The 407771-nt window shown below is 41.1% G+C and overlaps 2 protein-coding genes and 1 pseudogene across 17 annotated transcripts; 2 read left to right on the top strand and 1 right to left on the bottom strand.

Moving 5' to 3' along the window:
* The first annotated feature begins 79897 nt into the window (after nucleotides 1-79897).
* Nucleotides 79898-221590, top strand: LOC308252626 (ankyrin repeat domain-containing protein 26-like). Of its 9 annotated transcripts, none has more exons than XM_080677398.1 (33): nucleotides 79898-80375; nucleotides 87972-88086; nucleotides 88247-88420; nucleotides 93419-93525; nucleotides 97960-98033; nucleotides 102013-102046; nucleotides 104919-104982; nucleotides 112624-112684; nucleotides 112777-112979; nucleotides 119896-120025; nucleotides 120338-120399; nucleotides 129619-129712; nucleotides 131528-131626; nucleotides 132259-132287; nucleotides 132381-132453; nucleotides 138565-138635; nucleotides 140400-140560; nucleotides 155406-155457; nucleotides 155736-155877; nucleotides 175737-175950; nucleotides 177474-177657; nucleotides 178198-178335; nucleotides 179354-180310; nucleotides 181817-181969; nucleotides 184886-184956; nucleotides 185288-185381; nucleotides 189932-190044; nucleotides 191900-192029; nucleotides 198479-198769; nucleotides 199887-200101; nucleotides 201756-201984; nucleotides 219121-219166; nucleotides 220253-221590. In XM_080677398.1, exons 1-33 carry the CDS (start codon nucleotides 80128-80130, stop codon nucleotides 220387-220389), a joined length of 4965 nt encoding a protein of 1654 aa, XP_080533524.1. In that variant the 5' UTR covers nucleotides 79898-80127; the 3' UTR covers nucleotides 220390-221590. The 9 variants fall into 9 exon arrangements, with proteins under 9 accessions (XP_080533524.1, XP_080533525.1, XP_080533523.1 ...); XM_080677399.1 differs by having other exon boundaries at nucleotides 138562-138635; nucleotides 179411-180310; XM_080677397.1 differs by having other exon boundaries at nucleotides 138562-138635.
* Nucleotides 197321-340587, bottom strand: LOC308253051 (cyclin-Y-like protein 1). 7 transcript variants are annotated; one of them, XM_080678082.1, is made up of 6 exons: nucleotides 340300-340562; nucleotides 316996-317070; nucleotides 315530-315558; nucleotides 298171-298271; nucleotides 208406-208483; nucleotides 197321-197484 (listed from the first exon to the last, which is right to left on the bottom strand). In XM_080678082.1, exons 2-6 carry the CDS (start codon nucleotides 317000-317002, stop codon nucleotides 197448-197450), a joined length of 252 nt encoding a protein of 83 aa, XP_080534208.1. In that variant the 5' UTR covers nucleotides 317003-317070; nucleotides 340300-340562; the 3' UTR covers nucleotides 197321-197447. The 7 variants fall into 7 exon arrangements, 5 of the variants coding, with proteins under 5 accessions (XP_080534208.1, XP_080534207.1, XP_080534205.1 ...); XR_013961091.1 differs by lacking the exons at nucleotides 197321-197484; nucleotides 208406-208483 and adding an exon at nucleotides 256289-256492 and having other exon boundaries at nucleotides 340300-340571; XM_080678080.1 differs by lacking the exons at nucleotides 197321-197484; nucleotides 208406-208483; nucleotides 298171-298271 and adding exons at nucleotides 269569-269691; nucleotides 270835-270997 and having other exon boundaries at nucleotides 340300-340440.
* LOC308254338 (transmembrane protein 126A-like) lies at nucleotides 314131-315294 on the top strand (annotated as a pseudogene). The gene is made up of 2 exons: nucleotides 314131-314598; nucleotides 315023-315294. The product of its transcript is annotated as a transmembrane protein 126A-like (transcript).
* Nucleotides 340588-407771: the final 67184 nt, after the last annotated feature.

The following is a 407771-nucleotide window of genomic DNA, read 5'->3' as shown; positions in this document are numbered from 1 at the left end:
AGAGGCAGAAATGAGTGAGTTGGGCTGCATGGACTCAGGAATCAAATTACAGAGGCAAAAGGGGGGCCCTTGGAGAAAGGTTCAAGGGGTCAGCCTGGGATGAGCTGCCACAGCCCTTGTGAGGGACCCTTATAACTTAGGAGAAAGAAAGGAAAGATAAGCACCCCAAGGAGGAAGAGAAGGGGTGAAGGGAGGAGGTGCATGCATGGCCAAGAGAGAACATGCATTGGGTCCTTTGTCTTAGGGTTTTTACCTATTTTTTAGAAATGGGAATTTTAGGGGAGGTCTCAGGAGGATCTCAATAGAATATCTGTCAGCTTTCCATATGTGTTCTTTAGTATACTGATTCATCAAAATGAGTGTATGGAGGAGTCAGGGTCATTCTCTGGTCATTTTCACCTGAAGAGGGACTGGGACTGAGGGGGTCTGGAATGCATAAACCATTTGCTTCTAAGTGTCATTGGTTAGAAAAGATAAGACCTGCAATTGCATAATCCCTTCACTTTCTTTCATCCAGCTCCCCAACCCCCCTCCTTTATGACAACTATAAAAACAAACAAATATCCTATATAATAAAGAGCTAATATGCAAATGGTCGTCACACCCTCACGCTGTCACGCCTTAACAGCTCAGACACTCAACACTGGGGAGAGAGGAATGGGGACCAGCCAGGCACAAATGAGCTCACAAGAAAGGAATGGGGACCAGCCAGCCTGTGGCCCAGGAGAGGGACAAGCTGCATGCACTGCAGTCCCAGGTACCAGGGGCTGGGGCTGCGGCCCGGGAGAGGGATAAGCCACCCCCCTCCCACGGTCCTGGGTGAAGTAGCTACACCTGTGCCTGCAGCCTGGGAGAGGGACAAGCCACCCGCCCCGCGGTTTCGCACACCAGCGCCTGCGGCTGCACCTGCGCCTGCGGCCCAGGAGAGGGACAAGCTGCCCACACCACAGTCCCGGGCGCCTGTGGCTGGCCCAGGCGAAGCTGGCCTGGGTCCTGGGTGCCTGTGGCCTGGGAGAGGGACAAGCCACATGCCCCGGGTCCCGGGTGCCTGCGACCACCCGGAGGATGGAATCCTGGGTCCCAGGTGCAGTGTGAGGCAGAGGCAGTTAGGGGCGATCAGGCTGGTAGGGGAGCAGTTAGGGTCGATCAGGCAGGCAGAGGTGGTTAGGGGCGATCAGGCAGGCAGGCAGAGGTGTTAGGGGTGATCAGGCAGGCAGGCAGGCGAGCGGTTAGGAGCCAGCAGTCCTGGATTGCTAGAGGCAGTCAGAATGCCCTGAGAGGTCCCAGATTGGAAAGGGTGCAGGCTGAGCTGAGGGACCCCATGGATGAATTTTGTTACCCCTCACTTAATAGGTGAGAAGACTAAGGCTTGGGTCGAAAAACCTGACAAAGGTCATACAGTGAGGAGTAACAAAGCTGGGATGCAAACCCAGAATTTCTTAGGTCCAGGGTCTCTGCTTTTTATCACTATAAACTATTCTGTCTGTAAAACATCAATGGGATACTGCAAACCAGCCCAGGGTCCAGTATTAGGCACAGCATTTGGGTGAAGTTACAGAAATTAGGTTGAGAAAATAAAGCCAGGGTGTCTTTAAAATGACAAAGGCAGTAATTTCAGGGTAATTGAGGTTTACAGAGAAAATAATTGTAGTTCCGGGGTTGGCTTTCTGAGCCATTTTAAAATCAGGCATCTGGGATGCAAATCAGCAAAGGCTTGCCCTTCCCTCTATGCTCCTCCCTGCCCCAGCCTCCACACTCTGGGGAGACCACAAGCAATGGCCAGTTTTAAGAAACCACACAGTTAAATTATTAAACACTCAACTCAGGACTTTAGAGAAGAAAAAAATTAAATCTTAGAGATATCAGAAGAAAGAAAGTAATATGATTTACAAACAAACAAATTAGAAACAGCACATAATTTAAATTAACAAATACATTCAAATGGGACTTCTTTAATAAGAAAACTTCCCACCAAAATAGACTAATTTTGAAATTTCCATCAAGCAAAGCACAAAAGAAGAAAAATAATAAGAAAAACCATGGACTAGATTACATGAGACTATTAAAAACAATTTAGTATGTTTTAATGTAGACAAATGCAATTTCAAAAAGTTGTCAACAGAAGAGATGCGAAACTGGAATAGGAATGTATTTTCCTGGCCTGGGTCCCATTAAATCCTCCCATGAACATTCAAGAATGCTCCTCACATCTCTGCAGCCTGAACTCCTACCCCGTGCTTCCTCCTTTCTTTCATCCACCCAGCTTTTCCTGTCCAGATTCCCCTGACACAGCCCTTCCTGTCACCACTCCTGCTCTATCTGCCCCTCCCTAGCCATCTTGTGTCTTGTGGAACTCAGGCTTAGTTCTGAACAAACTTCCCTACAAGTTAATGTACTTTTAATTAGCGATTTACTTATTAAATTATTGTGTTAATCATGAACAAAAACAGACCAAAGTCCTTGTTCTCTGGTAACTTATATTTTTAGTGGTGGAAGATTGATTAGTGTAACATCTCCACAGGCGATGAAGGGAATGAAGAAAAATAAAACAAGCACTGAGACGCCCCGGTGGTGAATGTCTGGTTGCCTGAATTTCCCTCAACAACTGGTAGATGGATTTTTTTCTGCCTCCTTCTGTCACTGGATTCTCTCAAAAGTGTCTGACATACCACATACCTTGGTCTGATTACATAGAATAAAAATAGTCAAAACACTGACATAGTAGTGCTTTTAATCCACATTACAAGCTGACCAGGTAAATATTGTCATCATCACATTTCTTACAGATGCAGAAACTGAGATACAGAGGGATTAAGGAACTTTCTTGTCTCACAGATAAGTGGTTGAACTGGTATTTGAACCAGAGTGCCTATCCCAAGAGTCCATGCACTTTACCCCTACAAGTATGTCTATACTTCCGACCAAAGTCATCTTACATGAACTCTTTCCACTGTCCTCTCCACTTCAAAATTTCTATGTACTTTTTTCTCTGTATTTATCAGTCCTCTTTTCCAAGCTTTACCCCTGCACCTGTCCCTTTCCCTCCAATTATACACCCTTCTTATTCCGCCCCCCTTTTTTTGAAAGGAACAGGGTACTAGTGTGAAATTAACATGCCTTCCTTTTCTCCTGCTCAGTACACAGACCTTTGCCCTAGTTGTTCCGAGGTGTCTGTAAACTTGAAAGGAGATTAGGATTCTTATCACAAGAATGTTAGCAATTCTTAAAAGAGAGGCATAATCATATTTTGAGCTGCAATAGGATTATGCAGTAAGAAGGTAGCCTTTACATGTCCCCACCTCCAGCAATACATTTAACCAACTAGCTTCTAGGGATCAGTTCTTTTTTAAATATGTTTTTCATTGATTTCAGGGAAGAAGGGAGAGGAAGAGAGAGATAGAAACATCAATGATGAGAGAGAGTCATTTATCAGCTACCTCTTGCACATCCCCAACTAGGGATCGAGCCCGCAACCCTGGGCATGCGCCCTGACTGGGAATCAACCATGACCCCCTGGTTCATAGATCCAAGCTCAACCACTGATCCACACCAGCCGGGTGGGATCAGCTCTTAAAGTTCTCCTATTGTCTGGGGAAAACCCTAGTCAACAGAAGACTCCAGGGAAGCAGAGTTAGAGAAGGAGAATAGGACTTAGGGGACTGTGAGAAGAAGAAGGAAGGTTAGAAGAAATAGAGTCAGACACACCTGTGTCCTAATTGCTCTCTTTCTAGCATTCCAGCCTGGAGAAGGCAATCATGCTAGAGGAATGGCTCCTGCCAACTGCCCAACACGGAGCTCAGCCACTTCAAGGAAGATTTGATTTCCATGACAAACATCATCTTACACTACTTCAGTTCTCCTATGTTTCTTATTTCCTCTTCTACTTTTTTACCTTTTCTTACACTTTTCCCAGTTTCACTTCTTTCATTCTTGAAATGTGAGTATTTTCCAAAGTTTTGTCCTCAACACTTTTTCTTTCCTTTACTTATCTCATTTTTTTTCTTATGGTAACTGTCACCTCTAGGAAGATGTTTCTCAAATTCACCTACCTGTTCATAACTTCTCTTTGGAACTTCTATGTTTTATCTCCAAGCCCTCCTAGATATTTCCGCCATTCTTGGTGCCTGTAATTCCAACTCAAAACAATTAAAATCGCATATATTCCTTGCCATTTCCCAAACTGTACTTCTTACTTCCCTATAAATGTTAATGACATCACCATTCTTTGTGAATTTCCCTACTTTCCATTTTGAGCAAAAATCCTCCAAATATCTCACACATGTTTATAATAACTTAGTAAAGTACCTAGCACATTATAATTATATGCCGATGCTAAGGGATTTCCACATGTTAACTCATTTAATCCTCACAACTCTATGAGATTGTTACTACTGTTACTACCATTTTATAGCTATGGAAACCTGAGGTACAGAGATTAAAGTCACACAGCTAGTAAATGGCAGATATTGGAAATTGAACCCAGGAAACCTGTTCTAGACTCTGTATTCTTAACCACTACACTATGCCACTTCTCACTAGACAGTGAGTGAAAAACTGATACAAAACTGTATGCACAAAATAATCACAACTATGTGAAATAATCAATCAATGAAACAATCTAAATAATTAGGTATAGAAAAAAATCAAAAGAAAATATAATAGTGATTATCCTCGGTATAGGAAAGACTGAAAGCAAGTTTATTTTCTATCCTCTACTCTTTATTTTCCAAATTTTCTATTATAAGCATAATATTTATAATGAAAAACATAATATACAACATGGAATTAATATATAATACATTTTATATTTCAATTTTAAATACATTGAATATGGAAAATACAATGGCAGCATACTTTCTTCTTCTCAACAAAAAAATAACTTAAACATCTCTTTTACATCTAAATCTACCATTCCATTTCACACCTGGCTCTGGCTATTATTATTTCCCCTGACATTGACTCATATGATTCCTACATGACAGATTAACCTTTTTAAGACAATGTTTTTTCTATACCACTTCCCTATTCAATTCAAACTGTTTAGTCTGGCATTAGATTTGTCCTAACCTTCGTTGCAGCCTTTTCTTCCATCCCCTCTCCCCCCCATATGTTTCCTGTGACCCAATCTGCCTCATTTCATTCCTCTGCCTTACTCTTTCCCAGCTCCATGCAGCTCCCAGGTCCCAAGAGAATCCTGAGAGAAGTGAATTAGTCTTGGCCAGCTTGTGAAGTGGTTTGGGATTGGCTCCTGCTTTCCAGTGTCCAATGTGTGCTGGTCCAGGCAGATCGGGCTCCTGAGCACTGCCCCGCCTGAGACCCTTCAGTGTTGGGGGCCAGGGACTCGGCAGTGATTTAGCTTTGCCAACTCTCCCTCTAGATCAGCTCTTAGCTGAGCATGTGGGCTTGTCCTGCTCTATATTTCCCTCTGTTCGCGTTTTTCCCTGACAGAAATGATGACCTGGTGTTCTGCATAACTTTGGCCATATTTAAGTTGGATCCTGCCCAGCCCTCCTGACTTCTGCGGAACTAACAGCTAGATTTCTCAGCACAACACTCTGCTCATTGAATTAGACCTTCTTGAATCCCTGGCCCTGGCTAGGGCCCCTGGGTCCTGGAGAGAGTATGACTTGAACTACTTAACTGTTCACACTGACCCCCAACATTACTGCCTTCCACCTGCTCTTCCAGACCTGCACCACAGTTACTGCCAGTGCTGCCAAAATGTCACATAAGGGATTTGGGAGTCTCTCTGAGATTGGACAGTTTCTGCCAAAAAATATCCTCCTCAATCTTTTCTGCCCTGTGAGTCTTTGATTACAGTGTTTCTTTAGCTCAGAAACCCTCATGAATGCTTATAAAGTTTTTACCCATCTTTTTGTGTGTGTATGGTAAAATATATATAATATAAAATTTACCATTTTTAAGTGTACAATTCAGTGACATTAGGTACATTGTTGGACAACCATCACTAACCTCATTTCCAGAATTTTTCATCATTCCAAACAGAAATGCTATACCCATTAAATAATAACTCTCCATTCTTTCCTCCCAGCCTATAGTGACCATCATTCTACTTTCTGTCCCTATGAATCTGCCTAGTCTAGATATCTCATATAGTGGAATCATACATGATTTGATGCAGTGAATACAATATCCATTTCAAATGCCACATCCACTATGCATAAGCTTCAGAGAAAGGACCATCTTCCTATCCCCATGATGCCAAGCACAGTGCCTTTCACCTACTAGGTACCCAGCAAATGTTTAATGTATGAATGCAAGAATAAGAAGTTAATGAGTGAACATAATAATAAACAAAAATAAGAATCCTTCACTTCTACCTTTTTATTGAAAGTAACTAGATTTTCCTTAATAACTTCTACAATTTTATTATTTAAGGAAGCATATGTTTGCTCTCTGCTTATCAGCTTGCCAAAAATAATTATCCATTGTAATCATCTGATTATTTAAATATTATGTAATTGTTCTGTTAAATTGAAATAAGCCAGTACTTTTTTTTAAATAAAAAGTTGTTCAGATTATTACAGTTGTTCCTCTTTTTCCCCCCATAGCTCCCCTCCACCTGGTTCCCACCCCACCCCACACCCTTACCCTCCCCCACACTGTTCTCATCCATAGGTGTAAGATTTTTGTCCAATCTCTTCCCACACCCCCCACACCCCCTTCCCCCCAACAATTGTCAGTCCACTCCCTTTCTATGCCCCTGATTCTATTATATTCACCAGTTTATTCTGTTCATCAGATTTTTTATTCACTTGATTTTTAGATTCACTTGTTGATAGATATGTATTTGTTGTCACTTTGTTGTTCATAATTTTTATCTTTACCTTTTTCTTCCTCTTCTTAGGGAATACCCTTCAGCATTTCATATAATACTGGTTTGGTGGTGATGAACTCCTTTAGCTTTTTCTTATCTGTGAAGCTCTTTATCTGACCTTCAATTCTGAATGATAGCTTTGCTGGGTAGAGTAACCTTGGTTGTAAGTTCTTGCTATTCATCACTTTGAATATTTCTTGCCACTCCCTCTGGCCTGCATAGTTTCTGTTGAGAAATCAGCTGACAGTCGTATGGGTACTCCCTTGTAGGTAACTAACTGTTTTTCTCTTGCTGCTTTTAATATTCTCTCTTTGTCTTTTGCCCTTGGCATTTTAATTATAATGTGTCTTGGTGTGGTCCTCTTTGGATTCCTTTTGTGTGGGGTTCTCTGCACTTCCTGGACTTGTAAGTCTATTTCTTTCACCAGGTAGGGGAAGTTTTCAGTCATTATTTCTTCAAATAGGTTTTCAATATCTTGCTCTCTCTCTCTCTTCTTCTGGCACCCCCATAATTCAGATGTTGGTACGCTTGAAGTTGTCCCAGAGGCTCCTTACACTATCTTCAACTTTTTGGATTCTTTTTTCTTTTTGCTTTTCTGGTTGGGTGTTTTTCCTTCTTCATATTTCAGATCTTTGACTTGATTCTTGGGATCCTCTAGTCTGCTGTTAGATCTCTGTATATTATTCTTTATTTCAGTCAGTGTATGCTTAATTTCTGATTGGTCCTTTTTCATATCTTTGAGGCTCTCACTAAATTTCTCAGAGGTTTTTAGAAGATTCTTGAGTAACCTTGTAACTGTGACTTTGAACTCTATATCCAATATTTTGATTTCATCCATTTCTTTCATTTGTGACTTATTTCTTTGTCTCCACATTTTGGCTGCATCCCTGTGTTTGTTTCTATGTACTGGGTAGCTGCTAAGTCTCCTTGAGTTGATAGAGTGGCCTTGTGTGGTTGGTGTCCTATAGGGCCCAGTGGCTCAGCCTCCCCAGTCACCTGAGGTGGATGCTCTTGGTGCACCCCTTTGTGGGCTGTGTGTACAGCCTTGTTGTAGTTAACCCTTGATTGCTGTTGGTATCACTGGGAGGAACTGACCTCCAGGCCAATTGGCTGTGATGACCAGCTGTGTCTACACTGGTAAATTTTATATTATATATATTTTACCACACTGGAAGATCTGTTGCACAGGAGACACCCTTATGGGGAAGGACTTGCTTCAGTGGGGCTTTGGTGCTCACTGAGTCTGCCCCTTGAGTGTGTCTCTTATAAATGTGAAGATTTGTAATCTGTTATGGTCTCACTCTGACCACTGGGTACACTGGCTCTTGGATCTCCAAGGAGGTGCAAAGTCAGCTACTGCCTGAGGCCGCCCAGCAGGAGCTACAGCAAGATCTGCAAATTCCTCCTCTTTGTGTGGGGTTTGGAAGTGCCCAGACGAGGCCCAGCTATGAAGCAAGGCCGCTGCTGCTGCCAGGTAGTGGGCCTTCTTTTGGAACCTCTAGGTCTCACTGACCCAGCTGCAGTTTGTTTTAGGCAAAAGGACAGGCCATTTATATGCAGAAGCCGATGTGCACAGCTTGGGTGGGGATTTAAATTGGATGGGGCGGGGTCTCTGGGAGTCACCAGGGAGAAGCAAACAGCAATGGCTGCCATGAACCAGAGAAGTCCCTGGTTCTCCGTGTCCTGCACCACCGTGCAGGAACAATGATTGCTGCGAGCACCTCTAAGAATAAGCTGCCCTCGCGTTCCTGTCCCGATGCCAGACAGTCCATTTTCATCCCGTATGTGCCTGGGTCCCCCAGAGTCTCACCCAGAAGTGGAGTTCAGAGCAAGCGGGAGCTTGTATCTCCCTCCCGGTTTAAAGAGCAGCACATCCAGGTGCCAGCACTTTCCGCGCCTCCAGACCTCCGCACCTCTTACCAATCTCAATGCGCTTTCTTCACCTCTCTAGTTGTGGAACTTCCACTCAGCCAGCTTTCCCGTGGTTCTGGATTGTAGTTGTTCTGCTGTTTAGTTGTGGTTTTGATGTGGTTGTGAGAGGCAGCAAGTATAGGTGATTACCTATGTCTCCATCTTGGTTTCTCCTAAGCCAGTACTTTTTGCTGGGAGGAAAAACTGACCCATAGAAGTGGCTATTTCAAAGTTTTTACTCAAATATGAAATCAGACATCTGATCTTTAATATTTATTGGTTTTAAGTCTCATGAATACTTCAGAGAAGCCACACTCTCAGCAAAGTTATTTAATTATGGGAAATTAAGAAGCCATATGTTTGCTCATGGAATTCAAAACCTTGCCTAATGTGAATGTTACCCAACAAAGCTTCAGATTTAGCAAAACAAGTTGTTCCTCAGTTACACTCAATATACAAGTTAAAATTTTTTATAGAGCTAATGGTATGGAAGTGGAGAAGAGCAATGCATATTTATTAATAACTAGAAAAGTACGTTATTCCAGATATGTTTGAATTCTACAACTCAAATTATGTGAACAGTCTTTTGAGCTGAAAAAGTAAATGTGAAAAACAAGCCAAAAAGCAGTTCAAAAGCTTTGTACATTGTTGGTGAGAATGTAAATTGGTTCAACCACAAGAGAAAACAATTTGGAGGGGCCTCAAAAAATTAAAACTAGCCGGGGCCGGTTTGGCTCAGTGGATAGAGCGTCGGCCTGCGGACTGAGGGGTCCCAGGTTCAATTCCAGCGAAGGGCACATGCCCAGGTTGTGAGCTCGACCCCCAGTAGGGGGCGTGCAGGAGGCAGCCGATCAATGATTCTCTCTCATCATTGATGTTTCTATCTCTCTATCCCTCTCCCTTCCTCTCTGAAATCAATAAAGAAATATATTTTTTAAAAAATTAAAACTAGAATTACCATGTGATCCCACAATTCCACTTCTATCTCCTAAAAATAAATAAATAAATAAATAAATAAATAAATAAATAAATAAATAAATAAATAATAAACCGAAGGACTTGTATGCATGCATATAAGCATAACCAAAGGACACAAGACACTGGGGGAGGTGGGGTGAGGGCATGTGCCGGGGGGTAGGGGAGGCCGGGGGAAGGTCAATGGGGAAAAAAGGGAGACATATGTACTACTATTTGTAATACTTTAAACAATAAAAGAAAGAAAGAAAGAAAGAAAGAAAGAAAGAAAGAAAGAAAGAAAGAAAGAAAGAAAGAAAGGAAGGAAGGAAGGAAGGAAGGAAGGAAGGAAGGAAGGAAGGAAGGAAGGAAGAAAGGAAGGAAGGAAGAAAACAGCATTTCACAGAGTTACCTGCTCTCCCATGTTCATTGCAGCATTACTCACAATCGCCAAAATATGAAACAACCTAAGTGCCCATAAATGGATGAATGGATAAAGAATATATGATATGTATATATATCATACACACACACACACACACATATATATATATATATATATATATATATATATATATATATATATATATACAATGAAATATCATTTAGCCATGGGAAAGGGAGACATCCTGCCATTTTTGACAACATGATTGGACTTAAGTGAGAGAAGTCAGACAAAGGAAGACAAGTACTATATGAAATCACATGTCGAATCTAAAAAACAAACAAAGGAACTCAAAAACAGAGAGTAAAATGGTGGTTACCACAGGACAGAGATGAGGAGACAGGTCAGATGTTGTTTAAAGGCACAAACTTACAATGAGTAGTAAATACCCCAGAGATCTAATGCACAGTATAGTGAATAAAGACAACACTGGATAATGATCATCAAATTTACTGAGAGACTAGAACTTAATTATTCCAACTACTAAAAAGAAAGTATAATTATGTAACATAATAAGCTTGCTAATTATTGCTACCATGGCTTCATATTATAATACATAAATGTATCTAATTAACATGTACAACCCTGGCCAAGTTTGTTGGAGTATAGTCCCATACACCAAAAGGTTATGGGTTCAATTCCCGGTCAGGGCCCGTGTGGGGGGCAACAGATCTCTCTCTCTCTTTCTCTCTCTCTCTCTCTCTCTCTCTCTCTCTCTCTCTCTGTCTCTCTCTCTCTCTCTCTCTCTCTCTCTCTCTCTCTCTCTCTCTCAAAACTCCATAAACATATCCCTGGGTGAGGATTAAAAATATTTTTTATTAACATGTACACCTTAAATTTACACAATGTTATATGTTAACTATATTTGAATAAACGTAAGGTTTTTTAAAAAGAGATCTTAAGCAAGTGAAGACAGAGATTGACAGTGCAATATCTACCTCTGCCTTAACTGTAATGTCATTACCACACTCCTGGAATTGTCTCATAAACTCCTGCAAAGAGCAAACTTGCCAAACTGGTATCTTTAACTCCTCTTCCCTGGATCCAGTGGCTGAAACATATTGCACAGAGTATTAGGCTGCCATCTGCTGGGAAAGAAACGGTGAAATCCATTGAGCTCTCCCCTACACCCTTCTCTTTTTTTGATAGCTCCCAGATGAGACCATAGTAAACTTGAAGAAGGAAATGTGGAGGCCTTTTATCTTGGTACCTGGCAATATAATTTAGCCTTTGAATTCCAGAAATATTTTTAATACATTTTTACTGGTTTCAGAGAGGAAGGGAGAGGGAGAGAGAGATAGAAACATCAATGATGAAAGAATCATTGATCAGTTGCACACCCAACACTGGGAATCAAGCCCACGACCCAGGCATGTGGCTTGATAGGGAATCAAACCATGACCTCTTGGTTCATAGGTCGACGCTCAACCACTGAATCATGCTGGCCGGGCTCAGAAAAATTCTTGAGTAAACTAACAGTACACTCTACTACTATTGAGTGGTAACAAAATCCTCCAAGACCAAGAGATTTCAGAAATCAAACAAATTGGGTCTAGTTTCACAGCACTGACATGAAAGTTTCCAGGGAGGGGGGTGTGGGGCTTGGGAAGGATGAGTCAAACCAAGGAAAATTCCTTCACCCTTATTTATATTCAACAGTTGTTTTGTCTGCTGCTTTCCTGTAAAACGGGATTCGTGGCAGGGTATAAAGAGATTTTCCAGCTGGAATCTGGAATTTGTCACCGTCAAAGAGGAGTTTTATGCAGTGAGGGGTCATTGTATGGGATTCACAGACAGAAGTCAGACCTGCACTGCCCAGTATAGTGGCCACTAACCACAGGGGGCTAGTACACATTTGAAATGTGGCCAATATGAATTGAGCTGGGCTGTAAGTAGAAAATACTCACTGGATTTCAAAGACTGAAAAATGGAATGTAAAATATCTTGCAAATTATCTATATTGATTATATATTAAAATATTTTAATATATTGAATTAAAATATTAAAATTGATCTTATATGTTTAATTTTTAAAAGTAATTACTAGAAAATGTTTAAATTACATGTGTGGTGCACATTATTTTGCTTCTCCACAGAGTTCGACAAACAATTGTGGCTAATGTTTATTGAGCACTCACTGAGCACTAACGGTTACCTAATAGGTATACTATGATAAGGGTTTTACGCACACTGGTTTTTCACTTAATCCTTATAATAGCATATTAAAATTATGTGTTATCATCCTTCCAATTTTACAGGCCACAAAGCTGAGATTCTGACTGACTGAGGAACAAGCCTTTTTAGTTGGTAATCGGCTGTGCCTGGACTTGAACTCAGATACTTAAGAATTCAAATCCAGGATGATCTCATCCACAATGCACATTCAACTTCCCCTCTGTTGAGGTGCATTCCTTGTGCCCATTCGCCAACCAGTTCTGTGGCTTTGCCTTCAGCCTTTTTCCCCTCTGTAAGAACACCTTGCTATAAATGCTATCATCAGGTAAAACAGGGTTTCTCCCTTACGTATTTTCCCTTACAGATTAAAAAACAAATGTGAAAAAAAATGTGGAGGTGAATGGTATATGGAGGTAGAATTCTTTCTAACTACTCCTTCTAATTTTTGTGCATCTTGGCTCTTGGTGTGTTAAGGTATAAAATTTCTCAAACATCATAAATCCTTGAGAAATTACTCTAAAGAGATTTTAGACAAAAACAGATTTTCCAGATTTGCCTGCAGTTTTTTTCACTTTTTTTCAAAGAAGGAAAATTCTGTTTATACAAAAGAGCCCTAGGCAGAATTTATATAAGCCTCAAATTCTTTTGTTATTTGTATACATGGAGAACACACACACACACACACACACACACACACACACACACACGCACTTATAATCTTTCTTACAAGGAAATTAGGCTTTTGATCTTTTTAGTTTTTATGAGGCAAATCTTAAATTTCTAAAATGAATAAGAACTGCTATTTCTGGAATCATTTTTCAGGAATGAATAAATGTAACTTTTCCTCCATGTCCAATCACTGCCTGCTTGGTGTCTAATTGTTTTTGCTTCTCTCAAATTGTGCAGTGCCAGAAAGTTGTTTGCAGAGTAGAGCAGAGCAAAACCCAAACAAATCCTACATATAACACAGTTTTCTAGTGAAAGCAGAGAAAACAAAGATAGGTTTTGGGAGACTTGGCCATCCATCCACCTGTCCACCCACCCATCCATGCCAGGCACAGGGACTACAGAATTAATGAAAAACAAAGCGAACTCAACCCTGACTTCTCAGAGTTTATATTCTTTGAGAAAGGCAGGCAATAAACAAGCAAAGAACCAACAACACCTTACAAATTGATTTAGTCTTATCCTATCTAATAAAAGAGTAATATGCAGATTGACCATCATTCCAACACACAAGATGTCTGCCCCCATGTGGTCAAAGATGGCTGCCCCCATGTGGACACAAGATGGCCACCACAAGATGGCCAGCAAGGGAGGGCAGTTGGGAGGGACCAGGCCTGCAAGGGAGGGCAGTTGTGGGTGATCAGGCCAGCAGGGGAGGGCAATTGGGAGGGACCAGGCCTGCAAGGGAGGGCAGTTGTGGGGGACCAGGCCTGCAGGACAGGGCAGTTAGGGGTGACCAGGCCTGCAGGGGAGGGCAGTTGTGGGGGGGGGGACCAGGCCTGCAGGGGAGGGCAGTTTGTGGGGACCCAGGCCTGCAGGTATGGGCAGTTGGGGGTGACTGGGTTGGCAGGGCAGGGCAGTTGGGGGGGACCAGGCCGGCAGGGGAGGGCAGTTAGGGTCAATCGGGCTGGCAGGGGAGCAGTTAGGCATCAATCAGGCTGGCAGGGGAGTGGTTAGGGGGTGATCAGACTGGCAGGCAGAAGTGGTCAGAGGCAATCAGGAAGGCAGGCAGGCGAGTAGTTGGGAGCTAGCAGTCCTGGATTGTGAGAGGGATGTCCCAGATTGGAGAGGGTGCAGGCTGGGCTGAGGGACACACCCCCCCCATGCACAAATTTCATGCACCGGGCCTCTAGTGAAGAGATAGAGGGCAACCTACTTTAGAATAAGTGGCCAGGACAGGATCTAGTTCTCTGAGGCTAGTGAAGGGAATGGAGCAGCAGTCCAGGCAGGAGAACCACAAGAGCTTGCAAGAGCATGCAGTCTTGCCCTGGCTGGGTGGCTCAGTTGGTTGGAGCATCATCCTATACACCAAAAGGTTGTGGGTTCGATCCCTCATCAGAGCATGTATGGGAGGCAACCAATTGATGTTTCTTTCTCTTTCTCTCTCTCTCTCTCTCTCTCTCTCTCTCTCTCTCTCTCTCTCTCTCTCTCCTCTCTCTCTCTCTCCTCTTCCTCTCTCTACAAAATCAATAATCATTTCTTCAGGCATGGGTTTAAAAAAATAAAAGACCATGCAATTTAGAAAGGGATGGTCAATATTGGTGGAATACAGTGAGCAAAGATGAGTGTGTAGGAGATATACAGGGAGAAGCAAGTATGGGAGAGATCATGTGGGAACTTCAGGTTGAGTTTATTCAAAACTCCAGGGAAAGCTACTGAGAGGTTCAAAGCAGTTGGATGACACATTCGGATTTATGTTTTCTAAATGCTACACTGGTTGCTGGGTGGGAAGTATATAGAAGAGGCAGGATGTAAAGTTAGAAGTGTTTCCTGACATTGAATAGTATTCTTTCACTTCTTGACATTACTGTTCTCCAGGTTTGCACTGCTAACAATTGTGTGTTCTGCCTAAATTCTCAAATTGCTCCATTCTTCTTTTTTAAATTGATTTTAGAGAGATTTGTTGTTCCACTTATGTATGCATTCATTGGTTATTGTTTGATTCTAGTATGTGCCCTGACCTGAGATCAAACCTGCAACCTTGACGTATGGGACAATGCTTTAACCAACTGAGCTTCCTGGCCAGAGCCCTTTCTTCATTCTTTTTCCAAGTTAAAACCTTTTCATTTTCTTTCTTGCTATTTTTTTTTTAATTTAGATGCAATTGACATGTTACATTATATTCATTTCAGGTGTACAACATAATGTTTAAATATTTTATATATATTGCAAAATGATCACCACAATAAGTGTACTTAACATTGGTCACCATACACATTTTTGCCTTGTGATGAGAAATTTTAAGAACAACATTATTCAAGAGTAATAACAATAGCTAACAGTTATTGAGTCGGTACTATGTAGTAGATGCCAGTCTAAGCACTTTCCATATAACAACCATTTAATCTTCACAGCACTCTTAAGAGATAGGGACTATTATCATCTTCATTTTGTAGGTGAGAAAATCTAGACACAGCAAAGTTACATAACTTATCCAGGGTTAGAGAGATAGTAAGTGGCAAAAATAAGTAAATAAGATGATAATTCCTTCCCATCTGTGCTATCTACAACTTTGTGCTCACTCCTTCCTCTTTTTTAAATTGAGATACACTAGTAATTGACAAAGAACATGATATTAGTTTTAGGTGTACCACATAATGACCATATATATATATATATATATATATATATATATATATATATAAAGTGATCACCACAATAAGTCTAGTTAACATCTATTGCCGCACATAGTTACAATTTTTTTTCTTGTGATGATAATTTTTTAAAATTGGTTTTAGAGTGAAAGAGAGAGGGAGAGAAATAGAGAGAAACATTGATTTTTGTTGTTCCACTCATTTATTCATTCATTGGTTAATTCTTGTAAGTGCCCTGACTGGGGATTGAACCCACAACCTTGGTACATCGGGACGGTGCTCTAACCAACTGAGCTTCCTAGCCAGGGCCATTGTGATGAGAACTTTTTTATTTTTTTAATCCTTGGAATGATGAGAACTTTTAAGATCTCTCTTGGCAACTGTCAAATATATAATACAGTATTAACTATAGTCATCATGCCATACATTACATTTCCAGGACTTATTTTATAACTGGAAGTTTGTACCTTTTGACTCCCTTCACCCATTTTGCCCATACCCTATCCCCACCTCTGGCGACCATCAATATGTTCTTAATATTTATAAGTTACTCATTTTTTGTTGTTTTTTAGATTCCACAGTTAAGTGAAATCATATAATATTTGTTTTTCTCTAACTTATTTCATTTAACATAATGCCCTCAAGTTCCATCCATGTTGTTGCAAATGGAAAGATTTCATTCTTTTTAGTGACTGGATAATATTCCATTATATATATATTTTTTTTCCAATATAAATATATATATAAATTTTCTTCATCCATGATGGACACTTAGGTTGTTTCCATGTCTTGGCTATTGTAAATAATGCTGCAATGAACATGGGGTGCATGTATCTTTTTGAGTTAGTGCTTTTATTTTTTTTGGATACTCAGAAGTGGAATTGCTGGATCATATGGTAGTTCTAGTTTTAATTTTTTAGGAATTTCCATTCCATTCTCCATAGTAACTGCACCAGACTCCTTCCTTTTCTTAATTTCACAAATAGACTCTAACAAATGGGAATATGATTTTTCCAGGATTTGAGGATAAGCTGACTGGTTTTAAATTTCTGAAATCTTTCTCTTCCTAAAAAAAAAAAAAAAAAAAATACTGTATCCAAAGGCCAGTAAATTATTTTAGTGCCCTGGGGTGTTATTTATCAAGGACTGATCATTTGAACTTTCTTTTTTATTTTTTTAAACAATGCTTATTGTTTTATTTTATTTATTTTTATTTTTAAAATCCTCACTTGAGGATATGTTTAGAGAGAGGAAGGGAGAGAGAGAGAGAAGCACCAATCAGTTGCCTCCCAAACACTCCCTGACCAAGTATATGTCCAGCCCGGACCAGGTTCCAACCAACTGAGCCACACTGACCAGGGCTCATTTGAACTTTCTTAAAGTGTGGTTTTCTGACTTCCATCTTCATCTGCCAGGGCTTTCATTTCTATTAGTGAATTTACCTGCATTCTTCAGGGGAAAGGCCTGAGACAAAATATATCTGATATGGTTCATTCATAGTTTCCTTATTTAACCATATTTATATTTCGGTGTGAGTATGCCACTTCATATGTCATATTATTAGCATACTAGAGGCCCGGTGCATGAAATTCATGCACTGTGGGGAGGGGGAGAAGTGTCCCCTCAGCCCAGCCTGAACCCTCTCTCAGTCCAGGAGCCCTCGGGGGTTATCTGACTGCCACAGAGGTGGGAGAGGGTCTCACCACCACTGCTGTGCTGGCCAGCCATAAGTCCACCAGCTGTGAGCTCGGCTCAGGGCTTTTGGCTGAGCAGCACTCCCCCTTTGGGAGTGCACTGACCACCAGGGGGCAGCTTCTGCGTTGAGCATCTGCCCCCTGGTGGTCAGTGTGCATCATAGCGACTGCTTGTTCCACAGTTCAATCGATTTGCATATTAGACTTTTATTATATAGGATCATATTGTTAAAAGTATATGTTGACTGGCTCAAGAGATAGCTTAACAAATGTAATATGATCATTGGGATGATGACAATAATGATGATGAATTAGTGAGACATATTAAATTGTATTAGTTCAACTTGCCAGGTTTCTTTTCTCTAGCACTCCATCCTCTTGTTCCCTATGATAGTTCTAGCAATAGATATTTTCAAAATATAACTTTTTGTCTTGTGAATAAATTAGTGTTATTCTTTCAATTGCACAGATTATAATTTTTGCAATATATTTTGTACCCTTAATTAAAATAAACTAACATTTAAATATATTCTCAACATTTTCTTATACATATTCTATTCTATACATTGAAAATAATTAATGTGGACCATCTTTACTAAACCCACTCCCATAAGAGAAAAGTAGTATCTCTCTGTTGATTTCATCAATTAGAGAATTAAAAAGCATACTGAATTTCTCAGACCTGAAAAATAGAGTATAACATATTACAGAGAAAAATGATGCATTGAATATATACATTGATTTTCTAGTTCATTCTGTCTTTGCGTGCTGGCTTCTTGACTTACTCTGTGCCAGAGACCCTATGGCATAAAATGCCCACTCTCAGTTCTTGAGTTTCTATGGTACAGATACAAGTCACACAAACAGTCTAAACCAGGGGTGGGCAAACTTTTTGACTCGAGGGCCACAATGGGTTCTTAAACTGGACCGGAGGGCCGGAACAAAAGCATGGATGGAGTATTTGTGTGAACTAATATAAATTCAAAGTAAAGGAGTGGAGGGGAGAGCAAGAGAACCGGATAGAACAGCCGGATCCGGCCCGCGGGCCATAGTTTGCCCAAGGCTGGTCTAAACCAATTTCTATTCTCCTTCCTTTTATCCTCTTCTTGCTTCTCCTCCTCCTTTCTCTTTCTCTCTCTCTCTTTCTCTTCATCTCTATCTACCTCTACCTTTACCTCTATTTCTCTGTCTCATTCTCCCAATTCAAATTGTCAATAGGAGAGACTCTGGCAGGTCCCATTAGAGCCAAGTGCCCACTGCATCCAATAATCCACCATGATGCCAGAAGCTCTCCTTGTGAATTGTGAGGGAGTAGGCATGTGGGGGGGCATTTAATAAGGGGATGGAGCACATTCCAGAAATTGTCTGCTATGAGAGCAACATGACCTAACTGAATTGGATCAAGAAGAGAGCTTTCAAGAGTTTAACTAATAATTCTTGCAATGGTCTAATTTCAGGGTCGATGTCTTTTTGGACAGTTATGTAAAAGGAATACGAAATAACCAACATTTAGTGCAGTTTTACTTATGTCATCATTTTGCCACTCATCATACAAGTTGCAACTAAATACTAATACAACAATGAGTTAAAGTCCATGTGTTTCCTTAAAAAATACTCAGAATTTTGTATGAACAGAAGTAAATTTCTTAGTTCTTAGAAAAAAACAATAGCTTCAGAGTTTGTTAGGAAACTTGCAAGATTCTTGGCATTCACATTGCTTTTACAAAGCAATACTGGGATGAATCAAGTATAATTGAATGAGGAACATATGGATTAAATTTTCTTAAGTACACATGGGTATAAAAATGAAGGAGAAGAGAAGTTGCCAATGTGTTACTAAAACAAAACACTTTCAAAATCAGTTGAGACAGTCAACAGACCCCAAACACAGCTGTGTTCTTTTAGGTCTAAAAATGCCTTTTCTCTCCAAAGTCTTGATATGTTAATTTAAGGCCTGTTGAGTGCCACAGCATATTAGCCACCTCAGAGAGCTCACCAAGTCTGATGTAAAGGCTTTCTATTTGGAAACATGTACTCTTATTGAAATGATTAGCATAATTCTCTTCCTGGTTTTCCACATCTATTTGAATAACGTGTGTTTTTTTTTTTAATCTGTGTAGCAATGGACATCATTGTCAGTACGGTTTCTACAATAGATTTTTACATCCCAAACCCAATTAGTGGGAGTAAACTTCTTGGAGAGGGCAACTTAGAGAAGTGGTGGATGGTTAGAGAGGCTTGCCATGTTAAGAGACAGGCCCCCCGGGGAAGAGGATGAGTCAACACCCGTTCTTCTGGATACCAAATTTGCTGTGCTGTTTGTTGCTGTGGCATGGTGATCAGAGCTTAGCTTCTTAGTGTTGCTCTTTAATTTTTGTGAGACTAGAGTTTTCTCAGTCCGGGTGATTTTGTGAGGGTCAGAATTTCCCCACCATTTCCACATGTCCTTTAACAGAGTGAATTACAATTTGGGTCATATCACACGTAAGAACTACCTAGCTCCTCTGTGCCCTACACTGCCATGATGTGGCCCACCAGGCAGAGATGTACCTGGTTCAAGCAGCCTTCTGGAAAGGGAGTTTTGTTTACTTGATTTTACTCACTGTGATCACCAGATTTCTAATCTAAACCAGTGGATAGGGTCGTCAAGGCCAAGTGGGTTTCAATAGTATCTCAGATGTTCATTAACTCTAGAGTTTATAAAGGCAACAGAAGATAGTTGGCCATAACTGATTCTTAGATTAAATTATTTAACAATTGATGTAATTTTTACTATACAAGAAACAAACTATATCTAGTAGGCAGTGGGACGATGACATACATTTCCAGTCCCCCCTCCTAGGGACCACCAGAAACACTTAGTATGGCTAAGAGAATAGTTTTTCCTCCAGACAAAAGTCCTTTGCCTGCTTTTTCCAATTCCTGCTGATGCTTGCCTGCATATTCCTTAGTGAATCTGTGTGGGGTGTTATTTCCTGGTATCAGAGTCCTTACTACTATTTGCATAAAAATTTCAGCCTGTGCCTATGTAATTTTTGAAAAATCACAGTTGACATGGACTTTATCAGTGATATTCCAATACTGTCCCAAGAATATCACATTCTTGTTCTACAGGAATGCATTTATTTTTGTTTTAGAACACATTTAAATAATTATCTTACTCTGGGAGTTTCTCTTTTGTTGGAAAGATTGGACACCCTGGTCAATTATAATCCGAGTGTTTTCTGCACAACCTGTTTTGCTTTGTTGAGTTCTCCCATCATAGAACAATGAAAGTTGTGATCATAGGGAGAGTTATCTCATGAACTGAGAGTAGGTTCCCCCTGACCCCCAACATTTCCATTGCTCTGCTTTTCACCCTGTGGGGAAATTCAACTCAATAAAATTTATGAGGTACCTCTATGTCCCAGGCACTGGGTTAGGTCCCTGCCTCCCAGGGTATATGACCTACTGGGGAAATTAGAACTGTACTATTAGTACCATGCAGTGGAAGCACAGTAGATGCAATGGGTGCACAGAGAAAGGGTGTGCAATCCCTGGGTGTGGCGAGGGAGTGAGTTGTGTCAGTTGTTTGAGGCTTCTGTAACAATTAACCACAAACTTGGTAGTTTAAAGAGATACACATTTATTCTCTTACAGTTCTGGAGGTCAGAAGTCTGAAATGGCTTTTACTGGGCCAAAGTTAAGGTGTTGGGAATCCATTCTTGCCTTTGTCAGCTTCTAGAGCTGCACTCCTTGCATTCCTTGGCTCATGGCCCCCTTTTCCATCTCTAAGGACAACGTCTCAGCATCTTCAAATCTCTCTCTGCTCCATCTTCACATCACCTTCTCCTTTTCTGTGTAGTGAAATCTACTACTTCTCTCTTATAAGGACACTTGTGATTGCATTTAGTGTCCACCTAGATAATCCAGAGTAATCTTCCCATCTCAAAACCCTGCAGAGTCTCTTTTGCCACATATGATAACATTCACAGATTCCAGAGATTAGGATCCAGTACCTTTAAGGGCCACCATTTGGCCTACACAGGAGGTAACATAAGGAAGCTGGGAAAGGGTATTTCTGATGGAAGTTACACCAGAACTGGGCACAGTGACATGACTCACCACAGAGTGTGTGGGGAGCACTCATAGTTCAATCATTGGAGCATCAAATGTGAGGCAGAGAGTGCTTAGGCAGGAGGGAGCAGCTAGTTTGCAGAGGATGACATGTGCCATGCTGAGTCATTTGGATTTTATCTTGTAGGTTCCAAGCAGTCTTCAAAGGCTTTTAAGGAGGGCAATGGTGTGGTCAGATTAGCAATGTAAAGAGATCATGCTGGAGGACAGATTCAAGCAGGTAGATAGAAGTGAGAGACAATGAGAGTCTGAACCAGGATAGGCATTAGGATGAAAAGATCTACTGAAAAAGAAAGTTTTCCAGGTAAAATAAATAGGAATACTATTGGATGGTGAGGTAAGGGAGAGTGGAATCAGGGATGATCCCAAGCTTTTTGCCTTGATAGACAGTAGCTCCATTAAATGTGATAAGTACAAGAGAAGAGACTATGTCCAAAGAAGGACATATAGTGTGAATATGTCATATAGTGTGAATATGTCATATCTGAAGGTAACCTGTGGGCAGGTCGGTTTCATTGGCTGTGACCTATGCAGTCGCTCAGGGTCCTACACATCGAGGAGCCTCAAATTTGTTCAATGCTCTGCTGTCTCCATTTTGAAACAAGAGGCACCATATTTTTATATTACACTGGGTCCTGCCAATGATTTAGTTAATTCTTCCTGTGGGCTAGAACCCAGTATTAGAGCCATTGTCTTTAAAATTCTGAACATGGGTTTCCTTAAGGCAGAAATGTGGCTGTACAGCATCAGCCATTCTCATTCCCAATTAACCACTCCAAGCCCAACTTTCCCCTAAGACAGTGGTCGGCAAACTGCAGCTCGCGAGCCACATGCGGCTCTTTGGCCCCTTGAGTGTGGCTCTTTCACAAAATACCATGGCCTGGGCGAGTCTATTTTGAAGAAGTGGCGTTAGAAGAAGTTTAAGTTTAAAAAAATTTGGCTCTCAAAAGAAATTTCAATCATTGTACTGTTGATATTTGGCTCTGTTGACTAATGAGTTTGCCCACCACTGCCCTAAGAGAAAGTCAAGTATCCCAAATTAAAGGCTCTTGAATCAAAACTAAGTGAATAAAAAAAGCTCTGATGTAGGATCTATCTTCTCCACCAGCCTCAACTCTGAGGCTAACAGGCCTTAAATGTCACAGCCAAGGCTTTCGCATGAGTAAATCTGCTGAACAGAAGAGCTAATTTTCATGAAGCTTGTTAGTTCCTCTAGACTAAAGGACTACTTAGGACACCTAAGAAAAGAGGCCTAGATGCACCTTGTTGTTAAGTGGAAAGTTTCTAGAATTAGAGGAAGTAGCATTTCCCCATTGCCTCCACCCACCCCCAGCTTCTGGCTCCGCAGCCTCCTTACCACTCCCACTAGTGGGGGGATCCAGTTTGTCTTCCTTTGCAAAGTGAAGTCTCCAACATTTTCAGAGTAAGTCCTAGTATGGAGAAGCCCCTGCTTCACAAGGTAGCTGCCTAAATACCCTGACCCATATTTTACTATACCTACCGTGTTTCCCCGAAAATAAGACAGTGTCTTATATTAATTTTTGCCCCCAAAGACACGCTAGGTCTTATTTTCAGGGGATGTCTTATTTTTCCATGAAGAAGAATACGGTACACATTTATTGTTAAATGAAAATAAAGGAAATTTATTACCTGTATACGGTATGGTAGTACGGTAGTTGTCAACACAAACCAGACAAACTGTGAATCCTACAGTATCAAGAATTTACTCATTTATTCAATGACAATCATGTCATCATCTTCTGGAACATTATCATAACAATCCAATTCCTGAATTTCCTGGTGAATTTCTTGTGACTCCATTTCTTTCAGAATCAGTGGACCAAATCTCTCATGTTTAGCAATAGCACTGTCTTTAAATGAGTACTTCTTGTCAAGGTAGCCTGCTCGCAGTGCATTTCAGTGATTTTCTCCCATGAATTCTTCACCCAAGTCACAACTTCTTGCAGTTTAGGTTTCACAAATTTTCCACGCTGATTTCTCTCCATTCTATTTTCAATGTAGTCATTAATTTCCATGCGCAAATTGTCTTTGAATGGCTTGTTTATTGCAATATCAAGAGTCTGGAGATAGGCCGTCATTCCTGCGGGAATCATTATCTGATCTATTTTTCTTTCGTGAAGAAATGTCTTCATGTCTTTAGCACGGTGAGTGCTGGCTGCATCCCAGACTAGCAGACCTCTTTGGCTCCCTCGCATAACAAGCGGCAGCATTAAATCGACCCACTTCCTTATAACTGCTTGTGTGGCCCAGGCTTTTTCAGTTTCAAGAATAAAAACGCCCAAAACACGTTCAATCTTTTCCTTCTTGCCCTTAGAAATGATTAAAGGTGGGATTTTAGTGCCATCCAGACGAATTGCCAAAATACAGGAAACACGTGCACTTTCGTAAGCAGTGGAGGGAATGTACGCCAAGGAGGCACCCCGCTGTTCAATTGTTGTTTGAGATGATTGGCCCATAAACACTGCAGTTTCATCCATAGCAATCATGTTGGAAAGATTGTATTTAGAGAAGTCAGCATCATCAATAAAGGACTTGAATGCAAGTGCTCGCTTAATAACTTGAGTATCTTCCAACCTAAACAATGTTGTAGATCTTCTTAAAGACAGTTCACTTCGCTGAAGGAAATTATCCAGCCAGTGTTGTGATGCTTTGAAGTCTTCGGGGGCTATGTCAAACTGTGGTGCCATTGCAAGGGCAAATTCTTGAATCTGAGCCCTATTCACAACCAAAGCCTTTGCTCTCCTGTCAACAACCCATTCACGGATCAGGTCTTCCAGCTTGGAAAATAATGGTTGCCGACCTGATCCACACTTGCGCTTTTTAGCATTTCCCTTGTCCACTTGTTCAATGAGGTTACCATACTCTGCTAGCCATTTTCGGACCAATCGGATACTCAACATCTTCTCTTTGCAGAAAGCAGTAAGATTTGGGCCCCAAGAGTCTTCCACGATTCCTTTCTTGTACTCCACGGAGTAGCTTTTTCTTTTTGTGCTCATTTCTAGGGGTAAAAAAAAAGGAATTGGGGTATCAAGGTGGGGGGAGGGGGATCACTCAAAATGACACAGGGGGGAATTAGAGGGGGGAATCAAAATGGCACAGGAGAATCAGAGGGGGGATTACCATTTTAGTAACCCCTTTTGATCCTCCTGTGTCATTTTGATTGCCCCCTCTGATCCTCCTGTGTCATTTTAAGTGATCCCCCTCCCCCCACCCCTGTGCCACTGAACACCTTCACCAGACATCCCCACTACCCCTTTATCAGACATTTACCCCCTGGGGCCTGCCTGGGGACTGTCACTGGGCTTGCTGGGGCCTGGATCTGGGCTGGAGCAGGGTCTGCCACTGAATGAGAACCTTCAGTCATCATGAAGGCGGCCGTGAGCATCTGCTCTAATCCTCCTGTTCTTCTACATGCATCTGCAAAAGTCTCCTCCTCTCTCCCGCCCCACGCTCACCGCTCACTCTGACCTCCGCTCCGCCTCCACACAGCAGTGACGTCAGGACTCCGCATAACGTCACTGGTTGCTAGACGCCAGTCGGGGCGGCCCTAGCGACCAGTTTACGGTAAATTAATTTTCATTCTGAGACAGAGCCTGGGGCCTTATTTTCGGGGGATGCCTTATATTTCACTCAGAAGGAAACCTGTAAGTAGGTCTTATTTTCTGAGGATGTCTTATTTTCGGGGAAACACGGTAGATGCTGAAATAATTTCAGACTCCTTTTTTCTAGCTCCCAGCTGTCAGGTTCCTGGTTTTAGTTCTGATCCCACCTTAACTGATCCTTCTGGACTTAATGCTTTCCTGTCTGGAGTGCTTGGCCCACCCCACTCTGCTGCTCCACTTTGAGGTTTGAGTTAGATGACACTAACTGGACAGGCAGAGACCCACGACAGAGACAGGAATGTTCATGTAGTCACCATGTTTCAGGCCCCATCTACAGCCTTCCAGATCCAGCAACTCTATTTTGAGAGTGAAGTCAAACTCAAAACTTGCATAAACCAGAAAGAGAGCTCATTTAAACAGTAGGAGCAAGAGAGGTAAGTAACCAATTCCTTTCTAGAGATAGGAATTCCAGCATCATCTGACTCTTTTTGGATAACTAGATCTGTAAGACACTAAATTATCTATAATAATAAAAGCGTAATATGCAAATTGACTGAACGACCAAACAGCAGAATGATGGTCCGGACGACCATGCTATGACACGCACTGGTGCCAAGCCAGCCAAGGCAGGTGCAATGTGATTGGTTGGGGGGCCCCGCCATTGCCAAACAATCACCCCATAGAGGGAGGCCCAGACCACCAGCTGGCGGAGCAATCAGTGTGGCAGGGGGGCGGGGGGGGAGGGGGGGCTCTTTGATCGCCCCAAAGAGGCCACCCTCTGCACGGTCATCAATTACGGAGCCCCAGCTGGGTGGGCATGGCCTCCCTCTGCGGGGCGATTGATCGTGGAGCTCTGCAATCGATTGTCCCGCAGAGGGAGGCCCAGGTCAGCCAAGCGATCGCACACCATGCCTGTTACCTGTAGAGGGAGGTGAGTGGTGGGGGGGAGTGGGGGGGAAGCGCCACACAGATGGCAAGCAGTGGCAGTGGCGGGAGTGGGGCCAGCTGCCAGCAGCCAGGAAAAGAAAAGCCCCAATAGGCCCTGATCGCCAGCCAGGCCTAGGGACCCTACCCAAGGGGTCCCAGATCTTGAGAGGGCACAGGCTGGGCTGAGGGCCACCCCCTCATGCACGAATTTCATGCACCAGGCCTCTAGTTTATTATAAAGTTGATTAGAGCAACAGGAGTAGATTTTCTTGTGGAATATTTTATCCAGGACAAGGTAAAGTTAAAGATCTACCTTCAAAACATGAGAGTAACTAAAAGGTGGGGCCATGTGACTGGTTCTAGCCAATGGGGTGGGAACAAAAGTGATGGGTATCACTTCCAGGCCTGATCCCTAAACCTCCCACTCCCACAGTGGCTCTTTTTCCTTGTCATCCTGACAGGATGCAGTAATCCCGAGGTGGAACTGTGCTAGGCAGTTAGACACAATCACAGCAAGGATGATGGGACAGGTACAGAAGGTCACCAGGTAGAAAGCCCTGGGTGCCTAACAAAGAACAGTTACAGGGGGGGCCTTGACCCCAGGGTGACCTTTCCTCCCCTCACATATTGCTGGTCATGCGGTTTGGACCCCAGACCTTTCCTCCCAGAGATAACATCTAGGCCTCAGTTATATTTCAGCTCCAGCCCGGAAAAGCAGCAAAATCAGACAAGCAAACAGGCTGACCTCAGGACCAGCTGCATTGAATAATGATCCCCTACCCTGGTGCCAATCAATTAATCAGTGGAGACCTAGGACCTGAAAGGGCACACCAGGAAAGCTGCTGAATATTCTATTGAGATCTTCCCCTGAGACGTTCCCTAAACTCTCCACCCATAAAACTCTTAAGATGGAGGACCTGGGCTCTTTTCCTTCCGGGAGTCCCCCTGCACCTTTTCCTTCCCCTGCCCCCTCCCCCCAGGTGCCTTGCCATTAGGTTCCTCATTTCCAAGCTCCTAGGACCCTTCCTTTGCCTCTATAACTTGTTTCCTAAGACCACTTCTTCTATGAATGACTTCTACCCCTGTGATTTTATAAATAAACTAGAGGCCCAGTGCACAAAATTCATGTATGGGGGGGGGGGCCCTCAGTCCGGCCTGCATCCTCTTGCAATCCAGGACCCCTCAGGGGATGTCTGACTGCCAGTTTAGGCCCAATCCTGCAGTCGGACATCCCCCTCACAATCCGGGACTGCTGGCTCCTAACCGCTCGCCTGCCTGCCTGCTTGATCACCCCAACCACTCTGCATGCCTCCCTCATTGCCCCTAACCACTCACCTGCCTGTCTCATCACCCCTAATCACTCTGCCTGCCTGATCGCCCCTAACCACTTGCCTGCCAGATCACCCCTAATTACTCACCTGCCTGCCTAATCACCCCTAACTGTTCAACTGCCTGCCTGATTGCCCCTAACCACCTCTGCCTCGGCCCCCGCCTCTGCGGCTTCGTCTGGAAGGACGTCCAGAAGGTTGCTTGGCTGTCTGGCCTAATTAGCATATTATGCTTTTATTATTATAGATTATTATAGGCTAGAGGCCTGATGCACAAAATTCATGCAAGAGTAGGCCTTCCGTACCCTGGCTGCCGGCACCGGCTTCCTTTTCTCCAGCTTCCCACAGGCACCCAGGACCCAGGCTGGCTTCCCTTTGGCCCCGGCTTTGTCCAGAATGACATCCGGAAGGATGTCTGGTCTAATTAGCATATTACCCTTTTATTATTATAGACTAGAGGCCCAGCACACGAAATTCGTACGTGGGTATGGTCCCTAGGCCTGGCCTGTGATCAGGGCCTTCTTCCCTGGCTGCCTGCAGCTGTCCCCGTCCCCCGCCACCACCCACCCCCGGTTCCCCATTCGCCATCGGGTGATTGGAGCCTGATGTCCAGGGGAGGTACCAAGAGGTCGGCTGTTCCCAACCCCTCGCCGGCCCCGCCCCCACCGTAGGTCACCCTCTGTATGTGAGGTGATCAGCAGGGTGGGGGCCTTGGCCTGGCACCGCCTGCATCCCCTGCCACCCACCCCCGGTTCCCGTTCGCCATTGGGCAATCGGAGCCTGCCAGCCAGGAAAGGGACCAAGAGGTGGTCAGTGCTCCTCATAGTGACTGGTCCAGCGGTTGTTCTGGTTGTTCCACTGTTAGGGTTAATTTTCATATTACCCTTTTATTATATAGGATGTTCTCTTATAGTTAGGGTCTTGGTTCTGAATTCTTTCCTAGCCAGAACTCAAGTACCGAGGTTGCTGAACCCAGGTCCCGTCTGACCCCACCAGTCCAACACTTGGTGCCATTCCCACTGCCCACAACAGAGCCAATACTGGAAAGCCTGGCTCCCTGAATTACAGTGTGGGGACCCGTCCCTTACTTCCAATGCACTCCCGATATGAGAGGGAAATAAATCTTGTTGTGTTTATTCACTGAGACTTCAAGGTTGTTATCTAGTAAATGTTTCAACTATTTTTTTTCAAAATTTAAAACAAAGTATTAAATAACTTCGTTTTGAAATTAAATACATATATGTTAAGAAGAAGAAAATGCAAAAACTTATAAAGAAAACCAGGGCCAGAAGAAGATAAGTCATCAAAAGCTGTAAAGCACCATGGTTTCCCTCCTGCCTCCGACAGGGCCCTGCCCTCTCCAACATTCCAACCTCCTGATACCTGGAATACCAGTTGGGTGTGCCTGCTCCCACATCAGTGTTCTGCCAGGAAAGAAAAACCTGTGAGGAACCTGTATGATGTGGGAAACGTTGGCCTTCACACAGCTTCTCCCTCTCTCTCCCTCTCTCTCTCTCTCTCTCTCTCTCTCTCTCTCTCTGCATTCTAGCATCTTCAAAACTGTCTACTTCCTACAGTTTCTTGCTCTCAGCGGCTGTTATAAAAAATCCTCTAAGGCCCTGGCCAGTGTGGCTCACTGGTTCGAGTGTTGTGCTGTGCACCAAAGAGTTGCAGTTTCAATTCCGGGTCAGGGCACACATCCAGGTTGCGGATTCAATCTCTGGTCGGAGCATGTGAGGCAACCGATTAATGTTTCTCTCTCACATCCATTTCTCTCTCACACATTTATGTTTCTCTTTCTCTCCCTCTCCCTTTCTCTCTCTCTGGAATCAATTAAAAAAAAAAAAAGGACCTTGGGTGAGGATTAAAAAAAGCAACCCCTAAGAATTTCTCTGGAAATGACTTAAGCATATATTCTCTATTTGGAACTAACTTCAAGGTTATATATGTGTGTGTGTGTGTGTGTGTGTGTGTGTATCCTATCTAATAAAGAGGGAATATGCTAATTAACCATCACTCCATCACAAAGATGGCTGCACCCACAGCTGAGGCCAAGTTCCCATAAGGAGCCTTAACAAGCAATCAGCAGGGACCTGAGGCTACGTCCCCCCCCCCACCCCTGTGGGGCTTGACAGGGGACCTCAGGCCAGCAGGGCTTGACAGGGGATCTCAGGCCGCACCCCCCACCCGGTGGGGCTTGACAGGGGACCTCAAGGTGCACTTCCCATCCTGGTGCTGGGCTAAGGGACCTTAGGCTACTCCCCCAACCCCAGCATTGAGCCAGGGGGCCTGAGGCTACGCCCCGCTGCCTGGCGGGGCTTGACAGGGGACCTCAAGGTGCACCCCCAGTGCTGGGTCACGGGAACTCAGGCCATGCCCCTTGCCCAGGGGGGACCTGAGGCTGCACCCCCCTGCCAATGGGGCTTGACAGGGGACCTCAAGGTGCACCCCCAGTGCTGGGTCGCGGGAACTCAGGCCATGCCCCTTGCCCAGGGGGGACCTGAGGCTGCACCCCCCTGCCAATGGGGCTTGACAGGGGACGTGAGGCTGTTCCCCCCTCCCAGTGCCAGGCTGGACTTGATGGGGGACCTCAGGTCATGCCCCCCACCCAGCAGGGCTTGACAGGGGATCTCAGGCCATGTCCCACACCTGGCAGGGCTTGACCGGGGACCTCAAGGCACGCCCCCCACCCCAGTCTGAGCTGGGGGACCTCAGGCCACGCCCCCCATTCTGGCGCCGGGCCAGGGGACCTGAGGCTACGTTCCCTGCCCAGTGGGGCTTGACAAGGGTGGGACTAGCCAGGTTAGGATCTATCCCAATGAGGGGTGGGGGCCGGCTGGGTCTGGGTCTCATGCGATTTTGAGGCGCATGTGGGTGGGCAGGGACTTGACTCTGGGTCCCGTGGTGTGCCCCCGACTCTGACAGGAGGAAGGTTTTCATATACATTTTACTAATTTTCTTTCATCTCTGACACTTCTATTATAGAGAAAGGGCAAATAGCAATATTAAATTATTTCCTCAAATTAATCCCCATTTAATGTGCATGAATTTCATGCACTGGGCCACTAGTATATATATATCCATTTATTGGTGACAGACATTGAGCAGTGGAGCCTGTTCCATGCCCATAACATCACTCAACATGCCCGGGTTACAGGCTCAATCCCCAGTAGGGGGTGTGCAGGAGGCAGCCAGTCAATGCTTCTCTCTCATCAATGTTTCTATCTCTCTCACCCTCTCCTTTCCTAGCTCTCTAAAAATCAATGAAAACATATTTTGAGGGGAAAAAAAGCAGAAAATAAAAGATAACAGTTTGTGAAAACCCTAGGAGGTGGATTGATGGAAATTACACAAAGTCTGCTTTGCAGCAGTAAAAACAGAAAGAAAAACAAGATTATAAAGGAATTTCTCTGAGGAAGTTATGTGGATGGCTGGGTAATACTTACTTGAAGCCAATGGGTTAGATCTTAGACTGAAAGGAAGGAGGAAAGGGTAAACCACCCAGAGAGGTCAAGATCAGAGCAGGACCCAGTAATTGGAGAGCTCCCACACCTAAAACAGGTTTTACTTACAAGAGAAGCTCAAATTTCTTAATACAGCTGGCCAGGGCCTTCATAATTTGGTCTCTGCTTGATTTTTGTCTCTCTATTCATTGCACTTTAGTTGCATCTACCTTTTCAAAAGCTTGCAAACACATGTGGTCATGACTCACTGGTTTGCATAATCCATTCTCCTGCCCTAAATGCTCTTCCAGTGCTGGCTGTCTGAACACCTAAGCACCCTTCAGGAGTTAACCAAAATATCACCGTCTCTGAGATGCCTTCCTGAAGGCAGCTCCCTCCAGACACCCACTCTGCGGTGTTTTTGAGATACTGGCTATGCGACTCCATTAATATTTATCACATTCTTTTTTTGATACACATGCCTTATTTCATATTTGAGTATCCAGTTCCCGATATAATGCCTGGAAAGCAGTGGGTGTCAATACATTCTCAAATGAGGAGACAGGGAACAGGGAGATTCCGGAAGAGAAGAAGGAATACTTCGTGATGTGATGTGATGAAAATTATGATACTGTGCATACCATCAACTTAATTTTCTTTTCCTCTTCTCAAGGTGGTGACAGTGAGAAGTCACTTAAGAGAAGAACTGGCTAACTGGGCAACTCTTGTCTTTAAGGGAATACCAATAGCACAAACGTGTTGGTACCTGCAATACAAATAGCACTGCGCGTCTGGGCGGGGCTTCCCTGTGTGTATAGTTGCCCAAATTCCAAAGGCGCCCCCACCCTTTACAAAGGCAGACAGGGCTGACCATTCCCAGCTTGCACATTCCTGAGCAGTAGCTCTGGCACGTGGGCACTAACTCTAGCTTTAAATGGGTGGTCCTTAACCAGAGGAGATTTTGCTCCTTCCCTCAGGAGAAATTTGGGAATGTCTGGAGATAGTTTTGGTTGTCATAACTAGTTTGTGTGGTTTGCTTACAGGCATCCAGTGGGTAGCGGCCAGGGATGCTACAAAACATCCTACAATACACATGGCAGCGCCACACATCAAAGAATTATCTGACCCCAAATGTGAATAATACTGAGGTTGAGAAATCTGCTCTCCATAGTGTTCCATGGGAGAGGTTACTCATTTTCAGAAGATTCATGCCTGAAACTCTCAGCTCTCCACCCAGTTACTTCGCTGGGCACACCCCGCAGCACACTTCAGCATCCTCAGCAGGTTCTGGTCAGGTCACACTACCACTCCGAATAGTCACAATGGCCACAACCACTCACTGCCCCGTTCACTCTCATTTGGAGGCCTTGCCTTACTATTGGCCACTGAGCCCAATTTCTCTCAGCTTTCTTCCCCTTTTGCTCCCACTTTACCTGCAACAGCACCAGTTCTTGCAGGTCTATCCTCAGTCCCCATGGGTATGTTCACCTGGAACTAGAGCCCATTCTCTGCAGACTCCACCACGATCTTGCTCCACCAGTCGTTCCCTCTCTGTATGTCCACCTCTGCAGAGCCTTTGGCTCTTAGGATTCTGCATCCTTCAAACAAATTTAAAGCTTCCTTAATCCAACCCCTCTCAAGTTTTTACTTTATACTCCTCCATCCTTTTACCACCTAATTGATTTCATTTATCTGAACACGTATTCTCACTGCAAAAAAATTTCCAAAAATTGAATAAAACTCAAGTCTGCCTATTATTACACTCATACCAATCAGCAACGAAGTATCCACTAGTAATCAGTTTGGGGCTTCCCTCTAGACCTCTCCTTTGTGTATTTATTCAGCTATGTAATAAGGATTTATTTTGTGAAGGTTTTCTTCTCCCATAACTGGCATTATTCCATGTATACTATTCCACAACCATTCCCCTCCCCCGCCCCCCCACCATAGGTTGGCTGTTGTTTTGTCTGCTCTTCCCTGCATTGTGGGGGCAGGGAATCTGGAAAGTGCTCCCAGGCTCCCTGGCCAGCTTCTTTCCAGTTCAGCTTCCTCTAGTGCTCAGCCCTTGCTTGAGATTTGGAAGGAGGGAGAGAAGCAGAGGCCATTATTGCTTTAGAAACAGGCAGATTAGAGGCTTCCGCGGATGGAAACTGTGGCTGTTAGACCATCGGGATTTCTGGGCAGCCCCAGGTTGGGGGCTGCAGGTAGCTGAGGTCATCACTGGCATTTCCCTGTGGTTCCCAAACTTCCTGATTTCCCGAGTGCTATTATTGTCTTCCCTTACTGGCTTTGTGAGTCCTTTCAACAGTTGTGTGAGCCCCAGATCTGTGAATGAAATGTTTTCAGGTTAAGTAACCTAAATGATTTCTGTTTCCTAACTGAACCCTGACTGCTAGGGTCTTGTATCCAGAAAGGGTTTTAGGATAAAGTATTGGATCTGGTTAGATTTGAAGCTGAGAAAAACAGAGGAATCCTGATGTCTTGGAATGACAGGAACTTTAGGATGATAGACATACATACTGAGAGCATTGCGAGTGGGCTGGTTGCTTTCACTGCCCTGCAGAGGAAATGGGCAGCTCGGCACATGGGATTGTCCACTAGCACCCTGGTCAGAGGTCCAAAGAGCTTCCATGACTGCCCTAAAGGGGCCTCCTTTGTCCTGTAGCTGCCAGGCCAGTGAATGTGGAAACCAGGCCCAGTGTTTGGGACTGCAAAATTACAATCCATGTTTAATCATAGCTTCTCTGGGTTTTCTAGGCTAAAGTTGGGGAACTGATGTGGAAAGAGTGTGGCCCCAGTGATTGCACAGAATCTGCTTTCCTTGAGGAAAGCAGCCCCTTTCCTGAGTCTGAAGAGAACTTTTCCTTTTGCTTGAAGACCCAGCAGTTTCCTCATCTGAGATGGTTTTGACCTCTAGACCCATAACGAGAATCAGATCCCAGCAAACTTTGGAGGGCAAGTACATCACTCACAGAGAAGATGGAAAACACTCTGAAAGAATCACAGATTTTGACTATAATCCATGGAAAACTGAGATAAACGTGTGGAAATGAATTTTAACAGTGTTTGTGGCACAGACTGTGCCAAATTTACTTTTCTCCTTCTTCATAACTAGACTACATTTCCCAGCAACCTTGCTAGTTAGATGTAGCCATGTGATGGAATTTTGGCCAATGAAATATGGGCAGAAATAATGAGTGTCACTTCTAGGATTGGCCCAAATAAGTCTTTCAGAGAATTCCTCAGTTTTCTTCCATCTGTTGGCTGGAAACAAATGCCTGGGGCAACCTCAAACACTGGGGGTGAAAGATGAGTCTCTGTCCTGAGGTCCTGCATGACTGTGTGGAGCAGATCCACCCTCTGCTTGTCTGCTCCCTGTATTTTATATGAGGAAAAAAAAATTAACATTCCATTGATAAGCCACTGAGATTTTGGTGTTTACCTGTAGTAGAAGTTTGCATTTTTTTCCTTTCTTTTTATTGTTTAAAGTCTTACATATGTCTCCTTTTCCCCCTATCGACCCCTCCCCAGCCACTCCCACCTCCCCATTATTCTTAACTGATATATTCACCTAAGAATATACCTTGAACACCTTTTCTAATCAAACAGATTCACCTCATTCTTTTTAACTATTACACAATGTTCCACAATATAGACATACCATTTACATTACTATTACTCTGTCTGGGTTTTTTTTGGCTATTAAAATGTTGCAGTTAGCAGCTTGTGCATGCTTCTTTGTATGTACGTTTCTCCATATTTAGAAGTGATACAAAGTAATGGAATTGCTCAGATTAAAAGTAGATTCATGTTCATTTTTTTGTTGATATTGCCAATTTGCCTTCCAAAATGTCTGTATAATCTATTCTACCACCAGCAATGATAACTGTTCCCCTAGTTTCTTGCCAACTCCAGTAATAGAAATAATATTTAGAAAATATTAAGTTTATGTGTTTTCTATAAATTTATTTCTTAAATAATATTCTCTTGGTGACTTCCCCCCTCTCAGGCTGATGCATGGGACTTAATACCTTTGGAAAGGAGGCAGGTATGCTGGAAGAAGGACATTAATCAATTAAGAATCTCATATCTGACTCTTGTGAATCAGAAGCAAGTCTCCAAAGGCAGTCTTCCTCAAGAGTTTCTTTAAATCCTATTAACAGGTTAAGAGTGAAGCCTAACTTCCGGTGAAGATGGCATCATAGCTAAATGTGGTGCGCACCTCCTCCCACAACCACATCAGAATTACAACTAAACTACAAAACAACCATCATTAAGAATCACTGAAAATCGAGCTGAATGGAAGTCTTACAACTAGGGATTTAAAGAATAAGCCACATTGAACCCTGACCAATGTGGCTCAGTTGGTTGGACCTTTGTTCCATGCACTGGAAGGTATGGATTCAATTCCTGGTAAGGGCATATACCTAGGTTGTGGGTTCAGTCTTCAGTTAGGATGCATATGGGAGTCAACCAATGATGTAGCTCTCATAAATAAATAAATAAATAAATAAATAAATAAATAAATAAACAAATAAACAAACAAATAAATAAAATAAAGAAGAGACTGGTAGGAGGGGCAGAGATACAGAATGAGCTGGTCTCACACCCACATGTGGCAGATCAAAATTGAGAGGGCTATCTGGGCTACAGAGGTCCTCCCTGAAGAGCTGGGGTCCAAGCCCCACACCAGCCCCCCCAGACCAGGGTTCCAGTGCCAGACAGAGAAATCCCTATAACTTCTGGCTGTAAAAACCAGTGGAGATTGTAGCTGAGTGACACAGAGGGCTTCTGGAGTCCCAGGCAGTTCCTCTTAAAAGGCCCATGCATGCACTAACTTGAACTTACTCCCTCTAAGCTCCAGTACTGGGGCAGCAGCCTGAAAAGAACCAGCAACATACAGAGAGGAACTGACTTGTCTGACATCATGGTGAGAGCTGGGGGTGTGGGGCAGCTCTCTGACAGACAAAAATGTTGGCAGAGACCACTGTTTCTTTTCTGAGACACCTCCTCCCACAGAGCCAGAATTTGGATGCCATATCTGAGTCTCCATAAACCAGGCTCATACTGCTTACCCCACCCTTGTGATCCCCTGAGACCCTGCTCCACCCAACTTGTGGGCCCACTCAAGCTACTTCCATAAGAATGGCCTGTCTTGGCTCATGCTTCCTAAAATCTCTCAACCAAGCAGCATCTGGCCTCAGTGTGCCTGGTACCTTTTGGTAAATGCCCCAGGACTGGCAATAGTGGAAGCTGGCCCTGGGTCATAGCTTGGCCTCTCTAGAGCACTGGCAAGCCCAGCACAAGTAGCAGCCATCTTCAGATCAATTTGTAGCTCATGCTAGGTGGCCCAGGGCAGAACACAGGCAGTGACTCACCTTGACTTGCACCTCTTGGGAGACCTGAGAGCCAGTGCACCCAGTGGGCAGCTTCAGACCACATTGAAGCACCACCCAACCACCTCCAAAAGTGACACGACAGGACCAGAGCCCTGCCAAAGTAAGTCTTGCTCTGTGGGGTGAGCCCCTGCACGCTGATCATCCTCAATAGTCAGTATTCACAGCCAGCCCTTGCAGCCAATCAGCCTGGGAGTAAATCCCTCCCACTGACATGCCAACAGAAATCAAGGTTCAACTACAACAGGAAGGTATATACAACCTCATGGAGGGTGGGTGGAAGGGTGTACTTGGAGTGCCCAGCTTGTGTGAACAGGGAGGCTGTGCCACTGGACCCTATAGAACACCTACTATGTAAGGCCACTTTACCAAACCTGGAAAATATAGCAGCTCTACCTAATATATAGAAATAAACACAGTGAGGCAGCCAAAAATGAGGAGACAAAGAAACGTGTCCCCAGGAAAGAACAGAACAGAATTCCAGTTAAAGAACAAAACAAAATGGAGTCAAGCAATCTACTAGATGGTCAATGAACTTAGTGGGAACTTCAACAAAGAAATAAAAAACATAAAAATGGAGATAGAAAACATAAAATAGAACCAGTCTGAAATGAAGGATACACTAACTGAAATGAAGAATAATTTACAGGGAATCAACAGTAGGGTAGATGAAGCCAAGAATCAAAGAGATTTGGAATGTAAGTAAGCAAAACACAACCAATCAGAAGGATTAAAAAAAATGAAGATAGTGTAGGAAGCTTTACAACAACTTCAAACATACCAACTTTTGCATCATGGGGGTGCTGAAAGGAGAAGAGAGGGAGCAAGAAATTGAAAAGCTATTTGAAAAAATAGTGACAAAAAACTTTCCTAACCTTGTGAAGGAAATAGACATAAAAATCCAGGAAACACAGAGGCCCAAACAAGATGAATTCAAAGAGGCCTACACCAAGACAAAGAGAGAATCTTAAAAGCAGCAAAAGAAAAACAGTTAGTTACCAACAAGAAAGCTCCCATAAAACTGTCAGTTGATTTCTCAAAAGAAACTTTGCATCCAGAAAGGAGTGACAAGAAATATTCAAATTGATGAAAAGCAAGGATCTATAACAGGGGTGGGCAAACTTTTTGACTCGAGGGCCACAATGGGTTCTTAAACTGGACCGGAGGGCCAGAACAAAAGCATGGATGGAGTGTTGGTGTGAACTAATATAAATTCAAAGTAAAGGAGCGGAGGGGAGAGCAAGAGAACCGGATAGAACAGCCCGATCCGGCCCGCGGGCCGTAGTTTGCCCAAGGCTGATCTATAATCAAGATTACTCTACCTCCCAAAGTTATCCTTTAGAATCAAAGAACATATAAAGAGCTTCTCAGACAAGAAAAAGCTAAAGGAGTTCATCACCATCAAACTGGTATTACATGGAATGTTAAAGGGTCTCCTGTAAGAAGGAAAAAAAGGGTAAAATATGAACAATAAAGTGGTAATAAATACATATCTACCAACAATTGAATCTTGTCTTCATTTTATTATTTATTTATTTAATTTATTTTTTATTGTTGACACTATTACAGATATCCCCCATTCTCCCCTCCCCACTTTGCCCACCTTCACCCAGACTCCACATCCTCTTCCACACATGTATTCATGGACTATGCATTTTTGTTCTTTAGCTAATCTCTTCACCTTCTTTTATCTAGCCCCTCCCCCAACCTCTCCCTTCTAAAATTTGTCAGTCTATTCCCTGTATCTCAGCCTCTGGTTCTGTTTTTCCTGTCAGTTTATTTTGTTCATTAGATTCCACATATTGGTGAGATCATATGATATTTGTCTTTCTCTGACTGGCTTATTTCAATCAGCATAATAATCTCCAGGTCCACCCATGCTGTCCCAAAGGGTAAAGTGTTTCTTCTTTTTTATAGCATCATATTCCATTTTTATCCACTCATCTACTGATGAGCACTTGGCCTGTTTCCAGGTCTTAGCTATCATAAAGAAGGTTACTAGGAACATAGGGGTGCAAATATTCTTTCTGATTGGTGGTTCAGGATTCTTAGAATATATTCCCAGAAGTGAGATTGCTGGGTCAAATGGCAGTATCATATTTAATTTTTTGAGGAAACTCCATACTGTTGTCCATAGTGGCTGCACCAGTCCATGGTGCATGAGGGTTCCCTTTTCTCCACATCCTCACCAGCACTCATTTGTTGATTTATTGGTGGGAGTACTTCTGGCAAATTTGAGGTGATACCTCATTGGAGTTTTAATTTGCATCTCTCTGATGATCAGTGGCATTTTTCATGTCTATTGGCCATCTCTATGTGCTATTTAGAGAAGTGTCTATTCAGGTCCTTTGCCCATATTTTAATTGGATTGTTTGTCTTTCTGGTGTTGAGTTGTATAAATTCTTTATATATTTTGGAAATTAGCCCCTTATCAGATGTATCATTGGTGAATATGTTTTCCAATACAGTAGGTTCCCTTTTCATTTGTTGATGGTTTCTTTCACTATGCAGAAGCTTTTTAGTTTGATGTAGTCTCATTTGTTTATTTTTCCTTTGTTTCTCTTGCCCTAGAAGATGTATTGGCAAAAATATCACTATGAGAGATAGCTGAGATTTTATTGCCTATGTTTCCTTATAGGGTTTTCATGGTTTTTCAACTTATATTTAAGTCTTTTATCTATTTTGAATTTTAAAAATTTATTGATTTCAGAGAGGAAGGGAATGGGAGAGATAGAAACATCTATGATGAGAGAGAATCATTGATCAGCTGCCTCCTGCATGCCCCCTACTGGGAATCCAGCACACAATCTGGACATGTGCCCTGACTGGGAATCAAACCATGACCTCATGGGTCATAGGTCAAAGCTCAATCACTGAGCCACAGAGGCTGGGCTATTTTGAGTTTTGTTTTTTTTAAAATCAGTTGGTATCTATCTATCTATCATCTATCTATCTATCTATCTATCTATCTATCTATCTATCTATATTTTTAAACCTGACCTTATAGCATGCTGAGAGAGAGAGAGAGAGAAACATCTATGTGAGACACATTGATTGGTTGCATTGCATATGCTCCCTGAACAGGGATCAAACCCACAACCTTTCAGTGCACGGGACAAAGCTCCCCCAACTGAGCCACTCCACTGTGGTTTGAGCTTATTCATGTGTATGGTGCAAGTTGGCAGTCAATTTCCTTCTTTTTTTTTTTTTTTTTTTTTTTTTGGCATATACCTGTCCAATTTTCACAATACCATTTATTGAAAAGACTGTTTTTACTCCATTGTATATTTTTGCCACCTTTGTCCAATATTAATTGACCATAAAGGTGTGGGTTGAATTCTAGGCTCTCTGTTCTGTTCCATTAATCTATATGCCCATTCTTGTGCCAGTACCAGACTGTTTTGATTACAATCGCTTTGTAATATAGTTTGATATCTGGTACTGTAATCCCTCCAACTTTGTTCTTCATTCTCAAGATTGTTGAGGCTATTCAGGGTTTTTTTTGGTTCTATACAAATTTTTGGATTATTTGTTCTAGAACTGTGAAATATACCATTGGCATTTTAATAGGAATTGCATCGAATCTATAGATTTCTTTGGGTAGTATGGACATTTTAATGATGTTAGCTCCTCCAACCCATGAACATGGTATATGCTTTCACTTGTTTCTCTACTTCTCTACTTCTTTCTTCAATGTCCTATAGTTTTCTGAGTACAGGTCTTTTACCTCCTTGGCTAAGTTTATTCCTGGATACCTTATTTTTTTCATTGTAATAGTAAATGGGTTTGTTTTCTTAGTTTCTCTTTCTGATAGTTTATTATCTTACCTAATAAAAGAGAAACATGCAAATTAACCATCATGCCACTATGCCCACAGCCAATCAGAGTGAGTATGCAAATTAGCCCAACAAAGATGGAGGTTAATTTGCATATGCAGGCACAGAGTGGTGTAAAGCCTGCTATGAGGGGAGGGGGAGTGGTGGAGGGAGCTACTGGAGTGGTACTCCAGACAGAAGCAAGGACTTGTCGGCTCTGGGCGGCCAGGCAGCGGGGATGTGCCGGCTCCCAGGTGCCCGGGGAGCAGGGAGTTGCCTGCTTCTGGGCAGCCAGGGAGCAGGGACTTGCTGGCTCCTGGGCGGCTGGGAGTGAAGCCAGGGGCTCCTGGGCGGCTGGGAGTGAAGCCAGGGGCTATTCTTGCACGAATATGGTGCAACGGGCCTCTAGTTGGTGTATAAAAATGCCACCGATTTCTTGATATTAATTTTGTATCCTGCTACTTTGCCAAATTCATTTATTAGGTCTAGTAGTTTTTTGGTGGAGTCTAACAATTGCATCTTTATAAACAAAATAAACAAGCAGAACAGAAGTAGACTCATAAAAAAACTTTATTGCTAACCTTTTACTGCTGGAGGGTCTTATCTTTAATTTGTAAGAAATGCAACACATGTGAAGCTCAATAAAGTGAAGTTCAATAAAATAAAATAAATTTGACCAAAAAATAAGATAAAAATAATAAAAACATGATGTCTAATCCTCCATGGAATGTATAATGTAAATATTTTGTGAGAGGAGGGGAGTTAAAGTACATTCTATCCTGAGAATATTACTAAATGATCTTTAACTATCAATAAGAACAAGGGATAGAAAATGCAAACCCAGAGGTAGAGCAATGAAAAGACATTATGGAACCCAGTTTTCATTTAATTTATGTATGTTATCTAAAGGAGACATATGGTGCATTGCAAATAACTTCTTTTATTCTGATGGACCATTTGGAGTTTTTTATTTTTATTTTTTGTTTTTAATAAAGAATACTGGATTAAAAAAAAAAAAAGAGGGAAGCCTAATTACTCGGCCATAAAAAATAATTAAAATCTTACCATTTGCAACAGCATTGATAGACCTACAGTGTATTAGTAATTTTGAACAAGCATTTATCTGCCCTTGATCCTATGGGTTGGTGATTTGACTGGGCCTCACTGAGGATGGCTTGCCTCTGCTTCCTGCCATATTAGCAGGGCTCACTCATGGGTTTGGACTGTCACTGGGAAGGCTGGGATGATAGAAGCTTTCATGTGCTCCCATCCTCCAAAAAGCTAGGTAGTCAGGCTTTTTCCATAGTGGCAGAAGAGTTTCTAGAAGTTAGAGAGGGCAAGCCCCATTGCCCAGGCACTTTTAAAGCCTATTCTTGAATCCTTGAGCTGTTGTCCTATGGGTCAAAGTCACATAACCTAATTCAGATGTAAGAAATTGGGAGACAGACCCACCTCCTGATGGGAGAAGCTACAAGGACACATACAAAAATCACCAAGCCCACCTCGAATGTTCTTTGACATGCCTCTACTCCAGACCACCCTGCCTCCAATCTTTCAGTGCTTTTCTTTCAGGCTCTTTACCAGTCAATCAGGCCATTCACTACAGCCATGAGCTCATATAAATCCTCACCTTGGGCTACTTTTCTTTCTGCATGCAGTGGTAAGTGCTTTCTTCTTTGTGATAAGAGATGCAAGATGCAGCAACTTGTCTCTTAATCTGAAAGGGATGTCCTAGTTCACCCCAATCCCTGGACACCCCAAAGTGACAGGTCCATGGAGACTTTATGAAGATTATCTCCTACCCTATGGGATACATGTGTCTTACCAAGGCCTCCTGCTGTTAACACCTCTTGTTCATCCTGTCCAGTCAGAAGATATCATCAATGTAATAGGTCAGTTTCATGTTCTACAACATGTCTGGGTGATCCAAATCGCTTCTGGTTATATTATGACAATAAGTGGGTGATTTAAATTGTCCTAGGGAAAAACTGTAAATGTATATTGTCTGGTCCATGTAATTGCAAACTGTTTCAGATCCTCTGTAATGAATGGGATAGAAAAGAAGGCATTTGCTAAATCAGTGGCTGCGTAACATGAGCTGAGGCCATATTAATCTTCTCTAGCAAAGATACCATGCCCAGCCTGGCAGCTGCAATGGGGGCTATTTGGTTGAGCTTATCACAGTCTTCAGGCATTCTCCAAGATCCAACAGGTGCTGCAGAGGCCAGCCTCGTAAATTAACTACAGATGTGATAGGAGCCAGCACATCTATATGCTTAAAATCCTTAACAAGGTACTAATCTCTGCCGTCTTCTGCAGAATGCTATATTGTTTTTTGTTTGTTTGCTTGTTTGTTTGTTTGTTAGTCCTCACCTGAGGATATTTTTTCCATTGATTTTTAGAGAGAGTGGAAAGATGAGTTTAGCCCTGGGTTCCAAGATTGGCAGGGTTCCAGGACATATGTATTCATGTACGGTCTACTCCTTAAATTTATGATGTAACCTGAGTTCATAAATTTATTACAAACCTGAGAAAATTCAGACTTCAAGAACTAAACAGTAAAACATATATAAAAAAAGGTCAAGATGGTTTCCTCCACCCCCACGCCTTATCTCCAATCACAGTAATTCAAATTAATCCAATTAAAGCATACATGGCTTCTTTTAACATTTTTATAATTAGGGAGTTCAACTGGAATTTTGGCTTTCAAAACAAAAACAAACAAGAAAAAGCTCACAGGGTCAAACAAAGTAGTTCTAATAATTCATGTTCTTCTTCTGAACAGCCAGCAGAGGGCGAACATGAGAGCAAATAAAACAAGTGGAGCATGAAAGGCTGGTAAGAGGTGCTGTCCCTACCCTAGTCCAAGTTCACACAGAACCTTAGAAAAAATTATTCCTAACTCAAGAACTTAGAAAGTGGTAAATATGGTCTTGAAAACTCATTTGATTTATCCCTGACATTTCCAAGTTATTTCTATAAAATGTTAGTTTGTGATAGTGATTAATTTTTTGCAACCAGGAACCACTCATATCACAACCTCCTAAAGACCAGTTTTAGAAAGGTAGGTACTCATAAAATGTACTGAGGATAGTAGAGAATGTCAATGTAGTTCTTATTCTAATAATAGGACTTTTCATGCTAACTAGAATATAACTTCCCCTGAACACGTTATCTATCTATCTATCTATCTATCTATCTATTTACTTTTTATTGTTTTTATAAAGGATTTAAATTTAATTACATACTTTTAAAAAATGAATAAATCCTTTTTCAATTACTTTTTTTTAATTTAAATTCTTTATTGTTTAAAGTATTTACTTTTTAATCCTCACCCAACAACATGCTTAGAGAGAGAAAGGGAGGTGGGAAGGAGAGAAAGAGAGAGAGAGAGAAAGAGAGAGAGAGGGAGAGAGAGAAACATTGATCAATTGGTTGCCTTCCATACATACCCCAACTGGGGATTGAACCCTCTGGCTCTGCTGAACACTAATTTAAATGAAAGGAAATCAGGAGAAGAAATAATTTTTTCTCATATACACTAGGTTCAAAATGAAGGCACATAGAATCATTTTGATAAAAAAAGATAAGAATTTCATAAATCTTGATGTTAGATAAAGATAAGAACATGTTTTGAAATTTAAAAATATATAATGCACTAGAGGCCTGGCGCATGAAATTCGTGTACTTGCGGGGGGGGGGGGGGGTGGAGGGGGCTCAGCCAGGCCTGTGCCCTCTCGCAGTCCGGAAGCCCTTGGGGGATGTCTGACTGATGGCTTAGGCGTGCAGGGAGCTGGACATACTTAGCGCTGCCATGGAGGCAGGAGAGGCTCCCACACTGCTGCTGTGCTCGCCAGCCATGAGCCCAGCTTCTAGCTGAGCGGTGCTCCCCCTATGAAAGTGCACTGACCACCAGGGGGCGGCTCCTGCATTGAGCGTCTGCCCCTGGTGGTCAGTGTGCATCATAGCGACCGGTCGTTCCACTGTTCGATGGATTTGCATATTAGCCTTTTATTATATAGGATTAGAGGCCCAGTGCACAAAATTCATGCATGGGGGGGGGTGTCCCTCAGCCCAGCCTGCACCCTCTCCAATCTGGGACCCCTCGAGGGATGTCTGATTGCCCGTTTAGGCCCGATTCCAGTAGGATGGGCCAAAATGGGCAGTGGGACATCACTCTCACAATCCAGGACTGCTGGCTCCCAACTGCTCGCCTGCCTGCCTTCCTGATTGCCCCTAACCACTTCTGCCTGCCAGCCTGATCACCCCCTAACCACTCCCCTGCCAGACTGATTGATGCCTAACTGCTCCCCTGCCAACCTGATTGCGCCTAACTCCCCTCCCCTGCAGGCCTGGTCACCCCTAACTGCCCTCCCCTGCAGACCTGGGTCCCCCCCAACTGCCCTTCCCTGCAGGCCTGGTAGCCCCAACTTCCCTCCTCTGCCAGCCTGGTCACCCCTAACTGCCCTCCTCTGCAGGCTTGATTGCCCACAACTGCCCTCCCTTGCAGGCCTGGTCCCTACCAACTGCCCTCACCTGCTGGCCATCTTGTGGCGGCCATATTGTGTCCACATTGGGGCAGCCATCTTTGACCACATTGGGGCAGCCATCTTGTGTGTTGGAGTGACAGTCAATTTGCATATTACTCTTTTATTAGATAGGATAGAGGCCTGGTGCACGGGTGGGGGCCGGCTGGTTTGCCGTGAAGGGTTTCCCGGATCAGGGTGGGGGTTCCCTTGGGGCGTGGGGCAGCTTGGGCGAGGGGCCTGTGGTGGTTTGCAGGCCAGCCACACCCCCCAGTGACTCAAGCGGAGGCCCTGGTATCTGGGATTTATTTATCTTCTATAATTGAAACTTCGTATCCTTGAGCGGAGGCCAAGGCAGGCCAGGGCTGTGGGAAGCTTGGCTTCCTCCATCACCGGGGCAACTCACGCCTCCTGCTCTCTCCAGCTCTGTGGCTGCCGCCATTTTTGTTGGGATTTATTTATCTTCTATATTTGAAACTTTGTAGCCTTGAGTGAAGGCCAGGGCCGGCCAGAGCAGATGGGAAGCTTGGCTTCCTCCATTGCTGGGGAAACCCAAGCCTCCTGCTCACTCTGTGGCCACAGCCATTTTGGTTGGGTTAATTTGCATACTTGCTCCTGATTGGCTGGTGGGCGTGGCTGGTGGGCGTAGCGGAGGTACAGTCAATTTGCATGTTTCTCTTTTATTAGTGTAGATGGCCTCTGCCCAGTTTGTTTGCCTTGTCAGTCTTATAAACTGGAATCTTCTGCCCATGCACAGCTTGTCTGCAGTGGCTTCAGGAATTCACGGCAGGTCGAGGGATGCCAGTCTGCCTGCAGCCTGGGATCCTCTACCTGGTGGTCAGAGCTGGGGTCCAGGATGTGGAGCTCTGAGCTACAAGCTACAAAGCCTGTCTGTCTCCAGGACAATGTTCAGGTCACTTAGGAATAGAAGAGCTTTTAAATTCTTCTTTTCTTACTCTGAAATTCCTTTCTTTTGCTAGCTGTCCTGCATAGATTCAGAAAGTATTGCATTTTTTCTAATGAAGTCTCATTTTGGCCCACTACTCCTTCTAAATAAACGTTTTCTGAGTTCACCTCATTTCTGCACACCGGTTTTCTCATGTCCTGGAGTGACCTACTCTAAATCCATCCTAGGATTTATCATCAGTCTATAGAGCAGATGTGTACTTTGACCTAGGTCAGTTATTTAATCTGTGATTCCATTTGCTTCTGTAAAATGAGTCAATTTATAGTATCTACAGCATAACAACATGTAAGGCCCTTAGAAGAGAGCCTGGTGCATAGAAAGCAGTCAATAAATATTACAGATGTCCCTCGGTATTCACGGGGGATTGGTTCCAGGACCCACCTCAGATACCAAAATCCGTGGATGCTCAAGTACCTTATATAAAATGGTGTACTAATTTGCATATGATGTACATACATCCTCCCATATACTTAAAATCATCTCTAGATTACTTATAATGTCTAATACACTGTAAATAGTTGTTATACTGTATTGTATGGGGAATTATGACAGGGAAAAAGTCTGTACATATTTAGTACAGTCATAATCATCCTAGGCCTGTCTACATAGTAGACGTCAGCAAAAATGTAACTTTTTTGCTGTATATTTGCAATCTATGGTTGGCTGAATCTGCTGATATGGAACTCGCAGATATGTAAGGCAGACTGGATTATTATTATTATTATTATTAATATTATTATTATAAATCCCACGTGAACCCCTACATGCAGCAGGGTCAGTGAGACTTGGGCCATACCCCAAACGTGCAAAAAATGTAACTTTATTTTTTTTCTTAAGTCTACTTAGTTTCTATTCTGTGGGCCCATTCCACTGGATTGGAAAAACTTCATTCCAGTTATTTCAGGGTAATCCCACTCCATTCAGCGTCTCCCTCTCCCCAGGCTTGAGTCTAACTCCTGGGCCTTTGCGGGGTGCTAACGATCAGAATGGGCCTCTGTCCCCTGTGGTTAAAGTCACCCTAGATGGCCCTAGCCCAGCAGCCCAGCCAGTTCCCTACAGTGGAACTGACTCCCCAGAGAACCCAGTTTAGGTCCAGTTCGTATGCAGTGGGGAGTGTGGTAGCAGAGAACACCTCTAACAAGAAGTAAACTTTCTTTGTAGGGTCGGGGGGATCACAAGAGGGAGGGGGGGATGTGGTAAGGTAAGTGTTTAGAATCCTATACAATGTGTCTTTCATTACTGGTCATTTACTTTCACCCTATGGCCCTTTCCCAAAGTAGACTGTGAGGCTTCCATTGCACATTCCAGGGAAGGGTTATTACATCCGAGAAGCAGAGAAAATGCTTTTAGGAGGTTCAAACATCTGAACTTTTCGATATCAAAAGCCAGCCTTGAAAGAGTCAGGACATTAATTTTATGCCATAGCCAGTAGATTTGAAAGAATATGATGTGGCAGTGAAAGTCAGGTTTCCCAAGCCGAAATGAGATACAGATTCTCTAGGTTGGAGGGGAGGAGAGATGGAAAGGGAGCAGGTATCTTAGATTCTGTGTGGGAGGAGGACCATATAGTTTAATGTGCTGGACACTGTTGAGAGTGAAAGGGCGTTCTACCACTAATTATGCTGGGAACACAGGCCACACCAGGACTGTCCCAGGCAAACCAGAGGATGTATGTTCCCCCTACATATGGGTCTCAGTCCCCACTTGCCACCCTCGGCCAGGACCAGGTGAAGGTGAGGGTTTCTAGAAACCGCAGAAATGCCTGGGAACTGAGAGGAGAGCTCCTGCTCCTCCTTGCTTAGGAGAAAGCTCCCAGGGCGCCCCAGGAGGTGTCGGAGCGCGGCCACAAGGCAGGCTGTGCAGAGCGGGTGGACAGGCCTGATGCAGTTGCCCACACCCCAGCTGGCAAGGAGTGCGGCCAAATGTTGCTCTGCCCCCAAGAGGTCAGCGAGAGCTGGGAAACAGCCTTGGGGCAGAGAGGAGCACAGCTCCACAGGGCCAGATGGGAGGGCGGGCACCCCTGCAGGGACCCAAGAGAGTCAAGGACAGCAAGGGAGACCCGCGCCTCTGCCAGCCCACTCCCACCAGCGCCCCTCTGCATTCCCCACAAACCAGCGACCCGCCCTGGGGGAAGGGGACCCCACGCTAAGCAAGCAACACTCGGACTAGATGGAGAGCCCTCATTTGACTGACTGCGTTTCAGGTGCCGGGCGGATGGGACTTGATACAGAAATGAAACGGTTATGAATCTGATGACATGTTTGCACATCTGAGTTGGTGGCCTGAGATTCATGTTCACTTTACAATGAAACAGAGAGCCCAAAGTTAGAGCTTCAATTTCCAGAGACAGAATAGTTCTAGAAACTTTTAAATGGAAGTCCCCTTTTTAAAAAAATATTGCCTTCGTGTCTAGTCTTCCAGGGCATCCCATCACATATACATGTGAGTCTACACACAAAAAGGTCTGGACCTTGGGGGAGGAACTTTGAAAGTACCTGCTAAAATGCAAAACAAAAATGCACTTCACCTTCAGCCCGGGTTTTATCTCTCAGCCTCTGCCTTCGAGGAGTGATTGCCCATGTACGTTAAGAGGGATGTACGAGCATTTTCAGAGTTTTGTTGTTTATGATGGCGAAAAATTGGAAATACTCTAAATGTCAGTCAGTAGGGGAGTGCTTAAATAAACAGTTGTATCTCCACACTACAACGTACTAAGCAGCAATTTAAGAAAAAGTGTTAGGTTTTATATTGTTCTGAAGTGGAAAATTCCTTAAGACATAAATTTTAAAGAGCAAGTTATGGAACAATATGTACAGTGTGATACCATGGATGTAAACACACATACACACACACACCCCCCACAACGAACACATGCAAACCTGTATTTAGCTATAACACTCGTGTGTAACTGTAAGAAATAAAGATCTGGAAAGACATTCACCAAACTGGAAACACTAGTTATCTCTGAGGCAAGAACTACAATTGAGAAATGGAAGGTTAAGGTAGATGTTTTTATTTTTTGAGAATTGTTCAAATATTTTACATCAAGAATAATTTTTAATTGCCCTCTTGTAACAACCAGGAAACAGACAGGAGGAATTAGGATGATCTGAGGGAGTTTAACTGAGGAAAGCTTATAAAGCTAAGGGTAGGGTTCAGGTGAACCACTTAGGACAGTGAGGTACCGCAGTGATGTACCAGTGGAGCTGTTACCACTCCTAGACCCGAGGGGTAAGGGGGAGGGCAGTTACAGGAACCCAGAAGGGGGCTGTGTAGTGAGGTTTCCCGGAGGAGCCCTGGAACCTGCTGACATGGAGCAGCTCCTGGCAGAGAGCAGGGGGCAAGGTGGTAGAGGGTGGACTTGGAGGAGCCAGAGGAAGACAACAGGGACATAGCCATCTTCCTTCAAAGGGGATTAAAAAAAAAGGGAAAATATCTAATATATTCCACATGGTTATTCCTGAGAGTTGGGATAATAGAGGTTTCAAATTTCTTCCTCTTGTTTATGTGTATTTTCTAATTTTTATATAATAAATACTTATTGCTTTAAGTTTCAAAAGTTATGGTCATTTGAGAAATGGAAAGAAGTCAGGTGATGCCTGCAAATATGAGAGATGAGGACTAAGGTGGAGGTTACTGATTAATTGAAGAATGTAGAAAAGGGAACAGTTAATGAGTTCAGAGGGGGTATCTCAAATGTGAGGTTCCTGTTAAATAGTAAAAGCAGATATTTGATAGAGAAAGTTTTTTTTGTTTTTTTTTTTGTTTGTTTGTTTTTTTAAGAAATAGTGCTGGCATAATTGACTATCCATCTGGACCCCCCACTTCATATGATATGCACAATAAGTTTCAGATGTATTAAATATCAAATTATAAGCATTAAAACACTAAGAGAAAATTTAGAAGAATACCTGTGTAACTTCTGAGTTGGCCAAAAAGAAAAGACCAACATAACTAAATACATAAAAATTAGACACATATAAAGGGAGAAAAAGCATTAACAAAGTCATAAGACAATATACTCTGAGATACATTAGATAGAGTGATAGTACTTACACCTAATATACAAAGGGCTCGCCTAACTGATAAATGAGAGAAACAGCTCATTAAATGCTGAGATGTTTAAACAAATGTCACCTCACCCCTTTCTGACCTGAGTTCTGAACAAATTGAGATATTTGACAGAGAGTAAGGCAGATGGGAGCCAAAACCACGTTTAGTATTAAATAGAGGCTGGGCTGGAAAACACAGTCTAGTGTGAGAGAAAATGTCTTCCTAACACTGAGTGTGAGAAGTAGACAATGTGTCCCCTGTGAGAGCAGCACAGCCATGGAGCAGACGCTCCCCACAGGGAAAGCGAGAAGATGAGCTGAGCAGGACCCACTGAAGTTTCTCCATTTCACCTTCAGACAGGTCCCCTAGGGGAGAGCAGGTGAAGGGGAAGAGAGTCCCCACCTGGACTGACCATCAGGAGAGGGGGGGTGTATTTTAGGGTAACAACTGACAGGAAAACCAAGCAGAGGATATGAACAAGAAATTGACATCAAATGAGAGGAAGATGACAAGGGAAGGGGAGGAGTTAGAAGGGGAGAAAAGAGGAGAAACCCCTCTCCTGTGTGTGTTTGTGGGTGGAGACATTGTAGAAGATCCCTTACATGGGAAGATGGAAAGCCAGGAGAGGGAGGGTGCTCACTTTTTCTTAATAGATTTATGTGCTGTCTCATTTGTTATGCAGAGCATCTGTAATTTCTTAAAAATCCCAATAAGTGAAAAAGCCATAGAGTTTCTTTTCTACAAAGAAAAGAGGGAGCGTTAAGACTATCCAACGCAAATGCCATGCAGAGATTAACTCAGAAGAATTGAGCCTTGACTTTTCTTTTGGACCATGGAGGTTCTTAGATACATCAGCAGAGCAGTTGGGGGCATGGGTGTGGCCCCTAATCTAGTGTTGGTGAGATGAGGGGATGTAGTTTATGAATTGTAAATCTTTTGAAAAAAAAAAAAAAGATACCTACTAAGAAGGGCTCCTGGTGGCAAACTGGGCTCAAATTAAAAAAAAAAAAAAAAAAAAAAAAAAAAACACCACAAAAACATAAAACAAACAAACAAACAAAAAACAGAGCCTAACAGCCATTTTTGCACTGGGTCCTCTCACACAAACTCCACTTCACGGAGAAGCCTGCACTGGACTGCCAGTCTGCACAGTGTTTCTGATCTCTGAGCCAGCCCTTATAAAGGAGTTCCTGGGCCATATTTCAACCAATAGCACTGAGCCTTTCTCCATCCAATTGGAGCTATGCAGCTCCAGCCAACCAGAGTGGCTCTCTTCTGATCAATCAGAACAGTGCTTTTTAGACTAATCAAACTGGGTGTATTTGAAGTCCTTATGTGCATGAGGAAGAACAAATCAGGAACCAAGAGTGGGGGCTCCTGTCCATATAAGGCAACTTCCCTTTCAATTGAAAACTGCATCTCCCTGGCTGAGCTGAAACACCAAAAGATGTCTCACCAGAGAAGAGCTGAGAAGACCAGCACAGCACAAAGCAAGCTGGCATGGAGCAGAGCTGTCTAGCCAGAGAGGGGCTTAGACCCAGGGCCACCGGTCCCAGAGCTGTCCTATAGCCATGCTGTTTTCACAGCAGTTTTGTATCACAATTGAGCTGTTTTGCACTAAATAAAGTTTCCTTCTTCAACACACCACAAATCAGGGTCTTCTTTTGGCATTGACTTGGTGTCAACAACTATTGGTTGACAGAATGAACATGACACTTTTAAAAAATAGGCTATGGAAAGGGAAAGATGACATGATAGCTGGAGAGAAACAAAAGGTTATGAACAGATTCTGTGTTATAATAGCAGAGATGTGAGCATGCTTATATGCAGTGGAGAGGGCAACAACACGGAGGGCAAGAGAAGATATTCCATGAGCTAAGACAGATGAGACAGGCAGAGGGAAATCCTGACCTCTAAAATAGGTGGAAAGGAAACACAGTGAGTGCAGTTGCAGGTAAGAAGGGAAACATGCAGATAAGAAGGGAAAACAGTCACTGGTCAGACAGATGGCAAGGGCACCTCCGGGTGGGGAGGTGTGGGAAATTTGAGAAGAGAGTTCCATTTTCAGAATAGTAGCTGACAATACGGTTGAAATGGGACACCAGCAATTTGGGAGTACCAGCCATAAGGTTAGCACATATTAATCTAAGTTTAGTGGTTTACATGGCACGTGTATAAAAAAGTTAAGAGAGTTGTGGGAGAGAGGAACCCTTGGAAAAAAACATGGTTCAATTGGGATACATTCTGGATGAAAAAAAACACACAACACGTAATATATAGAGCACCCTATACTATTGCAATAACTGTCTATTTATTGTCTGCCACTGGCCCCCATTAAGGTATAAAGAATCATCTCCATCCTCTGTCTCTGAGAGTAGTAAGGACTATGTAGCATAGGGTAAATATTTGGCAAATAACTGTCCACTGAATAACTAAGGAAAAAAGAAGGATTGAGAGAATAGATCACTTAATGAGATAGAGAAGAAAGTACCCTGGTATAGTAGGATTCAGTTTAATTAGATTCAGAAAATATGGGCATCTCTTCTCTACCCTAGGCGCCAGGCATACCACAGCACACAAGCAGATGCAGCCCTGACCCTCCCATAGCCTGTGGGGAGAAAGACCGTGAAGGACATGGAGGCTCTGATCAGAATTGAGCCTTGAGACTATGGAATTTAAGATTTGGAGGTGGGTCTGCTTTAGGTGACAACTCTGTCCAACTATCTTTTGATTAATGGTCAGATTTGACCAAGCCTGATGGGGAAAGAAAGAAATTTCCAGGCTGAGGTTATGGCTGAGGGAAGAGTACAATGTTTGTGGGATTGTAAATTGGTGCAGCCACTATGGAAAACAGTATGGAGGCTCCTCAAAAAATTAACAATACAATTACCATATGACCCAGCAATTCCACTTCTGGATATTTATTCAAAGTAAAAAACACAAATTCAAAGAGATATATGCAGCTCTATGTTCATTGCAGCATTATTTACAATAGCCAAGATATGAAAGCCAGCTAAGTGTCCATCAATAGATGAATGAAGAAGATGTGGTACATAGATACAAAGTGGGAAAAATAGGTTTATAGCTGTGGGTATGCAAAGCACAGAGTTTATTCTTGTATTATTATTTATTTATCAATTATTGTATTTTGGAAAATGTATTATATTAACTGTAAATCTGCTTTTGCCTACCCCTTTATGTATATACGGTGGAATATTACTCAGCTATAAAAAGAATGATATCTTCCCATTTTCAAAAACCTAGTAATATGCTAAGTGAAATAAGTCAGACCGAGAAAGACTTATATCATACTAGAGGCCCGGTGCATGAATTCGTGTACCGGTGGGGTCCCTCAGCCTGGCCTGTGGGAATCGGGCCAACACCAGTTCTCTGACATCCCCTGAAGGGTCCCAGATTGCGAGAGGGCACAGGCCAGGCCAGGGGACTCCACTGGTGTAAGATCAGGGCCAGGGAGGGGCTGCGGGAGGGCTCCAGGGCATGTCTGGCCCATCTCACCAAGTACCGATCAGCTGGACCCCAGCAGCAAGTTAACCTACTGGTTGGAGTGTCTGCCCCCTGGTGGTCAGTGTGCATCATAGCTACTGGTCGAACGGTCAAACAGTCAGACACTTAGCATATTATGCTTTTATTATATAGGATGATTGTATTTATATGTGGAATCTAAAAACCAAAATAAACAAACGATACAGAAACAAACTCATAAACATCAAACTGATGGTTGCCCGATGGGCAGTCGTTTGGAGAGATGGGCAAAAAAGGTGAAAGGGATTAAGAAGTACCAACTGCAAGTTATAAAAACATTCATAGGAATGTAAAGTATGGCTTAGGAAATATAATCAATACAATTGCAATATGGTGCCAGATGGGTACTAGACTTTACCGGGGTCATCACTTCATAAGGCATGTAAATATCTAGTCACTATGTTGTACACCTGAAACTAATATGATATTGTATGTTAATTATAATTGAAAATTAAACTTTTTTAAAAAATACATTGTTCCTGGGGGCAGGGAGGAGTGTAGGAGGTGAAGATGGGAAAAAACAATTGCAGCACTTAATGGTTAAAAGCATAGCTTTGATTCAGAACTGGATTCAAAATCTGACCTCCCTCCACCATGACATTTGGGTAAGTTACTTAACCTCCAAGATAGTGGTTCTCAACTGGAAATTAATTTGCGTGCGCGCATGCGAGCGCGCGCGCGCGCGCGCGCGCGCGCGCACACACACACACACACACACGGGAAATATTTAGCAATTTCTGGAGACATTTTTAGTTGCCCAACTGGGTGGGAAGAATGTGGAGTGCTACTGACATCTAGTGGGGTGAGGTCAGGGATTCTGCTAAACCTGCTACAATGCATAGGATTGTCCCCTAACAAGGAATATCCAGTCCCAGATGTCAGTAGAATCAAGGTTGAGAAACTGCTCCAAAACTTATATGTAAAACTAGAGGCCTAGTGCACAGATTTGTGTACCGGTGGGGTCCCTTGACCTGGCCTGAACCCTCTCGCAATCTGGGACCCCTCAGGGGATGTCGGAGAGCCAGTTTCAGCCCGATCCCCACAGGCCAGGCCAAGGGACCCCACTGGTTCATGAATCCATGCACCCGGGCCTCTAGTATGCATATAAGATCTTTGATTAATCTCTTCCCACCTTCCCTCATCCCCCCTTTCCTGTGAGATTCATTGGTCTTTCCCATGTTTCCATGCCTGTGCATTAAGCATCTGACCCCTGGTGGTCATTGTGTGTCATAGCTACCAGCTGGTCGGCCAGTCGGCCAGTTGCTTAGGCTTTTATATATATAGACTAGAGAACTGTTGCATGAAATTTGTGCATGGGGGTGGCGTTCCTCAGCCCAGCCTGCACCCTCTCACAATCTGGGACCCCTCGGGGGATGTCCAACTTCTGGGACTTCTGGTTCCTAACTGCTGGCCTGTCTGCCTGCCTGCCTGATCACCCCTAACCACTCACCTGCTTGCCTGATTGCCCCTAACCACTCTGCCTGCCTGCCTCATGCCCTTAAATGCCCGCCTGCCTGCCTGATTATCCCTAACCATTCACCTGCCTGCCTGATCACCCCTAACTAGTCGCCTGCCTGCCTGATTGCCCCTAACCACTTGCCTGCCTGCCTGATCGCCCCTAACTGCCTCTGCCTTAGCCCCCGCCACGGCAGCTTCATCCAGAAGGACGTCTGGAATGACGTCAGGAGGTCATTAAGCTGTCCAGTCTAATTAGCATATTATGCTTTTATTATATATACTAATAATAGAGAAATATGCAAATTGGTCTGGACGCCGTCATGTAACAACCAATCAGGATGGGGGCGGGGCCGAGGCAGAGAGCTCTAAACATGCCTGCAGCGGGGTTCTGAAGGTTGTAAAGAGGAAGAGAGAGCAGATAGGCATTAAGGGGGGATCAGGCCAGGAGGGGAGTACAGATAGGCAGTTAGGGTGATCAGGCAAAGAGGGGAGGGCAGATAGGCAGTTAGGGGGATCAGGCTGGTAGTGGAGACTAAATAGGCAGTTAGTGGGATCAGGTCAGGAGGGGAGAGCAGATAGGCAGTTAGGGGAATCAGGCCAGGAGGGGAGAGCAGATAGGCAGTTAGGGGAATCAAGCTAGGAGGGGAACGCAGATAGGTAGTTAGGGGAATCAGGCCAGGAAGGGAGAGCAGTTAGGCAGTTAGGGCCATCAGGCCAGCAGGGGAGCAGTTAGGGGCATCAGGCAGGCAGGCAGGTGAGTGGTTAGGAGCCAGTGGTTCCAGATTGTGAGAGAGATCCCCGATTGGAGAGGGTGCAGGCCAGGCTGAGGGACCCCCATCCCCTGCTGTGCACAAATTTTGTGCACTGGGCCTCTATTTATAGATATTTCTAATAATTTCCATCTTTCAGAGGTTTTATGCAGACAAAATTATTTAATGTATACCAAATGCCAGCTATATGATAAGAATGAGAATAAGAACAAAAGTAAGGAGGAATACTAAAATGGAGAGAGGAAGAAGCTAGAGGCAAATTTCCCATTGCAATTTTGAATAAAGCATTTATTTGCAGGGCATGGAAGGCCATTGTTTTTTGTTTTTTGTTTTTTTTTTATTGTTGACCACAATATGACCAGGCACTGGATTTACTGCAGATCTGAAATAGAGCCCTTTAGGTGTAAGCTGATACCAGCTAAGATCCTAAAACTACCAGTGTTGGGAAGGTTCAGCGCCATGAGAAGAAAGACAAAACTTGGAAGAGTTGTGGCCATGTATATCTAAATCTAACAAAATGGTGGAATCTGTATTTAATACTCAGGTTGGGAGAGGAGATTGTGTCTGGAGATGTTTACTTCCTTTTTTAAAAATTATTTATTAATTTTTTTTTAGAGAGAGAGAAAGAAACATTGATTTGTTATTCCACTTATTTATTCATTCATTGGTTGATTCTTGTATGTGCTCTGATTGGGGATTGAACCCACAACCTTGGCATATTGGGATGATGCTCTAACCAACTGAGCTACCCCATGAGGGCCTCCTTTTTTTTTTTATTAAGGTATTATATGTGTACATATCTTACCATTGCCCCCCCCTCCACTCCCATACATGCCCTCACCCCCCAATGTTTTGCATCCGTTGGTTATTCTTATATGCATGCATATAAGTCCTTCGGTTGATCTCTTATTTCCCCACCTCTCCCTAACCTTCCCGCTGTAATTTGACAGTCTGTTTGATGCTTTACTGCCTCTGTATCTATCTTTTAGTTCATCAGTTTATAATGTTTTCTATTATCCACAAATGAGTGAGATCATGCAGTATTTTTCTTTCATTGACTGGCTTATTTCACTTAGCATAATGTTCTCCAATTCCATCCAGGTTGCTACAAATAGTAAGAATTCCTTCTGTTTTTATGGAAGCATAGTATTCCATTGTGTAGATTTACCATAGTTTTCTGATCCACTCATCTGCTGACGGGCACCTAGGCTGTTTCCAAACCTTAGCTATTGTAAATTGTGCTACTATGAACATAGGGGTGCATATATCCTTTCTGATTGGTGTTTCTAGTTTCTTAGGATATATTCCTAGGAGTGGGATTACTGGGTCAAATGGGAGTTCCATTTTCAGTTTTATGAGGAAACTCCATACTGTTCTCCACAGTGTCAGCACCAGTCTGCATTCCCACCAGCAGTGCACGCGGGTTCCTTTTTCTCCGCATCCTCGCCAACACTTGTCGTTTGTTGATTTGTTGATGATAGCCATTCTGACAGGTGTGAGATGGTATCGCATTGTCATTTTGATTTGCATCTCTCGGATAATTAGTGACTTTGAGCATGTTTTCATGTGTCTCTTGGCATTCCTTCTGTCTTCTTTCTAAAAGATTCTATTTAGGCCCGTTGCCCATTTTTTTATTGGATCATTTATCTTCCTTTTATTAAGTTGTATAAGCTGCCTGTAGATGTTGGAGATTAAACCTTTATCAGTGTTAACATTTGCAAATATGTTCTCCCATACAGTGGGGTTTCTTGTTGTTTTGTTGATGGTTTCTTTTGCTGTGAAAAAGCTTTTTATTTTGATGTAGTCCCATTTGTTTATTTTCTCTTTGGCTTCCATTGCCCTAGGGACAGTATCACTGAAGAAATTCTTTTGGCATATGTCTGAGATTTTGCTGCCTGTGGGTTCCTCTAGTATTTTTATGGTTTCCCGTGTTACGTTTAAGTCCTGTATCCATTTTGAGTTTATTTTGTGTATGGTGTAAGCTGGTGATCTAGTTTCATTTTTTTGCATGTATCTGTCCAATTTTCCCAACACCATTTATTGAAGAGACTGTCTTGACTCCATTGTATGCTCATGCCTCCTTTGTCAAATATTAATTGTGCATAGTGGTTTGGGTCGATATCTAGATTCTCTATTGTATTCCATTGATCTATATGTCTGTTCTTGTGCCAGTACCAGGCTGTTTTGAGGACAGTGGCTTTGTAATACAGCTTGAAATCTGGTATTGAGATCCCTCCTATTTTATTCTTCTTTCTCAGGATTGCTGTGGCTATTTGGGGTCTTTTTTTTATTCCAGATGAATTTTTGGAGAGTTCTTTCTAGGTCTGTAAAATATGCCATTGGAATTTTAATGGAGAGTGCATTGAATCTATAGATTGCTTTGGGTAGTATGGACATTTTAATGATGTTGATTCTACCAATCCATGAACATGGTATGTTCTTCCATCTGTTAATGTCTTCCTCTATCTCTTTTTTCAGTGTCCTGTAGTTTTCTGCGTATAGGTCTTTTACCTCCTTGGTTAGGTTTATTCCTAAGTATCTTAATTTTTTTGGTGCGATGGCAAATGGGATTGCTTTTTTAGTCTCTCTTTCTGTAAGCTCACTATTGGTGTATAGAAATGCCATAGATTTCTTGGCGTTAATTTTGTATCCTGCTACATTGCCGAATTCATTTATTAAGTCTGTTAGTTTTTTGATGGAGTCTTTCGGGTTTTTTATGTACACTATCATGTCATCTGCAAATAAGGACAGCTTTACTTCTTCTTTTCCAACTTGGATGCCTTTTATTTCTTCTTCTTGTCTAATTGCAATGACTAATAGTTCCAGTACTATGTCAAACAGGAGTGGGTGTCCCTGTCTTGTTCCTGTTCTTAGGGGAAATGGTTTTAGTTTTTGCCCATTGAGTATGATGTTAGCTGTGGGTTTATCATATATGGCTTTTCTTATGTTGAGGTATGAGCCTTCTATTCCCACCTTGTTGAGAGTTTTTATCAAGAAAGGGTGTTGGATTTTGTCAAATGCTTTTTCTGCATCACTTTATATGACTATGTGATTTTTATCTCCGTTTGTTTATGTGATATATCACATTTATTGATTTGTGGATATTGTACCATCCTTGCATTCCTGAGATAAATCCTACTTGGTCATGGTGTATGATCTTTCTGATGTACTGCTGGATCTGATTTCCTAGAATTTTGTTGAGGATTTTGGCATCTACGTTCATGAGGGATATTGGCCTGTAATTTTCCTTCACTGTGTTGTCTTTATCTGGTTTTGGTATTAGGGTGATGCTGGCTTCATAGAATGAGCTTGGAAGTGTTCCTTCCTCTTGAATTTTTTGGAATAGTCTGAGGAGGATAGGTTTTAGTTCTTCCTGGAATGTTTGGTAAAACTCTCCTGTGAAGCCGTCTGACCCCGGGCTTTTGTTTGCCTGAAGCTTTTTTATGACTGCTTCATTTCTTCCATAGTTACTGGAATATTGAGTTTTTAGATTCTTCCTGATTGGGTTTTGGAAGGTTATATTTTTCTAGGAATATGTCCATTTTGTCCAGGTTGTCCAGTTTGTTGGAATAGAGTTTTTCGTAGTATTTTTTAACAATCCTTTGTATTTAGGCGGGATCTGTTGTTATTTCACCTCTTTCATTTCTGATTTTGTTTATTTGGGTCCTCTCTCTTTGCTTCTTGGTGAGCCTGGCTAGAGGTTCATCAATCTTGTTTATCCTTTCAAAGAACCAGCTCTTGGTTTTGTTGATCTTTTGTATTGTTTCTTTGGTCTCTATGTCGTTTATCTCTGCTCTGATCTTTATTATTTTCTTCCTTCTGCTTACACTGGGCTTTTCTTGTTGCTCTTTTTCTAACTCTTTGAGTTGTAGGGTTAGGTAATTTATTACCATTGTTTCTTGTTTTTGCAGTAGGCTTGTAGAGCTATGAACTTCCCTCTCAAGACTGCTTTCGCTGTGTCCCATAGATTTTGGATTGCTGTGTTTTCATTGTCATTTGTTGCCATGATGTTTTTTTTATTTCTTCCTTGATCTCTCTGGTAACCCAGTCATTGTTTAATAGCATGCTGTTTAGTCTCCATGTGTTTGATTTCTTTGGGTTGTTTTTATTGTAGTTGATTTCCAGTTTTATGCCACTGTGGTCTGAGAAGATGCTTGATATGATTTCTATCTTCTTGAATTTGAAGAGACTTTGCCTATGTCCCAACATATGGTCTATCTTTGAAAAAGACCCATGTGCACTTGAGAAGAATGTATATTCTGTGGCTTTGGGGTGAAATGTTCTGAAGATATCAATTAATTACATCTGGTCTAGTGAGTCATTTAGGACTGATGTTTCTTTGCTGATTTTTTGTTTAGAGGATTTGTCCAATGGTGATAGTGGGGTATTAAAGTCTCCTACTATGATTGTATTGCTGTCAATCTCTCCCTTGATATCCTCCAGGAGTTTTTTTTATGTATTTGGGTGCTCCTGTATTGGGTGCATATATGTTTACCAGAGTTATTTCTTCTTGTTGGATTGCTCCCTTTAGTATTATGAAGTGGCCCTTCCTTATCTCTTATGTCCTTCACTTTGAGATCTAATTTGTCAGATATAAGTATTGCTACCCCAGCTTTTTTTTCATTTCCATTTGCCTGGAAAACCTTTTTCCATCCCTTCACCCTCAGTCTGTGTGTGTCTTTTTTTCTGAGGTGGGTTTCTTGTAGACAGCAGATATATGGGTCTTGTTTTCTTATCCAATCCGTTACCCTATGTCTTTTGATTGGGGCATTTCATCCATTTACATTTAAAGTTATTATTGATAGGTACTTGTTTGTTGCCATTTTTATTCTTTACCCCTGTGTTCCTTCTTTGCTTCCTCTTTCTTTTCTTTCCTTTTTTTTTTTTTTTTTTTTTTTTTTTTTTTACAGCAGACCCTTTAGCATTTCTTGCATTGCTGGTTTGGTGGTAATACATTCCCTTAGTCCTTTTTGATTGTGAAGCTCTGGATTTCACCTTCAGTTTTGATTGGTATCCTTTCTGGGTACAGTATTTTTGGATTCAGACCCTTCCTTTGCATGACTTTGTATATTTCATTCCATGCCCTTCTGGCCTGATGAGTTTCTGTTGAGAAATCAGTTGCTAGTCTGATGGGGGTTCCTCTGTATGTAACTTTCTGTCTCTCTCTTGCCGCTTTTAAGATTCTTACTTTGTCGTTGGTGTTTGCCAATTTAATTATAATGTGCCTTGGCGTCGGTCTTTTGGGGTTCATTTTGCTTGGGACTCTGTGAGCTTCTTGGATTTGTGTGGGTTTTTTCTTCCCAATATCAGGGCAGTTTTCTGTCATTATTTCTTCAAACAGGTTTTCTATTCCTTGCTCAGCTTCCTTTCCTTCTGGAACCCCTATTATGCGGATGTTGTTTTGTTTTGTGTTGTCCCAAAGTTCCCTGAGGCTCCCCTCCTGCTTTTTAATTTTTTTTTCTAGAAGCTGCTCTACTTGGGTATTTTTTTCCCATCTTGTCTTCTAGCTCACTGATGCAGTCCTCTGCTTCTTCTAGTCTACTCTTGATGCTTTCTGTTGAGTTCTTTACAGCAGTGATGCCATTTTTCATTTCTTTTTGGTTCTTCTTCATTTCCTCTTGGTTCTTGCTCATATTGTCAAATTTGTCTTCCATTCTTTTTAGCCACCTTATGACCATTTCTCTGAATTCTTTCTCTGGAAGGTTGCTTGCCTCCATTTCGCTTATTTCCTTTTCTGGTGATGCCTGCTTTTCTTTCATATGTGGGCTGTTTCTTTGTCTCCCCATGCTCTCTTCTCTGGATGTCTGGTTATGTAGTTCTCTCTCTCCTTAGCTCAGGTGAAATCTGACCTTTCCGTGGTGGAGTGTAGAGCTCCTCTGAATCCGCGTGTTTGCGCCCATTGGGGACCAGTGTTCTGGGGCTCGCAGCTGTTCGGTGGGTGCCACGTTTGTGGATTTTCAGGCCTCCGATAAGCTTCACTTTCCCATTCCAGATGGCACAGACTCTGCTTCCGAGCCCGTAGCTCCAGGAGGGGACCCAGCTGCAGTGGGGGCTTCCCAGTCAGGGGAACCCCGTCTAGCAGTCCCCCACCTTCTTCTGGAGTTTATCTGTCCCTTAACTTGACAACAAACACTCCTCGTGCGACACTCAGCTGTTCTTTTTTTCTGCTCCAGGACAAGGCTCGGAACATGTCTCTCTATTCCGCCGCCATTTTTCTCTTAGCGGCGTTAGACTTTACCCTTTTTTTTTAATAATTGCAAAGTATTACAAACTCAAATCAAAGAGGAAAAACCTGAAAATATTTGTTGGTCAAATCAAAGTGCTTCAATTTTTACCTCAACTTTTATTTATATTTTAAATCTTTTATGTAAGTCATTTTATGTTCATTACATATATAGGAGTTAAAAATGATAAAAAGAGAAAAAATTAAATGTCATCTGATTATTCAAAAATAATTATAATTATTTCAGCATGTATTTCTTCAGATTTTTTCTATACATACATAGCATTATGTATATATTTTAAAATAAAATTACAATCATCTCATTCAAAAACTTTGTAACCTACTTTTAAATGTAATAATACATCTTAGTTTTCAATATCTTTAAGTATCATTCTGTATTAACTTGTCAAAATAAAAATAACGTTCTTTCCTTATTATAAAAAAAAACACACAAAAACCACTAAATGTAAAAGAAATGCAAGCGATATGGAAGTGTGTAAAAAAGAAAGAAAAAAGCCACTGTATTTAATTTAGGAAACCATGACCTCAATTAGCATAAACAACTAAACAACAGGAAGTTCAGGGGTAGAGTGGGCTCTGCAGTGTCATCAAGGTGCCAGGTTCTTTCTGTCTCCTCTGCTATTTTGGGTGGCCACATCTACAAGCTCGTTCTCCTCATGGTCACAAGATGACTTCCAGTGGCAACAAAAGCTGGACTATATACGTCCCATGCATGTTCTTCCTGCCTAATTGCGTCAACTTGTGTCACATGCCTTTCATGACCAATAACAGTCACCAAGGCAATCCCATTCGCTGATAAATTGGGACTCGTCAGCACACAGAGCCCAGAGGTGGTGTCACCTTGTTCTGAAGCACACAGCTTTGTGGAGAGATGGGCACCTAAACCCAGTAGGAATTGTGTCAGGAAGAGAGAGGGAGAATGTGTGGTTAGATAAGCAATCGCACTGTTCACTGCAGCACACCTGTCTGGTTATCCAACGTGCCTATCCCCTTTCCATCCCATGGATTTTAAACGGTATTCACAACTTTATAAAATGTACCTAGTTCCTTCCTAAAGGGAGGCAATGAGGAGTCTTCCAATTACTGTGTACATTGCTAAGTCCTGGGTCTCTGGGAGGTCTGTGGTCCTCTCCAATCTATTATTATGATCATGTTTCTTTTTAATTTACTTAATAGGAAAAGCAATTTCCTGAAATTTTCTTCCAAAGTGAGCTCAATCTTTTTCTTATGCACTTTCAGCTGCTTTCCTCCTCTTGCATTTTTTTTTAAGGTGAGGCAGTGGGGCAGAATTATTACAGATCCCAAGTTGGGTTCCTTCTTGCTTAGTCATTTTGAAATAGTGGCAGTTCTACACTGGCCTGCTAATCACCCCAAAATATATCCATGTCATCTTTTTGCTAACCTACCTGTTTACCTGAGAACAATTTGCATCTTCCCTATGAAATGTTAGTGATTGATCCCATTGTTACAAAGAAGTTTAAATCATTCAAGTCATATTTTACACAGAATGCATTACTTTGCAATTCTTAGAAAAAATGCCCTTTGTAAAAGGTTAGCCCTGGCCGGTGTTGCTCAGGGGTTAGAGTGTCAGCCCACAAACTGAAGGGTCACAGGTTCTATTCCTGGTGAAGGATGCCCACCTGGGTTGCAGGTTTGATCCCTGGCTTAAGACTTGTGTGTCTTTTTCTTTTACCAGGTTAGGTATGTTTTTTAAATAGGTTCTTGATGCCTTGCTCTCTCTCTCTCTCTCTCTCTCTCTCTCTCTCTCTCTCTCTCTCTCTCTTCTCCTTCTGGTATTCCTTGATGTGAATGTTGTTATGGTTCATGTCCCAACATCCCTTAAGTATCCTCACTTTTTAAAAATTATTTTTCTTTTTACTTTTCTGATAGGGTGTTTTCTGCTACCTTGTCTTTCAAATCACCATTTTGATCCTCCACCTCAATTATCCTGCTATTATTCCTTCTAGTGCAGGGGTCCTCCAACTACGGCCTGCGGGCCACATGTGGCCTGCCGAGGACATTTATCCGGCCGGCCGGGTGCCGCTGCCTGTCCTGCTTAGCAGCCAACTCGTCCCGGGCCCGCAGTGCACATAGGAATTTGTTCATAGTTTTTTTTTTAACTATAGTCCAGCCCTCCAATGGTCTGAGGGACAGTGAACTGACCCTCAGGGGGGCCAGTTCCTGTTTAAAAAGTTTGAGGACCCCTGTTCTAGTGTATTCTTCATTTCAGATATTGTATTCTTCATTTCTGATTGGTCCTTTTTTATGGTTTCTATGTCCTTCTTCATGCTGTTGAAGTTCTAAGTTCTTTGAGAATTCTTATAACCATTTATTATTGAACTCTATATCTTATAAATTGCTTGCCTTTATTTCATTTAGCTTTTTTTCTGGGAATTTCTCCTGTTCTTTTATTTGGGGCCTATTTCTTTGTCTCCCCATTTTGGCTGCTTTTTTGTGTTTGTTTCTATGCATTAGGTAAATCTGCTTTGACTCCCAGTCTTGGTAGGGTGGCCTTATGTAGTAGATGTCCTATGGCAGTGGTCGGCAAACTCATTAGTCAACAGAGCCAAATATCAACAGTACGATTGAAATTTCTTTTGAGAGCCAAAAACTGACTTCTGTGCATGGGCCACGAAGTTTCAATCGCACTGTACGTACGCGCCTGCACGTGGTATTTTGTGGAAGAGCCACACTCAAGGGGCCAAAGAGCCGCATGTGGCTCACGAGCCACAGTTTGCCGACCACTGTCCTATGGGACCCAATGGTACAATCTCCTTGCTCACCTGAGCTGAATGCTCCAGGAATGTTCCTTGCTTGGGTTATGTGAGCCCTTCTGTTGTAAATGACTTTTGATTGCTATTGGCCCACTTTTGTGTCAGGAGGACATTATAGCTGGCTGACTGTGAGGATCAACCCCAACCACAGTGTTATGAGCTGCTGTGCAGGTGCTGACCATACAAAGTAGATTTTACATTAGCGGGTTCTCATGCCTGGTGAGATCTCTGCTTGTAAAACTAATTTGATCTTGCTCTGATGTTGTCTGAAGCTCACCACTGGGTGTGTCTGTTCTGGGAATCCTTGGAAGAAACTCTGGTGCAGGTCAATGTCAGATGCTGCCTGTGACTATCCCTGGGCAATCTGTTTGGAGCTACAAATCAATCTGCAGTTTGTGGCTGCCTCTGCTGAGCTTGGGTGTGCCTAGGAAGAACCAAGCTGCACACAAAGGCCAGCTTCCACCAGCACTAAACCTGTGGGCTGGTCGGCAAAAGGCCCAAGGCACCCTGAGAGCTGCCTCCATCTGCCTCCATCTGCTGGCTGCCTATTAGGCTTAATCCCTGAAAGAGCCTCTGGTGGTACTTGAGGTACATAAAGTAGGTTCTCAGTGAGTCACCAGGTAGGGGCGAGTGGTGTTCACCAGATTGATTCAGGTTCAAACTAGGTGCCAGAGCTGGGTCTGAGTCTACTCACTAAAAGTCCCAGGGTTTACCAAGTCTAGCTGCTCCCTGCCTGGTGCCTGCAGACCTTTGTGGTAGGGTGGGGTCTCTGGGAGTCATCAGGGTGGGGCTGCAGAGTTATCAGGCCCAAACAGACCAAGATTTGGCTGTGAGACGGGAAAGCTCTGCACTGGTCAGGGAAAATGGCACCTGTCCTAGAGCCACACAGCTCTCTTTGTCCCAAATTCTGCTGGAAGCAAGACCCCAGCAGGGCAGGACCGCTGAGTCAGGTGGGTATGGCTGCCAGGAGCACTGAGTGTCAGGCTAATGGATCTCTCCTGTGTGGGCTGTGTCACGGGTAAGGATCAGGAAAAGTGGGGGGAATGGCCATTGCCCCTAAGCCACACAACTCAGTCACTAACACCTCCTGAGTCTGCCCGGTCCTCTACACTCTGCCCAGGCAGCTGACTCTTCAGCAGGGTATGATTTCTGTAGGGTGGGGTGACAGCGAGTCCAGAGGGTAGGGCTATTGCATTAGCCCAGGCTGATGCTGTGTGGAGGGGAGTGTTCCACCCAACAAAGATGGTGTCTGCGGTGTGGGAGAGGGACTCAGCACAAGGATCCTGGCAGCTGTCACTTCATATCTCTTCTAGTCTCTCCTCACATGACTCCAGTCTGCTCCCCGCTCCCTCTGCTAGAGCCCAGAATGAGTGACTGCAAAATGAAATTTTGCACATTGGCTTTTTAAGAGGGCACCTATGTCTCTAGCAGACTCTCATCTCTCCCTGGCAGACAGAAGCCAGATCTTATGTGGGCACCTCTTTTCTGCTCTAGTCCTCTCGGCTGGGAAGCCTGGCTTGGGGTTGAGATCCCACGCTCCCCAGGGGGAAGCACTGTAGCTGAAATACCTTCTGGAATCGCAGCTGCCTCCCGTGGGAGTTGGGCCAACACTTTTCCAGTCTCTGCCTTTCCTACCAGTTTCAATGTGGCTTCTTCTATAAATTCTTGGTTATGACTTCTATTCAGCTAGTCTTCAATTGGTTATTCACTTTGATTATTCTATATTTTAGTTGTGATTGCAGTTTGGTCCTAGGAGGAGGTACATGTAACTTCCACCTACTTCACCACCATCTTGGATTCTGTCCTGTTTCTTTAGTCTTCTTTAATCTGGGATAGCTCTTTGGGCTTCCTTCGCTTTTCATGTTATTTACATTATGAAGAGTATAGGTCTGTTATTTTGTAGGCTTCTCTCAGTTTAGGTTTGTATGATATTTTCTCATAAGTAGCATTTAGGCAGGAATGTCACACAAGTGATGCTTAGTTCTTCCCATGCAGAAAATCTGGAGGCACATGCTTGGTTCCATTACTGGCAATGTTGACTTTGATCACGTGGTTAAGAAGTGTCTTCCGGGTTTGTCCACAGTAAAATTACTATTTACCTTTAGTATTTCACACATATCTTGGGTGGAGGTAATTTGAGTCTCTTTAAATATTTGGTTACTCCTCAAAATTTCACCTACCAGATTTACCATACATTGATGATTCTTGCTTGAATCAATTATTATGTTGTTTGCCAAATGATGATATTCTTAATCTGTCATTCCTTCTACATTGATAAATATAAAGCCAAACCAAACAAACAAAGGGAGAAGAGAAAATGTATTATTTTGGTGCTTAAATTGCCCCAGATTTGGCCAGTGGTAGCCATTTCAAGCTGACTTCATGTCTTTTTGACCTGTCCCCATTATTCTTTGAGTCCTTCCTTACCCTCTGTACAATAAGATGTTTCAAGCTCATCCTGTAGTTTTCTGCCCCAGCTCTGGAGTCAGCCATTTTGTTTTTCATAAAAGCCCTGATTCCTTTTAGGGGAGAGTGATGTTTAGAAACCAATATCCTGGCACTAATTGTGGTAAGTGTGCATATTGCTATAGGAGTTGTCATTACTCATAGTCTCCCTCAGTGAGCAGCAGGGATCAAATGTGTATACAGAAATACATATACATATGTGCATACATTAATCTGCAGTTCTGCATCAAAATATATTGTAAAGCAGGAGTTCTTACCAATATTTCCATCCAATCCAATCCCACATGTTTCATTCTAGTTTTTCCTTTTTTTTTAAATATATATTTTATTGATTTTTTTACAGAGAGGAAGGGAGAGGGATAGAGAGTTAGAAACATCGATGAGAGAGAAACATCCATCAGCTGCCTCCTGCACACCCCCTACTGGGGATGTGCCCACAACCAAGGTACATGCCCTTGACCGGAATCGAACCTGGGACCCTTCAGTCCACAGGCCGACACTCTATCCACTGAGCCAAACCGGTTAGGGCTAGTTTTTCCTTTTTAATTTTAACTTCCTTTTCTGACCGAAAGCTGGCTCTCATCATCAGTATCTTTGATTATTTGTTCAATCTTCTTGTTTGTAACCAGTCTCTGTTGTCCCTGCCACATACAGACATATCCTCCTCACTCCCACTTGAATTGTAACACTCCACACTAGTCTTAATTGCTGTCCCTCCAAAGTGTATGCTCTCTTCACCCCATCCTTCCTCAGAGCGCTGCCAGGCCACCTCTTCTGCAGATGATTTACCCCATCAGGCTCTGAAAACACAAGCTGGGCTGTCCTGCCCCAGAATGCATGCCTCCTGACCTTGTTCAGTTGTTGATCTCTCATCCTATGTTGTTCACCTTTCAGGGATGCTCTGGCTGGAGCTCCAACACTGTGCAGGGTGGCCCTCCCAGACTTACACCTTTCTCTTCCATCCAGGCTCCAACACCTCACTCTGGGCCACCACATCTCTTTGATTTTGTCCCCATGCCTTTGAGCTAAAATGTTTGGGAAGAGAAGAGAGCAGGAAAGAGCTCCAAAAATATTTTATAAATAGATTATAAGCTCTATAAATACATGACAATGATTTTGATTGGAACTGCATTGAATTTATAAGTAAATAAAAATCAGTTTTAATTCCTGTTTGTTGCTAGCTTGTAGAAATAAAATTGCTATGTTGCATTTTGAGTTTGGATTCATAGTCTTGCTAAACTCATTTTTTCTTACTGGAATATTCTATCTACAGAGTATTTTGGGTTTTCTACATTTGTAGTCATATAATTTATAAATTGTGACAACTTTGCTTCTTCTTTTCAAATTCTTAGAGTTTTAACTTTGTTTTACTTTCAAGAATTGTGTTGCATAAGAGTGGAGATAGTGAATATTGATGTCTTGTTGAAATTATAAAGGAGAAACAATATCTACAATTATGTAGATAGTGGATTTTTAAAGTATTAATTTTGTATTGCTCTATAACAGATCACGACCAACCTAGCATTTTAAAACCATACACATTACTTCACATTTTCCTAAGTCCGGAGTCTGGGCATGGCTCAGCTGTTTCACATGGCTGTAGTCAAGGTGTCAGCTGGGCTGCATTGTCATGAGGAGTCTTAACTGAAAGAATCATTTTTGAAGCTCATTTAATTTGTTGGCAGAATTTATTTTTAATGACTATGTATGTATTTTCCCATCTATTTGATGGCTTTCTTTGGAAGGCTGTCCTCGGGTCATAGTGGTTGTATTCAGTTCCTAAGAGCTTACTTAGTACAATTTGGACTGCTATAACAAAGTACTATAGACTGATAAACAACAGAACTTTATTTATCACAATTCTGGAGACTGTGAAGTTCAAGATGTAGGCACTGGCAGATTCCATGTCTGGTGAGGGCCCACTTGTTCCTGGAGATCGATCTGGCTGTGGCACATGGCAGAGTTAAAAGATTTCTCTTAGGCTTGTTTCATAAAGGCACTAATCCCATTCATGACAGGTCCAACCTCAGGACCTAGTCACCTCCCAAAGGCATCGCTTCCAAATACAATCACATTGGGCATTAGGATTTAACATATGATTTGGGTGTAGGGGATGGACAGAAGCATTCAGTCTACAGCGAGGTCATTTTAAGTTTTTGTTCATGTGGGCTTACTGCCTACTTCATGAGGCCAGCAAGGAGAATTAATCACTTCAAGAAGGGCTTAGTCTTCTTTAAGGGTTTTTACTTGATTAAATAAGGTATACCCAGAACACCAATTTTTATTAACTCAAAATTAAGGGAATTAATTATATCTACAAAATTCCTATACAGTTGCCATATTCTAATGGCTAGAGGCAAATCATAGATCCTACCCACACTCTAGAGAAAAGCATTTTTAAATGAAAACAGTAAAAGGCAGATATGATGAGGTCATACTAGAGTCTGTCTGCTTCAATAATGTTAAGATAGTTTCCTTATAATACTAGGTATCTGAGTTTTATCATAAATGAATGTTGAATTTTACTCAATCCTTATTTTGCATCTATTGAGATGATATATATTTTTTAAATTTGTTAATGTGAATTATATTATTTGCTCTTTGTGCCACGTCCAGCACAGACAGGTTCGGTGAGCCTGAGGAGGGGTGGTGAAGGATTAAAGAAGACAGACAAGAGAATACAGCTGGGGCTCGGTGGAACCCTGCTTCTCTGATGGAAAGACAGCGCCCCCGCCTGCAAGCCAAAGCTTTATTTTATAGTCAGAGCACACAAAGCAAAACAAGGGAAGTGGTCAACATGTTCACAATGTTCTTGTGAGTTTCACTTTGTTTTGGCAACACTTGCTGCACCTCCCACAGCCCATTAGCTACCTAGGAAGGAGCAAGGGAGGACTATAAGATCAAGCTTCATTATGCGAAGAGAGCTCTGCCCTCCAAGCTGGGACTTGTTTGTGACCCGGCCACAGGTCAGTCCGAGGTTTAACCATATAGGCGCTCCCTACAGCTCTTGTTAAACCAGCTTTGCATTTCTCAGGTAAAATGATCATGTTTAATACATTTATTTTTGCTGGTTTGCTTACACATTGCAATTCTTGGTATGCTAATATTTTGTTAAGGAGTTGTTTTGTTGTGTGGTTTTTTTTTTTAATCTCTGTTCATGGATAAATAATAATACAAGGAATTTTTAATACTTTAACCTCAGTAATATTTCTCCAAGCTTGTGTATTTTGTTGCTTTTATGGTATATTTAAATTTAGTCTAATATATTTTTTAAAATGCTTATATTGATTTCAGAGAGAGGAACAGAGAGGAAAGAGAGAATAGAAACATCAATAATGAGAGAAAATAACTGATCAGCTGTCACCTGTGCGCCCCCTACTTGGGATTGAGCCTACAACCTGAGCATGTGCCCTGACTGGGAATTGAACAGTGACCACTTGGTTCATGGGTCAATGCTCAACCATTGAGCCACAACAGCTGGGCTCGTCTTGTATCTTTTAAAAACAATAGACATGTTTATAACTTTTACATGATATTATCAATGTTCATTTAAATTTACCTATATATTTAATTCTTTCCTTCCTTCATTTTCTTCATACATCTCAGAATTTCCATCTGGGATAATTTTTTGTTGTTGTTGTAAGTGTACAACTTTTAGAATTTTTATCAGTGAGAACTGTTGGGTAATGACTCTGTTTTAAAATGTTTTATCTCTTCTATTTTTGACACATATTTTCACTGCATAGAGAATTCTAGGTTTGGTACCTATTGTCCTCAATCATATGGAAGATGTCATTCTGCTGCCTTTTGGCTTCCATAATTGCTATTGAGAACTTGGCTCTCCAACTGTTCCTTCTTTGAACATAATCTATCCCTACCCTGCCTCTGTCCCCCACAATATTTGGCTACTTTTAAGATTTTGCTTTTTGTTTATATATCAGGAACTAATTAATATTTAGAGACTAGGGTTTTTGTAGGGGAGGCCCTGAGGGTTCATGTCCTCACAAGTTCGCAGTGTACTATTTTATGCCATGTGATTGTGGCAATGTTTTTCTTCTTTCTATGTTCTCATGATTCCAGGCAACCTCATACTGAATGGGAAAAAACTACTAGCTTTCCCCTTAAGATAAGGAATAAGACAGGGATGTCCCCTTTCACCACTCTTATTCAGCAGTACTGGAAGTCCTAGCCATAGTAAACAGACAAGAAGAAGAAATAAAAGGCATTCAAGTTGGAAAAGAAGAATTAAAACTGTCATTATTTGCAGATGACATGATATTATATGGAAAGAACCCTAAAGATTCCACCAAAAAAACTACTAGAACTAATAAATGAATTCAGTAGCAGGATACACAATAAATCAGAAATCAGTTGGATTTTTATACAACAATAATGAAGTATCAGAAAGGGAAACTAAAAAAATAATCCCATTCACAATTGTTTCAAAATGAATAAAATACCAAACAATAAACTTAACCAATAAACGATAGTCTATTCATTAAATGATTTTGGGAAAATTGGAGAGATACATGCAAAAAAATGAAGCCAGACTACCTTTTTATACTGCATACAAGAATAAGCTCAAAATGGAGTAAAGATTTAAATGTTAGGCACCAAATCATAAAAATCCTAGAATAAAACATAGGCAGTAAAATCTCTCATATTTCTCGTAGTAATGTTTTTTTTCTGATATATCTCCTCGGACAAGGGAAACAAAAGAAAAAATAAGGGGCTACATCAAAGTAAAAAGTTTTTGCACAGCAAAAGAAATCATCAACAAAATGGATGTTGGGAGGACTCGTAAACCTTTCAAAGCTACCAGATGCAAGAGGTTCACATGTAAACTATATTTATGAAATTGATTATTTTTAGTAATCAATCACATGTTCTTACTTTTAGATATTCTTAGTATTTGTTTATATTCCTTTTAAAGTAAATACTGAGTTAATTCAATCCAGCTAGTTATGCACATATTTCTTAATGTAAGTGTGTGATATTTAATAAAATATGTAGGACTATGGAAATCATCTTTGGATTGAAGAAATACTACCTAATGATGTACATAAAACATTGGAAGGTTAATACACTAAAATTGGAGATTTTATTTCTGTCTAAATTATCCCCTGACCCAATTCTGTCACAGATGAATCCCCATTTTGTCAGGCAAGAATGTCAACACCCACCCCCATTTACAACAGAAACTGTGCTATCCTATTTTCAGCCTTTCATCATATCTTACCTAATAATAGACAAATATGTAAATTGACCGTACCTCTATGCCCACAGTCAATCAGAGTGAGTATGCAAATTAGAAGGCCAAAGATGGCGGCCACTCCAGGCGTGTGGAGTGGCTGGGCGGTGCAGGACGCCTGCTATGAGAGGGAGGGCGGGACGCGAAGGGATCTACAGGAGCGGAGTGCCATAGAGAAGACAAGACTGCAGACTCCAGAGTCCGCAGCGAAGGCGAAGATGGCAGACTCTAGCCAGAGTGAAGGCCTGGGTCCTGGGTGCTGGAGGAAAACCCATGCTAGAAGCCAAGGGAAGGAAGGCCTATTGCACGAATCACTTCGTTCAACGGCCCTCTAGTGGTAATATAATGGTAATGGATCTGTTAGGAATTTGTATAAATTTGAAAATGCATTTTAATTTATATACAAGTATGCTATAGGTAGAGGAGAGGGATGTTATTTCTCATAAAATCTAGTTTGGTGAGTTTTATACACCGCTACAGTTCTAAAAACAGGTGTTTCACTCATACACAGGTAACCTGGAACCTGAAAGGACTGGTAAATTGCTTTGGCTGATGAAGGGAGAATAATTGCTAATGGGTTTAGACTTTTCTGCATTCTCAGCATTTGTTTTGACAAAAACTGCTAGAGTGTTTATGAAGGACCAGATTTTCATCAAGCATAAAAGAGAGTAAGCCATTATGGAGAAACCATTTTAGATACTGTACAAAAAAGCAGGTCAGAAGTTTGAGGAAGCCTCAGAAGAGAAGGATCAAAAGTGGATCTCTGTATTTCCTAAGACCTAAGAAGAAAGAAAGGCCAACAGAATGGACTGCATTTACTCAGGTCAAGGGAGTTGCAGGTGACAACATCTGAGGGTACAGATGTGATCCTGAGAAAGAGAGCTAGCTTTAAAATAATTGCCAGATCCAGACTGGTCAAAACCATTTCACAGTATCATGTGGATAAGAACTCAACTATCCACTATAATTTTGATGCTGGTAGGGTCAGCTAAGGGAGTAGGGGATTCAATTAGGCAGGGAAGAAGAAAAGCTTTACTTCCACCCTTACTGCAAGTGGCCCTGTAGCCTGGCCTACCTGATTAACTCTTAACTTTGGGAGTTTTTATAATTATGTTGGGTTGGAAATTCTGTTTCAGAATTTTGTGAGTTAAAGCAACCCTATGAACTTTTTATTACTTGAGAGTAGTAAACTGGGTTTTTCAATCTAGGTTGGGAGAAAAATACCTGAGTATGTAAAAGAGTAGTAGGTGACAATGTTGCTTTCTGACTATGTCCCATGAATCAAAAATAGTGGTTACATAACCCTGGCTGGTGCGACTCAGTTGGTTGAGCATGGTCCCAAGCACTGAGAGGTCACTGGTTGATTCCTGGTCAGGGTACATGCCCAGTTTTGGTCCCTGGTGGGGGTTGTGCAAGAGAAGCTGGTTGATGTTTTCATCTCTCCCATCCTCTCTCTAAAATCAATAAAAACATATTTTTTTTAAAATAGTGGTTACATATATTAACATATTTTTGTTTCAACACTTTTTTTGGTGATATAGCTTCATTTATATGATTATTCAAAACTGAAATAGTTGTATAATTTATCACAACGTACGTGTGTGAATACCACCTTTATATTAACTTTTTAAAATGTAATATTTTATGTAATTCAGACTGATAAACAAAAATATTATACCAACATGTAATCAATATTAAAATCATTGATATATTTTACATTTTTATACTAAAGTTTTTGAATATTAACTTTTGAAACAAAACTATTGACTTGGTACTTTATGTAATTTCGATTATACTATGATATGGCTTAGTATTTTTTTCCATTAAAATTTCAATGAAATGTAGTTATGTTATTTTTATGATTATCAAAATTAATACTGTTAACAATGAAAGAACTAATCCAGGGATCTGGTAGAATTATCTGTTTATACCATTGCTAAGTTAATAATGGAGACAAAAGATACCCTTTCTGGTGAATGCTTTAGTTGGTTACAGCTCTCATTTCCCCCCTTTTTTTTTGTTTTAACAATTCTATGATGATGTTAAAATTCAGGAATTATCTTGTGGGTTTTTATTCTTTACTCTCCCTTTCATGTTGGTAAACTCTAAGGTTGTATCCTTGGCCCTTTTAGCTTTTCCCTATATTTTTCTACCATCTGTATGCTGGTGACTTCTTCTTAGTCTTTCTCTCAAGCCCTTTTCTATTTAGGCTCTTTGTCCAACTACTTTCTCTGTTTCCCCATAGCATTTGATTTGTAATTCTGTAATAAATTGTTCTCTAACTTACTGTTTCTTTGTCTGCATTCTCCCACCTGATGGTGAGCTCTAAGAAGCAATCATGAATTCTTTTCTATCTCTAGGACTAAACAGAATGCTTTCTAGGGCATTAGTTAATACATTTTCAGTGAATAAAAGAATAATAGGTATTCAGTAGATTAATTATTTTAATCCCCTCACCATTAGGCAGAGCATGGAATAGATGGATCAGATTGGTCATAGAGGGTTAAAAATGCTATGAAGACTATGAGCATTAAGTTACTCTTTCATCTGTTAAAATATTTCAGGAATAATAACTGTAGAGTAGATATCCTTTAGGCAACTGAATTGGTTTCTTATAGAGGAAAATATGATTTCTTTTTATTTTATTCATTTATTTCCATCACCTTTTATCTCCCCCCGCCAACCCCAATACCCTCTTCTACCTTCACCCACCGATTTCTTTTTTAGAAGAAAAAAAAATGCAAGGTAGGATTTCGTGTCCGAATTAACAGAGAACTATGTCAGAGTGAATATGTTTTACTTAAATGTGCTTATCTTTCATGTTTCCTTTCTGCTCTGTAGAAATGATTTTAGGCTTTCACCTCAAATTTTGCTACTCTTCACAGTCTTGAGGCATGTTAAAGACCAGTAGTTCTTCAACCTGAGATGTTATTTACATCTGCATAAGTTTGCTAGGTAATGAAAAGAGGTAGAGGTAGGAGAAAGTGGAGGAAAAAGAGAAAAATTATAGAGCAATTGGAGAAGTTGTTTGCTGAAAGATTTCCAGGAAGAACAAAAGAATCTATTTTTATATTATTTTAAAATAATCATATCAGATTTCCTTAGTAGATACAGGAGAATGCATGGGAAGACACAGCCCAAAGAACAAATTAACGAGTTGTGGAAAAGCGTTCGTTAGTTGTGCAGTAATTCTTACAAGAAGAAAACATTAATAACAGACTTTGAACTAGAATTGGAAAACCTTAGCTATGGGATTTGTTACGGCACCCACCTCTCAGCTGTTTTTCATGATAAAACAAATATCACATTATTAATTCCATTAGTATAGCTATTAAATGAGTGTGCAGGAGAGCTCAACCATCTGAATCTTAGATAGGCATGAGAGTTCAAAGTAACAACGTTCTACAGGGCACCTGCTGTGGATCCAAAACTAGAAGTCTGGGAATGGGAAATCTTAAGTTCCAACTGCTTGTAAGAAACTCTTGGGATCCAGATAGCATTTGACTGGGAATACAGAAGCTCAGAGTTGGCCTAACATATACTCCTTAGTCTCTTTGATCCATACAAAAGCACTAGGATCAATCAAATCTCTACAACTGACCAGGAGACCTGGTGTGTGGTTCCTACCTCTCTGCAACCTGGTAATGTCTTTGACCCTCATTACAGGCTGCTTCAAAAATGTCAGATTCTTCTCCTCAGATATCTCTACATAAGTCTTTACTGGTCTCCTATGTCACCCTGAGGAAGAAAAATAGGGTAGAAAAGATAATTTTCTGGTTGGCCTCCAATAAGAGGCAAATGCTTGGTGATCATAGTTGAAACCATTCACACATGCCAAAATCATTTGATCTAGTTAAGTTAGATATGACTGCAAAATTTTTGTTGTTGTTGTTGTTTGTTTGTATTTATTAACTGTTCTTTCACCAATAAAGATGTCCGTCCCTCAGCAAGGACCCCAGCACTCTCCAGAGCTATGTATATGCATTTTAGCAGCAATTTATGCTGATAGTCCAGACACTCAGTTTCTGAGTTGCTAATTTCAAGCAATTTATTGTGAAATCATTCAACTGACAAAGAACAAAATGACATTTAATGGCACCTGAAGAATAATTACTTAAATTGGTGTCTATGCATTTGTCTTGCTGTAAAATGTATCTGCCAAACTTTCAAATTTTGTTGCATATTATGTAATGTTGGTTTCTGTTGCTTTTCATTTTGGTTAGCAGTTGAAATCATTAGGAAATGTAATAAGAACCTGATGAGTTCTGGGTTACCTGGTTTTGCATTAGCTGTTGTTATGGGCCTGCTTCTGTTCCTATCTGCTTCACTCACAATACCAGGTATAGTCCAGTTCGAATTACTGGATCAAGTCCTACATTAAAACTAGTTTATCTATAAACTTTCCTTTTTATAGCAGTTTTTATGGAGTACAGAACCAGTATATTTTGCCTTCCGCAGAAATGGAATAAAGATGAAAAGATAAGAGTTGCTAATGGAGAAAGATGGAAGCAAGATGAAATGAGTATTTAGACTTTAACTTTGTAAGATCTTAAAGAGCATGGAACACATGTAGAGCACAAGAGGCTTCATAATGATCAAGAAGATAAGATTACAAAAGGTCAGTAAGAGGATTAGATATAAGAGAAGAGAACAGATTTGGGTAAATAAAGTAAAGAAACACTATTAAAAGGAAACAAAAAGGTTAGGTGTCCTTAACTAATTACTGAAAAAAATTGGCTATTGGGAGTTGAGGAAAAAATAGTTATATGTTTTAAAATTTTCTTTTTAACTGATATTTTCCAAAAAACCCACAAACCCACTTACCTGCATTTTTACTTGATTTTTTTCATTTGCACCATACGGTTCTTTAATATTACATTTTTCTGGTGAAATCTTTACTATCCAGTTTGCTTTCCCTAAGAACCTACCAGAAATTGTCAACTTCTCCTATTATAAAATTACTAATGCCCCAGTGCATGGATTCGTGCACATCAAAAGGAAATTAATTAGAAGGTGGCCAGCTGGGTGGGACTGGGCAAGACAGGCTGGACACACCCTGCAGCCAACCACCCGTGGTCCCTTCCCAGCTGGCTGCACCTGGGGCAGTGCCATGGCTCAAATGTCATCTGTGGAGTGAGCAGGGTCCCTCTGGCAGGTGGAGTTCCTTGGGCTGGCCTGCAGGGATCGGGTCAAAACCAGCTCTCCAACATCCCCCGAGGGGTCCCAGATTGTGAGAGGGCAGTTCTTGGGTGATGCATCCTGGAATCAGGCTCCCTTCTCTCTGGTTCCAGGTGTGTCACACAAGAACTGCAGCTGCCAAGTCACCACAGCTCGGCAGCTTCTGCGCTGAGCGTCTGCCCCCTGGTGGTCAGTTCATGTCATAGCTACCAGTCAGATGGTCAAACGGTCAGATAGTCACTTAGGCTTTTATATATATAGACTAGAGGCCCAGTGCACGAATTCGTGCACGGATGGAGTCCCTTGGCCTTGCCAGCAATCAGGGCTAATCGGGGCCGTCTCGTCCAGTCCCGATCAGGGCCGATTGGGGTTGGCTGGCCAGGGGTAGGGACCGCGGGAGGTTGGCCAGCTGCGGGAGGTTGGAGCATATTGACCACCAGGGGGCAGCTCCTGTGTTGAGCGTCTGCCCCCTGGTGGTCAGTGTGGATCATAGCGACTGGTCAACTGGTCATTTGGTTGCTTAGGCTTTTATATATATATAGAAGATAGCTTTAAAAAGTTATTCATGCCCTGGCTCAGTTGGTTGGAGAATCCTCCTGTATACCAAAAGGTAGCAGGTTCGATTCCCAGTCAGGGCTGGTGTGGGAGACAACTGATTGATGTTTCCAACTTTTTCCCTTCCTCTCTCTAAAATCAATTTTTAAAGAAAAGAGAAAAAAAAGTTCTCTAATGTTTGTCAAATAAAAACACAGATATAAAAACAATAATCACAAATTATAATGAAAAAATATACCATCACAATAGAAAATGAAAAAATCCCCAGATATAAATATATCAAGAAGTAGGGAGGATTTACATAAGGAAAAAGCTACCAAAAGCTAATTAGGGACATAAAATAAGAATTAAATAGAGAGACATAACATGTATCTGCAAACACTGATTCAAGATTTTTATACTCTGCTAAAATTCTCAACCTAATTAAAATTCACCTCAAATAATTTCAAGGTAAACATTGCCAGGAGAACGCTTAAAAAGATGAAGAAGGAGAAACTTTGGGTCTCTAATGGATATGAACATACCTATAATAATAAAAGTGTAATATGCTAATTAGACTGGACGACCTTCTGGACGAAGCTGGGTCTGTGAGGGAGACCTCCTGGGTGCCAGAGGGAAGCCGGTGCTGGCAGCCGGGGGTAAGAAGGCCTACTCTTGCACGAATTTTGTGCATTGGGCCTCTAGTATTTTATAAAGAAGTTAAAATACTTGAGTTCTTTTGCAAGAATAACATCATTCAGTAGAACAGAACAGTAACACCAGAAAGAGAAAAAACATACCAATAATTTAATGTAAAATAAAGTATATTTTAAACTATGAGAGAAAAGATGGTTTGTGACATGTGAATAGTTATCAGAGCACTGCTGGGCAGAGCGTGGCAGAGGGTATTGGGAGACAGAGAAGCCATGAGAGGTTGTGGGTATATAAGAATGAATTTTTATTGCTGAATCCAGTGGTCATATAGCCATCAGACAATAACAGTCCTCACAGCAAAGTCCATACAGGCAGGCAGCCAGACACCCGCTGGTAAACATAAATCTTTCCTATAAAGTAGCATCAGTCTCTGTACCCACAGCTATTATCTGAGCAGCCACACACTGCCTCCTAGACTCACTGCCTCACATCATAGCAGTACCTGAGCTCTCTGGCTCAGCAGCTTCTCCTGTCTCTCCTGCCCAGCTGGTCTCTCTAGCAGACTTCTTCCCACACTCCATCCTAGCTGCTCTCTCTAGCAGACTTCTTCTCACTCCATCCTCAGCCAACTCCAGCCAACTAGCTGGGCAGTAACCTACTTTTATACTATTTAGACAAGGAAGGCTTCGTGCCAATAGTGACATAAATCATGTTGGCTACTGAAGGGCACAGTGTACCGTGTGTCCTTGCACCCGCTCATGGTATCATGGCCTGATTAGGATTCCCAGGCTCAGAGTCCTCAAACATTCCATTTAGGCACATGCCCAGAGCGGCCTTTGGTCATTCTGGTGTATTGATAATAAGGCCTCTGTGCTCCCACCGGCCTTGACTATCTGCGGACCTGGCATGGTTCCCACAATAGTTTTTTTTTTTTTTTTTAAGTTCTTAAATGTTACTGCATGCTCCAAAATAAATATTGGGTTGATTAAAGACTTAATTGGGGAAATAAAAGTAAAGAAAATGTAAATATATGACTGGGCCAAAGGGAGGATTAAGAAGCATTCCGAAATGTGCTTTCATTTCATCTGGAGGAGGTACATTTGTTTCTCAGAAATTTGCACTTGTATACACATATTGCCACAATCTCTAAAACCGTGAAACATCTTTCTGTTGTTGCATCCGCTATATTCCCTGGAGACTGGCTGGGGCCCAGAGGGATGTGGAAGAGGAACAAAAATATTTATTTATTTATTTTTTTTTTAGGGGAGTTTTCTGGGGGAGGAGGCCTTTAGCATCCTTAAGTTCCACGCCACCCTAGCCCCCAGTGGGTAAAGATTCCCCTTTCCACCGGAGTGATTCTAACCTTTGCAAATGTTTCGCAAGATTCGGCCAATTTCCATTGAAGTTAGAAAGGTGGCCAGAAGCAATCCCTGAGATTTTATAAATCTGGACCCTGCACATGCGCTCTGGGTATCTCTGGCCGCAGGGACTTGGTGCGCAAGCGCAGTGACGTCTGCTCTGAGGCACGCACGCGCAGTTGTGTGCAGAGGAGCTCTGCTGGGTTACAATCATTGCAAGCTGAAAGATTTCAAAGCGCGGCGCTGCCGGCCGGATGCTGTGTTCTGAGGCCGTGCGCGTCTCTGGAGCCATAGTGCTGGACTCAGGAGGCGGCGCGCAAAGCTGAGGGGAAGGTGAGGCTTCCCTGAAGCCGTCAGGCGCTCTGCGATGAAGAAGATTTTTGGCTTTGGGAATAGGAAGGGCGTGTCGCCCTTGGGCGCGGCCTCCAGCCCCGGGAGGAGCAGGGGAGAGAGGCTGACGAGTGGTAGCAGAGGCCCCTCGCAGCCCGGGTACCACGTCCGAGACAGAGACCTGGGGAAGATCCACAGAGCTGCCAGCGTGGGCAGCGTAGCGAAAGTGAAGCAGATTCTGTTGCTCCGGATAAATGGCTTGAATGATAGAGACAAGATGAACAGGTAATAGGGCCTGCGGGGCTCCCGCCGGGCCACCGGGAGGAGGCGGGCGGACCTGGGGGAAGCCGCACTCCAGCTGGGCTCAGCAGGTGGGGGAGCAGCCCTGCTGTCCCCGAGGTGCTGGGCGGTCTTCCCTCCCGCGCCCCAGGCAGGTCGGTGGTGGACACCTTACCTGGGGTCCAGCGCCCAGGCCGACTTTCATGAGCAGCAAAAACAAAAACTCAAGGACCCACTCCTAATTTCTCTTACAGAGCATTTACTGACATTTTAAAGTGATTTAATTAAATAGCAATAATAGAAACGAAATTAAGTATATTTAGCATTATATATTTGATGTTCACATTTTTATACCATAATGCTGTATATTATAGCCAAATGCATAATGAGAGAAATAATTCTCATTATAGATCAACTTTTGGCCTAAAAATTCCTCGGATAAAATCCAGTAACAAATACAAATCAGTGTAAACCTATGTACTTTATTGAAGGACCCCCAAAGGGAACTTTGAAGTGAAAAGATAGCTGTGGTCTTGAATAGGAAGATTTATTTTCTCAAAATGTGTGCTCTTCCTATATTTATTAATTTTACATAAACAATAAAATATGGTTTTAAAATTTTTGAGTCACACATGCTGTCTTTATTGTTGTGATGAAATTAAGAAAATCATTGTGTAGTTAGTAGATAAAGTTTTGCCCTTCTAGATAACATGTGCTATAAATTTCCACAAGTTATTTATCTATCAATAGAAAAGACGGAAATTATTAGAACAGATTAGAAATGTCTAAACACCCAAATGTATGTAATACTTTAGAGTTTGATACTCGTGACATTTCATGTTTGTAGGAAAAGGTGAATTACTCATAAATGGTTGAGAAATAATTGTTAAGTATTTGGAGAAAACTAGCTACATTTTATTTCAGAAAAATAAGTTCCAGATGGAATATAGATTAAAAATTTCAAATATACAAAATATGAAAATTACTAGAAGAAAACATAAATGCCTATTTATCTATCTATCTATCTATCTATCTATCTATATTTTAAGTTGTCAAAGACTTCAAAAGCAAGAAAAATAGGTTGAGCAATGTAAAAAATTAAAACCCTGTATCAGAAAGTAATATTAAGAAAATGTACTTGAAAAATATTTACAACGTATGCATATTGGAGAAAAAGTATCTTTATTTTACAGAGGAGACTTTGAAATCAACAAGAAAAAAACTCTAAATTGAAATTGGACAAAGCGTTTTTAGCACATGTACAAGGGAATGGTGGACATAGGACAAAATATTTAGTGTCACTGGTAAGAAAAGGAGTGAAATACCATTTTCCATCCACAAAGTTTGTGAAGATGACCAGCAATAGTGCTTATACTGCTACTTAAAGTTTAAGTTGCTTTTGACTTTTCAAATAGACAACTTGTTTATTAGTACCACATTTAAAAATGTATATATTGTTTTTGCCCATTAATTCTAGTTATACTAAAATATCTTTATCAAATAACTAGAGGCCCGATGCACGAAATTCGTGCAAGAGCGGGCCTTCGCAGCTGCCGGTGGCTGCCTGGATCCTTCCCTCACAGCCATGGTGGCTGCAGCCCCACCTCAGTCTGGAAGGACTTCCACTCTAATTAGCATATTATGCTTTTATTATTATAGATTAGCTAAAATACATAAAATTTGTTTTTCTCAGCACTGCTCATAATAGTATATTAAGAATTCATAAAAATGGATTTCATTTAAAAATTACAGTACATCCATAGGATGGCATAATATATGACCATTGAAGGTTGTATAGATAAGAGGTATATGTTGACATGCAAAGATTTACTTTGGTAGATCAGAAAGGGAGACAAAAATCAGTTTGATTAGCCATACACACAGACTATGACCTTATATTAGCCAAAAAAAAAAGTGCAAAATGTGATAAAATTTATTCTTGAACATCCTTATATAATAAAAGGCTAATATGCAAATTGTCTCTTCTACTGGGAGTTTGACCGGGAGTTCAACTGGGAGTTGGACCAGGGGGCGAGGCTGTCGGCCAACCACCTGTGGCCTGTGCCCCCGGCCGGCCCTGCCCCTGATCGCCCCCCCCCTCTAATCGGGGGAGGGGCCAGCCAGCCAACTGCCTGTGGCCCCTCCCTCCGGCCGGCCTGGTCCGATTGGCCCCGATCGGGGTGGGCCGACTGGACCTCACCCATGCATGAATTTGTGCACCGGGCCTCTAGTTTGTATTATAACTGAACATTTCCAGTTTTAAAAATCTGATTTTTACAATGAACAAGTATAGAAATTCTATTAAAAGTATATTATTATTAAAATAATCCTGGGGAAGAGCAGGAATATGAATCTTACACAGATAAAAAATAATTCCTCACTTTTTTTAAAAAATGTTTTTGAGGATTGGCACCTTCTGACAACTTTTAACCTCTTCAGAAGTAAAAGGAATCTTTTTATGTGTTTATAGAGTATCCTATATAATAAAAGCCTAATATGCTAAGTGTCTGGTTGTCCAGTTGGCCATTCAACAAATCAAAGCGTAGTATGCTAATAATATGCTAAGGCTGCTCAACTGCTCGCTATGACATGCACTGACCACCAGGAGGCAGACAGTTGACTGGTTGACCAGTTGCTATGACGTGCACTGATCACCAGGGGGCAGACTCTCTGACTGGTAGGTTAGCTTGCTCCTGGGGTCCAGCTGATCAGGACTGAGCAAGACAGGCCGGACATGCCCTGGACCCCTCCCGTGGTCCCTCCCTGGCTGGCCAACCTCCCACATCCCTCCCTGGCCCCAATCATGCACCAGTGGGGTCCCTCAGCCTGGCCTGCACCCTCTTGCAATCTGGGACCCCTCGGGGGATGTCGGAGAGCCAGATTCAGCCTGATGGCAGAATGACTGGTTGATATAACATGCACTGACCACCGGGGGCAGACGCTCAATGCAGGAGCTTCCCCTGGTGGTCAATATGCTCCCACAGGGGGAGCGCCGCTCAGCCAGAAGCCGGGCTCACAGCTGGTGAGCGGGCCTAAGCCATCAGTTGGACATCCCCCGAGTGCTACCGGACTGCGAGAGGGCACAGGCTGGGCTGAGGGACCACCCCCCCCTTGTGCATGAATTTCATGCACTGGACCTCTAGTATGTATATATCTAATTGTACACATTTTTTTTTTACTTTATACTAGAGGCCCAGGGCATGAATTCATGCATCAGTGGGGTCCCTCAGCCTGGCCTGTGGGATTGGGCTGAAACTGGCTCCCTGACATCCTCTGAGGGTCCTGGATTGTGAGAGGGCGCAGGGCAGGCCGAGGGACCCAACCAGTGCACAATCAGGGCCAGGGAGGGATGTGGGAGGTTGGCCAACAAGGGAGGGACTGCGGGAGGGCCCATCTTGCTCGTCTCGCTCAGTCCCGATTGGCCAGACCCCAGCAGCAAGCTAACCTACCTGTTGGAGTGTCTGCCCCCTGGTGGTCAGTGCATGTCATAGCGAGCAGTTGAGCAGCCTTAGCATATCATCAGCATATTATGCTTGATTGATTGAACGGACAACTGAATACAGCTATTAGCTTTTATTATATAGGATAGCTTTATTACATCGTATATAATAAAAGGGTAATATGCAAATAGACTGAACAGCAGAACAACTGAACAACAAATCAAAACATAATATGCTCACTATGATGTGCACTGACCACCAGGGGGCAGACAGTCAACTGGTAGACCAGTCGCTGTGATGTGCACTGACCACCAGGGGGAAGATGCTCCTCCTGGTAGGTTAGCTTGCTGCTGGGGTCTGGCCAATTGGGACTGAGTGAGATGGGCCAGACACACCCTGGAACCCTCCCGCGGTCCCACCCCGGCCCGATCATGCACCAGTGGGGTCCCTCAGCAAGGCCTGTACCCTCTCGCAATCCGGGACCCCTCGGGGAATGTCGGAGAGCCGGTTTCAGCCCGATCCCTCAGGCCACTCCCTTGGAAGGGTGTCAGACACAGGGCTCATGGCTGGTGAGTGCTGCTATGGCAGCAAGAGCCTCTCCCGTTTGGGACTGATTGGGCACAAGCCCGTGGCAGGCACAGTGGGGCTGGGATGAGCAGGAGCGGCAGGTAGGAGCTGCAGGCAGTGTTGGACTGCAGGTTTCAGCTAGATCCCTGCGGGCCATCCAGAGGGATCCCACTTGTGCACCAGGCCTCTAGTATAATATATAAGTGATTATCCTATGTAATAAAAGCCTAATGTGCAAATCGATTGAATGGCAGAATGACTGACAGAATGACCGGTCGCTATGATGCTCACTGATCACCAGAGGGCATATGCCCCCAGCCCACAGGCCCCAGGCCAGCCAAGGCGGGTGCCAATGGAGGCCCCCAGATTTCCCTGCTGGTCGCCCTGCAGAGGGAGGTGGCGGTGGGGGGGTGCAGCCAGTGAGCGGGTGGCACCAGGCCGGCCAAGGTGGATGCCAGCGGGGGCCCCCAATCACCTCCCAGGTCATCCCACAGAGGGAGGCGACGGGGGGTGGCGAGTGGGTGGTGCCAGGCTGGCCAAGGCAGGTGCCAGTGAGGGCCCCCCAATTGCCCTGCCAGTCGCCCCACAGATTGACCCTGATTGCCGGCCAGGCCTAGGAACTCTACCTGTGCACGATTTTGTGCACCAGGCCTCTAGTAAATTAATTTAGTTATGTTCTTATTACAACAAAAAATAAAACATAGCAAATATGTTACTACTAGAAGCCTGGTGCACGAAATTCATTCATGGGAGGGGGTGGTGTCCCTTTCCCCTTCTCCAATCTAGGACCCCTCGGGGGATGTCTGATTGCCGGTTTACATCACTCTCACAATCCGGGACTGCTGGCTCCTAACAGCTTGCCTGCCTGCCTGCCTGATTACCCCTAACCACTTCTGCCTGCCAGCCTGATCGCCCCCTAACCGCTTCCCTGCCACTTTGATTGATGCCTAACTGCTCCACGCCAGCCCGATTGCCCCCAACTGCCCTCCCCTTCCATCCCGATGGCCCCCAGCTGCCCTCCCCGGATCTCACAAGCTAACCTACCAGTAGGAGCATCTTCCCCCTGGTGGTCAGCCGATCGGGACTGAGCAAGACAGGCCGGACACGCCCTGGACCCCTCCTGCGGCCCCTCCCTGGCTGGCCAACCTCCCACATCCCTCCCTGGCCCCAATCATGCACCAGTGGGGTCCCTCAGCCTGATCTCGCCCCCCTATATTGTTAGATGTGAAAAAGTAAGCATATTAGAATCATTGAAATACAGTGTACTTTTAATTCTTAAAACACATCTGCAAAGTAGATATGATTTTACTTAATTGATGTGTCTTGTAAAGTAGCAATAGTAGTAATTATAATAATACTAGTGGCCTGGTGCATGAAAATCGTGCATGGGAGGGAGTGGTTCCCTCAGCCCAGCCTGCAGCCTCTCCAATCAGGGACCCCTTGGGGGATGTCCAGCTGCCGGTCGGACATCCCTCTTGCAATCTGGGACCACTGGCTCCTAACTGCTCAACTGCCTGCCTGCCTGATTGCCCCTAACTGCCTCTGCCTGCCTTCCTGATTGCCCCTAACCTCTCTGTCTGCCTTCCTGATCGCCCCTAACCTCTCTGCCTGCCTGCCTAATTGCCCCTAACTGCCTCTGCCTGCCTGCCTGATTGCCCCTAACTGCCCTCCCCTGCCAGCCTGATCTCACCCCCAACTGCTCTCTCCTGCCAGCCTGATCTCACCCTGCAACAGCCCTCCTCTGCTGGCCTGGTTGCCCCCAACAGCCCTCCCCTGCCGGCCTGATCTCGCCCTCAACTGCTCTCCCCTGCCAGCCTGATAATCCCTAACTGCCTCTACCTGCCTGATCGCCCCTAACTGCCCTCCCCTGCTGGCCTGATCTTGCCCCTAACTGTTCTCCCCTGCCAGCCTGATCTCACCCCAGCTTCCCTCCCCTGCTGGCCTGGTTGTCCCCAACTGCCCTCCCCTGCCAGCCTGATCTCATCCTCAACAGCCCTCCTCTGGCAGCCTGATCTCGCGCCCAACTGCCCTCCCCTGCCAGCCTGATCTCACCTCCAACTACCCTCCCCTGCTGGCCTGGTTGCCCCCAACTGCCCTCCCCTGCCAGCCTGATCTCGCCCCCAACTGCCCTCCCCTGCTGGCCTGATCACCCCTAATGGCCTCTGCCTCAGCTCTCACCACCATGGCTTTTTTTGGAAGGAAGTTGGATGTCCGGAAGATGGCTGGTTGACCCAGTCTTACTAGCATATTACCCTTTGAGTAGTATAGATAGATTATATAGGATCAGATTGCTTAAATGGGGGTGGGGGAAGCCTTTTTCAGCAGGAGGAGATGCTCTTGGCAGACAAAAATACATAATCCCTATATCTGGACTGATAGCCAGCCATATGCACTATACTACCAAACTGGTCATTAAAAAATTGAACCGCTTTCTTACATCAAACAGCTGTTGCCCTTAAAACCCTTCCTCAGTCCCCACCTTAGGTTCAGCCTTCACAGTTCACCCAGATTAGGTTCTGATTGGTCGGTTTCTATGCCAGTCAGCGTCAAAAGCTCCACGTCTTAGGCAGCCATTGGCTCCTCGCACTTCATCCAGATTAGGTTCTGATTGGTCGGTTTCTATGCCAGTCAGCGTCAAAATCTCCACCTCCTAGGCAGCCATTGGCTCCTCGCAGTTCACCCAGATTTGGTTCTGATTGGTCGGTTTCTTTGCCAGTCAGTGTCTCCGGGCCTATCAACGGGCCTTATCAGAGAAGCAGGGCTAATCAGCAGCCCCAGTGGAGGCCCGAGAGAAAGAGAGGCATGGCTGCTGGCCAGGCCTGGGCAAAAGAGAGAGGCAAGTGCTGATCAATAGCTGTCATGGAGGCTACGGATCAGACCCTGCTTTTCTCTCCTGGTTTCTCTTTGGGCCTGATCCACAGCCCCCTCGGCAGTCAGTGCTTGATCACCATGGCAACCCAGCACTGACTTCCGGTCCCTCGGTTTTGGATGTTACGGACCCTGGGTTTTTATATCTTAGGATAATCTAACAATTATTGAGATTTCTTATGCTAGGAACTATAGTAAACACTACTTAGCTTTTTATATAAGCAAACAATGGTGATCTGTGAGATCACTTACTATTTTTTTAAATATATTTTTATTCCTTTCAGAGATGAAGAGGGAGACATGCCCCACACTGGGGATCAAGCCCACAACCAGGGCATATGCCTTGACTGGGAATCAAACCATGACCTCCTGGTTCATAGGTCGATGCTCAACCACTGAGCCATGCTGAGATCACTACTGTTTTTATCCCCGTGTTGTTGATGAGGAAATTGAGGTTCAGAAAGGCCAAGTGATAGGTAGCTAATACATGACAGTTAAAATAAGATCAAACACAAGTTGAGCTGAATTCCCAGGTCATCCTCTCTCTGTTCAAATAGGCCGCTCCTTCATTAACTAGAACTAATAAATATTGTACTGTCTCCAGAAGAAAATTAAATATTTGTTTTAAAGGCATAGAGATAAATGTAATGTCTACAATTACATGAATAATTGTATGTTTTGAGATAGTGCACTCTTAAGTTCCTAAGGAGTCCTTTCACTTTCATAGGACCGCTCTACATTTGGCCTGTGTCAATGGTCATCCAGGAGTGGTAACTCTCCTAGCAGACAGAAAATGCCTATTGAACCTCTGTGATAATGAAAACAGGACAGCTCTGATTAAGGTATGTAGTAGCCAACTATGTCAACATGAGGTGGATTTGATTCAATTTCTTAGGATAAAAATGAATTTATCTCATTTAACTACGTTATTGGTGAAACTTGTGGAATGTTTACTTTAAATTACTAGAATTTATAATCTACTTTTTGGTATAATACTGACAGGCCGTACAATGCCAGGAAGAGGAATGTGCAGCTATTCTACTAGACCATGGTGCTGATCCAAACATAATGGACATCGATGGCAATACTGCTCTCCACTATGCTGTCCTTGGTCAAAATATAGCTATAGTGGAAAAACTGCTTTCATTCAAGGCAAATATTGAAGCGAGAAACAAGGTAACTTTATTTTAAAAATATTTGAAATACATGTTTTTACTTTAGCCAAAAGCGTTTTCTTTCTCATATACATACACTGTCAGACCCTGTTACCATGGAAACTACTCCAAAGCCCAGTCAAAGAGGGTTGGAGAAATGTAGTGTCCACTGAAGGAGCAAAGCTCTATCTCCCTTTCACTCCAGAAGGAACAACTTCCTGTTAGTGCCTGGAAGTGGGTGATAGGTCTCAGAGCCCACAAAGGACTGAAGGCCTGGAGGGATGAAGTGATGATGGGTCCTGGCTCTTATGCAGGCAGGGGCTTAGGAAATGGGTGCTCTTGGGGATGGGTGGGAGGAGGAGACCTAGTACTCAGCGGGGGGGCTGGAGGAGTGCAAGTGGGAAGGGGAAGCAGCAGTCCACAGGCCCTGAACTCTCCAGGACCCCAAGGTCCTGAAGATTGCAGAAAGAGAGTCAGGTCATATCTTAACATCTAGCGAGGACATCCACTTATGCTTGTAGCCACTCTGCCAGCCACATACCACCTTGGGGTTTTCCACATAAGCCTCATGTAGCTCCTCAGAGGGGTTGTAGTTGTACGTAGGGAGCAGGTGATGGCAAAGCTGTTCACCTGCTTTTTATTCTGGACATACATTATATATCACCACTGCAACCCTGACAGGAATGGTCTTGGCTGACACAGGTAGGGTCAATTTTACATATTTGGAAGCTCAAGCATTCCCTGAATTGAAATGTTTTGAAATAACTTAATTGTCCAGGATTTCACTTTACATAATGACATTTCTGAAGAAGCAGTAGATATTACAGCTCTCTTTTATGCCCTTATGACAAATATTTGTGAAAACAATTTGTCAGAGTCAAAATTCTTTTTAAAAATAATTTTTTGCACCTGAGTTTTTCTAATTAATATAAAACAACACAGGAGAGCAAAATTTGCCACAGAAATAGGTTTTATCTTAAGTCTCAAACATAGCAAAGCATTTTATACTATAATAGAAATTGTGCTGCTGAGATGAGACTAAAGTGATGGTGTACTGCACTAGTTCTCAGCTAGAATTTTGCTGGTGAATCACAATCACCTGAGGAACTTAAGTTTACAAGCCTCCGCTCTTCCCTGAAGATTTAGATTGAGTAAATCTAATGTATATGTAGAAATATGCATCTATGTGTATATGTAGAAGTATTTCCTTGAGATTCTGATACAATTCTTGGTTAAGAACTACTGAATGGATAAGTATAATGTATAAATTCACAAGTCTCACAAACTTAAGAAATCTCTAGAAGAGTTGGAATTTGATAGGTGATACTTCCTTCAACTCTTTCCTTTCCAGGAATATTGGCCTGACTTTCAACTGGTTCTACCTCTTCTCCTGAAAAGTTATAGGGAACATTATTGATGATATCTAATGACTTAAAGAACACCTTTTTCCTTTCAGCCATCAATCATTCACTGGCACACAGAGTCTTTAGAAATTTGCTTACGGGCAGTGTATTAATAAGAATCTAACCCTTTAAGAATTTTTCATCCTTTCTCATTCAGTCCTTAGATTACCAAATGCTTACTACAAGCGGGATTTTCCTGCAATATCATGAGTCTTGAGTCTTCTTTTTAGTTGAAGCAGTGTGATAGATTGTGTCAGTATGTCTGTTAATTTCACAGAGCCCTGGCATAATCAGGATGGCATTTTTAAACATCAGAATATCAAAAACCACCCTAGCTGGTGTGGCTCAGTTGGTTGGGCATTGTCCCATGCAACAAGAGGTTGCTGGGTCGATTCCCAATAGGGGCATATGCCTAGGTTGCCGACTTGATCCCAGTAGGAAGTTGTGTAGGAGGCAACCGGTGAATGTTGTGCTCTCACATTGATGTTTCTCTCCTCTCCCTTTTTCTTTCTCTAAAAATCAATAAATTATTAAAAAGATATACATAAAAAACTATGAAATTAATAACAATAAAGATGAGAATTGCTTTAATGATTTAGTTCCAGCAGTTCTATGAACTAATTATTTATTTGTCCCACATCAACAATCTGGGAGAAATAAATATACGTAAATCGATTGTAGTTTAATATTTATTAGCAAGATTTTTTTATAATGGGTATTATCAGTCTAAATAATGATTTTTATTACATGTTGGGGTAAAAAATATTGATAAAACATGATACAAATGAAAGGAAAGGTTTTACATACAAATATTTGCTTCATGTATGACCACTTAAAAACACAGCAAATATAAAAACACAAGTGGGCTCCTGACTAAATATGGGCCCTGGATATGTTTAGTTTGCCTTCATAAGTTGACTCAATATTAAAATTTTAGAAGACTCATGTAGAAATCTGAATTTCACGCTTCTCTTAAGGAATAAAATCTGGCATCCCATAAGCCCCCACTGCTGTTTGGTATGCTGTGCAGAGCTGCCCTTGCATTTGAAACATGTGTTCTCTAGTTTGCTGCTGTCCTCACCTAGATTCCTCACTTACTTGGCTCACCTACTTTGCCTCCATAAGTACTTGAGTTTACAATTCCTATTTTATAGTATTTTTTATTAAAGACATCAAGATATTCAAGATCATCTACATTAATTTATAATACATGCTTTATAGTAATCTCCAGGAATGAATGGAATTTTTCAAGTTAGAATTTATAGGTTATTATTTTAAAAAACTCTTTTTCTTTATATGTCCTATAAATAATCATATTCTCATTGGAATGTCTATAAGTCTCATGAGGTTAATCATGGTTAGAGTTGTATAGGGGATACATATTCCAAACAATATTATATCTTTCTCCTCAGCATTGTTCCTCAGAAATGCAAGTGATTTAGTAGCTTTCATTGTGCTAAAAATAATTTATATAGATCAGTGTTAAACGTTTTATTGATAAGCCATTATATTTTTGCTTCTGATTTATATTTTGCCTCAAATATAAAATACTTTTAAGTACAATTACAATGAAATCAGAATAAAAACAATTTTTTAAAGAAGTATATATTCTACTCTGGCCGGTATGGCTCAGTTGGTTGGTCATCCTTCCATGCACTGAGGGGTTGCCAGTTCGATTCTCAGTCAGGGCACATGCCCAGGTTGTGGCTTGATCCCTGGTAGGGGCATGCAGGAAGCAGCAGATCGTTGTTCTGCTCTCACATAGATGTTTCTCTCTCTCCCTTTCCCTTCCTCTCTCTGAAATCAATAAAAACATAGGGAGAAATAAAAAGCAAAGCATTCTATTAAGGGGATTAGGAGTGAACTACTGAGCATAGAAAACAGAGCCCCTTCCTTCTTACCCCTGTGCTGTCACTGGCTGCTCCTTCCCTTTATAATGCCCTCCACTCCCTTCTTCAAAAGATTCACTGCAACATCCCAAGACTATCAACATAATTGAGAATATAGTTTCGTATTGAGCTTTCTAACAGTTAAAATAAAAAACTATCATGTCATAAAGGAAGAAAACCATGGACTACTTAGTAATAAGCAATCAGAGTTCATTTGAAGCCTATTAATTTAGTCAATTTTTTTAGAGACCCTTTTGGAGCAAGAGTGACTGATGTTGACATCTGGGTTCTTGATAACATTGGTAGAAGAGCATCAACTGTGTGTAACCTGGAGAAAACCTTCACCTTTGTTGAAAAATTCTCAAAACTGTATACCTGAAACCCTGTAATTTTTCAAATGTTAATGTTTGCGACAGAAAACTACTGTCAAATCAGGATTAAGCGAAGTTAAACATTTTTAGTACTAGGCATACAGTGTATAGTTTTGTAATATTTCTTAAACACAGATGATCTTTCTGGATCCTTTTTCTATTGGGGTAAAGTACTGAACTTCTGGTAAACTACATATTCTTTGAAATATATAAGAAACTACTCTGGAGCTAATCATTTATGTTATTTATTCAGTAAAAATACTTAAAGCATTTACTACTATGTTTTTTAGTTTGGAGACACAGAGATAAAAAAATAGGCCCAAGAAGCTCTGGGTTTAGATGGGGAGCAATAAAATAATGACACTATAGCACAATAGATACTGTGATAGGAACAAAGATTCTTGGAACCAGTACTGTAAATGTTTGAGGTGAGTTTTAGAGAATGGTGTTGCAGCTAATCTTTTGAAGGATGGAATGGAGGGCATTTTAAAGGGAAGGAGCAACCAGTGACAGCACAGGGGTGAGAAGGAAGGGGCTACTTTTTATTTACTTTCTATATTATACTAGAGGCCCGGTGCACGAAATCCGTGCATGGGTGCAGCCCCTAGGCCTGGCTGGTGATCAAAGCACAAGCGTCTGGTGTGGAAGGGCAGGTCCCAGCTGACCTCTGGGCCCTGGGCAGCACCTGGGCCCCTGGGCCCCCACGTGCCTCCTATGCCTGAGTCACAGCGCCTGAGTCCCCATGTGGAGATGCGGTGAGCGTGGCTGGACGCCGCGGGCCAGGGTGCAGCATGGGCCTCTGGGCTGCCTAGTGGTGCTGCATGGAAGCCGTGCGGGCAGCGCACACTCTCCCAGCCGTCCTCGCAGACCGGCTCCTGTGTGAACCCATGGGGAACCCGACTGGCCCCTGTTGTCCCGGCGGCTGCGGTCCAGCTCACCCAGAAGAGGCCATGAAGGTCTGGGGTGTGCTCCTCGCAGATACCTGAGCACTGGAGCTTCCCCTGGCGCGTGAGCCCTGGCATCCTGGGAGAGGGTAGCGGGGGGAGTGAGAGCAAGCTTGGCAGACACCCCACATTCTCACTGCACCTCCATCCCCATCACCCCCACCCCCAGGTAGCTGGCGAGAGGTTGTAGCACATTGCTGACGCCCACCATGTTCCGTGCCGCCCCCTGTTGGTTAGCGCATGTCATAGCGAGTGGTTGAACTCCTGGTTGAAAGACTGCCTGAGAGGACAATTTGCATATTAGGCTTTTATTATATAGGATGTTTAAGTCCAGAGGATCTTTTATAAGTTTTAAAATTCAGTTTGGATATATGTAATTTTATAAATTATAAATTGTTTTTGCTGCTTTACAGGATGACCTCACACCACTTTCTCTTGCTCAAAGTGAAAATAAAGCGCATATGGTGGAATTTTTAGTAAATAGAGGTGCAAGAATACGCACAGTTGATCAGATGGAAAGGTACAGTTCATTTTTTATAAACCTTAATACTGTTCTAGAGTGGTCACAATCACTCAAGTCAGAAATTAAGTTAATAAGAAGATTAACTTATCTTTATATAGTGAGAAATATCAACACATCGGTTAGGTAGAAAAGCAATTATTCTGACTACTGGGCAACTGGAAAAACAATATACTGCAGGATTCATATTCATTTATAATATTGACTGATATCATTTGTAATATGATTTTTTGGGTCATATATTCTTATATTAAATAGAGAAGTTTCTTATTAATTTTACTAGAGGCCCAATGCATGAAATTCATGCAAGAGTAGGCCTTCTCTCCCCCAGCTGCCGGCACCAGGCTTCCCTTGCAGCCCTGGCTTCATCCTGAAGGATGTCTGGTTTAATTAGCATATTACGCTTTTATTATTATAGATATTATATGGACTCTGTTAGTTTACTTACTCATGATAGAACTAGAGGCCCAGTGCATGAAATTTGTGCACGGGTAGGATACCTAGTGGCTGCTGGCTGCCGGCCGGGGCCTTCCTTCCCTGGCTGCCGGCTGCTGGCCAGAGCCTTCCTTCGTGCCACACCACCCCCTGGTGGTCAGCGCATGTCATATTGAGTGATCGAACTTCTGGTTGGTCAAACTCCCAAGGGAACACTGCATATTAGGCTTTTATATATATAGATAGTGGACTTAGTCTCTCTTGTAGTTTTTTTTTTTAACTTTTACTTTGTATATAGTTTTCCTTAAAAAAATGTATATTAAGCATAAATAGGAGTTGATTTTGTCTTTTGGATGACTCTGCTCTAGATTTCTTTCTTTGATGAATACTGATGTTATTAGGTTATCCCTAATGACTATGAATTACTGCTACCAGACACTGTGGGCTCATCAGTTTTTATCCTTTCTCATTTCTAGTATATTTTGATGTTTTTATTTTTAATAGGTATTTAATTACTTATTATCAAATATGTTCCCTCATATAAAATGGAGAATAATACTATATCCTTCTAGGGTGATCGTGTATAAGGTTATCTAGCATTTAATTTAGTGGCTAGTAGCTGCTTATCAGCATCATTAACTGTAAGTATGGCTATTATTGTTATAATTATTATTAGCACTAGAGGCCCAATGCACGAAGATTGGTGCAAGAATGGGCCTTCCTTCCCCTGGATGCTGGCACCACCTTCACTCTGGCTGGAGCCGCCTTTCTGCCTTCCCACGCTGTTCAGAGGCCCGGAGCGGCTGGAGTGGTGCAGAACGCCCACCCCTGACCGCTCAGAGCGCCTGTGTATGCAAATTAACCCAACCAGCTTTGTTGGGTTAATTTGAATACTCACTCCTGATTGGCTGGTGGGTGTTGCAAAGGTACGGTCAATTAGCATGTTTCTCTTTTATTAGTGTAGATTATTGTTTTAAGCCTGCCAAATAGCTTTACTATTCTGACTTCTAGCTCACTTTGAAATATAATATCAGACTAAGAATGAAACAGGAAATTCTACATTATAATCTTCACCTACTTCAGATTAGTGACCTCAGCATAGTTCCTTATCCGTTTGAGGATTTAAAATTAGCAACTTCTACTACGCAATACCCAAGTAGGACAGGAGGCTTCCTTTTTGTCCCTTTATTTTAGCCTTGGAGGTAATTTACAAAGGTGAACACTTCAGCACATAAATGGTCAATTCTAGATAGACAACAGGGTTTTGACTTGGTAAGTATATCAAATTAGCTGTTTAAATAACATAATTGAAGTTCCTGAGGGTAAAGTGATCTCTGTTACATATACAACACTCATGCTTGCTGTAAATGATGAATCTGAAAATATAGTCAGGCTTCTTTTTCAGCAAGGTACTGATGTCTTTTCTCAAGATAACTGTGGGTGGACTGCAGAAGAATATGCTTTTGTTGTAGTTTTAATTTGTAAGTGTTTACATTAAAATGCTAGTAATCACTAAAATGAGGCTTAAAATAACTTCACTGTTGCTTTTTGCGTAATAGGTGAGATTTCATAGTTTGGTTCAGGCAGTTTGGGAATGGCAGTGAGTTAGTCTATGTCATCAGCCAGAAACCTAGCAAAAGGCTTGACTAGTTAGAAGTAGCAATGGGCCAGGTTCCTTATCTCAGAACTTTTAAGACCTTTATCTTTAGGCATCCTAACATTATTTATTTCATTCCATGTAGAACTCTTATGCTTGGAGTACAAATAACTGATTTTTCTAACTAGTTATTTGATGTTTTAAAGTGTTCACTTTAGCAGAAAAAACTGTATTTTCTGGGGGCTATCTCCTATATTTTCCCCCTTGAATTTTTTAAGAACCTAAAGAATTACCTAAGTCCAAGGGAGACAACCTTCTTTCACAAGTCAGATGGAGAGGTAAAAAAGGAGAGTCTAATCTTTGTGTTGTTTCCATTGATTCTATTGCTACAGAGTTGCTATTGAAACTGATTCTGTAGTCATGATTGACCTTTGCTCCCAGGTGGCCATTGCTGATCCAGATTCCTGAGCTTTCATGTTGATTCACACTTGCACTTGAAAATTACAGCTTTTTTTAGTTTTGTAGATGCTTGTATGCTCAGTCACTATTCTAGTCACCAGCACCGTGTTCTAGAAGCTGGACCTCCTAGTGTTAGCCACCCACAGCCTTTCCCCCACACTGGAAAGCCTATGTGGAGCTCACTTCTTAGTCCAGACCTTGGTGGACGAGTCACCCTTTGAGTTCCTGTTTGTGTTTTTGCTAGGAGCCATTCTAAGTTGTCAGAGAGGTTCAAATAATCCTGCAGGAAAAGACCAGATTTTCCTTTCTCTTTTGTTACCAGATCTGTACCCCAAGGTACTTTATATCCTGTAGCATCTTTGTTTAGATAGTGTAAGATCCCATATCATCTTTCCCAGAGTAGTAGGCACCAACTTGCCTGAGATTCCATAATTGAGGTTGGCCCCTCAAGCAATCTCTTTGCCATAACAATGAAACTTTCCTAAGTAAATTGAATTTACCTCAGGTTTCAAAATATTTTAAATTATGCCTCACATGGAAGCCAGTCAACAGAAAGCTGTGAATCAAAAGTTAATGATCCTTAGAATTGCTAAAGTCCCATCCATGACTCATCAGTATCCATGTGTAGGATTATATTGTCCAAGCCAATTGGGGGTGGACAGGGAAGTTAAGCATCATTCTCATAAAGATCTGCAGGTTCACAGTTGGAGTAGGTAGAGAAGGGATAGTAGTAGTCCAGGCCAAGTTCTGACTTCTATTGGTTTTCTGCATTTGTTACAAAGATAGGGTAACATTTTGTTATCGGACTTCATGAGGTAATCTATCTATATAAAAGCCTAAGCAACCGTCGCAACTGAACGGACAACCAAACAGGCTGCGTGGGACAACCAGGCCGGCAGGGGGGTTAGTGAGGGGCGACCAAACAACCGAGCAGCAGGCTGCGTGGGGCGACCAGGCAGGCAAGGGGGGCAGTTGGGGGCCACCAGGCCAGTGGGGGGGCAGTTGGGGATGATCAGGCTGGCAGGCAGAGGTAGTTAGGGGTGATCAGGCTGGCAGGCAGAGGCAGTTAGGGGTGACCAGGTCTGCAGGGGGGCCAGTGAGGGGCGATCAGGCAGGCAGGCAAGTGAGCGGTTAGGAGCCAGTGGTCCAGGATTTTGAGAGGGATGTCTGACTGCCAGGATCGGGCCTAGACCAGCAGTCGGACATCCCCCGAGGGGTCCTGGATTGGAGAGAGTGCAGGCTGGGCTGAGGGGACCCTCCCCCCATGTGCACGAATTTTGTGCACCGGGCCTCTAGTATATTTATAAATAAACTTAGTTGCAAGTTATAGAATAGCTGAGATACCCTGAATTATAAACCACCAAGAAAGAATAGCCAATAACCAAAATTAATAATTTCTGAAAACTGTAACATTTTGAATGTTACAAACTATGAAAAACCAATATTGGGATTTATTTGGGATTCCGAAATAGTTTCAACAAATAAAGTTCATGAACAGATTTTTTTCTTTGTCTTACTGTTTCTCTGAGCATCACTTTTTGCTATGTTATCTCATTTAATCATCCTAACAACCTTGTAAAGTAAGATTTTTATTTTGTAGAGGACTTTGAGCCAAAGAAAAGTGACTTGTTTGAGAATAAATAGCTATTGTAGAACTAGGATGTCTGAGTTCAAGACACTTGCCATTATGTCAAGCTAACTCTAATTAACTGAACTATATATACTGCCCTCAAATCATGACTGTTTCACGTTACTTTTTAAAAATTACATGCTTAATAAAGAGTTTATAGAACTTAACAAATTTGAAGTGTATGGTATAATTAAAGTTTTAATATTAACTTTGATATTATTTGAAATATCCTAAGAATATAATATATTTGGAAAATATTTTTATATTAGTATTAAGATAGTAATATTATTTATCACCCTTTTTTTATACACAGCAATCAACAAGTAATGTCTGAATATAAAGAAGAAAGGAGAGCTAAAAAGTCTTCTGAAAGTAGCAAAAGTTTTGGTAAGACTTCTAATAGTGAATTATTCTTGGTGGTCCCACCTAGATAAAGTAAGAGTAAGGAAATTTTGATAATGAAAAAGCAGTGAAAAAAAAATGTGTAAATTGCATGTATAGTTTTTTTTCTTAATTTCTTTAAAATAGTTCAATATTCAGAATTATTTAAAAAGTAATTGTAGGTAATTTAAAAAATCTGGGGCAATATTGTCTGAAAAGAAATTCATTTATATAGTCATTACCCCTAAAATCCCATATGATGTCTTTATGTACAAAAGAAAAGATTTTGAAGTTAGGATGTTTTATGTTTCCTCTCTAGTCACATTATAACAAATTGGACTTGTTATAAAAATGAATCTTTTGTTTCCTTATTTTTTTATTATTATTTTTTTAATCCTCAACGAGTATATTTTTTCCATTGATCTTTAGAGAGTGGAAAGGAAAGAGGAGAGGGGGAGAGAGAGATCGAGAGAAATCTATGTGAGAGAGACACATCGACTGGTTGCCTCCTACATGTGCCCCAAATAGGGCCTGAGATTGAACCTGCAACCAGGGTATGCACCCTTCACTGGGAATCGAACCCACGACACTTCTGCGGGCCGACGCCCTAATCACCAAGCAAAACTGGCCAGGATGATCTTTTGTTTATTTTTTACAGCAAATGGATTACATTTAGTAAATGAATACTTGTTATTACATAGTGATTTGTTTCAATAAAAAAAGTTACTAAAACTAGGAGCTTAATACTTTCCTGGTACCACAAACAAATGGCAAACAGTAAGAACTATATTTGTCCAGTGTGCTGCAATCCCAATGAAACTGGTTTTTTAAAGATATTTACCAATATAGTACAGAAGTCAGAAAGGCAATGCCTTGTCGAGAAGCATAAGTTATTTTACATATCGTTATACCAACAAGGTCTCACTATTATCAGTTTCATTCTTCAGAAGTCAAAACAGAATGAGCTATGTTGTCTTCATTACAAGAAGTTTCCTTCTGTTTGTTGGATAATTGCCATGACACTGTAATTTCTTTAGAACAAGGTGCTCTGTTGCCATTGGTCAAAAAATAATCATAATAGATATTCAAATATCCCAACTCAGGACTCAACAAATTATAATAAAAGTACAAAAATATTTCACTATAACAAAAATGCTACTGTGCTACTCATATGTGGCACCTAGTTCATTGTGCAATCTGATCTGTATGAGGACAACTTGGACTTAGTAGACCTTTATCAAAGAACTTGTGTAGGTTGGATTTGCAAGTTATAGGAAACAAAGATGAAATAGAGTTTTGGCCTTTAAGGTGCTTGTCATATCATAGACCTGTCCCTGGTTTATTTCTGTGGTTTTCTTAAAACAGAATTTTCAAAGAAAATTTCAAAATTTATTTATTAATTTGTTTGCTTACTGGTTTGCTATTTAATTCTCAATTGTCTTTTAGGCACTAAATATTATTCTGATGTTGCAGAATTCAAACATTTTAAAAATACTGTCCCTACCCTCTAAGACAGTAATCATAATTATTATTATTGCATAATATGTGCCAGACACTTCAAGTGTATAATGGGGAGTTAAGTTTTTAAAAAGTGGGTAGAATTTTCCTTGGACTAGCATCAGTCCATTATGAAGTTGAAATTAAAAAATCAGGAAGCTCAATTTATTTAATTTAAAATATGGTCTTTTCCTAGGCCTGTATGTTTTTTGTTTGTTTTGCTTAAAAAAGTCTTATTTATTTAAGAAATAGCAACAATAATTGGTGTGTTTTGTCTTCCCCCCGCCCCGCCCCCACCCGCCTCCTCATCTGTTAAGAGCCCATGTTTGACTAGAACAGTGGTCAGCAAACTCATTAGTCAACAGAGCCAAATATCAACAGTACAATGATTGACATTTCTTTTGAGAGCCAAATTTTTTAAACTTAAACTTCTTCTAATGCCATTTCAAAATAGACTCGCCCAGGCCATGGTATTTTGTGGAAGAGCTACACTCAAGGGGCCAAAGAGCCGCATGTGGCTCACGAGCCACGGTTTGCCGATCACGGGACTAGGGCAAAGGAATGGTAAAATAAAGCAGAGACAGAAAATAGGTACAGTTAATATGACTTAGTGATGATTGAATGTAAAAAGTTAATGGGGAGAGAGAAATTGATACGATTCATAGGTTTCCAGGTTGTACACTGGCATTTAAATTGGGCATGAAGAACAGGACTTTATCACATGAACAGGGAAGAGCAACAGGTCAACAGGAAAGATCAGTTTTTTTCCCATACATGTTTAGTTTGATGGAATATCCATGGATAACTCATCCTATATTTTGGATGCAGTTTCTTTGATTTTTCAACTTGTCCATTATCAATAGCTGCCTTTAATAGGTGAGCTATGTTTTTAGTTTAACAAGAAAATAAGAAAAAATTAGGAACAAATAAAGGACTCTATAATTACTACTATACAATTAAACTATATATGGTAATTATTGTTTTTCTGTGGTTATCCCAGTTATTTGATTGACTCACAACTATTATAAAAAGAAATTAAACCCTGCTTAGTTGGAGAAAATTGGCAGTGTGATGTTTTTATTTTCTTTATAGAAAGTTTCATACCATAGAATATGTTGTCAATCATTAGAATTCTTTATTCTGATTAAAATAGGATTATTGCTTGTTTCACATTATTTTCTGACATCATTGTTTCATTTAGACCTTTCATGCCTTTATTCAAATGGATATAGATCTACAAGAATCTCTAAAACAAGTACCAAGAAAAACTAATTTAAGGACAGGTATTCTGTGAAATAACTTTCTGACTGTCATCATGTACCACACATCAACCTAAATAGTTACTCATCATTATCACTCGAAGTCCATAGTTTACATTAGGGTTCACGCTTGGTGTGGTATACATTGTATGGGTTTTGACAAATGTGTGATGACACATATCCCCCATTACAGGATCATCTCACTGCCCTAAAAATCCTCTGTGCTGTGCTTATTCATCCTTCCCTTCTCCTTAAATCCTGGAAACCACTGATCTTTTTACTGTTCTCTTAATTTTGCCTTTTCCTGAATGTTATATAGTTGGAATCATACAGAGGATATCTTTTTGAATGTTTAAAATTTTAAATTTCAAGGTAATTGAACATAGTTATCCAAGATGTTCTTTGATCTTTGGGGTTTGTTGTTATTGTTCATCAGCGTAGAATCTGATGACATATGCCATATAAGCTCAAAAAGCATGATTTGTACAGGCATTTGCCATATAATGGGGAAGTTTGAGAAAAATGACCTCACGCACTACTGCAGAGCACTAACTGTTTGGACCACCCTGCTCTGTGAGGTAGGTCTAGGTAGACTCTAGCAATGGGAGGAGATGATCTCAAGGGGTTATACTTTGTACAACTGGAATCACTGTCTTTCATACGTATCTTGCAATTGGAAATAGGCCCATAAAGAGTCTGTTTCCTATGTTTTACTGTGCTGTAAAGTATGGTGCCTAGCAACCAAGCTTTTTTGTGATAGTGTTTCATCCTGAACTGGCTAGTCTTCACCGAAGAGCTGGAAAAGTTGTATTATGTTACAGCAAAATAAGTACACTCTCTTCTAACTGCTCTTAATGAAAGGAGTTGAGAAAAATCATGCTATTTAAGTTTGACATTGTTAGTTTATGATACTGATTCTGCTAATGATACCATTTTCTGTCAGTCTGATGTGGTTTGGTTAGGATTATTTATGATCATTGTAATAGCAGTTTAATTGTAGGTTTCAAATTATGATAGATCCCATTCTTTTTTCTCATTTCTTGCATTTGATATATAAAGGAGAGGAAGTAATGTATTAATGGCCTACCAATAGTATCGTTAATATTCACTCTAGTATAGTCTTAAGGTGTGATTCTAACAAGGTCTCACAAGGAACCAGTCTGGTACTTTTGAAGTCCTGTATTTTTCTGTTGTTGTTTTTAAATGTATTTTATTTTTTTCTTTAATAGCGGATGAGAGCTCTGAAGAAGACTCTTTAAGGAGGTAGGATTTCGTGGATTTTTAAAAATTATATATTAACTAAGGGAATGCAGTGAAAAGCAACTAACATTTCTGGAGTGTTCTACTAGACACTATATTATGTAATTAACATGTGTTATACAGTCATCACAATAGCTTTGCAAAGTAGCTGTGCTATTGTAGCCTACTTTTTATTAATGAGGCAACTGTGGTTCAGGGAGGTTGATTAATTGACCCATGATTCCATAGTTAGCAAATGACTGACCCATGATTTGACTATCAACCTGCTTGGCTCCCAAATTATTCTATTGTCCCTCAACAAACACTAATAAGTTCCTCTGTAGCACTGGCATCGAGATACAGATGCTAATCAGATCAACTCAGAAAGTAAAACCTAATTGTGTGTTAACTCTGATTTAGCGGTTTCCTAAGAAGCCCAATTAGTCCAAGCATTTGTCTTACTATACTTGACAATTGCAGTGTTAAATAGTACCTCGTTTTACCCATCAAAGATTTTATGGCACATCTCAGTTAGCTATGGCCAGAACCAAAGGTTGTACCTACAGAAGCCCTAATCAGGCAAGTGTTTTTAAGTATAATGGTATCTGTTCTTCTTGAAATGAATTATTTTTCTCTAAGTGAAGAATGTCTATGTATGGACCATGTTATGTCAATTGTATTTAGCATTAAGAGGATATTTCTAATTGATTTCTCTACTCATTGACTTCCTAGTCTGGTTTTCCCTTCAGGCAACTAACTTTGCCTAGTTGTATGAAGTTTTTTCCTAGAGTCCTTTTTTTTTCTTTCCATGACTTTTAAAATTTTCTTCTCTGCTGTTCTTGGTATTTTTCTCGTGTTATTTTCTCCACTTCTGTCAGCTATGTGTTCTCCATTTTTCTATAGCCAGAATCAAAAGCATATAGAATTTCAAGAGTTTAAGGAATCTTAGCGATTAATTAATTAAAACACCCTTTAGTACTTCAACCTGTTTTTAACATCCTGGCCAACTGGTCGCTTGCATGGAGAATTTGAAACTCAAAGAGATTAAAATGACTTATTTGGATATGTTAAGTGGTGGACATGAGATGTAAATTCATGTTTCTAAGTTTAGTACTCTTTTTTATCATCCAGTAGGTGAGTGTTTTAATAATAGAAAAGTAGGGCGTGGGTTTAGTGAATGCAGTGGAGGAAGATTAAAAATGAAATTAACAGGTAAATCCAAGTTTCAAGAGGAACAGCAAGTTTCTGGATTTTAGAAAAGAGATGAGAGATCAGATAAGGGAAAAGAGATCAGAATATTGGGGTTTATGACAATTCCAAGATAGGTTACAGCAAGGAAGACCACAGGATGTTAGGAGTTGTCTAGAAAGGGAGATTAAAATAAAGGATTCAAAGAACTTACATACTTATACTAGTATGCCTAGCCCAGTGGTCGGCAAACTGCGGCTCGAGAGTCACATGTGGCTCTTTGGCCCCTTGAGTGTGGCTCTTCCACAAAATACCACGTGCGGGCGCGCACGTACAGTGCGATTGAAACTTCGTGGCCCATGCGCAGAAGTCGGTTTTCGGCTCTCAAAAGAAATTTCAATCGCTGTGCTGTTGATATTTGGTTCTGTTGACTAATGAGTTTATCGACCACTGGCCTAGCCCATGGGCACGGGCAATATAATGGTGAAAACCTGGGGGGAGGGGTGGTGTGGGTAGAGGTTGGGAGGAGAAGGGTAAAGGGAAAAATGGAGATATTTATAATACTAACAATAAAAGTATATTTAAAAATAAAATAAAGGGTTCAAGGGAGTCCTGAAGAAGTCTTTGGTCTTTTGTTCCTTTAATTGGAGGAACTAGCAAAAGTCAAGGTTTCTGTAGAAAGATATTAAAAGCATTTGAGCCACTGGAAAGATTCTTTTTATTGCAAACAGGACTGGTTCATCTACCTGAATTCTGACTTACAGAGTGGGGCTTAGGTCCCCTTGAGTCCTAGGGGACTGGAGATGCTGAACTGCATAGATCTATGTTCCAAGGCAGGTGTCTTCTCACCTCTACTTCTTTTCCCAGTTAGCTGGTGTGCTTCCCATGTGCATGGAGGGTTGGGCAGGAGGACTGGCTGTCAAATCAGTAATGGAGTTGGGTAGTTGGTGGCACACCTATGTTATGAGCGGATCATTGCAACTCCATTTAGTTTGTTTTCCAGGAGCAGGGAAATAGAGAGCTCCTATTCTTGGTCATTTGAGCCCATCCTTATTTCAGTAGTCTGTGCCTTCAGAGGCTGAAGATTTAAAGGTTGGGACTGCCATGGAACCTATAGAAGAGTAGAAGAGTGATCTGAGAGTGGGAAGGCTAACAAATAAGTCTTTTCTTCAACATTTGGACATTTAACTTTTAAATATTTCAAGGAACTCCCTGTACTGTTTTAGGGTAAAAGGAAGAAATGGAGTCCCCTTATTAGGTGGTTTTCATCCTAAATAACCAAGACTGCCATTTTTGACTGATATAGATTAGTCTTTGAACCAAGGACAGGCAATGGAGAAGAAACAGTGTACTTTCTACATTGATTTAGGTCATAAGATTTTTTTTTAACTTATGTCAGCCATTATTGGATTTTCAATTCAGATTTCAGGACTTTTGGAGAAAACAAATTAACTTCAGGCTTTGCCAGTATATTGGTTGTCACCCTTTTTTTATAGGAACTTAGAGGGTGTGGCTTTATTGAATAGTTCATAGGCTGGAGGAGTGGTGGAGGTAGAAATAGGTAGCTAAAAACTTTTTTAAAAACAGGCCAAAATTTATTCATATCAAGAAGCTTCATCTAATACACAGATAGCTGACTTTTCACTCAATTTTTTTGGTTGATCTTTTAAAAAAATGAACTCACTTATTTTTGTTGGTTATTTTCCAGCAAACCTGGCATTGATGATTCATGGCCTCCATCAGAGGATGAAGACTTCGGTTTTGATACCAAGGTGAAGTGCTCTGTCATAAAATTAATTTTCCGCTGCTCTGAATTTAGTTTTGTGTAGTACTTACTCTTAAAATTTAGTACTGGTCTACCTATCATTATTTTATGATTATAATGGAAAATTGGTCAAAGAAAACCATATTTGTAGAAATATGATGCACTGCATTTTTTGTTTTAGTAAGTACGGAAGGTAGGGGCTGGAAAATATATAGTGATAGAAAATTATATTTGGGAAAAGTTTCCCACAATAGAGATATGAAATTTGGTCAAGGATAAGAATTTTTAATGTGACTTTTAAATCATACCAACATGACTTTTATAATATGCCTAAATGAATTCTTAAATGGATCTAATTACTTATTGTAATAATCATGAAATCTTCCTGGTGCTTCTCAGTTCCAAAACTATATCATATAATATCTTTTTTTTTTCTTAGACTATATTTATTTTGGTATCATATAATTGTTAGGTGAGAGTTGTGTTTTTTTTCTAACCTGGGTTTCACATTTGAACTGAAATAATATTATAAAATATCTAAACTTAGAAATTTAAATTCTCTCTTTCTTGAAAACTGTATTGCAAAGGGATTCCACTGTGTTGTAAATTATTCCATTAAGAGTCTATTTAACACCATTTATTTAATTGAAAAATACATGTTTTGCCTAAAATAATAACCAGTTCTAGAAGCAGAAGTTCTTTATAACCATACTAAAGGCCTGGTGCATGAAGTCGTGCACGGGTGGGGTCTGGCCAGCTGGCCCCATCCCCAATGGGGAGGGGTGATCGGAGGTGGGGCCAGTCAGGGGGAGGGGCCGTGGGCGGTGCGCTGGCTGGCCCCGCCCCCTGGTCCAAATTCTGGTTGAACTCCCAGTTGAACTCTCAGACGAGGGGACAATTTGCATATTAGCTTTTTATTATATAGGACTAGAGGCCTGATGCACAAAAATTCAAGCAAGCATAGGCCTTCCTTCCCACAGATGCTGGCACCAGCTTCCCTCTGGCACCCAGGACCCAGGCTGGCTTCCCTCTGGCCCTGGCTTCATCAGGAAGGATGTCCAGAATGATGTCTGGAAGACGTCCAGTCTAATTAGCATATTACCCTTTTATTATTATAGATGGTAAAATTTTAGATTTCAGTAAATGTGTTGTTGGTGTTGCTTTTTAAAGTTTTTTATTTCAATTACAATAGACATTCAATATTATATTAGTTTCAGGTATATAGCATAGTGGTTAGATAGTCATAGAAATTGTGAAGTGATCTTCCCGATAAGGATAGTATCCCTCTGACAGCATACATAGTTATTAAAATATTATTGACTGTATTCACTATGCTGTATTTTATATCCCCATGACTATTTTGTAACTACTAATTTGTGTTTCTTAATCCCTTCACCATTTTACCCAACCCCTGCTTCCACCTGGCAACCATTTGTTCTCTCTATCTATTAGTTTGTTTCTTTTTTGTTTGTCCCTTTACTTTGTTCTATAGATTCCAAATATAAGTAAAATCATATGGCATTTTTCTTCCTCTTTTTGACATGCCACTTAGCACAATACTCTCCAAGTCCATCCATGTCATCGCAAATGGTAAAATACCATTCTTTTTTTTATGGCTAAGTAACATTCCATTGTATGTATGTTTCACATCTTATTTATCCAATCATCCATCAGTGGACACTATGGTTGCTTCCATATCTTGGCTATTTTAAGTAATTCTGCAATGAACATAGGAATGCATATGTCTTTTCGAATTAGTGTTTTGGCTTTCTTAGCATAAATACCTAGAAGTGGGGTTGCTGGATCATATGGTAGTTCTATTTTTAATTTTTTGAGGACCTTTTTATTGTTTTCCATAGTGGCTGTAGCAATTTGCAATCCCACCAACAGTATACGAGGATTCCCTTTCCTCCACTTCCTCACCAACACTTGTTTTTTGATTTATTGATACACATTCTGACAGGAATGAGGTGCTATCTCAAATTGATTTTAATTTGTTAACACTCTGATGATTAGTGGCATTGAGCATTTTTTCATACCTATTGGCCATCTGTATGCCCTCTTTGGAGAAATGCTTATTCAGGTCTTCTGTCCATTTTTTAATTGGATTGTTTGTCTTTTTGGTGCTATGTTTTATGAGTTCCTTATATAGTTTGGATATTAACCCCTATTGGGTGTGTCATTGGCAAAAATCTTCCCCCATTTATTAGATTGCCTTTTTTCTTTCTTTCTTTCTTTTTTGTTGTTGATGGTTTTTTGTTTTTTTGTGTCAAAACTTTTTAGTTTGATGTCACATGAATGGGGCTTGTTTTCTTATTTATTCAGCCACCCTCTGTTCTTTGATTGGAGTATTCATTTACATTTAAAGTAATTATTGATAGGTATGTAGTTATTACTTTTTTATTATTCTTTCTTTTTTCAAGAAGTCCTTGTAACATTTACTGTAATACTGGTTTGGTGATGATGAACTCTTCATTTTTTTCTTGTCTTTATCTCTCCTTTGATTCTAAATTATATCCTTGATGAGGATAGTAATCTTGGTTGTAGGTCCTTGCTTTTCATTACTTTGAATGTTCAGTACCAATCCCTCTGGCTTGCTAAGTTTCTGTTGAGAGATCAACTTACAGTCTCTCATGGGAGCTCCCTTATATACAACTAACTGATTTTTTTATGCTGCTTTTAAGATGTGGGTCTCTTTGGGTTCATCTTTTTTTGGGCTCTCCATACTTCTTAGACTTGTGTTCTTATTTGCTTTGCCAGGAAAGAGAAGTTTTAGTTACTATTTCCTCAAATAGGTTTTTAATTCTTTGCTCTCTCATCCTTCTTGTACCCATATGATGCTATTGTTCTTATGCTTGATGTCATCCCAGAGGTCCCTTAAACCAGCGGTCGCCAGCCAGTGGTCCGTGGACCATTTGTGAGGTCCGAAAGGTTGGCGACCGCTGGTTTAAGGAAACCTTTGGAGTACCGGTTGCCAACTGGTGGTCTGCGAGGTCTGAAAGGCTGGCAACCGCTGCCTTAAACTATCCTCATTTTTATTGGATTTTCTTTTTTCTCTTTTGCTTGGGTATTTTCTGCTACCTTGTCTTTCAAAAACTGAATTGATTCTCTGCATCATTTAATCAGCTGTTGATTTTATCTAATGTATTCTTCATTGCAATTATTGTATTGTATCTTTGTTGAAGTTCTCACTAGGTTCATCTATTCTTTTAAATCAATTGAGCATCTTTATAACCAGTGTTTTGAACTCTCTATTTGGTAGATTGTTTGCCTCCATTTTGTTTATTTCTTTTTCTGAAATGTTTTTCCTGTTCTTTCATTTAGGATGTTTCTTTCTCTCCTTATTTTGTCTGCCTGTGTGTTGTTGTTTTTCCTATGTATTAGGTAGAGTTTCTAAGTCTCCCAGTCTTGACAGGGTGACCTTATGTAGTTGGTGTTCTGTGGGGCCCAGTGGTACAGCATAGTCTCCCTGATCACCTGAGGTGGGTGCTTTAGAGGTGTCCCTTATGTGGGTTGTATATGTCTTCATGTTGTACTTGAGCCTTGTTTGCTGTTGCCACATCAGTGGCTGAAATTGGGCCGCAGGGTGACCTTCTGTGATGACTGGTCCTGACTATAGTGGATGAGCTGTTGTGTTGGGGGATCAACCTCATGGAGTGAAATTTACTGTTGCAGGCTCTGGTGCCTTCTGAGTCTATCCTTTGGGTTTGTGGAGCTGATTGGGTGCTGCTCCAGTGTGGTCTGAAGCTTGTCACTGTATGTATCAGTTCTGGGGCCTTTTGGGAAGGGTTCCAGTGCAGTACCTTGTCAGTTCCTGTTTATCGCTTGCCTGGGGACACTTGGTAGGAGCTTCAAAGTGATCTGTGGTTGGTAGGTGCCTGTGCTTGGCTTGGAGGCTCCTGGGAGAAGCTATATTGTGATCCAAATCTGGCTGCCACTGTTGGGACTAAGGGCTGCTTAGCAAGAGTTACAGGGCATGCCATGGCCTGGACCTTTGTCAGATTTTAGGGAAATCCACAGCATGGGCCGAGGCCAGCAGCTTGTGAATAAGAGCCACAGAGAGAAGTTCTGGTCTGTGCATGAATTGGCTATGGTGGATTCTCAGGAAATCAGCAGGGTGTGGGGAATTTGATGGAGACTCAGATTGGGAGTTCACCTACACCAGCCAGTTTTGTGTGGGGAGATCTAAATAAAAGAACAAAATGGTGGAGAGAGCTTCTTCTCCACCCTTGCGCTGAAATCAGACCATTTAGTTCCTACTCCTTTGATGCTTCTCAAGCTGCTGTCCAGCTCTAGAGCTCAAAGTGAGTGTGTCAGTGAGTGAGTAAGTGAGTTTGTGTGTGAACCCTAAGAGAAACGCCAGGGACTCTAGCTCCTCTTACCAGCCCTCTGTCCCACAGGATGGAATTCTCATTGATATTCAAAGTCAGATGCTGTGGAGACTCCTTTTCCCAACACTGCTGCTCTGGGCTCAATCACTGAGAGACCAGTGAAGCTGAGATATCCCTCCCAATTCTTAACTGGCAAACATGGGTGTAGGACCAGTCCATTTTACATCTTGCCACTCCTACCAGTCTTAACTTGGCTTCTTCTTGATATTCTTAGTTATAAGAATTCTGCTCAGCTAGTCTTCAGGTGGATCTCAAGGGTGGTGGTTCTACAATTTAATGGTTATTTTGATGTGGTTGTGGAGCAGTTGAGCACAGCATTTACCTACTCCGCCATCTTGACCAGGAGCCAAGAATATAAAGTTTTGTATTATATTAAAAAAAAAAAAGTTACTGAAAGTCCTATATCATCTTTTAAAAGTTCAAGTTTCAGATTTTTATTATTATAGTTATTTAAATATTCATTTTAAATTCCCTGCATCACTGTAAGCTACTAGAGGTTAGGAAATAAAATTGTGCATATTCTGGAGCACCTATAAGATCTTTATTTAAGAGGCATTTTGTATATTTTTAATTGTATATATATATGAACAAATGGAGATATGTGTAATGAAATGTTGCAAGTAATATATTAGACATCAAAAATCCTAATTAGCCCTAGCCAGTTTGGCTCAGTGGATAGAGCATTGGCCTGCGGACTAAAAGGTCCCATGTTCGATTCTGGTCAGGAGCATGTACCTTGGTTGCAGGCACATCCCCAGTGGGAGGTGTGCAGAAGGTGGCTGATCGATGTTTCTCTCTCATCAATGTTTCTGACTATCTCTCTCCCTTCCTCTCTGTAAAAAATTAATAAAATATATTTTAAAAATCCTAATTAAATTAATTGAATTTCTAGAAATATGGCTTAACCATTATAGTCCTTTTTAATGTTTAGGATGTATAAGTTCTATTGAGTATGTTGAGGAAATATATTATAAATAAGAAGGACATGAGAACTTTGTGATATGTAGATACTGGGTTACAGTATTTTTTTTTGTATCCTTCAATTTATGATTTTAGACTAAAATGTTTTAACCTTTTCTTAGCCCTATTTCATCTTCCATTAAATATGTGTTTTCAAGCCATACATTTCTCCTTTAAATCAGTTTATTAGGGTTATACTATGAACAAAAACCTCTATTTTATGTGTTTTTATATATTTATACATTTTATATGTACTATGTAATATATTTATTTTATAAAATTTTATATACTTTATGTAATATTTTATATACAATATATTTATATTATTTTATAAAATTTTGTGTACTTTAATATCCTATCTAATAAAAGAGTAATATGCAAATTGACTGTCACTCCAACACACAAGATGGCCGCCCCCACATGGTCAAAGATGGCTGCCCCCATGTGGACACAAGATGGCCGCCATAAATGGCCGGCAGGGGAGGGCAGTTGTGGGTGATCAGGCCGGCAGGGGAGGGCAGTTGTGGGTGATCAGGCCAGCAGGGGAGGGCAGTTGGGAGGGACCAGACCTGCAAGCGAGGGCAGTTAGGGGTGATCAGGCCTGCAGGGGAGGGCAGTTAGGGGTGATCAGGCCTGCAGGGGAGGGCAGTTGGGGGTGATCAGGCCTGCAGGGGAGGACAGTTGGGGGGGGACCCAGACCTGCAGGGGAGGGCAGTTGAGGGGGACCCAGGCTAGCAGGGCAGGGCATTTGGGGGAGACCAGGCCTGCAGGGGAGGGCAGTTGGAGGTGACGAGGCCTCTAGGGGAGGGTAGTTGGGGGGACCAGGCTGGCAGGGGAAGGCAGTTGGGGGGGAACAAGCTGGCAGGGCAGGGCAGTTGGGGCGACCAGGCCGGCAGGGGAGGGCAGTTAGGGGCGACCAGGCCGGCAGGGGAGGGCAGTTAGGGGTGACCAGGCTGGCAGGGGAGGGCAGTTAGGGGCAATCAGGCCGGCAGGGGAGGGCAGTTAGGGGCGACCAGGCCTGCAGGGGTGGGCAGTTGGGGGCAACCAGGCTGGCAAGGTAGGGCAGTTAGGGGTGACTGGGCCAGCAGGGGAGGGCACTTGAGGGTGACCAGGCCTGCAGGGGAGGACAGTTAGGGACAATCAGGCCGGCAAGGGAGCAGTTAGGAGTCGATCAGGCTGGCAGGGGAGTGGTTAGGGGGTGATCAGGCTGGCAGGCAGGCGAGCAGTTGGGAGCCAGCAGTCCTGGATTGTGAGAGGGCAGTCGAACATCCCTCAAGGGGTCCCAGATTGGAGAGGGTACAGGCTGGCTTGAGGGACACACCCCGCCCCCCATGCACAAATTTCATGCACTGGGCCTCTAATAATGAAATATAAAACAGGCTTTTGTTCATAGTATATTCCTAATAACACTAATTAATGTATTTCCTAATAACACTAATTAATGTGTTACTCAGATTATAAAGATATTCATATGTACTGAAATTCTATATATTTTTCTCTGCATATTATATTGTATTTATGCTTCCCTTTTTTTTTTCTTTTCTTAAGCTTCTACTACTTGATTAACTGGTTATATCTCTTTTTTTCCTTTCTTTCTCTCCCTCCACCTTTTTCCTTCTGATTTACCACCAGCCACAAGGAAAAAAATGTTGAAAACATTTCTTCAGTGTCTGTGTTTTCAGTCCATCTCTGTCTCCTTGTCAACATATTTGGTCATGGCTTTCTTTTTACTATTCTCAGTCATGAGTCACTGCCCCACAGATTTAGTCTTTTCTATTCTCTTCCTTGGGGTGGGGGGGGCATTGAATTTAAACAATTATTTCTTCTTAGCTTTTTAATAAACAGAATAGAAGAAACAACTTTATACTGTTTGCAATTCCAACCTATTTAAACATGATATTAGTAAAAACTAAACTCTCATACTTTCCCCCACAAGAGATAATTCACAGCAATATAAATCATGCAAATACATTACAAAATACAACAAATAATTTACATTTCTTAATACTAGTTTTTTGCAACAGTCCTGTAAACTACCTAGGGTTAAATTTTATAATCTAATTGATATCAGAGTATTTGAATAATATTTATTTACAGGTAAATATGGTAACATTTTGGGGCTTACTATGTCATCTCATAATCCTAACCCCATGAGAAGATGTAGGTTAGTAAATGGCAGAACTGGAATACAACTCTACATCTAAATGATTCCATATTTGTGTGAGATCACATAGTAATGTGAATATTATCATCATTGTTATCAAATTTGATACTTAAAGATATGATTTTTTTTCTAGAATTTCATGAAGCCAAGCTTAGCAAAGCTAAAGACTGCTATTCAACAATCCCAGAAAAACAGTAAGCTATTTGAAGACTGTCTGTTCTTGTGTTATTCACTGATTTGAAGTTACAGATATTTTTTATGTATTCTTTACTTTGTTTTACTGTAGTAGAAGCAAAATATGCCACTGTGAGATCAGAAAATAGAACCTCATATGAGGACAATAATTTTCATAGTGAGAATGAAGATGTGGTTGAAACCTTTCCCAACACATCAGAAAAAATCCAGGGCTTTTCTCAACCTGCCTTTTCATCACTTGAACCTCTTCTAAAAGCTTCTCCTATGTCTTCAGCAGTCATTGGTCTTACAAAGGTAAGTTGTTTTATAAAGTTTTTTCCTTTATAAATATCAGCTATAAGTAAGTAATTCAGAAGAGTCTGAGCACTTTTATTTTCATTACCTGGCTTTCTTTTCTTAATTTGCATGTAAAATGATTTTTCACATATCATCTCCCTAGTCCTTATAGTAATGAAAAGGATCCCAGAAAAAAATAGAAGTCCTCAAGATGTTAATAGAAAACAAGTATAATAAGTAGAGCAATAAGTGCACAGGATTGGGATTTATACAGGTTAGTGGGAATAAACAGTTCTTACATATACCATAATGGAAGGAAAAAATTAGAAAGCAACTAGAAAGAACCAGTGAATGAATGTGAAGATGGTGAAGGGGAAAAATTCATTTAGGAAGAGCAAGATAAAAAAAAAAGATTTAATAAGAAAGTGAAGATAAGGGGATTATTATAAAGACACCTCAGAAATAGGGACTTAAGTGATGGTAGGAGGTCACTATATTATGAAATATGACAGAAATAATTTTAAATGCAAATTAAGAAAAGAAAGCCAGGTAATAAAAAAAAAAAGTTCTCAGACTCTTCTGAATTACTTGTAGCTTATTTTTATGAAGAACTGAAGGAAATTTAATTCTCACTTTTGTTTGGTTAGTAACGTATTTTTATTTTTGAAATTAATCCTTGCCCGAGGACATGTTTTACTGATTTGATAGACACATTGATGTATGAGAGAAAATCAATTGGTTGCCTCCCGTATGTGCTCCCATCAGGGATTGAACCTGCAACCTAGGTATTTTGCCCTGACCAGGAATTGAACCGGCAACCTTAGCTCAGGGGTAGGGAACGTCCAGCCTGTGGGCCCTATAAGGCCCAAGAAGTCATTTGGTCGTGCCCTGCTAGGGCAGTAGGTGTGAGTTAATTAAATGTTTGACCAAATATAGTAGGTTAATTTTAAGTTGATAATTTTGTATGGCCTGCGAATGATGTTATAAATATCCAAATGGCCCTTGGCAGAAAAAAGGTTCCCCTTTTAGGTACAAGGAACTATGCTCCAACCAATTGAACACACCAGTCAGGGCTATTAAAATTTTAATTTGAAGTATGTTTTTTTAAATCCTCACATTGAAGTTTAATAAGTTGACATCTTATATTTTACCTAGCAAAACCTATATTCCTAAATAATGCAATTTGAAATCTGTTTTAGGTCTTACAAGATATATAAGAATTATGAATTTTTGGCCCTTCTTTTTCTTGCTGTTTCTAACATCTCACTGTTTGTATATACTTAACATTCTAAATTAACTTATCTTACTGTTTGGTATAATCTGGATAGGTGTTTTAGATTTTTTTGTCAGTAAAAAGAGAAAATAAATAAGCATTTTATTTAGTTTTTTCATTAATTATAATAAAAATTATGATTATGTAAATGGGGTTCTTTTTTTTATATTTTTTAAATTGATTTCAGAGAAGAAGAGAGAGAGGGAGAGATAGAAACATCAATGATGAGAGAGAATCATGATCGGCTGCTTCCTGCATGTCCCCTACCACAGATTGAGGCTGCAACCTGGGCATTTGCCCTGACCTGAAATCAAACCATGACTTCCTGGTACATAGGTTGACACTCAAGCACTGAGCCACACCAGCCAGGCATAAATGAGGTTCTTAATCTCTGTTCATTAAATGACAAATAAATTTTAAACTGAAATTCTCCTAAATAAAAAGAAATAATAATAATTACCTTTTTCTGTAAAGATTCATTTTAAAAATTATTTTTAATTGTATGATTCCTTTTATATAAAATACCCAGAATAAGTTAATCTATAGAGATAGAAAGCAGGTTAGTGCTTGCCAGGGGTTAGGGGTGGGAGGAATTGGGAGTGTCTTTTTAATGGGAATGGGATTTCCTTTTGGGGTGATTGAAGATGTTTTAGAACTAGAGGTGATGATTGCACAATATTGTTAATGTACCAAATACTACTGAATTTTTCACTTGATAAAGGTTAATTTTATGTTTTATGAACTTTACCTTACTAAATAAAAAATACTGTCATAACAATAACTAATCGATTAAATTAAGATCATGTTACACTTTATTTATAATTTTAACAATACAGTTGGCAATTCGTGTTATTTAATAATTGTTTCAAATGTACAGCATATCCCTGGCCAGTGTGACTAAGTGGTTAGAGCGTTGGCCCTTGGACCCAACTGTTGCAAGTTCAATTCCCAGTCAAGGGCAGGTACCTGGGTTTTTGGGTTTGCTCCCTGTCCCCACTTGGGACATGTGTGGGAGGCAATCAGTTGATGTATTTCTTTCACATCAGTGTTTCTCTCTGCCTCTCTCTCTCTCCCTACCTTCCACTCTCTCTGAAAAGCAATGGAAAAAAATGTCCTGAGGTGAGGATTAACAACAACAGCAAAATGAATAGCATAGTGGTTTGACAGTTATATAATTTATAAAGTTATCCCGCTGGTAATACTAGTACCTATGCTGTACTTTACATCCCCTTAACTATTTTTTGTAAATTTCTGTTCCCTTCACCTCTTTCACTTTTCCCCTCCACTCCATTCCCATTTGGCAACCCTTTAGTGTTTGTTCACCATGTATGGGTTTCTTTTTTTTGTTTCTATATTTTATTTTTAAATCCCACATATTAATGAAATCGTATGGTATTTGTCTTTGTCTGACTTATTTCATTTAGCATAATCCCTATAGATTTATCCATTTCACAGATGGTAAGGTTTTATTCTTTTTATGGCAGAGTAATATTCCATTGTAAATATTTACTAAATCTTCTTTATCCAATAGTCTGTTGATGGGTACTTGGGTTGCTTTCATATCTTGGCTATTGTAGAAAACACTGCAGTGAACAGAGGGGTGCAATGCATATATCTTTTCAAATAAGTGTTTTGGATTTCTCAAATATATTCCTAGTAGTGAAATTGCTAAGTCATATAGTAGTTCTATTTTTAATTTTTTTTTGAGGGAACTCCACACTGCTTTCCATATGGGTTGTACCAATTTGCAATCTCAACAGGGCATGAGGGTTCCCTTTCTTCACATCCTTATCAACAGTTATTGTTTGTTGATTAATTAATGATAGCCATTCTGACAGGTATGAGGTAATTTCTCACTGTGGTCTTAATTTGCATTTCTCTGATGATTAGTGACATTGAGCATCTTTTTATATGTCTGTTTGCCATCTGTATGTCCTCTTTGGAGAAAGTCTATTCAGGTTTTCTGCCCATTTTTAATTAGATTATTTGTGGTGGTGGTGATGTTGAGTTGTATAAGTAATTTATAAATTTTGGATAACAACTTAGGAGATGTATTATTGGTTAATTGTTCTCCCATTCTTTTTGTTTTGTTTATGGTTTTCTTTACCATACAAAACACTTTAATTTAGTAGTTTCATTTGTTTGTTTTTCTTTTGTTTCCCTTGCCCAAGGAGACATATCAGAAAAAAATTTTACTAAGTGTGATGTCATAATTTATTGTTTTTCTCTGAAGTTTTGTAGTTTCAGGTTTTATATTTAATTATTTTAATCCATTTTGAGTTTATTCTTATATATGGTATAAGAGGGTGGTGTAGGGTTTTAGATTTTTAAAAAACTTATCTGTTCAATTTTTCCATCACCATTTATTGAAGAGATTGTCTTCCCTTCATTGTATACTATTGCTTTCTTTTCATATGTTGATTAACTACAGAAGCATGGCTTTATTTTGGGGGCATTCTATTCTGTTTCCTTGGTCTCTGTTTTTATGTCAGTACCATGCAGCTACTTGGTTTGTTGCAGTGGCTGCAGAGATTTATATTGTGCAGAAGTCACATGTTATTTATTCAGTCCCCTATGGATGGATCGCTCGTTGTTGTCCCATTATAAACAGTGATACATAGAACATCTCCAAGCTCTTCTCTGCGGCCTCCTCTAGGACAGGATCAGACTGAGCAGGGCTGGGAGGGCACACATACTACAACACGTTCCCTCTCTCTGTTTTCTGAGTGCCTAAAACAGTGCTTCACCCTGGGTTTGTTCCGGAATGGGCACAAAAAGAAGAACTAAACCAGAGGTAGGTGTGAAATCAGAGCAGGGAGGGAGAGAAATGGTAGAGCAGAATGTGGTCCTTTGGGAAACAGGCAGCCTGGGCTTGAGCCCACTCTGTCCCATCTCCTATACTGCAAGACTGTGGGCAGCTCACCTAACCTTTTGGAGCTAAAGATTCTGATTTTTCTTTTCCTGATAATATCTTCAATTAATGGACACATATGCACACATAAAATAAATGAAATAAAAATTTATTATTTTCTTGATATAAAATGCTTGCTGTTATAAAATAACTAGAGACCGGGTGCACAAAATTCGTGCACGGGGGGAGGGGGTCCCCTCAGCCCAGCCTGCACCCTCTCCAATCTGGACATCCCTCTTATAATCTGGGACTGCTGGTTCCTAACTGCTCACTTGCCTGCCTGCCTGATTGCCCCTAACCACCTCTGCCTGCCAGCCTGATCACCCCTAACTGCCCCCCCCCTGCTGGCCTGGTCACCCCCAACTGCCCCCCTCTGCCAGCCTGGTTGCCCCTCACTGCCCCTCCTGCCAGCCTGGTCACCCCTTAGTGCCCCCCTGCTGGCCTGGTTGCCCCCAACTGTCCCCCTCCGCCAGCCTGGTCGCCCCTCATTGCTCCTCCTGCCAGCCTGGTCACCCCCAACTGTTCCCCCTGCTGGCTTGGTCACCCCAACTACCCCCCTGCCGGCCTGGTTGCCCCTCACTGCCCCCACCCAATGCAGCCTGCTGGTCAGTCGTTTGGTCGTCCCTCGCTAACCCCCCTGCCAGCCTTGTCACCCCACGCAGCCTGCTGTTCGGTTGTTACTGTGAGGGCGTCATGACCAATTTGCATATTACCCTTTTATTAGTATAGATAAGGAAAGATAATTTTTACTTTTTCAAATATCTCCAGCAATGGGTGCATTTCTTATTATTCTTAAGAAACTTTATTAACTTTGGTATTCATAGTTAAACCTAAAATAAAAATTCTTTTATATCTAAATCTCAGATATCCTAGTGACTTGATTTTTTCGTCCCGTTTTCATTCACTCCTCCTTGCTAATCATAGATGTATCTGAAGACTTCAATCTTTAACTTGGATAATCATAGTTTTATTAGTTTTTATACTAGATATTTTATACATCTTTAATTTACATTCTATATGGAGTAGATAGGCAGTTAGAGCCATTAAGAAAGTCATGTGAATTTTAAAATGGGGTTTTCTTTCATACATCATAATGATACTTAAAAATGCCTCATAATTCTGTAGTCACATAAGCATTTCTCTTCTACAATTTAAAACTTGCCTTTTAAACTTAATTTTTAAAAAGGAGTCTTCTGCAATTGTGAATTGGTGTTTTACCATTACATTTTCATTAAACTTAAAATGCTTATTACCAAAATATCCCAGAAATATTTGCATATATTTGTAAAAGGATATTTTATGTTGTTGAAGCAAATTTTGAAATGTATAATTAAACGTTTGAATTTCTTGTTGTTTTTCCCCTGCTCTTGTTTTTATTTTCAGAAATTCAGAAGTTCTGTTTAGGTTTGCATTATTGAATTATATCAGTGTAGTATATTTTACAAAACCTACCTTTTTAACATCATATGCTTTTCATGAATAAGATAATGTGTTTTTACTTCAAGTGTATTTATCTAGATCTTCTAAGTCCCCTGGGTGCCTCAATTTTGATATGTCCCAAACTGAAGACATTGCCCCTGACCCTTTCCTCTTCCCTGACTCTCTGTAATCTACTGTCATCTGTTTCCCATCCTCCTACATAGCAGCACTAAAACACTGAAGCACGAAAAATCCTGGACTTCAATCCTCCCTGAAATCACCACCTCTAGTCACTCAAGTAGTTTAATATTTTCTACCTGCTACCATTTTTATATTAGTAATTTACTTTCTCACTTTTAATTTTTAAATATTCTTTCTAGTTTGGATCCCCTTATGTTCATCTTTACATTGCTGCCAGAGTGACTGGTCTAAAATATATTTGTGATGATGTAGCTTCTCTGCTTATTTAGTGTCTCTCTGAGGTAGCTGTTCACTACTAATTCTATGCCTGTTTGCTAACAGCAGTTGCCCCATTTCTTCTGAGCAGAGAACACTTTCCCAGTGGTCATATGGAAGAGCTCTAAGTAAGATTCAAAATCACCCCAACTCATTCTTTCACTTAAGAGCTTATGGTATAACTAGAGGCCCAGTGCACGAAATTCATACACTCGGGGGGTGGGGGGAATCCCTCAGCCTGGCCTGCACCCTCTCGCAGTCCAGGAGCCTTGGGGGATGTCTGACTGGCAGCTTAGGCCCGCACCTCATGGACAAGCCACCAGTTGGACATCCTTAGCGCTGCCGCGGAGGCGGGATTACTTGAGGGTAAAATTCATATGCAAGCATGACACTTCCCTTTTTGATTAGGCTCTGATTCTCCAGTTTTCTCTCTCCATTCCATTTCACCATTCCAGTTTTATCACATTACTTTGGTACCCTCACTTACTGTGTTGTCTCAGACCTTATACTATTGCTCGTGTTACTCTTTCTAGAATGCCCTTCATGCCCTCCTACTGCACTTAGTAATCTTTCAAGATTGATTTCTATCATTTCCTGAGCTTCCCAGGTACAACCCACTGTTATCTCCTCTGTGCCCTTACTGTAGTTTATTCACTTCAGTTGTAGAACTAGGAAATGATACTTTTCTCTTTATTGTTTCCACGTATCTCTACCCCTACTAGAATATAGGACAAAATATTTTATTTATATTTATAGCTTCTAGGTTAGTGCCTATGATTGATACATACAGTAAATGTTTGTTGTCTTACTGAGTGACTGAGCAAGTGAATGAATATGACATTTTCTAAAGTTGGGTTTTTGTTTCATTTTTATAGGAAGATGCAACAAAACCAGCAATTAAAAGAAAAGAAAATGGTATTGATATTATTGAGAGTGCTCCAAAGAGCCAAACAAATAATGACAATTTGACCTATGTCGATGGAGAACACAAAAATAGTAGTAGTGGTAAGTTAGTGACTATGAATTTTTTACTACTCTTAAATGTTGATATAAACGAATCTAATTTGAACAGATCCAAATGTTATTCATTTTTAAAAGAATTTTTTTGCTATCTTTATTCAAAAGTATCCCAACTGCTATCATATTTTTCTTCCTGCAAATGCTTCGTCCCTCTGAAAGTCTTTTCTGCTATTATTTTTATTTTATTGAAATATTCATAAATGGAGATAGACTTATATATATATATGTGTGTGTGTATATACTTAAAATTCATAGTAAAAATGTTAACATTAATGTATCTGTGACTACATTTTATAGATAAAATGTCAGCATTAGGATTAGGAGAAGACGAAGATACAGAATCACCTTGGGATTCTGAGGTACTGTCTATCATTATTCTTCTTACTATTTTAAATATCAGCATTGATGATATTAAAACATAAAAGGGATGCTTTAACTTTACTTCTCACCTCTACATTTGCCCATAAAAATTTTCTTTTTTTAAAAAATCTGTAGCTTGCTTTTTTTTATTGTTTAAAGTATTACATACAGTGGTACATATATCTCTTTCCCCCCACAACCCATTGACCTTCCCCCAGCCTTCCCTACCCCCTGTCGCATGCACTCATCCCTCCTCCCCAGTGTCTTGTGTCCATTGGTTGTGCTTATATGCATGCATATAAGTCCTTTGGTTGATCTCTTTCCCCACCTCCCCAACACTCCCCAGCCTTCCTGCTGTGATTTGGCAGTCAATTAGATGCTTTACTGCCTCAGTATCTATCTTTTTGTTCATCAGGTTATAATGTTCTTTATTATCCATAAATGAGTGAGATCATGTGGTATTTTTCATTCATTGCCTGGCTTATTTCACTTAACATAATGCTCTCAAGGTCCATCCATGCTGCTGCAAATGGTAAGAATTCCTTCTTTTTTATAGCAGCGTATTATTCCATTGTGTACATGTACCACAGTTTTCTAATCCACTCATCTGCTGATGGGCACTTAGGCTGTTTCCAAATCTTAGCTATGGTGAATTGTGCTGCTATGAACATAGGGGTGCAGATATCCTTTCTGATTGGTGTTTCTAGTTTCTTTAGATATATTCCTAGAAGTGGGATTACTGGGTCAAATGGGAGTTCCATTTTTAGTTTCTTGAGGAAACTCCATACTGTTCTCCATAGTGGCTGTACCAGTCTGCATTCCCACCAGCAGTGCACAAGGGTTCCTTTTTCTCCGCATCCTCGCCAGCACTTGTGGTTTGTTGATTTGTTGATGATTGCCATTCTGACAGGTGTGAGATGGTACTGCATTGTCATTTTGATTTGCATCTCTCAGATAATTAGTGACTGTGAGCATGTTTTCATGTGTCTCTTGGCCTTCCTTCTGTCTTCTTTCGAAAAGATTCTATTTAGGTCCGTTGCCCATTTTTTTATTGGATCATTTCTCTTCCTTTTATTAAGTTGTATAAGTTCCCTGTAGATGTTGGAGATTAAACCTTTATCAGTGTTAACATTTGCAAATATGTTCTCCCATAAATGGGCTTTCTTGTTGTTTTGTTGATGGTTTCTTTTGCTGTGCAAAAGCTTTTTATTTTGATGTAGTCCCATTTGTTTATTTTCTCTGTAGTTTCCATTGCCCTAGGAGTGGTATCAGTGAAGAAATTGCTTCGGCATGTCTGAGATTTCTCTGCCTGTGGATTCCTCTAGTATTTTTATGGTTTCCCGTCTTACGTTTAAATCCTTTATCCATTTTGAGTTTATTTTTGTATATGGCGTAAGTTGGTGGTCTAGTTTCATTTTTTTTGCATGTATCTGTCCAATTTTCCCAACACCATTTATTGAAGAAACTGTCTTGATTCCATTGTATGTTTATGCCTCCTTTGTCAAATACTAATTGAGCATAGTGGTTTAGGTCGATTTCTGGGTTCTCTATTCTATTCCATTGGTCTATATGCCTGTTCTTGTGCCAGTACAAGGCTGTTTTGAGAACAGTGGCTTTGTAATTCGGCTTGATATCTGGTATTGAGATCCCACCTACTTTGTTCTTCTTTCTCAGGATTGCTGCAGCTATTTGGGGTCTTTTTTCATTCCAGATGAATTTTTGGAGAGTTCTTTCTAGGTCTTTGAAGCATGCCATTGGTATTTTAATGGGGAGTGCATTGAATGTATAGATTGCTTTGGGTAGTATGGACATTTTAATGATGTTGATTCTCCCAATCCATGAACACGGTATGTTCTTCCATCTGTTTACGTCTTCCTCTATCTCTTTTTTCAGTGTCCTGTAGTTTTCCACGTATAGGTCTTTTACCTCCTTAGTTAAGTTTATTCCTAGGTATCTTAATTATTTTGGTGCGATGGCAAATGGGATTGCTTTTTTAGTCTCTCTTTCTGTAAGTTCATTATTGGTGTATAGAAATGCCATAGATTCCTTGGCATTAATTTTGTATCCTGCTACATTGCCGAATTCATTTATCAAGTCTAATAGTTTTCTGATGGAGTCTTTTGGGTTTTTTATGTACAATATCATGTCATCTGCAAATAAGGACAGCTTTACTTCTTCTTTTCCAATTTGGATGCCTTTTATTTCTTCTTCTTGTCTGATTGCAATGGCTAGTACTTCCAGTACTATGTCTAACAGGAGTGGTGAGAGTGGGCATCCCTGTCTTGTTCCTGTTCTTAGGGGAAATGGTTTTAGTTTTTGCCCATTGAGTATGATGTTGGCTGTGGGTTTATCATTTATGGATTTTATTATGTTGAGGTATGATCCTTCTATTCCGACCTTGTTGAGAGTTTTTATCAAGAAAGGGTGTTGGATTTTGTCAAATGCTTTTTCTGCATCAATTGATATGTCTATGTGATTTTTATCTCTCAATTTGTTTATGTGATGTATCACGTTTATTGATCTGCAGATATTGTGCCATCCTTGCATCCCTGGGATAAATCCTGCTTGGTCATGGTGTATGATCTTTCTGACATACTGCTGGATCCAATTTGCTAGAATTTTGTTGAGGATTTTGGAATCTATGTTCATGAGGGTTATTGGCCTGTAATTCTCTTTCATTGTGTTGTCTTTATCTCGATTTGGTATTAGAGTGATGCTGGCTTCATAGAAGAAGCTTGGAAGTGTTCCTTCCTCTTGAATTTTTTGGAATAGTCTGAGGAGGATAGGTTTTAGTTCTTCCTTGAATGTTTGATAAAACTCCCCTGTGAAGCCATTTGGCCCCAGGCTTTTGTTTGCTGGAAGCATTTTGATGACTGCTTCAATTTCTTCCATAGTTATTGGCCTATTGAGATGTGTAGATTCTTCCTGTTTGAGTTTTGGAAGGTTGTATTTTTCTATGAATGTGTCCATTTCCTCCAGGTTGTCCAGTTTGTTGGAATAGAGTTGTTCATAGAATCTTTTAACAGTAGAGTTGTTCATAGTATCTTCTGTGGGGTCTGTTGTTTTTTCACTTCTTTCATTTCTGATTTTGTTTATTTGGGTCCTCTCTTTGCTTCTTGGTGAGCCTGGCTAGAGGTTCATCAATCTTGTTTATCCTTTCAAAGAACCAGCTCTTGGTTTTGTTGATCTTTTGTATTGTTTCTTTGGTCTCTATGTCGTTTATCTCTGCTCTGATATTTATTATTTCCTTCCTTCTCCTTACACTGGGCTTTTCTTGTCGCTCTCTTTCTAACTCTTTGAGTTGTAGGGTTAGGTAATTTATTACCATTGTTTCTTGTTTTTTTTGCAGTAGGCTTGTAGAGCTATGAACTTCCCTCTTAAGACTGCTTTCGCTGTGTCTCATAGATTTTGGATTGTTGTGTTTTTATTGTCGTTTGTTGCCATGATGTTTTTTATTTCTTCTTTGATCTCTCTGGTAACCCAGTCATTGTTTAATAGCATGCTGTTTAGTCTCCATGTGTTTGATTTCTTTGGGTTGTTTTTATTGTAGTTGATTTCTAGTTTTATGCCACTGTGATCTGAGAAGATGCTTGATATGATTTCTATCTTCTTGAATTTGAAGAGACTTTGCCTGTGACCCAATATATGGTCTATCTTTGAAAATGACCCATGTGCACTTGAGAAGAATGTATATTCTGTGGCTTTGGGGTGGAATGTTCTGAAGATGTCAATTAATTCCATCTGGTCTAGTGAGTCATTTAGGATTGATGTTTCTTTGCTGATTTTTTGTTTAGAAGATTTTTCCGATGGTGATAGTGGGGTTTTAAAGTCTCCTACTATGATTGTATTGCTGTCAATCTCTCCCTTGATATCCTCCAGGAGTTTTTTTATGTATTTGGGTGCTCCTGTATTGGGTGTGTATATGTTTACCAGAGTTATTTCTTCTTGTTGGATTGCTCCCTTTAGTATTAGGAAGTGGCCTTCCTTATCTCTTTTTATGTCCTTCACTTTGAGATCTAATTTGTGAGATATAAGTATTTCTACCCCAGCTTTTTTTTCATTTCCATTCGCCTGAAAACCTTTTTCCATCTCTTCACCCTCAGTCTGTGTGCGTCTTTTTTTCTGAGGTGAGGTTCTTGTAGACAGCAGATATATGGGTCACGTTTTCTTATCCACTCAGTTACCCTATGTCTTTTGATTGGGGCATTTAATCCATTTATATTTAGTTATTATTGATAGGTACTTGTTTGTCGCCATTTTTATTCTTTACCCCTGTGTTCCTTCTTTGCTTCCTCTTTCTTTTCTTTTCTTTTTTTTTTTTTTTTTTTTTTTTACAGCAGACCCTTTAGCATTTCTTGCATTGCTGGTTTGGTGGTAATAAACTTTCTTAGTCCTTTTTTGTCTGTGAAGCTCTGGATTTCACCTTCAATTTTGATTGGTAGCCTTGCTGGGTATAGTATTCTTGGATTCAGACCATTCCTTTGCATGACTTTGTATATTTCATTTTATTCCCTTCCGGCCTGATATGTTTCTGTTGAGAAATCAGTCGCTAGTCTGATTTGGGATGCTTTTTAGGTATCTTTCTGTCTCTCTCTGGCTGCTTTTAAGATTCTTACTTTGTCATTAGTGTTTGCCAATTTCATTATAATGTTCCTTGGCAACAGTCTTTTGGGGTTCATTTTGCTTGGGACTCTGTGAGCTTCTTGGATTTGTGTAGGTTTTTTCTTCTCTATGTCAGGGAAGTTTCCTGTCATTATTTCTTCAAACAGGTTTTCTTTTCCTTGCTCAGTTTCCTCTCCTTTTGGTACACCTGTTATGTGGATGTTGTTTTGTTTCGTGTTGTCCAAAAGTTCCCTTAGGCTCTCCTCCTGCTTTTTAATTTCTTTTTCTAGATGCTGCTCTACTTGGGTATTTTTTTCCTACCTTGTCTTTTAGCTCACTGATGCGGTCCTCTGCTTCTTGTAGTCTACTCTTTATGCTTTCTATTGAGTTCTTTACAGCAGCGATGTCATTTTTCATTTCTTCTTGGTTCTTCATTTCCTCTTGGTTCTTACACATATTGTCGAATTTGTCTTCCATTCTTTTCAGCCACCTTATGACCATTTCTCTGAATTCTTTCTCTGACAGGTTGCTTGCCTCCATTTCGTTTACTTCCTTTTCTGGTGATGCCTGCTTTTCTTTTAGATACGGGCTGTTTCTTTGTCTCCCCATAATCTCTCTTCTCCGTGTGTCTCGTTATATAGTTCTCTCTCTCCTTATTCCAGTAAAAATCTGACCTTTCTGTGAGGGAGTGTAGAGCTCCTCTGAATCTGCATGCTTGCGTCACTTGGGGACCGGTATTCTCTGTTTGCAGCTGTTCGGTGGGTGCCATAGTTGTATATTCCCCGGGCTTTTCAGGCTTCTGATAACATCCACTTTCCCCTTCAAGATGGCGCGGTCTCCGTGTCCAAGCCGGTTGCTCTGGGAGTGAACCCAGCAGCTGTGGGGTCTACCCGGTCCAGGGAGCCCCGTCCAACAGTCCCCTACAGTCTCCTGGAGTATAGCTGTCCCTCAACTCACCAACAAACATTCCCCATGTGACCACACACTCTCCCTTTGTTTTCTCACTCACACACTATCTTTCAGTCTGCCTTCCCATCGGCAGCCATCTTCGATTCTCTCAAAAATTATTTTCTTATGTTTTCTAACTATCTCTCTATATAAAAGCCTAAGTAACCAAATGACCATTTGACCAGTCAAGGTTATCTGCAAGGAACATTTCCAGAGATAGAAAAGCATAGTGAATAGTAATATATGTAGGATTATAATAATAACAATTTGGTTTAGTGGTGTTTTGGTAAGTAACAGCTGTTTTGTATGGTTAAGACAGCATGCACTGAGTACCTTTATGACAGCCATACATCCTATATAATAAAACCCTAATCTGCTAAGTGTCCGGTCATCCAGTTGGTTGTTCAACCAATCAAAGCATGGTATGCTAAGGCCACTCAACTGCTTCCTATGTCATGCACTCACTACTAGGGGGCAGACAGTTGACTGGTCAACCAGTTGCTATAACATGCACTGACCACCCAGGGGCAGATGCTCCAACTGATAGGTTAGATTGCTGCTGGGGTCCAGCCGATCAGGACTGAGCAAGATGTGCTGGACATGCCCCGGAGCCTTCCCATGGTCCCTTCCCTGCTGGCCAACCTCCCATGTCACTCCCTGGTCCCAATCATGCACCATTGGGGTTCCTTGGCCTGGCCTGCACCTTCTCGTAATCTGGGACCCCTCAGGGGATGTTGGAGAGCCAGTTTCAGCCTGATGGAGGAACGACTGGTCGCTATGTGCACACTGACCACTAGGGGACAGACACTCATTGCAGGTGCTGCCCCCTGGTGGTCAGTGTGCTCCCACAGGGAGGAGCACCGCTCAGCCAGAAGCTGGGCTCACAGGTGGCAAGCACAGCAGCCGTGGCGGGAGCCTCTCCCACCTCTGTGGCAGCACTAAGGATGTCCAACTGCTGGCTTACAGGGAGTAGGCCTAAGCTGTCAGTTGGACATCCTCCGAGGGCTCCCAGACTGCAAGAGGGTGCAGGCCGGGCTGAGGGACCCCCACCCCCCGAGTGCATGAATTTTGTGCACTGAGCCTCTAGTGTACTAATATAGATATAAAAACATGATAAGCTGATCTAAGGTGACAACTGTGATCTCTTGGCAACCATCTGTTGCCTAATAGTACAAACACTAAGATCATGGAATAGTCTCTGACTAGCTATGGGATCTTGGGAAAACTTGTTTTACTAGTAACCTGTTGGAATTTTGGTGACCTCATTCATAATAATGGTACTACAGTCAAACTTCGTTTCTCGAATTTCTCCCATCTGGAACAATTTGGTTCTTGACCAGTCTCAGAAAAAAATGTTTCCATTGTCAACCAAAACTTCAGTTTTTGACCTGACAACCCTTTCCTGCTGATACCTTAGCATGACAAAAAGCATCTCTCACACAACAAACAAAGGAAAGAATGCTTTTGTTGCTGGCAAAATCAAGAATTAGCACAATTTAAAAACATAGAGAGGCCATCAAGAGTGCCAATGTTCCTAGCAGTGTGAAAGTACTCACAAAACAACAATGTCAGGCAATTGAATTGTTAGAAAAACTGTTGTTGATTGGATAAATGAAAAAGCAATTAGCTGAAAAGCAGTTAGCCAGTGATAGCATTTCAGAGTCAGTGATATATGAAAAATTTATTTAAGGCTAGTAAGGGGTGGTTTGATAAATTTAAGAAAAGAAGTGTTTATTTATGGATTAAACAGTACATTAGACATGTACTGTATATAAGAAAGGTTAAAGCAGAGAATCATTTGGAATGGATTAGTTCAATTTACATTATTTCTAATGGGGAAAAATGATTCGTTTTTTTAACAAATCACTTTTCGAACAGCCTTCCGGAACAAATTAGGTTCGAGAACTGAGGTTCCACTGTAGTATCTACCTTTTGTGTATGTGTGATGAACAAATGTGGTAACAATATGAAAACATTTTATAAACTGTAAAGGGTGCTATGGAAATGTAAGATCACAGTGGTATACAGTGACTTACTAAATACTAAGGACACTTTTATAAACCTGAAGGGCAATGAAATGGCAGTAGTATGAAGAAAAAAATGGGAAAGTTTGGGTATGAGGATTTCTAATTTGGGGGATAAATTTTTTTAGACTGTTAATGGAGATAGCCTATAGGTATGTACTGCTTTGGTACTTGAGGCCTTCTTAATGAGATCTTGCATGCTTTGACCTTAAGTAAATTTCTGTTATTGAATAGCAGCTATGTGCTGGGCAGTTAGACACTGAATGTATACGTTGAGGGATTAGGCTATCGTGAGAGGGAAGAGTAGAAAAACAGGTAAACAACAGTTCGTTATAAGTCACTACAAGTGCTTCATATAAAGAAAATGGAGAATGTTAGGTTGAGAATAAGGGGGGAGTTTATAGTTAGAATGGGAGTGGGAATGGAATTTAGGTGGTCAGAAAAGATATTCCTAAGTGTGGCTAAGTTTGCCAAGTAAAGGAGCCAGTCATGTGAAGATCTAGGGAAGGACATACTGGACAGAGAGAACAATAGATCACATCTGATTATCATTTTACTCTAACATCTTGGAATGATCAGGAAGCAGGAAGTGGGTTAGCCATTGTCATACCATTTTTATTATCATTGTGCGTAGAAAAGAAACAAAATGTGCATAATAAGTGCCTGGCACATTTTAGGTGGTTAATGAATAAATGTTCTTATTCTTCTGTTAATAAAGTTTACTATAATTTTTTGAAGAGTTGCATAATAGTATATACAGTTTTTTGCAATTATTTAAACATAATTTAAAGAAAAGTTTTCCTTACTACTTTTACATTTTATTCAACCATTTTTCCTATCAAAAATTTTATCAAATAATAGCTTTATCTAAGCCTTAGTGTACCTAAATGAAGCCAGTTCTACAGTGTTCTGTTTATATTCAACATAACGTACTCCAAGGTTTCCTATCATGTGAAGTATCTTTTTTTCTTTTTCTTTCTTTTTTTTTTTTTTTAATTTCAGAAAGGATGGGTGAGAGAGAGAGAGAGAGAGAGAGAGAGAGAGAGAGAGAGATATCAGTGGTGAGAGAGAATCATTGATCAGCTGCCTCCCACATGCCCCCTATAAGGGATCTAGCCCGAAACCCGGGCATGTACCCTGATCAGGAATCAAACCATGACTTTCTGGTTCATAGGTCAATGCTCAACCACTGAACCACACTGACCGGGCTCAAGTATCTTTTTTTAACACTAAAAAGAATTCTGTCATTAATATGTCATTTTAAATTTATAGCAAGTGTACTTATTAAATAATTTGTTTAAAAGGGTATTTTTTCAAAATGTCCTCTTATTTTGGTGGGGAATGCAATGTAGAATTAAGTGTTATGAGGTTAGCTTTGTTGAAATCTGGATAGATATCAGTATTTTGTCTACGAAAGCATTTTCTCTAGCTTTCCATGCTCAATATACAGTCAGTAGCCAAATGAAGATAAATGAAAACTTGATACAGAGAGCATATATGAGGTTTTCTATTTAAATGTTTTGGTCAACACATGCTTCTCTTATTTTTAAGTCTGTTTGCTTTTAAAGTAAGAAATTGAGATATTTTCTTAGAAAGGGCTTCAGAAATCTTTACGTAACTCATTATTGATATAAATTTTTACAGAGTTTCTCTGCAAGTCTTCCACAGAAGTATGTTGATTACTTATCTGAAGCTGCAGATCAAAGAGGAAAATATATACTAAATGAACAAGTAGAAGGTAAGAATGTATTTTATAAAAGGTCTTTTGACAGAATGTTGATTTAAAACATGAATATTTATATATTCTAATAGCCAAAGAAAATCACCTGTTAGATGCATAATAAGTGAGAAATGAAAAGGCGAAACATTGTATATCTTACTAGATTGAGAGTGCCACTGCAGGAGCTAACTTACTTGTTCCATTTCAAGATACTCTAAGACCTGAGGAAAGTCAGGAAATAAGGAAGAGGAGAAGAATCAAATAGGGAGTGAAGAATGAGAAAGGCAGAAATGACAAGGAGTAAATGAAGGGAAAAGAAGCAGGTATATATAGCGGGAGGTGATAAAATAATTCTTTTTAAAAAGGAGGAGCAGAGTGTTTGAAATGTGGGAAGACTATAAAGACAGCTTCCAGTGCCAAAACTTGTCAGAGAAGTACAGCAAGATTTTCCCACTCTTACTCTTCTCCTCACTATTGGGAAGGCATTATGGATTGAGTTATCTGATCATGTCACGCAGGGGTCCTCAAACTACGGCCCGCGGGCCACATGCGGCCCGCCAAGGACATTTATCCGGCCCGCCGGGTGCCGCTGCCTGTCCTGCTTAGGGACAGTGAACTGGCCCCCTGCTGAGGGACAGTGAACTGGCCCCCTGTTTAAAAAGTTTGAGGACCCCTGAATTGTAAAGCTGTATTTTATCTACCATGGATGAGCATAAGCATCTATGGCCAGCTATAAATGCCTATACTTTTGAAGTCATAAAATTTTGCTACTTTATAGGTTAGTGCTATGTAGTACAAAATAAGAGCATTGGAAAGAAGGAGAGAGCAGGGTCAGCTATGGGGGGAGATCAAGGAAGCTATAGCCTGATAAAAAGTCCAGTAGAAAGTTTATGACTTCGAGTGCAGTTTCAATTTTGAAGAAATGATGGCAGCAGGCTTGCTATTCTGTGTTTCTCAAAGCTCTCAGGTGATGCCAGTGTGGCTGGTCCTCAGACCATGTGTGTCCGAGTCGAAGGCATGAGACTTCTCTTCAGAGAAATTTGGAAGAAGAGCCTTTGGATAGGTAGTTTAAAACATGAAAGGATTAATGAAACCATTATTTTGTGTTTATTTCTGAGCATGTCTATAGCCAAAGGGAAGCAAAGAGATGAAGAAGTAGAAATTATAGACGTAAGATACCACTGCTAAATAGGAAAGAAGAAGTGGTGGGAATAATTCACAAAAGAATGGAAATAGGAGAAGAATTAAGACCACAGATCTAGAAATTACTTTTGAAGAGGAAAGGGGGATAGTGAAGAGAAGGAGGGAGGAAAGAAAGGCATTAGCTAAGGTCATTTTAGAGTTGAGGAAAATTAAGAGACCTGACTTTAGATGGCTTTAGGGTATTGGCAGTGAAACAAAAGATTAGCTAATTGCTGTTCCAGAGAATCCTGGAAGCAGGAGGGAGTGCTAGAATTGGGGTAAACTATAGATCCTCATTTATCTTCCTCATGAGTATCAGGCATCAAAGATATATGTTACATCAGTATTTGTTATTCCAGTGAGAGTAATTTGAATATAGAAGCATTGGCTGTTTTTTTTTATGGTAACTCAGGTTTTGAAAGGATAGCTGTTTTATAAAACTCATTTAAAGACTAGCATAATATACCAAACTGATTTTGGAAAGAAAAGAAAGTAGAGTATATTCCCTAAGTGCTGCAGTTGTTATTTTCAATATATATTACACAGATTTAGAAAGATTTTTAATATCTAATATTTCTGTGGCAATTAAATTCTTTTAATTTTTAGTAACCATATTTCAAAATTGAAAGCTTATTTTACATTATTTCTTAGATGTGCTTTATATACCTTCTTGCATGAGTGGATCAAGAAGCTTTAAGATGGCTAAAGTAGAGGATACAAGGAATATAGGCATACCAGTAGCCTGCATTGGTATGAAAAATATGAATATTTTTATTAACTAGTATTCTATTAATGTATATCCAAGCTGATCAATTCATAACACTTTCTCTGTTGATACATGGATTATGCATTCAACTGAACTGTCATCACAGTTGTGTACTTCCTGAATTACAGGACAGATTGAAGAACATGATAAATACCTATAGCATAATGGTATAAGTGATTCTGATGTATTGCATTAAAGATACGCTGTTGCATTCTGTTTCACTTTTATCCTGTCAGGGTTATGATTTGTTCCTCTGATTAAAGATCACTTTTCTCCCATCAAGCATTATGTTCACATTGGTATATCCACACTTCTACATTAGTTATAGTCTTTTGAAACATAGTCTTACTTTTGAAATCTCAACTGCATGTTTTGTTAAACCTATGTTCCTGTTTTTCCTTCAGTATTTATGGTAGATTCATATTTCTGCTTAGTTGTTGTCCTAATCCGCCTGCCCACTGGGGGAAAAAAAAGACAACACACAAAAAAACCCACTAACACCCAATGTAATCATGTCCAAAGCTAAGCATGGGATTCAACTCCATACTAACTCTGCATGAATGTATAATTGGTTTCCATATTTTCATGTAATTGAGTATATGTCTCTTGCTCTTAGATTCTCCTGGAAAATATTCTCACTTGAAGGTAATAACTTTTATATTTTTACATTTAAGTATTAACTACAGATCGTATGAAAAGTACATTATTTAGTAATCATCTTATTTCAAACCCATTCAGCCTACTCTTGCAGTGACAGATCCTGTTCCCAACAAAGCAGAAGGAATGAAGGATGTACAAGCATTCAAATCAGGTGAATTCTGTAATTCATATGTAACTCTAGAAAGGAATCAGGAAAATACTTGACATGCTCATAGTCTTTTATTCCTAATCCCTTTTTTAAAAAATATATGTTTTTATTGATTTCAGAGAGGAAGGGAAAGGGAGAGAGAGAGAAACAGCAATGATGAGAGAGAATCATTGATCAACTGCCTCCTGCACACCTCCCTACTGGGTATTGAGGCTGCGAGCCCGAAATCCGGGCATGTGCCCTGAACTGGAACCGAATCATGACCTCCTGGTTCATAGGTCAACACTCAACCACTGAGCTACACCGGCTGGGCCCTAATTCTTTTTTTTGCTTTGCAAGTTTAATTGTAGGTTTTGACATAAGTAATGTAGATGTCATTGTTGGTATCCATGTTTAAAAAAGAGAAATTTAAAAGAAAAGATTTTTTTAAATGTAAGCTTTAAGGAAGATGTTTTTACATTTGTTTTGGTAACCTAAAGTTCTAAGTTTGGAATCCCTACACTTCTTCGGGGTTTCCAGAGGTTAATTTTTAGAATGTAAGATTTCCCCATTGTTATAAAGTACTTGTTTGAATTCTGACCTTTACCTAGAGTAAAGCTTCATTTGCTAACATGTTAATAGTGTTTTAATTTTATTTCATCTTAGAGTTGTTACACTGATGATCTTTAACCAACCAGATGTTCTGATTAGCAGACTGTGTGTGTGTGTGTGTGTGTGTGTGTGTGTGTGTGTGTGTGTGTGTGTGTGTGTTTATGGTGTCTGAGTATTAAAAATGGGGGAAGTAGTTCATCATAGTGGATATTTGGTAGACACAATCTTTTTAAACAGTAATTCTGAAACTTTGTGTCCATGGGATTCTTTTATACTATTAAAAATTACTGAGAATTCCAAAGAATTTAAGTGGGAAGTACCTATTGATGTGTACAATACTAGAAATTCAAAATGAAAAATTTAAAATACAATCAAATTCTATTAACCATTAGAGCTATGACCCATTAACCATTAGAGCTATGATGTTGTCACATATTATGTCTGTGGAAAGCTCTACTGTACAAGAGAATGAGAGTGAAAATGGCAAATATTTAGTATTACTGTGAAAATAGTCTTGAACCCTTGGACCCCCTGAACCACGGTATCTTAGGACTCAAGAGATTCTCAGGTGATACTTGAATACCATTGTTTTAAATTATATATGAGGTTCATGGATGTCAAATGATAAAGGGACCCTTGTGATGAAACAATTTTAAAGCTTTATTTATACATTTGTTGCCTTTTGCTTTCACTTGTTTTTAAAAGTTTAAATCTGACATAAAAGGAAAATATTTTTGTTATATTCATTTCTTGTGTCAATGCACTGTTTACTCATTGGATGTAGTGTGGACTTAGACTGATTGTATTTTTGTATGAAAACAATGAGGTCACTCAAGGCTCTCATTTCTCATATGAATTTATCTAAGGCTTAAGAATGAATTCTGAAGATACTCATGCACATAGAAAAGACCATTGTGTTGTAATTATGTAATTTATTTCTTTTGTTTGTTTTTATATATTTTTTAATCCTCACATGAGGATATTTTTCCATTGATTTTTAGAGAGAGTAGACGAGAGAGGGAAAGACATAGATAAACATGGATGTGAGAGAAACACCTCAATTGGTTGCCTCCTGCAGGAGCCCTGACCAGGGCCCAGGCCAGGGAAGAATCTGCAACCAAGGTATGTGCCCTTGACTGGAATAGAATCCAGGACCTTTGGTTCGCAGGCCGATGCTCTATCCAGTGAGCCAAACTGGGTAGGGCTGTAATTTATTTTTTGAAGTAAATCAGTCATTAAAAGGTTTTTTAAACCCATGTTTTGTCATGCATATTTAAACTTAAAATAAGTTGTTAGACATAATTTTTTATAATAACAAAAATTGTATGCCCTGAAGAATCTTAACTATTGACAAAAAACAAAGCTTTTATGGAAAATAGAATATACAATAGAAATTGCTGAGTGAATAAAAATAAGTAGTATGAGAAAATAAAAAAAGTACAAAAATGAGAGACAACATTTAGTTAAACTTCTCTATGTGAACGGCAAGGATAGGACACATAAAAAAGTAAAATGTCCAATGAAGGAATAGTGTGTTTGGGGGAAGAGGTGGACATGGAACTACTTTTCTGAAGAAAGAATTTTTACAAGTCTGGCAAATTTGTATAATTATTTACATTCTAATAAATGAAAACTTTATTTTCAGGTTCTTCAGAATGTGACTCTCAATCATGAGACTTGTCATAGATCTGAGGATTTTAAAGTTGATGATAAATGTCCATTAGTATTACAATCAATGACCAAAAGTCAGTCAGCATCCACAGACTTTAGACAGATGACCTTAATAGAAAAAGAAATTTAATATCAGAGCTCTCTTTCTATTAGGGAATTATAGTCTCCATGACCTGTGTGAATCACAGCTACCAGCAAAGAAAGAGGGCAAAAATGGTAATAAAGAAACAGACTCATAGCTGGTTTGGCTCAGTGGATAGAGCGTCGGCCTGCAGACTGAAAGGTCCCAGGTTCTAGTCTGGTCAAGGTCACATACGGTGGTTCCAGGCTCCTCCCTGGCCAGGCCCTAGTCAGGGTCTCCTGCAGAAGACAACCAATTGATGTGTTTCTCTACATCCATGTTTCTCTATGTCTTTCCCTCTCTTCTACTCTCTCTAAAAATCAGTGGAAAAATAACCTTGGGTGAAGATTTAAAAAAAATAACAGAGTTCATCTCTAGACCACCTCTGTGGCCTCACCATAGTTTTAACTTTTCAAAAATCATTTTGTGGCAAAATCTACTTTATGTTTTCTCCCTTTATGGAACCTACAATCAAACAGAATATCTTTTAACAAGACATTTGCATTCTTCCTGTACTATAACCAAAGTAACATGTACTTAAATAATAAAGAGAATTAGGAGAAAGAGTAAGCTCCTTTCCATTAGTATTTAGCATACACTTGTGGGTAGGTAGCAGAATTAAATTTAGAATTTTGAGACTAGATGGGAAAACTAAGAGATTTAAAGATGCCTACTCAAACAAAACATGGTTTCTTAGCTATATTTTTATAACTCTCAATTTACAAGTATTAGTTATAACTATATTAAATGTAACTGAAAAAGCACCATCCAAAACCGAATATCAAAGTTTTTTCTTATATTTTCTATGGCTTGATACATAGAATAGGCTTTCTAGCGGTAATGGGAATCATTGAGAATTTGCTACATAGTACCTGCTTCTCAGCTGTGTCCATATCGACTGTCACTTTGTTTTATTTTTTTAACAACTACATAGTTCACAAAGAATTTTGGTTTTAAGGAGCACTTTATCATTTAAAATTAATGCATGGAAAGCCAATTTTAATTCTACTAGTTTACTCATTATATTGACTAACTACATCTATGTTCCACTTTATGTACTATTAACTTAGTAACCTTTAAAAGTCATATAATCAGGTGTATAGTAATAGAACAAACATGTATAATTTCATCTTCTTTCCTTACCTCTAGAGCTAACAATGTATTTACAAAAGATTTTGAATTATCTCCTAGAGTAGTAACTTCAAGCTAAAATTCAGTTACTTACCTGTCTATACAAGGGTTTCATTTCTTCATGAACTTGGTAGATACAAGAAAATACCTACATAAGCTCCCTCGCTACAGAAATATGTGAAACAGAAAAACTGCAAAATAAACTCAAGCAACTGAACACAGTTAATGTAGTTTCAGTATTTTTTTTTCTTCATGGTTGATACCTTTTATAAAGTAACTAGAGGCCCAGTGCACAAAATTCATGTACGGGAGAGGAGGGTGTCCCTCAGCCCGGCCTGCACCCTCTCCAATCTGGGACCCCTGGGGGGTTGTCTGACTGCGGGATTGGGCCTAAACCGGCAGTCGGACATCCCTCTCACAATCCGGGACTGCTGGCTCATAACCATTTGCCTGCCTGCCAGCCTGATTGCCCCCTAACCACTCCCCTGCCAGACTGATGGCCCCCAACTGCCCTCCCCTGCTGGCCTAGTTGCCCCCAACTGCTCTCCCCTGCTGGCCTGGTTGCCCCCAACTGCTCTCCCCTGCAGGCCTAGTCGCCCCCAACTGCTCTCCCCTGCAGGCCTGGTTGCCCCCACCTGCCCTACCCTACCAGCCTGATCGCCCCTAATTGCCCTCCCCTACCAGCCTGATGGCCCCCAACTGCCCTCCCCTGCCAACCTAGCCACCCCCACCTGCCCTCTCCTGCCAGCCTGGTCACCCCCAATTGCCCTCCCCTGCAGGCCTGGTTGCCACCTAGGCTTTTATTATATAGGATGAGCAGAATCAAGTTGACCCAGGATTTGTATATTTATTCATTGAATAAAGATTTATTATATACTGTCCCCTGAAGTTTTTATATCTTAAGTATTTCTGAAAACATTTCCTCAGTTCAGGCCTGTATCCTCTAGTTTGCATTATTGCCTTCTAATTCATCATCCTCCATTATTTATATACTCCCCAAATTATCACTTTGACAGCATTTATAGTGATGTATCTCAAATGCAAATATGACCATAGGCCACTTTTTAAAACACATTAATGTTGCCCTGGCCAGGAGCTCATTTGGTTGGAGCGTAGTCTATGCACCAAAAAGTTGTGGGCTCTGTTCCTGGTCAGGGCACATAACTAGGTTGCAGGTTCGATCCCTGGTAAGAACATGTAAGGGAGGCAACTGATTGATACTTGTCACATCGATGTGTGCCCCCCCCCCCTCTCTCTCTCTCTCTCTCTCTCTCTCTCTCTCTCTTTCTCCCCCCCTCTCTCTCTCTCTCTCTCTCTCTCTCTATATATATATATATATATATATATATATATATGTATATATATATATATATATATATATATATATATATATCCATTCCTCTTTTTCTAATATCGATGAACATATCTTTGAGTGAGGATTTTTTAATTGATTTCAGAGAGGAAAAGAGAGGGACAGAGGGATAGAAACGTCCATGATGAGAAAGCATCATTGAATGATGAAAAAGCAGATTTTTAGAGAGAGTGGAAGAGAGAGGGAAAGACAGAAATATCAGTGTGAGAGAAACACATTGATTGGTTGCCTCCTGCATGAGCCCTGATCAGGGCCCAGGCCAGGGAGGAGCCTGCAACCAAGGTACATGCCCTTGATTGGAATCGAACCTGGGACCCTTTGGTCCACAGGCTGACGCTCAATCCATTGAGCCAAACCCTCTAGGACTGGGTGAGGATTTAAAAAATATAGATATTTAATGTCAAGGTCTCTTAAAATTAATGTCCAAGGCTCTTATAATTTGACTTCTGCCTAACTCTCCATCTTTAGCTCATTTACTAAACTGCTGGTGATGCCCTTCTCGCCAATCTCTGTATTTTAGACAAAATTGATCCTATTGTATGCTTTTCTCCCTGTCTTGATATAGCTTTGCACGCTGTCTGTCTCCCTTTCCTGCTCTCTTCCCCTTTGATTCTGGCTAACCTCAATGTTTAAGTCTCAGCTCAGGCATTGTGTCTAGAAAAGCCATTCCTGACACCTCTTATCTATGTTCTTTAAGCCCCAGTGCTGAGTCCTAAAAGATGAAAATAAATTTTTCAGAATAGTAGAGGAAAACATTTCAGATATAACAAAGGTGTACACTGATAAAGGCATAAAAAGTGACAGATTTTGAAAATTGTGAATAACGTGGCAATTGAAACTTAGGGAGATGTTAAAAAGGTACCATTATGAGGTAGAGAATATAGTGTGACTATATATTTGTACTATATTTCTTTTTTTTTTAAATATATTTTTATTGATTTCAGAGAGGAAAGGAGAGGGAGAGTTAGAAACATCGATCAGAGAGAAACATCGATCAGCTGCCTCCTGCACATCCCCTACTGGGGATGTTCCCACAACCAAGATACATGCCCTTGACCGGAATTGAACCTGGGACCCTTCAGTCCGCAGGCCAACGCTCTATCCACTGAGCCAAACTGGTTAACCCTCAATTGATAAAATGTATTTTTCATTTTTTAAATGGTGATTATAGCTTTTATTTAACTGGTTTAAGTAGTTCATTTTAACTAATATGGAGATTTGTTAGCAGAGCTAGACTTAGAAGTGACATCACAGGAAGAACAAGAAAGGCTTAATGGAAGTGAAAATAACCACCCACAGGTATGTAAAAATTTAAACTTCTAGTATAATATTGTTTTCTGTGTTTTAAAAATGTAACGTAGTCCAATTGAAATTACCTTTCAAGCTAGGCTTTTAGAGTCAATAGACCATAATTGAATATTTAGTTTTTATAACTTTTGAACTAGTTATGAGACTTAGTGTTAGAATCTATAGTAACCAATAGCTAAACTTTATTCTTATAGTTGAGACCAAAAAAATCCTAAATATTGTTTGTTTCTTTCATTTTTATTACTTCCCTACATGATAAAGAAGGTAACATCAACTATTGAATCATATGATTAAACAGTTGAAATTATGAACAATATAACTGATGGCCACTGAGTTGGATTTATGTGAAAAGAGTAATCATGGTCATTGATTCGGAATTTGCAGTGTCATGTTGCTAATCACTAATGCCAAGGTTAAAGCTATATTCTGCCTTGTGATCTCTATGTAATTGACTTCAGGGACTACATTCAGGTAGAGAATGGGGTCATAAAATAAACTCATCTGCCTATTAAGGGAATCACACCTTTACGGATCAAACCTTTTGCTATTAGGATACTAACAATAAATTTTAAATTTATTTCATTTCAGTGTAGAAAATCAGTAAAATATTATTAAATTTTTTATCCACTCTCATTAGTGAATATTAGAACATACCAGAGTTGGATGCACCAGATAACTATATCAATGCATAAATTATCATAGTATATAATTTGAATTAAAATTTAGGAATTTGCTTGATTGATTTTAATGATTTTGGCTCCTAATTTAAAGTTTGCCTCTTCTCCAGTTATTTTTTTATTCTTTTTTAAATTTTTTTATTCTTTTTTTCTATTTTATACTTCAATTATAGTTTACATTCATTATTATTTTGTATTAGTTTCAGGTATGCAGCATAGTGGTTAGATAATCATAAAAATACTCATAGACACATAACAAAAAATGAAAAAAATTGTATCATCTCTTTTGGTACCATAAAATGTTAGGTAATGCATCTTTAGGAGCTTTGGGCAGATTATTTAACCTTTCTTTGTTTTGTTCACATTATCAGCAAATATGAGGCTAACGTAGATAATTACTTCTATACCCATGCCCTCTAGCTATAACATTTTATGATTATTCGATGTGAAATTTGGGGAGCATTACTCATTTTCCAGAGTTCTACATTATCTAACAACTCATCACATTTGCTCCTGTGATGTGGTAAACTTTGGTTCATATATTTTATGAATACCATCACTTTTTTTGATAACCCCAGGATCTAAAAGCAAAAAGAATTGTAAAAGGCAATGGGGAAAAGATTAGCTTCATACAGAAAGACAAAAGCTTCCTGTTTGTTACTGAAGCACAGTGTCACATCTTCTAAATCTGGCTGTGTAATGCAAAACGCAGGTGGGAAAGACAGGAGAGGACAAATTTTGTGTCTTTGTCTTTTTATTTCTCTGTCTCTCCTAGACAAATGCAAGGGGAATGGGGGGCTGTTAGTTAGTAAAAAGTAGATGTGAATAAGAGCACAAAGTTAAGAAAGCCCTTTTTGAAATCTTGGAAAATTTTGCTTCTTTACTGAAACAGAAATAAAGTAGAATTTATAAAAATTTCCAAGACCTGTAATGATAAAATTAAAATAAGCACAAAAATATGTTTATTGATAGTTATGGCACTTAAACTAAGACAAATGACAAAATTAATGAAAACAGAAAAATTTTTTTAATGAATAAAGTGATAACAATTGTCCTTAATATCCAACTTTCATTAAAGGTTGAAGAAGAAAAAAACATGCACAGAAGTTGTGAAATGGAAGTTACAGAAAACTTCTATAATGCTGATGCTGATGACAGCGATGGATTAATTCAACAAAGAAAGAGTGGACAAACTGGTAACCAGCAATTTCCTACTATGGAGAATGAAGATGCTGATTGGTAAGCCTATAGCAATATTTAACAGTAGGCAATTATTTCCCTATAAAACAAATCCTAATTTGAGCTAATATTCATGATCAACAAATTATGTATTTCTACTAGGGATATTCAATCTTGCCTGGTAATCAGAAAAATTCAAATTAACAAACATTGAGCTATCATTTTTCGAAGTCATATTAATAAATATCTTATTTAAAAAATAACCATGTTAGGCAAATGGGAGAAAAAAGGCATTCTCACACACTGTTGGTAGATGAAATTGGTACATCTTTCTTGAAGGGAAATTTAGCAGCATGTTTCAAAATTTCAAATATGTCATCCCTTTATCCCAACAGCTTCACTTCTAGAACTAGATTCTACAGGAAAACTTGGCTTGTATAAACATACACACACATTCAAAGGACATTTATTATATACTAGTGGCCCAGTGCCCGGATTCGTGCACATTGAAAGGAAATTAATTAGAAGGTGGCTGGCGGGACTGGGCAAGACGGGTCAGACATGCCCTGGAGCCAAATTCCCATAGTCCTTCCCCGGGCAGTCGCACCTGGGGCAGTGCCACAGCTCAAAGGGTGTCTGCAGAGTGAGCGGGGTCCCTCTGGCAGGTGGGGTCCCTTGGCCTGGCCTGCAGGGATCGGGCAGAAACTGGCTTTCCCAACATCCCCCAAGGGGTCCCAGAGTGCAAGAGGGCACTCTGCAAAGTTGCTGTCGCTTGGCAGCTCCTGCATTAAACATTTTCCCCCTGATGGTCAGTGAGCATCATACCTACCAGACAATCAGTGGGTCAGATGGTTGCTTAGCCTTTTATATATATAGATTACTATGTATGTAAAACATACAACAGGTCATTATTTATTATACTAGAGGCCTGGTGCACGAAATTTGTGCGCGGGGGGTCCCCGCATCCCAGCCTGCACCCTCTCCAATCCGGGACCCCTCAGGGATGTCCGACTGCCGGTTTAGGCCCGATCTCCAGGATCGGGCCTAAACCGGCAGTCGGACATACCTCTCATAATCCTGGACAACTGGCTCCTAACTGCTCACCTGCCTGCCTGCCTAATTGCCCCTAACTGCCCCCCCTGCCAGCCTGATCACCCCTAACTGCCTCTGCCTTCTGGCCTGATCGCCCCTAACTGCCCCCCCCCCGCTGGCCTTGTCGCCATCTGCCCCCCCACACTGGCCTCGTCACCCCTAACCGCCCCCCCTTCTGGCCTGGTAACCCCTCACTGCCCCCCTGCCAGCCTGGCCGCCCCCAACTGCCCCCCCCCCCCCCGCCGGCCTAGTCACCCCAACTACCCCCCTACCAGCCTGGTCACCCCATTCAGCCTGCTGTTCAGTCATTTGGTCGTCCCTCACTAACCCCCCTGCTGATCTGGTTGCCCCACGCAGCCTGTGTTCAGTCGTCCGAACGGTTTCGGTCATGACGGCCCCTGGCTTGTTATATATTAGGATATAATATGACATGTTGAGGATAAGTAATATACATATATGCATCAAGTACATTTATATAAATACTAGAGACCCGGTGCACAGACTCGTGCACCAGTGGGGTCCCTCAGTGTGGCCTGCGGGGATCCGGGGAGGAGCCGCTCCCACACATCCTGGCCCTACTCATCGCGATCAGTTGAGTGGCGCTTCTGCTGTGGGAGCGCATTGACCACCAGAGGCAGCTCCTGCATTGAGCATCTGCCCCCTGGTGGTCAGTGCGCATCATAGCAACCAGTCAAGCGGTCAAGTGGTCGACTTGTCACTTAGACTTTTATATATATAGATATATTAGAGGCCCAGTGCATGAAAATTTGTGCACTCAAGGGGTCCCTCAACCCGGCCTGTGCCCTCTTGCAGTCCAGGACCCCTCAGGGGATGTCTGACTAATGGCTTAGGCCCGCTCCCTGGGGAACTGGGACTAAGCTGGCAGTCAGACATCCCTCTGGCAGCCGATTTCCTGATGACCGGTAGGGGCGGGGCCGGTAAGCAGGCGGGAACAGCCAACCTCTCGGTCCCTTCCCCCAGCCATCAGGCACCAATTACCTGAAGGCGAACAGGGAACTGGGGGTGGGTGGCGGCAGGGGGCGGGGCCAGCTGTGGGCAGCTGTGGAAGATGGCCCTGATTGCAGGCCAGGCCTAGGGACCGTACCCATGGACGAATTTTGTGAGCATGGCCTTTATATATATATAAAAGCACGTCATTGCGACCGGTTGTTCCGGTCATTCTGCCATTAGGGTAAATTTGCATATTACCCTTTTATTATATAGGATATTTTAATCATCACCTGAGAATATTGTGTTTTGGTCTTTTTAAAATGGATTTGGGAGAGAGAAAAAGATAGGGGGGAGAGAGAAAGAGAGAGAGAGAGAGAGAGAGAGAGAGACAGAATCATCAATCAGTTGCCTCTCACATGCACCCCGACCAGGGATCAAACCTGCAACCTGAGGATGTGCCCTAATCAGGAATCAAAACACAACCCTTTGGTGCATAGGACAATGCTCCAACTGAGTCACACCAACCAGGGCTATATAGCTATATATTTTTTATAGTATTGTTGGCTTTGTTTTTGATACTCTTATGGGCTCAGGCTCAACTCTGAAAATAATAATCTGTTAGAAAATTTAAGTCTTTTTGTAGGGATATGATACTGATATGCTTATGCATGCATTTGCTCCATAAAAAAGTAATTCTAGCCCTGGCAGGTGTTCGGTTGGTTGGAATGTCACCTGGTACACCAAAAGGTGGTGGGTTTGATTCCCAGTCAGGGCACATACCCTGGTTGCAGATTTGATCCCAGATCATGGCAAGTGCAGCAGGTAACCAATCAATGTTCACTGTTTTTCTCTCACATCTATGTCTTGCTCTTTCTCTCTCTTTCTCTCTCTCTCTCTCTCTCTCTTTCTGTCTCTAAAAATCAATTTTAAGAAAAGTAAATATACTTTTCTGTTGGTAAAACTAGATTTTTAATTATTTTTTGTTGTTGTTAATCCTCACCCGAGAATATTTTTCCATTGATTTTTGGAGAGTATAGAAGAGAGAGGGAAAGACAGAGAAACATCAATGTGAGAGAAACACATTGATTGGTTGCCTCCTGCACCAACCCTGACCAGGGCTCAGGTCAGGGAGGAGCCTGCAACCAAGGTATGTGCCCTTGATAGGAATTGAACCCAGGACCCTTCAGTCCACAGGCCAATGCTCTATCCACTGATCTAAACTGGCTAGGGCAAAAACTAGCTTTTTATTTAAGACTAGAGGCCCGGTGCATGAAATTTGAGCATGAGGGGGTCCCCTCAGCCCATCTGGGACCTCAGCGGATGTCCCGGGGATCGGGCCTCAACTGGCAGTTGGACATCCCTCTCACAATCCTGAACCGTTGGCTCCTAATCGCTCACCTGCCTGCCTGCCTGGTCGCCCCTAACTGCTGCCCCCACCCCTGCCAGCCTGATCGCCCCTCACTGCCTCTATGTGCCAACCTGATCGCCCCCAACTGCCCCCTCCCTGATAGCCTGGTCGCTCCTAACTGCCCCACACCAGCCTGGTCACCCCTAACTGCCCCCCCCTGCCAGCCTGGTTGCCCCCAACTTCCCCGCCAACCTAGTAACCCCTCATGCCCTCCCCGCCCCCCCCCCGCCGCTGGCCTGATATCTCTCAACTTAAGAAACATTCAAACCTGTAGAGAATTTTTGTGAGTTAATTTGAGCCAAACTGATAATTGCTGGGAAGCAAAATCTCAAAGTTTGAGAAAATGCTCTGGAAAAACGACAGTTTTGCACTCTATTTTTATACATTACAATAAAAAGAGGAGACCTCATAAGTGGGTTACATGAAATCCACTGGTGATTGATGAGGGAGGCAGGAGAAAGCAAAGCAGGGAAACCTCTGGGAGTGGATAAAAAGTGAAATGATAGACACATACTTCTTTTACTTAGGTGGTCCAGTATAGTTAACACTCAACAATTAGCATCATATTAGTTACAGTGAGGGGATTTGTGGTCTCCCAGGTGCCTATGCTTTGAGGGGTCAGGAAAAAAGGAATTTACTTTGACATTCCGAAGGTATGTTATCATAGATGCAAAGAGACAAATAAGCTCAAATAAGGTAAAGATTGAATCTTCCCTTTTGTCACAGAAGATTCTACCCTAGGACATGACTTCTTACTATAAACTGCTTTTAGTTTAAAAGTTTTCATTTCAAACCGTCCTATGTGGTTACTTTAGGTCTCTGAGTTTGCACCACACAGGCCTCTTCTGAGCTTCTCAGGTTTAGTATGTGGCCCCTTTTCATCATCATATCTCACAATTCAAACAGGCTTTCCTCACTTTTTAAAATTCTTTTTTTATTCTCTCTGATTGTATAATTTTGAAATTCCTGTCTTTTAATTCACAGATTCTTTGTTCTGCTTGATTCATTATGTTATAAGATAGGAAATGGGGCTTATCTACCCCGGTTGCTTGTGGGAGTGGGGTTCTTGGGGTACTGCTGGAATAAGAATTTCCAGAAGCCCCTATGGGAGATGAGATACAGTAGAAAATTTTACTTCTGGGGAACTACACCACTGGGTTTTTAAAGTCCCATTTTCCTTAGTCCAGTTATAGAAGAAGTATATCTAGGGCTTCAGTAGAGCTAAAATTAGAGTCACTGTCCAGAATTTTCAGTTCATGCTGGAATTGGGTTCAGTCCAGTATCAGGCTGGCTTAGCTTGTGTTTCCCTCTGCAGTCCATAAGTCCATTGCATGTTGGGTCCACATGGCCATGAGTCACACGGGCAAATATAAGGAAGCAGGAACAAAAGAGCCCCACAGCCAAGAGGACAGGAGTCAAGTTCAACAATTAGAGAGTTCCTTTGTTTGGAAGATTATATATTCCTAAATCTTCATGTGCTTGCATTGGCCATGCCCATTCTAGCCAAACATCTCTGTTCCCAGGTATGATTGACCAGCACCTTCTCTAGTTACCCCAACTTTACTGGGCAAGTGTGTTATCTTCTGTTGTTGGATCCCTTCCTCCAATGTTTTGCAGGGAATAGGATGGTGTTCCCTGGAGAGTGTGAAATTACAGCTTCCTGGTAAAGCCACCCAAATGATATGCCTATAATATCTGGCCTTCCCTTTGCTACTTTCCTATCCTATCTAATAAAGAGGGAATATGCTACTTGACCATCACGCCTTCACAAAGATGGCGGCACCCACAGCCAATAAGGAGGGATTGTGCTAATTGACTGCCATGCCCTCAAAGATGGCGGCGCCCTCAGCCACAAGATGGTGGCGCCCAGTCCCCTCAGCCCCACCAGGGCCCCAGGCGCACGGCAAGGCATTGCCCGTCCCCAGGTGGGTCTGGCTGCTCCACGTACCTGCCTCCGGAGTCCCCCAGTCCCCTCAGCCCCCCAGCCACTCAGGGCTGGCCCAAGGTATAGGCAAGTCTCACATGGCAGCTGCCCAGCCACCCAGGGCCGGCCGAGGCTTGCGCTGCCAGCAGTGGCAGCAGTAGAGGTGTGATGGGGGCATCGCCTTCTCCTGATTGCTGGGTCACCTCCTGCCCCTGAGGGCTCCCAGACTGTGAGAGGGGGCAGGCTGGGCTGAGTGATGTCCCCCTCCAGTTCATGAATTTTCATGCACCGGGCCTCTAGTTATTAATAACTAGCTAATTACAATGGTATCAATTCTGCTGTCATTGCCATCTTTGCTTTATTCATTTTATTCATTGTGTTCTTCAACCCCAGAAGTTGTTTGGTTATTTTTTATTTCTTTCTCATTGTTGAACTTCTCATTTTGTTTGTGTGTTGTTTTCCTAATTTTCTTGAATTGTCTTTCTGTGTTTTCTTATAGCTCATTAAGTTTCCTTAAAACTGCTATTTTTATTTCTCTATTGGGTAAATTGCTTATCTCCATGTCTTTGGGAGGTTACCAAAAGTCTATTTTACTCTCTTGCTGGTGTCATATTTCCTTGGTTTATTTCATGTTCCTTAAAGGTTTTCATTGCTGTGTTTACAATTGAAGTAACAGTCACACCCTTTCCCCTAACATATTCCTCTGATTTCATCCTTCATGTTATATGTGCCTCATGCTACTTTAAAAATCATTAATCTACAAAGTCACTAAACAAAACAGCCTGGTACTGGAATAAGACCAGGCGTATAGATCAATGGGACAGAACAGAGACCCCAGAAATCAACCCAAGTCATTGCACTCAATTAATAGTTGACAAAGGAGGCGAGAGCATACAATGGAGTCAAGACAGTCTCTTCAATAAATGGTGTTGGGAAAATTGGACAGATACATGCAAAAAAATGAAACTAGACCTACAACTTACACCATACACAAGAATAAACTCAAATGGAGAAAGGACTTAAATGTAAGTTGTGAAATCATAAAAGTCCTAGAAAAAGCCATAGGCAGCAAATCTCAGACATCTATCATAGCAATATGTTTATCGATACATCTCCTAGGGCAAAGGAAACTAAGGAGAAAATAAACAAATGGGACTACATCAAAATAAAAAGCTTCTGCACAGCAAAAGAAACCATCAACAAAATGAAAAGGGAGCCTACTGTGTGGGTGAACATATTTGACAATGATACATCTGATAAAGAGTTAATATCCAAAATATATAAGGAACTCATACAACTCAACACCAGGAAGACAGACTATCCAATTAAAAATTTGGCCCTAAATAGACACTTCTCCAAAATGGACTTACAAAAAGCCAAGAGACATATGAAAATATGCTCAAAGCCACTGATCATTAGAGAGATGCAAATTAAAACCACAATGAAGTATCACCTCACACCTGTCAGAATGGCTACCATCAACAAATCAACAAATGATAAGTGCTGGCGAGGATGTGGAGAAAAGGGAACCCTCGTAGACTGCTGGTGGGAATGCAGATTGGTGTAGCCACTGTGGAAAACAGTATGGAGTTTCCTCAAAAAATTAAAAATGGAACTCCCATTTGACCCAGTGATCCCACTTCTAGGAATATATCCTAAGAAACCGAAACACCAATCAGAAAGAATGAATGCACTGTTATGTTCATAGCAGTGTTATTTATAATAGCTGAGATCTGAAAACAACCAAAGTGCCCATCAGTGGATGAGTGTATAAATGTACATTTATATCATGGAATACTATGCAGCAGTAAAAAAAAAAAAAAAAAGGGTATCTCACCCTAGCCGGTTTGGCTCGGTGGATAGAGCATCGGCCTGCAGACTGAAGAGTCCCAGGTTTGATTCCAGTCAAGGGCATGAACCTTGGTTGTGGGCACATCCCTAGTAGGGGGTGTGCAGGAGGCAGCTGATCAATGTTTCTTTCTCATCCATGTTTCTAACTCTCTCTCCCTCTCCCTTCCTCTCTGTAAAAAATCAATAAAATAATGTTGTTTTTTTTAAAAAAAGGATATCTTACCCTTTGAGACAGCATGGAGGGACCTGGAGAATATTCTGCTTAAATGAACTAAGCCAGTTAGAGAAAGACAAGTATCACATGATCTCACTCATATGTGGAATGAAATGAACAAAATAAACAAATGAACAAAACAGACCCAAAGAAGGCGGGGATAGCTGGGTGGGTGGGAAGAGATCAACCAAAGACCTTGTATGCATATATGAATAGCCCATGGACACAGAAAAGAGAGTGGTGAAGGCCTGGGTGGGGTGCGAGGGCAGGCTTAAGGGATCAATGGGGATAAAAGGGGGATATATGTAATACTTTGAACAATGAAGATTTAAAAAAATAAATCATAGCAGAAAACTAATTATTATTACCTCTCAAATTCATCCAGACTTCTTATTTTGCTCCAGTTAGTGTGCTGGAACTTCTCTGCTTGAAACTGGATTTTCATAGAGGTTCTCTCCTCTATAGGTATTATCTAAAACAGTCTTTTCAAGGGGCTGCTAGACACATGGGCATTCAGGGTTTGCAGCGAGGACCGAGCTCTGCATACTTAGTATCCAAAGGGTGGGTGAGATTTCTTTTAGATTCCTTGGTGTCTAGTGATGGATCCCACAATTTCCACAAAAGCACTTTTGTCTGTGGATGGAGGTCAAATTGTTCATCATGGTGGAGTGGGGGGCATGACATGGGACACCTTATTTAGCCATGATGCTGATATCACTCCAACATGAGATAGATAGATTTATTTATTTATTTATTTATTTATTTATTTATTTATTTAAGAGAGAAAGGAAGAGAGAAACTTCAGTGTGAGAGAGAAACATTGATTGGTTGCCTCCCATATGCACCCTCCCATAGAACACACTACCTTTTGGTATACAGGACGATGCTCCAAACAACTGATCCACCCTGCCAGGGCAACATGTGGATATTTTATTTTATTGAATGATTGATTGATTGATTTGATTGATTTCAGAGAGGAAGGGAGAGAGAGAGAAACATCAGTCGGCTGCCTCCTGCATGCACTCAGACCAGGAATCCAACTGGCAACCTGGGTACAAGATGATGCTCCAACCAAATGAGCCATACCTGGCAGGGCAACGTGTAGGTGTTTTAAAAGTAAACTTTCCCCCTAAGGTATTTCTCTGATTTCTTCCTTTATTTTATATGCCTCATGCTACTTTAAAAATCATTCATAGCAGAAATCTAATTACTGCTCCCATGTATAGGAGTCATTGCTTTAAGCAGTGAAATGTAACATTTCAAGGTTCTTCAAAATTTCTTTCTTGACTCATCTCTCACTACTTGCTTTTATTATTTTACTAGAGGCCCCGTGCACGAATTTTGTGCACGGGGGTGTGTGTGTCCCTCAGCCAAGCCTGCACCCTCTCCAATCTGGCACCCCTCGAGAGATGTCTGACTGCCAATTTAGACCCGATCCCTGTAGGATCGGGCCTAAACAGGCAGTCGGACATCCCTCTCACAATCCAGAACTGCTGGCTCCCAACTGCTCGCCTGCCTGCCTTCATGATTGCCCCTAACCGCTTCTGCCTGCCAGCCTGATCACACCCTAACCACTCCCCTGCCAGCCTGATTGATGCCTAACTGCTCCCCTGCCAGCTTGATTGCCCCTAACTGCCCTCCCCTGCCAGCCTGGTCACCCCTAACTGCCCTCCACTGCCAGCCTGGTCACCCCTAACTGCCCTCCCCTGCCAGCCTGGTCACCCCTAACTGCCCTCCCCTGCCAGCCTCATCGTCCCTAACTGCTCTCCCTTGCTGGTCTGGTTCCCCCCCCCCAAACTGCCCTCCCCTGCAGGCCATCTTGTGGCAGCCATCTTGTGTCCACAGGGGGGCAGCCATCTTGTGTGTGGGAGTGACAGTCAATTTGCATATTACTCTTTTATTAGATAGGATAGAGGCCTGGTGCACAGGTGGGGACCGGCTGGTTTGCCCTGAAGGGTGTCCCGGATCAGAGTGGGGGTTCCCTTGGGGCATGGGTGGCCTGGGTGAGGGGCCTGTGGTGGTTTTCAGGCTGGCCACACCCCCCGGCAACCCAAGTGGAGGCCCTGGTATCTGGGATTTATTTATCTTCTACAATTGAAACTTTGTAGCCTTGAGCGGAGGCCAGGGCTGGCCAGGGCAGGCGGGAAACCTGGCTTCCTCCATTGCCGGGGGCAACCCAAGCCTCCTTCTCGCTCCAGCTCCATGGCTGCTGCCATATTTGTTGGGATTTATTAATCTTCTATAATTGAAACTTTGTAGCCTTGAGCGCAGGCCGGGGCGGGCGGGAAGCTTGCCTTCCTCCATTGCCAGGGGCAACCCAAGCTTCCTGCTTCCTCCAGCTCTGTGGCCGACGCCATTTTAGTTGGGTTAATTTGCATGCTCGCTCTGATTGGCTGGTGGGCGTAGCAGAGGTATGGTCAATTTGCATGTTTCTGTTTTATTAGATAGGATACTTTTCCTTTCAAGTTCTTAGGACACACCCCAATGCTATGTGCCTAATTTTTATGTTCACATTCTGATCTCTAAGTAGCATTGGTTTTTACCATTTATTTTCCTGGTGACCTCCTCTTCTGTAAAGTCTATCTTGTGTTCCCATAAAAAAACTTTTCATATGTCAACTCCTCAGTATCACATCGTGTTATACTTGTACTAGAGGCCCAGTACGTGAAATTCGTGCACTTGGGGTGGGGTCCGTCAGCCCGGCCTGTGCTCTCTCGCAGTCTAGGAGCCCTCAGGGAATGTCCCACTGATGGGGATGTCCCCCTGGGTAGCAGGCCTAAGCCAGCAGTGGGATATCCTGGAGGCGGGAGAGCCTAGCTTCTAGCTGAGTGGTGCTTCCCCTGTGGGAGTGCACTGACTACCAAGGTACAGCTCCTGAGTTGAGCATCTGCCCTCTGGTGGTCAGTGCATGTCATAGTGACCAGTCGTTCCGCCGTTCAGTCGATTTGCATATTAGCCTTTTATTATATAGGATTTCTATGGTCTTTTTAGCAAGGAATATGTATTTCCTTGCATACGGCTGGTACTTCATAACTGTTTTATGAATTAATAAGTGGTTATTAAGATAGTTAAGATTTGGGATTTTATAATATTTTAAAATTTTTATCAGTGGGATTATTAGAAAACATTGGCTTCTTTAGTGGATTTTTTAAAAGTAGCAGTCAGCCAAAACTGGTTTGGCTCAATGGATAGAGCGTCAGCCTGCGGACTGAAGGGTCCTGGGTTCAATTCCGGTCAAGGGCATGTACCTTGGTTGTGGGCACGTCCCCAGTGGGGGGTGTGCAGGAGGCAGCTGATCGATGTTTCTCTCTCATCGATGTTTCTGACTCTCTGTCCCTCTCCCTTCCTCTCTATAAAAAAAATCAATAAAATATATTAAAAAAATAAAATAAAAGTAGCAGTCAGTGGCTTGCAAATGAAGGAATTAAAGAAAAATGAAAAATGGGCAACAGAAGAACCTGGGATTACACCAACGTTTGAGAATGCTGATTCACTAACTGGTATTCTACCTCAAGTGAATCATAACAGGTGTTTAAGTGAAATAGATTAGGATGGTAGAAGGTGACATCTATACATTTTTTGTTTCTAGGTGAAGGAATGTTAGTGATAATTACTTTTTCTGGAAATAAAACAGCATAATGTAGCCCACCTCATATGGCTCAGTGGTTGAGCATTGACCTATGAACTAGGAGGTCATAGTTTGATTATTCTAATGTTGAATATGCAGATAATTACCTAAAATTTATACAATCATACACATATTTTTAAAATTATGTAATTCTGTATAATAAAAAGCTAATATGCTAATGGTCGTCACACTGTAATGACTGATCAGCAGGAGGCTACATGCACAGCAAGGTGTGTGAGGGTGGCTGTGCAAGGAGGAGGGAGGCAGGGCGCCTCCTCAGCATGGGAGGCAGGGTGCCGCCTCACACAATTTCAATCATGCGCTGGGCCTCTAGTAATAAGCATAAACATTGAGACCATACTGAATAGAATTTAATCATCCCTTAAAGATTCTACCTATTATAGTGCCTTTGACAGTATCATCATGAATAGTTACAATTTTGTAACATACTCTAAAATATCATTATATTAACTTAATAGTCTTTTAGATTATGGGGCAAGGGTGAAGATTTTATGTATGTACAATGGAAAAATAAACTAGTAACAATCTATCACTTTTGAATTATAAAGTTCTGAAATATAAAAACCATGCTTTCTGTAACAGTATCATTAACACATACTACGTTCTCAATAAGTGTATGTCCAATGCATTTATAAATTGTTGAATGAATGCCTGTTGGTAAATTTGTTTATCAAAAACATCTTGACCAGCTGGTATGGTTCAGTGGTTGAGCATTGACCCATGAACCAAGAGGTCACTGGTTTGATCCCAGGTCAGGGCATATGCCTCGGTTGTGGGTTCAATCCTCAGTAGGGGGCATGAAGGAGGCAGCCGATCGATGATATTTCTCTCTCATTGATGTTTCTATCTCTTTATCCCTCTCCCTTCCTCTCTCTCTCAAAATCAATTTTTAAAAAATCTTTAGTTTATTGAAAAACTATTTTCAATATGGCCCAGATATAAATTCCTTTTCATTTAAAAAAAATATGTATAATATTTAGAAATTATTTATAATTCTAGCTAGAAATTGAATAATAATATAAACTCATTTGCCATCATAGTACCATATTTTTCCTTGTATAAAGTGCTATTTTTTCCTAAAATCTTTACACTGAAAATCGAGTGGCATCTTATACACGGAAGTCAGGCAAGGAGGGCGCCATGCGAGTGCGTAGCTGCCCATACCTTGTCAAATAGGCTTCCTCCTGTTTGCAATCACGAGCCTTATCGTTACTGACATCAGCTGATGCCCTAATTGAGGTGGAGGTGGAGAGTGCGCAGATGCAATAGGGACCAGAGGGTTTTGAGACCATAAAGATGTAAAAAATAAAAAGATAAATACCGATAAGTGATTGTCTTACTCCTCAAGCTGAATGTAATCAGCTATGCAAGAGAGCATGGAAATAGAGCTGCAGAAAGACAATTTGGACCTCCTTCCACTGTGTGTATGATCAGACATTGGAGAAAACAGAAAGAAAAACTCCTTAAGATGCCAAAAAAAGAAAGGCCTTCAGAGGAAAATCAGCAAAATGTTTAAAATATTGTTTTTTTTATTTTGGGTTGGAAAAGTGGGGTGCGTCTTATACATGGGGGCATCTTATACACGGAAAGATATGGTACTTAAGCACACTGAAAAATAAGTATTACTTTCAAAGCATATTGTGAAGCACATGTTTTTAACCCAGATTTTCTGGGTTTGAATTCTGGTTCTGCTATTGACTAGCTTTGTAGACTCTGGCAAGATACTTAGCCTTTCTGTGCCTCAATTTCTTCCTCTGTAAAATACCTAACATATTGCCTACCTCCCATAATTTTTGTGAGGATTAAAATGTTCATAAGACATGTAAAATGCTCATAGTAATGCATAGTAAGTCCTCAAGAAACTAATATTATCCTATCTAATAAAAGAGGGAGTATGCTAATTGACCATCATTCCATCACAAAGATGGCTACACCCACAGCTGAGGCCAATTTTCCATAAGGAGCTTTAACGAGCAATCAGCAGGGACCTGAGGCTATGCCCTCCCCTGCTCCCATGGGACTTGACAGGGGACCTCAGGCTGTGTCTCCCACCCGGCAGGGCTTGACAGGGGACCTCAAGGTGAGCTTCCCATCCTGGTGCTGGGCTAGGGGACCTCAGGCTGCTCCCCCCGCCCTAGCACCAGGCCGGGGGACCTCAGGCCGCACCCCCCACCAGGTGGGGCTTGACAGGGGACTTCAAACTGCGCCCCCCACCCCGGTACCAGGCTGGGGGACCTCAGGTCTCCCCCCCTGCCCCAATGCCAGGCCAGGGGACCTTAGGCCGCGACCCCCGCCCCAGCACCAGGCCAGGGGACCTCAGGTCACAACCCCCGCCCAGCGGGGCTTGATGGGGGACCTCAAGGTGCGCTTCCTGTCCTGGTGCTGGGCTAGGGGACCTCAGGCCGCGCCCCCCACCAGGTGGGGCTTGACAGGGGACTTCAGGCCGCACCCCTCCACCCCGGCACCAGGCCAAGGAACCTCAGGCCGCACCCCCCACCCCAGCACCGGGCCAGGGGACCTGAGGCTGTGCCCCCCTGCCTGGAAGGGCTTGACAGGGGACCTCAGGGCATGCTCCCCACCCAGTGGGGCTTGATGGGGGACCTCAAGGTGCACCCCAGTGCTGGGTTGGGGGAACTCAGGCTGTGTACCCCCCGCCCAGCGGGGCTTAATGGGGGACCTGAGGCTGCACCCCCTTCCTAGTGCCAGGCCAGGGGACCTGAGGATGCACCCCCCCTCCCCCCCGCCTGGTGGGCCTTGACAAGGGACCTCAGGCCATGCCCCCCACCTGGCGGAGCTTGGTGAGGGACCTCAAGGCATGCCCCCTGCTCCGTTCTGAGCTGGGGGACCTCAGGACATGCCCCCCATCCTGGCGCCGGGCCAAGGGACCTGAGTCTACGTCCCCTGCCCAGCAGGGCTTGACAAGGGTGGGAATGGCCGAATCTGGATCTAGCCCAATGCGGGGGGAGGGGGGGGGGCGGCCTGCCAAGTCTGGGTCTCATACAATTTTGAGGTGCATGTGGGTGGGCGGGGACTTGACTCTGGGTCCTGTGGTGTGCCCCAGACTCTGACAGGAGGAAGGTTTTGTTTTTGTTTTTGTTTTTGTTTTTAAATATATTTTATTGATATTTTACAGAGAGAAAGAGAGAGGGATAGAGAGTTAGAAACATCGATGAGAGAGAAACATCGATCAGCTGCCTCCTGCACACCCCCCACTGGGGATGTGCCCGCAACCAAGGTACATGCCCCTGACCGGAATCGAACCTGGGACCCTTCAGTCCGCAAGCCAACGCTCTATCCACCGAGCCAAACCAGATAGGGCAGGAGGAAGGTTTTCATATACATTTTGCTAATTTTCTTTCATCTCTGAGAAAGGGCAAATAGCAATATTAAATTATTTCCTCTAATTAATCCCCTTTTAATGTGCATGAATTTCATGCACCGGGCCACTAGTGACTACTATAAAAGGGTTTCCTTCACATAAGAACTTAAGTCATACTTTCCAAATAGGTCTCAGGGCCAGTAAAAACTTGTTTTTATTGAACATGACAATAAAAGCCATGGTATATTATTAATAAACATTATGTTTTTCCTTTTGCTTTGACTATCATCTTGATCTAATTTTAATACATTGTGTTAATATTATTAATATATCTACTTTGTCCCTTAATGTTATTCTTTTTATTTATTGTTTAATCCCCCTTATAGAAGTTAATTACAAATTTAGAGATATTATATATGAGAAATAATAGGTTAACTATTCTTTGTATTTTAAGTATTTAATATTTGCCTGAAAAGAAATGTTTATTTTTTTTTTAGGTTAGCAAAGCAAACATCTAGTGAAGAGAAAACATCTAGTGAAGAGAACAAGGTATTTTAAAAATGAAATTATCAAAAATATTATCTGTAGTAAAAATGCATTATAAAAAATATAGTGAAAAATAGAAAATCTTCCTTTGTTGTAGAGACATTTATTTAAAAAAAGTAATTTAGAAATACTAGTTATTGATAAAGGTACCTATTTGATAACAATCAGTTCTTTTAAGAATACCTATGTGTTGGCTTTTATAAAAAGGTGGATATTTATCCATACAGTATGCACGTAGTATATTTTATCAACATTTTGAAAACAGTATTATTTATTTGTAGGTTAAAGAGAAAATTGATTCTGTGGATGACCTTGATGACTTAACTCAGTCATCTGAAACAATTTCAGAACATTGCGAGTTGTCTTACTCCAATTATAAGAATTCCATGTTGCTAATTGAACAACTTGGCATGGATTGTAAAGGTAACATCATTGTATAAATGTAAAGCCTTTTGCTGTATAATGTAGAAATATATGCACACCTTGTCTAGTTCTGCACCACAGAGGATGTATTGTTGAGGTATTTATCTGGGAAATATGTTTTATATTAAAACTAGAGGCCGGTGCACAGATTCGTGCACTTGGCCTAGCTTATGGGGATCAGTCAGAAACCAGCCCGGTACATGGATTCATGCACCGGGCCTCTAGTATGCATATAAAATTTTGGTTAATTTCTTCCCGCCCTCCACTGTCCCCCACTTCCCTCTGAGATTCATCAGTCTGTTCCATGTTTCCATGCCTGTGTGTTGAGCATCTGCCCCCTGGTGGTCAGTATGTGTCATAGCTACCAGTCAAACCGTCGAACTGTTGAAAAGTCGCTTAGGCTTTTATATAGCCAATATAACCCAATATAATAAAGAGTTAATATGCTAATTAGACCGAACAGCAGAACAACTCTCCGGACAACCTTCAGGATGAAGCTGGGGCTGTGAGGGCTGGCCAAGGCTGTGAGGGGCTGTGAGGGCCAGCCGAGGCAGCCGGGGCTGTGAGGGCCAAGCCCCTTGCATGAATTTTGTGCATCAGACCTCTAGTATATAGATAAAATGAGAGTGATTGTGTGCCATTCCACCTCCTGGAAACTTGGTCTCTATTGCCGCCATAATTATTATACACTTAAATATTCAGATCTCATCATGTTTAAGACTAAGCTATTATTTCTCATTGCTCTAAGGTTAAAGGCCATAATCCTCTAGCTTCATTTTGTACCATCCTTCTTTCCATCTATGTCAGTGGTTAGCAAACTCATTAGTCAACAGAGCCAAATATCAACAGTACAACGATTGAAATTTCTTTTGAGAGCCAAAAACCGACTTCTGCGTATGGGCCACGAAGTTTCAGTTGCACTGTACGTGCGCTCCCGCACATGGTATTTTGTGGAAGAGCCACACTCACGGAGCCAAAGAGCCACATGTGGCTCGCAAGCCGCAGTTTGCTGACCACTGATCTATGTTATAGCCAATGTCTTATATGTTTTTTCCTGTAGTAGAGGTTTTTTCCAATAGCTTGGTTAGGTAAACTACACATATATGAAGTGTATAACTTTATAATTCTGATATATGTGAACACATATGAATTCATCAGCACAATCCAGATAGTTAACATATCCATCACCCCTAAAAGTCTCCTCATGACCCTTTATATCTCTTATTAAGAGACTGCGAAATTGTTTCCTGAAGTAGTTGTACCATTGTCCATTCCCACCAGCAGTGCATGATATCTTCACAGACATTTAGTAGTGTCAGTTTTTAAAAACCTTAGCCATTCTGATGGTGATGTAGTGTATATATCATTACTAGAGGCCCAGTGCATGAAAATTCATGCACTGGAGGGGGGTCACTCAGCCCGTCCTGCCCCCTCTCACAGTCCGGGAGCCCTCAGGGGCGGGAGGTGACCCGGCAATCGGGAAGGCGACGCCCCATCACACCTCTGCTGCTGCCATTGCCGGCAGCAAGTCTCAGCCAGCCCTGGTTACCTGAGCCTTGGGCAGCCCTGGGCGGCTGGGCAGCCACCATCCGAGGCTTGTTTGCGCCTTGGGCTGGCCCTGGGCAGCTGGGGGGCTGAGGGGGTTGGGGAACTCTGGAGGCAGGTGCGCGAAGTGGCCAGGCCTGCCTGAGAGCGGGCCTGGCCTTGCTGCGCACCTGGAGCCCTGGTGGGGCTGAGGGGACTGGGCGCCGTCATCTTGTGGCTGTGAGTGCCGCCATCTTTGAGGGCATGGCAGTCAGTTAGCATATAGCCTCCTTATTGGCTGTGGACGCTGCCATCTTTGCGATGGCATGAGGGTCAAGTAGCATATTCCCTCTTTATTAGATAGGATGGCTTTAGTATTTATTTCCCTAATAACAATAATGTTGAACGTCTTTTCATATGTGTATTTGCCATGTATACATCTCTGAACTGTCTGTCTGGATCTTTTGCCATTTTGAAAATTAGGTTGTCTTCTTATTTGTAGTTTTGAAGATTCTTTATATATTCTACATACAATTCCTTTATCAGCTATATTTTTTTGTAAGGGTTTCTCCCAATCTGTGGCTTGTCTTTTCCTCCTTTTCACAGTGTCTTTTGAAGAGCAGCTGTTTTTCTTTTTGATAAAACTCATTTTATCCTTTGTTATTTTACAGATTTTGCTTTTGTTATTCATGTCTAAGAATACGTTGCCTAGCACAAGGTCACAACATTTTCTTTAAAGACTTCCCTTAGAAGTTTTATAATTTTAGGTTTTGTGTTTAGATCTATGATTCATTTTGTGTTCTCTTTTACATATGATGCAGAGTATGGATCCAAATTAATTTTTTTGTGCATGGATATTCAAGTTCTTCCAGCACAGTTTGTTAAAAAGGCTATATTTTATTTACTTCATGCTACTGTGTCTTTGTCAAAATCAGTTGAGCATACATTTATAGGTTTATTTCTGGACTCTGTTCTGTCCCATTGATCTATTTGGCCATCTTTATAGCAATAACAATGTGTTTTAAATACTTTAGGTTTATAAAAGTTCTTGAAATCAGGTAATATGTTCTTTTTCATGATCATTTTGCTATTCTAGGTTTTTTATGCATTTCCACATCAAATTTAAGTCAGTTTTTCAATTTCTAAAGATAGTCTGCTAGCATTCTCAAAATTAGGTTTGGATCATGTTGAATCCACAGATTAATTTTTGAAAAATTGACTTTTTAATAATATTGAATTTTCTACCCTTAATCAAAGTATACAGGTCTTCTTTTATTTTCTTATTGTATACATATTTCCATCTTTTATTATATTACTCATAAGTATTTCTTATTTATCAATGCAGTTGTAATTAATGTATCTTAAATTTTTTAATCTCTGATTGTTCACTACTAATATATAGACATACATTTGATTTTTATATATTGATTATCCATCAACTTTGCTAAATTCATTTATTAGTTCTAGTAGCTTTTTGGTAGATTCTACCAGATTTTCTACATAACCAAAGGTTGTCAAACTTTCTTTCTTAAACCAGTATTTTACTAAAGATAGGAAATATTTAAGACTTGTAACATTCTCTATTACATCTAATCAGCTCTGACATTGTAGCATGAGAGTAGCCATAGACAATACATAATTTAATGGACATGACTATATTTCCATAAAAATTAATTTACTGAAAGAGAACAAATAGGCGGAGCTAGTACATGGTGGGAAGGGGTGGGATTTTGCTAGCCGCGGCTGCCGCTGGAGCCAGTGTCCGGGCTGGTGATGGGGTTAATTCCCTTTCGTAAGACTCTGACTTGTACCCACCCAGCCCCGTCGCCGCCCCACCGCACCGCGCTCCAACCGCCTCCTCCTCCTCAGTAACGCGGGCCACTGAAAGGATTTGGAGGCAGAAGTGAAAGATACAACCAGAGTTGAAACTCTTACCAAATCAGAGAACTATGGGAAGATTTTAGCAGAGAAGAATGAACATTGTATTGACAACAATATTGATTTTCAGTTGTATCTTTGTACTTGGCAAATGCTTTGTCTGGGGGTATTCATCTGTCTATATGTGCATATAATCATGATTCAAAGCATATTTTGGAAAAGTTCAAACAATCCCTCTCCTCATAAACTATTTGTTAAACAGTAGGATGGCCCAGTGGTTGGCAAACCACGGCTTGCGAGCCACATGAGGCTCTTTAGCCCCTTCAGTGTGGCTCTTCCACAAAATACCATGGCCTGGGCGAGTCTATTTTGAAGAAGTGGCATTAGAAGAAGTTTAAGTTTAAAAAATTTGGCTCTCAAAAGAAATTTCAGGAGAAACCAAGATGGCGGCATAGGTAACCACCTAAACTGCTGCCTCACACAACAATTTCAAAACTACAACTAAAAGACAGAATGGACGTCATCCAGAACCACAGGAAAGCTGGCTGAGTGGAAATTCTACAACTAGAAGGAAAGAGAAAAGCTCAGGGAGAATCAGAGGAACTGCAAAGGGCTGAGGTATGGAGACATGCGCGCAAAGAGGAAGGGCAGCTGAGTGCCTGGCTGGCTTTCTCTGGCGGGAGGGGGAAGGAAGCCCCCGACTGCACTGAACCCCAGTTCTGGGCAAAACCCCATGGACCCAGGCTCATACAGGGGGAGTCTGGACTGTCAGAGAGAAAGGCACATGGAGACTTGGAGACTCGGGGGAGCCACGGCAGGCAGGGGTCTGGAGGCGCGCGTGTGGGAGTGAGCGCAGAAAAGACTGACTGTGGAATTTGCCGCAGGCTTTCCCTAGCGGAAGGGAGTCAGAAGCTCCAGACTGCACTGAATCCCAGTTCCGACTGCACTGAACCCCAGTTCCAGGCGAGCCCCTGGGGACCCACGCTCTTACAGGGGGAATCTGGATTATCAGGCTGAAACTCAGGGGAGCCTCGGAAGGCAGAGGTCTGGAGGCATGCGCACAAGGGCGGGGCTGATGGGAAGCCAAGACTGTCTGCTCAGCCCTGAGACTCCGCCGCATCAAAGCTGAGCACAGAGGCTTTTGCAATTTTGCAAGTCTGGTTCTATAAGGATGTCTCCAGCACAGAAGGTCTCCCGGGGTAGACACAGCTGATACAGCCAATTGGCCTGGAAGTCAATTCCTCCCAGTGATACCAACAACAATCAAGACTTAACTACAACAAGGCTGTACACACAGTCCACAAAGGGGTGCACCAAGAGTGTCCACCTCAGGTAACTGGGGAGGCCGACCCACTGGGCCATATAGGAAACCTAACACACAAAGCTACCCTACCAACTCAGGGAAGCAGTGAAAATGCGGAGATGAAGAAACAGATCACAAACGAAAGAAATGGAGGAAAACAAACGACTGGATATAGAATTCAAAACCACACTTATAAGGTTTTTCAAGAATTTCCTAGAAAAGGCCGATAAATTTAGCGAGACCCTCGAGGATATGAAAAAGGACCAACTGGAAATTAAACATACACTGACTGAAATAAAAAAATACTATACAGAGACCCAACAGCAGATTAGAGGAACGCAAGAATCAAGTCAAAGATTTGAAATACAAAGAAGCAAAAAACACTCAACCGGAAAAGCAAAAAAAAAAAAAAAAAAAAAAATCCAAAAAGTTGAAGATAGTGTAAGAAGCCTCTGGGACAACTTGTACCAACATCAGAATTATGAGGGTGCCAGAAGAAGAGAGAGAGCAAGATACTGAAAACCTATTTGAAGAAATAATGACTGAAAACTTCCTCCACCTGGTGAAAGAAATAGACTTACAAGTCCAGGAAGCGCAGAGAACCCCAAACAAAAAGAATCCAAAGAGGACCACACCAAGACACATCATAATTAAAATGCCAAGAGCAAAAGACAGAGAATATTAAAAGCAGCAAGAGAAAAACAGTTAATTACCTACAAGGGAGCACCCATACGACTGTCAGCTGACTTCTCAACAGAAACTATGCAGGCCAGACGGGAGTGGCAAGAAATATTCAAAGAGATGAATAGCAAGAACCTACAACCAAGATTACTCTACCCAGCAAAGTTATCAATCAGAATGGAAGGTCAGATAAAGAGCTTCACAGATAAGAAAAAGCTAAAGGAGTTCATCACCACCAAACCAGTATTATATAAAATGCTGAAAAGTATTCTTTAAGAAGAGGAAGAAGAAAAAAGTAAAGATAAAAATTATGAACAACAAATACGTATCTATCAACAAGTGAACCTAAAAATCAAGTGAATTAAAAATCTGATGAACAGAATAAACTGCTGAATATAATAGAACCAGGGGCATAGAAAGGGAGTGGACTGATAATTCTCAGGGGGAAAGGGGTATGGGGGTTGCAGGAAGAGAGTGGACAAAAATCGTACACCTATGGATGAGAACAGTGGTGGGGAGGTAAGGGCAGAAGGTGGGGTGGGAACCGGGTGGAGGGTAACTATGGGGGAAAATGGAGAAACAATTGTAATAATCTGAACAATAAAGATTTATTCAATAAAAAAAAAAAGAAAAGAAAAAAAATTAATTTACTAAAATAAGCAACCTGGCCCACAGGTGGGAGTTTGCTGGGTCTTATTATGTGATCATGTTGTCTGCTAATAAAGACAGATTTACTTCTTCTTTTCCCATATGGATGCCTTTTGTTTATTTATCTTGCATAATTATTATTTTTTTATTAAGGTATTATATGTGTACTTATCTTACCATTGCTCCCCCCACACACCACTCCCATACATGCCCTCACCCCCCAATGTTTTGCATCCATTGGTTATTCTTATATGCATGCATATAAGCCCTTCGGTTGATCTCTTATTTCCCCCACCTCTCCCTAACCTTCCCGCTGTAATTTGACAGTCTGTTTGATGCTTTACTGCCTCTGTATCTATCTTTTTGTTCATCAGTTTATAATGTTTTTTATTATCCACAAATGAGTGAGATCATGTGGTATTTTTCTTTCATTGATTGGCTTATTTCACTTAGCATAATGTTCTCTAATTCCATCCAGGTTGCTACAAATAGTAAGAATTCCTTCTTTTTTATGGCAGCAAAGTATTCCATTGTGTAGATGTACCATAGTTTTCCGATCCAGTCATCTGCTGATGGACACCTAGGCGGTTCCAAATCTTAGGTATTGTAAATTGTGCTGCTATGAACATAGGGGTGCATATATCCTTTCTGATTGGTGTTTCTGGTTTCTTAGGATATATTCCTAGGAGTGGGATTACTGGGTCAAATGGGAGTTCCATTTTCAGTTTTTTGAGGAAACTCCATACTGTTCTCCACAGTGGCTGCACCAGTCTGCATTCCCACCAGCAGTGCACGCGGGTTCCTTTTTCTCCGCATCCTCGCCAACACTTGTTGTTTGTTGACTTGTTGATGATAGCCATTCTGACAGGTGTGAGATTGTATCGCATTGTCATTTTGATTTGCATCTCTCGGATAATTAGTGACTTTGAGCATGTTTTCATGTGTCTCTTGGCCTTCCTTCTGTCTTCTTTCGAAAAGATTCTATTTAGGTCCATTGCCCATTTTTTTATTGGATCATTTCTCTTCCTTTTATTAAGTTGTATAAGCTGCCTGTAGATGTTGGAGATTAAACCATTATCAGTGATAACATTTGCAAATATGTTCTCCCATACAGTGGGGTTTCTTGTTGTTTTGTTGATGGTTTCTTTTGCTGTGAAAAAGCTTTTTATTTTGATGTAGTCCCATTTATTTATTTTCTCTTTGGCTTCCATTGCCCTAGGGGCAGTATCAGTGAAGAAGTTCTTTTGGCATATGTCTGAGATTTTGCTGCATGTGGATTCCTCTAGTATTTTTATGGTTCCCTGTCTTATATTTAAGTCCTGTTATCTTGCATAATTATACTAGAACCTCTGGTTTAATGCTGAATAGGAGTAAAAGCCGTCATTCCTGCTTGTTCCTGATCCTCTAGGGCAAGAATTCAGCTTTTCACTATTATCTATGATGTCAACTGTAGAGTTCTCATAGATCTTTTCTTATCATATTGAAGAAGTTTTCTTGTATTCCTAGTTTGCTGAATGGTTTTATCAGGAATACTTGTTGAATTTTGTCCAGTGCTTTTTCCCCCCCTACTAATTGATTACAAGTTTATTAATATGGTGAATAATAGTTGATTTCTTTTTACTTTAAAAAATGCCTTTATTGAGATATAATATATGACATACAGATTATCAATTTAAAGAACACAATACAGTAATTTTTAGTGTTTTCATAGAATTGTACAACCATCACCACAATATAAGGACATTTTCATCACCCCAAAATGAAACCCTATACCCATTTGTAACTATTTTAAAAGACAAATTTAGGACTATGCAGCTCAAAAGAAAAACATTTTTTCTCTCTCACTTGGTAAGAGGCTGGATTAAATAGCTCTAATTTGAAAGAGTCTTTCTTAAACAAAACAAAAACTTCATTTGCTATTGTATTAGAATGGATAATTAGCTAAATTTGACTTAGCCAGTGATAAATTGGTCACACTTAGGTTCATAAACATCCATCTAGTTGTTCTCTTAGTGCAATAGTCAACAAAATTTTATAATGGAACTAGTGTTCTGGTGAACAGATTCGTGCACATTGAAAGGAAATTAATTAAAAGAAATATTTTAATATCTCTATTCAACCTTTTTCTATAATAGAAGTGAAATGTCAACCGAATTCACCATCGACAATGACAGACCAAAACACATGTGTGCGTTTGGCACCAGCAAGAGCTTTATATGTATCATGCATGTGCGAGTCCACTTAGCCTTTTATATCTATAACTAGAGGCCCAGTGCACGAAATTCATGCATGGGGGGCTGTGTCCCTCAGCCCAGCCTGCACCTTCTCCAATCTGGGATCCCTTGAGGGATGTCTGACTGCCCGTTTAGGCCCAGTCCCACTGGGCAGTCGGACATCCCTCTCACAATCCAGGACTGCTGGCTCCCAACCGCTTGCCTGCCTGCTTGCCTGATTGCCCCTAACTCAGCCGTGGGAAACCTACGGCCCGCGGGCCGGATCCGGCCCGTTCGGCTGTTCTATCCAGCCCGCGGAGCTGAAAGAGCGGAGTGTTCTCTTGCTCTCCCCTCCGCTCCTTTACTTTGAATTTATATTAGTTCACACAAACACTCCATCCATGCTTTTGTTCCGGCCCTCCGGTCCAGTTTAAGAACCCATTGTGGCCCTCGAGTCAAAAAGTTTGCCCACCCCTGCAACTGCTTCTGTCTGCCAGCCTGATCACCCCATAACCACTCCTCTGCCAGCCTGATCAATGCCTAACTGCTCCCCTGCTGGGCCGATTGCCCCTAACTGCCCTCCCCTTCCGGTCTGGTCGCCCCCCAACTGCCCTCCCCTGCTGGTCCAGTCACCCCCAACAGCTCTCCCCTGCAGGCCCGGTCCCCCCCAATTGCCCTCCCCTGCAGGCCTGGTCCCCCCCAAACTGCTCTCCCCTGCAGGCTTGGTCTCTCCCAACTGCCCTCCCCTGCCGGCCCTCTTGTGGTGGCCATCTTGTATCCACATAGGGGTGGCCATATTTGACCACATGGTGGCTGCTGTCTTTTTTGTTGGAGTGATGGTCAATTTGCATATTACCTCTTTATTATATAGGATAATAAAAGCATAATATGCTAATTAGATTGGAAAGCCGAACGACCTTCCGGATATCATTCTGGACGTCCTTCCGGACAAAGCCACTGTGGTGGGGGTTGAGGCAGAGACGGTTAGGGGTGATCAAACAGGAAGGCGAGTGGTTAGGGGCAATCAGGCAGGCAGGCGAGTGGTTAGGGGCAATCAGGCAGGCAAGCAGGAGAGCGGTTAGAAGCCAGTGATCCCGGATTGTGAAAGGGATGTCTGACTGCTGGTTTAGTTCAGATCCTTCAGGGATCCCTGCGAGATTGGACCTAAACCGGCAGTTGGACATCCCCTAGGAGTCCCAGATTGCAAGAGTGTGCAGGCCTGGCTGAGGGACCCCCCCCCCCCCCGTGCACTAATTTCATGCACTGGTCCTCTATTATATAGATAAACTTACTTAATTAGACCTGCTTTCTGATGTAGCTAAACTTTTTCCAGCCCAGTGAAGCACCCCAACTTCTCTTTCAGGTAATTGTCAGCTACACAGCAGTAAATATCACCACAAAGCAGATTATTATTATAGATCATACAGGGAGAACAAAGGGTAAAATATTTAACTGTAGCGTGTTTGACTATATTCTGCACAGTGAGAAAACCTGAAGTCATTTTCAAGGTCCACCATTTCTTCTTTTTAGTCGGGTCAAGTTTCTAAACTTTCTAAATCTACATTGTCTTGCTAATGAAAAGAAAATAAGATTCTACCGAATCTCTTATCTACCTATTCAAGGATTTCTATGAGGATCAAATGAGATGAGGCATGGGAAAATGCTTCACAAACATTTGGTTAAACTGTAAAATGTTTGCACCTGGCTATAAAGCAAGTTGGGTTTTTGGGCTTAAGAAATTCCAAGGAGGCTAGTCACTAGGGAGAGGAAGCTGGGCATTGCTATGTTACATCATTACCTGGTGCCCACAGCGACCATTTCTGGGCTGGGTTGGGCTGTGGGCCACATTTTGTGCTATGGGGTCTTGGCAGTGTTGGCTGCGATTTGGTGGGGTGTCTCTTCAGAGTGGTGGTGGGGCCTGTATCCAAATAGGGGAAAGCCAAGTGTTGGTTTGTGGGTGCCAGGTCCATGGTGCTGTTTATTTTTAAATGGCCAGTGTGTGTCATAGCAGCTCCTGCATTGAGCGTCTGCCTCCTGGTGGTCAGTGTGAATCATATTTACTGGTCGGAGCATCTGCCCCCTGGTGGTCATTGCACATCGTAGCTACTGGTCAGAAGGAAGGACAGACACTTAGCCTTTTATATATATACTGTAGATGTCAGTGATGTGCATAATATATGAGGTAGCTAAAGATTCACATTCCACTCCCACTGAAAATTTTTCCTTCCTGAGATTATATGATTTTGTTTTTATCTTTTAATTGAAGAAATTTTTTTGGTGCTGATGTGGAAAGATCTTTTTTTACTTAAATTTATTGAGGTAATATTGGTTAGTAACATAATATAAAATTCAGGTGTACAACATTGTAATACATCTGTATACTGTATTGTGTGCTTGATACTCAAAGTCTACTTCCATCAGCATATATTTGGCTCCCTTTATTCTAATTGATTTTTGAATGTTAAACATACCCTGCATTTTTGGGGTAAACCCTATCTGGTCCTGACAAATGGTTATTTTGATCTGTTGTTGAATTTGATTTGCTAATGTTTTGTTCAGAATTTTTACCTCCATGCTCATGACATAGTTTTCATTCTTATAACATAAGAATGTTTTGTCTGGTTTTGGTTTCAGGGTACTAGGGAATGAGTTGGGGCATATTTCTACTCTTCATTTTTTGAGAGAGTTTGTGTAGAATTGGTAGTATTTTTTCCCAAAATGTTTGGTAGAATTCACCAGTATAGCCATTTAGTTCTGGACTTTCCTTTTTGGAAAGGTCTTTAAGTAGGACTTTAGGTTCTTTTATCTGTTCTTTCTTGATGGAGCTACAGTAATTTCTCCTTTTCAAGCAATTGACCCACTTCATCTGAATCATCATATTTATTTACATAAATTTTATATTACTCTGTTATTCTTTTAATATCTGTAGCAATGTCATATGATTTCTGATATTGGTAACTTGTGTCTTCTCTCTTTTTTTCTTTATCAGTCTAGCTGAAGGTTTATTATTTTTACTGATCCTCAGAAAGCTGTTGGTTTCATTGACTTCTCTCCATTTTTAATTTTTTTTCTTATTGATTTCATCTTTGATGTTTATTATTTCCTTTCTTCTGTTTGCTTTGAGTTTAATTTGCTCTTCTGTTTCTAGTTTCCTAAGGTGTAAGCCAAGGTCATGATTTGAGACCTTCCTTCTTTTCTAATATGGACATTCATTGCTATAATTTTTATATAAATATTATTGTAGAAGCCTTCCACAAAATCTAATGTTTTGTTTTTTATTGTAATTCAGTTCAAATTTTTTCTAATTTCTATTTCATTACCTTTTTTTTTTTAAATTGGTTTTTAGAGAGAGTGGAAGGGAGAGAGGGAAAACTTCGATTTGTTATTCCAATTATGCATTCATTGGTTCATGCTTTTATGTGCCCTGACTAGGGATTGCATCAGGACAGTACTCAAACAAACTAATCTACCCAGCCAGGGCTTTCATTATTGTTTTTGTTTCTTTTAAAATTAATTTTTTTTGGGTGACATTGGTTAATAAGATCATATAGGTTTCAAGTGTACATTTTATGATATATAATCTATATTGCATTGTGTGCTCACCACCCAAAGTCAAATCGTCTTCCATCACCATATATTTGGCCCCCTTTACCTTTTACTACCCCAACCCCATTCCCTCTGGTAACCACCATGCTGTTGTCTGTGTCTATAAGTTTCGGTTTTATAACCCACATGAGTGAAATCATGTGGTTCTTAGCTTTTTCTGATTTATTTTGCTTAGCATAATATTCTCAAGGTCCATCTATGTTACCACAAATGGCAGTATGAGTCCTTTGTTCTGAGATTGGTCTCTTTTAGACAGTATATATGTATATGTATCATGTTTTCTTATCCATTTACTACCCTATGTCCTTTGATTGGAGCATGTAATTCTTTTACATTTAAGGTTATTATTAATAGGTACTTGTTTATTGCCACTTTTATTCTTTATGCCTGTGTTACTTCCTCCCTTTCTGTTTCTTCTTTTTACAGTAGTCCCTTTAGCATTTCTTGCATTGTTGGTTTGGTGGTAATAAACTCTCTTAGCCTTTTTTTGTCTGTGAAGCTCCTAATTTCACCTTCAATTTTGAATGATAGCCTTGCTGGATAGAGCATTCTTGGATTCAGTCCCTTGCTTTTCATCACTTTGTATACTTCATGCCATTCTATTCTGGCCTGATGTGTTTCTATTGAGAAATCATCTGATAGTCTAATGGAAGATCCCTTGTAGGTAACTTTCTGTCTCTCTCTGGCAGCCTTTAATATTATTTCTTTGTCTTTTACATTTGCTAATTTAATTATGGTGTGTCTTGGTGTAGGTCTTTTTACATTCATTTTGTTTGGGACTTTCTGTGCTTCCTGGACTTGTGTGACTTGTTTCTTCCCAAAGTAAGGGAAGTTTTTTGTCATTATTTCTTTGAACAGGTTTTCTATTCCTTGCTCAGCCTCCTCTCCTTCAAGGACCACTATTATGCAGATGTTGTTTTGTTTCATGTTGTCCCAAAGCTCCCTTAGACTCTCTTCCTGCCTTTTATTTTTTTTCCAGTTGCTGCTCTGAATGGGTGTTTTTTTTTCTACTTTGTCTTCTAACTCACTGATTCAGATTTCTAATCTACTGTTGAAACCTTCCATCGTGTCCTTTATTACAGCTATGCCATTCTTCATTTACTCTTGATTCTTACTCATGTTGGTGTATTTTTCATTCAGCTCCTTATAATTCTCATTGGTTTATGTATATTTGTCATGCAGACATATGAGCAACCTTATAACCATTACTCTGAATTCTTTCTCTGACAAATTACTTGCCTCCACTTCATTTAGTTCCATTTCTGGTGATTTCTCCTTTTCTTTTATTTGGGGGTTGTTTCTTTGTCTCCCCATTTTTTTCTGTTCCTTTGTATTTGTTTCTATATATTAGATCAAATTGCTATGCCACTCAAATTGTTGGGGGTTGATTTTATGTAGTAGATGTTTTGTGGGACCCAGTGGTGCAGTCTCTCAGGTTTCCTGAGCTGGGTATTCTAGGGAGGCCCTCTACTTTAGAATTTGGGTTCTCCTGTTGTAGTTGGGTTTTGAATGTTATTGTCCTATTCATGGATGAAGTCTCCAATCAGGATGTCTGATTATGTGGTTCACTCCCTACCATGTCATGCCAGCCGTTGTTGTGGAGGTGCACTGAACAGCATAAAATACAACAATACAAGACATGACACAGAAGAAACAGAACAAGACTGTACACAAGACCCCTCCAGCCCCAACAAGTGACCACCAGAGAATAGAGAATTTGGAAAGAGAGCAAGTATGATAGAAAAAAAGAAATAAAAAATATGGGGAGAAACACAACAAAACAAACAAACCAAAAAGCAGAAACAAAACACACCCAGCAAAGAGGAGGCAGAGTAGACAGAATCTCCTCCACTCCGGTCACTGAGGGCTCCTTGAGACTGTTCAGACCCATAATGCAGGGCTTAAATAAAGAAAATAAGGTTAAGGAGTTAGAGGAATAGGAGAAGGACCATGGTTTAGAATAACAGAGGGAGAAAAGAAATGAGAAGAGAAGAAAAAAAATTTTTTGAAAAGGAGTATAGAGGAGAGAGCAGATAGGTCTAAATTTAGGAAGTGAAGTTAAGAAATTAGGAGAAGAAGAAAAGAGAAAGAGAAGAGAGAAAAAAAGAAATTAAAAGTTGATTAGTGGGAAAAAAAGGAAAGAGAAAGTAAAAGAGGAAAGGAGCAGGGAAGAGGAAATTAGATATGTGAACAAAACAGAGACTAGAATAATAAATTAATAAAGTAGATACATAAATAAGATCAATTTAAAAAAAAAGGAGGAAGAAAGGAAGGAAAGAAAAAAGGGAAATGAAAAATGGGAGGAAAAAAAGAAAAGAGAAGAAAGAGGTATTAAATAAAAGTGAAGTGAACTGAGTTCGTTTGCTTCAGCTGAGTTTTAATGCCCCATTGGAGATAGCTTAGTCCCCCATTCTTCTGTTCTGTCTGCCAATTCTGGGCTTCCTGTTGGGTACTTAGGTGCTCATCACTGTCAGGCACTGTCTTTTGGCTTTTAGCACCCTGCTTGAAGCTCCAACCACTCCACTGGTCCACTGCTTCTGTCTGTCTCCACAGGCTTTGGCTGCAACCAGGAAGGGCCAGTCTGCCCTCTCTGCCTATCTGCCAGCTGTCAATCTTCATCACTCAAGAGTCTGTTTCTGACAGGGCTTTAGGTGGGGTTGGTGCTGTTTCGCTTTCAGGAACTCTGATGGGTGTTTTTTTTTTTTTTCTGTCCCAGAGCTACTCCTCCATGAGTGGCCCAAAATATTACTCTGGCCTAGGCTGGACAGAGATCCTTGTATGGAGACCAATGGGGTCAGCTGGGAGCCCTGTACTTTTTAATCAGTCTGGTTCCTAGAATAGTGGGGCTGATGGCCTCTCCTCCACTCCGGTCACTGAGGGCTCCTTGAGACTGTTTAGACCCATAAGCTTAGCCTCTGCCTTTGTTTCCTCAGTAAAGCTCAAAATGCAGGGTGTGGCAGGCTGTATCACCTAGGGTGGGTTTTTTCCCCCTTTACCTGTCCTCTAGCTGTTGGGAGGAGGTAGTTCCTCCCAGGGAAAATGGCTGTTTCGGTTTGGAAGTGTATGAATGACCCAATGCAGGACTCCTGGTTACTGCTTTTCCAAGTCTCCCTGCCATGCTTCCCAACCCCGCCTGTCCTCAGGCACCTCAAGTACACACATCTCTCCCTGTGCCAAAGCCTCCGGTGAGTAGTTGCAAATGAAAACTCCTGTGCTCTGGGTTTAGAGATAAAAATAAAAAGGCAATCGAAACGGGCTCTCTTCTCCACTGGCTCTAGTCTGCTGGGTCTAGACTCCACTGCCACCAGCAGTCCTGCTACCTTCTGCAGCTGCTTGGATGACAGGGGCACTGCAGGTCATGCCCTGTGGGTCAGGAAGTGCTGCTGGTCAGCTCACCTCCACCACCTCCTGCCAACATGTGGAGCCCTGCCTCTGCTCCCAGAGCAGTTCTCCCCGTAGCTCAGGTCCCTCCTCGCGGGGCTCCCCACCTCTCCAGATCTCACCCTTCCTACCAGTCCCCAGGTGCTTTCTGTCCTTCTTTGGTATAAGTCACCTCCTCAGCTGGACCACAGTTGGAAATTCCAGATGAATGTTCTCCAATTTAGTTGAATTTCCAGCCTGGCCCTGGGATGGGGTGCCCAACAGGTCTGCCTATTTGGTCTCCATTTTCTCCTCCCCCACACAAAAAAAATCTTCATTACTATTTTGACCCAGCAGCTATTTATATGTATGTTACTTAGTTACCAAATATTTGAATATTTTTCAGAGTTATATTTGTTTTAGATTGTCAATCCTGCTTTGTGACCAGGGTACATACATTGTATGACTCAAATCCTTTTGACTGACTCTTTTTATTAAGATTTATTTTATGACCCAGAGTATAGTATGTTTTAAGTATTCCATGAGTACTTGAGATGATTTTCTGTCTACTTGTTCTATCGCTTAAAGTGAGTGGTATTAAAATCTCAAACATACAGATGGTCAATAGACATATGAAAAAATGCTCAACGTCACTAATCATCAAAGAAATGCAAATTAAAACTACAATAAAATATCACCTCACGCCTGTCAGAATGGCTACCATCAGTAAATCAACAACAGTGTGCACAAGGATGTAGAGAAAAGGAAACCCTTGTGTATTTTTGGTGGGAATGCAGACTGGTGCAATCATTATGGAAAACAGTATGTAGTTTCCTCAAAAAATTAGATATGGAATTGCCATTTGACCCAGTGATCCCACTTCTGGGAATATATTCTAAGGATACCAAAATACCAATCAGAAAGAATATATGCACCCCTGAGTTTGTAGCAGTGTTATTTACAACTAGGGGCCCGGTCCATGAAATTCGTGCACTAGGGAGGGGTCCCTCAGCCCAGGCTGCCCCCTTCTCTCATACTGGGAGCACTCTGGGGATGTCCTACTGATGGCTTTGCAGGAGGCGACAGGGCTGATCAGGGGAAGGTGCAAGCCCAATCACCCCGCTGCTGCAGCCACTGCCAACTACCGCAGCCGCCAAGGTATTTTCATCAACATGGACTCCAGTCCCTTCACCATGAAAAAATGACAACTTTCTTTAGGCATTTTCAAGATGTCTCTTTCATAGGCTATGACATTTCTTTCTTTATTTTTCTTTTTATCCTCACCTGAGGATATGTTTCCATTGATTTTTTTCCCCTTCCCTCCAATCCCAGGCTCGGCCCCTTCCCAAGCCTAAAGCCTGCGCCTGTTGGCCGGCTGGGAGTGACCTGGGTGCCGAGGAGGTTCCCGGGACCCAGGTATGTATGCAAATTAACTGCCATCTTTGTTGGGTTAATTTGCGTACTCACTCTGATTGGCTGTGGGCGTAGCGGAGGTACGGTCAATTTACATGTTTCTCTATTATTAGGTAAGATAGCCAAGATATGGAAACAGCCCAAGTGCCCATCGTAGATGAGTGGCTAAAAATGATGTGGTACATTTATACCATGGAATACTACATGGCTATAAAAAAGAAGGATCTCTTACTTTTAGTGACATTATGGATGGACCTGGAGATTATTACTGTGCTAAATGCAGTAAGCCAGACAGAGAAAAGACAAATATCATATGTCATTTATATGTGGAATCTAATGAACAAAATAAACTAACGAACAAAATAGAACCAGAAGTATGGATACATCGAACAGACTGACATCAGTTAGGGAAGGTGGGGTGGGGGAGACTGGATGAAAAAAGGTGAAGAAATTAGCCAAAGAACATATATGCATAGCCCATCGACACAAACAGTGTGGTGATGGCCAGAGGGAGGGGGTATGGAGGCTAGGTGGAGGGCGGTAATGGGGGATAAAACTGGGGTCATCTGTAATAGTATCAACAATAAATAATTTTTTTAAAAATCTCAGAATATAATTGTAAATTTTTCTATTTTTATTTGAATTGTATCCATTTGTACTTCATGTATTTTGAAACTGTTATTAAGTGCATGATCATTTAGGATTGTTATGCTGCTTATTAATTTATCATTATGCAGTGACCTTGCTAATTGCTGATATTATTTTTTGCTCTGAAATTTACTTTAATGTTAAGATAGTCACTTACCTCATCCTTCTTTTATCAGGTGTTAGTGTTATTTATCTTATTTCTATGCTTTAAAAAAATTGTGTCTTTATGTTTAAATTTAAAGTGCATTTCTGACAAGTATCATGTAGTTGGGTCTTGGTTTTTTATCCAGTTGGACAATCTGTCTATTAATGGAGGTTTTTAGACAGTTTTCATTTAATGTGGTTGTTAATATAGTAGGTTTGAATCTGTCATTCATGTGTTTGATTTTTTTGGTTACATCTCTTTTACCTGTTTTTATATTTTTCTGTCTTTTATAGTCATCAAGTAATTTTTATGATTTAGTAGTATTTCTTTTGGCTTATTAGCTATAACTGTTGCTATTTTAGTGGTAGGTGTAGGACTGGTTTATGGTAAATGATTATAAGTTGTCATATTCTACAATATTATAGCACATCATCCTCTCTAATAAAGAGGGAATATGCTAATTGACCCTCATGCCATCGCAAAGATGGCGGCGCCCACAGCCAATGAGGGAATATGCTAATTGACTGCCACACCCTCAAACATGGCAGCGCCCACAGCCACAAGATGGTGGTGCCCAGTCCCCTCAGCCCCGCCAGGGCGGCAGGTGCACAGCAAGGCCGGTCCCCTGCCTCCAGAGTCCCCCAGTCCCCTCAGCCCCCCAGCCACCCAGGGCCGGCTCGAGGTGCAGGCAAGCCTCAGATGGCGGTTGCCCAGCTGCCCAGGGCTGGCCCGAGGCGCAGGCAAGCCTCGGATGGCAGCTGCCCAGCTGCCCAGGGCTGGCCCGGGCACAGGCAAGCCTCGGATGGTGGCTGCCCAGCTGCCCAGGGCCGCCCAAGGCTCAGGTAACCAGGGCCAGCTGAGGCTTGCACTGCCGGCAGTGGCAGCAGCAGAGGTGTGATGGGGGCATTGCCTTCCCCTGATTGCCAGTCGCCACCCACCCCTGAGGGCTCCCAGACTGTGAAAGGGAGCAGGCCGGGCTGAGGGACCCCCATCTAGTGCATGAATTTTCATGCACCAGGCCTCTAATATGTAATATAATAAAATTACAGTAATTTATTTTCATTTCTTCTCTGCTATCCAGATTTGTCCTGGATCTGTGGGATTATATTTTTCATTAAGTTTAGAAAGTTTTTGGTCATTGTTTCTTTAAATATTTTCTGTTCCTTCCTCCTGCTTCTTTATGCTACATTAGCCATTTATGGTTTCTCACAATTCACTGATGTGAAAGTTACTAATCTTTTATTTTGTGATTTCTAATATGCATTTATTCCCACCCAGCATATTTTTCATATCAGATATTATAATTTGCATCTCTATAAGTACTATTTGAGTTTTAGAATATAGGTTTCATGCCTCTACCTATTTTTTTTTAAGCTTGTTTTGTTATATAGTTGAGTTACTTAAAAACAGTTTGATCCTTTTTGGTCTTGCTCTTACGATTTGTTAGGTGAATCCAGAGCAGTGCTTGGCTAAGGACTAATTATTCCCCACTACTAAGGAGAGACCTTCCTGCCTACTCTATTCATTGTCCTGTGAGTTACGAGTTTTTCAGCCTGGCTAATGGGAATAGACACTCTTCCTGGTGCTGAGTGAGCACCAGGCACTGTTTCCTCTGCTCTTTTCACATGTTTGTTTTCCCCGGTCTCAAGTGATTTCCTCACAAGTATGCACTATGCATTACTCAGCTGAGTACCCTCTGCAGATCTCTAGGGTTTTTCTGTTCCACTCCCTCCTCCCCAGGGTCCAGACCTGTGATCTCTACCTGCCTTTGTTTTACCAGACCCTCAGCTTCATCACCTGAGTCAAGGAGTCTGGTGGACTCTACCTCAGTTCCTTCTCCCTGCGTTGTGGCCTGGAAATTCTCTCAAGGCAGTGAGCTGGGACATTCATTAGGCTCACTTCATTTGTTTCAGGAATCGTTGCCTTCATTACTTGAAGTCCATTGTCTTGAAAATAAGTTTTTAATGTGTTTTGTCTGTTTTGTTTTGGCTTGTTTCAGGTAGGAAGGTAAATCAGTACCTGTTGCTCCATCTTGCTAGAAGCAGATTGCATAGAACTTTTGCAGGTGCTGTAGTGTCTAGAATGCTCTCCTTCCTCCTTTGTCTGATTGCTTCCTGCTCATCCTGCCTTTGTCAGTGTAGCCATCCTCTCATGGGGAAATCTTCCCTGGGCCCAGTCTAGATCAAGTTCTGTTATGTGACCATAGAACTCTGTTTTCTGTGTATATATCTGATTTATGATGATCATTTTATTTGTCTTTCTCCACTGCTAGACTTTAAGCTAAATAAGAGCCAGGGGTTTTGTCTGTTTCATCTGCAGAGCTTAGTCTTCCACATGATAGGTACCCTTCAATGTATGAATGAATGTGAATATGCACAGTTCTTTATGTACAAAAATAATTTATATATTTTTCTATTTTTTTGTTTTCTTTCTTATGCAGATTCTATTAGCTTATTGAAAATCCAGGATGCAGTTCTTTCATATGAAAGATTAATAGAACTTAGAAAAAATCACTGTGAACTGCTTACTGGGAAAATTAAAAAAATGGAAAAGAGGATTAGTGGATTACAGAAGGAGCTATCAGAAACAAAAGAAATGAAATCACAATTAGAGCATCAAAAAGTGGAATGGGAACAAGAACTCTGCAATTTGAGGTATTGAATAATTTGGTTTTAAAGAAATATTTGAATATTTACTTTTATTCTACATATATGTAGGAAAAGTTTTGTTACTGCCTTCTTACCTTCTAAGATTTTATAGGGAAGAACACTTCTTTAGTAGTATGGAGTATGACATTTTTGGAAATAATATAGCAATTTTTAATAGTGCATACTTCTAGTAGTAAGTTAATGTATATTTTTATATGTCATTTGAATGACCATATAGAAGTTCACCAAATGGAAACCTCATTATTTATTTAATAAATTGAATTTTGGTTGTTTTTCATTATTGTGTATTATAATTAATGCTTCCAGGAATGTCCCATGTATGTTTATTTCTACATTTTTTATTATATACTCTGAATAAATTATTTAATAGAGTATTATTATTTGGTTACATGTAAGAACTTTTAAAAAGGATTTTTATTCATATTTCTAAATTGTTATCAAGGTAGTTCATACCAACAGAGTTATTAAATGACCATTTTTATCAAGACAGAAAATTAAAAAAAAAAACTAATGCAGTTCTAGTTTTAATATATGCATGAAATGAAAAGTGTAATAGAAACTGATGACTGATTAGTTTATTCAGCATCTTATACATAGATAAAATTAATTAAAAGGTCCGTACTGAAAGCATGTATTACTCTTTATTGTTGACTTAATATGAATTCTATTTTGTTCTAATAAGGATTTTAAAGTGAACTATAAAGTAAATAATGACTGACAAGAGAAGGTGTGGCTCGGTTGGTTGGAGCATTGTCCCATACACCTAAAGGTTGTGGGTTCAATTCCTGGTCAAGGCACATACCTAGGTTGTGGATTTGATCCCCGGTCAGGGCAACCAATCAATGTTCTTTTTCACAATGATGTTTCTCTCTGTCTCTCTCTCTTCCCTTCTTTCTCAAATCAGTAAGCATATCCTTGACGAAGAAGAAAGTCTTCTAAAAAAAAGAAACAAAAAGTATAGAGTAACAGATAAAGACTCCCTAGACTAGTCTTAGAGTACAGTAGTCAGTGGATATGTCTTCTGTAAAAGACATCTGCAGATGCTGACTTTCACTGTAAATCATTTTAGGGGTACCTATATATTTTGTCAAGCTGAAATTTTATTTCTAGTGAATTTATAAACTTGTTTGTAAACAACTGCTCTTTCTAATTAGTAACTAAGTTATTTTTCCTAATGGAAGAGTAATTATGACTGCGGAAATAGGCTAATTTCAACTTTACCTTTACTGAATAATTTCAAATTTTCTTTCCTATATTATTTACCAGAGTTACTATTGACTAAAGCTTACTAAGTAGAAGAATGTTTTCTCATTGCTGCCTTTCAGGTATATATAACTTTTGGAAGAGATTTAAGTGAGAAATAAAAACATGAGACCTGGCAAGGAAAAAAATGCAAGAACGTAGGAATTTAATTAGGATAATAAACCAACATATGTACAACCATATTATAAAATGAACATTTTATTTTCTAATAAAATGAATTTTAAGATAAGTGCATTTAACTGCAGATTTACCTTAAAAGAAGAAAAAGAAAAGAGAAGAAATACTGATTTGTTATATGACAAAATTAGGGAGCAGTTAAGAAATAAAGAAGAGCAATATATTAAAGAAGTTGAAGTGAACCAACAACTTGAAACCACTCTTAGAACACTAGAGATGGAATTGAAAATTATAAGAAAGAATTTAAATCAGGTAAATTTATCTTCGGTAAAATTTCTTATTTCTTATAGTATTTCATCAATATTTATAATATCCCTTTGGTTTAATTTATATTATTTAAGTTTAAAGCAATTCAAAAATGTTTTCTCATTCAAAATATGAACTATGACACATATAATTAAAACTATCAATTTATTGCAACTCTTGACATTTAATAAATGCTATGTTTATCCTTTCTAAATGAAGAAATGGAAGGTAAATTGAGTTTAACCATTAACATAAATATTAATTTTGGCTTTTTAAAATGTTTAACATGCAGGATAAGTTGCCTTGAGACCGTGATAGAAGTCAAATGTTTCATAAAGACATTTCACAGTACTGTTTTTTGGGGGGTTTTTTTTGCTCTTTAACAAGTTAGCTGTGATTTAAGTTAAGATTTGAGTTTTTCATGGAAGTTAAGATCCTTGTGTTTTAAAAGGCTATCTTCTTTTAACAGTTTTTTAAAGGTTCTGCTCTTAAGCTTATAACTTCTTAATGGTATGAGTGCAAAAAACTAATGAAATGTGTCTCTAGGTTGTAGAAGAGCGAAATGACATACAGAGGCAACTTTCTCGAGAACAGAACGCCAGAATATTACAAGATGGAATTCTGACCAATCACCTGTGCAAAGAAAAGGAGATAGAAATAGCTCATAAGAAAATGAATTCTGAGGTATTTTGTTTAGTAATTTTCAAATGCTCTTGTGCATGAATTTGTGTGCATATATTTAAAAAACCAGTACTGTATATAATGGAAAGTATAGAGGGTTGTAAAAGCATATCTCTGTGTTTGTGCACAATACACAAAATCCTGAATTTGCTTGTTTTTTTAACCTCTCCATTCAAGATTGTCTATAAATGAATGAGTTCAGTGATAGATGTACAAGTGCTTAGGACAATGACTAGATGATCAGTTATTAGTTGATGTAGTTCTTATAACTGACTATGAAAGTATTAGAAGAGTAGTATATCTATGGGATATTCTCAGGAAAAAAAAAGAATTATAGGAAGTTTAATCTGTCCTAATATATGCAGAATATGTTAATATTCTTACTGTGGGGTAGCTGTATATTCAGAGTGTACAGTCAATATTTATTTTATTTTAAAGATTTCCACCTGCTAATATAAATCCTATGAACCTTTTCTTTCTGTTTCTTGTTTGTTTGTTTAAGTTTTTAAAATAGGTTTGAGAGAGAGAACAAGGAAGAGAGAGAGAGAAACATCAATGTGAAGAGAAACATCGATTGGTTGCTTCCTGCACAAGGCCTGACTGGGGATCAAACCTGAGACCCTTTGGTCCATGGGATGATGCTCCAACCAGCTGTGCCACACTGCCAGGGCTGAGACCGTACACTCAATTTTTAAATGTAATCAGATTTATTAATCTTTTATTTTATGCCTTCTGGGTTTGTGATAATTCAGAGAAAGGCCTTTCTAATTTTGAGACTCTTAAAAATTCTCTTATGATTCCTTTTTCACTTTTATGGATTCATCATCTTATATTAAATTTTTGAACTTTGGGGAATTGTATAAATTTGGAGGTTTGGATCCAACTCCATTTTTTTCTAGTGGGATATCCACTTATTGCAACCTTTTTTATTATATAAACATATAGGTTATTCTTTAATTTGAGAATATATCATGATATGTCATTTCAATGAGTGCTAGCTTAAAGTCTTTGTTTTACTTAGGTTTCCGATAGTTATGAAAAAGAAAAAACTTTGTTGCATGAAAATCACATGTTTCAGGATGAAATTACCAAGCTAAGACTGGAAATAGACACAGTAAAAAATCAAAACCAGGAAATGGAAAAGAAATATTTTGAGGACATTGCAATTGTCAAAGAAAAGAATGACCATCTTCAAAAGACAATAAAACTGAATGAGGAAACATTAACAAAAACAATATTTCAACATAACGGACAGCTTGATGTTCTGACAGCTGAGAATACAATGCTAAACTCTAAACTGGAGAATGAGAAACAAAACAGAGAAAGACTGGAAGCAGAAGTTGAATCATACCGGTCTAGACTGGCTACTGCTATACAGGATTATGAGCTCTGTCAGACATCAAAAAGAGACCTACAATTTGCTTTCCAGCGAGAAAAAGATGAATGGTTTTGTTTACGGGACAAAATGAATTTTGATATGTCTAACCTAAAAGATAGCAATGAAGTTCTTTCTCAACAACTTTCTAAAGCAGAAAGTAAATTCAATAGCCTAGAAATTGAGCTTCATCACACAAGAGATGCTCTCAGAGAAAGAACATTGGTTTTGGAAGGTGTACAAAGAGACCTAAGCCAAACACAGTGTCAAAAGAAGGAAATTGAACACATGTATCAAAAGGAACAAGTTAAAGTGAATAAATATGTTGGAAAGCAGGGATCCTTAGAGGAGAGGTTATCTCACCTACAGAGTGAAAATATGTTGCTTCGACAGCAACTGGATGATGCTCACAACAAAGCTGACAGTAAAGAAAAGACAGTCATTAATATCCAAGATCAGTTTCAGGATATCATAAAAATATTTCAAGCTGAAAGTGAAAAGCAAGGTCTTATACTGAATGAAAGAAATAAGGAGTTAATCAGTGAATGCAATCATTTAAAAGAAAGAATGTATCAATATGAAAATGATAAAGTGGAAAGAGATGTAAGTATTCTGAAAGATAAATATTTTTCAAATTTCCTAAAAGAAAATTCAAAGTAATATTTGATGATGGCTAATTGTTGAATCTAGCTGAATATTAAAAATACATAGATTACAAATGTGTTTGCTCGATCAGCTTAAAAGAAGACATTGTATCTAGCAAATGAACATTAAACCTGAGAGGTACTTTGTTTTGAGTAGAGACATTGTGTTACCCATGAAATTTTAAGAGTTTAAGTTATAGATTGTTAATAGGTTTATAGATTGATATTAATAATTTAGTCTTATACTGATAAATAATAATTTTAATCTTTCTGTCACCATATTTTAACACCATTGGAAAGCGGATAAATGGAAATGCTATACCTAAAATTAGCATTTTGAAATTAAGATTCAATTAAATATATTATCTTGACAGTTAAGTTCAGATTTTCCAGATGAACTGAAGTGTAGATGTTGTATCTCATAGTATCTTTCCTTCAGTGGCTTCTTATACATTTTAGTAGTTATAATGTTATTTTTATTCATGTCAATTTGAAAGAAATTTGGTAGTGTTTCAGTCTCAAGTAGTATATTCTTATGACATCTCAATTCTTTAGAAGCATCTACTTAATTAAATCATATTTTGGGTCAAGTATGATGAGTTTTAGCAAAACTATACTTGATTCAATCTTTTCACTACTGTTTGCAATTTTCTTTGAATATTTTTACAAGTAATTTACTCATATTTCTCATTTCAAGGCCAAATTACTATCGTTTGGAGATAAGTTTCTCCAAAGAGAAAATTGTAGCTTTCTGTGATTTATTAATTTGGCATTGTATCTCTATTCAGACTAGTGAGGGGTGGCAGGGTTTATATGTAGCAGGGAGGGAGGCCAAGGCCATTGGAATGACTTCACTTTTCTTCTGAGATAGGAAACTATTGGAAGAATTTGAGCAGGAGATTGAATATGCAAGGAACTCTAAAGTTACTTGAATACTTGAAGCCTCTGATAAAAGAAAAAAGAGAATGTTCTGCAATATTGAATTTCCTACCACTTGATTCACCTACGTACCCATTTTTCTTTCAGACATCAGTAGATTGTAAAGCTTTGAGATTCATGAGGGGGGAATTAAAAGGGGGGTTGAATCAATTGTCTAAGTAACCTAATACTGATTAGGCAAGAGGATTACATTTTCTCTGTCTTTAACCTGATTGAGCAAACAGGAATGTGTCCATATGAGAAAAAGAAGGCAAATGGATGTAGGTGGTGATATTTTTCCAGTTCTATATTATGCTAATAATATATGACTCTAACAAAGTACAAACAGAATGGGGCAAAGGTAGGTTTATAGTTGCTCAAACAGAGAATAATACAATAATTAATAAAATAACAATACAAGAATAAACTCTGTTTTACGTATTCACAACCGTAAACCTTCTTTTGCTTCATCCTGTATGTGAAGTTATTTATTATTAACATAATTTAATAATAATGCAATTTATAAAATCAGAAATATCTTACCTAGGCAGTTGTGAGACAACTTCAACAAGAACTGGCTGATACACTAAAAAAACAGTCTATGTCAGAGGCTTCACTGGAGGTTACATCACGTTATCGTATGAATTTAGAAGATGAGAAACAAGAGTTAAAGAAGGAACTAGATCAAAGCAGAAGTCAGGTATGTATGAAATTTAGCCTGTCATCAGTTAATCTATAGCTGGTTAAATAATAAAGTGTTTTAGGGTACTACTTTTCATGGGCAGCTTTCTTTTGTATTTTTATTGTAATTAATTATAATTTTATTGTCTTTATAATGTGCTTATTTCTGAAACCCTGGCTTTAATTCTGCCACTTATATTTTATAGTTTTTTTTCTTAATAATATTTACCCTTAGGAAAGTTGAGAAAAATGCATCATTCTTCATGGAAGTCAAGAGAGTTTTTTCTACTAAAAAATAACTTTAGTGATATCTCCATTATCATGATGAGACAGCCAGGTGAAATCAGAGGATAATATTTAATGGGATGTTGCAGAAAATTGTTTTGTTTCTTCACTTTGGTGAATGGATATAGAATCTATTTATATCACAGCTTTCAGAATAACTTGTACAGGAAGTTCATTATACAAAACAGTTGAAGTAGGCATAGCCTTCATTTCTCTCCCTTAGAAATATTATAAAAGCATGGAAATATTCAGATCATTATAGTATGTACATCCACAACAGACAATTAAGAAAATGAAAATTAGATCCACCATTGGATTAAAAAACACACCTGTATTTATATAATTCACATATCATATAATTTGCTTATTTAAATTGTACATTTCAATATTTTTGACATATTTAGAGAGTTGTCTGCCTATCACCTCAGTCAATTATAGAATATTTGTATTATTCCAAAATAACAAACTCCATACCTTTTAGCTGTCACTACCAGCTTCTCATCTCGCCCTGCACCAGGCAACAACCAGTCTACTTTCTGTCTCTCTAGATTTGCCTGTTCTGTGTATCTCATATATGTGCAGTCTCACAAATTGCAGTCCTTTGTGACTGGCTTCTTTGACTTACTGTCACATTTTAAAGGTTCATCCATATTATGACACATCAATATTTTATGTATTTCTTTTTTTCTCAGAATAATACCTCATTGTGTGGCTCAACCACTTATCCATTCATCAGTTGATGGAACTTTGTATTGTTCTCACTTTTTGGCTGTTAATAATTCTACTATGTACATTAGGGTACAAGTTATTATGTGAGATGTTTTTCTTTCCCTGGCATTGGATTTTCTCCTCTGAGAGAACTGGGCTGATTTCAGCATCTCTTGGCCTTTACTCATGTTATCCACTCTGTCTTTTCAGTCTCTATTCTTCTTGCTTAATCCTGCATGTATTCAGACCTGGCTCCCAATCTCTCCTTCTCCATGAAGCATGCTCTGACTGTTCAAACACTCACTGACCTCTTTCTTTTCAGCACTTGTCATCTTGTCTGTCCAGAACAATTTGGCCCTCAGTTTTACATTTTTTAAATTATTTTCACGAAAGATAATCTTGTCTTTCTAAGTATAAGTTTGTCTTTGGAGCATATTATTAGATATGATGATTCCTATCCTTGTATAACTTGAAAATATTTTAGCTTAACTATTGTTAGGATTAAATACTTTATACTACACCATACTTTCTTCTTGTAAATGTTGACGTAATTAATCATTTATTTTCAATGTATTTTAAGCAATTAAATATAAATATAATAGAGAATTGTTTAATCAGAAGCTCATCTTTTTTACCCTCACTGTAAGAATATATATATATATATATATATATATATATATATATATATATCAGTCTTCCTTGACTATGCAGCCAGAACTGGGATTTACAGATTTATAGCACTTTGCAAACTCTGGAATGGCTTTTCTGGTATGCTATACCACATCACCTTAATGTACTCATCAGAGTACTTACTAAAGCAGCCCAACATAAACAGTTCCTGGAAATGAATGGATTTGGGAACTTGGATTTAGCAATAAAAAACACACCTGTATTTATATAATTATCTCCATGTTAGCGGTTTTCTCTTATAAGTCATGTACTCAGTCCAGGAGGTACTGTTTGCATTGTAGCTCGAGATGATTGCCCACGGATAAGTGCAGAGAGGAAGTATGTTATAAATTATTATAAGCAGAAAAGTACTGTTGGCTAGTAGAATTGGTGAAAGCTTTTTGATCTACTGGGCCTCCTGCTCCCCATTGGCTGCCACGGTCAATGGTATGAAGAATGATTTCAGAGTAACTTGTACAAGAGATCACTTCCATTGACATACCATTTGCCTAAAGTATAAAATTTTATTAGAACATAAAATATAGCAACAATAATAATAATGCTAACTACAGACCCTTAGCGTATGCCATGGGCCGCATAAGTACTTTACGTATGTTCCCAATTTAATCTTCCCAACATCCTAGTAAGGTAAATGCCATTATTATCTCCATTTTACAGATGAAGAAAGTGACACAGGAAATTTAAGTAATTTGCTCAAATTCACACAGCTAATAACTGGGGGATTTGGGATGCAAACCCAGGCATTCTGGCTCCTGTTTAGAGTCTGCCTCTCAAGCTATTCCATGAAACTTCTAGGTGTCAATGAAAGCGGCATGTTAACTCTCATAAGCACTGGAATAGCCATGGCCATTCACATTTCTGAATATTTAAAATTATAGTTGATGTGGTGCTTGAATACAAAATACAAATGTTTATCATAAGGTAATTTTCTATTTTAACCCATTTGACCAATTTATAAATTTGTATATTTATTTGATACATATAATTTTAAAACCTGAATAATGTTTTTGTTTTAGTACTAGAGGAGAGGTTGTGAATTTTTCTGGAAAGGGCCAGGTAGTAAATATTTTAGGCTTTGTGGGCCATGAGGTCTCTGTTGTCACAACTCAGCTCTGCTGTTTGGCACAAAGTAGCCATAAAAAAATGCACATGAAAGAGTGTGGCTGTGTTGCAATAAAATTTTAGTTACAAAAACTGGTAGATTTGTACTAGACTGTCAGTAGTTAAAAGTATTTTTTTCCCTTTATTTTAGTTGCAAGAAGCACAAGATCGATGTACTGCGGCTGTAAGATGTGCTGAGGAGACGCAAGATCACATGCAAAAGTATAATTAAAACAGCACAGAAAATATTTATAAAGCAGATGAGCAGTATCATATGAGAATTAGATCAATTATTGTAGGAAAAACATCTGTGTTAAGCTGGATAAATATTTCAGCTTTGAGCTACTTTGAAATGCATAATTTGTGTACATTATCTCTAAATTTTACACATTACCCACAAAACACAACTAGAAAAATGGCCTAATTGCCAAATCATCTACTTTTCAAATTTTAAGATTTTATGTAATTGCACCTTCAGAAATCTTTTTCAGAAATTATTTGGTATTTTTTATATCTATGTGTGAGAATAACTATTGTAAAATATACATTTTAGGCTCGAAATTGAAAATGCCGAGTTAAAAGTTACAATAAAAAAGCAAGAACACAAAATTGAACAGCTTCAGACAAACCTGTTGGGAAACAATTCGGTAAGTCAATCTCTTAATTTCCACAAACTAAAAATGAATTTTTATTTCTCTAGTAGTAGTATATAAGATATTTTGGACATCATGAAAGTCTCACTGATTAAAGTATTTATTGTATTCATATGGTAATACTTGGTTTTAGTAATGTAATTCCTCTTTATAGAGGAAATTTACTGAATTCATTAAATTAGTGGTTTTTACAGCAAGATTTTAATAAAAAGATTGTGATAGTCTAGAAGCAATATTTGATATATATCACATTTTCTTTATCTATTCATTTTTCCAACATATGGGTATTTCTAGCTTCTGGCTGTTGTTATAATAATGCTGATATAGACATTACAAATATTTGAGTCCAGAAATTTGAGTAATGATTTAATCTACAATTCTGAATTTCTCTTGTAATATAAACCCTTCAGTGAGATTTTGTAAATGAATTACTTTTAATGTTCTAATTTGTTCTCTTCATCAAGAATGAATACTAGGTCATTATGCATGTGTTTTTTGAAAGGAGTATATTTTTTCCCTTTGCTGGATTTTTCCAGTTTTTAAAAATATATATCTTTATTGATTTCAGAGAGGAAGGGAGAGGGAGAGAGCAATATAAACATCAATAATGAGAGAGAATCATTGGTTGGCTGTTTCATGCATGCCCCACACTGGGGATCAAGCTTGCAACCCGGGCATGTGCCTGGGACTGCAATCTCATGGTTCACAGGTAGACACTCAACCACTGAGCCACACCAGCTGGGCCCTTTGCTGGATTTTAAAAAAGAAAAGAGATGCCAATGAAAAAGTAGGAAAGGCTGCTCAATCAGGGCCTTACATAGCAACATATTATTCTAGCACTGCAAATTTGCAGATTATTTATTTTCTATTCACTTGTGCTAATCAGCCTTTCAAAGATTTAACAATCCAATCTCAGAAAAGATGGGTGTGTAATCCATTACTTTAATTTTTTAATGAATGGTGAAAACTACATAACTCATTACCCAGCAGAACAGGTTTCTCCTGCCGTTCATACTTTCATCTGTAGGAGAGGCTACCTATAATTTAAGATCAGAAGATTGCACTGTGAACCCGAAGTTGGAGCAGCCAGGTAGATGCACCTACCAACTAGTTTCTTTCAGTCTCAATAGCTAGGTTCATGCAGTTTCATTATACAAGATATACCTATCAGGGGAACTAGAACATTGTGTTGACTGGTCCTTATTATGGCTGAAGAAACATTTAAAATTATTTTTTTCTAGACTTTATATGAATAAGTCATTGTATTAGCATACTTTTCAGGTGAAATGATATATTAATAAGGAGTTTTCTGTGAATTAGAGTGCCAGGAGTTATTACCTTAAAATTTCATACAAAAATCTCTTAATGTATCAAAAATTGAAAAATTTGTAAGAATACCCAAAATTGATTAAGCTTATACAAAAATAATGAGAGTTTTTTATAGATTCCAGTTAGGTTTATGACACAGAATTATTAGCCACCTTAAGGCCTACCCTGTGAATAAAAAATTTATAGAGTAAACATTTCAACCAATTTAATCAATAGACCTAATTTTTCTGGAAGGTTCTCATCTCATGAATCCCTATGCCAGAGAATACCTGGGTTAGGATATTTGACCAACACCATATTGAGGTGAAGAGTCTGAACTGGCAAGAATATAGCTCTAGTTTTCTCAAACCTTCAAACTATATAGTTGAATATGCATGTGAAAAGAACTTCAGAAGACTTCCATAGGTCAGGTCTCTATAGAATAGGAAAATTATCCTATACTAGAGGTCCAGTGCACGAATTTGTGCACCAGTGGGGTCCCTTGGCCTGGCCTGTGGTATCAGGCCGAAACCGGCTCTCCAACATCCCCCAAGGGGTCCTGGATTGTGAGAGAGTGCAGGCCAGGCCAAGGGACTCCACCAGTGCATGATCGGGGCCAGGGAGGGATGCGGGAGGCTGGCCAGCTGGGAAGGGACCGTGGGAGGGCTCCAGGGCATGGCTGGCCCATCTTGCTGTCCTGATCGGCTGGACCCCAGCAGCAAGCTAACCTACTGGTTGGAGCATCTGCCTCCTGGTGGTCAGTGCACGTCATAGCGAGTGGTTGAGTGGCCTTAGCATATCTTTAGCATGTTACACTTTGATTGGTTGAACGGACGACTGAACGACCGGACAGTTAGCATATTAGGCTTTTATTATATACTAGAGGCTCAGTGCACAGATTCGTGCACCAGTGGGGTCCCTCAGCCTAGCCTGCACCCTCTTGCAACCCAGAACCCTTCAGGGGATGTCGGGGGATCAGGCTGGAACTGGCAGTCCTGCTTCCCCCAAGGGATGTAGTAGTGCATGAAGTGGCAGGTGGCTGGGGAGGAGCTCGAGCTGGCCCGGGCACCATGCCACTCCCGCTCATCCAGGCTCCACTGCGCCTGCTGCTTCCACCGTTTGGTAAGCTTGCTGAGTGGCACTTCCTCTGTGGGAGCACACTGACCACCAGGGGGCAGCTCCTGCATTGAGCGTCTGCACCCTAGTGGTTAGTCTGCGTCATAGCAACCAGTCAAATGGTCAACCAGTCAAATGGTTGACCGGTCGCTTAGGGTTTTATATATATAGATTCTATATAATAAAGAGCTAATATGCAAATGGTTGTCACGCCATCACACCATAATGGCTCAGATACTCAACATTGGGGAGAGAGGAATGGGGACCAGCCAGGCACAAATGAGCTCGCGAGAGAGGAATGGGGACCAGCCATGCTGCAGCCTGGGAGAGGGACAAACCGCCCACCCCGCGATCCTGGGCACCAGCGACTGCACCTGCGCCTGCAGCCCAGGAGAGGGACAAGCCATCTGCCCCACAGTCCTGGGCGCCAGTGGCTGCGCCTGCGGCCTGGCCCGGGAGAGGGATAAGCCACCCGCCCCATGGTCCGGGTGCCAGTGGCTGGGCCTTTGGCCCAGGAGAGAGACAAGCTGCCCTCCCCATGGTCCCGGGCACCTGCAGCTGCGACCCGAGTGAAGCCACTTGTCCACGGTCCCCTGCAGCTGCGGCTGGCCCGGGCGAAGCTGGCCCGGGTCCTGGGTGCCTGCGGCTGGCCAGAGGGAGGGAAGCCTGAGTCCCAGGTGCCTGCAACTGGCCGGAGGAGGGAATCCTGGGTTCCAGGTGTGGGGCAAGGCAGAGGCGGTTAGGGGAAATCTGGGCAGCAGGGGAGCAGTTAGGGATGATCAGGCAGGCAGGCAGAAGTGGTTAGGGGCAATCAGGCAGGCAGGCAGGCGAGCGGTTAGGAGTCAGCAGTCCCGGATTGCGAGAGGCAGTCGGACATCCCCCGAGGGGTCCTGGATTGGAGAGGGTGCAGGCCGGGCTGAGGGCTCCCGCGCGCCCGCCCCCCCCCCCCCCCCCCCATGCATGAATTTCATGCGCTGGGCCTCTAGAGGAATAATAAAAGGCTAATATGCAAATTGTCCCCGCGACCAGGAGTGCAACTGGGAGTTCAACCAGGTGGTGGGGCCCGCCTGCCAACCACCTGTGGCCCCTCCCCCAGCTGGCCCTGCCCCTTATCGCCCCCCAACCATGATTGGGGGTGAGGTCAGCTGGCCAACCACCCTCGGTGCCTACCCTGGCTGGCCCTGCCCCCAATTGGCCCCTCCACCCCAATTAGGGAATCTGGTTTGAAGTGTTGTGGTTTAAGGAACTCAGAGAATTTTTAAAAAAGTAATAGAGTCAAGACCTATACATCAGGGTTACTGTTTAGAAACAAATTGAGGTTAGGGGAGTAGAGGGAGGGTGTGATGTAATCATTGTTATCAATTACTGCTGAGAAGTAAGGCAGGATACAGGACTAAAGAAAAAGATGACCCTCATATTTTTTTAGTGCAATTATAGGATTGAAAATCAGATTCTTATGTAAAAGAAGAGAATAAGTATTAAAAATATGAATATGTGGATGAGACCTTGCATTATAGAATGTTAGAGTTTAATGAAAAGGGAGAACAGGATGGTAGAAAAAGCTACAAGAATCAAGTAAAAGTCATGTTTTTGTGAAATATAGACAAGACAAACTTTATTTAAAGAGAAACATGTTTAATAGAAAGAAGAAATTGAAACCTCTGGAAGAAAGTTTACAGAGAATGAGTCTTTAGCTCATCCTAATGTCATATTGTCATTATATAGAAATGGAAACTGCATGGGAATTTTTCAAAGATTATCTTAGTAAGATGGGATTTAATAGAACCTATAATATCTTGAACTATTGATGAAAATGTTTCTAAGGCATCTTTAGAAACTAAAATGTCAAAATTTTTTTAAGACTTAGTATTTTATATGTTAAAACCTCTGTTTTAACAAATGCTGGCAATTTAAATCCCAGAAAAAAAGTGATGAAAATATAAAGTCAATTTAAGCTGCTGTAAGAAGTCATTATTTTTTAAGTCTACCTTATTGGCATCAGGTTTATAAACCTGTTTACACATATTATTCATGAACTCATGAGAAATCGTATTTTTAAGAAAGAAGAGTGAGTCTCTAGATTTTAAAAAGTTAATTTTCTTCAAAAATGTTTTTCCAAGTCTCAGGATGAAAAGGAACAGTTAAAGAAATATATTGAGTTAAAACAGTCTTTGGAATGTAGCTTAGATCAAGAAATGAAGAAAAATGATCAATTAGAAAAAGAGATTACCAGGTAAGATTTTAATATTTCAGAACATTCCTGCCATTCATTAATATTCAACTGTCATTTTACTTTATTAAAGCCAAAATACAAATTTATATTCTCTCTGAAATTTTCATAATTAAACCAATTACCCTATTTAAAAATTTACTTAAGAAACTCAGAGCACAATCTGAAACTTTTTTGAGTGCCAAAATATTGTATTTAGTCTTTACTGATTCCTAAAGGTAATGAGGATACCTTTTGCATATCCTGTCAATTGCACTTTTCAAGTCTACCTTGAATTTTTATTTCTGCAAGATATCTTTGCTCTCTGTGGTAATCTTTCCTTCGCTTAGGAATGTGCTTTCCTTCACCATTCAAATAGTTTAATATCTAAAAAACTATCTCTGTCATTGCTTAACAACATCAAACATTATCTTGATTTGGCTTACGTTTCTTTCTCCATTTTTAGTGATAAAATATCTCACATATACAAAAATGTATATATGACTTTAAAAAGTTGTGTAATCATGTTTTTATCACTCATAAAAAAAAAACAACTAGGCCCTGGCCAGGTCGCTCAGTTAGTAGGAGCTTTGTCCCATGCACCAAAAGGTTACAGGTTAGATTGTGGGCCAGGACACATACCTAGATTGCGGGTTCAATTCCCAATTGGGGTATACATGGGAGGCAACTAATGGATGTTTCTCTTGCTTTCTTTTCCTCTTTCTCTCTAAAAACCAATAAAAACATCCTTGGGTGAAGATTAAATTAATAATAATAACAATAATAATAATAATGGTCTTTCCCAGTGTCTGGGAAGTCCCCACATGGCTTCCTTCCTGTTTATTCGCTGAGAACTTTACTAGTAAGTTTGTCTTCTCATTCTCATCAGGTTTTTCCTCATTTAACTGTCTTTCTCTACAGTTGTTTTGTATCTCTTTCATTTTGTTAAGATTGTGCTCGCAGGTATCTCTTCCTAAAACAGTCTTGAGCCTGGCTGGTATTGCTCAGTGGTTGAGCCTCGACCTATGAACCAGGAGGTCATGGTTTGATTCCCGGTCAGGACACATGCCTGGATTGCAGGTTTGATCCCCAGTGTGGGGTGTGCAGGAAGCAGCCAATCAATGATTCTTTCTCATCATTGATGTTTCTCTCTCTCTCCCTCTCCCTCCCTTTTTGAAATGAATTATATATATATATATATATATATATATATATATATATATATATACACACACACACACATATACACACACACACATATATATGAAAAAGTTGATGGCTTTTAAAATCTTTATTTTAAAAAAAAGTCTGTTGAAGAAACTGTTACACATTATCTCTGATTTCCTTTCTTCTAAAGCCCTGCCCCTTTCCAAATTTCCCTTCAACTCAGACTTCAAATATTTTTCTTTCCTGCTTCTCTTTCTATTTTGAATGACCTCCTTGATGTTTTTTGTTGGTACTTTTCTTCTTTTCTTCTTGTTGTCAGTAGGTATCAAAAGGTATTTTCATGTCTTTTCAAACATTCACATGTAATTATGCTTTTCTGTTTCACCTTGGATAGTGATTTCTGGTTTCTAGTTGATATTTAATAATAGGCTAATGTTTTATTTAATATACTAAAATTAATATTAATAATAACTTAATTATAAGAATTCTATGTAGTTACAATATTAACTCTGTATTATATATGTCATGAATTTTTTTCATGTTATTTATATAATATTATAATTTAGTAGTATAGTTTCAAACAATATTAGATTGGAACAAATGAAAGGACATAATTTATAGATTTATATGACAGAACATAATATCTGTTTAAATAATTATTAAATATGTACCCTTAAAGAATTTGACTTACTCATTTTGTACATTTCTGCAGATTTAAGAAACTCTTAAAAATTGCAAAAAGGAAGTTAAATGAATATGAAAATGAAGAGCTTAGTTTCCCTGGAGATTTAAAACCGAATCAAATTGAAATGGATATTCAGATTAATATATTAAAACATAAGGTAATTTTTAATCAGTTTTGGGACCACAAAATCACCTAAGTTGGGGAAATATATATCACTTGATGCCTTGAGCAGTGAAATATAGATTTTTCTATTAATTTTATAGACTTGATATCAGTGAAAAAGATAGCTTTTTTCCTGATCACTTTTCTATAAAAAGGACATACTGTTAATTCTCCTATCTTGAACCCTCATAAGAAGCATACCATTTCATTACAGGTCCCCAGGCACCAACACCAAATAAAAAATTTTGGGGGGTAACAGCTTTATTGAGATATAATGCACATACCATGCAGTTCACGTATTTAAAGTGTACAATGCAGTGGCTTTTTCTATATTCAAAGAATTATACAATGATCATCACAAATCAATTTTAGAACATTTTCATCACCCTAAAAAGTAACCCTTTGCCCTACAGCAACCACCCTGTGCAGGGTGTCTGCCCACTTTCTCCTCTTCCGAGCCCTAGGGAACCACTACTGTGCTCTTGGTCTCTATAGATTTGTCTATTCTGCACATTTCCTGTCAGTGGGATCACACAATATGTGGTCCTTCCTGACTGCCTCTTTTATTTAGCATAATGTTTTTAAGGTACATCTATTTTGTAGCATGTATCATCAGTACTTCATTTCTGTTTATTGCTGAATAACATTTCATAGCCTGGAGTGACCACATTTTTCTGTGTATTCATCATTTGATGGATCTTTCTGTTACCACTTTTTGGCATAAACATCCATGCCCAAGATTTTATGTGAACATATATTTTCATTCTCTTAGGAATATACTTATAAATGGAATTGCTGGATCATATCTTTAACCTTTTGAGGAACAGCCAGACTGTTTTCCAAAGTGGCTGACCATTTTACATTTTCATACGCAGTGTATGAGAGTTCCAATTCCTCCACATTCTTGCCAACACTGTCATTGCCTGTCTTGATTGTAGCCATCCTGGTGGGTATGAAGTGGCATCTTATTGTGGTTTTGACTTGTAATTTTCTAGTGGCTAATAATGTTGACCATCTTTTCTTGTGCTTATTATCCATTCGTGTATCTTCTTTGAAGAACTGTCTATTCAATTCCTTTGCCTGATTTTAATTGGATTTTTTATTATTGAATTGTAAGAGTTCTTCATATATCCTAGATACAAATTCCTTATTAGATAAAGGACATTCAAATATTCCTTCCATTCAGTAGCTCACCTTTTCACTTCCTTGATGGTATCTATTAAAGCACAGAAGTTTTTGATTTTGAAGTCCAGTTAATCTATTTTTGTCTTTTGGTTTCACAACTAAGAAAGACATCCAAATCCAGTTATGAAGATATACACCTATGTTTCCTTCTAAGAGTTTTGTAGTTTTAGCGTTTACATTTTAAGTTTATTTTTATTTATGGTATGAGTTAGATGTCTAATTTTATTATTTAACTTGTGAATATCCAGTTGTCCCAGTACAATTTGTTAAAAAGACTATTCATGTCTGATTTACTTGTTTGGCACCCTTGTTGAAAAGCACTACGTGATAATGTGAGGGTTAATTTTTGAATTCTCCCTTCTAATTCATTGATCTATAAGTCTGTCCTTATGCCAGTACCAAATCAAGTTTTATGAGAACTCCTTCCCAGCCTTTTTTTACATTACCAGTTGTTTTATCTATAATAATAAAAGCATAATATGCTAATTACACCGGACGACCTTCCGGACGAAGCTGCGGCGGCAGGGGCTGAGGCAGAGGCCCCCAGCCGCAGTGGCAGGCAGGGGCTGAGGCAGATGCAGCAGAGGCCCCCTGGCGCCACAGCCGAGGCAGAGGTGGCTGCCGTGGTGGTGGTGGGGGCCAAGGCAGCCTCCGTGGCAGCAGGGGCCGAGCCCCTTGCACGAATTTCGTGCATCGGGCTTCTAGTATAAGAAAAAGTCAGTGTAGTGGAATGTTTTTAAGTCTACTTTTGTGAAGATTTTTTCTTCTTGATAAAGCCTGTGGCCAACTTATGTTTTGCTGACTCTGTGATGTGATGGAAAAGTAGGCTTACAAAGATAATATCCATTCCTTTTTTCTCCATGCAAAAGTTTAATCTCTAACCCAGTGCCTCCCACTTCACTCCCATTTCCATTAAAATCCTGGTAACAGGATCTTCTTACTGGATGAAAAGGGGCCACATGCTAACCTGACTAGCTCAGGAAAGGCCTGCATGGTGCCCTTGCAAACTCAGAGACCTAAAGTAACTACAAACAACAGTCTGAAATTAAAACCTTTGAATTAAAAGTCTATGGTGGGTTGTTATATCTTAGGCTGGTATCTTCCCTTAAAAGGATCAATTTTGATCTTAACTGAGCCTAATTTCTTTTTGCATCTAAATAACATATCTTTGGAATGTCTGGGTAACTTGTAACTCCCCTTTTTTCAGATCCCTCAGGGTGGAGACCACAAATTATCTCATTATTATTATTATTGTGTTAATTGTTGACGGTTACCTATCCTGTACCCACCTATGTAAAAGAAGCTTGTGTCTATCATTTTACTTTTTACCCAGTCCCAGAGGTCCCCCCTACTCTTTGATTTCTCCTACCTCCCTATTCTATCTTCAATGGATTACATGTAACCCAGTTACGTCTCCAGCTTTTATGGTAATTTATAAAAATAGGTGAAAACTCACCATTCTCAGGAGCGTTGTCTCAATGGGTTGAGATTCTGCTTCCTGGCAGTTGTCAACAGTTTGGCTCAAACAAATTCACAAAAATTATTTACAGGTTTGAATGTTTCTTATATTAATACGACTTAGTCATTTATTTCACTACTAGGGGCCCAGTGCATGAATTCGTGCACCTTGAAAGGAACTGTGGGCTGCGAGGCTGTGGTGGGCACATGGGCGGGTTTTGGCTCATCCTCTGTGCCTCCACCTGGCCCCTCCCGCCACAGCCCTGGTCCCCTGTCTGCTGGCAGCCCTGCTTCCACCATTGCTGCTCCCATGCACTGACGGCGCCAGCCACGCTCACACCCACTGATGGCATGGAGCAATTGGGGCTGGTGCCAGCAGTGGGTGCAAGCAGTGGGTGCAAGCAGTGGCTGCTGCCCCGATCGCCCCTCAGGAGTAGGGGGAGGTGAAGAAGTCCTCAGGGGCAACGGGGGCCAGCAGCCGCTACTCACACTCACTGATGGCACCGAGTGATCAGGACTGGCACCGGGCGCTGGCAGTGGGTGCGAGCGGTGGCTCCGGTGCTGGCTGCGGGTGCAAGCAGGGCTGGCGCCGGCAGCAGGTGCAAGCTGCGGCTCCAGCGACAGCAGCAGGTGTGAGCAGGCCATTGCCAGCAGCAGGAGCGAGAGGCGGCTGCCAGTCCCGATCACCCCTCAGGAGCAGGGGGAGGTGGAGAAGTCCTAAGGGGCAATCAGGGCCGGCAGCCACTGCTCACACCCACTAATGGCGCCAAGCCATTGGGGCCGGTGCCAGGTGCCAGCAGCAGGTGAAGCGGGGCCAGCACTGGCAGCAGGTGCGAATGCCGGGTGGGACCATGGTGCGTGGGAGCGAAGAATTTTCAGTAACCACCAGAAGCTCGCCCCAATGACAGCGACCAGCACCCCACCTTGGTCTGCCTGCTGCCGATGCCTGCCATGTTCCATGTGCACCCCCTGGTGGACAGTGCATGTCATAGCAACCGGTTGTTCAGTTGTTCTGCCATTCATTCTATTTGCATATTAACTTTTTATTATATAGAATGTTTAACTCCTAATCCATAGACTCATTGATAGATTTTACTGCCTAGGGAGGAGAAGATTTAAATCCGGACTGTCACCTTTCCTCTTTGGAAATCTCTCAATTTGAAATGTCAAAATTTTAAAGCAAATTTGTGTGCCATGGAGAAGTATTGCAGTATAACATAAATATGAGGTGGTCTTAGCCTCCAATACAGACAAGCTTAAAGTAAGGTAGGGGAGAAATTGTATTTAAATGGTGCCAAAAACCACTGCGTTTGTTTTACTATTGAGATTTAAAATGATTTCATAATGTTCTCTGTTCCCTCACTGAGAGGAAAACTTAGTCCTGAACATGGAATGAGTCTCTATGGCCCATGGCTGTTCTCTCTGCGCTCTTTGTTCTGTCTTTTTCATAAGAAGTGACCTGTGCTTGCAGCTCTTTTCTAAGCCTGCTTCCTCCAGAACATCTAACTCCCACAGATCTCTCTTTATGGTCTTGGTCTCCTTTAGTCCAAGCTAGCAAGCAGGGTTTTACTACTACAGTTCTCTTAGAAGCTTTGAGTTTCCTGTGAATTTTATTGGGGTTCATGCCATTAGAAAGCCACTCTCACAAATGGTTTTCAGATAGCTTGGGCTTCCTGGAGTCATGCCTTTAAAATTCTTACATTCTGAAAATCCTTAGAGGAATTTGAGGCACCATGTAAATCTCTCTGAGATCTTAAGGGTTTTATAGTCTTGCTCAGTCATCCTTAGACTGTTTTCCAGGAAGTACCCTGGATTTGATGTTAGCCCAGAAGCCATTTGTTTATTTTAAAATTATTTGACAATTGGACATGTGGGAGAACCTATAAATGGGAAATGGATATTTGAAACTGTAAGTCCTGGTTCTTTTATATTTAACTAGTAGCTCTGCGCACGAATCCATGAGCCAGTAGCTCTCTGCTGCCCTCCTGTAGCTCTCCCCACCCCCCTCTCCCCGCCCCTCCCTCATAGCTTGCTGCCCTGCACCCTCCTGTAGCTTTTCACTGCCCGCTTGTAGTTTGCTGCCCCACCCTCCTGCAGATCCGTGATCTGGTCATTACATGTTGGTTGTTACACCTCAAGGCATAATGGATAATTAGCATATTCCTCTCTTATTATATTGGATAGTCTTTCTTTAGCTCATTTTTCTCATCGATTTCTCTGTCAGCTGCTTCATGGTGAGAATCCCTGTCATCCCTGTTTCAATGTCATTGTGTTCACTTGCCTAGAAGCTCCTGCTGTCAGTCAGCCTCTTTAGGGGCCATCAGGCCTCCACGCGCCGTTTCTTGGAGGCCCTTTGGTTTTCATTTTCATGCTTCTCTACATGATCTCAGGTTCCACCTACCTCCTGTTCAAAGGTACCCCCACGTGTGTGTGGTTTTTTCTCTTTTAGTGTTAACACTCTATTTTTAATGTCAGTATCGGTGCCAGTTATTGATTGCTGCTAAATAAAACACCTCCAAAGCTAGTAGCTCAAAACAGCATTAATTTTGTTCACAAATCTGCAGTGAGGCCAGGTTCAGTAAGGCCAGCTCATTTCCTTTCCACTTGCCATCAGTTGGGATGACTTGAAGCTGGGAACTGGAATCATCTTAAGGCTTGTTCATTCACCTGTCTGTCAGGTGCAGCGCGCTTCTTGCTGGGACGTTCGCTGGGGCAGTCTCAGCTGGACACCTATACAAGGACTGGCTATGTGGCTGGGCTGCTTCGTGCTTCACAGCATGGTGGCTGGGTTCCCAGGGTGAGCTTCCCTAGAGGAAGAGAGTCAGACAGAAGCTGTATCACCAGACATAGCAGTCACACAGCAGTGCCACCCTATTCTATTCACTAGAAACCGTTAGTACTAAGGCCAGCACCTATTTCATGGAGAAGTGCAAAAGAATTTGTAGATGTGTTTTAGAAACTCCACAATATTCACCTTGTCTGATCAAATAATCATCATATCTAAAGGAAGTAGTTTTCCCCAAGTCAGTAGGACTGAATTTCCAGCAAGTTTTTGTTGTTGTTGTTGTTGTTTAGTATGTTCTCTTAATTTGTGGAAAATAACAATTTCAAGATAGCACTACTAAACTAAGCCTTTTTGTTGTCATTTTTCTTAAAAATGTACGCTCATCTCACTAAACTTTTATAGTGGAAGATGTGATTTATATTTAACCCTGGTAATCATTTCTTCTTGGAATGCAATTTAAATTAGCATCAAACATATGTAATAACTTAATAAAGAAATTAAAATTAATTAACATCAAACATTTATAATTCAGTCTATGATATTAGAATCTATATTTATGAGATTCATTAATTAAAGTCTTATTTTGAAAGTCTTATTTGGGGAGGCATTTATTTATTCAGGTCTAAATATCTCAATATGATGTCCCTAAAACTTCTTTAAAAACTATGGATAATTAATATTGGGGAAGAGGTAAGAGACTTTCTATTAAGAGGTGACTTATAGTCATTTTGTGGAGGAAAGACGTGAAACAGTCATAGAAAAAAGCGTATAAATTCAAGTGTACACATTGTGTGGCAAAGATGACAGTAATTACATTTTTGTGACTCCTGATGGTTTTAACTTTGGTCTTGATCCTTTGGTCTTGAATAATTCAAAATTCCACATTCTAAGGCTCTATTACAGTACAGATAACATTTGATTGCAACTGAATTTATTTCAAAACTTGATACTGGTATTGAGTTAGACTATTCTTAGTCTACACTTCTTAACCAAACTATATTATTTTATTCATGCAGAATGATGATCTTACAGCAAAACTGGAAAGTGCATCTTCAAAGTGTATACGTCTGGATGAAAAAAATAAATTTCTTCAACAGGAGTTATTATCTATGAAAGCAATACAAAAGAAATATGAAAAGCTAGAGAATGAAAAAAAGAAGTGGAAACAAGAAGTACTAAACCTCAATAGACTTATGGAAATGAATGTGGTAGAATTTGGTGAAGTAGAACAGTATAAACGGAAGATTGAAGAAAGAGCAAGACAAGATGTAGTAGAAAAATTAAAAGAAGTCAATCTATTTTTACAGGTTAATTCATTGATCTTAATGTGCTTTAATTTATTTCACTGTAAATTACATTGTATTTTCCTACTTCCCTTAATAGCAATTTGTTTTGTAGATTTCTGGAAGGAAGGTGGCTTTTGTTTCTCCTTCCAATATTTCCATTTTCATCATTATCACCAAATCAATCTTTCAGAATGATTTTTATTAAAGGATCATTTTATTTTTAAGACCGCTGAATGTAAAATAAGACTATTAGAAGAAATAAAAAAATATAATTTAAAAATGATACCATTATCTATATCATAAAAGCCTAAGTGACCGCTACGGCAGAACAACCAGAATGACCGGTCACTATGATGCGCACTGATCACCAGGGGGCAGGCGCTCAACACAGGAGCTGCCCCCTGGTGGTCAGTGTGCTCCCACAGGGGGAGCCGTTCAGCCAGAAGCCAGGCTCACAGCTGGCTAGCGCTGCAGTGGTGGCAGGAGCCTCTCCCGCCTCCGCAGCAGCGCTAAAGAGCAGCGAGCAGGCAGGTGGTAAGGAGCAAGGGCGTCCCGGACTGCAGGAAGGATGTCTGCCAAGGGGTCCTGGATTGAGAGAGGGCGTAGGCTGGGCTGAGAGGACCCCCCCTCCAGTGCACGAATTTCATGCACTGGGCCTCTAGTTATATTGTTCAATTTTTTAAATTTTAAATTGATTCTATTAGTCTTGCATTATCTGAATGTATGGGTATTATTAAAAGAGAGACTTTATTTTTACAATTTTATTCAGGTCTAAATATCTCAATATGTCCCTAAAACTTCTTTAAAAACTATGGATAATTAATATTGGGGAAGAGGTAAGAGACTTTCTATTAAGAGGTGACTTATAGTCATTTTGTGGAGGAAAGACGTGAAACAGTCATAGAAAAAAGAGTATAAATTCAAGTGTACACATTGTGTGGCAAAGATGACAGTAATTATGTTTAATTATATTTAATTTCTGTCATCTTTGTTAACATTGATAATAAATTTTTTAAACTTCAGCTTTTTTTCATGTTTAAAGATGCCCCCTTAATCATTGACTCAAAATTAAAGGAAACAAATATAACTATTCAGATTATACTTATTTCATAAATATATATTCTTCTTATTGCTCTAGACACAAGCAGCATCTCAAGAAAATCTAGAGCAGTTAAGAGAGAATCATAATACTTCAATAAGAAGTCAATTGGAACTCAGAATTAAAGATCTGGAATATGAACTCTTCAAAATGAAAACTTCTCAAGATTCTAAAGAAATAGATTTGGAAAAATATAAGCAACTCTACCTAGAAGAATTAGAAGGTAGAAAATCATTGGCAAATAAACTAAACAAGTAAGTCAAAACACAGGTGTGGAAGACAAAGGGCAGATCAGAGAATATAAATTTACCTCAATTAGTTTCTAAAGCATAATTTTTATCGAACCAGGTTCATGAGATTAGTAGAATGTGGAAACTAAGTAGTATAATTTTGGAAAATGTTACTAAATGAACTTATCCTTCAAATCTTTGTTCAGAACAGTTTGCATCTCTCCATCATTTTTGGTTTTATGTGCCTTTATGTTTTTTTCCCTTAATATTTTCATGTAACTAACCTGATCTACTAGTCTTTAAGCTAAGTGCTTTGAAGGTTTTATAATTTAGACAGCAATATTATTATAAAGTTGTCAGAATTCCCCTAAATAGAAATATTAACGAGTTTAACTATTTTTTTGAAGTTAATAACTTAAACCCAAAGGGTTAAGTACCAGACACATTCTGGCACTTGGTAAATTTACTTTCTTGATTGTGATCTTTGTTATTATCACTAAAGGGCACCTTGAGAAAACTATCCTTACATAGAGATATATGTGTTAAATAGGGAAAGATTAACATAGGGGTGAAAGGCAGTATAATTGACAAAGTGGCTAAAAGTAATAAGGTGGTCTGTCTGAGGAGGATGTGGAAGACAAAGGGCAGATCCCACCTCTAATGCCTTGATAACAATGTTATAAACTGATTGCCTCCAGAGCTGTTTTCATTCATTCTGATCACCAGCTAGGCCAGTGGTTCCTAACTTTTTTTGGCCATGCCCCACCCAACCATCTCTAAAATCCTGATGCCCACCCCATGACATATAATTCTTATTATTCAAAAAGTGAACTCCAATTCATGTGGAGGAAGCCTAAAAGGCCATTAATTTGGTCTAAACAAGCTTCCAAAGAACATGGCATCCATGAAAGAAAAATAAAAGAATGAAAGGACAGTTGAAGTATTGAGGAAGAAATCACTAAGAAATTGTTAAAAAATAATAATATGAAGTGATATGAAAAATAGCAAATAAAGTTTCTAAACATACAAGTAGAGAACTGAAATGCATACATATGTCAATGTATATTTATATACTGTATATGAAGCCCCTAGAACCATAAGAAATGCAAAAAATTCACTGTTAATAACTCATTCTTGAATTGCCCCCCTGTGGGGCATGTGCCCCAGGTTGGGAACCACTGAGCTTGGCTATCTTGTTCTGCCTTAGAGGTTGTTGCTCTAAATTATGCCTTGGCAAAATGGTTAAAATCTCCAAGATAATGAGTGTATTGTACAAGGGTGATGAAAGCAAAGCAAATGCTTGACAATGTCTTAGGTGTTGTTTTTTTAAATCTCTAAACTGGTTCACTAAATATGTCCAAGGGCATCTTTGAGAATCTTCTGAGTATAGCCCTTCCAACAGGCAGCAAGTATTATTTGATAAGCCATTTACATCACTAATAGTAATTTCTCTCTCCTCTGTACTTTAGATTACTTGTTAGTTAGGAACCCCCATTCCACACAGGTACTTTAGAACAATTTAGAACCTACACTTAAATATAGTAGGTCTGCTCTGACACATTTCCAGTGTTAAAATCCTGTTTAATGGGAAATTCCATTTACTATTGTGGCAACTTAAAAAAATGTAAGTCACTTAGGGAAAAGGTAAGTACTAAACATTTGTTTTCAATGTTCACAGGACTAATGAGAGGCTAGCAGAGGTCAGCACCGAACTTCTCCTGCAGAAACAGCAGAACAGATTTTTAGTCAGTGTTCCTAATACAAGGCCAGTCCTGGAGACACCAGGTGTTGGAAACTTTAATAATAGTTTTCTACTCTGTGGACATTCTACTCCAAGAGAAAACATGGTGATTCCTACCTCAAGGCCACAGATTTCAAATAGCAGCGTAGAGACTTACTTGATCAAGGTTTGTTATATTATCTTTTTTCCTTTGGGTTTCAGTTTTTTATATAATTCTTGCATTTAATTTGATGAAATTCTGAGTTGTTTAATTGACTAATGCACACTAAGTAAAAGTCTTCATTATTTTGCTTACATAGAAAGGAGACAAAAATTTTACAATCTTTTTTAAGTCCCTAGGGCTCTCATTTTCAAGAAATACCTATAGTTAACTGTATTGAATAAATGTGACTAAAGTGATACATTTTAAATTTCTTGAAAAGCTGCATTAAAGTTTTATTTTAGAAATTAAATATTATTGCCTAATGATGCTTTAGCTTACTTTCTAATGGGTTTTATTTTGGTGATGGTTCATAACAATTTTAAAGTTTTGCTGCACCCTGGTTTTTTCACCCCAAGCATAAGTGAATGATTGACATCCAAGCACTTATCCATATATGGATGTAGTTATTTAAATGAAACTGAGATAAATCCTTTTATGAATTAAATAAACTTATAACACTGAAAGGATTAATTTCTGTTTTTAAGTGAAAATTTTTGTCATCTTATGGAGAAAACATTCTTAATTGCTCTTTTATTTATAGCATTTTTATTTCAATTTTTATCAAATGTGTTGCTGAGCAGTTGTACATTTTCTATATAGTTAAATTGAGAAAATATTTGAATTTTAAATTTTTTAAATTTATTTTTTATCTGTGAATTTTTAAAATGAAGTTCACTTATGTCTGAATACCTTCCTAGCCCTTGAATGACTGATGACTAAGATGGCAGTGATAGGGAGTCTTGAAATAGCAACTAGTTTTCATTGTGTGTCATTGTTACTAATATATCCATTCTTCATCTCATTTGTTGACTTCTTTAGCTCCAGAGTTTGTTTTGTTGGAGGCACCTCTCACAGACACCAGAGAGGTGTTAACTGGACAGCCCCGAGTCAGTGGGAGAGGGCTGTCCACAGCCTCAATCCCTGTCTTCTCAAATAAGTGAATTAATACGAGAGACCTTGATTGCATTGTGTAAAGCCAATTTATTAAAGTAATTAAAACACGCAAAGCAAATTAAAGAAGCAAAGCAAACAAGCCTATACATCTGGCTTATGAAGTGCAGATGGGCTCTCAGCTAATCAGAAGAGTGAGTTGGGTGGGGGTCCGAGGTGTTATATACCCTCCTGTCTATAGGTTTCAAAATTCCTTTGCTGAATATTTTGCAACAGATTCATTCTCATGGTCCCTTTTTACTTTGTTGTGGCCTTCCCAGAACTCATGAGGAGAACTTTATCTTGCCAAGCCTTGAGACTGCTGGCTTTTCTGCTTAGGGAATAGAACTGCCCTATTTTCCTTCCCCTTTCCCCTTCCCCCTTCCCTTTCTGCATTCTCTCCTTAGGGAGGTTTTAAAAAATTTGCTCTCAAGTGTCCTTGGCTGGGGAAGATAATGGCTTGTTATTTACAAGCTGGCTGCACATTGCCCACAGTGTTTGGCCTTGTTTTAACTTTCCTTTCTCAGTTTCCATATTCCTCCTGCCTTGGAATGCTGTAACAGTTTGATTCTTTTTTGTAGTTTTCATCTCTTTGGTAAAGTACTTCTGTTCATTAATTTTATTTCTGAGGTCACTGAACTACCTTTTGAATTTGTTTGTATCTTGTTGAGTTTCTTCATGACTGCTATTTTGCTTTCTCGCTCATTTGTATCACAAACATCCATCATTTTGAGTTTCCTTCTGGAGAGTTGTCGTTTTTCTTTCTTTGTTAGTGTTACCTTTTTGGTGAGTCAAAGTATAAGAGGCTTAGCCTTGGTTGTGGGACTGTCGGCCTGGGTGACCAGGGTGGTGGTACTGGTGCTGGGTCCAGATTGCCTGGATCTCAGGCCACCACCGCCATGGGAGAGAGATGTGGCCAGTTGAGGCTAGCCAGTTTGTGAATCCACAGAGCTGCTGCCTCATTCCCTGTGGCCACTGTGCTGTGGCCAGAAGGCTGGAGACTTCTCTCTGCTGCTGCTACTAGTCTGTGTTGTGGAGTGAGCACGAGTGAACGACCACTGGAGTCCAGACCAAATTAAAATTTAGGGAGCCTTTATTAGCCGGCCGGCTGGCCAGCTGGCCAGCCGGCAACTGCTCTGCCTTTCTCCACGCAGGGAGTCCAGAGAGAAGCCCCCACCCTTTGTGCAGGACCACTTTTAAGCACATTAACCACATCCTGTTTTTGCAGAGCAAGTAACCCAAGACAAAACAGTTTTGATCAAGCAACGTCAGGATCATGCCATTGACGACCATGTTATTCACAGGGTCATCCTGTTCTTCAGAAAGCTGACAGTGTTCTATGAAAGAAGGCCTACGTGCTGGGAAGGGGCCATGAGACTATATCTCAAGGCCTGGCCTGGTGTCAGCACTGACAACTCTATCTGGAGCATAGTCCATGGCCTCAGTAGTGCTCAAAAATTCCCACTCTCTAACAGTCTGGTGGTGTGAGCACCACTGAAACTGAGGAGGGATCTGGATTTTGGAGGGAAGGGTGGATGGAATGCTGCTGGACTGTTACCCCTGCTGGGCTGTGGTGTGTGAGCTGCACCCCCCACTCCTCCACTGCTACTGTGTTTGCTGGGGCTATAGGTTCAGCCTTGTCCTTGGACAACTGCAGCTAAAGGCCTGTCCCTATTCTCCCACCCCCATCCTGCCTCTCCTGCACATTCCAGTACACCCACTTTCTGAGATGCTGGTGTGTGGACCTTTCAGTGTGTCAAGCAGAGGAACCTTGTTGGGTTCTGGATGTCAGGCTAGTTGTATATTTCAGGGGAGATGTAAAGGGGTGTCTCACTTCCCCATGACGCTGATGTCACTCACTAAAATTTCCATTTCAATCAATGCACGTTGGTTTGTGATTTTCATTGTGCTTTTATGGTCTTCTTAATGCAGGGAAAATAGCATAAGAGGCCTGTGCTAAATGAGGCTTTAACCTTCTTTTTCATTTGGCTTCATCAAAACACATCATAGAAGAGCAAAGCTAAGGACTTTTAGATAGCCTTTTGACCAAATAAGGTCTAAGTGCTTCCAAGGTGTAAAACTGGACCACTAGGTACATAAAGAAAATGGATGTCAAATACTCTGTAAATTGTTAAGCATGATGCAAACCTAAGATATTCTTGTTAGTTCTCACTGGAAAATTCAGATAATGTCTTATTTTATAAGATGAAGATGACAGAGTGTATAAATGCAAAAGCAATGCAAGATATTTTTGTGGAAATTTTTCCTTTTAATTAATGTTTGGGAAAGAATGAAGTGTTTATTTTTTTGGTATTTCTAGATAAATTGAAAAAAAATAGTTTATTTTAAATTGAATGTTGGTTCCAAAGTATACATAGTTTCCTTGTGGGGCATTGGTTCGCCAAATCAAGCTAGACTTAATAAGAGAGAGTAAAAAGCACCACTCTATCAAGATATAAAGATAGGCTGCAAAAGCTCTACAGAATGCCTGGAAAGACTTTCTAAACAGTTGTTGTTTACAGAATTCTTAGCTTTACAGAGAGAAGGTAACTTCTAAAGTTGCTGGGAATTTAATTATTGCCACTAGGAAAATGTAAAATAATTCTATGACAGGTGGGAACATGCTATCTAAAATGATAGAAAGGGATGGGTTTTGGGTGGGGCTTTATAAAACAAGAGACTTATAAAGGTTTTTAAGTTGTGATTCTGGAGGGTAAAATGTTAAAAATAGCATTAATATTGAATTGTTTATCAATCCCCTTATTTGTAAGGCTTTAATATTTTGGACTATTCCTACTATGAAATGCTATCTTATTCAGCATTGTTTTTCCAGTTGTTTTTTTTAAATATTTTATTGATTTTTTGCAGAGAGGAAGGGAGAGGGATAGAGACTTAGAAACATCGATGAGAGAGAAACATTGATCAGCTGCCTCCTACACGCCCCCTACTGGGGATGTGCCCGCAACCAAGGTACATGCCCTTGACTGGAATCAAACCTGGGACCCTTCAGTCCGCAGGCTGACGCTCTATCCACTGAGCCAAACCGGTTAGGGCCAGTTTTAAAGATAATAATTATAATAAAGTAATGCTCTATCTAATCCGTGCTTTCAGTTGTATTGGTTGTTGAAGCAATATTTAGATTATTGCTTTCAGAATATTTAGATTTGTTGCCTCTCTCACCATTACATGAAGGTTGTTAGCCTTGCCCACTGGATTCCATTTAGTGGTACAGATTACTACATATCTATTTTGCTAATTTTTACCTTTAGTTTTCACATTCTAGTTTAATTCTGGGGTATTTATTCTACACATCAAAAGTAATTTTACAGTTTTACCCAATTGTATTATTTAATGATATTATAAAATACAAACGTTTTAAAAATTAGCTTTAACAGATATATATCAGTAGCTTTTCTTACATATAAAATTTTTCCCTAAGAACTGAAACTTAAAAATTTATTCTAGACAATTTTATAACAGATGAAATTTCTCTGGTTTCAAAATGTTTTATGTTCAAGCATTTTTTTCATATCTGTGTGCCTAACATTGCATAGCCATGATAGTTACTCAATCACTGTTTTTTAAATCTGTGTTAAATAAAAAGACTCAATTTTACATTGACTGATTTTGGACTTTTGGTCCCTCGCTGACACTTTAAGAAAATTTCAAATTATTTATATATGTAATTTATTTTACATTTCTCAAATGTCATTTCAGTTTAGCGACTTTTCTATACAAATACATGAAAGCTAAAACAGATAATATGCCTAAGACTTTAACTTTGTACATGGCAGGCAGAACATTATGTCTCAGCAGAATGTTGAGTTCCAGTTCTTCTCGACTAAAAATAGGCAGTGCCTCTCTAAATTTTAACCTTAATCAAACTATAACAGTGGTTATGCTAGTTTCTCACAAGGCAGAGACAAGTTTAATAAACTTGTTTATTGTATCAGTTATATGCTCTATGTAATGGTTCATATCCCCACGTCATTTTGCCCACTTAAACAATTGTCCCATAGTCATTTTATCTTTTGGAGGATACAGATAATTGCTCAACTTCTTACTATTCTTTTTCATTCATTTTCTCTGTACTTAACTTTTAAGCCCCTTGATCAACAAATTTTTCCTCAGTTCTTTACTCTGCAGCAAAGTACATTTATAATATTCACAGACTAACAAGTATATTTCTTTTGCACATTAACCTTTTTACAGTTGTATACTAAAATTCAGTTTCAAATAGGTAAACTTCCTTGATTTTATTACAGTTTATATTACACTAGAGGCCCAGTGCATGAATTCGTGCACCTGTGGGGTCCCTTGGCTTGGCCTGTGGGATCGAGCTAAAACCGGCTCTCTGACATCCCCCGAGGGGTCCCGGATTGCAAGACGGTGCAGATCAGGCCAAGGGACCCCACCAGTGCACTATTGGGGCCTGGGAGGGACCACAGGAGGGATCCAGGGTATGTCCGGCCTGTCTCACTCAGTCCTGTTCAGCCGGACCCCAGCAGCAAGCTCACCTACCAGTCGGAGCGTCTGCCCCCTGGTGGTCAGTGCACATCATAGCGAGTGGTTGAGCGGCCTTAGCATATCATTAACATTGATTGGTTGAATGGACAACCGGACACTTAGCATATTAAGCTTTTATTATATAGGATTTATTTTTTTTTTAATTTAAAATCATTCATAAAATAAGAATGATAACAAATTTCAACTTAAGAGTATCAATAGTTACTGAAAATATATTAACTTTGGAAATGCATGTGTGTGTGCAGTTTGTCAAATTGGTCTCAAAAAAGAATGCAACATTATTTTTCAACCTGTAATCTGTACGGTATATATAAAAGCCTAAGCGACCGAATGACAGTCGACCAGTCGCTGTGACGCGCACTGACCACCAGGGGCCAGACACTCGATGCAGGAGCTTCCCCCTGGTGGTCAGTGCACTCCCACAGCCAACATCCCATGGCCAGCCAACCTCCTGCGTTTCCTCCTTCCCCTGCCTGCTGGCCCCGATAGACCCTGATTGGGACTGGGTGAGACAAGCCCAATGGGCCCTGATCGCCGGCCAGGCCGAGGGACCCCACCCGTGCACTAATTCATGCACCAGGCCTCTAGTCAAATATAATTTGATAGTAGCCTTTCAATGAATTAGTGTTGAATGAATGAACATCTATGTGTATTTGTTGTGCCTGTTGTTGGTATTGGCTTCACTATATTTCTCTTTATGAAATGTAACTTTACCCCTCTTTAAAGTGGAGGTTGTTTTGAGCAATGTACATTAAGTATAAAGTCAAGGAAGAGGAAAACTTTTCTTAAGTGTTGTGTAGTCATCTTTCTTGGAACTGTAGTGGGTAGGTGGCAAATGACAGCCCTCTTGCCCTTCTGTGATTAGAACATAGGAGTCAGGTAGATGGAGATGAACTTGTGCTACCGCGTTGGTCTTCTGAATACTTACCGCAAATTAGGCACTTCTTCACACAGTTGTAAATGGAGGAAACAAATGCTTGACACTTGTCCCTGGGCAGGCTGCTTCCTATAGAGATGCAAGCAGATCCGAATTCATGTTACTGTGGGCACACACAACTTTTCAAAGAAGAGGGTTGGAACCAGGCAAGCATTCTTAGTTCCTCCTCTCAAATTCATGCATCAGGTAAATCTTCTCTCCTCTCCTGAGGAAGGTCTAAGAGAGAGTCTAAGTCCTCCTGTGGAGACTGGGGACAGAGAAATGGAGGTACTCCTATAATTTCTGATGGGGTAAAATTAAGTTCATGTTTTTTGTACATACCAACAAATGATGAGAGAGGTTGGACAGAAATATGGTAGATGGTAAAGAAAAATCTGTTTTGTATTTTAAATTTGGCTATTGATAACCCACAACATGGAAAATTCATTTGTTGATTGATTTTGGTAAACCAGGTTATATTTGGAGGAAATGAATAGCTCTTTTAAGGAAGAATTTCATCAATTTGAACTTGCTAGGTGTAACTAAAGATTTTCTCCTTCAATTTTCTTGGCCTGTGGTTGTTTTAAAAATTTTCGCTTTTCAAATTGAGTGTACTACTGATATTAATAGGAGTTATGTTATTAATTTCTGTTTATTTTTATTCATGACTTTAAAACATAACTGTCTCATGTGTAAACATTATTCAGCTACATCACAAAGTTTTACCTTTTCTCTGAGTTATAGTTAAAAATCTATCTATTTTTCCTGAATATGAGGAAATAGCTAGCATAGAACTCTAGGCTCAGTAATAAAGACTTAAAGCCCATTTTTGGCCTGCAGCTAATTGGTTTTGTGACCTCAGGCAATCTATAACTTCCAAGTCTTTCTTACCTCCTGTAAAATAGGGACTTGGACTAAATCAGTGATTTTCATACCTTAAAAAATTTTCATTTCACAGACTAGAATGTTTTTTTTAATTCTGAATGGAACTGTATTATATAAAACAGAGACAAAGAGAGCTGTCTCAGTAAAGTGGGATGGAGACCCTGAAGCTCTGCAGTCCTACAGCAGTTCCCCGTGGAAACAGATTCCTATGGGACACAGTTTGAGAACTACTAGTTTTGAGAAAAATCCTTCTAATTATAAATCCTTTGAAGTTAAAGTGGCTGATGCATTGTTTTTAGGTGCATAATTTTCTCACCTTTCTATATTTTTAATAAATGGAAAAATATAAAATCGCAGATGTGTTCTCCTTATTAAGGATGGACTTCAAGCTACTTCCACTATCTGAACACACCTCACCTAGAAATAATCATAAACATCACAGAAGTAAATATTTAGGAAAAGAGCTTTTGGAGAAAAAGATAATAATGCTATATTGGTAGTTTCTTAATTCAAATTGTATAAAAGTGTGATTTATATTATTACTGGTAACATAAAATTGATTCAATAAAGGCCTCTCTCTGTATATAATATTGAGTTATTTATTTTATAAGGCCTGTCTATTAATGTTGTGGTTACATTATCCATTTAGTAAGACTTGTCTATCATGCTATTGTCAAAAGAGTATTAATGGAAAACTGCCTGTGAAAATATTGGGGAACATCTTAGCCAATAAATTTGTCCTCACACCTAAAATTTGTAATGGTATTGGGTATCACGTTACCATAATCACCACAGGGTTTAATGTTCAGGATAGTATTTTAAATCCTGTTTTAGGCATTTAGTGAAAGGATACTTTTTATAAGAAAGATTTAAATAACAATAATCTAGATTGGGACACTCACAGTATAACTTGAAATAGTCCTACACATTTCATAATTAAATAGACTATAATTATAATTAGTTGAATGTTTCAAAATTTAGCCCTAGAAAGGAAACAAAGTTATAATAAAAGAATTATGTATTGGTTTCTTTTTTTTTCATATTATTGAATTTATTGGGGTGGCACTGTTTAACAAAATCACACAGGTTTCAGGTGCACAATTTTACACCATTTGTACACTGTATCATTGTGTTCACCACACCAAGTCAAACCTCCATTCATACCATTTATCCCCCCTATACCCTCCTCCACCTTTCCCCAAGCCCCCTACCTCAGCAGTTACATCACTGTTGTCCATGAGTTTTTCCTTTTTTTTCTATGTTGCTCAATCCTCCCAATACCCGCCCCTTTCCACATGTGAGTGAAGTCATATGGTACTTGTTATTCCCTTACTGGCTTATTTTGCCTAGCATAATTCTCTCCCCAGATCCATCCATGCTGTATTAAATGGTAAGATTTTCTTCCTTTTTTATGGCCAAGTAGTATTCCATTGTGTAAATGTACCACGGCTTCTTTATACACACATCTGCTGATGGACACTTGGGCTGCTTCTAAATCTTGGCTGTCTATAATAATCTATAATAATAAAAGCATAATATGCTAATTAGACCAGATGGCCAAACAGCAGAATGACCTTCTGTACGAAGCCAGGGCTGCAAGGGCCAAGGCAGCCACTGCGGCTGCAAGGGCCTAGCCCCTTGCACAAATTGCATGCATCGGGCCTCTAGTTATAAATAATGCCGCAATGAACATAGGGATGCATATATTTTTTCAAATTAGTATTTCAGGTTTCTTCGAATATATTCCCAGAAGTGGAATCGCTGTGTGATAAGGCAGTTTCATTTTTATTCTTTGAGGTAACTCTATACTGCTTTCCACAGTGGCTACACTAGTCTGCAATCCCACCAACAGTGTACTAAGGTTCCCTTTCCTCCACATCCTCACCAACACTTGTTTGTTGATTTATTGATGGGCAGATGTGAGGTGATACCTCATTGTGGTTTTAATTTGCATTTCTCTGATTAGTGACTTTGAGGATCTTTTCATATGTCTCTTAGCCATCTGTATGTCCTCTTTGGAGACATGTCTATTTAGGGACTCTGCCCATATATTAATTGGATTTGGGAAGGAGGTTGAGTTTTATAAATTCTTTATAAATTTTGGATATTAACCCCTTATCAGATGTGTCATTGGCTAATATGTTCTCTTATTCATTGGATTGTCTTTTCATTTTGTGGATGTTTTCCTTTGCTATACAAAACATTTTAGTTTGATGTAGTTCCATTTGTTTATTTTTTCTTTCGATTCCCTTGCCCAAGGAGATATATCAGAAAAAAATATTACTTTGAGAAAAGTCCAAGATTTTACTGCCTATGTTTTTTTCTAGGATTATTATGGTTTTGAGTTTAACATTTAAGTTTTTATAACATTATGAGTTTATTCTTGTGTATTTGTAGGAAAGTGGTTTCATTTCTTTTTTTGCATATATTTGTTCAACATTCCAACATCATTTATTGAATAGACTATCTTTACCCCATTGTATGTTTTTCCCTCCTTTGTCAAATATTGACTATACAGGCACTAGAGTTCTGGTGCACGAAATTTGTGCACTGGGGGGTGGTGTCCCTCAGCCCAGCCTGCACCCTCTCCAATCTGGGACCCCCTTGAAGGATGTCCGACTGTCGGTTTAGGCCCGATCCCTGTGGAACATCCCTCTCCCAATCCGGGACTGCTGGCTCCTAACCGCTTGCCTGCCTGCCTGCCTGCCTGATTGCCCCTAACCACTCCCCAGCCAGCCTGATCGATGCCTAACTGCTTCCCTGCTGGCCCAATTTCCCCCAACTGCCCTCCCCTGCTGGCCTGATCACCCCCAACTGCCCTCCCCTGCTGGCCTGGTCGCCCCCAACTGCCCTCCCCTGCTGGCCTGGTCGCCCCTAACTGCCCTCCCCTGCTTGCCTGATCACCCACAGCTGCCCTCCCCTGCCAGCTTGGTTGCCCTTAACTGCCCTTTCCTGCTGGCCTGATCACCCCCAACTGCCCTCCCCTGCCGGCCATCTTGTGGCAGCCATCTTGTGACCACACGGGGGCGGCCATCTTGTGCTAGGGCGTGAGGGTCAATTTACATATTACCTCTTTATTATATAGGATGGGCTTATTTCTGGGCTCTCTGTTCTGTCTTATTGATCTATTGTATATGTTTGTTTTTATGGCACTACCATGCTGTTTTAACTACTATAGCTTGTAGTATAGTTTGATATCAGGTAGCATGATACCTCCAACTTTGTTCTTCTTTCTCAAGATTGTTGTTGCTTTTTTGGGGTCTTTTGTAGTTCTGTATAAATTTTTGGAATATTTGTTCTAATTTTAAATACATTACTGGCATCTTGATAGGAGTTGCATTAAGTCTGTAGATTCCTTGGGGTAGTATGGACACTTTAATGATGTTCATTCTTCCTGTCTATGAACACAGTATATGCTCCCACTTATTTGTATACTAGGGGACCACTGCACGAATTTGTGCACCTTGAAAGGAACTGTGGGCTGTGAGGCTGTGGTGGGCACAGGGGCGGGTCTTGGCCCATCCTCCGTGCCCCCACCTGGCCCCTCCAGCCACGGCCCCTGGTTCCCTGTCTGCTGGCAGCCCCAACCGCCACTGCTGCTCCCGTGCATTAATGGCACTGGCCCCGCTTGCACCCACTGACAGCGCAAAGTGATTGGGGCCAGCGCCGTCAGCAGGTGCAAGCAGTGGCTGCTGCCCCAATCATCCCTCAAGAGCAGGGGGAGGTGGAGAATCAGGGATAATCAGGGCCAGCAGCCGCAGCTCGCACCCGCTGACGGCACTAAGCAATCGGGGGCCTGCACCAGGCGCCAGCAGCAGGTGCGAGCATCAGGTGGGACCACAGCGTGCAGGAGCAAAGAATTTTCAGTAACCACCAGAGGCTCGCCCTGATGACAGTGACTGGCACCTTACCTTGGTCTGGCGCCCCTGCTCACCTGCTTCACCATCCTGCTGTGGCCGATGCCCACCATGTTCCACACTCTGCTGCCTGCTGCTGATACCCTCCATGTTCTGCGCGTGCCCCCTGGCGGTCAGCGCAGTCATAGCAACTAGTTGTTTGGTTGTTCTGCCCTTTGGTCCATTTGCATATTAGGGTTTTATATATATATAAATTCTGTAATTTCTTTCCTCATCCTATCTAATAAAGAGGGAATATGCTAATAGACCATCACTCCATCACAAAGATGGCTGCACCCACAGCTGAGGCCAAGTTCCCATAAGGAGCCTTAACAAGCATTCAGCAGGGACCTGAGGCTATGCACGCCCCCACCCCCATAGGGCTTGACAGGGGACCTCAGGCTGCGCCCCCCACCCTGGTGTCAGGCTGGGGGACCTCAGGCTGCACCCCCTGCCCCAGCACCAGACCAGGGGACCTGAGGCCATGCCCCCTGCCTGGTGGGGCTTGATGGGGGACCTCAAGGTGCGCTTCCCGTCCTGGTGCTGGGCTAGGGGACCTCAGGCTGCTCTCCCTGCCCCAGCGCCAGGCCGGGGGACCTCAGACCGCACCCCCTGCCCAGCGGGGCTTGACAGGGGACCTCAGGCCACGCCCCCTGTCCTGGCGCTGGGCCAGGGGACCTGAGGCTATGCCCCCTGTCTGGCGGGGCTTGACAAGGGTGGGACTGGCTGGGTCTGGATCAAGCCCAATGGGGGTGGCGGCCGGGTCTGGGTCTCACTTTTGAGGCACATGTGGGTGGGTGGGGACTTGACTCTGGGTCATGTGGTGCACCCCAGACTCTGATAGGAGGAAGGTTTTCATATACATTTTACTAATTTTCTTTCATCTCTGACACTTCTATTATAGAGAAAGCGCAAATAGCAATATTAAATTATTTCCTCTAATTAATCCCCTTTTAATGTGCATGAATTTCATGCACCAGGCCACTAGTTGTCTTATAATTTTCCAAGTACAGGTATTTTACATCTTTTATTAAATTTTTTCCTAGGTTGTCATTTTCATTTGTTTCAAGGTATCTTTTGATTTCTTCCTTGATTTCGTTATTAACCTAGTCATTATTTAGTAACATTATTTAGCCTCATGTTTTGTGTTTTTTAGTTTTTTTTTCTTGTGATTGATTTGTAGTTTCATACCATTATGGTCAGAGAAGATGCTTGATATGACTTCAATCTTGGTGGATTTATTAAGACTTCTTTTGTGTCCTAACATGTGGTCTATCTTTGAGAATGTCCCATGTGCACTTGAGAAGAATGTATATTCTGCTGCTTTAGGTGAAATGTTCTGACTATATCAATTAAGCCCATCTGACCTAGTGTGTCCTTTTTAATGCTGTTGAGTATCCTTATAACTATCACTTTGAACTCTATATCCTATAAATTGCTTACCTCCATTTCCTTTAGCTCTCTTTCTATCATTTGGAGCCTATTTCTTTGTCTCCCCATTTTGGCTGCCTCTGTTTCTTCCTATGTGTTCGATAGATCTTCCATGACTTCCAGTCTTCGTGTGGTGGCCTTATGTAGTAGGTGTCCTGTGGGTTCCAGTGGTGCAGTCTCCTTGATCACCTGAACTGGTTGTTACAGGAATGTCCCTTGTGTAGGCTAAGTGGGCCCTCCTATTATAATTGAGTCTTGGTTGCTATTGGCCTGTTTGTGCATGGGATAAACTCAGGCTAGCTAACTGTGAGACTCAACCCCAACCAAGGTTTGCGAGCTGCTGTGCAGGTGCTGACTATAAGAAGCAGAATTTGCCTCAGCAGGGTTTAGTGCCTGCCAAGATCTCCCTTTGGATATGCTGCTTGTGAAACTTATTGGATCCTTCTCTAATTTTGTCTGAAGCTAGCCACTGGGTGTGTTTGTTTTGGGCCTCTTCATAGGGACTTTGGCGCATGCTAATGTAAGAAGCTGCCTGTGACTATCCCTCAACAACCTGTTTGCAACTACAAATGATCCATAGTTTCTGGCTGCCTCTGCTTGGCCTGTGTGTATGTGGGAATAACAAAGCTATTCACCATAGTCAGCTTTTATCAGCATCTGTCCCAGGTGCATGTCAGAAAAAGTCCCAATGCACCCCAAGATCTGCCTTGGCCTGCCTCAGCTTGCAGGCCGCCTGTTATGCTCACTCACTGAAAGAGCCTCTGGGTGTAAGCTCTACGGGGTAGGACGAGAGAGTCCAGAGGATGGGTCATTGCTTTCCTCCAGGCTGATGCCACATGAAAGATGACATCCGTGGTATGGGAAAATGACTCAGCACGGGGATCCTAGTGGCTGTCCCTTCAGCTCCTTCCCCAGAACAACAATTCCCAGACTTCATCACATGACTCTAGTCTGCTCTACCCTCCCTCTGCAGGAGGCCAGGGTGAGTGGCAGTCTCAATGTGGCTTCTATTGTAAATCCTTGGTTATAAGACTTCTCTTCAGCTTAACAATAATCCACAACCGTCGGACCAACTGGGAGGATATGGACACATGTAATACCTTAATCAATTTAAAAAAATGAAAAAAATAAAAAATAAATAAATAAAGACAGACTTCTCTTCAGCTTCTTTTCAGTTGGTTATTCAAGATGATTGTTCTGTAACTTAGCGGTAATTCCAGTTTTATCCAGAGAGGAGGTGAGTGTAGCTTCCTCCTTACTCCACTACCATCTTGGATCTTGTATTGGTTTCTTTGTTCCTAAAATTAAAGATTTTCTGAAATTTTTTGTGTCCATATGAATAAAACAATGTGTCCATAATATAGACAGCAAAATAGTTTTATGTGTGTGGGGGGTTTTTTTGCCACTAGAATTTTCACATGAACTTGACAGTGCCACTTTCATCATTTTAGATTGAAAATTCAGCAGCATTGAATATACCTTAAAATTTTAATTTTCAAAAGTATAAGAATAGAAAGCTCATTTTAAGCAAAAATCCATTAAAATATTAAAAAACTGATTAAACTTTTTAAATTTTTATTTTTACTTTTTAAAAATTTAAAGCATTTTTTATTTTTTAATTACAGTCAACATACAATATTATATTAGTTTCAGGTGTACACCCCAGTGCTTATACATTATATGACTTACTGAGGCATCTTGATAAATCTCATACACATCTGACTGACACCATATATAGTTATTAGAATATTATTTACTATATTCCCTATGCTGTACTATATATCCCCATTACTCTTCTGTAGTAACCAATATATACTTTTTAATCCTTTTTCCTATTTCATTCATCCCCCAAACCTCTCCCATCTGGCAACCGTCGAAATGTTCTCTGTATCTATGAATGTGATTCTGTTCTGCTTGTTCACTTACTTTGTTTTTTAGATTCAATTGTTGATAGATATGTATTTATTGCCATTTATTTGTTCATATCTTTTTTTTCTTCTATTAAAAGAGACCCTTGAACATTTCATGGGTCTTTGCTTTTTATCGCTTTGAATATTTTAGTGTCAATCCCTTCTGATCTGCAAAGTTTCTGTTGAGAAATTAACTGATAGTCTTGTGGGAGCTCTCCCTTGTAGGTACTACTGCTTTTCTCATGCTGCTGTTAAGATTCTGTATTTGACTTTAAACTTTTGCATTTTAATTATGATGTGTCTTGCTATGGGCCTCTTTGGGTTCATCTGTTTTGGGCGTCTCTGCTCTTCCTGGACTTGTATGTTTATTTCCTTCACCAGGTTAGAGTTTTTAGCATTACTTTTTCAAATAGGTTTCAATTTCTTGTTCTCTCTCTCTTTCCAGCACCCCCATGATGTGAATGTTGGTAGACTTGAAGTTGTCCCAGAGGCTCCTTACACTACCCTCATTTTTTAAAATTTCTTTTCTGTTCTGATTGGATGCTTTTTGCTTCCTTGTATATCAACTTTCTGATTTATTCTTGACTTCATCTATTCAACTCTTCATTTCCCTGTAAATTATTCTTCATTTCAGTTAGTGTATTCTTTGTGGGGTTTTTTTTTTATGGTTTCCATGTATTTTATTATGCTGTTGATGTTCTTCCTAAGGTCATTGAGCAACCTTATAACCTGTGTTTTTAACTCTGCATCTAGTAGATTGCTCATCTCCATTTTGTTTAGTTCTTTTTCTGGAGTTTTATTCTATTCTTTCCTTTGTGATTTTTTTTCTCCTCACTTTGGTGGCCTCCTTTTGTTTGTGTCTATGTACTAGATAGAGCTGCTACATATCCCAAGCTTGGTAGAGTGGCCTAATGTAGTGGGTGTTCTGTAGGGTCCAACTGCATAGCCTCCTCCATCACACAAGCTGGGCACTCCAGGTGCACATCCCCCTTCCTTTTGTGGGCTATATATACCCTCCTGTTATAGTTGACCTTTGATTGCTGTAAGTGGGAGCGATTTAACCCCTGGCCTATCAGCTGCATGGAATGGCTGTGACCACCAACCACCACGAAGGATTAGCTGTGTAGGGGTCCACCCTACTGGGCAGGTCTAACTTCCTCGGGGCTCTGGTGCCAGCTGAGTCCACCTCTTGAGTGTTTCACTTGTGGAGGTGGCTGGGTGGTGCTTCGATATGGTCTGAAGCTGTCCACTGGTTTTGCTGCTTCTGGGGCCTTCTGGGAGGTGCTGGCCAAGGTTAGCTGTCACCCATGTTCTACCTGGGACAACACAGCATGAGTTACAAAGCAATCTGCAGACAGCTGGGTTTGGAGGTGCCCAAGCTGTGAACTAATACTGACTGCTGCTAGTACTGTGTCTGGGGGCCACTTAACAAAGAGGTACATGGCACACTGAGGCTAGATGCTGCTTGTTTGAAAGATTTTAGGAAAATCTGAAGCATGAGCCTATACACGGTATTCATATGGAAAAGCCACTGGGAACAGCTTGGGTGGCGCCACATGTTGGTTTTGGTGGAGTCTCGGGGGATCACCAGGGCACGCAAATGGTGCAAGCCTGGTTGATGGAGCCTCAGATATAATGCCCGCCTGCCCTCTCTGTGCCAGTGGGGGGTGTCTTAGAATAGAAACAATGGCCTCTGCCAGCAGTTTTGTCTGGCAGAAAGCTGTGCTCTTGCCCTGATGCCAGACAATTCAGTTCCTCCTCATATGAAGCTGCTGCCACAGCACTAGAGCTCAGAGGCTGTGAGTCCAGAGTAAGTCTGTGCATGATCCCTTTAAGAGGAACTGCCTGGGACTCCCAGCAGCCCTCAGTCTCCCTCAGCCACAATCCCTGCTGGTTGTTATAGCCAGAAGTTATGGGCTCTTCTCTTCCTGGCACTTGAACCCTGGGCTGGGGTACCTGGTGTGGGGCTGGGATCCCTCACTCCTCAGAGGGACCTCGGCAGCCAAGATATCTCTGCTGATTTTTATCCTCCATATGTGGGTGTGGGACCAACCTGTTTCCACTGTCCTCCCCTCCTACCAGTTTCAATGTGCCTTCTTATTTAAATCCCTAGTTGGAGAACTTTCATTCAGATAGATTTCAGGCAGTTCTGAATGATGGTTGTTCTGTAGTTTTGTTGTAGTTTTGATGTGGTTGTGGGAGGATTCGAGTACCACATTTACCTACACTGCCATCTTGCCAGGAAGTCTCTGATTAAATTTTTATAAAGGGCAGTTTTTCTAAGAATTTCAAAGTTATGCATTATGTGTAAAGTATGGCTTGACATGTTTAAGCTTCTTTGTACCAGTGAGATCATGTTTATTCAATAGACCAATATTAATTATACTTTTTATCAGACTAATATAAATAGCATTACTAGTACACATCCCTGTTTTCCATTATCTAAAATTATAATAAGAATTTATTTTATTTTAGTTATGTTATTATTTTTCTATTTATGTAATCCCCAAGTTAGGTCTGGATACTTTTAAAGGCTGTTTATCATTCCTATAATAATGTCTCATGTTTTACTTAAATACAACTAATAATATTTAACTTATTTCAGATGCAGCAGGACTTTGAAAAAATTCTAACTAGAGAACTAAAAGAAGGTATGTTGCCAAAATTTATTAATTGAATTGAGATAGCATTGATTTCTGAAATAAACTGTAAATGGTAAGTGCCATTTGTTTCCATGTTTGGGTAACATATACTTCATTAAATGTTTTTTATACATAATGAAAATGTGAAAGCATAAATATTCATAAGGAAGAATACACTTATTCTGCATTTATTCATCACATTCCATAGCTTTTTAAAAATCTCAAAAGTCCATGTATCTCTTTTCATTTCTGGCTGTCCCCTTCCTTTCCTCTGCCATCCCTATGGAACTGTCAACCTACACACTGAAACTGTCAGAAAACTGGGCTTCATCCACTTCTCATGTTTTCTCTAGTGATGTGATACTTAATCAAGCAGTTACAGTTCATATAGCTATTACCCGAGGGGCGACATTTAGATCTCCAGTCATTGACTTTGTCATTGGTTTACCTTTTACCCTCAGGAAAATCCCCAGATTCCTTTGCATGGAGTAAAAATACCACAATCCATTTAGTTCTGGTCACATAATTCAGTCTTATTTCTAGATGCTACTTACCCTCCTCTGCCCTTTGCTCTAATATCTAGGCAAACTGGACTACTTATAATTCTACAGTGCTCTGCCTCACCTCTAATCTTGGCATCTTCTGCATTTCTCTTTCTGGCATACTTTTTCCTTGTCCTTCAGGTATGAACTGACAAATCCCTCTACCAAAAAGCCAACAAGAATGACACAAAACTGGGATGTCCCTTCTGTGTGCTCCAGTGGTGCCCTGTTTGGATTTTTTTGCAGTACATATGACTCTGAGTGGAAACTGCCTGCTTATCTGTCTTCAGTTTGACTGTCATCTTTGTCTTGTAACTCCAGCGCTTGTCATACTACCTTAGTGCATAGTGTTGAATAAATGAATGAAGGACAAGAAAACTAGAAGCTTTGATAGCCACAATATCAACCAATTCAGTGTGCAACCATGGGCAAATTATATTTCATAGTAATCTTGTGTTATGTACTGTAGTCATATATCAATGTTATTATTATTCTTAACACTTTTACTTAGTTATAGTTTAGGTGAAGAATATAATTCTTTCTTTTTTTCCAGATGCTGCTGAATTTGAATCTGAATCCTATAGAGCTTATCCCGTAGGATCAGTTGATTCGTCAAATTCATACCAAGACTTACTTTTGAAAACGTCACGAGAATATGTACAGATTTTGAAGAAAAATTATATGATCTGAAACATAAATAGTAAAAATGTATTTACTGGACTATTTACAAAACATTTTTATTATTTTCTATTAAACGCATGACATGTGAAATCTTTATTAAAGAAAAATATTTTTGGATCACATTTGTGTGATAAAATTTATGTAGTATTTTAAACTCTGTTTCTTGGCATCTGATGAACTTTTAAGCAGATTTTGTAGGTTAAAGCCAGCACTGTTGAGTTTTACATACTCAAACTATCGAAATGCCAGCTCTTTGAACAACACCCAAACAACCAAGTTGTCATTCATCCTCTAGCTATATAATTGATAGCTTTTGTGAATTTTTCAATTTTATCACTCTATTTGGTCCTAAAAATTTAGACAGACATCATTTTTATACCTGCTGCTATGGCTACCGTCAAAGTTTGGATATATTACAATTGTTATAGTGCCATTAGACTTATCAAATATAACATATAATATATCATATTTAATATGTATAATTTATGAAGCATTTGTAAGTTGTAGACATGGTGCCTCTTTACTCCTAAATACTTTAGTGTGTAATTCCTAAGAAAAAGGAACTATAGTATAATTCTCAAAATCAGAGAATTAAAATTGGTTCAGTATTAATATTTAATATTGGATCTTATTCAGATTTTTCCAATCATCTCAGTAATATCCTTTATAGTAAAAAAAAAACTCAAAATGATGTGGGTGTCCAATTGCCCTGTTTCTATAGTCTTCTTCAATCTGGGACAATTCTTTAGGCTTCCTTTACTTTTCATGACTTTTACAGTTTGAAGAGTATAGGCCAGTTATTTGTAGACTTTCCGCTTAGGTCTATATGAAGTTTCCTCATGTAGCTTCAGGTTATGCCATTTGGGCAGAAATGTCACACAGGCGATGCTGAGTTCTTCCCATGCAGCAAATCTGCAGGGACGTGCTCAGCTCCATTACTTCCAGTGTGGACTTTGATCATGTGGTTAAGAAGCGTCTGCCAGGTTTGTCCACAGTAAAAGTACTATTTACCTTTTGTATGTCACACATACCTGGTGTGGAGGTAATTTGAGTCTCGTAAATATTTGGTTATTTCTCAGAATTTCTCCCAGTTAATATAACATCCATTGATGATTCTTGTTTAAATCAATTATTACGTTGTTGCCAAATGATGATATTCTTATTCTTTCATTGCTTCTACATTGATAAATACATAAAGCCAAACCAAACGAACAAGTGAGTGAGAAGGAAAAGTTTATTATTTTGGTGCATAATTTCCCCACAATTTGGTCAGTGGTAGCCTTTTCAAGGTGACTTCATGTCTTTTTGACCTGTCCCCATTATTCTTTGAGCACTTTCTTACTCTCTGGACAGTAAGATGTTTCAAGCTCATCCTGTAGTTTTTCTGCTCAGCCCTAGAGTCAGCCATCTACACTAATAAAAGAGAAAGATACAAATTGACCATACCTCCACAACACCCACCAACCAGTCAGGAGTGAGTATGCAAATTAACTCAACAAAGATGGAAGGTTAATTTGCACATGCATGCGCCAAGTGGCTGGGGGCAGGGCGGTACCAAGCGGCCTGGGTCCCAGACGTGCGCCAGGCCCTGCCCATGGGGTCCGGGGTCCATTGGGGGCCAGGGGAGGTGGGGCGGGCAGCGCCAGGGCCCACCAGCGGGGCAAGAGAGCTGGCGGCTTGGAATTAATTCACAGAAGAAAAAAGATAATGGAAAAGAAATAGGTGTGACCTGTTTAGATTAAAGTAATCAGGTACACCTTCTTGGTGATGGTGATGGTGATGGTGACATGTGAGATAGAACAGAGTGTGAAACTGCCTGGGTTCAGAAGCAGCATGTGGCCTCCAAGGGTGTGAGGAGTACAGTGAGTGAGAGCAGGCAGGGAGTGGGACATGGATGGGAAATTAGGTGAAAGAGGGAGCAGAGGCCAGATGTCCACCATGGTTTATTCAGATAAATCTTAAAATAATTACCTCGGCATGCCCAGCCTGCATGGCTCAGTGATTGAACATGGACCTATATACAAGGAGATCGAGGTTCAATTCCCTGTCAGGGCACATGCACAGGTTGTGGGCTTGTTCCCCGGTAGGAGGCAGCTGATCAATGATTCTCTCTCATCATTGATGTTTCCAGCTCTCCCTCTCCCTTCCTCTCTGAAATCAATAAAAAAATATTTTTAAAAAATTAACTCACAGCCTGAGTTTTCCCTAAGTCATGTTTAGTTATGTTAACCATTATCACTCCAGGATTAAGCGGTGTCTGTGAACGGGTTTAACCAGCATTCCACCCAGTAATTTGGTGATAAGAATGTAGTTACAATAGGTCGTAGTAATCTACATGACCCTTGATGTTCGCTAAGGTATGTCAGAACATTGTACTAGGGCTAAACAGTGTACTTTGCACTTAAAAAGAAAGTGTTTTCATAATATTTTTTCAGAAAAATAATGTTTCTTAATGTAAGTTGTGCATTTAATAATCCAATACTTTGTTGTCTACGTATACACACACATACATAGATAAAATTGGTATGTGGGCATAAATGAGTTGATGAAAGATAAATTAAGATTACATATGTCATTACCTAGCCCAGTCCTGGACTTATATTTAGTAAATATTAGTTTATTTCCTTCATCTTTTACATGTCAGGCACTGGATTGGATACTTTATTTGTATCTTACATAAGACAGTAAATTTATTTTATTTTGCCTTCATCCACATAAGAATGGGGAATATAAAATTATTTTCAAGTCTCACAAGTAACATTATTTTATACTATAAAGGGAAGTGTCTAAAATACCCTGGAAATGTAAGCTAAAATGAAATACATAGCAAGAAGATTTTATAACTTTCTATAAGAATGCTATGAACAAATGTATGCCAGTAATTTAGATGACTTCCACAATTGGTGTAAATTATACACAGTGGGACAAAAGTAGGCTTACAGTGGTTCATATGGAAAAAGACATATAGGTTATGATTATTACAATAGCTTTATTAACTCTGTTTTGCATATTCACAACTGTAAATCTATTTTTGCCCCACCCTATACATAGGAGGTTTTTACAACAGCCTGGTGACACAGCCAGTTTTCCCTACCTACGACCTCTTGCCTATCACCTGAGGCAAGGGCGCTCAACCTTGGCTACTTATGAGGATCACCCGGAGAGCTCTTAAAGTCTCCGAGACCAGGCCTCTTCTGAGATCGAACAAACCTAACTAATCTCAGGGGCAGGGGCCTGAAATGTCTGCCTTGAAATCTCCCTGGGTGGTTTCAGTTGGGCGGACAAAGTTGAGAATCACTGTGCCAGGGTCCTCTGTGTAGCAATGGAGGGCTATCTTCAAAAATGCATGCACTTGGCTTTTCAAAAAATGTCTGTCCCTTTTCAAATCCTACTCTGCTTTCAAGTCTTCAAAGAATTGGCAGCTGCATTGTGAAGCCTTCCCATTTGACACAGCCTTTGATATTCAATCAGCTCTGTGCATAGCTTTATTATAGCTCACACAGAGTCATTCCTAATGGGAGGAAAAATGAAATATTAAACTGAAGGAAAGTTCCTTGAGGGCAGGGAGACAGATGGATAGATGATAGATAGGTATATAGACAGATAGAGGCATCCTATATAATAAAACCATAATACGCAAATCAACCAAACGACAGACCGACCGGTAGCTATGAGCGGGGCCTAAGTTAGAAGGCAGACATCTCCTGAGGGGTCCTGGACTGAGAGAGGTTGCAGGCCAGGCTGAGGGACACCCCCCCCCCCCCCCCGCAGTGCACAAATGTGCACCGGGCCTCTAGTCCTATCTAATAAAAGAGTAATATGCAAATTGACCATCACTCCAAGACACAAGTGGCCAGCAGGGGAGGGCAGTTGTGGGCAGTTAGGGGTGACCAGGCCAGCAGAGGAGGGCAGTTGGGTGAGACCAGGCCAACAAGGGAGGGCAGTTGGGGGGGACCAGGCCTGCAGGGGAGGGCAGTTGTAGGCAATCAGGCAAGCAGGGAGGGCAGTTAGGGGTGACTGGGCCAACAGAGGAGGGCAGTTGGGGGAGACAAGATCAGCAGGTGAGGGCAGTTGGGGGGGGGACCAGGTCTGCAGGGGAGGGCAGTTGTGGGCGATTAGGCCAGCAGGGAGGGCAGTAGGGGGGACCAGGCCTGCAGGGGAGGACAGTTAGGGGCAACCAGACTGCCAGAGGAGGGTAGTTGGGGGAGACCAGGTCAGCAGGGGAGGGCAGTTGGGGGGGACCAGACCTGAAGAGGAGGGCAGTTGGGGGTGACCAAGCCTGCAGGAGAGGGCCGTTGGGGGGGGACCAGGCCTGCAGGGGAGGGCAGTTAGGGGCAACCAATCCTGCAGGGGAGGATAGTTAAGTGTGACCAGGCCAGCAGGGGAGGGCAGTTAGGGGCAATTGGGTCAGCCAGGGAGCAGTTAGGCATCGATCAGGCTGGCAGGTGAGTGGTTAGGGGGTGATCAGGCTGGCAGGCAGAAGCGGTTAGGGGCAATCAGGCAGGCAGGCAGGTGAGTGGTTGGGAGCCAGCAGTCTTGGATTGTGAGAGGGATGTCCAACTGCCCTTTTAGGCCCGATCCTGATGGGATCGGGCCTAAACAGGTGGTCAGACATCCTTCAAAGGGTCCCAGATTGGAGAGGGTGCAGGCTGGACTGAGGGACACTCCCCCCATGCACGAATTTCGTGCACCGGGCCTCTAGTTTTTCATAAAAGCCCTGATTCCTTTCAGGGGCCAGTGATGTTTAGAAACCAGATCTGGGCACTAATTGTGGTAAGTGTGCATATTGCTATTGGGGTTGTCATTGTTCATAGGCTCCCTCAGTGAGCAGCAGTGATCGTATGTGTATTTATAAATACACATAGATATGTGCATACGTGAATCTGCAGTTCTGAATCAAAATATATTGAAAAGCAGGAGTTCTTACCAATATTTCCATTCCAATCCAATCCCACATGTTTCATTCTAGTTTTTCCTTTTTAATTTTAACTTCCTTTTTTGACATTAAGCAGGCTCCCATCATCAGTATCTTTGATTATTTGTTCAATCTTCTTGTATGAACCAGTCTCTGTTGTCCCTGCCACATACAGACATATCCTCCTCACTCCCACTTGAATTGTAACACTCCACACTAGTCTCTAACTGCTGTCCCTCCGAAGTATATGCTCTCTTCACCCCATCCTTCCTCAGAGAGCTGCCAAGCCACCTCTTCTGCAGATGATTTACCCCATCAGGCTCTGAAAACACAAGCTGGGCTGTCCTGCCCCAGAATGCATGCCTCCTGACCTTGTTCAGTCTTTGATCTCTCATCCTATGTTGTTCACCTTTCAGGGATGCTCTGGCTTGAGCTCCAACACTGTGCAGGGTGGCCCTCCCAGACTTACACCTTCCTCTTCCATCCAGGCTCCAACACCTCACTCTGGGCACAACACCTCCCTGATTTTGTCCCCAGGCCTTTGAATCGAAATGGTTGGAAAAAGAAAAAAGAAAGCAGGAAAGGGCTCCATATATCTTTTATAATCAACTAGTCAAGCTCTACCAATACACAGCAAGGATTTTGATGGAATTGCATTGAATTTATAAATAAATTGTGGAGAAAAAGTTCATATTGAATTTTTCAAACTACTGAATAGTCGATCTTATTAATTCTCAATGTTTAAAATATTTCCCATAGAGGTCTTGCATATATTTTTTTAGATTTATTCTCACTTATTTGATACTTTTGATCCTATAATAATTGTTATTTAAAAAATCAATTTCCTTTTTGTTGTTAGCTTGTAGAAATAAAATTACTATGTTGCATTTTGAGCTTGGATTCAGTATCTTGCTAAACTCTCATTTTTTCTTACTCAAATAATTTATCTGCAGATTTTTTTTTTGGATTTTCTACATGGACAGACATATAATTTATAAATCATGACAGTTTTCTTTCCATTATTTAGAGTTTTACATTCTTTTCCTTTGATACTACAAAGTGGTTTTGGATAAAAGTGGGAGAATGGGTACTCACTCACATTGTTTTGAAATTCCAAAGAAACAGTATCTATAATTATGTAGATAGTGTGGGCGGGGGGGAGGGGAGGGGGGCACTTAAAGTAGAAATCCTTTATTAGTGTATTACTTTTATCTTGCCCTATAACAGATCACGACCAGTTTTGCACTTTAAAACCACACACATTTATTATTTCACATTTTCATAGGGCAGGAGTCTGGGCATGCTCACCTGTGTCCTTTGCTCTGGGTCTCACAAGGCTGCAGTCAGGGTGTCTGCTGGGCTGCATTGTCATTTGGAGGCTTAACTGGAAGACTACTTTGAAGCTCATTTAGTTTCTTTGCAGAATTTATTTTCTTATGACTGTCTATGTATTTTCCCAGCTAGTTGCTACCTCTTAGTTGAAGGCTGTCCTTGGGTCATAGTAGTTGTCTACAGTTCCTAAGAGCTTAGTTAGTACAATTTGGACTGCTACAACAAAGTACTATAGAATGATAAACAACAGAACTTTATTTTTCACAATTCTGGAGGCTGGGAAGTCCAAGATCAAGATTCAGTGTCTGGTGAAGGCCCACTTCCTTGTTCTTGGAGACCGGATCTGGCTGTGGCACATGGCAGAGAGTTAAGGGATTTCTTTTAGGCCTGTTTTATAAGGGCTCTAATCCCATTCATGACAGGTCCATCCTGATGACATAATCATCTCCTAAAAGCACCACTTCTGAATACTATCATATCGGGCATTAGGCTTTAACATATGAATTGGAGGGAGGGAAGTGGACAGAAGCATTCAGTCTGTAGCAAGTTCATTTAAAGTTCTTGTCCATGTGAGCTTACTCAATATGGCTGCCTACTTCATGAGGCCAGCAAGGAGAATCTACCCCTTCAGGGAGGGCTCAGTCTTCTTTTAAGGTTTTTCACCTGATTAAATCAGGCTCCCTCTTAAGCTCCTAAGGTGTCTGATAAATTGGAGAACTGTAATCCTTACAGGCATGTGTCTCAGACCTTATCTGAGTATATTAGTCAGGATAGGCTAGCAAGCAAATCCCAAAATCACAGTGTTTAAACAAAACAAATGCTTATTTCTAGTTCACACTGTGTCTAACACAGAGTGACAGGGGGGTTCTGCTCATCGTATCCATCCCATGACCCAAGCTGACAGAATAGCCGTGATCTAGAAAATTTGTCCTTCTGGAAGAGGGAAAGAATATGTGATAAATCTCTTACTGGCTTTTAAAACTTCCACCTGCAAGTAACACATGTCACTCCACATATATTTAAATTGACCAAAGCAAGTTACATGGCCATGGCCATGCCCAATTGGGAGGGGACAGAGAAATGGTTAACACTCATGACTCATGTTGTGCAGGCAGAGGTATTTGTACATGCTGATATTGTTTTCATGAAGCAGGTAGTCAGAACCACAAAGCCAGTTTGGGCCTGGTGGCCAGATGAGAACAGGTTTTCCCTCCTCCTCCTCCCCTTCCCCCTCCCCCTCCCCCTCCCTCCTCCTCCTCCTCCTCCTCCTCCTCCTCCTCCTCCTCCTCCTCCTCCTCCTCCTCCTCCTCCTCCGCCTCTTCTTCTTCTTCTTCTTCTTCTTCTTCAGGGTATTTTTTAAAATGAAATTCTTTATAAAAACCTGGACAATTGAAAATATCCTTTAAGCAGCAGTCGCCAACCGGTGGTCCGTGGACCACTGGTGGTCCGTGAGGTCTGAAAGGTTGGCGACCACTGCAAAGAGCAGCTAAAGAAAACAGAGGAAGGAGGCCACATCTGGTATATGAAAAACATATTCAACAGCCATCTCAGGTCCTCTTATTAGCAGTGAAGTTCATAGAACCACTGAGCACAGCTTAGTCAGGAATTTCCAGTATTGTTACTGTATGGTTTTTGGTATGTTTAAGACGATTGATGAAAAAGACTCCTCATATAGCACTTAAAGCATATGGAAATAAGAATGGATATTTTCCAAAGTCAGTAGCTCCTCCCATATAATACAGTTTATTATCTTGTCTTCAAGCTTAATTTCCAAGAGCAACCTTTAAAAGCCTTACATAGGGATTTTCTACACACTACTACAATCCCAGGAAGCTTATGGCCAAGCCTTAGGCCAAGGGGGCAGTAAATACACAAGCATAGACTTTTCAAGACTTTAGTTCTATTTGTATATGCAATCTCTTGTTCTTTGATTCTATCTGGGTCAAAATTTAAATGCTCTTTTAAAGTGTATTAAATTGATTTTTTTTTTCAGTAATTCTTTTCACTTTAGCCATATTCAAGGTATTTCCTGCCTTCATTTAAGTCAATGCCAGAATACACATTGTCCTGGTATGCCTGCATTCCCACTGGCCATCTTCCTTTGCTGGTTCCTCCACTGATCTCTAAATGTTGGGCTTTTCCAGACTGGGTCCAGGGTCCTCTTCCTTCCTCTATCTGTTTCTCTCCCTGGGTTCTCTTCTACATTTCCCATAGCTTCATATACCATGATGAATGACTTTGAAATAATTATGTGTAGCCCAGATCTCTCCTGGGAGCTACAGTAGAATATACCCAACAGCCTATATGACATTTCACCTTGGACATCTCATATACCTTGTGGTAGGCAGCCTCCACAGTGGCCCCCAACAACTCCGCCACTCCCAGGATTCACATCCTCCCACAATGCATCAGGGGTGGTCTGTGTGACCAATAGCATATAGCAGAAGTGATGGTATGTCACATCTAGAGATTAGATTCCAAAAAAATGGTGGCTTCCTTGATGAGTTCTTTTTCTGTGTTGGATCATTCACTCTGGGGGAAGCAGCCCAATGGAGAGGTCCATATAACAAGGAACTGAAGTGTGGCCAACAGCCAGCTGGCCTCTCACTAGCCACGTGAAAAAGCCAAAACCAGATCTTACAGCCCCAGCTAAGCCTTGAGCTGATTGCAGCCTTGGCTGTCAGCGTGATGGTAACCTCATAAGAGACTCTGAGCCAGAACCACCCAACCACATCACACCAAAATTTCAGATCTATGGAAACTGTGAGATAATACATTTGTTGTTTTAATCTGCAAAATTATAGGGTAAGTGTTTTAATTTATAATTTTATTTTTTCCTTTTTATTGAATTTATTGGGAAGACACTGGTTAACAAAACTATACAGGATTCAGGTGCACAATTCTACAACACATCATCTATACACTGATGATGTGTTATAGAATTTCACCATTTATCCTCCTTATACCCCTCCACCTCCCCCACAATCCCTTTCCCCAGCAATCATCACACTGTTGTTCCTGTCCATAAGTTTTTTCTCTTTGTTTTTCTTTGTTGCTTAATCTCTGCACTCTCCCCACCCAGCCTTGCCCCGACAGTTGTCAGCCTGCTCTCTGTCTAAGAGTCTGTCTCTATTTTGCTTGTTCATCTTGTTTATTAGATTTCACATATGAGTGAAATCATATCGAATTTGTCTTTCTCTGTCTGGCTTATTTCACTTAGCATGATGCTCTCCAGGTCCATCAATGCTGTCACAAAGGACAAAATTTCCTTTTTTTTTTTTTTTTTATGGCTGGCAGAGCAGTATTCCATTGTGTAAGCATGCCACAGCTTTTTATCCATTCATCTACTGATGGACTGTTTGGCTGCTTCCAAACCGTGGCTATTATAAATAACTAGAGGCCTAGTGCATGGATTTGTGCACTTGTGGGGTCCCTCTGTCTGGCTTGTGGGGATTGGGCCAAAACTGGCTCTCCGACATCCCCCGAGGGGTCCCAGATTGCCAGAAGGCGTTTCTCAGGTGATGCACCCTATAATCAGGCTTCCTCCTCTCTTCTCCCAATATTATGTCACTTTTTCTCTGTATATGTCTCCCTTCTTCCATCTCACTTTACCCTAAGTTTGGCGGTAACTGATGACTTGTGGGCATTTAGCTGCAAAATGGAATTATTTAGCAAACAGGATTTACTTAGCCTGGAATCTAATTGGCCTAGGGCAGAACCCTGCTCAATGTCAGGCTCCCACCCAGGCCCTTCCACCCAGGAGGAGTCCTGTGGCGGCGGGAATCTCCTTCTTCCCACCTAAGCTGCTCCTTGGCCTCCTCCCTCCCCAGAGGTTGCCTGCTGGCGCTACTCTCTACCCAGAAGGAGGGAAGCCATGGCCCGTTTCCCAGCCCAGAGTGCTAGCAGGAAAATTCGCTGCCTCCACTGGAAGTCAATATTAAGTGGATGGGCTGGCATGGGCACCAGACGTCGGGGCCGCAGCCAGTAGGTCCTGCACGTCTCATCATTTAGCTAATCGAGTAGAAAAGTTACTGTAAGAGCCAGACCCACGACCTCTGCAATGAGTTAGAGGCCCGGCGGGGAGCCAGAACCGAAGTGGGGAGCTAATGGGCTAGAGGCCCGGTGCATGGATTTGTGCACTGGTGGGGTCCCTCAGCCTGGCCGCAGGGATCGGGCTGAAACTTGCTCTCTGACATCCCCTGAGGGGCCCTGGATTGTGAGAGGGCGGTTCTCAGGTGACGCACCTCAGAATCGGGCTCCCTCCTCTCTGGTTCCAGGTGCATCACCCGAGAACCTCAGCTGCCAATTCACCGCAGCTCAGCAGCTCCTGCGTTGAGCGTCTGCCCCCTGGTGGTCAGTGCACATCATAGCTACCCATCAGATGGTCAACCTGTCAGCCAGTCACTTTGGCTTTTATGTATATAGATGCTACTATGAACATAGGGGTGCATACAATATATTCATTCAAATTAGTGTTTGGGGTTTCTTTGGATATATTCCCAGAAGTGGGTATTAACACAGTTCATTTTTTATTTTTCAAGGTAACGGCAGTTCATTTTTTATTTTTTAAGGTAACACCATACTACTTTCCACAATGGCTGCACCAATCTGCATTCCCACCAACAGTGCATGAGGGTTCCCTTTTCTCCACATCCTCACCAACACTTGTTGTTTGTTGATTTATTGATGATAGCCCTCCTGTCAGGTGAGAGGTGATATCTTATTGTGGTTTTAATTTGCATTTCTCTGAAGATTGGTGACACTGAGCATCTTTTCATGTCTATTCAGGTCTTGTGCCTATTTCTTAATTTGATTATTTGCTTTCTTGGTGTTGAGTTTTATCAGTTCTTTATATACTTGGATATTAATCTCTTATCAGATACTAGGGGCCCAGTGCACAAATTCATGCACCTTGAAAGGAACTGTGGGCCGTGAGGAGCGAGGGGTCCCTGACCCACACCAGCGCCACAGCCCAGGGTTCCAGTGCCAGGAAGAGAATCCCCAAAACTTCTGGCTATAAAAACCAGTGGGGATTGTGGCTGGTTTTTACAGAGGCTGTGGGAGCTCCAGGTAGTTGGCATGGACTTACTCAGGGCCAGTATATGGACTTACTCAAACTCACTCCCTCTGAGCTCCAACACTGGGGCAGCAACTTGAAAGGAGCCTGGGACATTCAAGGAGGAACTAACTTGTCTGGAATCAGGGCAAAAGCAGGAGGGACAGCTTTCTTTCTGACAGAAGTGCTGGCAGAGGTGTGTTCCTTTGCTGAGCCCTCCCTGCCACAGAGCTGACAGGCTGCACTATATCTGAATTTTCATCAACCTGGCTCACACTTTTTGCCTTGCTCTGGTGATTCCCTGAGACCCCACCCTTCCCTCATCCAAACCATTTCCAGTGGCTTTTCCATACAACTGGCCTCTCTTGTCTTATGCTTTGGACTTTCCTAAAATCTCTCAAACAAGCATCAGCTGGCATCAGCATGTCCTGTACCTCTCAAGTGGCCTCAGGTTTGTCCCTAGCAGCAGCCCACCCTGGTTCACTGCTTGGCCTCTTCCTAGGCACCTGCAAGCTCAACACAAGTAGCAGCCATTTGCAGGATGCTTTGCAGGGCTGGGTGGTTTCAAGCAGAGCACAGGCAGAGGCTGACTTTGCACCTCCCAGAAGGCCCCAGAGCCAGTGCACCACTGGTCAACTTCAGCCATGCTGGATTATAACCCTACCATCTCCACAAGTGACACTCAGGGGGCAGACTCAGTGAGCACCAAAGTCCCACTGAAGGAAGTCCTGCTCCACAGGGTTGGCTCCTACACAGCAGCTCTTCTGCTGTAGTCACAGCAAATCCTTGCAACCAATTGGCCTGGAGACCAATCCCTCCCAGTGATGCTAACATCAACCAAGGCTCAACTACAATAGGACAGTGCACACTGTTGGGTCGCTGAAGGAGGAACGCACAAGGCTAGAGTGGTGAGGGATTATGAATTTATTCGATCATCCGCACACCAGGTGGCTGAGCCTGGATGGCTCCAGCACCCAGTGAGGGGAGGCAGTGGCTTTTAAAAGACTTTTGGTGGGATTTTTCTGGGCTGAGACTTTTTTTTTTTTTTAATATATTTTATTGATATTTTTACAGAGAGGAAGGGAGAGGGATAGAGAGCCAGAAACATCGATGAGAGAGAAACATCAATCAGCTGCCTCCTGCACACCCCCCACTGGGGATGTGCCCGCAGCCAGGGTACATGCCCTTGACCGGAATCGAACCCGGGACCCTTCAGTCCGCAGGCCGATGCTCTATCCACTGAGCCAAACCAGTTTCGGCGGGGCTGAGACTTCTTTACGCATATCCAGAGGGAAGAGAATGGAATGTGGTTACCACAAGTGAAAAGTGGTCTTCAGCAAAGGGAATGTCCATAGCAAAATGACCTGAAAAGCCAGTTCTCAGGGGAAGAGTATCAACTCAATTGCTCCATCAAACATAACACACAACTTACACAGGGGTGCACCTGGAGTGCCCAGCTCAGGAGATTGGGGAGACTGAACCACTGCGTCCAACAGGAGCCTACTACACAAGTGACTCTACCAAGTCTGGGAGACATAGCAGATCTACCTAATACACAGAAACAAACACAGGGAAGCAGCCAAAAATGCAGAAATAAGGAAACATGTCACAAATGAAAGAACAGGAGAAATCTCCAGAAAAGGAACTAAATGAAATGGAAGCAAGAAAACTACCAGATACAGAATTCAAAACAGTAGTTATAAGAATGCTCAAGGATCTTAATGAGCTTCAAGGGACTTAAGAACTTCAACAACATAAAGAAGGACCAGTCAGAAATGAAGGATACACTAACTGAAATAAAAAAAAAATAATTTATAGGGGATCAGCAGTAGAGTAGAGGATGCCAAGAATCAACTTAGCGATTCGAATATGAGGAAGCAGAAAATACCCAATCAGAAGAGCAAAAAGAATACAAAATATGAAGATACTGTAAGGAGCCTCTGGGACAACTTCAAGGGTACCAATATTCACATCATGGGGGTGATGGAAGGAAAAGAGAGGGAGCAAAAATTGAAAAACTATGTGAAAAAATAATGACAAAAAACTTCCCTAACCTGGTGAAAGAAATAGAATTACAAGTCCAGGAAGTGGAGAGAGTCCCAAACAAGATGAACCCAAAGAGGCTCACACCAACACACATTATAATCAAAATGCCAAAGGTTACAGAGATAGAGAGATTCTTAAAAGCAGCAAAAGAAAAGCAGTAACCAACAAGAGAGGGCCCCTACAAATGTCAGCTGATTTCTTAACAGAAACTTTGTAGGCCAGAGGAAGTGCCAACAAATATTCAAAGTGATGAAAAGCTAAGACCTACAATCCAGCAAAGCTATCATTTAGAATTGAAGGTCAGATAAAGAGCTTCCTAGACGAGAAAAATATAAAGGAGTTCATCACCACAAAACCAGTATTACATGGAATGTAGAAGGGTCTTTTTTTTTAATTTCTTTATCGATTAAAGTATTACATATGTGTCCTTATTCCCCCATTACCCCCCACCTACCATTTATGCCCCCAGCCCCCTGTTGTCTGTGTCCATTGATTAGGCTTATATGCATGCATATAAGTCCTTTGGTTGATCTCTTCCCCTTACCCCCACCGTTCCCTACCTTCCCTGAGGTTTGACATTCTGATTGATGTTTCTCCGTCTCTGGATCTGTTTTTGTTCATCAATTTATGTTGTTCATTATATTCCACAAATGAGTGAGATCATGTGATATTTATCTTTCTCTGCCTGGCTTATTTCACTTAGCATAATGCTCTCCATCTCCATCCATGTTGTTGCAAATGGAAAGAACTCCTTTTTGACCACAGTGTAGTATTCCATTGTGTAGATGTACCACAGTTTTTTAATCCACTCATCTACTGATGGGCATTTAGGCTGTTTCCAAATCTTAGCTATGGTGAATTGTGCTGCTATGAACATAAGGATGCATATATCCTTTCTGATTGGTGTTTCTAGTTTCTTGGGATATATTCCTAGAAGTGGGATCACTGGGTCAAATGGGAGTTCCATTTTTAGTTTTTTGAGGAAACTCCATACTGTTATTCACAGTGGCTGCACCAGTCTGCATTCCCACCAGCAGTGCACGAGGGTTCCTTTTTCTCCGTGTTCTCACCAGCACTTGTCATTTGTTGATTTGGTGATGATAGCCATTCTGACAGGTGTGAGATGGTACCGCATTGTTGTTTTTATTTGCATCTCTCTCATGATTAGTGACTTTGAGCAGGTTTTCATATGTCTCTTAGCCTTCCTTCTGTCTTCTTTCGAAAAGTATCTATTTAGGTCTGTTGCTCATTTTTTTATTGGGTTGTTTATCTTCTTTTTGTTAAGTTGTCTGAGTTCTCTGTAAATATTGGAGATTAAACCCTTATCGTTGATATCATTGGCAAATATGTTCTCCCATGCAATGGACTTTCTTGTTGTTTTATTGATGGTTTCCTTTGCTGTGCAAAAGCTTTTTATTTTGATGTAGTCCCATTTGTTTATTTTCTCTTTAGTTTCCATTGCCCTAGGAGCAGTATCAGTGAAGAAATTGCTTCAGCATATGTCTGAGATTTCTCTGCCTGTGGATTCCTCTAGTACTTTTATGGTTTCCCATCATATGTTTAAGTCCTTGATCCATTTTGAGTCTATTTTTGTGTATAGTGTAAGTTGGTGGTCTAGTTTCATTTTTTTTCATGTATGTGTCCAATTTTCCCAACACCATTTATTGACGAGACTGTCTTGACTCCATTGTATGTTCATGCCTCCTTTGTCAAATATTAATTGAGCATAGTGATTTGGGTTGATTTCTGGGTTCTCTATTCTATTCCATTGATCTATATGTCTATTCTTGTGCCAGTACCAGGCAGTTTTGAGAACAGTGGCTTTGTAATACAGCTTGATATCTGGTATTGAGATCCCACCTACTTTGTTCTTCTTTCTCAGGGTTGCTGTACCTATTCAGGGTCTTTTTTTATTCCAGATGAATTTTTGAAGAGTTCGTTCTAGGTCTGTGAAATATACCATTGGTATTTTAATGCAAAGTGCATTGACTTTATAGATTGCTTTGGGTAGTATGGCCATTTTGATGATGTTGATTCTACCAATCCATGAACATGGTATGTTCTTCCATCTGTTTACGTCTTCCTCTATCTCTTTTTTCAGTGTCCTGTAGTTTTCCGCATATAGGTCTTTTACCTCCTTATTTAAGTTTATTCCTAGGTATCTTATTTTTTTTGGTGTGATGGTAAATGGCATTGCTTTTTTAGTCTCTCTTTCTGTAAGTTCATTATTGGTGTATAGAAATGCCATAGATTTCTTGGGATTAATTTTGTATCCTGCTACATTGCGAAATTCATTTATTAAGTCTAATAATTTTTTGATGGAGGCTTTAGGGTTTTCTATGTACAGTATCATGTCATCTGCAAATAAGGACAGTTTTACTTCTTCTTTTCCAATTTGGATGCCTTTTATTTATTCTTCTTGTCTGATCGCAATGGGTAGTACTTCGAAACTATGTTGAATAGGAGTGGTGAGAGTGGGCATCCCTGTCTTGTTACTGTTCTTAGGGGAAATGGTTTTAGTTTTTGCGCATTGAGTATGATGTTGGCTGTGGGTTTGTCATATATGGCTTTTATTATGTTGAGGTATGATCCTTCTATTCCCACCTTGCTGAGAGTTTTTGTCAAGAAAGGGTGTTGGATTTTGTCAAATGCTTTTTGTGCATCAATTGATATGACTATGTGATTTTTATCTCTTAATTTGTTTATGTGATGTATCACGTTTATTGATTTGCGAATATTGTACCTTCCTTGCACCCCTGGAATAAATCCTACTTGGTCATGGTATATGATCTTTCTGATGTACTGCTGGATCCAATTTGCTAGAATTTTGTTGAGCATTTTGGCATCTATGTTCATGAGGGTTATTGGCCTGTAATTCTCTTTCATTGTGTTATCTTTATCTGGTTTTGGTATTAGAGTGATGCTGGCTTCATAGAAGGATCTTGGAAGTGTTCCTTCCTCTTGAATTTTCTGGAATAGTCTGAGGAGGATAGGTTTTGTTCTTCCTTGAATGTTTGGCAAAACTCCCCTGTGAAGCCGCCTGGCCCCAGGCTTTTGTTTGCTGGTAGCTTTTTGATGACTGCTTCAATTTCTTCCATAGTTATCAGCCTATTGAGATTTTTAGAATCTTCCTGAGTGAGTTTTGGAAGGTTGCATTTTGCTAGGAATGTGTCCATTTCCTCCAGGTTGTCTAGTTTCTTAGAATAAAGTTGTTCATAGTATTTTTTAACAATCCTTTGTATTTCTGTGGGGTCTGTTGTTATTTCGTCTCTTTCATTTCTGCTTTTATTTGGGTCCTCTCTCTTTGCTTCTTGGTGAGCCTGGCTAGAGGTTCATCAATCTTGTTTATCCTTCAAAGAACCAGCTCTTGGTTTCATTGATCTTTTGTATTTTTTTTTTATTTTTTATTTTTTTGGTCTCTATGTCATTCATTTCTGCTCTTATCTTTTTATTTCCCTCCTTCTGCTCACTGTGGACTTTTCTTGTTGCTCTCTTTAATTCTTGGAGTTATTGAGTTAGATGGTTTATTACCATTTTTTCTTGTTTTTTTGAGGTAGGCCTGTGAAGCTATAAAGTTCCCTCTCAGGACCACTTTCATTGTTCCCCATAGCATTTGCATAGTTGTGGTTTTATTGTCATTAGTCTCCAGGATGTTTTTAATTTATTCTTTGATCTCATTGATAACCCAATCATTGTTTAATAGCATGCTATTCAACTTCCAAGTGTTTGAATTTTTTTGAATGTTTTTATTGTAGTTGATTTCTAATCTTATGCCATTGTGATCTGAGAAAATGCTTGATATGATTTCAATCTTTTTGAATTTGTGGAGACTTTGCTTGTGACCCAATAAGTGGTCTATTTTTAAAAATGTCCCATATGCACTTGAGAAGAACGTATATTCCATGGCTTTGGGGTGAAATGCTCTGAAGATGTCAATTAGGTCCATCTGATCTAGTGTGTCATTTAGAATTGTTTCTTTGCTGATTTTTTTTTTTTGTCTAGAGGATTTATCCAATGATGTCAGTGGTGTATTAAAGTCCCCTACTGTTATTGTATTGTTGTTGATCTCTCCCTTGATACCTTCCAGGAGTTTTTTAAAGTATTTGGATGCTCCTGCATTGTGTACATATATGCTTATCAGGGTTATATCTTCTTGTTGTATCGATCCCTTTATTATTATGAAGTGGCCTTCCTTATCTCTTCTTATGGCCTTTACTTTAAGGTCTATTTTGTCAGATATAAGTACTGCTACCCCAGCTTTTTTTTCATTTCCATTTGCCTGAAAGATGTTTTTCCATCCCTTCACTTTCAATCTATATAAGTCCCTTTTTCTGAGGTCAGTCTCTTGTAAACAGCATATATATGGGTCGTGTTTTTTTTTATCCATTCAGCCACAGGGTTATTTGATTGGAACATTTAGTCCATTTACATTTAAAGTTATTGAAAGGTACTTGTTTGTAGCCATTTTTATTTTTTGTGTCTGTGTTCCTTCTTACCTTTTAATTTCTTCTTTTTACACCAGTCCCTTTAGCATTTCTTGCATTGCTGGCTTGATAATGATAAACTCCCTTAGCGCTTTTTGTCTGTGAAGCTCCTTATTTCCCCTTCAATTTTGAATGATAGCCTTGCTGGATAGAGTATTCTTGGATTCAGTCCCTTGGTTTGCATCACTTTGTAAATTTCCTTCCTTTCTTTTCTGGCCTGATGTGTTTCTGTTGAGAAATAATTTGATAATCTAATGTAAGCTCCCTTGTATGTAACTTTCTGTCTCTCTCTTTCAGCCTTTAAGATTCTCTCTTTGTCCTGAATATTTGCCATCATAATTATGATGTGTCTTGGTGTGGGTCTTTTTGGGTTCATCCTGTTTGGGACTCTCTGTGCTTGTGTGACTTTTTTCTTCACCACATCAGGGAAGTTTTCTGACATTATTTCTTTGAATAGGTCTTCTAACCCTTGATCCTCTTCCTGTTGTTCTGGCACCCCTATTATTCGTATGTTGCTTCGTTTCATGTTGTCCCATAGCTCCCTTAGGCTCTCCTCCTGTCTTTTAATTTTTTTCTCGAATTGCAATTCAGTTTGGCTGTGTTTTGCTTCCCTGTCTTCTAATTCACTAATTCGGTCCTCTGCTTCTCCTAGTCTCAGTTGAAACTTTCCATGGTTTTTTTATTATTTTTATTTCTTCTTGATTCTTACATAAGTTGTTGATTTTCTTTATCCATTTCTTCTTGATTCTTACATAAGGTGTTGATTTTTTCTTCCTTCCAGTTTATGAACTCTACAACCCATATTCTGAATACTTTTTCTAACATATTGCATGCCTCTGTTTCACGTAGCTGCTTTTCTGGCGCTTCCTCCTTTTCTTTCCTTTAGGGGTATCTTTGTCTACCCATTTTTGGTCTCACCGACTGATCTAGATGTCGAGCTGTGCAGGGGCTGCTCCTTGGGTGGCAGTGGCTTCTCTGGCTACGGTTGCTCCTCGGGCAGTTACGGTAGCAGCTGCTTCTCAGTTGGCAGTGGCTCTTCTGGTGGGTGCTGTTCGCAGCAGTGGTGTCTCCTCTGGCTGGTGGGGAGGCTGTTCGTATAGCTGCTGTTCCTTGGACGGGGGTGGACTGCTCTCATGGCTGCTGCTCTTTAGATGGGGGCTGGCTGCATGCTGCTGCTGTTCCTCAGATGGGATGGGCTGCTCGTGATGCCGCCGCTCATAGGACAGGGACAGGCTGCTCCTCGTACGGGTGCGGGTTGCTCATGCAGCTGTTTCTCCTCAGACAGGGGGCGTTCTGCTCGTGCGGCTGCTGCTCCTCACATGGGAGTGAGCTGCTCTTGCTGTTGATGCTTCTCGGACAGGAGCAGTAGCTGTGTGTGGGTGCTGCTCCTCAGACCAGTGCAGACTGCACAGGGCTGCTGCTCCTTGGACGTGGGCGGTCTGCTTATGTGGATGCTGCCCCTCAGATTGGGGGGAGGCAGCTCATGTAGCTGCTGTTCCTCAGAAGGGGGTGGGCTGCTCACACAGCTGCTGCTTCTTGGATGTGGGCAGGTGGCTCATGTGTCTGCTGCTCCTCAGACGGGGGTGGGCTGCTCATGCGGCACAGCTGCTGCTCTTTGGACAGGTGCAGGGTGTGGGCTGTGCGCAGCTACTGTTCCTCAGACAGGGGCCAGCTGTGTGGGGCTGCCGCTCCTCAGTAGTGGGTGGGCTGCTCAAGCGGCTGCTGCTCCTCACATGGGAGTGAGCTGCTCCTCAGACAGGGGAACTGGCTGCTCACACAGCTGCTGCTCCTTGGACAGGGGAGGCCATGTGAAGCTGCTGCTCTTAGGCCTGGGGCGGGTTGCTCGCGGGGCTGCTGCTCCTTGGACAGGGGCGGGCCACGTGAAGCGGGCTGCTCTTGTGTCTGCTGTTCATGTGGTTGCAGTGCCCTGGGCTAAAGCACTGGGCCGGTCAGAGGGGAGCATGCTTCAGAACTTACAGGAGCCTGTGCCCAGGGTGGCTGGAGCCTTGTTGACTGTGGGATCACAGCCTAGGTAGCAGGTCTCTGGCAAGGGTGGCTGTAGAGTCCCAGGTGTTATCTGAGGGCACTCTGGGTGGAGTTGAGGCTGGGAACCCAGTTACAGCAGCTCTCCCCTTCAAAAAGGCTAGGCCTCTAAGGACAAGCTGGCCTCCCAGTACTGTTTGCAATGGTAGCAAAAGCTGCCTAGTTAGGCGAACCTGATTAGCCTGCCCCTGAAGGTCCTGTGGATCTAACTGTGCCTCATTCACACACACTCACATACACACACACACACACACACACACACACACATCCTACCTGACCACACACTCCTCTTTTACTCCCTCACTCACTCATGCTCTTTCCCTCACTGCCGCCTTCTTCCTGCCACTATAGTTGGGTCTGGGGTGTTATTGACCCATTCGTGGATGGAGTTTCCTCTCCAGGTGTCTGGTTATGTGGCTTGCTCTCATGCCCCTTGGACAGACAGAATAAAATTCACCTCAACAAGACACAACACAGAGGGAACTGAGCACAAATGTACTCACAACACCAATAACACCGATATAAGTGACCACCTGGGAAAAGAGAGTTAGGGCAGAGAAAAGAGAGCACAAATGCTATCGAAGAGAGACAATAAGATAAGAGATAAAAGACAAAGGAAGAAAAAGGAGAATATATATATATATATATATATATATATATATATATATATATATATGGGTAATACACCACAGAACCAATAGATAAAACAGAAAAAATACAAACCCCACACACCCAGCAAAGAGGGTTGGGGCAGAATCTGTAGAGGCTGAGCTTATATACTGAAAATAAGATTAAGAATTGGATGAATATGGGGAGGACCTCAATTTAGTATTGAGGAAGAAGAAAGGGAATAAGTGGATGAGAAGAAAGAGAATGAGAAGAAAATAATAATAATAAATTTACAAAAAATTGATTTCAAAAATGGTATAAAAATTTTAAAATAGCAAATAAAAAATAGTAATGGAAAAAATAATGTGAAAAAAATAGAAAATAAAGCAACAAACAAAAACAGGAAAACAAAGAAGAAAAGAAGGGAAAAAAAGAAAAAAAGGGATAATAAAAAATAAAAATAAAAGTGAAAAAAGTGAAGTGTCGTTCCTTTGGCTGGCTTATGATCCCAGTCGTCTGTACTGTACTGTTTCTCAATTTCCCCATTGCTGGGGCTAAATATTTCTCTTTAGGCCAGTTCCTATGACCTCAGGGAGTATTCAGATTTTTTTGTATTATTCAGGGTGGGATCTGGGTGTGGCTGTATTGGTTACCTGGAGACTGGAGGGAGGGGCTATCTCTCAGGAGAAAATGATAACCAGGGCTCAGGTATGACTCAGCACCAGACTCCCTACCACCTCTCCTGGACCACTGCCCACTCTCCCCAGATTCCACAAGTCCACACCTTCTCCTGCATCTCAGCCATGGGTAAGTGTCTGTATCTGAAAGGTCCTACAAACTAGGTTTAGTGAAGAAAGGCACAGGCCCCAGAGCAGGGAAGGACTGCATCTCTGCAAGCTCCTTTCTTGCCGGCACTGCCTCTGAGCTCAGATCCAAAATCCAGACTCCAAGGTCCAAAATCCCCTACCTCCCGCAGTCCCGTGGACCCTTTTTTCACAGTCAGATGCTTTGCCTGTCCTCAGGGACACGGCTTAGCACCGTGTGGTTTCTTCCTGACCCTCTGGGCACAGAGGTCCGGCAGACTCTCCTGCCTAGATCCTTGATTTTACCTCCAGGGGACCTCTGCCCTTCCTGGCTGCAAACTGTCTCACCAGCTGCTATTCATTGTCTCCTTCGCCAATTCAGGCTAAATTCTATTCGTTTCAGCTGCTCACTCTATTTGCTCTGGGACACGGCTCAGGACACTTCTGTCTATTCCGCCACCATTTTGTCTCCCTGAAGGGTCTTCTTTAAGAAGAAAAAAAAAAAAGATAAAATATATGAACCATAAAATAGCAATAAAATGCATACCTATCAATAATTGAATCTTAAAAATAAACAAATAAGGAAGTAATGGACAGAATAAACTGATGAATAAAATAGAACCAGATACATGGAAACTTGGAACAGACTTCTGAATCTTAGGGGGGGTGGGGTTTGCAGGAAGATATTAACCAAAGAATTTATATGCATATATGTATTACCTATGGACCATGCATGATTTTGTTTTTGCAAAGTGTCTGTTAAAATATTTTACCTGCTTCTAAAGAAACTAGATGGCAAAGAATTTATCTGATATTTTCTTCCAGAAATTTTATAGTTTTAGCTTTTACATTTAGATCTGTGATCCATTTAGAGCAAATTTTTGTGTATTACGAGAGGTAAGAGTTGATGTTCATTCTTTCTTTAACATGTGGATATGCATAGGGAATAAATTTAAGTATAAATTTTGTGATACCAATTCACTTTTTTTCTATTGCCCCAACATGTCAGCTGGCTTCATCCAGTAACTTACTACTATTAAACCATGGTGGTAGTAAATGTAGCTCCAAATAAAGAAGTTCCCACTTTTTTCATGTTCTCTTATACCCTTTACCTCTGAGTACTAATACAGTGGCTGGTCCCCAACTACAAGAAAATATTGTCCCAAAACTCATTTTGCCTTGTATTTGGAATTTTTTTCCTTTATTCCTGTTCTGTGTTTACAAAACTATGTGGTGAGTGGTAGAAGGTGTTCCTTCCTCACTCACAGGCCTTTTAACCTCTAATCAAATTAGTGAAGTTTCCCAGCACTCTTTAAGCAATGTTATGATGCTATTTTAGAAATTGGAATTTATAGTTGGCCATCCTTTAACTCATTGCTTGTATTCATTTCTGGTTATCTTAGAAGATTGTCACCATTGCTTAGTTTCAGCATATGGTTAGGTTTCCTATAAGTAAAATTTCTTTGTCTATTTTGTCAAGGGTCAGCAGGTAAGGGAGGAGGGTAAGTAGTTAGCACTTGGTAACATGCTGCTATCTCTCTAGATTTGCCGTATTCTCTCTTGTTGATAAAATTATTTAGAAAAACTTTCAAGTCTTTCTTAATGCCTTTCCTTAATGTTTAATATTTAGCATTATAAAAAGTCTTTGTAAATATTCTTTGTAAATGGTTCTCCTTTCACCTGTATTTTTGACATAAACATATTTTTCTACATATTTCACTGATGTTTTTCTAGTCTCAGTCATAATGGAATAATATTACCATTTATGTGAATCAACTTTCTGGTCTTGATAAAAATCACTTAAATATTTGACAGTTATAATTTCCTAATACTAACATTAGGAAAAATTCCAAAATAAGTAGTTAGTAATGTCTTTTGAGTGAATTAATAAATTTTTAAAGTCATCATATAAAAAAAACTTATATATATAAAAGCCTAAGCAATAGAATGACAGAACAACCAGTTGTTATGACACACACTGACCACCAGGGGGCAGACGCTCAATGCAGGAGCTACCCCCTGTTGGTCAGTGCGCTCCCACAGCCAACCTCCTGTGGCTGACCAACCTCCTGCAGTCCCTTCCCCGAGCCGGCCGGCCCTCCCATAAGCCTCGCTCAGGGGGGCCTGCTGGCCAACCTCCCGCAGTCCCTCCCCTCGGCTGGCCAACCTCCCATGGTCCCTTTCCCTGGCCGGCCAACCTCCCATGATCACTCCCCCTGGCCAGCCGCCTTCTCCCCCCAACCCCCCATCCGCCCAATCGGCCCTGATTGCCATGCACAAATTTGTGCACCAGGCCTCTAGTTATTATATAACAGGTCTTATTCTCCAATCATATGATGCTTAATTCATGTAATATTTGACACAATTGAATGAGAATATGCTGCTTATGTATCTCACATTTGATTAGGGCATTGTTACAGGGTTTTGAGAATGGTTGCCTTTGCTTATGTATTATAGAATTAATTAGAAAAGCGTTTTGAAACATGATCTTCACCTGTAAAGTGATTGACATTGAGTTAGACAATGCCCTTTTGTTCATATGTAAAAAAGTCATTTTGTTCAAATATTAATATTCTTACTTTCTGTGAAATGTAACAATTTAATTCATTTTGTGTAAATGAGCTAAAATGTTGATTATAGTGCTATGATAATCATCAGAACAATGCACTTATTACCTAATGTTTTATTAATAACTAAACATGTATTCCCAGCTTATCCAAAATATGACATAGAATCATAATATTAAGCAATTCCCAAATATTTTTGAAATGTGACTATCTGAGGAATCATATCTAGACTACTCAATGGACATTTGTGAGAAAATTAAAATTATTTTGTTTTCTTTTCTAATGTTTATTCCATTAAGAAAGAAATAACGAATTCCTGACTGTGTAAAAAAATCTGGAAAAGTGTAAAAGAATCTGCTTTTTTCACATCCTGTAATTACATAATCTGCTCTAGTGAGGGATTATGCAACTGAGAAACCAAGCACTTCTGTCAAAGCCAGAAAATTAAAATGAAATTCATGTTTTAGAACTTTCCTACCCAAATGCATTTAATGTAGAAAGAGAAACGTGGCTTGTGAATATGCATTTTTATATAATTCTTTTTCTAACATTGCTAAACTTACCATTATTTGAAGCATTTCAGTGATTAAAGGTACTTGAAAATTTGTGACATTGAAATATAAAAGTATTTTTAATGTTAAAAATTCATATGAAAACAAATAATAAATAATGAATATTTGAGTTCTACAAGGTATTTAATTTTACTTATTTTAACCTCAAGGATATTTTGTAAAAAGAAAAAAGAATATTACTCAGAGCTAACACCACTGTTTCAATTTCCTACATAACCTTCCAGACTTCTACTTATATACATGCATATTTATAAATCTTCCTTTACATGTTCTTATAACTGACTTCTGGATTCTTTTCCATGATATTGATATAGCAGAGTTCTCTATCGTTGTTTCCATTAGTTGTACAACTAACTTTTTACATTACAAAAGATTTTGCATTTTAATTTTCTACAAATTGATTTATATAGTTCCTATAGAAGTTAAAGTTCTGTAACTTAAAAATGATGTAATTTGGTGTATTTAGATTTCTTTTTCATCTCTCTTTCATGCTTTACTCACATTAGCTATTCCACTTATTACATGGTTTGTGATTACTGTCAGTAACTAGGTATTCTTTGTAGACTATATTGAGCCAAAGGCTACAAGCAGTTTTACTTATTCTTATTATACCTGAGACATAGTAGAAGCTTAGTAAATATTTGATATTTATATTCTGATACCACTTATGGTATCAGAATATAAATCTGAGCATCATATTTAAATCTAAAATACAGTGTGTAGCCCCAGCCAGTTTGGTGCAGTGGATAGAGCATTGGCCCGCGGACTGAAGGGTCCCAGGTTTGATCCCCGTCAAAGGCACAAACCTCAGTTGCAGGCTTTATCCCTGGCCCTGGTCAGGGAGTGTGTGGGAGGCAACCTATCCATATATCTCTCTTTGTCTGTCTCTCCCTCTCCCGTCCACTCTTTCTAAAAATCAATGGAAACATATCCTTGGGTGAAAATTAACAAAAAATAAAATATAGAGTGTAATTTAATTTAGATTTTGGGATTATTGGCATAGCACTTGTAGTTTGCATATACTGGAGTGAAAAGTCATGTCTCTCTTGTCCACTCTCTTGTCTCTCTTACCTCAGATCTTTCTCAGTACAAGTAGCAGTGTTCTCTAAGGAAGACACTGTGCCCACAGGGAACAGTTAATCCCACCAATGTAATAACTGTACGTGTTTATTGGGGTAAAATGAACTAGTTAACCCTTCCAATAACAAAATTTAACTGATATGAGCATTTCCTAAGTATATTTATATTTTTATCCCCAGAACTCAACATTTCCCCAAATTTAAACTTTTACCTCCCATAGAATGTATCAAAAATGTTTCTGCCACAGGTCCCTTGGCTGTCGCAAACTAACTTGAAAAACTAAGAGTACAGCTGTTAATCTGCTTTTTGTCTAAAGCAAACTGGTTGCCTAGATGAACCCTCATTTTTCTCTTTAAAAAAAAATATTTTTATTGATTTCAGAGAGGAAGGGAGAGGGAGAGAGAGAGAGAAACCTCAATGATGAGAGAAAATCATTGATTGATTGGCTGCTTCCCGCATGCCCCACAGTGGGGATTGAACGCGCAACCCGGGCATGTGTCCTGATCAGGAATTGAACCTTGACCTCCTTGTTCATAAGTTGATGCTCAACCACTGAGCCATGCTGGCCGGGCTCATTTCTCTTTTAATATGGCTTCCTGGATTGTTTTAGAATTACCTCTTTCATCTTCCCCATATTATCTCTCTGCTATAACTTTCTTGATATTTCAGTAAAAATTTTTGAAATAAGATTAAAAAAAAATTCCAAATATTAATAACTAGAGGTCTGGTGCATGAAATTCATGCACACGTAGGGTCCCTAGGCCTGGCCGGTGATCAGGGCCAATCAGGGCCTTCCTTCCAGCTGCTGGCCAGGGCCTTCCTTCATTTTGCACTGCCCCCTAGTGGTCAGCACACATCATACCAAGTGATAGAACTCCTGGTCTCCTGTTTGAACTTCAGAGGGGACACTTTGCATATTAGCCATAGATAGATAGATAGATAGATAGATAGATAGATAGATAGATGATAGATAGATAGCCATTCTAACAGGTGTGAGTTGGTATCTCACTGTAGTTGACTTTGGGTGGTGGGCACACAATGCAAAATACAGATCATGTATCATAGAAATGTACACTTGAACTCTATATAATCTTATTTACCATGTCACCTCAATAAATTTAATAAAAAATTCCAAATGTGTTTTTCCATCAAAAACTATAGTTGTCATATGTACTATCATAAAATAATCTCCCTCACAAAAATATATTTCACTATGCTTTTCAATGTTTGAAAGCTTATATTAAGTAGCATTCTTAAATTATGTAACATTCTTTTAAGTGTTACACCATTGAAATGTTGAGTTGAGAGCACAATATTTCTTTGTGATATTGGAAAATTTATATTAGTGTTATTTTTGAGAACTTCATATGATCAACTTAATTTATAAAATTGTAATATTTGCATCAGTTTTGTTTTGCCAGTAAAGATTCTGAAATTAAAATTATTATTTTAAAATATATTTTTATTGATTTCAGAGAGGAAGGGAGAGGAGAGATAGAAACACCAATGATGAGAGGGAATCATTGATCAGCTACCTCCTGCATACCCCCTACTGAGTATCGAGCCCACAATCCAGCCATGTGCCCTTGACCAGAATCAAACCCGGAACCTTGCAGTCTGCAGACCAATGTTCTATCCATTGAGCCAAACTGGCTTAGGCGACATTAAAATTATTTTAAAATGATTTATAAATTTTGGGAAGATTAGTGGTATTTATCTTTAATTTCCTTAATGGTTAATAATTACTTTGAACATCAATGGTCTAAATGCACCAACTAGAAGACAAATTGTCAGAGTAGGTTAAAAGTAACTCAACTATATGTTGTTTATAAGAAACTCCATTTAGTATAGATTAAGGGACAGAGATAGAAAAGTATACCAGGCTAACATTAATCCAAAGAAAGCAGAAGTAATGTCTTCGTTTTTTTATATTAACAGTTAGTTCCCTACTATGGAAGATGAGGACGCCTTTCTCCCAATATATATACTTCCACTTCCCAACCTCCTAAAGTTTAATCCATTTTGGTTAAATTTAGGTAAATATTAAACACAGTTGTGGTTGACACTGTTGTTTTCCAACCTAGTAGCCATTCCATCTTCTTCTGCGCTATCCCAGATTTCCTCTGCGCTATCCCAGATTTCCTCTGCGCTATCCCAGATTTCCTCTGCACTATCCCAGATTTCCTCATTTTTTTAAGTGGCAGTGAGCAGGCCCCAGGATAGACACCATGACTACTCTATGGCTTCCCCAGTGTCCATTCTGGTGGGCATCGGACCCAGTTCTGGCCAAATGAGATGTAGGGAGAAGTTGGCTGAGTTTTGAGAAGGATTTTCAACTTCAATGGAGTCCCCTGAGGGAGGCCCCGTTTGACTCCACACTCTCCCTTCCTGCCTGGGGCACTGCTGTGTGAGGGTGTAGGTCCATCTCAGCCTTCTTGGAGGGTTTTGTCACCATCTCATTTACGCTATGCAGTTTGGGCAAGTTATGTTTCTATTCTGTGTCTGTTTGCACGACTGCATGCTCCATTCCGATTCTGGAAGCAGCCTTAGTTAAACAGAATTTATGATGGGGACATTGTGAAAGTAGAGTTAACTACTAACTTGTATGTTATCCACGTTATAGTGGACATTCTCTAGGTGGTTTTATTTCAAGTTATACAGTTTTTTAGGTGTACATAGCTTAATGCATGAATTAATTATCATTTAAACTAAGCTACTTAGCCTTGGAAGAGGCCCTTAGACAGGAATGACCTTGTTTCTGTACTAACCATCTTGACAAGCATAATTCTGGGCCTCATGCATTGGTCTTCTTGTTCTCTGCCATTTGAAAGATCACTAGTTTTTAGATCAACAGGTAGAAACATTTTTCCTCCTCTCCATCAAAGGGATTTGCTTTTACTCTCATGTTTGCTAGTAATGTCAGCATAAAATCATGCTGGCTCAAGGTATTAGATTTATCTTAATATCTGGTCATCAAGAAATAAAGAAAATTTATAAATATCTAATGCTAACCATAGATCTAAAAGTTTCTATTTGTTCTGAAATTCAAACATGAAGACTAAAGTAATACATGCACATTTAAAAAACAAAATAGAAAAAGAAAAATCTAACAGAAGTGCATAAAATGCAAAGTGAAATGTCAGTAGACAACTGCTTTCAATAGTTGGTCATTATAGTGCTTTTATTGGTTACTGCTGTTGCTGTAAGTAATATACATATACCACAATTTATTGATTTCTTAACATTAGATAATACCACTGACTCCCTGTTATGAAAGATGAGGAATCTAGGACCTTTTATTACTTTCTACTTCATTTCCCCTCCCCTCTGTTTATCACTTTTGTAAAATTGTGTTATCATTTTGGTTCTTCTGGGTAGTTCCTTTAAAACTCTAAATAATGTAGTTAAACCTCTGTGTCTCAATCTGTCAATTGCAGCTCTCCTCGACATAAGATTATACTATCCACCTGTCTTACTTGTCCTTTGCTGGTAGGGTCAACTTTCCATGATGTATAACATTTACATACACTACCTTTACTATAATCACTTTGATTATGGTTTGACTAGTGGCCCGGTGCATGAATTCGTGCACATTGAAAGGAAATTAATTAGAAGAAATATTTTAATATTGCTATTCGCCCTTTCTCTATAATAGAAGTGTCAACCAAATTCACAATGGACAATGACAGATTGAAACACATGTGCAATTGGCACCAGTGAGAGCTTTATATGTATCGTGCATACGCAAGTCAACTTAGCATTTTATAGATATAGAATAAACTTAATTAGACCTGCTTTCTGATTTAGCTAAACTTTTTCCAACCCAGTGAAGCACCCCAACTTCTCTTTCAGGTAATTGTCAGCAGCACAGCAGTAAACATCAACATGAAGCAGATTATTATTGTAGATCATGTAGGGAGAACAAAGAGTAAAATATTTAACTCCAGCAGTGTTTGACTATATTCTGTGCAGTGAGAAAACCTGAAGTCATTTTCAAGGTCCACCATTTCTTACTTCTTTTCAGGGTCAAGTTTCTAAGCTTTCTAAATCTTTGTTTTCCAGCTAAGGAAAAAAAAAAAGGATTCCACTGAGTCTCCTATCTACCTACTCCAGGATTTCTGTGAGAATCAAATGAGATGAGGCACAGGAAAATGCTTCACATACATTTGGTTAAAGTGTAAAATGTTTCCACCTGGCTATGAAGAAAGTCATGTTCCTGGGCTGAAGAAACTCCAAGGAGGCTAGTCACTAGGGAGAGGAAGCTGGGCGTTGCTATGTGATGTCATTACTTGGATGGACACTTAGCATATTAGCCTTTTGTATATATACTAGAGGCCCAGTGCACAAAATTCGTGCACTGGGGGGAAGGGTCCCTTAGCCCAGCCTGTGCCCTCTTGCAGTCCAGGACCCCTCAGGGCATGTCTGTGCACCTGCTCGCTGATCCTTACTGCTCAGCTCACTGCTCTTTAATGATGCCGCAGAGGTGGGAGAGGCTCCTGCCACCACTGCTGCACTCGCCAGCCGTGAGCTTGGCTTCTGGCTGAGCAGTGCTCCCCCTGTGGGAGCACACTGATCACCAGGGTGCAGCTCCTGCATTGAGCATCTGCCCCCTGGTGGTTAGTGTGTGTCATAGCAACCAGTCATTCCACTGTTTGGTCAATTTGCATATTAGGCTTTTATAATATAGGACTAGAGGCCCCATGCACAAAATTCATGCAAGAGTAGACCTTCCTTCCCCCAGCTGCCGGCACCAACTTCCCTCTGACCCAGGCTTCCCTCTGGCACTCAGGACCCAGGCTTCCCTCCAGCTGCGGGCAGACACCCAGGACCCAGGCTTTCCTTGCTGCCCCAGCTTCGTCCAGAAGGATGGCCAGTCTAATTAGCATATTACACTTTTATTATTATAGATAGACTAGAGGCCCGATGCGTGAAATTCATGCAAGGGGCTTAGCCCTCGCAGCCCCAGCTTCATCCGGAAGGTCGTCTGCACGGTTGTTTTGCTGTTCGGTCTAATCAGCATATTAGCTCTTTTTTATATAGGATTATAAACATTGAAAACTACTAAGTAACATTCACAATGATGTGATCTTTATAATTTTTCAATATAAAACCAAGGGCTATGATTATTTTTATAGAAAGGGAAATAGGAAACTCACTAGAAGAAAAAGGTTTCCATTGTTAAGGTTAGATTTTTTTAAACATTCTATCAATTGATCAAAATCATGCCCTATTTCAATATTGTGTTATATGCAAGCTGTGGATTTCTTGTATGGTCTTTTGTTTTCCTTCTTCAGGAGTTTAAGGTTAGCCTGTTTCTAATTAGTTGTAGATGTATTGGTTGACATTAAGTTGGGCTGACATAAATGTGGCAGGCAGTTTGGAAGAAAAGTGAATTACTAGGAAGTTCTTGCTTCAGAAAATATACGTCTCCGCATGCACTTGTATAACAGACCGTGAGTATTTTAGGTTTCTTAATTGGCTGTCTTGGAATTCATGTCATTTCACAGTAAACACAGTATCTTACAAAGAAAATAAAGAGATTTTTCCTGGCATTTAGGGAAAAGAAAGAAAGAAAGAAAGAAAGAAAGAAAGAAAGAAAGAAAGAAAGAAAGAAAGGAAGGAAGGAAGGAAGGAAGGAAGGAAGGAAGGAAGGAAGGAAGGAAGGAAGGAAGGAAGAAAGAAAGAAAGAAAGAAAGAAAGAAAGAAAGAAAGAAAGAAAGAAAGAAAGAAAGAAAGGAGTAGCTGTATTAACTTTAGATAGAACAGACTTCAAAACTAGGAAAGAGCCCTAGCTGGTTGGGCTCAGAGGATAGAGCGTTGGCCTGCAGACTGCAGGGTCCTGGGTTTGGTGCTGGTCAAGGGCATGTACCTTGGTTGCAGGCTCCTCCCCAGCCCGGGCTCTGGTCAGGGTGAGTGCAGGAGGCAATCAATCAATGTTTTTCACATTGATGTTTCTCTCTGTCTTTCCCTCTCTCTTCCACCCTCTAAAAATCAATGGAAAAACATCCTCAGGTGAGGATTAAAAACAAACCAACAAAAGCAAGGAAAGATATCAGAGATAAAGAAGGGCATTACATAATGATAAAGCAGTCAATCCTCCAAGAACATACAACAACGCTTAACATGTATGAACCTAATAACAGAGAGACAAATGACACGAGACAAAAACTAATAAAACTGCAAGGAGAAATAGATAAATTCAGTCAATACCCCTCTAAATGGACAGAGTTAGCAGGCAGAAAATCAATAAAAACAATGAACTGAATATAATTGACATCTATACACTACAACAGAATACACATATCATAATCAACTAATTTATGGGTCCCAAATTTAAACAGTACAGGGGTCAGAAAACTATCACTCATGGGATAAATCTGGCCTGCTGTCTATTTTTTACCTTCCTGCAAAACTAAGAATGGTTTTACAATTTTTTAATCATGAAAAAAATCAAAAGAATAATATTTTGTGATGTGAAAATTAAAGTTCAAATTTCACAAATAAATTTTCATTGAACCATTGCCACACTCATTTGTTCAAATATTGTTTACAGCTGCTTCTGTGCTACAAAGGCACAATGGAATAGTTTTATATATATATATATATATATATATATATATATATATATATATATATATTGATATTTTACAGAGAGGAAGGGAGAGGGATAGAGAGCTAGAAACATCGATGAGAGAGAAACATCGATCAGCTGCCTCCTGCACACTCCCCACTGGGGATGTGCCCGCAAACAAGGTACATGCCCCTGACCGGAATCGAACCCGGGACCCTTCAGTCCGCAGGCCGACGCTCTATCCACTGAGCCAAACCGGTTTCGGCTGGAATAGTTTTGACAGAGATCATATGATGTGCAAAACTTCACATGAAAAATTAGCCAGCTTCTGATTTAGCACAACACAAACAGAATCGGCAACCTGAGAAATCATAACACTATGGATTTAAAAGCATTCTTCTGGATCAAATAGCTCAATGTCTGTTATGTCTAGAAATTTCAGCTAGAACAGTTGTTCTATAACAGTTGTTTTTTTAAAATCAGATAATATATATATTTTTTTCAGTTCAATCCATGATGTTTTTAGCATCTTTTTCACTAGGTTAGCCAAACATGTACAGTTTTATTTAACACATGGCATCTAGTTCATATGCTAATTTACTTTTTCTTTCTTTTTTTTAAACATATGTCTCCCCCCACCATTGACCTCTCTCCGGCCACTCCCACTCCTCAACACATGCCCTCACCCCCCTAGTGTCTGTGTCCATTGGTTATGCTTATATGCATGCATACAAGTCCTTTGGTTGATCTCTTACCCCCCTCAACCTCCCCGTATGCTAATTTACATATGGGATTGTGGGGAGGTATTGGATAAGATGGAGAGGTGTGAACTAGGAAGAAAGACAGTAACTCTTGAAATAGTATACCTTCAGGTTAAATGAGGGACCATATTTTCTTCTGGCAGAGAGGTAAAGCTACCCTCAGCTCAACTGGAAATTGTAATCCTCTTTGTAAGGATTCTCACCAACATAGCTACTGGCTGGAGACCCACCAGCCCACAGTGACTATTGCAGTTCTTAGATGTGCCCACAGCCAGGCATAAGCAATCATATACATATCCCTTGTTCACGATAGAGTTGATAATAGTTCCTGCTCCTAACCCTTTAGGAGGGCCAAGGAGCCTCACAACAGGCGCGCTCAATGGGTTTGGTTAGAGATAACATGTGAGAGCAATCTGTCTCCCCACTGGAGCAGGTTCCCTCCAGAGTCCCTCTTCCATTCTCTCTGTGTCCCTCTGGGGTCTAATTTGTGGAAGATGACAACATTACTACAGAGGTATGATTTCATTTCATCTGTGAAACAAATATTCTTATCCTCTGTCACCTCGATAATATAAATTAATTTATAGTCTACTTCTTCAAAAGAGGGATTTAAAATGCCTACTTGAGTAAGGAATGTATAGTTACTGAAGTGATTTCTGAAGCATGACATTGCTGTCATTATCTCAGTGAGCTGAATAGACTGAATCAATTCATTCAGCAAACACATTTAGTCTATACTTCATACAGTACTAGGTGCCCTGAGAAACACAAAGGTTAGAGTATTATGGGTTATTAAGACAGTTGGCAGTATATCATAAGAGTATCAAGAATGACATAAAGTAGCCCTGGCTAGTGTGGCTCAGTTGGTTGGAGCATCATCCCACACACCAAAAGGTGGTGGGCTTGATTCTGGTCAGGGCACATACCCATGTTGTGGGTTCGATCCCCAGTTGGGGCACATATGGGAGGCAACCGATCAATGTTTCTCTCTCACATTGGTATTTTTCTCCCTCCTTCTCCCTCCCTTCCTCTATTATCAATTAAAAATAAATAACATAAAAGAACAATGGGCTTTGAATATATCCAAAATTAAAAAAAGAATGACACAAAGTACTATAGGGGTTCAAAGGAGAGCGATGTTCCAGTTACTTTTATTATGAAAGACTTCATGGAGTTTCATTTACAGTGGAGCTTAAAGAATTGTAGGATTTGGAAGGATGGTCAGTGAGCACGTCAGTCTAGGCTGAGAAGATTGGAAAAGAGGGACACAAAAGTATGGAAGGTAATTTGTGTTTTAGGAATGGTCAGTAGTCTCATTTGATTGGACAATGAAATAAATTGCTTATTATAGGCAAGAACTTTTAAACAGTCCATAGGAATTATTTAGGAATATTATCTTTGTTTTCAAATGATGAAACTGTGGCTTAGAGAGGTTATTTGTCCCAGCTATTTACATGATTAGAAAATGGTGAAGCAGGATTGGACTTCAGCGGTTTGGCTCAAGAGTCTATACATGTAACACTTGGATCATAGCTGCCTTCTACGTGAAATAAAGTAAAAAAGTTAGATTTGGTGTGAACTCCAGACAGTGATGAATGTGATTAATGGTTGTCTAAGAAGTCTGAGCTTCATTTGAGAGGTAATGGAGATCTTTAAAAGAAGAGAGTTTAGGGCCAGGAACAAAAGAGAGTTTAAAGTATCATTAGGTAGCAGTTTAAAAAATGGGTTAGAACTAGGTTAAATTAAGAGCCAGTGGAGACTAGTTAGTAATTTACTGGAGTGACATTGGTAGGCTCTCACCTAGAAATAGGACTAGTGGACAGAGACGATTGATGGGATGCTTTAATGATGTGGAAGATGATCATGTTTTCCCGATACTACATAGTCACAGATAATTAAAACAAATCTACAATTTTGGAATTCTGGCCATGAAATTTTAATTAATATTATTAATTAAGTTGATTTGATAAAGTTCCCTATCTATATATATAAAAAGCCAGTGACCGGGATGACTGGAACGACTGGTCGCTATGAGGCCCACTGCAGCCAGCGAACCAGCCGGATCAGGGGTTGGAGTCGGCTGGCCACCACTCCTTCTCCCCCTATCGGCCTCGCCCACCCTGATTGGGGGGGCAGGACTAGCTGGCCAACCCCCCTGCAGCCCTTCCCCCTGGCCGGCCCTACCCCATAGCCTCCCCCACCCTAATAGGGGGTGGGGCCAGCCAGCCAACTGCCTGCAGACCCTCCTCCTGGCTCTCGATTGTCCCCCCCAGATCCAATTTGGGGGCAGGGCCAGCAGCCCACTGCCCCTACCCATGGCTGGCCCCACCCCCGATCAGACACCATCACCCCAATCGGCCCACAGCCTCACTCCCATCCAGCTCTGCCCCCGATTGGCTTCCCCACACCAATTGGGGGCAGGGCTGCTGGCCAATCACCCACAGCCCCTTCCCCTAGCTGGCCTGGCCCTGCTCGGCCCTGATCAGGGGTGGGCCAGCTGGCTAACCTCCCACCATCTCCTCCTTCAGACAGGCCTGGCCCCAATCCACCCTGATTGGGGCCAGGCCAGCCAGTCCCCACCCGTGCACAAATTCGTGCACTTGGCCTCCTGTAGTTTTATAATGTTACAAATAAAAGGAAGCTGGTAGAGATCAGGCAAAGCAAAGTCGTGACCAGATGTTCTTCCTTTAAACTTTTTTCATTTCCTTCTTTTTTCCCTTCCATTCTTCCTTACTTTCCTTCCTTCTCTTCTTCATTCCCTTCCTTCTTCCCTTTGTTTTTCTCTGGTACTATTATTCTTGGTGGCTGGCAACATAGCAGAAAACCATATTGATATAGTATAGCCATTATCTTATACACAACTTTTTCAAGTTTCAGTAGCAAACAATACATTATTCTAAGTATAGGGAAATTGGTTAGAACTGCAGCATATTGCAGCTTGTCCACAGAACCACTTGGTAAGATTATTTTGGTTTGCTTTTTACATATATGTCTACTTTTCACCTTGAACTGTAATAGGGAGATGCCTAGAACTGTGCCTGGTACAAAGCAAGTAGAGCAAGTGTAAGCAAAGTTTTATAAAATAATTTTAATGTAAACACACAGAAAAGTACTTTCTACAGAACCACATCAACTTTCAATGTCGTTACATGCACACTGTGTTCCATCTGTCCTCTGTAATCAGATGTATTTTTCCCATCTCTTCTCTTTTGAAGCCATTTTCTTGCTTTCTTTGTAAATGATAAGCCATTTTTTCTCTAAAAGGTGTTGTTTCTAAGACATTAAAGAAAATATATTGGTTAACATTAACTTGCTATTTAGAAATGCAAAACAAATATTTGTAATATGACAATATATTGGAAATGAATAGTCATTCCTGTCTTGTGACTTGTAAGGTTCTCTGAGTATAAATTTGGGAGGGTAGTAAGTAAGGGGTAAATTTCCATTTGTGGTCAAATAGGATGAATATACATATTTAACACAGATGCAATTTACCTCACTGCACATATTCAGGGAACTAGTCCAGTTTCAGATCATAAAGGGTCTCTTAATCCACAGCTGTCCTAGGAAGCTGAGGGAATTTCTAAATCTTCTTCAATTGGAGGATGTCTGAGTGACTTAACCACAGTCACGCAGGCCCACCATAGGTAAACATGATATAATACATGAAATGTGACTTTCCTTTGTGAATCTCAGAACTAATATTGATCCTGGATGTACCAGAAAGGATATGATTGCACAGAGCAAGAACCCCAGATCTCAGAGGGTTTCCCAGCATATTCAGCAAGAGAATGGATCAGTACGGGCATGTGAAAAACTACCCAAGGCCGCAGAAAGGCCCATCCTAAAGGATTAGAGAGAACAGAACCCCTCACCCACCTATCATGTCTCTTCTCAACTACTCTGGAAAAATTTTAGTCACCGTGCATTGGGTAGAGTATTAAAATGGGGAATAACTAGTCCCAGATTAAACATGGTTCTGGCTCCACCTAACAAATGTTAAAAAGCAAGACCTATAATAAGCAAACTGCTTCTAAATAAATTACCTATATCTAAGGAAATAGCTAAAAACATTTACAAGCACATAAAAATACTCAGCACCCAAAAAGTAACATTCATGGTATCTGGCAACCAACCAAATACTACTAAGCATATAAAGAAGCAGGGAAATGTGGCCCATTAAATGATTAAATCAAATATAGTACATGGACCAAAATCCAAATGGTCCATGTATGGAAAATGGAAAATGTTCAAAGGGATATCCAAAAAAATTTCAAATGCAACATCCCAATTACAAACGAAGATCTGGTAGCACCATGTCTATTGGAAATAAAGTTGTTGATAACACTTGGATTGTCCCTTATAACCCGTATTTGTGCCTTAAGTATAACTGTCATATGAATGTTGAAGTCTCTGCATCACTTATAGCGAATGGTTAGTAAAACTTGGAGATGGTAAACTTGATAGCAGTTTTCATTTAAGAATGGATATTATTGAAAGCCCCTGTGAAATGATTTGTAACGGATCTATTATTGAAGCTACCTTTGGAAATAGTATATCTATAGATAGTATTAAAAATATATCTAAACATGCGATTCTTTGTCCAAAAAATGAGCGCATGCAAAAATTAAATGAAATTTTGGATATACTCGAGGAAGATTTTCACACATATTTGAGTGATGATTCCATTGATTCAATGGATGATGCTAAAAAGGAAAATTTTCCCATCGAATTTCTTAATAGTATTACTCCTTCGGGAATGCTGTGTTATAAATTAAAATGGAAAGTGGGTGCAATCATCATGCTACTGAGAAATCTTAATAGTAAATGGGGTCTTTGTAATGGTACTAGATTTATTATCAAAAGATTGCGACCTAACATTATTGAAGCTAAAGTATTAACAGGATCTGCAGAAGGAGAGGTTGTTCCGATTCCAAGAATTGATTTGTCCCCATCTGACACTGGCCTCCAATTCAAATTGATTCGATGACAGTTTCCCGTGATGCCAGCATTTGCAATGACTATTAATAAATCACAAGGACAAACTCTAGACAGGGTAGGAATATTCCTACCTGAACCTGTTTTTGCACATGGTCAGTTATATATTGCTTTCTCTTGAGTTCAAAGAATGTGTGACGTGAAAGTTGTAAATACTTCATTCCAAGGGAAATTAGTCAAGCACTCTGAAAGTGTTTTCACTCTTAATGTGGTATACAGGGAGATATTAGAATAAGTTTAATAAATTTATCTGTCATTGTTTGTATCAATGTTGTTTTTATGTAGTTTTTATATCATGTTTTTGTTGTTTTTATTTCATCTTTGTTGTTATATGTTATTATTTATTAATAAATTTATATATTATTTTCATATACATTTTACCAATTTTCTTTCATCTCTGACACTTGTATCATAGAGAAAGGGCAAATAGCAATATTAAAATATTTCCTCTAATTAATTCCCTTTCAATGTGCACAAATTCATGCACTGGGCCACTATTATCAAATAATAGGACAATACTTTTTATATTGTAGTCAAAACATAATATGGCTGAAATATAGTAAAAATTTCCATAACTTTCAGTTTTGTACATTGCATATTGTTTGGGGGAACTGATCCACTATCATCTTGTATAGGGTATTTTCAAAAATCAAAACTAGCAAAAGTTTCTCCTCTTAACAGCCCAGATTAGAGGTGAAAGTTAATTCTACCTTCTTGTCACTCTCTCCTCTCTGCTTCTGTCCACCACCAACAAGCAAATTATAAGTCAAGAGCCTAACAGAAACCAGGTCAAGTGTAGTGAAAGTCAAACACTGGTTTCTGAATGGGCTTCTTTCCTTCCTGCACTCCTACTGGGAATGTGGGTGTGGTTATTTATTATTATTTTTTTACTAAAGCTAAATTTTAAAAAGTATCTTCCTCACACTTAGGGCTACAGGGCAGTTAAATGGTGTCTAGTAACTCCCACAATCATCTCTTTAACAGAAGATATTGGCTCACATATATAGTTTGTGGTATCAGCCTCATTATTTTATGTAACAACTTGTATATTACTGCTAAGAAGAAAGATTAATGTGGGTACATTAAATAGCCTGAAATGACTTCAAGAAGTCTGACAGCTACAATTATTTACGAATAACATACTGAACACACCTAATATTTTAAATGTATCTCTCACCTTTTCAATTTTTATAAGAAGACTAAGTTTTCTTATTTGTTCCCACTGTCATCTTTCTTCTCTGTCCATCAAGTGGTGGCACACTGCTCTTCTGCTCTGCACTCACATTGTTCTAATTTCCTACTTATCCAAATCTTATATAATAAAACCCTAATATTCAAATCGACCAAATGGTGGAACGACCGGTCGCTATGGTGTGCACTGACCACCAGAGGGGCAGACACTCAATGCAGGAGCTTCCCCCTGGTGGTCAGTGTGCTCCCACAGGGGGAGCACTGCTTAGCCAGAAGCTGGGCTCATGGCTGGCGAGCGCAACGGTGGTGGTAGGAGCCTCTGCTGCCTCCACGGTAGCACTAAGGACCCCAACTGCTGGCTTAGGCCTGCTCTGCACAGCCAAAGGGTCCTAGACTGCGAGAGGGCACAGGCCAGGCTGAGGCCCCCCCTCCCCCACAGTGCACGAATGTTGTGCACCGGGCCTCTAGTTTCTAAATAAAAGTACAAATGCAAGTGAAGGTGAATTGGGTGTTCCCCTTATAGTGGCATCAGCTGCTTTGATATGCCCAAACTACCTCCTTGCTCACTTTATTTTTACAGTTTTACTATCAGCTCTATTCATGGATTTGTAAGCCAGCTCTCACCATGTTTTGTTATATAGCTCTCCATCCCATGTTCTTATGGCCAAGACAATGGTAAAATGTGGAGCGGACTCATTAAAAACATTTCGCACAGTAATATTCATCACTCAGTGGGTTTAGGGATAAGTTTGCAAAGAAGGCTGGAATAACTGAAAATTGATGTCAAATCTAGGAAAAAAAAAAACAGATTTGAATTTCCTAAGAAAATGATGTATCCTGGGTCCCCTCTGATTTACAGAGCCTTGAACAAATCTTCCATCTATAGTTTGGGTCTTGGTATGTCAATATGCTTATGGAATTACCACAAAATGAACCCACAGAATATAAAAGTCAGGCTGTGCAGCCCAATCTCTCACCTTAAAGAAGGAGGAAAGAGGAGGAGGAAAAAACTATAATGTCCCTTCACTTCCTAAAAATGTGCTTGACTGCAGAATGGCAATGGTTGACTATGAGGAGGTAATATCTGAAGAGTTACACATTTTCACTTAGGGACAATGCAAATTTATATTGGCATTAGCTACAGTTTAAGCAGACATCTATTTTTGACTTTGCACTAATAACTTCCTCAAATTTAATGCTGGCTGTCAACCATTAAAGATGAATCATAAAAAGCATGTGCTAAAAGATTCTTTTCCTCCATTTCCAATTACAGGAAGGATTGTGGATCTGATTTTGGTCTGATTCTTTCTTTAGTTATCAGTTTGGATTACCTCTTAGCCGCCTAGAAAGCCGTCATTTCTGATGGAAATTGCTCTTCCTTTCCCTGCCATCCAAGTTCCCAATTTCTGTACCTCTTGGTCTCTCCCTTCCTCTCCATACTGAGGGCAGTAGTGGAGTTTAGTGTCTGGTACATTAAAAAAATTCCTAATTCCAATTCTTTCTTGAATTTTTCCAATGTATTTGAGTTCACAATCAATACATAAAATATACACTAACTTCAATTTTACCTGGGCCTTATTAATTGCTCCTGGTCCTTAAAAGATTGGGTGTCTTCTCCTAACAACCAATTTTGGAACTGCACAGCATCAGAAAATCCAGGTAGTTGATTGTTTTCTTGTAGCTTATTTACTTGTTTTACAAGCATTTTCTATTTAAAAAAGGTGTGTATCCTATATATGCATATATCTGTATATGTGTATATATAAATATGAAGTGTTGTTAAAATTTACAGAAATAAAACTATTCTTTGATATGCCTTTTTATATTTAGTGTTTAGTAAAATCCCTGTCCTTTCTTAATAACTAATTCTGTTTAACTGCATTTAAATCTTTTTTGAATCCATTACAGACATGGGTAACTGAACCAAAGTAAAAATTTTTCTCTCTTAAAGTGAAAGATAAATATCTCATCATACATTTCCATCCATTCTAAAAGAATTAATGAAAATATGGAAGAAGTCCAGAAATTCTAGATACAGAGGGAAAAATGGGGGATGATATAGAACACTTAAAGGTATAGGAAAGTTATTCTCATTTCTATACTACTGTTTTACCTCATACATTTGTAAAAGTACACATATGCATGCCTTTCTAATTTTTATTCAACACTCTTGATCCTAAAATTGAATTCACTCATGAATTCACTCACTAACTTTGAGTCAAAAATTGAAAGGAACCTGGCCAGTGTGGGTCAGTTGGTTGTGTGTTGTCCCGTGCACTGAGAGGTTGGTGGTTTAATTCTCTGTCAGGGCACCTGCCTGGCTGTGGGTTTGAACCCCATTAGGGGGAATGCAGGAGGCAGCTGATCGATGTGATGTTGTGCCCTCACATCAATCTTTCTCTCCCTCTCTCTCTAAAAAAAAAAGTCAATAAAACTATTATTAAAAAAATAATAAAATGAAAGGATGTCACTATTTATACCCACTCACTCTACACCTAATCATTCCACTTTACCTTTATCATATAATTTTTAGTGGCTGAACATAGCTGCATGTGTGTGGGTGCAACACACAGTGTGCATGTTCTTGAGTCACCCGAGGGACATTATAACTGTGCTCACTGTTCCTCTCCTGTCCTGTCACTCAGGCTGGTTTTGGTTCCAGCTTAAGAATCGTGCTGCCACAATAGACTCTTCCTATTGGCCCCAACTCAGATAGAAGGAACACATTGGAGTAGCAATTGAATTATTAAATTATGCCCTCTACCACTGACATATTAATATATGACCTGATCCCTTTCCTTTTATTGGCCCAAATAAAGCAAGCTCAAATTATTCTTTATTCCTGTTCTAAATTTTCATTTGGAAAAAATATTTAATTAGTCTGTCAAAATTAAAGGTAAAAGTATTTTTTAAGAAAGTACTTTTCATACAAGTAAATCTTTCTTCCAAACCATATGTAAGAAAATTAAGTATTTAACTTAGGTGTTATTTTATGTAGTTTTTTTTGAAGTCTAACTTTAGACTTGTTAAGATATTGCCTATACCTATTAAATGCTCTCAAGTTACATACAACCTAAAAAACAAAACAATAACAAAAAATATAAATACAAACATTTAAAAATCATAGAAATCACTTTCAGGAGGAAAAATAGTAATAATATAAAATTTGATAACATTTTGGTATCGAGTAATAAATTGCTAATCATTTTGTAAGTGGCATCTCTCTACAATTGTTAAACAACATTAGTATCTTTCTACAATTGTTGAACAACAGGAAATTTCTATCCAAATTCATTACTTTTAAAAAATATGACTTACAAATTTAGTACACAAAATTGAAGTTATTAGAATAAAATACCAATGTAATAATAATATTCAATACAAATTAGGATATAAGACTATTCTTATGTTCTACTAAGATTCTAGCACCCAACTGGTGTTGCTCAGTGGTGAGTGTCAATCCATGAACCAGGAGGTCATGGTTCGATTCCTGGTCAGGGCACATGCCTGAGTTGTAGGCTTGATCTCCAGTGGGGGGCATGTAGGAGGCAGCTGATTGATTATTCTCTCTCATCATTGATGTTTCTATCTCTCTCCCTCTCCCTTCCACCCTGAAATCAATAAAAAACAAACAAAAAACTAGATTATATATAAAAAAGATTCTATCAGGCTAATTTTGCCTCAAATTTTTAAAAATTTCATAGGACATAATCCTTGACAAGCATATAGAACCATTGGAGACAGAGAACTATGGTACAGTTGGAAAATTATCTTTATATCTTCAAATTATTTTATCATCTTTTGATATTACAAATAAAAAATGATGGAAGAAGTAGCATCATTTAAAAACAACTATCTTCTGATTTCCCTTGACCCGAAATACTAAGTAATTTATAGTATTCCCCATTAAGTATCTCTCATGACCAAGTTAAAGGTGAAACCCATCCCTACTCCAGTGAGATATAGGAGCAAGCTTATATCAAGTCTTCAATGATTAAAACGAAGTAATCTTCAACCCACTTCATTACTGCTGGTGGTGTAGCCTCCTTCCTTTAATCTCTTCTGGATATCTTTGCATGAATGGTATGCTCTTAAATGTGGATCATGGAGGCTATTATATTGGTTTCCCAAAAGTCGACAATAAGGATCAGATTGAAACCATAAGGTTGAAAAGGCTGCAAATACAGATTTTAAAATATGACAAATGTGAAATTAATTTCATTTCTAAATATCAAACTATTAAAATGACTACAATGTTCACTGAAAATAAAGCATGTAAGAAGAATTTGAAGTGGGGAAGACTGCCAACAGAAAGATTTGGATTGAGTAATGCTAATTGCTTATGCCTACTTTTCCCCCACTGACCTGAGTTATTCTAAACACCCACCCTCACTCAGTTCCTCCACTGATCTCCATCAGTCCCTGGCCCTGAGCTGAGAAGAAAGGAAGAGATGAAAAGAAAGAGGATAAAATTTGTTTTAATGTGTAAAGCTAATGCCACGTTTCTTCATTTCCCTCCTCCCTCTTCCAGGTCAAGGCACTGTACTCAAAGTATAAAGAGATAATATCTACACTAATAAAAGAGAAACATTCAAATTGACCATCACTCTGCTACGCACATTGGCCAATCAGGAGTGAGTATGCAAATTAACCCAACAAAGATGGTGGCGGCCACGGAGCTGGAGTGAGCAGGAGGCTTGGGTTGCCCCCGATGATGGAGAAAGCCAAGCTTCCTGCCCGCCCTGGCCACAGCTGAAGGAGGGGCTGGGAATGAAGACTGCAGGGGAGTGAAGACTGCAGGCTTGGCTCCGGCCTGGGAGCGAAACTGCAGGCTTTTCTCCCGACCCAGGAGCGAAGACTGCAGGCTTGGCTCTGGCCCAGGAGCAAAGACTGCAGGGGAGCGAAGACTGAAGGCTTGGCTCCGGACCGGGAGTGAAGACTGCAGGCTCCAGCCAGAAGCAAAGGCTTGGGTCCTGGGTGCTGGAGGAAAACCAGTGGTGGCAGCCAGGGGAAGAAAGGCCTATTGCACGAATCTTCGTTCAATAGGCCTCTTGTTAATAATTATGACTATTATGTCTCAACTAGAGGCTCAGTGCACCAAATTCGTGCATGGGAGTGTGTGTCCCTCAGCCCAGCCTGCACCCTCTTCAATCTGGTTCCCCTCAAGGGATGTCTGACTGTGCATTTAGGACCAATCCCATTGGATCGGGCCTAAATGGGCAGTTGGACATCCCTCTCACAATCCAGGAATGCTGGCTCCCAACTGCTCGCCTGCCTGCCTTCCTGATTGCCCCTAACCACTTCTGCCTGCCAGCCTGATCACCCCCTAACCACTCCCCTGCCAGCCTGATCGATGCCTAACTGCTCCCCAGCCGGCCTGATTGCCCCTAAATGCCCTCCTCTGCTGGCCTGGTCACCCCTAATTGCCCTCCCCTGCCAGCCTGGTCCCCCCCAACTGCTCTCCCCTGTAGGCCTAGGTCCCCCCCAACTGTCTTCCCCTGAAGGTCTGGTCCCCCGCAACTGCCCTTTCTTGCAGGCCTGGTCCTTCCCAACTACCCTTCCCTGCTGGCCATCTTGTGACGGCCATCTTGTATCCACATGGGGGCAGGATCTTTGACCACAAGGGGGCGGCCATCTTGTGTATTGGAGTGACAGTCAATTTGCATATTACTCTTTTATTAGATAGGATAATATGAAAATGAAGAAAATGGAAAATCTCTTTCCATGATGCATGGAAACAAGTTTATTAAAAAAAAAATAGAAGTAAAACTCCGATGTTAAAGATAATGGATTAAAAAGTTATTGTATCTTGGGGTCTTATCTAATACAAGAAACACAACTATCTTTGAGTGCTTCAGTCAGGAAAAAAATTAAAGAACTGAATTATAAAGTTCAATACATTGAAGAACCAGGTATAAAGGATATTGATAGGAATTGAGATTTCTGCATATATGTAAAGAATAAATACAACCTTGTGCAATAGCCATTAGCATATAAAAGGAGAAAAATATCAGCTAATAGTCGTTTCTATATGTGATACTTTAGAAGAAACAGCTGTTATTTAATCTCATCTGTAAATTAAAACATTACCAAAGTGTGTGTGTGTGTGTGTGTGTGTGTGTGTGTGTGTGTGTGTGTGTGTGTGTTTTGGTATGAGTTCTTAGTCCATTTTTCAACAGTGGGATGGTGTTAATGCATTAAGGGAGATCTGTGAAAGGGAGAATGTGGAGGACAGTAGTATAGACGCTGTCCTAATGTCTCTATATTATTTTTGTTTTCCTTTATGTGTTTTTGGCCAGGGAAACAGAAGTTTTAGTTTAATGTCAAAGTAGAAATTGGCCCAAGTGAAAGGTGACTGGGAATGTGGGAAACCTGAGGACACTTGCCCTGTTTGCAGGCCTTCAATTCAATTTATAAGACTCTACAGTCCTGACCTGTCTGCAGGGACCTGTGTTGTTCTGTCTGGCAGTAGTCATGTCAGTCATAAGTAGCCTGGCTGGGTGGGATCCTCAAGGAACACTTAAGGTAGGTGGGAGGACGCTTCATATGTGGGCAAAGGGGCAGATTGGTGGAACCTGATAGGATGCTATCTTTCCATTCCATTTAAAGCTTTCTTGGAAACTTTCTGTTCTCATGCTTAACACCAGACTTTAATCCCTTCCAGGGGGCCTAAATCATAAAGTGTAATCATTCCTTAATTGCCAGTGCTTCCCCAAGAAGGCAAAGAAAGGAATTCTATGGGGCAATGTCTTGAATTCAGTGAAGCCAGATATGAAGCAACCAAATATTGTGAGTTAACATCTTTTAGATGTTGACATTTAGCTGTTGACTTTTTAGATATTGACTTTTAGTTGTGATGAGATGTTTCTCAAGATCAAACTTGGGCTACTGACCTATAAACAAAGAACACCTTTTAAACAAACCCATTCACAGGAGCTAGTGTAACCCTATTGCTGTCAATTAAAATAGTTTGTTTCCCTTTAAAAAACTAAACAAATAAATAAATGTGTAAATATTACTTCACTGAGGAGCTTTTACTGAAAGAAAAGGAAAGCGCTCATAAACTCAGTCTTCAAGGAAATTGGTGCTTAATTATCCTATCTAATAAAAGAGTAATATGCAAATTGACCGTACCTCCGCTACAACATCAAATCACGCCCACCAGCCCATCAGGAGCAAGTATGCAAATTAACCCAAACCAAGATGACGGTTAATTTGCATATCCAGGAGTTGAGCGAAGACTGAAGACAGCATAGAAGGAAGCCAAGCATTGCAGAAGGGAGCAAAGCTGTGGAGAAGCAAGCAAGTGGGGCTGGGGAGAAGGGAGGGAAGCAGACTGCCGCAGGAAGCCCTATTGCAGGAATCTTCCTGCAACGGGCCTCTAGTAATTAAATAAAGACAGTTTTTTGGGGGATGAATGTAATAAAGAATAGAGAGAACATCTTTTTTAAAGTAGCTGACAAGTGCCCTGGCCGGTATGCTCAGTGGTTGGAGCCTTGGCCTGCACACCATGGGTTCAATTCCCAATCAAGGGTATATACATAGGTTGTGGTTCACTCCCCAGCCCTGGTTGGAGCACATGCAGGAGGCAACCAGTTGATGTGTTTCACATAGATGTTTCTCTCTCTCTCTTTCTCCCTTCCTCCTCCCTCCCTTCCACTCTCTCTAAAAAGCAATGGGGGGAAAAAATCCTCGGGTGAGGATTAATAACAACAACAACAAAAAGTAGTTGACAAGTGAATTAATATTTGACAGAAAATGGTAGTACAGCAAACAATATATTTGAGGAAAGACAGGGTTAAGTTTAGATACAAAAGAGGAGTGATATAGGTTTCAAGCATGCTTTAGGAAAGCTAGTTTGTGTGAATGTGACCCAGTTAAATTGTGTGAGGTAGGCATGTATTCATTTAGCTTGCTCTATCTTAGAATGATTTGTTTTTAAGAACAAATATTTTCTATAACGCAAAACCCATGGACACAGACAATAGTGTGGTGAAGGCCTGAGGCAGGGGTCAGTGGCAGGCTAGAAGGGGTCAATGAGGGAAAAAGGGACATATGTAATACTTTTAACGAGAGAGAGAGAGAGAGAGAGAGAGAGAGAGAGAGAGAGAGAGAGAGAGAGAGAGAGAGAGAGAGAGAAGATAAGCACTTGGAACTACCAATTAGCAAAAGCCACCTGCTAGCAAGATAGTTCCTGGAAAGAAAAATAGAACAGCAACTACTTTCATCTAGCTTCTGTACCACCAGAAATCTCCATTTTACTAGTTCATTATGGCAGTTTTTAGACCAGTTACATATTAATTTTCAAAGAGAAATCTTCAAAGTCTGAAAAGCTGAAATTAAAGCTCATAATTAAAATTACTTTAAAATAATTCATGTACAGTAACAATGTCCAGAAAGTTCTGGAGTAAAGGAAACAACGCATAATGAAAAAAAGTATCCATTTTGCTTTAGAAAACAACAAAAAATATTTAAGAAATTTTCTAATGTCAAAAAAATCGCTTTTTCCCCCAATATCAAAGTAAACATTAAAGCATTTGAAACTTTAGTATATAGAAATATACTTTAAACTTTCTAAATGAGAGTACCAAAGCTCAAAAGAGAATGTCAAGTAGGAGGTTAACTAGAACTTTTTAAAAAGTTTAAAAGACACATTTCCTTTTTCTCCAAAAATGTAAGCAAAAATAAACAAATGTAATATCCTGTAGTAGTTAAAATAATCAAAACAGAAATTAAAAATACTAAGGTTTCATTTTTTATAAGAGTACTAACAGCTCGTTTTAGGGCAGGAAAGGTGATATATCTTGAGGGGTTTTTTTTGTTTGTTTTGTTTTGTTTTGGATTAGATTAGAAGCTCATGATGTTACAACTATTCATTTCACTTTTAAGAGATTTTTTATTTGCATTTCTCTGATGATTAGTGATCTTGAGCATTTTTTCTTGTCTACTGGCCACCTGTATGCCCTTTTGGAGCAGTGTCTATTCAGGCCCTTAGCCCATTTTTTAATTGGATGGTTTGTCTTCCTGGTGTTGAGTTATATGAGTACTTTATATATTTTGGAATGTATCATTGGTGAATATGTTCTCCTATTCAATGGGTTCTCTTTTCATTTTCCAGCAGGATAGTTGATATTTCTCATGTAACTGTAGATGAGCAGCTCATATGTTACAACCCCTCTTCTCTCCCTTAAGAGCGGAAATAATAACTGCTAGCTTTTGAGCAAAAGAGGTGATATTTCTCCAGTTTTTGTTTTTGTAGATGGAAGGCTCCTAATGATACAACCCTAATTTCTCTTTCAAGACAGGAAACACTTACCTTCTGGGTTTTGAGTAGAAGTAATATTTCTACAGTCCTTGTACTTGTAGATGAGGGCCTCATGATGATACAGGCCCTCGTTTTTTTCATTAAGAGTGCAAATAAGCCCTGGCTGGTGTGGGTAAGTTGGTTTTTGAACAGGAGCAGTTGGGTGTCATCCTGTTCAGCGAAGGGTTGCAGGTTTGATTCCCATTTGGGCACATGCCCAGGTTGTGTGCGGGATCCCTGGTAGGGGGCGTGCAGGAGACAGCTGATTGATGTTTCACTCTCACATCCATGTTTCTCTTTCTCTCCCTTCCTCCCTCTCAAAAAATAAATTTAAATAATAGCTTTGCTGGTTTTTGAGCAATAAGTTGATATTTTTCCAGTTCTTTTTGTAGATAAGGGGCTCATGATGCTACAATACCTCATTTCTTTCTTAAGAGAGAAAATGTTTGCTGGGGTTTGAGCAGGAACGGTGACATTTCTCCAGTCCATGCCCTTGCAGAGGAGGGTTCATGAAGTTATAAGCCTTCATTTTTTTTCTTATAAGAGAAGAATACCAACTTTGCTTGTTTTTGAGCAGGAAAGGTGATATATCTCCAGGTCTTATTTTTGTAGATAAGTTCATGATGTTACAACCTCTCATTTCTTCTTTAAGAGAGGAAATACTAACTTGGTTGGTTTTTGAGCAGGAAGGTGATTTTTTTTTTTTTTTTTAGTTCTTCACCTTGTAGACAAAAGGCTTATAATATTATAACCCCTCATTTCTCCCTTGTGAGAAATACTAGCTTTGTTGGTTTTTGAGCAGGAGCGGTGACATTTCTCCATTATTGTAGATGAGGGGTTCATCATATCACAACCCCTCATTTCTAGTTTAAGATAAAATGGCATTGGCATGCTGCATATCAGTAAAATTATCACAGCTGCTAGATTTTTTAATAGTCACCCTGCACAGGTTTTTGTTTTCACAATATCTGGAAATGGCCTAGGAGGAGAAATGAGATAAAACACAGGTACGTTAAAAATAAAAACGTTCCAGCCTTCACAAAGAAAGCATCACTGATAAGCCACACAGTCCCATTTTTTTACATGAATTATAGTTACTGCTTCTTTGGATAGCTGTGGCCTACACTGCTAGGTCCTTGGGATCTACTTTATGCTAATTTACCAAGGTAAGTCATTTAGGGATTATGACTAGATTTCAGCGCAAAGGGGAACTTAGAATTTTTTAAAGTTTGGGTTTTCTCAACGATGGCACGATAGGTTCCTAACAACAATATCATCTGCTGCCTATACACTTGGTTCCTTGAATATAATAAACATACACTTGGGAAAATCAGTGTTTACTCAGCTATTTGAATTCTACCCACTCTTTATTAGTTAGTATATACTTTAAGCAGATGTTAATGAGACAGGCATGTGCTGTACTTTATTGAAGGGTAGGAAAGGTCTAATGACTGAAGCACCGTAAGCTACTATTTCACTTGCACATTAACTAAGGTGGAAACACATCTTACTCTAAAGTACCACCAAAGTACCACAGAAAGTGTACATTTTAAAAGTGTCCATTTTAGTTGTGAATAATTTTGTTGCATATGAACCAAAGTGTTAAGTCATAAATATACTTTGTGCCATATATTTTGCAATTTCCATTAAAAACCGATGTACTTTCTACAGCAAGTGTTTGAAACACATATTCTACAATCTAAGTATAGTTCTCTCAGGTTAGCTTTGTCTAACAAACTCATGGGACTGAACTGTGATATATACAGAAAAGACATGGATTTACAAACTGAGTTAAGAGTGGTAAGTAGATTATATTTGTAGATATGATTAGTGATACAATTGTAAGACATTATTTATGTATGGTTAGAAAAAAAGAACAGTTTAAAAAAACCATCAAAGATTAAATTTGATTTAAATTATTTTGAATCATGGTCACAGAAGAGATAATTTTTTTTTTATAATGTGGGATTCTCAAACCATAAAAGATACCAGCAATATGATGTGAAAGAGTTAATAAATCTTCAATGTGTTAGTTTAAAAAAACTTTTTAATTTTCCTAGTCACTACATAATATGACTTATCCACAGATGTTGGTTTGATGTCTGGCAGAAAGCAGCCGTACCTCTAGGTTCTGTGCTCTTTCTTTTCGAAGAGGAGCAAACACAACAGGCAGTCCGTGGTCACTGGCTAAGGACCGAAGATCAAAATAGTATTTGGCATAGACACTGGCGGAAACATTAAGACGAAACTGGAGTAGATATAAATATTGCCTTTCCAAGTCATTTCTGGGGAAGAAGGAAAACACAAAAGCAACACGGGACAATTTCAGTCAACGAGGCTATCTTCAAAATTACCCTTCTAAGCTACTACATTGACTGTAAGCTTTGTTTTGAAACAAATAAAGGTTACCTAGCAGTACTAATACATGACTGTTCAAACAACAAACAAGGTACAGCTGCTTGTGGTCCCTTTTGCCTCTAGCACTTTGAGTTTTGGGCAAGGGGGAGGAGTTTCCCTCTCTCTTGTGCACTCCTGCTGCTGACTCAGGGCTCATTCATCCAAGTCCCATTAGTACAGCTGTAGATTCATGCTCCTTGCTCACTCACAGGACCCCACTCCAGTGTTCAGAAGGAAGGAATGATGTGTGCTGTTTCTAGGCTCTGAGGAACTTGCAGACATTTTCACCAGGCCAGTAACAGGAAGGGCCTTATTAAAGTAGAGATGTGCCAAACAAAGGAGTGGGCACATCACCATGGCAACAAATGGATCCACTGAGAGCCACCACTATTATCTCTGAGGGGGGAAACGCCAGGCAACAAGGATTCACCTCTAATAAATCTATACTAATAAAAGGGTAATACGATAATTAGACCGGATGTCCTTCCAGACAAAGCCACAGCGGCTGCAAGGGCCAGCAGCCATGGCGGCTGTGAGGGTGGGTCCAGCACCACGGTGCCTTTTGCAGAGGCCACGTGAGAAGGCACCACGGGAGAAGGCAGAAGGGAGAAGGGAGGAGGCCAGTGCCTCAGGAGAAGGGAGAAGGCCAGCACCGCGGGAGAAGGTGAGAAGGCGGGCACCTTGGGAGAAGGCATTAGGGAGAAGGCCAGCACCACGGGAGAAGGTGAGAAGGCGGGCACCTCGGGAGAAGGCAGAAGGGAGAAGGCCGGCACCACGGGAGAAGGTGGCAGTTAGACAGTTAGGGGGATCAGGCCAGGAGGGGAGAGCAGTTAGGGGAATCAGGCCAGGAGGGGAGAGCAGTTAGGGGAATCAGGCCAGGAAGGGAGAGCAGTTACGAAGTTAGGGGGATCAGGCCAGCAGTGGAGAGCAGTTAGGGGAATCGGGTCAGCAGGGGAGAGCAGTTAGGGGGATTGGGCCAGCAGGGGAGAGCAGTTAGGGGGATCAAGCTGGCAGGGGAGAGCAGTTAGGGGGATCAAGCTGGCAGGGGAGAGCAGTTAGGGGGATCAAGCTGGCAGGGGAGAGCAGTTAGGGGCATCAGGCCAGGAGGGGAGAGCAGTTAGGGGAATCAGGCCAGCAGTGGAGAGCAGTTAGGGGGATTGGGCCAGCAGGGGAGAGCAGTTAGGGGGATCAAGCTGGCAGGGGAGAGCAGTTAGGGTGATCAGGCCAGCAGGGAAGAGCAGTTAGGGGCATCAGGCAGGCAGGCGAGCGGTTAGGAGCCAGTGGTCCCGGATTGCGAGAGGGATCCCAGATTGGAAAGGGTGCAGGCCGGGCTGAGGGACCCCACCCCCACCCATGCATGAATTTCATGCACTGGGCCTCTAGTAAGTAAGTAAGTAAATAAATAAATAAATATGCCACATTCCGTGGGAAAGGGACCTTCCCGCACCTCTCTCCCCGCCCCCCCCCCCCCCCCGGAATGGGGCTAATGTCAAAGAGCATATGCAAGCTTCTGTTCACTTTAATCTTACTGGGGTGAGAAATTGTCATTATGACAGAACTGGATGAACTTTTAAAACTTTGGAAGGCAGAAAGATTAAAGATAGATGTCTTGACTGGACTAATAGAGCATGGGAGTTAGACTCAAGAATTCTCCCCTGTTGGGAATGCATCCCAAGACGTTCAGCATCCCCTGATCCTTGCCAGAACAGAAGGGGTGAGTTCAATAAATTGGGAAAGGAAATTTGGGGGCAGTCCTTTGCTATGTGACCATACTGTTGTCATTTGCCAAGTAGTTAAATAAAATTAGTAAATTGTACTACTTCCAGGCATCCTTTGATAGAGTTAGTTAATAAAATGGTAACTACCTGAACAAACATGAGAGGGTTTTTAAACATATTTGGTTTCTTAGTTTTAAAGTTTTAGTATTTTATTCATTGGATAGGTCAACAAAAGTCTGATGTTCTCCTGCATGGAGAGGAGTCAGAATATAAGCAGAGATGAGGTTTTCTCACTTGTTAAACTTTAAACCTACTTCCAAAATTAATTTCCTGTTCATATGACCATAAGCGTATAGAAATGTAAATCAGATAATGTTTTGATAATCAGCTAAACAGGACTTAATTTACTACAGGAATAAATGCACTTTACCATCCTTTTAATATTTTCTTCACTTAATACCTGTTAATTGTGAAGAAATATAGTACCTTCATAGGATTACCAGTCTATTAATAGAGGCTTAATCATGGAAGAAAAGCCTTATGTCTAAAGATTATGCATCATCTGGGTTTTTTTGTTTTTGGGTTTATTTTTATGGTTGTTTTTTTTTTTTGGTTTTTCAATGGCGAGACAGCTGAATGGCATACCATTTATAAGCACAACAAATTTCTGACCAGCAGCTGCTCGTTTAACTTATTCTTTTGAAGGGAAATAATAGTCTAAAAAGACACATAGATGTAGGAACGTTTTAAGGAAAAGCTGATAAGACACCAATTTTTCAATTTAGATTCAAAAGAGAACATTACAAATAGTAGTCAGCAGCAGGGCCTTGACACCAATGTACAATAAGCATTGTTATAATACCTTCCAGTTTCCAAAGATCATAAATAAAAGCGGCCTATTATAAACATAGCTCCTGGTATTTCTCTGTTCATACACACAAAGCATTCTTTACAAGTAGTCTATGGCTAGACACTGCCACCATTCCCCCTAGGGTTCACATCTATGTAAACTCACACATTTCTCTGCATGTTCTCTGATGTTATAACTAGAACCAGAGCCCCACCAGTTGAGGTGCAGGTTTTGAGAAAATTTCAGTTGCCATAATGGCAGGGCCAGTGTTCATGAGTACAAATTATACTTCCTCCAAGGGACCAGTCTGAAGACTCATGACAGTGGTGTCAAAGTCACTTCAGCTTCCTCGACTTCCAAAAGTACTTCCATTTGTTTCAAGTTTATTATTTGCTGTCACATCGTTTGCTAATGGCCACCAGCAAGATAACGGTGACTCTTCAGTTTACACTATTATGTGAAGAACTTAAACTTCTCCGCCTGTCTGAGAGGTCGGAGCTTCCTAAATCATCAGACCAACTTTCAAACATGTGTAATGCTTTTTAAAAAGCAGGAGCGAGCACAGGGATCTGAAACCTTTATATGTGGTTAATTTTCTACCATGGTTTCTTTAACAACATGACTTTAGATAAAAAGGAGGAAAAGACCAGTAAATGCAAATATACATGGTGTGATTCAGATTTAAGCTATAACCACCCCCCTCCCCCACCCTCAATAGTCTAGAGGCCCTAAGACCATAACAGTGGCCAAAAACTTATTTCAAAGGCCAGATGTATGCCCCTTAAAAATGGACTGGAAACAACAGAAGAACACTGGGTGGGATCCAAAATGGTGGCAGAATAGGTAAAAGTTATACTCACCTCTCCCCAGGACCAAACTGGAATTGCAACTAAAATACAGAACATTCAACCTGAATAACCAACTGACGACTACCTGAACAGATTTCTTATAACCTAGGATTTATGAAGAAGCCATATTGACACTGGTAGGAAGAGCTGGCCCCGGCACCCACATGCAGTGTCTGAGAATCCATAGGGATATCTCAGCTACAAAGGTCCCTTCTTAAAATCGAGGGGCTCAGCCCCATGCCAAGCTACCCAGAGCAGAACATCAGAGCTGGGAAGAGGAGCCCACAAAATGTCTGGCTGTGAAAATAAGCAGGGATCTGTCTTCCAGGGAGAGACAGGAGATAGATAGGAATCTGCTAGAAATCCAGGTGCCCTCTTAAAGAGCCAGCACACAAAATCTTGTTTGTGGCCATTTACTCTGAGCTTAGACAGAGGGAGGGTGGCTTAGAGTGGACTAGTGAGAAGAGACTGGATTGTGTGGCTCTGGGGAGAGAGCGAAGGGACAGCTGCCAGGATCTCTGTGCCGAGTCCCTCTTCCACACTGCCCACACATGTCATCTTTCTTGGGTTGAGGACTCTTCTATGACATTTGCCTCAGGGAATGCGCTAGCCCCACCTTCCCAACTCTCTGTCTTCCTACCCTGTGGTGCTCATACCTTATGGAAAATTCAGCTACCTAGGCCCAGGGTGTAGAGGTCCAGCAGATTCAGGGTATGTCAGAGACTGGGTTCTGGGGCTCTACGTCAGGGGCCAATTTTCCCTTGCATACCCAACTGGTGCAGAGCCATCCCTTCACATGGCCAACTCTTGGTCTGTTTTAGCCTAAACTCTGCTGCTTGACCCCAAGATGATTCCCTGAGACCCCAGCATACCATAAAGGTCTGTGGGCACCCAGCATTTGGCAGCTGGCCTTGGTGCACCCTGAGAATTTTTTCTGAGTGGCCTGAGACTCAGCACTGGCACCAAGTTTGAAAATGTATCAGTCCAATGAACACCACTCATCTATACCTGATGACTCACTTAGTACCTACCTAACCCAACTTGGTACCGCTAGAGGCTCTTTCAATGACTGAGCCTAACAGGCAGCCTACAGGTGGAAGCAGGAGAAAGCAGATCTCGAAAGCAGACCTTCTCCTGCCTTTTGGGCCTTTGCTGACCTGCACCAAAACTCGGTGGAAGGTATCCTTGGTGAGCAGCTTGGCCTTCGCATGCATACCAATCAAACCATGGCCAGCCACAAACTGTGGACTGCTCTGTAGCTCCAAGATGATTTCCCAGGGCCAGTCACAGGCACTGGACAGTGTCTGACACTGACCTACACGGAGTTCCTCCCAAGAGACTTCAGAACCAACGCACTCAGTGGCCAGTTTCAGACAATGTCCAAGGACCCAATTAACTTCACAAGTGGCACATCCAAAAGGGAGATCCTGGGCACCAGACCCTACTGAGGCGAATTCTGTTTCATGTGGTAAGCTCCTGCTCAGCAGCTCATACACTACAAGGATATAACCATTGTAAACATTTATGCACCCAACAGAGGAGCACCTAAATATATAAAGTAAATTCTGATGGACATAGAGAAAGACACAGTAATACAGTCATCATAGGGAAGTTTAACACCCCACTAACATCAATGGGTAGATCTTCCAGACAGAAAATTAACAAGAAGAGCATCCTTAAATGATACACTAGACCATATGGATTTTTAAAAACTTAAAAAATATATATGTTCTTATTGATTTTAGAGAGAGGGGGAAGGAGAAGAATAGAGAGATAGAAACATCGACGAGAAAGAAACATTGACCCACTGCCTCCTACTCACCGCCTATTGGGGATTGAGCCGGCAATATGGGCATGTGCCCTGACTAGGAATTGAACCAGGACCTCTTGGTTCATGGGTCGATGCTCTGGCCAGGTGACCATATGGATTTAATTGATAGCTTCAGAGCATTTAGCCTCAAAGAAGCAGAATATACATTATTTTCAAGTGCACATAGAATACTTTCTACCATAAATTACATATTAGAACACAAAACAAATGTCAATAAACTTAAGAAACCTTAAATCATATCAAGCATTTTTCCTGACCACAGGGTATCATACTAGAAGTCAATTACAAAATAAACGGAAAAACACACAAATGCATGGAGGCTAGATAACATGTAACTAACAATAAATGGGTTAAAAATGAGATCAAGAAAGAAATCAAAAGATACATTGAGACAAACGAAAATGTAAATACATAATCTATTCAACATATCAAAAGCAGACTTAAGAGGGAAATTCACAGCATTACAAACTTACCTCAAGAAACAAGAAAAATCTCAAACAATTCAACCTTTCACCTAAAAGAATGAGAAAAAGAACAATAAACAATGCCCAGTGAGCAGAAGGAAGGAAATAATAAAGACCAGAGTGGAAATAAAAATAAAAATAAAACGACAATACAAAAGATCAATAAACCAAGATCTGGGTATTTGAAAAAAACTAACAAGACTGATAAACCTTTAACCAGACTCATTAAGAAAAAGAGAGCCCAAATAAATGAAAACAGAGGTAAAAGAGGAGTATGAAAAAAACAGACAAAAGAAACAGGAGAAGGAAGAACTGACACCACAGGAATACAAAGGATTATAAGAAAACATTATGAACAACTATATTCCAAATTAGACAATCTGGAAGAAATGGGTAAATTCCTAGAAACAGACAATCTTCCAAAGCTGAATAAAAAAGATACAGAAAATCTGAACAGACTGATTACAGCTAATGAAATCTAAGCTGTAATAAAAAACTTCCAACAAACAAAAGGCCTGGACATAATGACATCACAGGCAAATTTTACTAAACATTCAAGAAGAACTAACAGCAGTCCCCAAACTATTCCAAAAAGTTTAAGAGGACTGAAAACTCCCAAGCTTATTTTAAGAGGCCAGCATTATTCTAATTCCAAAACCGGATCAAAACACTACAAGGAAAGAAAATTAAAATACAATATCCTTGATGAACACAGATGCAGAAATCTTCAACAAAATGTTAGCAAACCGAATTCAGGAATACATTAAAAAGATCATACACCATGATCAAATGAAATTTATTCCTGGGATGTATGGTTGGCACAATACCTGCAAATCAATTAACATGCTACACCATATAAACAAAATGAAAGATAAAAACCATATGATCATATCAATAGATGCAGAAAAGAATTTGACAAAATCCACAATCGATTTGTGATAAAAAACTCTCAGTAAAATGGAAATAGATGGAGCATATCACAACATATTAAAGACTATACATGACAGACACACAGATAACATCATATTCAATGAAGAAAAACTCAAATAGTTTCCCTTAAGATCAGGAACAAGACAGGGATATCCACTTTCATCACTCTTATTCGAAATAGTACTGAAAGTTCTAGTTGCAGCAATCACACAATAAGAAAAAAATAAAAGGCAATCAAATTGGAAAGGAAGAAGCAAAACTGGCATTATTTGCAGATGACATGATACTGTGTATAGAGAACCCTAGGGATTCCACCAAAAACCTACTACAACTGATAAATGAACTCAGTAAAGTAGCAGGATACAAAATCAATCAGAAATCAGTTGCATTTTTATACAATAACTAGAGGCCTGATGTGCAAAATTCATGCAAGAGTAGGCCTTCCTTCCCCCAGCTGCCAGCACCAGCTTCCCTCCAGCACCCAGGACCCAGGCTTCACCTCGCAGCCCCAGCTTTGTCCGGGAGGACGTCCATTCTAATTAGCATATTATGCTTTTATTATTATAGATAATGAATTATTAGTAAAAGAGAAGGATCTCTTACCCTTTAAGATAGCAAGGAGGGACTTGGAGAGCATTATGCTAAGCAAAATAAGCCAGTCAGGGAAAGACAAGTACCACTGATTTCACTCATAAGTGGAATCTAATGAACAAAATAAACGGATGAACAAAATTGATCCAAAGACATAGAAGCATGGAAAAGACAGTGGAATCTCAGAGGGAAGGTAGGGGAAGGTGGGGGTGTGGGAAGAGATCAACCAAAGAATGTATATGTACATAAGCATAACCCATGGACACAGACAATAGGGTAGTGAAGGCCTGGGGTGGGGGGAAGGGGTGGGCTAGAAGGGTCAAAGGGGAAAAAAGGGGATATATGTAACACTTTCAACAATAAAGATTAAAAATAAAGAAAGGGAAACTAAAAAACAATCCCATATACAATTGCATAAAAAAATACCCACCAAAATACCTAGGAGTAAATTTAACCAAGGAGGTAAAAGACCTGTACTCAGAAAATCATAAGACACTGAAGAAAAAAAACTGAAGAAGATATATATAAATGGAAGCATATACCATGCTCATGGATAGGAAGAATGAGCACCTTTAAAATGTACATACTACCCAAAGCAATCTATAGATGCAATGCAATTCCTATCAAGATACCAATGGTGTATTTTACAGAAATAGAACAATAATCCAAAATTTTATATGGAACCTAAAAGACACCGAATACTCACAGCAATCTCAAGAAAAAAGAACAAGGATGGAGGTATCACACTATCTGATATCAAACTACACTACAAGGTTAAAGTAATCAAAACAGCATGATACTGGCATAAAAACAGACATGTAGATAAATGGAAGAGAATAGAAAGCTCAGAAATAAACCCACACCTACATGGTCAATTAATATTTGACAAAGGAGAGAAGGTCATATAATGGGGTAAAGACAGTGTATTCAATAAATGGCATTGGGTAATTTGGACAGATACATACAAAAAATGAAACTAGACCACCTTCTTACACCATATGCAAGAATAAACTCAAAATGGATTATTAACTTAAATGTAAGATTCAAAACCATAAAACTCCTAGAAGAAAACATAAAGCAGTAAAATCTTAAACATTTCCCTTAGTAATATATATATATATTTTTATAGAGAATCTCAAGCAAGTGTAACAAAAGAAAAAATAAACAAACTGGAGTCCATCAAACTAAAAAGTTTTAGCAAAGGAGAACATCAACAAAATAAAAAGACAACCCACTGATGGGTCGCCAGGGGGCGTGGCCGGCCTGCAAACCACCACAGGCCCCTCGCCCAGGCCACCCCACGCCCCAAGGGAATCCCCACCCTGATCCGGGACACCCTTCAGGGCAAACCAGCTGGCCCCCACCCGTGCACCAGGCCTCTATCCTATCTAATAAAAGAATAATATGCAGATTGACCATCACTCCAACACACAATATGGCTGCCCCCATGTGGTCAAAGATCCTGCCCCCATGTGGATACAAGATGGCCACCACAAGATGGCCAGCAGGGGAGGGCAGTTGGGAAGGACCAGGCCTGCAAGGGAGTGCAGTTGTGGGCGACCAGGCCTGCAGGGAAAGGCAGTTGGGAGGGACCCAGGCCTGCAGGGGAGGGCAGTTAGGGGTAACCAGGCCTGCAGGGGAGGGCAGTTGGGGGGGACAAGGCCTGCAGGGGAGAGCAGTTAAGGGCAAACAGGCTGGCAGGGGAGCAGTTAGGCATCAATCAGGCTGGCAGGGGAGTGGTTAGGGGGTGATCAGGCTGGAAGGCAGAAGCGGTTAGGGGCAATCAGGAAGGCAGGCAGGCAAGCAGTTGGGAGCCAGCAGTCCTGGATTGTGAGAGGGATGTCCGACTGCCCGTTTAGGCCTGATCCCACCAGGATTGGGCTTAAACAGGCAGTCGGACATCACTCGAGGGGTCCCAGATTGGAGAGGGTGCAGGCTGGGCTGAGGGACACACGCCTCCATGCATGAATTTCGTGCACCGGGCCTCTAGTTTGACAATAATATAAGAGATTAATATTCAAAATTTATAAAAAACTTACACAACTCATGCCAGGGTAGCAGGCTCGATCCTGGCATGGTAGGGGGTGTGCAGGAGGCAGCCAAACAGTGTTTTACTCTCACATTGATGTTTCTCTCTCTCTCCCTCTCCCTTCCTTCCTCTCTCTCTAAAAAAATAATAATAATCTACACTAATAAAAGAGTAAGATGCAAGTTGACCATACCTTTGCGACACCCACCAGCCAATCAGGAGTGAGTATGCAAATTAACCCAATAAAGATGGTGGGTTAATTTGCATACACAGGCACCAAGTGGCCTGGGGATGGGCGGGATGCTTGTGTTGTCGCCATGGTGACGACACAGGCTTTCCGCACTGCCCCAGCTGCTCTGGGCCTCTGGGCAATGTGGGAAGGTGGAAAGGCGGCTCTGGCCGGAGGGAAGACGGTGCTGGCAGCCAGGGGAAGGAAGGCCCATTCTTGCATGAATCTTCGTGCATTGGGCCTCTAGTTCAATTAATAAAAATCTTGTAAACATTTTTTACAAATTAAAACTTATACAACTCAACACCTATAAACAAACAATCCAATTAAAAAATGGGCAGGGAACCTCAACTTCTCCAAAGCAGACATACAGATGACCAACAGACATATGAAAAGATGTTTAACATCACTGATCATCCAAGAAATGCAAATTAAAACCACAATGAGATATCACCTCACACCTGTCAGAATGGCTACCATCAATAAATCAACAAACAGCAAGTGTTGGTGAGAATGTGTAGAAAAAGGAACCTTCATGCACTTTTGGTGGGAATGTAGATTGGTATAGCCACTATGGAAAACAGTATGGCGTTTCTTTAAGAAATTAAAAATGGAACTGCCTTATGACTCAGTGATTCCACTTCTGGGTATATATCCGAAGAAGCCCAAAACATAATTCAAAAAAATATATGCACCCCTGTGTTCACTGCAGTATTACTTACAATAGCCAAGCTATGGAAGCAACCCAAGTGGCAATCAATAGATGAATGGATTAAAAAGTGGTGGAATATTACTCAGCCATAAAAAAGAATTAAATCTTGCAATTTGTGACAACACAGATGGACCTACAGGGTATTATGCTAAGTGAACTAAGTCAGAGAAGTACAAATACTATATCATTTCACTTATATGTGGACTCTAAAGAACAGTATAAATGAACATACAAAACAGAAGCAAACTCATAGATACAGAGAACAGACTGATGGCTTCCAGAGGGGAAGAGGGTGGGGGACTGGGTGAAAAAGGTGAAGGTACTGAGAAGTACAGATTGGTTATAAAATAGTCATGGGGATGCAAATTAAACCATAGGAAATATAGTCAATAACATTGTAATAACCATGTATGGTGCCAAGTTGTACTGAAAATATTGGGGAAAACACTTTGTAAAGTGTATGATTTTCTAACCACCATGCTGTACACCTGAGACTAATACAAAATAATATTGAGTGAAAAGTCTTATTGAAACAAATAAATAATAAAAAAGAGGGGGAAAAAGGACTGGAACTGGTAGCCAGACTGCTTTAAGAAAGCCATAAATATATTTAAAGTACTGTTGTTCTCAGAAGTGAGTTTGTACAATGGTTGCCAATAACCACCAGAGAAATACATTTCAAATTATCACAGATTATTATAACAATAATACATAAAGACCTAATATTAATGAGGAATATGAATTGTTAAAGTAAATGTAGATTAAAAATATATGTAATTTTATGCCTAGTTCAGTTCTCTGCATAATGTAACCTTTAAAAATATTTCTTAATATGTAAACTTTATTGGAGCAAATAAGTTATTGGAAAATGGTAAGAAAGTTCACAAAAACCTTGCTAACTCACATGTCCTTGACTGTAATGCCCTCGAAGATTTGGCAGAAGTCTGCATTCCTTATAGCCCGGTCCTGCAAATACTTGGAGGCAAGAAGAATAGCTCCCAAAATAATTCTTTTCCAGTTAGTGGGGCAAATGTTGATCTCAGCATAAATTACAAGTCTTTCTAAGTAAACCTGCAAAAGTACAACACTGGCCTTTGATTTTATTCCAGGGTTTAAGTGCTATAATAAGAACTTAAACTTTCATCTGTTTTTGACATGCCTTTTATTCTTGGGTTCGATGGAGACTGCTTGGCCAGCCAAAGCCAGAGACCAAGTTACAGTTGCAAATGAGATACTTCTGTTGCCTACTTTGCCATGTGAATTTCCAGTCCAATTTTTGGTCACAAGAATGAATGGACATCTTAGCAAAGGACTCCTAAAGAAATGTTACTACCTTTCCACTTGTAAAGGGCCCAGTGTAGATACCCAAGTGCCTACCTCGTGCACTGTTTCATACCTGGCGGGTAGTTATATGGTGATTTTACATAGTACTTGTATATGTAAATCCCTGGTAATACTGACCACATTCTTCTTTACATAGTAACTAGTCCTTTTGTGGCACAAGCTGAAGATAAACCCTGGTCATCAAGACAGCCCCCCAGTGGCTGCTGTGAGGTGCAGTAGGACAGGAAGTACAAACAGGTGTGCTTGAGGCAGGTCTTTACAACAGTCAAGTATTCCCGGACATAGTGCCTTTCTAAGAAACACATGCACACAAAGGGTAGCCCTTTCATATCCCCTAATCTTCACATCTCCATCATCATTTTATGAACTCCACCTCTGTCTTACACAACCTGAAGCTTAGTCAGTTCTGTTGGTTTCAGGTGGTAGCAGAGGGTGAGGTTTCATGAATTCTTCACATGTATTACATGTCTGTTCTACAAAGAACTGGGTGCAGTTAACAGCCAAATACAGATTATAGAGGCAAGCTGGGATTTGTTGTTATTTCAAAGGTGCTTTATAGAAGAGTGCATGCCATTTTACAAAAAGAAAAATCTCCAATTTTAAAGAGTATATTTACTGTCGGAGGTTATCAGATTGACAGCTCTGATTTGCTTTGCTCTTCAACTCAACTGTATTTTAAAAAAACAAATGGTTATTGAACATTATGCATTCTTAGTGAAAATTCCCACCAACCCCCCAAAACTCAGTGCTCTCAGATAACCTAAGAATGAACCTCCTTACAAAGTTCAACTGTCTGCTTTATGCGAATAATGAGAGGCATTTATACAACATTGGCAATCTCTCCACTTCCCATCATCTTCACTGCAGACTTGGTATGTGCCATTATTCATTCATTTATGCCACTTGCTCCCCTGTGTCGGTGGAATTGAGATTTCTCTTCTCACTGAAACTCTTCTAGCAGTGAAGTCAATCCCATCCCACTTCTGAAGAACACCTCCCACAATTACCTCTTTTGAAGAACCCTCCCTGTCTGCCAGAGATTCTCCCCAGTATGTGTTTACGTGCTTCCCATCCCACCCCCCGAGAAAGCTTCCTCTCCTTTTGCTCACAGCAAATGCCCTGATGCTGCTTCTCATCTCTCGTTCTCTCCTTAACCCACTGTGGTCTGCCTGACACTGTCACTCTCCTGAAAGCACAATGCTAAGGTCATTGGTGCCTTTGCACATACAAACCAGAGCTCTTCACCCAGCTCCACCCCCCAAGCATTCCCTAATGTCATAAAGGGCATGCCATTTGCCTAGGTGCTGGGCCAAAACCTCCAATTGAGTTAACCTGCTCCAATCTGTTAGCAATTCTTGTAATCAGACCACTTTCTACTTGTACCTTCTCACCTGTGTCACTGGCGTCTCCGCCCCCACTCGGCCTCACCGTTACTATCTATTCTCCCCAAAGCAGCCAGGAGAGCCTCTTTAATTAAGAGCACTTCACTCCCCTACTAAATATCTGCCAAAGGTTTCCCATCAAACAAATAAAAATGTAACTTATTCCCATGACCTGGAAGCTACAAAGCCCAATAAGATAGGACATTGCCCTTCCATGCGCTCATGTCCTACATTCTTTCCCTCATCCCACACTCTGACCACACTGGCCATACCTCACTGTTCCTCGAACACACAAAACATGTTCCCGTCTCCGAATCCGGCACTTGCCCCTTTGTCTATCACGCCAGAGCTCATCTGCCTCAGTTCAGTCATGTCAGGGTTCAAATGTCATCTCTTTAAAGAGGCTCTTCCTGATCATTCTATCTAAAGTAGCAAGCCCCTGTCATCACTTTATCACTTCACCCTGCTCTACCTTCTTGTTATTTTGTACTACCTGAACTATGCATCTTTTTAACAAAACTCACTTAAAGAAATATCTATGTCTTCCTCACTAGAATAAAAGCTCCATAAAAGCAAAAAACTTTATTCAACCTCGTCTCCCCTCTATCCTCAGCACTTAGATCTGTAAGGACTATCAGCACTGAAGGAGAAGTCCCCAGGAATGGCTTAGAGTGGTGGCAAAACCAGGAGAAAATAATAAAAAAGAAGTCAAGATAGGTGAGGTTCAGGGGAGTGTGGTCAAAATGCTGTCAAGAAGTTGCTCATTCCATAAATAGCCACCGAATATCTAACTCTTTGTCACTATTCTATCTTCTATACACTTCTTATTTACATTCTTTCTCCGCATTGGAACAGCTAATCTTAATTTCCTACTGTAGCTCAGATTCATGCTCTAATTCCATACATTCAAACGATTACTAGAGATTGCCCCTCTGCTGTCTCGCAGGTGTATCAAACTTTACTCGCCTACAAAGGACTCACCCTCTTCCAACCCAGATGCCCTCCTTCCTGTGTTCCCTAGCTCTTCGTGTGAGAGCACCACTCCTGCCTTTCCCCAGCATGTGCTCAGCACTCCAGATGGCTGGCAGCTCCATGGAAAGGCCTGTGTCTGATCCAGTGCCCATTGAGGGGTCTCTGTTCAGAAGCACAGGCTGTCTCTCCAAAATATTAATTGAAGGAGGAGGCACTGACTGACCTAAGTACTCTTCCCCCACACCATGCAGGAGACTTTCCCCTTTAGGATTGCCCGAGGGAAGAGTGATACAATCCCCATTCCTTCTCACTAGAATGGGCCACTCATTCCAAATGATAAAATCTTACCTTAGGAATTCTGTATGAATGACACAATGGTCCTTACACAGCTGTAGCTGAGCAGGCAACTAGCAAAGCTCTTTTAGATCCCACTGGCACTAGAATCCTGGGCAAGTTCACAGACAGGCACAAGAGGACAGCAAGGACAGATGAATACCCATCATCCAAGGAACAGAGAATTTAGGGCTCTAGTTCTCAATCAGGACACACATTACAGCTGCCTGTGGAATCTAGCCTGCAACTCAGCTTAGACCTACACTGAACCTGTCACTGCCTGGGGCCCAGAGGGTCTGCGATTGCTCCCATCCTACGCCATCAGCACGCCTTGTATGTGTGCCTGTGTGTGCACTGCATGCACATGTGTCTCCTGAGGTGTAGAGGAAGAAACCGGGTATCTCTCCTGCTGCCTTTAAAAGAAACTGTGTTGTGGTGAGAAAAGCAAGGACATTTTAAATCATGATTATTAAGCTCAAATGTGTGTATTTTACTTCCTTTGATACGTTTCCCTTAATAAAGTTCTGATGATCATTTCAGGAATCTACTTTTATTCGAAAAACAAGACCATACCCTGTGGACAAGACAGAAAAGGTGCTTTCTGAAAGAACTATCTTACCAAAGCTATTATTGCCCATTCAGCTGTCAGTTTTGTGGCACTGAAAAAAGGGTGAATGAACCTGTAAATACTTTCGGAATCAGGATTACGTTTAAAGTATTCCTCTGGAACTATTTCTTGCTGAAAGGGGAAAAAATGCAAGTAAGTATCCACTGAAGAAAAACACTTAAGTACTTTTATGATAGCTTGTGCCCACATGCCCCTAATGTCAGTCTTCTGTTTGTGCCCACATGCCTCTTAAGATAATTTTGATTGGGTGACATGTCTTTTAGTCTTTTAAATATAAACAATGGGGCTTTAAAAAACAACAGTGAGCCCAAGCTGGTTTGGCTCAGTGGATGAAGCATCTGCCTGCAGACTGAAGGGTCCCAGGTTCGATTCTGGTCAAGGGCACATGCCTGGGTTGTGGGCTCGATCCCCGGTGGGGGGCATGCAGAAAGCAGCTGATCAATGATTCTCTCTCATCATTAATGTTTCTATCTCTGTCTCCCTCTCCCTTTCTCTCTGAAATCAATACACACACACACACACACACACACACACACACACACACGTAAAAGCCTAGGTGGCCCTTGCACTCTTGAGCACTCACATTATCGCAAGATAGCTGTCCCATGTCGTCACAAGATGGCCACAAAATGGCTGCCACAAGATGGCCAGCAGGGGAGGGCAGCTGTGGGCGATCAGGCCAGCAGGAGAGGGCAGTTGGGGAAAACAGGCCTGCAGAGGAGGGCAGTTGGGGAAAACAGGCTGGCAGAGGAGGGCAGTTAGGAGCAATCAGGCCAGCAGGGGAGGGCAGTTGGGGGCCATCGGGCCAGCAGGGGAAGGCATTTGGGGGTGATCGGGCCGGCAGGGGAGAGCAGTTGGGGGCAATCGGGCTGGCAGGGGAGCAGTTAGGCATCAATCAGGCCAGCAGGGGAGTGGTTAGGGGCAATCAGGCAGGCAGGCAGGTGAGTGGTTAGGAGACAGCAGTCCTGGATTGTGAGAGTGATATCCGACTGGGGGATCGGGCCTAAACTGGCAGTTGGACATCCCCCGAGGGGTCCCAGATTAGAGAGGGTGCAGGCTGGGCTGAGGGACACCCCCCGCCCCCAGTGCATGAATTTCATGCACTGGGACTCTAGTGTGTGTATGTGTGTATGTGTGTGTGTATGTGCTCATGTGTGTATATATATATATATATCCTGTATAATAAGAAAAGAATATGCTAATTATCCGTTTTGCCTTTAGGCGTAATGTCCAACCGAGTAATGACAGGATCAGAGATCTGCAGGAGGTTGGGGCAGCGAACTACAAGTGGGCCGGAGAGCTACAGGAGGGGGCAGGGCAGCAAGCTATGAGGGGGGTAGGAGGGGGGAGGGGGTGGGGGGAGTTACAGGAGGGCGGGACAGCGGGTGGAGAGCTACAGGAGGGTGGCAGCGACCTATTGGCACATGGATTCGTGCACAGGGCTACTAGCATATATATAAAGAGCCAGGGGCCGTCACATCTCAAACAACTGAATGGACAATGGAACAGGCTGAGTGGGGCGACCAGGCCGGCAGGGGGGTTAGTGATGGGCGGCCAGGCTGGCAGGGAGCGCAGTTGGTGGCAACCAGGCCAGCAGAGGGGGCAGTGAGGGGCGACTAGGCTAACAGAGGGGGCAGGGAGGGGCGACCAGGCCAGCAGGGGGGCAGTTGGTGGCGACCAGGCCGGCAGGGGGGCAGTTGGTGGCGACCAGGCCGGCAGGGGGCAGTGAGTGGCAACCAGGATGGCAGAGGGGGGCAATGAGGGGCGACCAGGCTGGTGTGGGGGGTAGTTGGGGGTGACCAGGTTGGCAGGGAGGCAGTGAGGGGAGATCAGGTATGCAGGGGAGGCAGTTGGGGGCAACTAGGCCAGCAGGGGGACCAGTGAGGGGCAACCAGGCCAGCGGGGGGGGGAGTGGGGGCTGTTGGGGGCAACCAGGCTGGCAGAGGGGTGCAGTTGGGGGCGACCAGGCTGGTGGGGGGGCAGTTAGGGGTGACCAGGATGGCAGAGGGGGCAGTTGGGGGCAACCAGGTTTGCAGAAGGGGGCTGTTGGGGGCGACCAGGTTGGCAGGGGGCAGTAAGGGGAGACCATGCTGGCATGGGGGGGCAGTTAGGGGTGACCAGGCCGGCAGGGGGGCAGTTGGGGGCGACCAGGCCGGTAGGCAGAGGCGGTTAGGGGTTATCAGGCTGGTAGAGGGGCCAGTTAGGGGCGATCAGGCAGGCAGGCAGGTGAGCAGTTAGGAGCCATCAGTCCTGGATTGTGAGAGGGATGTCCCGGATTGAAGAGGATGCAGACTGGGCTGAGGGGACCCCCCACCCCATGCACAAATTTTGTGTACTGGGCCTCTAGTATGTATATAATAGTGATTCAATACCAACACACATTAAAGATAAATACAGTCACAGACTCAGAAAATGTGTATGTTCATTTCCACCTTCCTTCTACCGAATTCTATCTAAACATAAACCATCTTTAGATTCAAAAGTCTTGTTGATCACCATGTCATACTTCTGCAATCAACTCTGAACATATATTTTCAGTTTCCTGTAACCATCAGGCTCTAAGGCTGTGCTGTGCTAAACAGTGGTCACCAGCCTTATATTGCTATAGAGCATCTGAAGTGAATTTGCAATTCTTTTGTCATTCTAATTAATCCAAAATTTAAATAGCTGTTTAATTTTCTTCATAGAGATCTTAACATATCTGTTAGGCTTATTTACAAATATTCGTATTGTTTGATGTTACTGAAAATTATCTTTTAAAAAGATACTTTTGGGGGGGCATGTTGACTTACTTTAGCTTACTAGTTATACAAAGCTACAACTCAGTTCTTACTGACATATTTCTTATACATTTGTCTTTTAAAATCATTAGATGCAACATGGGGTGGGGAAGAAAACTTAAGGGAAGATAATTTTGACTTCAAGCTGGAGGGAATAATTTTCTTCTAGTGATTAATTTCAAAGCAAATCAGCATAAAATAAACACAATTGTACGAGAGAGAAATACAACCTCAATACAACTGGCACTTACTGTGAATGGATGTAACCTTTCATCAAAAATGTCCTCAGATCTATTTGCATCTCTAAAAAATAAGAAAGTGATTTAAGAAACGAATCCAGGAATTGTTAATATCTTAGTAACACATCTCCTGGGAGTAGAGAGAGGGGTGGAGGGAGCTTAATCTTCAACAAAGTCCTTCTACAAATTCTTCTCTTAGGTTCTGTAAGAATTTTCTGACCTCTTTTTACTCAGCACATCAAGTTCTGTGAAATCTTTTCTATAATGACCAGCCAGAGTTGCCTTTATAAGCATTAACCTTCCCTAATAGGCAATGCTAGACAATCAAATCAGTTGCCACTCCTCTAAGCTCACATTGAAAGACACAGGAACATTTTATGAAGCAGTAGGGGTGGGCAACCATTCACGTGAATATGAGATTCATATTTTTTTTCTCTTTTTAGTTTCCTATATTATATTATTATGTATTTCTTCTTGCCACTTTTAAATAGACTGAGTTAAAAATTTGCCTTTTTATTTTAAAAGTGACCAGTCCATTGATTTTAGAGAGGAAGGGAGAGAGAGACAGAGAGGAAGAAAGGAAGAGGAAGAAAGGGAGAGGAAGAAAGGGAGAAGGGGAGGAAGAAAGGGAGAAGAAAGGGAGAGGGAAGGGGGAAGGGGAGGGGGGGGAGGAAAGGGGAGGGGGAGGAGAGGGAGAAACATTGGTTGGTTGCCTCCTGCAAGCACCCAACTGGGGATCAAACCCTCCATGGCCCTGACCAGTAATCAAACACGCCCGCCACCTTTTGGTGTATGGGATGATGCTCCACCAACTGAGCCACACAGGCCAGGGCAGCCAGTCTTCTTCTTTTAAGTTTAGTTTTCCACACTAATATACTCTGCTCATTTAAACAGTGGTTCTCCAAGTGTGTTTTGCAGGCCTCCGGGGTTCTCCTGGACCATTTCAAAAGACCCATGAGGCCAAACTATTTTCACAGAAATATCAAGGCATTGCCTGCATTTGCACTGACATTTGCAACCATTGTATAAAAGCAAAAGTCATGGTTTGTGAGAATGAATCAAGGCAGGGGTACCACACTGTACTAGTAGTCATTTTATTCTTCACTGTCTCTTGTTGAAAACAAATTCTGCTTTACTTAAGAACATCCTTGATAAAGCAGTAACAATTAGCAATGTTATTAAGGCTGATTCTTCTTTTTCTATTCTGAATAAGGGGAAAGTATACATTAAGCACTTCTGCATACTGAAATGTGCCTGTTAAGGAAAAGCACTTGTGACTTAGTTGTGAGCTGAGCGAGCTACTTTTTCTTCACTGAATAACATCTTTATTTGATAGTACAACTGTCATTCTCTCAAAACTGAACAGGAAGCCTGTCACTTCAAGGACAATAACTTGTTTATTTGTTGCCAATGACACAATTCAAGCTATCAAGATAAAAATCAAGATTGGGGGGAAATTGTACCTTTTTTTTTGTGAGCTTGACAGCTTTTCAATACTTAGGCTTTTCTGGTAAGACTGGTGTTGATATGATGCTAACTAACAAAAGTGAGCTTTAATACTGTATAAAGAAATGTGAGCCAATACTTTCCAAATGACCAATGCATAATATTATAAATTATATACAGGTAAAAAGGTTCATTCAGTGTATAAGATATATGACTGAGTATTAATTTAACAGAGACCTACTGCAAGTGCATAAATATGACTTAAAGTCCCACTGTAATTAATTTAACAAATCAGCACTTATGGACTTCTGGTACAGTATCAAAGAATATCCATAATTATCTGAAGACTTTAAAAACACACTCTTTTCTAGCTATAAAGCGACATGAGGCTGGGCCTTCACACTGTTTCTTCAAACAAGTTACTGAGATGACTGAAGTAATCACAAAGGATTGAAGACAGGATATACATGAGAATCAGCTGTCTTCTATTAAATCAGACATAAAGAGATTTGCAAAAATATATATAAATGACAATTTCCACTCAACTTTTTGTTGTGGAAAATTATTATCTTTTATAAAGAATTACGTTAATGCTATGGCTCCCTATCAGGGGTGAATTTGAATCTCCCGGGGAAACATATGGCCATGGCTGGAGACATTTTTTGTTGTCAGAATGTGGCATCTAGTGAGGAGAGGCCAGGGATGCTGCTAAACATCCTGTAATGCACAGGCAGCCCCTTACAACAAAGAATTACCCTGCTCAAAATTTCAACAGTGCTATAAAAAAAGATATGTTTCAACATACAAGGGACTTATTTTAAATTTCTAATACAGTAAATATCAATATAGCTCACATAAACAAATATTCTTTGGGATCCTCAATAACTTAAGCATTAAGAGTCCTAAGACAAAAACAAATGATTTACTTCAATAATGTAATAAAAGCACTATATAGCTTACTCCAATAATGTCTATGTTTATCATCTAACACTACACTTTATATCTTGTATGTTTATTAACCAAAATAACAAGACAGGTTTAAAAACTCACCTGTTCTTTATGTGGTAATATATAGCTAATGCCAGGCTGAGAAAAAAAAAATTGTAACAATTGATTTTATGTTAGGTCTGAAGACTTTTTGTTGTTGTTAATCCTCACCCAAGGATATTTTCCCATTTATTTTAGAGAGAGTGGAAGGGAGGGGGAGAGACACAGAGAGAAAAACATCGATGTGAGAGAGACACGTCGATTGGTTGCCTCCCGCACACCCCCAACAAGGGCAGGAGATCGAGCCTGCAACCCAGGTACGTGCCCTTCACCGGAATTGAACCCAGGACCCTTCAGTCCACGGACCAATGCTCTATCCACTGAGCCATACTGGCTAGGGCTGAAGACATTTTTTAAATGTGGTGAGGGAAGACCTTCCCAGCTGCCCAGTGGCTATGAAATCCTCATTCAGAACAGTATAGCATGGGCACTTTTCACCTTGTAATTCTTTGGCTTTAAGCAAAATTAAGAAAACCAAAATGCTAGAGAATACACTGTTAGAAGAGAATCATTGATCAGCTGCCTCCTGTACACCCCACACTGGGGATGAAGCCTGCAACCCAGGCATGTGACCTGACAGGGAATCGAACAGAGACCTCACTGAGCCACGCCCAATTGATTTTAAAATCACAGAATTGAAGCATATAAACTGAAAAGAACCAATGAACTTTTGATAACATTTAATTCAAAACCCATTTTATGGAGAAGGTAACCAAGGCTTAAAACTGACCTGTTCAAGGTCCCACCGAGCGTGAGAAGCCGTTCTCCTCCTACACTACGAGGCAGTGTGCTTCCCAGGCTTGCCTGTGCATTGCGATCATCGGAGGAGCTTTAAAAACTGCCTTCTCCCACCTTGAGATAATCTGATTTAATGGCACTGGGTACGACTTGGGATTGTTTTGAAAGCTTCTCAGGTGATTGTAATGTGCAGCAAAGTTTGAGAACACATGAATTAGGGTTAAAATCAGAATCACTGCCAGGTGCCCTCAAACTACGGCCCGCGGGCCACATGCGGCCCGCCGGGTGCCGCTGCCTGTCCTGCTTAGCAGCCGACTCGTCCCAGGCCCGCAGTGCGCATAGGAATTTGTTCATAGTTGTTTTTTTTAAACTATAGTCCGGCCCTCCAACGGTCTGAGGGACAGTGAACTGACCCCCTGTTTAAAAAGTTTGAGGACCCCTGCATGCTTTGCTCCATATAATACGCCTCCCATCCTTCCTCAGCTTATCAAAAGGCTTGTGAGAGTGTATGTTAGGGGACAGGGAATGGAATACATCTGTTTAGAGACATATATTTTGAAAAAAGTTGCTAATGATTCTAATAAGTCTCACCCACCCCATTGAGAACAATGCACTACTTACCCCATAACAAACATTTTTTCTAAACCATTCCTAAATGCCAATTAGCTCTATTAATTTTCTCAGTAAACCTGTATTTCATCAATAGTAAATGTACTGAATGATCCATTTTCAAATCTTGATGAGGGCAAATTAAAACTTATTGTACTTCCAAAAATTAGACTAATTTGGAGAACAAAATAGCATAACACCTACTTGTCTGAGCAAAGTTAATCTTTAAAACTACCTTTGAATTATATGCTGTAACATCAGAACCCTTTGAATTCAAAAGAAGCTATGGAACAGAAGCAGAGTGAAGTGGGTTTTTTTTACTCATGGATTTAGTGTCCTGGCTGAATAAAAAAGACTAAATGATTATGCGACAGCTGCCAAAGTTCAGGACTTTACCTAGAGATCAGGCTCAATTTTTGCTGAGACACAGTTTGATTTCAACTATTGCTATAAGTGAGAGAAGAAAGTTATATTATTATGATTGTGAACTTGCTGTTTTTAAGTAAAGTAGAAGTTACTGATCATTTAATTAGCAAAAAAAGCTGGTACAATAGAAAAAATTAAGTTTATGAACAAATTATGTTTTTAGGACTGAAAAGTAAAAATTAGGAATGAGGACATTAATATTTTCAGGTAGCATTTCCCAAACTGTGTTCTGGAATATCAATACTCATATCCCAGGGAGACATTGATAATATTCCTTGGACACCCCAATGGGATTCAGGAAGCCCTACATCCTAGTTTGGTTTTATTTGGCTCTTAAATAAGCTTAAAAGTTTCATCTTTTTTTTTCATTGTCAAAGCATACACTTAATAAAAATAACACAGGAAAATATTATAAATGGATTGATCTACATTCCTGATTTAGTACATAAATAGGACATTGTATTTTGAGCCTTGTTTTCTTTTTTGTTGTTTTTTTAATCCTTCTCAAGGACGTTTTCCTTGAATTTAGAGAGAGAGAATGAGAGAGGAGAGAGAGAAAGAGAGAGAGAGAAACATCGATGTGAGAAAGAAACATCAATTGGTTACCTCCCATACTCACCCCGACTGGGGATCAAACTCACAACCTAGGTGTGTGCCCTGGCCTGGAATCAAACCTACAAGCATTTTGGTGTATGGGATGATGCTACAACCAAGTTACGTGATCTGGCTGAGCTTTGTTTTCTGTTCAATATTTGAGACCCTTGATATTTACTATATATCACATTTTGCCTTTATTTTTAAAAAGAGGAAAGGTATAGGTATAATAAAATTAGTTGTACTGAAGATTATTTGCCTTTTTCTTCACATTTTGGAAAGACTTTTCATGTTATCAGAAGGTAAAAATCCACATTTAAAGGAAAGAAATGCCCAGGAACAAGGCCAGACATAGAAAGTGCCTGATATAAATTATATTTTACATTGTGGTTTTTTTTTTAGTTTTTTGTTTCTCTTTTTTTTAAAATTTAATAAATCTTTATTGTTCAGATTATTACAATTGTTCCTCTTCTTTCCCCCATAGCTCCCCTCCACCCGGTTTCCACCCCACCCTCTGCACTTACCCCCCCCCCCACCACTGTCCTTATCCATAGGTGTACGATTTTTGTCTAGTCTCTTCCCGCAACCCCCACACCCCTTTCCCCCCGAGAATTGTCAGTCCACTCCCTTTCTATGCCCCTGATTCTATTATATTCACAAGTTTATTCTGTTCATCAGATTTTTTATTCACTTGATTTTTAGATTCACTTGTTGATAGATATGTATTTGTTGTTCATAATTTTTATCTTTACCTTTTTCTTCTTCTTCCTCTTCTTAAAGAATACCTTTCAGCATTTCATATAATACTGGTTTGGTGGTGATGAACTCCTTTAGCTTTTTCTTATCTGTGAAGCTCTTTATCTGCCCTTCAATTCTGAATGACAGCTTTGCTGGGTAGAGTAATCTTGGTTGTAGGTTCTTGCTATTCATCACTTTGAATATTTCTTGCCACTCCCGTCTGGCCTGCATAGTTTCTGTTGAGAAATCAGCTGACAATTGTATGGGTACTCCCTTGTAGGTAACTAACTGTTTTTCTCTTGGTGCTTTTAATATTCTGTCTTTGTCTTTTGCTCTTGGCATTTTAATTATGATGTGTCTTGGTGTGGTCCTTTTTGGATTCCTTTTGTTTGGGGTTCTCTGTGCTTCCTGGACTTGTAAGTCTATTTCTTTCAGCAGGTGGGGGAAGTTTTTGGACATTATTTCTTCAAATAGGTTTTCAGTATCTTGCTGTCTTCTTCTGGCACCCCCATAATTCTGATGTTGGTATGCTTGAACTTGTCCCAGAGGCTCCTTACACTATCTTCATATTTTTGGATTCTTTTTTCTTTTTGCTTTTCCGGTTGAGTGTTTTTTGCTTCTTTGTATTTCAAATCTTTGACTTGATTCTTGCGATCCTCTAGTCTGCTGTTGGATCTCTGTATAATATTTTTTATTTCAGTCAGTGTATGCTTAATTTCTAGTTGGTCCTTTTTCATATCCTCGAGGGTCTTGCTAAATTTATCGGCCTTTTCTAGAAAATTCTTGAAAAACCTTATAAACGTGGTTTTGAACTCTATATCCAGTCGTTTGCTTTCCTCCATTTCTTTCATTTGTGACCTGTTTCTTTGTCTCCACATTTTGGCTGCTTCCCTGAGTTGATAGAGTGGCTTTGTGTGCTAGGTGTCCTATAGGGCCCAGTGGCTCAGCCTCCCCAGTTACCTGAGGTGGACACTCTTGGTGCACCCCTTTGTGGGCTGTGTGCACAGTCTTGTAGTTAAGCCTTGATTGTTGTTGGTATCACTGGGAGGAATTGACCTCCAGGCCAATTGGCTGTGAGGATCAGCTATGTCTATGCTGGGAGAACTTCTGTGCTGGAGACACCCTTATGGGAGAAGACTTGCAAAAGCCTCTGTGCTCAGCTTGAATGGGTCGGAGTCTCAGGGTGGAGCAGACAGCATAGGTTTCCCATCAGCTCTGCCCTAATAGGCCCCTGTGTATCAGTGTCCCATGGTAATCGCTGCAAGCACCTCTGAGAGAAAGCCGCCCTCGAGTTCCGCCTGCTGCCAGACAGTTCAGTTTCTCCCCGAATGAGTCTGAGTCCCCAGAGTCTCGCCTGGAACTGGAGTTCAGTGCAGTTGGGAGCTTTTGTCTCCCTCCCGCTTGAAAAAGCCAGCTGCGTACTCAGTTGCCTGCCCTCTCTGTGCGTGCACCTCAGTACCTCTGCCTTCCACAGTTCCTCTGAGTCTCAGTGTGCTTTTCTCTTTCCTGACAGTCCAGTTTCACCCTGTATGAGTCTGGGTCCCCAGAGTCTCGCCCAGAACTGGAGTTCAGAGCAGTCGGGAGCTTTGTCTCCCTCCCGCTTGAAAAAGCCAGCTGCGTACTCAGTTGCCTGCCCTCTCTGTGCGTGCACCTCAGTACCTCTGCCTCCTGCAGCTCCTCTGAGTCTCAGTTTGCTTTTCTCTTTCCTTCTAGTTGTAGAATTTCCACTCAGCCAGGCTTCCTGTGGTTCTGGATGATGTCCGTTTTGTCTTTTAGTTCTAGTTTTGAAATTGTTGTGCGAGGCAGCAGTTTAGATGTTTACCTATGCTGCCATCTTGGTTTCTCTTACCTTAAAAGTTTCATCTTAAGGTATTTTTCAAGTGCATCTTCAATTGTGGAGTATGTGATGCTCACAGAACTTAATGAATAGTTTTCATCATTATGACAGTTATGTTTGCTTAAGTATAAACCTGACTGTGGCTAAGTTTCCAAAACTTCACCTCTCTCATTTTTCTCTGCTGTGATTTTCTTATATATGGATTGACACAGTGTCTTGGAGATATATATGAATTTAGTTTTACATACACACACACACACACACACACACATATATATATATATATACACACACTGAGTGGCCAGATTATTATGATCTCTGAAGGCATAATAATCTGGCCACTAAGTGTACTTCTCTTGAGCACCTCATTTATTTGATATCAAAGATACTATAAATTGTGCACCTGATCAGTTTTCCCCTTTGCACTGGCTGATAGAAAGCTCAGGGCAAATAGGTGGTTGATCTCCAGCAAAAGTCCAGAATACTTTTGGTACCCATTTGAGATACAAATACACTGAGTGGCCATATTATTATGCATTCAGAGATCATAATAATCTGGCCACTCAGTGTATATAGTAGAGGCCCAGTGCATGAATTCATGCACCAGTGTGGTTCCTCGGCCTGGCCTGAGGGATCAGGCCGAAACCGCTCTCCAACATCCCCCAAGGGGTCCTGGATTGCAAGAAGGCACAGGCCAAGCTGAGGGACCCTACCAGTGCACAATCGGGGCCAGGGAGGGATGCGGGAGGTTGGCCAGCTGGGGAGGGACTGCGGGATGGCTCCAGGGTGTGTCTGGCCCATCTGGCTCAGTCCCGATCAGCTGGACCCCAGCAGCAAGCTAACCTACCAGTTGGAGCATCTGCCCCCTGGTGGTCAGTGCACGTCATAGTGAGTGGTTGAGCAGCATTAGCATATCATTAGCATATTACACTTTGATTGGTTGAATGGATGACCGGACGACTGGACACGTAGCGCGCATATATGTATATATATATATGTGTGTGTGTGTGTGTGTGTGTGTGTGTGTGTGTATATATATATATATATGCATATACACACACACACTGAGTGGTCAGATTATTTATTATGATCTCTGAACGCATAATAATCTGGCCAGTGTATATCCTATATAATAAAAGGCTAATATGCAAATATATACACATACATACACACACTGAGTGGCCAGTGTATATCCTATATAATAAAAGGCTAATATGCAAATATATACACACACATACACACACTGAGTGGCCAGATTATTATGTGTTCAGAGATCATAATAATCTGGCCACTCAGAGTGTGTGTGTGTGTGTATAAATTTAATACATCTATAAAATTAAAATCTCAGTTGAACACATTTTATCCACAAAGAAATTAGCTTGAAAAGTTGTTCCTTAAGACTGGTTTGATGCCTTTTTCCTGGAAGGAGAAGTGAATTTTAACATAGAAATAGTGCAGAAAAAAAAGTAAGCAGGGGAAAATCTGACAGGAAGCAACTGAATGTAAATGCAGATGCACTCTGGTGCCAGTGGGGGACAAGCTGTTCCTTCTTCCAAGAGTAGCTTCCAAAGTGGTACACATTGTTTTAGGCCTGTATCACATAAAGAAATACTTTTTTTTCTAGAAATACTTTTTTTCTTCTTAACCTGATCACTGAAAAGGACAATCAGATGAAATTACATATGGGTAGGATCCTTTTAGCATCAGGGTCTGTCACTGAGCCCTGGGCAACCTATTTGTACTCACCATTGCACGGTGATTCTAACATTAGGCTGGCAAATTGTGCTGTCGTCTAAAAATATTGTTGAGCATGAGCTGTACTTTGCACGAAGGTGACCTGGAGCTACCTGAAGGGAAGGGGAATAGAAGGAAATATCACAGTAAGTTAAAGCTACAAAAGTGTGTTTTTTCTTGGTTAAGATGTCAAACAATTAAGCATTACAACTGTTCTCATACTCTATGAATGCTTTATGAATGCTTTAGTGAGATATCATGTGCAGCGCTATGGTAAACCCATTAGGTGCTCTAACTTGCAACCATGAAATCTGAGGAAGGGGTCATATAATCCAACTTGGCAAACACCTATGATAAATTCCCTTTATAATAATGTAAAACATTAAAAATAAGACTTCCGTGCTTTTTGTTTTCTTAACAAATGAAAAGCAGCTGAGATTTTTATTTCTATTCTTTATTTTCTACATTGAACCATAATTCTTTAGGTAATATTGAAGGAAGAGCATTTTATTGAAGTAAATGAAAGCTAATAATAACTATTAGTTCAGGAGACAGTGTGATAAGCCACATGTATTTGCATCAGAGGTGTGTGTGCTGGGGCTGGCCTATGGCTAACAAGCTCAGGGGCCAGAGTTCTCTCTGGCCCTCAGTTTCCTTATCTTAAGAGTATTGCTTTAAGATTCTCTCACATACAACACCCAGAAAAAACAACTATGAGAATTTAACTCTCACTGCATGTTTAATTAAGACTACCATTACATTACCCAAATGAGTACCTCAGAGAACACTCCACATTACTTTATTAATTCTATTCTCTAATCAGGGGTCCTCAAACTTTTTAAACAGGGGGCCAGTTCACTGTCCCTCAGACCGTTGGAGGGCCAGACTATAGTTTAAAAAAAAAAAAACTATGAACAAATTCCTATGCGCACTGCGGGCCCGGGACGAGTCGGCTGCTAAGCAGGACAGGCAGCGGCACCCGGCGGGCCGGATAAATGTCTTTGGCGGGCCGCATGTGGCCCGCGGGCCGTAGTTTGAGGACCCCTGCTGCTTGACACTCATCAAGACCCTGCCTCATCACGCCGCTCTCTGACTACAAGGCCTTTTCTTCCTCCCTTTTCCAGCAAGTTAACTTCCCACCTACCTCCGGGATACCTCTGCCAGCAGCCACACTTCACAACTTCTCCTTTTCTCTGCATTCACACACCCGAGATACTACTTGTTACATGGTCTCAACTGCTTCCAGGGCATCCCCCTCATAAAAAGTGAGCCTCCCGAGGGAAGGCAGGACTTGTACTCCTCTTCTACCTCTAGCTGCTGAGCACAGAATCTAGGCAGGGGTGGGCAAACTTTTTGACTCGAGGGCCACAATGGGTTCTTAAACTGGACCGGAGGGCCGGAACAAAAGCATGGATGGAGTGTTTGTGTGAACTAATATAAATTCAAAGTAAAGGAGCAGAGGGGAGAGCAAGAGAACCGGATAGAACAGCCGGATCAGGCCCGCGGGCCGTAGTTTGCCCACGGCTGATCTAGGGCAAATTAGGAGTTCAACAAGTGTTTGACTAAGTGTTTAGAATCAATTACAACTGGAAGGTAATTGATACAAATTAAAACTTATCTACTGTGCTATCAGAGAGATGACAGGAAATTTTTGAGAACCTCTAGAGAATAAATTAACTTTAAAACACTTTAGAAGTATTCATTTATTTTAAAAGTACTTATTGATTTTCAAAGAGCCCAACAATATAACAATAATCAAGTTTGGAAACAGCGTAAGCTATGTTAGGACAATCCTTTGAAAGTAAAACTAATCCCAGTCGCTGTAACAAGTTGGAAGTAACAGTAGCATTCTTTAACATCACAGAACACCAACATTTTTTAATATGCCTGGTTTTGTTAGTGGCAAAACGGCACCAGATGTTAGATCTCAGTCCTTGAGTTCAGCGGAGAACGAATTTAGAGTCAAGAACTCAAATTATAAGAGAAAATTTATGTAGAAAGCCACAGAGGTAGAAGAGAGCCAGCTGGTCTGCATGGGTTCAGGGAACAAGTTATAGAGGCAAAAGAAGGGCCCTTGGAGCTTAGGAGAAAGAAAGCAAGGATATACCTGGCTGGGGAAAGAAGAGGGGGAAAGGCACTGACTAACTATAGAGCAGCAGTCGCCAACCTTCCAGGCCTCATGGACCACCAGTGTCTGCGGACCACTGGTTGGTGACTGCTGCTCTAGAGAGAGAGCGAGCGTGCGTGTGTTCACTGGGTCCTTCGTCTTACGAGTTTTTATGTAAATGTAGAAATTTTAGGGGAGGTCATCAAGGAGGATCTCAAGAGAATATTCATGAGCTTTCCAGGTGTCTCTTCAGGGTTGTGGTCTCCACTTACTGTTCAGTGCCAGGGCAGGGGTGATTAGTCATCACAGCTGGTCCTGAGGCAGCCATGGCATTGCCCCTCTAGCCTTGCTGCTTTCCTTGGCCTAGAGCTGAAACACAACTGAGGCCTAGATGTTATCTCTAGTGTGACCAAAACTCTGTCTCTGTGGTCCACAGACTGAGGCTTTGTTCCTCCGATCATTTGATGCAGGTCAGAACCTCACTGTCCCGAGGGCTTAGTGCTTAAGGGAGTGGTCGTGCAAGGGCTTGCATGGGAGTCATATGAGGCTAATTCTCTGGCCGCCCTGTTCCTCCTCTAAGGAGGTCAATATGCTGGGGTGAGGACAGTTCAGGGGAGGGTCTGAGCCACATGACCAGTGATCTAAAAGGTCAGGATGTGTAAACCACATGACAATCCATTTGCTAGGGGAGGAAAGGTCACCCTGGGGGCAAGGTCCCACCCTACAATATTTAGTTTCCCAGTTTTGCCCATTGCTAGGCAGGTCAAATTTTCTGCCCCTACTGACATACTTGGCCTATTCTTCCTCATTGCCTAATATAACAGTTATGTTGTATTTTAAAACAAATTCACATGAGCCTACCTTCCTCATCCTATATAATAAAAGCCTAATATGCTAAGTATCTGGTTGACCAGTCATCCATTCAACCAATCAAAGTGTAATATGCTAATGATATGCTAAGGCCGCTCAACTGCTTGCTCTGATGTGCACTGACCACCAGGGGGCAGATGCTACGACCGGTAGGTTAGCTTGGTGCTGGGGTCCGGCCAACTGGGACTGAGTGAGATGGGCCAGACATGCCCTGGAGCACTCCCGCAGTCCCTCCCTGACTGGCCAACCTTCTGCGTCCCTCCCCAGCCCCGATCATGCACCAGTGGGGTCCCTCGGCCTGGCCTGCGCCCTCTCGCAATCCAGGACCCCTCAGGGGATGTCAGAGAGCTGGTTTCAGCCCGATCCCGCAGGCCAGGCCAAGGGACACTACTGGTGCATGAATTCGTGCCTGGGCCTCTAGTATTAACATAAAATAGCTTTCGTCATGCTCTCATACTTTCCCATCAGTCTCCCCACAAACACACAAACAACAGGACAAGGAGAAAATCTAGTTGATATCTTTGAAAATATAGAGTATTTAAAAATTGCCAGTAGTGAATAGTCAGAAATTTCTTTATCTATCTATATAAGGCTAATATGTTAAGTGTCCTTCCCACCTTCTGACCAGTCGCTATGATGAGCACTGATCACCAGGGGGCAGACGCTCAATGCAGGAGCTACCATGACACGCATAGAGAAACAGCACCACAGGCCTGGCGCCCAGAAAGCAACACTCAGCTTCCCCCAAATGGGACACAGGCTCCGCCATCACCCTGGAGTGACAGCCCACCAAATTGCAGCCAACGCTGCTGAGACACCCATGATGCAAAATGCAGCCCATAGTCCAAACCAGCCTGGAAACGGTTGCTGTGGGTGCTGAGTAATCATGTCACGTAGCAATGCCCAGCTTCCTCTCCCTAGCGACCAGCCTCCTTGAAGTTCCAGGAACACAGGTGGAAATATTTTACACTTTAACCAAATGTATGTGAAGCGTTTTCCTGTGCCTCATCTCATTTGATCCCCACAGAAGTCTTGGAGTAGGTAGATAGGAGACTTGGTGGAATCTTATTTTCTTTTCATTAGCCAGAAAACAAAGACTTACAAAGCTTAAAAACTTGACCCGACTGAAAAGAAGATATGGTGGACCTTGAAAATGACTTCAGGTTTTCTTACTGTACAGAATATAGTCAAACACTGCTGCAGTTAAATATTTTACCCTTTGTTCTCCCTACATGATCTACAATAATAATCTGCTTCATGTTGATATTTACTGCTGTGTTGCTGACAATTACCTGAAAGAGAAGTTGGGGTGCTTCACTGGGCTGGAAAAAGTTTAGCTAAATCAGAAAGCAGGTCTAATTAAGCAAGTTTATCCATATATATATATATATAAAAGGCTAAGTTGACTCACGCATGCGCGATACATATAAGGCTCTCACCGGTGCCAATAGCACGTGTGTGTTTCAATCTGTCATTATCGATCGTGAATTTGGTTGACACTTCTATTATAGAGAAAGGGCGAATAGCGATATTAAGATATTTCTTCTAATTAATTTCCTTTCAATGTGCACGAATTCGTGCACTGGGCCACTAGTATTATATAAAACACCATTTTGCCTATTTCTGATGTTTTATTTCAAGGCCACTTATTCCTCATTAACCAAAAGTTCCAGATGGCATTTTTTTTTTTAAATCACTATTTGGGGGAACAAATTCTCCTTCAAGCCAGTAATGTCTTAACTATAACTAAAACTCTGATATGTTCCTTAAGCTATGCAGTTAACACGTAATTTACTTTTGGGATCTCAAAAGGACAAATACAGCATAAAATATGAAAACTCATTCATATACTTTTATTCTAAACTAGAAGCCGGGTGCACAAAATTTGTGCATGGGAGGGGGGTCTCTCAGCCTGGTCTGCACCCTCTCGCAATCCAGGACCCCTCCATACAATCCAGGGGGATGTCTGACTACTGGTTTAGAGGTTAGAAAAAAACCTTGTGAGAGAATAAACCAAAACAAAACAGGCCACTCCAGCGAGGGTGGGTTCTGAGGAGCTAGGGTTAACTTTCTGCTTGAAGATTCGCCAGGCCAGGGAAGAGGGGAGGAAGGAGTGAGTGTGTGTGTGTGTGTGTGTGTGTGTGTGTGTGTGTGAGAGAGAGAGAGAGAGAGAGAGAGAGAGAGAGACTCCCCACAAAGACTCCAAACTCTTTTGTTCTAAAGCACAAAACTTTGCTTTCCCCATGTTTATTGCATGTCTAAACACAAACCATCATGTACTTCAAGCAACATGTATTAGGGAAGGAGAATGCAGCCTTAAAGCAAAGGGTGGGGGTGTCAGAAGTGAGTAACTCCTTTCATCCCCCCAGCGGAAGCTCCTCGGGGGCCTGACTCTTTGCAAATCCACATTTATCTCTTATCCTGGAAGGAGAAGGTCACGGGGACTGCACCCATGATACTCGCCCCAAGTTTCATTTCCTCACCCTCCTGGCTCGCTTTCCATCCCACCATTGATCCAGTTAATGGGGTTGAAGGTCTGCAGCTGGATGCCTCCAGGCGGAGAGTGAACTGGGGGCCGGGTGGTCCAACTCTGAGGCCCCTGCGTTGACGCCCCAGCCCTGCCAGCTTCCTGCCTGTGGGCAGCAGCTCTGGGTGTTCCACCCCACCAGGCACCAGACTCAATCTGACTGGGTGCACGTAGAGATTGGGTGTCTCTGGGGTGGGCGGGTCTGTGGCTAGTGCCTTTGAATTACATGCCGCTGGGGGAAAAGAAAAGCCTCCCCAGAAAGAGGTTTTTCAAAAGCCTTCAGGGACCAGGAGGTTGGCCAGCCGGGGCCTTCCTTCCCCCAGCTGCCAGCAGCTGGCCCCGCCCTGCACCTGCACCCGCCTTGGCCTGGTGCCGCCAACATACGCTGCCACCTGCCATCGGTACCCCGTCCCCATTGGGTGATCGGCACCTGCCAGCCAGGGGGAGGGACCGGGAGGTTGGCGGGCAGGCCCCAATCAGGCGATCAGGTGGTCAGTGTGCGTCATAGCAACTGGTCATTCTGGTCGTTTGGTTGTTCTGCTGTAACGGTCGCTTAGGCTTTTATATATAGAGATGGGAAGTTATCTTTTAAGGTCACTACTATACAGGTGCAATACGGCATGTAAGACAGCATAATAACTTCAATTATGACCAAAACCTATAAACAGGGGAGTAAAAAGAACAAGAAAAAAAGGCACCAAAATACAGACTAGTTGGTAAAGCTTTGGGTGATATTTGCTCCCATTTTCCTCTATTTAAAATTTTTTGCTATTATAGTGGTTTGTATTTGAAAATATTAATGCTAAAGCATTGAAAATTTTTAATTAGACATGGGCTCACAGCTCTATGAGGGTTCATTTAGTAAATCAACAAGGCGCAATCTACTGGCTAGATTCAACCAAAGAAACACTGAACACTTCATCATCACTCCAGTATCAAATAGCTAGTATCCAGTACAGCAGCGGTCACCAACCTTCCGGACCTCACAGACCACCAGTGGCCCGCAGACCACCGGTTGGCGACTGTTGCGCTAGGTCCGAAAGGTTGGAGACCGCTGGTTTAAGGAAACCTTTGGAGCAGCGGTCGCCAACCGGGCGTCTGCGGATCACTGGTGGTCTGTGAAGTCCGGAAGGTTGGCAACTGCTGCATTAGAGGGTGGCAGAATTAAGCTTACTAGCAAAGTCTGGATTCATTGGCTGCCAGAAGGTTACTTTCCTTTTATCTTGCTTGAAATTTTAAATAATTGTTGTTTATGGTTAAAACTTTACTATTGCTGACTTCCAACCTTCATAAACTATACTGACAAACATCAAGATTAAAAAAAATGCAAATATATATTAAAAAAAGCTAAAATAATATTGACAATTCATTTAATGTTCATAGGTATTTCAGTTGGTCATTAGAATAGACAGGAACAAAAATCCTACTGTATCTTCAATTCGTTCACTACAAATTGCAGAATAGATGGACTTTTAATTTATAATCTTTGCAAGGAAGGGAAGGGGTTCCTTAGACTTAAAGTTTAATAGCAAAGACTGGAAAAATAACCATACCTAGAAGTCTAATAAATGACAACCCAAACCTTACTATCCAGTCAAGTACCTGTTGAAATCCTGCCCCCACCGATTGTGCCTACTGTCTCATCTTAAGCCATCAACAACTAAAGCTGAAGTGTACTGTTTTCTCTAGACTTTTTCACAAGACAAGTTTTGGCTATTCAGAATTAAAAACTTTTAATTAACTTAAAAATTTCTAACACTTTATGCATTAATGAAAACTGCTCCATCAATGTTGCACACAAATGGTACAATATGGCAAAATTCATGGTTTGAATAGAATTCTTAATCAAGACTTTAGTAGAAAGGTGTAGCATGCTAGCTATAGGTTTAACCAAAAATAATTCTCTGAATTAATATTATTAATTTTCTTGAATTAAAACTTTATTTTTTAATTAAATTTATTGCGGTGACATTGGTCAACATGAACATACAGGTTTTAGGTTGAATTAAAACTTTAAACTTTGACTTACACTTTAATGATAGGTTCTAAGTATGAGTTAGAACCGGTAAGTTTGAGATTTGTGGACTGACCACAAATCTATTTCCTTTTAGAGCTATGTCATTAGAATTAAAGGCATAAAAAAAGCTATACCCAGTATAAGGTAAACAGCAGATGATTTTTAATGTTTGAGAGTTGAAGACTACATAAATGAGTGGCAACTAACATGGCAGAACAAAGGAGAAGCAGCACACCTTGGTGCCTACAGAGCGTGGCTGGGAAAGAAGTCAGAAAGCCAGTCTGTCTTACAGAACCCAAGGCAGGCTGAGAATTGGGGCCCCAAATTCTTGCAATGAAGCCCTGTCAGTTAACTAAAGTTCTGCTCACTCCCAGCACTTCCAATTAGATATCAAAGGCAGCCAGAGACCACCACACTTCTGAAAGAAGCCAAACAGTAAGAGAGATGAAAACAGAATGGCTATTACCAACAAGACAGGTAATAAATGTTGGAGAGGTTGTGGAGAAAAAGAATCCCTCATTCACTGCTAATAGGAATATAAACTGCCACTATGGAAAACAGTATGGAGTTTCCTCAAAAAATTAAGAATACAATTACCATATGACCCAGCAACCCCACTTCTGGGTATCTACCTCAAAATTTTGAAAACATTTATTTGCAATATATGTACCCCTATGTTCATTGCAGCATTATTCATAATGAGCAAGACATGGAAACAATCCAAGTGTCCTTCAATAAGTGAATGGATAAAGAAATGGTACAATGGAATACTACTCAGCCACAATAAAAGATGAAGTTCTGCCATTTATGACAACATGAATATTATTATGCTAAGCGAAGTCAGTCAGAAAAGGCTAAGAACCATGTTATTTCACTTATATGTGGGATATAAAACTAAAACTTGTGGACACAGACAACTGTATGGTGGTTACTAGATGAAAGAGGTGGGGACGGGGGGTAGTAAAGGGTAAAGGGGTCCAAATATATGGTGAAGGCAGATGATTTGACTTTGGTGGTGGGCACACAATGCAATATACTGATCAGGTATCACAGAAATGTATACTTGAAACCTATATAATCTTATTAACCAATGCCCCAATGAATTCAATTTTAAAAAATCTGAACTCATAAAAAAGTTGAAAACATTTCCTAAAATCTCCATGCTAAGAACATCACATTTTTTAGTGATTACTTAATAGAGCAACTTAGACGCTATGGTATCAGCAAATGAGTTGTCCTGAATAAAATAAACTACTGCATTAAAAAAAAATTATTGGGAATAACAACATTCAGAAGTAAATAAAAACTTAAAAAAATAATCCCTAACCTCAGAAAGGAAAAAATTTGTATTGGTAAAAAAACAAAATGCTATAAAAAAGAATGACAGGATATAAAAGGACATTATAAATTAAAAATAAGATAAACAAAACAAAGAATGATAAAAGGGTTGGAACACAGAGTCAAGGAAATCGCCAAAGTAGAAAAAGACAAAATGAAAAATAAGAGAGGAAAAATTTAGAGATTCGTGAAGGAATACTGCCCTAAGAGTTCCAAATTTCCAAGTAATGGGGATAAATAGAAACAAGAAGGAATAAAGAATAATATAAAAGAAACATCCTTAGTTAAGTTTATTCCTAGGTATCTTAATTTTTTTAGTGCGATGGTAAATGGGATTGCTTTTTTAGTCTCTCTTTCTGTAAGTTCACTATTGGTGTATAGAAATGCCATAGATTTCTTGGCATTAATTTTGTATCCTGCTATATGGCTGAATTGATTTGTTAAGTCTAATAATTTTTTGATGTAGGCTTTAGGGTTTTCTATGTACAGTATCATGTCATCTGCAAATAAGGACAGTTTTACTTCTTATTTTCCAATTTGGATGCCTCTTATTTCTTCTTCTTGTCTAATCGCAATGGCTAGTACTTCCAGTACTATGTCGAACAGGAGTGGTGAGAGTGGGCATCCCTGTCTTGTTCCTGTTCTTAGGGGAAATGAGTTTAGTTTTTGCCCATTGAGTATGATGTTGGCTGTACGTTTGTCATATAAGGCTTTTATTATGTTGAGGTATGATCCCGCTATTCCCACTTTGCTGAGAGTTTTTATCAAGAAAGGGTGTTGGATTTTGTCAAATGCTTTTTGTGCATCAATTGATATGACTATGTGATTTTTATCTCTCAATTTGTTTATGTGATGTATCACATTTATTGCTTTGCGGATATTGTACCATCCTTGCACCCCTGGAATAAATCCTACTTGGGCATGGTGTATGATCTTTCTGAGGTACTGCTGAATCCGATTTGCTAGAATTTTGTTGAGGATTTTGGCATCTATGTTCGTGAGAGATATTGGCCTGTAACTCTCTTTCACTGTGTTGTCTTTATCTGGTTTTGGTATTAGGGTGATGCTGGCTTCATAGAATAAGCTTGGAAGTGTTTCTTACTCTTGAATTTTTTGGAATAGGAGGTAAAAGACCTATATGCAGAAAACTACAGGACACTGAAAAACTAAATAAAGGAAGACATAAACAGATGGAAGAACATACCATGTTCAAGGACTGGTAGAATCAACATCATCAAAATGTCCATACTATCCAAAACAATCTATAGATTCAATGCACTCCCCATTAAAATACCAATGGCATATTTCACAGACCTAGAACGAACTTTCCAAATATTCATCTGGAATAAAAAAAGACTCCAAATAGTTGCAGCAATCCTGAGAAAGAAGAACAAAGTTGGTTGGATCTCAATACCAGATATCAAGCTGTATTACAAAGTCACTGTTCTCAAAACAGCCTGGTACTGGCACAAGAACAGACATATAGGTCAATGGAATAGAATAGAGAACCCAGAAATCGACCCAAACCACTTTGCTCAACTAATATTTGACAAAGTAGGCATGAACATACAATGGAGTCAAGAGAGTCTCGTCAATAAATGGTGTTGGGAAAATTGGACAGATACATGCAAAAAAATGAAACTAGACCACCAACTTACACCATACAAAATAATAAACTCAAAATGGATGAAGGACTTAAACATAAGATGGGAAACCATAAAAATACTAGAGGAATGCATAGGCAGCAAAATCTCAGCCATATGCTGAAGCAATTTCTTCACCGAGACCGCTCCTAGGGCAATGGAAACTAAAGAGAAAATAAACAAATGGGACTACATCAAAATAAAAAGCTTTTGCACAGCAAAAGAAACCATCAACAAAACAACAAGAAAGCCCACTGCATGGGAGAACATATTTGCCGATGTTATCACTGATAAGGGTTTAATCTCCAACATTTATAGGGAACTCATACAACTTAACAAAAGAAAGATAAACAACCAAATCAAAAAATGGGCAACAGACCTAAATAGATACTTTTCGAAAGAAGACAGAAGGAAGGCCAAGAGACATTTGAAAACATGCTCAAAGTCACTAATTATCCGAGAGATGCAAATCAAAACAACAATGAGGTACCATCTCACACCTGTCAGAATGGCTATCATCAACAAATCAAAAAACCACAAGTGCTGGCAAGGATGCGGAGAAAAAGGAACCCTCTTGCGCTGCTGGTGGGAATGCAGACTGGTGTAGCCACTATGGAGAACAGTATGGAGTTTCCTCAAAAAACTAAAAATGGAACTCCAATTTGACCCAGTAATACCACTTCTAGGAATATATCCCAAGAAACTAGAAACACCAATCAGAAAGGATATATGCACCCCTATGTTCATAGCAGCACAATTCACCATAGCTAAGATTTGGAAACAGCCTAAATGCCCATCAGCAGATGAGTGGATTAAAAAACTGTGGTACATATACACAATGGAATACTATGCTGTGGTAAAAAAGAAGGAATTCTTACCATTTGCAACAGCATGGATGGAACTGGAGAGCATTATGCTAAGTGAAATAAGCCAGTCAGAGAAAGATAAATATCACATGATCTCACACATTTATGAAATATAATGAATAACATAAACTGATGAACAAAAACAGATCCAGAGACAGAGAAGCATCGATCAGATGCTCAAACCTCAGAGGGAATGTAAGGTAGGGTGGGGGTAAGGGGGAGAGATCAACCAAAGGACTTATATGCATGCATATAAGCCCAACCAATGGACAGAGACAAGAGGGGGGTGAGGGCATGAGTAGGGGGAGTGGGAAGGCAATGGGCGATAAGGACACATATGTAATACCTTAATCAATAAAGAAATTAAAAAAATAAATAAAAGAAACAAAAATTCCCACCCTCGCTGGTGTTGTTCAGTGGTGAGAGCATCCGCCCAGCACCAAAGGGTCATGGGTTCAATTCTCAGTCAAGGGGCACGTACCTGGGTTGCAAGTTCAATCCCTAGCCTTGGTCAGGGCGCGTGCTGGAGGCAAACAATCGATGTCTCTTTCACATCGATGTTTCTCTATCTCTCTCCCTCCCTCCCTCTCTTCCACTCTCTCTAAAAATCAATGGAAAAAATATTCTTGAGTGAGAATTAACAACAAAAATATTCCCTGAAAGTAGTTAAGACCTGCAGTCTTGATGACCACAATAAAATGAAAAGGTACATACCAAATCACATTATAAAATTTCAGAATCCCAGGAATACAGAAGGTTATAAAAGTGTCCAGAGAAGAAAGGGATGAGGGAAATTACTAATATTGGTAATATACAACATATCATACAGACAAGAATAAAAGATGTTTCTATTATTTTCTGTTGACAAATGTCAACAGACTTTGTCAACAGAAAATAATAGAAACATCTTTAGAACTGCAAAAATTAATTTCAACCTAGAATTCTGTACTTTATTAAATAGAAGGCATTTCAGAGAGGCTAGATCTCTAGAAAATGTCTGCCCATGTATCCTTTCCCAGGAAAAAGTGCTCCAGTAAAACAAGGGAGTATAACAAGACAGGGGAAAATATACACCCTAGGACAATGATTTTCAACCAGTGTGCCGCAAGAATTTTTAAAACATGCAATACCTGACTAGTTAGACAGGGGCACTGACTTCTTTTCCTTTAGATTGTCAAATAATAAAATGACAACAGGCAACACAACAATACATGTCCTGTGTGAGTGAATCAAAATTACACCTTTTTTGGGGGTCAGATCAGCAAACAATATATATTTTTGGTGAGCTGCAGAATTTTAGTAATTACTTTATATATGCCATGAGATGAAAAAGGTTGAAAATCACTGATCTAAGACATATGGGATCCAACACAAAAGAACAGTTATGTGTGATCCCAGATGACCTTAAAGGAATATGCCAGAAAAAGAGGGACAGAACAGGCCTAGGGAAAACAAGTCTATACTAGAATAGGATAACAAAGGCTGGGAAAGACGGCTTCCAATAAAAAATGGAACAAATGTGTTCAGTAAGTGGAAAATATTTTTGACAAAACTGTGACAAATGTTATGGGATTTTCTGGGCGGGGCGGGGGGAGCTAGTAGAAAACAGAAAGTGAATATAGCAAAAAAATTAATTCCATACACACAAAAATGAGGACTTAATTAGGTATTAGGTTAATGTAGCATAAAAGTAGTATTTCTGTCTGACAGTTATCCTTTTCTGCCAAATTACTAGATAATTAGGTACAAAATATGTTATTTTTGAAAAATGGGAGACCAGCCTACTTGCTGCATTTGGCTGTGTGAGATCATGTTGACTAGGAAGAAGGGGGTGGATTATCCTGGAGAAGTGTAGAAGTGCTCAAATTTCAGTAATATTTGAGAAAAAGAATGAAGGGTATACAATAAAGAGGCATAGCCAGAGAACTCTATGGCTCAGCAGTAAAAAATAAGTCATAATAATGTAAACATTGATTCTGATTTAATAAAAACCATGATACACAGAAACCAAGATGGTGGCATAGGTAAACACCTGAACTTGCTGCCTCGCACAGCATCTTCAAAACTACAACTAAAAGGCAAAACGGACATCATCTAGAACCACAAGAAGGCTGGCTAAGTGGAAATTCTACAACTAGAAGGGGAAAAAAAAGCACACTGAGACTCAGAGGAGTTGCAGAAGTAAAGTGCAGAGGTATGGAGGTGCATGTGCAGAGGTATGGAGGTGCGTGCATGGAGAGGGCTGGCAACTGAGTACGCGGCTGGCTTTTTCAATCCGGAGGGAGACACAAGCTCCCAACTGCACTGAACTCCAGTTCTGGGCAAGACTCTGGGGACCCAGACTCATACGGGGAGAAACTGGACTGTCTGGCATCGGGTGGAACTCGAGGGCGGCTTTCTCTCAGAGGTGCTTGCAGCGATTACCAAGGGACACTGAGACCTGGGGGCCTCTTAGGGCAGGGCTGATGAGAAGCCATTGCTGTTTGCTCTGCCCTGAGATTTCGTCCCATCCAAGCTGAGCATAGAGGCTTTTGCATATGAATGGCCTGGTCCTTTGAATTCTAAACTTACATAACAAACTGCAGCTGAGTCAGAGAGACCCAGAACATTCAAAAAGAAGGTCCAAGGCCCCACAGCAGCTTGCATTGCTTCACAGCTGGGCCGCATCTGGGCACCTCCAAAACCCAAAGAAGAGGAATCTGCAGATCTCTCTGTAGCTCCTGCTGGGGGGCCTCAGGCAGAGGCTAAATTAGCACCTCCTTGGAGATCCAAGAGCCAGTGTACCCAGTAATCATAGTGGGACCATCCAGATTACAGCTCCTCAGATCCATAAGGGACACACTCAGGGGGCAGACTCAGTGAGCACCAAAGCCCCACTGAAGCAAGTCTTGCATCATAAGGGTGTCTCCAGCACAGAAGTTGTCCCAGCATAGACACAGCTGATCCTCACAGCCAATTGGCCTGGAGGTCAATTCCTCCCAGTGATACCAACAACAATCAAGGCTTAACTACAACAAGACTGTGCACATAGCCCACAAAGGGGTGCACCAAGAGTGTCCACCTCAGGTAACTGGGGAGGCTGAGCCACTGGGCCCTATAGGACACCTAGCACACAAAGCCACTCTGTCAACTCAGGGAAGCAACCAAAATGTGGAGACAAAGAAACAGATCACAAATGAAAGAAATGGAGGAAAGCAAAAGACTGGATATAGAGTTCAAAACCACGTTTATACGTTTTTTCAAGAATTTTCTAGAAAAGGCCGATAAATTTAGCAAGACCCTCGAGGATATGAAAAAGGACCAACTAGAAATTAAGTATACACTGACTAAAATAGAAAATATTATACAGAGATCCAACAGCAGACTAGAGGATCGCAAGAATCAAGTCAAAGATTTGAAATACAAAGAAGCAAAAAACACCCAACTGGAAAAGCAAAAAGAATAAAAAATATGAAGATAGTGTAAGGAGCCTCTGGGACAAGTTCAAGCATACCAACATCAGAATTATGGGGGTGCCAGAAGAAGACAGAGAGCAAGATACTGAAAACCTATTTGAAGAAATAATGTCCAAAAACTTCCCCACCTGGTGAAAGAAATAGACTTACAACTCCAGGAAGCACAGAGAACACCAAACAAAAGGAATCCAAAGAGGACCACACCAAGACACATCATAATTAAAATGCCAAGAGCAAAAGACAAAGAGAGAATATTAAAAGCAGCAAGAGAAAAACAGTTAGTTACCTACAGGGGAGTACCCATATGATTGTCAGCTGATTTCTCAACAGAAACTATGCAGGCCAGACGGGAGTGGCAAGAAATATTCAAAGTGATGAATAGCAAGAACCTACAACCAAGATTACTCTACCCAGCAAAGCTATCATTCAGAATTGAAGGTCAGATAAAGAGCTTCACAGATAAGAAAAAGCCAAAGGAGTTCATTAACACCAAACCAGTATTATATGAAATGCTGAAAGGTATTCTTTAAGAAGAGGAGGAAGAAGAAAAAGGTAAAGATAAAAATTATGAACAACAAATACATATCTATCAACAAGTGAATCTAAAAATCAAGTGAATAAAAAATCTGATGAACAGAATAAACTGGTGAATATAATAGAATCAGGGGCATAGAAAGGGAGTGGACTGACAATTCTCAGGGGGAAAGGGGTGTGAGGGTTGCGGGAAGAGACTGGACAAAAATCGTACACCTATGGATGAAAGACAGTGGGGTGGGGTAAGGGAAAGGGGTGGGGTGGGAACCAGGTGGAGGGGAGCTATGGGGGAAAAAAGAGGAACAATTGTAATAATCTGAACAATAAAGATTTATTTAAAAAAATAATAAAATAAATTAAACACACACACACACACAAAAACCACCATGATACATGTTGAGGGGTCAGAGGGAGGGAAATAAGGCTATGCCCAAGTGAGAAAGATAGCTTTCAGCTGCTATGACAATTAAGTTAATAGATAGTATTAAAAATTGACTTAGCTATTTTATTATTCATTTTGTTAAAAAACAAGATTAAAAATTAAGGTAGATCTTTATACCACAAACACTTATTGACATTTAATGTAAAGTCAGAACTCCTTAAAAAATGGGTATTATGAAGCCAAAAACTTTCCTGAGCCCCTCGGAGTCACGTGCCTCCAAAGATGGCTGTGCCCCTGAGAGCAGGGTGAAGGTTGGGGTGAGCCTTAGGGCCGAGGCCGGAGCCAGCACCGAGGGCGGCAGGGAGAGCATAAGTCTCAAGATAGAAAATCATGAATCCGATGATACTTTCAAGAAAGAACACATTTTGGACATCATAAACAGAAAAATTAACCAACTTCCAGAAGCAGAAAGGAATCTACTTGAACATGGAACAACATATATTGGACCTAATGCTGCTCTCTGTGGCCTAATAGCAAACAGTCTTTTTCGACATGTCTTAAATGTGACACAGGCTCGTATAGCTGCTGGTTTACCAATGGCAGTGATCCCATTTTTGACAGCGGACGTACTTACAAAACTGTTGTAAGTTTACCACTGAGTCCAGGTGATTTGTATTGTGAAACCTGTACCATAATATGAGGTGACAGTCTGTTCAATGCTTCTTTGCCTTTGGATCTATTTTTTCCCCATTTCTTTCCTTTAAAAAATCTTGCCTCTGCAGACTAGAAATAAACATATAATAACAAAAAATGTTTGAGTCCCAATTTCAATGTCCAACAGTTCTGAGTCCCCGTTTCAATGTCAAACAGTTCCTTATGTGTACATGTCAGCAAGGTTGGGGGGTGGGCTGTAAGAGATCAACCGAAGGACTTGTACACATGCATATAAGCATAACCAATGGATTCAAGACACTGGGGGCGGGGGCAGGTAAAGGCATGTACTGGGGGAAAGGGGAGGCCGGGGGGAGGTCAATGGGGAAAAAAAAAAGGGAGACATATGTACTACTATTTGTAATACTTCAAACAATTTAAAAAAATAAAATAAAATTAAAAAAAATATATGAGGTGGATTGGTTGGACTTGTTTTTGGTGGTCTGTGCCCTGTTTTCTTGGCTATTCCTGTGAATGGTGGCCTAGCAGCCAGGTATGCCTCAGCCCTGCTACCAGAGAGAGGAAACATCTTAACCTACTGGATCAGAATTTCTCAACCTATCTTTAGAAAGATGTTATTTCCTATTTTGCATCAGACTGGGTTTTCAGCATACCTTAGTTCTAGGCAATATAAACTACTTATAAAGGCTCTTCAATTACCTGAACATGGCCTAAACATTGACTGATTGTTAAGCAAATGTGTACACAAAAATAAAACTGTAAGAATAACCAAAAAATAAAAATAAATAAAACTTTCCTGAATATGTAAGTTTAATAATTAAGATAACAGAAAAGATTTAGAAAATCTACCAAAAAAGGTCTATGCTAATGATATTAGGTCCATTATATATTTTTAAAAATCACAGCAGGCAATTTTTAATTCAAATTATTAATTTTTTAACTTTTCAACTGTTTACTTACGTGGTATGAATAGTTCTTCTTTTCTCGCCCTAAGAATAAAAAAAAATTTAACTGATCAATTATGATACAAATGCCATAGTAAAACAAAAGTTTGTTGAAAGATTACCAACATACAAAATATGACAAAATTTTATTTCATTTTTTAATAATTTTCAACAAAATTTATAATTTAAATCACCTGGCAAGATGAGTCCCATAAAGTAAAATCTTAAAACTTTTACTTTTCTGACCTAACAAAAAATACTCTATATTAGGTACAAATAAAAGTCTCTCCATGTACAAAAGAAAAGGGCAAAGCAAATTAGGCCAGTGAGAAACTTAGCTAATAAAGAAGTTTAACTGTTGTGCTTCTGAACCACTACTCAATTGTAGTTTCTAATTCTACATTTATACCCACTTTACTTGAACCATCAGGAGCTAACATTTGAGAGCTCTGAGAACCTGCCAGGCACCTGGAAGCATCTGAACCACTGACTGGTAATCAACTAGGATATTTTACTAAAAAAATATGAATGGAGGGCATGTGCTGGTGGGTAGGGGAGACCAGGGGGAGGTCAATGGGGGAAAAAGGAGACATATGTACTACTATTTGTAATATTTTAAACAATAATAAAATAAAATAAAATAAAAATAAAGGAAAAAATAAAAAATATATGAATGGGTCTTTACTTAATTACAAAGTAAGCGATCTAATTTAAATTTTACAATGCGTGTGGCTAACCTAACTAAACATATGTACAACACACAAAATCGTTTTGCTCTAACAAAGATCAGAAGAAAAATAAAAGCTCCAAAGAGGGTCTTGGGCTGTACTGTTTCCCACTCTGCCTCCTTTAATGCAGGACAGCATCATAGGCACACATTCCTTAGGACTGAAGACAGGGGCACGGGATAGCTTTTCCTTTACTGGCTTACCCTTTCTCTACACATGAGCAGAACCATGGCTCTGGAAGAAACTGAGAAATACAGCAATCCTAACCAAAAATGATCAGCTTCAGATAGTCAAAATGCACACATACCATGAAAACACACGTTAAAACCCCATTTTCTATTGTGCTGCATGGCTTCACTTCTTGTACTTCCACTTTCATAAGCAACTAAAAGATTTGATCATATATGCTTTTTAAGCAAGTAGACTCAAAGCAGGCAAGCAGAAGTGTCAAAATCCTACAGTTCTGGTTCTTCTCCTAACACAAACAGGACACAGGAAATTGATAGAGTTGCACATGCTCGTGCTAAGCTTCTGGGAACCCCATAGGGCTCTGTTCCTCTGATGCACCCTGGCAGCATTACATAGGGTGAGAGAGTTTGAATAGCTTAAGGGTTCTAGATGTGAGACAGGATCACTTGGTTGAGTGATATGTAAAATAAAGCCAAAATGACAAATTCAATCCTCATATATAAACAACTGATATTTTTGATTTCTTCAAATAAAAACCTGTGACCTAAATTCTATCTTGACTTACCATCCATTTGAGATTTCTTCAGGAAAATTGTGCTTGCCCTTGGATTGTCAGAAGGGATTAATTCTAAAACCAACTCTATATAGAAAGAAGAGAAAAAAGCATACTAATTTAGTTGAGTAGAAAAATACATAATTTTAAAAATAGCTACACATCACTTTTAATCACTTATAACAGTACTAGAAGCCTGTTGCACGAAGATTTGTGCAATAAGCCTTTCTTCCAGCACCTGGGACCCAGGCCTTTGCTCTGGCCTGAGCTTTTAGTGTTCGCTCCAGCCAAAGCTCTGCTCCTGTAGCTCCCTCTGCCCCCTGCCCTCGCCCTCATAGCAGGCATCCCACCCCACTGGGCGCCTTGTATGCAAATTAACCCACCATCTTTGTTAGGTTAATTTGCATGCTTGCTCCTGATTGGCTGGTGGGCGTTGTGGAGATATGGTCAATTTGCATCTTTCTCTTTTATTAGTGTAGATTGGGAAATGTTTTATTTTTTATTGTTTAAAGTATTACATATAGTAGTACATATATCTCCTTTTTTTTCCCCATTGACCTTCCCCCAGCCTCCCCTACCCCCTGTCGCTTGCCCTCATTCCACCCCCACAGTGTCTTGTGTCCATTGGTAACAAGCCAATTTTAGCAAAGGCAACAATATAAAAATTCTACTGGGAAAATTCAAAATTGTAGAATCTTTCCATATTTGTGGAATAAAAATAGGCTATGTCTTAGACTTTTTTTAACTTGCACCTAAGTAATCTCTGAATCATATACTAGTATGTGTTTCCCACCTTCTACTTTATCAATTAGCAATACAGTCACTCCCTTTTATTTTGATATTATTAGCACATTCCAGAAAGTGTCAAGAAGTAAGTTATGCTATGGCCAATTAGTGTCAGATACCTGCTAGTATATTAAATATGCCCAAATCACGTGAGATGCTTTTGGCAAATGTTCTTTACACATTTAGGTGAATTCTGATTCCATTCAAAAAATGAACTTAGTTAGTTGCAGCTTACTTGGGGCTATTCATCACAGCACATTTAAAAGGACAGCATAAAAGCTCAATGCCCTACTCTACTTTCATGGTAGTGACATTTTATACTTTCATCAAAGTGATTTTTAAATTCTGCCCTCAATTTCCAAAGCTAAAGTTTCACTTCTTCCTTCCATGCCCCATGATTAATTTGAAACTTCAATAAGAATACGCCTGGACCTGATCCTAGGGCTGCTTGTACAAATGAAATGCGCTGTAACTATGTAAAGATAGGTCTGCCTGCAGTCCACCTTGCATCAAGGTGGGATAATCTTCTATCCTGGCAAGAATACAAAACAACTACTTTTGAATTTGAATAATATAAAGTTTTTTTACACATCAACAAAATTGCATTTGGCACATCTATCACCCCATGTCAGCCTGTTCTGTTCAGCAGCTGTTTACACAGTCATTTCACATCTCTAGGTCTCAAGTTCTCCATCAGCAACAGAGGGAGAATATCCATGAGGCTTTATTTGCAGTTAGAAGGGCCAAATGAGATATACATGTGAGTTGTAAATCTTAAAAGAATTATACAAAGGTCCTATTTTGGTCTCTCATTCAACACAACCCATCTACCAACTATTTATAAAATCACTCAGAGGATCACCTTACAGCACAAGCAGAGCAAGCAGAAGTTTTCACAGGTAATCACTTGCTTTGTGTTTAAAGGTGCACAATATAGAGTCTTAACTCCTAAGACTTTATGTTATAAATTAAAGCCTAAATTTATGCTCCTGATTTGTTCATTTTTTTTTCACAATATTTGAGTATTCTGAAAAGGGAGTACTTTTCAGTTAGAAAGCCACATCCACCCAGGGGAATCCACCAGCTACTTTTAAAAAAATTAAAAGCTCAACTGAAGTTTAAATAGAATAAGAGCTATAATGCATTTTCTCTATGAAATGATGAGATAATGGGGTTTTAACATCTTTGGGAAAGAATGTTTTCTACTTAAAAAAACATAGTCTTGCCTTGGCTGGTGCAGCTCCGTGGTTAGAGGATCAGCCTGGGAACCAGAGGGTTGAGAGTTTGATTCCCAGTCAAGGGCATGTACTTGGGTTGTAGGTTCATTTCCAGGCCCTGGGGTGGGAGTGTGCAGGAGGCAACCAATCAATATGTCTCAAATCAATGTTTTTCTCTCTCTCTTTACCACCCACTCCTTCCACCCTCTCTAAATATCAATGGATAAAATATCCTCCAGTGAGGATTAACACAAAACAAAACAAAACAAAACAAAACAAAACAAAACAAAACAAAACAAAACACAACACAACACACACAGTCTTTGTTAGCTATGTTGTTACCCAGAATTATTTTAAACCAAATATTTCCTCTTTTCTTCCTCTCTCCATCATCTTCGCCACTTCCCCCCCAACCCCACCCCACCTTTTTAGGCATCTGGTCATTAGAACCTTTACCTCAACATTCTTACAGTTAAACAGGCATCTACTGGCAGGAGGGGAGAGGATGGAGAGGAAGCCATGGAGATAAATATTCTTGTGCACGATATGGCGTCTGAACTCCCAAGACTTTATGTTTCAATTAAGGTCTAGACATAGAGTTATGTGTTCTTCTCTTTTGAAACTTTTGACCAGCACTTTTGTGAGCCACCCCATCCCTCCTTTAGAACAAATAATATGAAAGTGAAGTCTGTTAAGTCACTGAAGTAAGACTGAAGACATATTTGTATCAAAGTAGATATATTAAAGTAATGAGAATTCTGTGGGTTCTCCTTTGTGTAAAAAATAAACAAACAAAACACGATTCTCTGGCACTGGCAGGAACATTTCACATCATGCAGTAATATTAAGTTCCTTCTCCCACCACTTCCTTCTGTGTTCAAATTATAGTTGGAAGGAATAAAGCAGCTTCTGTCCAGGCAACTGAAAACAGCTTACTTAAAAACACCACACAGGTTCTATGTTAGTTATCTATTTTGAATTTAAATAAAAAACCCTAAAATCTTTGCAGCTGAACTGTCCCGAACATCAACTATCTTAACAGGTGGGAGCAAGGGTACCGCCAGGCTTGACATGGTTCCTTCACTTAAGTACCATATGGATAGGTAAGGATAAGGAGATGGATGGATACTCTGAGGTTGAGGTATTAAAGTTTTCATTGAGAAAAAGAAGAAATATACCCAAAAGCCTTCATGGGGTCCCAGGAGACACTAAACAGAGCCATGCATGAACAGGAAGGACCACTGACTGGAGTGTCTCAGGCTGAGTTGGGAATAGAAGAAAGAACCAGGTGTTTGGGTAGTGAAAGGGAAAGAAACTGGTCAGACATGACCAGAAGAGAATAAGGGGTGGGGATGCCAGGAAGAGCCAGCTCTTGGAAACCAGCTCCAGGCAAGGAGGAGCCTGATGGTGGATCCCTTCTAGGGGATCCTGGGGTCAGGGGAGGCCAGAGGTATGCCTGAGAGCATCGAACACCTGCCACCTCCTTACCTTTGGGCATTTCCAGGTCACCGAGGTACAGTACAGGGTGGCCCACGCAGGCTTGGAAATTCAACTCGGCAGGTTCCAGGGCAGTTGGGGCTGGTGGTGCTGCCACTGAGTTCCCGGTGCCCGCCACACAGACACCAGGCTCATCGTCCCGATCCACCCACCCAGAGTGCTGGCCCAGCTTGGGGCTGGCATTGGACTTCAGGCAGCAGGTCAGTTTGTTCCCCATTAGGAACTCCCATTCCTGGCTGCTGCCACCGCCTTAGCTCAGCAGTCCCCCCAACCCCCGCCCCCCGCCCGGACCAAGCCCCTGCTGCTGCCTTGTGCTGGTGTCAACTGCTACTGCCTCCACTGAGTTGACTAGTCTGTGAGTATGGTAAGCAGCCTGACTTATTTAAAAGGTATGGTGATCAGACAACTGCTGAGAATCACAATCACTTCAAGAGGAGAGCACAGCCAAAGCTCCTCCTTCCACAGTTGCTTCTCAACTGAAGGCAGTTCTCCTGGCTGGCACCAGCCAACCAGCACACATTCTGTGGTCACCTGGTTACAAGGGACCAATGATGTCCAGAGTTCCCTCCATGCACCCACCTTACAGAAAAGGCCATGGTTCAGAATGCTCCCCTTCCCCACCCTGCAGCCACTCCACCACTCCACCCCGCTCCCCTTGCCAAGCGCACACACTTGGCCCAGTCTTTGGTTCCATCCATAATTTCCTAAACATAGTCAAATGTTATCAGGAGGGCAGGAAAGCTACAAATACCACTGGCTATGGCAACTGGCTGAAAAGTGAATAGGAAGTGAGAAAGTGAAGAAAGTAACTAAGGGCTTCTCTTTCCAAGTGTTTGGCTGAGAAGAGAGATGTGGTAGTAGTTAGAGGAAATACCGTTAGGATTTTTTATTTTAAGATGAAAAAATATGAGTATACTTATATGTTAAGGGTAAGAGCCAATGGAGAAAAAAAAGTCTGAAGTAAGAGAAGAAAGAATGAATGGAGCAAGGCCCCCAAATAAGCAGAAGTGGATGCCACCTGAGCAGGGCTAGATTAGCTTTGGAACAATAGAAAAACAAGGAGGGAGAAGGACACATTTCTGGTAGAGGAGAGATTTAGGAAGACCTTATTTGATGACCTCTATTATTCTTTATTTTAATATATGGAAAGCATTTGGTTGATATGGCTCAGTGGTTGAGTGTTGACCTATGAACCAGGATGCCTCAGTTCAATTCCCAGTCAAGGCACATGCCTGGATTGCAAGCTCAATTCCCAGTAGGGGACATGCAGGAGGTTGACTGATGATTCGCTCTCATCATAGATGTTTCTATCTCTCTCCCCCTCTCCCTTCCTCTCTGAAATCAATAAAAATATATTTAATTATGGAAAGCTACTCTGGGAAGGAGAGGATAATGTATAGAGAAATATACACTTCAGAAAAGCTCAAAACACTTAATGAAAGCCAAATATCTTTCCTCAAAGATGGGTAGGTTGAAAAGAAATTTGAACCAAAACCAAGGAGCTCTACTATAAATAGGTATGTCACAAAAGTAGAAGAGAAGGCTAATTATTTCTCCCAAATAATTAACAAACTTGTTAACCTGATGAGGTGGCACCAATTGGGAGAGATCTAGATCAGCAGCCGGGTGCTACCATTTGCTGTACAACTGTTAGCAAGTATCACTGTGACAGGCTTCTCTCAGTCAGTACTTACATTTAGTTATGTTCTGTTTCACACGTCATTTCAACTATCCCAGGTTAACACCACTAAAGTCACACCAACAAACTGCACAGCATGACAGAGTAATGACAAATGGAAAATAGGTATGAGTGCCACCTCCATAAAATTTCAAGCTCCCATAAAATTTCAACTCCAATTTAAGGCATTCTAGTATATCAAGTCTGACCCCTCACCAGCCCCACTTGTTAATGATTTTGAAAATGCAGTTGGCACACACATGGGTTTCTGATCATGTGGCCACTCCTGGAAGAGTGGTGAGTGACAGGATTCTGTCACTCACCATTCCTCCTCCACACTGGCACTCAGAGAATACTTCAAGACAACACATTATGCTGAAACTCAGCCGGTCTCAACTCTGGCTGCAGAACCAGAGGGAGGGCTTTGGAAAAGTTAGGCATGTTCAGGCCCCACCAGACCCTAAGTCAGAATCTCTGGGGTATATACTAAGCATCAGTGCAGCTTTGAAATTGGTGATTATTATGCCCACCCAGGTTGAGCCCCACTGGGAATGTTTTTGTTCCTCCCAAGACTGTGAGGCAGACAGTTTAACACACTCTAAATTACAAAGGGAATACTTAAAAAATTATTGCTGAACTAAACTGAATATACAGTAAGTCCTCGGGTTACATCTGAGATCCGTTCCTATGGCGCGGATCCTACATAAGCAACTCCGTCACTCACATGGAGCACATACACAGCAGTAATGAAGTGAAACAGTAAAAAAAATTTAAAAGAAAGATAACAATTCCTGACCTTTACTTGTGGTAAATAAATAATAAAAAACATAAAGCACATATGTACATACGTCGAAATGACGGAACTTTTTTTTTTATAAATAAATGGGAGATGGCGACGTAACCACGAAACAACTTACTTTGAGTCCGACGTAACCCGAGGACTGCCTGTATTTCCACATCACACAACTTCCACTTCTATAACAGGCAAGGAACCTCTGGGATGAAGGCTGGCTAGCCATCTGTGATCTCATTTTCCCGACCATGTAACACCTGGTGTCACACCTCCAGGTTGAAGGAAGTGCAATGAAGGAGTGAATGTGCCTTCTCCTCACTGTTCCTCCAGCTTAGGGTTGAGAAACCTTTTAAAGTGGGCCTGATATTGAAGTTAGCGAAGCAGCAGCTGCCAAATATGGGGGTGTTCCTCTGGCACATTGCCATGACCAAAAATGAGAGCTAAAAATGGTTCCTCCCAACAACGGCCTTCTGCCCAAATCACAGTTGCCAGAATAAGCAAATAAAAATGCAAGACACCAGTCATGCTTGAATTTCAGAGGAACAATAAATAATTGTTCCTGTGCAATAGTGGGCATCCTTACACTAAAAATGTACTCATGGATTATCTGAAGTGTCACTACACTGAATGTCCTGTAATTCTTCTGACAACTCTACCAGTTCTAGCCCCAAAATAAATGTTCTAGCTTTATTGCTTTGTGTTGCTTTGTTTCTGGAAAAAGGGATGATGGTATTACAAGATAAGAACATTTGAAAACTTCATGTTTGTCTCCAACAACATAATGCTTTGGTATTCATAGACACAGGCACTACCTAGAATAAGACATAAGCAGAATGTCCCTTTCTCCCAGCGACTCTTCCAAGAACTGAGTTCTTCAGCTCTGCACAAAGGACTCAGCAGAAGGGAACTTCGTTATTAGCCTCAGCAGAGCAAATTCATCAACCAAAGAAAGCATTCAACTCACACTTTACATCTCACCCTTCCCCCAAACCCACCTCCCCCCCAAAAAAAACACAAAAAAACTTCAAGAATTGTGTGTAGAATCCAAACAGGGATGGAATTTTATCCGCTAATCTTGTAATTATGAAATTCTATTTCCTGTTTTTGCACCTGGAAGAGAGAGGAAAGACACAGTAAAAAGGGGAGAAGAGAGAAGCAAGAAAAGTGGCATAATCAGATTTGCTCTCAGCAAACACTGGCTGCGGACCAGCAGAGCGAGAGGCAGCTCTGGCCTCCAGGAGAGAGAGCTGGATTATGGGTGAGTACACACACCCTCACAGCACAGGGCGGTGTCTGGACAGTTTCCTGCTGTACCCTCACCAGCTAGAACAGTGCCTGGCACACGGAAGCACTCAATCAGCATTTGTTGAATAAACAGTGAAGGTATGCACTCAGACCCAGGGAGAGATGGGGAAACCAGAGATGGCTCCTCAAAGGCAGGGATTCCTGATGTTTTAGGAAGAGTGAAAATGAGTTAGTCAGGCCAAAGCGTTCCAGGAAGGAGGAGCGGCTTGTGCCAAGGCACACCAGAGTGAGACTGCTGGACTCCCACAGGTGAAGACACCCAACAAACAGCTAAAGCACAGGTTGGTGCTCATAAGGGAGGTCTGGATGGGGACAAGATCTGGGAAACTGAAGGCCCAGTGTAGACAGGATGCTCCGGGGTTGGGGGCGGGGAGGTATGGAGGAGGGTTCAAGGATGAAGCCACATCTTCCTCTTAAGGGGAAGGGAAGGAGAGGAGGGACCAGGACACTTAAGAAGGGCAGTCCTAGCAGGAGGAGCCAACCCACAAGAGGCTACTGCCACAAAAGCTGGGACAGCATGTCATGGGAATGGAGGTACCATTGTCAAAGGGGAGATAAAGCAGAGCATTAAGGAGTGAACTGGGGGAGGGGAGAAGGGAGTGAGTGAATAGAGAGACTGAGTGTGGACAGCAGCTTTTCTGGCAATAAATGGAAGAAATGAATTGTTTGAGGGGGCTATGGGGCCAAGAGGGTGCCATTTCACAGGTATGTCCTTATGGTGAGAGAGGCCTTAAGACCCTAAGATGAAGAGATGGAGCCACCGGCAGGGAGACACTGACTACACACCTCAAACTAAAAGTTGAATCCTATGCACCAGGACTAGGGGATGTCTTTCCTCAACTTCCTCTCCCTTGTATTCCCTCCAGGAGCCCCATACTCCCTACAGTATGAACAAGCCATGGCCCAGCTGGGGCTTGGGACCACTCCTGAGTGCCCTGGCTCTTTCCCGGGTGAGTGGCGCTGCTTCCGAACAGGAGGAGATGAACATTTCAAGAGGTAAGGGACTGGGGACTCAATGCCACTGCCACTTCATTCATTAAAAACACCAAACAAAAACAGAAACTGCCATGAACTAGAAAGACACGCGTTCACACAGATAACTATTCTGCTGATTCCTCGAAGGTCCTGTGGAACTAGGCAGGCAGCCAGGAATCTCCAGGGAGATAAATTACAAAAGTCACTCAGAAATTCTGCTTCCTCAGCGGTGCCTGTGCCGCCTTCAGCTCTGAGCAGAGAGCCGTGTTATCTGGGTGTGGTGCAAAAGTTATGGTGTGTTTTTTATTTTTTTTAATGTCTTAATAATTATATTTTTATTTTTTAAATCGTTTTATATTTGTTAATATTTATTCCTTAAATTTTCTAAAAATTTAATTTATTTGAGTAACATTGCTTAACAACAGTGTATGAGTTTCAGGTAAACAATTCTATAATACATCATCTCTATATTGCATTATGTGCTCACCACACAAAGCCTAGTTCCCTTCCGTCACCATACCTTCCTCTCCCTCCACCCACCCCCTCCCTGTCTGGTAACAATCATTCTGTTGTCTGTGTCTATGAGTTTGAAAAAACATGTCTTTTTAATAAAGGAACTCATTCCTCCTTAAAAAAATATGGGACTCTACATCTCTGAGTAACAACAGTCAATTATGTTTTTAAACAATCCCCCCAAAGCAGGTGATAAATGACTTATTCAAGATGCCAACTGCACAATATTAAAAACCATCTTATCTAATAAAGAGGGAATATGCTAATTGACCCTCACGCTGCCGCAAAGATGGCGGCACCCACAGCCAATAAGGAGGGAATATGCTAATTGACTGCCCCGCCCTCAAAGATGGTGGCGCCCAGTCCCCTCAGCCCCGCCGGGATGGCAGGCACGAGGCAAGGCCGGAATCCCCCAGTCCCCTCAGCCCCCCAGCCACCCAGGGCTGGCCCGAGGTGCAGGCAAGCCTCGGATGGCAGCTGCCCAGCTGCTCAGGGCCAGCCTGAGGCTCAGGTAACCAGGGCTGGCCGAGGCTGGCGCTGCCAGCAGTGGCAGCACCAGAGGTATGATGGGGTGTCACCTTCCCCTGATGGCTGGGGCGCCTCCCAACCCTGAGGGCTCCTGGATTGTGAGAGGGGACAGGCTGGGCTGAGGGACCCCCCCTCCAGTGCATGAATTTTCATGCACCAGGCCTCTAGTCTATACAAATAAAAGGGTAATATGCTAATTAGACCGGATACACTGGACATCTTCCGACGTCCTTCCAGACAAAGCCGCAGTGGCTGCAAGGGCCGAGGGCTCGCAGCATGGGAGGGGCCACAGCGTGGGAGGGGTGGTGGCATGGGCCAGTCCAGTGCCATGGCCCCTTCCACAGAGGCGGCACAGGGGAGGAGGCTGCACAGTCCCGGTCCCAGTGATATGCCTCCACAGAGGCTGGACGGGGTGCTGTGCCTCAACCTCCCACAGCCCCTCCCCCAGCCGGTCTGGCCCCAGATCACCCCCACCCACCAGTGGGTGGGGCCAACACTAAGAATTGAGGGCCGAGGGCCCGCAGCAGCAGCAGGGTGATGGAGGCGGCACCTTCCCCTGATAGGCCTGGTCACCTCCCTCAGAGGGAGGCCAGACTGTGGTTTAGGCCCACTCCCAAGCTGTCAGTAGGACATCCCCTGAAGGCTCCTAGACTGTGAGAGGGGGCAGCCGGGCTGAGGGACCCCACTCCAGTGCACGAATTTTCATGCACCGGGCCTCTAGTGCTATATAATAAAAGAGTGATATGCAAATAGACCGAACAGCAGAATGACCAGAACACCTGCGGCCCCTCACCCTGGCCAGCCCCACCCCTCATTGGCCCCCAGCCCCAGCCAGCCCGCCCCCAATGGCCTCCATCAGGGTGGGCTGGCTGGACCCCACCAGTGCACGAATTCATGCACCGGGCCTCTAGTACTAACATAAAACTGATAAAAATGTGCAAGCTTTTTAGTTTATAATAATCACACTCCATTTAAAAAGAAACAGTATAAAAAAGTAGTTCGATATCAAGTGCAATCTGGAACTAGGGCAATATTTCTGTTGCTCCCTGAAACTGTGTTTTTGGGTCAAATGCAGTGTGATTGGAGGTGGCCTAGGGCAGTTTAAAGTGATGGAACAAAAAATCCACAATGAGGATCTCCGAGGGCTATGGAGAGATTTTTATGATGTACACAATAAATATTCTAACTATATGAATGTGTAACCAAGTGAACACTCACCTAGAAAAAGACAAGCAGTATCCCTTCCACACAACACTTAAATGTACTAATCCAGCCACCTCTCTTGAAGCTAGGCTTTGACTGAGGTGAAAATACATTCTTGAGGTAGCTTTCTTAAGCTGAGAAGTTAAAAATCTAAGGAGAAAGTAGCAGCTCTTTACTTGTTGGCAGGAGTGGTGGCAGTGTGGCATAGGGTGCATGCAAGTAGCTAGAATCGAAGTATCCGCATCTCCGGTGTGCAGTGGGGAGCCTTGAAACAGTATGGCCCACCGACCACCAGCATGGTAAGAGCTGCAGCATCTTAGAGACTGCACTGGACACACTGAATCAGAGCCTGGCAAGTGGTTTATACCCATGTTGAAGTTAGGGAAGCAGTGGTTAGGAGAGCAAGATCAGCTGGCTTTCTGTAGGGCTCCCACACCCAGAGGTCACAGGAAGACCAGGCAAGTTATCAAGTACTACTTTCATTATATTACATTTCATAACATAGTGTTGTTTTATTTAGCTTTCCTCTAAAGTAACAGCTGTTTTCTTTATCCATAGCCTTAGCTTTTCAAAGCAGTTGGGCTTCATGCTTCCATCTAAAGTAATGCCAACCTTAAGGTATGTACAGGAACAGAAGGGGGAAATAGAAAATATTTTTCAAGTTAAATTTTAGATATGATTATATTTTTTATTTTTGGTGACAATTGACTCATTAGCAAACCAGTGTTTCACAGCAAGCAAAGATGTCACTTAAAGCATTATCTAGAAAAATGACATGTAGTCGGAACCACACAGAAGGGGCCAAGGCTGGTGCCACAGAGCGCACAGAACAAAGCTGTATGCACAGCCACGCCATGGAGGGGTGTTCCTCAACAGGCCCAAGTCCAGATGTTGCATATGTTTCCAGCTGGAACAGCAGTCCCACTACCTGAATAGATCACTACATCCACTACAGTGTAAACTCCTGAAGAGTGGGGATCATGGATCTGTTTTATACTGCCTGACAAACAGTAGGAAGGGGTAACAAATATTGATGAATAAGTGAATAAATGAATAGCATGTAAACCCAGGTTCATGCTACAACACTCTGCCCCTTCCATTTCAATTCCTGCAAAGGCAGGACAATTAAAGGAACCTCCAACCCATTCCTGATTGTCAAGAAGCTACTCTCCACCTGAGAGGTCTCTGCCATGGCTCCCATGAAGACCACGGGAGGGGCCTCTTCCCCATCACCACTAATTAGCATCACTTCCTCATCTTGAAGACACTTCTAGGGCTTGGAAAGATAAATGCTGCACATTCTTCTGCTGCTGAAATGGACTTTACAGAGGTTGAACTTTCTGTACCCTTTCAGTAGCTGTAATGTGGACAACCCCATTAACCCAAGCAAGAACAAGAATGAGGGGGAAAAAATAAAGGAGATCAGTCACAAAGACAACTAATTGTTTTCTAAATAAATGTCATGAGATTAGCACAAGAGGCTGGGTAGAGGAAGGTTATTCTGGAAAAGCCAGACCTTTTGATGTTGGAACAGCTGGTTGAAGATTAATCAACCCAGAAGAATAAAGGGGAAAAGAAGATTATAGTAATTTGGGAGAGGAAGATAGATCAGACATGGCAACTGGTTCACAGACTTAGAATCTAACACCCACTATTCCTTGCGCTCCTGTGGTCTGAGACATGAGTTTATTAGCAAGCTCAGCAACTCCACTGGTAATTTTGCCCCCTCCTCTCCCAAAAGAGCTCTTTTTCAAATGCTTTATAAAGAAACTCAGGAGGCTTGGCTGTGGGTAATGTTATATTCTCTTGTTCCTCCAGACAGCTACAATTCCCAAGGATGGTGGTTTGGCCCAGAGCACCTTTTTCCCATTTCTATACAATTCTTAGCCTTCAGACCCCAGCTCGAAAGCCACTTCCCTGTGAAGCATCCTCTGTACCCCGACTCCTTTTGTTTGATAGCAATATTTGTATTTATCTGTGCTCCCTTCATAGGAGCTTGAGTTCTTGAAAAGCAGGGGTTGGGTCTTAATTATTTCTGGATCCCCATAACTTGGAAACAGAAGAAGTGACTGATAAATATGTGAGCCGTGCTTGGTGGGCAGCATGACTGCTGTGCAGGAACTGGGTGGCTCCTATTGGCATCCCTGTGCAGCAATCACAACTGAAAGTGTGACTAGAGCAGTGGTCGGCAAACTGCAGCTCGCGAGCCACGGTTTGCCGCTCTGTTGACTAATGAGTTTGCCGACCACTGGACTAGAGCAATGAGAAAGACACCCTAAAGCAGCGGTCGCCAACCTTTCGGACCTCATGGACCACCAGTGGTCCACGGACCACCGGTTGGCGACCACTGCCCCAAAAGGAGAGGAGGAGGATGGAGGATGTGTGTGGGGTTACCAGCTCCACACTATACCAGCACATGACTTCAAGCCACATTGTTTTTCATGTATACAAAGGAATTTCTTCAGAACACCTCTCAAGATTATGAAGAGAAAAACTGGTAGTGGATCTGAAAGCACTTGGAATCTATAATAGATCGCACCAATTTAAGATAATAATATTAATACTTCAGGGATAGGAGGTGAAGAAAGCAAAGTATTTATTGGATGGATGGGTAGGTAGGAGGGTAGGTAGATGGATGGATGGATAAATGGATGGATGGGTGGATGGAGGGATGGATGAAGAATGGCTCATCAGCCATGAAGCAGCTAACTGGAAGATAAGGTTAGGAAGTATCTAACTTCACATCTTGCCAGTCCACTATCTCCTGTAAATATCTCTGTAAGAATTATGAATTTAAAAATGGGAAGATATGAGCAGGGACTAGCCCCACCTAATTAACAAAATGTAACCTAATGAGTGCACATAAACTACACCTCTGGTCTGAATGGTAGTAATTCCTTTCTCATGTTTACTTAGCATTTATGTATCACTTTAATATGTATTGATTTAGAGGTATAAGATTGATATTTAATTGACATCTAATAGGTTTCCATCAAGACACTAAAAGAAACATTATAGACAATAATTTTATTTTTAAATTTGAAGAAGGAAATGAGGTTCAAAATGAAAAGAACACAAAAAAATGTTTCAAAAGTAGTGGGGAAAATATACAACTTTCTATCAATGTTAACACCAACCAAAAACCTAAGTTAGAGCACAAGAATCGGTTATAAAGAAAATACACGTGTGTGTTAAATGCCAGCTTAACAGTTTGCTCTGCCAAGGGGTGAGTGAGCTAAAGGATCACTTTCTGAGTTTAATTTCACAGGCAGTCTTTAAGTTTACAGTAAAGGAAAAAGTGGATCCATGCAACTGTGCACCGAGCATATGCCCTGTGTGCCAGGGAAGTGGTTTAGGATGGAGAGACTTAATTTCGCTGCAGCCACAGTGGTAACATTTGGACAATCCGTGGAATAAGGGGATCTTCACACAGAGTCTGGAGAAGCCCCCTTCTAACAGGCTCCCTGTGTTCCAGCAGGTGGCTGTTAATTTGACCAGACTGCAGACACATGTCCTCCAACCTCACCAGTTGAGAGCGTTAACTTTTCTCTCTTTCCCATATGCTTTTTTACATGTCCAGATACATGTGCAGCAGATGGTAGGTAACAGAGAGATTGATCAGCCGAGCAAAAGGCGGAACACCTTGCCCTGGAGGAAGCATCTAAAAACCAATCACCTCCAACCTCTGCTTATGTTCCCCAAAATTTACCTAATCCTTAACATTATTATATTTGAAGGTGGCACCTTGAGAGGTGATTATGTCACTAGGGTGGAGACCACATCATTTAGATTAGTGGCCTCATTTTAAGATACCACAGGGAGCTCCCTCGTTCCTTCTATGTGAGAACATAACAGAACATGTCCATTAACCACCCTGACCACACATCAAATCTGCCAGTGCCTTGATCTTGGACTTTCCAGCCTTCACAACTGTGAGAAATAAATTTCTGTTGATTATAAACCACCCCATCTATGGTATTCTGTTATAGCAGCCTGAATGGACTAAAACACCCCCTTTTCACCTTTGTTTCATTAAGAAAGTATAATCAATTTCCCAGAAATGTACTCATCCAAATCATTAATAAAGTATTGTTAATAGTAAACTATAAATTATTAGTCTGATTATAATCAATTAAGACACAAATAAAATGTTAATAAAATATTAAGACCCAAGTTACATGTGCTTTAATTATCTCTGCTAAGATAAATTTCCACTAGAAAATGCTCTTGTTGTGTTGAGCTTCTCTCCAGGAGAGATATATAAGTTATAACTGGTACAAAGTAACCAACCACAACCACACTCTAATCTCACAGTATGAAGAGGAAAACAGTGAACTTCATCCATTGAGACTCTAATCTGACTCACCTTACTGATTGAGGATAGCTTTAATCAGTGTTCAGTGACTTTAGTTCATCTCTGTTAAAATTGCATTAAAAATCACATTGAAGATATTTCCCTCTACATAAATTCGATACTTTTTCCACTCAAATTCTGAGTTCAATAAGTAAGTTCAAGCAAATAAAATGTTCAACTGACTTGGAAATAGTTGTCTTTCCTCATAAACTCATACTTCTCTATCCCCATGGGACAAAGGGTAAAACAAAACAAATAACAAAACAAATCTTTTATAAACTTAATACTAACTTCCAAACTATCTTTTCCTAAGTCACCTTTTCCTATGCCACTTTCTAGGAAAATATTTGAATATGTGTTTATATGTTTTACATAAAATTAAAAATATGAAATATTTGATGAGCCTATCAAATCCATAATATATCTCTTTTTTTAAAAAAAAATACTCACTTGAAGATATGTATAAAGAAAGGGATAGAGAAAGAGAGAAGGGAAAGGGGGGGGGGAAGAAATATTGATCGCTTGCCTCCCGTACACACTTGGTCAGGTCAGAGTATAGAACCCACAACCTAGGTATGTGCCCTGACCAGGAATCGAACCCACAACCTGTTTGGTGTACAGGATGGTGCTCCAACCAACTGAGCCACCTAGCCAGGGCCATATTTAATCATCTTATCTCCTCATGATAATGACAGAAACAATTGTATAAAGCAATTTAAGTAATATGAGCTTTATACAATTGTTTCTGTAATTATTTTATTCAGAGCATCAACTGATGTTGGGAATCACTATAGAACCAATATTTTCCAATCTATAGTCACTGCTTAAACATCTGATCACTAAAAGGAGTTTTCTTACAATTTTTGGGAGTATTCAGTGATGTGCTGAATACTTATAATCTAGGAAATAAAACTTCCTGTGTCTCACTATGAATAAATTCTTGGAGTATCAGAAATAAACAACACAGACAACAAATAGCTGTACTTTTAGTCATCCAAGTGTTTCTAGTATCTTACTCAAGAAACTCTTGACAAATTACATTAAAAGTATCTTAGTGATGTCCTTCTTACTTTATGAATTTACTTTTCCATTTCTTTTCCAACTGGCTTGTAAAATAGCACAGGGTAAAGACTTCTAAATAATCAAGCTTTCACAAAAATATACTGTCCCCCTCCATGCTACTCTTTTTTTTTTTTTGGTCTAGTAAATAGCATAGTGTCTTCATATAGCAGATACTCAATATTTAGGATTTCAAGAGCAGAAAAGAGCACATAGCTGTAGGTGAGGGGAAGTGAGGATGAATACTGGCCATCCAGGGGGTGAGGAGTCTTACGTTCCAGCTGGAGAAGACCATTTAAATTGGCAAAGAATAGGAGGTCAAGTCAGAACAGGCATGGGAGAAAAGGCAGGAAGATTGCAAAGGCCAGACCTAATAATTTAGACATACTTTGGGCAATATGTATGAAAATGCTACATGTTTTTCTGCAGGAAAGAAATATGACTTAAATGGTGTTTGAGGAGGGACATCATGGAAGAGATGTTAGTTAAGAGAACAGACTAAAACAGGGAGAAAAACATGCTGCCTTTAGCAAGTACCCTCTGAGGATGAAGGTATGCATAGTAGTGAAAATGCAGAAAACTGAATGAATGTTTATGAGATATGCTAGGAAGATATGTATGATGCCTTAACAAGTGGTAAGGTCTTTAGCTTTAAAATAACTGAGTGAGTCCTTCTCTTTCTCCATTATTTATTTACCTCTTGGCCAAAGCCCTAAAACTGAGAAAGTTCAAACTTCTCTCCATTCTTGAGTTCATGTCCTTGGGAAGTGACTCAAGCCAGGACACTTCATTATCCTTCTCCTTCCTCCAGCCCAGAAGGTTTGAATCCCACAAAATTGCCAGTGACCCCTTCAGCTGTTGTTCTGGGACCTGCCCAAATGTCACATGCCTTCCTTCTCTGGACTACACTGAACTTAATCCACTTGAGATGGAAAATTCACAAGACAAGTAGTTTTATGCTTCCTGTATTTCCTAACTGGTGTAGTGTCAAGAATAATCCAGGTGTTCCCATACTGCCTCTTCCCTCTGCCTGAAAGGGATGTCTTCAATTGTTCACATGGTCCAGGCCCAGGGCTGGTGGGACTCATTTGCCTAAGAGAGGCAGATAAATATCAGAAGGGCTGTTCTGAGCCTGAGACAACACCTGGGAGGCCATTCCAAGTTGGAGGAGGGACCCTATGGTTTCATTATATGAAGGCATTGGGAGCCTATGGTGATATTCAATCACAATTTTCTTCTACCTCATTTATTACCAAAAGATATGTTTCAACAAAAATCAGAGCAAAGCTTAAAAGCAAGCAAGATTTCTGAAAGTGGCTTTTGGTGGGGATTTGGGAGCTGCACGTTTTCCCTTCAGGTGTGAATAATCCCAACTCTGGAAGGAACACAGAGGACTCGTGCACCTTGCTTACAAATAAAAGAGATCAAATGAGATCACATCCCACTGATCTCACTGGGGGAAAATTAGTTATTTTGGTGGTTGTAGTAAGGGTTCTTGAGGCAATCCTCAAGGATCCCCAACATGGTTCCAATTTGGTAGAATTTTGTTACACAGATGCAAAAACTTCATGCATTTCTCCAATTGTTATCTTCAGTGGCTTGGTCCCAAGAAGTAGTCTACACTCTACCATTACCCTGAATGTATGGATGCAACTCTTTTCATAATTATTGAGGATTAGGGTACATATTAGTTTCCTGTTGCTACTACAACAAATTACCACAATTCAGTGACTTAAAACCACATGGATTTACTATTTTACATTCTGGGGATCAGAAGCCCAAAATCAGTATAACTGGGTTAAAGGTGAAGATGTTGGCAAGGCAGCATTCCTTGTGAAGGCTCCAGGGGAGAATCCTTTTCCTTGCCTTTTCCAGCTCCTAGAGGCCGCCTGCATTCTTTGGCTCACAGCCCCTCCTCCACTTTCACAGCCATCAGTGTAGCACCTTCAGTCTCTGACTCTCTGCTTCCATTGTCACATCATCTCAGACTCTGCTTTTCTCTTGTAAGGATCCTTGTGATTGGATCCACTTGTATAATCCAGAATAATCTTCCCACCTCAAGATCTTTAACTTAATTCTGTGAAGTCCCTTTTGCCATGCAGAATAATATTTCATAGGTTCCAGGGATTAGGGTTGGGCATCTTTGGAGGCCATTATTGTAACTTCCACGGGGTCTGTGTGGTTGGAGAGCACCATTACCACAGGTCACCGTTCTTCTCTCAGCTTGGTTTCCTCATCTCCAGAACAATGAGTATAAACCTGACCTCCAAGATCCTTCTGATATTATATAAATACATCTATGTTGATCGAAAGACGTTTCTATAAAGATGCTATATAAATGCACCTGTAAGATTACCAACTGTATAAATTATAAGGTAGAGAAAGAACCTAAGGGGACACCCAGATTTCAAGTCTCATTGATAGAGCTAGGACACAAGGTGAAGAAAAGAGTTAGAAAAGGTAGAGTCATCCACATAAAAGGATTTAATTAATGGAATCTTTAAGAATTAATAAATTCTGCAAGGGATAAAAGAAAACAAAAATTATTTGTAGGCTGGAATCCATGAAGAAGAGGAGCTAGCAAATCATTTCAAGCAGAGGCTTGATCTGAAGAAGGTGGAATCATCTTAAATATGCTGACTGAACCGCTTATTTTGAGGAAACATTATAAACCACTTTCTAAAGTGTTTAATAGCCTCGAATTTTGCTTATTTACAAAAGTAATATGTTTCTTAATGTAGAACATACTATTGGGTTACATTATAGAATTTCTTTTAGAAAACAATTATTTCATACAATTAATTGGTCTTTTAGAGTGCTGAAGCTTAATTTAAAAAATACACCAGTTCCAGAGAAACCAAGATGGCGGCATAGGTAAGCACCTAAACTGCTGTCCCGCACAACAATTTCAAAACTACAACTAAAAGACAGAATGGGCACCATCCAGAACCACAGGAAAGCTGGCTGAGTGGAAATTCTACAACTAGAAGGAAAGAGGAAAGCTCACGGAGAAGGAGCGGCAAAGAGCTGAGGTACGGAGATGCGCGCGCAGAGAGGAAGGGCGGCGGAGTGCCTGGCTGGCTTTCTCTGGCGGGAGGGGGAAGGAAGCCCCCGACTGCACTGAACCCCAGTTCTGACTGCACTGAACCTCAGTTCCGGGCGAAACCCTGTGGACCCAGGCTCATACAGGGGGAGTTTGGACTATTAGGTAGAGAGAAAGGCACATGGAGACTCGGAGACTCGGAAACTCAGGGGATCCACAGCGGCAGGGGTCTGGAGGCGCGAGTGCACACAAAGACTGACTGCGGAGGTTACCACAGGCATTCCCTAGCAGAAGGGAGTCGGAAGCTCCTGACTGCACTGAACCCCAGTTCTGACTGCACTGAACCGCAGTTCCAGGTGAGCCCCTAGGAACCCACGCTCTTACGGGGGAAATCTGGACTGTGAGGCAGAAACTCGGGAACCGCGGAAGGCAGAGGTCTGGAGACTCACGCGCAAGGGCAGGGCTGAGGGGAAGCCAAAACTGTCTGCTCCGCCCTGAGACTCCACACCTTCCAAGCTGAGCACAGAGGCTTTTGCAATCTGGCAAGGCTAATTCTATAAGGCTGTCTCCAGCACGGAAAATCTCCCAGTGTAGACACAGCTGATCCTCACAGCCAACTGGCCTGCAGGTCAATTCCTCCCAGTGATACCAACAACAATCAAGACTTAACTACAACAAGGCTGTACACACAGTCCACAAAGGGGTGCACCAAGAGTGTCCACCTCAGGTTAACTGGGAAGGCCGACCCACTGGGCCATATAGGAAACCTAGCACACAAAGCTACCCTACCAACTCAGGGAAGCAGTGAAAAATGGGGAGATGAAGAAACAGATCACAAATGAAAGAAATGGAGGAAAACAAATGACTGGATATAGAATTCAAAACCACGGTTATAAGGCTTTTCAAGAATATCCTAGAAAAGGCCAATAAATATAACGAGACCCTCGAAGATATGAAAAAGGACCAACTAGAAGTTAAACATACACTGACTGAAATAAAAAATATTATACAGAGACCCAACAGCAGACTAGAGGAATGCAAGAATCAAGTCAAAGAATTGAAATACAAAGCAGCAAAAAACACTCAACTGAAAAAGCAAAAAAAAGAAAAAAGAATCCAAAAAGTTCAAGATAGTGTAAGAAGCCTCTGGGACAATTTCAAGCGTACCAACATCAGAATTATGGGGGTGCCAGAAGAAGAGAGAGAGCAAGATACTGAAAACCTATTGGAAGAAATAATGACAGAAAACTTCCCTGACCTGGTGAAAGAAATAGACTTACAAGTCCAGGAAGCGCACAGAACCCCCAAAAAAATGAATCCAAAGAGGACCACACCAAGACACATCATAATTAAAATGCCAAGAGCAAAAGACAAAGAGAGAATATTAAAAGCAGCAAGAGAAAAACAGTTAGTTACCTACAAGGGAGCACCCATACGACAGTCAGCTGATTTCTCAACAGAAACTATGCAGGCCAGAAGGGAGTGGCAAGAAATGTTGCAAGTGATGAATAGCAAGAACCTACAACCAAGACTACTCTACCCAGCAAAGCTATTATTCAGAATTGAAGGGTAGATAAAGAGCTTCACAGATAAGAAAAAGCTAAAGGAGTTCATCACCACCAAACCAGTATTATATGAAATGCTGAAAGGTATTCTTTAAGAAGAGGAGGAAGAAAAAAGTAAAGAGAAAAATTATGAACAATAAATACATATCTATCAACAAGTGAACCTAAAAATCAAGTGAATTAAAAATCTGAGGGACAGAATAAACTGGTGAATATAATAGAATCAGGGGCATAGAAAGGGAGTGGACTGATAATTCTCAGGGGGAAAGGGGTAGGGGGCTGCAGGAAGAGACTGGACAAAAATCGTACACCTATGGATGAGGACAGTGTGGGGGGAGGTAAGGGCAAAGGGTGGGGTGGGAACCGGGTGGAGGAGAGCTATGGGGGAAAAAAGAGGAACAATTGTAATAATCTGAACAATAAAATTTATTAAATTAAAAAAAAATACACCAGTTCCATGTTTGTTGGACCTGAATAATTTAGCTAGGACTGGTGTCTTTAAAAGTTCTGAAGTCATATTTGGTTATATCAAGGAAAAATGACTTGTTTCCAATATTCATCTGTAACTTGATCAAATTACAATAGCATTATTAACCTATATTATAATTTCCATTAAATATGCTTCACAGCCCTAACCGGTTTGGCTCAGTGGATAGAGCGTCAGCCTGAAGACTGAAGGGTCCAGGTTTGATTCCAGTCAAGGGCATGTACTTTGGTTTCGGGCACATCCCCAATAGGGGGTGTGCAGGAGGCAGCTGATTGATGTTTCTCTCTCATCGATGTTTCTAACTCTCTATCCCTCTCCCTTCCTCTCTGCAAAAAATCAACAAAATATATTTTTAAAAAATATGCTTCACAAAAGGTAGTTGTTATCACAGAACAAATTCTTCCATCTAGTTTTCTGAAAAATGTTTATCCATTTTCCTTTAATATACAGTATTATACGTGTCTGTTGTCTGTCTAACTTAATTTCCAAGTGCTTTTTAGTAATATTTAGAAAAATTACTAAATTAGTATTTATCAACAATAAAGACATACAATTAGATTTATAGAGATATCATCACTAATTTGTTCAAAATGAAGAGTTGACTAAAACTCAGAAAGTACTTTCATTTGTAGGCTATTAGTTTAGAAATCCAGGCATCACTTGTATTATAAGACAAGAACATTCCATTTCTGAGAGTTAAATTACCTGATCTGATTTTTAGCAAAAATCTCTGTGAAATGTGGTCTCCAACCAAAACCTAGTTGGTTGTTTCCAGTTCAGGCCAACCAAGCCTTCCCCTATCTTACAAGTGCATGGACTTTTAATATTTCCATATATTGCATTTCAAGAGCATACAAAAAATTCACCCCTTCTTTGGAATTAATGGCCTCCTGAAATGCAAATATCATTCATTAAAATAGCTGATTCAAAAGGCAGTGGGGTATTGATGAAAGAGGCTACAATTCAACACCAATGATCTAATGTCCTAAACATTCATTCGCTACATGAAGAGAGGCAAATTTTTGTAGCTTACCTATGTCTCCCTTCCATAATATATACTAAATTTATACAAAATTAATAATAGTCATATTACAACATAGGTATAGCAAAAACAATGCATGTAAGAGATACCAGCAAATGGTACAGCAAGGGATGAATATGAAAACCTTTCATTCAACATGTAGGTAGCAAACTAAACCCAGCAGCCTGTGGTAGAACCTCCCTCCCTGTCACAACATCAGGGGCGTGAGGCCGTCCAGGTTCTCTTCTCCCGCATTTGTCATAAGGGGGTAAGGCAGGGTCTGAGCAAGGGAACACTGGGTGGAGCGCTCTTCTTTCATTCTGTCTGCAGGACTGACTTCACAGGACACACACCTTTCTGCAGGAGAGGATATGGGCAAGGAAGCTGTGTGGGGAGTGTCTCCAGGGCTGCAGGGGCCCTTGCGGGAGAGCTGAGAGGCCCGCGGGAGGCTGGCAGCGGTGTCCTGCGTGGATGCAGGTGCTCCTCTGCGGTGGCCTCACTCACCCTTTTGAAAAGGCAGGCAACAGAGAAGCACCCACATAGGCGTGCAAAGGAAGCTTCGCACCCCCCTCCTCCCCAAATCAGTATTTTAAAGACAAAAGCGAGCACATTACTTGCAGGGCTGGAAAGCAAATTTGCAGAGGCCAAAGATTAGACAAAAGGCAGGAGCTAGCGACCTACAGACCTGGAAATGATTGTTGTTTTAAAGTGTTTAGGGCCTCCCAGTTCCAAGTCTTTCTCCCTTCCGGGAGCGTTTCCTGGGCCAATGAGGAAATCCCTCAAGGCCTGGGGAAGACGTCGGACAGGGAGGAGGAGGAGACCCCCAAAACTTTCCCGAACTGCGGCATGCCGGTGCTGGCAGCAGCCGCGGACCTTGGAGTCCCGAATTGCAATGGGCATCCCAGGGGCAGCGGCCACCGCTCGCCTCCACCAGGAAAGGGTGGAGCACTGCCTTCGCGCCCGGGCTTCTAGAACGCGAGCCCGGAGGGGAGAGCGGGCGGCGCGACCCGGGGCTGCCCCTGTCGCCAGGGTGAAGGAGGAGATGGAGCCGCGTGTCCATGTCACAGCATAAAGAAAAGGACCTTCGGGTGCACCCGAACGCGCCACCCGAAGCAGCAAAGCTGATGCCACCCGCACCCCCACCTGTCTCGGGCCCTCGGGAACATGTGGTCCAGGTCCCTCGGCGTCCAGGCGGCGCCACCCCCTCCGGAGCGCTGCGCGGAGCCTCCCACCTCCGCAGAAGGCCCGTGGCTTCCACAGAAGCCCGCCGCCCGGCTCCGCCGCGCACCCACCTTGGGCTCCGGCGCCCGGATCCCGCAGCGTCGTGGTCACCACCTTTCAGACTGACAGCCCAGCAGGCAGAGCAGGAGCGCCGCGTGCCCGGCCGCCTCGGCCTCCGCCGACCACTCGGACGGAGCTGCGTTCAGGGTTGCGGACTGCCTCGCCTGCCTCTTTGTCGCCAGTTTACGCGCGCTCGGCCCGCTGTCCATTGGCCGCGCCCCCGTGCGGTACACGCCCTGTCCCCCGGCCGCTCCCTCCACCACGCACCTTTGGTGGGTGCCCCAAAGCCTGCGCTGTCCGCGGGCGGAACCCTGGTGCCCCCTGGCGGTCGCGGCGGCGCCACGGTGGGACTGTGCGCCCCTGAGCCTGGCTCTTGCCACGTGAGGAAGTCCTTGGCTCCCTGCACCTCCGCCGCTAGAGCAAGGGAGCATGACCTTTGGCACCAATACAGCCCTTATCCTCCCATCCCCCGCCATTTGGAAAAAACCCCACCTGCCTTTGAGGTCCGAGGTCTTCACAGGTGGCTAACTGAGGGTCTCAGAGTGTGACCTGCCTCGGTTCCTCAGGGTAATGCCATCCGGCAGCCATTCTTGTCCCAATGCACCTGTGCTCCCAGGGCGGATTTGACACCCACCCTAAAGGTCAACGGGAAGGGAATCCTAAGCCTGTATAAACTGTCCGGAGGCCCTCAGTGCCTGAGTGTTGACAGATGACATCTCTAGGTTGAATTGCGCTTAGATATTTTTGGAAGGTTAGAGTGGGTAGGAAGGAAATTTATCTTGATTGAGGCCTAAGATTTTCTTCACTTTTATTTTGTCTTCACAATAACATGATCTAAGAGGTAGGTATTGTTATCCCCAATTACAGATGAGAAAATAGTCTAAGTAGGATTCAGGAACTTGTCATTAGCACACAGCTGGTCAGTGGCAAGCTAAGGTTCAAATAAAACAGGCTGATCCCAAGGATGAAGCTCTTCACAAACACCTCAGGCTTCCCTTAAGCAGAGGTACACTCACCCCCCATCCCAACTTCCCATTCTCTCATCTTGCTCCTGTCTGTGCATCCCTCCACACATCCCTCATGACACCCTTGACTCTCTCTATCCCATCTCCAGCCAGCATTGCATTGACCCCAGGACCTCTGCAAGGGAGCAAGGCTCTAAGGAAACCCGGACCAGATTCACCCTCTGCCCAGTGCAGCCTCCGTAACACTAGGCCAAAGGAGGGTTATTACTATACTTCCATTAACTGGGCATTAAGGCATGGCAAGCACTGTACCAAAAGGAGAATAAAGGGTGGCACTTGCCCAGTTGGCTTATAATAGACAAATTATTGTGAGACACAATAAAAAACAGGAGGTGGAGAAACCCATATGGGTTTTATCATCACCCTCAGGACCAGTGCTACAATTAGTGCACATTGCACACCTGCACATGGTGGCAGGTAGTTAGGAAGGTGGAAAGAAAACTCACAATTAGGGACACCCTGATCCCTCCTCCTTAAACAGAGCCTCAGGAGGGAAGCGAATGGGATGACAGTCCAGCTCAGCCCTCAACTCCAGCCCACAGGAGCCCACAGGAGCCCACAGGAGCCCACAGGAGCACAGACCAGGCCAGCTAGATGGCTAGGTGGAGGATGGCTTCGTGGAGCAGGGTGGTCCCAAAGTATAAGGACAGAAAAAAAGGCCTTTCTTTTTCTTTGCTGTGGCCTTCCACAGTTTATGAGAAGTACCTGGTAATTAAACACAAGTCTATTAGCTGCTCTGATTCAAACAGCCTCTTTGTTCCAATGGGACAACAAGCTAAGCTGCTCTGAAGGCTACATTCTTGCATCTAACTCCCTCTGCTGTTGTCAGAACTCAGGGGTAATTCCCACTACGGGATCTCTAGTTAGTTAGTAGAAAAGTCCTTTCCCTGTCCCCTTCAAACAAGACTTCTGAACTATTCATAACTTTGCTCTAAGCATGTTTTCCAGGCTTGGGAAATATATTGATAAGACACCTCCCTCAGATATCTGATGGACTGTCTCCTGGGAAACAAACAAACTAACTTTTTAAGACAGCCCCTCTGCTCAACATCAACACAACACAAGCTCCTCCCTTCCTTGTCACCTAGCAACAGTAGCCACTACTCTTTAAAAGGGGAAGCTGCCCTTTGTTTCTTGCCCTGTATTGATTAGTAATGCACCAGACCTTTCCTCTCTAGGAAAGTAAAAAACAAACTTCCTCTCTGCATTTTTTCTTTTCATTGTGAATTCTTTCACAGCCTGTGTCACCAGCCAAACCCTAACACAGTTTTCAAGTCACTTTCTTGGCATAGGGAGCTGCTTCTAAGAGAAGTGGTGTTAAGCCCATCCCAGAGTTGAAATTTCTACTTCAAATATTTTGAGGATCTGCCTTTGTTAAGAGACTGGAGCAGCCTAGGGGGAGGGATGAAGAACCAAATTGATTTTGGGATCTCCTGGGACTCCTACAATATGTTGAGGCTCCTAAAATATGCCACTCTCAATGGACTGGAGATGTTTTCTCATATCAACTTACTTGGGTAGTAGTAGTATTATTATTCCCACCCTACAGATAAACAAGCTGAGGCCGGGTGAAAAGTAATTTGCCCACATATCTAGATCTGATGACAGTGAAATCAATTCTCTACCAGGGGTCCTCAAACTACAGCCTGTGGGCCACATGCGGCCCGCCAAGGACACTTATCCGGCCCACCGGGTGCTGCTGCCTGTCCTGCTTAGCAGCCGACTCATCCCGGGCCCGCAGTGTGCATAGGAATTTGTTCTTAGTTTTTTTTTTAAAGTATAGTCCGGCCCTCCAACGGTCTGAGGGACAGTGAACTGGCCCCCTGTTTAAAAAGTTTGAGGACCCCTGCAGTCTATACCATGTTACCCCAAGGATAAATTTCATGCAAATGATTCAAATTACCTCCAGCTGTGTCCAAATGGTTTTAAAAACGTGTTCTACTCTCTGTAAGGTCTGATCTACCATAGTAAACACTATATAGTGAATGGTATTGTGCCTATGTCAACTTTCTGGCTTTGATAATATGTAAGATATTGGGGAGAGGTTGGTTCAGGGTGTAAAGGACCTCTCTGTACTATTTTTTGTAACTTCTCATGAGTCCATAATTATCCTATATAATAAAAGGCTAATATGCAAATCGACTGAACAGAGGAACGACTGGTTGCTATGATGCACACGGACCACCAGGGGGCAGACGCTCAACACAGGAGCTGTCCCGTGGTGGTCAGTGTGCTCCCACAGGGGGAGCACCACTCAGTCAGAAGCCGAGCTCACGGCTGGTGAGTGCAGCGGCAGTGGTGGGAGCCTCTCCTGCCTCTGCAGCAGTGCTGAGGATATCTGACTGTGGGCAGTGCTAAGGATATCTGACCAGACTCTGAGAGGGCGTAGGCCGGGCTGAGGAACCCCTCCACTCAGTGCACGAATTTCATGCACCGGGCAAAAAGTTAAAAAACAAAACCCTGTTCTATACCACTTTTTATAAGCTTTACTGTTCACTCAAAACACTGGTGTTTGTGATCTTAGTATAGAGTTCTAGAACTTTTAAGAGTGAGAGTAGTCTTAGTAAACATTAAATGATTAGTCTGATCAAGTTTGGGTTGCAATCATGACTAAAGATACTCAGGTATAATGGTTGCTATTTTGTGTTTGAAACAAAATTTTTGTGGATGACATAGCACTTTAGAAAAGTTTATGTATCCTTGCAGGAGTGGGGAATGTCTGGCCGTGGGCCATATAAGGCCTGTGAAACCATTTGGTTTGGCACTGCCAAGGCATTAGGGGTGAGTTAATTTAAATGTTTGACCAAATATAGCAGACTAATTTTTAAGTTGATAATTTTGTATAGCCCAGAAATCCTATATAATAAAGAGCTAATATGCTAATTAAACCAAACAGCAGAACAACCATCCGGACGACCTTCCAGATGAGGCTGTGAGGGGCTGTGAGGGCTGGCCGGGGCTGCGAGGGCTGAGCCCCTTGCAGGAATTTCATGCATTGGGCCTCTAGTCTATATATATATAAAAGCCTAAGCAACTGAATGACCAGTCAACCAGTCTCTATGACACACACTGACCACCAGGAGGCAGACACTCAACGCAGGTGCTGCTCCCTGGTGGTCAGTGCACTTCCACAGCCAACCTCCCGAGGCCCCTCCCCACAGCTGGCCAGCCCCGATCAGAACCTCCTGTGCCCCCCCCCCACCCCGCCAACCTCCTGCCACCCCAATTGGTCCCGATTGCCGGCCAGGCTGAGGGACCCCACCCATGCACAAATTTGTTCACTGGGCCTCTATTGATGTTATAAATATCCAAATGGCCCTTGGCAGAAAAAATGTTCCCCAACTCTCCTTTATAGCAACATCAAGGCTTGTATAAATAGTTTCAGAACTCCCCCTCCCACCCTCCCAATTTTGGAGAAACCTATTTAGAAACAAGTCGAATACTTTGCACAGTGCATCCTCAACTTGCAAGCCATTCTCAATGCTGAGAGGAGAGCTAGGACCCCCGTGTGCATTCTCTCATCAGGTGGATGTTTTCCAATTACTTGGGTGGGAAGCTAGGAAAGCACAAATTCTGCTAAATCACACAAACAAGTGGACTTGCACATCATCTGTGCAGAGTTATGTAAGAATTAAATAAACACACTTCTCCTTTATTGGAATAAAAGAATAAGGCTTACCTTTTCTGTGTTCCAATAAGCAGACTTCCACTTAGTAACTGTGGGGGGGAAATCACTGCATATGTGGGAGTGTCTGCAGAACAATGGAAGTTAGAAATGTTCTTTCCTTCTATAGTTTTTCCTGTTGCTCTAATGAAAATCTCACAGTTTGACTAGAGATGAATTATGATTGTATTTATTTGAAATTGCTTAGAAATTGCCTGGCTGTGCAGCATTTGATTTGAATTTGCAAGTTCCCTGCCAAAAGTGGTGGTGCCATATATGGTGTTAGAGGCACCTCTCACCATCACCAGAGAGGTGTTACTGGACAGCCTCCTGAATCAGTGGAAGAGGGCTGTCCCCAACCTGGATTCTTGTCTTCTCATATAAATGACTTTATACGAGAGACCTTGACTGCATTGTGAAAAGCCAATTTATTAAAGCAATTAAAGCATGCACCTTTATTGAAAGAGCAAAGCAAGCAAGCCTATACATCTGGCTTATGAAGCATAGATGGGCTCTCCGCTAATCTGAAGAGCAAATTGGGTGGGGGTCCGAGGTGTTCTATACTCTCCTGTCTATAGGTTTTAAAATTCCTTTGCTGAATATTTTGCTACAGATTCATTCTCAAGGTCCCTCTCTACTTTGTTGTGGCCTTCCCAGAACACATGAGAAGCACCTGGCTACTTTATCTTGCCAAGCCTTGAGACTGCCCGCTTTTCTGCTCAAGGAGTAAAACTGCCCCGTTTTCCTTCCCCTTCCCCCTCTCCCTTTCTGCATTCTCTCCTTAGGGAGGTTTTCAACCATTTGTTCTCAAGTGTCCTTGGAGGCGGAAGACAATGGCTTGTTAGTTACCCTTTCAGAACCCTTATAATTTGTTCATTATATTCCAAAACAAAAACAGTGTGGGCAATTTTCAGCCAGCATGTAATTAACAAGTCATTATCTTTCCAGGCCAAGGACACTTCAGAAGAAATTATTGAAAACCTCCCTAATGAGAGAATGCAGAAAGGGAGGGGAAAGGAAAAAAGGGCGAGGTTTTTTGTTTGTTTGTTTGCTTGTTTTGTTTTTTAATCCTTTATTGTTTAAAGTATTACACATGTCTCCTTTTTCCCCCTTTGACCTCTTCCCCATCATTCCCAGCCCCCAGCACATGCCCTTACCCCCCCACTGTCTGTGTCCATGATTTCTGCTTATATGCATACATACAGTCCTTTGGTTGATCTCTTACCCCTCATCCCCCACAACCCCCCGCCTTGCCTCATATGTTGGACAGTCTGTTAGATGCTTCTATGACTCTGGTTCTATTTTTGTTCATCAGTTTATGTTGTTCATTATATTCCACAAATGAGTGAGATCATGTGATATTTATCTTTCTCTGACTGGCTTATTTCGCTGAGCATAATGGTCTTCTGTTCCATCCATGCTGTTGCAAATGGTAAGAATTCCTTCTTTTTTACAGCAGCATAGTATTCCATTGTGTAGATGTACCACAGTTTTGTAATCCACTCATCTGCTGATGGGTACTTAGGCTGTTTCCAAATCATAGCTATTGTAAATTGTGCTGCAATGAACAAAGGGGTGCATATATCCTTTCTGATTGCTGTTTCTAATTTCTTGGGATATATTCCTAGAAGTATGATTACTAGGTCAAATGGAAGTTCCATTTTTAATTTTTTGAGGAAATGCCATACTGTTTTCCACAGTGGCTGCACCAGTCTGCAAAACTACCAGCAGTGCAAGAGGGTTCATTTTTCTCTGCATCCTTGCCAGCACTTGTCCTTTGTTGATTTGTTGATGATAGCCATTCTGTCAGGTGTGAGATGGTGCCTCATTGTCATTTTGATTTGCATCTCTCGGATGATTAGTGACTTTGAGCATGTTTTCATACGTCTCTTGGCCTTCTGTATGTCTTCTTTTGAAAAGTGTCTATTTAGGTCCTTTGCCCATTTTTTGATTGAATTACTTATCTTCCTTTTGTTAAGTTGTATGAGTTCCCTATAAATTTTGGAGATTAAACCCTTATCAGAGATTTCTCAACAGAAACTATGCAGGCCAGACGGGAGTGGCAAGAAATATTCAAAGTGATGAATAGCAAGAACCTACAACCAAGATTACTCTACCCAGCAAAGCTATCATTCAGAAGTCAAGGTCAGATAAAGAGCTTCACAGATAAGAAAAAGCTAAAGGAATTCATCACCACCAAACCAGTATTATATGAAATGCTGAAAGGTATTCTTTAAGAAGAGGAAGAAGAAGAAAAAGGTAAAGATAAAAATTATGAACAATAAATACATGTCTATCAACAAATGAATCTAAAAATCAAGTGAATAAAAAATCTGATGAACAGAATAAACTGGTGAATATAATAGAACCAGGGGCATAGAAAGGGAGTGGAGTGACAATTCTCGGGGGGAAAGGGGTGTGGGGGGTGCGGGAAGAGACTGGACAAAAATCGTACACCTATGGATGAAGACAGTGGGGGGGAGGTAAGGGTAGAGGGTGGGGTGGGAACCGGGTGGAGGGGAGCTATGGAGGGAAAAAAGAGGAACAATTGTAATAATCTGAACAATAAAGATTTATTAAATTAAAAAAAAAACCCTTATCAGAGATAACATTGGTAAATATGTTCTCCCATGCAGTGGGCTTTCTCGTTGTTTTGTTGATGGTTTCTTTTGCTGTGCAAAAGCTTTTTATTTTGATGTAGTCCCATTTGTTTATTTTGTCCTTAGTTTCCATTGCCCTAGGAGCTGTATCGGTAAAGATATTGCTATGACAAATGTCTGCTATTTTGCTGCCTATAGCTTCATCTAAGATTTTTATGGCTTCCCCTTTTACGTTTAAGTCCTTTATCTATTTTGAATTTATTTTTGTGTTTGGTCATTTTTTTGCATGTATCTGTCCAATTTTCCCAACATCATTTATTGAAGAGACTCTCTTGACTCCATTGTTTGCCCTTGCCTCCTTTGTCAAGTATTACTTAAGCATAATGGCTTACATCGATTTCTGGGTTCTCTGTTCTGTTCCATTGATCTATACGTCTGTTCTTGTGCCAGTACCAGGCAGTTTTGAGAACAGTGGCTTTGTAATACAGCTTGATATCTGGTATTGAGATCCCATCTACTTTGTTCTTCTTTCTCAGGATTGCTGCAGCTATTCAGGGTCTTTTTTTTTTTTTTTTTTATTCCAGATGAATTTTTGGAGAATTTGTTCTAGGTCTGTGAAATATGCCATTGGTATTTTAATGGGAGTTGTGTTGAATCTATAAATTGCTTTGGGTAGTATGGACATTTTAATGATGTTGATTCTACCAATCCATGAGCACAGTATATTCTTTCATTTGTTTATGTCTTCCTCTATCTATTTTTAAAAGAACTTATTTCTTGACTGGGCTGAAAAATTAAATTTTACTATACATTGACCACCATGGGTTTGGTCTTCTAAAGTTCCCATTGTCCTGGAGGAATAAGAAAGGTTACATTAAAAATAAACCATAATTATCCTACTCCTTGGAATATATCCTAAAAACCCCAAAACACCAATCAGAAAGACTATATGCACCTCTATGTTCATAGCAGCACAATTTACAATAGCTAAGATTTAGAAACAGCTCAAGTGCCCATCAGTAGATGAGTGGATAAAAAAGTCATGATACAGTTACACCCACCAGGGGGAGTCCTTGGGGATGAATGAGAGGAGACAATGTTCTGGTCCTCAAGTTCTTTCAAAGGCTGGTGATGTGAATTTAGATTTCCCTGTATACCCAGCCCTGCTCCATTGTAAGTTGACAGGATTCTTATGTAAACCAACTTTAAGGATTTTGGAATGGCATAGAATCATTATGTTCTCCAGGTCTATTTAGTCTTTTCCAGGTGCATAGACTTCCTCTATTATCCCAAATTATTCCTGCAATGGTTTAAAACATTTAATTGAATGCCCAGGACCTGTGTTACTGGTCTCTTGGCTAGGTTTCTAAGTGGAATTCCCCTTATGTTATCCTCTATAAAACAGAATATTGAAGAGTTGCCTGGCTTTGTGTTCTGATGAATAATCATTGGGATAAGATGTATTTCTCTGAAATGGAAAATATTGTTTATACTTCCTGCTGGACTTGGCTGATAGTTTCAGTAGTTGCTGAAATTCATGCTGATTTCTCCTGAATGGATCCTTTTGTTTTGATGGCCTCCTTAAATAAACCATCTTTATTTTCTTTAGAGAGTCTATTGCTAGCAAAATTACTTGTTAATATTAGAATGATTTCTTATTCCAGTTGGAAGGGAAGTAACTGCTGATCCTTTCTTTTTTTGGCATCTCAATATTAAGAAAGAGTATAGCACCTGTGCTAGAATTATAGGCTCCATCTTGGGAAACTGTAAAACCCCAAACATGTTTTTTTATTCTTATGAATTCAGCATATTCCTTAAAACAATATTTTTATTATAGGAAATTTCCTGTTATTTTCTAAATTAAAGCATGAATTATCCTCTTACCAATAACTTACTCCATTTTAAAGTTTATAATTTAATTATAAAATATAGCATTGCATTAGTTATGTTGTTAGATAATTCAATATTTACTTTAACTTCTTTTTATAGGAAATCAAAACAACTATTTGATTCGCTTACACTTACACGATGGTAATTTATGAATAAGAGAAAGCAAAGCTGGTGTAGGTCAGTGGTTACCCCACACACTGAAGGGTTGCAGGTTTCATTCCTGATCAAGGGCACATACCTGGTTTGCAGGTTTGATCCCATGTGCAGGAGGCAACCAATCGATGTATCACGCTCACCTTGATATCTCTCTCTCTCTCTCTCTCCCCTCCTCCCTCTCTTCCACTCTCTCTAGAGATAGATGGAAAAAGTATCCTCAGGTAAGGATTAGCAACAACAATAACAAAAGAACACAAACCCCAAAATACATGATTGTTGTTTTGACCATTCATGCTGTCATCCCTAAATCTTTTCTTGTAATTTCTCCAAACAATACTGACAAAAACTATCCTCAACCATGGGACAAAGAAAGTTCTGCACCCAACTCCAACCTGGGAATTTCCCCTCCCAACAACAATTCTCAGACACCAATTGGGTGTCTGACAAGTCGACTCAATTCTGACACTGTCTACTTAAAGATAGTGTCAGATCTCACAGGTTAAGGACTCAGTCCTATAAGTCTGCCCCTCCTCACTCCCTTCAGATGCTAGTTGCATCTTCAGGTTGTCACCTGAGTTTCTAACTGGCGATAAAGTGGAGGTTCCAACCACCTTCTTCTTGGGATTCACTAATTTGCTAGAGTGGCTCCCCAATCTCTGAGAAACATTTTACTTAGTAGATCACTGATTTATTCTAAAAGGGTATAACTCAGGAACGGCCAAATGGAAGAGATGGGTAGGGTGAGGCCTGGGGAAGGGCACGGAGCTTCCATGGCCTCTTCAGGGTGACACTGTTCCAGCCCCTCCCTGTGTTCACCAGCCCAGAAGCTCTCTGAAACTCCTCCTGGTTTAATGAGCTTGTAATCAGGGTCTTCCTCAGGGTATTAGTCTACTCATGCTGCCATAACAAAATACTACAGTCTGGGGGTTTAAACAACAGAAATTTATTTTCTTACAGCCAATTGTGCCATGGCCCCTACCCATTGGCCAGCAGGAAGCATGAAGCCTATAAACTGGCAGTTGGTGTGATCAGTGGGAAAGTTGATAAAGTACAGGTTAGAAGTATCTACACTAATAAAAAAGAAACATGCAAATTGACTGTACCTCTCCTACACTCAGAAGCCACGCTCACCAGCCAATCAGGAGCGAGTAAGCAAATTAACCCAACCCAGATGGTGGCGGCCACGGAGCTGGAGCGAGCAGGAGGCTTGGGTTGCCCCGGCAATAGAGGAAGCCAAGCTTCCTGCCTGCCCTGGCCTCCGCTCAAGGCTACAAAGTTTCAATTATAGAAGATAAATAAATCCCAGATACTTGCTTCCAGCTAGCCCTGGCCTCCACTCAAGGAGGCGCTGAAAAAAAAAAAAAGAAAAGAAAAAAAGAAGGGGCTGGGAGCTTGGGTCGCTGGAGGATTGGGGGGGGGGTCGTGATCAGGCCAGGATGGGACCAAAGTTGTGGGTGATCAGGCTGGTGGGGGGGTGGGGCCATTGGGGGTAAACAGACCAGCAGGGGGGCCAGTTGGGGGTGAGCAGGTCATCAGTGGGGGTCAGTTGGAGGTGATCAGGCCAGCAGGGGGGGGGGAGTTTGGAGTGAGCAGGCCAGCAGGGGGGCAGTTGGGGGCGAGAAGGCCAGTGGGGAGGGAAGGTGAGGGTGAGCAGGCCAGCGGGGCGGGGGGCAGTTGGGGATGAGCATGCTGGCATGGGGGCAGTTGGGGGTGATCAGGCTGGTGGCAGGGGGCAGTTGGGGGCGAGCAGGCCAGCAGGCAGAGTGGTTAGGGGCAATCAGGCAGGCAGGCAGGCAGGTGAGCAGCTGGAGCCAGCAGTCCCGGATTGTGAGAGGGATGTGTGACTGCTGGTTTAGGCCCGATCCCTGTAAACCGGCAGTAGGACATCCTTTGAGGGGTCCCAGATTGGAGAGGGTGCAGGCTGGGCTGAGGAACACCCGCCCCCCCCCCCCATGCACGAATTTTTTGCACTGGGCCACTAGTACTGCATAATAAAAGGGTAATATGCAAATAAATGAAACAGCAGAACAACCAACCAACCAATCAAAGCGTAATATGCTAATGATATGCTAAGGCTGCTCAACAACGTCCTATGACGTGCACTGACCACCAGGGGGCAGACAGTTGACTGGTCAACCAGTTGCTATGATGTGCACTGACCACCAGGGGGCAGATGCTCCAACCAGTAGGTTAGCTAGCTGCTGGGGTCCGGCCGATCAGGACTGAGTGAGATGGGCTGCACATGCCCTGGAGCACTCCCGCGGTTCCTCCCTGGCCCAATCGTGCACTGGTGGGGTACCTCAGCCTGGCCTGTGCCCTCTTGCAATCTGGGACCCCTCAGGGGATGTCAGAGAGCCAGTTTCAGCCTGATTCTGCAGGCCACTCCCCTTGGGAGGGTGGGTGCCAGATGCAGGGCTCATGGCTGGCGAGTGCTGCTGTGGCAGCATGAGCCTCTCCCAGGACTGTTTGGGTGTGAGCCCACGGCAGGCACAGCAGGGCCGGGATGAGTGGGAGCAGCAGATAGGAGCTGCAGGTGGCGTTGGACTGTGGGTTTCGGCCCGATCCCTGCAGGCCACCCAGAGGGACTCCCCCCCCCTGTGCATGAATTTGTGTACCAGGCCTCTAGTTTGACATATGTGCAGAAAATAAAAGCTGAGCTGTCCTGTTAAAGAGTGAATAGAGAGTAGTGTAAAAGCTCTTGCTGTGGTGGTTTTGTTATCTATTCTATGGTATAAATCTACAATTGTTCATTTAGTTATGTCATTACTTGGTAATGTTTATTTCACAATACATTTTCTTGGAAGCAATGATCTCAAATGAATGGAAGTGCATATTTAATTTAAAAAATTAAGTACTGTTTCAACTTCTCAAGGAAGGTGATGATAAATGTATTATTTTCACAAAATATTTGTTAACATCAACAATCCATCACAGGGTGATATCACTCATTACAGACACAAATAGACTGCAGAAATGTCTGCATACATATTAAAGTGGTAGGTATTTTAGGAGGGCTGTAAGCAGCCACAAAAGGTTTACACTTTACTCCACAAAGCATGACTTTATATTAATATCAAATGACAATTGCAAATTAATTTTGTTAATTTTTAAATTTTGAATTTAAAAAGAAACAGAATGTGAAATGACAGCTGTCAGTGTGCTCGCTCCATTAGCAGAACAAAAACTTTTTGAATAGTTAAATGATAATAGCATTATGGCCGTGCCATTGATGCCTCAAATAAAAAATCACTTCAATAATAGTTGAATTTTTATCTCTAATTCATGGAGTCAAAGTAAAGCTTTTAAAATTCATTCTATCAAAGGGAAAATGTATGGCATGGTAGAAAATGCTCCTGTAGATTTTTTTCAAACATTCAACACTGAATATTTTTGTGGTAATAATACAAATACAATTTTGATATAGCATTACATTGAGGTTAAAACAATATTCTTTTATTTTCTTTATTGTTGAAAGTATTACAGAGGTCCAGCTGAGGAGGATACTTATATCAAGGAATGACAGAAAACACGTGGAGACCGGTAGGAAGGGGAGGTCACAAGAGGAGCTGACTTGGCTCCCAGGGATGGGAGGGTGGAGGAAACTCCTGGCTATAGGTGAGTTTGTTCCCTCAGAAGATAAAGGCCTTGAACCCAGGCTGGAGTGCCAGAGATGGGACCTGCAGTCCCTAGTAACACCCAGCCTTGAAAGGCAGCAGGGCTGCTGGCCGCAAATACCCTCCAGGTCCATCCATGCTGTTGCAAATGGCAAGAGTTCTTCTTCTTCTTCTTCTTTTTTTTTTACAGCTGTGTAGTATTCCACTGTGTAGATGTACCACAGTTTTTTTATCCATTCATCTGCTGATGTGCACTTGGGTTGTTTCCAAATCTTAGCTATTGTAAATTGCGCTGCTATGAACATAGGGGTGCATATATTCTTTTAGATTGGTGTTTCTGGTTTCTTAGGATATATTCCTAGAAGTGGGATCACTGGGTCAAATGAGAGTTCCATTTTTAATTTTTTGAGGAAACTCCATACTGTTTTCCATAATGGCCTCACCAGTCTGCATTCCCACCAGCAGTGTACTAGGGTTCCCTTTTCTCCACATCCTCACCAGCACTTGTCATTTGTTGATTTGTTGATGGTAGCCATTCTGACAGGTGTGAGGTGATACCTCATTGTCATTTTGATTTGCATCTCTCAAATGATCAGTGACTTTGAGCATTTTTTCATATGTCTCTTGGCCATCTGTGTGTCCACTTCAGAGAAATGTCTATTTAGGTCTTTTGCCCATTTTTTAACTGGATTGTTTGTCTTCCTCTGGTTAAGTTGTATGAGTTCCCTATATATATATTTTGGAGATTAATATTTTATTGTATGTATCATTGGCAAATATGTTCTCCCATGCAGTGAGCTCTCTTATTAATTTTGATAATGGTTTCTTTTGCTGTGAAGTTTTATTTTGATATAGTCCATTTGTTTATTTTCTCCTTAGTTTTCTTTGCTTTAGTAGCTGCATCAGTAAGCATATTGCTACGAGAGATGTCTGAGATTTTGCTGCCTATGGTTTCTTCTAAAATTTTTATTGTTTAATGACTTACATTTAAGTCTTTTATCCATTTTGATTTATTCTTGTGTATGTTGTAAGTTGGTGGTCTAGTTTTTTTGTTTGTTTGTTTGTTTTTTGCATCTATCTGTCCAATTTTCCCAGCACCATTTATTGAAGAAACTGTCTTGACTCCATTGTATGCTCTTGCCTCCTTTGTCAAATATTAATTGAGCATAATGGCTTGGGTCAATTTCTGGGTTCTTTGTTCTGTTCCATTGATGAATATGCCTGTTCTTGTGCCAGTACCAGGCTGTTTTGAGTACAGTGACATCTATACTAATAAAAGGGTAATATGCAAATTGGTCACGACGCCCTCACAGTAACAACCGAACAGCAGGCTGCGTGAGGTGACAAGGCTGGCAGAGGGGTTAGTGAGGGATGACCAAACAACTGACCAGCAGGCTGCATGGGGCAACTAGGCCAGCAGGGGGGACAGTGAGGGTTGACCAGGCCAGCAGAGGGGGGCAGTTGGGGGCGACCAGGCCAGCTGAGGGGGGCAGTTGGGGGCAAACAGGTGGGTGGGGGGGGGGGCAGTTAGGCAGGATCAGGTAGACAGGCAAGTGAGCAGTTAGGAGCCAGCCATCCCGGATTGTGAGAGAGATGTCCAACTGCCGGTTTCAGCCTGATCCCTGGGATTGGGCCAAAACTGGCAGTCGGACATCCCCCAAAGGGTCCTGGATTGGAGAGGTGCAGGCTGGGCTGAGAGGACCCCCTCTCCCCATGCACAAATTTCATGCACCGGGCCTCTAGTTGTAGTATAACTTGATATCAGGCATTGTGATTCCTCTAATTTTGTTCTTCTTTCTCAAGATTGCTGAAGCTATTTGGGATCTTTTTTTGGTTCCATATACATTTTTGGACAGTTTGTTCTAGTTCTGTAAAATATGCTGTTGGTATTTTAATAGGGATTGCATTGAATCTATAGATTGCTTTGTGTACCATGGACATTTTAATGTTAATTCTACCCAGTTCATGAACATGGTATATTCTTCCACTTGTGTATATCTTCTTCTATCTCTTTTTTCAACATCCTGTAGTTTTCCTAGTACAGGACTTTTACTTCCTCGGTTAAATTTATTCCTAAGTATCTTAATTTTTTTGTTGCTATGGTAATTGGGATTATATTTTAGTTTCTCTTTCTCAGAGTTCATTATTGGTGTATAAAAATGCCATAGATTTCTGGGTGTTAATTTTTTATCCTGCTACATTGCCAAATTCATTTATTAAATCTAGTAGTTTTTTTGGTGGAGTCTGTGGGGTTGGGGTTTTCTCTGTGTAATATCATGTCATCTGTGAATAATGACAGTTTTACTCTCTTCTTTCCAATTTAGATGCCTTTTATTTTTTCTCCTTGTCTCATCTCTATGGCTAGGACTTCCAGTACTATGTTGAACAAGAGTGGTGAAAGTGCCCTAGCTGGTTTGGCTCAGTGGATAGAGTGTCAGCCTCCGTACTGAGGGGTCCCAGGTTCAATTCCGGCCAAGGGCATATGCCCAGGGTTGCGGGCTCGATCCCCAGTAGGGGGCGTGCAGGAGGCAGCCAATCAATGATTCTCTCTCATCATTGATGTTTCTATCTCTCTCTCTCCCTCTCCCTTCCTCTCTAAAATCAATAAAATATATATTTTTTTTTTTAAAAAGTGGTGAAAGTGGGGCATCCCTGTCTTGTTCCTGTTCTTAGGGGAAATTATTTTAGTTTTTGCCCATTGAGTATAATATTGGATTTTATTATGTTGAGGTATGATCCCTCTATTCTCACTTTGCTAAGAGTTTTTAATTAAAAAGAGTTATGGATTTTGTCAAATGCTTTCTCTGCATCAATTGATATAATCATGTGATTTTTGTCTTGCAATATGTTTATGTGATGTATCACATTTCTTGATTTATGAATATTGCACCAGCCTTGCATGGCTGGAATAAATCCCACTTGGTCAAGGTGTATGATCTTTTTAATGTATTGCTGATTTGATTCACGAATATTTTGTTGAGGATTTTAGTATCTATGTTTATCAGGGATATTGGCCTATAATTCTCTTTCTTTGTAGTATTTTTATCTGGTTTTGGAATCAGGATAATGCTGGCTTCATAGAAGGAGTTAGAAAGTGTTTCTTTCTCTTGAATTTTTTGGAATAGTTTGAGGAGGTTAGGAGTTAATTCTTCTTTGAGTGTTTGGTAAAACTCCCCTGCGAAGCCATCCAGACCAGGACTTTTGTTTGCTGGGAGTTTTTGAATACTGCTTCAGTTTCATCAATAGTTATTTAGCCTATTCAGGTTTTCTGATTCTTCCTCTATTGAGTTTTGAAAGTTTGTATATTTTAGGAATATATCCATTTTGTTAAGGTTGTCCAGTTTGTTGGAACATAGTTATTCATAGGATTTTTTTTTTTAATGATCCTTTGTATTTCTGTGGGGCCCACTGTTACTTCACCTCTTTTGTTTCTGATTTTATTTGGGTCCTCTCTCTTTGTTTCTTGATGAGTCATCAAACTTGTTTATCTTTTCAAGGAACCAGCTCTTGGTTTCAGTGATCTTTTGTATTTTTTTTTTTTTTTTTAGTTTCTATGTCATTTATTTATGCTCTGATCTTTATTATATCCTTTTTTTCTATTTACGCTCAGCTTTTCTTATTGTCTTTCTAATTCTCTAAGTTGTTAGATAGTTTATTATAAGTTTTTCTTTCCTTTCCTTTTCTTTTTTTTTGAGGTAGGCCTGTAATGCTATGAACTTCCCTTTCAGGACTGCTTCCACTGTGTCCCATAGATTTTGGGTTGTTGTGTGTTCATTTTCATTTGTTTCTAGGATTTTTAAAAAATTTCTTTTTTTATATCTTTGGTAAGCCATTCATTGTCCAATAACATGCTATTTAGCTTCCACATGTTTGAATGCTTTTGAGTGTTTTTATTGTAGTTGATTTCTAATTGCATGCTATTGTAATCTGAGAAGATGCTTGATATGATTTCATTCTTCTTGAACTTTTAGAGACTTAGTTTGTGTCCTAACATGTGGTCTATTTTTGAAAATGTTCCATGTGTATTTGAGAAGAATGTATATTCTGTAGTTTTGTGTTGAAATGTTCAGAAAATGTTATTTAATTCCATCTGATCTAGTGTGTTGTTTAGGATCATTGTTTCCTCGTTGTTGTTTTTGTCTAGAAGATCTATCCAGTGATGTCAGTGGGGTGTTAAAGTCCCCTACCATGATTGTATTGCTATTGATCTCTCCCTTAAAATCTCTAGAATTTTAAAAATATATTTGGATGTTTCTGTATTGGGTGCATATATGTTTACCAGAATTATATCCTCTTTTTGTATCAATCCCTTTAGTATTATGAAGTGGCCTTCATTATTTCTTGTTATGGTGTTCTCTTTGAAGTCTATTTTGTCAGGTATGAGTATTGGTACCCCTGCTTTTTTTTTTTTTTTTTTTTTTTTTTTCCATTTGCCTGGAAATTTTTTTTCCATCCCTTCACTTCATTCTGTCTGAGTCTTTTGTTCTGAGGTGGGTCTTCTGTAGACAGGATATATATGGTTATGTTTTCTTATCCATTCAGTTACCCTAAGCCTTTTTATTGGAGCATTTAAGCCATTTACATGTAAGGTTATTATTGATAGGTACTTGTTTGTTGCCATTTTTATTCTTTATGCTTATGTTCCTACCTCTCTATTTATTTCTTCTTCTACAACAGTCCCTTTAGCATTTCTTGCATTGCTGGTTTGGTGACAATAAACTCTTTTAGCTCTTTCTGTCTATGAAGCTCCTGATTTCACCTTCAATTTTGAATGATAGACTTGCTGGATAGAGTATTCTTGGGTTCAGTTCCTTAGTTTTCATTACTTTGTATACTTCATGCCACTCCCTTCTGGCCTGATGTGTTTCTGTTGAGAAATCAGCTGATAGTCTAATGAGAGATCCTGTAGGTAACTTTCTGTCTCTCTCTTGCAGCCTTTAAGATTCTTTCTTTGTTTTAAATGTTTGCCATTTTAATTATTATTTGCCTAGGTGTGGGTTTTTTGTGGTTCATCTTGATTGGGACTCTTTCCTGAACTTGAGTGACATTTTCCTTCACCAGGTGAGATAAATTTTCTGCCATTATTTCTTCAAACAGGTTCTTTGTTCCTTTTTTCAGAAATCTGCTCCTCCTGGTAGCCCTATAATGCGAATGCTGTTACATTTTATATTACCCCAAAGCTCCCTTAGACTGTGCTCCTGCTTTTTAATTTTTTTTCCGTTTACTGCTCTGAATGGGTGTTTTTTTCTACCTTGTTTTCTAATTCACTGATTCAAGTCCTCAGCTTCTTCTAGTCTACTATTGAATCCTTCCAGATGTTCTTTATTTCAGCTATTCCATTCCCCATTTCCAATTGATTCTTATTTAATGTTTCAATCTCTCTTTTCAAGTTATTGTAGGTCTCATTAAGTCCTTATAATTCTCATTAAGTTACTTGTAGTTCTCACTGAATTGTTGGAGCACCCTTATACCATTACTCTGAATTCTTTATCTGACAAATTGCTTGCCTTCATTACATTTAGTTCCTTTTCTGGCGATTCCTCCTTTGCTTTCATTTGGGGGTTGTTTCTCTATCTCCCTATTTTTGCTGTCACTTTCTTCTTGTTTCTATGTATTAGATCAAACTGCTATGCCTCCAAGATTTTGTGGGGTGGTTGTATGTAGTAGGTGTTTTGTGAGACCCAGGGGTGTAGTCTCTTAGATCTCCTGTGCTGGGTGCTCTAGGAAAGCCCCTTACTTAAGTTATTTGTGTTTTCCTGTTGTAGTTGGATATTATTGTCCTGTTCATGGAAGGATCTTGAATGTTATTGTCCTTTTTGTGGATGAGGTCTCCTCTCAGGCTGGCTGACTATGTGGCTCACCCATAACCACATCATGTGAGCTGTGGAAGTGCTGACTGAACAGAACAAAATACAACACAACAAAAGATGAAACAAAAGAAAAAAAAAAGATTATACACAAGACCCCCAACCCCCTCACAGAATCAACAAAAGGAACCACCAGAGAAGAGAGAATTAGGGAACAGGAAAGAGAGCAAGAATGATATAAATAAATAAATAAATAGATAAATAAATAAATAAATACAAGGAGAAAAAAAAAACAAAAAACCAAAAAGCACTAACAGAAAACAACAAAAAAAGGGGAGGAAGGAATATGTACATGCAGAGCTGAAATAAAGAAAATAAGAATTAATAATTAGGAGAATAAGTTTAAAATAAAGGAGGTTGATAAGAAAAGAAAACAAAACAAAGAAGAGAAAAGAATAGAAGAAAAATCTGTAAAGGATAATAGTGGAGAAAGCTGATAGACCTAAAATAAGAAAAGGGAAAAAGACAAAAACACAGGAGAAAAAGAAAAGAGAGAAAGAAAGACACAAAAAAATGCAGTAGTGAAAATACATTTAAAAAAATTAAGTAGGAAAAGGGAAGAGTAAAATTAGTTATATGAATGAAACAACAGAGACTAGAATAATAACAAATCAATAAAGAGAAAAAGAAAGAAGATACATTTTAAAAAGGGAAAAAAAGAAAAGAGAAAAATAAAAAGGATAAGAGAATAAAAATGGTAAGAAAAAGAAAAAAAAAGTGAAGTGGTATTCCTTTCAGCAGAGTTTGGCGCCTCATGGGAGCTCCCTTTGGATCCTACTCTTCTGTCTGCCAATTCTGGGCTTCCTGTGAGGCACTTAGGTGCTAACCACTGCCAGGAACAGTCCTCCTTTGGTTTTCAGCAACCTGCTTGAAGTTCCAAGCGATCCACCAATCCATCATTTGTGTAGGCCTCCACAGGCCTTGGCTACAGAAGGAGGGGCCAATCTGCCCTCTAACGTAGGTTTGTTAGCAGCATGGGGCCCAGGGCTATGTCAGCAAACTTCCCCCTGGTTTCCTGGGCTCCACCTCTGCCACCTTTGCTTGGTAGCCAGCTGACACTCAAAAGTCTGTTTCTGAAAGAGCTTTAAGTGGTGGAGGTACTATTTAGCTTTCAGGGAATGTAGTGAGTATGTTTTCTGCCCCAGAGCTCTCCTCTGTGTGTGGCCCAAAATATTACTCTGCTCTCAGCTGGACAGAGATCCTTGTATGGAGACCCATAGGGTTGGCTGTAATCCTAGAGTTTTATCAGCTCTCCTATGCAGGGAAAATACCAGTATGGTTCCCGGGATAGTGGGAGAGATGGCCACTCCCCCAATCTAGTCATTAATGTTCCTGAGACTATTGGCCTCTGCTTTTGTTTCCTCTGAAAAGGTCAAAATGCAGGGTATGGCAGGCAGGGCTCCTGTGGGTGGGGCAGGCTATATCACCTAGGGCAGGTTTGTGTGTTTTTTTCCTTTTCCTGCCCTGAGGCTATGGGAGCGGCTCCTCTCGAGAAAAATGGCTGTTTTGGTTTGGCAGCCTATGACCTAATACTCCTGGCTGCTGCTTTTCCATGTCTCCCTGCAATGCTTCCCACCCCATCCTCTCCTTAGGCACCTTGAGTCTGCGTCTCCAACCAGCTCCGGTCTACCTGCTCCAGACTTTGCTATGGCTAGCAGCCTTGACGCTTTTCATGGCTGGATGTTACATGGCTGCTGGTCTTGGCTCTGGTGCTCTGGGCTGTGGAGCCCGGCCTGGGGTCTGGGCCTCTGTTTCTGAGGGAACAGACCTCAGTGCTCCCTCCTCACTCTCTGCCTGCTGGCCTGCTACTCCTGGGAGCTGGGTCAGCTCCTCTCATGATCTCACCCTTCCTACTGTTCTCCAGGTGTTTTCTGTCCTTGATATGTCTCCTCTTCAGCTGGACCTCAGTTGGTAATTCCATGTGAATGGAATATTCTCCAATTTAGTTGTATTTCCAGTCTGGCTCTGGGAAGAGGTGCATAACAGGTCTGCCTATTCGGCCACCATTTTCTCTCCCCAGCATATTAAAACAATATTCTTATTAAATCAAAAAGCCTATGGCATAACAATGTAGTTGGAACTGGTTGTGGTCCACATATTATTTATTAAGGTATCAAAAGGATGTGCTATACTTTTGTGCATTAAAAGACACTGTCAATGCCCTAACCGGTTTGGCTCAGTGGATAGAGCGTCGGCCTGCGGACTCAAGGGTCCCAGGTTCGGTTCCGGCCAAGGGCATGTACCTTGGTTGCAGGCACATACCCAGTGGGGAGTGTGCAGAAGGCAGCTGATCGATGTTTCTGACTCTCTATCCTTCTCCCTTCCTCTCTGTAAAAAATCAATAAAATATATTAAAAAAAAAAAAAGACACTGTCAAAAGAGTGGAAAGACAACCCACAGAATGGGAGAAAATAGAACAGCCTCTGTTATCCTCTCCGCAGAGACAAGAATACTTTCCAAACATGACTCAGGCACCGGGGAGGAGGGAACCTCACAGAGAGCTTAACTTCAAGTGCCGCTGCGGCTCCCCCAGTCTTCATTTACTGAGCAAACCTTCCCTTCCTTTAGAATTTTATAATTTAAGCTGAAAAACATCTTAGGAGTGACTTGCCATTCTTTTCAGACATAGAAAAATTAATGTTTGAAGAAGTAACAGATTTGCGTTTCCATATCCGCTTAGTGGCAAAGTTAGGACCCGGTGGTAAACTGGAGCCTGAGCCTTACAGCAGCTTCCCAGAGCCATTGACTTGCTGTTCAGAGGGCACCACCTTGAAACCAGCCGCATTGGGAGAATTTACACCAGAGACCTAGGCAACGCTAACACCAGGGCTCCTCCCTGCCCCTCTCCCCCAAGGCTGATTGTTAAGTCTTTCCCAGCACACCTCTCCCTAGCACCTCAAATCTCACTTTATGCCACACCGTCCAGAAATCAAAGACATCTTAATGTAATAGTATAGTACAGTAATCTATACTAATAAAAGAGTAGTATGCTAATTAGACCGGAAGACCTTCCGGATGACCATCAGGATATCCTTCCTGACAAAGCCAGCCAGGTGAAGCCGCCTGGCAGCGGTCCCTGGTGCCAGGGCATGAGGCTGGCTGTGGCCCGGGAGACAAAGAAGCCACGAGCCCGGAGGTACCAGGCCACAGCCAGCCTGAGAAGTCACCAGCCCTGTGGTCCCGGGTGCCAGCACCTGTGGCCTGGGAGATAGGTTCCCTCTTCTCCCACTGCAGTCATTACTCCAATATTCCCCTTCTGAATTTCTCTCTGCTGCCCCAACTCAACTCCACTTTTCATCTTTAGGATAGGGAACAGAGAGAGCAGTGTTAAAAGCTTACATTTTTAAGCAGGTAAGGTTGGTACTTAAACATATACATGGAAAACTAGAGTCCTTAAGGTAACAAAGGCTAGAAAGGGAGGGGACAGGGTCAGGGCGAGGCATATTATATCCAGCAATCCATGTGGGGACTGAAAACTTTGCAATGATGTCAATCAGTGAAGATACGAATCAACTAAAATAGTTGACAGGGACAATTCTTCCATCTTTGAAAATATCTATACCAAGTTTGTTTAAATGGATTTTCATCTGCATAATATAACACATTCTGACAAGACAACCGCCACCAATGTGGTCAGCGCTGTGCTCGTAAATGTTTAACAACTGGCTCTCAATCAAAGAAAACAATACCCTGATTTATAGTATTGGCCACTTTCTGTGGCATAAATTCTCCCTCCATGGCTGATTTCAGCAGCTAATGTGATGCCACTAACTGCAGAGCTGAGGAGAAATGTGCAGTAATACACTATTATTTTCCACCAGAAAGACCCAAAAGATATAAATAATGTCAAGAGTCAGAACAGTAAAGTGTAGTAAATAATTGAGGAGTGATGAATTTAGAGTATGTATTACCTTTGGTTTTAATGTAATTTATTCACTTTTAAGATTATATAATTTAATTTTTAATAACTACCATGTTTAACAACCAGCTTGCAAAATTCCTGAAAATTTGTGAGCCAATAAGAGCAGGCTCCAGCACAATACTGAGTGGAGTATAATGCTTAAAGGGCATAGCTCATGGATTTGAAACGAGACTCAACCACTTTTAGGTTTCACTGGTCAAGTTACCTGATCTCTCTATACCTCAGTGTTCTCATCTGTGTAATTATAGTACCTACTGTATAGAGTTGTTGCAAAGATAAAATGAAATCTGTGTATGACACAGCACAATACCTGAAACAGTAATTCACTCAATTTGTTATAAACTGTTACTACCTAAATATGTTGTTGACAAAATTACTCTACTCATGCTGAAAGAATGAAATTTTATTAATGAGAAAAATATCTTACTTTGCGATCTACATGGAGACAGTCAATTTTGCTTCCTACGCAGTAGATGGTAATCTACTACTAGAAACTGAAAGGGGGAAAATGACCTCAATCAACATGATTGAGGCAATGTATTATTAGCTGGATCATAAAGCAGAGAGGATGCCATACATTCTGGGATACATCTGCAGTAAGAGGCTTCACTTCAGTTTATTAATTCTGATCAACTAAGCATCAGACTTAAGATGAATTGTGAGAAGGATTCTGAGGCTGCTTCTAGACTTAGCAGGAATAGAACTTTAATACATAAGCAACAGTTACTATGCTTAATGATGGTGAGAAAACACACCATGATCTATACTAATAAAAGGGTAATATGCTAATTAGACCAGACATCTTCTGGACGACCATCCACACATCTTTCCTGACAAAACCGGGCCCGGGCAAAGCTGCCTGTCGGCAGTCCTGGGCACCAGCACCTGTGGCTGGCTGTGGCCCAGGAGATGGAGAAGCCGCCCACCCCACAGTCTCAGGCTGCAGCCAGCCGGAGAAGCTGTCTGCCTTGCGGTCCCAGGCACCAACACCTGTGGACTGGGCAAAGCCACCTGCCCACCATCCCCTGTGGCTGCAGCTGGCCCAGGGGAAGCCGGCCCGGGTCCCGGTGCCTGTGGCTGGCCAGAGAGAGGGAAGCCCCAGTCCCGGGGACCTGCAGCCAGCTGGAGGAGGGAATCCTGGGTCCCGAGTGTGGGGCCAAGGAGAGATGGTTAGGGGCGATCAAGCCAGCAGGGGAGCAGTTAGGAGCGATCAGGCTGGCAGGCAGAAGTGGTTAGGGGCAATTAGGCAGGCAGGTAGGTGAGCAGTTAGGAGCCAGCGGTCCTGGATTGTGAGAGGGTGCAGTCAGACATCCCCCAAGGGGTCCCAGATTGGAGAGGGTGCAGGCCGGGCTGAGGGACACATCTCCATGCCCCCCTCCCCCCCCCCCCCCCACGTGCATGAATTTCAAGCACTGGGCCACTAGTTTGTAAATAACAAAACTAAGCCTCACCGTTTGAAATACTTTTACAGCATTGCTTTACATGTTCCACCTGACTACTTTAATTAGTGTTAAAGTATTAAATAAATATGTCATTTATAGACGTTTTTCTGAGGCCTTGTGCTTTTATATGTTATGCTTCACTTCAGCCTACCTTTTCTTTACCTTGGGACATTTCCCAAGTTTCTGTGTAAAGTTATTGCGGGCTCAACAGATGGCGCTGCTACACTGTCTTTTTGGTCAGTTTTCAGAATGCTCTCTGGGACACCTATCAGAAACTTACAGTCTTCTTAGAACAGGGGTTGAGAGGAAAACCCGAGCTCTTAACCTAGTTCTAACGAGGTACCAACTAAGATTCTAAATCTCCTTTTTTTCAAATCCTTTAAAAATTCTGTGCATTAAGTAAATAGAGATATTGTCTAACATCCTTCCTTGGGCATTTATCTTTAATACCTCACATCTGAGATTTTGAAGGTATCCTGCTAATATTTTCCTGCCAGGTCTTAACATTTAGATGGGTAGATTAATCCCCTCACAAGTTCTTTACTATTTTTTCTACACATAAAATAACAAAGTCCAGGGAAGTCGTGTTACTCTGAAAATGGAGCTTTGCCTCTCAGAAAATGGCTTTCAATTTTTAAAATATCACTAACACTCTAAAAAATAAGATAAACTATCTGATGAGTGAAAGAATGAGTGACAAGCTGGCTGGCGGCAGTGTCTTTCCTGCCACCCAGGCCAGTCACTGGAGCTGGCTAATAGGCATTTTGTTCAATTTTTTTCTTTTGTCTTATTATTAAATTTTCAGGGATACAATAAAGGGCAGATAAGCTAACAAACATACATGCACCTACCACTGAGCTTTAGAAGGAAAAGACCACGGGTACACTTGAACACCCTATGTATTATTTCCATTTGCACTTCCTCCCCAATACTTAGAGTTCAATTTTTCTATTGGTGTCTTTGTCATCTATCCTACTGACTTTGTTCTTTAGTACTTCCTTTTTCTCCTGTTCCACGTTATGTTTTGGAAAACTATACACATTTATGTCTAGTTTATTCATTTTCACATTTGCACATTGAGTGCATTCTCCACACTTTGTTTAAACCATTCTTCCACTGATGGGTATTTTTATCACTTCCTAGTTTTCAACAACATACATTGTAGTTTATGTGTGAGATATTTCTATAAACCTATTTATTTTATGTGCCTTAGATATTTCTTAAGAACAACAAAGTGATATCTATAGTCATTGTAGCCAGTTTATCTTCCCATTTCCTCATTAAATGTAGCTTGTGTTATTTCTCATAGGCATCAATAATTTGTAAATATTAGAAGGCAATAGACTGCAAGTTTAAAAACCTTTTAGAGTGTAATTCACCCAGAACTTCAGTTGTCTAAATACCACAGAGTGGAACGGTAAGGGTGTAGGTGTACACTTATTCTATTTGACTTCAAATCTCTGTGTTTGAGAACTTGGACTGTTCATCATCCTTTCAAGACCATCTGTCAATCCATCGCCCATCCATTTTTTAAACTTTTTGTTATTGAAAATTTCAAACATATCCTATCTAATAAAGATGTAATATACAAATTGACCATCACTCCAACACACAAGATGGCCATCCCCATGTGGACACAAGATGGCCACCACAAGATGGCCGGCAGGGGAGGGCAGTTGTGGACGATCAGGCCAGCAGAGGAGGGCAGTTGGGGGTGACCAGGCCTGCAGGGGAGGGCAGTTGGGGGGGACCAGGCCTGCAGGGGAGGGCAGTTGGGGGCAACCAGGCCTGGAGGGGAAGACAGTTAGGGGTAATCGAGCCAGCAGGGGAGCAGTTAGGCATTGATCAGGCTGGCAGGGGAGTGGTTAGAGGGTGATCAGGCTGGCAGGCAGAAGTGGTTAGGGGCAATCAGGCAGGCAGGCAGTCAGGCAAGCTGTTGGGAGCCATCCTGGATTGTGAGATGGATGTCCGACTGCCCATTTGGGCCCGATCCCATTGGCAGTCAGACATCCCTCAAGGGGTCCCAGATTGGAGAGGGTGCAGGGCCTCTAGTACAAAAATAAAGAGAGTAGAATAATGAACTTTCATGTTCTTATTTGGTTTTAACATTTCTTATGAATTCATGCCCCCTTTTGAATCACACCTACCTATCTGCCTACACACTCCTTCTCCCCCAGATTCTTTGAAGCATATCTTGTCATTCTAGGGTATTAATCTGAAAAACAAGAATTCTTTCTTTTAAATAATGTCAATACCATGGTCACACAAAAATAACTAATAGTCCTTAATAATAAAATAACCAATGAGGGTACAAATTTTCACAAGTGTCTCAACATTTTTATGGTTTATTTGAATCATGATCTAAAATAAAATACTCAAATTGCAATTGTTGGTATGTCTCTTAAATGTCTTTTAAAATATGAATTCCTTCTCCCATATATTTTCCCTCTCTTAAAAACTGGATGGCTTTTTCTATAGAGTTTCCCACAGTTTGGATTTTGCTATTGATTGTGTCCCAGGTTGTTCACCTTGCTCCTCTGTCTCTGTACTTTCTGAAAACTGATGTCAGATCTTGATCAGATTTTTGGGTCCAGTGGTTTGCAAAGTGCTATTGTATGTCCTTTCAGGATCCCTTCCAATTAAAAAAAAATGGGCTTCCATATGAGAATGAAGGTCACATTTCAAACAATGAGAGTCAACATTCCCAGTTGGTCATGTACATGTTCTACGTGATTTTCCCCTTCTCTCTTTATCTAAATTCAATGATAATATTGAAGGGAAGTTGTTAGATTGAACCATTTCCAGCATAAAAATAATAATTTCTAAGCCAAAAACAATTCCTCATGTGCTTTGGATCCTGCAAGACCCTGTTCCTTCTGCATTCAGAACTGGAGTCAGAAAGCTTAAAAATTCTCTTCATTGTTCTATTTAATTACTCAGAAAGAAACCAGCCTCTTTCCATGTTTCCAGGTTACTTAGCTGAATTAGGAGAAGGCAAAACAAATAGAGTGAAAGCTAATTGCTCACCCAAAACCCAGGAAAAAGTAAATGGTAGGACATTTCCTCTAAAATCCACAGTCTTGGTGAACACTATGTTACAGGGGGAAAAAGATGTCTATAATATTGTTGAAATTTAATTTTTATTTAGCTTTTAAAAAATTTTTTGGACACAGGAAGTAAACCTGAGAAACCAAATACCATAAAGGAAAAGAAGAACTTCTGGTTTAATTTCACATAAAGATTATAAACTTAAAGTGGAACCTGGCATTTTCATGTTAGTTTAAGTAGCTAAGGAGTTTAAAATCATCACTGAAAACATAAATAGAAATGGGGGAAAGCTTTCTATTATGTTTCTAAGTCTTGGGATGGAGTTTGGGAAATAATAATGTTCACGTACTACAGATTTTCTTTATAAAGCCAGGTGTGTTTGAGTAGGGGAGGTATGTGTTAATACCAGCATCCTTCTTGCTTTTTATCATGCTAAAGCAAATTTTCTTATGCAGGCATACTTTGAAGATATTGCATGTTGGGTTCCAGACCACCACAATAAAGTGGATAATTGCAATAAAGCAAGCCATACCAAGAATTTCTTGGTTTCCCAGTGCATATAAAAGTTATGATTACACTATACTGCAGTCTATTAAGTATGAAATAGCATTATTTCTTTAAAAATGTACATACTTTAACTAAAAAAATACTCTATTGTTTAAAATGCTAAACATTGAGCATATTGGAAAAATGGTGCCAAGAGACTTGCTTCATGCTGGGAGTGCCACTAACCTTCAATTTGTAAAAAATAAAAAAGCACAAAAAAATGCAATATCTGGGAAGAACAATACATTGAAGTACAATAAGATGAGGTAGGCCTGCATGTAAATTCATTTTTGGGGGTTGGCAGCATTATTTGAGTCATTGCTTCTCATAGCCCTTTGAAAAATGATTATTTTTAATTGTCTTTATTATTTTTGTTTCCTTTGAAAACAAAATCTAAATATTAGTCAGTAAATAATTAGATATCTGATTGATTAAATGATTTTTTTTTTACTTTGAGACTGATAAGAGTATGTGTGGACATAAAGAAAATATTTCGAAGAATGGAGATATTAACTAACTTTTTTAAGATGAAGTGTTGTGCTTTCTGAAGTTATAATAGCTAGATTATTGAAGAGTTTCATGAATAGTAACTATGAATCATTCTTGAACACAGAGTTCACTAACAATCTTACACACAACGGTAGATGTAGGGAAGTAAGCAGACTTACTGCTTACTGAATCAGCCTATTTCCACCAGGCAAAGGAGAAGAAAGGCAATTAGATGTGCTGTATGACACAACAGGTTAGGACTGCAAGGGGCCCTAGATTATTTCATCGATGGGAAAACCAGGGCGTAGAGGGCATAACTGAGTAGTTTAACTTCTCAGACTTCGTTAGAGGTGGAGCAGGAAGTAGAACCTAGAAACCCTGTTTCTGAGACCCCTTTCAATCCATTCTGATGATTTATTAAGCATTCAGGACAGCAAGTAAAAACACTGTTATGATCAGCAAATAGTGTTTCCAAATGAATACTATAATATGTTTATGGCCACAGATCAGAACACAGACTTCAGATACACGGGTGAATTAAAATAACATTTTTTCATGCTTTTTCAATTACACAGTTGAAGAATAACAGCATCTTCAGCAGAATTTTCTTTTAAGAACAGTGGTGAACAATATACAAGGACACGCATACAATACAAATGCTTCCATTTAGGGGATTAGCCACCAGCGGTTGACAAACTTTTTTTTGCCATCTAGGGTGAGCATTATCTCATCTATTATTGAGGTAACTTATGCCCTGGGAGGATCGGTTCCCTTTCTGCCTGTTTCCACTGCCCCTGCATTACCTCCCCTCCTCATCTGCTCAGGTCTGGGCTGTGTCAGAGCATTCCCTCTGTTCTCCCGGTTTCTGCTCTTCCATGGTGCTGCCAGAGAGGTATTTATGACTACATGGATTTCCTGTTTAAAATCCTTCAAGGACACAACCTCTTTGGGGATTCCATGGCATTTTGTACATACCTCCATTTTAGCCATTATCCCATGGAACTTCAATGATATATTTATGCGTCTACTTCCACATGAGCATATGAACTTCTCTAGCATGAGACCTTGCCTTATCTGTCTATCTATCTATCTATCTATCTATCTATCATCTGTCTATCATCTATCTATTTAGTAGCCTTGACTTCTAAACTGACACATAGCATGCTGTTGACTAATTAAACAAATTCTATATATTGTCTGTTCTATTTTGACACACCAAGAAGTCCACTCACTTTCCTTGCCAGGCATTTGAATCACACAATATGAGACTAAGGAGGGGCCTGAAAACCTCCTCAACCAGGGCACAACCCTCATTATATCCATTTAAAGAGGGCTCTGAGTTGACCATTGCTTTCAAACTATGTTTACATATTTAAAAAATTGAGTACCTTAACAGGGATTAGTTGACAGCTGAGAGTTACAAGGAGATCTGGGCTGGAGACTGAGGACTGTGAGGGGGTGGGGTGCCTGGGAGAATAGGGGGGTATGAACAAGATATCCCAAGGGAGGTTTCCAATGAAACACTTAGATCTCACAACCAAGGCAGTGCTGGCCTCGGTTGCACCAGTAGCATCATCTTATTGGCTATTTTTGACATGTGCTCCATTTTGCTAACCCTTGAACAAAACAATTAAGACATATGATCAATTTAAAATGTTTTAGTTATTTTTTTAACCTGGTAATACATGAATATGATAAAAAAGAATCTGAAGTAGTACAAAAGGATAAAATCAAACTTGTTTTAAACATGGCAAGCAAAAATCTGTTTTGTCTGTCATCATCCTTAGTTTTATTTTTCCTTATTTAAAATACCTCCCTCCTGCCCTAACTTGAAGCAATTTTATTTTCAAAAGGATTGGTCTATAATCATCATTAGTTTTTAAAACTTTATCAATCAGATTTTTAAAGAGGTCATATATAAAGTGTGGTTAGGCAGTCATTCATATTTCTGCATATCCTTCTGTTGGGGGAAAGCCCCAAAAGTCTAAATTCAGGGATTGATTCTAAAGAACTGCCATGTAGCCTTATTCAAATTCATAAGAGCTTTAATAGGACAAACTTACATACAGGGGCAAAGCAGCTGCTCTCAGTGGTGGCAGGCCAGGAAGAATCCACACCCTCCCAGGACAGTCTCTTTTTATAGGGAGTTAAGAGTAAAACCTTGTGGTGAGTAGCCACGGAGACCATCACGAAGAATAATGCATTTCTAAGTTAAAAGATAATATCGTGCAGTTATTACACTCTATACATTCATTAACCTCCTTCCTGGGGGTTTGACATTTATCTTCAGTGGCATTCCAGTCAGTCAAGCTGAGGCTACAGAGAGCTGAGTCCAGCATTTCCCAGATACCTTTGCTGCTGGAGCCATATTGCATCCTCAACTCTGGGAATACAAAGCTCATCAATACACTTACCACAATCAGCAGTGAGCAGCTGGTATAGGGTATGTGCCAGAAATTAGGGTGGCAGGTGAATCAGATGTCATATATTTGCATCACTTGGTTGTAAAATGAAAGATATATTGCAACCCTCAGCATGGCTTGCATCCTTTCCCTTTTCACATCTTGCTGGCAAATGATATTCAGGATGAAAAAAATCTGGGATTGAACAATATGATTATTCTGTTTTGTCTTGACATGGAACTAGACTGCTAGTTCCATGCCTAGACTGCTATGAGTTTAGGAGAAAAGCTGAAAGTTATTGCTATATCTAAATTAGTCCCAGGTGTATAAGTTCTCAGACAAAAATATTTTCATGGAATGTTGATATTTCAAAGATGTAATGTGAAAAAACTTCTATATTTTGGATTTGAATGAATATGATTACTTAACATTTCCTTCATTTTGAAGATATACATTTTAAAAGGATGTTGACAATTTAAATATTTCTTAATGTAGTCCCTGTTGCATTATTTTAAAAAGATGTGGAAATGGAAAAAGGATTACACTAGAAACATGCTAAAACTTCGGGAAGAATCCAGGCGTGTGATAAAATGAATAGGAAGAAGATATTTTGAGACACAAACCATGTACACCCAACACTTCACACTGAAGCTCCCATGGCCCACTGACCTGAACAGCTGGCGTTCCAGATGAAGGTGCTCAGCATGCTGCTGTATGCAGTGGTGACCAGTAAATATTGTTGGTGAGGAGAAGCTTATTATGGAAAAAAAGGAATTTTGTGGATGAAGAAAAATAAAATTGAAAGGCAACATAACCAAATGTCTTCAATACTTAAGAATATCTTTTGAAACATAGGTAATCAAATAAAATATATTCTTCAAGTACACAGTAAGAATTTGAAGTGACGACCTGAGGGAATAAATGAGTTAATTCTGGCCTAAGACATTTCAGATAGAAATAAAAATGTAACTTAACACATTATTTGCCTAAAATGGTCAGTGATTTATAGACACCCGGTAATAGCATGTTTTATAGGTAATTATTCGGACATGTTACTGAATATTAATTATGAGTTCTTAAACATTTTTTATTGATTTAAGAAAGAGAGAGAGAGAGGTAGAGAGAGGATAGAGATTTGTTGTTCTACTTATTTATGCATTTGTTGGTTGTTTCTTGTATGGGCCCCAACTGGAGATTGAACCTGCAATCTTAGCATATGGGGACAATGCTCTAAGCAACTGAGCTACCCAGCCCAGGCTTGGCTATGATTTCTGAATGCTCAGATGTTGACTGTTCTTGAAGAAACATCTCCAAGTTAGATTCTTCTGTTGGGATGCTTTTTTTCTAGGGACCATCTTTTTTGTTTCCTTAGTTACGTGAAGATAATGCGCCCTGCTGTTTTTGCGCTTTAAGTGAGCAAAATTGGTTGTAGAGAGTCCAGAATGAGAAAAACAAGGACAATTTGAAAAGCATGCCTCCCTTATTTTAGAACTTTGTACTGGATTTCCTTTTATGGCCAAAGTCCAGCTGGCTAACCTTTTTTACCTTGTTTTGCCTCCTGTGATTTTGTTTGGGATGAAAGTGAGAAGGCAGCTGACAGAGAGCTGGATTTGAAGTGGGCAGCGGGGGGAGGCAGCAGAGTCCCCTCCTGCCCAGGCAAGTTGCCTTACTTTCAACATAGGACATGGAGTCTTCCTGCAGGCAGATCCCACACAAGTTTGAGTTCTCACAAAGGTCAGAAGAATTTCGTTCCCGTGGGGTTTGCACTCATTTGTGTCCTCTCCATGTCTCCTGATAGTGTCAGAGAAACTCCTAACAATGAGCTGGACAGAGTACAGATGACAGTTCATTGCCCCACATTGTGGAGCTGGAATCACAGAGCTCACTACACGAGGAAGGACAGTCTGCCAAGTGTTAGTGGTCACTTCACCGCGATATGCAGGATGTCACAGAAACCGTCAGAGCCAAGATAGACATAGCTCTCCTCTCCTTACAGAGAAAGAAGCCAGTCTGGGGAAACCAGCACAGACTCACAGAACAGAGGGTGGAGGAACATTAAGTAGGAGGAACTACAAAAAATTTTATGGGTTATTTTTTTGGTTTTGTTTTTTTTGCTCAGCAGAGCTTGTAGAAGTGGAAGTAGAAGAAAAAGAGGTGAGAAGGGAGAGGACTCAGGCTTCCATGAAAAACAACCCTAGCAGAGGTGAGACTGGGAAGTTGGTCAATATAATTTTACTCGCCTTTCAATTACTTAATCAATTAAAAAAATATTTCTTGAGTGGCCCCTTTTGTTGTCAGACAATGTTCTAAGGAACTAGGATTACAATAGTGAAAGACCAAGTCCCTGCCATTATGGCATTTATATGTGTGTGTGTGTGTGTATATATATATATATATATATATATATATATATATATATATATACACACACACATATATATGCATATATATAATTTATATGTAATAATCTATACACATAAATATATATTATTCCTATAATGATACTATTTCAATAAGAGAAACAGATAAGAACAAAGAAACCAATTATGTAAATGGTAGACCATATAAATTCAGCTAGTAGTGGTGTTGTGAAATAAAATAAAGCAGCGTTAAGGAGCAAAGAGTAGTGTGTGTATGTGTGTTTTAGATAAGCATTCAGGGAAGGGTTCTAGGAGGAGGTGACATTTGGAAAGAGAACCTGGAATGAGGGGTGTGAGTGATTTATCAATAAAACTGCCTTGGTTCCTGCAGCTTTCCTTACTGAACCTAAACACAAAAGGGCTGATTGTTTTAATCTCGGGGCAATACGGTATCCTGAGGGCAGATGCTGTGTGTTCTGGCAGCCTCTCCTGACTCTTCTACTGGGACGGATGCAACCTTCAGGCCTCTTTCTACCTAGAGCTGAGGGAAAAATTTACGAATTTAATCTTCCTTGAGAAATCTAGCTACATTAAGCACCTGTGTCTTTAAGTCCACACAAAAAGATTTGTATTTAATAGCTTATAGAAAACTGCAAAAGAAATAAGAGAACAAAAAGGCTGACCTGGTCGCATCACTCCGCTACTGAAGACATTTTAATATTAAAATTGTCCCATTGTCTACTGGGCCGACTCTGGCTTAAGAACTTCCATGCTCTGCCCCTCCCTACCTTTCCAGCCTCATTGTTCCATACTCCAGAGGTCTCCCCCGGTAATTCCAGACTCACAAGAATTCCTTGAGTTTCTGCAGCCAGCCAAGCACTTCCTGACCTCCAGTTTGCTGTGTGCTATTCCTCAGCCTGGAGCCCTGCCCTGTCCCCAGCCACTGCTGTTCTTTACTGACCAACTCCAATTCTTCCTAAAAGTCTCCATTATTCCTTCCTCCTGAGTATTCCACGTCTGAGTTAAAGACCTCTGTTAGGTGCTGCCTTAGCAACGGTCACTTCCTCTATCAATGACAGTGTCAGACTGTTACTCAGAGAGCTCTGAGTAGCTCATTGCATATTTGTTCCTCACCCTATTGCACCCTCAGTGACAATGAGCAGTAATGGATGAGTGTATTTACTGAAGGCAAGTTAAGTTCTTCGCTTTCTAGGAGTTTATATTCTGTTGGATGGGAGGGCTGAAGATTACACTGCACACACACAAAACCGCAAAGTTCAGCAAGTCCCTCCAGTGAACGGATTTCTAGGAAGATTTTGCCCAGATTTAGCTAGATCACAGAGTACAGGGCAGGGAGTGTTGAGCGATGAAGCTGGAGAGGAAGCAGGGGTCCAATCATGAAGGCTTTTGTAAGTGAGATGAAAGAGTTTGGATTTCATCGAAGCACAATAGGGGACAAGGAAGTGTTTTAAGCCAGGGAAATTGGCTATTCTTTAAGCTAACCATGACAAAACAATTTCACACATCTTATCTGCAGAGGCCAACCCCAACCAGCTTCTTTTCCCACAACATATGGGAAGCCTCAGTTTTAGACTCACTCAGAATCCTCTTATTATACCTCTGCCCTTTATGGGCTGTGTGGCCTCATGCAAGTTAACTCAGTCCTCTAAACATCAGTATCGTCCTATGTATAACAAGAACAGTAACAGAACCTGCTTTTATGGAACTGTGAGAATTAAAGGAGACAATACAAGTACATTACTTGGCACAGTGACTGGAATGGATCTAAAGGGAATTATAAGGACAGTCATCAGTAGAAGCAGTAATAACAGTAGTGGGACGGATGGAGAGAGCATAAAGGAACTGCCCACAGATTGACACCGGGAACTGAGGAAAGCTCTTTTATTTTGCAGATGCCGCTTCCTAAGGGCAGACCATGGTGCAGTCTCCTTCGCCTTGTCCCTCCTTGACTTGTCCAGGATGACACCCCTTCAGCAGGCAGCTCACAGAGCTGAGCCAGAAGAATGGGATCTGGAGGGAGGAGCAGAGGGGAGAAAAGGACAGAGGGGTCTGGGGGAGGGCAAGAAGAGACTGGCAGTCCAAGGAGAAGGAGGTTTTTCTTCTGATAGACAGGGGTTAGCCATGCTCCTCTACACACACACACACACACACACACACACACACACACACACACACATATACACACACATACACACACACACATACACACATACACACACACATACACACACATACACACACACATACACACACATACACACACATACACACACACACACACACACACACCCCAGTGAAAATGGGGAATAGGAAGCATGTGGGGAATTGTAAAAAAGGTATGCCCAGATCTCCCATCTCTGAGTGGACTACATAATGGAATAAAATTCACTTTAAATTGGACCTACGAGACCATTTTATCTATGTTTCTGCACCCCTTTGAATGTGTGTATCTGGGCTAGTGGTATACTCTCCTCCTCCTTCTTTCCAGCATTATGGGGTGTGTTGGTGGGTGTATGTAGTGCTAAGGTAAATGCTGTAATTATTTTGACGCAAATGCACGAATCCCTCCACTGAAGTCTATGAGAGATCTGGATTTCCTTGGATGATCAAAGTGTAGGCGCAAGGTGTAAAAAATGGGGGTCAACCTGGGGTCAATCCTCCCTGGAAATGTGTTTCTATATAGGAAGTCAACCTTATCTAAATAACTATTAGAAAAGGCAGTCATTCTAGTATCTTAGGTTGCACACTCCCAAGGCTGCATTTTCTGTTAAGTCTCCCCCCACATTTCCTCCATCCCCTTCCAAAGCCATTAATTTCTTACCTCTGCTATTTAGACTAGAATCCTTTTAAAAAAGAGATTCGCACTGAGAAAGATGACTGAAACAATTCCAGCCTTTCCCCCCTCTCTCTAGGAAGCAGAGAACAAAGTGTTTAGCCTCTTGTCCATTTCAGCTTGACATAATTATGTGGAAGCCTGGCTTGACAGGCTTCAAAATCTGTGCATACTGACAGCAAATGCGGAGTGGCTCACTGGTACCTAGTGGCAGCGGGCTTCCCAACCAGCTTTCAGAGCAGCTCTCCGTTTTCCAAATTCAGGGCAACTACTTGAGTTGGTTGGGAGGGAATTTCTAGGAGGAAAAGATAGATTGAGTCTTAAGCAAGATTTAAATATCTTTCCAAGTTTCTTAAATTTTGATTTTATAACTCAACTTATTGTGGTATATTCTTCCAGCCACCAAATTGCTTGTCTATTTGTGCTTCAATTGGTTACTGAATAATCAGTGGATTTCTGCCCTTTCTCTACTTCTCTATTTTAGATTAAAAAAAAAAATTCCAGCATTCCTCGCTGGAAGGCTCTGTGAGTCCTAAAGAGTTCCTGGTCTTCCTGTTTAATTCTTCTGTGTTCTGGGAAATATGTGAGATTTAAAATTTAGTGATAGGGATGTGACAGACATCTGAAGAGGTGACAGAAACTCAGTTTCCAAAGGGCAGTCTGCAAGATTTTTGTTATTCTCATTCCAAGTGTGTGACAACAGTGCTCTGCCCATGTTACTATCCCAGACCAACAAATGACAGTTGAAGAGAACTGTCTCTGATAAGAATGATGTTCTTTGCCCAAAGCCATCTGCAAGCTGAAGTATGTTGATAAGCACTACATAAATTATAACATTAACAACCCATCCTCCCATTTTAGAGGGAAGCCAGTATACACCAACTGCACAGATAACAGTCTCAGGTTCTTAAGAATGGAGAGAAAAGGTTATAAACAACTCCCCTTCCCCCTTGAGCCTGCTGCTGAGCAAAGGGAACTGGCAAAACAATGATAATAGTCACCAAAGTCGTTTCCAATTTCTGCAAATCACTCTCCCTAGGAGTGGAAACCAACTGTGCAATCCCTTTCCAAGACACACAGTGCTGTTGTGTTTGGCCATTAATCACTGTTCCAAGCACCGGAGGCTCCTTTCCTTAATGGCGTTACTTCCTGAGCCAGGCTTCTTACTATCAGCAGGCAGGATTTATGCCTCATTATTCTCTTGGCTAAAGGGTTCCTCAGATTTCATAAGGTTGTCCTCTTCCCACAGGATGAGGAGGAAGAGGACAAGTCCCATTCTGGGGTATGCTTTGTTTTTCCCTTTGAATTGTGACTGATCTATGCTCTTCTGCCTCTTTGACGGACATCGTAATTGATGGGTTGCTAGATTTATTGGTTCAATTAAGGTTCTATCTACATGACACTAACTGGTGGGTTTGGTCTAGTCCCTGTCAAAAGTAGTGAATTGGGTGTTGAAGAGTTGGTTCAATTGCTGATCAATTGAATAAAACCTGTCAGAGTAGCCCCTGAACTGTGAGTATACAATCCATGGAGCATGTTGTGCCAGTGTACGGAAATGAAATCTGGAAACTTCTCAAAATGTCTTCTTGATGGCATGCCTTCTTCGCCACATTTTGCTATGGCATAGCAATTCTAGTCTTGTTTCTGGCAAGGTCATGTTCTTTTTATTTTTTATTTTTATTGTTTAAAGTATTACAAATAATAGTACATATGTCTCCTTTTCCCCCCCCGTTGACCTTCCCCTGGCCTCCCCTAGCCCCTGGCACATGCCCTCACCACCCCCCCCGCAGTGTCTTGTGTCCATTGGTTATGCTTATATTCATGCATACAAGTCCTTCAGTTGATCTCTTACTCTCTCCCCCACAACACTCCCCAGCCTTCCTGCTGTAATTTGATAGTCGGTTCGATGTTTGACTGCCTCTGTATCTATCTTTTTGTTCATCAGGTTATAATGTTCTTTATTATCCATAAATGAGTGAGATCATGTGGTATTTTTCTTTCACTGACTGGCTTTTTTCACTTAGCATAATGCTCTCCAGTTCCATCCATGCTGCTGCAAATGGTAAGAATTCCTTCTTTTTTATAGCAGCGTAGTATTCCATTGTGTAGATGTACCATAGTTTTCTAATCCACTCATCTGCTGATGGGCATTTAAGCTGTTTCCAAATCTTAGCTATTGTTAATTGTGTGGCTATGAACATAGGGGTGCATATATCCTTTCTGATTGGTGTTTCTGTTTTCTTGGGATATATTCCTAGAAGTGGTATTACTGGGTCAAATGGCCAGTTCCATTTTTAATTTTTTGAGGAAATGTCATACTGTGACATACGGTGACATACTGCACCAGTCTGCATTCCCACCAGCAGTGCACCAGTGGCTGCACCAGTATGCATTCCCACCAGCAGTGCACGAGGGTTCCTTTTTCTCCACATCCTCTCCAGCACTCATCATTTGTTGATTTGTTGATGATAGCCATTCTGACAGGTGTGAGGTGGTACCTCATTGTTGTTTTGATTTGCATCTCTTGGGATGATTAGTTGACTTTGAGCATGTTTTCATATGTCTCTTGGCTTTCTGAATGTCCTCTTTCAAAAAGTATATATTTAGGTACTTTGCCCATTTTTTGATTGGGTTGTTTATTTTTCTTTTGTTAAGTTATATGAGTTCTCTGTAGATGTTGGATATTAAACCCTTATCAGAGATAACATTGGCAAATATGTTCTCCCATGCAGTGGGCTTTCTTATTGTTTTGTTGATGGTTTCTCTTGCTGTGCAGAAGCTTTTTATTTTGATGTAGTCCCATTTGTTTATTTTCTCCTTAGTCTCTCTTGCCCTAGGATCTGTGTCTGTAAAGATATTGCCATGACATATGTCTGCAGTTTTGCTGCCTATGTAGTCTTGTAGGATTTTTATGGTTTTCCGTCTTACACTTAAGTAAGTCCTTACATTTAGTTTAAGTCTTTAGCCATTTTGAGTTTGTTTTTGTGTATGGTGTAAGTTGGTGATCTAGTTTCATTTTTTTTGCATGTATCTGACCAAATTTCCCAGCACCATTTATTAAATAGGCTGTTTTGACTCCATTGTATGCTCTTGCCTCCTTTGTCAAATATTAATTGAGTATAACGGCTTGGGTTCATTTCTGTGTCCTATATTCTGTTCCATTGGTCTATATGTCTGTTCTTGTGCCAGTACCAGGCAGTTTTGAGAACCAATGCTTGGTAATATAGTTTGATGTCTGGTATTGTGATCCCTCCTACTTTGTTCTTCTTTCTCAGGATAGCTGTGGCTATTCGGGGTCTTTTTTTGTTTCAGATGAATTTTTGGAGGGTTTGTTCTAGGGATCTTTGAAATATGCCATTGGTATTTTAATAGGGATTCCATTGCATCTACAGATTGCTTTAGGTAGTATGGACATTTTAATGATGTTGATTCTACCAATCCATGAATATGGTATGTTCTTCCTTTTGTTTATGTCTTCCTCTATCTCTTTTTTCAATGTCCTGTAGTTTTCCGAGTACAGGTCTTTTACAGTACAGGTCTTTTACGTCCTTGGTTAAGTTTATTCCTAAGTATCTTAATTTTTTTGGTGCAATGGTAAATGGGATTTTTTTTTTCATTTTCTGTGAGTTCATTATTGGTGTATAAAAAGGCCATAGATTTCTGGGCATTAATTTTGTATCCTGCTACATTGCCAAATTCATTTATTAGGTCTAGTAGTTTTTTGATGGAGTCTTTGGGGTTTTCTATGTTTCATATCCTGTCATCTGTGAATAGGGACAGTTTTACTTCTTTTCCAATTTGGATGCCTTTTATTTCTTCTTCTTGTCTGATCACTATTGCTAGAACTTCTAATACTATGTCAAACAGGAGTGGTGAAAGTGGGCATCCTTGTCTTGTTCCTGTTCTTAGGGGAAATGAGTTTAGTTTTTCCCATTGAGTATGATGTTGGCTGTAGGTTTGTCATATAGGGCTTTTATTATGTTGAGGTATGATCCCTCTATTCCCACTTTGCTGAATTTTTATCAAGAAAGCTGTTAGATTTTGTCAAATGCTTTTCCTGCATCAATTGATATGACTATGTGATTTTTGTCTCTCAGTTTGTTTATGTGATGTATCACATTTATTGATTTGCGGATATTGTACCATCCTTGCATCCCTGGTATAAATCCCACATGGTCATGGTGTATGATCTTTCTGATGTACTGCTGAATCTGATTTGCTAGAATTTTGTTGAGGATTTTAGCATCATCAAGGATATTGGCCTGCAGTTCTCTTTTTTGTGTGGTGTCTTTATCTGGTTTTGGGATTAGGGTAATGCTGGCTTCATAGAAAGAGCTTGGAAATGTGCCTTCCTCTTGAATTTTTTGGAATAGCCTGAGGAGGATAGGTTTTAGTTCTTCTTTGAATGCTTGGTAGAACTCTCCTGTAAAGCTGTCTGAACCAGGGCTTTTGTTTGCTGGAAGATTGTTGATCGCTGTTTCAATTTCTTTGGTAGTTATTGGCCTATTCAGGTTTTTTGATTCTTCTTGGTTGAGTTTTGGGAGCTTGTATTTTTCTAGGAATATGTCCACTTCATCTAGGTTGTCCATTTTGTTGGAATAGAGTTGTTCATAGTATTTTTTCATAATCATTTGTATTTCTGTGGGATCAGTTGTTATTTCACCTCTTTCATTTCTGATTTTGTTTATTTGGGTCCTCTCTCTTTGCTTCTTGATGAACCTGGCTAGAGGTTCATCAATCTTGTTTATACTTTCAAAGAACCAGCACTTGGTTTTGTTGAACTTATGGATTGTTTTTTTGGTCTCTATTTCATTTATCTCTGCTCTGATCTTTATTATTTCCTTCCTTCTGCTTACACTGGGCTTATCTTGTTGCTCTCTTTCTAACTCTTTGAGTTGTAGGGTTAGGTAATTTATTACCATTGTTTCTTGTTTTTTGCTGTAGGCTTGTAGAGATATGAACTTCCCTCTCAAGACTGCTTTCATTGTCTCCCATAGATTTTGGATTGTTGTGTTTTCATTGTTGCCTGTTGCTATGATGCTTTTTATTTCTTCTTTGATTTATCTGATAACCCAGTCATTGTTTAATAGCATGATATTTAGTCTCCAGGTATTTGATTTTTTTTAATTGTTTTTATTGTAATTGATTTCTAGTTTCATGCCATTATGATCTGAAAAGATGCTTGATATGATTTCTATCTTCTTGAATTTGAAGAGACTTTGCCTGTGACCCAATATATGGTCTGTCTTTGAAAATGACCCATGTGCACTTGAGAAGAATGTATATTCTGTGGCGAAATGTTCTGAAGATGTCAATTAATTCTATCTGATCTAGTGAGTCATTTAGGTTTGATGTTTCTTTGCTGACTTTTTGTTTAGAGGATTTGTCCAATGGTGATAGTGGGGTGTTAAAGTCCCCTACTATGACTGTATTGCTGTCAATCTCTCCCTTGATATCTTCCAGAAGTTTTTTAATGTATTTGGGTGCTCCTGTATTGGGTGCATATATGTTTACCAGAGTTATATCTTCTTGTTGGATTGCTCCCTTTAGTATTATGAAGTGACCTTCCTTATCTCTTGTTATGTCCTTCACTTTGAGATCTAATTTGTCAGATACAAGTATTGTTATCCCAGGTTTTTTTTCATTTCCATTCACCTGAAAAACCTTTTTCCATCCCTTCACCATCACTCTGTGTGAGTCCTTTTTTATGAGGTGGGTTTCCTGTAGACAGCAGATATATGGTTCATGTTTTCTTATCCACTCAGTTACCTTATGTCTTTTAATTGGAGTATTTAATCCATTTACATTTAAAGTTATTATTGATAGGTACTTGTTTGTCACCATTTTTATTCTTTATGCCTGTATTCCTTCTTTGCTTCCTATTTCTTCTTTTTTACAGCAGACCCTTTAGCATTTCTTGCATTGCTGGTTTGGTGGTAATAAACTCCTTTAGTCCTTTTTTGTCTGTGAAGCTCCTGATTTCACCCTCAATTTTGATTGATAGCCTTGCTGGGTACAGTATTCTTGGATTCAGATCCTTCCTTTGCATGACTTTGTATATTTCATTCCACTCCCTTCTGCCCTGATGAGTTTCTGTTGAGAAATCAGTTGCTAGTCTGATGGGGGTTCCTTTGTAGGTAACATTCTGTCTCTCTCTGGCCGCTTTTAAGATTCTTACTTTGTTGTTGGTGTTTGCCAATTTAATTATAATGTGCCTTGGCATCGGTCTTTAGGGGTTCATTTTGTTTGGGACTCTGTGAGCTTCTTGGATTTGTGTGAGTTTTTTCTTCCCTGTATCAGGGAAGTTTTCTGTCATTATTTCTTCAAATAGGTTTTCTATTCCTTGCTCAGTTTCTTTTCCTTCTGGCACCCCTATTATGTGGATGTTTTTTTCATTGCATGTTGTCCCAAAGTTCCTTTAAGCTCTCCTCCTCTTTCTTAAGTTTTTTTTTACTAGATTCTGTTCTGCTTGGTATTTTTTTCTACCTTGTCTTCTAGTTCACTAATGCAGTCCTCTGCTTCTTCTAGTCTACTGTTCATGCTTTCTATTGAGTTCTTTATAGCAGCGATGTCATTTTTCATTTCTTCTTGGTTCTTCTTCATTTCCTCTTGGTTCTTACACATATTGTTCAATTTGTCTTCCATTCTTTTCACCCACCTTATGACCATTTCTCTGAGTTATTTCTCTGACAGGTTTCTTGCCTCCATTGCCTTTACTTCCTTTCCTGGTGATGCCTTCTTTTCTTTAATATGCGGGCTGTCTCTTTGTCTCCCCATGATCTCTCTTCTCCAGTTATCTGGTTATGTAGTTCTCTCTCTGCTGCACTGATTTTAAGGCACAAAATACAACACAACAAGGCAGAACACACAAGGCACTGAACGCCAATGTATTCATGACACTAATAACCCCAAATAAAGGTGGTCACCAGAGAAAAGAGAATTAGTGGATAAGAAAACAAAAAAGGAGTGCAAAAATGATATTGAGAAAAGGAAAAAAAGTAAGAGAGAAAAGAAAGAGAATAAAAACAAGATGGGGGGACTATTTATATGGGGAGAAAACTCCAATAGAACAACCACTAATCCCAAAAAATGCAAACAACAAACACCCAGAGATGAATGCAAACTGCAAACAACAACTAATAACAAGTGAGGAGAGGAAAAACAGAAGCAAAAAAACAAACCAAAAAAGAGTAACAATCTCACCAATAAACACAACAATAACCAATCTAATCAACTATCAAGCAAAAAACAATAGGACAGAGAGAAAGCAAGACAAAATAAAAAAAATAAACCTAGAATAAAAAACCAAAACAGAACAAAAAAACAATAACAACAACAAAAAACAGACAAACAAGAAAAGGGCAGAGAGAAAAAAATTTGGATAATGAAGAAAGAGAAGAGAGAGGTGTGTATGGACTTAGAGCAGGGGATCAGGAATTAGATATATAAATAGGGTTAATTTTTAACAGGGAGTAGAAAGAAGGAATAGGGAAAATCTAAAGCAGGAATAGGGTAAGAGAAACAGGACAACAAAAGGGGAAAAGTGAGGAAAAGAGTGTTGGCATAAAGGTAAAGTTGAGATAGAGTAAAATGATGCTAGAGGAAAAATTAAAATAAAATGTAGAACACTAATCCCAAAATAAAATAAAATAAAATAAAATAAAGAGAAAATAAAATGACACTTTAAAAAAAAGGTAAAATAGTAGTAGTAATAATACTGATTAAAAATAAAAATATAATATTTAAAAAGGTGAAATCAAGTGAGGAAAAAAGATAAAAAAAGTTAGTTTCTTAAGTAAAAGATGAAAAAATAAAAATGTGCAGTAGTGAAGGTCATTCACTTCCTCTACTGTTCTGTTTTGTATGCCTGTTTTCTGTCTGGTAGTCAGGACAGTATTGAAGTTCCCTGTGTTCCACTGCTCCTCTGTGTTGTAAACCACAGTCCTGATTTTCCAGCAGGCAGTATTTCTTTGTTTCTTAGCTCCTATATTTGTGTTTAAACAAGAGTCAATTTGTGATTCAACCCCTGGGTGGCAGTGTTTCTGGATTGACCTCTGGGGCTCTAAGTACTCTCTAGCAAGTATTTAGATTTTGTTTTCCCTGCTGCACTTAATACTGCTTTCGGAGTATGGACTGTCCCAGAGCTGGTTCTCTGATCATTACTCCTCGATCTGATCCCTAGGTTCCACAAAAACAACTTTCCCCTGCAGTCTGTGAGAGTGTCCCCAATTGGGTGATCCTATGCATTGGGCTTAGTAATCAAAAGCAAGGATTTAAAGAGAAAAAAAAAAGAGCCAGAGTAAGTGCGTGAACTCTCGACTTTTACCCTCTGGCGCTGCGTGCAAGTCTGTGCAGTTTTTTTTCCCCTGGCCCTAAGCAGCCAGCACACTGTTAAAATTTTAGGCTGCCCCTTTGCACCCAGTTCAGCTCTGGGTTGCTTTTTATAGTTCCCTTCTGTTAGTAGCCCTGCGGATCCCCTTCCACATTCACGGATCATGCTAGCCCCAACGGCCGCGGATTTTGTGGGGCGCAGACTTCCCCAAAACCTCTAGCTCCAGTTGTGCCATTTCTGTCTCCTGCCTGGATCACAGACCTCACCTTTTCCTAGGTGAAATTTCCTAGGTGACCTTTCCATGAGAAGGTGCAGAGCTCATCCGAGTCCGCATATTCACGCTGCTTGAGGTCTGGTGTTCCTGGGTGTTGTTGTTGTAGATTCCCAGGATTTTTAGGCTTCCAATAACAGCCACTCTCCCCTTCAAGATGTCATGGTCTCTGCCAAGTTCATGTTCTTATAAAGCCAAGTGTCTATTATTTTCTGTTAAACAGCTACCAGGGTAAATAAAACATGAGCTTTGAGAGTTCAGTAATAAGAATCTCTTCCAATGAATCTCTGGTCAACCAAGTTTCTCAGATCTGATATCCTACACCAGTAGTCAGCAAACTGCGGCTCACGAGCCACATGCGGCTCGCAAGCCGCGGTTTGCCGCTCTGTTGACTAATGAGTTTGCCAACCAATGTCCTACACTATACAATCTTAAGGAATCATTCAGATGATTAGATTGGAAAAGTAAATCATTAAAACCAACACAAATGCTACAGCAGACATTGTAGATAGTGCATCAATTTATAATTTCCCAAGCCTTCCTTACTAACAGGATCTCAGTATGCTGAGGCATTTGGTGGCAATGTGCGTGGTGGGTCCTGCCAGTCCAGGGGGTCAATGGTGGCATGGAAAGTCTCCTGTACTGTAATGAATGTTGTGACATAACGTTAGTCAATGAGACATAAAAGGGAGTCTGCGGGGAAGATTTTGAGAAAGTTTTGTGCCCTAAGAAAAATTATCACAAGAGGAACAACTGTCCTTTTCTGTCTCTGGATGAGCTTCTGTGAGGAGTTGACCTTGAAAGTTTCAGCAGCCTTCTTGCCACCATTCAGGGGAGGCAAAGGATGGGGCGGAGGTCCCAATACACTGAGGATGGCAGAGCAGAAAGTGAAAAGAAACTCACTGGCATGCTGAATGATTCTGGAACCATCTTGCCTTTGGATTTTTTTGTTATAGGGGACTAGAGGCCCAGTGCATAAAATTCATACAAGGGTAGGGTCCCTAGTGGCTGCCGGCTGCTGGTTGGGACCTCCCTCCCCCCAGCTCCCTGCTGCTGCCAGCTGAGGCTGGCCCTGCCCCCTGGTCAAACTCCCAGTCAAGGGGACAATTTGCATGTTAGGCTCTTATTATATAGGATAATAAACCCCTATTGCTCAAGGTACCATCTGCAACATAAAGCATAAAAGTGTTATAATAAATTATATGAACACAAAACCAGTGTAATATTGCCAATGGAAGCATGAAGCTATATGCTCTGAAAACTAGAGGGAAACCACTCTTCAAGATTCTGCTGTGAGTTGAAGCCCTGTGAAAAAATTTTAAGTTCTGGATTAAATATCAGGAATTAGGGGAGACTCTCTAATTCAGAGAGAAAATAAAATCTGGAATTCTAATGTGAAGGAAAAAATGATACTGGTGCTCACTGTCAAGATTGAAATATGCACATTATGCTTAATGAAAGAGGCCTGACACAAAAGGTCTCACACTGTATGCTTGCATTTGTGTGAAATAGGCAAGTCCACAGAGACAGAAAGCAGATTGTTTGCTGTGTGTGGGAAGAATGGGGAATGAATGTTAAATGTGTACAGGGTTTCCTTTTGGGATGACAAAATGTTCTGGAACTAGATAGTTTTGATGGTTGCCCAACATTGTAAATGTACTAAATGTCATTGAATTGCACACTCAGAATGGATAAATTTTATGTTATGTGTGTTTTATTACAACAACAAAAATTTTATTTAAAGAAATATGAAATAGGTATAGTGTGGCAATGATGTAATAAGGAGATGCATTCCTGTTCATGAACTAAATTCATCATCAAGTCTGAAAAATTTTTAATTAAAAATGTTTGTTTTCACCTTATTTTTAAAGTGAATTAAATGTTATTTTAAAAATATGTTGTCAGTTAATTGATCATTTTTAATTAAAAAATTTCCTTGAAATATTTTTTTTAAAAAGGACAACAAATATACCACTTGTTTTTGCAGTTATTTAACTATTATGTCCTAAGGGCTACCACTCAGTTGTGAAACATTTATTAGGTCCCTAAACACACCAGGATGGACCTATGCACTGAAAGCATGAAGCCTTTGAGTTGATTAAGAAAGATATTTTCTGAAAATGAAAATTTTGATTCTGTAGGATAAGCCTGTTTCCAGAACATTCCTAAAGAAATACGAGGAGGACCCCTAACTGGCTTGGCTCAGTGGTTGGAGTGTCAGCTCTCTGGCTGAGGGGTCCCAGATTTGACTCCAATCAAGGCCAAGTACCTGGGTTGCAGACTCATCCCTGGTGCATGCGGGGAGATGGGCGAGGGGACGTTTGGGAGGCAACCAATGGATGTGTCTCTCTCACATCAATGTTTCTCTCTCTCTATCTCACCCCCTCCCTTCCACTCTCTCTACAAATCAATGGAAAAATATTTACAGGTGGAGGATTAACAACAACCAAAAAAAAAAAAAAAAAAAGGCGGGGGGGGGTGGTGAGAGAAGAAATAGGGAGATATACCAGCTTATGATGGAACAGGGTAAAATATTTAACTCTAATTAGAAGTGAATATGTATTTTTGATTGATATGTTCAAACTCTAGAGAAAGTGGGGATCAATGTTGTCAATATTTTATGTGGTCTGTTAGGGTAAAGCATTTTATTCCAATTCAGCATGATTGTTCAATATAGAAATAGTCTGAGATATTTAGCTGAAAATACCCTGTCTCTTCACATATATGTAACAGCACCAACAGCATTGGCAATATCCCCAATACACTGAGTATTGGAGTTGTCAAACATTTGAAAGACATCAAGTTATTTAACTGAGATGAATTACATATTTGAAGCAGTTACTGTTACTTATTTTTCAATTATGATTAATAATTTTATTTCCCCAAAACATTTCTTTAGGAACACAATTGACTGAAGTAAGTCAGTAAGGGATGGAAAGATTACTTGGAGAAGTTGCTCATCCAAACTGGGCTGGAAGCATGAGTAGGCTTTATTTCATACCCTCACATGTGTACTTGGTTTTACCAATCTCTCTCTCAAAGGCATGTGTTATGATTTCCTAAATGTGGATCAATTTTGAGTGGACATGGTTCATCTTTGTTCAATTTTTCGGTGTATTGATTCAATCTCCCATCTCTCTCTCACTCTCTCTCTCTCTCCTTAAACTAAAAAACAACAAACAAAAAAACCTGAAGGGAAATGAATGTTTTGTCTTAGATGTAGAACAGAGAAAATTGTTCTGGTGCAAATATGTCTGTGATGGGCTTGGTCTCCAGCTCCTAAAACTAAGGCACATGTGATTTAGAAGAGATCTCAGGGTTAGGTCCTTTTCTAGAGATTGGAACTTCTGTAGATAAGCAGACATTTTCTACTAGTTCAACACACGTTTGGGAATCTCAGTGGCTTTGGGAAAGACTATTTAGGAGTGGCTTTACTTCTTCTTGTTTTGTTACAGAGGTGTTATGAGGGGATCCTGTATATTTGAATTTCTGAGTTTTGTTTATCAAAAGGGAAGGGCAAGATTCGCACCCAGCCTTTTAGTAATTTTCCAACAGGCTACACTAGACTCTGGTCATAAATCTCAACAGAAAATGATTTCCTTCCCTCTGCTGGCAGCCAGCCTCATTTACTCAGACCATTGAGAGGAGGCAGCACCCCCAAATCTTCGCAGCCTTCTTCTGCTGAATCACATGGTCCCAAATAACAGGAGAGAGAGTGCAGCTGACAATATTTGTTTTCTCTTGCGTAGGAACAACCTCTCTTTGATCTCAACCCTTGACTTTATGGCAGCCAGCCACATCCCAGAAGGAAGAAGCAGGACAGAGTCAGGGCAAGTCATATTTATTTTAGAGGAGCCAAGGGGGGCAGGGATAACATTCAGACCTGAGCAGGTATGCCATGGAGCAAAGCAAAGCAGAAATCTGGAAAATGTAAGAAAAACTGACACTCTTGAAAGGTTTGAAAACCCCACAGTATCATCTTTCATAGGGACCAGATACACTATCAGGAAGGATGCACAACCCAAGATGAATTACTTTTATGAGATTTAGTGACAACCAGGGGGATGGGTGGACAGAAATCAAAGGATTTGCCTTTTTCACTGGCATGGTTTCCAGTACCCAATTCTCTGCTTGTTATGGTAACTGGACTGGACTCGTGTTTTATCCCTCGCAGTGCCAATACCAACATTGTGCATCAGGGGTGCACTTTAGACAGGCTTCTCCCCAACAGCTGCCTCGTGTCTTCTTCTGAGAACATAACCTTATATAAATCAGCAGGAAAATCTCTCTGCCTGTCTCCTGGAGCAAAGGGTAGCCCTGTAACCTCCTTCTGGTGAAGTGGAACTGAAGTCATCTGCACGTGCGCCACAGGACAGCTCCTGGCCCTCAGTGAGCCATCTGTTCCCCAGAGAATGGGATAAAGCTCCTCTTTGTGGGGACGAGAAGGGTGAACATTTTGCTTTTAGTCCAGGGCAGGTTCATAAGTTTGTTTGCTCTGCGATAGGAATCAAACTGCAAATGCCTGATTCGAGTTAAGGAAGTCTATTTGGAAAACAGTTTGCTATCATGAAAAAGTCCTGTGCAGGCTTTTTGCATTCCATCACTCACCTCTGATTTAAAACCTTTGAAAGTATGTTCTGCTCCCTTCTCTGATCTAATTTGGATGGGTGATCATTTGCTATGTCTGGACAGGCTGATGCTGCAAATGTAGTTAAGTGATTTCCCCCGCTACGGTTCTCTCTGTCTTGAGAGAAACAGATGCAAATTGCTGAACTTGAGTAAGATGGCTTGAGCTGGAATTGAAGAAATCCTTCAATTATAAAGTGAATGATTTCTGTAAGTGAAATTCCTTTGAATTCTGGAGAAATGTTGTCATTTTGTTAAATAGTCTTCAATATTCCCTATTACTGAAATCATCCTAACATTGCATTTTTATTTGAATAATCTGTAGAAGAATATCTCTATAAGTACATCTAATATTTAGTTTAATAAAATGACTAGCATTTAGGTGAAGTGTTTAGATGTTCCTCATCCCCAGTCTTGGTAACCAGAAAGAAAAAGTGTTACCAACCCAATACTCATTGCATCCTCACTGTAGACACATTCTCTGTTTTAAGTAAAATATCTGGGTATGAAGTCAAGTCTCAACTCACCACACACAATCACTAAAGTTTGATAGGTTCCACCAAAAAATATTGTTAGCTTTATAAATGTATCGATTGTGTGCTTCAATTAAACACCAAGAACCCAAAATGATACTGTTTTTTTAATAATGTTAATTGCATCTATTTGCTATAATAACATGTGCTTACTGTAGAACATTTAAAATTTCAGAAAATAATAAAGAAGAGAATAAATATCACCAGCAATCCCAATATCCAGGATAAGCACTACTAAAATTTGGGCATACTCCCTTTCAGTCTTTATATATATACTAGGGGCCCAGTGCACGAAATTTGTGCATGGGGGATGGGTCCCTCAGCCCGACCTGCACCCTCTCCAATCTGGAGCCCTCTCCAATCCGGGAGTTTCTGTCCGTCTTTGCAATCATATGAGTGAATTGTCTGAGACCCCCAACCCAGTTTGGTTTGGTACTCACAGAATAATAGAGGTCTTTTTTTTTTCTTTGCTCCATTGGTGGAGATTTCCTAGAAGTTTCAGGATATCTTCCTTTTAATTTTTCCTCTACACTCTGACTTTACTTATGTCTCTCACCTTTGCTTTCCCTCCATCCCCCACCCGCAATAGTAACTTGCTCCAGGCTCACTTTGCTCTAGTGTCTAGGACAGCCATGGGCTAACTACAGCCCACGGGCCGGATCCGGCCCGTTCGGCTGTTCTATCCGGCCCGCAGAGCCAAAAGAGTGGAGGGTTCTCTTGCTCTCCCCTCCGCTCCTTTACTTTGAATTTATATTAGTTCACACAAACACTCCATCCATGCTTTTGTTCCGGCCCTTCGGTCCAGTTTAAGAACCCATTGTGGCCCTCGAGTCAAAAAGTTTGCCCACCCCTGGTCTAGGAGATCCTGCAACACGTCTGCCACCAGAACTACAATTCCCAGCATTCCTGGTGCTCCCCACACTCTGGGATTCCGGTTCCAGTCCAGGGGCTGCAGAAACCAAAAGGACTGGGAACTTCAGCCACACCCAGGTCAGGCTGACAGGACCGGACACTCCAGTGGCATCCCTGGGACCCTGGCTGCTTGGCGCCGGTGCGCACGCACGCTGGCCACAGGCTTGGAGCGGGCAGGGTCCTGGGGACACTCACCTTGTCACCTGGCTACACAGTGGGTGAGTGGGTGTCCCTGTGCTCATATGCCCGGAGCAGCCAGGGGGCAGGAATGCTCGCCCCACCCCCAGCTGCTCAGCGCCTGCCCGTGTGCATGCTGCCCACAGGCCCGCCATCTTTGTTGGATTAATTTGCATACTCACTCCTGATTGGCTGTGGGCATGGCGGAGGGATGGTCAATTTACATATTTGTCTATTATTAGTATAGACTAGGGGCCCAGTGCACAAATTCGTGTACCTTGAAAGGAACTGGGAGCTGTGGTTGGCACAGGGACAGGTCTTGGCCCATCCTCTGTGCCCCTGCCCAGCCTCTCCCTCCACAGCCCCTGGTCCCCTGTCTTCTGGCAGCCCCATTCCCGCTGCCACTGCTCCCACCTGCTCATGGCATTGGCCCCATTTGCACCCGCTGATGGCGCAGAGCAATTGGGGCTGGTGCCAGCAGCGGGTGTGAGTGCCAGGTGGGACCATGGCATGTGGGAGCAAAGAATTTTCAGCAGAGTCTCACCCTGATGACAGTGACAGGCACCCTGCCCTACCCTGGTCTGGTGCCCCTGCTTACCTGCTCCACTATCCCACTGCAGATGATGCCCGTCATGTTCGGCATGCACCTCCTGGTGGCAGTGCAAATCATAGTGACCAGTTGTTTGGTTGTTCCACAGTTCGGTCTATTTGCATATTAGAGTTTTTTTTATATATATATATATATATATATATATATATATATATATATACACACACATACACACACACACATACACACACACACACACACACACACACACACACACACACACATATATACACACTAGAGGCCCGGTGCATGAAATTCATGCACAGGTGGGGTCTCTAGGCCTGGCCCGTGATCAGGGCCAATTGGGGCCCAAAGGTCCTGATGGTGACGGGAGAGGAGGTGATGGTAGATGGGTCGGGCATGGAAGGAATGGACACTGGATGCCACCACCACCCTCAGTGTCCCGCCACCACGCATTTCCCTGCCTCCTCCCCTCCTCCTTCCCTCACTGCCACAGCACCACTGACACCTGCTGGCTGGGGGAGGGACAGGGGGAGGGACCGTAGAAGATTTTCTGGCTGGGGGAGAGGTTGCGGGAGGTTGGCTGCTGGCCCTAAGGAGGGAGATGGCCCTTGGCCCCCCTGGGAAAGGGGCCACATCTGCCGCCATCTACTCCTGGTTCCCCATCCCAGCCCGCGGCCCAGCCAGATCAGGCAATGGGGGCCTGCCAGCCAGGGGGAGGGACCTCGGGAGGTTAGCAATTGCATGGGGTCTGGCCACTGTGCCTGAAGAGATCTCAGGGTTAGGTCCTCCAGCCAGGGGGAGGAACCTCGGGAGGTTAGCAATTGCATGGGGTCTGGCCACTGGGCCTGAAGAGATATCGGGGCCAATCAGGGCCAGGCCAGCCGGGGGGAGGTTGGCCGGCTGGCCCATCCCCAATTGGGGTGGAGGGTGCTGATCAGGGGCCAGGCTAGCTAGGGGGAGGGACCGCAGGAGGTTGGCTGGCTGGTCCTGCCTCCGATTGGGGTGGCGGGGGCTGATTAGGGGTGGGGCTGGCAGTGGGAGGGGCCACAGGAGGTTGGCTGGCTGTCCCTGGCCCTAATCGGGCCAGTTGGCCGGCCGCAGTGCACGTCATAGCACTTGGTCATTCTGGTCGTTCCAGTCACTTGGCTTTTATACATATCTATAATAACAAAAGTGTAATATGCTAATGAAACTGGACAGCCAAAGGACCTTCCAGACGTCTTTCTGGATGAAGCCGTGGTGATGGGGGCCAAGTCAGAGGTGGTTAGGGGCGATCAGGAAGGCAGGCAGAGGGATTAAGGGTGATCAGGCAGGCAGGTGAGTGGTTAGGGGCAATGAGGCAGTCAGGCAGAGGGTTTAGGGGGGATCAGGCAGGTAGGCGAGTGGTTAGAGGCAATCAGGCAGGCAGGCAAGTGGTTAGGGTGATCAGGCAGGCAGGCAAGTGGTTAGGGGCAATGAGGCAGGCAGGCAGGGAAGTGGTTAGGAGTAAGTGGTCCCGGATTGTGAGAGGGATGTCTGACTCGGGATTGGGCTAAACTGGCAGTCGGACATCCCCCAAGGGGTCCTGGACTGCAAGAGGATGCAGGCCGGGCTGAGGGGACCCCTCCCCCCATGTATGAATTTCGTGCACCAGGCCTCTAGTAGATGTATAATTACAAAATTAAGAACATACTTTACATATAATTTTTATGTCCTATTGTTTTCATAACCTTGCAGTACTTTTAAGTTATTTGATTTTCAAGAAACTTTTGGGAATTATCTGTTACACAAAGTCATTCAATAGAATGCCTATATATTCTAGTAGGTTGGTCAACATTGGTTTCCACGGCTTTATTCGACATTATTTAAAGTTAACCTGTGTTTCCTATCAACTACTCGCACCAATGTATCAAGATTTCTTCCACCACTGCTATTACTTTACTAACATTTGGTCTCCTGTTTCTTGACCCTTTAAGAACTGTGGGCCTTATATAAACTGCTCTTCAAACCTTAGTTAATCTAGTAACTATTTCAAAAAGTTAAGTCACTATTTACTTTTCCCCATTCTTATGAAAAACCTGATATCTAGCTGCTTGGATCAGTCTGTTTAGGGCAGTTGAATATTTTGTAGCTAATTCTGTTACCAAGACTGTCACCGCTCTGGAGTGGCCTTCAGCTGGGAGAAATCATCTTTGTCTCTCCTTCTAAAAAGACAGCAAAAAATGAAACATTTGACCAAGCTGTTCTGTATAGTAAACATTTTCATTATATCTCAGAGAGTTTGAGAAAATTTCGTTTTTGTATTGACTTATTTTACATGAAGTTAAATTACCTAGAAGAAAATTAAAAATTCGCTCTACTATACAGATTTGGATATTTAACAAGAAACTTTCCAATAATCTTAAGATATATGTAGAACTCATATAATTTAATGCAATAAAATGAGTGAATATTTTACACTTTTCCCCAATGTACTGTCAGTGTATTTCTACAATTGCTTTTGGGTTTTTTCCCCCCATCTTTTTCTAAAGATATTATATTGTCATGGCATTTTTGTGATTATGGAACAGAGATGCTCAGAAAGTGTCATTTCCAAGGGTCCAAAGTAGCCTACATCCTCCACTCTTATCATTGAGCTCCCTTCCTCTGGCTGGACCACTTTAGGGCCTTTCGCTATCAGGCTCGATTGTGCATGGGGAGATGTAAGGGAAAATTTGACGGGAGACAGATTGAAGCAGTGATTCTACCATCTGTGTGTGGTCAACTTGTGCTGTGTGAATCCAGTCATGTCTGCTCTCTTGATCAGCCAACCTGGAAAGAGGCAGACCAAATGGATTATGGATAGAGCTCATCTCAGGAAATGTGATCTAGCTGGAGGTGGGAGCACCAGTCTAAAAGTTAGAAGGCTTAACTTATAGTCATGGCTCTGCCACTTAGCTGTGTGGCATTGGGCAAAATAGTGTAATTTTCCTGAGAGTTAAATTCTCATCTGTAAAATGAGAATATTGATACAAGTGCTGCCTTTTTTTTTTGTTATGTTTATTCTGGACACTTGATAAAAATGGAACCAAACAATCTGAGGCATTTTGTGCCTGGCATATTTCACTTGTTTTCAAGATTAATCCATATTGTAGCTTAAATCAGTATCTCATTTCTTTTATGGCAGAATATATTCCATTATATGCATGTCCTGCGTTTTGTTTCCATTCAACACTTGATGGACATTTGAATTACTACTTCCACTTTTTGGCTATTATAAATAATGCTGGGGTAAACTATCATGTATTGGTACAAATTTTTGTGTATACATGTACTTAGATTCTCTTGGGTATATACTTAGAAGTGGGATTGCTGTGTCATATGGAAACTCTGTGTTTAACTTTTTGAGGAACTGTCAAACTGTTTTCCACTGTGGCGTAGCACTTTACATCCATACTGCAATGTATGAGGTTCCATTATCTCCATGTCTTTGCTAACACTTGTTATTCTCTGTCTTTAAAAAAAATATGTTTTTATTTATTTTTAGAGAGAGAGGAAGAAAGAGGGAGAGAGAGATAGAAACATCAATGATGAGAGAGAATCATTGATCGGCTGTGTCTTGGACGCCCCCTACTGTGGATTGAGCCTGCAACCCAGCATGTACCTGACCAGTGATCTCTTGGTTTCTGGGTCACTGCTCAACCACTGAATCACACCAGCCTGGCTCTCTGTCTTTTTTATATAGCCATCCTAGTGGATGTGAAGTGGTCTCTCATTGTGGTTTTGATTTGCATTTCCCTGATGATGTGGAGTATCTTTTCATGTACTCTTTATATATGCTTTTTGGAAAAATGTCTAATAAAGTCTTTTTCCACTTAAAAATTATCTTTCTACTATTAGTTTTAATTGTTCTTTACAAATTCTGACTACTCAACCCTTATCAGATATTTGATTTGAAATACTTTATCATATTCTGAGAGCTGGCTTTTCACTCTCTTAATCGTGTTCTTTGATGCACAAAATTTTTTAATTTTGAGGAAATCCAGTTTATCAAATTTTTTCTTTGGTTGCTTGTGTGTTTGGTGTCTTATTTAAGTCATTGTCTAGTGAAAATGTTCCAGAACTAGACAGTGCTGATGGTTGCATAACATTATAAATGTACTAAATGCCGCTGCATTGTACCCTTTGTAATGGTTAAAATGATATTTATGTTATGTCTCTTTTACCACAATAAAGAAAAAGAAACCATTACCTTATCCAAAGTCACAAAGATTTGCCTCTGTTTCTTTTCTAATTAATTAATTTTTGTGTATGGTGTCACAGAGGAATCCAACCTCATGTGCTGTCCCAGCACCATTTGTTGAAAATTTCACAGTGTTTTTCCTAGTACGTTATTACATCATTTATCATAGTTTGCTTGGTATCGAAGTTATTTGTGCATGTGTCTGTCCCCCAGTAGATCAGGAACTTATTGATTATCTCTATACAATCCTCTCCTCTTCACCACACACAGCTCCAAGATACACTCAGATGTTGCATACAGTAGATTGTCAATGAGTTATTGTTTTGAATTTACATTACAGAAAGCAAACAAAGATAGCCTTGGTGAGCTTTTACTAGGAAGACTCTTGGATCCTTATCCCTGTAAGAGCTGCTTTCTTTCTCAACAGTTGTCCATTAATATTATAGAAGAACAATGTTTTGTACTACCTGTGCATTGGGACTTTCAAGAATAAATAATTAGAATTTCTCTCTTTTCTAATTTTAGAAGCAATTGGAAGATAGGCTCAGGAGTTAGGCGGGTGTGTAGAAAATAATCTCCTTTTGTTGTGGGGTTAAGTTGTTGGGAGAAGGTGGCTTGGATCTGTAGCCAGATGAGTTTGCTAAGGCTTTCCCTGGAGTTAGGTGTTTTTTTTTTTTTTGTTTTTTTTTAACAAGGCTATGGGCACAGTTCCACCACCATAGACTTCCCACCTAGGGTAGACTGCTTCCCCTTAGCAGAGAGCAGGTCAGGGGCAGAGGTGAACTGCTACGTTTCTTCTCCTACATTCACTAATCAGATACTTCATTCAGGGTAGAAGTGAGTGAGGAACAAAAAGAGGAAAAGAAATGAAATCTCTGTGCATATAGTCTTTAGTGAATGAACTCTGCCTAGGTGGGAAATGTGGATCAATGTCTGCCACATGTAAGTATGCATCCCTTTCCTGTGGAGGGTTAAGGAAAGGAAGGTGCAGGAGTGTTCCTTTGATGGAGGCCCCTCCACATGGAAACATGTAGAGTGGGAGTGAAGATCCATTTAAAAGGGGGCCCAGTTGATGCCTAATTCCACAGAACAGCTCCTCAGGCCATAATCCCAGGCTCAGCATCAAACTACTGGGGGATCCACATGCTGTTGGGCTAGAAGGACTTTCTGAGATTAACTGTAAATCTTTCCTTAGCCACTTTTTGCTCTTGCTACATTGTAGTATAACATTTGTGATTGACCTCATGAAGACAAGCATTTCCCTGTATTTACTTAAGAAGAATTTTCTTTATCAATTCTTAGCACGCATCTTTTTATGTCACTTTTTTTAAAAAATATATTTTATTGATTTTTTACAGAGAGGAAGGGAGAGGGATAGAGAGATGGAAACATCGATGAGAGAGAAAAATCTATCAGCTGCCTCCTGCACGCCCCCTACTGGGGATGTGCCCGCAACCAAGGTACATGCCCTTGACTGGAATCGAACCCGGGACCCTTCAGTCCGCAGGCCGATGCTCTATCCACTGAGCCAAACCGGTTTCGACATATGTCACTTTCTATGCTAGTATTTAACAATCCTTCATTTTGTAAGGGATCATAACGTCAACTGAAGTGAGTCATGTGAGGTCAGATGATAGATTATGTCTGGAGTCTGTGAGGCTATTCAGTTTATATTTGTGAAAGTTAAGGAAGTTCATAATTTTGTGTTTTATGAAGGAAGCCTTCCTTACTGTAATTTCCTTAATCAAACAATAGTTATGGGGAGATCCAATGCCTTTTCTGTGATTTTATTTGTTTTTTTCCACAAAGCCACTTAACATAACCTTTTAACTTGGAAGTTTTTAGGAGACAATCACTGGAATCATATGAACTCATTGTTCCTATTCGGAAAAACTTATTATTCAAAGTGGGCTCTATGAAATAATGAACTAATGTCTGAAGTTTACATCAGACTTGCTGAGGGAAGACCTCTACCAGGGCCCTGGGAACTCACTTAAGCTTTTTGAGGGAAGGACCATGTCTAATATCTGGCTCATCAATAGGAACAAAAGAAATCTACATGGAATGATTGGATAGCTTGTTTGGCTTATGGAAATTTAGAGAATCCTCTGCCCTGGAGGAAAAGAAGAGAGGGGAAATGAACAAAAAATCAAAGAGAGGAAGTTGTAGGAAAGAGAAACTAAACAGAAAGAAGTTGAGGCAGTGTCAGAGCATCTCTGCAGATTCTTCAGCACCCCTCCCATCACAGAGCTGAACACTCCTCTCCGAGGGTTCAAGGCCTCTTCTGCCTCTTACTTGATCCCTTCCAGTTAGTCTCTGACATCTCCTTTTTATTTTTTTTCTGTAGAGATTGCCAGATGAATCTCCCTAAAGCATAACTCTGATTACACTACTCTCTGCCTCAAAAATATTTAATGTCCCTCATTATTTCCTGGACCCAGCCAGGGTGGTGCCTTGTGAGCCCAGCTTTTTTGGGACCCAGTGCTCCCACCCAACAACCAAGACCCTTCTCCACAGGGCCTTCCTTCGTCCTTGCCTCCATGCCTTTACTCATGCTGTGCCTTTAGACCAGAGTGGGGGTTCTCCGCACCAGGTCTCCTCCTGCCAAAGTCTTAGGTATCTTTCAACTTCTAATGTGATTCCCCATAACAGTTCTGACTCCCTCTGGTATGCTTTCTTTTTATTTTGAACCCTCTACACTATTAAAAATGTGTCCTTTATGATCCTGTCATATTCGAACTCGTACTTGGTTTATCTTGTATACTTATTTCTACCTTCCTCTGGTTGGATGCAAGGTCTTTGAGGGCACAACGAGGGCTTTGCTACTATTTCCATCCCAGGAAAATGCAAAACGATTCCTTAAAAGACATTTTCTCTTTCAAGAGCCTTTATTCCTTCTTTCCTCACTTTAAAAAAATGATTTTTATAAAGCATACTGTTTTATTTTTTAAAACAGGTATTTTAATTTGCCATGGAGTTACTTGTTCATAGATGTTTTGTATGCATCGTTTGAAAGCTACAGTAAGCTTGTAACAAAACATTCCACAGAAGCTAACACTTTCAACTTGTAGCTCTTCATATACTGTTTTAACAACAGGTGCTATTGACTTCTAGTCCCCTTTGATATAGCAATTTGTATATAATCCTAAAGCATTGTAACCTTATGAAATGACTTAAAAATAACAAAACCTTTTATTAAAAGCAGGATATTTGAAAAATATAGAAAAGTAACTTGTGACCTTCAGAGGACAGAGGTTTTCCTTGAAATGAGTTGAAGCCCCAAAAAGGTAGACTCAGATGCATTTTTTTGTGTCCTTGGTACAAGAATAGTATTCAACAAACTCTTGCTATATATCTCCAGATTGCTTTCCAGAGAATTTACACCAAATGACACCAAAAGAATGACTTTAATGGTAGAAAATGTGGGATCCTCAATAAAATAATAATTTTGAGGTATGTGCTAGGAATCATTCATTATTCTCTAATATCTTGAGACTATAGAAAGTGAGCTTTATGTCAACTCTGGGTAAGACTTTAGAGTGCATTATTTAAAAAATGACTTGTGAGTCATATAAACCCACCAAATACTTATGATGGTACCTGTTGAACAAATGTCTTTCAGTAAGAGTGTTTGTAGAATTCTGACTCTGAGAATGATATAGTGTTTTTAGATTCTAACAAGGCATTTGATGAGATTGCTCATAATATTCTCCTGAATAAAACTGAGGCCTGTGGTAACATACAACCCTAAGAAAAGTGATATAGTTTCTACACTATGGAATTTAAAAGTCAACTGCATTTTCAGCTGAACATCGAGAATCTTTAAGCAGAAGTAAATGTCCGAAAAGGAAAAGGACTGCCTGTCACCCTAGAGAATGGACACTTGTCAGGGAAGTGGTAGAGGGAACTAAAGATGTGTTGGAGTTTAATGTCCTTTAAAGTTGTGTTTTTAATTCTTATGGTCTGTGATTCTTGCTATAGCTAAAGGCATGGTTCAATGAGATATGTTCTCAGTTCTCAGATATGACTTGTACCACATAACCCAGCCAGTTCTCACGGTCAAGTCACCATGAGTATTATAAAGAGGATGCCAGGGGATACGGGCAAAACTGTCTCAACCACAGGAAAAGTCTAATGAAACATGTGTCCTATTGACAATGACTTGACATCTCATCATATTAAGAAAAAGGACTCTTTGTGTGTGTCACCATTTTCCTGGTCAGCAGGGAGCGATATAGCACAGTTCACAGAGGCCATCATGTTCTACTATGTCATTGCACTAGTCAAGGTGGTCATACCTGACCGTGAAGGATGGACTCAGAGACTGTATAAGGTTTCTATCTGGCTAACAACTCCAAGACACAGTGACTCAGTGACCCAGAAGAAATGAGGATTTCCTGTTAAGCCAGGACTCTGAGCCAAAGCTGGCCACCCACTGTCATCATATCCCCCAGGGGAGAGAGCAACGTTTTCTGCCTCCCAACCCTTGAAGCAGCAGCCATGGCCCCTTGGCCTCAGAGCTTCTGCTTGCTGCTCTCAGAATGCTCTGGTTGGAAAGAATTGCCCTGAACTTTGAATTTAGCTAATAGCATTCTCATGACTTTCTCACTCGAGGCCTGCCCCATCACCCCTCCTGATTAGGACTGGAAGTTCGGAGTCTGGATGGCTGGCTTCCTGCAGATGAGGCCGGGAGGTTGAGCTACAGCCAGCAATTGGTGGAGGTCACTAGGTCAGTGTTCTCCTCTCTGTTTTCCTGTCCCCCGAAGCAGCATTTTTGAATAAACAGCTCTTTCCTCTCACAAACCAAGACATGAAAAATACTCCTGCTTTTCACTTGCTGCTTTCTAGGTCCTATTTTCTGGGCTCTTTTCTCCCATTCTTCCAGATTTCTGTCCTTTTGGGGGTGTGAGGCCTGACTAATAGGAGTGAGGCAAACAGGCCACAACATCAATGCTGTTCCATTTTGGGAATGGTCTTAGTTACAGGAATCTCTTCTGTGTTTTGGAAAGATTTTGTGTTTCCTTAAAGGTCTTTTCTTACAGCAATCAAGATTTTAAAAATTCCACAGAGAAATATTTCCATTCCTAGTCATGCTTGATATCATGCATCACTTAGAATTGGATGAACATAATTAAAACAAGCAGGAGGATTCAAATACACATGGAAATATCAAGACCTCTGAATGCCAGTGCAGGAATATGAAGTTGGTGCCTGTCATTAACCACCTCTGCTGTTCTGCTTTACCAGTTTCATTGTCTCCATCAATGGCTGCATGTGTCCCCACAGCCCACAAGCATGCATGGACTATTCAAAGATGCAATTGCTAACTACAGACAGAATGTCAGATTTTTTATGATAATGATTTCTTTAGGACAAACAAACATAAAATGTTTGGGAAAAAATGTTCTTAAAACATAAATAACATTTTGAATACCAGCCTGGCTTCTGCGTGATTAGAAATCATTCTGTGTTCTTGTTTACTCTAAGTTCATTACTTAGAAACCACTGAACCTGGAAATTCACAGTAAGACATCTATTCTTCCAGCCTTCTCTTTAGGAGTCTGTTTTCTTTCTTTCTGCTAAGTGTGTGTGTCCAAAATATAAAATTTCCCTTTCTCTGGTCCCCTGGTTCATTTATTTGAACCAAATGATAATTATTCCATTCTCTTGAGTTTAAATTTATTAGGGACATCTTCACTGACCCCATCCTCATTCAAGCTACCATTATTTCTTGCCTGAATAAGCAAGAGTCCTTATAACTGGTCTCATTGTTTTTATTCTTTTCCTTATAGTCCATTCTCCACATTGTAGCATGAGAAATTAAAAAATAAAGCATATTTAAAAATCTCGGGAAATTAGATTATGTAATTAAGTATTTAATTGCTAAATTGATTGGGGTGACATTAGTGAACATGAACATATAGGTTTCAGATGTGGGTTTCTATGTTACAAGATCTGTATATTGCACTGTGTGCCCACCACCCAAAGTAAAATCTTCTCCTGTCATTTCATATTAGGATCCCCTTATCCCCCCACACCCTTCCCTCCTGCAATCACCACACTGCTGGTTCTGTTCACAAGTTTCTGTTTTATATCCCACATATGAGTGAAATCATATGGTTCTTAGCTTTTTCTGACTGACTTATTTCACTTTGCATAATGTTCTCAAGGTCCATCCATGTTGTTGTAAATGGTGCTATTTCATCCTTTCTTATGGCCATGTTGTATTCCATTGTGTATGTGTACCACATCTTCTTTATCCAGTCCTCTATCACAGGACATTGGTTGTTTCCATGTCTTGGCCACCGTGAAAAATGCTGTAATCAACATAGGGATGCATATATCTTTGTGAATACATGATTTCGAGTTTTTCAGGTGTATACCAAGCAGTGGGATTGGGGTCGTATGGTAGCTCTATTCTTAACTTTTTGAGGAATCACCAGACTGCTTTCCATAGTGGTTGTACCATTCTAGATTCCCACCAGCAGTGAATAAGGGTTCCCCTTTTCCACAACCTCTCCAACACTTGTTATTACTTGTCTTGTTGATAATGGCCACTCTAACAGGTGATAGGTGATATCTCATTGTAGTTTTGATTTGCATTTCCCTAATTGCCAGTGAGGTTAAACATCTTTTCATATATCTATTGGCTGTTTGTATGTCTTCTTGGGAGAGGTGTATTGTAGGGAGCGGCTATAGGGCCAAGCCTCGGACTGACCTGTGGCAGGGCCACAAACAAGTCCCAGCTTGCAGGGCAGAAACCTCCTAGCATAATGAAGCTTGACCTTAGAGTCCTCCCTAGTTCCTTCCTAGGTAGCTAATGGGCTCTGGGAGGTGCAGCAAGTGCTGCCAAAATAAGGTGAAACTCACAAGAACATTGTAAACATGTTGACCACTTCTCTTGTTTTGCTTTGTGTGCTCAGCTTGCAGGCTGGGTCACTGTTTCCTCATCTAGGCACAGTGATCCGACCTAGCCCCAGCTGTATTCTCTTGCCTTTCTCTTTTAATCCTTCACTGTCCCTCCTCAGGCTCACCAAACCTGGCTGTGCTGGCATGGTACAGTGTATTTTCAGGTCCTCTGACCACTTTTTGGTTGGCTTATTTGTTTGTTTGGTGCGTTTTATGAGTTTTTTATATATTTTGGAAATTCAACCTTTGTTGGAGCTACTGTTTGCAAATATCATGTCCCATCTTGTTGGCTGCCTCTTTATTTTGTTGTTAGTTTCTTTTGCTGGGAAGAGGCCCCTGTAAACAGAGCCAGCAGATGGGTGTCATATCTGAGTCTCCATCAATTTGATTCACGCTGTTTACCCCACCCTGTGGTTCCATGAGACTCTGCATCTCCCAACTTGAGAGTCCACCCAAACTGTTTCCAGCATCTTTTCCATACAAATGGCCTCTCTTGCCTCATGCTTTGCACTTTCCTAAAATCTCTCAAACAAACAGCATCTGGTCTCTGTGTACCCTATACATCTTGCTAAGTGGCTCCAGTCCCAGCACTAGTGGCAACCGGCTTTGGTTTGCAGCCTGGCTTCCCTTGGGCACCTTCAAGCCCAGCACAAGTAGCAGCCATGTGCATATTGATTGTTAGCTCATGCCAGATGGCCCCAGGCAGGGCACTGGCAGTGGCTGACTTTGCACCTCTTGGGAGGCCCCAGAACCAGTGCACCTGGTGGACAGCTTCAGACGACACTGGATTATAACCCTACCACCTTCACAAGTGATGCCTTCAGTCAATTCCTTCCAGTGATGCCAACAGTAATCAAGACTCAACTACATCAGGACAATGTACACAGCTGATGCAGGGGTGCACCTGGAGTGCCCAGCTCAGGTGACTGGGGAGGCTGTACTACTGGGTCCTACAGGACACCTACTACACAAGTCCACTCTACCAAGCCTGGGAGATGTAACAGCTCTACCTAATACATAGTAACAAACATTGGGAAGCAGCAAAACATTGGAAAAACACCCAAACAAAACAGTAAAAAGATAAGAATTTAAAAAGATGAAGATAGTGTAAGGAGCTTCTGGGACAACTTCAAGCATACCAATATTCATATCATGGGGATGTTTGAAGGAGAAGAGATAGAGCAAGAAATTAAAAACTTAATTTGAAAAAATAATGACAGAAAACTTCCCTATCCTGGAGAAAGAAATAGACATACAAGTCCAGGAAGTGCAGAGTTCCAAACAAGATGAGTTCAAAGAGGCCCACGTCAAAACACATCATAATTAAAATGCAAAAGGTTAAAGAAAAATAGAGACTCTTAAAAGCAGCAAGAGAAAAGCAGTTGGTTACCTATGAGGGAGGTCCCATAAGTCTGTTAGCTGATCTCTCAATGGAAACTTTGAAGGCTAGAAGGGTTGGCCAAGAAATATTCAAATTGATGAAAAGCAATGACCTACATCCAAGATTACTCTACCAAGCAAAGCTATCATTTAGAATTGAAGAATACATAAAGAGCTTCCCAGACAAGAAAAAGCAAAAGGAGTTCACCACCATCAAAACAGTATTACATGTAATGTTAAATGGTCTTCTTTAAAAAAAAAAAAAAAAACTTTTATTGCCCTAGCCAGTTTGGTTCAGTGGATAGAGTGTCGGCCCACGGACTAAAGGGTCCTGTGTTCCATTCCAGTCAAGAGCACGTATGTTGGTTGCAGGCTTGATCCCCGTTCCTGGTCAGGTTGTAAGGAAGGCAACCAATCAATGTATGTCTCTCTCTGTCTCTCCCCCTCCCTTTCATTCTCTAAAAATCAATGGAAAAATATCCTTGGGTGAGGATTAACAACAACAAAACAACAACTATATCTCTATCTCTATCTATCTATCTATCTATCTATCATCTATCTATATATCAATCATCTATCTATCTTTTTATTGACTTCAGAGAGAAAGGGAGAGGGAGGGAGAGATAGAAACATCAATGATGAGAGTGAATCATTGATTGGCTGCCTCCTGAAAGCCCCCTACTAAGGATCGAGCCCACAAGCTGGGCATATGCCCCAACTGGGAATCAAACTGTGACCTCCTGCTTCATAGGTTGACGATCAACCACTGAGTCACCCCAGCTGGTCAAGGATCTTCTAGAAGAAGAAGAAGAAGAAGAAGAAGAAGAAGAAGAAGAAGAAGAAGAAGAAGAAGAAGAAGAAGAAGAAGAAGAAGAAGAAGGAGAAAAAGAAAATATGAGAAATAAAGTGGCAATAAATACATGTCTATAAATAATTGAATCTAAAAAACAAAATAAACAAACAAGCAGAAACAGACTCATAGATACAGAGAATATTTTGATGGTTGCAAAATGGAAGGGGAGTAGGGGGATTGGTGAAAAAGGAGAAGACATTAAGAAGTACAAATTAATAGTTATAGAATATGGGGATGTAAAGTACAGCATAGGAAATTAGTCAATAATATTCTAATAACTATGTATTGTGTCAGATGGGTACAAGATTTGTTGGGAGGATCACTTAGTAAGTTACATAATTTCTAATCACTGGGGTGTACAGCTGGACCTAATATAATATTGTATGTCAACTATAATTAGAAAATAAAAAATGACTTAAAAAACAACAACACTGCCTCAGGGCTCTCCATCATATTTAAATTCAAATTCCTTACCATGGCTTATAGGGTCTGACCTGATCTGACCCTTGCTTCTCCCTCTGACTTCATTTTTTAAATAAAATGTAATGTTTAGAGTTTTAATAAATTAATTATCTTTGTAAGCACCACCATAATCAGTTTTAGAACACTTTTAACACTTCAAAAATGATCATGAGGTCACTCTCTACTCTTCCCTCCAGGCATGGGTCATGCACAGATATGCTTTCTGTCTCCATACATTTACCTTTTCTGAACATTTCTTACAATTGAAGTAATTCAATATATAGTCTTTTGCACCTGGCTTCTTTCATTTAGCATCATGTTTATGAGATTCATCCATATTGTAACATATGTGACCATTTTATTCCTTTTTCATATCTGAACTAAAGGCCCAGTGCATGAAATTCTTGCATGGGGGAAGGGGGTGTCCCTCAGCTCAGCCTTCACCCTCTCCAATCTGAGACCCCCTGCGGGATCAGGCCTAAACCGGCAGTTGGACATCCCTCTCACAATTCAGGACTGCTGGCTTCTAACCACTCACGTGCTTGCCTGATTGTCCCTAACCGCTTCTGCCTGTCAACCTGATCACACCCTAACGGCTCTCCTGCTGGCCTGATTGATGCCTAACTGCTCCCCTACTGGCCTGATTGCCCCCAACTGCCCTCTCCTGCTGGCCCAGTCGCCCCCAACTGACCTCCCCTGCTGGCCCAATCATCCCCAACTGCCCTCCCCTGCTGGCCTGACCCTCCCCTGCAGGCCTGGTCCCCCCCAACTGCTCTCCCTTGCTGGATCGATTGCCCCCAATTGCCCTGCCCTGCTGGCCTGATTGCCCACAACTGCCCTCCCTTGCTGGCCCAATCACCCCCAAATACCCTCCCCTGCAGGCCTGTTAGCCCCCAAATGCCCTCCCTTGCCAGCCTGATTGACCACAACTGCTCTCCCCTGTCAGCCATCTTGTGGTGGCCATCCTGTGGCGGCCATCTTGTGACAACATGGGGGTGGCCACCTTGTGACAATGTGGGGGTGGCCATCTTGTGACGATGTGGGGGCGACAACTTGTGGTGGCCATCTTGTGATGACGTGGGGGGGTGGTCATCTTGTGGTGGTCATCTTGTGATGATGTGGGAGTGGCCATCTTGTGATGATGTGAGGGAGCAAGGGCACAAGGGCCGCCTAGGCTTTTATTAGTATAGATAATATCCCTTTGCATAGATGTATCACATATTGTTTATCCACTCACCTCTGAATGGGCATATGATTTGTTTTCAGTTTTTGGTTATTATGAAATAACTAGAGGCCCGGTGCACGAAATTTGTGCACAGGGGGGTGGTGTGTCCCTCAGCCCAGCCTGCACCCTCTCCAATCTGGGACATCCCTCTCACAATCCAGGACTGCTGGCTCCCAACTGCTCGCCTGCCTGACTTCCTGATCACCCCTAACTGCTTCTGCCTGCCAGACTGATCACCCCCTAACCACTCCCCTGCCAGCCTGATTGATGCCTAACTGCTCCCCTGCTAGCCTGTTTGCCCCTAACTGCCCTCCCCTGCAGGCCTGTGTCCCCTCAACTGCCCTTCTCTGCAGGCCCGGTCGCCCCCAACTTCCCTCCTCTGCCGGCCTGGTCCCTCCTAACTGCCCTCCCCTGCTGGCCAACTTGTGGTGGCCATCTTTGATCACATGGGGGCAGCCATCTTGTGTGTTGGAGTGATGGTCAATTTGCATATTACTCTTTTATTAGATAGGATAGAGGCCTGGTGCACGGGTGGGGGCTGTCTGGTTTGCCCTGAAGGGTGTCCCAGATCAGGGTGGGGGTTCCCTTGGGGCATGGGGTGGCCTGGGCGAGGGTCCTGTGGTGGTTTGCAGGCTGGCCACGGCCCCCGGCAACCCAAGCGGAGGCCCTGGTATCTGGGATTTATTTATCTTCTCTTCTACAATTGAAACTTTGTAGCCTTGAGCAGAGCCAAGCCTCCTGCTCTCTCCGTGGCTGAAGCCATTTTTGTTGGGATTTGTGTATCTTCTATAATTGAAACTTTGTAGCCTTGAGTGGAGGCCAAGGCAGGCCAGGGCTGCAGAAGCTTGGCTTCCTCCATCGCCAGGGGCAACTCAAGCCTCCTGCTCTCTCCAGCTCCGTGGCTGCTGCTATTTTTGTTGGGATTTATTTATCTTCTGTAATTGAAACTTTGTAGCCTTGAGTGGAGGCCTGGGCCTGCCAGGGTGTGCAGAAAGCTTGGCTTCCTCCATTGCTGGAGAAACCCAAGCCTCCTGCTTGCTCCGTGTCTGCAGCCATCTTGGCTGGGTTAATTTGCATACTAGCTCTTGATTGGCTTTGGGTGTAGCAGAGTGATGGTTAATTTGCATATTACTCTTTTATTATATAGGA

The sequence above is a fragment of the Plecotus auritus genome (genome assembly GCF_963455305.1).
Source record: "Plecotus auritus genome assembly, chromosome: 1".
NCBI classification, from domain to species: domain Eukaryota; kingdom Metazoa; phylum Chordata; class Mammalia; order Chiroptera; family Vespertilionidae; genus Plecotus; species Plecotus auritus.
This window is presented reverse-complemented; position numbering and strand designations above follow the sequence as displayed.

Excerpts from the sequence above, each read along its gene's own strand:
- LOC308253051 (XM_080678078.1), bottom strand. The coding sequence starts at position 276,448 with ATGGTCACCTGGCCAGAGCATCGACCCATGAACCAAGAGGTCCTGGTT. Across the intron at positions 270,998-276,347 it reads GGCTCAATCCCCAATAGGCG|AAATGACTTGGAAAGGCAAT; the intron begins GTGAGTAGGAGG and ends CTTCTTCCCCAG. Across the intron at positions 269,692-270,834 it reads AAAGAGCACAGAACCTAGAG|GCCATTTCCAGATATTGTGA; the intron begins GTACGGCTGCTT and ends TTCTCCTCCTAG.
- LOC308252626 (XM_080677397.1), top strand. The coding sequence starts at position 80,128 with ATGAAGAAGATTTTTGGCTTTGGGAATAGGAAGGGCGTGTCGCCCTTG. Across the intron at positions 200,102-201,755 it reads TTGGCAAATAAACTAAACAA|GACTAATGAGAGGCTAGCAG; the intron begins GTAAGTCAAAAC and ends CAATGTTCACAG. Across the intron at positions 201,985-219,120 it reads TAGAGACTTACTTGATCAAG|ATGCAGCAGGACTTTGAAAA; the intron begins GTTTGTTATATT and ends AACTTATTTCAG.